This window comes from Diceros bicornis, chromosome 2, assembly GCF_020826845.1.
Source record: "Diceros bicornis minor isolate mBicDic1 chromosome 2, mDicBic1.mat.cur, whole genome shotgun sequence".
NCBI lineage: Eukaryota > Metazoa > Chordata > Mammalia > Perissodactyla > Rhinocerotidae > Diceros > Diceros bicornis.
Genome location: NC_080741.1, coordinates 92720177 through 93296892, shown reverse-complemented (window position 1 = coordinate 93296892; position 576716 = coordinate 92720177). Strand labels below are relative to the sequence as shown.

Genomic DNA, 576716 nt, shown 5'->3' with positions numbered 1-576716 from the left:
GGCCCTGTGGATCTGGCTTAAAGGAGCTGGAGTTCGGGGCCTCGGGGTGGAGCTGGCACTGGGGAGCTCCTGCCCGTCTCCTTTCCTACTGCTGCAGAGCTCACCTCCCTGGGAGAGAGGCCCTCCTCACAAAGCCCCTCAGCATGAGTGGCCATGATGGGCTGGTGCTCAACACCCATGTCACCATCTTCTGGCATCCTTCCTATATTGTAGAGGCTGGAAAGCCGAAAGGCACCTTTCCCAGACTCCTTTGCAGCTAGGGCTCTGGAAACGACTGAGATTTGAACAATCAAATACTCATTTTTCCTCTAACAATGAGCCCTGGGGTGGGGGGGTCCAGAGGATATTTTCTTGACCAGAGCTTTGAGTAATACATTGGTGAGGGGAACATCAGAATATTGAAAGGCTGTGTCATGGCTATTCTTTGCAGGCCAGTGATGACAGCGGGAGATGTCCCCATTGAATGAGCTGCCTGAATACATCATAGAAATGGCCATGAATTCTTCTTCTTGTATCCACAGCACTCAGCAGCTCTTCCCAGGCAGAGTCTGCTTTTGCACACCTTGTACCTGGGTTCGAACATGTGACCCACTTTGGACAATGGAACAGTAACAAGAGTGACCCAAGTGAAGGATTGAAAAATGCTTGTGCATTGGGGCTTCTTCTTCTTCTTTTTTTTTTTTAAGGGCTCCCCCCCTCCGACCAAAGCTGCACTGGGGCTTCTTTGCCCTTTCCTTCTGCTCTTGGAATGTGGAGAAGTCCAGGCTAGCCTGCTGGATGATGAGAGACATGTGGCCCACTTGCGCTGTCACTCTGGCCAACAGCCAGCCCATTGCCAGCAATGTGAGTGAGGCTGTCCTGGGTCATCCAGCCCCAGCTGACTAAAGGCACGTGAAAGAGCTCAGTGAGCCCACCTACACCACAAGAACTGCTTGACTGATGCGTAGAATTGTGTGCAAGATGAAAGGTTGGAGTTTTAGCCACTAAGTTTTGGGGAAGTTAATTGATTCAAGGAAGCAGGAGAGTACGGGTGGTGGCACCAAGCCACCAGAGATAAGGTGGGCAGCTGGGCCAGAGCAATAACCATGAGGGCTTGACCCACAGAGATCTTCAGTGGTGGCCAACTGATCGTGGTGTCCTTGAACTAAAATACATGGGCAGCCCACTCAAGTCTTCACTCGATCTGCATGTCTCACATTTTGATATGTTGTGTTTTCATTTCTGTTGTTCAAATAGTTTCTGATTTCCTTTGTAATTTCTTCTTTGACTCATGAGTTATTTAGAAGTGTGCTGTTTAGTTAGTTATTGACTTATTTAATTCTGTTTTGGTCAGAGAAAATCTGAGTTAGGAGAACACTGAAGGATTTGAATGCCTTTAACTGTACTAAGACTTGTATTATTGCACAGAATTTGATCTGTTTTGGTAAATGTTCCATGTGTACTTGAAAACAGTGTGTATTCAGATGTTGGGTGGAATGTTCTATAAATGTTAATTAGGTCAGGATGGTTGAAAATGTCATTCAAGTCTTCTTTATCGGGGGTGGCAAATTTTTCTGTTAAAGAACCAGATAGTAAATATTTTTCGCCTTGCAGGCCGTACCATCTCTGTCACACCTTCTCAACTCTGGGCATTGCAGCTAAAAGCAGGCATCAACAATATGTAAATAAATGTGCACGGCTGTACTCCAATAAAAATTTATTTACAAAAATGAGGCTGATCTGTTTGCTGGCCCCTGGGCTATATCCTGACTGATTTTCTGTCTCCTTGCTCTATCAGTTCTTGAGAGAGGCGTGTTGAGACCTTCAGCCGCAGCTGTGACTTGTCTATTTCTTCTTTCAGTTCAGCAGTTTCTGCCTCGTGTATTTTAAAGCTGTGTTATTAGGTATATTAAAAGTTAGGATTTTTATGTTTTCTTGATCAATTAACCCCTTTATAATTATGAAATGCTCTTCTCTATTCCTGGTAATAGTCCTTGTTCTCAAATCGAATTTGCGTGGTAATAGTATAGCTACCCAGCTTTTTTTTAACGTGATTGCATGAGAGCATATATATCTATAGTTCCATTCTTTTATTTTTTACCTGTCTGTGTTTTTTTTTTTTTTTTTTTGGTGAGGAAGATCAGCCCTGAGCTAACATCCATGCCAATCCTCCTCTTTTTGATGAGGAAGACTGGCCCTGGGCTAACATCCGTGCCCATCTTCCTCCACTTTATGTGGGACGCTGCCACAGCATGGCCTGACAAATTGTGCATCGGTGCGCGCCCAGGATCTGAACCCGGTCTGCCAGCAGCAGAGTGCACGCACTTAACTGCTACACCACGGGGCCGGCCCCAAACCTGTCTGTAGTCTTTATATTAAAAATGGGTTTCTTGTAGACAGCATAGGTCTTGCTTTTTTTTTTTCTTTTTGGTGAGGAAGATTAGTCCTGAGCTAACATCTGTTGCCAATCCTTCTCTTTTTGCTGAGGAAGATTGGCCCTGGGCTAACATCAGTGCCCATCTTCCTCTACTTTGTATGTGGGATGCCGCCACAGCATGGCTTGATGAGTGGTTTGTAGGCCTGCACCCAAGATCCGAAACTGGGAACCCTGGGCTGCTGCAGTGGAGTGCATGAACTGAACCACTATGCCACCGGACCGGCCTCTTGCTTTTTTACTTAATCTGACAATTTCTGCCCTTTAATTGGAATATTAGACTGTTTATATTTAATATGATTATTGATATGGTTGAATTTAAATCTAACATATTTCTAGTTGCTTTTTCTCTGCCCCATCTCTTCTTTGTTTACTTTTTTCCTTTCCCAGCTTCTTTTTCTTCTGCAGTGTCTGATGTGCTATTAATCCTATCCTCTGTATTTTTCACTTGTAGACGTTTGATTTTGATATTTTTATATCTTCAGTTTCTATCTTCATCATGTTCGTGTTTTCCTCTCCCTTCTTGAATATGTTGAGTATATTTATAATAGTTGTCTTAATGCCATTATCAAATAATTCTGTCATCTGTGTCATTTCTGGGTCTGTTTCTATTGATTAATTTTTATCCTTGCATTTTCCTGTTTCTTTGCACGCCTGGTAACTTTATATTGGAGGTCAGACATTGCAAATGTTATGTTCTTGGGTGCTGAATTTTGTTTGCTTTGTATTTCTTTAAATATTTTTGGACTTTGTTCTAGGATAGAGTTTGATTCTTTTGAGACTTGCTTTGAAGCTATGTTAGGTCCAGAACAGCCCTTAGTCTAGCCCTTAGCCCTTAGGCCCCGTTACAGAATTAGGAGAACCTTCCATTCTTGCTGGTGGGAACACAAACCGTGCAGCTGCGTAGGATTAGGAGAAAAAGAATGATCTGACTGGAAGAACAGAAAGGAGAAGAGAATGGTGTGCCGGTTATCTACTGCTGTGTAACAAACCAGCCCAAAACATAGTGATGTAAAACAACTCTCCTATTATGCTCACAGAGTCAGTGGGCCATGTATTTGCCTTTGGAAAGGGTACAGTGGGTCTTTTCTGCTTCCAGATGTCTGGGCCCTCAAGTGGGATAACTTGAATGACTGGCAGTAACTCTGACAGCTGGAGGGCTGGAAGATCCATGTCCAAGGTGGCTTTTTCCTTCATGTGTCTTGCACCTGGGCTGGGAAGACTGAAAGACAGGCTCAGGTATGACTGTCTACTGGAACAGCTGCATGCGGCCCCTCCCACATGGCACACAGGTATCTGGACTTCTCAGGATGGTTGGACTTCTTTCACAGTGGCTCAGGGCTCTGGGAGCAAGTGTTCTAACAGCAAGGCAAAAAGCTGCATGGCTTTTTTACGACCTAGCATTTGAGGGTCACATAGCATCATTTCCACCACACTCTATTGACAGAACTGGTCAAAAGGCTGCCCAGACTCAAGGGGAGAAGGTCAGAGGAGGTCAAAGAACGTGCACCCATATTTTAAAACCACCGCAAGTGTTACCTTGGATCAGAGGTAGAGATGAATGGTTAACAGTATTAGATGATGCTGAATGAACAACATCATGAAAGGAGGTGAAAGGAGAAATTACTGGATTCAACAATGAGGCCATCACCATGGGAATTGTCTCAAGGTCCTAACGGGGCAATGGGAGGTGGGAAAGGCAAAACAACCAGTGCAGAATGCAAGAACGCTGCACGTGCTTTCTAAAGTGGGTAGACCCAGCAGAAGACGTATCTTCAACAAGCACCTCTCAGGAACTTCTACAAAGAGTTGTCTACACTCCTGTCTTCCACTTCCTTACCACCTCTCACTCCTGAAGCCTTGGAATCTGGCTTCTGCCCCCACTGTCACTAGAATATCTCTGGAAAGGACCTCTCTCATTTGCTCAGACCATCTGAAGCACTTGATGTGTGGATCCCTCCCTTCTCCTTTGATTTATTCTATCCCTGGACTCCTCTAAATTCCTCGTGATTTTCTGGCTGTTGCTCCTCTGATGTCAGCTGCCCATTCCACCACCAAAATGTCACTGTCCTCCAACGCTCTTCCCTGGTTCCTCTTCCCTCTTCTCTTTTGTCTACTCTCTTGTCTACTCCCATGGCTTCAGGTCTCACCTCTTTGTAGATAATTTTTGAATCTCTCTGTCCCCACCAGGCTTCTTTCCTGCACTTCAGACCTCAATATTACACTGCCTCCCGGACGTTAGGATGTCACACAGGCACCTCAAGTTCCGAATATCCGACGTTGAACTCATTATCTCTCCCTCTCACTATGCAGCTCCTCTTTGTGGATTCCTGTCTCTGTAAGGGTCCCATAAACCATGAAATTTTCAGATCTAGAAACCTCCACATTGTCCTGGTCTCCTTCCTCTTTCCACATCCAATCAATCAATCAATAGGTTCCATTGATCCTACTTTCTAAATGCTTCTCCCACTCACATCTTCCTCTCCCTTTTCACCATTAACCACAACAGTTCGAACTTCCATTAATGGTAGATTATATTATTCCAAGATAACACTTCCTCTGAGAATAACTAGAAAATATAGACTAAATATTTAAAAACCATCTCTTTGAAGAGCTACTATGGCAATGAGAACTTGCAGGGCTAAGATATGGGAGAGAAGGGACACCCAGAGAAGTGTATGTGGCATTTGGCACCATTTCCCTCTCAAGGAGATAACTGATTCTGAAAGACTGAGAGGTTAAGAAGTAAATTGAGCACTTGAAAGACTCATGGTCCTGGAGAGATAAAAATTGGAGTTCAGAGGCTCCCAAGAAGGAGAGGCCTTGATAAACTCACAGGTTCAGACCTCAAAGGGCTACACTCTGGAATTAAAAGTGAACCAGGGGGCCGGCCCGGTGGCGCAAGTGGTTAAGTGTGTGCACTCTGCTTCAGCAGCCCCAGGTTCACAGGTTTGGATCCCAGGCATGCACTGACACACCGCTCGTCAAGCCATGCTGTGGCGGCGTCCCATATAAAGTAGAGGAAGACAGGCACGGATGTTAGCCCAGGGCCAATCTTCCTTAACAAAAAAGAGGCATCGGATGTTAGCTCAGGACTGATCTTCCTCACAAAAAGTAAAACCAAAAAAGTGAACCAGAAGGTTCTATGTCTTGTGTGACAGCACAAGGAGCTCCATGGACCCACCCTCCAGCAAAACTTGTAAAAATTATTATTATTACTATTATTATTATCATTATTGTTTTGCTGAGGAAGACTCGCCCTGAGCTAACATCTGTGGCCAATCTCCCTCTATTTTCTATGTGGGTCACCACCACAGCATGGCTGACGAGTTAGCCTGGGAGCTGCACCTGGGAACCAAACCCGGGCCACCGAAGCAGAGCACACTGAACTTAACCACTAGGCCACTAGGCCAACCCTGAAAATTATTTTAAATACAACCATTTAATTCTCTGGAAATGATCCTAAGGCCATACAGCAAATGAAGAAATATTTATTTAATAAAATCTACTAAAATTCAGTAATAGCCTATGGTATTTGAACCAAGACCCTCTTTCTCCCCTCTACCCTCTAGCTCACTGAGACAGAAACTCCACACCAGATTGGTATAGCCAAGAACACAGGGTCCCTCTCCTCCCAGTTCCCAGTTGAAGGGCTATCTTCCTGGAAGGGGCTTCAGACTTTCTCACCCTGCCCCCAGCTACCTGTTGTTAGGCTAAATTCTAGGCAAGCACAGCTGAGAAGTGGAGGCTCCCTTCTTTTGCCCAGTCCCTACTTGTGGGACAGAGGCTTTATCTAGGACATGGCACCACTGAGAATACTGGGGCCCCTATTGACCTTTCCCTGGATGATGGAATGGTAAATCCACTTTGTGAGAGGCAAGCCAAAGAGACCTGAGGCTGTTGCCACCCCCTCCACTGAGTGCTCCTACAACTGGGGTGTCACTCGGAGAGAACCGTACCATTGTCCCCACCCCAAGCACTAGCGCCATGGCTTAGAGATTATGCCCAGAATGAGAAGCAGGCCATAAAACAGAAAACTTCAAATCCCTCCCCAAAGGAGCTGACTTCATATGCAACAGAGTTTGAAAAAATTCAAGCCTAAGAAAACTCTCAAAAACAGTGGAGGTTCTGAGAGGCGGTTGGGGGATGCTCATAGATTCATTGGAGATATAGCCTAAACTGAAAACTGGTTAGTTTGCTGGAGAAAATCAGGGAAAGAGACAGCTGTGAGGAGCCCTCTTGGGATCAGAACAAATCTTGAACATTGACCTTGGGAAGCATCTGTACAGTTTAAACCAAAAACAAAGTCAGAGGAAACAGTCCACACAAGACTGCCCTCACTTCTGATGCCATTTGCAAGTTTGAGGATCCCCAAGACCACTCTCAGTTTTGATAATTCGCTAGAAAGACTCTCAGAACTCACTGAGAGCTGTTATACTCATGGTTATGGTTTACTACAAGGAAAGGATGCAGATTAAGATCAGTCAAAGAAAAAGGTGCATAGGGCATAGTACAGGAAAGGTACCAAAGTGGAGCTTCCATTGTTCTCTCCTTGTGGAGTCAGGATATGTTACCTTCCTGGCTTTGATGTGTGATAATACACATGCAATATTGCCAACCGAGGAAGCTCACCTGAACCTGGGTGTCCAGAGTTTTTATTGGGGCTTCATTACATAGGCATAACTGACTGACTGATTGATTGCCCACATGGCTGATCTCAGTCTCCCAGTTGACTGATACTGCTGACCCAAAGTCTCCACCCTAAATCACATTATTGGTTTTTCCAGTGTGGCCAACTCCTGCCCTAAGGTGTAGGCAGCCCCCCATACTAAATAATATTGTTAGACTATCCAGTGTAACCCAAGGCCCCCAGGCAAACAAAGACACTTCTATCAAGCACAACATTCCAAGGGTTTAGAGAGTACTTTCCAGAAGCTGAGAGCAAAAGCCAGACCTATTTGAGGGCAAGGTTAAACTCTTCACGATACACTATTGCTTCAAAGAAGCCTGAATTCGACTGGATCAGTTTGCGGAGCAATTTATGCCCCAGGGCATTGTTGAAAACAATCGAGCAATCAATCTCAATTAGGGATGCCTAATAGCTGAATGCAGTCTAGGAAAGAAACAGCCAAAGAGAGATCTACCCAAACCATTTTTATCCCAGGGTCACTGTGGGCACACCCAAGTCTGCAACAGCCTGAGGAGCAACATCAGAGGCTTCACACTGCAGGGTGGCAGTGAGAGATACTTTACTAATATAATCCAGCAAGTCACTAAAAAGTAAAGAGGAAAATGACAATTCAAGCCTGGGGCAGTAGGGGGACAAGGATCCAGAGATGTTACAATATATTGTCTAAAATGTCAAATTTTCAACAAAGAATTATGAAACATGCAAAGAAACAGGAAAGTATGACCCATACACCAGGAAAAAGGAAGGCAAAAGAAACTACCTATGAAAGCCACCAGATATTGGATTTAACAAAGACTTCAAAGTAGCCATTATAAATATGTTCAAAGAACTAAAGAAAACCACGATTAAAGAAGGAAAGTATGATGACAATGTTGCATCAAATAGAGAATATCTATAAGTAGATAGAAATAATTTTCAAAAATAAAGGGAAATTCTAGAGTTGAAAAGTACAAAACTGAAATGAAAAAATTCACTAAAGGGGTTCAACAGTAGATTTTAACTAACATAAGAAAGAATTAATAAACTTGAAGATAGATTGATAGAGATTACGCAATCCAATGACCAGAGAGAAAACGAGTGAAGAAAGAAAAACAGAGCCTGAAAGAGACACAATTAAGCACACCAACACATACATAAGTGAGAGTACTAGAAAGAGCAGGGAGAGAGAAAGGAGCAGAAAAAATATTTGAAGAAGTAATAGTTGAAAACTTTCCATATTTATTGAAAAAAATATTAATCTACACGTCCAGGAAGCTCAACAAACTCCAAGTAGGATAAATGCAAAAGATCTACAAACAGACGCATTATAGTAAAAATGCTGAATGTCAAAGACAAGGAGAAAGCCTAAAAGCAGAAAGAGAAAAATGACTCATTACTTACAAGATCACCCCCAATAAGATTAACAGCTGACTTCTCATTAGACAATGGCGGTCAGAAGGCAGTGAGATGACACATTCAAACTGATCGAACAAAAAAAACTGTCAACCAAGAATCCTATATCCAGCAAAGCTATCTTTTGAAAATAAAGGTGAAGTAAAGACGTTCTCTGATAAACAAGAACTGAGAATTTGTTAGCAGCAGACCTGCCTTACAAGAAATCCTAAAGGAAGTTCTTCAGGCTGAAAGCAAGTTACCCCAGCCAGCATTTCAAATCCACACAAAAAATCAAAGATCATTGGTGAAAGTACTTATGTAATTATGAGAGACAGTATAAGGGCATATTTCTTTTCTTTTCCTTTTGGATTTAGAAAGCAATTGTATAAAACAATATGTGTATAACGTATTGTTGAGACTATACCATATTGAAATATAGTATATTTACCAGCAATAGCACAAAGGGGATGGGTAGAGCACAGCTGTATTTGGGCTAAAGAAGTTACTTCAGATGGTAACTCGCTTCTGTAGGAGCAAATGAAGAGTCAGAAATGATCAATAGGAAGACTGATACAATAAAACCTATAAACACGTACTTTCTCTCCTTTCTTCTTGGTTTCTTTAAGAGACATGAAATTATATAAAGTAATAATTATAACAATGTAATGTTGGGTTTAGAATATTTATGGATGTAATATATATAAAATAATGCCACAAAAATGAGGAAAAAGGAATAGAGTTATATACGAGTAGCATTTCTATATCTCACAGGAATTGATATAAATCTGAAGCCGACGATAAGCCCTAGTGAACCACTAAAGAAACACCTCAAAAAGATATAGTGAAAAAATCATTAAAGAAATTTAAATACTACCTTAGAAAATATTCACTTAATGCAAACAAAAACAGTAAAAGAGGAAGAGAGAAACAAAAAGATAGGAAATACATAGAAAACAACAAGTAAAATGGTAGATGTAAATCTAACTATATCAATAATAACATTAAATGTGAATAGATTAAACAATCCAGTAAAAGGCAAAGACATTGGATAAAACAACAAAAACAAAAAAAAAGATGCAACTCTCACTCAAGTGTCCAAGGAGAGACACTTTAAATTCAAAGATACAGAGAGATTGAAAGTAAAAGGATGGAAGAAGATATATCATGCAGACAGCAGCTACAAGAAATCTGAACTGGCTATACTAACATCAGACAAAATAGACTTTAAAACAACGACAAAAAAGTTCCTAGAAATAAGGAGACATTTTATAATGGTACACGGGTCATTCCATTAGGAAGATATAACAATTATAAACATATATGCCCTTAACAACAGTGCATCAAAATAAATGAAGCAAACACTGACAGAAATGAAGGGAGACATAAACAATTCAACAATAATAGTTGGAGATTTCAATATGCCACTATTAATAACGGATAAAACAACCAGGCATAAGATAAACAATAAAATCCCAGAAGACTTGAACAACACTATAAACCAACTAGACCTAACAGATATTTATAGAACACTCCTCCCAACAACAGTAGAATATACTTTTTTTCTCAAAAGTGCACATGGAACCTCCTCCAGGAGAGACCATATGCTAGGCCATAAAACAAACTTGAATAAATTTTAAAGGATAGAAATAATATGAAGTAAGTTCTCTGACCACAATGGAATGAAGTTAGAAATAAATAACAGAAAGTAATTTAGGAAACTCATAAACACGTGGACTTTAAACAATGTTCTCCTAAATAACCAATGGGACAAAGAGAAATTAGAAAACACTTTGAGATGAGTGAAAATGATGACACAGCATGTCCAAACTTATGGGATACAGCTAAAGCCGTACTTAGAGGGAAATTATAGCTGTAAACACTTATCTCAAAAAAAAAGAAAGAACTCAAATCAATAACAACGTTCCACATTAAGACACTGGGAAAATAAGAGCAAGCAAAAGGAAGGAAATAATAAGGATTAGAGTGGAAATTAATAAAATATAGAATAGAAAAACAATAGAGACAATCAACAAAACCAAAATCTGGTTCTCTGAAAAGATCAAGAAAATTGGTAAACTTCTTTTAGCTAGATTGATCAAGAAAAAATGAGAGAAACTGCAATGACTACTCTTAGAAATGAAAGAAGAGACATTGCTACTGACCTTACAGAAATAAAAAAAATAAAGACATACTAGGAGCAATTGCATTCCAATAAATTAGATAACTTAGATGAAATGAACAAATTCTTAGAAAGACACAAAGTACCAAAACTGACTTAAGAAGGAATAGACAATCAGAATAGACCTATAGTAAGTGAAGAGATGGAATTATTAATAAAAAAAAACTACCCATAAAGAAAAGCAGCCCAGAGCCAAATGTCTTCACTGGTGAATTCTACCAAACATTTAAAGAAGACTACCTATTCCTCATAAATTCTTCCAAAAAAATGAAGAGGAGGAAACACTTCCCAAGTCATTCTATGAGGCCAGCATTACCCTGATACCAAAACCAGACAAAGACATCACATGAAAACTACAGACCAATATCTCTAAGTCATAAACAAAAATACTAACAAACTGAAAACAGAAACATATATAAAGAATTATACACGAGGACCAAGTGGGATTTATCCCAAGAATGCAAAGTTGGTTTGACATCTAAAAAAATCAATCACTGTAATGCACCATATCAATAGACTGAAGGTCAAAATACACACGATCATCTCAATAGATGCAGAAAAAGAATTTGACAAAGTGCAACACCCTTTCATGATAAAAACACTAAAAAAAGCCTGGACTAGAAGGGAACTTCCTCAACTTGATAAAAGGCAGCTACAAAAAACCCATCACTAACATCATACTTAATGGTGAAAGACTGGATACTTTCCTCTAAGAATAGGAACAGACAAGAATGTCCACTGTTCCCACTTCTATTCAACATCATTTTAGAGGTTCCATCCAGGGAAATTAGACAATTAAAAGAAATACAGTGCATCCACATTGGAAAGGAAGAAATAAAGCTATCTCTATCCACAGACAATATGATATTATATAGAGAAAATGAAAGGAAACAGCTAAAAGACTATTAGAGCTAATAAATGTAATCAGCATGGTTACAGGATACAAGATTAATATACAAAAATCAGGATCCAGCCCCAGTGGCCTAGTGGTTAAGTTCAGCATGCTCCACTTTGGCACCCCGGGTTTGGTTCCTGGGCACAGACCTACACCACTCGTCTGTCAGTGGCCATGCTGTGGCAGCAGCTCACATACAAAAAAAAAGGAAGACTGGCAGCAGATGTTAGCTCAGGGTAAATCTTCCTCAGCAAAAAAATCAATTGTATTTCTATACACTTGCAATGAACAATCTGAAAATGAAATTAAGAAAATAATTCGATCAACAATAGAACCAAAAATAATAAAATACCAGCAATAAATTTAACAAAAGAGTGCAAAATTTATACTCTGAAAACTATAAAACATTGTTGAAAGAAACTAAATAAAATCTAAATAAGTGGAAAGACAGTCCATGTTCATGGATCAGAAGACTTGATGTTGTTTAGATGACAATACTCTCTCTCTAAATTGATCTACAGATTAAATGCAATCCCTGTTACAATCTCAGATGGTTTCTTTGTAAAAATTGAAAAACCAATTCAAAAATTCATATGGAATTGCAAGGGATTGGGAACAGCCAAAACAATCCTGAAAAAGAAGATCAGAGTAGGGGAACTCACACTTTCTAATTTAAAAACTTCCTACAAAGCAACAGCAATCAAGACGGTGTGGTCCTGGCTCCAGGACAGGCACATGTAGAGCAATGGAATAAAACTGAGAGTCTAGAAATAAACCAATGTGTCTGTGGTTAACAGATTTTTAACAATGTTGCCAAGATGGGGAAAGAACAGTCTTTGCAATAAATGGTACTAAACAACTGGATAGCCACACAAAAGAATGAAGTTGGACCCTTGTATCGCACCATATATGAAAACTAACTTAAAAGCAATCAATGACCTAAATATAAGACCTAAAAGTATAAAACTATTAGAAGAAATGCAAGGATAAATCTTTATGACCTAAAATTTGGCAATAGATTCTAAGATATGACACCAAAAACATGAGCAACAATGAAAAAAACAGATAAATTGGATTTCATCAAAATTAAAAACTTTTTTTTTTTTTTTGGTGAAGACGATTGCCATGAGCTAACATCCATTACCAATCTTCTTCTTTTTGCTGAGGCAGATTGGCCCTGAGCTAACATCTGTGCCCATCTTTCTCTATTTTGTATGTGGGACGCCACCACAGCATGGCTTGATGAGCGGTGCATAGGCCTGCACATGGGATCTAACCTGCGACTCCTAGGCCACCAAAGCAGAGTGTGTGAACTTAACCACTACGCCACTGGGCTGGCTCCCACAGTTAAAAACTTCTGTACTTCAAAGGACACTATCAAGAAAGTGAAAAGACAGCCCACAGAATGGGAGAAAATATTTGCAAATCATGTATCTGATAAGGGACTTGTATCTAGAATATATAAGAAAATCTTACCACTCAATAATAAAAAAGATAAATAACCCATTTTAAAAATGGTCAAAATATTTGGAAAGGAATTTTTCCAAAGAAGATATACCAATATTCAATAAACATATGAAAAAATGCTCAACATCATTATTCATCAGATATGAACAATGACATATGGGAAACAAAAATCAAAACTACAAGATACCACTTCACACCCACTAGGATGGCTATAATAAAAAAGTCAGACAGTAACACGGAGAAATTGAAACCCTCATACACTGCTGATGTGAATGTATAACGGTGCAGCCAGTTTGGAAAACAGTCTAGCAGTTCTTCAAATGGTTAAATATAGAGTTGCCAATGACTCAGCAATTCCACTCTTAGGTATCTACCCAAGAGAAAGGAAAATACATGTTCACACAAAAACTTGTACACAAATGTTTATAGAAGCACTGGTGCATAATAGCCAAAAGGTAGAAACAACCCAACTATTCTTCAACTGATAAATGGATAAATAAAATCCATTTTATGGTCTATCTATACAGTCATGCACTGCATAACAACATTTCAGTCAATGACGGACCACATATATGACAGTGGTCCCGTAAGATTAGCACCATATAGCCTAGGTGTGTAGTAGGTTATACCATCTAGGTTTGTAAGTACCAGCCATGATGTTCGCACAATGACGTTATTGCCTAACAATGCATTTCTCAGAATGTATTCCCATCGTTAAGCAACCTGTGACTGTACAGTGGAATATTATTCAGCCATAAAAAGGAATGAAGTACTTATACATGCTACAACATGGATGAACCTTGAAAACATTGAGCTAAGTGAAAGAAGGCAGTCACCAAACACCACATATAATACAATTCCATTTATATGAAATGTCCAAACAGGCAAAAGTATAGAGACAGAAAGGAGATTAGTGGCCACTTAGGGCTAGAGGAATAGGGGTGATAAAAGAGGTGATAGCTAAATGGTATGGGGTTTCTTTTGAGGCTGTAAAAATGTTCTAAAATTGACTGTAGTGAGGGTTGCACATATCTGTGAATATTCTAAAAACCATTGAATTTTACACTTTGAATGGGTGAATTGTATAGTATGTGAATTATATCTCAATTGAACCATTATTAAAAACAAAACAAGAGTGAACCAGAAGTCGGCCAACCCTTACAGGGACTGATGCTTCATTTGAATCATCTCCATGATTGGGTTAAGATGATCTGGGAGTGGAAATGCTTTTAGCTTTACTGTTCTCTAGAAGCAAATGTAAATCCTCTGTGAAGAAGGATAATGTCATCCAGAACTTTATAATATCCCTATGATTTTTTTGTAGAGAATGTCTGGCACTCAATTAAAAATCACCAGGCATATGAGAATACACAATGTGACCAAAACCCAAGAGAAAAAACAGACAATAGAAACAGATCTCATTGTCCTTCAAATTTCAGCTGAAACATCAGCTCCTCAGGAAAGTTTTTCTCCACCTTCTGGAGTTGTTAAATCTCTGGGAAAATTCAGTCCCATCTCACTCTATGCTTCCCCTAGTTACGTGTCCAACATCTGTACACAAATTAGTTAACTATGTTCAGTAGACAAGTTTTCCACAAATTAGAATTTAACTTGTGGGGTTGGCCTGGTGGTGTAGTGGTTAAGTGCACACGCTCTGCTTCAGCTGCCCGGGGCTCACAGGTTCGGATCCAGGGCATGGACCTACACACCACTCATCAAGCCGTACTGAGGCAGCGTCCCACATAGAACAACTAGAAAGATGTACAACTATGACATACAACTATCTACTGGGGCTTTGGGGAGGAAAAAAAGGAAAAAAAGAAGAAGATTGGCAACAGATGTTAGCTCAGGGTCAATCTTCCTCAGGGGGGAAGAAAAAAAGACCTGTGAGAAAATAAATTAAAAAAAAAAAGAATTTAACTTGTTATAGAGCTTCGGTCATATCCAGCATTTCCTAAGAAAAACTTAAATATATTCTTTTTCTCACCTACATTTTAAAGTAAAATTTTAAGTTGTTGTATAACACATACAGAAAAATGCACAACTCATAAGTGCACATCTTGATAAATGTTCACTAACTTGATACACCTGTGTGACTAGCACCTGGATCAAGAGGCAGAACATTACCAGCATCCCAGAAACCCTCGGTATGGCCCTTTCCAGTCACCAACCTTTCCCAAGGGTAACTAATTTCCTGTCTTCCAACACTTCTAAGATTAGTTTTGCTTGTTTCAGTTCAATGTTTTTTTGAGGCACACAAAAATACGTGTACCAGGATGTTCACTGCAGCTCCATTTATGACAGCAAAGGACTGAAAACCACCAGAATGTCCACTGGTTGGGGACTGGGTAAATTCATTATGGTCCCTCTTACAATAAAATTCTATGCACCCATTAAAAGTAAAGATCCAGATATGACTTTACTGACATGGAAAGATGTCCAAGATATGTCAGTAAAGTGGAAAATCAAGTTTTGTCTCTGTCTGTCTGTCTGTCTTTCTATCTGTCTCTCATTAACATAAAAAGAAAACAGTCTGTGTTTATGGGCCATTCGTGTGCTTGTAAATGCAAATCAAATGGTCTGGAAGTATCTATGCCAACCGCTCACAATTGGGAGAAGGGACTGGGATAGGAAGGAAAGGGACTTGCACGTTTAAAAAACACACGGGTGTCTATTTTTTACAAGGAGCATGCATTCCTTTTGCAATTTTAATTGCAATTTAAACATTAAAGAAAAAGCACAATGCCTGAAAATTGCATCTGGGGTTAAGGTGACTGAGTTGAAAATTGCGTTTATTTATTAATGAATTTTCACCTGCCTGTATATATTAAAATCACAAATGCACATCCTCTCTGACGTAGGGATTCCACTTCTTTGGAAGTGGAATCTTTGTTTCTATACCCTAGCAGGCATCAACGAAGATGTTTATTGTTTGTAAGAGTGAAAAAATAGAAATAACCTCAGTGTCTATCATAGAGGAAGAGCTAAATAAACCGTGGGGTAACCATTCCTTAAATAAGGCAGTAGTTAAGGAGAATGAAGTGGATCTATATTCATTAGCGTGAAGAAGCCTCCAAGATAGGTGCAGAATAATATGCGAAGTATAATAACATACTCCTAAGCAACTCCTCTTCATTGGGGATGCATACACGTGTACATAGGGCATACAAAAAAGTCTAGAAGGATGCATTTCAACCTGATGTCAATTTATGCCATCCTTGAAGGTGGTGAGCCTTAAGTGTAAGGTTTCAGTTTGAGGATTTAAAGCGGTGAGGTGGTGAGATTGAAATAAAACAAACTTTCCTTTTTTTGAACACTGTGTGCCAGGTGCCCTCATGTCCTTCATCTCACGTAATCCTCAGAAGAGAAACCACAGGCTCAGAGAAGGTAAATGACTTACCTGGGGTCACACAGAGGGTAATAACAGAGCTGGGATTCAGATCCAGGCGGGTTTGATTTCAAAGCCCATTCTTGGTCCATTCCCCCCTGGTGGAGGGAGATGCGGAGCCTCAGGAGAGCAGGAGGGGCTTGGGGGTGGGGGTGGGGTCTACGCCTCATCTGGTTCCCTGCTTGATTTGTGAAATTCCTCCCATCACTCTCCTTCTCAGGAATGGCTGGTGACAGCCCTGGACAGGTGAGTGGCGCCTCCAGGACAGGGGCACAGATGCTGCTTAGATTACCTTTGTGACATCCAGCAGGTGGTTGTGTAGTGCCTTCTATGCTGATGAACTCACTCCCTTTTGTCATTCTATCCCACCCATGAAGAGCTCTAAACAGGAGGAAGTTCTTTCTGATACAGGGCTGGGATCTACCTCCCTATGACTTCCCCAGAGGCCCCAACTTTGTCATTTGTGCCCCTGAATGCCACCTGCTTCCCCCACACTGGAAGAGCCCTGCAGAGACGTAGGTCAGTGACTGGACCCCCTGACCACAGGCTGCCCTTCTCCAGGCTGAGCCACTTCAGCTCTGAACGGCATGAGGTCTCCAGCCTCCTCCCCATTCCAGCTGTCTCCTCCAGACCCCCTCTCCAGGTTGGCCCTGTTCCTCTCTAAGGTGGGACCTCCTCTCTGGGAGGGCTGGGGGTCTGAGGAGCAGCTAATAACCAAATTAGACTGTTTCCTGGAGTTTGTAGACTGTGAGAGAGAGAGTAGCCCTGGAGTCCCTGCGAGGAGAAGATGCCAGCACCGCTGGGTCTTGTGGGTCACGTGCTCCCAGGGTGACTTCAGGGAAGATCTGTCACAGTTCTTGACACCGCACAGCCTGGGCACTCTTCGGAATGCCAATGCGGAACCCAAGCCTGTGGCTGGGGTGGCAAAGCCAGGCGCCTCTCCTCCCAGGGAGCATCTCACGGTGGTTTCCGTAAGTTGGTGGCGATTGCATAACTCTTTCACCAACTGCCATGCCGGATATATTTTGCAACCCAGCCCGCTGTGCCACACGTGTCGGCTGGCACAGCCAGGTCTCCCACAGAGGCTGGAGGAAGTCTGAGAGTGAAACACAACTGACAATGCCTCCCAGGAACCTGGCAGCCACAGGACACACTCGTCTCTCTCCTGGCCATGCTCACGGTCCCCTGCAGGGCAGAGCAGGAGGCTCCCAGGGTCCCACTGCTTTCCAGTCAGAAAGGGAAGCCATGAAGTCCACAGAGCAGCCAGAAGAAGGTGTGGACTTCTGAGAAGCCACCATCATCTCCCAAGTTCTCTTCTTGGTGTTCAAGTGAAGACACGCCCAAAAGTTCCATTGGAGGGAGACTCCCTCCCATCACTCTGGGGCAGAGTCCAATGCAGGGCGTGTGCTGGGAGAGGACCCACGGGTGCATACGGTGAAGCTCAGCTTGTTCAGAGGAGGTGTGGCAGAGAGTGAGCTCCAGAGTGAGTTCTGGGTGTACTCCCTGACTGTTCTGAGAGGAGAGTGGAGGTCCGCTGGCTGACAAAAAAAGAGAGTGGAAATTCTGCCAGCCTACGCACCTCTTACCAATGACAGCCAGGAGAGGCCCACCAAGGAGGCTTAAGGCTTGGCCATTTTCCCACAGTTCTCTGGGCACCATCGTTCCAGGAATTGGGGGATGACCCAGTCAGCTTTGTGATGCTCCCAAAGCAAAAGCCAGGAATCTATGAGGTAATGGAGCTGAGTTGGAGAGAGGACTGGGGACACTCCCACTTCCTGCAAAGGTTGTTAGTGGAGTTAGGAGGTGTAGTGGACACTGTGATGTATCTGCAGCTCCTCAACTCATCCCCAACTGCTGGGAGTGTTGGCGCTGATGGTTCCCAGCTGAGCCCCTCTCCAGAAATCGTTCACAGCTAAAGAGAGCTGCCTGCATCCCACGATGTCAGTCTAGGAGTCGAAAGGCCCAGCCCGCTTGCCCCAACCCAGAACAACCCTGAGGGTCATCCCAGCCTCAGAGCTCCCTGTGAGATTGGCTGAATGTTTGTGATGACTGCATTGAGGCCCAACTTCTCTCTGCCCAATCCTGCCTCCCTTGTTCTCTCACAGGATGCTGATTTTGAGGGCTCCTCAATAAACCTCTTGGAGTCTGTTCCCTGCAGACTCAACCTAGGTGAGTATGTCGAACCACAGAGGAGCGTCGCTGTACTCAAGGGTGTAGACCAAACAAATTCAAGTATTTGCTATTCACACTAGCAGTTTCTCTGCTCTTCGGTGCTAGTCTATTCCAGCCAATTCTATTCCGGCCTCCCTGCTGGGGCAGTCTTTGGACTGCCTTAAACCGAAAAAGGCACCTGATGTTGGAAAGAGAAAGCAGCTGGCCATGAAAGAGAAGATTTAAAGACGTATCAGTACTTAACTGAGACTTTCTAGTGAGGATTACTCAGAAGAGTAGAGGAAACAGTGAATAGCAGAGTTTTGGTTGGGTATAAACATTTGCTAATTACTTTATTTTGGAGGATCTCTAGAATATTTTTGGAACAGGGAAACCATCTGATTGCCTTTTAATTTCCACAGCAAAGGTGACCACTTACTGCACTATATCCAGGCAGAGCAAAACCAGAACCGGCCATTGGCAGTTGTACTAACTCATCCAGCAGGAATGATTTCATACACATGGATAGGCCTGACCCATTTATCAAGTGACCTTCCATTAGTCATCACAGCAGTTGGGAATTCCAAATCTTCTTAAGAAAAAATGAAGAGGCGAAGATATTTCCTAATGTAACTGAAAAATCTGAGTGGTCTTTAGGTATGGCTTAATCCAGGGGCTTAAATTATGTCATCAAAGCCCTGTTTGTTTTCTCTCTGAGACTCCACTTTCAGGCAGTCTTTCCTCTTGTGTGGCAAGTTAGCTGCAACAGTTCTGGACTAACACCCTCCACAGTTGAAGAGTTGAGTGGGAAAGTGGATCTTGTTTCCAGCTGCCTAAGCAAAAGTCCTGGGATTCACTTTGCTTGGCCCAACTGGCTTGGCTTTAGACATCCCTGAACCAACTACTGTGCCTTGAGAGAATTGCAGTGCTCTGATTGGTCGTGTCTAAAATTCACCTCTAAATATTTATTGGGTATCTGGTTGGTGTTAGATGCTGTCATAGGTTCTGGGATTATATACATATTGTGGTCATTCGTTTGCCCTCAAGAACTCACTTCTAGTAAGATAAACAGGCATACAACAAACCTTAAAAATAATCCATCATCTGACTTGATTCACACAAAGATCTTATAAGAGGATTTTTATATATATTAGCTTATTCTGCAGATGAGGGAAGAGAGACTCAGAGAATTTAGTAGCTCACATACAGCTTAATGGACTGTTAGATTCCTGATAAATCCTGACACTGGGAGGAGTGGAGCTTTCACAGCCCTCAGCAGGCCTGGCCAGAGAGAGAGATGATAAGGACTGGAAATCCCAGAAGAGCCACAGCATGTTGCACCAAGGCAAGAAGAGTCCAAAGTCCTGAAGCTTCCTCCAGCATGGAGCCCAGAATGGTTTTGTTGAGGCCCCATGAGCTCCTGAGGAGGCTCTCCAAATAGTTAGAATTTCTTTTGCTACAAGTAACGGAAGACCTGGCTACAGGTGGCTTAAACATCTATTATCGCATGTAGCAGGGAGTCTGGAAGCAGGTATTCTTGAGTGGCTTGTACAGTGGCTCCGGGACATCACCCAGCACCCTTGGGCTGTCCCTCTTTCCCTTCTGCCAGCCTTGCCAGGTCAGCTTTCATCCCCGGGATTGGCTCTTCAAGGTCAGAAGATGGTTGCCTCAGCTCCAGGATTCATATCTTTACACATGAATGTCCAAAAGCCAGATGGAGGCAGGGTTCCTTCCTTGTACACCTTTAGAAAGAGGAAAACATTTCCCAGAAGAACCCGGAAGACCATCTCCAGCGTCCAGTTGGCCACAATTGTGGCACATGTTCACGTGTAATTAATATAGGACTCAGGTTTAGTGGCTGTAACAAACATTCCAAAGTAACAGTGGCTTAAATAAGAGAGATGTTTATTTCTTTCTCAAGGAAAATCCAAGTACGTAGACCTAGGCTGATTTGTGTGTCTACAATGAATAGAGACCCAGATTCTTTCTATCTTATGTCTCTGCCATCTTTGACTTAGGATTCCACCTTGCGATCCAAGATGGGTGTACCAGCTTCTCCCATCATGTCTTGATTTCAGCCAGCTGGGGAGGAAGGAGGTACTGGAGACACTCCATTTTCTCTTAAAGGCACGACTCAGAAGTTCAGATGTAACTTTTGCTCATTTCCCTTTGGTTCAATTTAATCACGTCTACCTTCCAGGTGCAAAGGAGGCTGGGAAATGTATATGTTATTCTGGACAGTTCTGTTACTAAGAGAAGAAGAAGGAATGGATATTAAGGAACAATGACCAGTTTCTGCCACAGAATGGAATTATTATGAGGATTAACCTAGGCTAGACTGATCAAGATCCACCCCCTGGGGCAGAGAGAGGACCAGCCCCTCTTAAGCACAAGGCTGCCCAATATATAGGCCAAATTGAGATTTGATTAGAAAAGCAGATGGAGGAGAACGACAGTTGGTAGGTGTGGTAGGCAGAATAATGACTTCCTAAATATGTCCATGTCCTAACACCCAGAACCCATGAACATTAACTTATACAGCAAAAAGGACTTGGTAGATGTGATAAAGTTAAGAATCTTGAATTGGGGAGATTATCCTGAATGATCCAGGTGGACTTGGTGTAATCACAACACCTGATGTAATCATATGGTCCTTATAAGAGCGACATAGGAGGGTCAGAGTCAGAGGAGAAGGCAATGTGATGGCAGAAGTAGAGCTTGGACTGATGAGTTCTGAAGATGGAGGAATGGTCCACAAGGAATACAGGTGGCCACTAGAAGCTGAAAAAAATCAAGAATAAATTTTCCCCTCAGAGCCTCTAGAGGGAACCACCCTACCAATACCTTGACTTTAGCCCAGTGAAACTGATTTCGGATTTCTGAACTCCAGAATCACAAGAGAATAAATTTGTCTTGTTTTAGACCACTAAGTTTATGGTAATTTGTTACAGCAGCAGTAGGAAACTAATATAGATTTTGATACTACAAACTGGGTGCCACTGCTAAGAAACGTGTAACAATGTGAAAGTGGCTTTGGAGTTGGGTCATGGATAGAGGCTAGAAGAATTTTGAGGAGTGTGATAGAAAAAGCCTAGATGGCCTTGAACAGCCTATTGGTCAAAACATAGACAGTAAAGGTGTGCTGGCGAGGGCTCAGAGGGAATTGAGGAACATTTTGCTAGAAACTAGAGGTAAAGGGATCCTTCTTATATAATGTGAGAAAGCTTAGCTAAATTGTGTCCTACAATTATGTGGGAAGCTGAACTTATAAGTGATAAATGTGGATATTTAGCTGAGGAGATTTCTAAGAAAAGCATTGAAGATGCAGCCTAGTTTCTTCTTGATGCTTTAAGTAAAATGGGAGAGAAAATAGACAAATTGAGGAATGAACTATTAAGCAAAAAGGAACCATGACTTGATGATTGGGGGAAGTTTTGGCCTATGCAGATTGAAGAATATGCTAAAATTAGGAGGTTCACCATCAGGAAAGTATGCTGTGGAGAGAAAGCCAAGACTGTGGTAGTACATCCTTTTTCTAATGCCTAAGATGGATCAAAAAGTCAGTATATTCATTCTCACAGAGGACTCTTTGAAGAGATTAGGTGTGTGACTCATGGATTCCCCTCAACCATCTCAGGAGAAGCCAGGAATAGAGATGGGATATTCTAGGAAAGATCTGTGGAGGAGCTTCTTGCCTAGTGGACTGAAGTCCCGTGACATACACAGGAGACCCACAAAGGTCTTGAGAATGTTATACCATCATAAACACTGCCAACTTGGACTGAAAGAGATAGAAAAAGGATAAAATGAGAGAAGATTGTCAGACTCCCAAAATTTTACAGGCAAGAAACAGGATGATATATCTTCTCAGCTTAAAACACATACTGTCTGTTGTGAACTGAATTGTGTTCCCCCCCACACAAATTTATATATTGAAACCTTTATCCCCAATGTGACTATATTTGGAGATAGGGTCTTTATGGAGGTAACTGAGGTTAAATGAGGTCATAAGGGCTGGGCCCTAATCTGATAGAACTGATGTCCTTATAAGAAGAGAAAGAGGCACCAGAAATACCTCTGTCTGCAAAAGCACAGAAGAAAGACCATGTGAGGACACAGTGAGAAGGTGGCCGTCTGCAAGCCAGGACGGGAGGCCTCACCCAAAATCAACCCTGAGGGCACCTCAGTTTTGGGCTTCTAGCCTCCAGAACTTTGAGAAAATAAATTTATCAATAAATATCTGTTTCTTAAAGCCACCCAGGCTGTGGTATCTTGTTATGCCAGCCCAAGCAGACTAACACGCTACCTTTCATGAAAAAGAGTGGAGGCCCTAGAGGGTGGGGCCATGGGCCTAGAGGGCAGAGCCTCAAGCCACAGAGGATTATTCCCAGGCCTTGAAACCTAATGGATTTTGCCCTGCTGGATTTCAAAATTGCTTGGAAGTGATGACTCCTTTTTTCCTTCCATTTTCTCTCTTTTTGAATAGGATTGTCCATGGAATCCTATGTCTCACCATTGTATTTTGGGAGTAGATAACTTATTTCCTAGTATAACAGAGCCAGAGGGCTAGAGGGTGGACTGTGATAGGGGCTGAATAATGGCCCCCAACTATGTCCACATCCTAATCTCCAGAGCTGTGAATGTTAGTTTATACAACAAAAGGGACTTTGCAGATGAGATTAAGTTGTTGAGATCATCCTGGATTATCCAGGTGGGCCTGATGTAATCACAACAGTACTTATAAGAGGGACATAGGAGGAGTCAGAATCAGGGGAGAAGGTAATATAATGAAGGAAGCTGACATTGGAGTGATGGAACAAGGAGCCACAAGCCAAGGGATGTAGGCAGTCACTTAGAAGCCACTTAGAGAAATGCAAGGAAGCAGATGTTCCCCTCAGAGCCTTCAGAAGGAACCAGCACTGCTAATACCTTGACTTTGGCCCAGTGAAACTAATTTCAGACTTCTGACCTCCAGAACTGTAAGAGAATTAACTTTGTGTTGTTTTAAGCCACTAAGTTTGTGGGAATTTGTTATAGCAGCAACAGAAACTAATACGATAGGCAACCAACAGCATCTGCCACAGTATGACTGAGGAGCTGTGAGTTATCCTGATGACTCTAAGCTGAAAAGAAGTGATGGGTGATGATGGGGGTCGGGAACAGGAACCAGTCCTTGGCATCACAATTACCATCATGTATTGAGGGCCTACTTTGTGCCAGGTACTGAGAAAGGCACAGGTTGCCACTCCAATCTTTACAACTCAGCAGGAAGTAGATATTATTTGAGTGATTCACCCAAGATCGCAGAGTTACTAAGTGGTGGAGATTGGATTTGAACCCAGATCTGGCTGACACTGACATCCAACTGCACTCCCCCATACCACCCAGCTTCCCACATCCACAGGGATATTCTCTGGGGAGAGGAACTGAAGGAGGAGGCAATGGACTAAAGGGTCTATTCACAATAACAGGTATTATTTATTGAGAACCTCCTATGTATCAGACAGTTGGTATTATTGTTTGCATTACACACAGTTTTTCTAAAAAATATTATTATTCATCCCATTTTATAGGGGTGGAAACTGAAGATCAGAGCAACAAATTGTCTTATCAAAAATCACATGGCTAGTAAATGACAGTGTTAGAATTTGAACCCAGACGTGCCTGACTACAAAGTCATTGTTCTTTCCATGGTACCAGGAAATTGCTGTGGGCAAGATGGCTGAGTTGTCCAATACGACATTCACCAAAATTATGAGTCCCTTTATGTCATAATCCCTATTTTATCCAGCTCCATATTCCTAGTACCAGGCACTGGGTGTGGCACAGTCAGGCTTGTTGAGTTAATCTGTGAGAAACACCTTTCCCCACTGTTTCAGTTTGTAAAATTTTTAAAATACAGAAAAATAGAGAAAGCAATCTAATAACTTCCCACAACGAAGATTTTACTATATTTTCTTCTGATTTTTTAAATAAAAGACACAAAATATTACAGATAAAGTTGAAGAATATTTTGTCCTTTTCTCTTCCTTATGCTTTTTCCCTAGTATAAACAATACTGCAATGAACATCCTCCCATGTGGGGAAGAATTTCCCTGGGGACTCTGCCTGAAGCTGTACCGTGGAAATAGAATTTCTTCTAGAAGGGCATTACAATTTCAATTTTCCTAGACGTTGCCAATGGCTCATCAAAAGGGTTCCATTCATCTTCCTTTTTTCTTTCTTTAAATATTAAAAATGTTAATCAGGGGGCCGGCCTGGTGGCATAGTAGTAAAGTTCACAGGCTCCACATTGGTGGCCTGGGGTTTGCGGGTTCGGATCCCAGGCATGGACCTACACACCACTCATCAAGCCATGCTGTGGTCGTGTCCCACATACAAAATAGAGGAAGATGGGCACAGATGTTAGCTCAGGGCTAATCTTCCTCACCAAAAAAAAAAAAAAAGTTAATCAAAGCTTTACATATACAGATTTTAAAGAGTCACGTAGTTCTGCAAGGCCTCTGAGGAGAAATAGCATGCTCCTGTCCCTTACCCCTGTTTTGCTCCCTCACCCCTTCCAAGCTGTCTCTTTTAAATTTCTTGACCTCTTGTAATATTTACCTCCATATCTCTAAATAACACACTTGCCATGATACTTCTTGAATTTCAGTTTTAAATTATTGGTATGGAAGATGAGGATGTAACTCCCATTTGTCCCTCACGCCCCGCCCACGTGCCCACATTCTCCCGCTCTCCCACTATAGTTATAACCTAACTTTGGTTAGGTCATTACGATGAGTATATAAACACTGTTTTAAATAACTATGCTTATTTTTTCTTTCTTAAATAACTTTTTTTTCCCCTGGAGTTAATATGTCATGGGTTTCTTTTCTCTTTGTTTAGTTTTCTGCATATATTTAGTACTAACTTAACCTCAGACTCTCAGCAGATTGTCTAACTACCCCGTCAAGACGTTCACATGCATCACCCATGCTCTCCATTTCAACTTCTTGGAAACACATCCCCTGAAGCCCTCAGGCTGCTCCAGTCTGGAAAGCTCCCTCTCCCCCTGTTTGGTGCATACCTGGGGCCTGGGAATTCTCTTCATTTCTTTCCCATGTTGTTGGGTCTTCTGTTTCCTCTGTGCCAGGCCTTCCTCTCTCTTCCTGTTCCCTCATTATGGTGACACACATCCTCCAGTAATTTCTGAAAAGGAGTATGTGGAAGACAAATTTTTTGAGAACTTGCATGTTGGGAATTGTCTTTATTTACCCTCATACCTGGTTGATTGTTTGGCTGGGTATAGACTTTAAGGTAGGAGATAGCTTTCCTTGGGTTTTTCATCCTTTTATCCCCATTCCAGATACAGCTGGTGCTGCCATTTTGTGTGCCTTGAGGATTCTCTGGTGTCAGTTGGGTAGGTTCTGAGCTTTCCATACTGCTGGTTTAAGATTCAGCTTTTTGGGGTCTGCCAATTCTTTGTTCCTAAGACTCTATAGGGCTGTCTTGATGGGACCTGTGGTCTCAGAAGTCAGAGACAGAAGCTGTGGGGAGAGTTTCAGGGAAGAAGAGTTCAGCTTTACGTGAAGAAGATCTTTCTCACAGTCAGAGCTCTGAAAGGTCTTCTTAGAAAGAGGGAGACTCCCATCAGGGGAGGCATGCAAGCAGAGTCTAGAAGACCGTCTGGTAGAGGTGTCAATGAGGGACTCCCTGACTTTCCGAAGGGTTGTTTTCAAGGACCTTATAGGTTCCTTCCAACCAGAGTCTGTGAGACTCTGAATTAAAAACCTCTACATTCCCAATCAGAGTCCCTATCAGCAGAGAAGTGCTCTATAGAATCTAGGAATTGGATTCCAGGAATTGCAGTTGAAGGCCCCAAAAATGTGCCTGCAGAGATGGGCTCACCGAGGTTGGGAATAGGGCCCATCCTATAGGGGAGCAGCATTGGCCTTCAGCCCTCCTGAGGGCACTGAACAGAATAGCTCCAGGTCAATTCTTCCCCAAATCCATCCATTGAGGCCAGCTTTTCCAAGTGGCCAATTTGCCTAAGGATCAATTCTCTAAAGGCCACATTTCCATTATCATATGTAAAATACAGTCACAAGAAGAATACATCCCATAAAAACATTCCTTAAAACAAGTAGATAACTTGTTAAGTTTGTTAAAATTGGAGAAACAACTGGCTTTCAGAAAATTGCTTTTTTTTTTCCTTGGTGGCAGATTGGTCTGCTTCTGAAGGACACCATCCTGGGAAAGACCATCACAGCATTTCTCTTTTCTGCCCTTTCAGAAGTCTCCTTGGGTTCTTGGCTTCTCCATCTAGAAAGGCAGAGAAATACCAGTTCGATGATTTCAAACACTTCCACATTTAGCCACGGCCTCTCTCAGCACGTCACGAGAAGAATGAACTGTGAGGCTGCAGACTGTTTCCTAGTGGCTCTTTCCAGCCCAGGCATCTCTCCTGAGCTCACTTGTGTCCCACAGCCTCACGAACTCTCCCTCCAGCTGTCACAAGGTGCTACAGACCCTGCAGCTCTGTCTCAGATCAGGTTTCCTGGAGGCAGAGCCTGAGACAGGGTTTTGAGTGTTTGTAGTTGGTTGAGGGAGTGCTCTCTGTGGAACTCTGGAAGGGAAGCAGGACCAGGAGAGGGAAGGAGAGAAGCAGGAATGTGTTCCCAGGTGGAGGAGGGCTTCAGCCTGATCCTATAGGGAGCGCTGGGGCATAAATGACACCAGAGTCAGTCCTGCCTTGAGGCAAATGACTGGCCTTTTGTACCTGTGTCAGGTGGTCATTGCATTGGGCTGCCTCACAGAGAGGGCTGTAATCAGATGAGGGTAATTCTGCAACGCTGCGGAGAAGGGGCAGTGTGCGCCTTTAGCAGTCAACACTCACAGCAGCTGGGGGCACTGGCTCAGTAAAGTGGATCAGGGCAGAGCTCTAAAAGCATCCACTGCAATGTCCAAAATTGAGTTCACCGCCTCCCCTTCGGACTGCCCTTGCATTCCTGAGAGTGCTAGCCCCATCCTCCCAGCCCGCCCCACCTCTGGCTCCTCTCCCATCACTCTCCACACCCCTAGGCCAGAAGCTCCCTTCAGCAGAGGGAAAATCCCAGGAGGGACCCACAGCCAACACTCCCAGCAGCCTTGGTCTTGACGGGGATCTAGGTGGCACACCACAGCATCCGCTCCACATGGGTATTATTCCCATTTTACAGATGAAGAGACTGAGTCCAGAGAGGTTCAAGACATGTCCAAGGTCACACAGTTAGCAAACAGAGCTATGAAAGATGCCAAAAAGTAGAATTTCTGAGTCATATGTAGCAATGTGGTGGAATATGTTTAACAACTGATTCTCCAGAAAAATAAAAAGGCCTAATTTGTAGTGCTTGCTAATGAGGTCAAGCTACCTATTTGATGACACTGAGCGCAGAGCTGGGAAGAGCTGCACACAGTTGTATAGCGTTTCCGCCATATGGATATAATAGAGAGAAATAACCTCAAGAGCATAGATAATAGTAAAACATCATAAAATAATTGGGATGTGATGAATTTTGAGTATTTTTTAACTTTGTTTTTACTGTGAGTTATTTAATTACAAGCCTATGTAATTTGATTTTTAGTAACGGTTTGTTCAACAACTGGCTTACAAATTCCCTGGACACCTAACAATCAACTCTTGTGAGCTGGTATGAGCCAGCTCCAGCACACCACAGGCAGTTTCAATTTTATTGGGAAGCAATCCTTCCAAAGCTCAAATCTGATCACACGTCTCCCTCACTCAATTACTATCAGTGGCTCCCTAGTGTCCCAGGAGAAAGTCCAGAATCAACTTACTTTTCCAACCTCATGTCTATACCTTTGTCTCCCCTGATTCTTCTCCTGCCAGTCCATGACCCAAACCCCACTCCTTTGTTCCTCTGGTCCTCCTGCCCTGCTCTCAGTGTTTTCTCTCCTCCTCTTACACATCCTTTGAGGTCCAGAGTGGGCCACATCCCTGAGCATGCCTCTGAACTCAGGGAGTACTCTCTGCTCTGAACACCTGCAGATTAACTGTCTCCCACCCCCTTTGCTCTCTGGTCCCTGCAGGTCATGCTGGCTTCTATTCCAGACGAAAGCTGAAACCATGGAGGCTTAACATGATAGAAGTGTATGGCTTCCGATCAGCGGCGGCATTGTGGGTGGAGGCTCAGCTCCAGGCTATCGCTGGGGATGCAGGCTGACAGAGGCTCACTCGTCCACAGGAAGTTCCAAGGTGGTCTCTGGGCATTGACATCCAGTTGGGCAGAGGGAGTAGAGGAATGCGAAGGAGGCTTGTATGAAGCAGGCCTGGAAGTGGCTGCCATCACTTCTGCCCACATTCTCTTGCCTAGAACTCGATCGCATGGCCCATCTAACTACAAGGGAGGTTGGAAAATAGAGTCTAGCCAGTGTCCAGGAGGAGAGGGAAATGGTCTGGGTACACAGTTAGCCAGTCTCTGCAGTCACCTCCAAGCCCCGTGCCTGGTTTTCTTCACTGACTTTCCCTGTGCCTCGGGGACTTGTCTTCTGATGAGAGTGAGAGCCCCTCAGGCTACAGAGATAGCACCCAATCATTTGTACACAGTAGATGCTCAATGTGTGTGGCATGGAAATCATTATTTGATTCTCATAACAACCCCATGAAGGAGGCAGGAATTCTTATTCCCATTGTACAGGTGAGAAAACTGAGTTTCGGGAGGTTTGTCAGAGAGGGGCTCAAAGCCAGGTTTCTCTGACTCCAAACCTTGGGTTTTCTCCCCGCACTACAGAGGAAGAAACGACCCAGTGAGTTAACAGGTGAATTGGTGGGTAGACAAAGGTGGTTTATCCTCCCTTGCCAGCCCAGCGCAGGAAACGCTCCCGGGGTATTGGGGTATTGGCGGAGGGACACGGGCGCTGTGTTGGCGGAGCCCCTCCCCACCCGGGCTTCCTCCAGCGCTCTCCACCCCCCAGCTCCCTTCCTCCTAGCCGGCTTGAGTGTGAGTCCCATTATTCAAGAAACCTTTTTTTGAGCACCAACTACATGCCAGCTTTGTCATAGGCACTGGGAATGGAGCTTACATCAAGTATATTTAAATCCGTGCGTTCATAGTGACACAACAACAATCACCACCTCACCTGTCCCGTTGGAAGGTGCTATAGGGATCCGACTGGTTACTGTGAAAACTGGTAAATAAAGGGAAAGAAGCAAGCATTTATCCTGTCCTTCCTATATAAGCAGCCCCTCCAGGCAATGAAACAGTAGATGAATGGAAGTGTGTCTGGATGGAAGTCTTTCAGTAAATGAATGACGGAATGAGAATACCATCACTGTGCAATCTCTGATGAAGCAATAGATCCAGGCACCTATCCTCAATGGCTATGGACATCAGGTAGGGAGAGACAACCAGACACCGTGTGCCCCTGACAGAAGCAGACATCAGCACCTACGAAACAGTCTTGCCAAAAAAATCATACTCAAATCTCATCAGGATCTAACCGGAAATAGAGAAAACAGGGGAACTTGTTAAAAGACACCACAGAGATGCAGATGAGCAAAATTCAACAAGTAAATTGCAAGGAACAAAAGCAGAGTGGCATGGATTAAAAGAAACCTAAGAAATTCATCAACCCACTGCAATGTACAGACCTTATCTGGGCCCTAGTTCAAACAAGCTGTAAAATGAGAATTATGAGACAATCAGAGACATTTGAGCTCTAACTAGAGAGTTTATATTATTAAGTAATTACTATTAGCTTTTTAAAGTGTGTTAACTTTGTTGTGATAATGTTTGTAAAAACCCTTATCTTCCAGGAACACGTATTGAAATATGTACAGATAATAAGATGACGTGATGCCTGGAATTTAGTTCCAGTTAGTCCAGAGGCGAGGATGGGTGAGGGAGGTTCTGGCTGGCTGTGAATTGGTCATTGTTGAAGCTGGGTTAGGGGTATAGAGGGCTATCTTGGTTTCTTCTCGCTGCTGTAACAGATGACCACAAACTCAGTGGCTTAAAATAACGTATTTTATTATCTTGTAGTTCTGTAGGTTAGAAGTCCAACACAGGTCTCACTGATCTCAAATCAAGGTGTCTGCAGGGGTGTGTCCTTCCTGAAGACTCCAGGGAAGAATCATTTCCTTGCCTTTTCCAGCTTCTAGAAGCCGCCTGCATTCCTTGGCTCATGGTCCCTTCCTCCATCTTCAAAGCCAGCAGCGTTACATCTCTCTGATCCTTCTTCCCTCCTCACATCTCTTTGTCTGACTGTAGCCAGAAAAGGTTCTCTCCTTTTAAGGATTCATGTGATTAGATTGGGCCCATCTGGGTAATCCAGGATGATCTCCTTGTCTCAAAGTCCTTAGCCTTAATAATGTCTGCAAAGGCCCTTTTGCCACGTAAAGTAACATGTTCCCAGGTTCTGGGATTAGGATGTGGACATCTTTGGGGAGCATTATATTATTCTGTCTACTGGGAGGGAGTCATTATCTTTTTTTTTTCTCTTTCTGCATCAAGTGAAATATAAAGTATTTTTTAGGGAATTATTGCTTTCCATAGTATTTTAAGTAGAAGATGATAAAGTGACTTTTCATTTAGTTGTAATATACTTTGTGTTTTCACATTTTATTGTATTTTTTCCCTAGTTTTATTGAAATATAATTCACAGACAGCACTGTATAAGTTTAAAGTGTAGAGCATAATGATTTGACTTACATATATTGTGAAATGATTACCATGGTCATTATCTTATTATCTCTACTTTTGTGTATGTTTGAAAATTTTCAGTGATAAGTGAAAAGAGAGTTCGCTAAATGTTGCTGACTGAAGGCTGTGATTTTAGGAAGAGTGATCTGGTGTCTGAAGCACTGACAGCCGAGCTAGGATACACTGCACGGTGGTGCTCCATGCATGGCCCCTGTAGCTCAGCTGAGGAGGAGCAGGGAGCAGGTGAGTCTGGAGGACAGTGAGACCTGTTCCCTCATCGTCTCGGAGGTGGGTCACTGCGCACCCGGAGCCCTGTGCAGCCTCTGTGGTCTGAGAAATGAGGTACAGGAACCTTCTTGCAGTTGGCAGCTCCTCAGCTCACTTTACCTGTCAGGACGGGGGCTGACAGGCACCAACCGGCTCAAGCCATCGCCCCCAGTCGCCGGGCGGGTTCTACTCTCCACTGGAGCCAGCCTGCTATGGGCTCTGGTGGGGCAGTCAGAGCCCCAGCTTCACCCTCTGAGCAGAAGCAGCCTCGGGCAGGACCTGGCCCGGGAACCAAAGGCCATTGTAAAAGGTATGTTCTGTAGCCTCTTGTACACAAGCAGTTTCCTAGAGCGCACTCTGTACCAGGCATGATTCTATACACTTTATTATATCAACTCATTTCATCTTCACCACCATACCTAAAGTGGGTAGTTGTGTCCACTGCTTTTAGATGGTCTGTCAGCCAGGGTTCAGCCAGAGAAGCAGAACCAGTGGGGGATCTGTAGTAAGAGATTTATTGAGGGAATTGGCTTATGTGATGTGGGGCTGGCTAGGCAAGGTCAAAATCCTTAGGGCAGGCAGTCAGGAAGGACAGGTTGGAACTGAAGCCGCTATCCACAGCTGGAAATTCTTCTAGAAGGTCTCAGTTCTGCTCTTAAGGCCTTTCAACTGATGGACTCAGGCCCACCCTGATTATCTAGGATAATCTCCTTTACTTAGAAGCCAAGGGCTTACGGATGACTTTAATCTCGTCTATAAAATACCTTCACAGCAGCACCTAGATTTGATTGAATATTTGATTGAATAACTGAGACTGTAGCTTAGCAAGTTGACACATAAAACTACCATCACAGATGGAGAAACCGAGGCACAAAGTGGTGAAATGACTTGGCTGAGGTCTCACAGTTTGTAACGGCAGAACCAGGACTTGAACCAAAGGATGCTGGCTCCCAAATCCATCCTCAACACTCTTCCACATGCTTCTCTCAGCCACTTGCCGGTCACAAAGTTACCCTTGCCTCTGGCTGCCTTCCTCCGTCTCAGGACATGGGGTCTGAGGCATGCGCTGGAGTCGGAAGCAAGTAGAGCTTCAGACATGGGGCTTGGGACAGGCGGCTGTTGTGGCTGGGAGCCCCAGCTCTGCAGCAACACTCTCTAGCTTCACGTGCTGGCTTTGCTCTTAATAGTTGTATGATATTACTGGACAGGTTTCTTAACCTCTCTGTTTCCGTTTCCCCATCTGTAAAATGTGCATAAAATAGCACCTGACTCATAGGACATTGTGGGGATTAAATGAGATAATGGAGATAAGATACTCGGAATAGTAAGCAGTCAATGAATGTCAGTTCTTACATTCTGGTCCAACAGCACACTGTGCTCCCCACTCCAACTCTCCTTGGGCTCAGCCCCAGGGTCTGCCCAGATCTGTCTGTCTCCCAGCTCTGCAAACCTTTGGTCCATCAGGATCCTGCTGACATTGTTCCGTGGGAGGCTGCCCTCCTGGAGGGCAGACAGTGGAGTCAGCTCCTTGGGCAGTAGCAGCTCCCTGGAGACGTATGGCTTCCAGTAGTGCACTGCACAGAGCTGGGTGCTGGCAAGGAGCGAGCACAGTAACCTGGGCCAGCCCCACGGCCACCGCCTGGGATCAGCAGATGCTCCAGGCATGGGGAAGCCTGAGTTGGAGAAGAAGCTCTATATTAGGGAAGGCAGGCTCCCAGGAGGCGGGACTAGCCAGGGAACTACGGGTGCATCAGGGATGTGGTGCTGTCCCAGTGTGCAGAGGCAGCTGAGTGAGGACTCCAGGCCAGGGACTCTGGTAGCGTGGGCTCTAGTAGCCTTTGCTAAGGGAAGGAGGAGCAGACTGGCTTCAACTCTCTGCTTCCGAGCCTTGGTCACTCTCATTGCCTCTTTGTTCCTGCAACCCTCTGTTCAAGATTGGTCCTAGCACTGAGTCCCCAGGCATCATTGCAGGGCTTTCTCATCGCTGCATCAGTTAGCTACTGCTGTGTAAGAAACCACCCCAAGACTTAGTGGCCTAAAACAACAACCATCTATTAGTGCTCACAAGTCCATAGGGGCAACTGGGTGGTTCTACTGATCTGGGCTGGGCTCAGCTAATCTTGTCTCTGTGCCTGTGGTTTTGCCAAAATGTCACACAAACCGAATCACACAGTATGTGTCCTTTGAGTCTGGCTTCTTTCACCCAGCATAATTGTGTGCATCAGTAGTTTATTCCTTTTTATTGCTGTATTCGTTTTCCATTGCTTTTTAAACAAATTACCACAGTGGCTTAAAATAACATAAATGTATTATCTTATAGTTCTGGAGGTCAGAAGTCTTAAAATCAAGGTGTTGGCAGGCTGGTTCCTTCTAAGGCTCTGAGGGGAGAATCCATTACTTGGACTTTTTCACCTTCTACTATATTCTGCCTACATTCCTTGCCTCATAACCCTTCCTCCACCTTCACTCCAGTCACTGCTTCCAGCATCAAAGGCCTTCTCCTTTGACTCTGACCCCTCCTGCCTCCCTCTTATAAGGACATGGGGTCCATCTGGATAATCCAGGATAATCTCCCATCTCAAGATCCTTAACTTAATCACACCTACAAAGCCCATTTTGCCATGTAAGATAGCATACTCACAGGTTCTGGGGATTAGGATGTGGACATCTGTGTGGGGGCCATCATTCTGCCTTCTGCAATGGCTGAGTAATAGTTCATTGTATGCTTGTACCAGTGTGTTTATCCACTCACCAGTTGAAGAACGAGGCATGTATTTAGATTTTCCAGCCAACTAACTTTTCTCCCAGCAGAAACTGAGAAAAACATACTGTACCTTAAGGTGAACTAAAAAGATTTTTTTTTCCCTGAGGAAGATTCACCCCAAGCTAACGTCTGTGCCAATCCTCCTCTATTTTGGATGTGGGTTGCCATCACAGCATGGCCACCAATGAGTGATGTAGGTCCATGCCCAGGAACCGAACCCAGGCCGCTGAAGCAGAGGATGCCAAACTTAACCACTAGGCCACAGGCTGGCCCTAAAAAGACTTTTTTTATTAAAAAAAAGAAAAACTCCTTTATTAGGTTTTCAAAAAAACTTTAATTTTTAAAAAATAACTTTATTGGGGTACAATTTACGTATAACATTCTTCCATTTTAGATGTACTGTTTGACGAATTTTGGCAGTTGAATAGTTATATAGCTTCCACCATAATCAAGATTTAGAACATAAACAAGATCTAGGACATCCTTGTTTCCCTCTGCAGTAGATCCCTTCTCCAGCCCAGGTAACCACTGATCTGCTTTCTATCACTGCATTTTGCATTTTCTAGAATTTCATAAAAATGGAATCATACAGTATATGATCTTTTGTATTTGACTTCTTTTACATAGCTTGTTTTTAAAATTCATTCATGTCATCATGTGAATTAATATTCCATTCCTTTTATGCTGAGTAATATTCCATAGTATGGATACACCACAATTTGTTTATCCATTCCCCAGCTGATGGACATACGGGTTATTTCCAGTTTCGGGCTATTATGGATTATGAACACTTACATGGAAGTCTTTATGTGGATGTATGTTTTCATTTCTCTTGTGTATATACCTAGGAGTGAGATTGCTGAGTAACATGGTAAATGTATGGTTAACTTTATTAAATCTTACTATACTGTTTTCCAAAGTGACTATACCATATTGCATCCCAACTGCAATGTGTGAGAATTCTAGTTGCTCTGTATCATCTTCAACACTTCATATTGTCAGTCTTTTTAACTTTAGCCATTTTAGTGGCTACAGAGTACCTTTAATTTGCATTTCCTTGATGACAAGTGACGCTGAGCATCTTGTCATGTTCTTATTGGCCATTTTATGAAGCAATTGTTCAAATGTATGTCCATTTTAAAAAATCAGGCAGTTTGTCTTATTATTGAGCTGTAAGAGTTTTCTTAAAAATAAACTCTGGATACAAACCATTACTAGATATATATTTTTCCCAGTCTGAGGCTTGATCTAAGTTCAAACCTTAATAAATTAGAAAAAGAACAAGTTAAACCCAAAATGTTGAAAAAGGGAAATAAAAAAGAGTAGAAATCAATGAAGTGGAAAATAGAAAAACAATGGATAAAATCAACGAAACCAAAATCTGATGCTTTGAAATGATCAATAAAATTGATAAACCTATGACTAGTTTGATCAAGAAAAAAAGAGAAAAGATACAAATTACCAATATCAAGAATGAAAGAGAAGACATCGCTACACATACTACAGACACCTAAAGGATTATAAAGAAATATTATGAATAAGTTTGTGCCAATAAATTTGACCACTGAGATGAAATGGACAACTTCTTTGAAAGACACACACTACCAAAACGAATCCAAGAAGAAATAGAAATTTGGAATAACTTTGTATAAATGAAAGAAACTGAATTTGTCATTAAAAACCTTCCCACAGGGGCCAGCCCAATAGTGTAGTGGTTAAGTTCACGCACTCCACTTTGATGGCTTGGGGTTCGCGGGTTGGGATCCCCTGCGTGGACCTACACCACTCATCAAGCCATGCTGTAGTGGCGTCCCACATACAAAATACAGGAAGATTGGCATAGATGTTACCTCAGGGCCAATCTTCCTCAAGCAAAAAGAGGAGGATTGGCAACATATGTTAGCTCAAGGCCAATCTTCCTCACCAAAAAAAAAAAACTTCCCACAAGGAAAACATTTAAGGAAAATATTTAATGGTCACAAACTATTTCAGAAAATAAAAGAGAAAGGAACACTTCTCAACTAATTTTATGAGAGAAGTATTACCCTGATGCCCAAAACAGACAAAAACATCACAAGAAAAGAGAACTGTGGAGCAAAATCCCTCACGAACATAGATGCAAAAGTCTTTAACAAAATTTTAACAAATTGGATACAGCCATACATAAAAAGGATAATACATATCATTACCATGTGGGGCTTATCCTAGTAATGCAAAGTTGATTTAACATCCAAAATCAATTAATGTAATTCTCTACATTAACAGAATAAGAGGGAAAAACATATGATCATTTTGAAAGATGCAAATAAATCATTTGACAAGATTTAACACCTATTCACAATAAAAATTCTCAGCAAACTAGGAATGGAAGGGAACTTCCTCAGTCTGATGAAAATCCTATGAAAATAACATCTATGAAAATCCTACAGCTAACACCCTTGAGTGAAAGACTCAATGCTAAGATTAGGAACAAGGCACAGATGTCTGCTCTCACAACTTCTAGTCAACGTTTATACTGAAGGTCCTAGTCAGTGTAATAAGGCAAGAAAAAGAAATAAATAGCACAGAGATAGAAAGAAAAGATGTAAAACTGTCTTTACTTGCAGACTTGATCACGTACATAGAAAACCCTAAGGAATTTTTTTTAAAAAAAGCTACTAGAACTAATAAGTGAATATAACAAGTTTTCAGAATAAAAATCAATATACAAAAAATCCATTGCATTTCTGTATACTAGCAATGAACACTTAGAAAATGGAATTTAAAAAATAACACAATTTACAATATCATCAAAGATAAAATACTTAGGAATAAATTTAACAAAATATATGTAAAATTCATCCACTCAAAATTACAAAACTTTACATAGGGAAGTTAGAGAAGATCTAAGAAAATGTATCATATTCATGAATCAGAAGACCTAATATTGTTACAGTGACAATTATCCTCAAATTGATCTATACATTCAACACAATCCAAATCAAAATCCTAAAGTCTTTATTAAAAGAGCAATTGACAACCAAATTTTAAAATTTATATGGAAAGGCAAAGGACCTAGAAGAGCCAAAATAATCTTGGAAAAAGAGAACAGAGTCAGAATTTTACATGATCTAATTTCAAGACTTTCTATAAAGCTATAGCAATCAAGACAATGTGATTCTGGTATAAGGATAAATCAACAGATCAATGAATAAGAAAAGAGTCCAAAAATAGACCCACACTTATATGGTAAATTGATTTTTTACAAAGGTATACAGTAACAGTGGGGGAAAATACTGCTTTTTAAACATATGGTACTTGAACAATTAAATATCTTTATGGTAAAAAATGAACTCCAACCCTTACCTTGCATCATACTCACAAACTAACTCAAAAGGGATCATAGATCTAAACAGAAAAGCTAAAACTCTTAAAAGTCTAGGAGAAAACATAGGAAAAAAATCTTTGTGAGATTCTAAGGCAAGATTTCTTAAATAGAGCACAAAAGGCACAATCTATAAAAGAAAAATAAGGGGCTGGCTTTGCGGCCTAGTGGTTAAGTTTGGCGCGCTCAGCTTCAGCAGCCTAGGTTCGGTTCCCAGGCATGGACATACACCACTCATTGGGGGCCATGCTGTGGTGGCATCCAGAATACAAAATAGAGGAAGATTGGCACAGATGTTAGCTCAGGGTGAATATTCCTCAGCAAAAAAAAAGAAAAGAAAAAGAAAGAAAAATAATAAAATAGACCTCCTCTTTATTTTTTTAAGTCACATACTTATTACACATTCTTTATTAGGTTTTTTAAAATCCTAATTATATTTTGGATTACAAAAGAAATATGTTTGTCTTTACCATTCAAACAATGCTGCTCACAGTCAACCCTAAGGAGTACTTACACACATTATCATATAGGGTTTTTTAATATCAATGGGCTTACAATATGTCTATTATTCTATAATTTGGTTTATTTATTGAAATAAATTGTGGACAACATTCCCTATCAGGACTACATATCTAACTCATCCATTTAAAAAGCTACATAACAAGCCAAGTAATGGTTGTATCAAAATCTATTTAACCAGTCCATATTTATGGACATTAAAGCTGTTTCCAATATTTTTGCTATTATAAACAATGTTTATACATTTATTTTCTCACGTGCTAGTATTTCTCCCTGATGTATTACTAAGTGCTTGGTTGTGGATATGTACACTTTAAACTTAGATCAATTCTAGCTAATTGCTCTTTCAAAAAGGTTGTGTCAATTTATATTCCCACAAATCATGGAGGAGAACACTTACTTTCCCGTAGGCTCACCATCGATGGATGTTATCACTCTTTTTACTTGTGTAATTTTTTTTGTGTGGCAAATCTGCTAAATGGAAAATGGTATCTCATTGTTGTTTTTAATTTTCATTTATTTGATTACAAATGAGAGCATGCTTTCTTTTCATACATTTATTGACCATTATATTTCTTCTTGTGTGAATTGCCTATTTTTCTATTGGGTTGTTTGCCTTTTCGTTATTGATTTTTAGGAACACTTTGCATATTATAGATATTGACTGTTACTTCATTATATGCATTGCAAACTCTCTCCCAGTTTACTCTTTGTCTTTTAAGTTCGTATATAGTATCCTTCACTACACAGAGGTTGGAAACTTTTATGTGGTCCAACGAATCAATCCTTTTCTTTATATTTTCTGCTGTCTCTGCAATGGTTAGAAAATCCCTCCCTAACTCAAAGTTACAAAAAAAAGTTGTACATTTTCTTCAAGTATGTAGTGAATTCCTATGTTTCAACCGTATTGGTGATGTTTTAATGTTTAAGCTAGGTGTGGGGTACACGGGCGATTTTTTTATATTATTCTGTTTAATCTTCTGTGTGCATGAAATATTTTATATGTTTTTATAAAGAAATAAGGAAAGGGAAAAACCTAGTAAGTTTTTTTTTTCTTCTGAGGAAGATTCTCCCTGAGCTAACATCTGTTGCCAATAGTCCTTTTTTGTGTGTGCTTGAGGAAGATTGTCCCTGAGCTAACATCTATGCCCATCTTCCTCTATTTTGTATGTGGGTCACTGCCACAGCATGGCTGACGAGTGGTATAGGTCTGCACCTGGGATCCAAACCCGTGAACTTGGGCTGCCAAAGAGGAACATGCCAAACTTAACTACTACGCCACCAGGCTGGCTCCCTAATAAGTTTTTGATGGGGTTGCACTGCCAGAAAAAACTCCAAGTCTGGCAAAAACAAACAAAACAAGACTGTGTGACATTATCTCTAAGCCTCAGCAATCTCTAATGTCTGAAATCTGTACCAGCAGAATTGGCTACTAAAGAGATGAAAGCCCACCTCAGACGTGGCCATGGAGAAGGGTGGGCAGGGAACAGCCTCCCAGGGAGCAGAACTGGGACAATTGAACTGGCCGCCTGAGAAACTCATGAAGAAGCACTGCCCAATGCTACAACATGGACAAACCTTGACAACACTATGCTAAGTGAAAGAAGCCAGTCACAAAAGACCACAGAGGGTATGGATCCATTTATATATGTGCATTATAGAGACAGAAAGCGGATCAGTGGTTGCCAGGGGCTGAGGGGAGGGAGAAATGGAGAGAGACTGCTAATGGGTACAGGGTTTCTTTTGGGGGTGATTAAAATCTTCTGAACTTAATACAAGTATTAAATCGTTATATTGCACAGCTGAAACTAATATAATGTTGTATGTCAATTATATCTCAATTTAAAAAAGCCAAAAAAAATCTTCTACACTTGGATGGTGATAATGGTTGCACAACTCTGCAAACATATGAAAAACCCTGCTATACCCATTTACCACTAATCTGTGTTTCCACGTGGTAGCAGTGTCAGTACTTCATTCCTTTTTATGGCCAAATACAGTTCTATTGTGTGGATAGAACACAGTTTGTTCATCCATGCATCGGTTGGTTGGCATTTGGGTTGTTTCCAATTTTTGGCCATCATGAACAATGCTCCTACAAATATTAGTGCACAAGTGTTTCTGCGGACATATATTTTCGTGCTTCTTGAGTACATACCTACGAGCTGCATTGCTGGGTCACATGGTGATTCTGTGTCTGACATTTCCCAGTATTCTTGCTGGTAAGCCTGATTTGCTGTGGGCCGGTGCCCATTGCTGTGGGCATCTCCTCTGCCCTTCCCCACGTGGGAGTTAAGATCATACCTTTCCTTTCTTCTTGCACAGGTCATGTTGGGAGTGGCAGGGGAGTTAAGCTTAGACCTCAACCCGGGGCCACTGGAACCCTGGTTCTGGGGCTGGACGTCTGACTGGACAAGGCAGTGTGTTGCCTCCAGTATTCCTTTTCCATTGTTGCTGTAACAAATTACCACAAACTGAGAGGCTTAAACGACATCCATTTAGCATCTCACAGTTTCAGTGGGGTCAAAGGTCCCGGCAGGGCGGCTTCAACTGCATCTTCTGCTTGGAGTCTCCCAGGGCTGAAATCAAGGCGCTGGCAGGTTGGGCTCTTTCCTGAAGGCTCGCTGGGGAAGAACCCACTGCTCATTGAGGTTGTTGGCAGAATTCAGTTATTTGTTGTTTTAGGACCGGGGTGCCCGTTTTTTGCCAGGTGGCCCCCTCCATCTTCAAAGCAGCAATGTGCTTCGAATCCTTCTCGAGCTTTGAATCTCTTTCCCTTCTGCTGCCTTCTCTAACTTGCTCTTCTGCCTTCTTCTCTTACAGCCTGACAGGGAAAGTTCTCTGCTTTTAAGGGCTCACATGATTACAGTGAGCCCACCAGGATAATCAAGGATCATCTCCCTATTTTAAGGTCAACTGATTAGTAACTTTAACTACATCTGCCAAGTCCCTTTGGCTATGTAAGAAACAAATTCACAGACATTAACAGTTTCCAGAGATTAGGGTGGGCATCTTTAGGGGCCATAATTCTGTCTACCACACTTCCCTCAGAAATGAGCTGGGGGAGAAGGATGTTTATGGATGTTGGACAGTCAAGGTGTGAGCTGGGGTAGACTTCTGTGGGTTTCGCCACCCAACATCCATTCCCATTCTTCTGAAACCATATCTCGATTTTCCTCTGGGCTCACTGCCCTGCCCGCAGTCAGTTGCTGAGGGTGGGCTCGTGGGTCAGGCTGGGCCAGTCTGACCACCGTGTCCTCCTGGCCACAGAGGCTGGTGCAGGGATGAGCACATGATCCAACTAAAGCTAGTGAGAATTTGCAGAAGAGAATTTTCTGGAAATATATCTCACATTTTTCCACTGGGCTTGGACATAAAAGGATGTAGGGGCTGGAGCTGCTGCAGCCACTTTCAGGCATGAGGGCAGAGCCTATAAGAGAAGGCACCCACCAGAGAAGGGAGAGGAGCCCAGGTTGATGTGCATACGTTGTCTGCACCCCTTTTCCAGTCACCCGAAGCAGTCCACCCTGTGAGCTCTCAGATCCAGGAGCCAAAGAATTCCCTTTTTTCTTAAACATGTACAGTCAAATGAATGCCTAAAGTGTGTGCTTTAGTCTTGCGGATACACATTTGTGAAAATATGTGGCCTTCGAATGTTGGATACTTAGCGGGGCCAGAGAGACAAGAGCCAGAGGCCAGGGCACAGGCTGCCCCAGGTGTAGGGAGTGGCTGTGCTAGAGGGGAAAGATTGAGGGGTTATTTTTGTAGAAAAGAAGTTTTTTTCATTTTGGATAACTTGTAACTTTGATATAATTTCCTATATACTCTTTATCTAGATTTACAATTGTTTACATTTTGCCCCATCTGCTTTTCATTCTCTCTATGTTAGTATGTACATATACATGTGTATATTTTTTCTGAAACATTTGAGGGTATGTTGGAGACACAATGCCCCTTCTCTATCACATATTTGTGTATTTCCTAAGAACAAGGACATTCTCTTAACATAAACACTTATCACACTTATCAAAATCAGGACAATTAGCACTGATACAATACTATGATCTGACCCCACAATCCATATTCAAGTGTCATTAATTGTCCCAGCAATGTAGTTATTTCTGTCCTGGTCTAGGATCCAATCAAGGGTCACACAGTGCCTTTGGGTGTCATGTCCCTTTAGTCGAGGAAGTGGTATTTGAACTCAGCTTGGAAACTCGAGCGGGTCCTTGAGTCCCCAGGATAAAATCTGAGAGAAGGGCAAGAGCCTCTGGGAGAGGGGCTCCGTGCTGCCCACTGCCTGCCATTCAAGTGGGGATGTGGGTCGGTCGGGATGCTTTCAAGGCAACCAGCAGTCGCTTAGGCAACGTAGATGTGTAATTTCCACAGATTACGAGGAGTCTGGAGGTGGGAGTTCCGGGCTTGGCGTGATGGCTCAGTGATGTCAGCAGGGGCCCAGGCTCTTTTCGTCTTTGTGCTCCGCATCCTCGGAGTGCTGGCTTATTCCGTGGCATCTCACTGCATACTCCCCAGTCAGCTGCCACATGCCCACGTATGGTGTTCTCACACTAGTTTGTTCAAAGAGAGTGTATTCGTCTACTAGGGCTGCCATTACAAGTACCACAGACTCGGAGCTTAAACAACAGAAATTTATTTTCACACTGTTTTGGAGGCTAGAAGCCTGAGATCCAGGTGTTGGCAGGGTTAGTTTCATTGAGGTCCCTCTCCTTGGCTTGTAGATCGTCTCCCTGTGTCCTCACATGGTCTTCCCTCTGTGTGTGTCTGTGTCCTCATCTCCTCTTTTATAAGGACATTGGTCAGATTGGATTGGGGCCACCCTAACGACCTCATTTCACCTTAATCACCTCTTTAAAGGCCCTGTCTCCAAATACAGTCACATCTCAGGTGTACTGGGGGTTTGGGATTCAACATATGAATTTAGGGGGGACTCAATGCAGCCCATAACAGAGGGAAGGGACAATCCTCCTCATGCTTCTCTCTTGTCCGAGAGGAGTATTATCCCCAGAAGCCCTGGGTATACTTGAAAAGCACTGAATGTTAAGTTGCCACTTTGAGGGGTGGAAATAGCCAGGAGGCCTGGGTCAAGTCCCAGCTTTGTTACCCACGAGCTGCGGGTCCCTGTGCAGTTTGCTTCCTTCCCTGGTTTCTCTCCACCTGTAAGATGAGGGTGATCTACTGACAGCCGTAGCAGCCACCATTTATTGCGTATCAGCTCAGTGTCAGGCCGGGAGCTGAGATTTCCTCCCTCCTCACAGCAGCCGGCCAGGGGGCATGTCGTGCAGGCTCAGGACCCATGAGGTGAAATCCAGTTGCATCCACATCACTCTTGAAGATCCCTTGGGTCACCCGCTAAGTGCTGTGGACCCCAGTTTTGTATTCACAGCCCAGTGCACAAACAAGTATGCAAAAACATAGAATGTATAAAAGTGTTTTCTCTGTTTTTAAACACTATGTAAATGAAATATGCATATGTGTTCTTCTGTGACTTGCCTTTTTCTCTCTCACAATATTGTTGGTGAGAGAGCTCCACACTGATGCATGGCACCGTCATCTATTTTCATCCCCATATAGCATTCCATTGTGTGGATATAACACGATTCCTTTGTCCTTTATCTTTCCTCCTGTGAGCAGACCTTTGGGTTGTCTCCAGGTGTGTTGTTACCGTGTTGTGGATATTTCAGTTGGTGCTGCTGGGAACTTGACTTGTGAGTGGAATTGCTGAGTTGACGTGTCGGCCTGTCTCTGCTAGTTTTGCCCAGTTCCTCTCCTAAGGGCGTTTACTGATATACATGCCCGCGGTGGTGTGCAGTGCTTGTTGCGCCACCTCCCCAGGGCGGTTTGGACCTCCCATCAGCTAATCCTTCAACGTCTTCCTCTAGGATGTGGATGAAGCTGCCCCACCCGTGTGCTGGGCCTCAGGAAAGGCTTCTGATTTCTCTGCCGGTGGTGGCAGCCCCTTAGGAGCACGCGTGCTTCCCGCAGGTCTTGCCTGCGAGTGCGTTCCTGCAGCTGGGCTGCAGCCTGAGCCCGTAGTCAGACTGCATGGAGGGCAACGGCCGGCAGAAGCCAGCCCTGTTTACATGGCTGTTTCTCTCTTTCTTTGTCTGTCTCTCAGTCTCTGTCTCTCTCTGTATCTGCCTGTTGCTCTCTATCTCTTTCTGTCAGTATTTGTCTCTGTCTCTCTCCCCCATCTCTTTGTCTGTCTCTGTCTCTCTCCGCCTCTGTCTCTGTCTCTGTCTCCCTGTCTCTCTGTCTCTTTGTCTCTCGGTCCTGGTCTCTCAGTCTCTCTCTCCTCTCTCTCCTCTCCCCCCGCCCTGGTGGGAGAGGAACGCATCATGGAGGATGCTGGGTGCTGGAGGCTGAGAGGGAGGACAGGCCCTACTGGACAGGGGTTGGAGCAAGTGGAGCTGAATCTTCAAATTGGGAGGCTCCTCTCAGACCCCCGCCAAGCAGAACCCTGTGGCCATACTGCCTACCTGGGATGTGCCTCCCTCTGTGGGCCTGGCGCCCAGGACTCCTTCATGGGGGCTAACGTTATTTTGAGGACTCTAAGTAGCCTTCTGCATGTGATAAGGTGAACTGAGAACCCCGATCTACTTGTTCACTATTTACTGAGGTCCTACTGTGTGCCAGGCTGTGTCTTTGAAGTTCCGGGTACAGAGGAGAACAAGATGGATGAGGTTCCAGGTCCACACCAGGCCAGTTTGTTCTCTGAGCCATCCCTTGCTCCTCCCTGCTCTGCTGTGTATGGCGGGGTGGTGGAGGGAAGCCTTGCCCTGCAGGGCGAATTTCCCGGACCCCCTTGTCAGCTGGGCTCCTGCTGATTCAGCCGATAGGAGGCTGTGGAGGGAGACAGGAGGGTGCGGGGAGGGAGAAGCCAGGTGTTTCTCACCCTTCTTTCCCGCCTCAGGTGGCACCTCGGCTGTGGCTCTCTCTCTTCTGTGGCTCCAGCTCCCACGGGACAGGCCTGCTGAGCATCCTCTGGGTCACCCCAGGCCCTGGACACAGGAATACTACCTCCTCCCTTTGTCCCTCCAGCCCTGGCTGAGGCAGCAGCTTCCCGCTACTAGTTCCTGGCTCTCCATCCCCTGCTCTCAGCGGTTCCACCACCTGCACAACCACGCCCCTGCGTTACACTTGTAAATTGTTTTAAACTTCCCAAGCGGCTTCTGTTTTCCCAGTTAGCCCTGGAGACACTGCCCCTCTCTTCACGCCGTGTATATTAAAGTAGAGGGAGACAGACAATGAACCTATAGAGAAACAAATAGCTGTGGTAAATGCTATGAAGAAAAGAAAACAGGGTCTCCTCCTAGGGGATGAAGTTCCTCCTTGGGGCCTGGGGGCAGAGAAAGGCCATTGAGGAGAGAAGCAAGATGTGCAGGCTAGAAGAGCAAAGAAGAAAGACATCACTTATTGGGCACTTACTATGTGTTGCCCCAAATAATGACAGTCTTTACAAGAACTCTGGACATAGACATTTGTGGCAGAGACTGCTAGACATCCTTCAAAATCCACTCTTTCCTTGTTCCATAGGAGAATTTTGGCTGAGCACACGGCTTCCCAGATGAAGATTACATTGTCCCGCCTCCTTTGCTGCTAGATATGGTCATGTGACTATGCTCTCGCCAACCGGATATAAGTGGATGTGTCAGTTTTCAGGAAACTTACTTAAGAGACAGCTGATGTGCACCTTTTGTCCTTTTTGTTCACTTCCTCCCTCCTGCTCCCTGGAATGTGGACCTGATGGTGAGACTGTAGCAGCCATCTTGGTTTATGCGGTGATGTTGGTAAAAAAGGCCATGAACCGAGAGCAACAAGACAGAAGAAATCCTGGTCTTTGACACCAGGGAGGGACACCACAGCCCTGGATCACGTCCCACAGAATTTTCACATGACAGAGAAGTGAATCTTGTTATGTTCAGCTGAATCTATTCCTAGCAATACAGCACTAATAATTTTATTTGATAGTAGAAGAAACTGAGGCTCAGAAGGGGAAAGTAACTGGCCCCTGGTCTCACAGCCAGTCTCATAGAGCGGCAACTCAAAATCAAGGCCCTCTGCTGTCAAGACTCTTCCCACTCCACCATCCTACCCCTGCATCACGCACCCATTTGTGCAGGAATCCCCAGGAAATGAGCCGAGCCTCTGCATGTCAGCAGCCTCAGCTCTCTGTCTGGCTTCTCAATCCGGTAGGTATGTGTGGCTCTTTGCTGATAACTATTGTTCCATTTATCTATTGCTGCATAAAAAAACTACCCTAAAACTTAACTGGCTTAGAACAGTTCACTAGTATTATATCTCACAAAACCGTGGGTCAGGAAATTGGACAGGACGCAGCAGGGGTAGCTCGTATCTGCTCTATAATATCTGGAGCTTCAGCTGGGACAACTCAGACGGCTGGGGTTGGAACAACTGGCTGGGTAACTCTTTCTCTGCATACAGTCTCTCCACTTGGCTAACCTGGGCTTCTTCAGAGCATGGTGCCTTCAGGGAGCTGGATTTTTTAGATTCATCTCATTTACATCTCAGGATCCCCATGGAGAGGGTTTCAAGAAACAGGGGGTGGAAACTACTAATCTTTTAAGGCCTAGGCCTGGTAACTGCAGTGTTACCTCCACCATCTTCTCTTGGTCAAGTAGTCACAGGGCCCACCTCAAGGGGAGGGGACATCCCTCTTAGAAACAAAGAATTTGTGGCCATTTTGAATCTACCATAAATCTGATTACCAGGACTCTTTCAGTTGTAAGAGGCAAAAACCCACCTCAGACTGACTAAAGGAAAAACAGTGGGGAGTTGTATTATTGGCTTACGTAGCTGAAAGGGCCAGGGATACATCTGGCTTCAGGCACAGGGGTTCAGGTAGTCTTGGGGAATCTTGGACCTGACCCCAGGCTCCAGGGCTACCTGTCTGCCCAGAGACTTCCCAGAGCCTGCAAGGCCTCTAAGAGTCGTCTGCACCCTGGCTGTCACCCACAGCTGGCTTGGCCCCCCCAGGAGGTGGTCCAGGAAGGCATCTCAGGGAAGGCAATATTTGGGCCGAGGCTCGAAGTATGTGGAGGAGCCATGTGGCTATCCGCGCAAAGGCAACAGCAAGTGCACGTCTTACAGTGGATGTGTGCCAGACATGTTTGAGAAATAGCAAGGAAGCCAGTGGGGCTGGAGTTGAGCAAGCAAATGGGATGAGATTGTGAAAATTAATAAGCAGAAACCTCATTTAAAATGGGGTCAAGAGGCCAGAAGAGGGAGCTCTCACATCCTACCACTCAAGGTCAATTGCAGACCCAACAGGAAGAGGCTCACTTTGCTACCCCAGCAGGAGGAAGGAAGATTTTCTCTTTGCCTGGCAACAACCCAGCCAATGAGAGACTGTCACAATTCAGCCAATGAAGAGCTACTACACTTCCAACTCCCAGTTTCCTCCAATGGACTCTTTGTTTATAACAGCCCCTCTCAACTTCCCCTCCTCTTCTATAAAAGAACCTTCTCTCCATCATTCTCTGAACTTGCCTGTGGTTCGCCACAGTTTGCATGTCCCAAATTGCAATTGTTTGCTGTTCCTGAGTAAAGCCATCTGGTAAAATAACTGTTTTATTTTTAAGGTCAACAAGATCAAAGAGGTGATGAGGGACCAGATGGTGTTGGTGCCTCTGAGTGAGGCAGGAGCCATGGGAGAGTGCAGAGCAGAGCAGGGGTGGGGTCTGACTCACATTTTTACAGGATCCCTCTGGCTGCTGTGTCTGAATGGACTGTGGGGAAGTTGGGATACTTCCAGTGAGAAAGCTGGTACAGTACCCCAGGAGAGAGAATGGCAGCTTGGCCCAGGTGGTAGCTGTGTTAACACTGCGAAGTGGTCATATTTTGGAATAACAGACCAAAGGTGGGTGTGCAAGAAGAGGATGTCCCCCATGACCCTGGCTTACACCTCACTAACTTCTAGGGAATTATCGCTCTGGCCACCTCCCTGTTCACTCTGGCCTCGTTTTACCCTCTTCAGTCTCTCCTGCCCATAAGGTGGCAGACTGACTTTCAAAATGCAAGTTTAACCCATCTACTGAGGAAATTGCAGGCCATTTTTTTTTTCATCTTAATGGTCAATGCATTTATTTCCACGTGATTCCAAAAATATATAACTAGCCCATTGAGCCCATGATTTTGTCAGTAATATAAATTTAACCTTTAGAAACAATTTGATTTATAAAGACATGAATTCATTTAAAGAAAAAGATTAATAAAAATAGCACAGGAGGGGAAGAGATGTGGCAAACAATTCTGAAGATGGTGTTGGACACGACTGAGCTTTGAAGGGGCTCCCAGCACACCTGGGCCTCTCCTCCATCCCAGCCACAGGGAACTCTGCCCTTCCCAGGATGTGCTGAGCCCTCTCAGCCTCTGGCCTTTGCACATGCTATTCCCTCTGTCTGGATGGCACATGTTGCCTCTGAGATGTTTTTGTAAGATTGTTACTCTTTTTCACATTTAAATTTTTAATTCATCTGGAATTCATTTGGATATACAAGAGGGGTCCAATTTTATCTTCTTGCAGACAGATGTTCACTGGTGCCAGCTCCATTTACTTCACAATCTACCCTTTTCGCCCTGAGTTGAAATACTACCTTTGTCATATATTACATTCTCCTATATACTGGAACCTGTTTTTGGATTCTCTGTTCTTTTCCATTGTCTTTTTCTCTGCCAATGCCACATTGATTTGATTACAGTGGCTTTATAGTATGTTCTTATTTCCAGTAAGGCGAAAACCCCATGTTATTCTTTGTCCAATTTTCCTTGGTTATTCTTGGGCATTTACTCTGCCACACAATCTTTGAGGTCATTTTATCCAGTCTTTAAAAAAAAATCCCTCTGTTGGTATTCTAATTTGAATTACATTAAATTTATATAGAAAATATAGGAGAACTGATATTTTTATGGTATTAAGTTTTCCATCCAAGAACATGGCATGGCTTGCTCTTTTCCAGATCTTATTTTTAAATCTTCCAGAAGATTTAATCCCATTTATGTTTCTATACTTTTACTTCATATGTTTCATTTCCATAAACAATATACAGTACTGTTTCGTGTTTAAAATTCTGCCAGTTCTTTCTTTGACTAAAACAACGTGTGCCTTATGTCTATGCATACAGTGTAACTGCTGCAGGGCACTCCATCCAAAGAACGTCCCACTGTTTGTTTATCCAGTACCTTCGAGATGGGCCATTAGCTTGCATTCAAAGTTTCTTTTTTAATTTTGTTCTTTTACAAATAGTGCCCCATGAATATACTTGCCTACATCTCTTTTGCTCACGTGTGAGGGTTTCTCACATGACTGGAAGACTAATTGCCAGGTCACGTGGCATTTCTAGCTTCAATTTTCCTAGATACAACCAAATTATTCTGCAAAAAGACTTGTGCCAATTTACATTCCAGCCAATAGGGCACAATTCTTGTTTCCTTATGTTCTAGCCAGTGATTTTCTCCCCAACTTCTCTTCTTGGCAAACTTCAGTTCTTCTCCATCTTTATTTTTTAATCAAACAAATTTTTGTTTTTGTGATTTGGTTTTTAATCTTTTATTGTATAGGATATATATGTGTGTGTATATCTTTCTCTATCTCAAGCTCTGTATATCTTTCTATGTATCTATCTGTCTACCTATGTGATTTTAACAGTAATCAAAGCTTAGACAGTGACATCTTCCTCTGATCCCTATCCTCAGCCACCAAGCCTAGGCCCTTTTGTAGGTGCCAACCATTGTTAACAGTTTCTTCTGTTTTCCATCCAGAGGAATTCTATAAATATGTAAGCAAATATGTATCTATCTTCTCTTCTCATCCCTATTTTTAAATCAAATGGCAGCATGCCATGCTTACTCTTCTGCACCTTTATTTTTCCACTAATTCTATCTTGGGATCATTCGATACCTGTACATTAAGAGCTGCCTTTTACTTTCTTCCTTTTTTTCCTTTTTTTTCTTTCTTGTGTGTGTGTGTGTGTGTGTGTGTGTGTGTGTGTGTGACAGCAGCATAACATTTCACTGTTTGGCTGTATGACAATACTTTGAACAGTCTCTTCTAGATAGCATCTTTTGTTTCCAGTCGTTTGCCATGATGTTCAAGGCTGCAGTGAATTTCCTTATCAATTTCACTATCAGATAAAGTCCTATAAATGGAACTCTTGGCTCAAAGCATAAATGTATTTGTAAACTTGATGGTCACGTTGCCCCTCCCACCCCGAGAGTGCATCAGTTGACACTCCTGCCAGCCTGTCTCCCCCAGCAACATACATGTTCCCTTAGGAACGCAGTAGATAATCAAATGTTTTGATATTTGCTGATACCGATAGGTATAAAATGGTATCTCAAAGTGTTTTTTAATTTATTTATTTTTAAAAAGCTTTATTGTGGTATAATTGACATATCATAAAGTTTATTCATTTTAAGAGTACATTTTAATGAATTTTAGTAAATTTATGGAGTTACAATCATCACCACAATCTAATTCTAGAACATGCCTCTCATCCCAAATATCTCAACATGTTTTAAAATTTCATTTCTCTGAATGAGATTGAGCATGTTTTCATTAATTTAAGAGTGATTTCTATTTCCTTTTCTATGAATTTTCTGTTCATACCCTTTGGTATTTTTTTCTTATTGATTTGTAGGCACTCTTTCTATATTTTGCTCCCAGACTAGGGTAAGTGCCTCTTCTCCAACAAGCACCCTGTTCTTCCACATAGGCTGGAACAGAATCTTTTGATGTGCCTGTGCCTCCACCACCCTGTGAGTTGCTTGCACACAGTGATCATATCTGGTTTCATTCTACGTCCCCCACCTCGCAGCATAGAACCTGGCCCAGAGTTGGTCTCTGCAAACAAGCTTGGATTCAATATTTGTAAAAATATGTTCTTTTCCCCTCAAAGCTCCTAACACAATTTATTCTGATGTATGTATCTGTGTGGTGAGTCATGTCTGATTGGTAGTATAGCCGTTTTGTTCAATACTGTATACCCATGGTCCAAAACAGTGTGGCCCAGCACACTATTTAAAAGTGCTGATTTGATTCATTATTTAACTAATTAATTACTAAGTGGCACCTGGAGGGATAAAGATATTGGAAAGGATACACAAAAGGATGCAGAGAAGGAAGGCCTAAAGAAACACAGCCATAGCACCCTAGAGGGAGGTTAGCAGAGGCAGACCTGAGGCTCAGAGTAGGAAAGTGACTTGCCTAAGGCCTCCCAGCCAGGAGGGGTGTGTGTGTGTGTGTGTGTGTGTGTGTGTGCGCGCGCGCGTGCGCACGCGCACTGAAGGGGAGTCCTGGCCTGAGAGCCTGAGCTACCCCACACCTCCTCTTTCTGGAGGGAACTGGGCATTCCTGAAGGAACAGGAGACTAATTCTCGGAGCCCCTGGGCAAGGCCATCTCAGTTTGTCCCAAGACCACCTGGGCAGGGCGAGGCTTAGCCTGGTGCCTGATGAGCCCCTTCCAGCGCAGAGATGGGCAGGCCAAGTTCCTCCCTGGAAGCCATTCGGACTGTGGCCTTTTCTAGGCTCTAGACACCCCGCTGTCGCTGCCCACGCACAGCAATTAATCATTGCCACCTCATGACAACTCTGGTATAATTATCTTGTATCGTGAGTGAAGTCTGGCCTGGCGACCCAGGACTTCCCGGAGAGTCCACGGTCCCCGAGGATGTGAGGCGAGAACTGTTCCCTGCCCTCACGGGCACGGCAAGGGCACGCTGTGTGGGGCCTTTGTGGCACTCTCTCCCTCATTCGTGGGCCCCTCTGGACTTGCAGGTTGGGGCAGGTCAGTGGAACCAGGCTCCCCAGGGCTAGGGAGAGCAAAACGTGGGAGGAAGGGGGAATGGAACAGCAGTAAAGAGAAATGAGAATGAGGAAGGCACACGGTCTTGCTCCCGGCCTCCTCTAGCCCTCATTCACTCATTCCCAAAATTGTGACTGATGCCAACCAACCATGAGACACAATTCCAGCCACTGGGCTACTGCCTGGAACTGAACAGACCCCTCCCCCAGGGAGCCTAGCATTCTGGGGAGGAGAGCCGGCAAAGGGCAAATAGACACAAGATGATTTTACATAGCCCTAAGCACTATAAAAGTAGTATGGACTGAGAAAAAGCAGGGCAGAGGAGAGGACTTCGCTCTCCGAGGAATGACATTTGAGCAGAGGTGAAATGCACTCTGGGTAGAGGGAACAGCAGACACAAAGGCCCTGGGGTGGGAATGTTCTGGCCTATTCAAAGAATGGAAAGAAGGCCACCGTGGCTGGAGCAAGAAAGGGGGAAGCCCCGTCTGATCGGTCAGCAGGGCTGTTACACAGGTTCCAGAGGAGTCTGGCTTTTATTCTAAATTCAGTGGACACATTTCTAAGAAGTGATTTCTTGTTGCCAACATGGCCTTTGACAGTTTGCCCCTGTCTATAATTTCCTGCCCATTCATCCATCTTTTCAACAAACACTTACGGAGCATCTACTGTGTACCAGCCTGGCCCTGGGGACATGGCAGTGACAAAACAAAGCCCCTGCTTCTGGAGAGCCCATCTCTTGGAGGAAGGGGCCCCTGCCCCAGCTCTTCTGCCTGGACGACTCCCATTCACGCTGCGGCCTCTCAGAGACCCCACTCGGGACGCCCGCGGCCGCCAGGTGGCGCTCTGCACCTGCTCATGGGCAGCCGCTCGGGGGTCTCAGGGCCCAGACCCGACCCACGCGAAGGAGGGGCGGCCGGGCGGGGCCCGCGCTGTAGGTTGTGTGACTTTGGGTTTGACCTGCCTGGAGATGAGCTAATCCCGCGGTATAATAGACTCCGGGGAGATAGGGAAAATGGCTGCAGCACTATCTGCGTCGCCATGGGGACCATCGCGCGCGCGCGCGCGCGCAGGCGGGGCTCAAGCCTGGAAAAATACAAGCCTTTGTCGGCGGCGGCGCGTGTCACTCAACGGCGCATGGACCTCAGACGTTGGGGCTCGGATCTTTCTTAGCCCAGGTCCAGAACGAGGAGGCTCTGGGTCCCTGGCAGAGTGTGCCCCCTGAGGAGGGTTGGGACCCCTGGGTGTTCCTAAACTCCTCCGAACACCTCTCCCCCCTACAGACCCGCACACTCCGTTTTCTGTCACAAGCACTCATGTTACACAGCACATCCCACTCCTTCCACTGTGGCGTCTATCACACCCGCACACACCGTTCTCTCCCCTCTGGCTGTCTCTTTCCCAAGCTGGAGGGGGGCCTTGCTCGAGTGTCCAGTCCTGAGCCTACACATGCAGACGCCGGACAGACCCCGACGACCGCCCTTCCCCTTGCCCTTCTCGCAGCGCACCCGGGCACACCCGGGCAGATAGATACACAAAGACACAACCACCCTCATGCAGATCCGTGTACACTCCAAGGCACACCCTGGGGTGAACGCTGACACCTGCACACTCACTCCTGGCAGTCACAGGCATGCGTGGATGCACATGCTTACAAGCATGCATGCCCCCAAAACACTGAGTAGGCGGGGACACCTGCAGGCGCACACCACTCTGGAGAGTAAAACACTCATGCCTGAATATGCCCATATACACCCGCCCTAGCGGCAGGCGACACCACCTCCTGTGTGCACCGCTAAACAGCCTCATCGAGGGCAGATACACCGAAGCACTCACAATACGCTCATCCACCACACTTGTACACACAGATTTACACACCTACTCCTTTACACACGTGTCTACCCACGCTGAGTGACATGCATGCGGACACATTCACGTGCATCACCCCTTCCTCTGTGCACCCTCAACCAGCCTCATCTCGGTGGTCTCCAGGCACTCACAGTGCACACGCCTGCCACGCGTGTGCGCATGGGCTTGCACAAGTGCACTTTCTTGTAGCACACTTTTTTGACATACCTGCATGCACACCAAAACCCTTGCTTGTTCAGTGACCATCCACTGGCACACCTGCATGTCCATCCAAACACGCCGGGCACACCCGGGGGGCGCACACTCGGGTGCCCCGTACAGGCAGGCAGGCAGCGCGGGCACCGGGCGCCCGATATGCCCCACGCGGACGGCTATCTGCCTGCCCATCAGCGCGCAGATCTGCGGTGGTAAATGATGCATTCGATGGCGGGCGCATTTGTTGTGCGCACTGTGAAAGGGCTCCGATAATCTGGAAGGCAGAGATAAGGAACACCATTTATTCCGCGGCACTTTGGAAACAATTCCCAGCCCTGTACAACCCCATTCTCGGGCAGCCTCCGGGAGCCGGGAAGATAACGATTGGCTATTCATTATCTTCGCCGGGAACAAAGATTAGCCGGCCGAGATGAAAAATTACCCCGGACAGCGGCGCAGCCCCACACGGATCCCCCTGCCCGCCGCCGCCGCCGCCGCCGCCGCCGCCGCCGCCTGCGCCTCGGTGCCCCGCCGGGCCCCGTGGCCTGGCGCTCGGTCTCCCGTGCTCTCGTTGGCGCCCGGCAGTGCCGAGCCCCTGGCTGTCTCTCTCTCTCTCAGTCTGTTCATCCCGCCCAGCCCATCTTTCGTGTCCCCCCTTTTGCCTGGTTCTCTCTGGGGCCCTTTCTCCTCTCTCCCTCCTCCCCTCTCCATGGCTCTCTGAGTTTTGCGGCGTTCTCCTCTCTCATCCCATCTCTCTATTTTTGTCTTGCTTCACTCTCCACTCCTCTCTGTGTCTGTCTCTTGTCTCTCTGTCCATGTCTCTCTCTGGGTAACACTTTCGATGCTTTTGTTCCCATCTCTCTGACCCTTTCTCTAGCCACTTTTTAGTTGTTTTGTTTCTGTCTGTCCCTGAGCGTCCCTAGCCCACCCCTCCACTCCCCACCAGTGTCTCTGACCCTCTATCGCTGTCACTTTTTAAAATCTGTCCTTGGGTCTCCCTATCTTGTCCCCCCTCCCTGTCTCTCTGGGTCTTTCCATTACTGGGCCTCCACATCTCTCAATGCACTCCCACCCTAGAGGGCCCCACATCTCCAGGCCTCACATCTCCTGCCCTCTCAAGGCATGTTCCTGACCACAGACCAGAGGCTGGGAGACTCCAGCCAGCTCTAGCTGGCTCAGCCCAGCAGGGAGATGGGGGTGGGGGTGGTGAGGGGTGTAAGACCTGGAACCCTCCTCTGAGGAAACAAGACAGAACTAGAAAAGGCCCTGTAGACACTCAGGCCCCCTGGGTTCATGGGGGTTTGCTCCTGTGCCCCAGGACTGGCTCCCCCATGCCCCGCCCCCAAAGAGGCTGGGGACCTTGGGAGCGGGTGGCCCCCCGAGGCCACCTCATTAGAGCAGTTATTCAGCATGGCGCTGGCGTTGGCAGATAAGCCTTATCAGCTCATCTCCCCCTCCCACAGACAGACAGAAAGTGCCCTCGCAAATGGCACCCTGGAGCTCCACTGGCCGCCTGCCATCCCAGTTAGGGAAGGTGTGGATGGCGGGCAATCTGGGAAGACACACATACTGTGTGTCACCCAGGGACACCCTCCTCCACAGACCACAGACACAAGGTAACACTGGGTAGAGAAACACACATAGTTCAAAGATACATTCATACACACAGATGTGCACATCTCAGATACACAGACACAGACACCCTCCCCAACACACATCCAGTCCAAACATAGAGCGATACACAGATATGCAGACACACTCAGATACACTCTTCGTCCTCAGCATCAGTTCAAAGATACACACCTGTACCTATGGTGTTAAAGACAGACACACACAGACACATGGACACACACCCCAAATCATAGACACAAGATACTCAGACACACACTGCTACCAACCTGTGCAGGGGCACACACCAATTTATAGACAAACTCTTGGAAATACCCACTTCCCATCACATGATTCATGGGCACAATGATCTCACAGATATGCAGCCACAGGGACACACATCCAGTTCCGCAGATACATTCTCCTGCATGCACTTATGGGATCATGCTCTGAAATAGCCACACACAGTACACAAACTCTCTGGGATCCCACAAAACTCTCAGGGACCCACAATACACTGATTCTCAATACACCAACTCTCAAGGACCCACAAGAAGAAACGGGGATACTAATATACTCAGTTTTGCAGACTTTCTATGTGCTCACAAATGCGCAGAGACACACATGGGCACTCAGGACAGTGCATGCACACCCACACCCTTGCTTATTGCACAGAGCACATGCACATGCAACGCAGTCACCACCAGCTTCAAAGAAAGACCCACAGACAGCATGTGCCCACAGAGATGGGGAGCCGAACACACCCCTCTGTGGTATACCTGGGCACACTCTAGTTCTCCGAGGGCCACAGCCTTCCCAGTCCTTCTAAGGCAAAGCACCTTCTCTTTGGGCCCAAGATCCAGGCCACTTTCACTCTCCCTGGGCAGCTGGAATGGAACTCAGGAGGACCCCACTGCGGGGTTGAATTTCATGGTAGGGACTTGGGAAGTTCAAAGACTAGACTCTCCTAGCTCACAAACCCAAGTGCTGTCTTGAGGTGAAGACCCACACCCCAGCTCCTCCACCACCCAGCCTTCGAAGGACAAGCCCTCTACTCCCTTCCTGGCTCCCTCCTGTGGAGGGTTCTTCTGGGATGGGCCAGGGAGGTGCCTCAAACTCCACTCCTAAAATGCTCCGGAGTTGCAGAATTGAGGGGGGTATAGGTGGGGAAGAGAGAGGGAATGTGTCTACACTTAGCCAAATCAGCCTGGAAGTGGGAGAGTGTGCCGGAGTGTCAAGCAATATTTGAGTGTCTGCACGTGTGCATATCCGTGCGACCCAGATCTCCTGTCTGAGAATGTGTGCTAACGCGTGTGTACAGATGTGTGCGTGTCCGTGCGAGCACTACTAGAAACGGGTTAGAGAAGGAGGAGCAGGGGTCTGTGTACGTGCGTCTGTGCCCATGGCTCGTGAGGGTCCCCGGGGAGAGTCTTGGAAGAGAGACGTCCGGAGCTTGCTGAGCGTGCATCCCTGAGAGCAGGAGTGCGCATATGTGCGCCCCTGCGAGGGCGGGAGTGGTTCGGAGTATGGGCAAGCAGAGTGTGTGCGCCCTGAGTGCCTGCCGCCCTCGGCCGCCGCAGGGCTGCTGGACCAGGGAGACGGGGCGCAGAGCCCCGGGCATCCTCCTGCCCCCTGCGGCGCTCCCGCCCCTCAAAGTGCTGTCGAAATAAAAACCAGCGGCCGCTGCGGCCGCGAGGGAGAGAGAGAGAGGCAGCGGGCGCGAGAAGGAGGTAGTGAGGCCACCGGGGCTCGCCGCTGGCGTCTCTATCTTTTGGCTGCCGTCACCCCCACCCCAACCCGCCCCCGTCGGCCACCGGGCGAACAAAAGCGGCCCGCCGCGCACCAAGCGGCCGCCCGGCGCGCCGCCGGGGCCCTGCTGCTAGCCCGCCCCGTGGTCCTGTGGGCCCGCCTCGCCACGAACCGCGCTGTGAGCCCCGCTCGGCTCCAGCCCCGTCCGCCCGGGGGCGCCGCCCGCCGCACCTCGCTCGGTAAGGTCTCCCCTCTCTGCCTGGCCAGGGCCCTTCCCCCAGGCTCGGCCCACCCGGCACTCTAATCGCACCGTCTGCTGGCCCAGTGGCCCCTGACATGTGGCCTTCGGGGCTCGCCCCGGCCCTACCAGCGTCTGGAACCTCAGGTCATAAGGGCCTCAACCTGACGGAGTATTTGGGGAGCTGGGGACAGCAGGCCGGCCTCCGGCCTCCCTCCTTCCCATTTCTCGACAGAGCCATAGGCCGCGAGGCCCGGTCATTCACAGAGCCTCGCAAAGGCCCCTTATCCCGGCCCCGAGCTGGGGTCTTTGTCTCGGCTGCCCCCCACCTCCGGGCCGTGGCGGCGGCTGTGCCCGACCCGGGCCTCCGAGCGGCGGCTGCACCTGCCGGCTGGTCCCGTGCGCCGGCTTTGCGCGGCTTAACCCGGCTCGCTCCTGCGTGCGCCCTGGCGCGCCGCGCCCCGCAGCCCTTTATACTGCGTGGCTGGGGTGCGTGTGAGGGAGAGAGCCGGGGCTGGAAGTCTCCCGCCTGCCGCAAGCCGGAGTCGGAATCCATTTAGTGCGATTTCAATAAGAATGGGGCCGCCTCGGGCTCGGGGATCTGCTGCCGGGAGGCGTAGATGGCGGTCTGGGTCTGTCTGGACGCCGGGTATTTAGAATCTTTTGGCGGCGGCCAGGCTTGAACTCTAGGTTGCCCCAACCACGAGGGGAAAGGTCTGGCGTTCAGAGCCTCCGGGTGTGGCAGCTGCTCCTTTCCCGGAAAACACGGAAGGAAATTCGTTGTTTTGGAAAAAGTCTCCCAGGGTCGGGAACATCTGGAGGTGAGCTCCGGGTCTACACAGGCACCTGGCACTGGGATTCGTTTATGAGCAGGCAGGATTTGAGAAGCAGGTAGGGCCAGTGCAGCTGCCCAGGCGTCTGGAGTGCGTTTCCCAGTCGGGTTGACAAATTGCAAACAAATTGCATCTAACGAAATGGGTTTACCAGTTGTCATGCCGCTGGGCCGCTGGGCGCTCTGAGTAAACGGTGCTGGTTCATGGAGGAGGGAGAAACGCCATCTGATTGCAGGTCTCAGCAGGGCTCCTGGGGGAGGCTGTCCGGCTTGGAGGTGGGAGTTAGAACCTGGTAAGGAGATACAGGATCTCCGAGGTGCCTTGATCCAGGGCTCTGAGACATCTAGGTCGTTGGGCCCCGGTCTTTACGATTCAAAAAGGCCCAGGAGACTTATGCGGTGGGAGAGCCAGCATGGAGGCCAGAGGAGAGGGAAACTTTAGATTTGGCGGGCTGAAGGTGAACCCCAAAGAGCAGGAGAGGCTGTTGGAACCCTGGTCCCCACATTGGGGAACCCCTCTGGAGGGATGGCTGCCCCTGAGCAGATCTGAGGCCTTGCCCTACAGGGGACTTCTGAACTCCTCTGGCTAAAGCAGCCCCCACTTCCTCCTCAGTACCCCTCAAGGCACACTGCCAGTATGAGGCAGGGAGGCCGTTGGGTTGCAAATTAAGGCAGCCCCTAAGCAAAGAGATTTCTTTGACAACCACCCCCCCCCAACACACACACACACTGCCGGCCAATTAGATGCCCATAGGAAAAGGCAAGAAGAATTACGTTACAAAGAGGGCAAACTTATGGTCCCAGAGGGGCCACCTCGAATGAGCGAAATTTAAACAAAGGGCACCACAGGAGGGCTATGTGGGACCCGGAAGACTGGGCAGCTAAGAACCCCGGCCCAGGCGGGTGAGGCCCTCTAGAACTGGGCTTCAGATCCCGGGCCCCCAGCTCCTGGGCGCAAGCACCCCAGCGGCACCGACCACACCCCGCTGGAGTATCCCGGGTCACTTGAAAAAGGCCATTAGAAAATTCAGTTTCGCTGCTGCCCTTCCCCAGTCCTTCGTGAAATCTTGTTCCCATGTAAGGGAAGTGACAGCTTCTTAGTGGGATCAAAACGCAGCAACCTGCCTTTGCAACAACCCTTGGGAATGAACAAAAAGTGAAAAAGCAATCGTGTCCCTCCAGAGAGGTTCTGGAGACCCCAAAGTCCAAGGCCGTAAACAAATAAATCTGCTCTCCTCAGACCCAAGCATGGCCCCCCCTTGCGACCCCAGCAGGTCCTGGGGGCTGCCCTGACCCTCCCCGGACCTTTGGGCAGAAGTGATAGGATGGTCTCTGCCGCCTAGTGGGCCAGGCGGCTGGCTACTGTCCGTGGGTCTGCCTGGCGTACCCGTACACTCACGAGGAGAGGGGGCTTCACTGGCCAGCTGGGCGCCCTGCTGCCTGGTGCCCCGCTTTTCTCTCCCAGGCGGGTTCGTTCCTGCGGGAGAACGCGTCAGTCCCGCGTCCAACGCATGAGTTCCGATCAACGCAGAGGCCTCGGCCAAGCCGGCTGCCCGCCTGCCTTTTCGAGGAAGGCAACCCCAGGGCCTCAAGACACCCGGCAGGGCTCCCCTTTCCCTTTTTTTCTCTAGGCCTGGATTTCGGGAAGGGAGGCTGGTGCGAGTCTCCCGAGGTCCCTGCTCACGCATTGCTTAACTGCCCTGCTAAGCTCCTCTGCGCGAAGATTTTCTGAGCCGCCGAGCGGGGTAATTAAATCCCTGCCCGCGCTCCGTTCTGCGCCAGGCCGGCGGCCAGCGCAGGGCTGCTGTTCGGGCAGGGGGCCCGGCTGGGCTGGTCACTTCCACCGCTGCGGGGTCACTTCCACCCCTGCGGTGGCCAGGACGCTGCCCCAGAGGGGCTTCAGGCTGCCTCAGAGAAGCTTGAAAACGAGCTCGCGGTGATGAAACTGCAGACCCACCCAGAACGGGGGTAATTTGGACCGCGTCTTTGGGGGAAAAAGGCGAATTACCTGCTTTCTCAAGGGCTCGAAGCGGCTGCCTCCCAGCCAGCCGAGGCGCGGATCTCGGAGCCGCGGGAAGCTTCCGCTTCGCTCCGGCGGCTTCCCGCGCTGGGTCCCGGAGTTCGAGTTCAAGCGGGGCAGCCTTGCCGGACGTGGGGGATTGTTCCCGGGCCGCGGTGTCTTTGAGAAACTCCCGCTAGGCTCCGGGGACCCGAAACAGGCTCGAGGCTTCGCGGCAACTGCATTTTACTCCCTGATGAAGAATCGTAAGCTAAAGGCAGGGAGGAGAGACAGACGTACGGAGAGGCAGCGGGTCCGGGCCAGACGGCGCGCGTGGCGGGGAGCGCGAACCGGGAGCCACGGAGGCCTCTCACCTGCCCGGCCCGGCCGCCGAGGCCCGGCTCCCGCGGCCTCACGCTCCCACTCCCGGCCCCGCCTTACCCGGCGGACGCCAGCCTCCTCTCTCGCGGAGCGGAGTTCCGAGAAGCCCGGGACCCGCGCGCCCCAGAGAGGAGCGGGGCGGGAGGCGCAGCGGGCGGCTAGGGCCTGCGGGTCCCCAAGGGCCCGAGACTTGCCGGTTCCCAGCCGGATGGGGTTCTGCGTCCCTGGCCGCGCACTTTTACCTGCGCCAGGGCCTCGGACAGACGAACGGACAGCCAGACGCAGAGGTAGGAGGAGGCCCCCGGCCGGGGCCCGCGCCTCCTTGGCGCTGCCCAGAGCTGACTTGGGAGAGGGTGACGGGGGCGCGCCCGCGGAGCTGGGCCTGGCCGGGCGCCCCCCAAGCCGAGGGGACCGAGGACTTTCCTCCCTCCTCGGATTATTAAAAAGTTCATTTCCTGGCGAATCGGGTGACGTCAGGGGCCCGGCGTCGCGGTGGCGGGGCCGCCAGGCCGGAGAAGCCGCCTCCAGTTACCCAATTACCGACTGTCAATCCCGCCGCCCCTCCCCCCACTCTCCCGGGGGTAGCCCGGACCCCTGCCTTCCCTCCTGCCCTGGACCCACCTGGGATTCCTCTGGGTTTCTACCCCGAGAGCCGTGGACCCAACGAGGGGAGAGGGGCTGGAGAACGTCGATTACTCACCAATACCCCGCACCTGTCTCAGTCCCCCCCCAATTTCTTTGTTCCCGACCCTCCCTCCTCGGCCATAGACTCCCTTCGAGCCTCGGTCTCCTCCGTCTGTGCAATGGGAGAGAGCGAGGAGACGCGTGCTCCGGGCCCACTCGACCCACAGAGCTGGATCTCTGGATTGGAGGTGTGTGGAGCGCAGTTCCAGGTGACTTAGGGGACGGAGTTCTCAGACCACCGGCTCCCTTTCCACAGGGGCCGCCATAGGGACCCCCGGGAGGAAAAAAATGCCTCCTCCTGCCCGGAGGCGTCTCCTTCGAGCCGGCGCCGGCGCCAGTCCGGGTCTCCACGGCCTCGCCCCAGGCAGTTCGGCCCGTTGGTCTGCGAAAGCCACGCCCGGGAAGGGGATGCCCCCTCCCCCTCTCTGGAGCCACCAGCCAGGCCACCTCCAGCCGGTCAAGCTCAGTCCGAGGCCCAGGTGCCCCCTGCGGCCGCGCAGTTCCCGCCGCTCACCGCTCCTGCTGTCCCGTAGCTGGCCTCCTAAACCCCCGCCCGGCCAGCGCCCGAGTCGGGGGAGGGAACGGTCTGGGTAGTAGTCGGACTCGGCTGGCAACGTTCAGCGGTAAAGGAGGTGGGGTCCGAGAGAATGGAAGGGCTGGGGTCCCGGGGAGAGGACACCCAGACACCCACAGGGTGCGCGGCCCGAGCTCCGGGGGAGGATGCGCCAGTTGCAGATTAGTTACTGGGAGGAGAGCCCAGAGGTTAGGGGGATCCGGGAGTGTCCGCAAAGGGGGCGCGCAGCAGTCGGCCTGCAGGGTAAGGGTCCAGGGGGCGCGTTGGCAGCAGGGGCCGCCGAGAGGGCGCTGGGAGGGGGCCCGCCGGCGGAGGGGGGCAGGCCCGCGGGTCAGTCCGGGCGTGCAGCGGCCCGGGAGTTGCGGGCGCAACCAATGGGGGGCGGAGGCTGGGCGGTGCGCGGCGCTGATTGGCTGGCGCGGGCTTCTTAGGCGTGCGCGGCCCCCGCTTCATGTCTGTGCAGGAGTCGCGAGCTGGCGCCAGGGCGGCCGGAGGATGCCGAGGGGCCGGAGCCGGGCGGGCCTGAGGCCGAGGCGCGCGCTGCCCCCCGCTCCTACCCTGTGAGCCCCGTCTGCCGCCTGACGCGCCGTCCCTGAGCCCACCACCCCCGGGGCTCCCACCGGTGCTGCCCCAACTCTGAGGCCGCGCCCCGTCTCCCCGCAGCGTTGCGTGTGTAAGTTTGGGGTGCGAGAGCTGGCCGGGGGCCTGGGGCGCGCCAAGCTCTGAGAAGCCTCTGCAGGGCTCAAGGCCGGGGCCAGGCGGCGGGTGACTGCTTTGGTGTGCCTTGGTGAGAGGTCCTGATTGTGCCGCCTGGGAGTGCGCGCGGGGGACTGGCATTCAGACGGGGCTGCGTGTGCCTGTTGGGGGCCGGGGGGTCAGTATGTGTATCCGGCGCCAAGGGTAGGTGTGTGCGTGTGGCTAGAATCATGTGCTCCAGTGGGTGCCTAGGGGCCTGTCTCCAACTTTTAGTCTGTGTTTACGTGTTTGTGTATTGGAAAGGTGGGGGTTTAGTGTGAGTGTCTGACTAAAGTGCGACTCTGTGTGCTTTTGTTGGGCTAACTGGTGTCAGGGCTCGTCTCTGTGTATGACCCCGTGTGCACGACTGTGTGGCTTTGGGACTGGGAGTCACCATGTGAGTTTGCGTGGCTGAACCCTCTCCTCCGCCTTTCTTTCGTTTTGAGCTTTGAGCTTTCCTCCCACCCGGGACTGGTCCGTGGCTGACCTCGGCTGGGGCACGGCGGCGAGCGGAACGCCGCGTGGCGGGGCTTCGGGGGTGTCGGGCTGTGGCTGCGGCCCTCACGCCCCCTTTCGTGGCGCAGGGACGCCGCCGCCTCCTCCGCCCAGATCCCGAACCTCCGCCGGCCATGGAGGTGGCGCCCGAGCAGCCGCGCTGGATGGCGCACCCCGCCGTGCTGAATGCGCAGCACCCCGACTCGCACCACCCGGGCCTGGCGCACAACTACATGGAGCCCGCGCAGCTGCTGCCCCCCGACGAGGTGGATGTCTTCTTCAACCACCTTGACTCGCAGGGCACCCCCTACTACGCCAATCCGGCCCACGCGCGGGCGCGCGTCTCCTACAGCCCCGCGCACGGTGAGCCCAGGGCCCGTGGGTGACTGGAAGCCCAGGCGCTGCGCGCCAGGCGCGGGAGGGAAGGGCCCGGCCGCCTGCTTCCCGGATGTAAGATCCGCAGGAATCGGAGCAGCTGAGAAATCGGGGCGGGAAAGGTGGGGGCAGCGGCCTCTTGGGGAGGGTCTGGGCCCGGTGGGGTTTCTGCCCACTTCCAGCTCGCCTGTAGGGGTTTCCTCCAGGCCCTGTCCAGTGGGGTTCTTTCTGTGCCACTTGTTCTTCAACTCCGGACTGGCATTCCTGATTATTGCCGGTTGGGGTGTTAAGTTTCTGGTTTTCTTTGGGGAGGGGGCTACTGCTGGGTGCTTTGTGAGTTGTGGTCCTGTGTATCCGTGTACTGGCTCCGCCCAGCCACAGCGCACCCTGACCCCTCTCTCTCTCCCCGCAGCTCGCCTGACCGGAGGCCAGATGTGCCGCCCACACTTGTTGCACAGCCCGGGGTTGCCCTGGCTGGACGGGGGTAAAGCAGCCCTCTCCGCGGCGGCAGCACACCACCACAACCCCTGGACCGTGAGCCCCTTCTCCAAGACACCACTGCACCCCTCAGCTGCTGGAGGCCCCGGAGGCCCCCTCTCCGTGTACCCAGGGGCGGCGAGTGCGAGTGGGGGAGGCAGCGGGAGCTCTGTGGCCTCCCTCACTCCCACTGCAGCCCACTCTGGCTCCCACCTCTTTGGCTTCCCACCCACCCCGCCCAAGGAAGTGTCTCCTGACCCCAGCGCTGTGGGGGCTGCCTCCCCAGCCTCCTCTTCCGCAGGGGGTAGTGCCGCTCGGGGAGAGGACAAGGATGGCGTCAAGTACCAGGTGTCGCTGCCAGAGAGCATGAAGCTGGAAGGCGGCAGTCCCCTGCGCCCGGGCCTGGCTGCTGTGAGCACCCAGCCTGCCACACACCACCCCATCCCCACCTATCCCTCCTATGTGCCGGCCGCGGCCCACGACTACAGCAGCGGGCTCTTCCATCCCGGAGGCTTCCTGGGTGGCCCTGCCTCCAGCTTCACCCCTAAGCAGCGCAGCAAGGCGCGCTCCTGCTCAGGTAAAGGCAGGCGCCAGGGACCTAGTGGAACTGGGGATACTTGTGCTTTCGGAGAGGAGGAGACAGGCTGTGAGGTGGCAGAGGGGCAGTGTCAGTCTCTCAGATCTGGGGATGGGTGGCGTCCCTTTCTGATAGCCCCCAAGAGATGTTTGAGACCCCAGAATGAGGAATAGGGGAGCATAAAATTTCTGCTCTTTTCTTAAGTGTTCCTGGTGGCCCCCAAAGTTCATTTCCCTTCCCCACTCTTGACCCTCCCCTCCCAGGTTGGCTAGTGCCTGACTAGAACACGGAATGGGAAATCCCCCTTCCCTTCCCTGAACCTTAAGTGAAAATTCTAGCAGTCTCAGGACTTAGTATGTGAGAAAATGCAGCATGCAGGTGAGAGCAGCGAGGCCATGTGTACGTGTGTGTACGAGTGTCTGTGAGCTTGTGTGCGTGCTGTGGGTACACTCCAGAGGCTCCAGACCCTTAAGGAATCTGGTTCTCCAACTCCGTCAGTCCAATCTTGGGATTTCGATGGCTGCTGATCTCCTTGGGGGATTTCCCCCAAAGAAAAATTACCAGGACCTGTTCCTGCTCCCTGCCCCCAGGCACATCCTGCCCTCTCCCACCTTGGAGGCCAGAAGGAACGCTGGAACCGTAGGTGCCTCTGCCTTTGCCGCAGGGTTTGGCTGCCCAAGGATCTGGCCGTAGAGCAGAAACCGTGGCAGGTGCGGAGCTCCTGCTGTCAGCGCCTCCTTCCCAACCTCTTTAAGCTGAGGCAGAGAAAGACTTTACAAACTTTTACTCCTAAGTCCAGGAATTAACTTTTCTTGCCTGTATATATCAACGATGTAGTTTAAACTAAATGGGGAAAATTTTCCTGGATAACACGATGCTAAGGCGGCCATCCGGCTTGGTCGCTGCCGCTGCCACTGGCACCCATCTCCGTCCCCCTCAGGGCCCCGTTCTGCCTTGTGCAGCTAGCTTGCTTTAATTAGTCCTTTCTCCCAAGTTTGTTTTATGTTCTATTTGAATCTCAGATGATCTTTGAACAGCAACAACAACAAAAAACAAAAACCAACAACAACAACAAAAAACCAAGGTCACTTAGTCTACTTAGCTTAAAAACGAAAGGGCTTATTATTTATTTTATTTTAGAGAAAGACACCTTCGATCTGAATTCAGGACTGAATTCTAGGGCCTCAGCAGGAGAGAGGAAGTTGAGGAGAAAGAAGGAAATTACCCCGGACTGAGAGCAGAAAGACAGGGAAGGGGCTGAGGGCATAGAACGTGGAGCAGAGACTGGGGAGATGGCAGACGCAGTAGAGGAGAAAGGAGAGACACAAAAGAGGAGAGAGGGAAGTAGAGAGGGGGGCTGAGTCCTCCCGTACCCAGCCAGGTCATGCTGGTGGGCTCCTGCCCCCACCGCACCGCAGGCAAAGTTTGCTGTCAGTACCCTTCCCTCGTTTCTGGAGCCTGGCCCCACTTCTCCCTCCTGCCCCGTTTCCCTTCCTTCAGGAGGATTTTAAAGAGAGAGATTGGGCCGTAAACTATTCTCTAGATGCCCCCCTCCTGTGGGGGAGACCCCTGGGGTTCCTTTTCCTGCCCAGACTGGAACTAAAAGTCACCCCCCGCCGAAGCAGCCCGGCCGAGGTAGAGTGCTGCCCATCTGCGCGCGCCCAGCCCCAGTTCTCCCCTCGCCCGCCCCTGGCTCCCTCCCATGACCTTGTCAGTTAAGCAGGCCTGGTGTCTCTCCCTGTCCCCATTCAGAAGGCCGGGAGTGTGTCAACTGTGGGGCCACAGCCACCCCTCTCTGGCGGCGAGACGGCACTGGCCACTACCTGTGCAATGCCTGCGGGCTCTACCACAAGATGAACGGGCAGAACCGGCCGCTGATCAAGCCCAAGCGGAGACTGGTAGGCAGCGGGCGCTGGGCGGCACAGGGCCGCAGCTGGCCGGGAAGGGGCCGCTAACCTGGGCAGGAGCAGACAGATAATTTAAAAAACAATAATAGTAACAACAAAACTCATCAAATGCAGTTGCTTCGCCACTTGAAATCGTCTTTTATCGTTAAAATCACTTGGATGTCAGTTGGGGTTACCCTTCTTTCAGGCCAGATGTCCCCCTCTGCAGCCCACCAGGTGCCCTCACCCCCCTTCCCCCCCCCGCCCCGCTCAGAGGTCCCCAAAGTTGAATGTTCAAGGGCCCAACTCCTGTCCCCTGGCCTCCATTTAGCTCTTTTTAAAAATAGGGCCATGAAGTAATTTTCCTTGTAGCTCAGGGCAGCTCTCTCTCTCTTCCCAACACACAATCCTCTCATGCTTATTTAAATAAAACACACACTCACCCCAACCACCAAAAAAACCTGTCCTTTATTATTTTTCCATGGAGTCACCTATACTGTGTATTTTCATTTGAGTGATTTAAAAAAAATGCCCTTTCGGATCTCCTGCCGGAGTTTCCTATCCGGACATCTGCAGCCTGAAGATAAGGAAACTTCGTGTATCTGTTTCCGGACTCCGAGAGTTTTTAGAGTCTCTCCTCGGCTCAGTCCTGCCTCTCGCTGGGCTGTTTTGAAATTTCTAATACCCTCCACTTAGCAAATAATGCGTAAAATGCTAAGAATAATAAATATATTTTTTCAGGGCAAAGTGATTTACGAGGCTTAAATCGCTCACTGCTTTGGGGGCCCCCTTTTTTTTTCCTGGAGGGAGGGCAGGGTGAGGGCCTGGGCGGGGGTGGGGGTAGAGGATACGGTGTTGGCCCCTGAGTCAGAATTCCAGCTTCAGGCTGCTTACTCACCCTCACCCTTCCCCGCCCCCATGGCTACAGTCTGGCCGGCCCCTCTGTGACCGACCGGGCTCGGGCCTGGGGCCATTCCAGCCTCTCCTTGCCTCGGCCCCCCACCCCAACCTCTGCAGCCTGTGGTTCTCTGGGAAGTGTTGGGGCACTCGTTCTGTTACTGTGGTGCTGGCGCCGGAGAACCCAGGAGAGGGGATCTGCTTTCTTGGATAAAGACTCTCTCCCCTTCTCCTCTTAGGAGCCTTCAGACCCCCTTCTTCAGAAACTAGACACTCATTTCTGCCCTGCATTCCCTGAGGGGCTGGGGGCCAGTTAGAACTCTTGAGGTTTGGGGTACAGGGTGCATTTCCAGCATTGATGGAAATGTTCCAGATCTGCACAGTCCGCTGTGGCAGCCTCCAGCCCAGGTTGTGAGTGCTGATCCCTTGAAATGTGCTTAGTGCAGTTGAAGGAACTGAACGTCTAATTTTATTAAATTGTGGTTCAATTTAATCTAAATAGCCCCTGTGGCTGGTGGCTTTTGTACGGACAACATGGCTCTGATTCCCTAAACATTTTACACCCTGTCCTGGGCAGCCAGAGGGTCTCTCTTCTCCGGCCTCAGGGACGCTGACACACCTAGGATAATGGATTTTGAGGGGAGCCGTGTGGGAATGCAGCACCAGACTCAGGGATTCAGGAGGACCTAGCGGCCTTCTAAACCAAAGAGTCTTCTGGGGCCTCAGTTTCCCCATCTCTGGAGTAGGATTGTCTGGCGGTTGGGGGAGGCAGCTAACTTCTTCTTCCAACTCCTGCAACCCTGCAGGTTCTGAGAGCAGGCTTCCGCGAGTTCTTTCCTCTAAAGCGCTGCGAGTGTTTAGTGTCGAATTTTCCAGTGCCGCGGCCCCGGGCTCCCTTGATTGCCCTGTGAGCTCTACGCTCCTGGGTTAAATTGGTGGGGCCAGGGGGAAGGGAGGGCAAGGCAGGGCGTGGGAGCCCTGCCTGCTGACACCGCCCTCCCCTCCCAGTCAGCCGCCAGGAGAGCGGGCACCTGTTGTGCAAATTGTCAGACGACAACCACCACCTTATGGCGCCGAAACGCCAACGGGGACCCTGTCTGCAACGCCTGTGGCCTCTACTACAAGCTGCACAATGTGAGTCGGCCCGCCCGGCCTGCCCCACCCCTCCCCGGGGACGCTGCTCTTTGTGCTGCCAGGCAAGGCCCCAGCCGCCCTCTCCAGCGTGGCTTGGCTTGGGAAGCTGCTGCCGCCCGGCGGGGCAGGCTCCAGCGCCAGAAGGGCTTCCCATAAGAGGGGGCAAGCTGCCTGGAAGTCTGCCCCCACAGCAGGGCCCAGCAGATCTAGGGAAGTGGTCTCTCTGTTGAAAACAAGTCTGGGGAAGGGGCGTATTTTGGTTGTGTCGATGGGGGGCGGTGTTGGTATGTAGTGGGCTCATCGCCAAGCAGGGAGCACGTCAGTCCCACCCAGTGAGAAGTGCCTTCTTGAAGTGGCCAGAGTGCTGGCGAGAGGCCTGCGCTGGGTGGTGGGCATCTGGAAGTGGAGCCCCTGGCCTGGACCTGCCTCTGGCCCCTGCCGAAGCTGGGGGTGGGGGTCTTGCTCTGGGAAGGGAACTCAGCCCCCTGAAGGCTTTGTGGTTGCCCCCAGGTGAACAGGCCACTGACCATGAAGAAGGAAGGGATCCAGACCCGGAACCGGAAGATGTCCAACAAGTCCAAGAAGAGCAAGAAAGGGACCGAGTGCTTCGAGGAGCTGTCCAAGTGTATGCAGGACAAGGCCTCCCCCTTCAGTGCAGCCGCCCTGGCCGGGCACATGGCACCCGTGGGCCACCTCCCGCCCTTCAGCCATTCGGGACACATCTTGCCCACCCCGACACCCATCCACCCCTCCTCCAGCCTCCCCTTCGGCCACCCCCACCCATCCAGCATGGTGACCGCCATGGGCTAGGGACAGCCCCCAACGAGTGGACAGACGGACACCAAGGAGGGCGGCCGGCAGTGTGAGGCTGGGTGCCCCCGGGACGGGTGGGCCAAACCCTTAGCTGCCCGCCCTTCCCTGAAGACTGATGCGACTCCTGCCAGCCCAGCGGAGCCCCACGTGGCCTCGCCTGTGGGCGCTGTCTGCGGCCGTCAGCAGTCACTGTGAAGATTCTCACCAGGGCTGGGAGGTGGCTGTGGCCCGGCTGCTGCCCAGGTGGGGTTTCCGTCACAAACAATTGTTTGGAGAGCAGAAAGGACAACTTTTCTGAAGAAAAACGGAGGGGGCAGGGGACAAATGAAGGATCCTGTTTTTAGGAGGAAAAGGATTGGCAAAAATAATTTATTTTGCTCTTGTTTCTAACAAAGACTGGGAGACTTGGAGGTCTTAGATGCCCCAAGTTCTCCTGGTCTTCCTGGGCGCCAAGTGCCACTTGGCCCACCCGCTTGCCAGGGCTCTGGGGCAGGCCTGCAGGGACCACAGCCTGCACCTTCTTCTCTGGCTTCGCTCTCAGAAAGGCCGAACCCCAGGCTGGGCTGAGCCAATCCCGAGAGTGTGTGCCCTGGCGGCCGGGCCCTGGAGGGCAGAGACAATCACAGGCGGTCCTGCGCAGATTCCCAGGCCAGGGCTGGGTCACAGGAAGGAAACAACGTTTCTTGAGAGGGGAAACGTCTCCCAGCTCGCTCCCTTGGCTCTGAGGCCGAAGCTGCTGTGACCTGCATCTCCTTAACGGCCGGAGCCACAGCCTGCCTCCTCTGCCAGGTGGACCCCCTGTACATACATCCTTTTTCTGCTAACCCCTCAACCCCCTCGCCTCCTACTCTGAAACAAAAGAAAAAAATATTTTAAAAAACCCAACAACCTGCATAAGCTTAACTCGCTGATGAGTTAGTTGTTTTATTTTTAAACTCTTTTTGGGTCCAGTCAATTGTATGTTGCCACGGAAGGCCTTGCTATGGAAAGGAATAAAACCTACAAACCAAGGCTGTAGCTTCGTAGTGATCTTTGGAAAAGTTCTTGGATCCCACAGCCCTAGAATGGGGAGCTGGGGGCCAGGGGAGGGGCTTTTGCTGCTCTTGGCTTTGGGGGCTGGTCTGGCAGGTAGAGAAGGCAGCAGTTGGGCATGAGTCAGAGCCAGGACCGAGGGAAAGACCAGGACCCTGCTGGGGTCCCGGGAGATGCATGGGTTCTGCTCTGCTTTCCTGTGGCTGTCTGGATCCTTCCCAAGGTACAGCTGTACATAACTGTGTCTGAGCTTAGATTCTGTATGCGGTGGTGGCAGGCTGCGGTGGCCGGCGAGGGCCCGGCCCAGGAAGAGGATTGTGCTGATGTAGTTGACCAAGTGCAATATGGGCAGCCCATCGCTGCAGGGGCACCACAGCCAAAAGTAACTTATTTTGTACTAGTATCCGCATACGAAAAAGAATCAGCAGTATTTTGTTTTATTTGGCTTGTTTTATTTTGGATTAGTGAACTAAGTTATTGTTAATTATGTACAACATTTATATATTGTCTGTAAAAATTGTATGCTCTCCTCCTATTCCTTTCAAGTGAATACTGTTAAGAATAATAAAATACTTTTTGTGAATGCCTCTGGCCTGTCCTGTGGGCTCCTGGGGCTGCCGAGTCCCAGGTGCAGAGATCAGCAGTCAGACCCAGACCGAACTGCTCCTACTGCCCTTTGATTTGGAGGGAAGGGCTCCTGGAATCGGGGATGGAGCCCTGTCTGGCTGGGTCTGAGAGCCTGACATTCCTCTGAATTGCTTCCATCTGAATTTCCTCATTATCACCCAACTGGGGGTCTCAGTGGCTGGCTGGATACTGGCGAGGCTCAGGGAGGCCATGGTTTTTGCAGCCATTGGTCCACATGCTGATCCTTTTCCTGAGGACTCCACTGGGGGTCTTGCAGAACCCAACAAAGACTGACACCCCCACCCCTGTCTGCTTCCTCCCAGGTGCCAATCAGCTCTTGTTTCTGAGCTATCTGTTCACCAATGTTCTGTTCATTGACAAACCTGATCACCAATGTCTTTAATCGCTGATGTCATTGATTGCTGTCATCTTTAATCAACAATCTTGGTCATTGGAGATAGCATGACTGATATTTCATGATCAGCGACATGTCTGACCACCAGAGCCTATGACTCTAGACATCCAATTACTAACAACTGATCACCAGCACTTAATCACCAATATTTCATCAATGCCTCTGATCAGTGATATGTTGTCTGATCACTGACATCCACAAAATGTGATCACCAATGTCTCCAGTAACTGTCCTTGCTCACCAATAACATCTGGTCATGAATATCTCTTATCACCAATGTTCCTTGTCAGCATATCTATTCACCAATATTTCTGTTCAATGTGTCTGGTTGCCAACATCTCTGAAGACCATTGTCTCTTTCCCCAATATTTCTATTCACCATGTCTGTGATCACCAGTGCCTCTTATCACCCGTGGTCCTGGTTACCAATGTGTTGATCATCACTGCACCCTGTCACTAGTGTCATAGGTCATCAAGAAGTATAATCACCAATGTCATTGATCAATGTTTTTCTAATCAATGATAGATCTGATCACTCATATGTGATCTACAACATCTCCAATCACACTATTTCTTATCACCAGTGTCCTTAACAATGTCCTTGGTCAGTTGTTTCCAATCACCAACATCTCTAACCAACAATGTGCCTGATGACCAATGTCCCTGATCATGGAATCCTCTTACTGACAAATTTTCGGACTATCAATGTGGTCACCAGTGACTCTGGTTACCAATATCCCTGACTGCTCAACTCGGATCCCCAAGCTCTCTAGTGTCCAACAACAGTAATTCCTGAATCTTCTTATCTTCCAAGTCCCTGATGACCAATGTCCCTTTATACCCCTGATCACGTGTAGCACTGGTCACCAACCTCCCTGGTCATTGGTATCACCAATCACCTGTGTCTCTGATCACCAAATTCTCTAATCATTGATGCCTTTGGTCCCCAGTAGATCACATACCACCGAGATCTCTGGATGTCTCCAGTCATTGAATCTGATTACCAATACTTCTTCATCAGGTCATCAGGGCACCAAATGCTTTCATCACTAATGCTCCTGTTGCCCACATCCTCAGTCCCCCATGTCCCTGATCAATGATTAATGATACATCTAATCAATGATCTTCTGATCACAAGATCTCTGAGCACTGCCTCCTGATCCTCAGTGTGTGACCACTACCCTCTCTGATCAAGTGTTTGAACAATATCACATGCCGATGACTCCACTGTCTCTAATTACAAGTCACTCTAGTCAGATGTCCCTGATCAATGACTCCTTTTGACCCTAATCATCATCATCTCTGGTCACTGGGGTCACTGATGACTAGTATTTCTGATTGCCAGCCTCCTTGTTCCTTGGCAGCCCTGATGTCCACTGGTCCAGGAGGCTTTCCTTTCATTCCTCCCATTCCAGACTGCTGACCCTGGGAGGGTGCTCGCTCTGGCTGGGGAAGCAAAGCTCCCGTGAAGGCCATCATGCCTTACGTTAAGTCGCAGATGCCCCAGCCCATCAAGATAGAGTGAGGTGAGCATTTCTGGGACTCTGACTCAGGACACCTCTGTCTCTAGTATGCCACCACTACCCCACCCACGTCCTTTCCCTGTAGAAGAGAAACCTAGAGCAGATAGGAACCAACCCAAGTGCGTAGCTGGGTGGGCACTTCCCTGCCCGTCTGAACGCAGAGTGGCCCGGGCCCTCTCAGTCCTCCTCGGCAACTCGCTTCCACCCCTTCCCCAGCTGACAGCATTGTGGCCTCCCCTCCTGACACCCGTGGCCACAGCAAGGGCAGGGATGGTCCTGCTCTCCTGTGCCAGCTCATCACTGCAGGATCGTGTGTCTGTGTGATCATGCATTCAAGTGTGCATGTGTGTGTGTCTGTCAAACACCTCCTCTACACCAGGCATTGCTCTAGGTGTGGGGCTGCACCAGTGAACAAGACAAGCAAGAATTCCTGCTCCAGAGGAACTTACATTCTAGGTAGAAAAGACAGTAATGACTCTACCTGGCCTCCGGCAAACCGTCCCACTTGCCTGGCCCAAAATCCAGAGCCCAGAGCCAAAACATGGAGTCCAGAGCTTTGAGTCTACAATCTGTACCCCAGAACTCAGGAACCAGAGCACAGAGCCCGTACCCGCAAATCCAGAATTTAGAGCCTGGAGCTCAGAATCTAGAATGTACATCCAAGAACTCTGAGCCTGGGACTCAGAACCTGGACCTCAGAATCCAGATCTAAGAACATGGAGCCCAGGACCCTGAGTGTGGACCCCCAAATCCACAACCTAGAGCTTGGAGCTCAGAACCCAGAACTTAGTACCAAGGACATGGAGCCCAGGGCCTAGAATGTGGCTCAGGACCTGGAGGCCAGAATCCAGAGCCCAGAAGGATCACTGAAAGAGGCCTCCGCTCGTTTCTCTGTTATTGCCCCAGTCTCATCTCCTCTCCTCTGCCAACCTACACTTTTGGAAGGCCCAGTGTCAGGCCCTGTCGAAGGCGTTGAGAGGCAGCCAGCAAGCAGCAAGCAGATGAATGGATCCCCTTTCCCTGCAATGCCAGGTCCGAGGGAGTGGAGCCCATGTCTGTCTGGTCACTCTTGAGTCCCCACGGCTTCTCGCAGGCCTGTGGGCAGTGCTTCCCCAACGTGAGCTGGATAGATTCCGTCAGTTACCCCACAGACGTCCACTGACCCCACCTGTTCCAGGTGTTGGCAGGTTGGGGGAGGAACACAAAGACCCTGCTCTTGTCCATCCGTTCTCCTGGGCAGGGCAGGGGCTGCTCCTGATAAAGCGGCGGTGGCCAGAGCTGGGGAAGCCTGTGGCGGGACCGCGAGGAGCGGTGCTGAGCCAGGAAGCACCCTGGCTCTGCGGGGCCCTAGGTGCGAGTCCCCGAAATTCACCACAGAACAGCAGAACCAGGCTCGGGGCTCCTCCCACGGCTTCTGTTCCCTCCTACGTAAAATCATCAGCTCCTAACAATGACTCCCACTGCCCACAGTCATTGTGCTCGCCCGTGCGGGGAAACAGCTTCGATTTTGTGGCCTTAAAGCTCCCAGGCAGGGCAGGGCAGGCAGGCCAAGCAACGTAAGCAGGACCATGCTAGTAGGGCGATGGCAACTATCTGATCCCGCAGGGCCTGGCGCCAGGGCACCTGGGGTGAGCTGGCCTTTGTTGCATCTGTTTGCACCCACGTGGGGCCCGCCGCTCCAGGCCCCTTCCTCCCTTCCTTCTGCTGGGACACTTCCAGACCTGACTTCTTATTCTCATTTTCTATAGGAAGAAACCAAACCCCCTTTGTAATTTTTAGAGACGAGCTCTGTTCTTCAAAAGTCCCTCCCGCCTCCTGGTGACCTACCGCTAGGAGTAGGGAAGATAAACAGCCCTCCGGGTCCCCAGGGCCACAGAATGGACACTGGCCCAGGAGAATAGGATTTGGAGGAATGCCTGCCATCCGCCTGATGGAAGGGAAGGACAAACTCATCTGAGAGGAGGGAAAGAAGACAAACGACGGGGAGCTATTTCAAAGGCAGTGGGCTGATCCTAAAGGAGTTTCTAATAACAGACAGTAGAACAAAAGTCCACTCGGTTGTTTTTTTGTTTTGGGGTTTTTTTTAAGCAAAATGATAAAATCATTGCAAACTTTATCTGGAAAAACTAACAATACCAGCAGAACAAGTCAGAAAATGAGGGAAAATAAAGTGAGGACTGTGTGTGTGTAACGCTGTCCAATATTAAGCAAGATTCTATGATCACAATCATTCAAACCTTGTGGTTCTGCTGTGAGAATAAGCAGATCAATGGCTTAGTCGGGTAAGCCTGAAACAGACTCTGTTCTTTACAAGATAGCAGATGATGAAGGAGGCGACCTGAATCAATGCACAGGGGGAGGGTTATTCAGACAAGTGGAGTTGCACCAACTAGCTGGTTCGCACCTCGCCAGGTGAACACCTCCTCAGAGATCTAAAACCAGCAGCCTGTGGCCTTATCCAGCCAGCAGACAAGTTTTGTTTGGGCTGCACAATGTTCTGTAAAAATATGAATGAGTTGCAAATGATTTTAAATTAGGGGGTTCACTTAAAAATTGGCAAAAGTTCTGGCGCCCCAAGTCTGCAGGGCTGTATTTCTGCATTTCTCTCCTCAGGAAGCCCTGGCTCTGTCTCCACCTGGCCCCTCACACTCGGGCCTGCCCACATCCTGGGGACACAGACTGTGAGTCTTGACAGCATCACACACATCCTACTACATTTGTGAGATTCATTAAGGACTTAGTCCTGAAACCAACCATTGCAACCTACCCAGCTGCACCCACAGGTAAATTGGCAGAGGGACACTGCAAACCTCAAGGTTAAGTTCACCTTTCTAGGAACCAAAAAGAGAAAAAGAAAAGTTATTGAACATGCAAGATGTAAAAGCTTTTGCAGCAGGGAGGGAGTGGTAAGATAATTTGGGATAGTGCTTTTGGAACGAGCTCTGACATAATTCCAATTCTGAGACTCAAATGTTCAGTCATGATTCAAATACGTTTTGTAAGAAGCTCTGACGCAAAGATGTTTGAGACATCATTATTTATAAAACCGAGAGACTGGATACAACTTAAATGTTCAACAAAAGGGCATGACGAGAGTATAGACCCAGAAGAATTGAAAGCAAGGACTCGAACAGATGTTTGTACACCATGTTCATAGCAACATTATTCACAGTAGCCAAGAGGTGGAAGCAACCCAAGAGTCCATCGATAGAGGACTGGATAAACAAAATGTGGTCTCTACATACAGCAGAATATTATCCAGCCTTAAAAAAGGAAGGAAATTCTGACACACGCTACAACATGGATAAAAGTTGAGAACATTACGCTAAATGACATAAACCAATCACAAAAGGACAAATACTGTCTGATTCCACTGCTATGAGGACCCTAGAGTAGTCAAATCCATACAGACAGAATGTAGAATGGGGGTTGCCAGGGGCTGGGGTAGGGGGAATTGGGAGGTGGTGTTTAATGGGAACAGAATTTCAGTTTGGGAAGATGAAAAAGTTCTGGAGATGGAAGGAGGTGACAGTTTCATAACAATGTGAATGTATTTAATGCTACTGAACTGGACACTTAAAAATGACTAAGAGGGGCCGGCCTGGTGGCGCAGCGGTTAAGTGCATGCACTCCGCTGTGGCAGCCCAGGGTTCGCGGGTTCGGATCCCGGGCGTGCACCGACGCACTGCTTGTCAAGGCATGCTGTGGTGTCTTCCCATATAAAGTAGAGGAAGATGGGCACGGATGCTAGCCCAGGGTCAGTCTTCCTCAGCAAAAAAGGGGAGGATTGGCATCGGATGTTAGCTCAGAGCTAGTCCTCCTCACAAAAAAAAAAAAGGCTAAAATTATCGATGTTATGTTGTGCGTATCTTACCCCAATAAACACGGCGGGAGGTGAGGGAATTCTAGCACACCCACTAGAGAGCTTTCAAATGCCTCCTGAAGGTCATGCTCTTAGAGCTGGGCCACAGGACAGAAGTATATAACATGATGACAACAGCAATTACAGCATCAAGGGAGAAAGGATTTTCACCAAATGTTAACAAATGGCAACATCTATGTGATTTTTTTCCTTCTTTTTTCCTCATTTTCCAAATATTCCGTGAAGAGGTTTAATAACCTTAATGGTAAGATTAACATTGTAAAATAATCTTTGCAGAATGGCAGATAATTTTGCAAAATATACAAAAACTCAAAAGACAAAAATGCAATAAATAATAAAAATACACCCCCCTACCCAAAAAAAGGAGAAAACCAAGCAAAGGCTACACAAAGGGGTCCTTGCCAATAGAAATGTAAATAAACAGCCAGTACACGTTCGGACAGGACAGGCGCTCAACCTCGGGCATGATCCAATACATGCAAACTAAACAAGGAGGTCCCACTTCCTACCACTCCTCTTGGCAAAAATGGAAAAGGCTAGCAGACATGTAGAAGACACCCTGGCCCTGCCATTGGTGGGAATGTTGGTCCAAACTCCACACACCCTGGGGCGCATGGAGCCCTCCTCAGGTGCACCTCACAGAAACACTGGGGCAAGAAAAGCAAAATTGTCGGTTTTTGAAAAAAACACAAATTGCAGAACAATGTATTTAAAAAAATGACTCTTTTTTGTTTTAAAAATATTTGTGTAAGTATAGAAAAATATCTGGGAAGATATATACCTAATGAATAATAGTTGTCAGTTCCGGGAAGAGTGATAGATCGGGAGTGGGAGAGAGAACATTTCACTTTATAAACTTGTGCTATTATTTTAATGTGTCATGACTGTGTAACGTATAAAATAAAGAATCATTATCAAAAACCTGTTTTCTTTTCTCTGCCTTGTTCCTGACTGGTCTCTCTCCTGGGATGTTCTCCACTTCAGATCTGCCTGGAGAACTCCTCTTCATCCTTCAAAACCCCAGTCAAGGATCCTAGGGGAAGCCTTATCTGAGTTTCTCTCCCCTGGGTCCCCCAGGGCCTCCCCAGTTCCTACCAATGTCACTCAGGCCTGACTGTGGAGCAGACAGACATGCTTCTCCCTTGCTGTGTAGCCTTGAGCAAGTGGCTTAGCCTCTCTGAATCCTGACTCCTCATCAGTAAAGCAAGACCACACCTTTAAGGTTGTTATAAAGAGAATATGAGGAAGGCAAAGGGTTCTCAGCCCTTGGAGAGCCTACCCAGCAAGGCAATCCCATTTCAGCCCCCACACCCTTCTCCACTCCTAGAAGACTGGAGTATTTTGGGACCCTGGGCAAGCTGCCTGCTCTTTCTGTTCCTTTTCCCCCCACAGCACCTAAGGTCATCAGGGTCCCTGGGACGGCCAGCAAGACGCCCTGGCTATTTAGTAGGTGCTGTCAGCATATCCCCCCATCCTGCCCCCAACCAGGCAGGGTCCTCACGGACCATACTTCCTGTACGGCTGGAGAAACTGAGGACCAGCGGGGGCAGGGATGGGGGTCTCCTCTTCCCTGGGAGGGGCAGGACAGGATCTCTCCCACTGGCACACAGGCTGGAGTTGGGGGGCTCACCTCCCTGGAGAGGAGATCTGATGTCCAGCTGCTTCCTTCCGCCGCCCTATCTGTCCCTCCCCCAGCCTCCTCCCCCACCCCACGCTCTGCGGCTCCCTAGGGGACCCTGGGAAAATGCCACCTTGCTCCTCCTCCCTGCCCCTCCCCCAGGCTCAGCTGTGCTGCTGTGGGGGATGCAGCTGTGAGCCAGGTTTCCCAGGCTTTAAGGGGATGCTGAGATGGGCCCCTCCCTTTCCTCAGGACTTAGGGATGGAGGGGTCTTTTCTACACACACCCACATCACACCACATCACCACTGACACCATCCCTGACATCGTCCCCCCCGTGCCCCCTCCCTACCTCACACTGCCCCACTCCATCCCCTCACCTGCTGGGTTGCAACAGCCTCCTTCCTGGCCTCAGGCTCGAGCCCTGCAACCTGTCTCTTCTGCCATGGGGACCTTTCTTAACCTTTTAATTTCAATTATGAATTAGTTCAGATATCCAACACTATAGCTACTAATGTGACAACCACCATGGTACCCCCAGGATTAGTTTTCTATGCTGCATAACAAATGGCCACAAACTTAGCTGAAAAGCACACATGTTTATTGTCTCCTGGTCTTGGGGGTCAGAAGCCCAGGCACGGCGTAGCTGGGTCCTCGCTTAGGGTCCCACAAGGCTGCAGTCAAGGGGTTGACCAGGGCTGGGTTCTCATCAGAGGCTCATCTGGAGAACCATCTGCTTCCCAGTGCCCGCAGGTTTCAGCACAGCTCATTTCTTGGAGCTTTCGGATTCTCGGCAGCTCGCTCCTTCAAAGCTGGCAACGGAGACTGTGAGAGAGAGTCAGCCCACGAGACGGAGTCTTAGGTAACGTCCTGCAGCAGCAGGAATGGCATCCCATCACCTTTGCCGTATTCTGTTGGTTACACAGAAGGCCCCCGTCCTGCCCACCCTCCAGGAGGATGCAGGCAGATTACAGGCCTTCTGACACCCCTTCACCCCAGCTTAAGAAAGAAAACATTGCAGATACACTGAACCCTCTGGACCCTGTTGCCTTCCTGACCTCCACCCCGGAGGTGGCCAGGGCTTCATTATTCCCACGCATGTTATACTTTTACTATGTATGTATGAATCCTTAAACCACAGGCCATATTATTCTGCATGTTTTTAGATTTTATATAGATGGTGTCATAATAGAAGTTTTCCTATGACTTATTTTTCTGTTCACCACCATGTTTGTGATATTCAGTCACACTAATGTGAAGTTCTGGTTCATTCATTTTTCACTGCAGTAAAATATTCTATTGTGTAGATATAACGTATTTGCCCATCCTCTTGTTTTCTACTATAAACAGGGCAGCAATGAGGGTTCTTGTTCCTACACCCAAGTGTGAGGGTTTCTCTAGGGGCGTAAGCCTAGGAGTGGAATTACTGAGTCCAGGGTCTTGGCATCCTCACATCTACAAGATAAGGCCAAAGAATTTTCCAAACTGGTTGTTCCAATTTACATTTCCACCAGCAGGGTATAGGAATTCCAGTTCCTCCACATCCTTGCCAACACTTAGTAATGCCAGACTTTTATATTTTTACCAGTTTGTTGGGTATGAAACTGAATCTCATCGCTGTGGAGGGATCTTTCTAGAACATGCAACTGATCGCATCCTCCCCCTGCTTCAAATCTTCCCAAGGGCTCTCCAGCCCAGGACACGACCCAAGCTCTTGGGCCTGGCGTCTGAGGCTTGCAGGGCCCTTGCAGCCCCCGGCTCTCTTCAGCCTGCATCCCCCACAGCTCCTCCGTCCCAGGCACAGGGGATTATACGTTCCTGCTCTCCCATTGCGCTGAGGCTCTCTGCTCGCTGTACCCTCTGCATGGAACCACTCTCACGTTTCGAGGTTCCCACTTTATTAAGAAATAACCAACTAAACAGGTCAGCTGTATGTTTTAAATATCCACATTAAAGAAATGAATGCCTTTGGTACACTAAAAATACAAATGCAGTATAACCGCGTGCTTCAAACGATGATTTCAGGATTCAGACCAGGGCTCTCGGCTTCGGCGCTGCTGACGTTTGGAGCTGGGTTATTCTCTGTGGTGGAGGCTGTCCTGTGCATGAGAGGAAGTTTAGCAGCATCCTGGCCTCACCCCACGAGATGCAACGGCAAACCTCCCTGAGTCACCACAATTAAAAACGTCTCCAGTCGTTGTCAAATGTCCCCAGGGTGGAGAGGATTGTCCCTGTCAAGAGCCACCGGATTAGAAAGAGATTAACTCATAACACAGCCAGGACGGTGTGGTCTGAAAATGCAGTACGCACTTACAGTTGCATGATGAACATCCTCTTCCCACCTTGAAATGTTATTTATTCCACGACGGTGACTTACATCACTCGGAAAGGACATCCAACATCTAGATCCAAGGCCCTTCACATGTGTGAGGCTGAGACCAAAGGCCAACATCTCCCCTTCCCACAGACCCTGCTGGACCTACCGTCTTTGAGCCCTGCCCAGGTGTCGTCTCCTCTGACCAGCCTTCCCAGATGCCCCAGACTGTATCACCTCTCCCTCCAATGCTCGTTGCAGCTGCATTCACATGTTTGCGTGTCTCTGCTCCCTCTCCCGTAGCCTGGGATTGGGAGTTCCTGGGGCGGGGGGTGACACAGCTGACACAACTCTGCTTCCAGCCCCCACCCAGACCAGCACAGGAAAGATTTGTGGGTCTGAACTGTGAACTGTGTACAAGCTACCCAGGCCCTTCTCTAGCTGACCCAGTGAAACCCAGACATGCGCTGGGCTCCAGCTGGGGAGGCCTGGGGAGTGGGGCATGAGAAGGCCAGGGTGGAGAGGGGAAAAACAGTCTTGGCCAGATGTGGGGCAGCTAGACCTCCCCAGCTGGGGCTGGCAGGGGCACCTTTGGAGATACCGTGCCCCAATCCCCAGGCACAGGAGGGCTGCAGGCCTTGTGGGGGGGCTGTGTGTGCTTGTGTGCACATGTGCATGTGTGTTTGTGTGTACAGGTATGCACATATGCATGGGCGCATGGGTGCTGAGCATGCGTGTGGAGGTGTGGGATGCCCTATCTGACTACCCTCTCTAAAAGAGGAGCCTCATCACTCTCTGAGCCCTCTTTCTGCTTTGTTTTCCTCCATGGCACCTATCACTACCTGACATTACTTTAAATGTTCATTTGTTATCAGTTTCTTGTATCTCCCCCACTAGATGTCAGCTCCAGGAGGGCAAGGCCCCTGTCCAGTGTGCTCACTGACATGTATACCTGCAGCACTTGGAAAAGTGCCTGGCACACAGCACGTGTATGGATAGGAGCTCAAGAAACATGTGGGATGGGTGGATGGATGGATGGATGGATAGATGAGTGGATGGATGGGTGAGTGGGTGGATGGGTGGATGGATGGGTGGACGGATGAGTGGATGGATGGATAGGTGGATAGATGGGTAGATAGATGGATGAATGGATGGATGGGTAAGTGGGTGGATGGGTAAGTGGATGGATGGATGGATGGATGGATGGATGGATGGATGGATGGATGGATGGATGAATGGGCGGATGAATGGGTGGATGGGTGGATGGATGGGTGAGTGGGTAGATGGATGGATGGGTGGGTGAATGGGTGGATGGATGGATAGGTGGATAGATGGGTAGATAGATGGATGAGTGGATGGATGGGTAAGTGGATGGATGGATGGATGGATGGATGGATGGATGGATGGATGGATGGACAGATGGATGGGTGAATGGGTGGATGGATGGGTGGATGGATGGGTGAGTGGGTGGATGGATGGATGTGTAGATGGGTGGAAGGGTAGGTGGATGGATATGTAGATGGATGAATGAGCGGATGTCCGTAGGTGTGACTATGTGCATACGCATGCAGGCCTTGACTGTGGAAGATACTTCAGGCTTCTTTGTTCTATACTCTTTGCAGAAAGACATAGGAAGCCCCACACTCCAGAAGCTGCAGAGGCCCATGGGTGTGTGGGGAGGCTCTGGGGGTTGAATCCTCCTGGAGGCTTAGGACCAGCTGTTGGAACCAGAATCAGAGACCTGTCCAGGGTTGCTCCAGGCAGAGGTGGGCTGGGGAGTAGGCCACTGTCAGTGGGGAGGGGAGAGTGACTGCCCTAACAGGCTGGTGTGCCTTGGAACTCAGAGGGCCCCACAAATGATGCCTTTCCTCAGGTAATAAAGCCCCACTTGACGCTGGATCTGAGCCTCCAGAGACAACACGGCCACCACCAGGAAGGATGTTACCTGGGTCAGGATCGAGGGCAAAGAATCCGGGGACCCACGAGGTACATGTCACCCCTGGCTGGGAGGGTTGAGCAGGAAGCTTTCCTGGAGGTCCTGGGAGGGAAAGCAGGGCTGAGCCATGTCTGTGGCTCTGAGCTGAGATCGTCCTATCATGTCTGGAGAAGAGAGGCTATCCCCCACATCCCATGTCTCCCTGTGTGGCACTGAGTGCTCATCGTCCCTTCCTCCTGTCTAGTAACCCACCATCGGACCAGCTCCCCGTCAGCCCACCAATGTGTATGCCCATCTACCCTTCTACCCATTCTTCCACAGACCTGTCCATCTACCACTCCTTCCTTCCACTCCTCTGTCAGTCTGTCCTTCTATCCATCCACCTATCCCCCATTATTAACATTGCCATCATTGTGATAGCGAGAATGTGTACTCAGCTCTTCCTCTGTTCTAAGCTGTCCTCACAGCAACTCTATGAGGAAGATACTATTACCCCCATTTTACAGATGAGATGAGGAAACTGAGGCACAGAGAGGTTAACTGACTTCACCAACAACGTACAGCTAGTAAATGGCAGAGCTATCTGACTTGACAGACCAAGCACCTAACCGCTCAGTCCGTCTGTCCCTCCATCCATCCACCCTCATAGCTGTCCATCATTTAGTCCCTTCACTCACCTGTCACTGTCCAGCCAGTGGCCCATCCATCCATTGCTGTCGCCCATCCATCCTGAAGGTAATGCAGTTAGAGAGCCAGGGGCCCTAAGGGGAGAGAAGGCTCGAACTGCCCATCTGGCTGGGCCAGGGTGGACTGCGGGGGTGGGGTGGGCTGCCCTAGGCTGGGCAGGGCTGCACAGGGCTGGAGGGAATTAGCCAAGTGACTGCCAGGATCATCTAATTAGGAACGCTAGTGATAAGCAGATAGGATCAGGGGTGATTAGAATCCTTTTAAAAAGCCACTCCATTAATTACAGAGACAGAGAGGGGCCTCTGGCTGCTCAGAATACCAATTGGCTGCCTAATCAGCCTCCATCAGCCCACCCTGGGGAGTGTTCCTGGGGCCACTGTGTGACCTTGGGTGTGCTCTGCCCTCTCTGGGCCTCCCTGTGCACTGGGCCAGGCTCCACCTGAGATCACCTGGTCACCCAAGATCCCCTTTCTCTTCCCAGGCCATGCCTCAGGGGGCTGGCTTTAGGGTGGGCCTGAGACCAGGGACACAAGCCATCAGATGTCAGAGGCCAGGAGGCTAGACTGGGTCCCCAAAGGGGAGGAAGCCCCGAAAGGAAGGAGTTTTACCTCCCCCCTGGCAAATGAGGGCAGAGAGGCTCAGAGAGGAAAAGTAACGGAACAGTCAGTGAGAGTCAAGAGCGTGAGGGCTGAACTAACACACACGCCTGCTCATCCCTGGTCCTCCACGAGGCCCTGTGGAGACCCTCAGAAGCCCTGCTGCTCCCACGGGTCTCTGCTGACACTTCAGGCTTTAGGACCTCAGAGGACACCAGTCCGAATCCATTGCGGAAGAGGAAATGACCTTTGCATGCTGCCCCGAGTTCCACACCTTCCTTTCAGGGAGTTTGCCCCCGACGGGGGAGGGCTCTCCATCCTCAGGTGCCTGTGGCAGTGAGCAGCTGGGCTCTCCTCCGCGTGCTGTGCCATCCCCACGAGTCCTACTGAGGGGTCTGCTCTCTGTGCTCTGGGACAGCCCTGAACCCAGGGGATGTGGTCAGGTCTCCAGCCCTGTCCCCATCCCAGCTGCCTCCTACCCACCACCCCAGCGTGGGGCCTCAGGCTGAGCACAGGGCCTGGGGTGGGAGCGGGGCAGAGAACCCGCTGAGGGGCTTTGGAGTCAGCAGTGGCCGGAAAAAGTTCCTCCCTGGAGGAGTGGAGGCCAGCACCAGAGTCTCAGGCAAGGCGGAGAGAGCAGACCCTGGGTTCGGGAGGAAGCCTCTCTAGGATTCTTGGGCATCTTATCATCCTGGGTCCCATCTCTTAACTTGTTGTAACCACCCACACACTCTCCTGATTACATTGTTATGGGACTCTCAGGCTTCACTTGTAGTGATGCACTGTCACCAACTCTCTCACCAACATCACATCACCCCGTCACCACCACCATAAACATGCCATCATCCCTACCTCCACCATCATCACCACCACCATGACCATCTCCACCTCAACCAGTGTCACCATCACACCACACCACATCACTATTACCACACCACCACTCCCATCACCACCACCACATCCCGCCTCTGACATGACCTCCATCACCTCAACCAGTATCACCATTACTATGACCACCATTACCATCACTATTACCAGCATCACCACCATCGCTATCATCACCATGACCACCACTTCCATCACTACTACCATCATCCCACCTTTGACATCACTTCCATCATCATCACCATCTCCACCATCATCACCACCCACCATCTCCACCTCAACCAATATCCACATTACCATGACCACCAATATGCCCATCATTACTATCACCATCACCACCATCTTTACCTCAACCAATGTTACCACTATCATGACCACCATTACTACCATCACTGCCACTTGCATCACCACCATCTCCACTTCAACCAATGTCCCCATTGCCACCACCTTCCTCATCACCACCATCATCATCTCCTCTACCATCATCACCACCACCACTACTATATCACCCCAGCCAGACTCACTGTTACCTCTACCTCTTCCACCACCAGTGTCATCACCACCTCTGACAGCGTGTTATCACCACCACCTGCACGGTCACCATTATCACTATGCCCACCTCCACCATGACCATCACCTTTATCTGAGTCACTTTCACCGTGACCACATGTGTACAGTTACTGGCTGTGTAACAGGTATGAAGACATTTAATACAAGTTTCCACAACCATTGGACAACCTGGGGGAGTGAGGTCAAGGAAGCAAGTCATCACTGATGGCCTCAGTCTGCTGGTCCAAAGTGAGTGGATCTCAAGAGCTCACCTGGAAGCTGTTGGAATCTCATGATATTCCTGGAAGCTTCCCCTGAATATCTCAGCCTGCAGCTCTGAAGCAGGAAATTCTCAGAAGATTGCCCAGAAGCTGCTGCAAACCTCCAAGTTGTCATCTGCCTGCAACTGCCCCTTTCTTTTCCACTTTCCAGACTTCTTTCATTGGCAGACTCTAACCTGGAACCATATGGGTAAGGGGATTCTGGAAAATCTTCCAGAGTTTTCTCGGATGCAGAGGAGACCATAGGAGATGGTGGTGGTAATGCTGAGTTAGCAACAGCAAATCCAGAACACCATCCCTCCAATACCATCCCCATCCCCAACAGCACCATTGCTAAAGCACACCGTCACTCCCACCAGTGTACCATTCCCACCACTTTCAGCATCCCCATCAGCCTCCATTACTGTCACAGTTCCTGCCACTGAACCATCACCACCACCACCACTGTTCCTCCCAGGGCCATCATTACCACCGCCTCTGTCACCCCATTACCACCAGCAGCAGACTGCAGTATTGCCCACTCTTTCTTTCCTGTAAGGGCACTATGCCTCTCCAGCTGTTGCTTGAGACTTGCAGAACCTTCCTGAAGGAGTACCATTCCCACTCCATTGACACTGGCCTAGACCATGTGCTGTGAGCAAGAGTGACATACCTTACATCCCAATAGAAGTTTTAAGAGGCATCCCAAGTTTCTACCAGCTTTTACCAGCATCCTCAGAGCTGCTCCCTCAGCCTGGGGATCCAGAATGAGAAGACATGTGAGTAGGAGCCCCAGCAGCTGACCCATGGGTGCTAAGACGTGGGCAAGAACTCAATGTCTGTTGTCAGCCGCTGAGAGGTGGGGGTTGTTACCACAGCAAAGCTGTACGACACACACCTTCCCTACCTCACTGCCTTCATCACCATCACCAACATCACCACCTCCAGCACTGCCATCACCACCTCCGCCACACCAACAGCTCCACTAGTAGCCATTTCCATCACCTCCCCATCATGCCTCCACCATGACGGGTCTCACAATCACCATCCTCTCCATAGTTACCATAAACACCACCACCACCACCGCAAGTTACTCTCTCTCATTACTACCGCCACCACCAGCCTCACCATCACCTCCACTAGCCGCCACCACAATTACTATCCCGCCATCATCACTGCCTGCACACCAATACTGCTACTCCAGTCACCTCTACTGTGTTAATGGTGCCTTATCCATCACCATACACACCCCGCCTTGTCACTCTCCCCACAGGCACCATAGTCAACAGCACCACTCCCAACACCACCATCGTCATGGGGAATTGTGGAGCATAAGCACCTTTCCCCAACTCCACTGGACAAGCCTGTCAAGAACAGGTTCTAGCTACAGTGACAGAAATATAGTTACAAAAATACAGAAACATTTTCATCGGTAGCCACACCCAGCGGAGTTATTCTGCCATTCACCTCCTCTACCAAGTGACATGTGCTCCGCGTTTTAGCCTGTGGGGGGGATGGATGTGGGGCAGAGGGCGAGTCCTGCTCTTGGTCAGGGCTGAGGGTGCAGCATTTATCGCTCTAGGTTGGGTTTGCAAAGTGTCTCCAGACTCTGCTCTCATTCCTCTTGGCCCTTGGGGTTGGTTAGAACCTGCTGTCCCCTGCTGGGTGCCTGGAACCCAGCACCAATGAGTACTGAGGAGAAGGGAAAGCGAGAGGGAGAGGGACAGACAGGGACAAGGACTAGAGAAAGGAAGAAGGGAGTGAAGCATGGGTGGGAGGGAGGCAGGAAGGGGGAGAAGAGGAATGCTGTTTTAGTTAAGTCTTGGTGATCCAAACAGCTAAGTTCCTCACTAACGTGGTTAGTAGGTAGTTCAGCATGTTTTCCATCTTAACAAGAGGGGATGAGGTGAAGACAGGAATCGATGTTAATCAGTATTGTTAATTGCTATTTCTAAATACGATCCAACATTTGAACAAGAATTAGAGAAACATGGATGCCTAGAAACATTTGGTTACCTCACTCCCATTAGTTTCCTAGGGCTGTCACAGCAAATTATCACAAACTGGGGGCCTTAAAACAACAGAAATTGATTCTCTCACAGTTCCGGAGGCCAGAAGTCGGAGATGAAGGTGTCAGCCGGCCCGGCTCCCGCGGAGGCTCTGAGGGAGGGCCTTCCTTGCTCGTCCAGTTCTGGTGACCGTCAGCTTTCCTCGCTCTGCGTGCCTCCTTCCCGCCTCCGTCTCGTCATCGCTTCTTCTCTTCTCAGCGTGTCTCTCCGTGTGTCTCTTATGAGGACACTTGGGATTGGACTGAGGGCCCACCCAGATAATCCAGGATGATCTCATCTTGAGATCCTTAATTTAATCACATCTGCAAAGACCCTGTTTCCAAATAAGCTCACATTCAAGGTCCCAAGGATCAGGACAGAGACACTTCTTTTTGGTGGCCACCATTCGGCTCACTACACTAACTGATCGATACTTATTATCAGTCCCTGTTTCTCTGACCCGCATTGAGTGGAATGCTTCTTTTAATTTGTTATGTACTACAGCCTCAGACAGCCCTGGGTTTGCATCTCCCTGACTCTCACTCACTTGTTGGGTCACCTTGAGCACAATGCTGCATGTCTCTGAGCCTCATTCATTCAACAAATGTTTACTGATTGTCAGGCACTGTCCTAGATGTTAACAGACATCCCTGCCTTTGTGGGACTTACCTCTGAAGATCTGACAGGATCATGGAGCACAGGAAGAATGAACTCCCACCCCTACCCCCACCCTGCCTGACCCCCCACCTTGGGCCCCCTCACTCCATACCAACAACCCAGCCGTTGGGCTAAGTGGCTATATCCTGGGAAGCCCTCACTCCTCTCCCCTGACTACTGATGCCAACCTTCGTTGCCCACCTAGGCCTAGATCCCGGTGGCTGGTCCCAGCTCTGCTAGTTGGCTTTCAGGGGCTCAGCCAACAGCACCATGGTGACCGAGCCGCTTTATGATGTCATAAAGGGCCGGCCTCGCCTCTGGGGTGGTGCCTGCTCCTGGTCTGGCACCCTGGGGGCAGTGTCCCTCCTCTCCCCGCGCCCCTCTCGGTGGTAGGAAGCCCCCATCCCCGAGACCTGGTACTAGGGAAACCTGCCCACCAGGGCCCCCCGCCGCTGCTCACCCCCTCACCCTCCCTCCCCCCCATACCTCCCCCACCCCCACCCCCACCCCACCCCCGGCCCTGCCGGCCCTGACTTGCCCTCCCGGTATGGCCAACCTCTATGAGGAGCTGGGGGTACAGGGGACAGCAAGAAGGCCTGCCGCCAGCTGGCCCCGCCCTGGCACCCGGACAGGAACCCGGAGCACACGGAGGAGCTGGAGGCCTACGAGAGACTGTCCGACTCCAAGAAACGCTTGCTCTCCGGACACCCCGGCCCCCGGCCCCCTCGGCGCTGGCGATCCCTGCCACGGAGATGGCCAGCGGCCACCTGGCGAGCGCCAAGCGCAGCGTGGAAAGCAGGCCGGAGCACGTGGAGGTGGCGGGGGACGGGCGGCTCAAGTGGGTGACCATCGACAGCAAGGAGCAACTCCACTGGGCGCACAGCAAGGGAGCACGCGGGCCCCTCGCGGCTGCGGCCAGGAAACACGCCCGGCGCGCTTCTGCCCACAGCTGCCCGGCTCTGTCGGGGGACGCCGTGCTGGGCTCCTAGGGGGACCCGCTCGGCGCTGCCTCCACACGAGTGGACACAGAGGAGCGTGCGCGGAAGGCCCTGGGCCCTGTCTCCCCAGCCCGGGCCGTTTCAGCAAAGCACAGGGCAGGTTCTGCAGACAGTTTAGGATCTCTCCTCTCTGTCACCTGGGTTGGTAAATACCATGATCGTGTATCCTTCTCAATCCAACCCCGTGCCTCCATGCCGGCCATTGACTTTCCAGTGCAGGGCACAGCATCCTAGCGCTTCCGGCTCTGACTCAGACCCCTGCCCCGCAGTGATTCACAAATTGCATCACGTTACCTGCCTTGCTTTAAACCTTTGGTGTAAAAAATAAATAAGTAAACATTTGGTGGCTCTCTCTGCTCTAAGCATTAAGACCTCAAGCCTCATCCTCACCATGAGGCCCTGGTGACCTGGCTGCTGCCCACCTCCCCGGTCTCACCTCCCTGTGACCCTCAGTCTCCCAGCTCCAGCCATACTGGCCTGCCCTCTGCTCCTCCACTGCACCAAACGCCTTGCAGCCTCAGGGCCTTTGCACATGTTGCTCTCCCTGGTGAATGCCCACTTATCTTCAGGCTTTTGTGCAAATGTCACTTCTTCAAGGAGGCCTTCCCTGACACCCCTGTTCTGAATTAGCTCCCCACCTACCGGACTCTGCTTTCTCACAGCCCCCTCACCTGTTTCTCCATGGCCCTTGTGTGTTCATCTGTGTGACTCTTTGAGAGATGTGTTCCTCCTTAAATACACTGCAGATCCAAGAGAGTAGGGCCTGCACCTGCCTTGCCTCTTGCTGTGTCCCAGAGTCAAGAGCGACAGCTGGCACTGAGGGTCGGGGCACACATTTGCTAGAGGAATGCATGTTTCTGGGTGTAATGTGGTGTGGTGCATGGGGCGTGTGTATGTGCTGTGTGTATGGTGTGATGTGTGTGTGGTAGGTGTGTGTGGTGATCCCAGGGAGGCCAAGCGAGGCTGCCCATCTGGGAGGAAGTGGGTACTGGAGCAGGACATGGGAGATGGGAGCTGGGCCTGCTGGGCCCCTAGGGACTCAGCTTGGGGTGGCGGCTTCTGCCTGTCTCCGCAGTGCGTGGCTGGGACCCGCGGGCGGGCAGCCTTCAGAGCCAGGGCAGGCTCCGGGCATGGTGCTCCAGTGGCGGCCCTGTCAGCTGAGGAGGGGTGGACGTCCTTCGAGCAGTTTTGTGGGCTGTGGGCAGCAGGGCAAGTGGGAGAGGAAGTTCACGGGTGCGCGGAGGCGCTGTGGGCAGAGAAGACCGTGGACACACATGAGGGCCCCTGGCAGATGCTCTGAGGAGTAGGGCCCTGTGGCATGATTTCCCAAGTGACCCTACGTGGGAGGAACGGTAGCCCGAGGGTCACCCGCGTGGATGCTGTGCACACATTCTGTCTGTATCTGTGTAGCACAGAGAAGTGGAGGATGGTTTGATTACAGTCTGCTGCCCCAGTAGACCATAAACACCCCGAAAACAGGCGCTCTGTTTTACTCATTGCTGAGCCCCAGCACAGAGCCTAGGGTGCGGGTATAGTAGGTACTCAATAAATACTTGTTGTATGAAGGTGTTTGTCTGGACGTACTTGCATATGTTTGTCTAGGACCCTGAGTAAGTTCTCTACAGCTGGACCACAGGGCTCTGTCCACAGCATTGTGTCCTCGATATTGTCACCAAGGCTTTGAAGGACCCACAAAAATCACAGGCTTCACATTCTCAGACACACTCAGTGGGGAGGGGAGCAGGTCCAGAGTTGTTGCCCCAATTAGAAATAAGAAGATACCCAACCCTGGAAACTGGAGTAAATATAATAATTCTGCTTTAAAGAGAAGAAGGAAGACAGGCTGGGGAGACCTGGCTGGGTCAGCAGTGGGTGGGCTTGGAGCTGGAGGCCTCAGTGGGCCACAAGCTTTGTGTGACCAGAAGGTGTTAATGAGAAAGTGCCTGGGAAGTCTCAGGTGCCCTCAGAGAAGTGATAGCTCTTCTGTTCAGGCCTTCTGATCCCACTTTGTGCTCAGCTCCAGGCTCTGGGGCAGCCTGGGTTGGATCCAGGGGAGGTGACGAGAGTGGGGACAAGGTGGGGGATACCATCCCGGGAGGAGCTGGGGAGACTCAGCTTGGAGAAAGGCGGCTTCAGGGTCACCAGGTGCTGTCCGCAGGTCTCTGCAGGGTTCTTCCAGGCCAGAGGAGCAGATGGATCTGAGGCCCAGAGGTCAGGCCTGGGACCCACTGTGGGGGAGGGGGGGGTGTCACAGGGAGCAGGTCCAGCCTCGTGGAACCAGAGCTTCTCCAAGTCAGAACAAGGCAGACGCCCCCAGAGGGAGTGAGCTTCCCGTCATGGGAGGGGTGCCAGTGTTGAGGGACAGGGAACTGTGTTCTGATTGCCTGTTGACCTACTGAGTGCTAGTGTTTTGCAAAAATATATTTTTAAAGTATATTTTTCCTTTGAAACAATCTCAGACTTACAGAGATGTCAGGCACTTTTAATTCGATGCAGCTCCTGAAATCTGTGTTGAGCAGCTACTGTGCCGGGCACAGCCCCTGGCCCCAGGGGGGCAGCGGCAGGCGCGACGGATTCCCACTCCCGGGAGCTGGACTTCTCCTCGGGGAACCAGATGACAAGCGGGTGTCTGCAGCACTGTCCCCGGCGGTAATGAGTGCGAAGAGGAGCACAGGCAGGGAAGCGGAAGCAGAGGCCCGGGGAGGGGACGGTCGGGGGAGTTTCAAGTCAGGCAGTCCCAGAGGTCTTTCTGAGGAGGTGACATCTATCAGAAACTTGAATGAAAGTGAGACCACGGACCGTGTGGCTATCTGGGGGAAAAGCATTCTGGGCAGAGGGAACAGCAAGCATGAAAACCCCGAGGCAGGAACGGCCTGCCCTGTTCGAGGAACAGCACAGAGGCCAGTGGGGGGACATACAGTTTCATTTAATGCCCACAACTCTCCCACACTGGGGTTGTTGACCTATGTTACACAAGAGGAAACTGAGGCATGGAGAAGAGAGAGTCACACAGCTGGCAAGGGGCCGAGCCAGAATTTCCTCCAAGTTATTGACTCCAAAGGATTTGCCTTAAAAATAAAATGACAATAATAATTGCAGCAACTGTCAAAGGTAGGTGTGCCCATGTGAGTGAGTGTGTGTGTGTGTGTGTGTGTGTGTGTGTAGGATCGGCATGCTGGCAATCCCTTGTTCCTTGGGGGCTGTGGTGCAGCAAGAACAGGAGGTGATTCCAGGTTTCAGGGCTCAAGGCTGTTTAGCGACAAGGTCTCTGGTTCCCAGGCTGGGAAGAGGGGCCTGTGGGTCTGGCCGGGAAAGGTGCCAGGACTTGATCAGATTTTGCTCATCTCTGCATCGCGGCTTCGAGCCCAGTGCCTGGCATGCAGCAGTTGTTTAATAAATGATGTGAAGTGAAAGAAGGTGGGAGCACACTGTTCCAGGGAACAGCAAGAACCAAGGGCATGCTCAGAGGACAACGTGTCTGGAGCTCATGACAAGAGAAGATGCTGGGAGGCCCTGCTCCTAGGGGGGAAGGTGGGTCCTGGTCGCAGACAGACCTGGGGAGGAACTCATCCCCATTTCCAGATGCAGAGCTGGGATGAGGAGCACCCATGGTGGGGGCTGAAAGCCTAGAGGCGGGCCTGGCTGCTGTTCTCCAAGGGGAACCTGTTGAAGGCCTCTGCCAGGAAGCTACGTGGCATCGCCTCAACATCTCTAGGTTTGCCAAGCCCCTTGGGTGCTGCAAGTGCCCTGGCGAGGCTCAGCCTAGGCTCTGGCTCCCTGGGTCCCACCTCTGGGAGCTGCTGGGACAGCCAGCAGCTGGAGGTCCCCTAACTGCGTTGCCCAAGGGGCAGGAGAGTCCCAAGATGCACAGAAGGTCGAACCCCAGCTTCCAGTCCTGCAATGGGACTAACTTCATCAAAGCCCCCAGCACAGCATCAACCACCTGACCCCTGGCCCCACCGACCTGCTAATTCCACCAATTACTGGCCAGCCGCGGCTGCGTCAAGTGGGCCTGCTTCGCTCCGACAGCTGCCGGGCAAATCCAATTACGGCCCAGCAGCCCAGGCGGCCGCACCGGCCTGGGGCTGGGTGCGCAGCCCAGGTAGGGTGCTTGCAAGGCGCTGGTGTTCCTGAGCACCCCGAGGACCCCAGGGCCAGGGCTTGCTGTCCGCTCCCTTCCTCTCACCGAGCCTCGCCACTGAAGCCCTGCCTGCCCTCTCCAGCGCAGACCGATAGTGGGACTCCTCTGCTCCAGCTCCTCCGGGGGCTGCCAACGCCGAGATGCCGTGCCCGGCTCAGCGTGTGCCATGTCCTTACCAGCTCGCTGAACCCTTGTCTCCAGCCTTAGCCCCATTTCACAGATGGAGAAACGGAAGCCCAGACAGGCTGAGGTGGAAGCTAGGGGTGCACACCCGAGACCAAGTCCATCTCCCTAAACCGGCATTCGAGGCCCCTCCACCTTTCCAGCTGCACGTCTCACCCGCCCCACAGGCACGCCTGCACCAGACTCTTTCAGCGTCCACGTCTTATGCGTGCTGTTCTCTCTGCCTGGGCTACCCTTCCCATCTCCTTTTGGCCTGTTAAATTCATCCTTGGAGGTCCCGCTCTGTGTCAACTTGTTGGGGAGGCCTCACCAAGCCACACCTGGGCGGGACATTCAGACCAAGGGAACCTCACCGGGAGCCCCTTCTGGGCCTGGCTGTGTTCCAGGGCCTGGGACTGCCCCAGTGAGGAAGCCCGGGGTCCCCCACAGAGCCCCCACATCCCCACACACACCACTTCCCACGCAGGAGCTCCCTATGGGTGAGGGTTACACTGAGGCCCCTCTGCTGGCTCACCCTGGCACGGATCCTCACCCCAAGTGGGCGCCACCATCAGAATGTAGCCGCTTCCCCACTGCTCTTCTCGGGTCCATAGCCCATCGTTGCTCACCTGGACGTGGCACCCGCCTCCTCCCTGGCCTCCCTCCTCCTCCCCTTCCCTCTTTCACCCTTTCCTCATCCCAGAAGCCTGAATGGTCTTGTGAAAACCTGAGAGTTTTGTGAGACACTCAAAGTAGAAGCCAAGTCCTCCTAGGGGCCCACAAGGCCCTGTGTCATCTGGCCCCCGTGGCAGCCCTGGCTTCTCCATCGTTCACTCTGCTCCAGCCTCGCTGGCCTCCTCGCCATCCTGCACACACGCCTGGCACACTGCTGCCTCAGGACGTTTGCCACGGCTGTGCCCTCTGCCCGGAGCCCTCCTGCCAGCTCTCCCGTATGCAGCCCCTCTCTCCCCACCTCCCTTCGGGTCTTTGCTCATCTCCTCACTCTGCCCCTCATGGTCTGGGCTGCAGGCCCCTCCACACCTTCTTCCTGCCTCAGGACTTCTGCACATGCCGACCCCATTGCCTCGAACACCCCTCCCTGCTCAGCCCCACCCAGCTAACTCCTACCAGCCGCTCTGCTCTCAGCTCAGATGCCACTTTCTCAGGGAGGCCTCACACCAGGCAAGATCCCCCGTCTTCCACCCACCGCTACCGGGTCCCCACATCCCACTGGGGTCCCTGGCTGTCTGAAGGGACCTAAATCCTGGGGGAAGGGAATGGTTTCCCCATCGCTGGATGGGCAAGTGGCAACCCTTCTGGCACTAAAATTCAACGCCACTGGAGCGCTTAACAAGTCAGAGGCACCAGAGCCTACAGAGGGCTGCCCTGCGGCTCACAGAGCAGGTGGGGCCAGGTCTGCTCCCTCTCTGCTGTGAGGAGCCTGAGGCCTGGCCAAGCAGTGTCGCTCCACAGGGGTGTTCCATCAGGGTCTGGTTTCTGTGTGGCCTGGGCGGGGGCAGTGCTCACAGCCCTACTACGCACCTGTGAGGCGCTATGCCTGCACTCACCCCAGAGACTGGCACTGACCCCGAGAAAAAGACATGGCTATTTGCCCCCATTTTACAGATGGAGAAACTGAGGTTCAGGTTAGAGACTTGGTCAAGGTCACACAGCCACACCGGAAGCCAATTCTACTCTCCTCATCCTCTTCCCCTACACCTGGGGCCTGGGGCCGGATGGGTGGGGCCCAGGCAGCCTCTCGCCCTCCCTCCCTCCCTCCCTCCCTCTGGCCAGTTGATGTTATCGCAGCTGATTTAATTTCAAAGACGGATTGAGCTGTGGCGGGAGGGGAGGGAGAGCAGCTAATCGCAGCGCCATCTGTCCCGTTGTCATGGGGATGGGCTCCCAGCAGTCGTGCAGGGGTGGACCCAGATAAGGGCACTGGAGTGGGCTGGAGGGGACTGCAGTGGGCGGGGTGGTGATGGGCAGGACGATGGGGGAGCAGGGCGAGACACAGAAGGAAGGAGAGACACAGAGACTCTAGCGAGAGGCGGGGACACAGAGACACAAGGGCACAGAGATGCCGAGGGGCCAGGGAGAGCGCTGGAGGGTGCCCCAGCGATGAGAGACACAGAGAGATGGAGAGACACCAGGAGGCAGCTGTGCCTCTATGTGTGAATGGACGGCTGAGCACAGTCGTGGGGCAAGGCAGTGGGTGTTACAAGGGGGTGACAAGGATGCCTTGCCCGCCCACTGCCCTCTGGGCCACAGATGCCACCTTGGCACCAGAGCCCTGCTGAGCCAGGCCGCCCGGCCCCGCCCTGGCCTCTCACAGCGGTGCTCCCACTGGAGCAGGGCCTGGGGGTGATGTTCAGACTTCCCTGGTCTGCCCCCTCTGCCACAACAGCGTCCCAGGCCCCTGGGTCCCTCCCTGGCCAGGCAGGGTCTGAAGCTCAGCTCAGAGTGGGACACCAGCTGCTTCTGCCAAACAGCTGCCGGCGCCTTTGGTCTGACTTTTAGGCCAGTCACAGCAGCAAAGCCTGCCGTGCCGGGTCCACAGTGGCCTCATGCCGGACAGAGGGGAGGTGCTGGGCACCCGCTGCGCTCTGTGTCCACCACTCCATCCACGCTGCAGATCGCCCTGCCCGTCCTCCAGGACAGGGATGGGAAAGAGCCCCGCTGTAACCTAGTCAACAAACGTTTATCCCTCAGCTCCTGTGTGCCAGGCCTTGGAAGGTGCCAGGACGAGACATCAGGCTCTGCTCTGCCGGCCCCCACTGCCCCTGCCCAACCTTCCCCAGGCTCAGGGCCTGGCAGGCCCCAGCCCTTCCCTCAAGGTGCCCTGGGCCTGCCCTCACAGCTGAAACCCTCGCACATTCCACCCTAGGTCTGTGCACCTTTGCAGATGCTATGCCTTCCCCGGGGACTCTTCCCTGCCTGACGCAGGGAGGGAGCGCCACTCAGCAATGTTAAGATTGCTTCCCATGGCATCCCCCAACCCCCAGCCGCCAGCCAACCACTGGTGTGGACCCCATGATCACCACCCCCACGCTGTCTGCTATTGTCTGGTCCTGCCTCTGCCTTCGACCAGCAGAGGCGAGTGCCGCTCACTGCTCTGCCCAGTGCCCAGCTCAGAAGGTGGCGCATGTGAGGGCCTCAGGCATGCTGACACGTCCATGCCAGTGGTGGCAGGCTCAGATGTCCCAGCAGCCCCCAGGCAGCTGCGATGCCCTGGGGGAGCTCCCACTGTGGACTCCACAAAGCAGACCACTGCCGCAGCCTCCTTGCTGGGCTCTGGGCACCAGCACCACCCTGGCCAGGGGATAGTCTGAGTGCTCCTCTGACCTTGTCGCTCTCCTGCTCCAGCTCTCAGAAAAAACCAAGACACTTGACTCTCCCCAAAGGCCATGATTATTTCTAATTTGTTCCAGAGTCATTCATTGCTAGTACTGTCAAGTCCAAACTCCCCAAAGTGGCTCACAGACAATATCACAATCTCCTCTGACGCTAGGACAAATTCCACCTTCCATCCAGGCCCTCAGGTGGAAGACTGCAGACTCCTCTCAATGACCCAGGACTGTGTCAACACCCTGCCAAGACCCCAAGTTCGCAGCCTCAGCCATGACGACCTCCCACCTCCCTCTTTTTTTTTTTTTGAGGAAGATTGGCCCTGAGCTAACATCTGTTGCCAATCTTCCTTTTTTTCTTTTTTCTCCCCAAAGCCCCAGCACATAGTTGTATAGCCTAGTTGTAGGTCTTTCTCATTCTATGTGGGACGTCGCCTCAGCATGGCTTGATGAGCAGTGAGTAGGTCCACACCCAGGATCCGAACCAGGGAACCCCAGGCCACCGATCAGAGTGCACGAAGTTAACCACTATGCCACCGGGCTGGCCCCCCACCTCCCTCTTTTATCTACAGTGGGCCATTGATTGATTTTTAATTGTGGTGAAATACACATAATATAAAATTTGCCATCTTAACCATTTGTAAGTGTCTGGTTCAGTGGCATTAAGTGCATTCACATTGTTGTGCAGCCATCACTACCATCCGTCTCCAGAGCTCTTTCATCTTCCCAAACTGGAACTCTGTCCCCATGAAACACCAGCTCCCCCTACCCCTCCCCCAGCCCCTGGCACCCACCACTCTACTTTCTGTCCCTGTGAGTCTGATGATTCTAGAGACATCAAATAAGTGGAATCACACAGTATTTGTCCTTCTGTTGGGCTTCTGTTTATCTCTTGGACTTGCCCTGCTCTCTCTCAACTGCTGTGGGCAGGTGTGCTACCCCTCCGTGGGCGGCGTGGCCGTGGTGACTGCAGGCAAGGCTGACCCCTCCCCAGAGGCTGGCAGGGAGGGAGCAGTAGTGTTTGGGATCAGCCGTGAGGACTTCCATCTCCTTTACGTACCTGGTGATTTTGTCTGGACAAGTTTATATGACAAATTTGAAATTTACTTTGCAGCTCATTCTTATTGTAACAAATTAAAACTATATAAAAGAGTATAAAATGAAAATACTCCACAGACACAACCCACAGTCTGCTCTCCAGAGGTTTCACTGGTGGTGGTTTGCTGAGTATCCGAGCCAACATTCTGCAAAACTCAGCTGTGCGTGTACATATTTTTCCTTTTTAACCAAAATGGGCATCATTCCACATGTGTCATAACGCCTTCTGCTTCGTCCACAGAATGACATGTTGTGGACAGTGGCCTCTCTCCGGGTCGTGCGAACTGAGCTCCAACAGGTGGGGATCATCACCCCACCTCACAGAAGGGGAAACTGAGGCCCCATGGGGAGAAGGGAGTCACTCAACCTCCTGAGACAGGAAGCAGAGGGTGTGGCCAGGTCCCAGGCTGGCTGCACAATCAGCCTCCTGCGGCCTCCGACCAGGTCCCCTCACCTGGAGACAGATGCCCAGTGGTGGGGGCATCTGGTGGGAGCGGAGGCCTCAGTTCCATCTCTTCTGGGCTATTTCCATCACCAGATCTGCCAGAACTCGGATGGACAGTGCAGGGACACCCTCTTGGGAGGCTGTGGGGGGCAGGGCACACGGACCTCCAGCCTCCAGTGAGATGCGCACCAGGTTCTGGCAGGAGGGATGAGGTTTGGAGTCAGACAGATGGGGGTCCAGCCCTGGGCCAGTCATCTCCCCTCTCCAAGCCTGTTTCCTCATCTTCCAGATGAGGCGTTACTGCCCACTGGTGGTTCCCTCACCCCAGCGTGGGGGCATATGGGGTGCTGGCGGTGCCTCCCATGCTCATGTGCATTCTCCCTTCAGTGTCCCAGGGGCTGGGGGCGCAGGCCGCCCTCCTGAGCCTTTTTCTCAGCGGCTCCTCACCTCCGGAACGCCTCTGCTTTGCTATCCCGGGCTTTCCTTTGCTTTAGGATTTCTCAGGGAAGGGGCCTCACTCATTTTCTATTGCTGCTGTAACAAATCATCACAAATTTAGTGGCTTGAAACAACACCCGTTTATTCTCTTACCATTCTAGAGGCCGGAAGTCCAAGACAGGCCTCACTGGGCTAAAGTCAAGGTGTGAGCAAGACTGTTCCCCCTGGAGACACTAGGGGAGCTCTGTCTCCATGCTCTCAAGGCTGCCTGCGTTCCTCAGCTTGTGGCCCCATCCTCTCTCTTCAAAGCCAGCAGTGTGACATCTCCAAATCTCTCTCTCTGCAGCTGACCCTGCTGCCTCCCTCTTACAAGGACCTTTGTGATTACATTGGGCCCACCTGGATAATCCGGGCTCATCTCCCCAACTCCAGATCCTTAACTTAATCACATTGGCAGAGTCCTTTTTGCCATCTAAGGTAACATACAGGTTCTGGGGATTAGGACACAGACATCTTTGGGGGCCAGCATTCAGCCCACCACAAGGCCTGTAAAGAGAACAGGAGACAGAGGGGCTGGTAAGAAGCCAGCTCACTGCCACCTACTTCTCCAAGGGCCTCCTGCCTGGGAGGGGCACCGGAAGGCCTGGACTCCTGGCACAGGACCTGGCCCCAGTGCCCATCCCCTGAAGGGGAGCCCAGTGGGAGCAGGGTGGATTGTGCCTGGGGTGAGAACAAAGGAGAAGGGGCCGGGAGGCCGCGGCTGGGAGGCAGTTGGCTGGCCCAGAACCTGCTCAGCCCCACTTGCTGGGGGCCCAGGCCTGCCTCTCCCCCAGTCTGGGACTTGCTTCTCCATCTGTCAGTGCTCTCCCTCTCCCTTGGCCATGGGAGCACTCCCAGTGGGGTCACTCCTCAAGGCCAGGTCACTTGCCCCAAGCCCCTGAGATTTCAGCCATCCGAAGGCATTTGTCACCCCTTCAATGGAACCCTGTGAATGGTCTGGGCACCGGTCCTCAGGAAGGCCCAGGATCCCAGTGCAGAGCTGGTCCTGGGTGGGCATCCCAGGATGCTGGCAGACTGTGGGACGTCCATAGGGGCAGTTGGGTTTTGTTTTAAGAAAAGGCGTGATCACAGCCTCCCTCTGCATCTTGGAGGGGTCTAGGGCCCACACAAGGTTGAGCGTGACCACAGATGACGTCTCTGAGCCCCTTCATCCCCCACTCCTCCTGCCAGGGCTGCCCGGCCCGTGTCTCCTGCACCTGGCACTCCTTGGCTTGGTGGGGCTTGGCCAACGGAACGGGCCTTCCCTCCATGGGACCTGGGAGGCATCGGAGCTGGGCAGTGCTGGGATGGGGCCACCCTGCCCGCCAACCACACTGCGCTGTCACACCCCCAAAGCAGGAACCTGGCACCGCCAGCCACTTGAGCCCCCAGGCGCCGTGGTTACGCCTGCGGTCACCGGAGCAGCCGGGCAGGAAACCCTGGGGTGGTGGGGTTCTGGGGTGGGAGCCAGGGTACGTGCGAGCCATCTTCTCCTCCAGAGGCTCGGGCCCCCCTGCACCACCCGAACCCTCGCCATGCCCACATGCACCTCTCCACCGCCACACATCCAGCCACGCAGCTCCCACCCCCAGAGCATCCTTCCAGCTCTTCTCCAGACGGCCAAGTGGAGCCGTCCTTCTCACGGGCCGTGGCCTACTACCCTGTTGCTCCGTCATTTGGGACCACAGGAATTGGTCTCCCTCCACTTGTGGGTTCCTGAATATCTTCCACCCGCTGTTAGAGTTGTTGACCTGTACGAGGCAGAGCCGGGGAGGCAGGGCAATGACTGCAGATTGGGGAAAGCTTCCCTGGCCGGCTAAGGGAGACAGGGCTGCTGTCCCCAGATCCCTGTCGCTGCAGGATGGGGTGGGGTGGACTGGCCTGGGTCCCTTCCCCACTCCGCTGGGCCCTGCATTGCCCTCCCCACAGCTGTGCTGTGTCGTGGCCCTCCGCCCACATGATCCCGGAGCGTGGCCTTCAACATAAGAAAGGAAAGCAACGGTGTTAATTGCAAGAGACTGATTCCCATACTTGTTTTAAATTGATATTTAATTTAAAAGTTACTTATTAATTAGGCTTGTCAACTGCCCGCCAGTTGCCAGCTGAGAAAGGCTGGCTGATAGAATCTCCCACCTGAGAGCATCTGTGCCTCTCATGGAGCCAGGTCACAGCAGTCTCTGTTCACTTTAGTTCAGAAGCTAATTTTGCAGTAGATGGGTGAGGTCTTCTCCAGCAGGCCTGGCTGATTCAGGGGTGCTGTGCTGCTCAGATCCAGGGGCTTGCCGGGGGGTGCAGGGCCCAGCGCTCTCCATGGCAGCCACTGCCAGCCCAGCACTAACCCCCTAGTCTGATTTCTGCCTTTGGTTCCAGACCATGAATCTGCTGGGCTGTGTCCGGGTTGTCACATCCTGGACTGCTCACAGGCACCGCTCACTCCTCGTGCCGAACATGGACTTGGCATCTTCCTCCCCGGATCTAACCCCCATCCTGTGCCCCTTCTCAAGGGTGGTCCTTCCGGCCCCCCAGTTGCCCACCCGGGCGCCTGGGAATCATTCTGAACTCTTCCCTCTCAGACACTGGGTCCTGTGGTTTCTTCCTCTCTGTGCCCTCTGCCGCTACCCTGGTCTACACCTCCATAGTCGCTCACCTGAAGGAGGTGAGGAAGCAAGCCAGGTGAAGGTCTGGGGAGAGTATTCCCTGCAGAGAGCACAGCAAGTGCAAAGGCCCCGAGGCAGTAGCTTTCTCTGAAAAGCAAAGAAGTCCCTGAGCTGAATGGAGTGAGGTAGCAGGTAGAAGAGGTGGCAGGGGGCCAGATCAATACAAGACTCTAGGCCCTTCTAAGGGCTGTGTTCTTTGTTGGTAGCTGGGAAGCCATCGGAAGGTTCTGGGCAGAGGTGGGCCGCCTTACACTTTGCACGGATCACTCTGGCTGCCGTATGGAGGAGCTGCTGGGCTGTAAGAGTGGAGGCAAAGAGCCCAGAGAGGAGGCCATCGCAGCTCTCCAGGCAAGAGACGTGGCGACTTGCATCAGAGGGATAGTAATGGAGGTGGAACGATGGCTAGAATATATTTGAAAGCTAGAACTGATGAGCTTTGCTGATGGATTGCACGTGCAGGTGAGAGAAAGGAGCCAAGGACGACGCCAGCATGCCAGAATGGAGTGGCCGTTCAGTGCAGTGGGGAAGACGAGGGCGGGGCAGGTTTGCGGAGGAAAATCGAGCGCTCCGTTTGGGGCACGTTGAGTCTGACATGCATGATAGGGAGCCAAGGGAGAGATGCCCAGTGACCACTAAGAGGCAGGATCTGGGGTTCAGGAGAAGGTCAGGGCTGGGGGTGGACAATCGAGATCTATCAGCGTATAATGGCATTTAAAGGCTTGAGAATGGATGAGATCACCTAGGCCAGAGGTAGAGACGGAGAAAGTCAAGGATGTTCAGAGGCCATCGAGAGGAGGAGGAAGTGGCAAGGGAGAGGAGAAGGGGTGGGCTCCAATCCGTTCAGCTCCTCTCTCTCCGCTCTGTTCCACTTCCCTGGTTACCAGGGCCAGAGTCAATCCTAGCTAATGTGAGTTAAAAGCAGGGAGGGGCACTATTGAATGGGTCCAGGCTGGGTCAAAGGAAGAAGAAATCCCAACTTGTGGGAAAGCCAGAAACCCGGGGGGCTCCTGGATTGAGGGGTGGTCTCTTCAGGTGGCTGCTATTGGAATAGATCAGCTTCAACAGTCTCCATCCTGTGTGAATCTGCTCAAGTGTCTGCTGGCCAAGTGTGTGTGGAGGAGGGCGGACACGAGCACTAGGACACCACCATCGCCACTGTCATCCCCTCAACCACCCCCATGCCACGGCCGTCGCTACACCACCACCATCGCCTCCACCAGCGTGTGCACTGTCGCCACTAGCAACGAAGCACCCTCGTCGCCATCACCATCTCTTCCCTCACCAGCACCCGGACAACATCACCACCACACTCTCCACTGCTTCAGTTACTTATTCAAGAAATATTTGCAGGCTGAATAGTGGGTTTTTCTGACACCCACCTGCAATGATTATAGTCTAGCAAGGGAGAGGGATTTTCATCAAATAGTCCCCAGAGGTATTGTGAGCCCACAACTCAGAGAGGTGCCACGGGAGGCAGACAGGATGCTGGGAAAGGGTCTCTCGGGGGAGTTGACCAGATAGGAAGATGAGAGAAAGCTCCCTGAGATTGGAAAGGCGAGTGCGAGTTCATCAGGGGAGGGAAAATTGCATCAGGCAGAGGGACCTGCATGTGCAAATTCTTGGTGGCAGGAGGGACACACGAGTACAAGGGGCTGGGAAAAGGCTGGAGGGAGAGAGCAAAGAGCGTGGTGGCAGAGACAGGATGGTGTGCAGGTCTGGCGTGAGTGTTGTCATCTTGATTTTAAGAGCAGTGGAAAGTCACGGAAGGGGATGAAGTAGGAAGGTGACATCGGATTTGGGTTGTGCAAAGACTGTCTGACAACGGTGTGGAGAGAGGGTGAGAAAGGGCCAGCACAGCAGCAAGGAGACCAGTCAGGAAGATGTCACTCATCCAGGCGAGAGGTGACAGCCCCCCTAGGGGGTTGGGGTGGAGATGGAGAGAAGAAGATAAATTCAATAGCTATTTGGGAAGTAAAAATCCTAAAGGACTTGGTGGGGACCAGATCTCTGATTAAAGGGAAGGGGACTGTTGAGGCAGACCCTCAGATTTTTGTCCTAAGTAACGGAGTGAATCCTGGAGTCCTTCACTGAGATGGGGACGTGACGGAGTTCTCTGGGGGAGGAGCTCAGGTCCCAATTTGATATGTCTTTGCACAACCCAAATCCGATGTCACTTGCTGATATGAGGCGCCTTCAAGACCCCTGAGATATTTCAAATGGGCAGTTGGATCCACGGATCTGGACTCAGAGGGGAGCTCAGGTCTGGGAATACACTTTTAGGAGCATCTGCAGATAAGGAGTAAATGAAAGCAAAGAGTGAGAGAAAGATGACAGACCTCAACCCTCCATGCTTAATGCCAGGCCCAGGAGGCTAAGCCTGCAGAGGAGACAGAGCAGGAGCCTCCAGAGGGATGGGAAGGAAACTGGGGCATGAAGGACTTGTAAGCCAGGAGAGAAGAAAGGAGTGGTCAACTCTGCTGACCACTGCCAGGAGGGCAAGAATGATGGATGAGAGCTGAAGAGCGGTCACAGGTGTGGGCAACGTGGAGGACAGCATTGACCTTAGCAGAAACTATTGCTATGAAGTGATGGAGCAGAAGTCAGATTGGGGTGGGGGTGGGCCGTTGACGGAATGGGACAGTGCACACAGATGACACTCAAGTTCTCTGCCCATGAGAGGGAGCAGAGAAGTGCAGAGTAGCTGGACTGGCATGAACTAACGTCCCGGTCAGGACGAGCTCAGTGACGCTGGGCGACAGCTCCCCGATCTCCACGGCTTAGCCCCATAAATGTGGATGTCAATCTCACGCTACATGCCTCATTCTGGCCCGTGGGGGCTCTGCTCAGCGACGCAGGCCAAAGTCTCCACCCATTTGTAGCGGCACCATCCAGGGCAGCTGCCTCCTCTGTTGCCATGGCACAGAAAAGAGACTGGACAATCTTTTTTTCTTGATGACTGTCAAACATATGTGAAATTAGAGAGAGTAGTATCATGAATCTCCTTCCACCAGCTTCAACAATTGCTGGCATACGGCCAATCTTGTTTCATCTCTAGCCCCACCCATTCCCCCTACCTTGGACTATTTTGAAGCAAATCTCTGACATCATATTATGTCATCCATAAAGATATAAAGACTTAAAAAATATAACCAGAGGGGGCCGGCCGGTGGCATAGTGGTTAAGTTTATGTGCTCTGCTTCAGCGACCCGGGGTTCTCAGTTTTGGATCCCGGACGCAGACAAACACACCACTCATCAAGCCATGCTGTGGTGGTGTCACCCATGAAAAAAAAAAAAAGATGGGCACAGATATTAGCTCAGTGACAATCTTCCTCACCAAAAAAAAATAGTTTCAAAAAAAAAAAACCACAATACCTTTACCACACTTGAAACGTAGTGAGTCTTAATATCACCATCAAATAGCTAGTCATTATTCAAATCTCCATGATTATTTTTGATTTGCTCAAAACAGCTTTCAAACAACATCCACACATTGCATTTGACTGTTACTTTTTTTAAGCTCTTAAGTTTATAAATTCCCCTTCCCTCTGTTTTTCTTTTCAATTCACTTGTTGGAGAAACTGTATTTGACATACAGAATGTCCCATTTTGTAGTTAGCCAAATGCATCCCTGTGGTGTCATTTAACATGTTCCTCTGAGCCCTGGATCTCTCGTGGCTCTAGAGGCTTGAGACAGGTACAGAGGCTCGACCAGATTTAGGCAAGAGTTTCCGGCAAGGCCACTGCCTGGATGGGGTCATGTACTTCCTGCGTAGCCCTCTAGGAGACACCTGCTGTCTGAGCTCTCCCTTTTCAGGAGATTAAGACCGACCATGAGTTCAGGAGTTCTCAGCCCAGCCCATCCATTGCAAAGGGCCCCATCTGTTTTTCGCTAATGATTTTGGTAATCACTGATGGTCAGGCCTAATTCCACTATTAGAGGGTTGCAAAGTGGTGATACTCTATCATTCCCTTTTCACTTATTCGCTGGAATTTCCTAAAGAGAATTTCTCTCATCAACTAGTTATTCTGAGAAATAGTTCATGTAGGAAATGGAGGATAATTGGCTGTTCTTTCCATTTACTTAAAAAATTTTGGAATAATAAGTTGGTTCTTAGCAGACGCAATATTGACTAATAAAGTTTTTTTTAGCTACCCTTATAGACACGTGGATTTTTAACATCTTTTTGTCATATTTCAGTCTATTGCAGTGTTCTCTGATGTTCAGATGGTCCCACCTCTGGCCAGCGTGCCAACCCCTGCAGATTAGCTCTGGAGTCCTCTCTTCATGACCCCACAGACTTCCGTCACTCCCCTTGCATTCTGCGTGATAAGATATTCCAGGCTCCTCTTGAATATCCTCTGCCTCAGACCTGAAGCCAGCAGTGTCTCCAGTGAGCCCTGGCCCCTTTGAATGAGATGTGGTCTTTAGAGACCATGGGAAGAACTGCAGGGACCCCCGAGTGCGGAGGAAGAGAAGGAGCACTTGGCCACCATGCTCCCTGCCCCGGAGGTCAGAGAGGGCAACAGGAGAGTAACGGGGGCCCATGGATGCTTCAGGTTCATTGGGAGGAATACAGTTGCTTGAAAGAGGAGGCAAGTGTGTGTGTGTGTGTGTGTGTGTGTGTGTGTGAGAGAGAGAGAGAGAGAGAGAGAGAGAGAGAGAGAGAGAGAGAGAGAAAGAGACAGAGAGAGAGACGTGTCGGTTGATAATGCCAGATTCTTGGAAAGGAGAGGGGGGCTGGCTCCAAAGTATAGGTGGATGGATTAGCCTGGGTGGAAGGGACAATTCCTCTACTGCAACAACAGAGAAGGAAAATGGATATGTGTGTGCTTGGTCACAGGAAGATGAGGGACTTCCTGTAGCTTCTTCTTTTTTTTTTTTTTTTTGTAGAATTGGAAGTAAGGTCATTTTCTGAGAATAAAGCAAGGTGGCAGGGGGAAGAGGATGGGGTTTGGGGAGGGTGAAGTTTTGAAATGGCTGTTTAGAGAGTTGGAGGTCAGGTTGGTGAAAGACGCATAGTACAGTGCCGAGCAGTGTGGAGGGCCTTTGGGGCTGGTGACCGTGAACCCACACAGGAATCCAATCTGCCCTGGTGTGTGGCTCCCTCATTCTGGGCTCAGTTGCTCTGAAGCAGGCAAGAAGAAGGTTGATAGTTGTGGGAGGCAGTGTCCAAGATGGCCTCTGGTATTCAGGTGTCTGTGTGGTCCCCTCCCATGCTGGAGAGCCTCACACAGGGAACCAATAGCACATTTCGGAAATGACAGAGTATGACTTCTGAAGTTAGGTCATAAAAGACATTGTGGCTTTCATCTTGTGCTCTTGGGTCACTTGCTCTGGGGGAAGCCAGCTGCTATGTCATGAGGACATTCTGCTTCATGAGAGGTCCACGTGGTGAGGAACCAAGCCACCTCTCAGGAGCCAGCGTCAGCCTGCAGCCCCGTGAGTGAGCCCCCTTGGCAGTTTGAATTAGGATCACTAATTTAAACACCCCATCCCCAGTCAAGCCTTCAGAGGACGAGAGTCAGCATCTTGACTACAACCTCATGGGAGACATGGGTCAGAACCACCCAGCTAAGTGCCTGGGTTCCTGATCCACAGAAACCGTGTGAAATAATACATGTTTGTTGTTGTTTTAAGCTGCTAACTTTTGGCATAATTTATTACACAGCAATAGACAACTAATACCATGACTGTGACCCAAAAAGGCAGGGAGAAGATGGTAGTCCGGGTGTAGGGTGTTTGAATTAGTGATCCTGAAGAAGGGCAGCTAAGAGCCCAGCAGGAGGAGGTCTTTGAAGATGAGGCAGTCAAGGAACTGAAAGGCCAGACATTGGACAGATTGTCCAGGTGGACATTAAAATCCTCCAGGAAGATAGGACAGCCTGGGATCTAGGGGAAGTCTGTGAGCCAGGTTCCAAATCCTTCAGCAATTGAGGAGGAGTGACTGAGAGATTAGAAGACGCAGCAACAAGAATGAGAGAGGAGGATGCCTGCTGGTTTGGTCCTCAAAGGGGAAGGCTGGCCTTTGGGAGTCTTTTTGTTTTTGCTTGTGGAGGAAGGGTACCAGTCAGAAAGAAATTAAAGGGCAAGGAGGAGACCAATCTCACTTCCCGGCTCGGGGTAAGTGGGGATTGAGAAATTAAAGTCCGCATCACACCTCTGCCACCACTATCCCTAGCACCACTGCCACTACACGATCATCACCTTCAGTGTCAACAAAGTTCTGACTTTTACCACAGACGCCTTCACCACCAGCAAACTGTCACCACCACCACAAATACTATCATCAACACTATCACAATTGCCATCTCCACCAACACCCACCAGTAAACACTGTCGCCAGCCCCACCACCACCAACGTGGCCATCACCACGTTGTCAGCGAGACCACCACTGTTGTCACAAACATCAATACCACCACGATCACCTCAAACATTGCCATTGCCCACAGCACCAGCACAGGTGCCACAAATGTCACCCTGACCATCAGCATCAGCACTGCCATCGAGTCTACATCACAATGGCAGAGCTGCTAGATATCTGCCTCCATATCAGTGCCCCCTGTCTTCCTTAGAAACAGAATGCCAGGTTCTTCAGTGGGCATAAGGTCATGTGGAATCAAGATCACATTTCCCAGGCTCCCTTGCAGCCAGGTGTGGCCCACGAGACTAAGTTCTAACTGCCAGAATATGAGTGGAAGTGTGGGGGAGGGGCAGCCCCTCACCCCCATTCTCATCACTATGGTTCAGGCATCTCTTGCCCACATCACTACAACAGCCTCCTGATGGGTCTTGCTGCTTCCTCCTTTGCCACCTGACTCCGTATAGTAACCAAAGTGTCCTGTGAAAAGGTAAATTAGACCATGTGACTGTCTTGCTTAAAATCTTCCAATAGCTTCCCAATGCATCTAGGATAAAATCCAAACTCTTTATCCTGGCCTATAAGGTTCTAAAAGATGGGGTCCCTGCCCACTTCTTGGTTCCCATCTCCCACCAGACTCCCTGTTGCTCTCTACTCTCTAGCTATGCTGCCCCCCTTCTGGAATCTCTAATGAATTAATCTCCTGCTTATCACAGGGCCTTTGTATATAATGTTCCCACTTCCCAGAATGTTCTTCAACCCCTAACTTCTACGCATTCTTCAGCATTCAGCTAAAATATCCTTTGTCCCAGGACTCCTGCCCTGACTCCCTAGCCAGGTCAGTTTCTGGTATAGCCTCATTTCATGGAGGCCGTCGTTGTGTAACAATATATATGTGTGCTTACATGTTGAGTGCGTATCCCCCCCTAGACTGGAACATCCTTGAGGGCAGGGATATGTGGTGGGTGAGGGTATGTGTTTGCTAACTTCTATTTCCTCGATGCCAGAAACAGCACTAGGCACATGGAAATACTTGTTGAAAAAAATAAATGCATGAGTGTATGCATGCTGGCCCCATCTATATCCAGACTCCTGCCTCAGTTAGTTTCCTCCAGGCAAGTTATTAAATGGTCCCTTGGGCGAGCCCCATGGCTTAGCGGTTAAGTGTGCGTGCTCCGCTACTCGCGGCCCAGGTTCGGATCCCGGGCACACACCAACGCACCGCTTCTCCGGCCATCCTGGGGCCGCGTCCCACATACAGCAGCTAGAAGCATGTACAACTATGACATACAACTATCTACTGGGGCTTTGGGGAAAAACAAAAAAAAAAAGGAAGAGGATTGGCAATAGATGTTAGCTCGGAGCCGGTCTTCCTCAGTTTCCTTATCTGTAAAATGGGGATAATAATAGACCTGACTGCTTAGGGTTTTTTGGAGAACTGCACGAGCTAATACGGATAAAGCGGTCAGAACACCTCACACACTAAGGGCCACACAAACGTTCACTATTACTGTTTCTGTTCCTCCTGCCCGCTGAGTCTGCTTAAATGGCGCTGGAGCCCTCTCTCCCCTCCAGCGTGCTTGGCTGGACACTGTTTCTCCCCTGGTGCTGGGACCTGCACGCTACAGCCCAGCTTCTGGAAGGTTGAGCCTGTCCCCAGTGTCTTCCCTACCCGACTCGCCTCTGTGATGTGAACCTGGGCCCAAAGGAGGGCGAGGTCATCTCCCGCCACCTCTGGGCCTCAGCTCTCTCACTCCCGCGGGTGCCGGGAGCCCCTGCAGCCTGAACCAGTGCCACCTCCACGCACCTAACGCAGCACGGCAGCTTACACGGCGCACTCAGCAGTGGTCACGGGAGTTTTAAAATGTTATTTAATAAAAATTTAGCCTACTTTTTAAAACATATTTATTTTTACTTTTTTATTTTTTCCAGTTTTATTGAGATAATTGACATACAGCAGTGTATAAGTTTAAGGTGTACAGCATAATGATTTGACTTACATATATTGTGAAATTATTATCACAATAGGTTTAGTTAATATCCATCATCTCACATAGGTGCCAAAAAATTTTTTTTATTTGTGATGATTAACATATTTATTTTACAAATTTAAATGACAGAAAAATTTTTTTAAAAATTAAATAACCACTCCCAACTCCCATCACCCAAAATAATCGTCACTAATCTTGGAGGGAGTGTAATTGCAGGTATCTCTCACACGAACACACCCCGAGCAAGGTTGGAAAATGGGGAGCAGGCTCAGTGGTATCAAAATGGATCGTATTATGCTGGCAGCTTAACCAAGTTAAAGGACTGCATTCAATTTCACTTGGATTTAATTGTAGAGAAAAAAGCATGACGTGCCATGAAGAGCCTGCGGAGTCTCCATGTGCCACCACACGTCTTGCTGAGCCACTCTACTGATGCCATCACGCTGATCGGACCTGGGGCGCGTTGTGCAAGTACCCTGTCCTCCTCGTGAGGCACGGGCAGCTGGCCTCAGCAGTGGAGATTTGAGGAGTGCCAAGGTCTGGGGCATGCTGGGATATCTTTTTTGGAGAGAAGGACAAGCTCTTGCCCCTCACACCTCTGACCACTAAGAAAGAGGCTCAGCACTCAGGGGACTCCTGGGACCTGGGATGCAGCAAACGTCACACTTCGGAACGCTGCCTGGACCCATTCACCAGGTGACTGCAAGCTCCGAGTAGGGCCCAGAGCAAAAGGCTCTGCAAAAGGTTCAGACTGTGGTCAGGCTGCCCCTCAGGCCCCCCGATCTGCAGATGTATCTGATGGTGGTGCAGAAGCCACGGGTGGAGCCCCTGGCCAGCCCTGCTGGGAAGTTGCAGTGCAGATGCTCAGAGTCCTGCAGCAAGGCCATGCTGTTCTAGGAGCGGCTTCTGGAATGTTACAGGGGCCCTGCAGGGCCTGAGCGTCTGGTAATGGGACATCACGTAACCGTGTGACTGGAGCTGCCCCTCATCAGATCCGCCGAGTCATAAAGTGGTCGGGTCCGGTGGGGACCCACTGTGATGGACGGGGGTGCTCTGCGGCACAGGTCCACAAGGAGGGGCCCAGACTCGCATGTTCTGTACCTGTCTCGGCCTCACGCCAATTCCTCTGCCCACCTGTAGCTTCACGGGAGGCGTCCCTGAGGTCAAGTGACAGAGCAGGAAAAATCAAGGCCTGGCTTCCAGGTGGGCCTGCGGCCAGATGTGGACCTCTGCTGTCCCACAGCCCCTCGGGAATCCCTAAAGCAGAGGTGAAGAGGTATGCTCCCAGGGCAGCACTGGCAGCAGTGCACCCGCTCACTCGTTGTGCAGGGAGGGAAACGCAGTCCGAGGAAGGGGCACGTGCGGATTCCTGGGCGGCCGTCACGAGCTTGGCTGGTTGATCACGGGCCTGAGAGGAGCAAGAACGGACGACCCAAAACGAGGAAGTCTGGGGACTAAGTCAGAGGGTGGGCACAGCATGTCTGCACCCCCACAGAGGAGCGAGGCGACAACCAGGGGAGACTGACTTGCCGGTGAGCCCTCCAGCGTTTGCACAATGGGTTTGCGAGCAGAGCTGCCGTGGTGGCGGGGGCTCTGCGTGGGCCCAACAGTAGTCAGCCATTGTCGCTGGTCCACGCGCCCTTCCAGCCACAGAGACTCCTCTGCGCTCTTGTTGGGGTCCCCCTCCAGGAGACTGAGCAGCCACCTGATAGCAAGTTGTTCACGCTGGATCCTTTCTACCCTGGACAGGCCAGCAACTTCTCTCTGCTGGGATGAACACCCTCTCTGGGTTGCCTCCCCAGCTGCCGCACCTCTGCCACCAGCCAGGAGCTCACAGGGGTCTGACGCTCAGGTTTTTCCAACCGGGCTAGACGGCTTCTCAATCAGTTTCCCATGTGAACGGAGCACACAGAAAATCATTCAAGTGATTATTCTCTCAGTTTACTCAAGGATGATCCATCGTTAGTCCCATTCTAGACACAGAGGAAAGAAGTTAATTCATTACATACAACGGATACCTTAGGTTATATTAGCTTTATTCTCACAAGGAACCCTGGTGTCTTGCACGCTACTGTCTCAGACCAGGGACCACTTCACCAGAAGGAGGTGACAATGGCAATACAACCACGGGGCCTTTGGTCACACTCTAGTTCACATCTCTCAGAAGCAGCTGCTCTAAAAGGAATGGCCCATTGAAGGCCTAGCTCTGGTGCCAGCCGGGGACATCCTGAGGGCTGGAGGCTTGTCCTCTGGACGCAGCCCACGCACCGAGCCCAGGCCCACACAGTGCTGGGCCCTGTAACTGGAGCGCAGCCAGGGGCTGGAGGGCGGAGGGTCCTTCTTTCCCACCCACCTTCCCTCTTGCCAAATCCCTACTCCTGCCGCACAACCTTAGCCCTGGCCAGATTAGAGGGCTGGTTTGGGGATGGGGTAGGACACATGATAACTGTCCCAGGAACTTGCAGCCACCACTATGGCCTGATAGTCAATTTGCTGGTCAGGTCATCTCCTGGGACCTCCGTAAGAAGAGGGAGCTGCTGCACACAGAGGAGTCGGGGAGGAACATCTCCTGAACTCAGAATTCTCTGGGGCTTCTCCTTGTCTTTCCAGACCCAGTGACAATGACAACTGGGCAGTTACAGCAACCACGGCTGGACAGGGCCAGGCAACTACAGTCTCAGACCCCTGGAGAAGATCTGGATCGTCCCACCAGGGAAACCTAGAGCACTGGAAGTGCTGGCTGCAGGTGAGGGAAATCCAGAACGGGCGGTGGAGGGAGATGACCAACATCAGTTCCAGCTTGGGGACCAAGGGGGCTGTAGCTCATTCTCCTGACTCCTGCGTCACAATCTAGCAGGGTCCAGGCTGGCTACCACCTTGAATTGGACTCAGGGACACACTGAACCTCACAAAGGCCACAAACAGAGCTGAGGTGGGGGAGGGGGTGGATGTCTGATGCTCTGACCTCTGGGCCTGGCTGACCCCGGAGGGGATGCCCCCCTCCACTGGCCAGTCCCTAAAGAGAGTAAATGACTCACCCAAGAGCGTGCTTTTCAAGTGCAAACCAACCAATCCAGAGCCCACACGCCCACCTCCTCTAGGGCCTCTCACACTTGGGGCTACTAGCCCCCTGCCCTCATCACCCAGGGCAGGTACCAGACAGCTGGGATAGCCCCTATGCCCAGAGCCTGTGAAATTATTCAGACCAGCTGGTCCTAAGCCTGCTTACCCCTTCTCTGAGGAAACCACAACAGAGGCTCCTGCCCACAGTCCCCCCACCCCACCTCCACCCTCCAGACCTCTGCCTCCTGACCCCCCAGGGGCTTCCCCGTGTGGCCCTGTGCAGCACGGCGTGCCCCCTCCTCTGGGGCTGTAACAAACTGTCTTTTCAATGGCATCGTCTCCTGACCTGTTGGCCTTACTGAACCTCAAATTTTCCGTGAATACACCTTATTTTAAACTGCGGACTGCACTGGGCACCTCTGCAGCTCACCGCAAGGCCTCCGCATCTGCATTTACCCCAGCCACGGAGCAGTGGTGAGCGGCTCCTGCTGCCTCCCACCGGCTTTGTGTTGACGTGGCTGGCAGCCCAGCGCACCCCGGCCCAGAGCTTCTCTGTCGCGGCGAGGACATCTGGGAGACCTGGTTGGCACTCATGTGTGTGAACCCAGAAGTGCGGGGCTGATGGGCAACCCCTGACCAAGGGGTTGGAGCCTATGGCTTGTGTCCCCTTTTGCCCCTCAAGTGGACAGTTTTCAGCACATGTCTGGAGGTTCCTCAGATGGCCCCAGCGGTCAGTGCCCTACTGACCGTGGTTCAACGACGCCTCCTTCTGCCGGCTTTTCCCCTCTCCCTGCCTTGCCCCACCGTGGCTCCCCCTCTTCCCTGGGACCGCTTCCCATAGATAGTTTCTGCACGCAAAGCCCGTTTCTGCTCTCAGACCCACGGGCTGTCTTTTCCAAGGTCTGTGCTGAGAATGAGGGAAGTCCAGGTCCAGAGGGACTACGGGCTCCTTTCATGGGCACTCCTCCCTATAAAATGGGCAAGAGCAGCTGCTCCCTAGGGCCTTGAGGATCCCAGAAGTTCATTGGTCAGGGTCCTGGCAGGAAAGAGGTGACTCTCCAACGAGGTGGAAGGGTTTACTGAAGGGACTGCTTAGAGCCTGATGAAGTTAGAGGGAGCAGGAGGCCACTGGCCCATGAGAACCAAGCCCATGAGGGTGAGCTGGCCCAGTCAGACCCTGGGGGCTTCCAGAATGTCTGACAGAGACAGGACAACCAAGACTGCCCACCTAAAATGTGGAATCCTGAACAACCTCATACCTAGGCAACCTCAGTCCATACTATATCTTGGCTTTAGAACCTCATCATGTGCCTGTACAAACTCTTACCTGTAGCACCTCCTGCCTGGGCAACCTCAGGCCTGTACTACCCCTCCGCAGGACTCTTTCTGTGCCACCTTTCACTGCAGGCAGGGAAGAGAGGTTCAGAGAAGGCAGCTGAGTGGCCCCCAAAAGCTGGTGACAGCAGCTGGGACAAGACAGGGGCAGACCCCATCCCACCTCTGAATCAGGCTGGGCCTGGACCACCCCCAGTCTTTGCCCAGCTTGGGTCTCCTGCCCAGCCCAGCCAATCTGCACAGACCTTATCTCGGCCATCCATCAAGGGCCACCTGGACTAACCAGTCCTGCCAGAAACCGGATCTGGCCATAAAGGCCCCTCCCTAGAGGTGTGTGAGGTAAACCCCCACCTTTCACTGGCCTTTCCAGCCAGAGGGCCAGGCCTGGGGCGGAGGGCTGTTCTCCCCTCCCCCACCCTCAGCTGTAATGGGCAAGATTGAGTCTGGCCTGGGACGGACACACAGTCCAACAGACTGACGGATGTCCCTCTCCCCACCAGCCTCCTTAGACCTACAACTAGGATATACAACTGTGTACTGGGGCTTTGGGGAGAAAAAAGAGAAAGGAATATTAGCAACAGATGTTAGTGCGGGGCCACTCTTCCTCGAAAAATAAATAAATAAAAGGGAAACTGAGGGGCCGGCCCGGTGGCGCAAGCGGTTAAGTGCGCGCGCTCCGCTGCGGCGGCCCGGGGTTCGCTGGTTCGGATCCCGGGCGCGCACCGACGCACTGCTTGGTAAGCCATGCTGTGGCGGCGTCCCATATAAAGTGGAGGAAGATAGGCACAGATGTTAGCCCAGGGCCGTCTTCCTCAGCAAAAAAAGAGGAGAATTGGCGGATGTTAGCTCAGGGCTGATCTCCTCACAAAAAAAAAAAAAAAAAAAAAAAAAAAAAAAAAAAAAAGGGAAACTGAGGCCCGAGAGGCTCTCATGTCCATCTGTAAAGACTGTTATAACTCATCGTATCAGAACACTCCGCTTCTCCTTCATGTAAAACTATCCCTTGTGTGCCTCTAATGCACTCTGGGGTGAGCGCTCTCCCTCTGTGGCCTTACGCAGGCCCTGAAGGGGGTAGAGGTCAACATTATTCTCACCTTCCAGGTGAGGAAACTGAGGTCAGTTGTCCAAGGTCACGCAGCCTAAGGTCACCCGTGGCAGAGCGGGAATGGGAACTCCCACCTGCCTGCAAAGCCGTGCTCTGGGGAGACTTCTGAGGTTTCACCACAGTAAACACGCTTGCCCACCCGTCCTGTGCGTTCCTTTTAAAGATAGATTCCCGGAAGTAAGATCACTGGACCGAAGCTCCTGCGGAATTCGGAGCAGGATTCATATTGACACCCTGCGCGCCAGCAGCGGCGCCCACGGTTCTCACCGTGGAGAGGGTGGAGAGGCCCCTTGTCCCACAGCGCCCAGCAACTCGTGCTGTCGGTGCTCTTGCTTTTTACCTGAGAGCTGGGGGTGATACCATGTTCTTCCGTTTGCATATCCTGGACTCCAAGCATCTTACGTATGCGTGTCGGTCGTTCCTGTATCTTCTGGCATGAATTCCAGTCCTCTGCTCTTTGCAGGCAAAGACAAGGGCTGGGAGGCGCAGGTTCCCACTGCTCTCTGGCCTCAGGCTGCTCGTCTGCAAAATGGGGAAAGAAGGTGCTCCCAGGTACTGGTGACCCTGGCTGGGGATACCAGCTCCTCCAGGCCTGATTCCAGCAGCAGGAATGGCAGGAACGTTTCTCCTCCCAGGTCTTGCCCCAGGCCTGACTCTTGACGACCTGCAGTAAATAACTTTCTTTGATCGCCTTTGTTTTGGTGAATCTTTTGCTCTGGAGAGAGTGGGCGTGTCCTCAGCCAAGGCCCCACCCCAGCTGCCATAGGAGGGACCAGGATGGGTGGGGAGAGGAGCAGCACTGGGGGGACGGGACCCTGGCATCTTGAGCATCTGCACCATTACCCAGAGCGCCCACTGTGCGCAGGACGTCCACAGCCCCGTGTCAGTCAGCCTCCTCGTAGCCTGAAGTCAGAGCGTCATCCCACTCGTCCTCTGCCTTCCCGGCCCGGCCCTCCAAGTACAGGTGGGAAGATTGAGCCAGCATGGGCAAGGATTGAGTCCCAACGACCCCCAGTGCGGCAGCGGGCCCAGGACTGCTGCGGGGGTCGCTCTGCTGGTCGGGCTGGAAGGGGCGCACGTAGGAGGGCTGGAGGCTGTTCCCCAATGTGCTCCACACAGAAGCGGTGGAAACTTCAGCCTCTGCTCGCGGCCTTCAGGCCCGTGCACACAGTTTCCTTGGCCTAGAATGCAAGGAAAAGACAGGCCCGGGGACACCCCGCGACTTGAACAGGTCTAGGGAGAACCGGGTTTCCCGGCGCGAGGATAAAGGGGGTCTTCGCCGCCCCTGGGCCTGATCTGGGAGCAGAGACGCCCCCGGCCCCCCGCTCAGCTGCGGTGCGGAGGCGCGGCCGCCAGCGGGCCATCTGCATGACAAAGGCGCGGCCGGCCGGCCGGCGGGGGGCGGGGGGCGCGGCGCCCACCCCGCCCAGGCCCGCAGCTGCCCTGCTAAGCCTCCGCCCGCGGCCCGAAGATTTGGGGGGCGGGGGCGGCACGCGAGCCCTGGCGCTCAGCTGTGTTTGCTCGGGGGCGCCTCGCGGGGCGGCGGGGCTGGGGAGCGGGACAAAGGCCCGGGTCTGCCCGACCCCGCAGGTGGCGAGGGGGCAGGGGGAGGGCGCGTGGGGGAGTGAGCATAGGGAGAGGGGAGGGCTGCGGCGGCGGAGGCGGGGGAGAGGGGCCTCCCGCTCGCCGGAGTCCCCAGGACCGGAGGACCCCTCAGGCTGCCGTCCCCAGCGACCCGGCACGGGGCCAGGGACCCTAGGATGACCCGGCGTCCCCTCACGGGCCTGCGTTCCGGAGCTGCTTCCAGCCCTTCCCCGTTCCCTGGAACCCCGGGTGACAAGCGATGCTGGCGTCCCTCCATCCCAGCCTGCTGTGGGCATGACTTGTCCTCACTGCGTCTGCACTTGCTCCGTGATTCATCCTGTCCCCAGAAGGGGTGCCCAACGTCCTGTCTGGGTGGCCCTCTCCTCCCAGCCTCCTCTCTCCAGCTGCTTTCCCTGCATGTCCATCCAGTTCCACACCCACCCCAAACCAGCTCTTTCTCTGCATCCCTGGAGATGGCACTTCCATCTCCCAGGTGCCCAGACCACACCTGGGCATCTTCCTCCACCCCCTGCTTTCTCTCTCTTGGCTGGCTTGACCTCTGAAATCTACCCAGAATCTAACCAACTTCTCCCAGCCCCACAGTTGGCCCTGTTTCAGCCCCATCACCTCTCGCCTGTACTACTGCAGTAGCCTCCCTCCTGTTCTTGCTTCTGCCCCAGCAGCAGCCAGAAGGATCCTGTTAAAACCAAAGTCAGACCTCACCGCTCCCACGGCTCTCGGCTCACTCGGAAAAGCCAGAGCCCGCACAACGGCCACAAGGCCCCTCGGATCTCCTCCCAACCCCCACCTCCCCACCTTTCTGACCTGACTCTCTCCACTCCAGCCACACCAGTCTCCTTGTTATTTCCTTGAGCAGCCAGGCCTCAGGGCCTTTGCACTGGCTGTTCCCTTTGCTTGGACTACACCTCACCCTGATAGCTGTGTGCCTCTCTCCCTCATTTGCTTCAGGCCTTTACTCGAATGCCACCTCCTCAGTAAGGCCCTCCGTGGCCACTCCATCTAAAATGTCTCCCCTCCCCCCTCAGCTCATCCTGCGTCCCTCTCTGTCCTGTTTTTTCTCCTTGGCACTTCTTGCTACATGGCATTTCTCCCTGGGTGCTGACTCGGGGTGTTCATTTTCTGTATCCCGTGGGCTGTAAGATGCACCAGGGCGGAGACTTTTGTCTCTTGTTCACTGTCACGACCCCCCAAACCTAGTACCATCCCTGGTATACAGTAGATGTTCAATAAATATTCACTGAATCCACGAATAAATTAAAGCATTTCACCCTCCAGGGCATCTGTGTGAGGCAGGCACTACGATCTGCGTTTTACAGAGGACAGCACTGAAGCACAGAGAGAGCAGGCAGCTTGCCAGGCTGCGCGGCTGGACAGTCTGGGAGGAGGATTTGAGCCCAGGCCCTCACTTCCTGGTGAGGTCTCCAACTAGAGGCCCACAGGCTGGTTTTGGCCCCAAAAAGGTTTTGTGTGGCTTGAATAGTTTCAGAAAAAGTTGACTCAATTGTGGCCATTTGAAAAATCAGGAGGTTTTACACAAAAGCCTAGGTCCGCAGCTTTTCTTGCAAGATTGGAACCTCTGGCCACTCTGGGTGCTCAGCCCCGCAGGCAGCCATGGGCCGGACCTGAGCAGCAATTGCCCTCAGACAGAGTGTGGCCGCCCCATTTGCCTGTCTTTATCTGCAGCTTCCTAGCTGGGCCCTGCTGACCGTCGCCCTGCCCAGGCCTCCCTCCAGTGAGCTTTCCCTCTTCTGGGGCTTTGCCCTTGCTGGTCCCTCTGCCTGGAATCCTCCCGCTACAATTCTTTGCCTGACTACCTCCTTCTTGTCACTCAGGTTTCAGACCAAATGTCACCTCCTCAGAGAAGCCCTCTCTGATTACACTGGCTAATGATCATTATCTGAAATCACTTCCTTAGTCTTTGGTGACTGCATAATGCCTGTCTCCCCCAGTAGGGTGGCAGCTCCAGGAGGGCAGCGTCTGGGTAGGTCTTGCCACCCCCGTGGAGGACAGCGCCGGCACCTCCCGTGTGGACCTGTTCACTGACTGAATGAGTGAGCAAATGGATGAAGGAAGGACTTTCTGGAGCACCCCATTCTCAGCACTTCCCGAGCATGGCAGCCTCACATGTGTGCACAGCAGCGCACAGGGGGCAGGGGGTGAGGTCACAGGTCCCTGCTGGGGGCAAGCCTCAGTGGTTTCTGGCTCTGTGACAATCTTGAGAGACATAGGGAACTCTCTCCCTACTCCCGGGGGGTCTCGCCACAGAACTGGGGCTCCGTGTCTTCTGGGTCAGGGTCGCCCTCCTGGCCTTCCGGCTGCAGCCCCGCCTCCACTTAGCAACAGGCCTTGCGGCAGGTAAGCCATTCAGGAGTGGGGACAGCGGGTGGCAGACTGGTGTACAGGCTCCAATCCCAGGCCTGGCTCCATCCATTTCTCCCTGTGCGACCTTGAGCGACTGAGCTTGCCTCTCTGAGCCCACGGCCCCCTCCGTAAACCGGGACCCCTGCCCCTCCTGGGGACCTGTGGGCATTCCTGGGCCTTGTGCACGGCCCCCACCCCACATGTGGCCTCCACGACTGGCTGCCCAGGTGGAGGCACAGGTGGAGGGGACCTGGGGGGCCCCCCTGTGACTGTCACCCTCCCTAGGGCCAGTCGGCCTTCTGGAGCCCCGTGTGCTCTCTTGTGTGTGCTCCTGGGTAACTGTGTGACCACACGTGTGAATGTGCGTGAGGGTGTGTGACAGTGTGGCTGTGAGTGACCGTGCCCTCATGGGTGACAGTGGGGGATGAGGTGCTCTCGTGGCCTGGCCAGTCCTCTCTGGCCAGGGTGGGGTGGGTGGGAGCAGGCTTGCCTGCCCCTCCAGGCGGCCTTTGGGGCAGGAGTCAGCTGGGTCCCAGCTGACCAGGGCTGGCTGCTCAGCCTGAGCCAGAAGGGACCGGTTGGTGGGGGGGCGCCACGCCCCAGGACAGTCAGTTCCCAGCCCTGGCCTGCTGCTCGTGCGCCACGTCCCAGGACCAAGGCTGGGAGCTGGACCCTTCCTCAGTCGCTGCAGCCCCAGAATCCTCTTCTCCGACCACCTTATTGAGGAGGCCCCCCGCTGGGCGAGGCCCAGGGCCTGCATGCTGACTCCCCACGCCCATCATGGGATGTCCCCCTGGAGTGGGTGCCTGATGAGGGCGGGGACCCTCTCATGGTCACCATCGTGTGGTCACAGGGCTGGATCCGCTCCTTCAGCACGCAGGCAGCCCCTGAGCTTTGGCTGACTGGAGGAGTCAACCCGATGTGTGCAGGAGCCTGGAGACGCCGGCCCCTTCCAGCCTGCGTGCCGCAGAGCTCCTCGGCGCCAGCGGAGCCGCGAGCCGGCCTTTCAGAGGGGCTCCCGCGCCGGCGCTGCTCCAGGGCAGCAGCCGCTTCCCGCTGCAGCCTCGCGGCCGACAGGCTCTGCGCACCCCCGAGCGGGGAGAGCCCCCCAGCCTGGCCCTGGCCAAGTCGCCTAGGGCCCCTTGGGGTCTCGGTTTCCCCACGGAGCCCTCCGGGGCCCCTCACCTGAGGAAGGCCTCCCTCAGCCCGTCTCTGTCCAGAGGAGAAGGGCGTGACTTGTCGGGGGGCAAGGCAAAGACCCCGGGGAAAACGTCCCCGCTGCCCACTCCTCAGGAGCCTCTGGCACAGTGGAAGCAGGATCAGCCCCACGAGCAAAGCGGCCGGGAGGCTGCCTGCCCCGCCTTGTTTCTAGAAGCGTCAAGCCCGGAATAGAGGCACCGAGACAGAGACAGAAAAATAGGGAGAGAGACACGCACACACTCTCGTCCACACGCTCACACTCAGGAGTCAGCTGGGGACGGGACCTGGGCCAGCAGCCTGTGGTCTTCTGGGGTCTAGATTCGAATGCAATTGTTAAGCCCAAGCCCAGGCTGGCTTCAGTTGTCAATCCCCAAGCCATCGTGTGTGTTTGTGTGTGTGCGTGTGTGTGCATGCGCATGTTCCTGCAGGTGCAGGAAGCGTCTGTGTGTGCTGGGCACTTCAGGGTGTGGGGGCGGGTTACCACCTGCCTCTGAGTGCCACCCGGTGTATGAGAGGCGACCTGTGGGCATCGGTGACTGTGTTCGAGTGTCCCTGTGCCAATGTGTGTGATGACCACGCTGTGGTAGCAGCCCAGGGCTCTGGTGAGGACCTAACCCCAGAGCCCCTACGTCCCCTCACCCTGCGGCCTCGGCCTGGGACCCCGAGACAGGAGCTCCCTCCGGCCTGCCCACCCGGGTGCTTTGTCCGTTTCTGAAGTGACAAGAGACACACAAAAGGGCTCTTAATTAAATCAAAGGAGGGGGAAACGGGCCAGCCGGGCCGCTATTATGTTACCAAACGCGAAAATGAAAACTTATTTTTAAAGCTCTGGTATTAATTTGAGATTATTCAGATAGTTAATTAAAAGTACAGCATGTGTTAAATATTATTTCAACAAAGATTATCATCGGGCCTCCATGTAATGCGATCTGCGGGCTGGGGGAGCTTTATGCAAATACCCTGCAGCCGGGAGGAAGGGCCCGCAGGCCGGGCAGGCCCGCTCGCCCGCCCGCTCACCTGGGGTCTGGCTCTTCCGGACACAGGTGGGGTCTCAGCCGGGCCCCCAGGTCCAAGCCCTGGGTGAGCAGGGAGACCGCCGGGCCTGTCCTGGGGCTGCCAGCCAGGCAGCAGTAGGACCCACAAAGTCCTCCCGATGGCATGTGGGGCCATCAGGGGACGCTGGCTGCAGTGCAGGTGTGTGTGCGTGGGTGTGTTCGGGGGGCCGTGCACACGAGTGTAGACGTGTGCTCGAGAGTCTGTCACAAGACTGGGTGCATGTGGGTGACGTTTGCAGGGCATCAGCGAGGATGTGGGCGTGTTTGTGCACCGGCTGTCCATCTGCTACATGTGACCCTTGCACGCATGGCACACATTTGGGCACTTGCCTGTGTGATGTGTATGCATGTGTACACCTGGGCATGGGGCGGCTGGGGCACCTGTGCGGTGGCACTGCTGGGTGTGCCCACAACCGGCCCTGAACAAGCCGTGTCACCTCTCAGTGCCTCAGCTGCTCCACCTGTGACAAGGGGCTAACAACAGTACAGGCCTCATAGGGAGGAGCGGACGACGACGATTCATGGGGCACGCAGACAAAAGGTGTTTACACAAGCACTGTCCCAGACAAACAGCACAAGCCACAAACGTGGGCCACGCATGTAGTTTTAAAAAGTAAAAAGAAAAATGAACTTAATTTTTATATTTAACCCGGTATATCTAAAATATTATAGTTTCAGCATAAGACAATCTGCAAAATGATTAATGTGTTCGTTTAGAGTCTGTTGTTCATACTAAGCCTCTGCCGCCCACTGTGCGCATTTCCAGCGGACCTCCCAGACCCGGAATCCGGGAAAGGCCCCCCAAGCGGGCCGGGGCTCCGGGGTCCGCAGGAGACTTTCCCGGGGGAAGCCTCGCCGTGACCACGTGGGGCGAGTCGGCGGCTGCGAGGTGGAGGTGGAGGGGGCGGGCCCAAGACCAGAGTTTTTCAGGCCAGGCCCTCCCTGCCGCTCCCCCCGGTCCTTCACTGGGTCCCTGTCCCTGGGTTGTGCGTCCCCCGCACAGCCTGACACACACACACACACACACACACACACACACACACACGCGGGTCCCACGCCCTGAGAGCACACTCGGGCCCGGGCGCGCGTCCCGGACGAACTGTGCGCCCGCGCCGCTCCCCACGGTCCGGACTGGCGCCGAGGCGCGGGCCGCTCCTGCCCTCTGTCGGCACCCGGTGGCAGCGCAGCGCACTCACCCAGGGGCCTGGCGGGCTGTCCCTGCGCCGCAGAATCGCCACGCACCCGCTGCCCACCACCAGGCACCACCGTACCAAGACATTTCCCACAGCGGGCTGCAAGGCAGGCAGCCTAGCCCCATTTTAAAGATGAGCAGGCAGAGGCTCAGAGAGGGCCAATGACCTCCCCAGGGTCACACAGCAGCACCACAGGGAGGGACTGGAGCTGAGATTGGGACCCAGGTGCTAAGTACATTTCTGTGAGTCGCACTGGGTTCTGCCCTGGCTCTGACTGTCAGGGCTGTGTGCCCTGAGACAGGTGACACCTCTCCCAATCTCATGATTCCTCAGCAGAAAGCAGGGGATGACAGTAATCCCTCTGCTTAGAGTTGCTTTGGGGATGAAATAGGAAGATGTCGCTAAGGTTTTCAGCAGGTTCCTGGCACATAGTAAGTATCCAATAAATCCACCACAGTCACAGCATCATAACATGACATGCCTACCTCAGGGCCTTTGCACTTGCTCAGCCCCCTGCCTGGAAACCTTTGCCCTGGATCTTGGATTGGCTGGTTCCTCCTCATCCTTAGTCTCAGTTCAAACTCATCTCCTGAGGGAAGCCCTCCCTGATCATCCCCTCTCTTCTTGCCTGCTTTATACCCAGAACCCTTATCCCCATCCAACATGGTCCCGGGTGTTCATGGGATTTCTTGTTTCGTATCTGCTTCCCCCATCAGACTGGCAGTCCCAGGAGGGCAAGGACTTGCTCGTCTCTGCCACTTGCCTGCCTGGCCTCGCACAGGGCCTGATGAGAATGTGTTGACAGAAAGAATAAAGATGCTGAGGCAGCTGGGACAGCAGACTGGTGCAGCCACACTGGGAGACAGTCTGCAGTCACTTGCACAGTCAAACACACACCATACAGTGTGAACATTCCACAACTAGGTCTTTACTCAAGAGAAATAAAAACTTATGTCCACACAAAAATCCATAAATGAATGTTTGCCGCAGCTTTATTCCTAATCGCTGAAAGCTGGAAACAATCCAAACACGCCTCAGCTGGGGACGAGATGAACACAGTGGCACCTCCACGCAGCGACAGAAGGAGCCCCACTGATGCACACACGACACAGGTGAGTCCCAGAGGCACGTTGCTCAGGGAAAGGAGCCTTGCTCGAAAGGCTACACACAGCCTGATTCCATCACATGACGTCTAGGCAGCGCAAAATCATCAGACAGGAGACAGACCCGTGGTGGCCAGCAGTGGGGTGAGGGGTGCCATGAGGGGCGCGAAGGATCGGCGGGTGCAGCTCGTCTGTATTTTGACTGTGGTGGGGGTTACACAACTGTATGTGTTTTTCAAAACATAGAACTGTACGTTTATTTTTACTCTATGTAACAAACAAGGAACAATTTTTAAAAAAAACAGTTGTGAACTTTCAGGATCACTGAGCGACTGGGTCCCACCTGCCCTCCGGTAGAGAAAAGGGGCCGAGCTGCGATCTCCCCGGACCGGGAAACAAAGGCCAGGGCGGCCCCTGCCCCTGCCCCTGCCCCTGCGCAGGGCCGCTTCCACAGCCGAGCCCAGGGTGGAGGCTGTTCTGGTCCACAGAAGGACGGGGCGGGCGGGGCGCGGACTGCAGCCTGGAGGCCCAGCTGCAGTGCCTGAAGGGGTCCCACTGCTTTGCCACTCCTTAGTCCTTGAGCTGGTGTTGGCGCACAGGAGCTCGTCGTGTTGTGCTCGCTGCATTTTCCACGTGTTTGAACTATTTCCTTAATAAACACCATAAATAATACAATAATTTTTTTAAAAAGTGATTTCCATTGCAGAACCCTGTCGGCCTCTCCTGCAGCCCCGGGAGGAGGCATCATTCTGCCCACTGCACAGAAGAGCAGACTGAGGCTTCAAGAGTCACCCGGCTGGATGGCACGGGGGGTAGCCGGGAAGAAGCCGGGAGGCTGCGTATAGCCCCCGCTGGCCTGCGGGACGTGATTCTCAGGGCCCAGGTGTTTGAAAATGGCTGCATTTCTTCCCCTGGGACGTGTGTGCATGTATGTGTGCATGTGTGTGTTTCTGGGAGTCGTTCCCTCCCCGGCCGCAGCCCCCGTCCACACTCTGCCCCTCATCCTCCAGGGAATGGGTATGGGTTCCCCACCTGGCCAGGCTCTGGCCCAGAACCAAACAGGGCAGGGGTTGCCCTGAGGCTTGGCTGTGAGGCAGTGAGGACAGTCATGGCGCATCTACTCATTGTTAAAACGGTTTTATTGAAATCTGATTTACATGCCATAAAGCTCCCGCCGCTGACAGTGTACCACTCAGTGGTTTTAGTACATTTAGAGTGTGCAGCCATCACCACAGTCCAACTTTCGGACATTTGTCCCCCCAAAAAGGAACGCCATGTCCAGTAGCAGTCACTCCCACCCCCTTAAGTCCACCAGCCTCTGGCAACCACAAATCTACTTTCTGTGTGTATATCTTTACCTATTCTGGACATTTCGTATAAACGGAATTACACAATATATGACCTTTGGTGTCTGGCGTCTTTCACTTAGATACTGTTTTCAAGGTTCATCCACGTTGTAGCAGGTATCAGTGCTTCATTCCTTTTTGTGGCTGATAATATTCTGTTGTATGGATGGACCACATTTTGTTTATCTATCTATGACCTTTGCATCATTTCCACTTTTTGGCTGTTATGAATCATGCTGCTAGGAACCTTCATGGACACGTTTTTGTGTGGACACGTGTTTCAGTTCTCTTGCATATGGACCTGGTTGTGGAATTGTTGGGTCATATGGTACCTTCATTGTTTGGTTTTCTAACAGTTTTATTGAGATATAATTCACATACTCTATGATTCACTCATTTAAAGTGTATGATTCAGTGGTTCTGGTGCAGCCACAGAGTCGTACAGCATCACTGTATGACTCGACTATAGAACGGTTTCATTACCCCAAAGCAGCTGCCACCCCTCCTCCCGTCCTCTCCAGCCCTAGGAAACCACTCCCCTACTCCCCCACTCCCCGTCTCTCTGGATTTGCCTTTTGGGATGCTTCATGTAAATGGAAGCACACAATATGTGATCTTTTGTGTCTGGCTACTTCTACTCGGCACGTTTTCAAGGTTCGGTACTTCATTCCTTTTTATTATTATTATATTATTGCCAAATTTAATGTATTTCATTTAACTATTCCATGGAATTATATTCCAGGTGGTATATGTGTATACCACATTTTGTTTATCCATTCATCTGTTGTTAAACATTGGGTTGCTTCCACTTTTTGGCAGTTTAACTTTTTAAGAAACACCAAAAGTGTTTTCCCAAGTTCTGCCATAGAGCATTTAGTGAGCACCTGCTGTATGCCCCTACCCAGCGAGGCAGGTCCTAATATTCATTTCATTTTGCTGTAGACCAGAGAGGGTGAGACACTTTCTCCGGGCCTCATTGGATCCCAGATCTATCTGTGCTGTTAAAACTCCTGGAAGAAAATATAGGCAGCACACTCTTTGACATGAGTCATAGAGGGAGCTTTTCGAATTCCGTGTCTATGTGGACAAGGGAAACAAAAGAAAAAATAAACAAGTGAGACTTCATCAGACTAAAGAGCTTCTGCAAGGCAAATGAAAACAGGATCAAAATGAAAAGACAACCCACCAGCTGGGAGAAAATATGTGCAAATTGTATATCCAACAAGGGGTTAGTCTCCATACTATATAAAGAACTCACACAACTGAACAACAAAAAAACAAACAACCCACTCAAAAAATGGGCAGAGGATCTGAACAGACACTTTTCCAAAGAAGTTATACAGATGGCCAATAGGCTCATGAAAAGATGCCCAACATCACTAATCATCAGGGAAATGCAAATCAAAACCACACTAAGATATCACCTTACACTGGTTAAAATGGCTATAATCACCAAGACAACAACAACAAATGTTGGAGAGGTTGTGGAGAAAAGGGAACCCTCATACACTGCTGGTGGGAATGCAAACTGGTGCAGCCTCTATGGAAAACAGTATGGAGATTCCTTAAAAAATTAAAAATAGAAATACCTTATGATGCAGCTATCCCACTACTGGGAATCTATCCAACGAACCTGAAATCAACAATCCAAAGAGGCCTATGCACCCCTATGTTCATTGCAGCATTATTCACCATAGCCAAGAAGTGGAAGCAACCCAAATGTCCCTCAACTGATGACTAGATCAAGAAGATGTGGTATATATATATATACAATGGAATACTACTCAGCCATAAAAAAGACAAAATCGTCCCATTTGCAGCAACATGGATGGACCTGGAGGGTATTATGTTAAGTGAAATAAGCCAGAGAGAGAAAGACAAACACCACATGATCTCACTCATATGTGGAATATAAACCAACACACAGACAGAGAGCACTGTACGGTGGTTACCAGGGGCAAGGGGGTTAGGAGGTGGGCCCAAGGGGTGGAGGGAGGCATTTATATGGTGACTGACAAACAATAATGTACAACCAAAATTTCACAATGTTATAAACTATTATGACATCAATAAAAAAAACAGGGCTGCTGTGGTGGGTGTGGGGTCTGGGAACCAGCCACTTGGTCACATGAGCACTGGGTGCTGGTGGCCTACGGGCAGGTGCCCCCCACAAGTCTGGCAGGCACAGAAGGAGGAGCCTGCAGGAAGGATCTGGACGCTGCAGTCTCCCTGGAGGCGGGCCTATGACTCCCAGACATGGCAGTGTAAAGGGTGGGCAGGGACATCTGGGCCTCTGGCTAGGGTGGCAACTCCCCAGCCCTCCTGGGCACCCCTCATCAAGGGGCAGGCCCTGCCAAGCTGCCCCAGGGCTCTGGTGAGGGTCCAGGAAACTGTGATCCAATTATTGGTCAAAGGAATGGATGAACAAAGGAGCAAGAGCCAGCAGCAGCCAGGGGCATTTCAGGGTACGCGGGCCCGGGGCAAGGGCCCCGAGGTTCTGGCCTGGCTTTTTGGAGGTGATTGTCCCGCTCTGCGTGGTTCTGCTCAGAGTTCTGAGGAATCACTGGGGGTGAGGGGCTGAGACGCCAGCCTGGGAGGAAAGCCCTGGCACTTCCCCCAAGCCTTTGCAGCTGTCCCCGGCCCATGGGCACAGGCAGAGCTGCAGGTCCAGGGGGCGGGAGTGACCCCCAGCAGAGTATCTCTGAGGGACAGCTGCGGCCCAGTGCCAGGCCCGTCTCCCATGGAGGCTGTGGGCCCAGGCCCTGAGGGCCCTCCCGCGCCCGGCCCTCCTGCCAAGGTCGAGTCTCTTCCCAGCAGGGGCTGTTCTCATGAGTGCTGGGCATCTTGGTCTTCGTGACTGCCCGGAGTAGCTGTTTTCTCCCAGCTGTCAGTCAGCTGGGGTAGTGTGGAGGGAGCTCCCCGTGCCTGGAGGTGTGTAAGAGGAGGCTGGACTTGGAGGGACGCGGCTGCAGTGGGGCCCAGCCCAGCTCCAGGTGACCCAGGCTCAGAGACCGGATGAAGTCCCCAGTCTTTACCACGTGGTGTCCACAGGTGGGTGGGATGGGTGGTCCGAGGCTGTGGAGGGCAGGCCGGCCCCTGGATCCCGTCATGATGGTGAGATAGGCTGAGGCTGCCAGGCTGCTCGGGAGGAATGCGCAGCCCCTCTGCTCATAAACCTGCTCTGCCTCCTCCCGCCGTGCGCGGGGGTCATCCAGAGGGCACGCTCAGGACAAGTGGCCGAGAGGCGCTCAGAAGTGCAGCGGGGCCGGCGGGCACAGGGGCGGCGCCCTGGGCTCTGGGGGGCCACAGCACGGTGTGGTGGGCTAGAGGCCTTACCTGGCCCAGATTCTTGGGCATCCTGGAGGCCCATTCAGAGGTGGCACAGGACACAGCCCCTGAGTGCTCGAGGTGGCAAAGTCAGGTTTCAGAAGAGCGCAGGCCAGGCCAGCTGGCCTCCTCCCACGCCTGGCTGTGCCTGCCCACACGGGCCCTTGGCTGCGGGGGTCACCCCACTGGAGGTGAGCCTCTGCTGGCACGGGGACAGCCTGTGCCAGCTCGGAGGTTGTTCGGCTCAGGACTCTGAGCTCAGAGTGTGGACTGGAGAGGGTGGAGGCAATGATGGGGCTGCTCCAGTGCACCCTGCCAGGGACAAGTCTGAGGGTGCCACTGGCTCCCAGGGGCACAGGTGTGGGCGGGCTCATCGCCCCCTCTGGCCCTGGCTGGCATCTCTGAGCGGTGGGCCTCAGGCAGCTGGGCCTGGCGGGCACCATGGCTACCGTTTTCTGGAGCCTGCACATGTGGCTGTGCTCAGGGTACCCCAAGCGAGGGGCATGGGGGGTGGTCTGCGGGGGCCCAGACTGAAGAGGAGGGGAGCACCTCCTGGGCTCCAGGGTGTATTTCCCCTCCAGGGAAGTCCTCTGTTCTAGGCGGGGCTCCGCTACCTCTGCCTGGGTGGCAGGAACAGGCCGGGGCCTCTGAAGAAGGACCCACAGGGAGAAGGGAGGTCTGGGGAACTCTCCTGCCACCTCCCACTGTGGCTACCTGGATATCAGACTCCGTCAGGGCACTGGTGAGTCACCCTTCCGCTAGGAGCAGGGGAGCAGAGGGGCCCTTAAAGGGGGCACGATGCCCTCTGAGCTCCACAGCACAGTCCAATAACCAGGAGCCAGAGGCTCCAACGCCCCTCCAAGGCCAGCGAGGAGCACACAATGGTCCTCAACCCTCTGGAGGCTGTCCTTGGGCCTGCGGGTCTGCGCCGGTCCCTCTCCCATGGAGGCTGTGGGCCCAGGTCCTGAAGGCCGCCCCACCCCCAGCCCACCTGCCAGGGTTGAGCTCTCTCCCCAGCAGGGGCTGTTCTCATGTGTGCAGTGAGGAAGGAAATTGCAAATTAATCTTTATTTCCATCTTGGAAGAAAACCTTAATTCTCTGCATTGAAATGATCCTCGTCATCCTAGGGAATCAATTATGGGCTTTGATTACAGTGTGTCCTGGCCAATCAGTGCAGGGCAGACCCACCCGGACCCTCTCCTTCCCTCTCTCTCTCCTCTGCTTCTGTCTCTTGCCCCCTCCTCCAGGTGCGTTGGGCTCTCTGGGTCTCTCTGTATCTCTTTGTCTCTCTCATTCTCTCTCTGTCTCTCCTGGTGTCTATCTCTCCCCCTCTTTCCCTCTCTGTGACCCATCCCCTCTCACTGTGTCTCTGTCTCGGGGTCTCGGCTGCCCCTCTGGCCAGCACAGGGCCGGGGCATGAACCCCTGTCTGCCCCTGGCTCCCTCCAGCAGGCTGTCTCTGGCCCCAGAGCCGCAGACCGGGCGGTGGAGGCCAAGGGTGGAATGAGCTATTGGCTTGTCCCTGTCCCCCGGGGTCTCCTCAGGCGTCGCCCTCTCGCTGCCCCCCCCGCCCCAGAGCCTGCCCCCACGGGCCCGGCCACTCACCAACACATCTCAGGCCCCCTTCCAAGCCTGAGTCCTGGCTGAGCTAAGTGCCTGGGGATTTGGGGGGGGTCATGAAGTGGGTGGGGCAGCGGTGCCCAAAGGATGCAGGGCCCCAGAGACCCCAGGCCTCCAGGGCAGGAGCTGCTGGGGGCCAGGAAGGGCTCCAGTGCAGCCACAGAGGAGTGTCATCAGGGCCTCAGCAGCTCAGGGCTGACCAGAGACTGGTCTTCAGGGAATGAGGGCCCAGCAGCTGCGAGCAGCAAGGTGGCTGCTTGACCCTCGTGACCGTCCAGGCCTCTGTGCCTGCTTCATAAGACCCAGTCCCTTGTTCATCTTTACTTGGTGGCTAATACACTAATATAGCCTCTTTAACAAAATTAAAACATAAGCGGTGAGGCTGGAGTGCCCTTTGCCACCACTGCCCTTTCCAGCCCCCATAGGGCAGCCACTGGCGTCAGTTTGGAGCACATCATTGCACGCCTTTTTCTGCGCATTTAAATATTATATACACCTGTATTCACAGAGTGCCCACACTATTGCTTTATGGCATTTCTTTTAAGTGTGAAAGGTATCATTCTTTATGTATCCTTTTGCAACATCTTTTCACCTGTTTTGGGATCTGTCCCCAGGAGGCTCGGAGCTCACTCCTTCTACCTGCTGTAGAACAGAATAGTGCACACCTGCACGCGTGCTCACAGCCTGGCCCAGAGCCACGATCGGTCTTGGCTGCACAGAGTCCCGTGCTCGCACACGTGTGTGCGCAGCCTGTCCGTGCCAGCTCCTGTGCACACGCGGTTGTGTGCAGGTGTCCCTAAACAGCTGAGCCCGTTCGGGACGGCCCCACGGTCAGGCTGAGACCACACAAGCCAGCCTTGCAGGCCTGTCTGCACACCCCTCCCCGGCTCCCAGGCTCCGCCAGCCAGGCGCTCCTGCATCCTCGGCCTCTGGGCAACTCCTGCTCCAAATAGTCACTCACTGGCTCAGGGATCTGGGGTCATAACCAGCAGCGTTTGCATGCCTGGGCAGGGGAGCCCGGGGCCTCTGTGGGTATCTCTGCCTCCCCCTCTGTTGCCTTCTCCTCCAATGCAAGGACCCCTGTTCTTGGACAGTCAACCTTCCTCTGTGATCCCTGTGGGCTCCCCTTCCCTCCAAGCAGGCCCGGGCACCAACTCTGAGGCCACTTGGCCCCCCAGTGCAAGGCCTGCATCAGCCAGGAACAGTCCCCGGACGGGAGCCTCTGCTGATGGCACCAGGGAGAAGGGGCCATGGCTGGCGCCATGCAGTCTCTCAACAAATTCAGCGTGCATTTATGGGGCACCTATTGTGTGCCAGACCCTGTTCTGGGTGCTGGGACACGGTGGTGAAGCAGAGACAGGTCCCTGCTGCCAGGAGCCTCACGCTCTCGTGGGAGGGCCCTACAATAACGAGGGACACCAACAAGAAACGTGCGTGCAGTTAACTAAACTGGGGGGCACGCTGGAGAGGGATGGGGAGCACTTCTCACCCGGCGGTCAGGAGGGCCCGTCAGAGATGAGGCCTGAGTGGAGAGGAGCCGGCGGGGGCAAGGTCAGCCAGAAGGGCGTCCCTGGCAGGAAGAACAGGGTCCTACGGTGGGAGGTGGCCGGGGAGGGGAGTTAAGGCGGGGAGCAGGAGAGGAGGCGGGAGGGCCTGGGAGCGGATAGCGCCAGGGCCCCCTGTCTCCGGCACCCTTCTGCACGGTCCCGCTCGCGCTCGCAGCGGCGGGCGAGCGCTGGGGACTGAGGCGGGAGCAGCCGACAGTGCTGGACGTGCGGGCGGTGCTCCGGCCGGGCTCCCCGGCCCCGGGGGAGTAACTCCCAGGAGGAGCTCCCGCTGCGCACGCCGCTAAGGCCGCGCCCGCTTCCCGCGCTCCCTCCTCCTCCCGCCCCTGCTCCTGGGACGGTCCCCAAGCGGCCCACAGGCCTGGAGCCCTGGCCGCAGGGGCTGCCAGGAGGGGTCCAACCAAGTCGCGGCTTTCCCGAGGAGGTGGGGGCGGCGGGAGGGTGCCGAGCAGAGCGGGGTGTGGCCAACTCGCATTTCAGCAGGCTCAGCCGGCGTGTGTGGACGGCGGGCGTGGATGCCGGCAGTGCCCTGGACTGGGGTGGTGGCGGCGGAGTGGAAGTGGTCCGACTCCAGAGGCTCTGGAGGACGCTCGGCGGCTGGCGTGGCTGGTGCTGGAGGGAGGAGCACGCCAGTCGCGCGGGGCTCCCTGACCTGACGCTGGAGGTGGTGCCCTCGCCCGCCTCCGCTGTGGGGCGCGTGACCTTTGAGAGGCCGCGGAACACTGGGCTGAGAGTACGCGTGGGGCCCCGTGTGCAGCTCTGGGGACACGTCCCAGCTGGAGGCGTGGATGGACTCGACACTGAGTCCGGCCCGCTGGAATTGCCAGCAGGAGGGCAAACTGCACCTCCCAGGGGAGCCGTGAGCTGGACCCCGAGGGCCAACGGGTGCAGGCAGCTGCGTGGGAGGCGGGGAGAGCAGCGTGGAGGGAGGAGGGCGTGGCCAAGCCCTGACCCAGGCAGGGGGCGCAAGGCGGGCTGGGCGGGGGGGGGGGGGGGGGGGGGGGTGGTCCAGGCCCATCCTGGGCCTCCAGTGTCTGGTTAAGGAGCTGGAATTTCACCTTCTGGGCACTGGGAGCAGAAGAGTGACATGGTCAGACGAGAAAGAGCCCCTGAGGGCTAGCGAGGGCAGTGTGAGTTTGGGGACGGCACCAGGGGTCTGGCTGGGTGGCTGAGATGGGGGACATGCTAGGTCCTGCCAGGCTGAGCCTGGGTGGTGGGGGCTGGCTGGGGAGGTGGCTGTCCCAGCCGGGGGGTCTGGGAGAGAGATGGCCAACAGGGAGCACAGGGCGGTAGGCCTTGTGGGTGTAGCCTGGCACCCCGAGAGTGTGTAGACCTGGGGTGCTGAGGTGATGGGACCAGGGGCTGAGGCAAGCCAGAGAGCGTGCGCCCTGTCCCCGAAGGTCACGGTGGCTGTGGGGCACATGGACGAGGCCAGTGTGGTCAGAAGCCGTATGGACCCAGCTCCATTTATGGGGCCCCTAGGATGCAACAGGGACTAACTCATGTAATCCTCAACAGCCCACGGTGCCCGGCGAGTGTGGGGCACCCAGTGTGTGCCACGAGCCATGCCAGGCACAGGACAGCAGTGGACAAGCGGACAGAAACCCTGTCTCTGGAGCTCACACTCACGTAGGGAACATGACAATAGTGAGGGAAATAAGCGAAAAACTCAGGGTATTAGAAGGTCGTGAACATTGGGAACACTGAAGCCGAGGAAGGGGGTGGGGAGCGTGGGATGACCTTTCCTGAGGTGCCCAGGCCGGCCCTCACTGAAGAGGGGGAGGGAGAAGGCCAGGGCTGGGGGGGTCAGAGGGAACAGCAGGTGCAAAGGCCTTGGGGTGGGAGGCCAGTGGGGCTAGAGCAGGTGACTGGGGGGGACGGAGCAGGAGATCCGGAAGTCACGGGGCAGGTCGTGCAGGGCCTTGGGGATCACGGTGAGGACTTGGGCTTTTACCCTGGTGGAGGTGAGGGCACTGGGAAGGTTTGTGAGAGAGGAGAGATGTGATCTGACAGGGGTGAACAGGACCCGTCTGGCTGGGGACCAGCAAGCAGGGACTGCAATGGTCCTAGCGACAGACATGGGCGTCTGGGCAGGCCCATGGCAGTGGGGTGAGAGGAGACTGACCCTGGGTAGCTTCTGAGGGTGATGTTGTGGGACATGCTGACGGGTCAGATGGGTGCAAGATGAGGGCCACAGGGGCAGCTTTGTTACCACCAGTTCCAGACGGGAACACTGGGGTGTGAGTAAGTAGCTCAAGGTCACAGTGAGTAAGGGGGAAAAGTCAATGTTTTTACATGAAATCTGCCATTTGAAAATGCCGGCAATAAAGTTTTTTTAAATGTAATGTTGTGTAGAACAAAGGAGAGCTCGCCCCCTGCCGTGCAGCGGGGTGCTGGGTGGCAGGGCCGGCTCTCAGGGCCACAATAGGTGAGCAGCTGTGAGAATTGATCCAGGGTGCTATCTGTGCCGAGTCCTGCTAGGCTGCTGGGGAGGCCAGCAGAGGTGGTTGGTCGAGCATCCCCCAGGCCAGGAGCAGGGGTGGGAGGGGCGAAGATAAAGTGCAGTACTTGCCCAAGGCCCACAGCCAGGATTTGAGGATTGGCCATAGGAACAGACTCCCAGAGTGGGCAGGACTAAGGATCCACGGTACACGTGGGTATACATGGGCCCCTGTGTGTCTAGGCAAATGCTCCCAGGATCCAGGGCATGTCCCAGACTGGTGAGAGTCACAGCTGACTGATCCTGCCCACGTGTACTCTGTGAGTCACCAAGTAGAAACCAAGCTGTAACAGGCTTTGGCATCAAAGGGAATTTACTACCTCATATAATGATTGTGTGGGCTTCAGGAATAGCTGGATCCAGGTTCTCAGCTAATGCCTTTAGGCATCTGTCTCCCTACATCTCTCTATCAGTATTCCTCAGTGTAGATGTCATTCCTTTGTGGTGTAGACTTCAGTCCCTTCATGGTGACAAGATGGCCAGAGCAGCTTCAAGTTCATATCTACCAGCTCAGCTACCACAGCCAGAAGAGAAGGTCTTGTTCCCAGTGGCTCCAGCAGAGAACCCAGTGACATGCCTAACCTTTGCCACCCCCACATTTTGGAGGGGTGGAGCAAGTCAGAAGGAACCCTGGCCAGGGTCCTGGAGCCAGTGAGACCTGGCCTTCCACACCTATGACCGGCTGAGAGACCGTCTCCTCCCTGAGCCTCCATCCCCCAGTGACGTAGGATCCCTCACAATCCTGCGGGGCCAGGACAAGATGCAGAAAGTGTCCCAGGGGCCAACAGCACCACCTGGCGAGGGCGTGGGCTCCAGACTCCTTCAGGCCCGGTGTCACGTCCCCACCCCACCTACTCCCGAGTGCCTCGTGTGAGCCCTCGGGCAGTCCCAGGACTGCGCCATAGAGCCTGCTGGGGCCAGAGCCAGGCGGGAGCTGGGGTGGGGCAGAGTCACCAGGGCGGACAGACCTGACTCCTCTCGCTGGGGCTCGGCTCCCCACAGGGCCTTGCTGAACTCCTGCCTGCGTGCCCCTTGAGCCAGGCCTCAGCCTCCAAGGGCCCTGACCAACTCCCAGCAGGCTGTGTGACCTTGGGCATGTCACTTGGCCTCGCTGGGCCTCAGTCAACTGAGGAAATGCGGTGAGGACTCTCACCTTGCAGGGAGTCCTGGGGGTACGTGAGAGGATGCATGTGGCACACTCCGCACGGGGCCTGTCGTGTGTAAGCGAGGGTCCCCGCGACACCCACCCTACTCTGTGACAGCTTCAATTTCTCCGAATCCTCTCATCTTGGCTGGAGAGTCACTCTTGTAGGGGCAAGCTGTGCCTGGAAGAACGAGCCGGCGAGGGATACATTGGGAAGGGGGCTCCAGGCAGGGGCATAGCATGAGCAAACGTGTGGTGGCGGGAGGGGTCTGGCCTGCTAGGGAACCCTGGGAAGCCCTCTTCCGGGCTGTCTAGGCCTGAGGTGGGACAGGTGCATGGGCAGGGGAGGCTGGAGGCGGTGGGGGCTATGGGCCTGGTGGAAGGTCCTACAAGGTGACCCCAGGCCCGGGTCCACTGGCTGCACTGTGTACACTGGCTGCCCAGCTGCCTTGGTGAGGGCTTCCGGCTGCGGGGAGGGTTGGGTGGGCCTGCCCAGACCTAGCAGCCTCAGTGTTTCCACCCAAGATGTGGGCATCCCCAGGACGGGGCCTCCTCCCACCACCTTCCGGCCACCGGGAGATGCTTGTCTCTTTTATCAGTGGCCCCTGTGACTCTGACAACTGTCCCTCCTTATCAGCAGCCCACCAGGCTGTCCATGGGGTGGGGGAGGCTCCGGCCGGCCAGCATGTCCACTTGTGCTCTCAGACCCCCAGGTCCCAGGGGTCAGCTCTGCACGGGGACGGGGGCTAGGCATGTGCACTGTGCCCAGTGGGCATGAATTGGCAGTGGCCTGTTTCCCCTCCAGATTTCCCTGTGCTGGGGGGGCTGGGGCAGAGGACCAACCCCTCCCTCCTGCCTCAGTTTCCCCTCTGTGAAGGAAGTCCAGAAAGCAAGGGTCCCCAAAGCCGCTCTTCTCCTTCCAGCCTATCCGTAAGCCAGGGGGCAGCAGTGCTGGGAGGGACAGGGCAGGTCTGCCCCCTGACAGCCAGGACACCTTGCTCTGAGCCCTGGCCTCTTGTCTGGCCACCACTGTCCTTTGGGTCTCTTCTCCCCACTCTGGCCATCAGGAGCTACCTGTGAGGGGAGCCCTGAGGCCCAGAGAGAGGAGGGGCTGGTCTGAGGTCCCTCAGGGAAGCAGACAGAGCATGGGCAGGCCCCGAACCTGGGCCCTGTCTGGCAGAAGGAGCACCAAGGGCAAAGACCTGGAGAGTGTGGGGACCCTCTAGTGGGACGGAGCAGGGGAAGGTGGCAGGGCCTTGATTAGCTTGGCGGCTGGGCTGCTGTGGGGGCCCTGCAGGCCTGGATTGGGGGCATGCATTTCCCTCCAGCCCGCTGAATACTGAGAATCAGAGAGATGCTGCTGACTGGTGACTCCTGTCCGCCCCTGGTCCAGCTCCACATCTGATTAGAGAGCGAATTGCTTCATCTCACGCCACATCCACTATACAACAGTCCTACCTGGTGCCCACTTGTGTCCACCTGCCCCTCAGAGGGGCCTGGCCCACTTCTGCTGGGACCCTGCCTGCAGCCCCATCCCAGCTGCGCCCCTGTCCTGGGCTGGGGCGTCTCAGCAATGTCCGTCAACTCCTGGCCCCTGCATCCCCTCCTGCCTGGCACTGCAGAGCTTCTTCTCTGCTCCTTCCTGGGCTCTTCTGTTGTGGCCTGAGTCTCAGACACAACATTCCTCCTAACTCCGTCCTGGGCCCTCTCCCTTCTCTCATTCCACTCCCTCCCCACTGTCTCACGGGCTCCCTGGGCCTCGCTGCACCTGTGTCTCCAGCCCAGCCTGCTCCCTGAGCTCCAAGCCCACGCCCAAGGGCTGCAGACTATGGACTCAGGAGTTCCGCACCAAGCTCTTCAAGGTGTCTTGCCAAAACCCGCCCCTGCTGCCAAGCTCCCATCTCGGTGGGCCCACAGTGTGCCTAGCAACCCTGGGTAGGCTCACCGGGGATCCCGGGTCCCCTCCCTCCTGGCAGACTCCCCAGCCCAGTCAGTACCAAGGCCAGCAGACTTTACCTCCTGATCATTCCCGGTCTGCCTCTGCCTCCCCTTCTCTACTGAGTGCACCCCTGGCTCAACTCTCGCTTCATCTCCCTCACCTGGCCTTAATTTTGGCACCTCCTTCCTGGCCAACTGCCTCATGCTTCTTCCCACTGGCTTGTCATCCAGACAAGTCTTCCCCACACAGATCTGAGCAGATCCCTTGTGATAATGGTGGAGGTGGTAGTGGAGGTGGAGGAGTGGAGGTGGAGGTGGTGAAGGTGGAAGTGTGGGAGGTAGTGAAGGTGGTAGAGGTGGGTGGAGGTGGAAGTGGTAGAGGTAGTGAAGGTAGTGGATATGGAGGTAGTGGAAGTGGAGATGAAGGTAGCAGAGGTGGAGGTAGTGATGGAAGTGAAAGTGAAGGTGGTGGAGGTGGAGGTGGATGTGGAGGTGGAGGAGTGGAGCTGAAGGTGATAGAGGTAGAGGTGGAGATGGTGAAGGTGGTGGTGGTGGTGGTGGTGGTGGAGGTGGGGGTGGAGGCGGTCAATGTGGAGGTGGAGGTGGTGGAGGTGGTGGAGGTGGAGGAGTGGAGGTGAAGGTGGTAGAGGTAGAGGTGGAGACGGTGAAAGTGGAGGTGGAAGTGGGAGGTAGAGGTGGCAGTAGAGGTGGTGGAGGAGGTAGCAGTGGTGGAGGTGGAGAAGGTAGAGGTGGAGGAGATGAAGGTGAAGGTGGTGGAGGTGGAGGTATAAAGGTGGATGTGGAGGTGGTGGAGGTGGTGGAGGTGGATGTGGAGGTGGTGGAGGTGGTGGTGGTGGTGGTGGATGTGGAGGTGGTGGATGTGGTGGTGGTGGATGTGGTGGTGGATGTGGAGGTGGTGGATGTGGAGGTGGTGGAGGTGGTGGTGGATGTGGTGGTGGATGTGGAGGTGGTGGAGGTGGTGGAGGTGGATGTGGAGGTGGTAGAGGTGGATGTGGAGGTGGTGGTGGTGGTGGTGGTGGTGGTGGATGTGGAGGTGGATGTGGAGGTGGTGGTGGTGGTGGATGTGGAGGTGGATGTGGAGGTGGTGGAGGTGGTGGAGGTGGAGGTGGAGGAGGTGGAGGAGGAGGTGGAGGAGGTGGAGGAGGTGGAGGAGGAGGTGGAGGAGGTGGAGGAGGTGGAGGTGGTGGAGGTGGAGGTGGAGGTGGTGGAGGTGGAGGTGGTGGAGGTGGAGGTGGTGGAGGTGGAGGTGGAGGTGGAGGTGGTGGAGGTGGAGGTGGAGGTGGTGGAGGTGGAGGTGGTGGTGGTGGTGGTGGTGGATGTGGAGGTGGAGGTGGAGGTGGATGGGGAGGTGGTGGTGGTGGTGGATGGGGAGGTGGAGGTGGAGGTGGTGGAGGTGGTGGAGGTGGATGTGGAGGTGGTGGAGGTGGATGTGGAGGTGGAGGTGGAGGTGGTGGAGGTGGAGGTGGAGGTGGTGGAGGTGGAGGTGGAGGTGGTGGTGGTGGTGGATGTGGAGGTGGATGTGGAGGTGGATGTGGAGGTGGTGGTGGTGGTGGATGGGGAGGTGGAGGTGGAGGTGGAGGTGGTGGAGGTGGTGGAGGTGGAGGTGGTGGAGGTGGAGGTGGTGGAGGTGGAGGTGGAGGTGGAGGTGGAGGTGGAGGTGGTGGAGGTGGAGGTGGAGGTGGTGGTGGTGGTGGATGTGGAGGTGGATGTGGAGGTGGAGGTGGAGGTGGTGGTGGTGGTGGATGGGGAGGTGGATGTGGAGGTGGTGGAGGTGATGGAGGTGGAGGTGGTGGAGGTGGATGTGGAGGTGGTGGAGGTGGAGGTGGAGGTGGAGGTGGTGGAGGTGGTGGAGGTGGAGGTAGAGGTGGAGGTGGTGGAGGTGGTGGAGGTGGAGGTGGTGGAGGTGGAGGGGGAAGTGGTGATCTCTGGGTGCTGGTGGAGGTGGTGGTGATGACAGTCTAGGGACAGGGTAAGGAACTGGCTTGGGATGTCCTGCTTGGGAAGGCATTGGAATGGTCTGGAGTCTGGCTTCTGTGACTGGTCTGGGCCCTAGGTCTGGAGCCCTTGGGAAATTTGGGCTTCCAAGGCCTGTCACTGGAGCTCTGGGGGAAGACCTGGTTCCTGTACCCCACCTAGCGTATCCCCCAGTCCCTGCCTTTCTATATCCCCAATTGGGAACTTCTCTCGGTCCCTCTCACGCTCTACAGGGAACTTAAGAGATGAGGTGAGGAGGGTCCCTGAGGAGGCTGCAGGGTGTGGCTGGGAGGGTGTGATCATGACTGGGGGGCAGGCACCAGGGTGGGAAATGCAGGAAGGCAGTGGGAAGAAAAAGCTCACTCAACTCCACTGGCGCCCTTTGCAGGTGACAAGGCTCACAGACCTCGTCCCTCCCGGCCCGCCCCTCCCACCTGCCCCCACCCGGCCTGGCTGCCCAGCAGGGTCTGTACTGGACATCACTCAGGGCCTGGAATCCCAGGCCTCAGCGTGTGGCAAGTGGGAGCAGTGGAGGACAAGAGAGCGATGGACGGAGACAGAGAGGCAGAGGCGGAGCGCTGGTGGGAGGAAGGGAAGGGGCGTGTTGGGGGCAGGGCATGTTTGCTGAGTGACTGCACACAGCCTCCCTCAATCTAGACGGCCCCTCCGAGGGCCCCTGGTTGGCCCAGTGAGCACTGCTGCGACAGCAGTGCCCGGCCACAGGCAACCACCTTGACTCGGGAGGGCCTGGGGGCTCAGATGAGCTGACGAGACCCGTCCTGGGGAGGCGGTGGGGGGTGTGCAGGGCAGCGGGGCAGAGGCTATGGTCCGAGCGGAATGGGGTGGCAGTTAGCAGCCTGGTGGTGACCGTGTGGGAAGTAGAGGCTCAGGGCTGAGTCTGTGGGGTGTCCCTTGAGGGGTGAGGCAGGTGGCTGAACCTGGCCCCTTACCCCAGACTCCCCAGGTCGGTATGGGCCCCACTGGGCCTTTATCTGGAGCCCCAGCCGCGGCCACGGGAAGTGGCCGTTTCTCTCTGCTGCGCTGTCTCCCCACCAGACCCGGTGATAACATGGGGGGACGTGGAGGATTGAGCAACACCTTGTGTTGGGGCACATGGAGGCTCCTGGGCACGTGACCTCTGACCTGTCAGCCTGGGTTTGGGTGGGGGTGCAGGGCAGCCCGTCCAGCCTGACAGGCAAAGAGGAGGCTGCCGAGGCCCGAGAGTCGCAGGCCACGTACCGTATGGGGCGGGGAGGCGGAGGGCAGGGATGTGTCCAGGCCGTCGCTGCCCCACAGCATCCAGCCAGCCTGGCACACAGGAGGCGCTCGGTAAATGAGGTATGACCAACTCTGGCCTCCTCGCAACCTACCCCTGCTCCCAGGTCCCAACCCCTAAGCAGAGTCCCCACACCTTCCGAACTTCCTCTTCCTCTATCAGGGCCTCAGCCTGCACGGCCCCCTCCCCTTGGCTCCCTCACCCAATCACCAGCCGTCCTGGGAGTCCTGCTCCACCCACAAGGTCTCATCCCCTCTGGGCTCCCTGACCTCCAGGCCCTGGAGAGTCAGCGTAGGGGCGTCCGGAGCTGGTGGGAAGTTGGGGGTCAGAGGGCTTTCTTGAAACCCTGACCTGACACACTGGCCCTGCCTACACCCTTCAGGACTCCGTGGGCAGCCTTCCAGGCCTCCGGCCAGCGGAACCTGCCTCCTGTTACCAGCTGCTCCCACTACCTCCCCTGCCTCCACCACGGGCGGCCCAGCAGAAGGATGGGGCTCCCACAGCAGTCCCCTACAAGCCCAGAGTTGGGGTTGGCTGCCCCCTCAGGGAGCGCACAGCGCTCCCCCAGCATCCCCTGACTGCCTCCCTCACCTCCTCGCAATCAAGCCCTAGTGCTGGCTGAGTTGGGCTAATTAATGGCTCGACTCCATTATCAGTCAAGCGCTAATTACTTTTTCATCAGGGCTGCCTGTGTGGAGGCTCCTGGAGGCCCAGCAGGGCTAGAGGGAGATAGGGAGCCATGACCTCATCCCTCCTCACAGGCCTCCCCACGTGCCTTTGCTGGAGCCCTCACTCCTGTTCCCTCTGCCCAAACATCACCCCTCTTCCCCCTGCCAAACTCCTATGCTCTCTTCAAGACCTTACCCAGGCTGAACTAGAAGCTGGGAGGCAGTGAGCAGGGCTGGCCTTGGCCTGTGGAAGGGAAGCTGGAAACACTAAACCCCGTGTGGTGGCTACCCAGGCAGAGGAGGCAGGGGAGGTCTGAGGCCAGCATCAACCCCAGGGTCCTAGGCCACCTGGAGGGGGGCTCTGGGTCTGTGGAATGGGGGTGACAAGCCCCCCCTCCCATCCCACCACGTCCTGGGGAAGAGGCCCCACCAACCTGTGAGCCTCTGTGGCCCAAGGGACAAACTGACCCTGGACACATGCGTGTCACCACCCTGTGCACACTGGACCTGACACCCCCTTCTTCACCCTGCTCCCACACAGGCACACCAGAGACATGCAGCCTGACAGACATGCCCTCCCTGAGCACACACAGAGACACATACACACCCTCGAGACACCAAGATCCACGCACACACCAGACATCGACAGACACAGGTACCTGGGACATGAACACACACACTCACAGGGACACACATGGCCCGGGCAGGAAGCCTGGGAGAGCAGAAGCTGCCCCTTCTCCTGCCTGTGCCCCCGGGGCTTCCCGCTTATGAGACTTTATCTATCAAAAATATATTAACCCAGAAGCCTGCTTCCATCAGAGTCTCAATTCCAGGGACATTTCCAGATAAGCCTTATCTCGTTGCTAGTGCATTAGCCCCGCTGGTCGGGGGCCTGCCAATCACGCCTGCCCATGACTTCACCCTGGATGGGCAGGCGGGCAGGGGAGTCAGGCAGGGCACTTCTGCCTCGTGCCTCCACCTCACCCTGCCCCACCCCTCGGCCAAAAGCAGGGCCTCAGAGGGCACCTCTTTCCAAGGACACACCCCAGGCACTGGGGCAAGGGGGGACTCTAGAGTCACCCAGACTGGGTTCACATCCCAGCTCTGCCTGAGGTGATGGCTGGGGCCAGCTGAGCCCCGGGCCCCGGCCCCACCTGTAAAACTGGAGTGACGCTTCCCAGGCCCCCTACGGGCGGAAAAGCAGATTCAGTGAGTTTACGGGTGTGATGGTGGCTTGGCACACCGTAGCCCTCTCCTCTATAAAACATGGAGGGCGGGGGCTGGCTGGGGAGCCAGGGGAGGGGGGACATGTCCGTCAGAATGCTGGGCCCATGCCAGCCCCTGCCTGCCTGCCCCGGCTGTGCTTCCCCTTCAGGGCTGTGCCTGGCCTGACCCCTAATGGTGCTCCAGTTTGGACTGACTCCCAGCCTGACAGAGGCCCTCCTGGGGCAGTCGATCACACCCAGCAGGCCGCCTCACCGCACTCTCTGGGTGGCCCTGAGGCTTCTGGAAGTCATGCGCTGGGCTGCTCCCAGCTCCTCTCTGTGCCTCAGTTTCCTCCGCCGGGGCCTGCCTCCTTCCCTGGGCTTTGCGGAGTGCTGTCTTCAAGTGAGATGTGAGGCGGGGAGACAGGTGTGGGTGGGTGTGGGGACCCTCACAGAGAGCCTGGAAGAAGGGCCAACTTGGGGCAGGGCGGGGTCTAGGTCTCGGTCTGTACCACTTCCCAGGGGTCCACAGGCCCTCACCTCTCAGTGGGGAGACGCCGTCTGCAGGCTGCACTCCCAGGGCTGTGGGTGCGACTGCCACCCATGCGCCAGGTGACAACCCGCCTCAGAAGTGGCTGCTTGGATTCTCATTTTATACCCGGGGACACCCAGGCACAGAGGTTAGGGGACTTGCCCAAGGTCACATGGCTAGGAAGCAGAGGGGCCAGGGTCGGAATCCAGGCAGCGGCTGGAGTCCACCCTGTGTCCGCTCATCCCCCAGCCCCATGGATCTGTCCCCAGAACTAGTTCCTACCCACTGCGCACCCCTCTGTGCCCTCACAACGCTCTCCTGGGTCATGTGACCCCTCATTTGGAGACAGGAACAGTGATGTGACAGCCCACACAGAGTAAGGACCTGTGGCTGAACCCAGGGCTACTTTCCACCCCAACTTGCAGAGACCCCTAGCAGGGGCCCGGAGGGAGGGGTTGGCCTGACACCCCTTGGTCAGGGAGGACTTGGCCTGGCTGGGGGGTAGCCAGCATCTCCCCACTTAGCTCCCCACACGGAGAAGGATGATGGAGGGAGCTTTCCTCACTTCAGGGGCAAGTCCTGGGAGCTCCCAGCTCTGCCCATCTGTGTCCACTCCAAGGGGCTGAGTAGCTATGGGAGGTGGCCAACCCGGGGCCTGGCCCCCAGCAGATGCTGGGGGGCTGCAGGACCTCTGCCCTCAAGTCCTCGCCGGAGCCTTCCTCCACTGCCTCCCTGGGCTAAAGCGGCCTCAGCTAGGCGGCACCGCCTCCCTGATGAGATGGCCGCAGGGCAGGGGTGGGGGCTAAGCAAGAGACAGGCCTGTAGCCAGGCCACAGAGGGGTTACTGGAGGGGTCCCCTCAGGTGGTGGCAGTGGGGCTCCGAGAAGCTGGGGGCGGGACCCCCGGGCAGCTGCACTGGCTCCTCGAGGCAGCAGCCACACTCATGGCACCGCCTGGTCTCTCCACACCCTCTTTCCAGCTCACTCCCAGCCCAGGGGGTTGTCAGGGGCCGGGCCTGGACTCTCCCTGCCCATCTAGCCCTCAGCTGTTGCCCTTGACTGCTGCTCCGGCCTGACGTCTGGGTCCATGTGAGGGCTGGCGAGGGTCGGCTGGCCCAGCTGCCATCATCCGCACCCTCGGGGCCCAACGGGCACCGCTGTGTCCTTAGGGGTCTGCCACTGGGCTGAGCAAAGGACAGCAGGCTCCGCAGCGCTGTTCCCTCCCTGTGCCCTCGGCTCCAGGGCTTGACAACCCACGTCATTTGATCGCAACCTGTCCCTGATAGTATTTTTAATGCCATTTTTGCAATTAAAGCATAATGCACTGATTACCGGGATCCGGGATAAAAGGGAGGCCCCCGTGTCTGTCTGGAGGCCAAATAAAGGAACGTTGGAACATCTGTTCATCCCACAAATGTCTTTAAAAGCTTTGATTTCCCCTCAATCAGTCCGTTCTGCCAGTTCACCCTCTTCCGAGTGTCGACAGCTCGGGCCGTGGAGTGGGGTGGCCTGTGGGTGCAGGGGGCAGAGAAGCCAGGGCAGGGCTTCCTGGGCTTTTGAGGGGCCGTGCTCAGGCTCCCCGGCCCGCAGCGTGCTCTAGGCAGGGCTCTGTCACCTGCCCTCACCTCCACGCTTTGGGACAGAAGCCTGGGCACTTTTGTTGGGATGGAGGAGCAAGAATTCCAGCCTGCCTCTGCACGGCACCCTGCCGCTTCCCCACACCCCGCGGACACCCTTCCTGGCAGTGCCCTCCCCGGACTCAGCTGCCCAGAGAAACTCCATGCTCCCTCAAGGCCCAGGAGAGCCCAGGGACCACCCGGCCTGGCCTAGGGGCCTGACATCCTGTGGACCCTCAGCTCACGGGGCTCAGTTCGGGTCCCTCCCTTGGCCTCGCTCTTGGCAGGAGCCCTGGCGAGTCCCCTGACATTGGCCTTGGGAAGAGGCCTGGGGAGGGTGGGGGGACCCCCCCCAGCGAGACCACCGAGAAAGATCAGCAGAGTGGGTGGCACCACAGGACATTTATTTGCAGCTGGCAAGTGCCCAGCTGCCAGGGGGCAGGGTGGGGATTGGCCTTCAGATGGCCACCAGCTGGGCAGCCTGGAAGACACTGGCCACCAGCTCTCCAGACAAGGCCCATTCCTAGGTGGGTGCTGCCCCTGGCAGGAAGGTGCAGGGGTGGAAGAACACTGTACCCCACCACTCACTGGCTTCTCACTGGGGCTGAATGCCAGGCCTGGGGGCCTCCTGCCCGCAGGGCAGCAGGGAGAGACTGGAGGAGGTCGAGGCACATGTGGTTGGGCATTTGGCACTGCAGCCCAGCCCAGTCCTGGGCAAGGTGGCCCTGGGAGAGGTCACCGGGGCACTCAGGGAGACTGGACCATGCGCTTGTGGGTGTCGAAGACATAGCGCTTGAAAGACAGGCTGAGCGCCACGTGCTGTGCGGGCTCGGGCCGCTCCATGCCCTCCTCCTGCTTGGCCACCTCTCCTCTGCCAGCCCGGCCCCGCTTCTTGAGGGCGGGCGTCAGGATCTTCTTGGACTCGGGGCCAAGACCACCTGCAAGACACAGAGGAGAGCCTGTCACTTGCCGCTCCCCAGCCACCCACTCACCACCCTGCAGGGGCACCCATTCTGGCCCAGCTCCAAGTCCCCTTCCCTCACTCAGCAACAGGCTCACACCCTCCTAGGTGGAGCCAGGACCCGGATGCCAGCCTGGGCTCACCCTCTCCTGCCTCGCTCCCTGGCCAACGGACCCTCGAGGCCTGCAGTCCACTCTGCCGCCAGAATCCCAGCGTTCCAGCCCTTCCACCACAGTGCTAGTCCAGCCACCGCCTATCCAGCTTGGTGCTCCCCACCTCGGTCTCCCGGTTCCGTGCCCACCCATCTACCCTGCACTCAGGACCCTGTGGGGTCAGCCCCACACCCAGTGGCCACATCCCTCCCCTGCTCTAAATGGTCCCACTGCTTCCCAGTGCACTCACGCTAAGACCCACACCCGAAACCTGGCATCTGAGGCCCCCTGGGCTAGGTGTTCTCAGATCGTTCCTGCAGGTCCACCTTCCGCCCTTCTGTGTGCCCGGGAGGCTGACCTCTACGGGCGGCATTATGGGCTCCTGCGCCCTCTGGCTTTTGGCTGAGCTCCTGCAGAGCTCCAGCAGATTAGAGGGTGGGAGGAGACGGCAGCCAGGTATTGATCCCTGCTCCCCTTTGCAGGGCTCCTTTTGGGGGTCCTTCTCCTTGGGCTCTGGCAGACACTGTCCCCCCACCCCACGGTGGGAGTAGGAATGGCCCCCAGGGCTTCCCACCACATCTTACCAGCTCCTTTAAACACCCACGCCTCGGAACAGACCCCCCATTATTCTCTCCAGCCCAACGACTAAGCAGAAATCTGTTTCCTGCTAACACCTAATGCCCACCCGATTCTTCCAGCCCCACCACCCACTGCTTTTGTGCTTTCCCTGCAGCTTCAAGGAACAGTGACCATGCCTGGTCTCCCCATCACACTCACAAGCCTCTGTGTATGCTGTTCTCTCTGCCTGGAAGACCCTTCCCCTCCTTAAACACCAGGTTGCAATACCCCTTTCTCTGGGGCTTGTCTTTATGAGGAATCTCCTTGGTGGCAGCATGGTACAAGGGATCCTGGTAGGCCTCTGTGTCCCCCAGAGAGGGCACTCACTTCTAATTTGCACAGAAGGGCTGCACTGGCTAGTGGACCTAGAGGCCGGATGTCCAGAGCTGGCGGGAAGTTGGGGGTAGGCACAATGCAGAGGTCTCCCCTCCCTGCACACTCTGGTGCATCCTGCTCTGCGTCTGCCGGCACCTGGAGGCTTTCCTCCCCTGCCCCAGTCTTGCCTGGGTGCTAGCTTTCTCCCAAGAAGAGAAGCCGGCCGTGAAGCTCAGGCATCAAACTGCAGCGCTGGGAGGACCTCGGCCGGTCAGGCCTCAACCAGGCGGGGAGCTGGGGTGGGCAGGATCTTTCTGGCTTGAACCAGGTACTCAATGAGGGTTTGCAGAAGATGGCGGCAACGCCTTCACTTTACAGACGAGAAAATGGAGCCCCAAGGCGGGCAAGGACTTGCTCAAGGCCCCACAGTGAGTTGGGAAGAGCCAGGATTTGAACTCTGGGCCCACAGAGGCTACTGCCTGCCAGCCCATCACTCGAGGGTGTGGGGGTGGGCAGGAGGTACACCTTAAGCAGACTCCTGAAAATGGTTCTGCAGCGGAACACAGGCTGTGAGAGCATCTCATACTGGCTCTACCGCTCCTGGACATTTAAGAAGCTGACCAGGAGGCTGGTTCAAGGGACAAATGTACATTCAGTCAGGGACGGCCCTGCCCCCAGCATGAAGCACTTGGTCTCCCTCTCCACAGGTGGAGGTGAGACTGCTGGCCATCTGAAAGCCTGCATCCCCTGGGAAGGCCAGGACACGCAGCTCATGTTAATATGGCTCCAGGATGCTGTGGGCAAGGGTATCCGTACCTAGAGAAGCCGCCCTCCCACCAGGCAGCATGGTGTCTAATGACAGGCTCCACACCCAGCCGGTCTTCATGCCTCTGGGATGGGGCGTGGGAATGGCCCCAGGCCTGCAGGTATCTGACTCCTGGAATTGGAGCCCCGGCCTTCCTTCTGCAAACAGAGAAGGTGGCTGGCACCAGACCCTGACAAATGGCATGGGTGGCCTGTCTGCCTCTGGTGCCAGGAGGTCTGATGGCTGAAGAGGCGTGGGGCTCACCGGCGTCTGCAGGGGGCTAGGGAGACAGGCGTGGCCCAATCGGTGGTCCATCTCGCCCGTGATGGCTCTCATTACACACACTGCATACCTCGCACTGCTCAAAGCAGGCAGAGCCGGAAAGTCTGTCTGGCACTGGCGAGGACAGAGCCATTTCACTGCTCTTCTGAGACGGTCAGGCTCATTCATCTCTGCTCCATCACAGGGTGGCCCCAACACAACCCCAGAAAGCCTGACCAACAGAGGCCTGTCCACTGGGGCTGCTGAGCTTTTGGAACTGAGAGCTACTTTGTTTCTCAGTGGCCCCTTTTTTTCCCTTAGCCAAGTGGCAAATGGAGGGAAGTGAAGGACAGGGCAGGGCGTCGGGTGTCGGCACTGTGGCCCACACCAACCAGATGTGGCGGCACTGGGCCTGGGCCACGCTGAGCTTCTCCTAACCTGCCCCTGGGCCTTTCACTCAAAACCATTCACGTACTCTCCCGGACTGGGAGCAACAACAGGGAACGTGCAGACCAGGGCCTAGCCCCATGGAGTTTACTAGTCTAGAGAAGGGCGCAGTCAGTCAACAAGCCAGCAAGATAATCCAGATAGCCACCAGGGCAATCGAGGGAACAAAACGGCTGTGTCACCAGGAGGGGAGGGCCGGGGGCAGGGTCCTCCAAGGAAACGTACTGGAATGGGGCCAGATGACAGGGGCCGGCCACACAGAGACCCCAGGCAGGGTCCGCAGGCAAAGCAAGTTTGAGTGCCCAGTCATGGTGGGAATGAGCGGGATGCTTGCGGATGGATGAAGACGTGTGGCTGCGAGCTGGTGGGGATGCAGGGCCCGGCTCCAGGGTGACCGTGGCTACCACATCCACAAGGGACCCCGTGTGCCGGGTTCTGTGGGAGCCCAAACCAGGCAGAGTTTCAGGGACCTGTGGGAGCTGTGTATCAACTCGGGGGTCAGAGGGGTGAGGGGAGCGGCCACCAACTCTCCCTCTGCCCAGCGTCCACCAGTGGATCCTGAGCACTTCCTGTAGGCCCTGGGCACACAGGCAAACGGGAGAGTCCCGCTCTCATGGAGCTGCCACACTCTCTTAGGGACCTTGCTCTGAAGCATCCCTGGGAGGCCCCGTGGGTTGGGCAGCAGTGTGCGGCCCCCTCCTGGGATGGCCCCTGGTAACACCTAGAGCGATGGGCAGCATGTTTGGAGCTCCTGGCCTCTAACTTCTGCTGCCACCCTCTGCCTACATGACCTGGCCCGTACTGCATCTCTGAACTGTCTGTCTCACTCCAACACACCGGGCACACTCCCACCTCAGGGCCTTTGCATGTGCTGATTCCTCTGCTGGGAGATCCGCCCCCAGGAGTTCCAATGGCTTCCAGGTTCACTTCCTTCGAATCACTGTGCAAAGGTCACCTCCTGGCAAGGCCTTCCCACCCACTTCACTCTCTGCTGCCCTGACCCCTCCCACCTGGCTCTATGTAATCCCCTAGCCATTGTCACCTTCTGACATCACTGTGATGTCCTCATTTTGACATTTGTTGTCCACCCCTGCTAAAATATCAGCTCTACCACAGCAGAGATTTTTGTCTTTCTAGTCACAGCTGTCAGCCCAACACCTAGAACAATCCCTGGCTCAGAGCAGATGCTCAAAGAACACTGCGGAATAAGTTGGGACTGGATGAGGCCCTGCTGGGTGAGCACCGGCTGCGGCATGGACCCCGCGGCTCACTCCCGGGAGCTCAGTCCTCACAAGCAACCTGAGATCTGTGCACAGCCAGTGCCACACACGGGGGCACTCAATGCTCACAACACAACGTGGAAGAAACAGAGGCCCAAAGGCGTGAGAAACTGGCCCAAGGCCACACAGCTCTGGAGGAGCAGAGATGGACTCAGTGCGGCTACCCGATGCTAAGGTCTGTGTGCTCACTGCGGACGAGGTACACGGCCTGTGAAGTTAGAAGGGTGCTGAGACCACGGGGAGGGCAGTCAGGACGGGACCAGCGTACATTTGCTGCGGCAAAATGTTCTGGGAGATGAACAGCGACACCCAAGAAGATTTTAAAGCTACACAAAGACAGACTTATGTTATAACATTAATTGAAAAAACACAGGAATCGAAATTTTTGGAAGAGTTCTGCTCCGGCTCTGGGATACAAAAAGAAAGACTAGAAGGCTACCCATTAGGCTGTCAGGGGTCAGGAGTGCAGTCACAAGCAACACTTTCTTCTTCCTTCTACTTTTCTCTGTTTCCCAAGGTTTCTACATGACCCTGGGTACTCACAGGGCTGTCTGCTACAGGGCCACTGGCACGGCCTCCTGCACCCAGGCCCGAGCCCAGAGGAGGCACAGTGTCCACCCCTGTGCAGTCTGGCTGCTGAATCTGTGGGCACAGGGGGAGGCAGAGGAGCGGGGGAAGAGGGCCCCAGAGGGGTGGGCAGTGAGGGAGGGGAGGTGGCCATCACACTGGGCCAGTTCTATCTCCACATCCTGGTTAAGGCTCTCAGAGCTGCCATGGGCCAGAAAGCTTGCCACTGTCTCCAGGCCAGTGGTGTCGTCTCTGCAGCTCTCTGGCTCTGCCTGGTGGAGGACAGGAACGAGCAGAACCTCGGGCACAGGTGATGCTCACGGTTCCTTCACAGCCGCTGGCCATTTCCGACGCTGCTGCTACATCAAGAGCACTAACTGGGAGGCACAGGCCCAGGAATCCGCCCTCCACAACCTCCCACAGGTCTACCCCTGCTCTCCATCTCTGCTGGCCCACCCTGGCACAGGAAGCCTCCGTGGTGCTCCCCTGCAGGACCACAGTGCTGGCCTCCCCCTGGTCCAGCCCCTGGCTGCCGAGGGGCTGCTCAAAGGCACATGTGGGCCTGGGCTTGGTTCCACCAACGCCAGAGAGTCTCTCCTCTCACTTGGCATCTGAGGTCCTGCTTCCTCTGGCGAGCACTCCCTCTGTGCTCACCCCCAGCTCACTCTCTGCCCCATCCTGCACCTCACTCCATTCTCCAACCAGAATAAATCAACCAGGGCCTCCAACACGCCATGTTCCCTTTGTCTGGAAGGCTCTTCCCTGCCTTTTCTGTCTGGCTCCACAGGAAGGCCTCTGCTCCCTGCAGAGGCTGAGCGGATCCCTTCTGGAACCCTACTTAGCATGCTTTTTGCTTTACGTGCCCATGTCCCCAGGGGCCTGTGAGGGGGACTGCCTCTCTAGTGCTGGGCACAGGGCCTGGCATGCGGGCTCAGGAGGGTTTGCTGGGTGAAAACAAAGGGAATGAGTGTGCTCTTGCCCAGTTGCGCAGGGCAGCAGAGGGAAGGGAAATGTTCCAGCAGAGCCCGTGCCCCCAGGACCACGAAAAACTGGTCTGCACGCAGCGGCCAGGGAGAAGCCCCAGCTCAGAGAGCAGGACCCCCACCCCACGTGACCTGGAGCCTGGCAGGGTGCGCACAAGGTCAAATGAGCTGCGTGTGTGAGGGCCTCAGTAGAGGCCCCTGCTCCTTCTCTCCAAACCTCGGGATTCTTGGGGCCTGACTGCCCTGCCCACGCCCGACGAGCGCAGACGCCGGGATGCAACGGGGCCGGTGTGACCCTGGGGGCCCGGGATGCAACGGGGGCCGGTGTGACCCTGGGGGCTCGCTGCTACCAGTGGCTTTCCTCAGGGACACTCTCCCAGGGCCAGGCTGGCCTTTCTCACCGCGCCAGCCCCACACAAAGGCACAATAGGCTGGAGGCTTCCGGGCCTTGGGTAGGCTAGGGGTAATCAGAGAAGAATGCGGGAAGCACGACTGTTTCCCAAGCCCTGGGCGTGCGCGGGTGCCGCCCCGACACGGCCATCAAAGGCCAGCAAATTGCCTCCAATTGCTGGCGAAACTTTCATGTTGGGGGCCAGACTGGAAGAGGGGCCTCCACACTGTGGGCGGCTTGCACCCCCCAGTGGGAACTGGGCCCTTGCAAGAGCTTGGGGTCATCGGCCCCCTTGGTGGCCCCACGGGGCTGTAGCCAACTCCAGCCACTCCAGCACTCTTCCTCCTGGAACAAGCAGCTTTGGAGAGAGCCAGAAGGACAGGGCAGAAAGAGGGCGGGGGCCCTCTGTGGGGTCAGCACCCTGGCGATGACAGATGGGCTGGGGAGCTCAGAGGGACATGCCTGGCAGCTGGGCTGGGCCGGCGTATGGGGTGGCCAGGGCTGGATGGCCACAAGGGCCTGAATTCATCCAGGCCCTGAGTCTGCACTGGATGCTTGGCCTGTGAGAAGGCGGGGCTGCCCAAAGAAGGGGACTTCCCTCAGTGAGGTGGCCCTGAGCAGCATGGTGAGGTCCCTCACACAGGGCGGCTGTACCTTCACCTGAAGAAAGGGATCTCTGCGTGCCTGCCCCTGGTTAGGAAACTGCCCTGCATAGGTCACAGGTGGTCACAGGAAGGGTGGGCAGTGCAGTGTCTGGTGAGACCTCTGACGTGGCTAATGCGGCGGCCTGTGCAGGATGCTCTGCTGAGGGGGAGGCTGGAGGCAGCCGGGCTGGGAGGGGGCCGAATGGGGCAGAAATGGGAGCGACTCAGCCAGGGCACAAGCGGCCCTCACACAGGGCGGGGCTCAGTCCTGTGTGACAGGCACAGGGTGGCTGTTGCAGAGCAGCCTGAGGTGACCACCTGAGGTGCAACAGGTGTGAGGACTTGCCCACGGCCCTGCAGTAGTCAGTGGCAGCGAAGAGGTTTGAACCCAGACCCCTCTGCCTGCCAGTGGGCAGCGGGGTGTGGGCCCTGTATGCGCTTCACTCTGACAGCCGGCAAGGATGGAGAGGCTCAAGGAGGACACGCAAGCTGGTCGTCAGCGGAATGTGCAGAGGCCAGCATGGTGCTGCGAGGGCCTAGCGGGTTAGGGAGAACGGGGCTGGTCACGGGAGCCAGTGTCAGTGCTGCTGGGCAGAGAAAGGCGAGATGCCCCACAGGGGCTCCCTTCCTGCTGAGCTCCCTGAACTCATCTTCGAGGGGTGCTGGCGACTTTGGAATGCTCTCGCCATCTCTTTGTCAGGCCTGGGTTTTCGTGTTTATCCTTGGGAGCTGAAGCCGTTAATGCGGCTGGCTGGGGGGTGGAACGGCTGCCTGGTTTCCCCCGCTTCTCTTCCTGCTATGGATCCCATATGTAAACAAAGATGCAATTTGCTTTAAAAAGATAAGGTGATTAAGTTTTTATCAGACTTGTATTCCGCTGTCCCTGCAACAAAGGGAATTAGGAGAAGGCGGCAACAGAACAGGCCCTTTATTGGAATCTCGCTCTTTCTGACGTTCTCCAGCGCAAACTCGATGGGCTCCACGTGGCCCCTTTGATTGATTGGGTGGAGGCGAGGCGACAGGCCCCCGCACCTCCATTTTGATGTCTTAATGTTGTCTAATTCCTCTTTTAATTTATATTAAGCTTCTTAGCAGCAATGATGAATTCTTCAAAAACAAAAAAGGACCCTTTGCAGAAATCTTTCCCACACCGTGTAAATTGAAATTACAATGTAGTCAAGGCTTTGGAGATTGGGGGGTGCGTGGGGAGGGAAAGTCAGAGCATTACGTGCAAGGAAGGATTCTGTTTTAAGGCAAAAAATAAAACCATTCTGAAATAGGAAATGACTTGGTCTTGAGAATCAGGCAGACGCTCAATTATCAGAGGGCGGCCCAGGCAGAGGAAAATTTGCTGTCACACTGGGGTGGGGGAAGAGGGGGCAGCTGGCAGTGTTGGTGAGGGTTCTGAACTACCTAACACCACCCAACGAGCCGTCCCTCATGGCAGTGGCCCAGGGTGGGCATGACACTCCCCTGGGGTAGGGCCACATCGTCCCCTAGAAGTGGCTGTTGGGGGGGCACTGAGGCCTGTAGTTGTGGCAGCCAGGGCTCACTACCTCCCATCCAGAGCCACTCCTTGTGCGCAGCCCAGAAGTTCAAGCAGGGTTTAACCTTCACCGGAGGTTGTACAGCCCAAGTGGGGAGCCCACTCATCATCTCTGGTGGCTTGCCTTGGGCTCCTCAAGGACCCCTTCCCTCGGCACCCCTACAGGCCCTGCAAGAGCAGGTTCCTGGCACTGAGGCCTCAGGTACCGGCCTCCTGGCATGAACTGCCCCGCTGCTCTCCCACCAGCTCCCTCTTCTGATCGGCCCTTGGGTCTGTTGCCAGAGATGTCCTTCCTGAACTAAAACCTGATCATCCCTCCCAGCTCAGAAATCTTCAGACATTCCTCAGGCAGGTGTCCAAATTCTTCCAATTGCCTCCTGCAGACCCTGGGCTTCCTCACCTCCACCATTCACCCCTGCATGGGGGCCCCCGCCACTCACCTCTGCCCTGGCTCTACCCGCGCTCCCTCAGCCTGGGGTGCCCCATGACGCTTGTTTACCTTGTAAACCCCACTCCTCCTCTGGTCTTTCAGCAAAAGGCTTAGCATCTTGTGTGGCCTTCTCTGACGCCTTCCAGTCCTCCTTCTTCCAGGGGGACGGAGGCCCTCTACACTCTGCCCCACGTCTAGAGCCTGTCTCCCCAGGAGACAAGGTACAGCCTGCAGCAGCAGCCAGCAGCTCCAGGAAGGGGAATTACCGGCAACCTTGGCCCACTGGCACCCCTGTCATGTCTGCCAATGGGCCGAGCCTGAACAGCTGGCTCTCTCCCAAGGGCGACCTCCCCCAGGGGGTCAGAGTTCACCCACCTGCCCATGTGGCTCCTAACCACCCTCCACAGCCAGACAGCCGAGTCAGGCCCTGTCAATCCACAGGAAGCTTGGGGAGCAGGAGGTCGGCTGACTGCCAGCCGGGCTGGTAGAGGAGGTGAAAATGCACTGGCCCTCTCGTCCAACATGCCGAGCCCACTCAGGTCTGGAGGCCTGCTCCTCAGCACCATCACGTTCCCCCCATCAGCACAGGCGGGAGCAGCCACATGGGCACCTGACTGTTCAGAGGGGGATGGGCTAAGTGCTCCATGAGTAGGTAGGGACGTGCTGGGCAGGGCTGGGGGCCCTTGGTGACTGCAACCTGGGGATGGAGCTGAGCTGTCTCTGAGTGGCAGAGGTTCCAGAAGGTGAGCCCAGGCAGCAGTGCTCCTGGGGACTCTTTCTGGCTGGCCCTCTGGGCTGAGGTTTGACAAAGTTTCTGGGTGGAGAAGGCAGGCTAGAGTGTAGGGCCTGGGCCTGGCTGGATCCCTGCTGTGACCCAGGGAAGGAGGGAGGGAGCCCAGGTGAGGTGGGCCTCGCAGCTCAGTGGCTGGGCCGGAGCCTGGCCAGGTCACCTCTGCCACCACCATCATAGCAACTGCTTAGCTAGCGTTCTCCTCAACATGCCACCCAACCAGGTGTGTTCAGAGAGCATCTCATTCAAACCTCCTGATTTCCTATAAGTCACTTTAGAGGCAAGGGAGGTGACTGCCCAAGGTTGCACAGCTGACACACGGGGAGCAGCGATTTACATTCAGGCCCCTGGCTTTATAAAGCTGTCTACCTTGCTGCAAGCCTGGGAGTCTGGCTACGGACCTGGCCACCCCAGGGCCCTGCTGCTTCTCACTGGGAACAAAGCAGCAGTGATGGCAATGCCGTGGGCAGGCGGTGCCGGGGGCTGAAGCTACCTCTGAGGGTGGGGAGGAGATGGCAAAAGACAACGGTGTGGGTGTGACTGGGGACCACCCTGACTCGGGCAGCGTGGCCCCTCCCAGGCCAGGGCAGTGTGGACTGGGCCAGGTGGGGACCTTGTCTCCAGGGACTTCCTGGAAGGAGGCCTCGGGTGCCTCTGGTTCTGGGTCCCAATGTGAGTACTGCTAGGCCTCAGCCACTGCCCAGACAGACGCTGGAAGTGGCCTAACCGGCAGAAAGCGGGTTTGAAATGGAACGGCCATCTTGTGTGAGGCAGGCCTAGCCCAAACGGCCCCAAAGATGAGCGCCAGCTAGTTCCCGACAGACACAACAAGAACACCAACAGTCATTCCTAGCTGATGTGCACTGTCTTGACCCTGTGCGAAGTGCTTCTGTATACCTGTGCTCCTCAGTGTCACAACCACCACCTGGGGCTACTTACACACAAGGAAACTGAGGCACAGAGATAGTCAATAATGAGCCCATGGTCACACAGTGAAAATGCGGTGGGTTGAGCTCAAACTCATGGTCTGGCTTCAGAGCCAGACTCCCCTCTGCTGCACCAGGGCCTGGCGCCCATGGGGCCACCCTCACGCGCTGGTCCCAACCCCGCACAACCTCTGTCATGGGTGTCCACGAGTTCACTTTCCTGACCAACTGTGGCTTTCTGAGGGCAGAGACCAGATCCCAGAGCCTGGCACAAGGCCTGGCCCAGGAAGGATTGGAAAAGCACTCTTCCAAGTCTCAATCCACATGGGGGCATGCTATCCACTCCATCGTTCAGAGGTGGAAACTGAAGCCTAGGGATACGAAATGATTCCCCCCAAGGACACACAGTTAGTGATAGAGAAGTGGTCATGTGTCCACATTACCTCCTAGAACCCAAGTTATTTCCAGGTAGCTAGAGAAAAGGGGCCATCTCTCTTCTCTCAGACAGCACTGCAGAGTGCCCCCTTTCAGCTGGTACTGACAGTGAGCCCAACTCTGCCAATGACGCGTAAACATGAGCACGCACGTGTGCATACACACACATGCACATGTGCACACACACAAGTGCCTCAAAGGAGAGATCCCCGAAAGGGCAGGGGCCATTCCTTCAGTAGGTTCTGTTCAGCTCCTGGAACGCAGGGGATGCTGAGTCAGTCTTTGGTAGTCACCAGAGGACAGTGACCAGGCCTGGGGCTTTCCTAGAGACAGGCCCCAGTGAGAGCCCTGCGGGCAGGGGTGGGGGGGGGCACGTGGTGCTGACGGAGACGGAGATATGAGCCCAGTGCCTGAGTCTGGACGCCAGGCCACGTGATGTGGTGGCCTTTTGCCCTCTCTGAGCTGTGGTTTCCTGGGTCAGGATGAGGGATGATGAGAGTAACTCACCAACTGGCTCTGCCTCCAGAAGGTCACTGCTGTTCCTGGACTCTGCCTGACCTGCTCCTCCACTGAAAGGCAAGGATCTGCCCCTCCTGCAGGTGCCCTCCTCCACGGACAGCCCCATGAGGCGGGCGGTGGGGGTGGGGCTGGTTCCTCGTGGCCCCCACGGAGACTGTCCCTGCCACTGAGGGAGCTGAATTCTAATAATCCAAACACTCCCTAAATGTGTACCTCTTTAACAGCAGTTAATCTTCAATTAAAATACCTAGAGCAGAAACTAAGATAAGTGGTTTAAAAGGTGGAGCTTATTGACAATAAAAGTCTTCTTCATATTGCTTTTCTTTAAAAAAAATTCTACATATTAAAAATGTCATTTTTATGACTTGGGGAAGAAAAACCTCATCCAGAAGGTGAACAAAGGCCCGGGGAGCAGTCATCTTCCAGGGCCCATATGCGGCATCCTGATTACTGTATCAGCCCCGTTTCCAGAGCAGCGGGAGAGGCGGGTGGCAGGCGCCGGTGCTGGCTGTCCTCTCCGGCTGACAGGGAAGGGTAGGTAGTGAGCTTCGGTGGTCCCTCTCCATGCTCTTGCTTTGACAGCTGCAGGCTCCGATGGTTTACGCCCCCTGACCTATGACGGCTGCAGCCGGGGTGAGCGGAGGGCTGCCCCTCTCCACACAGGCCCTGGGGCCGTGGGCACACGCACGGCCCCTCAGAGAAAGATTGCAGGCGTGGCCATGGCTTTCAGGCCCCGGGGAGGCAGCTGTGTGCGAGGGCTGACCAGCCCACCTGGTGTGCTGGCATCCCTCCCCCCACCAACAGCCAGCATGCCCTCCGAGGCTGGCTGTACTGTCATTGCACAACTACAGCATCCATCTGACAGCCAAGTGTCTGCTGGGCACCAGGCCCTGGGCTGGCTCTTTCCACCTCAGCCCTCAGGCCCAAGTGATTGCATGGGTGGGTCCCCAACGCCCAGTGCAGGGTGTGGCACAGGATAGGTGCCCACGGTGACATCACTGCCTCATTCTCACCACATCATGGTCCTTCTCCTCCCGCACTTTGCACCGTCACCGACTCTTGGCTCATCGCCCACTGTCACCAGCCCTGGGGCTCTCTGCAGGCCTGATGGGGATGGAGTACTATCTCCCGGCTCAGTGCTATCCCATGCAGCTGCTGATGGGCTGGTGTGGACCCCTGCCCACTGGTGTGTATCCTTCCTCCAAAACACCGTCTGTGGCTCTGTGCTGGGTAGGATTTAATCTCTTCGTGGCCACAGGGCTCAGATCCTTCATCTAGCTTGGTGGGGGTTATTTTACATCTGGGGAGGCCACTCCTGAGTTTGGGGGAGTGTGCAGGCCTCAGGTTGGAGCACCTCCAACCAGGGGTCCGGTCCCTCTACCCTCAGGAGCCTGGGCTCCATGGAGCCCAGGGAGGACTGGCCCAGGGTGGGGGACAACACCAATGGACCTGAGCTGGTGTCTGTGGGTGTCTTTGGGCCAGTCTGAACACATGAGTGTTCCTGTCTGGGAATCGCAGCACGTGTACCACAACACGCTGTCATCATGGTCCATTTCCCAGGCCTGGCCCTGCACCACAGCCTGCCACGGAAAAGTCACTGGCTCAGGGGCTCTCGGCTCTGCTGGGAACTTGGGCGACGGCCCCCCGAATCTCAGTTTCTATGTCTGTGAAATGAGCCAAACAACCCCCTCCTAGCGGGGAGTGGGGAACAGCCCCTCAGAGAGGCAGTGAGCACATGTATGGCAGCCCTTGGAGAGGGCCTGGCGCAGGGAGGGGCTCCACAGATGTGCCCTGCCTGCCCCAACCCTGAAACACCCCGCTCTGCCTCTGCGTTATCAGGGAAAGTCTGAAAAAGCCCTAAACATCGGGCATCTATGCTACTGGTACTGAGGATGAGCTGCCACCCACTGCTCCATGCACACAGATGCGTGTCTGACACACGCATCGTCCTTTGTGGGTATGAGGGCAGGGGTTGGGGAGGGCTAAGGCTGGGCTTGGAGGAAGACCCCAGCCTCTGAAGACCCTGACAGGTCAAGGGAAACCTGGTGGGGTGGGAGACAGCAAACCCTGTCAGAGCCCCAGGGAGAGAGGCTGGAGCCACCATTCCTTTTCTGATCCTGGAGCCCCACACCAGCCTGGGACACACGGAGCCCTGCAGAGAGCGAGCCTGGGCAGGCACCTGGAGCATCCTGTGTGCCAGGCGGCTCACCTCTGTCACCTTCCAGCAACCTGTCAAGTGAGCACAGGTGTAGGTCACCAGCGCAGTCAGGGGCAGTGGGAATCAATGAACAGAATGGCCCCGGGAGCCCGGAGAGCCAGGGGGCCTCCATTACCCAGCCCCACTCTGCATGAAACCCACAGCTGTGCTGGTCAGGGCATGGGGGGTGAGGGCTGCAGGGTGGGGGCACGCAGCCTAGCATTTTAAGGTTGGAGGCACTTTCGGGGGTCATCGGAGAGGCCACCCTAACCCAGGACGGGTGGGGGCTCTCCTGCCTCTTGGGAAGATGGAGGAAGTTGCCTCGAGATCTCCACAGCTCAGGGCTAGAGATGATTTCGCCTCTGGCCTTTTGGAGGCAAGAAGCACACCAGCAGCCACCGTCTTCAGAGGTCAGGGCAGTCCAGCAGCTACCCAAGGTTGTACAGCCTGCTCATTCATTTACTCAGCAGTATTCTTGAGCGCCACCTTCGTGTCAGGCACGGCACTGGGTGTCGGAGCTACACACCTGCCCGGCAGAGCTTACATTTCAGTGGGGAGACAGGCCACTCAGCCAAGTTCCCCAGTCAGACGTCAGTGCCGATGGCGCTTGGCAGAGGTGCAGGGAGCTCTGCTACTTTGCAGACGGTGGCAGGGAAGGCCCTGTTGGTGAGATGGTATCTGAAGAGAAGCTGGGAGAGGTGTGGGGGAAGAGCATCCACACTGAGGAGCCAGGCAAAGACCCTGAGGGGCAGCGGCCAGGTGTGGGGAACATCGAGGAGGCCACAGGGGGGCTGGAACGAGTTCATGAAGCCAGAGGGGTCCTGCGTGTGTGTGTGCCCATGGGGCATGCGCACGCACACCTGCGTGGTGTAGCGTGTGGGCCCCTGGAGTGGCCACCTCTCTAGAGGCCAGCAAACCAGGGTCTCCCTCCAGCCGCGGAACCCAAACGAACTAATGTCTGCTTAGGTTTCTTAATCTGACAGTTCTTCACGTGTTGCTCCTCCTTCTCTGGTGGTCAAAACTCTAACCCCCTACCTCCCAAAACACAGAGACAAGCGAGCGAAAGGTGTCAGAGGTCCCTCTGCGCCTGAGAAGAGCGACCAGAAGTCCCTGCACCACTCTCGGAGCCTGTCACTTCCTGTCTCCAGCTGTCCATGGTCCCCAAGGGGTCCAGTCACCCTGCCCAGCTCACACGGAGGCTGCAGGCCCCTCCCCTCCGGCCCAGGCCCAGCTGCAGTTTTCCACACACACGCACACACATGCACACACACACACGCCACCGGCTTCCCCCTGCATGTTCCCAGGCCCAGCCCTCCCTCTCCCTCCTACAACACCTGTGCGAATGCCACCTCCTCCACAGAATAAATGCTTGCTGAACAAACGAGTAGGTGGAAGAACGAATAGAGGGAAGTCAGAGGCCTCGAAGCAACAGCACAGGGCCACACGCCTGAACCCAGATGGCCCACTCGGCTCTCTTACTGGCTGCCAGTTCAGGCCCCTACACTGAACAACAAGTCTAAGCCCCACTCTTTGTCGCAATCACGACCTTGGATTGTCAAGACAGTGTAAGTTATATCCAGAATTCTCTGAGGACGCAGGAAAGCCCCGACTACGTATTCATGAAGCAAAGCATTTTCACGACACAGATAACCAAGATGATGCAAAGAAACTTTATGGCCAGTGCCTTCTTTCTTAAGTGAGGTTATCTGAGGAAAGTACACCTATTGTACCTGGCTCCCCTGCCTCTAGGACCAAAATCCCAGTCATCGGCACCTTGCTCGCGCCCACCAACTCAGCCACCCACCCACCCGACTCCCAGCCGTGACTATTTGAGCAGCAGCCCGCCAATGTGGAGAAGAGGGTGAGACGGGACCTACACAGGCCTGGGCCCATCACGGCCTTGCTGTATGCTTTCTCTCAAGGTAGGTAGTTCACCCGTGTACTCCCATCTGTAAAATGGGCACAATCCCTTCACACACAGTCCATATGAGGATTAATGTGAGACAAGGAGCATGGCAGGTAGGAGAGGCCCCACCAACGCTTGGCCTTCTCTCCTCTCTGGTGGCCTTGATGACAAAGGCAAATGGTGGATCTGAGAAGTGCCTGGACAGCATCCTCATGGGGCTCTGGACTCAAGACACTGGCAGAACTTGTCGCAGCCACGAGATGAAGTGCTGACCCGTGCCTGCCTGGCACATGGCAAGCCCTCCCCAAAAGTCAGCTGCTGTCATTACTGCCCAGGTCAGCCGCTGTTACTTCAGGGCTCTATGTGGTACCCCTGGTTGCTCTGCCAGCTCACAGTGCAGGACGCTGCCTGTGGGCCCAGAGTTGGCCACCCAGGTCAGATCAACCTAGCTCAGATTCTGAGGAGTGACTTAGCCCAGACGTGTACTAGGCCCGAGGCTCAGCTCAGACCACGTCCAACAGTCAGCAGGAGATGGGACTCTTGGGGGTAATCCAACGTTCCCCTCTCCTGAGGTCAAGCACGCCAAGCTCCCTGCCAGAGTGGGTCCGTGAAATCACTGTGTCAAATGAAAACCAAAGGCCTTTCCAATCTTCCCATAACTGGACCATGTTTACAAGCTGGGGCTTCCTGCGACCAGGTGGCCAACCCCACCCAGCAGTGTGGGGTTGGCTCCCAAGTGCCTGAGGTGGGCCCTCCCCAGGGGGGATGACTTTGCTGCTGACCACTGTGTGGCTTAGGACAACCACGTGAGCTCTCTGGGCTGGCTCCTCAACTGGCAACTGAGGCTGAACAGAATATCTGCGTCTCAGATGGCTGGGAGGGTGCGGGGGAGGACTGGATGGTGAATGCTGTGTGGGGCTTCAACGGCTCCTGTGTCCCTGTTGTGCCCACCCATCCTCCATCAAAGCACCTGCCAGAGTGGAGGACTGATTCGTTTCCACATCTCTCCTGGACAGTGAGGTCCTTGGGCAAGTGTCAATCATCGGGGTGGTGCTAAGTCCCCTCACTGCCCAAGCCCCCATGCTCCTTCTGAGGACTCCAGCCCTCTGCTCCTCCCCAGTGGCTGTCTCTCCAGCCACTCTCCCCACAACTCCAGTCAATGGACACAGGGGGCAGCCTCAGCCCCCGGCTCCTGCTGGCACCCTTGCCCAGAAGGCCTTCCTCAGTCTCTCTGAGCAGCTGACTTGTCCTTTAAGTGGCAGCTCAAGCTGACTGCCCTCTTCTGTTTCTCCTGCTCTGGGACAGGTCCTGCTGTGACAGGCCTATGGGCTCCTGAGGGTTCTGGCCCCGCACACCACGTGGAAGGGAGGAATGCAGGTAGTCCCACTATCTTCTGATGCAGGAGGGCCGCAAGGGGGTGTCAGGTGGACTGGGGAAGGTCCTGACGACTGTACAGCAGCCCAGCAGCTTGGGGGAACCTCTGCCTTTAAGCAGAAAAGCAGAATGGATAACCCCCACCCCCTTCCACTTGACGCCTTCTAGCCTGGGTTTCAAAGAGCACTCTGCCAGACACGCTAGCTGCGCCACGTGAAAGCACCCCATCAGTGCGGAGGCCCGGGCAGCAGAAGCGGAGGGACTGCACGGGGGAGACGGGGCCCTCGCATCGCAGTGGCCACATTAAACTTGTGAGGCACGGCCGGTGAGTCCATGGGTGGGTGTTGGGCCAGGCACATGGCTGACCGGCCGGCTTGGGCAGACAGAGTGAGACCACGGGAACCCCACCTAAATGGGAATTTCCGAGAGCTGACCACACGCCGGGCCCTCTGCTGGCCACTCAGGACCCATGATGAGTCAGGCCACATCCTGCCCTCTGGAAGCTCCCAGGCCAAGACTGTGTAAGGGGAGCACGAAGGAGGGAGTGTCAGGGAAAGTACCCAAGAGGGGTGATGTGGCATGTGGAGGGCTGGCAGAAAGCAGAGGAGGTGCTGTGAGCCAAGGGGTGCAGGCGAGGTGCACAACCACTGTAGGGAGGCCCGTGGCAGAGGCCAGGACCCTTCTGTGGCTCTCCCAACGGAGACTGAACAGACTGGATACAAAAAGAGAAAAAGCTGTGACTGAAAGCAGTGGGAAGAAAAACGGAACTCAGAGAGAGAAAGGACTTCCTTCCTTAGGTTGTGGTTCTGAAATGTGGGCTTGAAAGGATTGCAGAGCGAAAGTAATGGATGGTTTAAAACGAGTCCTCGGTGGAAATGAAGAGCCGTGACGGGCTCTGGCAGACGCTGGAGATGGGGAGGGGCCCCGGCAGGCTGCTCACTGGCAGGCCCTCAGTGCCTCAGGCCCCGGTGCTCCTCACTGGCCACCCACTCCCTCACCTGCCAGCCTTCCCACCCCCTCTCACCTCTGGACCAGTTCCAGGCTCCAGGGTCCCAGTGAACCTACTCCTAGCCTCAGCCACACCGCTGGTGCCCACCCCACATGCCTCACACCACCCCCTGGCTTCTCCAGCGAAGCTGTAAGGCTGCTCCTCTGGAGAGGCCCACAGTCCTTCTCCGTCTGCACTGGCCTGCTCCTCCTTGCAAAGCTTCCTCCCTGGGGGTGGGCTCCTGGAGCGGTGGGACTGTAAGGGACTCAGCTCTCAGCCCCAGGCCTGAGCAGGGTTTGGCACACGCATTTACTCAACAAATGTTTACTGGACATGTTGATTCAGTCCCTATCCTCACGGGGCTTACAGGGGACGCACCCAGTGTCCACCGGGTGAACAAACAGCCAATAACACCAGAAGCTAACGAGCACTGGGCTTTACTACGTGCACGTCCTCCTCTACGCATGCTCTCACGTTAGTCCATTCAGCCACAACAACCCTATGAGTAAGGTCTATTGTTTCTCCCAACTTAGACATGAGGAAACTGAGGCCCAGAGAGCTGAAGTCATTTGCTCAAGAACACACAGTTGTGTAAGTGGTGGAGCCAGAATCCTGACCCATTTGGTCTCGAGAACCAAAGTTCTCACTATCTGACAAAGTGCCTCTCACACGCAATGAAAGGAAAAGCAGGCGCTATGAGAAGACAGGCGCACTACTGCTGAGACAGGGAGGCCAGCGGGGGTGTTTCTGGGGGATGTTTTAAGCTGAGACCTGAAGGAAGGGTACACGGAAGCCACGGAAGCCACGGGAGGAGACGAGGGGACAGTGCTCTGGGCAGAGGGGATGGTGTGTGCAAGGGCCCCGAGAAGGGAGAAAGGTGGAGCTTCTGAGGAAGTGAATTAAAGCTGGTGTGGCAGGGGAAGGAGAGCGAGGAGCCTGGCAGGGGCAGCCGCTGCTTAGGCCTGGAGGCTGCAAGCCACGAGAAGCCACCAGCAGACAACGTGGGCCTCAGTGGACTCTGAATGAATGAGTGAACAAATGCATTCTAGAAAGTTAGAGGAGAGAGCACTGGAAAGAAGGGCTCAACAATGTCCTCTCCCAATCCCTTCTCGGGGACAAGGTCCCCTGAAGTGAGCTGATCATTCAGAACTGTCTCTGGCTATCGTCATCAAAGGCCACTGTGAAATATCCCTCCCCAACTCCAGGGAGTGCAATGACGGTCCCAAGGGTGGGTGGGTGGCCTATGGCTGTGCCCCTGAGGGAGGGCCAGGCCCAAGCATTGGCTGCAGGAGCTAGGAAAGCTGACGGCCTCAAGGCCTGGCAGGGGCCTGACAGGAAGCCACCGGAGATGCAGACCCTCTGCCCAGTGGTTGGTGCTGGGCTGGGCCAGGCTGACGGACGCAGTGCCGAGGCTTGGAGTGCTGGGCCCCACTGAGGCCTTGTGGGGGGCTCCAGAGGGTCCAGGAGTGGGAGGGGGTGGGGGTATAGAGGAGTTCTGTCCTTGAAAAAGGCCCAGGGCATTGCTCACTGCCCCCAAGTGACCCCTGGGCTGGCTGTTTTGGTGCTGAGCCTAACAGGAAGGGGACAATGTGGGCGTGTCCACCCAAATCACCTTTGTGTAGTTTTGGGGGAGCCCAGGGCCTAGGGAAATAGCCCATATGGGCCTCTGTCCACATGGGCTGTGTGGATCCAGAGCCTCCTGCCTCCCAGATCCCCCTCCTTCCCACTGCCCTCCCAGCCACCTGACCCCATGCACCATACTTCAGCCTCCAGCTCTCTGCTCGTGTCCCTCCTCACACCCAGATGGCTATCCCAGTACCTCTCTCAACCCCACAACTGGAAAAGGCTAGCCAAGACTGCCTCCTCCAGGGAGTCCTGCATGCTGTGTAGACAAGCCCCACAAGCAGAAGTAGGGATTGCCAGAGAAGTCCACTGGACAGATGCCTTGGCTTCCCTTGTGTGGATGGACACTGCACTGCCTTTTACTGGCTGGGCCACCTCCTGCTGGCCTCATGACTCCCAGAGCCTCCACAGCCACATCTGTGGAATGGGGACAATGGTCCTGCCATGTGGACTGGGGAAAGGGTACATGTGATGTGGGCACCGAGTAGGGGCTTTCCCTTCAGTCCCCCTCAGGGCCAACAGGGAGGGTTTCCATGGTGCTGGTATGGCCCTGTCTGGCCTGGACCATGGTCTGGGTCTGACGTCAAACAGAAGTGACTCAAAACTGCCCTCCTCTCTCATTCTAGAGGGGAAACCAGAGGCTGTCTCCAATTCCAGGCTGACACTTGGTTTCCTCAGTTGGGAGAGACATGGTCATATGTCTTGCCACACAGCACCCTTATCTCAGTCACTTTGAAGAAGACTTTTCCTTTTTTTCCTCAAAGAATAGCTAGACAGTGAGAACTGCCAGGACATGTCAAAATTTTTATCCAAGGAAAACTCAAGCGTGTGTGGGGAGGAGGGGTCAGAGCTGCTGCCCCTTTCCTGAGTGAAACCCAGACCCTGAACCAAACTATCCCAGTGCCCAGGGCCCCACGGCGAGCTCCAGCGTCAAGGAAGGAGAAAGGGCACCCAGGAGAGCGACTGGACTGTCCCCTCAGGCTGATTCCCTCGCCTGGGCCCTGTGACCATGCATGGGGACAGTGTGTGTGAAGCTCTGGGCTGGGCCTGCTCCACAGTGGGCACCTGGTGAGCACAGGGGCCGGGAGTTGCCAGGCCTCAGAGGAAGCCTCGCAGACGCTGCAGAAATGAGTATCCACGGGGCCCGGGCCCCTTCACGGCCTGGCCTGGGTCTGCCTGCCTGGCCTTACTGCCCACAGCCCCCCACAAAGCTCGCTTCCCTCATTAAGTCAGTGGTCACGTCACCTGTCATCACACAGCCCCTCCTGCCTGTCTCAGCTGACACCAGGTCCCAAATGCAGCTGCCCACATGGCTGGGGGAAGAGAATTGGGCTGGGGCTGCAGGGGATGGAGGGCATGCCTGACGGCTGCTTCATTCGTGAGATGAGCTCAGAAGGGACAGAGCATCCTGCTGCTCATGAGAACTAGAAATCTGCCTCACACATCATCCCTTTTCTCCCTGATCTAAATTTCACCGGCCCTCTAAAGGTCCCTTTTCACCCATCAAAACTCTCAGACGACAAGCCCAGGATTTCCCAAATCTCCTCAGCATCACTATTTTTGCCATACCCGCTGCCACCAACTCTATTTATTTATTTATTTTTATTTTTTAATTTTTTTTTTGTGAGGAAGATCAGCGCTGAGCTAACATCCACGCCAATCCTCCTCTTTTTGCTGAGGAAGACCGGCTCTGAGCTAACATCTATTGCCAATCCTCCTCCTTTTTTTCCCCCAAAGCCCCCCAGTAGATAGTTGTATGTCATAGTTGCACATCCTTCTAGTTGCTGTATGTGGGACGTGGCCTCAGCATGGCCAGAGAAGCAGTGCGTCGGTGCGCGCCCGGGATCCGAACCCGGGCCGCCAGTAGTGGAGTGCGCACACTTAACCGCTAAGCCACGGGGCCGGCCCCCCAACTCTATTATTTACTAAATATTTCTTTAAATCAACTCATTAATTCAATTAGAAAACGTTATGTGTTATGATAAGTGGAAACTCAGTATCCCTCGTCACCAATAGAGTACATGTTAAAACAGACACGTAACTAGGAACATTCTTTGCAGGCTTGTCTGTGTACCATCTTGAATCCTCTTGGATGGCCCCAGGAGAATCTGAGTAGCACACTCGGGGGACCGCTGCCCGAGGTGTCTCCTGGGCATTCCTTCCTTAACCTGTTCTCAGACCAACCTGCCTGGTGGTGCCGTCTCTCCAGGCCTCAACCTCCTCACCTCCTGTCCCTCTGTCCAGCCAAGGGCCAGGGAGTTGGGGGCGCTGGGCTCAAGGCCCGCCTCAGAGCCCAGCTATAGCTAACCCTGCATGAGGCTCTTGTGCTCTCCAAGCTTTGCCAGTGACTTCGGTGGAATGGGACTCAGAAGTCAACAAAGCAGTGCATGTGAAACAGCCAGCGCCTGTGCAGCACACAGGAGATGGGACGGTCACTCTTGCCACGGGGCTGACGTGTGGGAGGAAGCCCTGCACACCTATAGCTGCAGTCATAATCTGGCAGTCTGTGGGCCAAATGTGGCCCCTAGTGGTGCTTTAAAAACTGTGGATCAGTTGTCAACATTTAAAAATGTGGGCCTAGGCACATGAAAAGATGTTCAACATCACTAATTATTAGGGAAATGCAAATCAAAACCACAATGAGGTATTACCTCACACCTGTCAGAATGGCTATTATTAAAAAGACAAGAAATAACAAGTGTTGGAGAGAATGTGGAGAAAATGGAACCTTTATGGGTTTCCACCACTGCTGGTGGGAATATAAACAGGTGCAGCCACTATGAAAAACAGTATGGAGAGTTCTCAAAAAGTTAAAAATTGAAAATACTATATGATCCAGCTATCCCACTGCTGGATATTTATCCAAAGAACATGAAAACATGAATATGAAAAGATACATGCACCCGCTATGTTCATCGCAGCATTATTCACAATAGCCAAGACTTGGAAACAACCCAAGTGCCCATCAAGGGATGAATGGATAAAGAAGATGTGCTATGTACACACAATGGAATACTACTCAGCCATAAGAAACTATGAAATCCAGCCATTTGTGACAAAACGGATGGACCTTGAGAGCATTAAGCTAATTGAAATAAGTCAGAGGGAGAAAGACAAATACTGTATGACTTCACTCATATGTGGAAGATAAATAAACACATAGACAAGGAGAACAGATTAGATTGGTGGTTACCAGAGGGGAAGGGAGTGGCGGGGGGAGGGTGAAAGGGGTGAAGGGGCACATGTCTAGAGAGATGGACAGAAACTAGACTTTTTTTTTTTTTTTGTGAGGAAGATCAGCCCTGAGCTAACATCCATGCTAATCCTCCTCTTTTTGCTGAGGAGGACCAGCTCTGAGCTAACATCTATTGCCAATCCTCCTTCTTTTTGTCCCCCAAAGCCCCAGTAGATAGTTGTATGTCGTAGTTGCACATCCTTCTAGTTGCTGTATGTGGGACGCGGCCTCAGTGTGGCCGGAGAAGCGGTGCATCAGCGTGCGCCCGGGGTTCCGAACCCGGGCCGCCAGTAGTGGAGCGCGCGCACTTAACCGCTAAGCCATGGGGCTGGCCCAGAAACTAGACTTTTGGTGGTGAATATTATGCCGTCTATATAGAAGTCGAACCATAATGCTGAACACCTGAAATTTATATACTGTTATAAACCAATGTGACCACAATAAAATAAAGTAAAAAATGTGGGCCTGCACTCCCAGGGCAACATGTGGCCCAAGGTGAGCATGGACTGCCCCTTCTGACAGGGCATGCAGCCCTCAGGCACTGCAGCCAGTGCCCCCCTGCAGTCTCAGCTGGGCCACTCACCCATCTGCCTGCCTGGCCCATGGGCATTCTAGTTGGCTGGGCCTGCTCTAAAAGCAATAGAGCTGTGTCTTGTCATAGGTCTGTGCTACAGCAGCCACTGGACGGTGGACCCTAGTGGCTGTCTGGAGAGCCTGGTAGAATCCAGACCGCCTGCCACACCTTGAGGTGGCCCAGGGAGGTGCCAGAGGAGCAGGGAGCTGGGCTGGGTCAGGGGGCCTGGGAACTGTGCCTTTGCCACCCCTTGGCCCAGGCCAGGGAGCTGACACCCAGTGTCCTTTCTCTGGTTTCTGAGCACTGTGGGGTTTGGAGAAGTCACAGTGGTAGGAGGCTCTGTCTGTACTGCTCCTCCCTACGTTCAAACAAAGCCCCAGGGAGTGCAGGGGCAGCATGGGGATGCTGGGAGGCCTGGGACCCTGCCTCACCATTGCTGCCTCTGTGCAGGCAACCCTGGTCTGGCCCTGCACCACTCTGACCCTCAGGTATCTCCTCTGTGAAATGGTGATAACAGCACGCCCCTCATCAGACCATGGGGCAGACTAAGAAAACCCCAGAGGTACTCAGTCCAGCAAATGCTCAGGAAACGGTCGCTGAATGAAGAAGTGGAAGCTCTGTTCCCTGGCCACTCACCCTCAACAAGTTCTTAACCTTGGACATATTCCCTCTCCAGCCTCAGCTGCACTCACGGGGGAGGGGGGTACTACAGCTGCCTCAGGTCCTACACTCTCTACTCCCTCCCAGCAACTGGTATCTGTGCACATGTGTGTGCAGCAGGAGGAGACGGGGTGGGCATAACAACCGTGCCCACTTGATAGGGTTGCTGTGAGGCCCACATGAATTAGCCATGTCACCTGGGCCAGGCTCAGTCCTGAGCATCTCCTCACCCCCACGCCACTTGGCACCTTATCTGGTCTGGTCGGCCTCTTGTCCCTCTCCGCCCCCTCCATCCTGGGTCAGCCCTTCTCTTGGAGCCTGGACTCCTAGTCACCTCTGACCTGCCCTCACAAAGTGGCCCAGGAGACCTTCTGGAGGCTCCATCAGGCTTCCTGCTGAAGACTCTTCGTGGACCTGCCCTCCCTCTGGGGGAGCCACAGCCCAGCCAATCTGGGCAGCAAGAGTGCCCTCTCTCCCGAGCAGAGCCGTGGCTCCTTCTGCTGGAACTGCCTTCCCCAGGCCGGCTCCCCAGCCCTCCTTCAGGGCTGAGTTCAGTGCCACCTCGTCCAAGAAGGCCTTCTCCCTCGCTAGGCCCAGCTGCTGCTTCCCTCTGTGTCCACAGGCAGAGGTGCCTGGGCCCTCCTTCCTGGCCCTCCTCCCACCATTTTCATCAGAGACAAAATGGAAAAATGCCAGCCTGGGAGCAAAAACCAGCCTCCACGGTATTTCTGAAATATTTGCACGACTCACTCACCTTCAAACTCAGGACATTTGACATGCGATTCTGAATTTCTAGTTTGTCTTGAAACACCTACCTTCCTATTCCCACCCCGCAGCAGTGGGGTGGAGCGGGCTGGGGCTGCCCTTTGCGGCCTGTGCTGCGCTGTGGGCCCTCCAGCTACGCTCTGTCACTGACATGCACTGCTTCTTTCACATGAGACTGGCTCCCTCATTGCTGTCCCCTACACGTCCCCTGAAGGCACCTGAGTTGGCCATCTGGCAGCATAAGCACCTGAGCCTGAGCCCCTGCCCCAGCCCAACAGCCTCAGTGCCTCTGGCCCAGAGCCTGGCAAAAGGTCAGGAGGGTGGGCACCCGCCAAGCGCTAGCCGGTGCCTGTTGGCAGGGTTCAGTCCAGGAGGGCTGAAAGGGCTCAGGCTGCCTCACTCTTGTTCTCTCCCAGGAATCAAGTGTAATAGCCAAGAGCCCAGGTGGTGCACCTGACTGCCAGGATCAAACCCTGGCTCGGGCTGGGGTCAGCTGTGTAGGTTCATGCAAGACTCTGACCTCTGTGCCTCAGTCTCCTCATCTGAAAAGTGGGGACAGCAACAGAACTGACTTGACAGGGTTGTTGTAAGCCCTCAGTAAGCTAATATAATGTAAATCACTTAGGGGCCGGCCCCGTGGCTTAGCGGTTAAGTGCGCGCGCTGCTGCTGGCAGCCCGGGTTCGGATCCCGGGCACACACCAACGCACCGCTTCTCCGGCCATGCTGCGGCTGCGTCCCACATACAGCAACTAGAAGGATGTGCAGCTATGACATACAACTATCTACCGGGGCTTTGGGGGAAAAGAAGAAAGGGGAGAGGATTGGCAATAGATGTTAGCTCAGAGCTGGTCTTCCTCAGCAAAAAGAGGAGGATTAGCATGGATGTTAGCTCAGGGCTGATCTTCCTCACACAAAAAATAAATAAATAAATAAATCGCTTAGAAGAGTGTCCAGCACAAAGCAAGGTCTAAACAGCATTCACCATTTCTACAATTACAGCCCAGTCACCACAGCCACGGGTATCTACCATGTAGCACTCACTCACATGTATTATAGATGTCTATTGAGTGCTCACCTATGCACCAGACCCTGTTGGGGGGAGACAGCAGTGTACGGGGCTGTGTTTGCAGGGTGGACAGACTTACAACCAATAAATAAATGAAGAAGAACATTCCTGAGAGTGATAAGCGCTACGAAGGAAGTGCAACAAAGCGACAGAAGAGGGCGGCACTGAGCCCAGGGCGGGAGGGATGCTTTTTTGGAAGGGGTGGTCAGGGAGGTGGGTCTAAGGCCTCAAAGACAAGTGAAGATCTGAGGGGGCAGCATGAGAGGGGGCTTCACTCAGGAGCTCCGTGGGGCAGGAAGGACGCTGGTGTCCCTGGGGGAGAGGAAGGAGGGAAGAGGGGCTGTATCACCCTCCTCCTCGCCAACTAAGGCAGCCTGCCCTCTCAGGGAGGCAGCAGGTGGTACCCCAATCCAGACCCCGCTGCCAGCTTCCTTTTGTGGACAACTCTGAGCTGGATCAAATGTCCCTCCAGCACAAGGCTGGGCTGGGCAGAGGGGAAACAGCAGGGAGATGGGTAGGAGTTATTTTTTCTTCTCTCTCCCCTTCTTTCCTCTTTTTTGCAGCCTCATCCTAGTACGGCTGTGAGGATATGGAAGGAGAAAGGGCAAGAGTTGAGAGTGGCAGGAATTTACGAGCTCAGAGTGCAGGCTGCCTTTGGCGGGGGTGGGGGGATGGGGGCTCATTTTGCCAAAACAATATTTAATTTTTTTTAAAGGCAGCTACAAAGCCATGATTAAGCTCAGGGCCCTAAAACAAGCCCATAAAATCGAAAAATATTTATCTGGAAGGGTGGCAAGTCCAATAAAAGTTTTATGAATGTTTTACAACTGCCCTATCAGGAAGCTGGCCTCTCCCTCACCTCCCCCCACCCCCATGGAAAAACAACACACACACACACACACACACACACACACACACACACACACGCTCACTGGCACAGCCACTCTGGCACGCACACACGCTCACTGGCACACACAGGGACACACGCAGACACCTGCACAGACATCGAGCACCTACTGGCGCATGCTCTCAGGCTGGCGTGGCTGCTGGGGGAGGCAGGCTCCTCTCTGCGCCTGCACAGGTCTGCAGGGACCTGCAACCAGGCCCGGCCAGGACTGCCGGCCCCTCGGCTCTGGGCGCGCTGCCTCCTCCTCTGCCGTGAACTCTGGCTCTCAGCTACAGCGTCCGCCCTCGGCAGGCACAGGACCCAGGTTCTCCTGTTGTCTCTGTTCGCGGCGGGCCAGCTGGCACCCCATTTTCACAGGAGAGCCACCTCCAGGTCCAGGAGTTTGAAGGAGGCTTTCTGACTTGAAGCCACCGATTCCTCTCCTCTCCCTGCACAGGGCTTACCGGGAGGCAGAAGGCTGCCAGGGCTTTGCTCTTCATAACAACCCAGGAAGTGGGTGTTAAGACTCCTATTTTGAAAGAAATTGAGATTTGAGGGCCTTGCCTAAGGCCACGCAGGAAGTGGCCTCACAGAGACGCATACTCAGGCCTGACTCTAGTGGCTTCTCCTGTCCTGAGGTTGTGGACAAAGTCCACACCAGGCCCAGGCTCAAGTCAGCCCCACGGACTTCTCCCCCTGCATCTCCCACCACTCACCCCTGCCCCTGGCCCAGCCACAGGGCCTTCTTGCCCTCTGTTCAATGCCTTTCCTACCCCAGGGCCTTTGCACAGACCCCTCCTGGTCACCCTAGTGAACTGTGAATCAGGGCCAGGTCCTGCTACAATGCTACTTCCTCAAAAGCTCTCCGGGTTTCATCTAGGCCCCACAAAGCTGCCCTTTCCCCATCCGACCTACCCTCTTCCTCTGTAGCATCCATCGTCTGGAAGCACATGCTATTGTGGGGCTGTCTGCCTACCCCTTTTGTGGAGCTCTAGGAAGTAAAGGACGGAGCGATTTCTCCTGCCATTGAGTCTCCAGCCCAACCCAAGGGTGCAGCACAGCGGAGGAGCACAAACAACACGGGAATGAACAAGCCTTGGCTTCCAGGGCCTGGAGGTGCAGCGGCTCCTCCGAGGTCCCCACTGCTCCTGGGCTGGCTACTAAAGGCCAAGCCCCACACTGCTCAGGCCAAAGGGCACCCTTGCCTCAAAGAAATCATGCACTGCCTGGGGCGAGGCCCAGCCCCAGAGGCCAGTTTCTAGCCGCCAGCCATTCCCTTTCTAACCACAATAAAGGGAGCACAGGGTTAGAAGGAGGGCCAACAACAAACCAGGCACTCCGCAGACACATCCAGATCTTCACAACTCCCCTTTCTGGAGGTGAGGGACAGGCTCCAGATCTGTGAAATGACAGCCAGGGGCTCAGGAAGGGACCATTCGAACCCACAGCTGTCTGACTCCAAGTTACGGATAAGAAGTGGCCTCTAGCAGAAATCAGACAGAGCAAGCCAGGGCCCCAATTTCTGATTAAATGCCCAGGTTTCCCTTCACCCTTAGCAAGAGCCAATGAGAACCCCCAGCTCCGCTCTGCTGGGGAGGCTGGAAGGATTCCTGCAGAGGCCTGATGTTTAGGGCCAATCCTGGGCCTCCAAGAAACCACACTGAGTACAAGCTTCTGGGAGAAAGCTCCTCTGAAAATCTGACGACTGCACTGTTCACTCAGCAAGAAACAGTAAGTGGGGTAAGGCAGGGGTTGGTGGGATGAGGGCAGAGGAGAGGCTGTCAGCGTGCCAATGCACACCACCACCTGGCAGGCCCTCGCTCCCCCAAATACGCACATGTTCCAGGACCAGACACCACGCCTCCCAGTGCCGACCTAGAGAAATGCTCTGACACTACCCTGCAGAGAACAAACGTGGACACAGCCCCCTTGTCAGCAGACAGGTAACAGGTGCAGAAAGTGGTGCATTCAGACTATGGGATAACACACAGCAGTTAAATGAGTCAACTGGAACTGCTGACTGGAACAGCAGGTTCTAAAATGAAAACAGCAAGTGTTCCTACAACATCTGGTTCAGTGAGAGACTAAGTATGTAAAAACTTGAAACACCCATAAACCATCAACGCTATCTCATCTGGGGAGAGTACAAAGACGCATATGGCCCAGCCCAGGGGAGTGGACGTCACCTCCAGGGAGGGCGGGGGGTGACAGAACATTCACATCTGTTTGATCTTGCTGGTTTCAGGGGTATCTATTCTCTTCTGCACAGCCAAAGTTTTCCAGGGCTAAAAACAAATGTCATTTTTTTAAGAAAATCAAATAGTGATTAAAAGGAGAAAGAGATACAGGGTCACCAACTGTGACCGGCAGTCCCTGCTTAGGCACTTACACGCTCGGGCCTCAGCTTCTTCCTCTGTCTGCGGGGATGATAACAGCTGTCGTGAGAATGGCTGTGCTGACGTGCGAAGCGCCAGGTACCTGACCCCAACTGCGGTCCTGACAGGCCTTCAGCACCTGCTACCACACGAGCCCAGTTACTCCCCTTGCTCCCTACACGACAGGACTGAGAAGCACCAGACACCCCGGGACTCATTCACAGGATACTCGGGGAAGCAACGCAGGGTCCAAGTGTTGTGACAGAGAAGCCATGGGTGCCACGGGGACAGCTACAGGGCTTGACCTCACCTGGAGTCAGGGAAGGGTTCTTGAAGGAAGCTCTGTGACCCCAAAGAAAATACTTCCCCACTCCTCAGTCTCCCTTTTGTTCACGGACTTCCTTCTAAATAGATCCCAGGCCATAGGTCTCCATTTGCTGCTAGGGCACATACCCCCAGGCCGCCTCTCCCTGGTGGCCCCATTCTCACTATGGCCACAGTGAGAAGCCCCTGGCACTGCCCATGTGGATGACATGGGACCTTGCCTAGGGTGAGGCCAGCCGGCAGATGGTTTCTGTTCACTGCACTGTGTTTATGTTAATTGCAGATATTTTTAACGTATTGTGTTACTCCATCCATCTTTGTGAACGGTCCGTCTTGTAAAATTCTTTTAATGATGTTATTTTTTCTTGCCTATCTTCATCATCTACAATTATTTATAATATCATTGTCTTTGTTTCAAACACTGGGTATAAACATTGTTGTAACAGTTCTTCGATGGGGTTCATATAATCTTTACAATTGCTTTGAAATGCTTCAATGGCCAAAGGGGAAGGAGGTTGGTCATTTGTTTGGGGGAAGAAAAGATACCCCAAAGTGCTCTCGGCTCTTGGTGAAAGGTACTCCTCCATCAGGATGGCTTCCAGGAGAGGCTAGCCCTTGTCAGGGGCGGTCCCTTCCAGAAAGCCGGCGGCAGCCTCGCGGGGTGGGGGCTGGCAGCAGCTAGCCGGCCGCTGGATTAGGTTTCAGAGCTGCCTTCTCCACAGACATCGGGCAAGCCGCACAAAGGCCACCATCGGGGTACGACGCCAGTGTGAAAGACGAATGGTTTGTTTCCATTTTTATAGGGATTTTCTGAAACCTCAACTCTCACCCCTCACCTCTCTTCAACTTTCTTTTCTCCCGACCGAGCTGTTTTCCAGTCTCCTTGGCTTGGCTGGCCTGCTGTGTGGGACAGAATTGCAGTTAGGCCAGCAGCCAGCCTGGGGCTCAGGGGACAACAAGAGGGCAGCCTGAGCCTCCTGTGCTCACTGCGAACTCTCAGGGGCTCCTACCGGCAGTTTGCCAGCCCCCCTGGACCACTAGCACTATCACCATCCTCAAACACACCTCAGATCTTGGCCTCCTCTGCCCAAACACCCTCAGTGGCTCCCCAGTGCCTGCAGGTGAGCCCAGGCCAACCCACCTCCCCAGCCTCACACCAAGCCCCCTTGCCTCCCTCTGTGCCTCCAAGCTGGCTGGGTATGGTAGCCTGTCTGCCTTCCTCAGACGGTGCCAGGCCCTCGGGATGCAGGGGTGCACAGATTCAACACGCTCCCTGCCCTCAAGGGACTTACAGGCTGGCCTTGAGTCTAGCAAAGGGTAACATCTTTTAAGGCTCTGAGAAGCCCCCCAATCCTCAGGTCCCTCCTGCAGTGTCTCAGATGGACCTCCTCCATGGCCCTGGCCAGAGGGGGTGATGGAGCTGCTTACTCGTGACACAGCCGTCCTGCCTGGGGACTGAGCAGCCAAGGACAGGCCTTGCGGCCGCGCTCTGGGTTCAGGACTCAGCACAGGGCCTGGCGCAGAGGGATTTGCGCTGGGTGGAAGACAGACACAGCCTCAATGCCTTTGGACCAGAGATGTGGATGCCGTGGTAGACGAAGGGCCGTCTCAGCAGAAGTGCCTCCCACATGCACAGGGCTTTGGGGAAACAAGAGTTTACACCATGGGGATCGGAAGGTCAGAATCCAGGAGGTATTCAGACCCCACGGCAGGAGCCCAAAGTGTGGAATTCTGGCCGACATTTGTAAATACGCCTGGCTATGAACCGCACCCTCTTCTCCACTTACCTTCTTCTTCTAAATCTCTAAAGAAACTTGGATAAGGCATAATGGTTGACCTCACTAGTTACCAAAGAAATGCAACTGAACATCAAGATGCCATTTTCCACGTATGAAATTAGCAAGGATAAATAACACAGGGGTAGCCCACGCTGGCGAGGTGGTGGAAAAACAGACACCGTCATATAGCGCTGAGTATAAAATGACCTAATACTTTTGGAAATCACTTTGCCAGGAGCTTTCAAGAACTTCTGAAATGTTTACTGTATTTTCTTTTTAAAAATCAGAACAATTCAACTTCTGAGAATCCATCTAAGTCCATAATATTTATACTTATTATATGTTTAAATTATATATAAATTAAATATGCATGTATTTATGTTTATACATAAAGATGTTCCCAGAAATGTTATTTACAGTCAAGAGAAATTGGAGACACCTGAACATACAACAGATGCCAAAGTAACAGTGGTATGGCCTTGGGGATGCTGGCTGTCACATCACCAGCAAACCAGTCACAGGAATGACGAGACTAAGATTAATGTGCACTCGCTGTGTGTCAGGCACTGTTGTATGTGTTGCAAACGTTGTATGTGCTTTTTCATTTTACTGTAAATTTAGATCTCAGAGCACCGCCACATAGGGCACACACATTATCCCCATTTTACAGATGAGAAAACTAAGGCTTGGAGAGGGCCAGTCGCTTATCCAAGGCTATAGACCTGGTAAGTAGTGGTGATGCCATTTGGACCAAGCTCTGTCTGAGGCTGGAGCCCAGGGTCTTGACACTGCACCATTCAAGCTCCCTGAAGACTACAGAGTAAAACACAAAAAGAGAAGAAAAAAGTTTGCATAATAATATTAACCAAAAAGAATCAAAACACAAAATTGTATATATCATATCATCTCGACTACATAAAAAGAAGTCTTGGCAGAGAAAAGACAGAAGAAACCAAGTGAAAATATTAATGATGGGACTATGGGAGACTTTTTTTCCTTCCTTTTTCTTTAATATGTAAATTTCATTGACTAAGATTACTGTTACTTTCAGGTTATAAAAAGACAGTTTGTAATTTTTTTCAAACCACTTAAAACATCTCATTTGGAAACAGACGCCTGGGGTCAGGCCTTGACCCCCGCGTGGGAGGGTGTGCCCCTGCTGGGACAGGAAGATGCCAGTGGGGCATTCTGGGGCCAGAGGCCTTCTTTCTCCAAGTGGCAGTAAGTAACTGTTAGCCTGCAGGTGAGGGTCCTGCCAAACCCTTGGATGCCCAACAGAACCCATCCCCGCCACAGGTCCTCATGGGAAATTCTTTCGCATTTCCCCAGAGTCATGAATACTGCTACTCTGCTGAGACTTCTGAGACCTGGTTAGGCCACTGGCAAATTCGGACACAGCCTTACTGCTTTTCTACTCCACCCATCAGTGCGCCAGGGCTGATGAGAATGCACAACCTTGCCCTTGCGGTCGGGCCGGTCACTGTGATTGGGGAAAGGGAAGGTTTGCAACAGCTGAAGGGACATGGGTCCTTCATGCATGGGTCCACCATGCACGCATCTGGCAGAGCAGAGGTTCCTCAGAGCTTGCTGCGTGGGGCCCTGGGGACACAGGGAGACTCAGTGGGGGCCCTCAGCCTAGAGAGGCTCACCTTTGGGGGAGGCACCCAGGGAGACAGGGGAGAGGCCAAAGCAGTCCAGAGGGCTCAGGGAAAGAGGCTGGCCCAGGATGCTAAGGAGGCCCTGAGGAGGCCACCTCCCACCACCCTGGAGCTGAAGAGAAGTCAGGGGTGAAAGGAAGGGCGCTCCAGCAGTGAGCACAGCTCAGCACAATCACTGGGCATGCCTGCTTGCTATGAACACCTGTCTTCTGCTACTGCAAAAGATTCTGCTACTTTTTGCAATAGCCCTTGATTTTCCTTGGGGAACAGAGGTTGAAGTAGGGTCCTCCCTCAGTGCCAGGAGCAGCCATGACCCAGGCTGGCCTGTGCACACCCCCAGCCACGGTGCTGGTTGGGGGGTGGGAGTGGGGCTCCAGCACTTCAGTGGGGTTACTGGGAGAGAGACTCTCTCTCCACCAGACTTGCAACTGGGAAGCCCACCCTAGTCAGAGTCTGACTAGGGCAGCCACCCAGAGGAGGGCTGAGCCTGGAGGACATTGGTTAAGCCCTGGGACCTAAGAGCTAAGCCATCCTGGAACACAGCACCACCAGTGGACTTTTTCAAGCACATGGGCGAAACGAGTTAAGGTTCTGTTACCTGCACTGGAGACTTCAACTAGTCCGTTTCTCAGTCCCACCCAGCTTAGTGTAGGGTCACCGTCTGGAGCATCACAGGGGCACACTCACTTATTCATTCAACAGTGAGCAATTAGCATGTGCGGGCCCCAGAAGACAAAGACAGGGCTCCTCCTAGCACAGCAGTGGGGCGGAGGGGGGGGGGCGTGGAGTTGGATGTAGCTGGGATTGAGAGCTCTCTGTCAGTGAGCAGAGAGGTGGACATGGCACCACGGGAGGCGGGCAGGGGTGAAGGTGGCATCTGAGCTGGGCCCGGAGGATCCAGCGCAAGCAGCAGAACGAAGAACAACCACAGTGGGCTGATGTAGGGCTGGAGGGTGGCGTGGAGCAGAGAGGGTCAGAGGGCAGGAGGGGCAGGGAAGGCTGGTGGGAAGCTGAGTGGGAAGGAGCCCAGTGCCAGGCTAACATGCCCGGACTCTGCTCCAGACAAGAGGGGACAGTCACGGCAGCTTCCTGAGTGGGTGATAAGTGAGTTTGTGCCCATGGTGAGGGGAGACTGTAGGCGAGTAAGCAGGGGTTACCGAAGCCACAAGAAGTAAGTGCTTACCAAAAAGCCAGAGCCTGGAAGAGCCATCTGAGAGTTAGTACATTTACCAATCCCCAGAGAAACACAAATACTCAACGTCAGATCTTATCCTTTGCTTGATTCCCCAAGTGACTGTCTGCAGAGCAAGGGAAAGAAACTAAGATTTACTGAACATTCACAAGCAACCAGGCGCTTTATATACATTTTCTCACTTATCCACCTCAACCCTGAAGGCGGGGAATGCTCCCGCTCCTTTTTTATACAGGGAAACTGAATTCCGGGGCATTTCTTTAATTACCCTAGAGGCGGGGTCAAGCCAAAACTGGAACTTCTAGAATTCACATTGAACCCTGAGCTCAGGCCAGGCGGAGCAGATGGACAGGAGGGTAAACTGTCAGAGGTGGACAGCAGATGGGTAAGAGCCGGGTGTCCGGTGTCGCACCACATCTTACAGACTCACACAAATGACAATGTTGTCACTGACTGAATGTTGTCACCTCTGTGTAAACTCTAGGCCAGGCACTTCACACACAGAGTCCAGCTGTTTTCCCAAGGAGCTTAGGAAGAGTGGGCACTGCCCCTCTCCTTCTACCAACGCGACCGAGCCCAGAGAGACAGAGTGGGTGACCCAGCTATCACAGCTGGTAACAAAGGACGTGGACTTAAACTCGCACTCTTGAGCCTGAGCCCTTCCACCCACACCAAGCAACCCCTGAAAAAGTCCTAGAAGGAAATGTAACCAAACGGCCACAGGGGTGAGGAGATTATAGGTGACGTTTTTCCCCAGATTTTTAAGCTTTATCTCTAATGTGCCCATGTGACTTAATAATGAGTAAGAACTTATTTAAGATAAACACATGACATTTGGATCTTTCTGGTCACCCCCATCTAGAAGTGACCCACCTCAAGGATGGGAGTCTAGATAGACAGCCAATAAGACAAACAGCCCTGCCGGGAGAGCTCCCTGGAGATGTACAGGGGGAAACCCCAATCTATGAGCCCCAAATAAACAAACAGCAGGCCACAGGAGCCCCAGCTCGGAGACATGGCTCCCTGATTCACCAGCCGGCAGTGGCAGCACACTCCCACCCAGGCGGCTCCCTGGGGACAGGAGCTGCCTGCGGGAGCCTATGGCCACTGCCGCTCACCAAGTGCCATTCTAAACTTAGCTGCCTCCATGGCCCGGTCAGAAGGAGGGTGAGGGCAAGAACAAGGTGAGCCCAGGGCCCACACACTGGGTGCCAGATTCTCTCCCCACCCAGCCCGCCTCTACCCTCCACTCCCTCCCACTTCGCTTTCAGCATCAAGGCTGGGGCTTCGCAGTCAAAGTGGGGTCCGAATCCCAGCTCCTCCTCCATTGCCCAGCTATGCAACCTGCGCAGGGCTTCACTGGGACATTTGTACAGTGGAGACCAAGTGATATGCGGGTTATGAAACAGCCTCGGGATGGCTCTACAACCCATCTATAATGGCTCCTATTGGTGCAGTGACCAGTGTTATTGTTGTTCTTGTCATCGCCCCTCCTCAGGCACACCTGCTGACAGGAAGGAGCCCAGGGGAAGCTCAGGGGCTTGAGGGAGCAGCAGCTATAGCAGCGGCAGCACCCTGAGTGCGCACTGACCTCACCACGCACAATTCTAAGCACCTGTGTGGATAACGCGTGTAAGCACGTGCTGGGCTGGCTCTTCTTCATCCTAATCACAGTCTCTCCCAGGAGGGCTGCTGTGTAGTGTGGCCTGCAAAGTCAGAGGGTCCTCCGAGTGTAAGGCTTGGGGCAAGTGATTTAACCTACTAACAGTTCCCAGCTCCCAAGGCTGTTGCAAGAACTAAATAGGGTAACTATGTAAAGCACTGAGGTCTGCGCTATCCCTTGCCCTCCATTCTCAGGCTTTTTCTGCACTCCAGCCTTTGGCTGGGAAGAGATTTTCCTTGGCCAACCAAATCCCCTTGTTAATAACTGTAATTACCAAGGCCCTCTGAGCACATGTTAAATGTTTCCACTAATGTGGTGAATTCAAAATCAGGAGACTTGATGCACGGGGAGATTCTTGTTACTGGCACATATCTTTGAAGCCTGGAGGTTCTGGGGTGCATGACAGCTGCCACGGCAGTTCAGAGCCCCAGGGATTAAGACACAAGATCGGCAGAACTGCCCGAGCCAAGACTGTTCCATGGTAGGACGGGGGGCTGGCTTCTGCTTTCTGGAACTGTCTTTCAGGTACTTAAGACTGCTGGTTGTTCACTACATCAAGGCTTTCTGCAAGACAGTACTTAGCCAGTCACAACAACTCCACTCACCACTGCCTGAAACGTTACAACAAATCATCGGTTTACTCCAATGACTTTAGGCAGTATAAATCCACACAGAAAAATACAAACGTTCCCTAAAACTACAAACTGGTAAAAAACTGGAAAGTTTTAGAGATTCCTAAACACAGAGAAATATTTCCCCAATAAGTTTCACTCAGCTTGTAAGAATCCAGGTAAAGGTGCTGTGCTCCTGGCACCCATCAGACTGGGAAAGCATCTCCCTTCCCTATAGGCTGCTGGGTCCAGATCTCAAGGGCCACCCCCACCCCCACCACCCAGGGAACATCCCAGAAGATGAGGCCTCAGGGACGAAGTAGGCACGGCACTGCCCACTGCCCCATGCTGAGTAGGCAGCGCAGACACTCGGGCTGAGTGGGCTGTGACCTGAGGCATCCCTGGGGGCCTGCTCTGCTGGCCACGGGGTACCCAGAAGAGGCCTGAGGTGGAGTCTACGCTGATGTCCCCCTCCTCATCCCTCCTTATTCTGCACCCAACAAGCACCAGGTCACCACAGCCCATCTACCCTACCCGCTCCTGCTCCCACAAGCCCACTGCCCCAGCCTCAGGGCCTTTGCCCGGCCCCCCAACCAGCGGCCAGGGAGAGCTTTCTGACTGCGTTGCTCCACGCACACCCACAGTGGCTTCCACCCTGTACTTAGACCAGGGGTTCTCAACTGGGGGCCGAGTTTGCCTTCCAGGGGACATCTGGCAACATCTAGAGAAGTCTTTTGTTGGCACAATGGGAGAGGGGGCCGGGGGTGGGAGTGCTACTGGCACCCAGGGAGCAGACGCCAGGGATGCTGCTAAACATCCTCTGGTGCACAGGACGGCCCCACCACAAGGAACGACCCAGCCCCAAACATCAGCAGTGCCAGAGGCTGAGGAACCTGACCTGACAAGGGCCAGGTGCCAAGTGCAGGATTCAGGGCCTCAGGCCTAGAATTGAAGGGGAACAGTGAGGCGATCCCGAGGGGTTCAGCTGTGGTTGATTCCATGTAAGACCTTGCTTGGGGGAAAAAAAAGTTCCATTGCTTTAAAAGACAGTTCCAGGGGCCGGCCCGGTGGCGCAAGTGGTTAAGTGCGCGCGCTCCGCTGCGGCGGCCCGGGGTTCACTGGTTCGGATCCCGGGCGCGCACCGACGCACTGCTTGGCAAGCCATGCTGTGGCGGCGTCCCATATAAAGTGGAGGAAGATAGGCACAGATGTTAGCCCAGGGCCGTCTTCCTCAGGAAAAAAAGAGGAGGATTGGCGGATGTTAGCACAGGGCTGATCTCCTCACAAAAAAAAAAAAAAAAAAAAAAAAGACAGTTCCAAAACCACCATTTTAAACACACCAAACTAAATAAGTTAGTAACATATAAAACATTGAGAACAATGTCCTACACATTAGAACAAGCAATGAATATGCCACATTCTTCCTAGCTTCTGTGCATTAGCATACTCTGTTCTCTCTGTCTTGAATGCCTTTGCTCCCTTTCTCTACCTGGGAAAACCCCCTCACCTTCAAGGCCAGCTGAATCCTCACTGCATCTGTGAAACCTCCCACTCCACTCTGGAAGGGAGCAGTCACTCCCTCTTCCCTGTGCCCACAGCACGTAGGGTCCCTACTCTGGGGCTTAGTACTTTCTGTAGTCATCTCTGCCAGACTGGCCCCCCTGGGGAGGGGTAGGAATCCAGTTCTCTGTGTTCAGGTCCTATGCTAGTCACAGGAGAGGGCCACAGCTGGAGCAAAGGGGAGAGAGAGACACACAAACACACAGACAAAGGGCAAGAGAGAGGACTCGACGGGCTTTGGGAAGTAGCAGCTCCTCCATCCACAGGCCCTGGCTTAGTCCCATGGGGCTGTGGGGAAGGGGCAGGATGGCCCCGGATCGGGCCCCACAGAACCAGCTCTGCCCCACTGCTGCCAGACCAGGGCTTTATCCTTGACTCTAAAGGGACCTCTCGGTGCCCCTCCTCCACACAGGCCACAGAGGCATCACCGTGGGGCACGACTGCTGAGCTGTGGGGCCCTGCACACCAGTTATCTCTGGGCCACAGGCTGTCTTCACATCCTCATTGAGCCTCATAACCACCACCCCAACCAGCGATCAAACCTCCATCACCCACGGCGAGCAGACGACGCTGCGTGAGTGCTGACGTGATGCACTAAGGGCGTGAGAGCGCCTCTGTGCGACTCGTTCCAAAAGTGCACAACCTGCAACTAGTCACGAAGAAACACCAGGAGATCCACAGAGTAGCTCCAGGCAACAAGCGACCCAGACTCCTCAAAATGTCAACGTCAGGAAACTAGGAGACACGACAACCACACGCAGAGTGCGATCCTTCACTGAGTCCTCCAGGAAAAAAGTTTTAAAAGGCATTATTGAAACAACTAGGGGAGTCTGAAAATGGACTGCATCTGAGATATCATATGGGTGTTACATTCCTCAGGGGACAACCGCATCGCAGTGACACAGAATGCCCTTGTTCTCGGGGCACGTGCTGAGTGTGCAGCCTAACGGCAGTTCCACACTGCCAGTCACGTGGTCCAGCACACACAGAAAGCAAACGTAACCAAATGTGAACAATGGCTAAATCCAAGGGAAGGTGAGTGTTTAATAAACTATTGTTTCAACTTTCATGTCTGTTTAAAGTTATTCAAAAAGTTGGGAGGAGAAAACCTCAAAATAACCCATCTTACAGATGAGGAAACCGAGGCTCAGAAAGGTTAAAATTCTAGCCAGGATTCCAACTCAGGTCTGGCTGACTCCAAAGCTCTTGTTCTTTGAAGGTACCCTGGTTCCAACCTCCTGGAGCAGGCAGAAGATACCAAGCGTGCACCAACTCTGGCCCTGCCGGCGTCTGTCAGTACAAGTCCATTTGGTCCTGGCAGGGGCTGCTCTCGAGGCAGCTGGCTAAGAGCGCTGATGAAACCCCAAAGATGGGTTATTGAGATTGCCCAAGAACCTGTTCCAGAGTCTATGGCTGTGACGGGGTAGCTGGTTCCAGTCTGGGTAGCTGGGTGGGGAGAACATATTTTAAAAGAAAAGAAAAACAGTCTCATTTCAAACCAAGAGGGAACACACAGCCACCTGCCACTGTCCAAAGGCCTACTTATGGAACCGCGACACCCACAACCTCAGCACCCCTTGCGGCCCCTTCCTTCAGCACCAAGACAAGTGTTCACTTTTTCTCTTTGCTAGGTTTCCAGAAGCCTCTCAGCTGAACGGTGTCCATGAGAAACACCCGTTTCCATCTAGGAGCTCCAGTCCTCCAGCTCCTGAGAACCTCGCTGTACCCTTCAGGGAAATGGGGTGAGGGCTGCAGCAGGAGGAAGAGGCAGCACATTAAGGACCTGGCACTGACAGAGGCCAGACGTGGTGGCCCACATTTCAGAACTGGGACATTTCATGTAAAAACCCAGATTCCCAGTCTCTCTTGAAAACCTTGAAGATCTGATCACATCACGGCTGTGCTGCAGCCCAGCAACTCCCGTGTGGAGCTGGGTGGTGGCTGCCCACCGGGATGCGGCAGCCTCGGCCCCAAAGCCCACACCTGGAGGGGCCTGCGTGCCAGCACATGGCAGGCAGCTCAGGGCATCTTCGTACTCTGGCCTAATCCTCACAGCCCCTCGAGATTGGACTGTTACCCCATTTCACTAAGGAAAACTGAGGCTCTGAGGCAGTGGGCTGCCCCAGATGCCCTCCAGAATGGGTTTGGAATGGTGGGAGCATTCCAGGAAGTGGCCCCAGTCTGCAGAGTCCTCAGCTGAGCTACGATCTCCAGGGATCACCATCCACCACATGGACAGTTGTTGTTTCTTAAACTCTTGTTTCTTAAAAACAAAACACAGAGAACTTGATTCACTCTCGTTTATATGGGCTGCACTTCCTGCACTGTCCACTGTGACCTGCTGCAGTTGGAGATGGGACCAGGGCCTAGACTAGGGTGACAGGGCCACATGCAGGCATTTTAAGTGGCATGTGACTTGCTCCATGGGAAGTCCTGGAGGCCCAGCCCTCCCAGCTGGTGGCGGAAGGAGGAACTATCAGGTACACAAATGCAGGCGGCTGGAGGCCCAGCTCCACCCCACATCTGTTTCGCCAGCTCACCTGAGCTGCCAGCCAGCTCCCATCAGGGCAGGCTCTTAGAGGAGCAGCCGGGTGGGGCTGCCGTGCATTCCTGATGGGGGAGGTCCCAGGACAAGGGGGTCTTCTTACAGCACTGGCTTCATCGGGTGCCTGATGTGGCCAGGCAGGTGACGGGCACGGCTCCAGCTTCGTTTCCAAGGCTCAGTCTCCCTGCTTGTAACATGTGACAGGGACACAAGCTAGCACCTGGTCCTGAGTCCTGAATTCACGGCCCAGACTTGGTTCAGTGGTACTGCAGTCTGTGGCATCTCTGAGCTGGGCCTGTGGAAACAGGACGGGGCTCTATCTTGTAGGTGTAAGAATCCGTGTTGGGGAGCTGGGTGCACACCTGTGCTGACACTCAGGGCCAGCATGAATGCCTGAGCAGCACTGACTGGTGGGCTCCCTTTCTGCTGTGTGCAGACCTGTGCACATCCTTAGGGAGATGGCGAGAACAGAGCAGTGACACCCAACCGGTGGCACCAAGAGCTGGGGCTCCTGCTTGGGAAAGCTGAGCACAGGCTCACCTGGCACCCTTACTCCAGGCCACCTCTGCCCTCACTCTCCTGCTCCAGGCTGCAGCCACACTTCTCACTGGACTCTGGCTTCCAGCCACATCGCCTCCAAGCCATTCCCTCCTTCCCACAGCGAGGAACCTGGGGACCATGCTGGTTCCCGATAAATGCTGCACCTGCAGGCTCAACTCCGTTAGCCAGGGCTGGCCCGCCAGGCCCTCTGTGGCCCCTGCTTGTGGCCCTTCCCGCTGCTCCTTGCTGCACTCCCCAAATGCACCCGCATGCTCAGGCCTCTGAGCACAGCCTCCTCCTTTCCTTGTGGTTGGCCTGGGGGAGTCCACTGAGGAGGTAAGGATCCTGTTCAAACACAAACTCCCCCAGGAAGCCTTCCTGGACTTCCCACACACATGACACAGGCCTCATGGTCACTTGTGTACTGCAGCAGCCTTCTGCCTCCCTGCTTTCCCTCTGGCCTTCCTCAAACCATTCTCCTGAGGGCAGCCAGAGGCATTGTTTACAAATGCAAATTGAATCAAGTCAGTGTTTTACTTAAGACCTGCCTCCTCCCACAGACCCAAATTCCTACCACCGCTCCTGCCTGTGTCTCTGATGCCATCTCCCCACACCCTGCTCAGCTTGCTCACGTCCTTCGGGGGCAGTTCCCCCACAGCCCCATGGCACTTCGTGAGCCCCTCTTAGAGGCAAGCGGTGGTGTCACCAGAGGGTTACTGCTGGTTCCCTGCCATCTACGCCACTAATGCAAGTCTGGGAGCGCAGCCTGGGGCCTCGGGAGGAGCACAAGGGCGGGGTGCGAGCAGGGTGATGTGGGGCGGGGCTCTTTGGGCCTCATCTGTGAGGTGGGGGTGATAATACTCCTTCCTGGGGGAGGCAGGAGGATGACCATTTCATACACTGCATCAAGTGACCTTCTGCAACGGAAACCTGATGTCACATCCTGCTACAGGCCTCCAACAGCTCCTCTCTGCATTTAGGATAGAGGTGAACATCCTCCCATGGCTCGCCAGACCCCATGTGGCGACCCCTGCCAGCCCGTGGCCCCATCACCCACTGGCTCCCTGGGCCCAGCTATCCCCGAAGGGGCCAATCCTTTCTGCCTCGAGCTCCAGTCAGGCCCCTCCGCTGCCTGGGACACACCCTACTCTGCCCAAAGGACTCCTACTCATCCTCCAGGGCCCAGTGCAATGCCGCTGCCTCGGGAAGCCTTCCTGACCCCAGATGAGGTCAGGGTCCTGCTATATGCTCTCACAGCACCATGCACCTTCCCAGCACAGTTCGATGTGGTCTGCCAAAATATAAATGCTTGGGAGATGGTCTGCATACCGTCTGTCTTCCCAACTGCTATGGGCTGCACTGTGCCCCCCCCTAAATTCATATATTGAAGCCCTCATCCCCAGGACACCTTACATGCGACTGTTTGGAGACGGGGCCTTCAAAGAGGTCACCAAGGTGAAATGAGGCCGTTAGGGTGGCCCGAACCCGATATGACTGGCGTCCTCATAACAAGAGGAGATCAGGACACAGACACACACACAGAGAGCACCACGTGAGAACACAGGGAGAAGACGGCATCTACAAGTCAAGGAGAGGCCTCAGAGGGAACCAGCCCTGCCGACACCTTGATCTTCTCCAGCCTCCAGAACTGGGAGGACAGATGTCCGTTGTTTAAGCCGCCCAGCCTTATGGTACCTGTTGCAGCAGCGCCAGCAGACTCCAACACTAACCACACTGCAGACGCCATGAAAGGGGGGTCACGTGGGCTTTTGCTCACTGTTGTCTTTCTAGAACCTAGCACAGGGATGACATATAACGGGCTCGAATACTGCAGGCCCGAGTCCATGAGCCAGGGCTGGCCCGAGGCCCCCTGTCGCCCCCGCTTGTGGCCATTCTCGCTGTTCCCTGCTGCAGAGATGCAGAGATGAAGGCTGGGCAGTGAGCTCCACGGCATGGACTGCATCTTCTTCAGGTCTGCATGTCCAGAACCAGCACTGCGTCAGGAAAGGGGGCCAGAGGAGGGCTGAGACAGTGCGTGCTGGGCGAGTGCACGACTTCCTGACCAGACCCTCCTGCCTGTCTCTGACCTTGGAAAGCAAGGTGTGCCGCGGTTACGCGCAGGCCCTGGCCACCACATGGCTCAGCCCCAGTCCTCTTCCTCCTGCCGCGTGATCTCAGGCAAGCTGCCTGGGCACAGGCGCTACTTTGGGTTCCTCCTTTGCATAATGTGGGTGCTGCCAGGCCTGGGGCTGCTGGGGGGATCAAGTGGTCTACCTCCGTGAGGGCATGCTGTCTGGCACAGAGCGAGGGCTCCGGAAGAGCCGCTGTCATTATCTCCACCTTGGACCCTGCCTGCCGCCTCCTGGGGTGGCTGCTGTCCCTGCTGCAGGCCTCACCCTGCAGGGCACCCAGGTCGATCCACTCCCTCTGGTCACTGGCCCATATGGCTTCAGACCACACCCCTGGCTGTCTCTTAGAACCCATATGTCCAGCCCTGGAGTCACTTGCCTGTGGGGGCCTCAACTGATGCAGGGGAAGCTGGTCCCCAAGAAACACTGCAGGGGTGTGTCCCCAACTTCGGCAGGCCTGGCCCACACAAAACTGCCCATGTCTAGAAGCCAGGGGTGCAGGGACTTAGCCCTGACAAATCTGGCACCTCATGAAACTGGGTGGGAAGCCCCGTGGCAACCTGCCTGTCTGGTAAGCAGGTAGGGGCATTCCCTCCCCGTGCCGGCCCCAGGAGAGCTGCTCACTAACCGCCTGCTCAGGCCACGTGGGGCACCTGCAGGGTAAGTTTATGGTTTGGCTCTGTTTTCAGTCAGGAGGGAAACGAATAATCCTTGCTTGTGACCAAATGCAAAGTGCCCTCCAGGGTCCTGGTGGCAGAGACAATCGCTGCTTGGAAGGTGGCTGGTTAACCTCCCTCGGAGTAGCCTGGCGTGAATGAACGGGGGTTTGGCTGACGTAACTTCCGCCGCTCTGCCATGGGAGCAGGGTCCTCAGTGGACACATGCTGCCCCAGGTAAGAACACAACACACAGCCCAGCCACCACTTACGGAGCCCGTCACGGGTCAGATACTGCGGGCAGGGATTATGTGATCTAATCTGTACTCCCTCCCTGGAAATCAGATTTATTTGTCCCTTGTTAGCATGGAGGGGCTGAAGCTCTGAGTGGGAACAGCCCGCCTTGATCAGAAGGGGCTGTGGGCAGAGTGGGGAGGCCGGGCTGCCTGACTCTGAAGGCCTCGCCCTATGCTGCACCAGGCGACCCTCCGAGGAATGGGGCGGGTGGCCCTGTAGTCTGGCCTGGCCCGCCCACCCTCCTAAACCAACACTAGGCCCTGAGAGCCGGTGATGCAGAAGGGGTGGTGCTGTCCCACTGAGTGCTCAGGCTAAGACAGGACACCCCAGGACTCTCTTTCCACAAATGATATTCAGGACCTCCCACCCCCAGCTCAGGCTCTGACGCCACTCCAGGACCCTGAAGGGCCCAACAAACAGCTGATGAAAGACAGATGAACAGAGGCGCTGGGCTGCCCCTCAGAGTCCTGGGACACAAAGATGATGCTGTGTGCCCGTTGCTCGGCATGTGGGCTCTGGGGTGGGCTGCCTGCACCCGAGTCCTGGGAAAGAGGGTTGGAAGGGCTCTGAGAGAAGAGCCACCTGGTCGGGCCTCTGTGCCCGACCTCGCTCCTGGGGGCCACTGCTGGTCTCCCTGAGGACTGAAGACAGAGCTCTGGGGTCTTCCTAGTTGCGCAGCTGTGAACCAGGGGCCTCAGTTTCCTCACTTGTGGAAGGGGGACAAGTCAGATTAAATGGAGATGCTCCCTGCCTTCCCAGCCCTGGCCTCCCCCCGCACAAGTGCTCTCAGCAGTGCCGTGGGGCCGGAGAGGAACACTGAGTGGTGGCAAGGGACTCAGGTACACCTCCACAGAAGAGGGGTTCTGTTTTGGGCTTGAAAAATGGGATGGGCAGCAAGAGGAGTGAGGCCCTGGGAGAAGGTGAGGTGAGAATTCCCATATCCACGGTACAGGCGCAGAGAATGGGCTCAGAGCAGGTAGCCAGGGGCCTGCACTCCCCATCCCAAGGCCTTCCCCATGTCTCTTCCTTTCCCCGACCCTGGCCGTGCTGAACTGGCCACTGGCCACAGGGTTCTAGAGAACATCACACATCTGATTCTAGCCCTCTCCACACGCTTCCTTCTCCCCTTCCCTCCCAATCCCTGCTTGGACAGCAACTCCTCTGGGAAGTCTGCCATGACTCCCTCAGGATGGCCACTCTCCTCACCCCGTTCCTGGCCGTGTGCGCCTATGGACACTCGCCATGCTGACTGTGAACTGCTGGTGTGTACCTGCATCTCTCCCACAAGGCAGTGCGTTGGGGCAGGACTCTGTCAGAATGATGGTGGCCTCCCCAGCCCTGAGTTTCCACTGGAGTTTGCAGAGCTGGACAGACTGGTGCCCTCTCCTCTCAAGTTCCCTTGAAAGAACTAGAGCCCTTGAAGCTATGTCACCAGAAGGCAGCTGTGCTCAGGGAGTCGGATGACACTGGCACCCGTCTGCAGTGGAGGAGTTTCTGGGGAGGTTCACAAGCACCAGGCTCCTTGGCTCCCCCAGACCTGGGTTCGCCCATTTGTTCATTCCAGTCCAGTCCGTTCCACTCAACTCCTTCATCTATTCACGTGTGCAAGCAACATTTCCCATTCCATGGAAAGCCATCCCCTTTGGCTTGACAAACTGTGACTGGGATGGTACAGCGAAGTCCTCAACCACTGGGGGCTGGCTCAGGGGGCAGAAGCTGAAGCCAAGATGGCCTGGGGACCCTCTTCAGACACCCTTGAGAGGTGAGCAGGTGGTGGCTCTCCTGACATCCAGCCAGTCTCCCAGGGGCCACACACCAGCCTCCCCATCCCATCAGCAGCAATCTCACAGGCCCTCTGCTTAAGGGCCCACCAAACAGTATGACCACAACAGTTCCCTCCTCCCACACAGCCTGAGAGACCGAGCTGCGCTTCCAAACCTCACCACTAGCCCTGCACATGAGGAACCAAGGCTCAGGGAGTCTTGGGCAGAGTGGTCCAGAGTGAGGCCTTCTGGTTCAAATCCCAGCCCTGATGCTTACTACTGTGTAACGCTGGGCAGGCTGCACTCGTATCCTCTAGGCCTTGCTCTCCTCATCTGTGAAATGGGGAGACTCCGAGTGCCTGGGTATATGCAATAGTCAACCTTTCTGAGGGCTTCCTAGGGCCTCCTCTAACTGTTGTCATGGCTCCTGAGTGTTAGCTCCTCCTGAAGAAGCTTCTGGATTCTCACTGGAAGTACAATTCTACAGATTTATTTTTTTCTTTTTGCATTTGCCTAGAGTCCATTAAATTGTGATTAGTAATAATTAAAAGGTTATTAAAGATCACCAAAATTTGATGATCCTAAATGAAAATTAGCAGGACCCGAGATCTCCATCTCAGGGTTTGATGGAGAATCTGGCTGCCCCACAACAAGATCAAGTTCTTGACACATAAGTGGAGTGCTGGACTCTCGGCAGGTGGGGCAGGTCCCACGGACATGACGAGGCCCTTCCTGTGGCCACCAGTGTCTATGGTTCTCAGTCACTGCTGCTCTGGCTTTTCCAAGGCGAGTGTCTGCTCAAAGCTCTGGTACATGGTCAGTTTCATTTGCTATGAATTGTGTGGTCACCTGATGAGGGCCAGTAACCCACATCACACAGTGGTACTTGGGACCTCGAGTTTTCCAGTGACAAGGCTGTAAGCGTCATGTGCACTGGGGACCATCCCCACCCATACTGCTAAAGCAGACTACACACAATCCTCCCCAAATTGGCAGGTCCAGGAGCACCTCGTGGGAGATGGGCCACCTACCACTACCACCTACTACCTACCACTCAAAAAGCTTGCCACGTCTATCAAGGTACACATAACAACCTCCTGAGTAATTTTAGGTTTATGAGGCATTGTTGCAGAAGATAAAATCACATGCAGACATTTGCTTTCTCTCCTAGACTCCATAAGAAGTGACTCACAGCTGTCGTGGGGATAAGTCCACTCATCCTCTCCCTTGACTCTTCTCTGGTTGGAAGTCATCAAGGAGTTTGCTTCTCCTGCAAAGTGGGATGTGTGGGGCTGGCAGGAGCTGCTGTCCCAGCCTGTCATCCAGGCTGCCTCTCAGCATGAGAGCCGGCACATGGGACACGGATCTGGAGTGGGGGTGGGAGTAGCAGGACAGGGCTGGCCAGGTGAGCAGTGGGAGCCGACTGGCTCCATGAGCCTCCCAGCACGGGAGCATCTCCAACCACATGCGGGCCCCACGGCGCCGAGCTCTCTGCAGCCCTGACTGCTCTCCAGGGGTCGACAGGGGCAGGCAGAGGCTGCACACCCAGACAGGCTGTGGGTGAGGCGCTCAGCCCCTCTGCTCCACAGGCCCCACCTTAGGATGGAAACAGGAGACCTAGCTCCGTGAGAAAGCACCGGGCACCGAGGCAGCACGCAGAGTGCAGTGATGCTGACACGGACAGGAGTGGTCTGTTTGCTGGAGGACCCTCTGCGCTGCCTGGCAAAGTCCTCCAGCTGTTCTCTCTACCAGCAGTGCTGCCCCGTGGGCTCCTAACCCATCTCACATGGCTCCCCAGCCTCCCAGGCCTTCAGACAGAGGCAACTTTTTTGAAGGGAGTGGTTTTGTAAATGTGGGGCTTTTCAACCCTGAGGCGCCCCCGCAAGACTTCCTGGGAAGGCTCCTTGGGTGTCAGGATAGGGCTGTCCCTCCAGCCCCTGTGACTGCCCAGAGTAACTTCTGCGGCAGCAATGGGCCCAGTGTTAGGACCCTTCTCTCAGGGGGCCAGTGTCTACGGCTCCAGGAAACAGTTTCCACACCACGGTTCCCCTCCGATCTGTGAATCTGAGGACCACGTGTCCTTCCTGAAATTCAAGTAGGAGTTACAAGTCACTGTGGGCCAAACCCAGCCCAAAGGCATGTTTTGCTTAGTTCAGACAGTTTTAGTTTTTAATCAGGAAATTTTACATAAAAATTAAATCAGACAAAATTAAATTCTTGAGCCTACATTCTCACATAACGAGAGTCAGCTGGACTCGAGCAGCAGTTCTCTAGGTCACCACAGTCCCCACCATTCCCTATCACCTGCCACCTGGCCTCTTTCACACCTGCTTGGTGCTGTCGGCACTTGGACCGAGAGGTCCGAGAGTGCACTGGGGCCTGGGCGTCAGAGGCAGATGGGAGGACAACCAGGGGACTCTTCAGTCTGTCTTCCCCAGCCAACCAGGTCTCCCTGCAGAGCCGGCAGTGAGGCCCATAAGCCACATATGAACCCAGCCCCATCCAGGATCTGGCCTGGAGCCTTAAACTGTGCAGCACCAAACCCTGGGCTTCCCCACCCCAGCACTTCCAACTTGTAGCCAGCAACACTCTCTCCTCCTCCACCTGGCACTGGATGTCTCGGGTTTACTGAAGTTTCTTTCACAATTAAGGCACTTCAAAAGGTTAAAAGTAATTCTTTATGGCAGGAATCGGCAGGAAAAGACAAGCAGGAGGTGGGGGTGGGGAGTGGGGGTGGGTGGGATGAAGGAACCTGACCAGTTATATTTAATAAAAAGCTTAGAAGCCACCAACAGGAAGCAGACCTATTAAAAAGGCAGCACTGACCTAACGAAGGAATGTGACCTCACTGACTGAAGCAGCGTCCCCACGTCTCCCCTCCCTGCACTCCTACCCCAGCACCCAGAGCCCCCACACAGGCTCTTCTTGGCTCGGGCCTATTCTGGGAACACTCAGCTCTGAGTCTTGCCTAAGGAAGGGGAGCTGAGGGGAAGGTATGCACGATCCCACCCACCCCACAAGAAGGAAATGACAGTGCCCTCCTTCCAGGAGGCCTGGGGGAGGGAGGAGGGCTCTGGGGTGTGGCCCCTCCCTCCAGGCAGCTCCCCCTGCCCTCCCAGTGCCCTGTGCCCCTCCTGCCCAGAGAACTCCCATAGGTGCAGGCCCAGGGCCCTGGGGACTGAGGTCTGGACACTGGCCTGTCCAGCTCATGCCCTGCGTGTGCTCCCTGGAGCCCACAGCAGGGCACTGTGGGCCCAGTTTGGCTGTGGTAATGACCAGGAGCAGCTGGAGAGCAGTAAAGGACAGGACAGGAGGTTGATGCCTGGCGTCATGACTGGAGTCTCCCATGAGTGGGTCACTTTGCCTGCCCCATCAGCGTCTCTCCATCTGTGATGGGCTCAGCCTCACCTTGATGGAGGCCTCGGGGCACAGTCAAACAGCAGAGTCGAGTGCTGCGGGGAAGCAGGCCTCTGGCGACCACTGCTCTCCCTCACTGCAGGGCAAATGCCACACACGGCCCTCTGGCCTTTAGGAAGGATTCAGGAGGCAAGGCCTTTGGCCAGGCTCTCAGGAGAGTGAAGGGTGCTGACTTCGCCTGGTGAGCTGCCAGGGAGCTGGGATTCCTGCTCCCGAACTGGGGCCAGGGCGCCACACTATCAGATTTTACTCAAGAAGCTACAGACCAAGATCATGTTGCTGACCTGATCCAAACCTCCCCATGGCTTTCCACTCCCCACAGAATAAAACTCAGAACCCCACAGCCATGCAGAGCAGTGCAGAGCAGTGCAGAGCAACACGCTGACGTCAGGTCAGGGGCAGGTTACGGGAGCTCACTGTGAAATCCTTCAACTCTGCAGCGGGCTTGAAAACTGTCTTAACACAATGCTGGGGATACAAGATAGCAGCTCACGGTGCATCACGTAAACTCGCTAACATGGAAACACCCCTCAGGCCTTACCCTGCTGCAGGCGCTGCGGCAGAGCCCCACCGGGATCCCACACACCACCCCACTTGTGCCACTCCTGCCCGATGACTGGTCCTCAAACGCAGCCAAGATCATCCTCACCTCGGGGCCTGCGCACTTGTGTCCTTTTCTCCACAGAATGTTCTTCCCCTAGGGATCTGTGCACGCAATCCCTCCCTTCAACCAGGCCTCGACACAACTGTAGCCTCCTCTGCAAGATCTCGCCTGACTGCCCTGTCAGCATGCCCAGGAAGTCTCGGGCCTCTCCCCACTTTATTTTTCTGCACAGCACACAGTCTATACTTACTGAGCGTGTTCACGTCTGTTCCCTCCCATGACCATAGCACTGTGCCTGGTGCATAGCAGGACCTTAGGAAAATGGTGACAAAGGGCGAGCAGAACTAGAGAAATCCCAAGGCTCTCCTTCCTGCAGCAAACGCACACCCTTGACTCTGCCATGGACAAGTCCCAAATCAGACCAAGCAGAGGCTTGGAGCCTGCTGGTCTCAGAAGAAGGTGGCAGCTCACATTCTGGGATACCCTACTAGCTGCCGGGGCAGCGTGCCAGCCCTTGGTGATCTCTCTCACCAACGCTCTTCCTTCCAGATCAACAATGGTATCCCCACTTCACAGACAAGCCAAGTGACGTATGCAAAGTCATCCTCAGATGGAGACGGTGGCATAGGAACTCAGACTCAGACCTTGACCCTGGCTCAGCCCAGACGCTGACTCCAGGCCCCACACTGGCTTTCCAGCCACAAGCCGGTAGGACCAGAAGCCATGACGCCATGTGGGTTGAGCCTTGTGCATCAGCACAGGCAGGCTAGAGAGTGGAGCCAAGTGGTAGCAGCTGGGCACCGTCTCCATCATCTCTCTGTGGCCCGCACAGTGCCCATGACTTCACTCACCAGGGATGTGGATCTTGAACTTGCCACTCTGGCCAAAAGCGCTGTCAATGACCCCTAGCTCCCCAGTAGACAGGTACACCTTGAGCCCCACGAAGAGCTGGATGTTGGTCTCCTTTTTGAACAGGGAGCGGCCGATCACGCTGTGGTCATCCATCACCTGTGCCCACACACCCAGCCCCGAGAGAAAGCATTAGTACGTGCGGGAAAGGCCCTGGCCCACCGCACCCTCCCTGGTGAGCGCCCGTCTTACTGATAATGGAACAGACTGGAGCCACCGTGATGACCGGCCCTCATCACCACCACCTCCCCCCACACCGACACTCACTGAGCCTGGGCGGTGTGCCAGGATGGCTGTGAGTGCTTCATGTGCATCAACACACACAGCCCCACGGCAGCAATGTGAGGGAGGCACTCTTTCTCCACTTCACAGATGCAGAAATGGAGGCACAGCAAAGTCAGGCTGTCTGTCCAAGGTCACAGAGCTCATGGGGCAGATAGCTGAGAATCTGCAGCTGCCCTGCCTGTCCCTGCCACCACACTCTGTCTGTCCCTACACGCTTGTCTAATGACAGCTAGAAGCACTCTCCTCATGAAAGCTTTCGTGGACACGCCAGGCCAAGAGGATGACATTCACTCCTGAGCCTGCATGGAGGCTTTCTAGAACCTGCCTCACTCTCTCTCCAGTTTCCCCTCCCGGTGAGGAGTCTCTGAGGACCTGGCCTCCGCCGCCCCATCCCTCTGCATTCACATGCATTCCTTTTGGCCCAGGGCCTTTCTCACTCTGCCCAGAGCCCCCTTCCCGGCTTGGCCCACAGCCCCACTGCCCCCTCCTCCATGATGTTCTCCTGTCTCTATCCCAGCAGAAGTCCCCATTGTCTCCTGGATCCCTACTGCCTGTGGCCAGGCTCTCTGCTGCAGAGCTCGAGGCCCCTTGCCTCTTTGTGGAGGCCCAGGCTGAGAGGAGGGACATACGTGTGCATGAAAAAGCTGACTTGGTACAGCCCTGACTGCACCATGAGCTGTGTTCATCTTGAACCTTCTCTCCAAGCGTGGGAAAGACTGAAGTGTTACTCTCCCACTCCTGAGGCCTCTTGCAGCTCAGGTACTCCCTTCAGGGAAGGTGGCATGGCCAGGAGCCCCTTGCCAGGTGGCCTCCCCTCCCCTGCTCAGCTTCTCTCCAGGGCCTGTGCCAGGAAGGTGCTGGGTCTCTGGGTAAAAGAGAAAGAGGGGTGTGTGTGCATGCATGTTAAAGACCAGACTCTTTCCCAGATGACCTCAGAGGGGTGACAGTTTCTTCCTGAGATTTGCTGCTATTTCGGAGCAGGACTCATGCTTCACCTGGCCTCTGGCATGCTGGGTCCCCACAGGAGAGACTGCAGAGGCTTCCTGCTGCTCCCCAGGCCGCGTGCACCGGCCTGGCTGCTTTCTGAGGCTGAGGTCAAGTCCAAGTAGCCGCCGGCATGGGCATGGGCAGCAGTGCAGGGGCTGAAAGTGTTATAGCGGTGAAACCTTCCTGAGGCTGACACTCCCGGGGGACCCCTGTGGTCTGGGCTGTCCTCAGCCTCAGAAACATTTCACTTATGCCCACTACGCCAAGATTGGGCCAAGGGCCCCAGATGGATTGTTTTGAAAAGCAGAAACTGTCTCATTTACCCTAAAAACCTTTTGGAAAAACATATCCTATTCTACTTGATTCATAGTGCCAGATAAAAGGTACTCGCATTCCCTCTCTCCTGGGTGATGGATGAATCGGATACAAATGATGATAAGAATAATCATTTCCACTTGCACAGCCCTTTATAATTCACAAATCTTGTTCCCACACATGAACTCATCCTTGTCCTTCAGGACTCAGCTCCAGAGCTCCCCTTGCGGGCTGTGCCTGCTGTGGGCTCTGCCCTCCCTCCCTGGCTCTGCCCTGTCTGTGGGTGCCACTGCTCGCACTGCAGTGGGTGTCCAGCAAGGCTGCTGAGTGAAGTGAATGCAGATGGCTCCTCTGACCTGCAAGACATGGACAGTCAGGGCAAGCAGATGTCACCAGCTCCAAGTGCTTTCCCAGGCTTCATGGCTCCCAGGAGCCCCGTTCCTACACCCACCAGAAGGGCCTTTTTGTGGAGCTCCATTTCCATCCTGGCCAGGAGCATGAGAGGGAAGAGCCCACCTATTCATATTTGGCAGCAGAGCCTGGTACAGTGGGTGATGAGGACATTTAGCTGAACTGACCCAATGGCTCTGGACTAGGCAATCCCTGTTCACCATGACTAAAGATGCTGAGTGCCCCCTCCTATTCCAAACTCAGCCTCAACTGCTGGGAGGCCACCTGCGGTTGGGAGAAAGAGAGCACCTCAGCCCCTCAGAGCAGCTCAGCCTACGCTGATCCAGGCATTAGCGGGGTCCCACTGAGCCCTCGAGTGCCCTTGTCTGCATTCGACTGCCTTGTTTTCATTCCTACTTCAGAGAGATCAGAGCCGAGCTCAGAGATGAGATCGGAGTGGGCTGCAGTCACCTGAATCAGTGGCAGAGGAAATTCAAATCCAAGTCGGCTGGGCCTTTGCAAAACCCATGCTGAACCGTTAAAGATGAAAGACTGGGGCTGACTCGCTCCAGGCTGGAGAAGCAGGCAGGCCCGGGGCTGCCAAGATGCCCCGGGACCCTTTCGGGCAGGACGGATGGGTCCCAGGTCTTTGCCAGCTTGAGAGAGAGCCAGCTGAGACACAAGATCTGGCCCCAGCATCGCAGCTGGCCGAGGAATGAAAAAGGCCCAGTCCTTGCACCAGGAGCTTACAATGTACTTAGAGAACCACCTTATAAAAGGCCCCACTGGACCAAACTGCCTCATACAGGCAGGTGTTCTCTTGGACAGAAAGTTCTCAGCAAATGCACAATAATGTTCTTCTTTCTACAAATGCTTACTGAGAGCCTACCGTGTGCCAGCGTGTAGTCGTGAACAGATCCAAGCTCCTGCCTCAGGGGGCTCACACGTATCCCAGGGGAAGGTAATGTTTACATTCTCCCTCCAGCCCCCCTGCCTGTGGACTGTATGCTGGCAGAGACAGGGAGCCCCCATCTCTGTGTGGGCCCCAGTCCAGGCCTGCGGGCTGCAGAGCCCCTCCAGCCGCCACGGCTCACTTCAGCCTGCACCCGGCCCTGCTCCTCGTCCCGTCTCTGTCTGCACAGCACAGTGGGCTCCCTGACAGTAGGTCATAGCTTTATCTAGCACTCGTTTATTGCTCCCACCAGGACTCAAGGTCCACCAAGGCAGAAGTGTGTGCCTCTCCTCCACGCTGTGCTCCCTGCGCTGCCTCTGTGCTCCTCGGGTCCTGAATAAACGCTGAAGGCTGCCTAACTGGGGTGGCTGGCACGTCTGCCACACCCGCACGTGCCTGTGGGCTGCTGTTTTTAACAGCTTCACTGAGGCATACCTGATATACAATAGCAGGCACATGTTTAAGGTACATCATTTGGTAAGTTTAGATATCTGTATACCCATGAAACCATCACCACAATCAAGCTGATGAACATATCCATCATCTGCAACTTTCCTCAGGCCCCTTTGTCATGCCTCCCCCTTTCCAACCCTCCCAAGGTCTTCCCAACTCTGCCCCCAGGAATCCACCCAATCCTCCCAGCTCTGCTTGGGCATGCTCTCCTTCAGGCAGCCTCCCCACGTCGCAGACCCCCCCATCCCCTGAGCTTGGCCGCTCTGTCTCATCGCTGACAGCTGGCCTGTCTGTCCCTCTTACCAGACACACTGGGGGTTCTGTCCACATGGCCCATGGCAAGTCCCAGTGAAAACACACATTATGTGGAGCAAGAGGGAGAGACAGGTAAGGAACGGTGGCTCTTGGCTCTTTGTGGGTAAAAGTCACTCACTCAAGTGGACATGTGTTTGGGGATACACTCCATCAAAGGGTGAGCCAACAACCCCACCTCAGGCCTAGTTCTCTCTCATACCCCAATGCTGGTCATCGCCCACGCTACAACACAGCTGGCCACCATTGGGCATCCCAATGGGCCTGGTGGCTGGGCTTCACAGTGATCAGAGCCGTGGTGGGGCAGGCGTGCTACCTACTAGCAAAAAGGCCTTCCACAAGACTTTTTACTACATCTGCTCCCCTGCCCCCTCCTTTCTTTTGGTTATAAAATATTAACTTAAAAAGCTAAATGCCACAGAGACAGGAGAGGATCCATCCTTCCCCAAGTCAGGGTCTTGCAATGAGGGCAGACTAATTTTATTAACTTCAGGGGAACTTCAAAAAGCTTCAGGGCTTTCATGGCAGACAGCGACGACCCCAAAGTTGGTTTAAGTGCTACATAAACAAAAGCCTGGGGCTGAGGAAGCTGAGCGCTCCAGCACTTCTTGTTTATGTTCTCATCTGACTGAGCGGGACAGCGCGCAGGCTGCGGGGCCCCGTAATCCTGCTGGTGTGTGGTGCCCTTCAGTTCACTGACCTACATTACCACAATATTTTTTTAAACATCCGGGATAAGGTGAGGAGCGAATGGGCTCTTTTTGACCCTCTGAGGAGAGGCCCAAGGAGCTACCTCTTGCTTGCTAGTCTTGGGGTCTCACTGGGGCTGGAGTGGCAGTTTAGAAAGGATTTCAAGTTCAAAGGGAGCATCTCTGTCACTCTTGTTCTCCTGTTTTATGGCTTAGCCAGAAGACACAACAGCACTGACTGGGTGCAGTGTCCCCTCCTGCTAACTTTTGTGTCTTCAATTCCATTTGTGGAGTCAGGCAGAGTGAGGGTGGGGAGACGAGCCTTCAGCACACTGCCAGGAACCCAGTGATCTCAGGGACGCTGGCTTCCCTCCTGCCCACTGCTGGTCTGCGCTGTCATTTTACGGCAGCCTGAGTAGATCTAGGAACTGGATGAGGCCTGGTCTGGCACTCTGGAGATGGGCTGCCCAGGCGGCGAGGGCAGCTGGCAGCAAACCCCTCCTCCCCCGGACTCCCTGGCCTCGGCACCTACTCTCCTAACCTGGCCCTGCAGCAGATGAGCTGCAACCCATCCTAGGCGAGGCGCCTCCACATCATTATTAACCTCCAGAAAAGCCCTGCAGTGAGTGGCGCCTCGGCACAGTCAAATGACTTGCCAAAGTGAAACAGTGGTGAGTGTGGCAACACCCATTCCAGCCTTTCCTCTGCTCAGGGCCCCCACGGCACAGCCTGGCTCTGCCTGCCCTGCACGAGAGCCAAGGGGAGGTGGAGGTGCAACAGAGTAAAGAGGCCCAGCATTCTCCATCCCTTGGGCTCCCCGAGCCAGGCTGTGACTAGATAACTCAAGCTGCCCTGCCAGTCCAGCCCCAGGGTACCAGGGCAGCCCCATCCCCACCAGTTCCAGCTCCTGAAAACCCTAAGCCACTGGAGGAGCTGATCCCCAAGTGTAGGGAGGGGTTTGGGCAGAGCCTGGCCACATGATGCAGGAATTGCGATGGAGCCGGAGCACCTCGCTGTCAAAGGAAGGTATGCCAACCCAGCGGACACCGATACACCGGGAAGAAGGGCCGCATCTCTGTGAAGTGCTGCGGGCCTGCTCCAGGGCCAGCCTACAGCGGAGGCTGCCAGACACGGAATACATTAAAGGCAAGTGAAGCAAACCACTTGGTTCCTGGGGCCTCCTCAGTTTCCTCACCCACAAAATGAGGTCGGAGGAAGGGTGAGCTTTTCCCATCCACGGTTATAGGGGCCAAGAGGTAAGTTACTCTTCTGGTGAATTCTGAGTAACCAGCTCCAGTACAGGCCATATTTGGGAAAATGTGGCACACTGCAGACAAGAGAAGACTAAGGAAACAGGCTAAGAGGATGGGAACCAGGAGAGAGGCAAGATGAAAGGAGCTAGGGTGCCCGGCTAGAAGATAGCTAAGAATTGACTAGAACACTGTTGCTTTTAAGGTTTCGCACAGAGGGACAGATTCCAGAGGGAAATGGTGAGCTCCTGTTCGCATGGTAGGTCAGAGCCTGGGCTCTGAAGCCAGACTCCCTGGGCTCAAAGCCCTAATCTGGTGGCCCTGGGGACTCTAGCCTGTGGCTTAACCTTTGTGGGCCTCAGCTCCCTATCTACAATGAGAAGCTGTTGTTGGCCTAGCCTCTACTGCCCTGCGCTCCCTGGGCAGGGTGTCCTTCCTCTCGTGGGGCTCCCCCAGCCGCACCACACACACAAACTCAGGGCGGCAGAATCGGGGCCTGCACACCCAGCCCCACTGATGTGAATAGACATTGCTGACTGACCACAGTACTCTTCCATGGTGCCCTGCTGGCTGCAGAACCACTCAGCAGCGGGCTGTGCTGGGAGTGGGCCAGGAAGAAGCCTGTATGCGGGTCTCTTGGCACAGTGGCAGCTTGTCTACACTGGCAGCTTATCTGCACTGGTGGCCCAAACTGGAAGGGTGGTCCTGGCAGGCAGGAGCTGGCCTAAGCGCATTCTACATCCTCAGAACACACCTCCTCCAGAAATTACCAAGGATGGGGTGGTGAGAGGGGACTCAGCAAACGTCTACTGCATGAAACCCCATTTAATTAAGTCTGGTGATAGAGGGATGCTGGCCCTTCCCGCAGGAGGCAGTGAGGCCTACATCCTGCAGAGCTTCCAGAAGACAAGAGATCGTCATCTGTCTCGGGTGTCAGAAGGCAGGGGCCTATGGGAAATGGCATTTCCTGGCCCTATCCATCTCTACAATACGTGTGCACATGCATGCACCCAATGGCTGGGCTCTTCTCCGAATTACAGACTCCTCCAGCTAAAGAAGAGAGACTGCAGAGATCAGACACCAGCACATCCAACAGGGAAAGACCTTTCAGAGAATAGTTGGAGGGTTTCATTTTGAAATCAGTCATTGTGACGTCAAACCAAAGGCAACGCATGTGGGATCTGCTCGGCAGGCCTTGCTCCTCGGGAACAATGCCGAACTCCGGCCAGCACAGTTACAACAACAGCTGTAAGTGGAGACTTGCACTGTTTGCATGAACAATTTGCTGTGTTTATTAGCCTTCAGTCATTGGAGGGCGAGTTCCCAAAGAGCAGGCACTGGTTGCACATGGAAGTCCAGGCATCGCTGACATGCCAGGCGGGTCCCACCATCCCCAGCCTTTGAGTGGGGACTTGGCTGCTGGTGCACATAATTGTGTCATCACATGTGTGTGTCTCTCTCAAGGCTCGGCTCCCATGATGAGGCTTGGGAATTGCCCAAGTTCTGAAGTGACTATTCTAATTCAAATTGAAGAAGTGGCACCAAGGAAAGAGGGGCAGCTGGCTGTGACATGGAGTCCTGAGCCGGCTCCGTCTACCGTGAGGAAGACTAAGACGAGAGAAAAGGCTAGGAAGGTTTCAGTCCTGACTCTGCCTCTTCCAGATCTATGACCTTGAGCAAGGGACTTTTCTGAACTTCAGTTTCTTCCTCTGAAAAAGGCTGTTGTTAAGATTAAGGGTGTTGGTGTTGGCAAGAACATCTAAGACTTGGTAGCAAGGTGACTGCCTAGAGGAAAGAACCTCAATTAGAATGTCAAACTGTGGGAGGAGCTGAAGTGGAGAATGGAAGCATCATTTGGGGCAGGGGATCTTCCAACACACCGAGAAACCACAAGCTATAGAGAATTAGCTAACCTGCTGAAGAAAACCAAGGACACTAACCCATACTCAGCACAGACTACATGCTGGGGCTGCCCTCAGGTCTCTGGTTCTCTCCCCGCCGCCCCCCCCCCCCAATGAAAGTCCTCTCTGAGAACAGGAGCCAGGAAGACATCCACAGGGAAGAACTCAGAAGCTTCCTGGACCACATATGAGGCCCCGCTAATGGGGTGTTAACTCTTCCAGGGCATTTGAAAACCACCAGGATTGACAACTTCCCCAAGTCCCTGGGATGATGATGATGTTCTGGTATCATCCATCCTTGTTTGGCATAAGAACCATTTTGCAAGGCGCCTTTTCCTCCTCCCTAGTGCAGGGTCACGCTGGGACCCAGGGCAGGCCAAGTCACTCTCTGAGCCCCAGTGCTCTCTCCTATGTATCCGTCTCCAAGGCTGTTGTGAGGAAGAGATGAGATTTCTGATGTGAAAGTAAGCTGTGGGCAATGATCAACCTCATCATAATGCCCTGGTATAAACCCAGGAAAGGAAATTAGCCTTCAACTCATTTTATTTTGTCAAGTGAGTTCCAGAGGCCCAGGGTGAGGAGGCCTAGGGCAGGCCAGGCTCTGGGCATTATAGAGGGCACCCGCCAGGGAGGAATCTGCCCACCTCTGCCCATGATCAGCTCTGAGGCTAGCCAGGGCTGTCTTCCTCAGAACTAGGCCTGCGCAGCACTGAGCAGGTGACTCGTCCATCAGCGACAAGCCCTGCCTCCCATGACCCCCCACCCCACCGACCCTCTCTCTCCACTTCTGTTCTTCATCACCCAGGCACTGACACAGCTAAAGCTCCTGTCAGGGGCTGATAAGGAGGTACCAAGGTACCACTCCTAAAGCAGCTACATTTTCATGGAGAAAAAGGAGACTCATGTTTGAGCACTTACTACACACCAGGCCCTGCACCTGGCCCTCGGCACATGTGGTCTTGTCAACTCCCTACCACAGCTCCTCTGAAGAAGAAACAGGTTCCGGAGTGGGGAGGGGTGGGGGTGGGGGAAACTGACCTGTCCACGGCCAAGCCAAGCCATGTCTGCTCGGTACCTCACTCTCCAGAGCTAGCTCTTTCCACCAAGTCAAGCTGCCTTGACCCTGTGTCTATATATGAACAAAAGAGCAATTTTCAAAGGGAGGCTAACAGGCCCCTCAGCAGGCGAGTGAGACTCGCAGATATCAGATGCTGACATTTGGAAGGGAAGAGAGAGGCCAAACTTTAGGCTGGGGCCACAGCACTGGGGCAGCCATCTGATCTTCTAAGAGGAGACATCTGCTTGACCTCTGCTTCAGCTGGAACCTCTGTTTTCTTGAGTGGCCTGGAAGCTAAATGGAAGAGTTAGGGGCAGCGGAGCTGGCCAAGTGGCCAGCTGGACCAAGTGCTACTTCCTCCAGGGGCTCAGATGCTGAAGTTAGCCCACCTGGGGCCCGCCAAGCCTGCCGGACAGCTCCTGCTCGGAAGGAGTGAGGAGCCCGTGCTCGCCAGAGGCAGTCACTGGCTGTCCCGCATCCCCAGCCAGCACAATCCCTGGTGCCCTGGGCACGTTTAACAAGCCATCGGCAGTGGAGCGGGGAGAGCCAGGAGCCGGGAAGCAGTACAGCTTCAGACTTCAAAGCCGGCCAGCGTTCCTGGTGGCGTCTGCGTGTTTACACTTGGTTGGGCCGATGCCGCAGGCTCCTCTGGCTCAGCCCTAAGGCCTTCCCCGTCCGGCGCCAGTGGGTGCCAGACCCGGATGGTTGGCGCGCCTGGACTGACCCCACTACAGAAAAGAAAGAGGTGCCAGCTTCTGGCCACCACCCCAGCTGGAAACCCAGGCAGCTGTGCGACGAAGAAAGTCCATGTAAATACCAACAATGACAGCCACAGTTTAACAAGGGACCACTCTGTGCCGGGTATGGCACTCAGCATTTTACATATATTCATCTCTCTCCTTGCGCCACCCCATGAAGTGGGGGTATGCCCCCATTTTTCCAGCAGGGAAACAGGGGAAGAGACTCACCCAAAGTCCTACACCTGCAGGGGGTCCGTCCAGCAGGCCCTGAGACCCTGGCAGGCTGGTTGGAGTCTGTGCACCCTGAGCTCCCCAAGGCCTCAGCATGCAGATGCTGCCATGCTCAGCCCGCTCCTCCGGGTCAGGTGGGTATGAGGGTGGCACCTGCTCTGCCCTGCCCGCCTGCCTCCTGGCCTGCCACACCCTACGACCCAACTTCACAATCAGTGGTGGGCCAGCCATGGTCTGCTAAGGTGTGAGTATTATCTTTACCCTGGCCGTGAGGTGGGCCTAACGAGATTTTTGAGTGCGAGTTGCCAGGACACCTTTGTTTTCTAGAAAATGATCTGGGTGGAGCTATGCAAGCTGCCAGGGCAAGGAGGGAGGCGGATGAGGGAGAGAGAGGAGGACTCCCTGGGGTGTGGCAAGAGCTGGAGATGTGAAATGGAGCATGGCAGGTGCTGCAGCGCATTTACTGTCCTGGGCACTGAGCCCTCATCTGCCCCACCTCTTTGCATGCGATTGTTACAAATAAGGAAACAGGGCCTCACAGAGTGACTTTAGTGGTGGCCAGACCACTCAACTCACCCCAGGGTGCCCAGGGCTCAGGGTAAGACTGGGAATGCAGAAGGCTATGTGAGAGGGGATGAGGCTGGGGACCTCAGGTAGACATCCTCTCCATAGGCTGCTCTGGCTGACCCTGCTCAGAGGATTTCTCCAGCACAAGTTGAACGGATCCCCAGCCTCCTCCAGCCTCTAACCTGCACCGTTTCCCCCTGCTAGAGGATAAAGGGCCTGGCTTCAGTGGTTGGCCCCTGCCTGCCTCTTGGAGCTCCCTTCCCCTGCCCTCCAGCTCCCGGTTGCCTGAGGCTGAGTGCCTTTTCCCAAATGCCCAGGGCTTGGGCCCTGCCCAGCCTCTGTGCCTCTGCAGAAACAGTGCCTGGACCTGGGACGCCCCTCCCCTGTTTCCCCTTTTCTGCCCCCACCCCCGATGTCTGACCAGTGACAAGGCACAGCTCAAAGGTCACCAGCTCTTTGTGCTTCTCCCTGCCCAGCCACCTCCGCACAGTTCCTTGCTCCTCTCCTGGTCCCTGTAGCCCTCTGTGCATCCCTCTGACCTAGGCATGAGTTTGTCCTCCACTAGGAAGACCTGTTTTCTGTGAGACTCTGCCCTCAGCTCACTAAGAGAGGGGCAACTGGTCCGAATCTGCATGTAGCAAAGACACAAGAACTTCCAGGGAAATGGCCCAGTGGTTTCCAGCCTCAATTTTGACACACTCTTCACCCCTCAGCATTTTTGTACTATTTTTGTATACAATGTTCTATTGTGTCATTTTGTACTAAAGATCTTTGCATACTTATACTATTATTTACCTAACACTTTTCTTTAAGTACATATGCTTAAAAGGAAAACTTCCCATGGTACCCTAAAGAGAAAACAAGAGTCACTTGCCATAAAAAAAGGAAATGGTAAAAGTAAATACAATGAAAAAAATGAATTGAATCCTAGTTATGTACTGTTGCTACTGGATGGATCTGAATCTCGGCCCTGTTTTATAGTTATTCAAAATTCAGATTAGCATATAACAGAGGAGTGTTAAAGTCACCTTCAAAAAAGTACCTCAACATAATAAAGGCCATATACGACAAGACCTCAGCCAACATTATATTCAAAGGTGAAAAACTGAAAACTATTCCTCAGAGAACAGGAACAAGACAAAGATGCCCACTCTCGCCACTCTTATTCAACATAGTGTTGGAAGTCCTAGCCAGAGCAAGTAGGTAAGAAAAGGAAATAAAAGGCATCCAAATTGGAAAAGAAGTACAACTGTCACTATTTGTGGATGACATGATTCTATATACAGAAAACCCTAAAGAATCCACCAAAAAACTATTAGAAATAATTAACGAATAAAGTAAAGTTGCAGGGTACAAAATCAACATACAAAAATCAGTTGCATTCCTATACACTAATAACAAACTAGCAGAAAGAGAAATCAAGAATACAATTCCATTTACAATTGCAACAAAATGAATAAAATACCTAGGAATAAATTTAACCAAGGAGATGAAATACTTATACACTGAATACTGTAAGACAATATTGAAAGAAACTGAAGGAGACATAAAGAAATGGAAAGGTATTTTGTGCTCATGGATTGGAAGAATAAACATAGTTAAAATGTTCATATTACCTAAAGCAATCTACAGATTTAACGCAATCCCAATGACATTCTTCACAGAAATAGAACAAAGAATCCTAAAATTTATATGGAACAACAGAAGACCCCGAATAGCCAAAGCAATCCTGAGAAAAAAGAACAAAGCTGGAGGTATCACACTTCCTGAACTCAAAATATACCACAAAGCTATAGTAACCAAAACATCACGGTACTGCCAGAAAAACAGACACATAGATCAATGGGACAGAATTGACAGCCCAGAAATAAAACCACACATCTATGGACAGCTAATCTTTGACAAAAGAGCGGAGAACATACAATGGAGAATGAAAAGTCTCTTCAATAAATAGTTTTGGGAAAATTGGATAGCCATGTGCACAAGAATGAAAGTAGCCCATTATCTTACACCATACACAAAAATTAGCTCAAAATGGATTAAAAACTTGAATTAAGACCTGACACCATAAAAATCCTAGAACAAAACACAGGTGGTAGGATGTTTGACATCGATATTAGCAGTATCTTTTTGAATATCATGTCTACCAAGGCAAGCAAAACAAAAGAAAAAATAAACAAATGGAACTACATCAGACTAAAAAGCTTCTGTATGACAAAGGAAACCATCAACAAAACGAGAAGATGACCCACCAACTGGGAGAAAATAATTGTAAATCATATATCTAACAAGGAGTTAATTTCCAAAATACATAAAGAACTCACACAACTCAACAACGAAAAAATGAACAACGTGATCAAAAAATGGGCAGAGGATATGAATTTTTCCAAAGAAGACATACAGATAGTCAACATGAAAAGATGTTCGACATCACTAATTATTAGGAAAATGCAAATCAAAACTGCAATGAGATATCACCTTACAACTGTCAGAACGGCTATAATTAACAAGAAAAGAAATAAGTGTTGGAGAGGCTGTGGAGAAAAGGGAACCCTCATACACTGCTGGTGGGAGTGCAAACTGGTGCAGACACTATGGCAAACAGTACGGAGATTCCTCAAAAAATTAAAAATAGAACTACTATATGATGCAGCTATTCCACTGCTGGGTATTTATCCAAAGAACATGAAATCACTAATTCAAAAACATATATGCACCACTATGTTCATTACACCATTATTCACAACAGCCAAGACTTGGAAGCAACCCAAGTGCCCTTCAAGAGATGAATGGATAAAGAAGATGTGGGTGTGTGTGTGTGTGTGTATACACACACACACAAACATAATGGAATACTACTCAGCCATAAAAAAGACAAAATTGTGTCATCTGTGACAATACCACAGACCCTGAGGGTATTATGCTAAGCAAAATATGTCAGACTAAGACAAATACCATATGATTTCACTCATATGTGGAAGATAAACAAACACATAGACATAAAGATAAGGAGAACAGATTGTGGTTACCAGAGGGGAAAGTGGTGGGGGAAGAGTGAAAGGCGTAAAAGTGCACATGTGTACAGTGATGGATAAAAACTAGGCTATTGGTGATGAACTCAACACAGTCTATACAGAAGCTGAAATATAATAATGTACACCTGAAATTTATATAATGTTATAAGCCAATATGACCTCAATAAAATAATTTTTCTAAAAAAGTCACCTTCAAGGGAATCTAAGAGTTTCTCCGTGATATAATCAAAAGACCACAAGAAAACTGAAAAAGAGAAAAAGGTTATTACTAAGGGATTCAACATTATATAACACTATGAGAAAAAACCTCAACCAAATTAGTAGCAATTTACTGCTTGCTAATTCCCAGCCAGAAAATATATGAAAGAAAGAATGAATGGACATACACACACTACATATATATATCTATATCCATATCTGTATATAAATTCTTCATTTCTAATTTCAACAGTTCATGATTTCTACTTTTAAAATCTCACAGAGTTTTCTCTGCAGCCACAGGTACAACTGGAATCTAAGCTCCACGAGGACAGGGCTCTGTCTTTTTCATTCTCCATTACAACCCCAGCCCTGAAAACAGCATAGAGCAGCTGTTCCACAAGCATTTTTCGAATGATTATTGCTGAATGTTCTGCTCTGATATGTTTGGCGCATACAAGTTTGCAACCGGGCCTTTCATCATTACATGATGTCCCTCTTTATCTTGCTTAGTATGTTTAGTCTTAAATTCCACCATGTTTGAAACTAATATTACCACTCATGCTTTCTTTTTGTTCACAGTCACCTGACATCTTTTTGTCCATCCTTTTATTCTTAACCTTTGCTTATTACTTTATATGTTTCCTATAAACAGCATATAACTAGATGCTGTGTTTTAATCCAATCTAGGTCTCTATATTTAAATAGAATTTTGGCCATTCACATTTAGTATAATGACTGATACTTAATTTTGTTCCTTCTGTTTTTCTTATTGTTTATGAACAATGACCTTGTTTTCCTTATTTTTCTTGGTTTAACCAAATTCATTTTGTTTTTTCCTTTGTGAATATGCAAGTTCTACTATACTTTTCCATTCCTTTCATAGTTTCTTTCCCTTTCTGTGTGTTCACAATCTTATACATATTTCTATATTTCTACTTGAAAATGGGATGCCAATGATTTTCCTCACCACCATATGCTCTAAGTGCTTCCCCAAACCCTCTCCCCACGAAGATTAACCCTTTAGAACACCTTCACTTCCCTTCTCTCCTCAGATGAGACCTCTTGAGCATCTATCTATCTGAGCTCCTGATTCCCAAGGAATGCAGAGAGAGTGGAGTACTTTTAGCTGGAGATGACAGTTAGACTTTTCCTTGCAGGATGCTCATTCTATTTCAAGAGTCCTATTTACCATTTAGATTAGGGGTCGACAAACTACAGCTAGAGGCCCAAATTCTGCCCACTATATGTTTTTGTATGGCCTGTGAGCTAAGAAGGGTTTTTACATTTTCCAATGGGTTGAAAAACATCAAAAGACAACGACTATTTCATGAGGTATGTACACTACAAGAAATTCAAATTTCAGTGCCCATAAATGGAAGTTTTACTGGCACGCAGTCACACCCACTTGTTTCCATCTTGTGTGTCACAGCAGCAGAGCTGAGCGGCTGCAACGAGACCTAGGAGGTGCTGGGCCCAGGACAAATTGTGGTGATACAGGGATAGCTGCACAGTCTCTCACCCAACCACACATTTTACTCCTTTACTTTTATTACCAGTGCATAGCTATCACGTCAGAACAGGACAAGCAGACTCAGAATGCACACTTGTAAGGCTCAGCGGGGTGTGGGTTATTATTTTATTGAATCACACAGCAAAGCGCTGTGTTTGTTACTGGCTGCGCTAATAGAACATACACTGACATCACAATATTCCCAGCTAGCAGAAAAACAATGGTCAGAAAAATGAGAAAATTTAAAACAATATATCTCATCTTAGTAGAATTTCTTCACAAAAATGAAAAAAGAGAATGAGGCTGCAACCAAAGTAAGTTTCCAAGTGGCTCAGTTGTTAGCCAAGCGAGGAAAGCCATTCAGGGCTGGTATGTTAACTAAATCGTGTTTGACTGCAGCGGCGGAAAAAAAGTATCCAGAGAAAATAAGCTTGTTTAAGATGATTAAATCTGGGGCAAGACCAGTTGCTTGCATGTGGCCCACGGGCCACAGTCACTCTAGGTGACATCAATGAATGAAGCCACATCTGTGAGGGTGCCCGACCTTCCTCTGGTGTAAGCGAGTGAAGCAGAGCACAGGAAGTAAGAGAAAAGCTGAGGAGGGTGAGAGCTGGCCTCTTCTGTGTGCCATACACCGTCCTCAGCATTTTGTATTTACCTCATTCTATTTTCTTTCTAGAACTTACTACCACTGGAAAGTGTCTAATTTACTGTTCCTTGTCAGTCTCCCCTGTGAGGGCAAGAACTTTTGTCCATCTTGTTGCATCCCCAGTGCCTGGCACACACAGGAGCTCAGTAAACATCTGAATACATGAATAACAACACCTTTTAGGCAATGGACTCAGAAGGCCTATACACCTGAAGCCCTCCCAGGTGGAAAGTGTCCATTCAACATATATTTGTAGAGGGCCAGGCCTTCCTTCTCTACAGACTGAGCTCATCTTGGAGGCCCAAGCTGAGCGCCCAGAAAGTTGACTGTGCTTGCAGAGCAGACGCAGTAAGCTTGCCCAGCATCACAGAGCAAGGGCTGGGAGCTGGTTTGCCATGGTGGTGAATTTCCTGCCCAGGAGACTGGATTTTTTAAAGACACTCTGGCCTCCTGGAAACTTCTTTGAATAGAGGCATGCCTAGGAAGCTGGGTGGTAGCTGCAGTGTATCCAGGAATTTCTGGAGGCAGCCAAGCACGGCTGGAGAAAGGTCAGCACAGGGCACTCCTTGCCCTGGAAAACCACACCCATGGGTCAGCCTGACTCTTAGCCACCTCCCCAAACATGCCCCTTCCACCTGCCCCGTATGGCTCCCAACAGGCACTGGGGGACTGGAGTAGGGAGAGGGATGATGAAGTCCTGGGGAGAAGAGTGGAACACCATTCTGGCCCCAAGCTCCAGGACTTATTATTCTGACTCTAATAGCTTGAAAATTAATAATAATATTATTAATAATAAAAACAGCAAGCACAGAGTAGGAGCCAAGCACTGATCTCAAAACCTCACGTGCTCCCCCCATCTTGCCTTCATCCTACCACCCCATGTTGCAGCACTGTGACGTTGCCTAGGAGCAGGGACATCTCACAACCTACCCGCGTTTCCATACCAGGAGGTGGTGAGGCTGGGACTGAGGCCCAGGCCTGCCGGGCCCCAGGTCTGCACGTCCGACCCGTCCGCCGCACGACCTAGCCCGGGGTCAGCTGACGAACTCTGGGCACTCTGGGTCCTGCTCACAGCAAACAGGGCTGCCCCTAGGAGCCAGCCCAGCCTTGTACTCACAGGTGCGCTAGGAAATTCTCCTGCCGCACCTGAGCTGGCGCTGACTCTCACATAGGAAGCCACATGCTATGGCGGCTCTTCCAGAACAACCCTATGAAGTCAACACTGTTTGCCCCTCGAATGAATGAAGATGTTGAGATAAAATGCTGCCCAAGGCACACAGTTGTTACATGGCACAGCCAGGGTCTGAGCCCCGTCCGAGTGGTCCCCAAGTTCAATGCCTTACCAACCAGGAAGGAAAATCTTCCACCAAGGAGCTTCCAGCTTTTCAAGAGCACAAACTGTCTCTCAACTCACTGGGCAAGAATCAGCCTCACACAGTGGAAAGATAAGGGCTCAGAGGCCAGTCAGTCCTGGGTTCAAATCCTGACTTTACCAGCCTGTGACCTGGAGTAGGTCACTTCACATCTCTTGAGCTGGGTTCTAGTCTGGCTGCCTTTGGGGAGGGGGCCTGGTGGCCTGGGTTCAGAGTGGGAAGAAAACTGGCTTTCACAGTGTAACTTTTTGTCTTGTTTGAATTATTTTTTACCACGTGCCTATGTTACTTTTCCCAAATATTTACACATAATTTTAGAGGAAGTAAGTGATCTATTTAATTTGGAAAAAAGTACATAGGATAAGTAACAATCTCCTCCTTGCGTTTTTATAAGGACTCAAAATAATGTATGCAGCTAGTAATGGCACACAGTCGGTGCGGAATAAATAGAGTAGGGATGGAGTGGAGGCAGGCAGGAGGCAGGCTGTCCAGAAGGGAGCCGGCGGCACGGGGCCGCCAGCCGCCAGCCCGCACCCGGCATTCAGCTAGAGCCTTAGGGGGCTGGTGGGAGGCCCTGGGCACTCATGCCCTTTCCTTCCTTGCAGGAGCCTCGCTCCCAGGATCCCTCCACACACATCCACAGCACCCCCCTCGCCCCTGAAGCTGTCCCTGGTTGGAGGGAGCCGGTATCTGCTCAGGGTGTCTACACGGGATTTGTTGACTGCAAGTCAGGGTTTTTATGCCTCCACTTCCATCCTCTCTGGACTGAGCAGGAAAAGGCTAGTAGCCCTGGGGATGCCCCAGATTGTTGGCAGGGCCTGGGTCAGCATGTCTCCTGGCCCCCTCCCCATTGCCCTTAGGAGACATGAGTCATTTTGGCAGTATGTTTTCTTGCTCCTCACAAACCCAGACTCCCCATTCTCAAAGGAGGTGACTGCTGCCCCATCACTGACAGGCCTGTATGGGGGCAATTAGAGCACGAACACACCAAGTGAGACATTACTCCATGACAGACATGTCACCACAGAATAATTATACTCCATGACACTGCTAATAAATCAAGCTAGACAAACAAGCAACACACACTTGATCACCTTCCTCTTCAATCAGCATCTTGGTGCTGGCCTAAGGCTGATGGAGCCCCTAACAGGACCCCACGGTCTGCCCCTGATGCCTCCCAGCGACCCTGGCAGCTGAGGTCTACACCACTGCTCTGCAGATGAGGAAACCAAGGTTCACAGAGGGACAGTCCCCTCTGTGAACAGCAGAGGTGGGATGCAGACCCAATCCAGGGTCCACACATGGCAGAAGTGCAGGGTAACCCAGCTTGGCACGGCTGAGCTGGCTGTGCCTTTAAGTGGGAGGCCTGAGTTCATGGTGCTGAGGATCCCGTATTCTGGAAGGACCTGTGAGCAGGTAAGGAAGGGGCTTCTCCTTTCCCCACAGGAGGGAGGGTCTAGGTATAGGCACAGGAGAGGAAGGGGGCCAGGGCCTGAGCACTCAGGAAGAATCCTGAGACAAGGAGGGGAGAGGTGAGGGGTCTAAAATGACAGAGCATTCCAGAAAAGAAAACCCGGAGATCTGGGAGAAATGAGCAAGACAGGGAGGGGGTGGGCGATGGAAACCTGACACTGGCTAAAGCCCAAGGCCCTGGATGCCTGCTCCTGAGCCCCGATCACTCGATCACTCGGTAAGGGTCAGACATCACACTGGAGCCTGTGCTGACTCAAGCAGAGCCGGACCGGGAGGGGTAACCCTCATCCTGCTGTGTGAGGAACAGGAGCGCAGGGCCTGCCAAAAGCCTCAGGGCAGGCCCCGCTAAAAGCCTGAACTCCCCAAAGCTGGGGTCTCAGCACTGCCGTGTTGAGAGTCATCTGAAGCCCAGTCAAGGTCCAGGACCACCCACAGCCACCCCAGACCCACACAGGCTACACCCAGGGAGCCAGCCACAGGGACAGTGAGGTGAGGATGTTCATCCACCCATTCATTCGAGGCCTAGTAGGCACGGATTCCCACTCAGCGCTGCAGGGACAAATGATGGGGTGTGGCGGAAGGATGGTGGTGTGGGCTTGCCCAATGGGAGAAGGTGATTCCAGGACTTCAGGATCCTGGTAGGCTCCCAGGCCACCAGATCTGTCCACCCTACTGACAGGTCTGTCAACCAGACTGGCTCACCCACATTCTTAAGGCCTATGTGCAGTGACAACAAACTCGAGGCACCCCAGAGAGCTGGAGGCTTGGACCCTCCCCAGTGTGTCTTCCTGTATTTTCCCGCCTCTTGCTCTCTGGCCTCGCCTCTCTCATTAGCCCCCACTCCCCCTCCCCACAGGCTGGGGACAGACTTGGCCTGGTCTGGCCTACACTGACCAGCCCTGCTCCCTCCCTCAATATGACCAGCTTGGGACAGACATGACAGCCACCCTGCCTGATAGAGGCTCAGCCCCCAATGAGGGGATGAGAGCCAGAGCCCTGCCACCTCCCTGCCATCCAAAGCTCAGGGAGGTCCCTCAAGCTGCTGGCTTCTGGCCCAGTGAAATGCTGCTGTCTGAAACCCTACACAGGCTGTCTCCAACACCTAAGTACGTGTAGGGCAGGGCCACTGGGTTGCGCTGGGTGCAGCGGGGCTCCCCTGCCTGGGCTTAGGCCCTGGCTCTCTGACTGACGGGCCGAGACAACTTAGGCCACACGACCACTCCGGGCCTCAGTTTCCTTGTCTAAAAACTAAGAAGTTGGGACCAGAATGTCTCTGAGGTCTTCCTGGATCTCATCACAGATGCCAAACTGTGTCCATACCGGCCCCCCGAGCCTGACAAGGAAGGACGATGAGCAGGAGTGCTCTTACCCGCTCCACAAGGCCATGCTTATGCTTTAGCTTGTACACTTTCAGCCGTGGCAGGCAGCTCTCGGCGTAGTTCCTGTCCTCCAGCCCATGGAGCAGGACACCATGGAAGGCCAGCCGGCACGTGTTTGCATGAATGTCTGCATCTAGCCTGGAGCCGATCACCAGGCACAGCCGAGGGCAGGTGACAGGCTTCTCAAACTCCACCAGGGCCCACTGCTGCCGGGGGCAGCGGCCTTCTATGGCCTGACCCGCCTTCTTATCAGCCTCGCCACTGTCTGTCACCGCCGGCGCCAGATCCTTGCACAGGTACTGCTCCTGGAAGAGGTATTCCCGAGAGAAGTCAAAGGAGTCCAGCACAGGCTCGTGGTCAAAGCTGTTGGGGGCGGGGCTGAAGAACATCAGCCGGCCCATGACCGTCTCGTGGCCCACCGTGATGTGGAACTTGGCCTTGGTCTGCAGGGGCCCCCGGAAATACGGGATCTTCTCCACGGAGATGAGGGCCGCGTGGACAGTGTGCAGGGACTCAGGGGCACACACCAGGCCACGCTCCAGCAGCTTGGGGTCAAACTGAGTGACACAGATGCCCAGCCGGTCTCCCTGCATGGCTGAGGTGACAGGCATGTGGAACATCTGCATGGACTTGACCTTCTTCACCACCTGGTCAGGAGCAAGAGAGAAAGCTTATGAAACCAATGTGCCTTGAGGTTAGGGGAGAGACGGGTTCCAGCTGGAGAAACCCCTGTCCCAGTGCTGCCAACACTCACCCGGCACCTGGTGTGCCAGCTGAGGGGAGCTCTGGGGCCAGTCAGACTCCCCTTAGACAGAGCAGGCTCCACGAAGCCCAGGTCCACAGGGCACCCTAGTCCAGGACGTGGGCAGTGGTCACAGCAGCCAAATCCTACATTACTTTAGTTTCCTCTATCCTTCTAGTCCCCACTCCACCCCAAGCTCCGTTCTGGCACTTTCCTGCTTTGAGCCCTCTGTATAGGCCTGCCACCCATGCAGAATGGCCTCCCAAACTATGCCCACTAGTCCTTGAAAGCCCAAGCCAAACACTGCTGGCTCTGGAAAGTCTGCCCAGACCCCCAGTGGGCAGGCCTTGTCCCTTTCCCATGGGGGCTACCTCAGCCCCTCTGAATCACACACAGCCTGCTGTGCTGCCACTGCCCATCCTGTAGCCACCTGCCTGCGGGCTTCTCCAGGGCAGGGCTGCTCTCCGCCCATTCCGCACATAGTCCCGGGGCCTACCACATACCAGGCACTGGTCTAGGGGTAGGAAGAGAGCGAGCTCTGTCCTCAAAGAGCTTAATATCCAGAAACAACAACAATAAAATTACAAATACATTAATATTAACTAAATTTATATTAATATAAATAAAATCAATATATAACATTTTATGTGTGTGAATATATACAACTATTATAATTATGCAATATGTCTATTATATAGAACATGCTATACAGAAGGCCTGCAGTGAGGAGAGGGTCTGGCTTTTTTGGATCGGTGGTCAGGGAAGACCTCTGCAGACGTGATGTCTGAGCTAAGACCTGATCATAAGAAGTTGTGTGAAGGTCCAGAAAAAGATGATTCTACACGGGGGAACCGAGGAGTACAAAGGATCCGAGACTGGAAGAGGCTCGACGAGTCTGAGAAAGAAATAAAGAGGCAATAGGGCTGCAGCAGGGAGGGCAGGGGAGGCCAGAAGTCACGGAGGAGTTTAGGCAAAGGAGTAACCTGATCTTATCTCTGTTTCTAAACCACCACACCAACTACTATACCAGGCAGATTTCAGCACCCGACAGTTTGTAAATCAGGAACAGCCACAGAAAATGCTCTAATAAACATTCACGAAATGAACGAACCTTCATTCATTATGATCCACTGTTGCAGAGATGAGATGAAATCACGTTCATGGATTTCTGCTTAGCAAAGCAGAGACACATGTAATATATTTCCGAATACCTGCCCATCGCGAATTGTTAAACTAAAGACAATTTCCACCGTTAGGTTGGAAGCACCCCTACCTACAAAGCTGGGTGTTTGGAACACTCATTCTCTCCCTGGATAAAGAGAGAAGGCTGTGCTAATACCAGGCGCAGGAGCCCAGGTCCTTTCCTGGAGAGCCATAATACTCAAGTGTTTGTTTAAAGATCATTAACTACCTAACCAAGAGGTCAGGGGGCAGAGAAAGTGAGAAGCACAGTGTCAAAAGCCACAGCCAAGATCAATCAAAGAGAAACAGAAAACATCTCTGAAATGGTCTGTAAGGGCAAGAGGCAACTAAGATTTTCAGGAATGCACCTCAGAGTAACTGGAGAATACTCTCTTACACTGAGCATCTGCCCTGCAAGGCAGGACCCGAATCACAACTCTTCCCCCAAGGCCTGCAGCAGCCCGGTGAGCTGTCCTCTGCACCCTCGCCTGTCTCCCTCCTTCAGCCAGCTTTCTAAAACACGTCTGGGGATGCAATTCTCTGGCACCAACGTCTACATGGGCTCCTATCTCCTACATCATGACTTTCAAATCTTTTGGGCATAGCTGTTGTGAGCAGGAAGATCCTCTGGACAACTGAAATTATATGGGGCATCAGTCCCCCCAGTCCCCATGGCTAAAGCTGCTCAGGGCGAGAGGGGGCTGCTGTGCTTCCCGGCACCCCCTCTGCTACCCCACCAGGGACTCCTGATGGCCTGGCTCCTCCACGGCCTTCGCTGGAGCCTGCCCCCATGCGGCCTGCCTCGACAGCTCCTCCTGCCCCACGTTCTCCCAACCCTCTAAGCCACAGCCCGTGGCGGCTTCAACAAGTACCCACAGACACTGTAGTTCTGTAAGTCTCTGAGCTTTGCTCGTGAGGCTCCTTCCCCCTGGGACTTCCTCCTGGCAAATTCCCGTTCATCCCTAAAACCCTGGCTCTCAGGGCACCTGCTGGAGGGGCTTCCCTGCCCACTCCAAACAGCGCTGGTTCGTCTCCCCAGGTTACTCTGACCCCGACTGACTTACTGTCATTGCTGGTTTACTGCTCTGTCAGTCCCTGCCTCCGTGCATTTACTAATATAAATGACAATATAATAATATCCACGGCCCCATCATCCCCCGAGAACTAAAACACTACCAATAACTTCTATCTCCGGAGGAGCTCCTCCCCGACCCAGCTCTCCCGCCTGCCCCGGCTGGAGGGGAGCACTCCCTTGAACGTGCCGTGTAGCGCTCCCTTCTCCATGTACATGTGTGCATGACTGTGTAGAGCACACCACATGTGTAGCCTGTATGCCTAATCAATGCTGTGCCTTGCTGTGTGAGGTCCTGAGTGCACTGTGTGCCGTGCTGTCTGTACCTGCAGGTCACTTGCCGCTGACACCGCAGGTCACACGCTGCGCACAGACCACCATCCAGTCTCCTTGTCAATGTGCACTTGAGCCATTTCCAGCTTTTTGCTAGAAAACGGTGTGATGCATTTCCCCTCACACAAGAACCCTGCCTGGTGCACAGAGTGAGGAGGGGTTCTGGAGGACACAGGCCCTGGACTAGAAGTGCTGGGTCACAGGGCGAGCGCTCACTCCGCTAGATAAATAAAGTACCAAGACACACTTCCACCAGCAGGGCCAGAGATGCCCAGTGATACAAGTCTTCTCCACATCTGGCATTGTCAGATGTCTTAATTTGTGCCTATCAAATTTGTATGTCTTCCCTTCTAAATCCTGAAGACAGGGACCATGTTCTACCCGCTGCTGCATCCTCAGCGCCTAGGACAGAGGGCTGCTGATAAATCCTGCTGATGGCAGACCCAGTTAAATACCCAGCCTGTCTAAGAGAGACTGTACCTGATTCTGGAAGACAAATGCCCCTCAGGCAAAACACACCTGGCAAAGAACCAAGCTGAGATTGCAGACCTGCCAGGGCCTGAGCGAGATCCCTGTGTTTATGAGCTTTCTCGTGAGGGAGGGCGGCCAGGGCCTTGTACCACCCTGACAGCCCCCAGCCCCACCCAGCAAGCCCAGCGCCAGCAGGCTTTATTCAAAGCACGTTCTCTTTTCAACAGGGCTCGTGTGCTTAGGACCGAAATAATAAAGAATGTCTTAAGAGAACATCGTGAAGAGCAGAAAGACAAATAACTGTGCAAATCAGGATTTTAAGGGCCCAGACAGGAAACTGTGAAACAGATACAGAGAGGGACAGGGCGGCAAGGCACTGCTGCGGCTCTCAGGGGCTCACAGAAAGCAGCACCACTGCCCTGGCACCCCCACTCCACGAGGATGCACTAAGAATACAAGATCCCATCCAGGACACCAAAAACACAGAAAAGTAGATAGTGTTACCAACTTAAGAGTGAGAAAAACAGGCTTTCCTTTCATTTTCTAGCCAACTTTGAGAGACTTTATCCACTATTCGACAGCTCACTCACCAAATATTTACATATTAATATCCATGTTGAGCGGCTGAGATACCATACTTGCCTTTACTCAACACGTATTTATTAAGTTTCTCTCACGTACCAGGCCCAGGCCCCGACCCCAAAATGATACAGGCGCGAGGAAAACAGACAGTTTTGGTCCTATAGAGTTTACTGCTTAGTGGGGGGACAGATATTAATTAAATCATTAACAAATAAATGCAGAATTACAAAATCATGAGGAGGTGCTATAAGAGAGAATAACCCAGGGACTTGATTCTTCCTGGGTGGTCAAGGAGGGCTTCCCTGAGGAGGTAGCACTGAAGCTGAGACCCGATGGAGGAGAAGGAGCCACGCCCCCTGGAGAAGGGGCTCCAGGCGGAGGCAAGAGCAGAGCAGGCCTGAGGCCTGAGGTGGGAAAGCACGTGGCCTGAGGGACTGAAAGGCGGTGGGCTGGTCGGGGGGGAGGTCAGGGGAAGTGGCATCAGGTTGGAGACACTGGCCAGCCACCTTCACCATGAGAAGGACAATAGAAGCCACTGGTGGTAGTGGTGGCCTGGTTGAGGAAAGGAACAACACCTTCTAATGCGCACTTTTAAAAGATCATTTGGCTACATGGTGTGGAGAATAGATGGGGGTGGGTGGAGAAATAAAGAAGGGAAGAGGGAAGCTAGCACGGGAGATGCTCAGAGTTCTTTCTGCAGTGGATGACAGGATGCGGTGATGAGAGAGAGACTGGCACGTACAGAATAACTCCCAGGTTTCCAGCGTGAGGACCGGCCTCGTGCTACGATGAGGAGGGGCAGCCGAGGGCTGACAACAGGGGGCATCTGAGAGACGGCACGAGGAAAGGCAGTAGGCAGCACACGTGCACAGAAGTCAGAGTTCCAGGACAGGCCGAGGATGGAGACGGCAGCAGGAGTCAGGAGAAGGTGTACACACCTGCCTGCCCCTGACCTTCGCACCTGGATGTCTGGTAGGCATCTCCAGCTTACTACATCTGAGACCTATCTTCTTCAGTCCTGTCCTTCTCAGAAATGGCAGCTCCACGTTTCTAGGCACTCACGTCTTCACAGTGAAAAACTGGGTTCCATTTTGACTCTTCTTGTTCTCTCGTGCCCACACCCAGTCATCAGGCAATCTAGTGGGCTTTACCTTCAAAAGAGGTCCAGCACCCGATCCCCCTCCCACTGCATCCACTGTCCACCCTGGTCCCGGCCCCACGTGGCTTCGATTATTGCCTGCCCCCCGCAGTCTGTTCTCCACAGAGCAGCTTAAACGTAAGATGTGACACTGGGTTTTGCCTCCAAACTCTCCACTAGCTTTCCATCTCACTCCAGAAAAGCTAACGTCTTTACTATGACCACAAGGCCCTACAATTAACCCCTTACTTCTCTGACTTTATTTGCTATGATCCCCCTCACCCCTGTTCACATCACTTCAGTCACACGAGCCTTCTAGCTTCTCGCTCCCTAAACATGCCAAGCACAATCCTACCTCAGGGCCTTTGCACTTGCCAGTGCCCCTGATTGGGCTGCTCCTCTCCTAGACATCCATATTGTACTTTTCCTCATTTTGTTCACGGCTCTGCTCAAATACTTCTTTATCAGAGTCCACCCTGACCCCTAGTAAGAGACGAGACTACCACACCCCCACCCTCTCTGTCTTCTCCTTGTTTTATTTTTCTTCATAGCACTCACCACACCTGATATATTACCTGTGTGTTTACTGACTGTCTCTCCCACGTGGGAATGAAGCTCCATGAGGACAAGGGCTTTATTTTCACTTCTGTTTTTTCCGCTTCTACCTCCAGTGCCCAGCACAGTGCCCGACACAGGAGACCTCGACACGTGTGTAGAATAAATGAACGGAGCCACGGATAGTGCAACACTGCCCATGCCCTCAGACTGCCAGGCTGGGTCTGGGATCTGCCCGGCCACAAAGGCCCGTGGGGATACAAAGGCCTGTGGGGATACACGCCTGTGCCGTAGGAGGCTAGCTGGGCAATCCAAGGCTCCAGGCAACCCCAGGGTAAGAGGCTTCCAAGCTCGGGGGCAGCAGGGTTGAGGCTCGCCAGGGGCACAGTCAGAGGGGCAGCAGAGAAGGCCAGGGCAGGGTAGGGAGGGCGCTGCGGCTGACCCCACCTGAGGGGGACAGGAAGGCGCTCTGCGCGGGAACACAGGTAGGCCCTGCCCCTGAGCTCGGCTCCCCCAGGGACGGCTCGCTGCAGGTTCTTTCTTCCTCCTATGTTTCCACCTCTCTGGCCTCAAGCATTCTGAGGACCCGGGGAGGGAGGAAGGAAGGAACACATCAAGCAAGCAAACAATTTCTAACACTCAAGTTGGTGCTTGCTAAGCAGTCTGGCCCTTTCTGATTAACAAAGAAACTTCACCATCATCTGGGTCAGTTATTCTTCATGAAAACCCTACGAGCAGGTCAATATTTTTACATTCAATTTTATGGATGAAGAAACAGAGGTTTTTGATGTCTCCAAGGTCACAAAGCAAATAGGCTGAGACTTGGGACAATAAACGCTGGGACTGCAAGGCAGGCCTGACGTTCCATGGCAGCGTTTCCTGACCCACTGAGCAGACCACCAGGCTACAGGCCGGAGGGAGCTGGGGACAGCTGCTCCGGGCCAAACAGCCAGAGGCTGTGGGGCCTGGATGACTGACAATGGGGATGCCCACAGGACGTGAGCCCAGAAAGATGATAGCTCCAGGGAAAGAACAGAGGGGAGACTCATTGCCAGGCCAGGCGCTGTGAGAGGAGCCCTTCCCAGGTGTGGAAGGAAGCCGAGGAAAGTCAGGCCCCCCACCAGCCTCAGGTGTGGTGGCAGCAGGAGCAGACTAACCCCCCTCCTCCCACCCTAGGCCGCGGCGGCTGCCCCGGCCAAGGTCAGCAACAGCCTCCCACTGGCCGAGCCAGTGGACGGTTTCAGATCTGACTTCTCAGCTGTCTCGCTCCCTCCTGGCCACCCTTGGTGTCTGTCTTTGGGTAGCACAGTACTCCCAGCACAGGACAGACACGCAGCAAATAAATATTTGCTGACTGAGCAGATGAGAGAGCAAACCAACAGCGGCTCTGTCTGCTCCCCAGCCTGGCGCGCTCAGATACTCCTGGTCCTCTGAATACCTGCCATGTAGTCTTCTAGCACTCTGACGACTCTGCATGGCACTGCCCAGAACGACCTGGTCTCTCTCTGGGGCTACTGAAAACCTCCAATGGAAGCGACTCCACGTGGGAATCACACACTGCTCAGCTCTGCTCTTCACAGCACCTCGCGTGGAATAGTGGGCACCCAACTAACGTTCACACCAACTTCCTCATGTTACCATGTGACCAACACAGAAGGGAAGGAAGAGAAAGACTCAATGTCTATCAGATACCCACCATGTGAGAAGCTTTACAGACCTGGGTCCACATCATTCTCATAACCTTTTACGTGGCTGACGATGATCTCATTTTACACACAGGGAGACTGAGGCCCCCAAGGTTAAGACATTTATCCCCAGATCTAGATCTGCCCGTTGGGAAAGCCCATATTCTTTCACTATATCACGCCACAAAACACAGCTACTCCACCACGCAAGTCCAAGATGAAATACAATCACCTCTGTGAATTTCACTCACGCGCAGGGAGTTCTTGGCAGCGTTCTTTCTGTCGGGTGAGAAACGGATGGCCCAACACCATCACAACACACCACAAAGGAACAGCAGGGTTTGGGGTCCTTCTGGTCTTCCATAGAATCAACAGATGCTTGAAAGAAGTGGGCAATAGCCTGTGCTTAGCAGTCTTTCTGATGTGCAGAGATTTTGCAATAATGGTAGTGGCTGTAATGAGATTGGACCTCTATTATCCATTTTTGTTCCATTAATGAGCCTGGAAGTTCCTGGCTGTGCCAAAGGTGGGGGTCAGGGCCTTGCAACTTCATCATTACTTAATAAAATGTAAATCGGAGAGGAAAAGAAACACACAAGGTTTGACACTAATAAGCTTACAGCAGGATCAGTTACTTCAATTCAAAGAGGTTCAGACCGGAGGGGAAAAATGAAATAAGCTTTTAAAGACCAGTCTGGGTTTGGCCCCATCAGACCCATTTTGTTTAACAAGGTTTCACTTTGGCTGCTCTTATGTCTCCCTCTTCTTCGAGTGAGGCTGAGCACAGATAAGATCCCCCCACCTAATGCATTAATTGCATCTTACACAAAAAGCCCAACTCGGAACTCTGCACGAGGAGAGGAGAGAGGAGCATGGGCCCCTGGGGGCTGCCAGCGTCTCCCCTGCTGGTTCAGACCCCAGCTCCCTTGGCGCCGCCTCTGGGGCTGTAAGAGGGGAATGTCAGATGGGCCTTGGGGACTTCTCACCCACTTATTTTTTAGAGAAATGAAAATCATTCAGAAAGGTACAGGGAATCAAATGACAGAATAGCTACCTATGTTCCCACCACCTGGACTGACCACTAAGATTTGTCACTTGTATTTCATCTTGATGTCAAGGTGAAGTCCTAGTCCCCTTCCTCGAGTTCCCTGTAGCAACTACCTTCAAGAACTCTTTATATGTCCTTCTATTTTACACATTTGTGTGTACTGACACCCACGTATGTATCCCTGAATAGCATGCATATGTCTTAGTTGATACAAATAGTACCATCTTCTTCTTCAACTCTACTACTTGCTGCCTTCTTTCCGTATTGTGTTTTTGATATCTATTCATACTGGGAGATATAGACAGAGATCTATCTATCTAGGTTATTCTTTTTGACTGCTGCATAGTATTTCTTTATATAAAAACTCCACTTTTTATTTATCCATGCCCTTACTGATGAACACATGGGTTGTTATTTTGTGTTACTATAAATGACGTGCAGTGACCCTTCCTGTACGCATCAACTTGTACATACGCACAGAGGTTTTCCAGCGTAGGTATATAGATGGAAAACTGTGGTGTGGGGGACACATTTTCAGTTTCACGAGGTCTTACCAACTGCTTTCTGAAGTGGCTGGCTTACAGCCCCACCAGCAGTGCAAGGAAAGACCTCTTCTCAGACCCTCACCAGCACTTGGCACTGCAGGCTTTTTAATTGTTGCCAGGCTGATAGACACGGCGTGGTCTCCTCTTGCTGTCAATGCACATTTCCTCGATGACTGGGGACAGGCTCTTAGGAGTCTCTGCTGCTTCCAATTCACCCTGGAGACAAAGTGGTGAAAGCTCCTCACCTCCTGCGACCCTGCCAGGCCCAGGGGCTTCGTGGGCGCTCCTGAGCTCACACGGCTCTTGGAGGAAGGGGTGATACACCTGAGGAGCAGGGAAGCGATGAGGTGGAGCTCTGGACAGGTCCCCCCCCTGCTGTCCTGGCTCTCTTCCTGGGCTCACTGCTCTCTGGGCACCAGTGCCAGGAAATGCGGGCCTGGCAGCACTTGAGATACTTCTCCTCCCACCTGGCCTTGTATCCGGGGAATTGTGCTGGCTGACCAGAGGTGGGATCTGTTCCGTGCAAAAATTCCATGGGCCACAACAAAAGACCAATTGTCCCCTGGGGAGAGAGGGGAGGGAGCTGAGGAGACCTTCCCCTCAGGGATCCCTGCTTAGAAATGAGAAATGCCCCCTTTGAAAAGGAAAGAGGGTCTTCAGAAGCCTCCGGGACCCACAGACACCCAAAGACCCAATTCCAGGATCACAGATGGGGTGGGGCTTTGCCTGTCTGTGAGTCTGCTCCGGCCCCCCTCCCCGCCCCAAGGGCCCAGTCCAGGCTCCCGTTCCCAGTGGTCAGCGTTGCCCAGGGCCCACATGCATCCTCCCCACTTGCATGCCTCTTCCACCCTAAACTCCTCTGCCCCAGCCAGCTCAGGTCACCGGCTCAGAGTCTTGGAGCACCGTACACTGTTCCTCTTGGCCCTCACAGCACCTTTTTATAATGTCCACTGTGTGCCTGTGTGTTCTGTTGTTTTCTGTGGGGCTCCTGCACCAGGCAGACAGCTGCCCATGGGCAGCCTGGGTTTTTTCACTCATCGCTGGTCCCCCACACAGTGTCTGCTACATGGTGGGCACCCGAGGAGGACAGGAATGGATTTAGTTTCCAACCATAAGGCCGGCAAAGGCCCCTGCCCCTCCATGGCGACCTCACAAACAAACCCTCGTGATTAACCTCCCCGTTGCTGCAACAATGGAAAACCGTAAAAGTGACAAGGGGCCTGCCAGGAAGCTTCATGCACCTCCTCCCAGCCACCCTCCACGCATTTGTCATCCCATAAAACTTTAAATTGAATTACACCAATGTTTGATTCTTCCCTTTTCCATACAACTGAGGCTTTAATTGTTTTTAATGACATCCCTGGGCTTTTTGGGGGGTAAGGAATCCTTGGGAGGCAAGCCAAGGGAGCCAGCTCTGCCTTTGGGGCTGGGCCCAAAAAAGCTGTCTGCGGAGCTGCGAGCATGACCATACCTGTGTGCCCTGAGCCTGCACAAAGAACCCAGGCAGGCTTGGGTCTCAAAGGCTAGGGCCAGGGTGGACACAAAGGTGCCCGTGGTCGCGAGGCTCCCCTTTCCTTCAGTCGGGCTTATCACAGCCACATCGCCCCCTGTGTGAGTGCTCCCCACCTCCCCACAGCTCCTTGCTCCTGGGTAGGCACACCTGGCCCGTGGTTCTAACGTGTGCAAGCCTCAGTTTCTTCACCAGTAAAATGGGGCTAATACATCCTAGGCCACAGGGATTCTGTGAAGATTTAGGAGGAGCTATGTGTAGTATCTAGCAAAACACTTGGTGAGTGCCAGGCCCTCAGCAAATGTGGTGGCCCAGGCCCCCACTCACGGTCCAAACCTCAGCCTCCGGCTTCTTATCCTTCGAGTTCCCATAGCCCATAAGCAGCAAATCCTGGAGTTCTCTGCCTCACACCCACAGTCTCTCCCCATTCACTGGGCCCCATTTCTCACTCAGACTCCTCCAACAGCCACCCCCTCTTCCCCATGTTTCTGCCAGGCCACCTGCCTCGTGTAGAACGTGGACCACACAATGCCCTTGCTCAAGCCTGCCAGTAGTCCAGGTGTCTGGCAATCACTCCCTAGCTGGCACTCAGCCCGGCCTTCCTCTCCAGCCTGGCCTCCTTCCGAGTCTATGCAGGGCTCTCTTGAGCTTTAGGTGGGGACCCTGGCACACTCCAGGCCTCTGCTCCCATGTGTTTATCTACACCGAATGCCCTCCTGCTCATCCTTCACAGTGGGCATTCCTCAAGGCCCATTTCCAGTGTCCTCGCCGGCATTCCCTCTAACTCAATACACATCCTCGTAGCCCCTGCTATGAGGAAGGCCCTGTGCTGGACACCGGGGAGATGGGGGAAGCCGTGGCCCTCGCCCTCCAACTCCACACTCACTGGGGGAAGCAGATGTGTAAAGTGCTGTTAGAACATGTGTGTTGAGCACCACAAGAGAGGGGCTCAGGGGGCCAGCAGAGAGGAAGTGACATCTGAATTGAGTTTCGAAGGATGATACCATTCAAATGAGATCAGGAGAAAGGGGATGGCATGGGGGGTGTGGAGAAAGCCCAGGGAGATGCCAGGCAGGTCTGGGGCTCAGAAGAAGATGAAGCTGACGCTGGGGCACGAGCCCCATCTTGTCCACCTGTGCAACTTGTCCCAATGAGGCAGGGGCTGCCAACACAGAGGGGATTCAGGAATAGCTCATGGAACTGAATTCCAGGAAAAACAAGGCTGGAATTCCCCCTGCTTGATACCTACACCAGGGAGAAACATGCCCACTTGTCCACAAGACAAGGCAGTCACTGCAGCTTAGGTAACAACCACAGACACTGGGCAGTGGTCTGAGAGCCTGCCAGTGGGATATGGCAACATGTAATATGAAATATCCACGCTAATTAACATATGTGGTGGCCAGCAAGGGCAGCAGCTCTGTGACGAGGTGAGAGCTCTAAGGCTAATATTGGGCAAAAACAGAAAAGTGCAAAAACCACATGACGACATCACACATTTACAAGACGGCATTTTTTTTTTTTACGGGTGTAGGGGTGTGTGTGTGTGTATATATATATAAAATGCATAGAGAAGGGTTTAGAAGGATACACTCAGAAGAATTAACAGGGGTCTCCTCTACATAGGAGGCCAGGAAAGGGTGTGATGCAATGGGCCCTCTTCCCCTAACTAAAAAGTGTCACATTTGTTATAAGAAGGCATTCATAAATTACCGTGTAATTAAAAATTAATTCTTTAAAAATAAAAAAGACATTCTAGTCAATTAAATTTAATAGAATCAGTTTCCAACCAATTCACTCAATGAAGACTAACAGTCTACTCTGAGCCAGACTCTGTGAGGGTGCTGGGCCAAGAGAAGTGGAGAATGGAGGTAGGCAGGCGGGCGGGGTGGCTGTGAGAGACTCACGAGACCTTGTCTCCCAACTGAGCAGCTAACTGTGGACTTGAGTCTCGCCTTCCCCAGCAACACCCTGAAGCCACCACCATGGATGAGGAGCCAGAAGGCTCCCTAACTAAAGTCTTGTCCAACCCACACTGTCCACAAGGGGAAACGGAGGCAACTCTGGCTGAGGCAGCTGGCACAGAATGGAAGATGCTCATTCCTCTTGAAACCTACGGAAACACCCATGCCACCCGCCAAGAAGGCGAGGACACAAGAGATGGTGCAAGGCTCTGAGCACTATGAAATAAAAGGGAAAAGTGGCCAAATGTGAGGCGCAACTGCTCAGAACAACCCAGCTCCACGCAGTGCCCAGTCCAGCAGCCGGCCATCGGGGCGGCCCCAGGCCAAGCCCAAGAGCCAGATGCTCTGAAGGCACCAAAATGTTTTGTCCCCAGTTTGAGTGGACCCACTCTAACTCCACCTAGGTGCTCAATGGCAAGTGCCTGCTGCTCATGCAGTTGCCTGGAGACAAAGACAAGTCCCCAGGACCACGACCCCCACGGCCACTAGAGATCACACTGGACCAGCCTTTCGGAAAGGGCTAATCGTTTCTAGATTTCATGTCCAAGACTTCTACCTCTAAGAAACTCTCCAAAAGGCAAAGATGGGTCACTAAAATATTCACCTCACTATTCTTTATGATAGCCAAAAGACAGCAACAATCTAGCTGCTCAACAACAGAGGAATGGCTGAATAAATAGCAGATCAGATGTCATGTAAGTAATCAAATACAGGCAGTGATTCTATCAGCATGGAAACACGCTTTCTCTATAACACTGAACAGATAATCAAGGTATGAAAATGTATTTCAAATATAATCTTAACTATATATAGCAGTTGCCTCTGGGTAATGGGCTTCTTGGTGAGTTTTTCTTTCCATTTTCTTTATACTTAATAAGTAAACAAATAAAAATTTCTAAAGTGATCATGTATTGACTTGATTGATGGAGGAAAGGTTTTTCAAAACCTAAATTAAAAATAAAAGAACGACCATCCCACCAGGCTGCAAGGATGTGTGGTCCCTGCAAAAAGACCATCAGATTCCTTTCCCAACCAAATGCCTTGCCCAACTGTGTCAGGCAGGCACCCTGCTGGGCACTCAAGGGTCATTCTCTCAGATCCTCACAATTGCCCCTCAAGGTAGGTGCTGTCACCACCATTTGACAGATGAGGAAACAAGAGTCAGTAACCTGCCCAAGGCCACTAGGCAGGTAAATGAGGACGCAAACTCAGCAACGCCTGGCTCTGAAGCGCGAGCTCAGGGGCCTATAGCACCGGCTACGATGAGCACAGAGGCCTGGCCCCAAATCTGGAGCCAAGTGAGGAAGTGGCTTGGGCTCACCACTTCTGCCCCAGAGAGAAGAAAGGGAGTGTTGCCTCTCGCCTCCCCAGCAATGAAAGGTCTGCAGAGACTACAGGGCATGGGCAAGCAGCAGCAGCTGTGGGACCCAGAGGGCTGAAGAATCTCACCTCCGAGCAGAGAGCAGGGCCAGTGAGGACCGTCTAGGGGCTCAGCCTTGCCCGGGATAAGAAAACCCGTGTTTGACTGGCCTCTGTTGCTTCTTGTCATGAAGCTGCCTTCTAATTACAAAAGAAAAATCAAAGTAAGGTCTGTCCAGGGAAGAGAGGCAGCCTCATGTTTGGAAGTCATGAAACAGTATCAGGAAGGGTATGCTGTGCCAAAGATATTTTCCTTCTGTTTTTCTGTATTTTCTAAACTTATCTGTATTCTTTAGTATCAGAATGAAAGAAAAAACAACCAACTTTGAAAGCAAACATCAAATGTCTCAATTTTAAACTCAAATACATCACCTGGAATTAATTCCACCAACAATAACAGAGGGGTTTCTATGTGCCAGGTCATTCAAGGCTCTGGGCCTATGGCCGTGCATCCGAAGAGCAGGCAGGGCTGCGGCAGGGACCTTACACTAGGGCGGGGCAGGACGGGATGGGTCAGAAGTTGGGTGTCAAAAAATAAAAGAGCAACTGTTCTCTTCCAGGTCCCTCTTCCGTCCTCCCTGGGCTCTCTCAGGGAAAGCTCTCAGTTCCACAACGGAGCAAGGAGCCTGCTGACCCACAGGAACCCTGCATTTTCCACTGGACCCAGAGCCCTCAAGGATAATGTGCGTTCCCCAGGGGCCTCATGCCAAAAGTCCAGCACGTGGAGGTGCCCAGAAGTCCTAAAAGCCAACATGGTGTGCTTCTGCCTTTCCTAGTGGCAGGGGAAAATAAATGCAGGATGTTGTCAAAACTGCCTGCTAGAAGCACAGAATTTCTTTCAAGTTCCAAGTTTTAGATATCAAGATTCACAGAAATGTTTGGATTCTACACCATAATAGATCCATGTTTGTTTTAATATAAAAATAAGGTCTGGAATTAACTGCCCTTGTGAAAACTGACGCCGCAGGAAACTGACCTGCTGGCCCTAGGCATCCAGTCCCTAGCACACGGTGGCATTTACCCCACCCCCCGCCCCCAGGGATGTGTTCAATTGAAGGGATATGAGTACTCACAGGCCTGGGAAAAGAGACTCAGGCTGGCCGTGAGAAGCCTGTGTACACAGCTACATGTCCTCCCTTGCACGCACTCACTGACAGCCAGCCCCAGAGCACACCAAGGCGGAGCGGGGAGCCGCTGCCTCTTGAGCACCTCGTGTCAGCAGCAAGCCTCTGCTGGCGTGAACACCTTCCTCACTGAGGGAGGCACTAGTACCCAGAGACACACAGGTACCATCCAGCCCTCTTCCACTGCACTGAAGGAACCCCGGCTGTCCCAACACCAGCAGACCCTACTGAGGGGACGGGCGGGCATCCAACGTGGCAACTGCCCAAGGGATTTTCAAGGGGAATGTTTACTCTCCATGAGGTCTGCCCAAGGGTCTGGCTTCAGAAGGCCGTCCCATGCCAAGATGCAGCTCCAGTGCGGTAGGAAGCGCTCCAGCTTTGGTGTTCAACATACTGGCCAGCTCTACCACTTCCCAGCTGGTCAACTTTGGGTTCTTTACCCTCCGAGTCTCAGTGTCCTTGATTGTAAAATAGAGATGGTAACACCTGCAAGGCTACGGCAAGAGTTAAACACGACGTAAGGAAAGGCCAAGCACGGTCCCTACCACTCAGGAGACAGGACTTCTTGTTATGACTGAAAGAGTGAAATTGGAAGACCAGGGGTTGTGACGGGGTGGCAGCAGAAAACTGCATCTGGAATACACTGTTTCCAACACTTCAAATAACACAGGTCAAAGGCCCTTCTACCTCAGGTTTCCAGCACCCAGGCCAAGCAGTAAAACTCCCCAAGGGAACATCTTCCACGGCACAGACCACCCAGGCCAGAGCCAGTAAAATCTATGAGCTCAGCTGAAGCTCTGGGAAGGCCCCTTCCTCTCTGCTATTTCTGGCCCTTAAGACGTCATCCTGGAGAGGAGATCTCCAAGAAGCCTGGTGACCACAGGGACTCGAAAGGAGGCTTGGCTTCTGCCAGCAGTTTCAATTTCCATACGCAAGAGATCTCCCCAAAGGTACAGGCAAAGTTGGGGTTGACCAATGGTTTTCCTGGATATCTGGAGAGATTCTAACATGAACCATTCCTAAGTGTAGACAACCAACACACACACCTTTCACATGGGGCTGAGAGAAGCTCCTCCCCAAAAGCTGTTACGAGTTGATAAGTACTTGCCCAGAAAGTAGGTTGGGATATCAATGTTAAATATTACCTAAACAGTTTAGGAGTTCTAGTTAAGGTTAATGAAAACTACTTTAAACATGTAAGCAGGAACCTTAAATGGGAAAATGTCAAGGAAAGAAGCTGGGCCAGGGTGGGGTGGAAAAGCAGCACCCTACCAGCCTGCGAGACAGAGGGAGCTTCCCATCAAGGCGACAGCTGTACGTCAGCAAAGCAAAGGAGGACAAGAGGAACAGCACAGGCAGGGGGCAGGGCAGAAGCAGAATCCAAACCACCCTGCTCTCCAGCTCCAGACCGGGCTCCCCACCACTCTCGCTGCCCCCTTGGTCCAGTGCCTCCTGCCCCGGCTCCAAATCGCCCACCTCAAGGGCCTGGGTGAGGTGACCAACCGCTAAGGTCCACCTCAGGTCTCTGCCCTGTCAGCTCAGCCGCTGCTCTCTGTGTTTGAATGGCTCTTATCTGTACACATTCTGGTAACACACTAATCAATGGGCCATTGGCCTAGGTGAGCCATTCAGGTAACTGGTGACCTGCCACATGAAGCTGGTGAGTGGACCTCTTCTCTTAGTGTCTATGGTTCCTCCGCCTTCCTCTGCCTGGCTAACTCCTGCCTCTCCTCAGTCTCAGCTGAAACTCCACTGCCTATAGGCAGCCTTCCAAGACTGCCCCGGGGTTCCAGGGCCTCCTGCACCTATTCCTGTCATTGTCACCACCATCACCCCCACACACACACCCCCCGCACCACTGCTGACATTCAGTGAGCACCTACTATATATCCCAGACAGTGCTCTAAAGCTCACGTACACTGACATACTCGATCCCCACAAAACCCCTAAGAGGTAGGTCCTATGTGAGGTCAAACTGGGGCCCAGAGGCTGGGAGCATGGCCCAAGGTCACCTGGCTCAGCAGTGGTGGAACAAGGATGCAAACCCAGGAGGTCCAGCTGCAGCCGTCCTTAGGGCATATGTAAGGGGTGGTGGTGCCCTGCTTGGCCAACCTACACAGAGCCCTCCTGGAGATCGAGGTTGCTCTGGTTCTGTGTATGCTCCCCCAACCCCTAGAAGGGGGCCTGCTACACTGTTGGTGGTCATAACTGCTCAACCAACATGCGACTAAGGGCAAGGGAGCGAACCTCCATGAAACGCAGAGGTTATAAAGCAGGTTTTGGAATAAGACTTCCTGAGTTCTAATCCTACGTATTAGCTATGTGACCCTGGGCAAGAGAATTCACCTCTCTGTGTTTCCTTAAATGGGAAATGTACCTACCTCACTGGGCAGTTGTGAGGATTACACTGAGATAATCCATGTGAAATGATTAGTGTGGCACTAGAAAGAATAGAAATTGTTCAATAAAGATTAGTGATTAACACTATTACTATTAATATTTCATCATCAACAGAACGAAGATGAGGAACCCAACTTCATTTGGATTACTGTGACAATGAAATTAAAAGAGATGAGATGTGTGGGGCGCCCAGCCAATGCCTGGCATAAAGAAAGGACTTGAAGGAGCAGCAGGAATAAGGGCCCTTTGCCCAGCTTCCTCAAAACCTATGGGCCAGAGGTCACAAACTTTTCTGTAAAAGCCCAGATGGTAAATATTTTAGGCTTTGCATGCCATACAGTCTCTGTTGCAACTACTCAACTCTGCTGTTGTATCACAGAAGAAGCCATCAGCAAAAACGCTTTAGTTACAAAAAAAAGTGTCAGTGTAGTTTGCTGACTCCACCGTGCCCTGAGGCCCAGGCCACTGTGAGCTAAATCACCTAGAACAGAAACACCAACACTATGCCTGCAGCAGCTAGACACACCTCAGTCAGATCAACTGGCAGGGCCAGATCTGTGCCACCAGGGCACTGCAGGTGCTCCCAAACCCCGGCACAAGCGGCAGAGCTGGGTGCGTCCACATTCACGCAGCAGTCACTTTCTGAGCACCTACTCTGTTCTGGGCACAGGACAGAATGAGACAGGGTCCCTATAGTCGAGGGGCTGGCAGCCCAGTGGAGGGAGACTGCAGTATCAACGGCACATGGCGTGACATTCGGTTTCAGTCTCCTCATCTGCAACCTGGACGCAAGAATAATACCACATCTTGTAAAGCAGAAAGAGAAAAACGCACAGGAAGCCCCTGGTTGGGTGCTGGAGTTTATTATTCTTACCCATCTCCTAGGAAGCAGAAGGAGCAGGCAATCCACTTGAGATGACTTTCAGAAGCTTAAGGGCATAAGCTTTGTGCAAAGTCTGTTTGGGGTAGAACAGGTAACACACAGGCCAATGTGAGTCATGTCATATTGCAAATAAAAATTGGCCCATGAATATACATAATCCCCAAGGTAATTCTCCCAATCTCAGAACGGTAATGGAGCCACCCTCGCTCACTGAAGCATGAATATTTACCATCCTCTGGCTTTACTGCTCTCGATCTGGGTTCAATTTTGCAAATTAAAATGAGGGCTGTGTGGATAGAGAGATTACAGGAGAGCCTCCTGAAACCTCCTGTCCCTGGCGAGGGAGCCAGGCAAGGTAAGCTGGCTCCTTCCCCCTGGCCTCGTGCTTCTGCCTTGAGATTCAGGAGCAACGGAAAATGGGACAAGGGGTCGCAGGGGGGTCAGGACCTAGGAAAACACACTAGGACCTAGGGAATACAAATGGCATTTAAAACAGAAACATGTTCCAGGTGGGAATGGTGTGAAAATACCTCAGGCTTCTCTTTTTGATGGTTGAGGAGAGTTTATGAGTAGTCAAAAGAATGGGAACTTGACAACCAGACAGACCTAGGTTCAAACCCTGTCCAGGACTTGAACCTGGGGCGTCTCTGGGCCTCAGTGTCTTCATCTGTAAAATGGGGATGATACGCCTTCCTCCCACAGCCGATGCAAGAATCAAGGAGACATATATACAAGGCACCTGGCCCAGGACACTCACTCAGTGGTGGCAACAAGTTGACCATCTCTTAGCCTCTGTTGCCTGTTGGAACATGCACCATGCGGGAAGGGACACGGGATGTGGTCTGCGACCCCTGGGCAAGGACCAGAATGGCTTGGCAGGGGCAGTGATGCTGCAGCAAGGCGACACTGATTGGTAGCATGGGCGCCAATCTCACCCAGGGCAAAGCTGGCAGCGAGTTAATGGGCCTTACTAAATGCCTGCGGTGAGGCCACGGAAGCTCTGACATTTCCAACTAGGTCTTGCTGGTAGAAAGGAGCAAGACCAAAGCACCCTTTGCCTTTTGCTGCCCTGGGTAAGAGGGCAAGGGGAGAAGGAAATCAAATGGCAGGGCAGGGATGGGGTACTAGGACAGGTAGCTCAGGGAAGCTGCTGGCCTCCCTCAAATGCAGGACATCTGTCTGCCCACCACAAAACCTGGCTCCCTGGAAACCAAAAGCCAGAGAGAGAAAGAGTCACTTAATTTGTCTCAGCTAGACTCAGAGCTCTAAAAACCCAATGAAACAAAATCTGTGTGAAATTCAGGCCAAAACACCTTTGCAAAGGACAGACTACCACTTCTTCAGAACCTATTATATCTCGGGCATCAAACAAGCCCCCTCCTAAGCATGCCCAATTCACAACAGTCCGCGGGGGTGGGGTCCCGCGGGGGCTATACGGCTGCAGAGCCCGGGGCTCACGGACTCACGCAGCTAACCACACAGCCAGAAGCGCTGCGGCCAGGATGGGCACACCAGGCCACAGCCTCCTGCTCGTGGAGCCTGGTACATGCCCTGCACCATGCCAGGTCCAAGGACACAAGGATGAATCGGACACAACCCTCCCAATCCCAGAGCTTCAGCCACCTGATCATCTGCTCCTGTGCACCACATGGCAAGGGCTGTCCCAGGGAGGCAAGGAGGGCTGGGGAGGCACGAGGAAGGAGCCATGGTTACCACTTGGCAGGGAACTTCGGGTGGAAATCCAGAGAGGAGGTGACGTTTGGTGAAGGTGAAGGTCCTCCCCGGAGGCCTAGGGAGGATGAGGATGCACACTGGGCGGGAGACAGGGAGGATGAACAAGAACGAACAGTGGCAGCTGAGGCTGGAGCCTGCAGTGCAAAGCCCCAAAGGTCCAGCCGAGGAGCTGGAGCTTCCCTGCCAGCAAGAGATGGCCACGAGACACTGTCGCCCAGCAGGAGGTGGACGGAGTATACAAATCAGATGACTCCACGGCAGCCCAGGTGGAGAAAGGGCTGATAGGAGAAAAGACCGAGGGCGAGCACAGCAGATGGGAGAAACCGCAAGAGACAGACAGAATGCTGGCTCCAGAGGGCAGGGCCTTTGCCTTGTTCACCGATCATAGCCAGAATGCATGTAATGCGCTGGCACACAATGGGTACCAAATAAATGTTTGTTGACTGAATCAAAGAACAGCATGAGAGTCTGAACTCAAGGAAGAATGGATGGAGAAAGAGCAATGGCTGTACCTGGAGAACGTGCGTACACGTGGACAACAGCGTCTGGAGGAGTAACACGTACTGATTCTCGGGCCTGGCAACAGGCAGCGCAGACAAGTGCTGGCATGCCTGGCCCTTGTCCCTTGTGCCAGTGACACCCACTGTGTCTGCAGGGCTCACACTGTGCTGCGAGGCCTGGGACCAAAGGGTTACTTGCTGCACTCGGAAAACCCTAACCCCCAGCCGGACTAAACGTCTTCTATTTTTCTCTCTGCTTTCTTTAAGACCCCAGATGTGTTCTTGCACATCAAAAGAGAACAACTTATAAAGTTAAACTAAATCAAGGGCTTTTGTTCTGAGGCATCGTTGCTGAACTAATTATTCCTGTATGTTTTTTAATGAAATAGTGGTGCCATATATTAAACCAGTTAACAGGATGAGCACATGAGTTACAAGGAAGGTCGGGGCTGGGATTATAAATTTAACTTTTTCTTAAGAAGAGATGAAACAAACCACTCAACTCCCTGCTGTCGTCTGTCATGGGAGGAGAAAATGATGGCACCGAGCAGCGCTAAGGGAGGGCCATGCCCCAGTTCATGGATGCTGGCGGCACCGAGCCGGGTGGTGGGCGGAGGGCCCCAGCCTCTGGCTCCTGGCCCCAGTTCCTCTGCACCCGAGCTCCAGGCAGGCTCAGTGCTCGCTCCTCATCCCCCGCATCCCCTCAGTCCCCTGACCTCCAGGCCCACGTGACACTGTGCACACAGGCGGACCCGGCCAAGCCGACAGCCACCCAGAAAGTCAGAAATAGCCCTGACAATGTTGCACACACAGAGACGCTGTGCAGCACCCTTTCCCACAGCCAGAAACAATGGGAACAATCTGCAAGTCAATCTCGAGGGAACAGCAAAATAGCGTGGTCCTCCCTTCTGTGGATCAGAATGCAGTACGTGAAGACAGGGGAGCTGTGTGTGACGATTCCACTGCACATTAAGTGAAAATACCAAGATAACAGACAGTGTCTATAAGAGATGCCTGTTTTGTTTTTTTATTCTTAAGTGTGTATATGAGTGTGTGTGTGTGTGTGCATGTGTGTGTATTATATATATGTACATAAAAAAGGATACACAGCTTACTCTTAACACTGGTTCTTTTTGGGGAGTAGAATTTTAGGGAACTTTAACTTTCAAGTTTAGGTAACAGTGTATTAATTTTCCACAACAAGTATGCATTTCTATTATAATTGAATAAAGCAATAAATAAATATCATTCTTCAAAAAATAAATCCACAAACAAGCAGCAATACCCCTGTGCCAGAGACTGGAGTTAAGAGAGTGATCAAAAAGAGCTTCGCCCTTCCTGGCAACGCATTAAGTGTTACAATAAAGATGTACTTCATGTATCACTTGCATAATTAAAATTAATCTAGAAAAATTTAAGAAAGAAAACATTTAACATAAAAATAATATTATGCAAACAATAAAATGGCAACTAACCAAGAACTTTCAAATATATAAGGACATATTTATGAAACAGTGGTGCTAAAATGCAAGATATTAAGTAAAAATTAAATATAGTGATCTCTACTATGCAAATATATAGCATATAATCACAGGAAAGTGAATTAAAGGAAATTCATATAACAATGATCACTAGAATTATGGTCAATTTTTTTCCTTATTCTTTTCTGTATTTTCCCCATTAGGTATGCATTGCTTTTATAATCAGAAAAAAAGATGTCATCAACTAAGAAGAAAAGACTCTGAAAAAGTGTGTCCAAGTCAGGGCCCACAATTTCAGCCACCCTGGCAGTAGAGGAGAGGGCTGGGCCCCACGGGGCTGGAGATGCTAGCTGGCTGGGGGAGACCCTGCAGGCCCCAGGTGAGTATGTGGGCTTCTAGAAACGGAGGCTCACTCTCCACACCATCAACACGGTGCAGGGACCCCAGGCCAAGGAGGACTTCTGCCAAATAATTAGCTGGCTACAACACATGGCACCACTGGCAGACTCTTTGGCTCTCCTTCCTCCTCCAGAGCCCATGCCCTACGTTCTGGATGAGCAAAGCAGAGGGCTGCAACAGCCCAAGCTTGGCCTGTGCTCCCAGCTCTGCTCTCTAGGACTTCTCAACCGTGTGAGCCTGAGCAAGGGCCTGCGTTTCCTGAATGTAAACAGGATGAAGATCCCCACTCCCCACGACTGCAGGCAAATTAACTGCAATCGCCAACTGTCAAGTCCTGGCACATGGATGAAGCTGAGCAGTCACTGTTTTCTGCAGATGATAACAGTGATATATCTGGCACGCATGAAGCATGTACCAACCACCTGGCACTGTGCTATGTAAGTGCTCTACAAGCACTAACACAACAATCCCCACACCACCAAGGTGGTACTGCTATCCCCATTTTATAGCTGAGAAAAATGAGTCCCAGAAGAAGTAAGTATCCTACCCCAAGTCACACAGCTAGGAAGCAGCAGCATTTTATCCAGAATCTACAACGTGCCAGGTGCTTACTGTGGCCATCCTCATAGCAATGCCATGACAAGGAAGTGACGGACAGACAAGGGGATGAAATCTATAAGGGCTATGTGACTTGATCAAGCCCAAGATCTCAACCAAGAGTTGTATGAGGCCAAAGATAATGCTCACCCCAAACCAGGCTATCTTCCAGGGAGCTCTCTCTTTGCAGATGGGTTTAGAATTCTCTACACATACATTATTTTACACAAAGATACAGCTAAATGGTAAGCAGAGAAGAAAAGCAGAGGGAAGAGAAAATTTTAAGGGGGCCTCCCCCTCCCCATCAGCCTGGCACCCTTGCCACACGGTGCAACCAGAGGTGCTGTGAGACAAAGTCTCGACTACCCGCAGCCTTGCTTGTTGTCTGCACCTCGAGAAGCAGGTCGGGACCCGAGGTGAGGCAGTGGCTCGCCACGAGCATGGTGGCCCACTCATCTCTCAACTGTTCCTCATTAGCTGGAACATTCCACTTTTCAACAACCAAGGACACCTCTGTCCTTCCGTGAAGGGTGAGGGTGGACCCTCTTCTGAACACTGGTATTTTCCCTGATGGGTGCTCACACCAAACAAAGGCTCCCCTATCCCAGAGCAATCTGGTGACACAAAGGTGGCAGGATCCCTCTACCCCATCCTCTGCGCGTGGAAGTGGCCAGCAGATGGACAGGGTCAGAACTCCAGAGAAAAGAGCCTGGACCAAGAAGGGGCCCTGGGCCTGAGAAGCTGGCACAGGTACAGGCACTAAGCGGCAGCTGGCAGGGCCCTCGCCCACCTGAAGCCCACGGCTGACATCTAACTCAGACACAGGACTCACTCCTTTGCACTTCAGTTCCTTCATCTCAGAGGGAAAAGAATTATAACAGCACCTGCCTCACAGGGTTGACTAGGGTTCACTCAGAAGGAAGGAGGCACAGAAAATGATTATCTCCGTGTCTGCCGTGTAGTGGGGTTCTTTCCCTCTTTCTAAAGTTCTGTCTTGAAATCTTCTCAACACAGGTCTCTTGACTGTCACAACTAATCCATCAGAGATGGAAGCAGGACGAAACTTTTCTGCACCCCTCCCAAGGACAGACTGACGTTGATGAGTGCTAACTGTGGGCCAGGCACTGTGCTAGGTGCTGGGGATTCCAAGATGGAGCGATCAGGAGCCTGCACTGAAGAAGCGCAGAGTCAAACAGGAGAGAACTGGCGCTGCGATGTGGACCTCGGCTGAACTCCAGCCTCTGTACAGACACAGCCCCAGGAGGAGGGGTCATTCTAACGGGATTGTGAAGGATTTCTAAGAGTCCTGCCAATGGTCAGGGTTGGGAAGGGCATCCTATGCGAAACAAGTCACACTTCAAGGGCCTCCTCTAAGTCCATCAGAGGATCAGCGTCTTCTCAGAACCACTCTAGAAGGAAATGGAAGCCCAGAAAGGTGAAGTCCCTGGCTCAAGGTCACAAAAGGAACAGAGCTGCCCAAGCCCAGAAGAGCGGGGAGCTGCTGGGCCCAGGAACCAAATCAGCTCTGTGGGGCTGGAATTTCACATGGTGGCTGCTCAGGAGGACAGGGCTGCCAGCTGGGCCACCTGGGGCTTCGAAGGGCTCACGTTCTGAAGGTCATGAGTCTGCTGCAGGCACGCAACATGAGCCAGCACTCGGAATACGACTCTTGAACTAAAATCTTTCCCTCCTTTCTGATAGGTTTCCACCCTTTAACAATGTTCCTCCTCTTCTGACCCCTTTCAGATTGCCCGCTTTGCCGTAAAATGACAGCCCCAGAACTCGGCTAGCAGCCACAGAGAGGGAACCCTGAATGCCTCAGATGCCGCAGGAGAGCTCATTACGTTCCTCACGTGCTAAACACTGCCCACAGGCCCACATCTGAAAACTGCAGAAAGATCAAATTTCTTTAAAAATAACTACATTTTCAATGAATGAAGGGACAATGCAATAAACGGAATCTCATGGTTAATCCTTTTCTAAAACACATGACCATCCTCTCATGAGACTTTGGTCTGAGTCCAAATTTTAATTTTTTAAATTTTCTTAGAGGGATATATCCTGCATTATAAATAATCTTCGTTAACTTATTTTTCCAGTTAGTTCACATTGTTGTATAGTTTGTTTCTTTAGCTAGACTCCTTTTAAAAAATAAAACAGCTTTACCAAGTGGGCTTTTCCCCACAAAGAGTGTTGCTTTAAAAGAAGGCCCTCCCCAAACCAACGCCTCACTGTGACACAGGACAGTCAAAGCCAAAGGGCACTGTTGAAGCCAGCGGAGTGGCCAAGGCCTCCGGAACCCCCCGGTGTGGACAGGGCAAGGCAGCAAGGAGTACGCAGAGCACGCACGCCTGCCCCCTCCCAGCCCTCCTGGAGCGCGCACTCTACTGCCTGTTTTCGAACTCTGAGTTGACAACTCAGGAGGTCAAAACCAACTGTTCTTGTTTTAAGTGAAAAGGAACAGAACAAAATGGAGTAGAATGCAATGCAAAAGAAACCAGGAGGTCAATGTGTTGCTTTGTAAAACCTTCCATTTTCTCTATCTGTATGCGTATTGGGTGAGGATGTAAAATCTATCTCTACTGTGGATTACGGGGAAAAATAAGTGGGAAAACACAGTGGTATTTACCGTGTGCCTACAAAGAAAGCAGCAGTGCCCTCAGCCTCTGGTCTCCAGTCCCCTGTGTGCAGACCGTGTACCTGGGAGAGCTGGCGGGAGGGACCCGGCCATTGGCATGAGTGTGCTAAGAGGCAGTCTACTAGCTCTGCCCTTGTACAATTTTAGAAACTCTCAAGGAGTCAAACTACAAGGTCGAAGTGAAGGCCACAACCCCAGGGGAGTCCAGGTGAAGAGCAGCAGCACCCCTGTCAGCAGCCTCCACATCAGCCCTGCATCTCCAAGCACAGGCGGGAGGCTTCAGAACTGAGAGATGGCAGGAAATGGTTCTACATGGCCCTTTACTTACAAGGGGAAAGAAGAGAAAACATAGGAATTTCTGAGACTTTCTCTCCCACTTTAATTAACTACACAACTCCAGTGAGTCCTAATTTCCTAACCTTGCCAAAGGCACATCGTATCCCACACCACAGGAATGTTCTCAACTATGCCTCCGATGGTCTAAAAACCCTGAGGCCAAAGGGCATCCAGATGATAATGGTGACACCCACTTTTCTCCCCGAAAAGCTCAGACACTATGCACTGCCTCTGGTTCTGTTACGGCTTCATTAAGCTGCACGAGGTGTGTGTAGTTGGAAGACAACTGCTCCTTTGTGTTGCTTTTCCATTTCCTTCTCCAAATGCGTCTATTTTAAATGGGTCAATGGATGTAAAAGCTAGAAAAAGATGGCATTTGAATAAGATCCCAGAACGTGCTACCCACCTCAGCAGGCCAATGTAGTCTAGGCCAAGAGACCCAGAACAGGCAAACAAGGCCCTGGAGGAGGTGCCAAGCGCCATGCGCCCAGGCACCTCCTGGGAAGCATCTCTGGTCTCCTCGAGAGGAAAAAGGGGATTCCAGAAGCTCCCCACCTGGAGGAGGTGGCACTGCTCTGGCTGGAAAGAACACTCTCAGGTAATTCTGATCTATACCTCACTCCTCAGGCAATTAGCCTTTGTCAGTTTTTTCCAATTTCTGCCATAGATCCCCAAATACCTGATTTGAATTTCACATCTAAATCACAATGATTGGGGCCGGCCTGGTGGCTTAGCAGTTAGGTTCCCATGCTCTGCTTTGGCGGCCCAGGGTTTGCCGGTTCGGATCCTGGATGCAGACCCAGGCAGTGCTCATCAAGCCAGGCTGAGGCGGCGTCCCACACAGAAGAACTAGAAGGACCTACAACTAGGATATACAACTATGTATATCCTGGGGCTTTGGGGAGAAAAAAGAAAAAGAGGAAGACTGGGAACAGATATTAGCACAGGGCCAATCTTCCTCAAAATAAATAAATAAATAAAATAAAATCACAATGATTTATGGACAGAACTGATGGTCTTTTGGCAAGTAAAAATCCAGATTGGAATCCTGGTTCTGCCACTTACTAGTATAATCCTGGGCAAGTTTCTTCTTTGAACCTGTTTTCTCATCTGAAAAATGGAGAAGATGCCTCTGCCAGAGCAGCCAAGGGTCTGCTCAGTGGGTGTGTTTGTCATCTGCATGGAGCCAGTAAGCTCTCAGCAAATGGCAGCTCCCTCCCTCCTCTCCCCAGCTCCAACCCCTCACACCTCCAGGAAGGTCTTGGCCCTTGACTTCCTGCCTCCAGGCTTTCTCTATCACCCTGCCCCCATCCCTCCTCTAACTGACCCAGCCTTAGGGGGCTGCCCCTCACCTACGTCCCCACAGTCAGCCCACTGGGCTGTCTTTCCTGCAAGGACTCAGCTTGGGGCTGCCCGCAACCCTGCCCCGCCATGGCGCCTCTGTGTAAATCTACGTGTATGGGTTGGTTCTCACCTTTTCTGCGCCCACCCATTCACAGATAACCTGCACCTTGGAAGAAAACTCACTCCCAAACACATTCATCTTCCCTCAAAGGTACTCGCTTTTGCCATTAACGACGACAGTTCCACCAAACTCCATCTGCGACCTCTCTTTGACTCTCCCCCAACTGCCTCTTCCTCCGTGCTCAGTGCCCCCCAGGTCCTGACAGTTCACTCTGGGCACTTCCACACCCCACCACCTCCTGCCCCAGAATTCAGGTCTCTCCAAGCCTTGTGCCAGGACCACCCAACAGTAAGCGACAAGCAGCTTCATCATCTTTCCAGAACCAGTCACGCTTACTCCTCAGTGAATATTTGCAAAGAAATTAATGAGTGAACAAATAAATGTTCACTTTCATGCTCTCACACATGGTCACCAAATGAGATAATGTGTGCAAGCATCCAGTTGGCTATCTGGCATACAGTATGTCCTCAACAAATGCTAGGTGAAACACCTCACCTTCCAGCTCAAAAGAACAGAATCACTGGCATAAGGGGCAAAGTTTGGGCTTTGAGGACACTGGCTCTACTGGCTCTGACACCCAAGTGCTGTGCAATTTAATGGCACTGGCTTCAATTTTTTCATCTGCAAAGAGGGGGTAAGAATACCAGCTTTGGAAGATTCTTTTGAGGATTCGTATGTAGAAGGCTTAGTCCAGCACATGGTACACAGTAGAAACTCAATAAAAGCTATGTCTTCTTCCAATTCATGCTGCTTCCCCCATCTCCCACATGTACCCACCCAGTCTGACGCACACACTAAGCCAGAGTTACCTGGCCCCGGAAGGGCTGAGGTCAGAGCCTTGGCCCCTTTCTGGATGGATGGCCTGGCTCTTGCAGCCTGAGTGGGCAGGGACCTGGGCCACCGGGCAACACACAACAAAGGCAGAGCCGTGCCCAAGTTTGGCATCCAGCACCCTTCTCCTGAGGCTCCAGGGTGTGAACAGCAGAGAGCTGAGTTTACTGCTGAGAGCTCCACTTTTCCAGTTGTACTTATCTGTGTGTGCAGAACATGTTAGCAAATTTCTGTGAGTTCAAATTCCCTGGCCCATTCACCCTGAGCCACACAGTTCAACTAGCAAGACCGACTCTTGGTGAGTCAGGGTACCACTGGGATCACACACCGTCTGGGCCTCACAATTTAGGAATAGAAGAGAAATGCTGGTCTCACGAAGTGCCAACGAGTAGGTACTCCTCCCTGCCACATAGAGAGCACAGCAACCATCTTCATCATCCTCCAACATGGAATAAGATCAGGGCTCAACGCTGAAAACAGCACCATCTCCACTTTACAGAGAAGGCCCTCAGAGACTCAGCGACGGCCACATTCATGCAGCTGCAGGTGGTGAGGCTCGCCTGCTCCCTGCTCAGTGTGAGCACTAGCCTAGTGCTCGTCTTAGAGCCCAGTGGGTCAGTCTAAACACACCTCCCTGTCTGTCCTTGTTTCAAACAAGGCAGGCCAGTCAGTTCCTCACCCAGACATTCACTGAATGCCACCTGGAGCCAGGCCTTGGAAGAACAGAGACAAAGTGAATTAGGGTTATGTTCAGCATGCTTTGTAAAGCCCTTTCAGGCACAAACTGGGCTTGGAGGGGCCAGGCCTTAACTCCCAGGAGCTTCTCAATCTAGCAGGGCCTCTGAGATCCTCCTCCTCACTACAAGCCTGAGACATTATCCACCACAAGAAGAGGCTCGAAGGGAAGCCCCCCTCATCTCCATCTCCCCCCAACAATCAACCAAGCCTTGTCCTCCTCATTCAGCACTGTGGCCTTGGCCCCAGGAAACATGGACTCTGAACTGGGTGTCATTTTTCTCCAAGTCTCTGGCTCCATCTGCTGTCTCTGAATGTCACAAGGAGCTGAAGCTGGAAACAAGCATCCAGAGGGTGCCTGTGAGCCTTGCAGAAGGCTTGGGGAGGGCCAGCCAGGGCTAGGGCAGGAAAGGCCTTGTGTGTCACCAGGCCCCCACATCCAGCAGCATAACTGCCCTCCTTCTCAAAGGACAGGGCAGGGTAGGAGGGTGCTGGCGAGAAGACTGTTTGCTTCACCCTTGAGCCCCCTGCAGTCTGGTTTCAATTAAGTACAAAATGAGCCTACTTACCAGGTTACCCTACTTGCCACACGACTCATCTGAAAAGCCAGAAATCATTTCATCCATAGTGCTAGACTGGCTCTATGGGCCGAGCAGAAAGAATGCAGATTTTGAAATTAGAAAGCCCTGGAATGGGGATGAATCATAGCTCAAACACTGATCAATTGTGCAACCTTGGAAAATTCACCTTCCTGGGTCTTACTTTTCTCATCTGTCAAAGGGAATAGGAAGAAGTACCTCGAAAGGATGACTTTATGCAAATTAAGCGAGATAATGAATGTAGAGTGAATAGCACAAACCTTGTCTTATTCAAACCTTTTGTAGCTAAAAAAAAAAAAACCTATCCGTTTTACAGATGGGGAAATTGAGGTTCAAAGTGGGACTTTAAAAATTCATTTTGATTTTAAAAAGGCCATTAGGTATTGTAAATAAGAATCACACCTAAAACAAAATGACTCAGAAAGGTTAAAAGTAAAAAAACAATAACAATTACTACACTAACAAAAAGAAAACTGGATTGCCAAATTTAAATCTAACAAGCCTAAATTCTAGGCAGAAAAGGTTAAATGAGTCAAAGGCCACTAATGATTAATGAAGGTCTTAATTTACAATGAGGATATGAGTCATAAATATTCACATACCAAAAAGCAGAGCAACAAAATACATAAAGTATAAACTACAGGGAAGGAAACAAAACAAAAACAACCAATTCACCCCTGTGAGCCTCTGAAAGACCAAGTAAGGAGAATAAATAAGAATATTAGAGGATCTGAACAAAGTGAGTGATTAGCTTGAACTAAGATCTACGTATATATGATATACAAGGGATGTGTGTATGTGTGTGTGTGTGTGTGTGTATCTCCAACTTTATATCCTGATAACAAAGTAACTCTTCTTTTTAAGAGTCCCTGGAACATTTACAAAATCATATATTAGGCCACGAAGAAAAACTCAATAAACTCCAAACAGCTGACATGATACAGGCCACATTCTCTCCCAGCAGTGCAATAAAAATTCTGAATGCGTAACAAAACTAATTGGAAAAAAAAACGAACTTGGAAATGCATAAAATTTTTCTCATTAAACAACTCCAGTCAAAGGAGGACTTAAAACAGAAATTGCAGAATATCTAGAAAGTAACAATAAAACATATAGTAGAACTCAGCTAAAGAGTGCTCAGAGGACATTCATAACCTTACACACCTAGAGAACTACATAAGATCAAAATATTTAGCTTCTAAGTCAGAAAGCTAGAAAAAGAACAAAATTAACCCAAGGAAAGAAGTACAGAGTAAAAATAAAAGCACAAATTACTCAATTAGAAAAGAGAGTAGTAGAATTGATAAATGCAAAAGCAAGTTCTTAAAAAATGGTAAAGCACAATACACAAAATTAGAGATAAAAAATAGGAAATGACTATACATAAAAAATAAAAGAGGTGGCAGTCTATATAGTCAGGACTGGCTGGCAACAAGACTGTCTGAAATAACTTAAACAGATAATTTTCTAGGAAAATATGTTACTAAAATTGTACCCAGAAGAGATACAAAGAAAAAAAAACTCAAGTTTATCCAAGTGCTAACCCCAAAAAAGTAGCAAGTTCAGATGCTTTCAGAGACAAATTCCTCCAATCTTCTAAGGAATAGATAATTACTTAAACTGTTTAAAAAGAATAAAGAAGGAAAGCTTCCAAATTCTGTCTGTGAAGCTAGCATACTGATACTCAAACTTGACTTGACAAAAATAGTCACCCAGACATTTCAATTATGAATATTAATGTAAACATCTTAACTAAAATATTTGCAAATATAGTTCAATGGTATTATCAAAAGAATAATATACTACAACTAAGGAGGATACAGTCTGGAATATAATACTAGAAAACCTATTAACATAAAACAGCATATTAACAGGTCAAAACACAAAAACCACAAACCACTCCAAAAGATGCCATAGTTTTAAAAAAATTCAACAGTAATTCCTGACTTAAAAAAATAAGAATAAATGGATATTTCCTTATTATGAGAAAAAAGATATACGAGACCAAAAGCTAGCATCTTGCTTAAGGATAAAACATTACCCACATTCTCATTAAAATTATACACAAAAGGATGCCTGCCATTTAACATTATTCTGGAACTACTAAGCAATGTAATAAGATAAGAGAAGGAAATTGGAGGTCTAAATATAGAAAAGGAAGAATGGAATTGGCACTATTTGTAAAAGATATAATTCTATACGCAGGAAACTCAAGAGAATCAATGGAAAAAAATAAGAGAAACAATATTGAAGTCTGTTTCAGTAAAGTGGTGGGTTATAGCATTAATATTAAAAAATCAGTGGGGCCGGCCCCATTGCCTAGTAGTTAAGTTCAGCACACTCTGCTTCAGCGGCCCAGGTTCACAGGTTCGGATCCTGGGCGGGGACCTACACCACTCGTCAGCCATGCTGTGGCAGCGACCCACATATAAAGCAGAGGAAGACTGGCACAGATGTTAGCTCAGGGCTAATATTCCTCCAGCAAAAAGAGAGGAAGATTGGCAACAGATGTTAGCTCAGGGCTAATCTTCCTCAGCAAAAAAATAATCGACAGTTTTTCTATATAAAGACAAATTAAAAACTACAATGAAAGAAAAGATCCCATTGATAATAGCAACCAAAAAGATGAAAGCCTAGGTAAAAACTGAAATGTGCAGGATCTGTTTAAAGAAAATTCAAAAACTCTTAAGTAAATGGAAAGAAATACAGTGCTCTCAGATAGGAACACTAGAGATTATAAAGATGTAAACTCTCTTTGAATTAATCTATATTCAACTCAATTCTAATTATAATATCAAAGATTACTTTATGGCAATTGAAAAAATTATATGAAAGTTCATCTGAAAAATAAATGTGCGATAATAGCTGCAAAGACAGTAAGAAAAAACGAAAGGAGAAATGGGAGTGGGGAGAGGCAGGAATAGTCTCACGAGCTAAAAATACATCATTATGAAGCTATAATAATCAGAATGAAAAGAAAAAAAACAGTTTGGCACGGAGAAAAACAGTGAACAAATCAATGGAACAAGAGCAACACAAAAGCTCAGAGAGGGATTTAAATAATTGATAACAAAGGTGACGTTTCAAATTGGGGGTTAAAGAAGGGTTACCAACAACGGTGCTGGTACTTGGCTAACTGGTGGGGAAAAATACATTAGATACTACCTTTCTCCTTGCATCAAAATAAAATCAAAAGTTAAATGCAAACCAATGAAAAAAATTCTCAGAAAAAAGCATGAATGAATTTATAATCTTGGGGGCCATTCTAAGCAGGACAGAAAACATAGAAGTAATGAAAGACTGACAAATCAGACTACATAAATATGTAAAACTTCTAAAATGAAAAAAAAAATCCAAAAGGTTAACAAAAGGGAGGGGGAAGTAGTTATTTACAATACAACTGACATAGCGCTAATTTCCTCATTTTACAAAGTTTACACTAATTAATGTGAACAAGACAGCCCAGTACAAAATGGGCAAAGACTATAAACAGGTAATTTATTGACAATGAAACACAATGGTCAATAAACTTGTAAAGATAACCTCATTCACCAACTAAAGAAACACAAACCCAGCCAGGCAGGTAAAATCAAAATAGGGATGAGCCTTCATCTGGGCGGAGTGGGATAGGGCAATCTTGCATACGGCTGCAGGAAGCCACCTGACAGAGAAATTAGGCAATGGCTATCAAAACAATAAATGCAGAGCCCTAGATCATGCGACCCAGTCATACATGGCTAAGGATTTATCCATGGATATACTCACACAAGTCCATCAAGATATACAAAATAGGATGTTCATGCAGCATCAAATGGAATTTTTTAAAAAGGCAACAATCTATCCACAGGGCTAGTTAAATAATAATTAAATAAAATATGGTACATCCATATAACACAATACGTATGAAACATTCAAAAGTGAGACAGATGTGAATATACATGCTGATAAATATTTCTAAGATTACAATAATAAATAAAAATCAAGCATTTTTTCTGAGTATAATTCTTGAAAGACTTTCCCTATGTATATGCTGGTATATGCATAAATTTTTTTCTGGGAAAAACCTAGAATCATTACACTGGTTACAGGAGTGGGTCTGAGTTGGAGAGGAGAGGCTTTCCCTTCATTTGTAACTTTTCTGCTATTTGAAGTTTCTGACCATGTATGTGATTTACCTTTATAGAAAAATCCAGGATTATCTGAGGAATGAGATACTGGACCATTTTTTCTACTTTTCTGTATAAAAAACTAATAAATGTTTTTAGACATTTTGCTCATAAGCCAAATTTTTTTTTATAATTATTTTAGGATATTTATTTTTTTAAGTTCATGGCTGGAAATCAGAGCACTAAATCAGTCTGCCTGTATGGTCAACCTCCCTGCTGCCAGCCTTGCCAGATGGGGTCACCCACCTCACGCTTTCTCCCTCCTTCGTGAATATGACCACTAGTTCTGTCTTGCTTTGAAACCAGGCACACAGTTACAGCTAAATGAACATTAATATTATAAGTGATAACAAAAACTAAATATTATTAAAATAGCATCTTTCTACCACAAAAGGAATAGAGAGTCATATCACTCTGTGTATACCTTCCTGCACCCCCCCTCCTTTGGACCAGGATGATAAATATCATGCCAAGAAAGTTATCATTATAACCAATCCACTAGGAAATTGAGGGAAATGATTTTAATTTTGACAACTAAATGAGCTTTGATAAATGACTTAACTAACACTCTAACCAACTTGCCCTGATAAAAATCAGGCAGTTTTTCCACTTTGATGAGAAAAATTCATCTCCACTCCATTACAGAAATGTTAGCAGCCACACAGGACCCTGCCAGCAGCCGCTTGGCACAGGCCCACCTTCCTAATGGGGTTCTCCGCTGAGTCTCATCACTGCCACTGTGGGCCTTTCTCCCGGACCACTGTGGCCCCTCTGCTCACACTCTCCTCCTGAAATGACTGAGCACCGGCAAGGCCACCTGAGCACTAGGCCCTCTTCCTGCCCCACTCCCAACACACCCAGTTCAGGAGATGCCACAGCTGAAGGAGAGAAACAAGCTGAAGAACAGGGAGAGAAGGGAAGGGGCCTAAAGGAGTCACTGGCCCAGGGGGGTAAACAGGAGAGGGGAGAAGAGGAGGGAGTCCGAGTTCATAGGTCTGGACTCCAACACCTGCCCCCCTTTACATTCTGATGACCTCCTGGGAATGACTTCCCAAGGGCCAGAGGGGCCACAGGGTTTTGTGACTTGCAACTGTAAAGTCCGGCCAATCCTCCACCTTACATTTCAGTTCTGCAGATGACCCCTAGACCTGAAGCGTGCTCAGCCCAAGGCCTAGGAGAAGTTCACAGCCTGGGCGGAACCGCTTCACAGAGGAAGCGAGAGGTGCACCAAGCCCCCACCAATACCGGGCAGAGGGGAGAGCTGGGACATGCACATCTGAGGGCCTGCCAGTACGTGGGCACGGCTGGAAGCCAGGGCACTCCACAGAGATGCAGCCAGAGGCCCCAGCTGCACATCCTTCCACCACCACTAGCAAGTCTCCACGGCTTCCTCTGGCTGCTCCAACTTGGCGAAGTCCCTTTCAAAGCATGGCCCCTGGATGGGACACCACACCCATCACATGGTCTAGCCTGGGGCCGAGGGGTAGGCTCCTTTGACACATCTGCTGCAACCCTTTCTTTGGGGCAAACGATCACATTACGACCTGTGCTGAGAGGAAGTTACATTTCTCTATTCATGGAGCTGCTTTGGGAGAACCAAGTACAGAATTTTACATTTATCCCTATTTAACTGTAATGATCAAATGCAAAAATCTGGAATCAGCTTATCTATCCAATAAGAGAAAATAATTTATGGTGCCTACAATACTTCACTGCTTTTAGAAAGGAAGAGGGATATCGCCATGCATTAAGATGGAAAAAATGCCTGAGCACAGAATGAATATAGTCCCAATTGTTTAAAAAAACATTACATATCTGTGTTTATATATGTATACAGAATATACAGAAGAGTGAATTTCCAAATTATCAAACTTCTTTGGAAAAAGTATTGAAAGGGGCTTTTACTTTTCATATACCATTAGGATTATTTCTTTAAGGCACCCAGTATGTAAGTAAGTACAGGCATGCGCGCGCACACACACACTGCTTTAAGGAAGCGTGGCACACGGGTTTGAATCCCAGCTCCTACCATTTACTAGTTGAGACTTTGGGCCAGCACTGTGCTCTCTCTATTTCCTCTCCCATAAAACAGGACACTGTCAGTTCCACACAGTTGTGTGGATTAGGGTGAATTTATGAACACTGCCTAGTATGCAGCAGACCCTCCAGAAATGACAGCCATTTCTGTAACTGTTAACATTATTGCAGTGGCAGGCAGAATAACGGCCCCTCAGAGTGCCCAGGTCCTAATCCCTGGAACCTGTGGCATGTTATGATACATAACAAAGGGGAATTAAGGTTGCAGATGGCATTCAAGTTGTTAACCAGCTGACCTTAAATTGGGAGATTATCCTAGATTATCTGGGTGAGCCCAGTGTAACCATAAGGGTCCTTAAATAGGGGACAGGGGGCAGAAGGGTCAGAACCAGAGAGAGAGCATCACGAGGAAGACTTTATTGGCCACTGCTGTCTTTAAAGATGGAGAAAGGGGCCACCATCCAAGGAATGAGGGTAGCCTCTAGAAGCTGGAAAAGGCAAGACAGTGGATTCTCTCTCAGAGCCTCTAGAAAGGAATGCAGCCCTGCTGACACCTTGATTTTAGCCCAATGAGACTCATTTCAGAATTCTGACCTCAAGAACCGTGGGAGAATAAACTTGTGTTGTTTTAAGCTACTAAACTAGTGGTATCACAAACGTAGGAGTAACGTATTATCACTAAGCAATAGGAAGAGGAATAGAAAACTAATATAATTACCATTAATAATATAGTTCATTTCAGTAGCTTTTTATTACCATTCCAGCCTATGAAGAGCCAGGAATGAGATAAAAGGCCATATTCCTGCATGCAGTGTTGGAGTCAAGAATAGGAGATGAGAAAAAGAAAACGTTAAGATGGGGGTAATTCCAGGACAGGGAGAAAGACAGCTGGGGAGTGACCAGAATAGCTGTCTCGCTCAGAGGTCTCTAGACCAGCTCTAGCACACCCAGACTCAGGGAGACAACAATGAGCTGGGGTCTTCTCCTTTGGGGAGCCGACCCCCACCCGTGCACATCACTTGAGGAGGACAACCCCTGCCCTGGCCCCAACCCAATGCCTTAGAAAGCCGTGGGGCTGTGGTGGGAAAAGACGCAAAGCACAGTCCAGGCCCCACGGTAGTGGACTCCCAGGAACCACCAGGGGCTCACACCACATCTCGAGTCCACGAGGGGCTCCCAATATTTTTGTCATTTCTGATTTGGTCCTCACAATGACTCTATGAGAAGGAAGGGATGACAGGTCATCTCTGCGAAGCAGGCATTATAAGCTCCCTCTTATAGATGAGGAAAGTAAAGCTCACAGAAGTGAAAGGACCACGACCACACGGTGAGCTGGCAGTCGGGCCCGGATCCGAACCCAGGTCTGTGCTTCTGGCTTCCCACTGCCCTTCCCCGAGCCCGCCCGGGGTGTCGAGTGTTCACGGACACGTCTCCTTACAGCACTCAACAAACAGCTCCTGAGCACATATGACGTGCCAGAAAACAGAGAGGACCCCGACTGGCAGCGGGGAGGAGGAGGAGTGATCCGGGCATGTGCCCCTCTGTCCCAAGGGAAAAGGAGACTTCCAGAAGCCTGCGTAAGCACATCTGGCCAAACACTGCTCTACACCGGAGGAGTCCTGCTCCCTGCATGAGGGTGCACATGACGCCCCTCCCCTCCTGCCCCAGGCCCCTGACCCGTTCCAGTTCCTGGATTCCAGCGAGGCATGTCCACCAGCATCCAGCAAGCTCTTGGAGAAATCAGCAGGGTTGGTCTGGAGCTAATGGACTAAGGTTTTCGGCAAAATTGAGTCAAGCACCTGCTTTGAACCCAACATATGAGACAGTGATAGGACTAGCTTCACAGAGCTGGCTAGAAAGAACCCAATTTTATAACTTTATATGTTATATTTACACGTTGGTATTTTCAATCCTTCAAAAATATATTATTTTAAAGCATGGGAGAGTCATAGGGAATGAAGTTCACAACCTGAGCCCAGAATCTAGGGCAGTCCTAGGAAGTCTTCCGACGATGCCATCAGAGGAATCAGAATGAGGCAAGAAGCTCTGGGATACACTGAGTAATTGTGAACTCAAGGTTACCCTGGGGTCACGGCCACTCTGCCGAGCTTCGAAACAGGAGCTGCTTTCCTTCTTCAGGCAGCTCCTACCCACCGGAAATGTGGAAGGCTCTTTAATCTCTACTCTCATTAAAGAAACCAGAGCTTAATCCAAAAACAAAGATGGAGGCATTGGCAGAACCAAGTCTCCTGAAAGTATCTTCATAAGAGGTTTTTTCTCTGAAATAATTCTCCAGAAAGTTATTATCAAACCTAACGGTAATCAAGAGAAGGAAACACACACATCCTGAGCAGCTACTACGTTCTAGATGTCCAATTTAATATCTCAGTGAGCCCTCACAAGTTGCCCCTCATTGGGGAACCAAGGGCCTTCACTGGGTGTCCTCCCCCACATCTCCCTGACTACCTCTCCCAGACCCCCTGTTGACCATCAGGCCCGAGTGGGCATGTCCTTATTCCTACGTGCGGCTGCTCCCCAGCGTGTACCTCTGGTCTCCCAGGAGGAGTGGGCTCACGGAGGACAGAGGCCAGTGCCCAGCTAACTCACCAGTAGGTCACCAACACCTCAGGTACCATGCTCATGTTTATTTTTAACAGAAAAGACTGCAGGAGCTTTGCCAAACCTTTGGGGTTCTGGGAGATCCCCTCACCTGAGTGCAGCTTTGGTGATAGGAGGCACGGGAGAGACACAGTTCCCTCACCCCACTGGGGGCCTTTCAGCCAATGTACACTTACAGAGTGCTGCCTGGAGCCAGGCCTGTCTCTCAGGGGCATAAAGACCAAGAGATCACTGCAGCAAGGTAACAGCAGGTGACAATCTGATGTCAGATGGACACAGAGGGGGGGATGCGTGTGGGCAGAGGGGCAGGAAGGGGAAGGAGGCGCCGACCCTCGAGCTGCCTCCTGATGTGCCTGCGTGAATGCCCCGCATGGCAGAGGGAGTGCAGGCCTGCAGGTCGTGGACGGCCATGGAGGGAAAGGTGGCTGAGGAACCATGAGAACTCGGTGGAGGAAGGTGGGAGCAGATCAGGATGGTCCTGAACGCTGGACTTGGGGTGAGGGAAAGGTGAGGGAAAGAGGACACTAAGAGGGTTTACAGATGGCCAGGTTGAAGTCAGAGGGGCATTTTGTAGTGTTGGCCACAGGGGACGGTCAGCTCATACTCCTTCCTTTCCCTTGCCTCAAACCCCCCTTCTCACTATTGAGGGGTGGGAGGCCTGACCCTGCTGATTATATTCCAATGACTGACTCCATTTTCCAGGGGTGGGGCTTTTGGGGGTCAGCACATCTCATGCTCTACCAGGACCCTGTCCCCCAGAGGCAGCAAGGCAAGCTCAGTCCTAGGGACCAGGCCCACCTCACCTCTCCTGTCTGTCCTTCCTCCTCTTCTGGGCTGACCAGGTGTGCTCCATTAAGGGGGAAAGGCTGAGCCTGCCCTACAGGTTGATGCACTCATAAGATCTGGGGCTGGGGACCAAGCTCCCATGCTGGAAACACTCCGGTTGGCTTGCTTTCCCCTCTTCTCCACTCCTACACTTCCCATGGGGACTCTGGGAACAAGGGGACAGCTAGGCTGAGGAAGGTTTGAGAAATTCCTGGGTTCCCACCACTCCACTGAGACCCTTGCATCAATGGCGAAGGCAAGGTCTGCGTCAGGGTGGTTCCTGTCACATCCTGGGGTGTCTGGCTCACTGGGCAACTGCTAGATCGGCTGCCTGGGACTCTACTAGTTAACGCTGTGCCTCTGACAGGAAGCAGCCTGGAACCACATGATTTCTCCCAAACTTGGGTCCTCCTCCATCTTCCAACCCCAATCCCAGCCCCAAGGAAGATTAAAAAAAGACCAGTAACTGTAGGAAAGCCATGTATGCAGTTTGGAATTGTTTATTTTCTAAACAAACCAATGGCAATAAATTATGTTGAACTTTTAATAAGATGCACATCATATTAGGTCTGTATTTTTGCCAAAAAAGAAACAAAAGGGTAGGAGGAAGCAGAGAAAGAGAAAAATGCCTTGAAGTAAAGATCACAAAACGGTTTCCTGTTATGAGATACGGATGCATTTTCTTGACCAAAAACAGACTGATCAAAATGCCAAATCACAAATTATGAAAACTACAAACAGGTGACAGATTCAAACTTGCTTCCTTTGCTGCCCAGGACCCAGGAGGCAGCCTAGGGGGCCACCCCAGCTCCTGTAGTTGGCAAGTGCCTTGCCATCACCAAAGGTGGCACCAAGAGGCCACCTCACTGCTGCCAGTACCAAGTAGAAAGCATCACAGCTTGCCTGGAATCAGCTGGAGCCTTCTGAATTGGTCCCCTTTTGTTTCACTTAAGTCTGGATGACCAAATGAAACAAATCACCCCTAGTGAGCATATTCCAGAGCCACACCAACAACATACATGCTGTAGCCAGCAAAATGCCCCATGTCGGCCTCTGTCGGCAAGACCACAGCCATCGTCCCAGGCATCACGGAGACAGCCCTCCCTGACAGGCACAACACAGGCCTGCCAGGACATGTGAGAGGCTGGTTCTTGGTCAAAATGGCAGCAACACGCAATGTTTGTTTCTGTTTTTGATGTGTAACAATTATGATTCAAACAAAAAAGTCAAATATCCAAGAACAGTCTTTGCACACGCTGCTCTCTCTGATGGAAATGCCCTTCCCTCACTTTTCCACCTAGTAAATTCCTGTTTGTCTCTTAGAGCAGGTCATATGTCCCTTTCCTCTCAGCTCCTTCCACATCTCCAAGAACACTAACCAGGCCTTCCATTGGAGTCCCTCTCTCTTCGAGTGTGCTCCCATTGTGTAGGTGTTATACTTCCTCGGCACTCTCTCTCCCACAGACCATGAGCTCCAAGGACAGAGCCAGTGTCTGACTTGGGTCTGGGTCCCTGGGTCCCTGCCACTCAGCCCAACACAACTGCTGAAAACTCTCACTCACCCTCCATGCCTAGCAGAGAAGTGACTTGTCATTTCTAGAGGCCCAACACTTGACTTTTTTTTAATGTTCAGATATGATTGGGCTGAATTCACCCATCTAAGTTCCCCCACCTAGAACAAATTTTCAGGAAGACTCAGGTCTTCCCGTACACATTTCAAATGCCAGGTCCCCATGGGGTCAGCAAACTCTGTATCTGGCAATCTTCATAGGGAGAGGGAGAGAATGTCCTGCTACTTGGGCCTAGGGGAACCCTGCAGGAAGGAGGGCTGTCTGCTCGCCAGGCATCAGGCTAACGAATGCCAGCAGGACCGCTGATGGCTCTCTATCCCTAGCACCTCTGCGAACACCAGCACAGCCAGTCACAGAAGCCCTGGCTCTACAGTGGCTGCCTCCTCTGGGTCCCTGAGACAAGGACACGGCCATGGGCAGGGAGCAGCTTTCTCACCAATGGTAGAACAAGTACTTCTGATTACAACCCAAATGGGAGGAGCAGCTACCTGTGTATGTAAGCTTTCCTAAATTCTCTGAGTACTGCTACTACTAAAACTATCTACCATTTACAAAGCCAAGAGCTATGAAAGGCATTTTATACATATCTCATTTAATCCTCCCAACAACCCCACAGGGAAGGTATTCCCATTGTCAATTTAGAAAAGTTAACTGAGGCTCAGAAAGGTGAAGTCATCTGCCCAAGGTCACCGAGCCAGAAAGAGACAGAGGTGGCATTCTAAGTCACCCCTTTCTGACTCTGAAGCTTTGGAAATTACCGAGGTCTGTGATCTAGAAGGGAAGTCTGAAAAGGCAGTAGCAAGTACAGATGTCTACTAGAAGCAGACAGACACAGAGCTAGAGGAGGAGGTGAGGATGTCCTCACGGGAACCTCCTCTCCTCTGAGCTGGTCCCCTATCCACCCACAACTCCCTCTTCCTAAGGCACGAGCACCTGCCATCACCTGCCTAGCCGCACTCCCAGCGTCATCACATAGCCCATGAAGGAATCACCAAGAAACCTGAGAGGACTGAAACCATCAAAAGTCTGTTCTCTGACCACAGTGGAATGGAAGTATAAATCAACTACAAAAGTTAACTGGAAAATCCCCAAATGTTTGGAAACTAAGCAACACATTTTTATAAATCACTCATGAGTCAAATAAGGAACTACAATAAAAATTTTGAAATAATTTTAACCAAATGATAACAACAACAAAAAAAGACATATCATTGGGATAAAACTAAAGTAGTACTTAAAGGAAAATTTATAGTTCTAAATTATATATTAGAAAAAGAAAAAAGGTTGGTAATTAAGGATCTAAGCTTTCATCTCAAGAAGCTAGATAAAGAACAGCAGAGTAAACCCAAAGAAAGTAGAAAAAAAGGAAATAATAACAGGCTAATCAATGGAAGGGAAGCAAACGGACAAGAGGGAAAATCAACAAAGCCAAAAGTTGGTAATTTAAAAAGATTAATAAAATTGATAAACACCTAGCAAAACTGATCAAGAAAAAGAGGAAAAAAAACCCCACAAATTATCAATATCAGAAAGGGGATATCACTACAGATGCCAAAACCATAAAGGACAATAAGAGGATATTATGATTAATTTTATGCCAATAAATAGACTAAAACAGGTTAATTCCTCAAAAAACATAACAATAAAACATATGATATAAGAACAAATAAGAATTTGAATAGTCTTATACTTATTGAGGTAATTAAATTCACAATTATAAGCTTTCTCATAAAGAAAACTACAAGCCCTCATAGCTTCACTGGCGAATTATGCCAAACTTTTAAGCAAGAAACAATAGCAACTTTACACAAATTCTTCCAGAGAATTAAAAAAAGAATAGAAACTTCTCAACTCTTTTTATGAGGCCAGAATAAAGTAGGTACTAAAATATGACATGGACATGATAAGAAAGGACAATTATGGAGCAACATATCTCTTGAACATAGACATAAAAATGCTAAATAAAATGTTAGCAAATCAAATCCAGCCATATACAAAAATGACAATATTCATGACAAATAGGATTAATTCTAGGAATGCAAGGTGGATTGACATTCAAAATTCAATAAATGTAACTTACCACATTAACAAAATAAAGGAGAAAACCATATGATCATCTCAATAGAAGCAGAAAGAGCACTCCACAAAATTCAACACTCATTTATTTATTTTGGGGGGGGAAGGGAGGACTAGCCCTGAGCTAACATCCAATGTCAATCCTCCCCTTTTTTCTTGAGAAGAGTGGCCCTGAGCTAATATCTGTCAACACTCATTTATGATAAAAACTTTCAGCAAACTAGGAAGAGAAAGGAACTTCCTCAATTTGATAAAGAATATATATGAAAAAAGCCCACAGCTAACATAATATTTACCGGTGGAACAGTAAACACTTTCCCCTAACATCAGAAACAAGGCAAAGATATCTGTTCTCTCCACTTCTATTCAACATTGTACTGGGTTTCCTAGCAAGTGAAATTAAGGCAAGAAAAAAAAATGCAAAAAGGGTAGAAAGGACTATATTTCCAGATGACACAATTGTTTACACAGAAAATCCTAAGGATGCCACAAAAGAAGTACTATATCTAGTGAGTGATTTTAGCAAGACTGCAAGATACATGATCAAAATACATAAACCAATTTTATTTCTATACAATAGCAGCAAACAATTGGAAAATAAAAAATATCATTTTCAATAGCATCAAATAAAATACTTAGTAATAAATTTAATAAAAGGTATGCAAAACTTTACACTTAACACTACAAAACAATGCTGAGAGAAACTAAAAACCTAAATCAATGGAAAGCTATACCATGTTCATGGATTGGAATACTCAATATTTATAAGATGTCAATTGTCCCCAAAGTGTTCTATGATTCCACACAATGCCAACCAAAATTCCAACATATATTTTTAAAAAAAGAAATTAAGTTGATTTGAAAATTTATATGGACGCAAAGGATCTAGAAGAGCCAAAACAATATCTAAAAAGAACAAAAAGAAAGACTCAGACTACCTGATTTCAGAATTCACTGTAAAGCTACAGTAATCAAGACAGTATAAGATTGGAATAAAAGTAGACAGATCAATAATACAGAACAGAGTCCAGAAATACACCCACAAATATTCATCACTTGAATTTTTTCTACAAAGATGCCAAGGCAATTCAATTGGAAGGGCAAATCTTTTCAACAAATGGTGATGAAACAATTAAATATATGATAAAAAAAATTCAATTCCTTCTTCACACTATAAAAAATTAATCTGGGATGGAACACAAAAGCTAAAACTATAAAGCTTCCAGAAGAAAACATAAGAGAATATCTTCCTAACCTTGGGGTAAGCAAAGGCAAAGATTTCTTACAGAGGACCAAAAAAAAGCACAAGCCAATTGGGGCCAGCCCAGTGCTGCAGTGGTTAAGTTTGTACGCTCCGCTTCGGCAGCCTGGGGTTCACACATTTGGATCCCAGGTGAGGACCTACACACCGCTTATTAAGCCATGCTGTCATGGCATCCCACATACAAAATAGAGGAAGATTGGCATAGATGTTAGCTCGGTGACAATCTTCCTCAAGCAAAAAGAGGAGGATTGGCAACAGATGTTAGCTCAGGGCCAATCTTCCTCACCAAAAAAAAATAAACAAAGTTCATCAAAATTAAAAACCTCGAAAAGACACCATTAAGAAAATGAAAATGCAAGCTACAGACTGGGAGAAATAATCTCAATACATGTTATCTGACAAAGGACATGTACCCCTAAATATATAAGAAGGCCTACAAATCAACAATAAGATAAACAACCTGATAGAAAAATGTGTCAAATAATTGAGCAGTCATTTCAAAAGGAAGATGATTACATGGCCAACAAGCACATCACCACGTGAGTTGCATGTCTATCTACCATATTGGTGGCCCCACAGCAAGGCAGCAAGAAGCCTCCAGAGAAGGATGGCTTACAGGGCAGTGCAGAGCAGTGAGCAAAGGTCCCAACAGTAGCCCAATGGCAGGATCCAGGCTGCGGACAGGTTTTGTTTGACCCATACTGTGTGACAAAAAACCTTGAGCCTACATTTTAAAACGGGACATTTCACATGAAAATCCAGATTTCCAGCTTCTCTTTAAAAATGGCAAGATCTGGCTACGCCCGCTCTACATTCCCATACAGAGCTGAGGTGAGCAGTAGCTCTTTGGAGCACCGAGGTCTCCGTTACTTACACAGGGCACAAAAGTGCAATTTTTCCTGTGTGCTGCTTCCCTCCATCTGGCCCCTGCCAGGCCCAAAGACCCCAAAGGGCACTTGAGTCTGTGATCCAGCTCTAGAACCTGCATCTTGGAAAGATTCTGAAAGACACTGAGAATGTGCAGGATGCAGAAAGGAAGGCGTGAGATATGACAGTGGCCTCCAGGTCTTTGTGAACTGGTTCTTATACAGGGGGAACACCCAGACTGGGAACTTCTCCTGGGGCCAGCATTCGGGCTGCCAGGGGAAGTTCTGGAGGCTGACTGGTGGGACCAAGGGACCAAGAGACCAAGAGAAAACGGCAGCATTTCTTAGAGGGGCCCAACTGGCCACGGCACAGCCGCCTCAGGAGGGAAAACGTGCGGGAAAGAATTAAGGAGCATTTGCCCTGCACTGACGAGGAAATGAGCTCATATCCTCATCACCCCTTCCCGTTGCCAGACTCTGACCTCTGACCTTTGCAGGTCGCTACTCCAACTGAAAAAGCCACCATTTCAAGGACAATCACAATCACCTTCCCTGGACAGCCCCATGGATTCAGGCACAAATGGACCCAAGAGGAACTGCGAACGTTTTAAACAGGAGATCCCTTGGCTACAAATAACTTACTAAACCCCTGGAGAATGCCTGAGCTGTCCACACTTGCCTAGTCCAATAGTGTAGACCTTAGGATCTGGCATCTGAGCTGCTCTTCTCACAGAAACCCTGCTTAAACTACAATGATGGGGCAGAACACTTCCATTTGGAGACTTCTGGTGGTGAAATAAATACCTGCACCTGAGAAGTATAAGGTACCGGCCCTCCACTCCAACCTCAATGCACCAGAAGATCGCCATATCCTATGAGCACTTCCTGAAGCCAGTGGTCACAGTGTGCCCCAAATCCTGAGGCCCAGGGGTACACATTTGTTCAGCAAAGGATTCCTGATCCCTCCTCTGGGCCTGGTCCTATGCTAGGGTCCCAGAGATGAGTCACCTCAGTGACAACTCCATCCATAGCCCACTGATTTGCAGATCACTGTTAATAAAGGCAGAAACCCAGTCTTCAACTCAGGCACATATGACTTATGTATGAATTCACACTTTCTTTCTCCCTCAGGTCTAGAAGACAGTGAAAAGGGCACTGATGTAGAGTTAGGAGACCCAGGTTCAGGTTCCCATTCAGCAAAACATCATTTCTCAGAGCCTCGATTTTTGTCTTTGGAATATCTGCCAGAGCCACCTCCCAGAAATCACGTGAAAATGTTTTACAAACCAAAAGTCACTTACCCAAAGTAATTGAAAAAAGCACCTGCACCATAAATTTACACTTTAAGACAAGAAATAGAAAAGTCAAGCAAAAGATCTGAAGCAACAGAAGTGCCCATCACCAGAAGACTATTATAAATGAACGAACGACAGTACAGCGCATCTGAACCACCACTACAGCAGTGGTAAAGAAGAAAAGGGCAGATCCACCTGTTCTCACATGGAAGCATCTTCTAAGACAGAGTTCTTGTGGGGAAAAAGAAACAAAGTCTAAAACAATGTATATATTATGGTATCATTAATATAAAGAAAAAATAGGGGGTAGGGAGTGTACATGGATATGCTTGAACGTGCACAGACTATTTTTGGAAAGAAACTAGAAATAGTACAAGGGTGGGAAACATTCTTTACATCTTTCGTATAGTTTGGACTTTTTTTTCCTGTCATTAGAATGTTATGACCTATTTTTTCTAACAATTAAAAAATTAAGTTAAATGCTGTAGTTACTGAATCCCATCTGGCTGTAACCCAAGAGGGAATCTGTCCCCACTGGCCCCTGGATGCCTCTGGCCCGTGGGGTGACTTTCCCCTGCCTAGCCACAGGTGGGCCAGCCTCTGGGGTTTTTTCCCACTGCAGCCCTCCACCCGCTTCCCTCCTCCTTTGGTTACAGCTAGGCCTGCTTTCCATAGCAACAACTCAGAGCCCGCTGAGGCCTGAGGAAGCCACGGCTAGTAGGAAGAGAGGTGCAGCTGTTAAATGGTTTCCACCCCCTCCGTAGCCTCCTCAATCTCTCCTAATGCATGTGATTTGTTGTGCTGGGACCCAGGCCCCCAGGGCTCCCAGGCTCCATTCCTGATCTCACGCCTTCCGCACACGGTGCACTGCCTCTGGGTAGCCTGGCCACCAGTCCCTGGCAGCCCCAAGCCAACAAGCCCCTCTCATTTGCATCACTCCTTCCAATCTGAACTTCTCCTTCCAATCTCATTTCCTCCTTAGCCTGACGGCAAGAAGGACTCCCAATTCACAATCCAGGGTAAAGAAGGATATTTCACCATTTTATCTGTCCAACTAGGTCTCAGGGTTCACTCCTCAAAATGTGTGCATGAACAGCAACCTTCCTGTTGCCACAGCTCAGGTGTTCAGGAACCTGCGGACGACTGCAGTCAAAAACGACCCCTGGAATATGGGTTCACATCTAGCAAAAGTTGTGCAGGTGATGGAGGCTGAGCAGATGAGTAAGTGGCTCTGGGTGGCCAGAGCCAGGCTTGTCACTGCTGGAGGGGGAAGGTACAGACAAGCAAGGAGGGAAGGCTAGAATGAACCCTGTGTACTTGATTAGAGTCAGAGACATCAGTAGGAACTCCTATGTCGCTTGACTACAGAGACAAATAGATATACCTGTGTCTATATAATTACAGATGTGTAAGTATGGGGGGTCAGTATACCCACATACCTCTCCCAGCTCTGTCTGCTGAAACGGCCTAGAAGCAATGACACCCCAATAGCAACGAGCACACCAGATCCAGATCGTGGTTTCTATTACCATTCCCCAATAAAAGGAACAGCGCTCCTTGGAGAAATAGCTGATTCCAGGGCTGGGCAGGGACAATACAAGATGACCCTGGAACATCTTGTGGTGCCAGAAAGTAAGGAAGTGCTCAAAAGGCAAAAGAACGGGGGCATGTCAAGGGAACATGGGAGCCAGCCGGAAAGAGCTCCCAGTGGCCAAGGTTGGACAATTTGAGTAGCAAAATAATGTACTGGGTTATAACCCCAAGTATAAAATATACATCCATGGTCCACACAGATAAAAATATATACTAAATAAATAAACGGTGAGAAGAGACAAATCTCCCATAAAGAAAAATTCCAAATAATTTATATAGATACTCCTCTCTCAAGGAAGTGAAGCTTCACTCCCCCTCCCCCCACACCACACCCTGATCAAGACACTGGCTCTGCCCAAAAGGAGCTTCCAGTGGGGACGTAGAGGGTGGAGACAGACACCAAACAGACAACTAGTGTGTGAAAGAGCCAAAAGAGAAGGGTGCAAAAATGCTATGGGAATGTCCATCAAGAAAAGAATGGATAAAGGAACTGTAGTCAAGTCATAATGGAACACCACACAGCAGTAAAAATTCATGAACTAAAAATATACATATCAGCAAAGATAAACCTCAACATTCTAATGTGGAACGAAAAGAGCAAGCTTGGAGGAGGATATATTATAGGATGTTACCAATTACACATAGCTTTAAAACATATAAAACAATGTTACATATTATTTGTGAATACAAACATGCAGGAGAAGTATTTATATTAAATTCCAGATAGAAAAGAATATAACTGGCAGAGCAAACTCAGAGTTCACAGATATTATCGAGTTCCCTTTTTAAATAAATTTAAAATTTTTAACAGTGTGTTGGCTAAACTAACATGAAGAACATGACAGTACAGGTAACACACAGAAGTACTACACAGATTTGGGAACGGTCACGAAAGGGGCAGGCCCAGGGCTGGGGGCCAGGTATTTTCCAGGACGATGTGAAGTGGCCTCAAGGCCGGACAGGAGCTGGCTAAATGTGCTGGGGGAGCTGGGGTGGTGTCCACATGGTTGTGCGAGGAAGGAAGCCACAGCTCAACTTTCGAGAACACGCTGTAGATTGGGAGGGAGTGGGTAAGCACACACGGTGGGGACAGGGTGGGACCAAATGCAGAGGATCCTATGTGGGACAGAGGAAGTGGACACGATGTGGAGTGGAGGAGGAGGAGGGGGAGGGGGGGAGGAGGGGGGGAAGGAGGGGGAGGGAAGGGACTCCCACAAGCTCTCCCACTCTCCTCCTGCCTCTCTGGCCAGTTCCTCTCTTTCACAGGCTTGTCCTCCTCTGCCCAGCATGTCACAATTCTTCAAAAAGCAAGGCCTTCTCCTCCTCTTAAACTCTCCAGCTGATATCATCCCACCCCACAACTTCAGTGACCTGCAACCAAGGATGACTCCCGCTCCAGACGTCATCTACTGAGCACTGTGTTCTCCACCCAGATGTCATTCAGGCACCACAGCCCCCATGCCAGGTGCACCTTCTTCCCCCCACACCTGGTCTTCCTGCATCCTCAGCACCACCTCTCATCTTGTCACCCAAATCAGAAATCCAGGAGTCGCCCATCACCCCTCCCTCTTCCTCCTCCCCCGTATCCAATGCATCACGAAGCCTTACTGTATGCTAGGTATATCTCAAACCCAGCCTGCTCTCTCTCCCAACACCGCCCTAGACCAAACCATCATCATCCCTCACCTGGACCAGCCAGCTCCCCACACTCACTCTAGGCTCCTCCAGTCAGACCTCTACCCAGGAGAGTGGTTACTCCCCCACCTTCCCCTCTCTCCCTCCTCCATTTAAAACCCTAGAGTGCTTCTCCTTGCTCTCAGGGTAAAGGCAAATAGAAAGAGGGTTTCCCCTTCATCAGGCAACCCTAAGAGTGCACAGATGCCCACTTGGACCCTCTGCTCACTTCCTGGCCTATGTGAGGCTCCTGTAACCAGGGAAGAAGCCCTGGTGGCCTGCACAGTGCCCAGACCCCCTCCCACTGGACAGGCCACCACGGCCCTCCAGGGCCTATTTGCATGGAGCTATTTACAGGAGCAAACAGACCATACATTTTGACAGCTCCAATCCTATAACATCAACTGGTTCACCAAAATGAGCTGAGTCATCAAGAAAGATGAAATTATATGCAGTATTCTAGGAAGAACTGTGTAGCTCGAGGAAAGAGGGGAGTATAAAATACATTTTAGAAAGATTCCCAAACTCAGATAAAACATAATTACTTTTGTGCTTTACAGTCAGCTTCCTGACTCTCTGATCTCTTTATTAACAAGGCACGATGTCCAGGTTGTGGGGGGGGGGGCGGGGGGCAGAGGAGATGCAGCAGCGTGCATACTATGAGTCCACTGGTGTCACCCTGTACCCATGGGCCTGCACTTCACTGGAGCTGCCTGGAGGCATGCTGACAAAGGGTGTCAGTGCTTCTCTCAGCAGGGGGACTGGGGGTCATTTTTACATCCTTTTCAGGAGTGTTGAATTTTTAATGACAAGTACTTATTTTTTTTTTAAATCTGAAGAAAATATTAAAATGTGAGTCTCTCCCCTACCATTTGGGGAGAAATGAAGCTTTCTCCAAATCCCCCAAGGTGGACACCTTCGTTGGTCTAAGACTGGAAACAGAATACGAGTTTCTGCAGGCCAGGGGTGATGTCAGCATCACACAGATGTCACCAGCCCAGGGTACCCAGTTCTGCCAAAGTACAGACTGCCCATGTGCAGCAGGGCCCGGCTTGCCCCACTGGCCAGGTCTCTGATGGTGGCACCTGAGTCCTGGGGATCCCAGGCCTTGTTCAGCATTGCTAGGAAGGAGAGGCTGAACATAAGCTCAAACATCGCTACCCTGGGCTGCCCACGGCTCCCACAAGGAGCGGGTGCCTGAGGGTAAAACCACCTGGTGCAGAGCTAAGTCAAGAAAAGGAAGGAGACTAAGTCCTAACAGCCTTCAGGCCCTAGACCTAGTAGTGCTTACAGCAGGAGGACACTGACTGGTCAGCTACGCAAGCAAATAAATTCCCTCTTGTTACGTATATCCACTTGAGTTGGTCTCTATTATAGTGATCAAACACCAACGAGCTAAGATACTCCCCCCTCTGGGCACAGTGACCCCTTTCAGGGAGATGCTGAGCTGGACCAGTAGCCCCAGGCTGCCGGCCTGGGATAGAAAAGAGGGTAACCTTTACCACCATCCCTCTGTGTGCCTTCTAGGTACTATGGGGCCCAGCGGCCAAGAAGAGTTAGGAGAGTTAGCTCCAGAAGGGCTTTCTGAACAGCCCTGCACGCACACAGCAGGTCCGATGGAGAGAGAGAGATGCATTTTCAGAAGAAATTCACTATAGGTCTGGCAGGAAGCACCCAACTGCATCCACAAGAGAAGGCCACTCACTTAAATGGAAACCACATGTACAGAGCCCCACAATCCACTCCCTTGCCCTTTGCTGACTGCAGACAGCCCTGCTTGCTTCCCAGAACCGTCACCCACATCTGGCATGGAGTCCTCACAGTGGGCCTATACGGTGGGGTGAGCTGGCCCCAGAGTAGGAAGTCTTGGCCCAGAGCAGGCAGGTCCACAGAGAGCCACGGCAGAGCCGAGGTTCCACTCAAGCCAGCCTAATCCCAGAGCTCCACTGAACCTACCAGGTTGCCTCTCCCAAGAGGTAACAGCCCCTAGTTTCTCCCCACCTGAAGTCCTTCCACTGCCAGCACCTAGAGGAGGAAAATCTTCAAGCTACAAGCCCCAGTGGAAGGGGCAGCTGCCCAGACCCCACTCATAAGCTGTGTGCGTCCTAGGGCCCTGGACGATTCTCCACAGACGCGGCGTGTGCATGTGTGCGCGTGCCCTGGCGAGCAGCTCAAGTGCGTGTCAACATGTGGGTCTGCTTTCAATTGAGCTGGAACAATTCTACCTGATAAACAAAAACAGATCCAAAATAACCTTTGGCAAGCAGCATATTTTTAAAAGAAAGAGAAGGTCCGAATGAACTGGCAAGAGTAACGCTTAAGCAAACAAACTTGGTCAAGCCAAACATCCATGGTGCACATCAAAAAGCCCCTCAGAGGGCTCCCCGTGAACCGAGGCCGGCAGCTGGGAAGGAGATTGGAGCTGATGCACTCCTGGCCTGGAACAACACAGGCCGCCCACTTCCCGCCACTGGTCACTGGCATTTCATTCAGGTCAGAGGATCAGACCACGAGTCAGGGCCAGGAGGCCAGAACTCTGCTCACAGCAGGAGAGGGCAGAGCCCCCTCCCTCCGCTGCAGCCAGGCATCCTTGCTGCAGCCCCCTCCAGTGGGCCCTGCTGGGCAGGTGACAACAAGGGCAGGTGGGCCGCCTGGGGCTCTGTGCCGTGGGAGAGTCTCAGACTCCCCGCTCAGTGAGAGGGTTAAGTTCCCAAGGCATTTCCTGTCAGAAATCCATTCATGCCCAACGGCCAAGACAGAACCAGGTCTGCAACGGCCTGCCTCGGACCCACTGCCACCACTAAGCCAATGGAACTCACTGGCTTCCTCCACCCACCCTGAACCACAAAACCCTTAGGATCACAGGGCTGGAGTTGCTGGCCCAGGGCCCCACAGCAAGCAATAGGGCACAAAGCCTGGCACTGGGCCCACAGGATGACACCCGAGTACCTCTCACAGAGGCCACTTAGGGTCCCTGAACGGTTTCACAAGAAAAGCCACAGAGAGCTCCAAGAGCAGGGGCTCCATGTCACTAAGCAGAAGGGAGCTCCCAGAGGGGCACAATGGACTCTGAGCCGCCAGCTCTGCCCTTCCTAGTCCCTTCAGGAAGACTCAAACCCAGCCCTGCACACTCCTCTCCATCCTGATGTTTCCACAGTGAAACGCTCTGAGAACTTCCTGTCGTCAGGTCCAAGCCTCTCTACTGCCTAGCTTCCTGAGGTTCTAGATCCTTCAAAGGGACCAGTCTCTTCACTATCTCACTCCCTCCTCCCCTCAACCCCACACACACAGCCACACACACAGCTTATATCTGTCCACAAAGTACATTTCTGAGACAGCTGCTCTTACCACACCCGGGCTGGAGTTGGCCACAGAACCCAGGCTACAGCACACCAAACGCCTCCTCTCTCAAGGCCCTACAGATTCAGCTAAGACCGAGAATGACTCTGAAGGCCGGCAGAGCCGGAGGCCGGGCACTGCTGGCAGGGGCAGGGTCACTCCCAAGGACCCCCGCAGCAGCTGAAGAAAGCTGGGACATGGAGGGCTCAAATCAGCGGATGGCTCCAAGGATGTTACAAACTGTTACAGGCTCACAAGACAGGCCCCAGGCCAGGTGAAGAGTACACACGTTTTGCAGCCAGAACTACATCTAAAATACGTGAGCCTGGACAAGTGACTTAACTTCTCTGGGCCTTGGTTTCTCCTCACCTGTTAATAGGGGGAGTAAATGCATCTCCCCTGGGGTTGTGGGGACACGAGAGAAAAGCAGCTGCTATGGTACCTGAGACAAAGTAGACTTTTGATAAGCAGAAGCTCATCATTATCATGGCACAAAGGCCAGTTCACCAAGGCTGAGGCTGAGTGGGTGAATGAAAGCGGTGTATCTGGTCTTCCGGGGATGCGATCAGGAAAGATGGCAGTTTTTGTAAAAGGGACAAAAGTATCTGTATATGCTAAAGTGCAGGAGGCAACAGGACACCAAGAAAAAAAGTATCACCAAAAAAAAAACAAGACCTTTGTGCATCTCTGAGAGGCAGTGTGGAGAGAAAGAGTGAGGAGGGGGAAAAGGGGCTGAAGCCTGAGAGAGATGAGTGAAAACAGCTGGTGAGGGGATGAGAGGCGGGAAGCGTGCCACCTGCTGAGGGAGACTCGGGCACAGCAGGCCAGAGGGAAGGGCAGGGGTGCCAGGAGCTGTGCTGAGGCCCAGCAGGCCCGGCGTCTACGCAGAAGGTCCAGGTGACTGCAGACCATGCTGCAGGGTGAGGAACAAGCAGCTGCTCCGGCTTTCTGAGGAGGAGGTGACCTTCCCACATGGCACTGCCAGGCCGGTCCCTGGGCCTCCCTACACAGAGGCCTTCATAGCAGAGACGGCTTTCCAGGGCCCGAGGGAGGTGAGAGAGAAGCAGGGAAGGTAGGACAAAAGTTGCTCTTTCTCTGATTCTTTGTACTTTTTCTTTCATAAAAGCCACACAAGAAACAGATGAATACAAGCTCGTTGCAAAAGATTTAAATACCAATTACACCACCTAAATCATGAAAGCTCTCTTTCAGCCCCCAAATTTTACTTTCCCTTACTCCCCCAAGATGTAACCGCTATTCACAGTTTGCTGTGTCTCCTTTCAGATCTTTTTTGATGCATTTATATACAAACATATGTCCACAGTTTCCTATATAAATGGGACCTAATCATACATATTGTTCTGAGACTCGCTTTTGCACTTAACAATATATGTATCCTATTTACTCACAAAATATTTATTAAGGGCCTAGGAATAGACCGCCAAGAATCTCTGCCCTCATGGATCTGACGATTCTGGCGGTAGTCTTTCCACTTACATTTACGTGATTCTCTTCAACAGTTGCGTGGCACTGCGCAGTTTGTATACCCAGCCCCATCGCTGCACACTGAGCTTGTCTCCATTTGCTCACAGCCTAAACAGCACTGCAGCAGACACCCTGTGCACGTCTGCTTGGGCTGCCACACTTGGAAAAGGCGGGAAAACAGACTCAGTAACTAGTCCTTCTAGGAAGCAAGGAAGAAGCAGGCTTCACAACTCCCACTCGCAACCAGAGACTCTGATGTGAGCAGAGGGCCGCTGGTCCCCAGCAGACTGTGCCTGGAGAGTGCAGGGAGGGTACACAAGGAGATCTGGACCAGGGGAAATGCTAGTTCATGCCCCAGCTCTGCCGCCTGCCAGCCATGCAACCCCTGGGCAAGTCGTGTCTCCCTTCTGACCCTATGGCCACCTCCTTCCTGAGAAAATGTCCCACACGTGCTTGGCCCCTGTCAATGCCCCACAGAAGGCAGTGGTGTGTCAAGAGAAGGCACCTTGAAGGCTGCAGGCCAGTCAGAGCCCAGGCCAGGGCCAGGCAGCTGAGTGGGGCCACCTGGTTCTCAACAGGGACATTTAGAATGTCTGGAGACATTTTTGGTCATCACAACTGAGGGGGATGTACTACTGTCATCTAGGCGGTAGAGGCCAGGGATGCTGCTAAACATCTTACAATGCCCGGGACTGAGAATCATCGGGCCCAAACCTCAATGTGCTGAGGTTGGGAGGCCTGCTGGCGCCCAGCACCGAAAGGGTTAAGCGGCCCACTGCCCAGACTGCCTTCCTGCCTGCCCGCCCACCCGCCCAGCGGCAAGAAGGACTGCATTAAGCCAGGCCAGGAGATGGGCCGCTGCCGTATGGTTTGCATTAGCGGCGCTCTGCTTGGCAAAGTTCCCTCTGGCGGGCTGCCTTCCCTCCCTGCCCCAACCACTCTCCGCCCCAACTCAAAAGAAAATACCAGGATCCACATATAAAACCGGTGCACTCCCCTCCTGTCTCTTACCCCCGTCTTGAATAAAACAAGCTTTTAAACTCCTGACCTTCCGCCCAGTCACCCCGTTTGTTTGGCGGTGGCGGCAGAGGCAGCGTTGCAGAGGCTGGGGGCACGGCACTGCCCTCCCTGCTCCCCCTGCTGCCGGCTGCTTCGCAGACCAATACTGGCACCGGGCCAGGCCAGGGCAGCTCCTCCCAAAGCTGGCCCAGGTTGTCTGTGATCTTAAAGAAGGCCAACGTCCCCAGAAATACCTCCCTCGATCCTAAAATGCCGAAGCCGGAGCTACCCAGAGGCTCACCTTTCAGAATTGGGAAGGCCTCAAGCCAAGAACAAGAGGAGGGTTGGGAGCCTTTAAGCATCAGAAATAAAACCTTAGAAGAAACAGCTGAAGCCTGCTTTTTAACTTTTCTTATCTTTCCTCGCCAGAGGCCCTAACTGCAAAGGTTGGATACACCAAGAGCTCACAAACTCCTGTCTTCCCCCAAACCTCTCGGAGCTTTAGCCCCTTACATCAGCTTGCCTCCTAGACCTCCTCTCCATCTGGATGCCCCCCAAACACCTCAAACTTATTAACACCCAACACATACTCCCCACCCGGCCTCCACCCTCACCCCCAGACGCTTCAGGGCTCCGCCTTTCAGTAACAGCTCCACCACCCAGCCTGCTACTCAAGCTAGAGACCTGGCAGTCATCTTGGACATGCCTCTCTCTCCCTCTTCCCCACATCTACTCCACCACCAGGCCTTGTTAATCCCACCTTCTCAGGATCCCCAAGTCCACTGCACTGCCACCTCCATCTGCCCGCACTACTGCAATAGCCTCCTAACTGAGCCCCAGAAAGGTACCCTGGCCCTTGCTGAATCCATTCTCCATACTGTCTGTCTCTCCAACACAAATAAATATCTACACACACACAATGCACACACCGCTCCACTCCACCCTTCAAAACCACCTGCATTACTAAAATAGACTAAAATCTTTAGCCCTTTTGTGGTCTGCTCCCACCCACCTCTATAGCACCCCTCACCCATCTCTATTTTCTTTCCTTCAGGTCTTCAGATTCACTAAGCTGTCTCTACCACAGGGCCTTTTGCACTTGCGTTCCCTCTGCCTGGAACACTTTCTACACCCATGCCTCAGCTCATCTTCCCCTAGAAAAGTCCTCCTCCTCCTTTAGATCCCAGAAGCCTGCTCTGACCCTCAGCCTAGGTCAGCCCCCTTGCTATCTGCTCTCCAAGAACTCTACCCTGTCCCGAAAAGGGCCTACCTCAGGCTGTAATTATACACGTGCATGTGTGTAGGCAAGGAGAATGCCAGGCGATGAGGCTGGCGGGCAGGCAGACGAGATTATACAGATCGGGGACTCATCCTGATCTACACATCCCTGTTTATGTCTTCACAAACACCAAACACCGGTCACTAACAACAAGCCAAGGAGGTGGCGGTCTGGTGGGGGCAGGGGCTACAGCTGTGTTACAGACAGCTCAGTCCCACAAAGGCTGGCTCAGACTCTCTGAATTACCCTTGCCCAGAATCATCTCATTTAAATACTTTTGAATAGACAAAAAAAAAACCCAACTCTGAATGGCTGGAATTTATTTTTAAACAAGAACATGTTATAATAAGGCATTTTAGCAAAAGTTCAAAGGTAGGCAAGTGCCTTTATTTTAATAAGTCATCTCACTTGCCCTTTCCCTGTGATTATTACAAGTTGAAGCCTGTGAACAATTAAACCAATGTTTACGGTATTTTTATTATTGTTTTATTTCATAAAAGAAAGGATTATAAATATCCAGTTTAAGTGGTGCATTGGCTTTATGAGCACTCAGGAAACACTCAACTTTCCTTTGACAAGAAAAATAAAAAGATTACAGCAGACACCCAGAGGGTGCCGGGGCATTTAGGGTGCTCATCACAGACGCCCCCCACAGGCTGCAGGTTGGCTTGCCTCCCCCTGAGGTGCCCAGTCAGAGGGGCTGGAAGGGGCAACCCGGCCAGCCGGGCACTGTTTCCTTCAGGCAAGGGGAAAGGAAGCTGACGCCTACTGAGCTCTAACTGGGTTCAGAGTGAGACCCAGATCCTGGTCGTGGCCTCCAAAGCCCTGGACAACCTGCTCCTGCCCGTCCCTCCACTGCACAGCCCGCCCATCCCTCACAGCGGCTGCATGTGCCCAGCACCACTCCCTCAAAGAGAGCTTTCCTGACCTAATGCAGCCCCAACCCCTGTTCTTCTCAGTCACTTCCCTATGAGGTACGTCAGGTCATTTATTTGCTGATACCCTACTGCTGGAAGGAAAATTCTGTGAGAATAGAAATGTGACCTGCCTCATTCACCATCTACCTTACGACCTGGCCTAGCGGCTGGACCACAGCAGGTGCTCAGTGATACATGCTGAACGAATATGCTGGCCATGTTATGGGAAATCCTTATCTCCACCTACTTCTCACAGTGACCTTGGCAGCAGGCCCTGGAACTCACACTTCCTCACTGTGCAGGTGTGGACGCTAAGGTGCAGGGAGGTGACACCAGCACCGCACAGCACGCAGCAGGATGTGAACTGGGTCTGTCCAACTCAAGAGCCCAAACCCAGCCCAGGGTTTCCTCAAATTGCCAGATAATAAGAATACCTCAGACAACTGGTACAAACATTAATCCCCTGGCTCCTGCTGACTGGGATTCAGGGACCTGCAGTGGGACCACAAATTTTTAATGAGCATCCCAGGTGACTCTGAACAGCCCACCCTCACCCGCCCTTGAATGTAAGAAACAATGGGTTAGACCCTGGTAGGCCCTGCATTCCACTGTCAAGGGGAGGAAGGGCAGGAGCAGAGGCTGCATGAGAGATTTATCCCCAACACTGGGCACGGGGCAGGGACCAAGCCTGGGGACCAAGCCCAGAAGGGTGTCCAGGGCAAGAAAAGACCTGGGACAAACCAGAGCCCAGGGCTAGTAGAGGAGCAGGGCACCAGTGCCCACAGCTGGCTGAGCAGGAAGGAGCGAACGAGGGGACAGTGGTGACCCATTAGGATCCCTGGAAGAGCTCTCCCAAGCCTAATTTCTGGGTACTACAGTGCCTCCCCAACAGGACAAGGAATGCTCTCAGGCCACACGGGACATGACCATGGGACGTGACTCCAGCTGGAGTCTCTTCGTCCAGAGGCAGCCTTCAGAACATCCTCCCTACTGCCCAAAGCCCAGCTCTCCTGCTGATCTTCTGGAGATCACAAACCACCTCCTGCCCATTCCTCCTCCCATCTCCACCTCAGTGAACATCGTGACTCCCTCAGACGTACCAGGCTTTCTCTCCCCTGTGGGCTTTACCATATGCTATTCTTTCTGCTGGGAACACCCTGGCAAAGCCCTCTGTCATCCTTTGAGACTCAGCTTCAATACCCCGTCTGGGGAGCAGAGTTGGAAGCTCTCTCAGGTATTCCCCCCTGCACTCTGGAAGCCAATCTCACTCAGCACCTTCCCCACATGGGGGGATGGCTGCCTGCCTGCCCACCACCCCTAAGCCACCCACCCCCACTGCAGGCTCCCCAAGCCTGGGTTCTGATCTCTTCCAGTGCCTGGCCTGACAGGAGATGCACCAACAGCACTCTGGGAAGGCTGTAGAACGGGCCCACTTTATGGGTGTGCAACCTGCCTGGTCACAGAGGACCTGCACGGCCACACTTTCTGTTGGAACCAGAACTTGCTTCCAAACAGAAAGAAGGCAATGGGCCTCATACAGGCCAAAGACCAAACACTCCTCTGTGGGCTGAGCAGCACCCATGCTCGCACCAGGCTCAGCCTAGCACCAGTCAGCTGCCTGTTGACCGAGCACTTTCTGCAGCAAGGCTGCTTCCAGCTGGTGCTCTGACCCTGGCTGGGCTCCCACTTCCTGAGAGGAATCCCCTCGGGCCCCAAGTGTTCTGGGTCTTGCCAGTTCTCAGTCTTGCTGCCAGCTCACATTTTCCACTCCCTACGATGACATGCATGCACGTCATACTGGCTGTAGCCCACAGCCAAGGAGGCAACTACAGGATCCCAGAAGTCTTGGCAAGCACACATTCATCTCAGCCCCACTGCACCAGAACCTGTGCCAGTTCCACGGGGGCCGAGTAAGAACTTCCCCGTGAGGCTCACCTGACCGCTACAGGGTAAATACACTGTGAGAGCAGCTGCCTAAGGCCCTCTGGAGGAACCGCTGCCACATGAGGACTATTCTCTCTTCCCTCTGAAGGTGGCTTGGCAGCACAGAGGGCAGTGACCTGCCCATGGTCACACAGCTGGACATTCACACCCAGGACCCCAGTCCCTGGGCTCCTGCAGGGCACATTGACAGGGACTGCCTTGGCACAGGGCCTAGGCCATGCCAGAGCACTCAGAGGTGCTCTTTTTAATCAAATCACTGTCTCTTCCTTGAAACAATACACTAACTTAATTTCACTCAGAAGCTTTTACGTTAGAGGGATTTTCACACGATGACTTGCAGGGTGACGGCAAGGTGACGGCTACTCTGTGGGTCTTTGAGTCCACCACGAGCCAGGGTCCACACTTTCCTCAGAGGATGTCTGGAGGCCAGCTATACTCCCCTCCTACCCAACGCTAGCCACTGCTATGTCTGCTCATCACCCAGCCAGAAGGCTGCTGGCCAGGACATCAGGGGCACTGGGCTTCCTGTGGAGGCAGGGACAGCCGAGGGTCCCTGAGCACTCACCCTGACCTGGGCACTAAATAAGACGCTTTACCCATTTAATCCTCATGCTAACTCCTTGATGAAGGTAATATTACCACCCCCACTTTACACGAGGAGGCTGAAGCACAGAGAAGTTAGGTAACTTGCTTGTGGTCACAGAGCTGGCATGTGGGGTGCCAAGCCAGGCAGAGCAGGTCTCAAAGCCCTGCTCTTCACCTCCCTGCTATACTGCCCCTTGGTTGTAAAGGGCGGGGCACATCTGGGCAGTAGGGGTGCCTATACTCAGGCTTCGAGGTGGGCAGAGGAGAGGCTGGATCCTAAGGTGTCTGTCCAGCTCTAGTTAGCAGGTAGCTACAGAGGGGCAGTGCCTGGTCCTGCTTCAGGAGAAGCACCTGGTCAGGCTGGGAAAGGGTTGTATGTGTGGTCTCAGGCACTTGAGTCCCCTAAAAGGGCTGGGAGGGCTGCAGGTCAATCTGGGCCCAAGTGGGACTCTACCTGCCCACACAGACCTGGGCACAAGGCTCAAAACAAACACGAAGCATGACCAGATGAGTTGGCCTCCTCCTCAGGCTGGTAACAAGAGGGCTGCTTACCCCCTCAAGTCCAGGCATCACGACTCTCCCCACTTCAATGTCCAGTGGCAGAAGAAAGGTTGTCTTTTTTTGGGTTAATTTCCTAGAAGCTTGGACACCTCTCCCCAGCCCCCCAGGAGACATCCCTTCAATCTCATTGGCCAGTCACTGGCAGGGGAGGGGCATCCCCACTGATGGGGTCCATCCTCTGAGTAGAATGGACTTCGGGAGCTAACCACAAAGATATAGCCCACTACATCCTGGACGTGAGGAGGAAGAAATGCAGGGCCGGCCTGCTGGTGCAGCAGTTAAGTGCTCGTGCTCCACTGCGGCGGCCCAGGCTTCGCAGGTTCGGAACCCCGGCGCACACCGACGCACCGCTTGTCAAGCCATGCTGTGGCGGAGTTCCATATAAAGTAGAGGAAGATGGGCATGGTTGTTAGCTCAGGGCCAATCTTCCTCAGCAAAAAGAGGAGGATTGGCAGATGTTAGCTCAGGGCTGATCTTCCTCACAAAAAATTTTAAAAAATAAAAAAAAAAAACCAGAAATGGAAAGCTAGGGCTGCAGGGCCTGGGCCACAGAGGCTGGCCCTCACAGAACAGGTTTGGAGGGAGGCACCCCCACCCCACCCCCGCTTCTCAGTAACTGAGCCAATACAGCCCCTATCATGTTAAGCCAGTCTGAGTTAGGTTTCTGTCACCTGCAACTAGAATCTTGCCTAATACACTGAGAGCAGGAGTGATCTTGCGTGGCTCTGGGATAAGAAACAGGCTGGGGGTGACAAAGGTGAGACCATGATCTGCCTTCTGTGCCACGTAAAGCACTTTAGAATTTATCCTGGAGCTGAGGAGGACCCACCAGCAGACAAGCAGGATACAATCTGGCTCTACAAAGACCCTGCCATCAATGGGCTGGCGCTGAGGCAGGGAAGGGAGTTGGGGTGTGGCAGCCATCCCCACGGGAGGCTGAATCAAAGCAGTGCTCGGGGCGGGAGGGCAAGGGCCTGACGGCAGAGGCCCTCCTGAAGCAGGACACTGAGCGAGGCTGATCTGCTCAAAGGCACACAACACCTCCCTCCGGCTCTTCCAAAATCTTACTGATCTTCTTCACTCCCTTCTCTCCTTCCCTATCCCCCTCCGCTCTGTCAGCTCCATCAGGGCCAAGGAGGAGCCCCAGCTCCGTGCCCCTGGCACACAGGACATGCAGGTACAGAGAGCAGACTCCCAGGAATTTCCACCAGCAAAGCCAACAACCCTGAAGATACTGAATTCACAAAAAGCTTTCCTTCCTTACATATCTTCTGAAACAAGAAATGGTTAAGGATGAAGACCACGCTTTACATTTCTAGATAAAAGGCACAGAAGCAGAGGGAGCTGTCTTAAGAACTGATTTCCACACGTGGCTCCCACGGGAAGCCAGCTTGGTAGCCCGGGGCACCTGATATACAATCATTCCCCGAAAATGAAGCCGCACTGGGACACAGGATCATCTCCAGTGCTACTCATAAGTGAAGCAGCAAGACGCAAGCCTCAAAGAGGAGACAGTCAGAACATGAAGCGGCCAGCTGCCTGGACACAGGTTTCTGAGTCTGGGCCCATGGGGGAGGGGGGAGCAGCTACTCCAAACATACCCTCCAAGGTCATTAATTACATATTTTGAAGCAAAATCCTACTAAAAAACAAAATGTTTATTTGCTTTATTGGCTTTTCCTATTGTTTGAAATAGTTTCTAGGGCCTACTCTGGGCCAAGCCCTGGGATGGGCACTGAGAGCGGAGTCAGACGAGATCCAGCCTCTGTCCTCAACGTTAGAGAGTGGGAGGCGCAGGCATAGAGACACAGTACAAGACAGTGCCAGGCAGTGCACGAGTGCCCACTGAGAGCACACCCGGGAGGGAGCAGCTGACCACCCAAAGGTGAGTGAAGCCTGAGCCACGCTGGGAAAGCACAAAGGGATTCCCAAGGAAAGAGACCAAGCTCCAAGTATGGGAGACAGCCCTGCAAAGGCTTCCAGGTGAGAAACAAGGAGAAGAGGAGGAGGGTCGCTGGAGGTGGGGCAGGGCAGATCAGGAAGAGTTCACTGCAGCTTCTTGGGGCAAGAAAATAGATTCTTTCAGTTGTCTAGTCTCATCTCACCCTTGCTTCCAAGAGCAGAGGCAGAGGGGAAAGTAACAACGCCTAAGAGTATGTAAGATTTTTGTTTTCCTTTCTGGGGGCTTTTAATAACAAGGAAAATAAATCTGAATATAGACTTGATTTGGAGGAATATGCTATCAAATTCTGAACTTTTCTCTAAAAGTTTTATCAACTAAACAGGTATCCACATATATCTAATAATGTTTATCGTCATTATCAGAACACTGACTTGGATTCACAGCGGACCATCGGGGCTGTGAAGCATATTTCCGTTTCAATAACTCACTTAGTAGCCCTGAAAAGAACTGTGTCCTTACAACCAGGAAACTGCCCTCCATTTACTGCTTCTGGACCAGCACAGAAAGGGCACAGGAGAGGAATACTGGATGCAACCACGAAGAGCAAGAGTATTGACTAGCACTGTGTGCCTCCCAGGTGCTGGGACCTTTCCATTCGACCTCCTAGTCGGCGCCACGCCACTACGCCCCCTTCCAAAGCCCTGGACAGAGGCGAGCACACAGGGCTCCTCTAAGTTCACGGCGAATCAGCAAAACAGAGAGAAGCTGAGAGACCTGCCTGTGGCCACAGTCCTGCGTCCCTCTGAATCACAGACTGCTCTTTCTTCCCCAGGCTTGCTGTCTCTGCACATCTGTGGCTCTGACAGTTTCTGGCGTTAACAACCCTGATAGCCAATCACCAGTGGAAACATCACTAGCCTAAAATCCCAAGATAAAATCTTACTGGAGGGAGTTCCCAGGCTGAGGATCGAGAGAGCCAAAAGGCCTGAGCAGAAGGCCAGCGAATCTCAGGACGTCCGGCATTTAAGCCACTCTGAGGCCTAAATGGGATGTGGCTTTTCTCCTTCACTCCCTGTTCCCCAACATTTCCTTGATCAGCTAATGGGCCCCAGCTGGGAACGGACGTTCCAGCAGAAATCGGGGCCGGGGTCTGACAGGCTCCGGCGGGCCGGCCCTGGCCAGGAGGAGAATGCCACTGTTTATTTGGAATGGCTATGCCCTCCTCTGAGGGAGGTCAAGTGGTCAGATGTGTCCAAGACGATTAGTGAAATCTAACAGGGATGTCACTGGATTTGGGAAGAGGGCCATCTAGTTTAAAGCTCCTGCCCAGCAATGTCCCCAGTGCCCGATAGGTACCAGTCGCCAATTATGGTTAGTGGAGGGCAGGGGTGAGGGGAGGTGAGCCACTCTGAACCTCAGGAGCTTCTGAAATTTGCTTTATATGTATATGCTCCGTGGTCCAGAAGAGGCCTCAACAGGGCACACCGGCTCACCTACAAAGCTGCTCGGAAGGTTGAACGGTTTGCCCCAGGAGAGGAAACGCCACTGGCCCTAGGGTCTCCTCAGCAGCTCCACAGACAGCGGGGGCACTGGACAGAGCCTGGTCTTTGGAGCTGGACAAATGACTTCAAATGCTCGCTCTGCTGTCTCATTGCTTAACACCCCTGAGCCTAGGTTTTCTCAGCTGTCAGATGGGAATTACAGGAAAGACAGCAATGAGCAGGTCTGGCCATCAGTATGCAACAGTTCTGACTCCACCATTAACCTGTGATGCCTCTCAGTGCTACCGTGGATTCCGTTCCTGTCCCTCTCACAGCAACCCCAGAGGGTGAGCTGGGGGCTGCGATTCCTCATGAGAAAGTCAAGGCTCAGGGGAGTTAAGGGAGCTGCCCAAGATTAGAAAAAAATCAAGGCTTTTTCTGACTTCAGTCCTTTCCATCCAAAACCCATATTAGTTTCCTAGGGCTGCCATAACAAATTACCACAAACTTGGTGTCTTACAACAACAGAAATTTATTCTCTTGCAGTTCTGGTGGCTAGAAGTCCAAATCAACGTGTCAGCAGGGTTGCTTCCCTCTGGAGTCTCTGAGAGAGAATCCTTGCCATACACCTCTCCTAGCTTCTGGTGGCTGCAGGCAACCATCAGTGTGCCTTGGCTTAGGGATGCTTAACTCCAGTGTCAGCCTCCAGCTTCACATGCCCTTCTCTCTGTGAAACTATGTGCCACTGGACACTCGTGACTGGATAAAGAGCCCACTCTAATCAGGATGATCTCACCTTGAGATCCTTACTTTAATTACATCTGCAAAGACCCTTATTCCAAATAAGGTCATATTCTGAGGTTCTGGGTGGACACATCTTTTGTGGGCCACAATTCAACCCACTACAGTTCACCCTCTGGTCCCCAAAACTTCACATCCATCCCACATGCAAAATACTTTCACTCCATCCCAACATCCCCAAATTCTCACCCCATTACAGCATTAACTCTATGTACAAAATCTCATCTAAATCTCATCAGCTCAAAAATCTCATCATCTAAGTCAACTAATTAAGCATGGCTGATACCGGTATGATCCATCCTGAGGCAAAATGTCTCTCCACCTGTGGACCTGTGAAATTAGAAAACAAGTTATCTGCTTTCAAAATATAGGCATAGGGAGAAAATGTAAAAAACACAGAGGTCACTGGTCCCAAGCAAGTTTGAAACCCAGCAGAGCAAATTCCACTAGTTTTCCAGGCCTGAGAATGACCCTCTGTGGCTTGATCCTCCACCCTCTGGCAGCACAGAGGCTCCACTGGCCTCTGCCTCTGGGCTGGCCTCTCTGGCCTCTACCTTTGCATCCACAGCTCTGCCCTTGGAGCCAGTCATTCTTCCTTTTTCTTGAAGGATAACACGTGTCTGTAGCTGCGTAGTTCTATCAGGCTACTTCCTACACGTAGAATCCTCGAAGTCCCATCACATTTTTTTCTTGTTCATTTTGTCAGGTATCTCTCTTCCTGGCTTCTGCTGCGATGTTTGATTGGATCCATGAGTCACACACCAAATCTCTTTAGCACAGGCTGTCCAGCCTCACCTGTGGCCTGTCTCCAGAGCATGCTTTCTCAAAGTGCATTTCCTACCTTTAGTGTCCTTTGGAATCTGGATACGCCGAGAATCTTCCAAATCATCAAGCACTGGCTCCCTTTTGCTAACAGTTCCTTCCTCAATTCATTCCTTTCCTCTTACATTTTACTGTAAGCAGCAAAGGAGAAACCAGGCTGCACCTTCCACACTTTGCTTGGAAAACTCCTCAGCCAAATATCCAAGTTCATTGCTTACAAGTTCTGCTTTCCCTGACTAGTAAATTAGAGAATTATACAGCAAGAGATACCAAGAGGGTTGAAAGTAGGCTGGGGGCAAACAGGTGCACAAAAGCAATAGGAGAATTAAATTGATGTTTCCCAAGCATCTGCCACGCGCCCAGGTCCTATAGATCAGTAACTGGGACCCTGATAGGAAAGCTCCACCTTCATAAGGAGGGAAAGAGTAGCCAAAGACCTCAGGTCACATCTCCACTCAAACACCCCCATCTGCTTAACGTGACTATCTCTGCCTCAGCCTCCCCACATCCTTGGTGCTTGCATTGCAGCCACCAATCCTGTCATCAAGCACATTCTCCTCCCTCTAGAGCCTCAAGTACCCACAATTCAAAGTCTATCTCCCACAGAGCCCTCTTCCGATCCCTCCTTTCTATGCCCAGCTGCTCTCACAGGCTGTGAACATGTCTTCTCCAGGGCAGAAGGGATGACAGGTCAGGGTGGCCCCTAGGGGTCTGCCTTAGTGAGCACAGGGAATGGAAAGAAATTTAGCATTTGATTCATTCTCTGTTCCAGCCAAGAATTAACACACAGTCACTATCCTAATCTTAACTTTGTTAAATATGTTTATTTTCATAATTTTGTGTTTTATTTACTAAGATTTGCACTTTTAGGGGCCAGCCCAGTGGCATAGTGCTTGGGTTCACACACTCCACTTCTGTGGCTCAGGGTTTGGATCCCAGGTGCGGACCTATATACCACTCGTTGGGCCATGCTGTGGCAGCATCCCATATACAAAGTAGAGGAAGACTGGCACCAATGTTAGCTCAGGGACAGTCTTCCTCAAGCAGAAAGAGGAAGATTAGCAACAGATGTTAGCTCAAGGCCAATCCGCCTCACCAAAAAAAAAGATTTCCACTTTTAGTCCCTGCCACAACATGGATTTGATTCTCATCCCTCAAATGCCCCTTTCCTATATCCTCCCAGGCTGCCCTAGACTAGGAATGGCCTAGGTGCTCCCTGTCCTCTACTTGCTCAGGGCAGACACTGCAGTCATGGCCCTCCCCCACCCCCATGTGGTGAATTTCATGTGTCAACTTGGCTGGGCCACTGTACCCAGATATTTGGTCAAGTATTATTCTGGATGTTTCCGTGAAGGTGTTTTTTGGATGAGAATAACATTTAAATGGGTAGACTTTGGGTAAAGCAGATTATCCTCCATAATGTGGGTGGACTCCATCCAATCAGTTAAAGGCCTAAATAGAAAAAGACTGACCTCCCTGGAAAAAGAGGAAATTCTGCCAGCTGACAGCCTTTGTACTCGAAACCAGCTCTTCTCTGGGTCTCCATCTTGCTGGCCTACCCTGCAGATTTTGGACTTGCCAGGCCTCACAATCACGTGAGCCAATTCCTTAAAATACATCTCTCTCTCTGTACACATGGACACATACATCCTTTCGGTTTTGTTTCTCTAGAGGACACATACCTAGTGACCCAGACAACCTCAGATTCTGTCTCAACGCAGCCCTCCAGGGAGAACTCTCAGTTAGCATGCAGACTGAATTCATTCACCTAAGGCTGTGAGTACATCCTGCAGCTGGCACTATCCTTGGCTTAGTACAGAGGGCCAAGGGTGTGCCTCTACTTCCCTGCCTCTCAGTTCCCTTGAGAACTAGAGAACTTCCCCAGACACCAGAAATCCTGGCAAGGTCTCCCTAGTTCCAACCATCCCTTGTTCCCCACCCTTTATTCCCCTTGAAGGGGAAGGGCGGTCTGGGAGGCTTTAAGTTTTTCTTCTCCAAAAAACTAAAACCATAAGAAAAGCCCACTGAACAAGGGGAATATCAAGGCCACTGGACACCTTTGAAATCAGAGCTAGGCCAGAAGTTACTGGAAGATAGGGAGACAGCCAGCTGTTCACTCTTTTCACAGGCCTTCTGAGGGATGACACAGCATCTGCTGGTGGTCACTAGGAGTGTGAAACTCATCTGGATGTTTTCCAGAGAACATGACTGGGAGACACAAGATTCTAATTGTGTTTAATTTGAAATTCTTATGGTTAAGCAAAAGGTACCCAGAAATCAGTCCCCACGTACTTGCCACCCTGGTACAGGTTGTTTGTAGAAAGGGAGGGTTTACACACAGCACCCTCACTTGTTGACCATGTGATCCTGAGGCCCCCACACCTTCTGGAGCCTCAGTTTCTCTACCTATAAAGAGTATCCACTTGGGAGGCTCATCACGGCACATCAAAGGCCTCCAATAAACGGCTGTTATTATGAGACTTAGGGAGAGTGGTAGTTTTCGAATCCAGGCAGGGCAGGAGAGAAGATGGAGCAGAGCAGAGACAGCTGGGCCAGCCTCAGGGAGCGGGCTCAGCAGGCTCAGCAGCTAGAGAGGCAAAGGGACTGTCCCCACCTCTTGCTGCTAGAGAGAGAGACCAAAAGGAAGAACAAGGTAAGACTGACCTTGAGGGCAGGAATCTCCACACTGTCGCCAAGGCTGATGGAGCCTGAAAGGATGGTCCCTGTCATCACAGTGCCTTGGCCTTTGATGGAGAAACAGTGGTCCACAGACATGAGGAACGGTCCTGAAGGGTCTCTCGTTGGGATGGAAATCTGGGACGTCAGGAGCTAGAAAAGAAATGCTGGTGCCACATCCTGTCGGGGAGAGGACCTCAATGGGGCAGGGCAGAGGAGGGCAGAGGGTGTAACCAGTGACTGGGCAAGCTGGTCCAGGAGATCAGAAACAGACAACTCCCTAATTGCACTCCAAACGTCTGCCGTGCTCTCAGCTCCTGCTCAGCACAAAGAAGAAGGGCACTTGGAGAAGCCTCCTCTGTCCTCTCCCATTGGGTATACTGAAACAGTCTCCTAACAGCCAAGCTCCAGGCCCTCCTCCCCACTGCAGCAGAGGCAGCCTGCTCCAGGACACCCTCAGTCACATCGCTCCCTGGCCTCATGTGGTTTCCCAGCCTCCTGATGCCTGAAAGATTTAAGATTCATCATCACCTAGCCCCTAGCTACCATTCAGATCTCATCTCCCGCCACTTCCCCTCTCACACCAGGCACCAGCTGCTCCAGGCCCTGGAAGTTCACTAGCTGGCTTGCCTCACCCTTCTCCTGGGTGACACAGCCTGTGGAAGGGCTTTTCTGCCCTTTTTGTATGCCTGCGTTCCCCGCCCCCTACCGCCACAACTAACACTTGTGATCCTCTGTTTATCTGTCTCCCCTCCTAGGGCTGTGAGTACTTCCAAGTATCTCCAGCAGCTGGCATCCTGCCTAAGAGGACAGCGACTGAAGGAAAAACAAAGGAGGCGGGAGAGAAGGGCTGTGCCCAGGGGCAGCTGCCTCTGTTTGGTGGGGGTGGAGGGTAGACCACTTCTCCAAGCCCCCAGCAGAGACAGAGGGACAATCTAACATCTGCCAAAGAGCCAGTGACGCCCCCTCAGTCTGTGGTTCTGCCTTTCCTTCTTTGCTGATTCTTTCCATATGCTTCCACATCAACCACCATTTTCCTCATGCCATCTATGTGCTCAGAGATGTTGTCAGAGCTAATTACCAATAAACAAATGAAAATAAATACTGCCTTATTCCTTTTATTTTGCTACTTTCTGATTTTGTTAGAGAGTAGGCTGTCAAAAAAGTATTTGGCAGTGAATATTCCAAACTCTTAGTCTTGTGATAATAATTCTTTTTAAAAAGACTAGAGACTTAAAACATGCTTGGTCTCAGATTTATGCAGAGGTTTCTTAGAGGAATCTTTCAGAGCAGGCTTTTCTGGGATTCTGCTTTAACAAAAATAACTGTCCCAGGCTCCCAGACTAGTACTCTCTGGAGTGATGAAAAAGTAACAAAAGCCTCATCCAGAAAAATGTTTGTTTTGCTAAGTTAGCAAGATGAGCACCATGTAATCGTAGAAACAGTGGCAGTGCACATGGTCACACCTGCTCTTGGCTCTGTGGATCCATGTGCAGGTGGACCCCAAAGCCAACCCCAACAACTGCCCTAGGTCTGAATCTTGGCTCCACGATGTACTCACTGTGAGACCTTGGGCAAGTTATTTAACCTCTCTGAATCTCAGACTCTTTCTTGGTAAAATGGGGATAAATAAGCCTCCCAAGGTCACTGTGATTGGTAATGATCACGTAGGAAAAGAACTTAGTACAGTGACTGGTATGCGATAATCAACATCACCATCACAGTAAACTCTGGCACCATTCTGAACACATTATACATATTAACACACTAAATCCTCACACCAACTCCACGAGTAAGTGATGCTCTTATCTTCCCTACTTTACAAGTGAGGGAACTGAGGCAAGGGAGAGCAGGTCAAGTGCCTAAGGTCAGAGAGAGAGCAGGTAGTGGGGCCATCGGGGGAACCCACCGTCCAGCCCCAGCGTCAATATACCTTGCCACTCCACCTCTCGGAGCTGCCCCAAGTGCTCAGCAGAGGGACACTGCAGTCCCGATTCTCACTGCCATCTTCATAGCAGCATCACCCCACCACCCCCACCCCACCTGCTGCCGCCCTGGCACCCTGCGGATGTCTGGGCTCCCTCCCTCTGTCCACTACCACTGAGCCTGGAGGAACGGCTGGGCCTCGGGCCCACAGCTTCAGAAGATGAAGCCTCCACCCCTTTGGTGGAGGCCACAAGGATGTAAGCTGCAGTGCCCCTGCTGCTGGGCCCATCTCCTTCACCCTGCCTCACTGGCCCCCAGCCCAGGTGGGGCCTACAGGAGGGGCTGGTACAGTCTGAAGGACATGGCCCCAGAGTTCCAGACTGGCAGGAGCTGCTATATGGAGGTGTCTGACAAGAGAAAGAAAAAAGGAAGACTTACAAGGGTGTGAACAGCTCCGCAGAGCCATGGGCTCCAGGGTGGAGGCCTTGGCTCTGTTCTGGTTTAACTGTTTGAGGGCGGTGATGGAGATTGCACTAAGGTAGGAGCAGGGAGAGGGTAAAAGGACCACCTCCGAGTCCTCTGGCTGGGGCTGCCTTTCTTTCTCTCTCTCTCCAGGCTGAGCAGGACATAAGGGGACCTGCTTGAGTAGGGCTGGGGCCAGAGGCCAACCTGGACTCAAGCTGACAGTACCTCAATGAGCTCCGAGATGCCCTGTGGAGCTTCTGTTTCAGGGGCCTCTGGTCCCCCAGGCTTGGCCGCCACAGGTATAATTGGTGCACCTCGGAACCTGCAACAGAAAACAAGTCCCATCCCAGTTACCAAGATCGTCAGCATGGACACAGAGCATGTCTGTGGAGCACCTGGCAAAGGACCAAGCATGACAGGACTTCTTTCCTTTCTTCCTTTCAAAAGCACCCAGGAAGAGGGTGTCATGGTATCCCATTTGGCAGATGACAAACTACAGGTCCCAAAGAGAAATGCCTTGTATTGAACAACAGAATTTAAAAGGGTGCCCCAGGGTTAACCTCCACCTTCAGAACCCTCCCTGAGGAAGTACCAGTGAACCTTGGTCCCCAGGCCTCTGAATAAAAGACCCCCCTGAAGAAGACCAATAAATACATAGCAGCCTCCTGAAGAGACTCAGGAAATACTGGTGACCAAAAAGCCCCTGCAGATGCACCAGGAAGCACACCTCTACCATCACAGTGTCTAACAGAGGGCACTCCTTCCAGGGCCCTCCAGAGAGCCCTGCCTCCTTAAGAAGAGATTCTTACTGTGAGTAAGCATTTATTTTTTCCATTGGGGGAAAAAAATTGGAAAAGAGAAAATAACCCACAATCCCATCATCAGGGTGTGCTTTCTTCCAACCTTGGTTTTTCCATGCATTGCCAAGGGATTATTTTTTTCATATTTTGGTTACAGTATACATACAATTTCATATCCTTCTAGTTTATTTACCATTATATCATAAAGAATTTTCTGTTGAATGATAGCAACAAGAACAATGATAATAAATTACTTGGCTGAGGCAAGCATATAACCTGGACACTTTCACTGAAACCTCACAACACCACTATGGAGTTGTCACCATTTTATAGATGAGAAATGCAGGCTTAGAAAGGCTAACTAATTTGCTCCAAGTCATTGGCTATACATCTCAGAGCTAAATTCAAACCCAGCCCATCTGACTCTAGAATCAAGGCTCACACCTCCATGTTATACTTTCACCTCCTCAGGCCTCTTCTTTCATTTTGACAGCTGCATAATAGAGCAACCCAGAATTTACATGCTTTCTCCCCTACTGTTACTCATTTAGAATATTTCAAATTTTTCACTATTACAAATAACACTGTGATAAACATGTTGATAGATAAGACAGACTTTTTTTTTTTTTTCCTTTGCCTTGGCTTTGGGATAAATTTATGGGGAATACATCTAAGACTCAACATACATTGAAAAATCAGCAAAATGGCAGAGTAAGGATACCCAAAAAGCCTCTCCTCCGTAAAAGCATTAAGAACACTGGCAAAAATTATCAGAATCAACTTTTTCAGAACTCTGGAAATTAACTAAAGACTTTCAATAATGTGTGGAACGTTTATTCAAGAAAAACAGCTGAATTTCAGTAAAATAAGAGGGCTCTGTGGAATTTTAATTTGCCCTATTCCCACCCACCCCTCCCTAACTCTGTGGTAGCCTTAATAACCAGCATCTGCAATCAGAGTGGAAACCAGCAGCCTGACAGCCACTGAAGGAGGCAGAATGAATTTGAGTTCCATCAAAGCGCCTTTCCCAGAGAACTGTCATGATTTTTCCTATGTGGCATTCCCTGGAAGACCCCACTTGCAAGGCGTTCTTTATGTGACCTGCTTTGGAGCTTGCCCAGTGCAAACAGCCTTTTCCTCAGGGGCATTTGTTGAAAATAATCAGAGGCAATTGTTTAACATCATGGCTGTCTGAGGCAGAGGATAACAGTTTGGGCAAACAACAGGCTGACCAAAAAGCTTAGAAGGAATAGCTTGGGGACTTCCATGGGAGACTTGGAAAATCTCTGACATATTCCTGGGAATCCAGAAGGCTACTTAAAGGCATTGGACTGTGGGCATGCCCAAGGCACTGGGCATGGTCAAGAAAGCCATGAGAAGACCCTAAGCTCTCATCTCTGCTTGACCTTGAGGTTCTATGCAAGCAAGAAGCGAAGGCTGAGGCAAAGTTGTCAGTTGCCTGCCTGAGCATTGAAAGCATGCCCCAACATGCACATAAAGACCTTTGGCAAAGACTCGGAGACTTACTGGTTCCAGGCATTTAAGGAAATCTCTGTCTGATCATTAGCTGACCACTAAGCTAAATAAGCAGAGGTTGGTCACACACGACTTCACAGAACTAGCTCACAAAAGTCACTAAGCAAATAACAACAACCATGGGAATGTGAGGGAAGAAGAGAATCTGATTTCTAAAATTGCCACATTATATTATTCAAAATGTCTAGTTTTCAACAAACATTCACAATACATGCAAAGAAATAAGAGTATGGCCCATACACAAGAAAAAAAAGGAATTAATAGAAATTGTTGCTGAGGAAACCCTACTAGACACAAACACTTTAAATCAGCTGTTTTAAGTATGTTCAAAGAAATAAAGGAAACCATTTCTAAAGAACTAAACAAAAGAATGAGGATAATGTCTCATCAAATAAAGAATAGCAAAAAGAGTTAGAAATTATAAAAAAGAACCAAATAGAAATTCTGGAGTTGAAAAATACAGGCTCTGGAATTTAAAAATCCACTACAGGAGGTCAATAGCATATTTCAGCAAGTAGAAGAATCAATAAACTTGAAGATAGGTCAATTGAGATTCTCCAGTCTGAGGAAAACAAAGAAAAAAGAATGAAGAAAAATGAACACAGCCTCAAAGACATGAGACATCATAAAGCATATCAACATATGCATAATAAAAATTTCAGAAAAAAAGGAGAAAAAGGGGCAAAAAGAATATCTGAATAAACTTTAAAAACTTCTCAAATTTGATGAAAAATATTAATCTGCACATCCAAGAAGCTCAATAAACTCCCAGTAAGCTAAACGCAAAGAGATCCACACCTAGACACATCATAATCAAACCGCTGAAGGCCAAAGACAAAAAGAATCTTTAAAGTAGCAAGAGAAAAGTGACTTATTCATGTACAAAGCATCCTCAATAAGACTGACAACTGATTTCTCACCAGAAATCATGGCAGCCCAAAGGTAATGAGATGATGTATTCAAAGTGCTGGAAGTAACAAAACAAAACAAAACAAAAGCAAACTCAATTAAGTACTCTATATGCAGCAAAAAATATGTTTCAAAAACGAAGGAGTGGGGCCAGCCCCGTGGCATAGTGGTTGAGTTTGGCACGCTCTGCTTTGGTGGCTCGGGTTCGCGGGTTCGGATCCCAGGCGCAGACCTACACCACTCATCAGCGGCCATGCTGAGATGGCAACCCACATACAAAATAGAGGAAAACTGGCACAGATGTTAGCTCAGCGCAAATCTTCCTCAAGCAAAAAAAAAAAAACAAAAAAAAAAAAAGACTGGCAACAGATGTTAGCTCAGGGCGAATATTCCTCAGCAAAAAAATCAATAAATAAAGGAGCATATAGAATTACCATATGACCCAGAAATTCCCTAAGTATATACCCAAAAGATCCAAAAACAAGTACTCAAACAAATACATGTACACATATGTTCACAGCAGCACTATTCACAACAACCAAAAGCTGGAAAAAGCCCAAATGTCCATCAATGCTAAGTGAAAGAAGTCAGACACAAAAGGTCACATATTGTGAGATTCCACTTATATGAAATATCCAGAATAGGCAAATCTATTGAGACAGAACACAAACTGGTGGTTCCCTGGGCTAGAGGGCAGAGAGAATAGGGAGTAACTGCTCAGTGGGTACAGGGTTTCTGAAATTAGTGGTGATGATTACATAACTCTGTACACATTAAAAGGGTGAATTTTATGGTATGTTAATTATATCTCAATTAAAAAGAAAAAACATACATTGAAAGGTTTGCTACCCTTTCACTACCACAATGAACATCTGAGATGCCTATTCTACTGCACATACATCAAAATCTCACTATTTTTACACATATCTCATTTTAATTTGTATTTCCTTAATAAGTCATATAACATTGAACTACTTCCATCTATGTCTTTACTAAATATATCTCCAGGAGACATTTCTGCACCACTTCTAGTTCTGAACTTTGCTTCCTCCAATAAGTGCCACGCTTACCTTCCCCTGACTCTAAAAACTGCCCTTAAGTGCCTCTTCGTATGTAGTGAGTGGAAGGCACAGGGTAATTTACCTACCGTACCAGCACCTGTGCTAGCAGTTTCTCACTCCTTACCTCCTCACCACAAGTTTGTGAGGTGGCTGTTATTACTCCTCCTCCCATTGTACAGAAGAGGGTCCTAAGCTTGGCTAGCTTCTGTAGCTTGCTCCTGGTCACAAACTAATGAGTGGTAGGGCTGTGATGAAAAGCCAACTCTGGGTTTGCCATCCACCTTGAAAATATCATGAGAAAGCTCCATCAGCCTGGGTTAGAGGCAGGATTGTGTCTCTTCTCCAATCCATGAGTATCTGGGAAGTGGCTGATGTTCAAAGATCAGGGAACATAATATATTTAAGCCCCATAAACAGATTAACAAAACCCTTGCCCTCTAGTAATTTATTTCTCAAACCAATGAAAGAAAGATAAATATAACTATAATTATGGTATTCAATATTCTTACAGTTTGCTATCACTTTCAAATAAAGCATTAATTTATTGTATCCTTAAAACAACCCTCTGAGAATCATTCCTTTATTCACCAAACATTAATTAAGTACTATGACACAGCACTTGGCAAAATGCTTTCATACACATCACCCCATTTAATCATCATAGTAATGACGTGAGGGACTACATCGTCATTTTAGAGATGGAGAAACTGGGGCACAGAGAGATTAAATGACTGCTAAAGGGTCACATGGGAAGTAAATGGCAGAAGCAAGGAGCCCAGAACTCTGCTCTCTGGTCCCAAAAGCCCTGTTCCAGAGCTCTGTTCTTCCCACCATGCTGGACATCCCAAGGATCACCTCCACCCTCCCTCACCAGGGACAACGACTACTCTCTCAGATGTCACTACTGGTCTTTGAAAATACAAGAATAGAAGATGGAGCCCGTTGCCGCCTACCTACCCCTTGCCCTGAGCATAGGGAAGGGAGGACCCTCCCCTATGTGGTTTCCCTGTGTTTGTGGTTGCTCTGCTCCATTCCCTTCTGCCTCTATTTCAGTGTTACCTACATACAGGACACTGGTCCTATACTCTCTTCACAAGGTTTGTCAAATCTGTGTACCACCTGAACTATTATTTTCTTAGGTTTTCTTCTTTAAAATAATTCACATTCTTACTTATATACATTTATTGAAAAACACGATTTTATATTGCTATCAAAATGGAAAACTAGTATCACTTACCACAAATAAAAGGTATAGTAGAAGCCCTCCCACCACCAGCCACTTCAAGGACGTTCATTGGCTGAGGGTCTCCACTCCCTGTGCTTCGCAAAGCCTGGGCCTGAAGCCTGGTGCACGAACACCCACGCTGGGGAGACAGCTTGAGGCTCTCAGGCCATGCTCCAGAGTCGAGCACATGCCTCACTTCCGCCTTTACCAGCTGACCTTTATGCAGAACATGAGACCTACTGCTTATGCCACAAACTTGGAAATGCCAGTTATGTGTTACTGTAATTTAATTTAGTGTCATGAAAGAACAGTGTGAAGGTAGCTGTTTCTATGAGAACTAAGTTGAATTTGCTAGAAAGATATAATAAAGGCAAATCTCTTTAAAAACTGGTGTTAAATTAGATGTGCATAAGAAAACCATAAAAGACTTCAGGAGAAGTTATGAAAACATAGAAAAATTCCTGACTCAGACTGCTTTGCAAATCTTGCTTCACTTTAAAGAAACCAAAATTGTAGGCAGTACATTAGGGTCTGGCTTATGAACTCCAGCCAGTGGGCTCATACTGGAAGAAAAGATGAGCTGGGCAGAACGTTTTTCCAGCAAGTGACAGATGTAACAAAGTCATGGAGTTCCTGTGGCAAGTGCCAGAGCAAAGAGAAGCTATCCGCTGCTCAAAAATTCACAAGAGAACTAAAGTCATTTATTGAGGTTTTCCACAGGAAATTTAACTGGAGAACACCTCTAAAACACTGCTGGAACTATTCTAATTAATAACATGCTACAAAGAGAAACAATTGCACAAAAAAGAAAGCATGCCACACCTGCACAGAAAAAAGCCAAAATGACAGTGGCTGGCTAAGGTGTGGACACTGGAACTCGCAAATTACAACTTTTTGTTACTGTCAAATCAACAAACTCTAGAGCTTTTCAAAACATAAATTCTGGGGGCCAGCCCAGTGGTATAGCGGTTAAGTTTTCATGCTCTGCTTCAGAGGCCCTGGGTTCACGGGTTCGAATCCTGGGCACGGAACAACGCACCGCTTGTCAAGCCATGCTGTGGCAGCATCCCATATAAAGCAAAGGAAGATGGGCCTGGATGTTAGCCCAGAGCCAATCTTCCTCAGCAAAAAGAGGAGGATTGGCAACAGATGTTAGCTCAGGGCTGATCTTGCTCAAAAAAAAAAAAAAAAACATAAATTCTGACCAAGAAGAAAATACAGACTATAGCTTACTCTACTGAATTCACACCAAACAAATTAATGATAACATACGGATTATAAGTGTCATTTGTGTAAAACTGAAATTATAGATGATGCAGAAATCACATATGCCTCAAAAAAACAGCACGAAGAAGAAGAGATGGGCCCAAATTCAGAATACAAAACTGCTTACACAGCCAACATGCCCCAGATGAGCCTGGACCCACCGCCAACAGTATTGTGCTAACAAGGAAGGGGAGGCACAATCCTGACAACGTTGTATGTCCCCTCGGAACAACTTCTATTATTGATATTACTAAGTAAACATGCATGTATATGTTTTAAGTTAAAATATTATATTTAAGGCATGAATGTGTCTTTTTTTATGATTCTCTGCTTTAAGAGACTTTTGATTAACCAATCACGGTACCCTTCAGGGGACATGAAATCTACTACTGTAGCTACAAAAATGAACACAAAGAAAACAAAAGAAGGCTATTAAATTCTAGCTAGATACTATTCCCTGCTGAAGGCTCAGAACCTGGTTAAAAAGTTACAGAAACACTGAAGACACAAGGGCACCAAGTTGAGACATTTTCCTAACTTAATAGAAGAGATTTAAAGATAACTGAAAAAGGAATAACTTTCTCAGATAACTCCAAGCATTCTTTTCCATTTTGTTATACTGGTAAAACATACATAACATAAAATTTGCCATCTTCACCATATTTAAGTGCACAGTTCAGTGGTATTAAACACATGTATTCTGTTGTGCAACCATCACCACTATCCATCTCCACAGCTCTTTTTACCTTGTAAAACTGAAACCCGTACCCATTAAATAGTAACTCCCCATTCTCCCCGACCCCAGCCACTGGTAACTACCACTCTACATTGTAATCCTCTCTATGATTCTGACTACTCTAAGTATCTCATGTAAGCGGAATCATACAGTATTCGTCTTTTTGTGACTGGTTTATTTCACTTAGCAAAATGTCCCCAAGGTTTATCCATTTTGTAGCATGTGTCAGAATTTCATTCCTTTTTAAGGCTGAAGAATACTCCATTGTATGTATGGACGACATTTTGTTTACCAGTTCATCCACTGACGGACACTTGGGTTGCTTCCCCTTTTGTCTATTGTGAATAATGCTGCTATGAACATGGGTGCACAAATTTCTCTTGGGGACCCTGCTTTTTGTGTGTGTGTGTGAGGAAGATTAGCCCTGCACTCACATCTGTTGCCAATCCTCCTCTTTTTTTTGCTTGAGGAAGATCAGCCCTGAGCTCACATCTGTGCCAATCTTCCTCTATTTTTCATACATGGGATGCCGCCACAGCCTGGCTGGTGAGTGATGTAGGTCCGCATCTGGGATCTGAAACAGCGAACCTGGCTGCCAAAGCGGAGCATGCGGAACTTTAACCACTCAGCTACGGGGCTGGCCCTCTGTTGATATTGTCTTTTGATGCACAAATTTTAAAAATTTTCATGAAGTCCAATTTATCTATTTTTTCTTTTGTTACCTGTGCCTTTGGTCATATCCAAGAAATCACTGCCAAATCCAATGTCTTGAAGTTTTTGCCCTATATTTTCTTCTGAGAGTTTACAGTTTTAGGTCTTATATTTAGTTCTTTGATCCATTTTGAGCTAACTTTTGTATATGGTGTTGGGTAAGGGTTCAGCCTCATTCTTTTCCATGTGATTATCCAGTTTTCCCAGCAACATTTGTTGAAAAGACTGTCCTTCCTCATTGATCTTGGCCCCTTTGACAAAATTCATTTGACCATACATGCGAGGGTTTATTTCTGGGCTCTCTATTCTATTCCATTGGTATATACATCTGTGTTTATGCCACTACCACTTAGTTTTGATTACTGTCGCTTTGTAGTAAGATATGAAATCAGGAAGTGTAAATTCTCCAGTTCTCTTCTTTTTTAAGAACGTTTTGGCTATTCGGGGAACCTTGAGACTCCATATGAATTTAAGGATGGGTTTTTCTATTTCTGCAAAAAACGTGATTGGGATTTTGATAGGGATTGTATTGAATCTGTAGATTGCTTGGGGTAGTATTGACATCTTAATGATATTAAGTCTTCCAATCCATGAACATGAGATGTGCTTCCATTGATGTATGACTTCTTTAACCTCTTCCAGCAATGTTTTATAATTTTCATTATACAAGTAGTTTACCTTCTTGGTTAAGTTAATTCCTAAGTATTCTATTCTTTTTGATGCTATTATAAATGGATTTGTTTTTGTAAATTTACTTTTCAGACCATTCATTGTTAGTGTATAGAAATGCAAATGATTTTTGCATGCTGACTTTGTATACTGCTACTGTGCTGAATTAATTTATTAGCTCTAATAAGTTTGTTTTGTGTGGAATATTTAGAGTTTTCTATATAGAAGATCATATCATCTGCAAACATAAATAATTTTAATTCTTCCATTCTAATTTGGATGCCTTTATTTCTTTTTCCTGCCTAATTGCCCTGTCTAGAACTTCTAGTACTATGTTGAATACAAGTGGCAAAAGTAGGAATCCTTGTCTTGTTCCTGATCTTGGAGGGAAAACTTTCAGTCTTTCAGCACTGAGTATGAGGTTTGCTATGGGTTTTTCATATATAGCTTTTATTATGTTGAGGTAGTTTCCTTCTCTTCCAAGTTTGTTGAGTGTTTTTATCATGAAAGGGTGTTGAATTTTGTCAAATGCTTTTTCAGCATCAACTGAGATGACCATGCGGTTTTTTGTCCCCTTCATTGTGTTAATGTGGCATATCACATGGAATGATTTTCGTACGTTGAACCATCTCTGCATTCCAGGAATAAATCCCACTTGGTTGGGGTATATAATCCTTTTAGTATGCTGCTAATTCGGTTTGCTAGTATTTTGTTTAGGATTTTTGCATCAGTGTTCATAAGGGATATTAGTTTGTAGTTTTCTTGTAGTGTCTTTATCTAGCTTTGGTATCGGGGTAATGCTGGCCTCATAGAATAGGTTAAGAAATGTTCCCTCCTCTTCAATTTTTTTGGAAAAGTTTAAGAAGGACTGGTGTTAGTGTTTTTCTTTAAATGTTAGAATTCACCAGTCAAGTCATCAGATCCGGGGCTTTTATTTGTCAGGAGATTTTTGATTACTGATTCAACCTCCTTAATAGTTACAGGTCTATTCAGATTGTCTATGTCTTCGTGATTTAGTCTTGGTAGGTTCTGTGCTTCTAGGAATTTGTCCATTTGATCTCAGTTATCCAATTTGTTGGTGTACAATTGCTCATTGTACCCTCTTATAATCCTTTTTATTTTTGTAGAATCAGTAGTAATGTCCCCATTTTCAATTCCGATTTTAGTAATTTGAGTCTTCTCCCTTTTTTTCTTAGTCCATCTAGCCAACAGTTTTTCAATTTTGTTGATCTTTTCAAAGAACCAACTTTTGGTTTCATTGATTTTCTCTATTGTTTTTCCATTTCATTTGTCTCTGCTCTAATCTGTGTTATTAACTTCCTTCTACTACCTTTGGGTTTAGTTTTTTCTTCTTTTTCTAGGTACTTAAGTTGTAAAGTTAGGTTGCTGATTTGAGATATTTCTTGTTTCTTAATGTAAGAATTTATAGCTATAAATTTCCCCCTTAGCATTGCTTTTGCTACTCCCATCGATTTGGTATGTTTTTGTTTTATTCATCTCTAAATATTTTCTAATTTCCCCCATGATTTCTTCTTTGATTCATTGGTTGTTTAAGTGAGTGTTGTTTAATTTCCACAAATTTGTGAATTTTCCAATTTTACTTCTGTTATTGATCTCTAACTATAGTCATGCACTGTATAATGACGTTTGGGTCAATGGTGAACTGTATATATGACACTGGTACCCTAAGATTAGTACCATATAGCCTAGGTGTGTAGTGGGCTACGCCATTTAGATTTATGTAAGTACACTCTATGATGTTCACACGATGAAATCAACTAATGACGCATTTCTCAGAACATATCCCATCATTAAGCAACACATAACTGTACATCCTATTGTGGTTAGAAAAAATACTTTGTATGATATAATTTTCTTAAATCTATCAAGATTTCATTTGTGGCCTGACACATGGTCTATCTTGGAAAATGTGTACTTGAGAAGAATGTGTATGCTGTTATTGTTGGGTAGACTGTTCTGCGTATGTCTGTTAGATCTAGTTGGTTTACTGGATCTAGTTGGTTTATTGGATTGTTTAAGTCCTCTATTTCCTTACTTATCTTATGTCTGGTTGCTCTATCCACTATTGTGAGTGGGGTATTGAAATTTCCAACTATTATGAAACTGTCTATTTCTACCTTAATTCTGTCAGTTTTTGCTTCATATATTTTGATGGTCTGTCATGAGGTACATACATGTTTATAATTGTTATATCGTCTTGCTGAAACTTTTATTACTATATAATGCCCTTCTTTGTCTCTTGTAAACTTTTTTAATTTAAAGTCTATTTTTCCTAATATTAGTATAGCTACTCTTGCTCTCTTTTGGTTACTATTTGCATGAACTATTTTTTTCCATCCTTTCACTTTCAATCTGTTTGTGTATCTGGACCTAAATTGAGCCTCTAGTACACAGTACATAGTTGGATAATGTTTTTGTCTATTCTGCCAATCTCTGTCCTTTAATTGGAGAGCTTAATCCATTTACATTTAAAGAAATTACTAATAAGGAGGGACTTACTTCTGTCATTGTGCTATTTGTTTTCTGTATGCCTGATAGCCTTTTTGTCTCTTTTCTTGCATTACTGTCTTTCGTGTTGATTTTTTGTAGCAAAATGTTTACATCCCTTCTCATTTTCTTTTGTATATATTCTATAGCTATTTTCTTTATGGTTAACATGGAGATTACATTTAGCACCCTAAAGTTATAACACTCTAATTTTAATTTATACCAGTTTAACTTCAATAACACAAAAGAACTCTGCTCTTTTACAGCTCAGTCCCCATCGCTTTTCATTATTGATGTCACAAAATTACCTCTTTATACACTGTGTGCCCAAAAACATAAACTAACGTTTTAAATGCATTAGTGTCTCAAATTATGTAGAAAACAAAATGTGGAGTTATGAACTAAAGTTATAATACTAGCTTTTAGACAAATAATTGTTTTGTTTTTTATATGTATCAGTCTCTTATAGTACGTAGAAAAAACAAGTGGAGTTACAAACTATTTTTACAATAATGTTAGCTTTGATAATTGCCCATGTATTTACCTTTATTGAGATCTTTATTTCATCATTTCACTCTGCAAGACTCTCTCCAGCATTTCTTGCAGGCAGATCTAGTGGTAGTGAGCTCCCTCAGCTTTTGTTTATCTGGGAATGTCTTAATTTCTTCCTCACTTTTCAAGGACAGTTTTGCTGGACATAGGATTCTTGGTTGGTGGGTTTTTTTTCTTTTAGCACTTTGTATATACAGGCCCACTACTTTCTGGCCTCTGTAGTTTATGATGAGACATCTACTGATGATTTTATTGAAGATCCCTTGTTGTGACTAGCCACCCTTCATTGCTTTCAAGATTTTCCCTTCGTCTTTGTCTTTTGAAAGTTTGATTACAATGTGTCTCAGTGTGGGTCTCTTTTAGTTCATTTTACTTGGAGTTCGTTGAGCTTCTTGAATGTTTACATTGTCTTTAATAAAACTTGGGAAGTCTTCAGCCATTATTTCTTCACATATTCTCTCTGCCCTTTTCTCTCTCTCTTCTCCTGGGACTCCCACAATGTGTATGTTGGTCCACTTAATTGTGTTCCACAGGTCACTTAGACTCTGTTCACTTTTCTTCAATACTTTTTCTTTCTGTTCCTCAGACTTGATTATTTCTGTTGTCCTATCTTCAAGTTTGCTAATTCTTTCTTCTGCCTACTCAATTCTGCCTTTGAATCCCTCTATTAAATTTTTTATTTAAGTTATGGTACTTTTCAGTTCCAGAATTTCTGTTTTGCATCTTTTTAGGTTTTCTATTTCTTGTCCCATTTGTTTTGGACTGCCAATTCAGTTTGGTTGTTCTGTCTTATGATTCTTCTAGTTTTCTCTTTGTTTATCATATGTGGTTTTAATTTGATTATTTGTTTAGTGGTTACCTTGAGGTTTGGGTGAAAAATCTTCTGTATGAGATAGTCCATTATCTGATAGCCTCCTATTTCCTTATACTAAGTCAATTCAGTCACTTTCCTCTTCCCCTTCTAAGTTGTTCTTGTTATACCTTATTCTATCTTGTGTTGTGGCTGTGTGTTTACAGTGATGAGGTTAAATTTATTTTTGGTGAATTTCTTCCTTTGATCTTTGAGTTTAGTATTTAAGTGGTTGCTAACCTATTCCGGTAAAGATCTACTATTTCTCTGATTTTGTCTACCTACTTTTCTCCTTACTCCAAGCTTTGTGTTCCCTTTCTCTTCTTGTTTTCAGGCCTGAGGGCCTTCTTGAGTATTTCTTGTAGTGGCGGTCTCGTGGCCATGAACTCCCTTAGCTTTTGTTTATCTGGGAGAGTTACTATTTCTCCATCATATTTGAAGGATATTTTTGCTGGATAGAGTATTCTTGGCTGAAAGTTTTTGTCTTTTAGTATTTTGAATATATCATTCCAGTCTCTTCTAGCCTGAAAAGTTTCTGTTGAGAAATCCGCTGAGAGCCTGATGGGAGTTCCTTTGTACGTTATTTTTTGTTTTTGTCTAGCTGCCCTTAATATTGTTTCTTTGTCGTTGACCCTGGCTAGCCTTACCACTAGGTGTCGTGGTGAAGGCCTTTGTCTGTTAATATATATAGGAGTCCTGTTGGCTTCGCTTACTGGTATTTCCTGCTCCTTCCCCAGATTTGGGAAATTTTCAGCTATTATTTCCTTGAATAGGCTCTCTGTTCCTCTTTCCCTCTCCTCTCCCTCAGGAATACCTATAATTCTTATGTTACATTTTCTAATAGAGTCCGATATTTCTCGGAGTCTTTCTTCATTTCTTTTTAGTCTTAGTTCTCTCTCTTCTTCCATCTGGAGTATATCTGTATTCCTATCCTCTAAAGTACTAATTCTTTCCTCCATATTGTCAGCTCTGTTCTTTAAAGATTCCAGATTCTCCTTTATCTCCTCCATTGTGTTCTTCATCTCCATCAGCCCTGATAGGTTTTTCTTTATGATTTCAATCTCTTTTGTGAAGAAACTCCTAATCTCATTTAATTGTTTGTCTGTGTTGTCTCGTATTTCGTTGAGTGTTTTTATGATAGCTATTTTGAAATCTCTGTCATTTAGTTTATGGATTTCTGTGTCTTCGGGGTTGATTTCTGGGTGCTTGTCATTTTGTTTCTGGTCTGGTGATTTCATATATTTTTGCATTGTGGTTCCTGTGTTGGTTTTGATTTTCCTCATCCTGGAAGTCTCTGGTTGCAATTTCCACCTGCCGCCACTGTGTGGTGGTAAAGGGCTGTGTAGTCTAAGCCCCCTGCGCTCTGCCCCAGTTTTTCTGCTGCGATCCGCAGTTTTGTTTTGTTTTGTTTTGTTTCTTTTCCCCACTGCGATCCACGGGTCCAGTCCAGTTTATTCAGGTCTGCCTCGGACCGCTAGATCTGGTCGAGCTGCAGACTCCGGGTTGCAGGGAGGGGGGAGCTCTCTTTTGCCCTCTGGGTCCCTGACGTGGGAGGCTTCTCGTTTGCCCCTCTTTATCCGCTCTCTGGGTTGCTCAGATGTTGATGGTAGCCCTGTGGCTCCTCTGAGCCCTCTGTGCGGGAGTTTCCCACTGGCTGAGAGCGCCCGAAGAGCTACAGTTTCCCGCCGAGGGCCGCCCCTCCCCCCTCTCTGGGAGCCACGCGGACCGGATCGCTGATCTGATGGGGAGGGAGTGGAGTTCTCCTTACCTCTCCCCGCTTCCTCCGGGGGCCCAGCACGTTCCGCTCTCAGATGTGCGGCAGTGTGGATCCCTCCGCTCCAGCTTTTGACTGTCTGGGATTCCGTTGTTGGTCTGTGGCTGTTACTTTTGTTGTATTTTGTGGGGGAAGAATTCACGGGAAAGCTCACTCCGCCATGATGCTGACGTCACTAGCCTAGGTTTTCTATTTCTTTATTGATATTTCCATTTTGTTCACACATTGTTTTCTTGCTTATCTCCACATTTTCCTTTACTTCTTTGAGCACCTTAAGACAGCTATTCTAAAGTCTTTGTCTAGTATATCTGCCCTCAGGTCTTTTTCAGGGACAGTTTCTATTAATTTATTTTTTCTTCCTTTGATTGGGCTATACTTTCCTGTTTCTTTATATGCTTTGTGATTTTTGTTGAGAACTGGACATTTGAGTCTAATAATATGGTAACTATGGAGATCAGATTCTCTCCCTTCCACAGGGTTTTTTGTTTATTGTTGTTATTATTGTTTTTTTTTTTTTTTTTTATTTGAATGTTGTAGGCCATCTCTGTGTTGAGAATCAGCCCGAGGTATAAACTTAAGGTCTTCGCAGGTCTTGTCTGAGCATCTTATCCCCAGGCATGCATGCTCACTTTCTAATTTTCCCTGTATATGCAATTGTTTCTGAATAACCTAGTCTTTAATGTCTGACTCCTGACAGAGGGAAAAAAAAAAATGAAGGGGCTAGTAAAAAGGGTACTGGTCCTTTAAATCCCCTGAAGTCATTCAGCCAGAGGGCGAGGGGCTTGCAACAACGGGAGGAGGTGCAAAAACAATGGCTGCCTGCCTGTTTGTCTGCACCTCTGTGACCAGAAGCAGCAACCAGTGATCAGAGAGCACAGATCCCTGATATTGGGAGGACAGGGTCCTTTTTACCCACTCCAGCTCCCTTGAGCTGTGTGCAAACTGCTCCAGGAACACATGCACAGGGGCCTACCACAGGCTGACAGGCTGGGGAAGGGTAGGTGCTACTGTGCTATGAGCTGAAATTGACCAGAATTAACTGCAATTTACCAAGTCTGCCTTCACCTGGAAGTTGCAAGTCTTCCATAGATTCCAGAGTTCCATCAGACAGGTTCCGCCAGTGCAATTGTTGAGGAGGTAGGAGACAGATTCTTGGTGCTTCTTACTCCACCATCTTCCCAGAATCCTCCCCATGCATTTTTGCCACATCCAAGTACAACCCCAGGCTCCTCTTGCCTGACATGTGGTGTGAGTTCCTCACTCTGAGTAATATTGCCTTCTTCATCTTCCTCAAGACTCTCAGCCATTCTCTCACATTTCCCCACCGTGGTGCCCAATGGGAAGCAGGGCGAAGGACCAAGTCCAAGAAGAGACAACGGAAGGGAGGAGTCTAAGAAAGAATCCACTGCCACCCAGTCTCCCTGCCATGTCTAAAGGAACTGCCCTGTCTGACCATTCCCATCCCCCAGCCTCCCTTCACCAGCCCCTCCAGTCTCATCTCTGGACTCATGACTGCTGCCTTTCTACATTCCCAGATTTCTCTCCTCTTGGGGGAAAAACCCTTTTGCTTGATACACCTCCCCCGGCCCGCCGCCGCCACTTTTGATCAACACCCAATTTCTGTTTCCACTCACCCTTCAAAATGAATGCCACTTCTGCTTACTCACCAGGAGCTTATGCCTGTTTCCTTACAACATCACTTCAATCTCCTTCCCTTTCAAGCCAAGGGACATTTACTAAGCATCTCTTCTGTGCCAAGCTCCACAGAGGGTGCACAACAAACAAACAAAGAGCTCCCAGAGCAATGGGGCATGAGGGGCTGGGGCACCGACTGAGGGCACCAACTATGTGCAACAGAAAGAGGAAAAGAGGAGGGGCAAAGAACAGAACTAAGTTCCTGAAGATCAACAGCAACTCTCCAGTAGTCAAGTCTATGTTCTTCTCTCAGACTCTCTTCCCCACTGTGACATCTGACCCAAAGGACCATCAAACAGCCGGCTCCTCACCCTTCTTACCCACCACTCTAAACTTTTATTCCATGGCCCCTAACTATCCTTTGCCTCCTTGAGAAGTCTTTCTTCTGCCTCTATCCATTGTTGGTCTCTCCCAAGAGCTCCCTGAGAGCCCAGCTTTTCTCCCCCTGGACTGCTGTCCACCAGGAGCTCCCTGCACTCTGATGACCTGCACTAAGGCTCCTCTGTGGATCATTCCCAAATCTGTGTCTTCAGCCAGGACCCCTTTTAAGCACTCTAGTCTTATCCTATCATGTATGAGCAAGTGGCTTCCCCACCCTAGCTTCCTGGTTCCTGATCATGGGACGATATTCCTCTGGTCTCTGGAATCATCGCTGGCTGCATAATCACCAATGTCTTCATCAGTCGCTGCATCTGGTCAGTTCTTCTTTTGGGATCTGGCTCCAATCCATCCTCTGATTTTGATGCTCAATAAAGTCCACGCTGGGTCAGGTCCTTATCACCCTAGGCCACCCAACAGCTCTCCAAAGTCTGAGCACGGCCCTGTTCCAGGCACCAGCTGCAGCTACGATGACCTTCCAGCAGCACCACTTTAAGGCATTAGTCTTCTCCCCTCCACACATTCAGGGGCTCCCTGACTGTCCCAGGATGAAGCCCAGCATCCAGGCTGGTTCACAAGGCCCTCTATGGCCTGCCCCAGCCTCCTCACACTGACTCATCGCACCAAACCCTCTGGAAATACAGGTAAAAACTCAAGCCCTTGCCTAGCATCAAACTACTTCCACTGTTGCCCTAACCTCCTTACTCTCCTCTGCCTATCCAAATCTAACCCAGGTGACAGGCGACCTGAGGCAAGGCACAGAGGGTGGGACTTTGAGCAAGAAACCTAGGACTAATTTCCAATCCACAGCTGACTTAAGTTATTCCACCTCACTCAGCCTCCATTTCCCTAACAGGAGATAGCATGACCTACACTGCAGGGTTGTCTCCTATACCAAGCAAGTTCATGTGTGTAAAAGTGCTGTGGGGAGCCTGGAAACAGCTCCTAGAACCAGGACAGCTGCCAGCCGCCTGCATCCCTTCTGAGTGGTCAGTGCCATGACCTCCATCACATATTTTGAAACTCACTCCTGCTTAGTTATTACTTGCCCTTCTAAAACCAATTCAAATTCCTGACTCCCCAGGCCGGAAGCAAATTCCCTTTCCTCGGAAGCCCCCATGCTGCTCTAAAGAAGCCACTTCAGGTCTAGTCTGTAACTGCAAGGAAAATCTCCCACTGTTACTTCCTCCATCGGTTAGTCTTTCCTGCCCAACTGCACAGTACACTCCTTAGAAGCGCGGGGGCGGGGGGGGGGGGGTGCTCAGTCCAGGTGGTCTTTTGACTCCACACCACACTGCTCCTGGCCTGTCTGAGGGTGAGCACTTAAAGAAAATCAGATATATACTTTTTTAAGATGAGAGGAAGTAACTCTGAGAAACTGGAGTTCCCTAAAGAGCAAGTTAAATAATCTTAGGAGCCATTGGGTGCCCAAAGGTCAATGTGACAAGATGATGCAAGTTCACGGGGGAGATTCCAAACAGGGCCTAAGACCCACTCACCAATCAACTCCAGAGCAGCTCAGATAGACCGTGCTGCCCCTGCAGAAATGGCAGGACTTAGATATTTCCCTTGAGAAGGGCAACACCCAGAGGGAGAGAAGAGAGTTTGGAGAGGGAGGGAGGGAGGAAAAAGAAAAGGAATAGTCAGGAGAGAGAAGGGAAGACATAAAAACACTGAGGAAGAGAGACAGAGAAGAAAAGAAACACGAGAAAAAGCAAGAAAAGGAGCTGACGGCTGAGCGCCTGCTCTGTGCCAGCACTGTGCTACGTGCTCTCCATGTGATCTCAACACCCCAGAAGCAGGGGCTCCGACCCCTATTTTCAGAGAAGCCAAGTGACTTGCCCGGGGCTGCCAGGGGGCCCAGGGAGTAAGTGGCTGCTCTGTAGGAGTCCAGAGTCTAGGCCTCTCCCACGGAGGAGGAGAGGGTGAGAGGAAGAGTCCGTTCTCAGTCCAAAGGGAGGGCTCTAGCCACAAAAATCAGCGAACCAGGATCCAACCACGAGCCAGGGCCCAGTACACGTGCATCGTCTCTGCTTACGCTCCATGAGCCTGAGGCCCAGAGGGAGAGAGAAGGGTAAAAGCATGCACTGAGAATTCCAGCAATTAACCATAAAGCTTTGGAAATTCAATTATTTTTTATCCAAACCCTTTTGGGCAATGTATTGTAACAAAACATAAAGGCCTGTTAGGCTGGAGGTTTGGCCCTTTCCCAGGCTCAAGAGAAGCTGGCCTTGCTGACTCCCTGAACATGCCGCACACTGGGGCATCCTGGCTTCTGGCAGCAGAAATAGAGTTCAGCAGCCCCCAGGGGCACTGGAGGCCCCTCCTGTTCCACATTTCAGATCTAGGCTGGTGTCTGGGTTCTAGGAGCAGAAGGGGCTCCAAGCAGAGATGTCAGAAAGAGCCCTGAGCCTGGCCCCACAGCTTAGCAGTGCAGGCAGGAGCTGATCTGGAGCACATCCAAGCACTTCTCCTGTTCCCAGCACCCCACCACCTCCTCCAGACCCCTCGCAGCTGTGCCGTCACGGTACAAGCAGGCTCAGACATGCTGACTGTGCACGCAGGCTGACCTTCATTAACACACAAAAATGATTTCAGATAAGTAAAAAAACAATGCGTGTGTATATGGATGTATAACTCATGTAAAAGAAATAAACCAATAGAGTATAAATTTTAGGTTTGGAATAGTAGAATTCAAAATAGCCAATATTTATTATGCCTTATTTTTCTCACCAGTCAAGCCAGATACAAAAACTACTCCTGGGATAACTGTGAGGATCTGATTGATTGAATATAGGAAATCTCTAGTACAGTGCCAAGCACACAGTAGGTGCTCGACATGTTACAGCTGTTGTTACTAAGCACCTACTATGCGCCAGGTTCCATGTCAACACTCCCTCATTACAAATGCTGTGTGGCTGAACTTATCAGCTCCCATTTTACAGAGGAAAAAATATCAACTCAGAGAGATACAGTGAGTTGCCCAAGACCACAGAGCTAGTCAGCCTCAAAGCTAGTTTGGAATGCACACCTTGTAAGAAGAGCCAGCTCCACAGCAGCCAAATCACAGGATTTGGCATTCCACCAGATCCCAGGAGGGAGGCAGGGCCAAGGGAACCCCGAGTGGGCTCTAAGCAGACGGCCTTGGCTAAAACAGAAACGAGAAAATAGAAAGTGTGTTAAAAGGAGAAGGAAACACAGACGGAATCTGGGAGAACGATGCATCAAGGATGGTGTCAGATGATAACATTTATTGAAAAAATAAACAGAAAAGCCTAGAACACAGAACAGTGTCAATATTGTGATAACAACTACCTCAAATTATGTCCATGTGTGAAAGACTGACAGGGACCCTAGAGCAAAAAACACTTTAATTTGATGCATTGGGAAGATTGTGGGTACATTTTTATCTTCTGTTTTGATTTCTGTTAACATTGATAAATGCTTATGCAAGAATAATTTTAAATGCTTTCAGAGATAAGGAAATCACAAAGAAAAACAATCAAAGAGTTTGACTACATAAAGTTAGAAACTTCTGCACATCAAAAAAAAAGCAACTAAAATGGAAAGACAAACAACAAATACTAAAGACTTATTTGTAGCAAATATGACAGGCAAAGGGTTAATTAATAACAACATCTATATTATTAATATTAAAAACTCCTGGGGGCCAGCCCCACGGCATACTGGTTAAGTTCTGTGTGGTCTGCTTCAGTGGCCCCAGTTCACGGGTTCAGATCCCGGGCACGGACCTACACTACTCATCAAGCCATAATGTGGTAGTGACCCGCATACAAAATAGAAGAAGATTGGCACAGATGTTAGCTCAGGGCTAATCTTCTTCAAGCAAAATAAAGAGGAAGATTGGCACAGATGTTAGCTCAGGGCTAATCTTCCTCAGCAAAACAAACAAACAAACAAAAAAACTCCTGAAAATCAAAAAGAAAGCATTAAAATCACAAAGAGGCAAGTAGACAAAATATACGGGCATAATTCAAACACACAAAGGCACAACTGTTTAATATACTTAAGGAAAAATGTTCAATCTCACATATGAAAACGAGTAAAATACCATTCCTATTCTACTAAGTTTCAAATATATCTTAAAATTAGAAACCAAAGTCAGCTGCTGACACCTGTGTAAAATGGTACAAACTCTTTGGAAAAGAATATGGTAATGTGCAACAAAAGGTTTAAAAGTGTTCATGCCCCCTGATCCAGTAATCTCACACCTGGGAACCTCTCATGAGGAAGAAGCTGAAACTACCAAGTGTAATGATGGTCAAGGATGTCCACCGCAGGGTTATCTATCTATAAGGAGCACAACTTAAGCCAGTCTCAAGGTCAACAACGGAGTGATGGTTACATGAAGAACTGCTATGTAAAAGGTTAAGCAATAAAAGCAGAAACCAATAATGTAAATACCTCATGATTACCATTATATGTTTGGGGGAGAATTGAATTCAGCAAAGTTGCAGGGTACAAAATCAACATATAAATATCAGTTGTGTTTCTACACACCTGCAAAAACAATCTGAAAAGGAAATTAAGAAAGGAATTCCGGGGCCGGCCCGGTGGCGCAAGCGGTTAAGTGCGCGCGCTCCGCTGCGGCGGCCCGGGGTTCGCTGGTTCGGATCCCGGGCGCGCACCGACGCACTGCTTGGTAAGCCATGCTGTGGCGGCGTCCCATATAAAGTGGAGGAAGATGGGCACCGATGTTAGCCCAGGGCCGTCTTCCTCAGCAAAAAAAAAGGAGGAGGATTGGCGGATGTTAGCTCAGGGCTGATCTCCTCACAAACAAACAAAAAAAAAAAAAAGAAAGGAATTCCATTTATAATAACATCTAAAAGAATTAAATACTTAGAAATAAATCTAACCAGGGAGGTGAAAGACTTGTTTACTGAAAACTACAAAACACTGATACAACAAATTAAAGAATATCTAAATAAATGGAAAGTAATCCATGTTCATGGACTGTAAAACTTAATACTTTTAACATGTCCATGCTACCCAAAGCAATTTACAGGTTAAATGCAATCCCTATCAAAATTCCAACAACCATTTTTTGCAGAAATGGAAAAGCAGATCCTCAAATTCATATGGAATTGCAAGGGGCCCCAAATAGCCAAAATAACCTTGAAGAAGAAGCATCAAGTTGGAGGACTCAACTTCCTGACTTTGAAACTTACTACAAAGGTACAGTAAACAAAGCAGCGTGGTACTGGTATAGGCACAGACACAGAGAGCAATGGAACAGAATAGAAAACCCAGAAATAAACCCACACGTACATGGTCAATTGACTTTTAACAAGAGTAAAAGGGGAAAAGACAGTCTTTTCAAGAAATGGTGCTGGGAAAACTGGATAATCACATGCAAAAGAATGAGGTTGGGCCCTAACTTATACCATATATAAAAATTAAGTAAAAATGGATCAAAGACCTAAACTTAAGAGCTAAAACTACAAAATTATTAGGGAAAAAATTGGGGAAAATCTTCAAGACATTGGATTTGGCAACAATTTTATGGACATGATACCAAAAGCACAGGTAACAAAAGAAAAAAATAAATAAATTGGATTTCATCAAAATTGAAAACTTTCGTGCATCAAGGGATATGATCAAGAAAGTGAAAACACAACCTACAGAATGGAAGAAAACATTTGCAAATCATGTATCTGACAATGGATTAATGTCCAGAATATATAAAGCACTTGTACAACTCAACAGCAACAACAAAAACAACCGGATTGGGCAAAGGACTTGAAGAGACATTTCTCTAAAGAAGATATACAAATGGACAATAAGCATATGAAAAGATACTCAACACCATTAGTCATTATGGAAATGTAAGGCAAAACCACAATGAGGGCCGGCCCGTGGCTTAGCGGTTAAGTGCGCGCGCTCTACTGGCGGATCCTGAGTGTGCACCCACCCACCGCTTGTGCTGAGGCCGCGTCCCACATACAGCAACTAGAAGGATGTGCAGCTATGACATACAACTATCTACTGGGGCTTTGGGGGAAAAAAAAAGGAGGAGGATTGGCAATAGATGTTAGCTCAGAGCCGGTCTTCCTCAGCAAAAAGAGGAGGGTTAGGACAGATGTTAGCTCAGGGCTGATCTTCCTCACAAAAAAAAAAAACCCACAATGAAATACCACTTCATTCCTACTAGGATAACTACCAGAAAAAGGAAAATAAGTGTTGGAGAAGATGTGGAGAAACTGGAACCCTAACACATTGCAAGTAGGAATGTAAAACGGTGCCTCCACTGTGGGAAAGAGTTTGGTGGCTCTTCAAAAAATTAAACATAGAACTACCATATGACCCAGCAATTCCAATCCTAGGTATATACCCAAAGGAACTGAAAGTAAGGACTTGAATAGATATTTGTACACCAATGTTCACAGCAGCATTATTCACAATAACCAAAAGGAAACAACCCAAGTGTCCATCAACAGATGAATGGATAAATAAAATATGGTATATACACACAATAGAATACTATTCACCTATAGAAAGCAGTGAAATTCTGACACATGCTACAACATGGATGGACCTTGAAAGCATTATGCTAAGTGAAATAAGCCAGACACAGAAGACCAAATATTGTATGATTCCATTTATATAAGGTATCTCAAATAGGCAAATTTATAGAGACAGAAAGCAGAATAGAGGTTGCCAGGGGCTGGGACCAGGGGAGACAAGGGGAGTTACTGTTTAATGGGTACAGAGTTTATCTTGGGGATGATGAAAAAGTTTTAGGTATAGACAGTGGTACTGGGTACACAGCTTTGTAAATGTGTTTAATGCCACTGAATTGTACATTTACAAATGATTAAAATAATAAACATTATGTTATATATATTTTACTATAATTTTAAAAATGGGGAGGAAAGGGAGGGCAATACTATGCATGACGAAAAGACAGGAATGAAATAAACCAAAATGTCAGCAGCTGCTATTTTGAAAAAAGAAATCTTTGGGTGGTCTCTTCTTTCTTTTAATCACTTTTCTCTATTTTCCAAATTTTCTTTCAATTATTCTTTGGATAGAAAAAAAAACTTTTATGTTTTTAATACTTTTCAGGTTTTGATATGTACATAGTTCACCAGTCCAAATTTTTCCTTTCTAGAGAGAAAGTTTCTTCACACTTGGACCAGCATTTACAAAGGACTTACTTAACAACGGACCATAAGAAAAGGAAATAGTCACTTAAAATGATTTAAAGAAGTTCTTTGCTGCATGGAGGTAAAAGCTAACGTTCTCTTAAGACGTAATCCCACTTAGCCTGGCTGAGGCCCACTGGGTCCACTAACTACAACCCACCAGGGCAGCAATCCTTTCCTTTATCTGAGTTTCTCTTCCAGCCCCCTAGGCACGGAAGGAGGAGAGGAGAGGCTTCAAAGGCCTCTGGATGTGTGATAAAGTCTGTAATTTGACCTTCAACCAATAAATTAAAATAGGAATAGTAATTTAAACATGCAAGTGAGAACTTTCCTTAAATTTAACTAATAGAAATAGTTAATATACCCTTAAGAGTACCCTAAGCCCTTCCCAGAAGGTCCCGTTTATATAGCAAATGATACTGACATTGTACTGGGTTTTCATGCAAGAGTCCAAAGGACCTGTTCTCCCCTTTCTGACAACTAAATAAAATGGCAGGGAGATCAAATAACTCACTAAAAAGAAGATATAATTTTTTATCTTCCTTTTTACAGTCTCATACCCACTTCCGTTGGGAATAACAAAGTCTGAATTCTTATGCAACACTTATCTAAATGTGTCGATTTTATCGGATTGATGAATTTTGCTAACAAAAGGCAGCACTAGGAAATCTTTTATGACATATTTGGCCCATTCGCAGGGCTAGAGCTTTAATTTAACCAACTTGAGAATTCTGAGGGAGAGCTGCAGGTGTTGGATCTGAAAAAAATCATAAATGGGAAAGCATATCAATCTTTATGACAGGGAAACAAAAACACTCTACTTGCTTGCCCTCCACAGGCGGGAGAAGGAGAGGTGGAAGTAGCAGCATATTGTCTCGGGCTGCAAAGCAAAGAGGAAGCAGCGCTGTCTCCCAGTGACTGCTACTGAGTATTGATCAAAAGGCGCTGGCCCAGAGAGGAAGAGAGGAATTGATAAAACAATGAGGTTTGCCAACACTGTCTGCTCAACAAGGACATTTTCTCATTTTCTCAACCGCATCAGAATAAGTCACTCCCACCGCCGCCTGAACAACCAGGTGGCTTTCTATCCCATAGTCCCCATGCCCCTCCCACCCACACAATGCCCAGTAGCACTGCCACCTTTCTGCCCCCATGGACCTCTCCTCACAGAATGTGCAGATTGTAAGCAGATCCCATGGCTCGACATGGCCTGTTGATTCTCCTGTTGAAGATCTCCCCAGGTCACCCCTCCCCTCCCTCCACTGCCTTAACGTCTCTCCCTGGGAAAACCACCACAGCCACCTCTCCCTGTCTCCCTGCCTCCCTGCTGCCTCCCGGATCCTCCTCGCCAACACATCCTGCCACCAGATGCAGCCAGCCATCTGTAGATGGGAAAACCTCTTTCAGTCACTCCCCTGCACAAAATTCTGTAACGACTCCCTACTTTCCACAAGATGAAATTGTAAACTCATCGGCATGAAAGGCTACAAAGGTCCTTTTTGATCTGGCCTTTCCCAATCTCCCCTCCAACAGCAATGTCTGTCTGTCCATCCATCTATCCATCCATCCCATCTTATAAGCCTCTGTGACAGAAACATCTAGTTGTCTAGGAAAACTCATCTCCCCCTTTTGATAATCAAGTTGCAGCTAAGCAGATGGTGAGGGGACACACGTCCTGGCCTCTCTTGTACTGAGGCATGGCTAATATGGCAGGAAGGACTGAGTCACATTGACAGAATCTCAGTGGGAAGGGTGTGTGCCCTTCCAGGCCCACGCCTGACACACTGGACCTTCCCAGGACATGAACACAGCAGTGCCTGTGCCCTGCTCTGACCTCACGGACAAGGACACCCTACAGTGCAAGGTCAGCAAGAGGGAGGCAACCTGGGTTTCTGAATGCCGTGCAGAGCAGAACCACCCCACTACTCATGTTAGGAAACTACCTGAAAACTCAGCTTCTAGTTTCTTTAGGTTTCTGTTACTTTCTGGCCTCTTGCAGCAGCAGCACCTTAGCCTTGTCCCTTCATGCAAGCAGGCGCGAGGTAAGACCCCCTCAGTAAGACCCGAGGCTGACACCTGCCTGCCCAGTTCATGGTAGTGAAACGAAGTGTGCCCCGAAGCCTGCTACATATACACGTGAACATTTCTCTCCCTAGCAAACCTACTTGGTGTTCTCTAGAGTCTTCTGCATTTTCTTGGTCATTTTATCAATCGCTGCCTGCCTCTTCCCTTCGGCTAAGAGGTCTGTTTTGTTCAGTACCACGACCAGCTTCTGGCAGGCGATCTGCCCGATCACAAGGCACTCCGCTGACTGGGTCTGCATCCCCTTGGTCACATCGATGACCAACATCATCAGATCAATGATCTGGGCCCCTGGGAGAAGAGAAGACAAAGTTAGAGAGGGAAAAGGGGGAGATGAGTTCTGCAGAAAGTTGCCCGATGCCCTTGTCAAGCAAAACTGGCCAAATTAAAGCACTGATAAAAGTGGGCAGAGTGGGAAATGAATGATTAGTGCCCACCTCCTTGCACCGGGCCACAGCACAGGTGAATCACTGAATCCTCACAACCACCATGAGAGACAGGTGTGTTACCCCACTGGCGATGAGGAAACTGAGACCTACGAGAGACAGAGAGCTTGCCCGGAGCCACACAGCTAACATGCAGCAGGGCTGGGTGACCCCAAATCCCATGCCTTTCAATTGCACCAATCCTGTCATTTTCATTCCATCCTACCTGGGAAAAATGTCCAAGCAGGAAAAAGGTCAATGTTAGTCCTGGGAAATGCCTAGAGATTTGCCCTTGTCAAGAAAGAGGAGAGGGCTGGCCCCGTGGCTTAGCGGTTAAGTGCGCACGCTCCGCTGCTGGCAGCGCGGGTTCGGATCCCGGGCGCGCACCGATGCACCACTTCTCCGGCCATGCTGAGGCCGCGTCCCACATACAGCAACTAGAAGGATGTGCAGCTATGACATACAACTATCTACTGGGGCTTTGGGGGAAAAATAAATAAATAAATAAAATTATTAAAAAAAAAGAAAAGAAAGAGGAGAGAAAGGCTGAAAAAGCAAAGAGGCAAGTTGAGGGTGGGGGCCTCCTCTATGGCTCCTGGGTCTTCTCCTCATAGTAATGTGGTTTCGTCATGATAAGCTCACGCTTGGCTGGATTATATCTGCTCACCTCTTTTATCCTTTCTGTTCTGGTTGGGAGGGTCTTATTCTTTCAGGCGGGGTGGGGTAGGGGCACCTAGGGTTCAGCTACATCAACACTGAGGACCATATGTATGTGTGTATGTGTGTTTACATGTATGCATATATGTGTATCGTATATGTACGTGTGTAAGTGTACGTACATATGTGCGTGTGTGTGCGCGCACTATGTATGTATATACGGTTGTGAACATGGCCTAAATACACAGGCACACCTGAGCTGAACAGCAGCAGGTGGATAAATTACAGAGAAGTCAATGAAGGAAAACTGCCATGAGTCATGTTAGGAAGACTGATGGTAGTAAGTAAAGTGACCCTGTCCTTTTTAATGGAATTTGAAATAGTTTCACCCAAAAAAAGGTGCTATCTTGGAGATACAGGAATACGCAAACATTTTCCCTGTTGCTTCATGAGGGGTTTTCAGGACCAAATTACTGTCATGGTGAGACAGAGGAAGACTGCTCTGTGGGTGACTCTTATGACCCAACCTCACGCCTGGGGAGGGAGGGAAGGCAAGGAGGAGGGTGTGGTCTTTTTGTTGACACACTGTGTGCACTAGTCAGCCACTTAATCTCTACAACTTAGTGTTTCAGATGAAGGTGAGACTCAGAATCATGGGGTTACTTGCTCTAGATCACGCAGTCAACTGGCACTGAAGGCCACAAGTAACCAGGGCACCTGACTCCACCGCTGAAGAATTCTGCTCACTGTTCCGAGAGGCCTCCTGGTTACTACTGACCTCCCCCAGGAAAAACAGTAAGTGTCTCTGAGCAGGCCTCGGAATGTCCCCACTGTCCTCCCTCCCCCTCCGCTCTGCCCTCCCTGGCCCCCTTTTCTACTTCACCCTGTCAGCTAGTGGCACAAGTGAAGCTGTGGTCCAAAGAGGCCAAGAGGGGCAGGCCAGGTGCTCACAGCAGCCAGCATCGGCATCCTCCTTGTCAAGTCAACTGGCGGTAGGGCCTAGGTCTCTACTACAGCCATATAGAGGGAGACACTGGTTCTATCATCTATGATGAATGGGACAAATTGCGTAAAACAGAGTCACCTTTTTAAACAATTGAGGCCTATAAAACTTCATCATCTGATAGACTCCATTTCATATCTACTGAACCACCAGCTGGCCTCTGGAATCCACCTCTGTTCCAGCGCCAGTCCCCATTGCTCACATCAAGGCCCATGTCAGCTGTTCCCTAATGGGTCCCTTTGTCTCAGACTTGTCCCTCTGAAATCCATCCTCCAAACAGCCTCCCAAAAAGAAATTTCTAAAACTACGTAACTGATTCGTACACTGTTGGGGGTGGGGGCTGAACTGGCACAACCTCTGTGAAGGTCAATTTGGAAACAGCTATCAAAATTTACATAATCTTTGACCCAGCCAAGCCGAAGTACATGTGATATGTCCCTGTAGCATGTTTGTTGCAGCTAAAGTTGGAAACCATGTAAATGTCCATCAGTAGGGGACAGGTTAAAAATAAATAATGCTACACCCAGGCAACAGAATACTCCACAGCCATTAAAAAGAACAAAGAAGCTCTTGATACACTACTATGGAATGGTCTCCAGGGTGGAGCGAGTCAGAAAAGTACGGGGCAGAACAATGCAATTTGTGTTATAAAGGGGAAGAGTTACCTGTGTGTGTTGTATATGAGTGTTTGCTTCTATAAGCTAAAATATTTCTGAAGGAATGAAAAAGAAATAACTTTTGGTTGTCTGTTGGGAGAAGAGCTAGGTGAGAAACAGACAACAGGGATAGGAAGGAAACTCTTGACTGTACATCCTTCTGTACCTTTTAATTTTAAACAGGGGTGTGTACTATCCATTCAGAAATAAATAAAATTATAATGTTAAGTACATAAATAATCAAAAAAACTGTGTTGTTCTCCTGATAAGAGCCCCAATTGTCCTCTGACTGAAAGCAAACTCCATGGTGTGGCTTTGGGGCCCCTTTTTTTGCTTGTTTGTTTTTGTTTTTTGTGAGGAAGACCAGCCCTGAGCTAACATCCGATGCCAATCCTCCTCTTTTTTGCTGAGGAAGACTGGCCCTGGGCTAACACCCGTGCCCATCTTCCTCTACTTTATATGGGAAGCCACCACAGCATGGCTCAACAAGCGGTGCGTCGGTGCGCGCCCGGGATCCAAACCGGCGAACCCCAGGCTGCCGCAGCAGAGCACGCACAATTAATCATTTGCGCCACCAGGCTGGCCCCGGGGCCCCTATTAACTCACAGTTTTGGCACACTCTCCTTGTGCTGAACACCACGCCACGCTTCACCGAGCCCTTCCCTATGCTCCTCACCCTGCCCCAGCACCTCCCACCCACACACACACGAGCCTGAGTCCAGCCGACCCCAGAAAATGCGACCTCTCCCCAAGTCCTCCTGCCACCAGTCACAGGGCTATGTGGCCAGGTCTTGAGGCAGGACAGGACAAAGCCTGCAGGTGAAGAGCGAGGAGGAGCGTCCTGGGTTCCCAGCCTGTGCGCCATTCTCCGAGAAGACTGGAGAGCTGCCTTCACAGCAGAAGGGTCCCAGCGCCCGGCTGGGTGGGCCTCCAACTCTGGTGGGCAAAGCTGTATCCACAGAGCCAAGGCTGCTCTACCCATGGGTCACTGAAGGATTCTTCAAGAGCAATTCTGACTACCCAGGCTCCCTCTGGAACCTCAACATCACCCTCTACCTATCTCAAACTGTTACTGACCCCACTTTCCAGATGAGGAGATCAGGCTTTAGAGAGGTTAGGTGACTGCCCTTGGTTATTCAGCAAACAGGCAGTAGAGAAGAGCCTGTTCTTACCCACATGCCACATGGCCTGTCTTTCAGAATGGGAACCCACCCCTCTCCATCCTCCTTTCCCATAACCCTCACCCACTCCCCACTTCACATTGAGAATCAAGGCATACTACACATTAATTTTCACCCCTTCCCTGCCCTACCTTTGCTTCTGCTCCTCTCTGCCCAGACCTCACTGGCCCGGGCCCTTCCTCCTCACCCTACCCCCACGGAGAACTCACAGACCAAGGCCTGGGTTTTCAATCTGTATGCCCGGCACCCAGCACGAGACCCAGTGGGGGCACAGCTTAATCAACCTTCTTTGGACTGCACCAAGCAAATGAATGCTCCCCCCCCCCCCACTCTACTTTATTTACCAGGAATCTGTTCCTCTTCTCAGAGATTTCATTTCCTACTGGTATATGAAACTATCCAGAAGTGCCTTGTACTGGCCTGGTGGCTGGAGGGGAGAGACTCATGCATTCCATGTATTTAGCCCACCTCACTTCTGATGCTTGTTAGGATCCTGGGGATGGGAAATGAAACTGAACTGACAGGCCAAGAAAGATAAGTGGAGACGGAACTGGTCAGGATTTCATCAGGGGCCCTACTCCAGGATCTACAAGCTGCCTTTGTTGCAGGGAGCACACAGCTCTGCTCCGAAAGGCCAGGCTCTTGATCAGACTCGCTGCAGTGCAGTCAACATCAGGGACTTCTAAGGAGACCAGAGGTCACAGCGACTTAACTGGTCCCACTGAGAATCAGGGCACACTGGAAACCAGGGGTCAGCCTCAGGCAACTGACCGGTGCCTGGCAGCAGCTCTCAGTTACTCTCATTTCTTCATTAAACTTTGATCAGACGACAGGAAGTGACATAACTAGCCCGTCTTTTCTTTTTCAGAATCCCTAGTTTTTCCACAGAATGAATCAAACAGTGTCCTTCCCAATTCCCATGAACCCAGGGTAGGAAATCACTCTGAGACTAGAGGCACAGAGTAAGCGAGTGGGTGGGAAACACAAGTCAAAAACTCGCAGCTTACAAATGACCCTCTATATTTTTCAGTCTATCAGAGCTTTTCATCTAGTGGTACTGACTACAGAATCCTTTAAAAGTTTGCAGAATAATTATAACAGGGTTAAAGTTTCTCAGTACTTTAAAAATTACAATTTCCAAGTCTGTAGAGTATATATCTGAATCATTTCAAAATTAAAAATATAGAAAAACTTACAAAGGTCAGCATTTAACAAAGTACAAGTTATCTGTGAGATGTAATTTTCCTTCTGAGACTGAAGGAAAAAAAAACTGTTCAAAAAAAAGGTTCAGCTGGAGAAACATAAAACTTTAAACATATTTTAGCAAGCTCAAAATCAGATATCTAATCAAAATTTGATTTTTAATCAAAAGCTACAGGCATCCTAAAAGGAAGAAATAATATTAAATTTAAAACAAAGAAAAATGTATTTTTATTTACTTATTTTTTTTGAGGAAGATCAGCCCTGTGCTAACATCTGTTGCCAGTCTTCCTCTTTTTCTTTTTTCTCCCCAAAGCCCCAGTACACAGTTGTGTATCATAGTTGTAGGGTTGTAGCTCTTCTATGTGGGATGCTGCCTCAGCGTGGCTTGATGAGCGGTGAGTAGGTCCACGCCCAGGATTCAAACCGGCAAACCTCAGGCCATCGAAGCGGAACACACGAACTTAACCGCTACGCCACCAGGTTGGCCCCAAGAAAAATGTATTTTTAACTGGTGACTTATTAAATATTCAATAAATGATGTAAATACATTGTTACCAACAATCTAAAACTGCAGTGGCAATTTATATCCTACTATTATTAAGACCATTTGCCCAAAACAGCAAATCTCCGTGTGCCTCAGCTTCCTCATCTGTGTAAGCAGGACAACGACGGGCCGAGTCACTGGACTACAGTGAAGATTACAATGAGATAACACGTGGGAAGGGTTTAAAACAGCACCTGGGATGTAGGATATCCTCCATACCATTAGCTGCTAGGACTGTTTTTCCTTTCACGACTCCCACTGTGGCATGCACTGTGGTGTTCTACATATCTTCATCCCATTCTACCTGCATCTCAGCACTGCAGTGTGGGTATCACAGACAAGAAAACAAAGTCTCAGAGAACTGAAGTAACAAAGTCCAGGTCAAGGAACAAGGACTCAGTCAGACAGATGTGAATGGGGCCCAGGGACTTCTTTCTACCACAGCACCCTGCATCCCTGAGCAGCAACGTCTCGCATCCAGAGTAAAACACTGGCTCTGTGGGCGGCGGGAGTGTGTGCACCAGCCCCTGCGGATGCTGCAGGGCAGCAGAGCAGGTGTTAGAGGTCCCCCTCAGACTGCAGCTCCCGGAGCACAGGATGGGAGGAGGGGCTGCAGCTCTACAATCCCGGGGTGCTGTCATTACTGCTGTTATTTGTATACATTTATTCAATGTGTTGTTTGCCTCCCCATTTATGGGCAAAAAGACTAAGAAGGCTCAGGCACGTTAATAACCTGCCCCAAGCCACGCAGCTAGGGTGAGAACCCAGCATTGTCAGACTCCAGCACAGGCTCAGCTGTCCCAGCCCTGAGGTTCTGCCAGGTGTCAAGACTTCAATCACACTGCGGCCGTTCTGCTCCCTTAAGGAGAATCCTCTCAGGTGTGTATCAGTTTTGTGCATTTCAGTTTTCCTCCCCCTGCTACCTTTCCTCAAGGAGGGCGACCCTGGAGTTTCCCTCTCAAATTCCTAGTGTATAGGCGAGTGCGCAACTGTGCAGCAGGGATGTCCATCCTGCCCCGCTCAGCACAGAATCAGAGCATCCAGAAATGGAAGGAGCTTAGCAAAGAGGGTCATTTTGCAGGCGGGGAGCCAAGGCCACAAGTGAGAGGAAGAGGCAAAGGCAGGGCTTGGAGGCACCCGGCCAGATGTTCAAATCACAGCCCTACCAGGAGCCTCAATTTCCTCATCTGTAAATCAGAATCTAAACAAAGACGCCCACTGCAGAAGGCTTGACGACAACAAAGGGGCATGGCTGCCGGGCCCTCGGGAAGCGGGAGCTGTACTTAACGGCTGTCGGTGCCGAGTCAAGGTCTTGGCTCTCGGCTCAGCCTCAGCCTGTTGCTCCCACTAGTCCAGGCGGCCCCCAGGCAAACACATGTGGACAAAGAACTGAGGTCACTGGCCGAGCGGGGGAGGGGAGGAGAAGGGGGCACGCTCAGACTCCAGGCCCCACAGTGTGCATGGGCCTAGCGACTTCCTGGGCACGGGTGGTATATTTGACTCACAGTGCCTGCCAGCCCTTCCTCACGCCCTGGCGGCGGGCCCTCTTCAGGGCCTGCCTCCCTCCCTGAAGTCAAACATTCACGCTGTCTCATGCTGCTACTCAATTGCCAGGGTCACTTCATCCACAGCAGGACATACCATGAGTGGAACAGGCTGTAGGCCCTGGCCAGGCCCGCACCCTCAGGTCGGGATTCAGGAGCTTTAGTCACTGGAGGAGGCTCCAGGGACCTTGACTTTTGTTCTTACCAGACAAACTTTCACAACAGCTTCAGCTGCAGGGAAGTTTCATAACGCTATCGCCCTCTCTGAGCTCCAGTTGCTCATCTGTAAAACAGAGGCGATAACTCCAGTTCACTTGCTACTGACCTAGTTGGAAACCTCAGCTACGGATACAGGAGACAGCCCAGAGGGATGGTATATTCTGATCTGGGCGTGTGAGCAAGGGAATCACGAAGGGGGTGCTGCCCTTCTGCGGGAAGAACAGGGCAGCAGCTTAGAGGCCCTCCTCAAGTGCCAGGGCAGGCACGCCCTGGAGAGATGTGGGGCAGGGAGGCAGGGGAAGCAGCAGGCTGAGGGGCCAGCGGGGTGGGCCAGGACCCAGCTGAGGCACAGCTCCACCCCTGCCAGCTGTGCAGCCTCAGACAAGTATACCGCTTGACCTCTTGGCACCTGGGACTCCTCCTCTGTCAATGCTGATGCCTGAGACAACACCTTAAGGTGTGAGGAGGGTGTCTAGCACAGCACCTGGCGGCACCGAGAGCTCAGTAAACGCAAGCTGCTGTCAGTACTGGCATTTGTATCACAATGCCCAGCACCGTGAGAGCTCAAAGAGTGGCAGTCTCCTTCCCTATGACTCACGGACACACAAAAGGCCCATGCCCTGCCCAGGAGGAGGAGGAGGAGGAAGAGTATTAGCAGCAGGGAAGAAATACTAACAATACCTCCCCCAAATCTAACAGAATTCATGAGGCCCCATGCAGGGGTCCTTGGTAAGTGCCAGCCAATAGACTGGAGCACTGTGTCCACCAGTGGGCAGGAAATCCTTATTGTTTTAACCCGGCCTGCAAAGGTGGGCTCCTCCACAAACATTCTGCTGAATTCCACCAGACCAGCAGGGAGACACCGAAGGAGGAGAACCTGGGCAGGCACGACTGGACATCTTCCCTAAGTCGGCAAGGTCCCACGACTCACTAACAACAAAACCCTGGCTTCCTGTTCTCCAGGTAAATGATGTGCCACACCAAATGGACCAGAAGAAGAACAAGTTTCACGTGTTCCAAACACCGCAGGTAAAAAGAGGGAGTGGAGCTGACATAGCACCCAGTGGAATCAGTGTGCTGTTTGACTGCCAAGAAACCCAAAAGTATCGGCCACAATCCAAATGACAGTCACCATGGAGTGGGAGCTGGATTGGTGCCAAGCCCTGGGCTCGTGACTTCAAATCACTGTTGCAAACCGACAACTTACAGATGCGCCAGCCTCTGAAAAGAGCATTGTTTAGCCTGCACGGTGCCTCTGAGAATATAAACGCGCTGCCAACACTTACAATCCGAGAGGTCACACAAAAATCTTTACAAATCAGCAGATGTGGCAACCCTGGGCCTGCATCTGACATGGCCAAGCCATCTGACATGACAACAGCCATCTGATAGCTGCCCCCTAAGAACAGCTATGTATTCCCAATTTGATCCTGCTCCCCACAACTCCCTTTTGCCTCATACCCTGGCATTTATACCACAGCCTGGCTCCTGATAGGCATATGAGCTTGTGACTTCTGTTTGTTATGCATGAGCTCTGACCCTCACCACAGCCCCATGAGGAGGAGACGCTCCCATTTTAATAAAGAGAAATCTAAGGTCTGGTCACAGGCAGGGCTAGAACCTGGAGCTGTCTGACTTCAAAATTTCTGTTTTTTCTATTGCCAGCTGCCTCTTGGCCAGAGTCCTGCATTCCTGAGTCTCCTGGGAACCCTACGGCATCCCGAAGAGCAGGTGGGAAAGGCTCTGCGGATGGGAAGAGGAAGAAAAGCAGATAAGGTGCAAAGGCAAACTGCCAGTGTCCTCTAGGACACATCAAAAACCCGAGGCACAGTCCTTCAACAGGGCGCGAGAGGAGCCATTTATCACCACCTAAAGAAGCCCATGAGGAGAACAACGGGAGCGATGTTAGCAGTGGAGGAACAGGGGAAACAACAGAGAGAGCCCGTGTAAGAGACCAAGGGAAAAAATAAACAGCCGCAGACAAGACAGCAGACAAATAGAGATGCTGGACCCCCGCCAAAAGGAAGGAAAGCCAAAAAACAATAAACGCTGGAGACTCACGGCAAAACACCCACAGGGCAGAGAGAGGGCAGTGGTGCAGAATGATTGCTGCTGGCTGCGAACTCCTGGGTAAGTTACCTTCCCTCTCTGAGCCTCACCATCCACAGCTATAAACAGGGAAAAGCATACCACTGTGACACAGGGACAGTGGGTAGCTGTCTAGATAAAACTCAAGTTGGATCTCTACCTTACGCATTACACCAAAATAAATTCCAAATGGAATAAAATTTAAACATAAAAAATAAAACCATAGGGGCCGGCCCGGTGGCGCAAGCAGTTAAGTGCGCGCGCTCCGCTGCGGCGGCCCGGGGTTCGCTGGTTCGGATCCCGGGCGCACACCGAAGTACTGCTTGGTAAGCCATGCTGTGGCGGCGTCCCATATAAAGTGGAGGAAGATAGGCACCGATGTTAGCCCAGGGCCGTCTTCCTCAGCAAAAAAAGAGGAGGATTGGCGGATGTTAGCTCAGGGCTGATCTCCTCACAAAAAAAAAAATAAATAAAAAAATAAAACCATAAAAGTACTGGAAGACAACACATGAATTTTCTATAGTCTTAAAAGTAACAAGTACCTAGGTAAATACAAAACCTAGAAACATATGAAAGAAAAAAAGGAAGGACTGACAAATTCAATAACAGAAAAATCAAACATTTTTGCACGGAAAAAAATTATGATAAAGGCCAAAGATGACTGGGGAGAGGAGGTTAAAATGGACATTACCCACAAAGTACTGACTGCTCTACTCTCCTTAACATTTAAAAAGCTTCTTCAAATTGGTACTAAAAAGAGCAACAATCCAATCAGAAATGAAAACAGTATCCCCAGACAGTTCACACTCCACACATTCCCCGAGCACCTCCTGCTGCCAGGCCTGGGCTGGTCGCAGCACGCCAGTGATGAAAACAAGAGGACAGTCCCCACCTCTTACGCTGGACCCACTGGCCAGTGAGGAGAGGCCAAACGCAAACAATACACATAACACATGAATGCCACAGACAGGCAGAAGATGGCAAGTGTCCTAGAGAAAACTGAGCAGGAATAGAAGGCTCAGGAATGTACGGGAGGCAGGCAGCTTGCAATTTTAAATTGGGCTGTCAGGATGGACCTCAACGAGAAGGAGATATTTGAGCCAGGACTCAGAGAAGCGGGGCTGGCAGTTAACTAGAGGAAGAGCATTCCAGGCAGAGGGAGGAGCCAGAGCAAAGACCCTATGGGGTATCGGGGTGTCTGAGGACAGCGAGGAGGCCAGGGTGGCTGGAGGGAAGTTAGACAGGAAGCAGGGGCAAAGAAAAGAAATACAAACAGCTCAGACATATAATAAGATGCCCTACCTCACCAATAACGAGACAAATGCACATTGAAACTACACTGAGATTCTAGTTTTCCCCTCGTGGGTTGACAAAATAATACTGACCATAATAATAGGAGCTGACAAGTAGCAAGTCTTTGCCTCGCCAGGCACTCCAGTTACACACACTGACTCCAGACACCCTGAGTCGATATACCTATTTAGAGATGAGGAAGTCAGGTCACAGAACGAGGCAGAGGGGCTCGAATTCAGTCAAGCTCTGCGGCTCCAGAGGCCACGTCGTCCCTCAAAACATTTGATAACACCCGTGGCGCTAAGGGTAGGGGAGACAGACAATCCTGTCCATTTGGAACACATGTTGGCAAAACCTCTTTGGAGGCTATTCTGGCAACAGCCATCAAAAGTACAAATGCATATATCCTGTGACCCAGCAATGTCCCACATGCACATGAGGCACATACAAGGCCATCATCGAAACATGCTTCCAAGAGCAAAAACATGGGGCTGGCCTAACAGCCCATCAGGAGGGAAGTAGTTACCTGCTTCCAGTCCACATAACCGAATATTACACAGCTACTGGAAAGCATAGAGTGGCTCTATATTCCCTGAGCAGAAGGCTCGCCAAGAGAGCATGCACAGTACACTGCCATTTCTACAGATTTTACATGACAAAGTATGTGCTTGAAATCATTGTCCTTGGAATTTTTAGAAGAAACTGCTCACAGTGGTTTGCCTCTGGGGCCTGGGGTGAGAAAGATCTACTTCTTATGGTCTACACTTTTACACCTTTTAAATTTCGAACCACATGCATATATTATTGATTCAAAAACAATCTCTTTTTAAAAGCAAAGCTATCACTGGAAAACCAGTATCACTTACCATAAGTAAAAGGATAAAAAAAAAAACCCCAAGAAAAATAAAACACTGCTATTAAATTCTAGCCAGACGCCACTGCTGCCACAGGTGCGGCGCTCGCAATGGTAAGAGAAGTGTGAAAGCTCCAGGCACCAAATAGAGACTTTCTCCTTACGGAACCAGAGGATTTAAAGAACTCTAAAGAGGGAATAACTTTCTCACCACAATTAACATCCCTTAATGTGGTACCTGCACACACATAACATCATCTCAGACACCATTCTCCACACCTTCTCTCCTGTTAGGAAACTCTTGCAAAGAGCCTGCATTTGATCCTATAAGTTAAGACAATCCAGTGGTGGGGGCGGGGGCAGAAGAGAGATGGAGGTAGACACCCAAGTATGTCTGTTTAGAGGTCATAAAGATATTCTGTCAACAACATTTCATCCTTCCACAAGACCAATGTAAAAGCCACAGTTTTGTCCTCACACCACAGTCGGTGGTGGTCACTTGCCAGAGAGCAACTCCCAAGTCTGGGTGCACCAATCGGACAACACATTTGAAGATGGGCATGAAGATAACCAAAGAGTGAAGGGTATATGGGAGTTTTCTGTACTACTGCAACTTTTCTATAAATTTGAAATTATTTCAAAAGTTTTAAAACAAAAAACAAATGACTAAAGGGTCAGGGAGTTGGGGAAAGGGGGAAAGAGAATTCATTAAGTATCTAAGAATGCACCATGCACACTACTGCAATTACTCTTCACAACAGCCCAGGAAGGAGGTATTTATTAATAGTCACACTTTCCAGATGAAGAGACCAAGACTTGGAGAGATTTGAAGTCATACAGCTATGACTAGAGGCCTGAATTCGAACTCAGAGCAGTGTGTCAGCAAAGCCCATGCTGTCCCCGGAGCCCAAGAGCCAGTGCCCACCATGAGACCAACGGAAGAGGGAGTCAAGGAGCTGCCCAAGTTCAGAGGTTGAGACCAGATGTCCCCATCTGACAGAAATACAAAGGAACTGATCTTAAATGGAAGCATGAAGGAGCTCAGGTAGATCTTTAAGAGAATTTCCTGAGAGGCGGGCCAGTGAAAATGTGGATGGATAACCGGAGCTCTTTGCTGGAGGTCTTCAGAACAGCTGTTGTCCCGGACTAATTGCCCCAGGAACACAAAGGTGGGTTCAGAGGCATTTAACTGTTTTTCCAAATTGTTTTTTTCCCTTTGTTTTGTTAAGAGATGCAACCACCAACCACCCTGAACCAGACCAAGCCTCACCACAAGAGCTACGCCCATGACCTTTGCCTTATTTTTAACTCTAAGGTCTCTCCAGGAGGAGCTTAGGCCTCACTACCTTAACCTGCAGAGTGGGGAGGTGCGTTTTCCAAGTGAGCCTGCACAGGAGAATACCCGCCTCTCTCTTTTGAATATTCATTCCCCACCGGAAATAAAAGGTCCCTGCTTCCTTTGCTCAGGGAGAGCCATGACTTTGGAAATGATTCCGCAAGGTCTCCTATTTACTGCAAATATACCTTACTTTGTGTGACAACTACTTCTGGTGGAGAGTCTGATTTAACTCACCAGGAGGTGAAGCCACTTTGGTTTTGGTAACATTGTGTCCCACTTCAAGGAGGGAATATGAATTAAACCAGGCTTCTCCATCCATCAACAGTCATGTGCTGCATAATGACATTTCGGTCAACAACAGACCACATACACAACAGGGGTCCCATAAAATTAGTACCATTTAGCCTAGGTGTGCAGTAGGCTACACCATATAGGTTTGTGTAAGTATACTCTATGATGTTCGCACAAGGACGAAATCGCCTAACGACGCATTTCTCAGAACGTATCCTCATTGTTAAGCGACACATGACTGCACCATTTTTGCGATTTCTGCCATGCCCATGGATACTACTTCTACTATTATTTACTCATATGTATTTAACTCAAGTCATTTTTTTGAACTCAAATGCATTTATATTAAAAAGAACTTTACATGACAACAAATACATTAAACTTGCCATAAGTAGAAGTTAACTGTAAAAAAAAATAAAATGAGAAAACAAAACACTGTGATGCAATGTTATTAAATGCTAACTAGATAATGCTGCCTGCTGAAGCTCTGAGCCCGAGGCCTGCTCCCTGTTAAAAAGGGATCCGCAAGAGGTAGTAAAAGACATACTAGCACTAAATCAAGTCTCTCTCTTCTCTCTTGGATGAGAAGTGGAAAAGACACGACCTTCTGACTCTGCCAAGCCGGAGTATTAACCACGCGCCAGGCACCGCCTTACACTGCTGCCTCATCACCAGGCGTGCGGCCCATCTTTAGGACGGCACCGGCGTAAACACCACTCACGTCGCCCTCCTCAGGAGAGGAGCAGAGGCAGGGTCAGGGATCACAGGAAGAGCAGAGGTGTCCACGCTTCCTCAGGTAAAAAGGCCAAAGGGGATGCCAGCCCGCGGCCAGCTCCTTTCCAGGCAGAGGCAGGCGCTTGGGCTCTGCAAGGCCTGGGCTCCCACCTAACCAGGGAGTTTCGCCTTTTTGCTTCTTTAAGCTACTGTGTCATACACAGTCTATCTGGGGTAATCTTTTTAGCTGACTTTGCGCAACAGTACAGCTCCTGTTCGAGAGCAGTGAAAAGCAGCAGAAAATGGAATTTGAAATGTAGAAATAAAATAATTGTGGGCCATGAGCTCTAATTTGATTTCATGCTTTACAAGGAAATGAAAGAAGGCTTCCTTAAAATGTATGGTTTCTGCTTTCTCTCCCCTCTCAATCTCCCTCCCCCTCTTTTAACCATTTTAGGATTTCCTCTAGCACCGAAGAGAAAATAGGATTGTGGAAAACGTTCAGTTCTCAAGTGTCACTGCCACTCAGGGGCAAGCTCGATTTTAATGTGAACTTCCCATTCTGGGTAAGAGGAAATTCTTCAATTAATAAACCGGGTGTGCGGAGGCCAGTCTTTAAGGTTTAATCAATTTCATCTGTACTTAGGATAAAAAGACTGACTATTCTACTTTTTTTTCTCGTTTTCCTTCTTTAAAAAAATAATAAAATGAATGTTTTATTTTAAATTCTTTGAGGTTCGTATCTCCTGTTTCAGGAAATATTGTCTATTTCATGCAGTGAGTATGAAGACTCCCCCCTCCTTTTTTACTTTTGCTAAGAATCTTTTTTCAAAAATAACTAAATTATCCTCTGCCCTCATATACTGTAACAGCTTGGGAGATGATACGAATTACACAGGATTTTGGCAGACACCTGGCGGGGGAGGGAAACAGAGACAAATCACCAAATATGGATGCAAGAGCTTCTTGTGGACAAAACAGTAAGAGACTGTATAAAAATGTAAACTATGAAGAAAACCCGTCTGGGGGCGGCCTAAGCAAACTTCACACTCAGTGATGTCTGAGAGACCCAACCTAAACCTCACCTAGGAAAGAGACCCTGCCCCGGGGCCATCCTGTCTCTCCCCGTCTCTGGGCCAGGGCTCTCTCGCCCAGGGGCTCTCCCAGCCAGTCCGGCACCAGAGGGCGGCTCTCCAGGGAGCTCTCCGAAGCAGCACCGAATAAACATTCGGATTAGCTGATCAACCGGGAACAACAGGACTTTAGAGGGATAGAGAATTCCTGAATCTTTGTTCCATGGTCACTCTGGGTACACTGGGATTCCAGGGCAGAGGTCATGGTCAGGCCCCAGAGTGGAGGGTGAAGAGCACAAGCTTTGGGGAGGATCAACTCCAGTCAGAATCTCTGCTCCACTTAGCAGCTGTTGTGTCTTTCACAAAACAGCTAAACTCTCAAGGGCCTGTTTCTTCATCTAAAAAATACAGATAAAACCACTACTAACCTTTTAGAAAGTTACGTGACACCTAACACAGTATTTGGAACAAAGAAGGTACCTGATCCATAGGAACAGGAGGACCCCTGTGCAATTCAGTGTAATCCCAGGTCTTCCCAATGCTTTTATCAAGGTGCCTTGGGAAAAATGCTACACTTTAAGTCAATACTTTTCACTAAAACTCTGTAACTCTAGGGCCTGTCAATGTGATATCCATTGTGAAAATGAGCAAGAAGGCCTCATCGTTCATAACAGTGACTACCAAAGATCAAGGGTCTAAACTTCACTGGCCACACTGCCAGGCAGTTAACCTAAGTTTGAGAAATATGAGGCTCAGAAAAGGCAGAAACAGCGCTCAGCGCACAGTGAGTGCTCACTAAGTGAGAGGGAGGAGGGCAAGGAGGAGGGGAGGGAAGAAAGGAGAGAGGGGAGGAAGGAGAGAGGGGAGGGAGACAGAGAAGCAAGGAGGGAGGGACGGGCAGGGGAGGCGAGGGGATAGTGGGATAGTGCAACCGGAGATCGCACAACTCCTGCAGCCACAACTCCTACAGCCAGAACAGCCAGAACATGGTGAAGCCAGGAGCCACACCTGCCTCTGCCTGACCTGAGGCCCATTTTGGTTCCACCAGGCCTCCTAAGTGGCACTAAAGAAGATTTCTCTTGAAGACAGCACCCTGTGATCCCAGAGATAAACTCTGAAGGAAAATTCACCAGGAGTCTTTCCATCTCTAGGAGCAGGCCAGCCCCGGGTTTGGGAGCACATGCATCTTCCCTTCCTATGGAGAAACATGAGGAGAAACACCTGCAGATGTGCAGGTCACCGTGAGAACGAGGGCCGGATATGTGGAGAGGGAGACACATGCACGGGCTTTGCAAGGAACATCCTGGATCCCACCTCAGCTTCCCCTAGCATGCCTAATGAGACCTGGTTCAAGGGCCTTATACCTCGCTGAGCCTCAGTCTCTCCCATCTGCAAAATGGGAATCATATATTATTTACAGATCATGCATGCAAACCCCATAACCCAGGGGCCGGCACACAGCAGGTGCTTAATCACGGAAGTCACAATTATCACTTGGACCTGAGTTCTTAGACCCGAGTTTCCATTCTCACAAATCCTAGCACTGGACCAAGGCCTGTCCTGAAATGGAGACAGTGAAGAGTCTGCAGGGCCTAGTGGGCACCTCAACTGGGTGATGGGGGCTAGGCCCAGGATGGGGTGTAAGACTAGAAGAGAGGGAAACTCCTGTGCCCCAGCTAGAGGGGACCATTTCTCCTCAGCTCCAGCCCACGTGGCCAGACAGGAATGTGGGCCTGGAGTTGCCAAATCTTCCAGTTTTTCAAGAGAAGCCAAAAATCTGGACTATTATATGAAATTTGCCAATTTTTAAATGTTGACAACCAACACAAAAGAATGTTTAAGCTGTATGGCCCAAACAAAACATGTCCATCAGCCAAAACTGGCCCGCAGCTCCCCAGTGTGAGATCCCTGGAGCGAGTCTTCTCCAGAAAGGAAAGCTGGAAGACAGAATCAACAGCCAGCTTCTCTGGCGGTCACCTGTGTGAATCAGAAAAGCACTCGGCCACAGTGTGCTGAGCTTGCGGGGCTGGCAGCCCCAACCCCTCTTGCCCTTATGACCCACACTGGGCTTTGAGCGGGTGGCGAAGGGGGATGCCGGCACAGGTTTATCCTGAAGGAAAGGGCAGTGGGCTCTCTGGAGTCACCAGGCCCCAGAGGGCCAGAGCGGGGGACGAGAGGCCTCAGCACAGACCTGGCCCCCACTATCTCCCTCCCTGGCCTCGACCTCTTACAGGGCAGATGAGGAGGAGGTGCTGGCTCCCCCACACCCCAACGTTCTGGACTGAGGCCCTACCTAGTATAGCACAGCAACACTGCGTAAAAACAGGGCTCACGAAAACAGTGCCTACTTCATAGGACTGTCATGAGGACCAAAGGAGCTCATGCATGTACAAGCTCCAGTGTCTGACATAGTCCCTTCTCTCTGGTGGGGTTTCTCCCTATAGTTTCAAGCATAGATTCCCATACCAAGTCTCAAAATACTCCCAGTAGGTAGAAAGTCCAAGAATAACCTAAGACAAAGATTTTCCTGGAAGAATGAAGCAGGAAAACCTCAGAGACACCAGGCTGGAATTTCCTCTGGGACAGAAGTTACCCTCAAGAGTTCTCGGTATAAGCCCTTTCCACAGGAAATGAGTGTTGTCTTCAGAGCTAACATTTAATGGGGTGCTTCCTATGAGTTAGGCACTGTTCTGAGTGCTTTGTATACATTAGCTTATTTAACTCAGAAAAATGGGGGATCAACACCCCCATTTTTCAGATGAATACACCAAGGCACAGAGAGGTCAATTCACTTGCCCAAGATCAAAGAGCTAGCCAGTGGCAGGGACAGGATTCGACCTCAGGTACTCTTAGCCCAGAGCCCTGGTTTCTCAAAGAACTACGTTACCCTGTGTGGAGAAGAGAATGGGAAGCTCGGAGCTCCCATCGAGGAACAGAGAGAAGGACAGTGGGGTTGGGCCCCCTCCCCACCTTACCTCTCCAGCCTCATCTACCACTCCCCACCCCTCACACTCCATGCTTCAGCTGGACGCCTTCTCTCAGCTCCTCAATCAGCCATGCTCTCTGCTACTCTAGGGGTTGGCACATGAACACGTGCCTGAAGCACACTTCCCAAGTGTCACTTCGGCTGGCACCTCAGCCTTCAAATCTCAGCTTAGATATGACCTCCCAGCTACTTTCCTGACTCGCACTGGTCTGGATGAGGTGGCCCTCTCTCAGGGTCCCAGAGTCCCCACACTGCCCCAGGACAGCCCTGTTCTGTGATTTACTGGTTCCCCTGCAGCCTCACCCACTCGGACAAGGACCTGGGCTGTCTTTTTCCCCACAGAAATCTCTCATATCCAGCAGCACAGAGTAGGTGCTCAACAAATATTTACAGAGTAAATGAAAAGAAGTGGGAGGCCAGAGAAGACTAAGCATTTTAAATTATTTAGAATGTCCCCTCCATTAGCAATTAATGGATTCTTCTCCATACTTTAGTGATGATGTCCCAGTATACTCCAAAATGTACGTGTGCTTGTTTAGAAACAGAAAGAGAAGGAAGAAAAATTGAGCCATGAAGCAACCATGCCAAGGACAGAACCACACGTCATGAAGATCAGGTGGCCCACGGCCTGCAGAGAGGGCCCAGGGACTGCTGAGGGCTGCGTCCACTTGGAGAAGACCCCAAGCACACCTCCAGTGAGGAGGAGGTTGGGTCCTCACATGTCCATTTTACAGATGAAGAAACTGAGACTCAGGGTGGTTAAAAAAAAACGCATCCAAGGTTACACTCTAGGTAAAGGCAGAGCTGGGACTCAGACACAGACCTTAACACTCCCTGGCCCCAGAACCCTTCCTCCAGCATGGAAATGGGATCCATCCCTCACAAGGCGCTTGAGGCAGGAAAACCACAGCTACTCTCACCGACTCTCGCGCTCTGTCGTTCTGAGAAACAATGGTTGTCGCTGTGGCCTCAGACACAAATAGGCCCTTGTAGAAAGGAGTCCCCAGATGACAGAGAGCCCCTCCTCTGAAGCGGAGAAACCAAGGCAAGGCATTCTTGACCAACCCCAAGCTGAAGGTGCTGGAAGGGCGAGGCCCAACCAGAGCTCCACCAAGCGAAATGCTCTGAGTTTTGCAGAGTCACAGAGCCTGAGAAGGTGGATTTAGGAAACTCTTTACTGGGAAAGCAGGGGAAAAAAAAAAGAAAAGAAGGGGAAAATCTACCATAAAAAGTAAGTAAAATCAGCAGAATTCCTTCATGAAAAGGGTGGAATTAGCATATGGCCTCAGCTGCCAAGTGAGACCACTGAAGCAAGCAATGTAAATGAGTTCAAGATACAATTAGACATTTTCCTGGACAGAGACAGAGGGGACTGAAGAAGGCACGGCAGGTCACATTTCAGACGGAGCAGCAGGACCACATTTCACTGTGGAGCGGCCCACAGAGCCCACTATGCAAGAGCCCTGAGCAAGTGACCACAGGGACAGGGCACAGACAGTAGGCCAGGCTGGCGTCCCAGGCAAGCATGCCCACTTTGGGGGGCTCTCCCTCCCTACTAAAAATTTCCCAATATGCCTCATACAGTACTTGCAAACCAGCTACCCAGGCACTGAAATAAAAGTCTAGTTCTGTTCCACTCTGTACATCTGTCCCCTGGGTTGGGTCCCAGGCTTCAGAGATAAATCTGACCCAGGCCCTGCCCTCAAGGATCTCACTGTCTGATGGGAGAGACACACAGAAACCCGCAATATCAACAGAGTGAAGCACATCAAAGTAAGAGGAGAAGTTTCTGCTAAGCAAGCACAGAAGAGGGGAATTTAGCAACTGAAGGAAGAGAAGAGGCCGGAAAGCTGAGGGAAGAGGCCGTTCCAGGCAAAGGACACAGCAGGAGGCTACGGAAGCCCCAGCTGCCAGAGCATCACAGAGAATGCTGAGCATGCAGCTCCCCAGGATCTTTGGGGAGAGGGCCAAGTCACCTCAAGCTTTGTGAAAAAGGATGGAATGACCAGAGGCGCCAGTCGCTGGCCCCTGGACCAGAGATGACTCAATGGCAGCAACTGAGGACAGCTGTTCCCAATCTTCTCAAGAGCGCAGCACATGTGGCCCACCCAAGGAACAGAAAATGTCAGGTCCTTGTGAAGGACACAATTTATTAGGCCCTCTTTAGCCCAATTGGTTCTGATGTCCTCCTCTATGTGGTTCACTGCATGGACTGTCTAGCTTCATCAAACTCCCTGGGCCCAGATTCCTTCAAGGTGAAATAAATGTTTACTCCAGTCACTCTAAAAGGACCACAAACATTTCCTTTGTGTTCTCAGCACACTTGCTGGCAAAGAGCATTTGCACGGCCCCTGAGCCCCTGCCCCGACTCCGAGTGGCATCTGTCCTCCCGCATATCCCAAGAGTTAGAACAACCTCAGCCAACCTCTTGTGTTGATGAACTGGGTCTGTCGATTTGAAACTAGAAACAATCTGTAACACTCTGAGAAGAAAATGAGGCACGTTCCTGTCTGCGCCCAGTACCTTGTCTGTAAAGTGGCCTCACACCAGACCAGATAAAGGAGTGACAGGACACAGGGCACAAGTGCTTGGCACTGTCCTTCCCTTCTTCTCTCCAAAGCCCTGTAAAGGCTGGATGCCTGGCCACCGGACCACCTTCTACAACGGCAGGGGAGGGAGGAAAGGGATGCATGAGGTCTTCAGCATGGTGGGGAGAGGGAGGAGCAGTGGCTGGTGCTGACTCAGTGCTCTGTCCTCCTCGGCAGAGAGAAATGGCATTAAGCTCCCATTTATAAACAACCACTCTGTGCCCAGCACCACACTGGGGACACTTACACCTACGTTCACAGAATCTTTACAACAACCCTGTAAGGTAAACACTGTTATCCCATCTTTCAAAGGCAAACGCTCAGTCAGAGAGGTCACAGGCCCAAGCACACAGCAAGTGAGCAGCAGAGCCAAGGTCCCAAAGGCCATGCTCCTCCATAACCCTTCACAGCTCCCTTGTAGCCATGTCCTCATCTTAGGGGGCCTTGCCACTGCCCCTGCCCCAGGAGCAGGTCCTCAAGAATAGACACAAAACCAAAGAAGAAACCACACTGGCCCAGGGCTGGGGCTGGACTTGCCCCACCATGGCAACCAGCTCCATCTTCTAGAGAAAAACCACTCTGTGCTGCTGTGAGGCTTCCAGAGACAGCGCTCATCTTCACGTCTGCCTCACCTAGCTTTAGCCCCTAAGTCTGTGGGCTGAAGCTTTAGGCTGAGGTTAGAAGCTTCATCCTAGTCAAGGTAAGCAGACCCAGGCAGCCAAGCATAGGGCATAAAACACAAAACCCAGAAAGAGAGGTGTGGACTCAAGTCCCAACACTAGTGTCTGACCTGAGGAAGCCAATTTACCTCTCAGAACCTCAAGTTCCTCACCAGTATCAAGGACCTGGGGATACATGTGTCCCTATACCCTTTTTTGGGGAGGAGGGGGGAGAACCATACTTGAGTAAAATTTTTTGGGAAAATTCCAAATACAAATGGAGTATTAGATGAAACAAAGGAATTATTAATATTGTCACCTGTGATCATGACATTGAGTTATGCAAGAAAATGTGTATATTTTTAAGAGACAGATACATAAGTATTAGGGGTAAAATGACAGGATCTTGTGAATCTATTTTAAAATACTTTAGAAAAAAATGAGGGAGGATAGTTGAACAAGCAAGGCAAAATCTTAGTAACTGTTAAATCTGCATGATGGATATATCAGAGTTCACTTGATCTTGGGTATGTTTGAAATCTCCATTCAAACCAATAAATGAACAAGAATCACCTTAAAGACAGACTCTAGCAACAAAGAGATGAATCCAAATAAGAACTTGGGAATGAGGAAGCATGCACCAAAGGGCTGAGGGTAGCCATGGAAACCATTTAAATACAGAATCAAGTTTAAAGAACCGTGATATTTATTCTTTCATTAAAATTATGTGTCTGTCATATACCAATTGCATTTATTACAATTCTTGAAAGCAGAGACACATACTACAAATTGACTAAGAAAAAAACAGGAGGACAGGAGGGCATCACAGAGTGGGGCTTCATTCCTGAAGTCAGTAGCTTGAGACATCCAGGCTTCAGTATGTTTATGAGAGATTTAACAGTAACTATTGGTGGAACCATTACTAACTCTAAAGTAAAATAAGCTGGAGATCTATGCAAATTAAAACAGCAAGAGGTAGAAGATCACATAAAAAATAACAGAAATAAAGACTAGAGCAAGCAAGCATAGAAAATGTTTTTAAAAAATAGAACTTGATGACAAAAGACCAACTGTATAATAATAAATGAAGAAGGGATAAACTAACCTATTAAAAGAATGAGGTTTTCAAAATACAAAACATAATCCTATTTTGATGTTTTTGGTTGGGTGGTAGTATTTGAAATTTCTTCCTTCTCTTTTTTTCTCAGCTGTATTTTCTGATTTCCCCACAATGCACATGCACGCACACACACACACACAGGCACACGCACATACACATGTGCACTGGCATTTCATGATTGCTTTCAATGGGCCAGGCACTGGCCTAAGCGTTGTACGAAGATTATCATACAACAACCCTCTGTTGTTGTTATTAAATTTTCCATTTTATAGATGAGGATATTGAGACACAGAGAGGTCAACCTCTCATTCTCTTAGTCGGCTAACAAAAGTGGCTGTAATTTTGTACATAAACTTCAGAAAGTAATTGGTAATATGTATCATAAATGGTGAGTTAGTCTCAGACTCCACAAGTTACGGGCCAGGTGCCCAACAAGACTGCCCTTATTTCAGACACTAGCCACAAGTTCGGGGTCCCCAGGCCACAGGCACCTCTGATCAACCGGCTGCAAATCTAGGGGGTTCTCACATCACCTGTCAGGTTAGATATTTCACTAAAACAACTCACAGAACTCAGGAAAGCACTATACTTAGGATTACAGTTTTATTATAAAGGATACAAATCAGGACCAGCCATAGGGCCATAGGTAAGATATGGGAGGGTAATAAATGCCTGCCCTCTCCCCGTGAAATCAGGGCACATCACCCTCTTGGCATATCAATCTGTTCACCAACCAGCAAGTTCCACTGAACCTCAGTATCCAGAATTTTTACTGGGGTTTCATTACATAGGCATGATTGACGGAACCACTGGCCACGAGACTGAACTCAATCTCCAGCCACTCCCCCAGCCCCAGAGGTCAAGAGGTCAGGCTGGTGTCTATGGCCCAAAGCTCCAACCCTCCAATCACATGGCTGGCCTTTCAGGCATGACTAGCCCATCCTGAGTCTTTCGTTTAGCATAAACACAGGCATGGTTCAAGAGCCCACCATGAACAACAAAGACACTCCTATCACTGGGATATTCCAAGGGTTTTAGAAGCTCAATCCCAGGAACCCAGGACAAAGACCAAATTCTTTATTATACAACAATAAGGCTAAAATATGTTCACATTTCACTGCCCTCCATTCCTCCCTCACCCCCATTGCAAAATATAAGTCCACACCTATTGATGAAGTCATCATTCCTGGAAATCTGCTCTAAAGAATAACCTGAAATGCAAACAAATGCTCATCATAGCGTTATTACAGTAAGAACTATTATACACAATGTGCATATTCATCAAGAGGATAGATAAACAAAGTACAGTAGAGCGAGACAATGGAACACTATGGAGCCATTAAATGTTTTCAAAGAATATTTAATGATATAGAACAAGGCTCATGGTTCAAAAAACTTTCTAAATCAGGGTCTAAATTTTTATATTTAGTAGATTCCCTACAGAAAAAAAGAGTATGTGAAAATATTAACAGGGGTTATCCTAAGTAACTAGATTCTTATTTCTTCCTTATACTTTCCTCTATTTTCCAGATTTTCAATGTGCATAAATTACTTATATATTTAGGGAAAAAAGGCTTTTTAAAAATAACACATGAAGGGCCCGGTCCCATGGCCGAGTGGTTAAAGTTCTGCGCACTCCACTTTGGCGGCCTGGGTTCGCGGGTTCCGATCCTGGGCGTGGACCTACTCCACTCACCAGTCATGCTGTGGTGGTGTCCCACATACAAAATAGAGGAAGACTGGCACAGATGTTAGCTCAGGGACAATCTTCCTCAAGCAAAAAAAGAGGAGGATTGACAACACATGTTAGCTCAGGGCAAATCTTCCTCAGAAAAAGAAAAAAAAAAAAGACACATGAAGAATAAAACTACATACACTAACTCCCATGAAGCATTAATAAGCTAATTAATCTGAAAGTATATGGCAATGACTCCATTTTCAATATTTAGAATTTTTTTTTTGGTTCTTTTTCAAATCTATCTTATTCTTTTTTCATAATGTCCTAATCTCGCTATGGATTCTATTCCTTCATTTACATTTCAAACATTCTTATTTTAAAGCCTCTTTCGGATTTGTTTTATGGTTTCTAGTTCCTAGGATATGAATTTTCACACTTGTGTCTACAGAATGTCTTTTTCCTGGTGGTAATTTTCTTGTATGCCTTGTGATTTTGTCTGTAAATTCATCCTCAGCAAGAGCTGTTTTCTGTGGGAGGTCCTAGATGTATGTGACTGGAGAGTGCCCATGTGGGATGATCAGGGGTATGGTGACCAGGGTCATATGGCGTCACCAGTGTTTACGTTAATTTCTTGGCTCAGGGTTTTCATAATTACTGACGATGCAGATATGAGCCCTGCATCTGGGTGCATGCCGTCTCAGGAATTCTGTCCTCTCCTGGAGGAAAGGAACTCTTTCTGAGCTCACCTTCCAAAGTGAGCAATTTAATCTCAACCTGTTGGAGGAGAATTTTCCTAGTCCCTTTTCTTAATTTATGAGGTACCCTTCACATCTCCAGTCTGGATGCCCCTGTGAACCAGTTGGCTTTCAGTCCTATTTGCTGCTGTGAATCTGACTTCCTTTTCATGCCCAGCCCTTGAAGATGTTCCTTTCTGGCTTCTGAACCTAGCTGCGTTCTTCTCCTTCTCTTAGTGTTTCTTCACTTTATCCAGCATGTCAATGTGTTTGAGACACAAAGCTTCCCATGGCTGCACGGCCCACCACATCAGCCAGAAGTCTGAAAGAATGTGGTAAACTATAAAGGGTCAGGTGTGGCACAGTGAGGGATACTTGACATGCCATTCTCACCCCTTGAAAACAGTGATGGAAACTAAATTTACTAGAGTCACTAGAAGTCATTTTGGTGAACAGAGAATGATAACCGGAGTTGTGTTGTAGTCTCTGAGTCAGAAAGAACTGGATTTGACCCCTGGTTCTGCCAGCTTTGCAATCTGGGGATGCTCATCTATGCCATCACCCACCCACAGGGACACTGTGAGAACTGGCAATAACGTACTACAGATGAAATACTAGGCCCGAAGCCTGGTCTGCTGCGTGATGTTCCTGGGAAGTTAATCTTGCCTGGTCTCACAGTACACATTCAAGGATAGGCTGGGATTGTTTTGTACCAGTTACTTCAGGCAGGCACAGAGTGAGAGCTTCAGAACACTTAGCTAAAAGTAGGGACCAGGAGGGCATAAACATCCTTACGAGAATGGCAAAGGAAGCTTCTTGTACCTGCAGGAATCCTCAGATTATGTGGCTAATAGTATCCAAAGCTGTATGTCCCCATGGAAACTTCGGAGAACCTGGACATTCACACTTCTGTCTGAGAGCAGGTTTTGTTGTCTCCTGCTACCTGTCACGGTCTCTGAAAAGGCCCCTATCAGCTGACATTGAAGACACTTATGTCCTCTCTATCTGTGGGCACTTTTGCACCAATGACATCACTGGCCACACTGCAACAGCCACAGAAACACCATAACACAGTGCTCAATAAGTGGGAGTAATTGCCACTATTCCCAGTTCCATTTCTGAGATGTCACGTATCCACTTCATTCAACTCCAAAGATATTCGCTGAAAGGAACTCAGGCACCTTCGGATGAGAGCACAGATTCTAGAGTGAGAATCTCTGGGTTCAAATCTCAGCTCCACTGCTTACAAAGCTACTGACTTCATCATTCTCTCTGTCCTCGGTTTCCTCATCTGCAAGATGGGGATGATAACAGTACCTGTCCCATAGGGTGGTAGTGAGAAACACACATTACCACAATAAAGTGCACAGAACAGGGCCTGGCACAGTAAGTGTTATGTAAGGGTTTGCTGTTATTATTATTACTATTATGAGTCATCCTTTTTGCTCATAAGTGCTATTTAGCAACAATACTGTATTCCTAGGACACAACTATAAGTATAACTAGGACAACGTTTTCACTAATGACCTCAGAGAGCAGGGCAGTGCTAGGCTGCAGGGACGCAGAGAAGAGCACTCTTCAAGATGCCTGTAATCAGGACATTTTTGTTCGTGTCTACTCCAGGCCACACACTACTCTAAGGGATGCAGCACTGTAACAAAGCAAACAAGGTCCCTGTCCTCATGGACTTTACATTCTAGTGTGAGACACATTTACTTTTTTTTTTTTTTTTGGTGAGGAAGATCAGCCCTGAGCTAACATCTATTGCCAATCCTCCTCCTTTTTCTCCCCAAAGCCCCAGTAGATAGTTGTATGTCATAGTTGCACATCCTTCTAGGTGCTGTATGTGGGACGCGGCCTCAGCATGGCGGGACAAGCGGCGCGTCGGTGCGCCCCCGGGATCTGAACCCGGGGCCACCAGTAGTAGAGCGCGCGCACTTAACCACCAAGCCACGGGGCCGGCCCCAAGACACATTTACTTTTATAGAGAGACAAAAGCTATGAAGAAAATAAAACAGGATTATAAAATAAGACAGGTATAGAATGGCGGGGTGCAGTGGGGTGATATTCTAAAAAGAGTAGTCAGGAAGGTTCCCTTGGAAGGTAAAAGTGAAGAGTGTTCTCAGCAGAGGAAACAGCAGGTGAGAAGGCCCTAGTGAAGAGAGCAAGTCTGAGTAGCTGGACACAACAAGCCAACGGGAGGGTGACAGGGGATGGGGCCCAGTCACACGGATCCTTGAAGGCTAAAGTAGGAGCTCGGATTTTAGTCTACTTGTAACAGAAGGCCAACGGCAGTTTTTTAAGTGGGGGAGTGATATATTTTTTAAAGTTCACTGTGGTCCCTGTGGAGACACTGGATTATGAAACACCAGAGCAGCAACAGGGAGGCCAGCTAGGAACCACTGCTGCGTGCCAGTGGGAGACGACGGTGGCCGGGCCTGGGCAGCATGAGGAGGATGCTACTGCTCTGCTCCAAAGCACACGGCCCAAGGGAACCAGCTTGGACGGAGAGGGTGGCAAGGCTGACCAGGGGAATTCAGCCTCCCCTTCCTCCAATCGAATACAGAACATCTACTCCTCGGGCCAGGCCTTACCCTCCTCTCATTGCCTGTTCACAGGTCCATCTCCCCACTAGGCTGTAAGCTTCCTGACAGCAAGCATTGGGTTTATTCAGCTGCATAGTATTCCCAGAGCACAGTGCTCCCTAAGCTTTTAGAAAATATGAAGGAATACCTGTCTACAACTAAAAAGAGCAGACGGGAAAGGGAAGAATTCTTGTCTTCCTTAGGAGGAAGTCTACAGGTAATGTCTAAAACCAAGAAAAACAAGTAGCATAATAAACATGTTTTAAAGATTATACAAAAATAATCAACTGAAAGAGCTGAAAACATTGCCTTTGGAGGGGAGAAGGCTCTGTGTTCACTTCCCTGTCTGGCTGCTCTACTAGACTATAGGCTCTGGGAGGCCGGACCTCGATCCTGCCCACCCACCATTCTAGCACAGTGCCTGGCACATACGACGCACTGAGTACATGTGAAACAATGAATATCCAGCCCAGAGTCACTCTTCTAAACCCCAAACCCAAGCCTCTGGAAACACACCACAAGAATGACTGAATGAACACATCTGAAGAAAGAATTAAACACAAGTCAAGACAGCAGAGCAGCTAGAGTAGCCCACTCTAAGTCACGGACACCGTGCTTGGCCCAGAAAGCCCGCCGCATCTGTTTGTTAAAAGCAGCTAAAACAAAAATTGTTTTAAGTTACAGCTGGTGTCTGGGCCACCTTATCAAGCACTTAAGATATAGAGCCGATTATTTTTCTGGCAACAACAAAAAAAAGAAAGGCTGAAAGTACGGTGTCCTATTACCAGCTGTTTCCGGAGCGGTTCTTATAATCTATGTCTGTGTCAGGGCCAGAGACAACTGAAGAGCTCTATATATGAAGCTGGTTGTGGTTTGTCTTTTTTTTCTTTCATTTTTCCCCTCTTGCATTTCAGTTCCTTGAGTCATGCAAAGTACAACCCATTGGAGAGGGACTCTCTGTGCTCACACTGCTATTTGCAAAAAGCCTCTTAAAAAGAGACTCTTTAAAAGAAACATGTGTGCACTATGGTCTTGACTCTTGGTCTCTGCCCCCTTACTTGGATCTGGATTCCAACGCTAGCTCTCCACGGCCTGCTATTTGGCCTCGAGCAACCCTCTTCACTACCCACCTCAGGGCCCCAGTTTCCTCCTCTATAAAATCTCAGAGAGTTGTAAAGCACAATGGAAATGTTTTTAAAGTGCCAAGCACAGAGCCTGAAATACACGAGGTGCTCAATAAATGGGATGATAATTAATATTTGACTCATTCTCATCACTCTCACCACTCCTCTCCCTAACATGCTTAAGTTTCCGCTGAGGCCTGTCTCCAGGACAATAATCACAGCAAGAGCAGAAAAGAAGACCACAGCTGAGATAACAAGTTATGTACCTGAGAGGCAGGGAAGGGGGCGCTGGCGCTGTGTCACTCACTCCCAGACTCCGATGTATTCATTTAATTCAGACACATCCAGGCAAGTCCTAGGGGCAAGTGAGCAGGTCCAGAGGGCCTAAGAGGCAAACTGGAGGACTAAGGTGTACGTACAATGGTCTCACTGAGTGATCCTGAAGCACCTTCTGCTGGCGGGCAAGGGAGACAAGACCCTGTCTTTGGTTGTGCCATGGTGGCCTAGGATGGGTAGACAACACACCACTTCTACCCCAACCCCACTCCACCTGGGATGATATCCACACAAGTACCTGGTCAGCACTCAGTCAACCCTTGGGTGACACTTAAACCAGGGCTTTACGTCAGCACCCCTGCAGGCTAGGTGTCCTTGTCACACACACACACACCCCACCACAGACCTGACTTCTGTTCCAGAACTTGGGATGGGGATAATAATATCTCCATCCTACCTCATATTGCTGCTGTAAGAATTCAATGAACACATATAAAAAGCCCTTAGAATGGTGGCTGGCAAAAAGCAAAAGCTATACAAGTACTAGCTGCTATCCTCATTAACATCTATGAAGGTAGGGTTATGGGAAGTTTTATTTTCTTCTTCCTATGTTGTTTTCCAAAATTGGGATAAGAAAATTTACTTTGCAATAAATACGAATGCTTTACAATAAAAATTATTACCTACTAAAATATTAGAGTAAAAATACTTGGGCTATGTATATGATAAGAGTCCATCCCAGGGGCCAGAGGTCTCCATCTGCTATGTTAAGTATCTGAAAACAGTTTTCAGGACCACTGCCAAAGCCGATGGGGCAAAGACTGCCCCCACCTGCCTCTTTCACCAAAGGATTCCAACCTACCTAAGTCCCCATTGCCCTAAATCAGTCACAACTAATGGGACCACACTGGGCCCTGTCCCAAGAGTGGCCTAGCCAGAAACCGGCCAGTAACCTGTGACTTCTACAAGTTGAGCTAACAAATTTCCCCCAAGGATCTTGTGAGTGATTCACTGGGAGACAGGGCCAGTGAGCTGGCCGTTGAGGTGAAGGGTGTGAGGTAGAACCCATGTACAGGCAGCTGGCAGAGGCCTTGTGCAGGCCTGAGTGGGCCAGTCGACAGGTGGAGGGGTGGATGGGTGGGCAGGTACCCTGGCTGGGTCAGGTGGAAGGCCAAGCAGGTACAATGCTGTGGCTGCCTGGTACAACCACCTGCTCCAACTTGGGCTCAGCATACCCAGTCCAACCACGGCTCTGCCTCTCCCAAATCAATCCCTTTACTAGAGCCATTATGAGCTAGTTTCTGCTTCCTGCAACCAATCGAGCCTAAACCAAAACCCTAGGTCTGCAGACCTGTTAGAGGACATGAAGCCACTCCAATGGAAGCTAAGCTTGGTGACTGGCCAAGCTTTGATGTTCCTCCATTCCACAACTGGCCAGAGTCTCAGAGTTGTTTATTTTTCCTGTATAACTTTTGCAATGTTTCAGCTAAACAGGACAATTTTTATCAACAATTTCCAGAGTAAGAAAAATAGCAGAATGCTTGATTTGTAATGAAGATTGGTAGATCTGGTAGGCTGTGTGATGCATGAGAAAAGCTCCTACTTTGAGAGATTTGAGAGATTTGGAAACCCATGCAGGAACTGTGCGTCACCTGTTGTGATGGAGACGCAGCACCACTTCGACTGACTGGTCACAGAGCCTCTCTTGTCCTTTGTGGTCACCTCTTTCTTCATCTCAGTCTCTACTGTTTAGGCAGGCAAGGTATAGGCAAGGGACCCAGATCCAGCCACTCAGTCTCTCCCGTGTCTTCGGCTGGAACTTCTGGGAAAGAGATCTCTCTTTCTGCTAGGGGAGCTGACTTGGCAGAAACAAAGTCAAATTGAAGAGCCCTGGCCAGCTCTGCAATCTCATGGGAGCCAGCTGGCCTGAGAAATAAGCCAACCTGAGGGAAGCAAACCTGGGAGATGGAGGTAGGATCCTGATCACATCATTTGAGGCCCTGGATCCAGCTGTACTTAAAGCAAGTCCTCACGACCTTGCTGGTTTTAAAAAGGAGTTTGGGTTGAATTTCTGTCCTTTACAACCAAAGATTATAGACTAATACAATGTATTAGCCCGTAACTTAACAATTCAATTCAACTTGAGTATCATGATTTTAATATCTTCATAGCATTTTCCATGCCACTAAACTGACTATTTACAGACGTTATCTCACTTTATCCACCAACACTGAATGGCACGCATTCTGGTTACCCTTATTTCACAGACTAGGCCCAACGACTTAGTGAACTTCTGCCATCACTGTGACAATCATCATCATTGTATCCGAAGTCACACAGATATTAGGTAGTGGAGCTAGGATCCAGACCTAGGTCCTCTGAATCCAAAACCCATGTTCCATCCCCCAGGGACGGCCCTGCTGCCTCTGTGTATTCAATCCCATCCTAAATGAGGGCAGAGACACAAAAGGAGTGTGTGCCTCACCCCTAACATCCAAGGGCTTGCAATTATCTGGAAATCAGACATAAGTCCATGAACCAATTAGGGATGTTACAAGTATAATATAATTGAGAGTCCAAATGTGTGGTCCAGGTACTATTCACATGGCAGGAAGGTGAGGTGGCAAAGAGGCTACACTTCAGAGCTGGAAGTTGGCATAGAATCTCACCAACATTATTAAGGCTTCAATAATGAAACACTGCATCTTCCAATTCAGTTCTTCACCAGCCACCTCAACTTCCCCATACCCATCTTCAACCAAGATTTCCTCTATTCAACCAAGATTTCTGCTGCCCTCCTTCCCCGACTGCAAAAGCATTCCCTCATAACTATACACTAAGAGTAATACAGATCATGTCCATTAATTGCTGCCCACCACCTTCTTCAAAAGCACCCTAATTATAGCTGTCAGGTGACACAGAGCACAGTAATTTCTAGTTTCCCTCCTGGAAATAAAGAGACCTCAGGTAATTCTATAATTCTACATTACATCATTAATATTCTGGCGTCAACTGATGGCCTCTGGGTCTGTACTGGGTCATTTTCTACTGAGTAAGTATCTTAACTGGTCACTGTTCACTGCAAACAGTCACTGAATGAATTCTACCTCACTGATTAAGACAAAATTTTTAACTGAGCCATCTCATTTTATGTAACTGAGAAAACTACAGCTTTTTATCTCATATTTTCCAACCAACTTACATTATATTAGTGATGTGTCACTGAGTGGTTTTTCTTAGGTGAAAATTTTTTCTTATCAAATCATAATATAATATTAAAGATGTGTTCCAGTGGGGCCGGCACCATGGCTTAGCGGTTAAGTGCACGCACTCCGCTGCTGGCGGCCCAGGGTTCAGATCCCGGGCGTGCACCGACGCACCACTTCTCTGGCCATGCTGAGGCCGTGTCCCACATACAGCAACTAGAAGGATGTGCAACTATGACATACAACTATCTACTAGGGCTTTGGGGGAAAAATAAATAAATAAAATTAAAAAAAAAAAAAGATGTGTTCCAGAAATGCAAAGACTCCAAAAGGACTTGAAGGAAAGTCCCACAGTGCAGTGGTTCTCAAACGTTAGTCATTCCTGGGCCACCATCACAAATTTTGCTACACCCACCATATACTTCTTGGTCTCATTTTCTTCTTTTAAGGATTCCGTACTCATGGAGCTGGTGAGAGGACAGATAAACAATACTATATAATTAATTATAATGGTCATTTCAGATGGTGACAAATGCAGTGAATAGATTAAATTTTGATGTTTTGATGGTGACTTGGGGACAGGCAGCATTAGAAGGCAGGTTTGGGGACCCCTTGCTAGACAGTTATGTTAAAACAGAGACCAAAATGACAAAACAGAGGCAGGGTGGTTTGAGCCAGGGGAACAACAAGTGCAAAGGCCCTGAGATTCGAACAACCACAGCCCGTGCAGCTGAAGGAGAGAGGAGAGGCGACAGTGCAGGCGCCACAGGCCACAACAATGGGCTTGGCTTGACTCAGAGTGGAATACCAAACCGCGGAGGGTTTCCTCACGGGGGACATGCTTATCACTGCTTTTAGTTCCTTAATTTCCCAACTTTAAATTTTGAAAAATTTCAAAGCTGAAAGAACAGATTAATGAACACAGTATACCCCTCACCTAGTTGTGCCACCCACTGTTAACAGTTTGCTCATTTGAGTTCTCTCTTGCTCCACAGCATTTATGTATATATGTATGTTATACAGATACATATAATACACGTAAAATAATTATATATAATAATATACAATAATATATAATTCATATAATATATATAAATGTTTCCCTAGCCATTTTAAAGTAGATGGCAGACACAATGACACTTCAACCCTTAATATCTGTCTTCTAAGAATTGATATTCTCCTACCCAAGAAATTTAACACTAACACTATAATATTACCCAATCTACCACCTATATTCAAATTTCCTCTAATTGTCCCCATAACGTCTTTCAGAACTGTTCTTTATTTTGTCCAGATCTGATCTCTTTAGTTTCCTTTAACCTAGAAGTGTCATCTGCCCTTTTTTTTTGTTGTTTTTGGTGGGAGGTGGGGGAGGTGTCTTTCATGATTTTGACATTCTAGAAGAGCCTTGCCTGGTTTATTTACCTAATATTTTTCTTTAAATTAACATACTGTTTTTATACTGAAAAGTAAAGCCAAAGGAAAGCAAAAACGTCCATGAAAACAACAGGTTTGATGTGAGTTATTTGGGTTTTTTTGCTAACATACATTAAAATGAGGGTGTAACTTAGAGACCAAAAGTGTCTGTCTGACGGTACTCCCTTAAATTATCCTATGTGCCACCTGTGAGAAGCCACCTCAGTCCAGCCTGGTCCCCACCAGCCTGGTCCCCACCAAGCCTTAGCCTGACCCCCACCGGCTCAGCACCCACGGGTTCCTGGCACTGTGTGGAGCAGCTCCACCCACGGTTCCTCATGAGGAGTCCAGACCTCCCTGCCTATGACCTCTGCCAAGTCCTGAAGGGCACTGGGACAGGTGTCTACTCTGAGGTAAGTGTCACGCTCCCCATGCACAGATGAGAAAACTAACGCTTACAGAGATTACGATGCTTCCCCAAATCCTCCACATCAGCTAGACTGCGAAAGCACTTTCCACTACACCGCCTACATGCCAAGGACACACCAAGCACTTTCCTCTTGTCCTGGCTAAAGATCCCCAGACCCTTCCCCAGGGGTATCACCCACCCCATGTGACAGACGATGAGCCTAAGAATCAGGAGGATGAAGAGGTGTGCCCAGGCCACAGAGACAATGACTAACAGAGCAGCCATCACAGCTTGTGATCTCTGATTCCAGCATCCTTGGTCTCCCAGTCACCCTGCCTAGCCACGGCCTTCCCTCAAGGCAATCCACTGGGTAATGCAGAAGGTGTAGTGTGGCAGCCAAACCTCTCCTCGGGGTCCATGACAGTTTGTTACAGCTCCACTTAAAACATGACCTCACGGATGGAAGCCAGTGCTTCAGATGTATGCTGGCTAGACGCTGCTCCCCAGCACATGGACGCCATGCTAGCAGGAAAGCAGCCCTGGAGGGAGCTGGCCAACATGGCAGTGCTAGTCCATCACTGCTCAGGCAAGCCAGTAGCCAGCTAGAACTCCCAACGCTCCTTCCACTGATTCCCGTTCCATTCATCATGTTGGCTTTGGCTTAATGTCCAAGCCCACAGAGATCATCTGAATCTTGATTCTGCTGTCTCAAACAGTGTAGAAACTATACCTCCTATATGCTTCTATTCTTCCAAGCCTTTCTAAAAGCACCAAACAGCAGAAGGCCAAAGCAAAAGTCCTATGTCTCTAAACCAGACCTTCCCCATGCTGCCACAGAGCTTTTCACCATTGTTCTTGGGATGTGATTCTCAACCAGCCTCAAATCCTCCTCCTGGGCGCCATCACTCCATCACTTTATGCACTCAATATCAGGGAGAGGTGAAGCTCAAGAGCAGAGCTTTAAGTGTGACAAGAGCTCCACGGGGTTCCTGTAAAGCAGAGGGTCCGAAGGCTCACAAGGCTGGCAGCAGGCATGGGACCTGGTCTCTGACCAGCACGTGGAGAAACAGAAGGAACAACACAGAAAGTTGACTCTGGTACTGAGGGACAGTGGCAGGAACACCTGTGATGAAGTAAGGGCCAGTCCCTGTTCAGAAAGAAGCTGGGGTAGCCTCCTGACCTCCTGACCCTTCCACAGCCTCAAAAGAAAACCAGAGATGTCTTTCAAAGTCCCATCTCACCTCAACATTCTGAGTGGGAAGAAGGCTATGTGTCTCTCTTTTCGGTCAGTCTAGTTTTCACATGCTGCACTATCAAGTGATAGAGCGTTCTCTCTGGACAAAGGCTTTCCTATTAATAACAGCCTCCCCACATCCCTCTGTAGAGGGGAGAAGTTGTCCACTGTAAAGAGCTTCACAGATGACAACTAAGAACAATAATACCCATATTTTAAGTATAGAGCATATATACCATACACCCATACACGGGGCTAAACCAGCTGTCTACGTATATCAACTCTAATCCTCCCAACCACTCTGCAAAGTGGGTATTATTAATCCTGTTTTGCAATGAAAACACAGAGACTTAAGGCAGTGCCATCGCCCAGGCTCACACAGCCAGAACAGAGAGAGGCTGTCTGTATGGCTCCAGCTTCTCCACTACTCCTTCTAAGCCACTTGGCAGTTGGCGAAGCCGGTCGAGCGGACTGGCAGGGCCCTTTCATTTTTGCTAATACAAAAAGAAAACCAGAATGGGTAGGGAAGAAGGCCAGTGATGCCCAGCTGGCCTGATTCCTGAGCCTCTGAACCCCAGCAGCAGCAACAAGCTTCTCCCCAGAAGATAAAGGTCGGGGATTAGCTCCTTCCACACCAAAATACCCACCAAACACAAGAACGTCCAGTGTTATCACACACAGGAAATCAGTGCTTCTTCCACCCCAGGAGAAACACACAGCAATCTGCTGGTTCTGAAGCTAACTTGCTCTGGAAATTCAGAGACGTGACTGTGAAGCCAGAAGGAACCTTAAGTAATCACTACTGACTTCAGGGCACCTGTTCTGTGCCACATGCTGTCCCAGCACCCCCCCAATAACTCGCCCAGTGATCCTTACGGTTGGGGTTTGCAATTTTCACCATCCAAAGAGGAAACCAAGGAGGCGAGGGTGGAGCCAGGAGTAAAACCCAGATTTATCTAGCTCTAGAAGCTGTTGTTCTTTCCACTACCAGAGATGTTGAGTAGTACCCACAAATACACATGTATTTCACTGGACATCTCCATGTAGACTTCCTGCAGAAGCCTCAAAGTCAACATACCTCCTTGATCTCCCAAATGTTCTCTCCACTAACTCCCAACCTCAGTCTGGGCTGCTATAGCCTACCCAGCAGACCAAGCCAAGACACCTCTGGGATCCCCTTCTCCATCATTTGTCCCCAAGTCCTGTCCATTCTCTCTGCTAAACAATGAAACAGTCCCTCCTCCCCTGCTACGGCCAAAGCCTAGACCTCTGCATTTCTCTCCTGAGCTTCTTTTTTACTTAAATTATAGCCTTCCTTCCTCCAGTCCTACCCATTCCAACCACTGTCCACAGAACTGCACGGACTCTATTTACGGTGCTCTATTTACAAACTTGCAGTGGTTCCCCACTGCCTAGAGCAGTGTTTCCCAAAGTGGGAGATATTTTGGGTGACACAATGATCTGGCATTATATTGTAAGAAAATTATTAACTTTTTGGTTCTCTATCAATCTCTCTGATTGAACAATGAACATGTCTCAACTGTGGGCATAATCTACTTAATACCTCTCTAAAATGCCCTAACCTCCCTTTTTAACAAAAGCAAATCACGGCTCAAGTTTATAGCCTGCGGCAGATTAGAATCTGACAACTGTTTGGTTTTCAGTGTGTGAATGTGTAAGTGTATGTGTGTACAAGCACATATCCAAGTGTATGTTTATTCTATTTATGGGAAGGGATACTGATTTAACTTGCCGTAGTGATATAAAATTTCCATATGATTATTTAAAATTTTTAGATTTAATTGATTCAACAAAAAATATTAAATCAGAACATACATGGTATCAAGCCCATGACAGAGACTGTAAAGATGGCTCTAAAATGACTGTAGTTTGAGAAAGACTGGCCTCTTAGCTGGACCCAGCACCCAAAGCAGTTCTCTCAGACGCTGGCCCTTTCTCTCCAGCCCCTCCAAATCTCTTCACTGCCTCTCCCTCCCTTACTCCTTCTACTCAGACATGTACACCCACAATTTCCTGAATTAGCCATGGTCTTTCAAACCTTCACAACTCTGCATGTGCTGTCTACTCTGCCTAAACCAGGCCTTCAAGATAAGTTTGAGTTTGAATGCCAAACATCACGTCCTGCTCTTTATGATTCATAACACACTACAGCGTATAAAAGATTAAAGGCTCTGAGAAGTCCTGCAAGGGAAGGGGAAACCCTTGAACTTCATTTGATTAGCACTTTTCAAACTAACTGATCCTCCTCTTTTCCCATAACATATTACTATCCCTTGGAACGAATGCCTACAAAGTATGCTTTGGGAAATCCTGGCCTAGAATGTTCTTCTCTTCCCCATCTGCTCCAGTTCCACTCCTGACTCATCCTTCAAGAACTTAGTCAAATGTTATTTCTTTGAGAAGTCTTCCCTGCCTACCGACACAGAATCACTTATTCTCTCTCATCTATGCTCCTGTAAGATTCTGTGAAGTCATGTCATATATGTATCTAACTTATAGGAATTCAATTGTAAGCATTCAGTGAGGGAAAAAAGGGAGAGAGAAAAATAAGTTAAAGAGTGCAGGTACTTCTGCTCACCACCTCATTTAATAAGCTGATGGGCCAAAGTGATCCCTGAGTTGTCTCAGCTCTCACAGGCCTCTTGCAGTGTGACCATCTTACCAGGTGAGCTATGATTCTAATGTTTAAAAGATGGGTATTTTTCATAAAACATGGCTCTTAAACATCAGCCAACTACTTCATCTGTATTCAACCAAAGACACAGCAATCCATTCCAATGCCAGAGGAACGACTGGCTCCATGTTGAGCTGAGAAACAAGACATTCACTTTCATCATGGCCCCATCCCAAGGGATTTTCAAGGGTAATTCAGACAACATACTGCCTTGGATAGGACACTATACCTGACACACTTCAGGTTAGAGGTGTGACTCCCCCACAGCACTCACTAGGTACAGTTTGTCTTGCTGCCAGTCTCTCTCCTTCTAGACTGTAAGCCCCTTGAAAGCAGGAACAATATCTTAGTCATTCTTTGTGTGTCTGACTTACAGGGGCATCCAATACACACAAGAAGATGGACAGAGGGCAGGAAAGGAAGGGGGATAGAAGGAGGGAAAAAGTACAGCTCAAAGAGTTCAAGTAGCTTTGGTTTCTATTAGAGTGAAATCTGGAAGAACAGACTCTTAGGGTGCTAAAGGGACCAAAAATGCTACCTGTCTGACCATCGGCCCAAAGGCTGTCTTCCGAGGTGGAGAACAGCCTTTGCTGGAACACCCTAGAGACAAGGAAACTGGTGAGGCAGCCCCAGGCTGTCGTGGGTTGCCTTTTTTGAAATAACTTCCTTATGTTGAGCCAAAATCCATGGAGTTTCCCCAACGAGGCTAATTCAGGCTCCTCAGACAGAAAACCTCCCAAGCATGGGGACAAGAAATCTATCATTTACCAAAACACAGAAAAAGATAGGCAGGGAGGCAGGAAAACTTGCCAGGTGATGATGCTACCTGCAGCCTGGCACCCCTTGTCAGAACTGAAGTCTGGGAGTGCTGGAAACAACAAGCCCTGGAGTCAGATCATCAGTTCATTCAGCAGCCAGATGAACATGCAAACTCTCTTTAGCACCCTTCAGAAATACTCAGGGGGGTCGTTAACAGGGATCTTCTCATCTACAGTTTTACTGAGCTCTCCATCCACTGTCAGTTCTGGCTGAGTAACTGCCAAATATAAATTCTTAACAAGAAAGAAGAGCTTTGTCAGCTGGCTCCCTGCATTCTAACTTCCAGTCAGAGAAGGGTCAATTTACTTTACCCTTACTTTGCTTAACTCCACGTGTGTGTGTGTGCGTGTGTGTGAGCGAGCCAGTAAGGGTGTGTTTAAGGGTGTGCTGGGCGCGGAGGAGGGGTTCAGAAAGGATGGCTGTAAGATTTTGACCCAATTTTACAGATCCTAAAGTCTTGGACCCCTCACCCTAACAACCCAAGAGTCTCAGCCTCCCTGGCAATCTGTGTTCAGGTGATGTTAAATCAAACAAGGTTGCCCTCTTCATAGTTCCCAGTTACAATAAACCTCCTAGGGGGGAACAAGACGAGGGCAACATACTCTAGAGACTTGCTTCCAGAGAGCCTTCCCCAAGCCCCACCCATTTTTAAGGGAAATTGAAGTCAAATGACAATTGATTCCTAAACTGAAAGGAAGGAGAGAGGGAGACAGAGGCAGGAAAAGAGAGGAAAGGAGGGAAGGGGAGAGAGAGAGAGAGAGAGGGAGGGAGGGAAGAAGGGAGGGCCTGCCATTTTAAAATACTGTTTTATAAGGCTCTTAGTCACGCTGAACAAAGTTTGATGTTTTAAAATTAAGCAAGAAACCCTGAATTATAGCAATAAACATACTCTTTTCTCATGTTGATGTTCAAAGATGCACTTTTCTTGAACTAGAGCTCTTGAGGGGCCCTGTCAGACGTGGGCAGTCTAAGTGCAGAGAGCCGAGCCGGTGTTCGGTGCCCAGCCACCATTCTTCCTTCCACCCCAGCTGCTTCCTCCTGCAGGTGGGCTTGAGCAAGCAGGAAAAAGGCTTCCCTGGATCTTATTCCATTCTGTCTCCTGACAAGCTGTAAGAAGTGCAGCAGGAAGTCATGCGGCATCCCAACTCCAGGTCTGCACTTTCTGTGCCTCAGTTTTCTCATCTGTTACACAGAGACATACCACCTACCTTAGGTCATTGTGAGGATCAGAAACAATACATGCTGAGCAACCAACTTTATCTACTTCTGTCTCTCATCTCAAAAGGTTTTCTCCTCTTCACAAGAGAAACTACAGACAGCAACCTCATTTTACACAATTGTTTATATGTCATACCCTCATCTTTTTATCAGAAGTTTTCAAAACATATTTGTGTTCTGTGCATATGCAGACAGAAGTGACTGGTGTGCTCCAAGCCAAGTAATTCCCACAGCAGAGATGGAACATTTCCTATCACCCCTTCCTCTAATGCTTGGATTCAAAACATGCCTGATAAAAACAAGGATAATTTTTCAAGGTTAATGGCTGGTCAAATGCCTCCAAGCAAGCCAACCACAATGAGGAACGTCCACCTCCTCCTGGAGACCTGGGAGAATTCTCACACAAGGTTTACAAAGACAACCAGGAGCCAAAAGGAAGAGAAGATTCTGCCTAGGGCCGATGAATCTAAGCTCTCCAGGCAGTCCCCTCCCAGAAAGGTATTCCAGAATGCCTCACACAATCCAGCTCTATCATTCACAGTCCCATATTCCTTAGAAGAACACGGGATGCAAAACTAAATTCCAGAGTGATTTCCGGTCTGCTTGTATCCCCCTACATCTTTATCAGCGGCTCTGAAAACCAACATTACATTGCATTGTAAAATACTCAGAGGGTCATTATATTGACTTGAAAAAAGAGGACAAAGACATGTTCCAAATATGGTGGTACACTTGGGACACTCCACTCCCGAAATGCTGCACTGTCAGTAATTTTTTTACAAGAAGAATAGCTTTTAAAAGGCATATAATTGTAATGCACCACAGAATTCCTCAGCAGGCAGGGGCTCCTGATAGCTATCTAGCTCATCTCCCAACTCCAGGAAAACCCTCCCTTGCAGACAGTTATCCCAGTCACAAATTAAGCCAGATCTGTGGGATGAGGATTCAGAATAAATTAGGTCAAAGAATAAGCCTCTGGAAAAGCAAGAGTTTCATAAAAATGGAAGTGTATACTCAGCCTTCTCTGGCATTAGTAAATGTGGGAGAGGGTAAAGGCAACTTAATGGTCTAAGAAAATGTTTACAGAGCAAAGGTTTCCTACACACAAATACTGCCTGAGATCAGCAGACCATCTGCCAGGGTTTGGGGACCCTTTTATTAGGCAGATTTCACTGTGATGGCATTAACTGTGCTGCTGGAATGCACCCCCCAAGGTCCGGACAACTCCCCCTCACGCCCCCCCGACATCAGCAGCAGTCTAGCCTCTGCTCTTCCTCTACTTGCCTGCACACCCTCTTTCCCTCCCTCCACTACTGGGCAGCTGGGTGGCACTGAAAAAGCTGCTTCAGTCTGTCTCCCTGCTGGACTGGAGCTCCCACAGGGCAGGGGTCTTGCTGGATACACCTGAGCCCCTGGGCTCTGCACAGGGCCTGTCTGCCCAGGGTAAGGGCCCAACAAATTCTGGGTGAACAGACGAGTGCACACACCAATCAACGAATCAATAAGTGATTAAAAAGAGGCATAAATGGAAGGAAGAAGGGTCCCTCTCCCTCATTTTAATTAATTTTAATTCATTCCTTCAACTAACACCTCTTGAGCACCTACAGAATCAGTAAATAAGGAATCCAATCTGCCTGACAACCTATAACTTCAAACTGAAAGAATCTTCCCGGGGAAGTCTATCACGAAGCAGACGAGAGTACCTACAGGGAGTGTGATACTGTGGGCTCCTCTCTTTCCATCACTGTCTAGATAAACAGACCTTTGATAATTAAGTTTTGATCTGTTACCTGATCAGGCAAAACTGGCTGGGGGGACTTCTCACTGAGCTGGGAGAGTCTTATTCACACACAGACTGCTCAGCATACTTAAAATGCACTTAGAGGGCAGGGGCACGTCAGCGGGGGCCAGCCACTCACCTCCCCACTGCCCCGGGGTGCTGTCTAACCCCGCTGCCAACACACGCATGGCCCTACTGGCGCTCCCGGGGAGGGGTGGCAGAGAGCAATTTATTCTTTAACAACAGATAATTGATGCTCCAGAGCATCTCCGAGGAGGCCACCCAAGCACAGCGCTGTTAGGCACTGCAACAAAGAGAAAAAACTCTGCGACAGTCCTGTTGTGCCTCACGGGGAGAAAAGCAGGGGAATACCAAGCTTAGGGCAATTCTTGATTAGACTGAACAAGCTAAAACAGGCAAGGAAGTCCTGCCAACGATTAAGAAATACGTAGCACAGTTATACTAATCTAAATAGTAGTAAGCACAACAATAACAATAGCTAAGATTTACTGAGCGCTGACTATGCACCAGGCTTTAAGTACTTTACACTTTAATCTATTAATCCTCACAATGACCCTTCTAAGTAGGTATACTGTTGTTATCCCTATTTTACAGATGAGAAAACTAAGGTACAAAGTGGTTAAGGCACCAGCCCAAGATCACAGAGCAAGCAAGTGATGGAGCCAGGATTCAGACCCAGGTGGTACAGTGCAGTGTAGTCTGTTCTCTTAACACTCCTATTTCACTACACTGTCCGGAATCTTCTACATTCCTCCCTTATCAAAGTTAACTACAGTCAAGGAGTTTTGTCCCTCGGGTATATATCACCTGATTTTATAATATGGAAGCCATTGAGAAAACAGAACTCACCTCATGGATCTGCTCTGCAGACTGCTTAGAGAACCATACCCAATACTCAAACCATACTCAATATTCCCACAAATAAATAATTCTAGGGTTTCATTTACATGTGGTAACCATGTTTCATGCTAAGGATTCCTGATATATTCTAAAAATTAGGCTTTCCTATCCTGTGGAGCACCAAACTTGGCATTCAACAGGCCAAGCATAACAGTGTGGCTCAATTATTAAATCAATAAGATAGGTGGTACCAACTAATGGATTATCTTCAGAACTTTGTTACAACTTTATCCTTAAAGCTCAAAGATTCACTCCAAAATTCAGATATTGTCATATTTCACAATATAAAAAGGTAGATGCTACCTGGGAAAAGTCCAACAGCTTTGAGTCCAACCTGGTGTCCAGACCCATTTCTATCACTATGTCACCTCTTGTCAGTTAACTCCTACGGGCCTGCATTTCCTCAGCTGTACGTGACTCACAGGCTGTTGAGAGGATTGAGATAACACATGCAAGGCATGTAGTTAGCACCTAGCACACAAGAAGTGGTGGTGATAATGCTGCTTGACCCTCACTTCCCTTAGTCCTGGGGCTTGTTTCCATCCCCTTCTTATGCCATTCACCAACACTCATATTCCTCTGCCCAAGTGTAAACAACGACATTGCTTTAAGGAAACAGCCTATCATGATTCAAGACCACGAATTAGGGCAGACCTGAGGAGAAATGTGGGTGACATGGCCTTCTCCACAATATAAGCATTACTAAGGAGCAAAAAATCAAATCAAATCACACTTCCCAAAGATTCCACAGAAATGTCAGAGATGAAACAAAGGCCCTGCCATCTCTGCTGTTTCCCTATCTCAAATTCCCACCTTTTGGGCATAACCATTCATTCATACCATCTACAACCTGTATTCCACCTACTGGCTGATCCATGGGAAAAATAATCTACTCCTGGAAAACAAAAATCTATATCAACCCTAAAGAAGATGTGGTATATATATGCAATGGAATACTACTCAGCCATAAAAAAGACAAAATCATCCTATTTGCAACAACATGGATGGACCTGGAGGGTATTATGTTAAGTGAAATAAGCCAGAGAGAGAAAGACAAATACTCATATAATCTCACTCATATGTGGAATATAAACCAACACACAGACAGAGAGCACTGTATGGTGGTTACCAGGGGGAAAGGGGTTGGTGGGTGGGCACAAGGGGTGAAGGGAGGCATTTATATGGTGACTGACAAACAATAATGTACAACCAAAATTTCACAATGTTATAAACTATTAAGACATCGATAAAAAAAAATCTATATCAACCTATTAAAATCATGTTAAAAAGCAATGCTTCAAGGGAACTTTATAGCTTTTTATGTTTAATACACGAAAAAATCAGTGTAATTCACCATGTTAACAGAATAAAAAAGATAAACTGATGAGCATACATTTCAAAAGATGCAGAAAGAACACCTGACAAAATTCAGCAACTACTCATAATAAAAATGCTCAGCAAACTAGGAATAGAAGGGAACTTCCTTAATACAATAACGGACATCTACAAAAAATCCATAGCTAACATCATATTGAATGGGGAAATATTAAATGCTTTCCCTCCAAGATCAGGACCAAGCAAGGAAGTTTACTCTCATAACTTCTAGTCAACATTTTACTGAAAGTTCTAGCCAGTGCAAAAAGGCAAGAAAAAGAACTAAAAATTAGAAAGGAAGAAGTAAAACTGTCTTTATTCACAGTCAATATGGTTGATTACTTATGTAGAAAATCCTAAGTCTACAAAACAACCACTAGGACTAATAGAGTTAAGCAAGGTTTCAAGAAACAAGAAAATTATGTTTATGTTAATATATTAACAACAAATAAAAAATATCATTTATAATAGCATCAAAAAACATAAGATACTTAGGAATAAATGTAACAAAATATGTACAAGATCTCTACATTAAAAACTACCAAACACTGCTCAAAGAAGACCCAAATAAATGAAGACATATGCCAAGTTCACAGATTGGAAAACCTGATACTGTTAAGTGTCAATTCTCCCCATACTGAGCTATAGATTCAATGTAATTCCAATCATAATCCCAGGATATTTGTGTGTGTGTGTGTGTGTGTGTGTGTGTGTGTAGAAATTGAAAAGCTATTTCTAAAATTTATATGGAAAGCAAAGGACCTACAATATTCAAGGCAATCTTAAACAAGAACAACAAAGTTAGACGACTTGCACTACTTGACTTCAACACTCACTTTATAAAGCTACTTAATAAAGATAGTGTGGTAGGGGTGTAAGAATAGACAAACAGATCAATAAAATAGAACAGAGTCCAGAAATAGACTCCCACTTAAATGGTTATATGATTTTCAACAAAGGCAACAAAACAATCCAATGGAGAAAGGAATGATTTTCAACAAATGATGAACTGGAACAACTGGAGAGCCATATGGAAAAAAATCTACTTTGACCCCCATCTCACACCATATACAAAAATTAATTCAAGATGAATCATAGCCCTAAACATAAAAGCTAAAGCCATAAAGCTTTTAGAAGGAAACAGAGTAGAATGCCTTCACAACTTGGCGGTAGGCAAAGATTTCTTAAATAGGACACAGAAAACAGTAACATAAAAGAAAAAAAATGATCAATTAGACTTAATCAAAATTTAAAACTTTTGCTTATCAAAAGACATCATTAAGAAAACAAACAGGCAAGATTGTGACAGAATATTTACAAAATATATATTTGACAAAGGACTGATAACAGGTTACGTAAAGAACTCCAATAACAAAAAAAAATTTTAAACCCAATTAAAAATAGGCAAAAGATTTGAAAGATGCTTCATAAAAGAATACATACAGATAGCCAATAAACACATTAAAAAGTATTCAACATCATTAGTCATCAGGGAAATGCAAATTAAAAACACAATGAAATACTACCTCACACCCATCAGAATCTTAAATTCTAAAAACTAGAACACCAAATATTGCCAAGAATCTGGAGCAAGAGAAACTCTCCTACACTGCTGGAAGGAATATAAAATGATACAACCACTTTGGGAAAAACTCTGGCAGTTTCTTATAAAATTAAACATATACCTACCCTCTGATCTAGCAATTCCACTCCTAGGAATTAACCCAAGAGTAATGAAAACACATGTGTACAAAAATACATGTACAAGAATATTCATGGCAACTTTATTCGTACCAGCACAAAACTGGAAACAACCCAGGTGTCTATCAATAGGAGAATGGATAAACAAATCACGGAATAGTCATAAAATGTATTGGCATTAAAAAGGAACAAACTACTGATCCATGTGACAACATGGATGAATCTCATGCTGAGTGAAAGAAGCCTTACGCACAAGAGTATGTACTGTATGATTCCACTTACATGAAGTCCTAGAACAGAGAAAACTAATGGTAGAGAAAAACTACAACAGTGATTATCTCTGGGAGGCTGGGGAGTGGGGAAGGGGCATAAGAAAACTTTTTAGAGCAGTGGTTCCCAAACTTGTCTGCACATTAGAATCCCCCAGGAGCCTTGAAAAGTTCTACAGCACAAGCCCAAAGCCCAAAGCTCAGTGACCACACCAATGAGATCAGCATCTTGGGGTGGAACCCAAGCACTAGGGTTTTTTTGAAGCTCCCCAGGTGATTCCAACATGCAGACAATTGTTCTGCATTGATCGTATGTTCTCTATCATGGTAGGGGTTAGGGTTACACAGGTATGAGTTTGTTAAAACTCAAAGAATTACACAAGAATGATTTGTGTGTTTCATTGTATATACATTTTACATATAATAAAACCTCAAAAGGAGGAAAAAAAAAAATCCAGCATCATAAAACAACAAACACATGGGGCTGGCCCAGTGGCGTACTGGTTAAGTTCATGCACTCTGCTTTGGAGGCCCAGGGTTCATGGGTTCGGATCCCAGGCGCGGGCCTACGCACTGCTCATCAAGCCATGCTGTGGCAGGCGGTCCACATACAAAGCACAGAAAGATGGGCAAGGATGTTAGCCCAGAGCCAATCTTCTTCAGCAAAAAGAGGAGGATCAGCAACAAGTGTTAGCTCAGGGCTAATCTTCCTCACCAAAAAACAAAAACAAAAACACAGCCCTAGTGTGTACAGAGCTTTATTCTTTCTGACGCACCTTCACCTACACTTTTCACTGGGCCTCCTTCCATTCTATGAGTCGGGTACCTCTGTCCTGTCTTATGGTTCCCCAGCCTGGGTCTGTGTCTGTCCTATGTCAGGCCAGACACCCATCTGACATGAGCCGGTCAAGACCGGAAACAGAGAAGTCAGTGTGGCCCCAGGGCTCGTCCAGGGTCTGCTCAGACCCCGCACATACCCCAGTCTCTGGCCCATTGCTCTTGCCTGTCCAAATCCCCTGGACCGCGAGTCTACAGCTCAGCAACCCTGTCCGCCCTCTCCCTACTTACTGACCCCAGCTCCTCAAAGCATCCCTCCTCTGCAGAATGTTTTTTTCTCTTGAGCATACCCAGAACTCAGGGTTAGAGACACCTCACCTCCTGCCCCTGCCCCTACACCTACCAGCACTCATCCCCGAGTCCCTGGCAGGGAAGAGGGTGTAGAGAAATTACGACAGAATATGGTGATTCCCAAAGTAGAGGACACGTCCCATCAGATTTGAGGTGATACACATTTTTTATTGTAAGTTCTGTGTTTATTTTAATATGCAGTGGAGGAAAACGTAACTAGCACTTTAAACCCAGATAATATTACTTAGAAGAAGGTTAAATAAAAGAAATGAGTCCATTTAAAGTAAAAAAAAATTAATAAGAAGAAAGGTGATGTGTGGATAAGACAAAAATGGCAAAGTTGGATTGTGAACAAGTCTGGGATATCAGTCCCACCGGTCACCAGCAGTTAACAAAATAACTAATAGCAAACTGTCCCATCCTAGGGCTGTGAGAACCTTTAACGTCTCTCGTCACTGAGCCCCTCCACATGACCCTACGGTGCCATGTTCACCCAAGTGACCACACACATCCTCATGGGACAGGCTGTGTGATATAAAGACCAAAACTCTGACCACCCAAAACAAAGGAATACCTCAACAGCCTCCTGGTTGTTGTTGTGCATCAAATCTGCATCCTATTCATTTTTGCACAATTCCATGCTACCAGACTTAATTCTCCCCATGGTTTCAACCAATATTCTTTCCCTATCTGCCCCAAGGCGTGGCTGGAGAGTTGTAAAAACATGGCCACGAAGAAAGATTCACTTTGGAGCTCGGAGAGAGAAAGTTTTCCTTGTGTTTATCACCACAGAACTGGAAGTCTGGCATACAGCAGGCACACAATAAATACAGCATGAATAGATGAAAGGTGACTAATCTTTGCAGCTGGGCCTTTTAATTTCAAATTTGCAAACCCAGATGTGTATGATGGTGTGTCAGCACACACAGAGTCATAAAATAAATGTAGTCCTCAGATTTCAGACAAAGCCCTCCTTTTCCTGATTCCCTGATGGTAACTCATTTAAAATATTATTTTTATAGGACAAACATAAAGAGTACGACCTTTGGTGGGGGAGGGTATTTGGCAATATCTATTAAAATGTAACTGCCTCAACAATTTCCACTTCTAAGACAGAAACTCACAGATACACTTCCAAAAGGGTGCAAAAAGGCATGGCCACCTAGCAAAAGCCAAGAGACACCCGAAATGGCCACCACTGAAAGGCTGGCTAAATGGTACATGCACACAAGGGAGTAGCCTGTAGCCACGAAGCAGAGCGCTTCTGAACTATCTGAATGCATGTGGAAAGATCTCCAAGACATCGTTAAACGAGAGAAAAGCAAAGTGTAAAATAGCAGGTGTAGTATAGCCGCACTATGAAATTTAAAAATAAATTTTAAAATGATAATACTAATACATTTATATGAGTGTTAATATTAACTTGCATGGAAAAAGCCAGATGAATATGTACCAACCCATCTGTTAACAACATGGTAAAGGGGAGGCTTTCACTTTCTCTGAAGCATTTATGAAATGCTAAAATGTTAGGAAACTTTATAGTCAGAAAAAAAAGTTTAAAAACAGGGCGCGTTTACTTGTAAAAATGCATACATTAGGAAAAAAACCCTTTGAAAAAATGTCTCCTTCCTCTGGGCCTCACTTCAGACCTGCACCTCCATGCCCAGGCTCTAAGCTCACTCACTCGCCTTCGGGGGGCCCTTCCAAAGGAAGGTGCAAACAGCTCTCAGAGAAGGAAGAGCGCTGCATTTGTAGGAAAGGAGCCTTCTTTGGCTGGAATGCCCACAGCCAGCCTCCTCTCGTGTTGCTATATATCCCAGGGTCCCCATAAGAGAGACATGACGTCAGATGCTCTCCACCTGCCAGGCTCACAGCCCTGTGGCTGGTTTTCACATCCACCTCTCTGGCTGGCCATGCAAGAAGACACTATGGACCCAAGCTGCTGCCAGAAGAGGGCCCTTTCTGAATGGGAGGGTATTTTGTGTTCTGTACCTTGTGGTTATGTTTTGGGGGACTTAGGGTTATTACTGAAGATCCTTTCTTGGGATTTTTGCTTTTACAGTCTTATGTCACTTAACGACAGGGATACATTCTGAGAAATGTGTCGTTAGGCGATTTTGTCATTGTGCGAACATCATGGCATGTACTTACACAAACCTAGATGGTATAGCCTACTACACACCTAGGCTAAATGGTACTAATCTTATGGGACCACCGTCATACATGCGGTCCGTCGTTGACTGAAACATCATGATGCAGCGCATGACTGTATTTAAATACACGTATCTATAATTCAACCACAAGAACTATTTTCCAGGAGGAAATGCTAAGAGGCCACAGGAAGACATAAACTTTATTAAGAGTAAGCAACTCCGAGACAGAACCAGTCTCTACCGAATTTGAAAATGGGACAAGAATGGAGTTGGGGCACTCACTCCAGAGCTATACAAAAATAAACAGTTTTTGCAAAGTCCAAATGACTGCTGGAGGCAAGGAGAACCAGCCTCTCGCTTTCTCCTTCCCTCTCATCCCAGTCCTTCCCCTTCCTGCCTAACCTGAAATAACAACGCTTAGGGCTACAACCATCTGTAGCCGCCAGGGGAAGGCACAATACACGCAGAAACTCTTGGACCCCCATATCCCAGAGCTCGGAACTGCACAAACAAAAGGTTAGGGGAAGGGGGATGGGGTAGAGAGAATAAAGGCTTAAAGATTAAAGTCACAGGCAGAGACAGCCGGCTCCGTTCTTTAATAACTGAAAACACAAGTTGGGTCTGAATGTGCTCATTGTTTAGCAGAGGGGGCAGTCTATGCAGGCAGGACTGGCTGGCGACAGGACTGCCCTCCCATCAGAAGTAAGATTTACCAAAAGGGGGAGGCTGGAGCAGGCCTCAGCTGGGAGCTCTACTTACCGATGGCGATGGCGACACAAAGCACAGCAGCCAGGTAAGCACCAGACTGCTGCTCCCCGGGGCCACAGGCGAGGGCTTGAAAAGAAAGACAGTGCTCACGTGGACCTGGAAGAGTCAGTGACATGGGCCTTCTCTCACACGGCTGCTCCTGGGAATGTAGACTGGTACAACCTTCTAAGAAGCAATCTGGCAATTTGGATCAGAGGCGTAAAAATACGTATGCCCTTTGGCCCTCTAAGTCCACTTCTAGGAGTCTAGCCCTGGGGAATACTCCAACCTGGGACAGACCTTGATAAACAAAGATATTCTGTGCAGCATTATTTACAATATCAAGAAATCGGAAACAACCTAAATGTCCAACGCTCCAGGGAATAGTTAAGTGTTTATTTATTTATATCTGCCTTACTGCAAAAAGGATGTAAAGCAGCTTACATAAATACACAGAACAAAGAGGGAAAATGCAAGAGAAGAAATCACAGCGACAGAAAAAAGAATTTGTTTAAAAAATGAGGCCAGAGCTGGCCTGCTTATTCTTAACACACTGTGAGCACCCAAAGTCTCCCTAGAGGGGCCATAAGGTAACACAGCCACCGCCACCACTACCACCACCACCAATAGCAAGAGCAGCTACTGCTTGCTGAGTGCCTGCTGTGTGCCCGGACTGTGTGAGGTTCTTTACGCCCACTCTCACTGAGTCCTCTCAGCAACCCCACAAGGAACTTATTCCATCCTCACTTTATAGACAAGGAAACCTAGGCTCCAGAGGTCACCCAGAGCCAGGAAATGACAGACATAGGTTTTGAACACAGGTTTTCTCTAAGCCAAAGCATGTATGCTTTCCACAACACCACATGCTTAAAGAAACTGTATATTCGTACAATGGAACTCCTGCAGGCATGAAAAAATGATGTTTATAGAAAGTGACTAATGGTGTGGGAAAAATGCTGAGGCTATACTGTTAAATTTTTAAAAACAGCAAAAATTACATGAAATGTATAATTTCAACTATGTAAACCAGATGATCATTTTCTTCTTTATAGTTTTGCCTATTATCCAAATTTTCCAAAATAGGTATGTTTTATAATCAGAAAAAAAAATTACTTTGCATTTAAAAACTATATAAAGGGCCACTGTGTTCATGTATCACAGCACACATCCCACTTACATGTACACTAACAATTCTGTTTTACATAAAAGATCTACATATGTAGTAGAATCAGAAAATATACATGTTGAGACGAGCAAATAAAAATCTTGGGTTTATGTCCATCGTTCTGTTAATCATAAGTGAACAATTTCATTTTGCTCAGAACCCTGTCTTTAAAAATCATTTGGCGGCCGGCCCCGCGGCTTAGCAGTTAAGTGCGCGGGTTGGATCCGGGTGCGCACCGAGGTACCGCTTCTCCGGCCATGCTGAGGCCGCGTCCCACATGCAGCAACTAGAAGGACGTGCAACTATGACATACAACTATCTACTGGGGCTTTGGGGAAAAAAAAAAAGAAAAAAAAAGGAGAAGGATTAGCAATAGATGTTAGCTCAGAGCGGGTCTTCCTCAGCAAAAAGAGGAGGATTAGCATGTATGTTAGCTCAGGGCTGATCTTCCTCACAAAAAAAAAAAAAAAATCATTTGGGGTTTTATATGTCAGAAGATAATTACTATAAATGAGTTTAGCTTCCTTTTTATTTTTCTCTTCGTATACAGACTTACAAAAACAAGCAGAGAGGCATAGAGATACTCGCTCAGGCCTTCCTCCTGGCTACAGCACAGTCCTTCCCACATGGACGTGGGAGCCCCACATTCCAGGCCCTCCCAGAAAGGCAACAAGAGCAATCCCCACACAAGTCCGCCCATCACCCAACTCTAGCCAGGCCACAGTTCTTCCCGAAGGCCTATGTCCAAATACCTCCCGAAACAGTTATGTAAGTTTTGCTGGGGACAAGGCCCAGAGCTCTCCCCAGTTTCTCAAATGGCTCTTTAACCACTAATCTAGACATGCCAGGGCCAGACTTCACAGCAAGTCTTCACGGCAAATCCCTTGGCTTTACCGTATGGACCCCATGCCAGATCTCCAACCTATCTTTCAGGGATATGGGGATGGTTTAGTCCTCTTCGAAAATAGACAGAGAGAAACCCTCCTGCGGCAGCTACACATCTGAATGGGAGGCACTGTTACGCCCAGCCCGAAGATGAGGAGACTGAGGCTCAGAAGAGGGTCACACGGCCAGGACCCAGCTGTGTCTCTTAGGCCCCAAACATCCGATCAGACAAATCTTGTAGATGACAGTGGCTCCAAGTTTGACTTTGGAAACTTCTTTTTTTCTGCTGGTCACCAAATACCGTGCTCAGCAACAAGACACAGGCTTGCTTTTCTGTTATGAGACAAAAGAGTAACAATTTCCCAAGAGCATTTTTTTTTGGTGTGAGGAAGATTAGCCCTGAGCTAACACCTGTTGCCAATCCTCCTCTTGTTCTCTGAGGAAGGTGCCCATCTTCCTCTACTTTATGTGAGACGCCTGCCACAGTGTGGTTTGATGAGCAGTGCGTAGGTCTGCACCTGGGATCTGAACCTGTGAACCCCGGGCCGCCAGAAGCGGAGCACGTGAACTTAACCACTACACCACCAGGCCGGCCCTCCCAAGAGCTTTTTAATTATTTCTTTAAAATTTGTCCTCTCCATTACCACAGAGTTAACCACTCTCATTGGGAGCTAGCTTCCAGCACTGCCCAGCGATGGAGAGTCAGCTGTGTTTTGGTTATCTGAAAGAAGGAAAAAAATTTTAAATGCTTTAATATTTCAACAAATGGAAGGCAGTTTCTTTCATGTTTCCTCAACTCCAAAAGCCACAGAATAGCCTGGCCCCTAAACTTTACAATGAGTTTAGATTAAAGGAAGCATCCCAAACTGCCAACAGACTTTAGCAAAGATTGTGTGAAATATTAATTATAACGCTGCTCCTGGGAACCAGCCCCCAGCACTGGAGGAGGAGCTCAGGGAACAAGCAGCATCAGCTGACCACATCCGCCTGCCTGAGCTGTGCAGTGCCTCAACAGAGGAATGAGGAGGACTTCCTAGCCAGAGCCGTGCGGTGATTTTTATGTATCTGGGGGGAAGGGAGGACTATTAAACTAATAATGTTCATTACAGAAATTTTGGAAAGAGCATTGGGAAAGAAAAAACCTTGGAAAAAATACCTTCTTTATAAAAGAAAACTAAAAGTGACCTACATTTCCATCCCCTAACGTCAGCCATTAAATTAATATTTGATGTCTTTCTTTCTACTATTTTTCCTGTTCCTGTGTATTTTATACATAACTGAATTAAGCTGAAATAGAATTCCTTGCCCTGCTTTTTCACTTAACATTATATTTAAAGTAATTTTTTCATGTTTTTAAAATTTCTTCATAAATATCATTTTAAGAAAGGATGACACAAAGTACCTTAATTTCTTCATTTGGGTGGCTTCCAATTTTTTGCTACCATAAGTAACACCACAAAGAACATTTTTGTGCCTCAAGCTCTAGCTCATTTCAGATTCTTTCCTAGAAGGTGAATTACGAAATCACAAAGCAGAATTTATTTAAGGCTCTAGACAGATTTTCCATAATTAGTCCCCAGAAAGGTTGGGCCAAGACAAAGTTTTCTAGTAACTTGGCTGTTAAAACAACCATCACATTCCCACCCAGTCCCTGCTGGTCCCTGCAGCCCCAAAGGCATCTGAACTGCAGATGCCTCTGGAGAGGCCTTCTCTGTCCTCACTGAGAAAAAGAATAATGGCCACAGTACAGGACAGGTGCAGAGGATGCCCCCAGGGGCTCAGATGACCCCAGCCTTGTTGTTTCCATTAAACACACTACGAGGGTACCCTGCATGTTTTGTGAACTGGAAAGATTTCATGTCACAAGAAGGAAGAGAGGGAAAAAGGGGGATGCGAAACTTGAGTTCCAACACCAGGAACACCAGATCAGTGCAGCCTTTATGGTGGCCCAGTTTCACGTGCTGTTTTCGTTGGGTTTTTTTCTTTTTCACTCAAGCCCCGGAAGGAATCAAAGTCCCCCCATTACCCCCACAAAGAGTGGTTTACACTTGCACAGAACACAGCTACTCGGTACTCACGGTTCAGTCTCATTTAGATAAATGCACTGTTTCCTCTCCCCTCCGCCCTCCCATTCCAGAGGAAAAACCTCTCTGCTGACACCAGATGTCGTCCTCCTTTGGAGAAATGGCTTTGGAGTCAGACAACCTATGTTCAAGCCCTGCCCTGCCAATTCGTGTATGACCTTAGACAAGTGACTTCCTCTTGCGGTGACTGAGTCATAGGGAGTGTTATGGTCATACATGGTGACGTGTAAAGCACACAGGTATGGCGGCTGGGACAAAGCAAAGAAGTTAATCTATTTTTTAAAATAATATCTTTAAATCATATGATCACTGAAATGACCAGGAGAATGATCATCTGAGGGAAAAAATAAATAACTGAAGAAATAAAGAAATGCAGGAGAATGTCCCCTTGCCAACACCCAGGCTGGGGGAAGAGAGAGTAGGCCCCTCCTACAGTACCAGCAGGTTAGCTGTCACAGCCCGGGGAGCCCCCCACCAAATCTGCTGGATGGGCCCTGCTTGCAAAGGTAACTGAATCCCTGGCCTCTTCTGCTTCTCTTTTGGAGGGTGATGGAGAGGGACTATCTGGCAATGCAACAAGACCTTGTGTGGGGGCCCCTCTCATATTACAGCATCCATTAATTCCTCCAAGATATGACAGGAGAACTTCAGTGACACAGAAAGACAAGAGAGTGAGGAGTTGGGGAGGAGGGCACAGTAATGAACCATCAGCAAGGGCCTCCGGAGTAAGGTCACCCCGCTAAGCACTTCACGCATAACCCTCGTGTAACCCTCACCACAGCCCTCAAGGCAGTGGCACCCTTCCCATGTTGCCTCATAAGATCATGGAGTGGTAAGAGGCAGTGCCAAAATTTAAACCTAGACTCTAAGATTCACCTTCTTTTCCACAATGCCATATAGTCCCTCAATTAAAACAAGCAAGCACTCCCTGCCCAACAACAGCAACAGCCTCTAGAAGAAATAAAAATGTCTGTTAAGGCCCATTATACATTATTACTACCTCCTGATGATTTTAACAATTCCTTTCTTTTCTATCCAAGCAGATTGACAGCACTAGGGAGAGGCAGGAAAGATGGCTTCTACATCTCACGTGCCCCACCCAACAAAGACCCACTTCTCCTTCCAGCATCACAGGTGCTCAATAAATACTGTTGAAAGAGTTAATCAATTAATTAAATGAAAGGAGTCAAAAGACAAAGGAATTAAATAGGAGGGAGAAGGGAAAAAACAGCTACAGATAAAATCGGCACAAGGGTGTAAGCACTATAAAAATACATTTGTAAAGTTCAGGAAGATCCCTGGCCCTTGTGGGTTCTGTTCTAGGTGTCAGAGCAGCAGGCAGCAAGAGGAGGAATGGGATTAGGAGATAACAAGACTGGAGCTCAGACCACCACACGCACACCCTCTCACGAGCCCGCGGCAGAATAGCAGGGCCAGCACGGGCAGCAGCCACCACGGTCTCCGAGCACGCAGAGAGGAAGAGGTCAGGGGCACCAGCGTGAAAATCGCCAGGCTCCTCAAGCACAACCACATCAGAAGCAAACAGCAACCTGGAGGGAAATGAAGTGTCATCTCCATTTTACAAGTGGACAGGCTGAGGCTCAGAGGTAAGGTAACAGCCCAAGGCCACACGGATGACAGCTGCTGGAGCATCAGAATTCCGCCCAGGCTGGTTAGACATTGCATTACTGCACCAGCCATCACTCCAGGGCCAGCTCCATCTTTTCCACCGTATCACAATGATACCTACACTGTTACTTAATATTGTTTTTTGGTTTTTTTTGTTAGCCCTGTGCTAACATCTGCCAATCCTCCTCTTTTTTTTTTGCTGAGGAAGACTGGCCCTGGGCTAACGTCCATGCCCATCTTCCTCCACTTTATATGGGACACCACCACAGCACGGCTTGCCAAGCAGTGCGTCGGTGCACGCCCGGGATCTGAACCAGTGAACCCCGGGCCGCCGCAGCAGAGCACGCGCACTTAACTGCTTACACCACCAGGCCAGCCCCTAATATTGTTTTTTAATAATTAATTTTGCCTTGTTTTTTAAAACCCACTTTTTTCTTTTAAAGGAAAACATCTCACTTTATCCAACAATTCCACTCTTAGGTATATACCCAAAGGAATTGAAAGCAGGGACTCGAACAGATACTTGTATGCCAGTGTTCATAGCAGTATTATTCACATTAGGCAAAAGGTAGAAACAACCCAAGTGTCCATCAACTGATGAACGGAAAAACAAACTGTGGTATATGTGGTCTATCCATATAATGGAATATTATTCAGCCTTAAAAAGAAAGGACATTCTGGGGCCGGCCCGGTAGCGCAGCGGTTATGTGCGCGCACTCCACTTCGGTGACCCAGGGCTCAAAGGTTTGGATCCTGGGTCGGGACCAATGTACCACTTGTCGAGCCATGCTGGGGCAGCATCCCATATAAAGTAGAGGAAGATGGGCAGGGATGTTCGCCCAGGGCCAATCTTCCTCAGCAAAAAGAGGATTGGCAACAGATGTTAACTCAGGGCTAATCTTCCTCACCAAAAAAAAAAAAAAAAAAAAAAGGAAGGAAATTCTGACACATGCTATAACATGGATAAACCTTGTAAACTTCATGCTAAGTGAAATAAGCCAGACACAAAAGGACAACTACTGCATGATTCCAGTTATATGAAGTACCTAGAAGAGGCAAATTCAAAGAGAAAAAAGGTAGAATGGTGGTTGCCAGGGGCTGGAGGGAGGAGAGAATGGGGAGTTATTGCTTAATGGGTACAGAGTTTCAACTTGAGGTGATAGAAAAGTTTTGGAAATTGATAGAGGGATGGCTGCATGACATTGTGGATATACTTAATGCTATTGAATTATGTACTTAAAAATGGTTAAAATGGTAAATTTTATGTTATATATATTTTACCACAATAAAAAAAAAGGAAACTATATGGCTGCCATAAATGGAAAACAACAACATGCCAAAATTAGAAGGCAACCATAAAAAAAATAAATAAATATTAAATGATGTTGTGCTTTTGCTGTGCTTTTGCCTTCTGTGAGCCGCTTGCTCCTGCTCAGAGAGGGAGGTGAACGGCGTTCAGAGAGCCAGGACTGTGGGCCTCTCGCCTTGGGAAAGAGGACTGAGGAGGAAAAGACTCACTCACCAGATGATTCAGTGTCACCTGATCTGGGGAGCCCCTAACACCATTGCCCATCCCACTGTGGTGGGAGTAACCCAACGTTGGGAGTGCTGCCCCTCACCACCTCCCTGATGCCAAGGCACTGGGCATCCAGCCCGGGCTCCATCAGTGCCTGTGGGCCTCACCCCACCCGTCCAGCTCACTCCACAGACCCACACATGGGGCGGCAGTCCTAGGGCTGAGGCTCTCCTTTGCACACAATAGCCCCTCGTCCAACCCCAGGTGAGCAGGGCCAGAAGGACAATAGGTGGGCGAAGCTGGGAGATGGACCAGGGCTCCTAGGCATGGAGGAACCAGGAGCCTGGAAGTGGGGTGGTAACAGCAAACTTTGCAGATGAGGCAGCCTGAGCAAAGAGGGGCTGCTGGCAACCTACCTTGCTTGTACAGTCAAAATGTACAAGGATGTTTGGAAATAGTCAATTAGATGTGATACTGTGGAATAATAACACCAAAGGTCTGGAGTGGAACGCATTAGCTATGCATTCCAAATACCTGATTCCAGGGCCCGGTCTGCAAGGCAGATACTTTCACCATCCAGTACAAAGGGTCGACAATACCAAGGCTGCCAAACTTTTGCCTGAGGGCAACATGGCAGCTAGCCAGCAATCCAAAAGCTGCACCTGATTGGCATAAAACAAAGTCGAATGGAGTCCCTTTCATCTACCCCACAAAAGACGGGCCCTGAGGCTGCCTGCCGGCCTGTCGCCCCCAGCCCCGCCTGCCTGCCAGGCCTCATCTTGATAGCAGCAGAGTTCTTACCCCTCTCCCGACACCCACACCCACACCCATTCTGTACTAAGCACCTCTCTCCTTCCCTCTGGTAGCCCAGTTTGGTCAGTCTATTTCCTTACTTGGGTTTCCTCCTCCCTTCCTTTCCATCCCTGCCTTACCACCCTGACCCACGGCCCCGCCTCCAAAATGGTCTCCTGGCATCTCTCACCTCCACCCCAGTGACACCAGGGAGAGCTTAAAACCTCACAAAGGGGCCTGCTGCCTCCAGAACAAAGTCTAAATGTCTTGGCCCAAGATACAAAGCCCTTCATAATCTGCTTCCAGCCTGTTTTAGTAACTCGTCACTGGCTGTTCACACCTGTGACCTAATCATACAAATTTCTAAGGTGCCTAAACCCCCCCCCCACCCCCCGAATCCTTCATGCTCCTGAGCCTCTGCACACACAGTGCCCTTCTCCTGGAACTCCCAGTCTTTCATTTGCTACCAGGTAGACTCCAACTCATCTGTCAGGACCCCACCCAACATCACCTCCTCTGGGAAGCCTTCCCTGACTCTCCTGCCTCTGAACCCCAAGAGCGCTTTTCTTGGTCCTTGACTATGGCACATCGATCTCATATTCAGCACATCTGTTTTACCAATCTACCCCCTATCCTCCAACTCACTGAACCGCGAGTCCTACAGAGCAGGGCTACCCTTTATCTGCCAGGGAGTCCTCAGTGCCTAAGCATTCAGAATGCCCTGCTCTTGGCAGGTGCTAAATGCACATCTGTAAAAAGGAAAAAATGACATCCATCCTTCACTGCATGGGCCCGTCCACTAAGGTACTGATGAAGAATCTTTTTCCTCACAAGCAACAGAAACTGACTGCCTAATTTTAAGCAAAAAGGAGGATTTACAAGAAGGATCCTGGGTACCTCACAGAAGCCCTAGGAAAGCCCAGAAGCAGAACAGCTGTGGGGACCTCAGCAGCCTTCTCTCTGATCTAGCACACTATTTCCATCAAAATGCCGATTTCCAGGACTCCAAGTTTCTCTGCCTCTTCTTCCCAAGTTTCAAATTCTCAGAGGAGAACATTTTTTCAGTCCATCTTGGTGCAAGTATCTATCTCTAGACCAATTCAATGTGGATGGGGCTGGGGGTGGTCAGAGTCACAAAGCTCAGATATGGTCCCTGGGTGCCCACACCTGTATAGCAGCGTGTGCACAGATGGGGGACTTGTTGAGGTCTGTCACCCTTCCAGTTGCTGCCTACAACATCTCAATTCACGTTCAAGGTTTGGATTCTAAAAGTAATAACACTACCACGCTGAAACACAGTGATGGTGTGGATGTCATAAAACCTGCGAAGAGCCTCAGCTCTGTTCTCAGGCTTTCCTAGGGTGTGCCATGGAGATCACATGGTGAGATAGGCAGGAAAGGTAAGTATAGTGATGTCTGAGGAGCTGGAAAAACAGTGCCCCCTCATGGGTTAATAGCAATCTATATTATCTAGTCTCTAAAACTCTGGAGACAATTCAGAAATCAGAACTTTTCAAGTTCTAAGGATAGACATATAGATCAATGGAATAGAACAGAGAGTGCAGGAGTAGGCTCTCACATTTACAGTCAATTGATTTTCGGCAAGAGTGCCAACACAATTCTAGGGGGGAAAGAATAGTCTTTTCAACAAATATTACTAAAACAACTGAGTATCCAAATGCAGAAGAATGAATCTGGACCCCTACCTCACACCATATACAAAAATTAACTCCAAACAGACCAAAGACCTAAATGTAAGAGCTAAAACTATAAAACTCTTAGGAAAAAACACAGGCATACATCTTCATAACCTTGGAGTAGGCAATGGTTTCTTAGCATAAGCAACAAAAGAAAATATAAATTGGACTTCATCAAAATTAAAAACTTGTGTGCTTCAAAGAACACTATCAAGAAAGTGAGAAGACGGGCCGGCCCCGTGGCTTAGCGGTTAAGTGCGCGCGCTCCACTGCTGGCAGCCCGGGTTTAGATCCCAGGTGCGCACCGAGGCACCACTTCTCCTGCCATGCTGAGGCCGCGTCCCACATACAGCAACTAGAAGGATGTGCAGCTATGACATACAACTATCTACTGGGGCTTTGGGGGGAAAAATAAATAAATAAAATCTTTAAAAAAAAAAAGAAAGTGAGAAGACAACCCACAGAATGGGAGAAAATATTTGCAAATCATATATCTGATAAGGGATTATCTAGGCTATATTAAAATTTCTCACAACTCAACAATAAAAAGACAAATAACCCAATTTAAAGGTAAGCAAAGAGCTGAATGGACATTTCTCCATGGAAGATATATTAACAGCCACATGAAAAGATGTTCAACTTCTCTAGCCATCAGGAAATGCAAATCGAAACCACAATGAGATATCGTATCATACACACTAGAATGGGTATAACCAAAAAGACAGACAGTAACAAGTATTGGGGGGATGTGGAGAAATTAGAACCCTCATACATTGCTGGCGGGAATGTGAAATGGTGCAGCTGCCATGGAAAACAGTTTGGCAGTTCTTCAAAAAGTAAACATAGAGTTACCCCATGACCCAGCAACTCCACTCCTAGGTATATACCTAAGAGAACAAAAACATACATCCACACAAAGACTTGTATAAGAATGTTCATAGCATGATTATTCATAACAGTAAAAAAGTGAAAATAACCCATATGTCCATCAACTGATGAATAAACAATGTGATATATCCACACAATGGAATATTACTCAGCCACAAAAATGAATGGAGTAAGACTCCTGCTACAACATGGGTGAACCTTAAAAACATTCTGCTAAGTGAAAGAAGCCAGATACAAAAGGCCACAGATCATATATGATTCCATTTATATGAACTGTCCAGAACAGATATATGTATAGACACAGAAAGTAGATTGATTAACGGTTGCCTAAGAATGGGGGAAGGGGAAAATGGGGAGTGACTGCTATTGGGTACGGGGTTTCTTTCTGGGGGAATGAAAACGTTCTAAAATTGATTGTGCTGATGGTTACACAATTCTGTGAATTCTAAAAGCCACTGAATTAATACTTTAAGTGGCTGAATTGTATGGTATATGAATTATATCTCAATAAAGCTGTTATTAAAAGTATTTTTAGGGCCGGCCCCGTGGCTTAGCGGTTAAGTGCACGTGCTCCACTGCTGGCGGCCCGGGTTCAGATCCCGGGCGTGCACCGACGCACCGCTTGTCTGGCCATGCTGAGGCCGTGTCCCACACACAGCAACTAGAAGGATGTGCAGCTATGACATACAACTATCTACTGGGGCTTTGGTGGAAAAATAAATAAATAAAATTATAAAAAAAAAAAGTTTTTTAAAAATATATGGTTACCATACAAAGGAATGTTCTATGATAAATTAATGTCATAGAAAGATGCCCATGTTGTATCATTAAGTGAAAGAAGTTACATATGAAGTACTTCATAATACTAAATTATGAATAAATTAAAATATATTACCTCTAAAAAAGGTAATTCAGCACATATAAGAGTATAAGAACCATAAATTATGCAATGCCCCAGCAGGCATGGGGTCATTCCCTACAATTAAACACTTAAATATTCACATTAAATGGGAAAAATAAAAGCTATAAATAGCCTCAGTGAGTTCAGATCAGGTTTGCATCTGAGATCCCAAAAAACTACTTTCAATTCTTAGAGCTTTTTGAACTTTGGAATTATAGATAAGATATGGTAGACTTGTAAGTGGAATCTATGTATGGTAGACTAAGTGGTAGACTATGTATTTCTTACCATGTCCAGATAAGGTATAAAATACAGCCACTGCTGTTAACCCAAAGAGTTTACCATGCAACCAGGAATCTCAAAAAGAAAATGAGACAGAGCAGACCACAAACTTTTCAGTGTCCCTGAGAAATGTTGCTAATTTTAGAAATACACAATGAGTTTAATATAACTAATTCTGTAAGAGAGAAAGAAAAGAAACAGTTCATTTTAAACAGAATCAAGACACTATGTCATCACTAGATGGATGGAATAGTATTCACAAAGATCAAGTAATAACACAGAAAATATAGTGTTTTAAGTCAAAGCAAAAAACAAAACTATAGAGATGATTATAAATAAATATACTGGTAAGTATAAGGTATGCATTTACGTATTTAACCTATGCTTTAAAAGTGGAAGAATATACATACAATGGAATATTATTCAGCCTTAAAAAGGAAGGAAATTCTGACACATGCTACAACACGGATGAACCTTGAGGACATTGTGCTCAGTGAAATAAGCCAGTGACAAAGGGACAAATACTGTGATTCCACTTACATGAGGTATCTAGAATAGCCAGATTCATAAAGACAGAAAGTAGAATGGTGAGTGCCAGGGGCTGGGGCAGGGGGAATGGAGAGTTAGTGTTTCATGGGGACAGAGTTTCAGTTTGGGAAGATGAAAAAGTTCTGCAGATGGAGGGTGGTGATGGTTGCACACAATGTGAATGTACTTAATGCCACTAAACTGAACACTTAAAAACTGTTTAGAAAGTAAATTTATGTTATGCACATTTTATCACAATTAAAAAAAACTTGGAAGAAAACATTAAAGTAGTTGTTGGTGGGATTCGAGGGTGTTTAGAGGGCCAGATCAATCAAATACCCCTATTTTTTTGCTTTGATGTCTCTCCATCTATTCTTACCATCTCTCTGGGGAAAAATAAAAGAGTGGTGAGCTACAAAAAGAAGCCCAGTGGTCTGCACAGCTGCTCCTGCTGGCAGTCTAAGGTACCCTCTCAGGCAATGCAGAAAGTGTGTCTTCACAGTCAAGCACTCTAAACCTCAGAATACAAACAACGCCTGCTTCCCTCCCCCAAGTTAATGCTCTGAACATTCAATCACTTCCTACAGGGACAACGAACAGAAAGCGACTTTATGTCAAGTCATTCTGTGAACACTGAGGAACTGCCAAATTTTTCTCCAGTAGTCTATGAACTGGCCAAAAGAAGAAAAAGGAACCAACACGTTAACTGAGGACCTACTGGGTGCCAGGCACTGTGCAGGGTGCTTTGCATACATCAGTCCTCACACTGCCATAAGAAGATCAAATATTGCTGTCCCCCTCTTACAAACATGGAAACCGAGGTGCAAAGAGATGACGTATCTTGTTCCAGGTCACATTCCTACTAAGCATGGTAAGAAGCAAAATTCCAAGTGCCTTCCTTGGGAAGAAATGATCATCTCTGGCATGAAAATGTAAGAAAAGAGCTTAAGCTTCCCTAGAAGCAGAATTCAATGAGTGGAGAATCATGTAGTACGTACCATCTACTCTGGCCACATTTACGGGAGGCCAGCATAGCCTAGTGGTCAAGATCATGGGCTCTGGAGCAACAACTTGGCATCAAATATCTTCTCCACCACTATTAGATGGATGGCCCTAAGAAAGAGACCCAACTTCAGTCACTGATAGGAGAAGGATAGGAACTGTACCTAACTCACTGGGGGTTTATCAGGATTAGATGAGATAACACAGATTAAAGGATTTACAATAGGGCCTGACACAGCCAAAGCTCAGTAATGCTAACTACTGGTGGTACTAACAATATATTCATTCTATTTTCTCACAGCAACTCGCACAGGTAGGTATTACGAGCACCATTTTTACTTAAGATAAACCTGAAGCTCAGAGAGATTAACTAAGTTGCCGAAGGTCACTCAGCTAGTAAAATAGTAAAACTAGAATTGAAGCCTGGGCCAGTGGGACTCCAAAGACGGACAAGGTTACAGAGCACAAAACAGAGGGGAAATGAAAAGAAAGGCCTCTGGCTGTTCCTTCCCTCCGGCAACCCCACCTACCAAGATCACCACCCCCTTAGTAGCTGGCTGGAGGCAGGTCAAGAGCCAAAGCAGGTCTGTCACAAGGTCTTTGCTGGCAGCAGGGCTGGTGGGAGCCTTCTGGCCTCTCTGGGCAAGCACAATAGCACTAACCCAACTGCGAAGAGCGTGGTCAGGGGCATCTGCACAGGTCTGGGAATGAGCAAACCCCATGCCCAGGCAGGGCTCTGTCTCTGGGAATCCATCCTATAATCTACGCACACAAATGTAAAAGATAAAACAACCAACTCCATGTTGTATTGTTTGAAACAGCACACACAGCACAGGGTCATCTTGAGGGGTTGGGACAGTATGCTGCCATTAAAAAGAAGGAGGTGAAGCTATTTATACTGATATGGGCCCATCTCCAAAATATATTCGTAAATGAACACTGACATGTTGGCAGGGGCGAATTAGGAGACTGGGACACAGAGAGAGAAGGAAGACACACTTTTCACTGTGTATCGCTTAGTACTGTTTGAATTTTCTACCATGTACATGTATTACCTAATCAAAAACATAATACTTTTTATAAAAAATCCTAGATCAGTCACTTGCCTACTATTTCGGGTAGTTAATTAACTTCTCTGAGTCACCTTTTCTTCATTTATTTAAAAAAAAAAAAAAATTTCCTTCCAGAATTCTTAGAGGGATTAAAGGAGATAATATGGAGTAACAGGTACTCAAACAGGGAGCTTTATTATTGTTAGCTGCCGTCCATAAACTTAATCTGGGCACTTTCTCCTGCTAAGAAAAACAAACAAAAGAAGGATTTAACAACATTAACCCTGCATTGCTCATATTTCATTTCTTATTCCTTGGGACATTTCTGAAATTAAAGATATCCAGCCTGGGAGTGATGAGGATCCCACCCCCATCAGCCAGTCAGGGCGTCCACAGGATCAGACACGCTGGGAGAGAAGCACTTTTCCAACAAGAAAGACTTTTCAAAGGAGAGACACTTCAAAACTCCTTATTGCAATCTCCACTGGCGCTGCCAAGTTCTACTTCCATTTTATATCACGGCTTTTTTGTTTCTGTTTTTTGTGTGTGTATGTGTGTGTTTTTTTGCTAAATCTGGAATCAGGATGGAGGCTGGCAACATCCCTTGAGAACTAAGGACCATGGCTGAAAACACAAAAAAGGGCTCAGAAGGCCCACCCGTCTGCCAAGTGCATGTGATCTGCTCAGAAGAATGTCGGTGCAGGCTACGGGTCTTGATGGGAGAACAGTAAACAAACAGACAAACCCAGAATGCTCTCCAGAGACAGAAAAGGATTTGGGAATGGGAACAATGAAAGTTATTCTCCAAAGTATTTTATCCCTCATCTGAAATAGGAAGGCGGTTGCATTGGATGGAAAAGGCAAGGCTCCATAGGAAACCCTGGAGGCCCTTTACCAGGGAGCCAGGCCACACACCCAGTCATGCCCAGGCTGGGTCCCCGTGTCACTTGCCCAAAGGTCGTGGTCAGTTGGCCATGTGTTCCAGGGCCATGTCCTGAAGTGCCCCTCAAGCAGCCAAGGCTATACATTTTTAAGGGACGCACATGCCCTGGCAAAAGGGCAGCCTGCTACCCAGGAATGATCTTCTTCCAAGTTTCTGAGATCCCCAAATTCCTGAAATCAGGCAGTCAAATCAAAGCTTCCAGAAGGAAAGGGTCTCCACAGAAAATACAGAAATAAGGGCTTTTACCACTCCATGAGCCATTCTTTTTTTATTTATCATTTTTAAGTCACACAGGATTTTCAAAGACTAAACTTGCCTGCTGTACCCAGGTGTCCCTGTCTTCAGGAGTAAAGCAACAATTTCCAAGCCTCAGTTACCCGATAGCTCCCAGTGCCTGCCAGCTCCTGGACCCAGTGCTCTTGCTTCCATCACAGGCCTGCCATGTCCTGTTAACATAGGGCTTAGGGTCTCCCACTAAGTTTAGGCAGAGAGGACGAGGCGTCTCCAAGAGCTGGCACCGAGTGCCTGTCACTCACTGCGTCAACTCTTTGCATATGTTGTTTCATGCCATCCTCATAACTCTTGCAGGTCTTACTTTCCCCATTTTAAAGACAAGGAAATGGTATTAGGCACACTCTCACCCCAAGACTGCACAGCCACTCTGTGCAAAGCTGAGTGTCCCACAATAAACATATACATCATGTCCGAATGCTGCCTGCCAGGTGGAGAAAAACAGGTGTAAGCGTTCTGGCTCTGCAGTGGGAAAGGGTTAATCAGAGAAAGAGCCATTTCCCCAAGCCAGGTCATCGCGGTCAGGAAATCACACAGCAATAGAGCACGTCTGGATTTATAGGATGCACGAGAGTTTAGCCACATATTAAAATCCTTTTCACTTTTGTCTTTTTAAGTACTCAATCTGACAAGACAAAAAGAGCTTCATGTGCTTTGATCAGTTCAACAAATGGTTTTTTCCAACAAAGAAAATCAAGTTTTCTTCCAACCTATATGAGCAAAAAACCAACAACAAAAAAAGGAACGTGAGAAAGGAAACTGGGGTCTCCTCTATGCTAAGCATAACGAAAAATAATTGATCAAAGGTTTTGTTTAATGCAATTATTCCCTCATGTGTGCTTTAGGGGTTAAAATCTGGCAATTTGAGGTGGTCACTCTCAAACATAAACCTCAAACAATGGGTTTTATCTACCTCCTAAAAAGTACAGATCTTGGGAAAAGAAATTTTTCTTACACTGATAAGACAGTCATCTCTTACCTTGCTGACTCAAATGTACTTGCATATTAATTGCTTCAGACCCCCAAATCCCTGCTGAACTGGGTAAATTGTGGGCCAAATTCAATAATCCAGCAACTTTCCATTCAATGCCTCACCAAGATAACTTTACATGTTTAATTTAAAAGTACCGATCGCTTTTAAATGAAGCGCTAACGCAAGCCCAGCTGCGCGGTCCAAGCCAGGGCTGCGTCTCAGACCGACAAGCTGTAAGTCGGAGAGTGAGGCAAGTCTGAGCACGCCTCTGACAACAAGGTAAACACAGCTTGCATCTCTCTGCAAATGCTATCTGTTCCTCCAAATCAACCCTTAAAGCATGACCCTTTAGGTTAATTTCCCTGATACAGAGGCAATGAGATCGAGCCTCAGATACTCAAATATTATCTGCACCAATTGTATCTGATTAGCAAGAAATACGCAACCCTCTAGCCAATGTGAATGCCTACGCTATCTTAGCTGAGCTGACCTAAGGCAGTTTTTTCCCTTCTCTTTTGCAACTGTGTTCCATGTTTGACCCCTCAAATTTATTTTAAGTAGTTTTGCAAACAGCTTCCTCTCCCCCTTCCTCCCCCATGCAGCCAGCATCTCACATTTCTCCTGCACAGAACATGTTTTGTCCACCTTGGGAAGTGGCACTTGGGGAAATGGAGAGGCTGCTTCAGTAAAATCCAATCAGAAACGGGTCCCACTCATTCAAGAGATTAAAACAGTATCGAGGGCTAATTTTTATTTTACTAGAACAAGTTGGAATTAAAGCTATGATTCCCAAGTGTTAGAATTCACAGCAACCTTTCTAGCCCGTAAAAACAAAATCTTACTCCCTGGTATCACAGTGAAAATGCCCTAGAAATATAAATACAACCCCAGCATCGCTTCACGACTCAGCTTCACACACGCACTAATCACCACAATCAAAATGCTCGACTGCATCTTTTCAAACCAAAGTCCAAAGCTTGTTCAGTTAGAGTAACAACAATAACTACCACAATAAAATAACAATTACAATAATAACAACAGGGATTTGGAGATTAAAGGGAATAAGGGAAAGTGAACGATGAGAAGCAGTTTTTGGTCTATGGTAAAGTAAAAAAGGGTTCTGATAGTACAGAAGAAGAAGAGTTAAGTCCATCTGAATTCATTTAGGGTTCTGGGCTTCTGGAATCACAAATGTTCCATTGTAAAGATTCAATATGAATTTTGAAGGTCAAAGAGTAAATGACTTTAACAGGAAAAAACAAAGTGCTATTTTTCCTTGGATTTTATGTACCACTTCTACCAACGTGCCTACCCAAAATGAACCTACTTTTAGAAAGTTTCATTTAGAAATTTCACTTTTAAACTAAGTTTGAGTCTGAATCCAATGGCAGCAAAATTTGATTATGGCTTAAAAATATTCACATGGTAATTTGTCTGGATGCTGCTGACTTCTCATAAAGAATGATATTCAGTAGCTGAATTTTCTAGCACTTCTCCTCAGCCCTCAAAATACAAGTTACTTATCAAAACTACTTCCAGTTTCACTTTATATGCTGAAAAATTTCATGGGAAAAAAAGCTATTTAAATGTTTCACTTAAAGGAAAATAAGATGATTTTCATATTTCAAACTTGCCCAAAAGAGACATTTCTTTAAGAGAATTAAAAAAGACCTGATTCCAAAATAATAAAACCTTCATTGAAAATTACTTAGTCCATTCATTTTTACTACATAACTTGTGACTCCGAACTGTTTTATTTTCCATACATGCATTTTCTATGGTATACTATTTCGCCGTGAGTTTCTACACAGGTACCAACGTGCATATAAACTAATCCAGTAGTCTGAAATTCACCTTGAAGTCCAGTGTGTGTCAACAAGCATTTTTTTTGAGATCAGATGGCCTATCAGTCACATAAAGAATTTCTATTCATTTTTTATGGCTGTGATTTCTCCAATCAAATTCTAAATGTGCCACGTCATCTCCTGTCTGCTACTCTTCATTCATCTCTTTGCAGATCAATTTTCCTATTTATAAAAACAAACATGAGCAGCTCCTCTAAGGCAAATTTGATAAAAATGAGTATCTCTATATTGTAAAAAATTCACAGCCAATTTCCCACTTAGTGTAAGCAATCTGTGCTACAGCAAAACGAAAGAATGTAGGGGGTTCTTTAGAGTTTGACGTAATAACATATGGCTTGATATCGAGTTCTTTACCATCCTTACACAGAGGTGTTTTCTGGCTCAGCTAGCGATGTGAAGCCTCCAGAAATTTCAGAGTCGTACTAATCTGGGGGAAACTGAAAGTCAGCAAGACCTTTTTAAAACCTCTGTAAAGATCTAATGTTATATTGTTAGTTTAAAAACTTAAAAATGTATCATTTATATCTGATATACTTGAAAATGTGCCTGCCCAGAAAATAAATAGTAAATTCAGGGAGAAAAATCATTTCCCCAATAGAAAGGAGGGCACCCCCAACAAGACTTTAGAAAAGCTAAAGTTTTCTGAATTTTTCCCCAGGCAAACATATAGGCCTAGCCTTTTTCTGTCCTGGTTTTAAAATAAGGAGTTAACAAAAAAGAGCTTTCCAAAACTTAGTCATATAAATTCATCTCTGAACCTCTCCACAACACTGAATCAATGCTCCAGTATACTCATTTATACCACAGAAAAACTAGAGCATTTCAGGGAAGCCCCCATTTATAGCAGGCAAGATAGAGTCACAAGAGAGGCTGGGAGCCTTTATTATCAGTAGGAAAAGTCATGGTGATAACAATAACCGTGTTTATTAAAAGCTTATCATGTACCAGATATATTTCTTCTAATCCTTAAAACTGTTCTTTCCTATTTGCAGACCAGGAAGCTGAGGCCAGAGAAGCTAAGTAATCTGCCCGACATCATACAGCTAACAAACGTTGAGGCCAGGACTCAGATTCAGTTTCTCAGACTCTAAACCTCAAGCTTTTTACATTACACCACATTTGCATTATGCCTGTTTCGTGGGTGTTTTTTTTCTTAAATACCAATGCACAAATCATTTCAAGAAAAGTTAAGTTCCTTCTATCACATATTTTTGGGTCTATTTGCATTCGGCAGTGATTGGCACCTATGAGCTTCCAAACACAAAACAAGCCAACACTTTCTGCAGACTCATCTCCCCTGGGAGACAAAACACGTGCTTTCCAATAAACTGTCCACATTTCTCCTCCGGTTTCCATTCCATCCTTCCCCATCATGGGCCTTCTTCCTCTCAATTCCAACTGCACTCACAATTTTACAGCCAGATCAACACAATTAAGTACTTACACTCTGATTACTTCAAGTGTGTTAATTTAGTTTCTCCCCAACTACATTATCACCAATTTAAAAGCAGAGGCGAAAATCACACATTACATATGGCATCAGACACCAGCCAGCCAGCCTGCTTTCCCAACCAAAAATAAGTGAGACTTCTGACAAATGACTTGTTTTTATATGAACAATCTTTTGAAGATCAAAAAATCAAATCATATTTAGTTATGATCACGACAGTTAACACCATTTATTGAGGACTTTATAGGTTGCAGGCACTGAGATCAGCATTGTACAGAGCTTATGTCACTGGATTCTCCCAAAAAACCTGCAAGTGATTCTCTCATTTTGAAGATGAGAAAACTGAGGCTCAGAGCAGTGCCTCATCACAAGTCACCTGCAGAGCTGGGGTTTAAACTTGGCCTCTTTCCATCACTTCTTATAAATAAGCATAGCTACAGGTGTCACAAGCCATTTTAGGGAAAGAAGGACATGTGAGGACATCCCAGGTAATGGAGGAGTAACCGGGTGCCTCCTCAGGGGGCTCGCAACTGAACCTGCGTCCTCCTGCTTCTGAGGGAGAAGCCAGCAGGCTTCTCCTAGCACTGAGTTTCCCAAAAGCAGACACCATGTCTTTTTCATTTGGGCTTTCCAAAGCCCGCACTGTGCTGGGCTGGCAAAGCCCACGTTGCTGGTCCTCATTAAACGGTGAGGTGACGTTGAATTTTACCAGCCCTCCCACAGAACTTCCCCTGGCGTCTGCCAGCTTTACCCAGAGGTCAGTCCAGTTTTCCATCTATGCCCATCTTCCTCCAAACCTTGCTCACTCCCACGTCGACCTGTCACACCCCCATTGCCCTGGCTAGGCGACGATGGGACTGCAAGAACACACTGCCCAAAGCTCAAGAGCTCCTGCATGCCCGTCACAGCCCCTCTTGACAGCACTCCTCACCAGCCCCAAAACCTGCCATGGGCCAGCACCTGGCACCTCCCTTTGAAAGCAACAGGAAACACTGAAGAAGAGACCAAAGACCACAAAAGAGGAAATAATTCCTAGCATCAGAGCACGTCCAGAGCATGAGATTTAATCCCAAACTCAGAACCTGAGAATGACTTCGAAAAAAGGGTGGTTTTGTTGTAGTACAAGTAGGAAGGGGGGAAGGGGGGGAGGGAGGGAGGAGGAGGGGGAGAGGAGGAAAGGGCAGGGGGAGGAGGAGGGGAAAAAGAAGAAGAAAAAGAGAAAGAAAGAATGCCGATGATGACATTAGACAGGAGAGAGGCCAGCTTTGTCCTGCATCCTGTTGAACAGCCAAGTAAAACAATGAATCTATTTTTTCCCTCCTCTTCTTTGCCTTAAAAAATTCAAGAATTTCATTTCCTTCTTTGAAACATAGCTCTCGCATAATTTCAATGCTCTTTCCTGCTGTCTGCAATGCTGAGGGAAGAGGGCGTTTGACTCCCCTAAGGACCTCAGAAGTGGAGACACTGCTGTGCCAAACCTTGCACTGCTAGTCTGCAGGCGACAGTGGCCATGGGGGCTGCTTCCATGTGCTGGGCCTCTACCACGCACCCAGAAAGAGGCTAACCGTATCACAGTTCCTACCGCTGTCCTAACAGCAAACCCAGGAGATAGGCATTATTACTTTTTTAAACAGGTGAAAAAACCTAAGGTTCAAAAAAGCAAAATGTCCCCAGTCACGCAATAGGCTAGTAGAAGAGCCAAAATTCCAATTTAAATCTTTCTGACTCCAGAGCCCAGGCCCATGCACTGCAGCTTCTTAACTCTCTGGGAAGTTCTGTGAGGCAAAGTCTGAAACCTCCTCTGGATTCCCAAAGGCAGCCATTAAGGCAAAGTACCCAAGTTTACAGTGTTTGCAGACTTAAAAATTTTTACTGGCTCCAAAACACAAAAAGAAAACTACAAAAACTGGAATTACTCAAAGTTAAATTAAATGTCTACTAAGATATAAGAGAATGCCACCTAGTATACGTGGGATTCAACATGGACGTAGGTCATGTATAAACTGTACTTTACGTGGGATGTCAGCACATTTTAATCATGTTCATCTGCTCTCCAGGCTGTGGGGTGGGGCCTCAGGCCCACAGAGGTCTTGGAGCAGCCCTCAGTTTCTCTTGCCCTTCTCACCAAAGCACTCCCACCAGGCCCATGGCACAACCCGAGGAAACAGAGAGGGGAGGGCCTCGGAGAGCAGAGGCCAGAGCAAGCATTTCCTAAGTCAGGAACAGCTTTCCCAGCCTCTTCAGAGTTCCTGTCCCCTAAAGACGGCAGTGCGGTTGGGTCCACAGAGTCCCCGTCGCCCCGCTGTGAGACTGCGGATAAGACTGGAGCCAGAGAGACAGGTTGTCCAGTGGCAGGCCCTCGAGCCCCTCTGCCATTAGACACACGTGGGCACACACAACCCCTCCCTGCTATCTTCATTCGGGGATGCCACTTTCAGCAGTATTTCCCCTTTCCAACTCTTCTCCAGTATTGGTAAATATTGATAATTACTCCAAATGCAAAAGCGAAGAAGCAGTTTGTGTTTTGAAATGCGGATCATAATTCAAATTGGAAGCTGACACTAATCGTTTGATGTTCACTTGAAAAGACCAGATAGGATATGCAGGAACATTTCAGTAGGGGGACCGATAAGGAGAAGGGAAATAAAAATTATTGGTATTTACTCAGTCTGCAATGCTTGTGGAAGGAAACTCTTTTAAAAGGGAGCACTTCAGAATGGTTATTCAATCTGAATTTTACAGATAGCACTGGAAATATTTTCTCACAGAATGCACTCTATCTCTACCATCACACCTCTCCATGTGCCGTTCACGTCTTTCATTGCAGGAATTCTCAGTCAATTTTGCTCCATTATGAGCTGATGGTGACCCAGAGTATACAAGGCATTCAAGAATCTGACTGGAAATTACTACCAAGGAACATCTGTCCCATTCCCCGCTTGCCAACCCTGCCTTAGGGACTGAAGATGGAAAACAACCCCAAATCCACACACGGAAACAACTTTTCATTCCCCTTACAAACTAGGCTCCTTTGGAAATTGAGGGTTCCGGCATTTTTCAGAAATTATGTTCCTGGAAAAACATGGCGTGAGCCTCCTTTGAAAGCCTGCAGCTCAAAAACCTTCCTTTCCTACCCAGACCCTTCTAATAAAAGCCAGAACAGGAGCTTCACGGGGAAGCAAACGAGAAGGCCACCCATGGTTCTCCTCACTCGGTGTTGTCAAAGTCCAATTCTGCAATAAATGCCACTGATCAATTACAGACCTTGAGGACGCCACACTTACTAATATATCCCACAGTGTATGCAGCATCTATCTTATAGACACACTCTCTTTGGAAGATTTATGTTGTGATTAGAAAAGATTAGAAGAAGACATCTGATTTCATACGGGGCTAAGCCTGGGAACGCAGCTTTTCTCCTCGATGGCTATCAGAGGACTGGGATGGCAGCATGACACCCCCCACCTAGATTTCATTTTGCTTTGCTGCAGATGCTCAGAGGGGCCAAGCAACAGACACGCTTAGTGAATCAAATAAACGAACAACCATCATGTCTGTGTCTCAAGCCTCACGTCCAATGACCTACCACCATATGCTTGTAATTGGTCAGGGCCAGGGATACCAATGTCACCATAACTGCTCCCTACTACGTGCCACAAGCTTGATAGACATTTTCTCTGATACAACCACCCCAGGCAAAATAATCACCTGCATTTTACGTGTGCAAACAGGCTCAGAGAGGTGAAGTGCATTGCCACTGGAATGCCCAGAGCCAGGCCCAGGCACCTCCTGAGCGTGGGCTCCTACCACTTCACCACTCCACCCTCCATCATCTCTAGCATTTTCTCAGGGTGCTGGGCCTTGCCACCGCTGCTGTTGTGTGCTCTTCTGGGTGTTAACATCCTAGAGGCACCTAAAATCAGTAGTTCCAGGTTGAGGGGAACAAAAAAGGTGTGAGACCCCAATTCTGGAGAGTTGAATCTGGTTGGATGGGAGTTGTACACCAATATGTGTCTTTCTGGCTTTTTTTTAAAGCCTCTACAGAAAAACACCACAGAAGAGTTGAAAATAGGCAAATCCTTATACAAAAGCAGACATGGCCTTTTTCAGATAGTACACGGTGCCTCCGGGAGGTCAGGAGGTCACCTTTTTTTTCTCCTGGAAATTCCTTGCTTTGGTTAATACCATGAACTTGCAGAAAAAGAAAACTGAGTGTAGAAGGGTTGATGACTGAAGCCCACATCTTCAAATGCTTTAAACGTTAAGTCAGATAATCTTTACACTGATGTGAAAGGGGGAGAAAATACATTTGACCCCTTGCTTCAAACACAAATCTGTCCATATGGTTTTTAATTAAAAACCAGTTGTTTTGCCTTCGCAACACTTTTTCACCTCTGCTATTGTAGGTACAAGGCTGCAAATCATATTTTCATTGATTAAAAATAAATAAATAAATAAATGTTGAAAGAAACAATATTTTTCTTTTTAAGGAAAAAGAGATAGCAAGCAGCAATTTTTGGAGGGGTCAGGCGCTGAAAGGTGTATAGGAGAAGCCATCATGGCTGTGGCTTAGTTTATTTTGTCTTGAGAAAGTCTGAGGTCATTTTGACTGTGCTGACCTGTTAACCCACACGTTGATCATCTCCACCCAGGACCGTAAGCAAACACTGCCCTCTTGTGCACCGAACAGTCCCGGAGTCGCTTGAAGATGGCTTCCACCCACCACCCTGTGGACAGCTTGCAATTGTACAGCTGCCTCCTGGGGCCTGGAGATATGTCAGGAAAAGGATGACACACATCTGTTACCAGGGTGCTTACTAAAATGTCCCCAGATTGCCTTCTGAGACAGATTTCGAGATAAGAGGAAGAGGGGAAGATTCAGCTGAAGAAATCAGACCAAATATAACTGACTATTATCTTTCCTAGAAAATATTCATTCCTCGAAAAGAAACTTTACTAGTTACCACGACAAGTTTTCTCATCACGTACTTTTAAAAACTTTTAGAAATGACTAATGAGTCTACAATAATGAGTATGTAGTACTTTTTATCTAGGAAATCTTTGCCAGGAAAAGAGATCCCATTTGATTTTAGAGGGGAAAAAAGAAAGGCAAGGGGAACCCAGGTTGCTCTTTTTCAGAGGAATCTCCTAAAGCTCAGTCATATGTTCCTCTTCTCCTTTCTGAAGAACCCCGACCTGGTGGCATTACCTGCAAACATTCTCTTCCCCAACGTGGGGACAGAGCTCTGTCCCCAGAAGACCAAATTGGCATCTCAAGAGAGCCTTTAAGGATATAAACTACTATTCCCTTACTAAAGAATTTGAGAAAATCAAAGGCAGAAAAATACCCAGTCAAGTCCGAGGCCAGGCCAGGCCTGTGTGGTAGGAACCTCCAGGGTAAGGCCCTGGTCTTCTCTGAGTGGGCCTCCAGTAGTGGTTCCGAACCGCAAATCATCAAATGTTGTACCCACTCCTCCACCCTTCCAGGCAAAATCCGGGACTAGCCAAATCTTGTGCCAAACTCAATTCTGGGGGAGAAAGAAAAGGCAAAGTTTGCCCCCAATATATTACCTTCAACCCAGTGGGCACCCCAGAAGGGAACGGAGGAAAATATTTAGGGACTGTGACAAGAAGTCAGAAGCTGGTCTCGGTCCCAGCAACTTGAGCTACTTCACTTACCATCTCTGATGTCCAAAGCTTGGTTTAGCGGTTCAGGAATGTTTTATTAACCTCTACCTGGCCTGTAAATCATAAGCACTCAACGGGCCAACGTTAAATGGCCAAATACAATCACAGAGCAGTGAAAACTGTCTAGTTCACTTTATGTCAGGATTACCTACCAACTCCTACTCCCTCTACATGGGAAGAGCATGAAGTGTACAGTACCAGAAAAGGACTAAGGATAGATGAAGGCCAGCAGGACGGCCATGAGGAGCCCAGACACCTCCAGAAGGCTGGCTGTCTTCCTCCTTCTCGCTCTGTCCTCATATCAGAATGACAAGACATGCAGCTGCTTTATCCTCCAGCAAAACCGAGGCTGACATAGAGTCCAAATAGACATATTTGTCTAAATACACCAGCCCCATACCAAGTCTCTTATGTGGAAACAGGCTCTGATACAGTCAGCTAGACTGACCCTCTCACTTATGGAACAGCCCCGACTTGTCTCCTGCCTCAAAACCCTCACATGTGTTTGTTACTCCCTCCCAACACTCCAGTGGCCAGCTCCTGTTCACCCTTCAGATTTTAGCTTAAACCTAACTTCCTCAGAAAGGCCTTCCCTGGCCTCCAAACTAAAGTAGATTCCTCACATCTATTAGTCCCTCTCCGGGCATCCTGTATTGTCCTTCATAGCACCACCACAATTTACAATTCTGCACATTTCTGTTTACTTCTGTAACGTCTGCCTCCCCCACTAGTAGATGGTGAGCTATATGAAAGCTTAGGAAGCACTTCTGCCTTTCTCACCAATGTAAACCAACTCCTAGCATGTAGTAGGTTGCTTGGTATTTGCTGAATTAATTAATTAATATAATGGCACACCTTTCCTTCTATAATCTTAAAGAATAAGGTCACCTAGCCAAATCTTCAGAACACTAAGAATGCTGGGAGAAGAAATGAAAGAAAGCAAGGAACCAGGCCAAGTGCTCAAATAGCCCCAACCTATTACAAAGAGTAGGTGACTAACAAGCAAGAAGCTGTCTGGAAAGGGACTGAGAGTCAGGCCTCAAATACTACAACACTCAAGACACCAGCCCCGAAGCCCACAGAGGCCTAAGACTGTGAAGTCACACATTTTTGGGTGTCCTTGGGCTTTCATTTGAGAAAACATGTGAGAAACTAAATGGTGAAACTGGCTAGCTGATGGAGGGGACTCAAGAGTCTCAGGGCAGGATGACAGGAGCAGCATGAAATCTCTGCCCTCTTGCTTTGGGGAGCCACCTTCTCTTTCCCCAGCAAATTTCATATCACACAAGCATTTTGTAATGCTATGTGGACCTCAAGTTCACATCTGGCCTCCCAGGTTCATAAGAACCTGGCACTCCAGGAAGTTTACATTCAGGAGGAAGTCCAGGCCCAAAGCTTGACATCAAAGATAGGGACCTCTTTTTGCTATGCTGTCAAACAAGACCTAGGCAGAGCTGGGGTCACCCAGTGGACAGCTAACATGCCCAGTCTACCTCTGGAGGGCCTCCTTCCCTTCACCTTCGCAGACTGTTTGCAGAACAATCACTGGCACTGGCCACAGGCTTGCATTATGCTCATTTCCCCGTCCCCAAGCTCTGGGGCAAGTTTAAAAGTCCTCGTCCTGTCTCAGAATCAGGTCTGAATTAATACCCTTCCTCAAAAGATCTCCAGTAGCAAAGTGAAAACAGACGCATTAGACAATGCCCTTTGAAAGCCCCAGCAGGGACAACTGGTGACAATGCAGCCCTGGCTCTGAGAGAAACCTTAAGGTTAAAGGTTCACAGAGGCAGAAGAATTACCAAAGTACAAGTTTGTTCAAATTTCCTCCAGCACATTTAAACAACCAGGGTCAAGCTGAAGATTGCAGGCAAAAACCTATGAGACAACTCAGCCCCTTTGAACTGTGTGGAGAAAGGAAAATATACGGTCTGGGAGGGATCTATGTTACAGCTTTTAAAAAGGTTCTTGAAAAGGTCACCCCTGTTAACTCAAAATCAGCCCACTGAAGGATGTTTGAAAACTGGTTCTCTAAAACAACAGGGCTGCCGGGCCTTCACTGTGTGCGGTGAGCTGCACCGGGGTTCCGTGTTCCCGGCATTAGTGTGCTGACCCTCTGTGGGTCGTGAAATTAACCATCAGCACGGCAGAAATCTGCTCTGAGTTAAACTACTTTGCTACGCAAAGTGGCCTGAAAATGAAATATGAGGATTGAATTTCCATTGAAAGATTAACTTGTCTAACCTCAAGGCAGGCGTCCTCCACTGTGAACTCTGGCCAGTGGTTTAAAGCACCACAGGAGGGTGGGTAATTGCTGCAAGCAGTGGGAAAGGACCTCTTCATCCATTCCTTCATTCATTCATTCGTATATGCCTGTATCAAACATCTTCTATGTGCCAGGCCCTGTGCTGGGCCCTTGGAGATGGAGCTAAAAAATAATATTTATTATTTATTATAATAATAATTCCTGCCCTCAAAGGAATCAAGTTCAGTGGAAAACATAATCCAGTAAACAGAAAACAACAACAGATAGGAGAAAATGAGATCCTAGGGGTGCGCATAGGATGTTTTAGGCCCTCAAATGAGGGTCATCTAATCCAGGCTGGGGAAGGCCAACAGTGACGCTTCCCAGAAAAGTGCATGTAGCCAGAAGACACAGCATGAGAGAGCATGGTCTGTAAGTAGTTCATTAAGCTTGCAGTCCTGAGAGAGAGAAAGACAGAGACAGAGAAACAGAGACCCAACAGGAAAGGCCTTATCAGCCATGCTGAGGAGTTTGGCCTTTATATCAATGGAGTGCAACTGAAGACTTTTAAACAGGGAAGTAAAATTATACCAGCAATTTAGAGAGAGTTCTTGGCTACAGAGGGAAGGACAGTTTCAAGAATTCGGCTGGAATCAGAGAGACTATGTGAAGGAATGTTGTACTCACCCAGTCAGGAGCTACTGGAGGTCTGTCCTAAGACAGCAGCTGTGGTGATGGAGAGGATTGCATGGGTTAGAGGACACGAAGGAAGGACAAGACTTGATAACCAATTCACACGAAGGTGAAGAAAGAGGACATGCTGAGGATCATGTCAAAGGTCGTGCCTTGGGAGAATGGAGGTATCATTCATGGGGAAGGTGAGGAAGTGGAGAGGGCGCACCTGCAGAGGTGGAGTCTGAGGGCCTGTGGTGTTCACTGGTGGGAAAACTAGCCCAGCAAGCAGTTGGATATGCAAGTCTGGAACTGTCTATTGAAATTTAAATTAATTAAAATTAAATAAAATTAAAATTTAAGTTCCTCAGTTGCACTAGCCACGCTGCAAGTGCTCAATTGTCATGGCTACCATACAAGACTGTGCCACTACAGAACATTCCCATCGTCACAGAAAATTCTGTTGGAAAGTGCTGATCAAGCCCCTGCAGAGATTTTTTAAAACTGTCGCTTGCAACCAAAGTGTCTGTCAGCTCTCTCTGGGCCATGCTGAACGCTGATGGTAAAAAACAGCTGCGCTGGCAAACACCAGCTTCCCTACCCAGTCTTTCTGTGGTTACTTGTCTGTGGAGTCAAACAGCGAGTGCTCAAAAAATGGAGTCCTTCTTATATAAAGCCTTTTTTCTCTAGAGCATAAGTTCTGAGGACCGGCTCTGAATGTGCCCTGGATCATCGTTTTACAGAATAGGGAACAGTGAGTACACGCACACACACAGAGGGTCTTTGGTGCTTATGGCATAAGGCCCTGAAATTCACCTGGAAATGGCCACAAGCAGAGGTGCTTTGTTTAAGTGCCATACCGCAATATAACTGGGAAGGCAGAGCTCTAGTCCCAAGGTCAGATGACCAAAGACAAGCCATTGACCCTCCTGGAGCTTTAAGCAACCCAAATCAATCTATGGTAAAGGATGAAGCCACAAGGCCAGACAAGGTGGGCTCCTGAGGCCAAGCAGGTCAATGCTAGCAATTCCAAGCACGAATGTTAAAAGAAAAAAGTCAAGTTTATCTTTAGGTAGCACCTGTGCATGCCACCAAAGAAATATCCTCAGGAAGTAGGTTAGAGACAAAGGAAATTATTTCAGTCTTCCTGAAGCCCCAAGACAAGGGAGGCATCATCACAACAGCAGAGATACGAGAAGAGGGAAAGTCAACTCCTCTCTCAGCAGCGAGACTTGTTTCTTCTCCTGCCAAGAGAGCATCACAACATTAACCAAGTCCTCCCCTCTCCCCACCAACCAAGGCCACTTCAAAGCAGCAGGAGCCTAATCACACAGCACAAGAAAATAAAAGACCCAATTAACAAAAAACAAAACTCAAATAATCCGGGGGAGAATGGAAGCAGAAATCTCTGTTTTTGACAAATTGACTTACATTTAAGCTGCTCCTCAGGAGCCGAGATTCCTACCAAAGCAGGCGGGGCTGAGGTCCAAGAGCCGCTCCTGGGCAAACCAGGGCCTCGGAAATCAGACTGGGTTAAATCCTCCATCCACCGCTGCTAACACATGCCCTGGAGCCAGTGCCTGCCCTACAGAGTCTCGTTTTCATGGGCTCTACAACGTAGAAGGCACTGCCTCCCTCAGGGTCTGGCCAGGAGGGTGGAGTGAGATCATCAAGGGTCTAGAGCAGTATCCAGCAGACAGCAGACGTTCCCAACACGTCCATCCCCCCCTTTCCTTCTGAGAGGCAGACCGTTCCTCAGCCTCTGCTCAGCGCTCCCACATCTGCACCCCGAGCCACACTTTCCCTCTGATGGTGTCCGTCCTGCCTGCAGTGTCCCTCTCCCTCTCCCTCTTCCAGCTGGCTCTACAACAGGAATGGGGAGTGGGTTGCCTGGCCCCCAGACCACTTGTCATGGGCCTTCTCCCCAGATTCTTAGTAAAAGCCACCAGAAGGATGTCCCAGCTTAGAACCCAGCCACCCTCCCCCCACAAGAGGCTCTCCAAGATCCTGAGCTCTGAGCCCGCCGGCCTCTGCAGCTTGGCCTCACAGTCTGCTCGCCCCTCTGCGAACTTCACACTCCAGCCCTCCCTTCGTATCTCGGTGTGTTTGCCCACTCCGAGTCCTCTGCCAGAAAGCCTCCCATCTTCTCCACTGCCAAAATCTCAACCGTCCATCAAAGCTCCTCAGAGACAGCCCCTCCTCCTGACTCGCCCATGACCTTTATGCCCGGCCTCACCTCCTCCCACTCCCCCAACATGAGGAAGTGGCATCCACTGACTGCTCCTCTTCTTTGGCCAGGTGTGCTCTCACACCTCCGACTGCTCAGGATGGTCCCTGGGTCTGCTCTGCCCGTTCTTTTTCTCTGCCTGGAAACCTCCGGGTCTCTCCAGGCCCAGCCCAGTGTCCTGTCTGGTGGGACGCCCTTCCTGCCTGTCCCAGGCAGAGGCACTCACACCTTATGCTCCTCTTTATAAAGCCCTGACAACCCTGCATCTTATCATAACTGGCTGTTAGCACTGCCATCTGCTCTCCCCACCATGTCCCCCACCCCCACCCCAGGACTGTGAGCTCCTTGAAAACAGGCACATCTGTATCGGCCCTCAAATCCAAGACAAAGTGCACAATATATGTTTGTAGAATCTCTGAATAAATGGATGAAAACATGAAATAACAGTGCCATCTGATCCTCTCCCACCATACAGGCTGCCAAAAGCCCTCAAAACAGGGGCTACAAGACCAAATGTCTACGGGTCCCAGGCACATAACAGAAAGAAGAGGCAATCTGAAGAGCACATGCCCCTTCTACTCAGCTTCAGGTGATAACTCCACTTCAGGCCACTGCCGCCATGCTGGAGCATGGCTCCACGAATATGAAAATCTTGTGTTTCTAGAGAAGCCAGGAATCTGGGTTGTTATATGAGATCTCCTGATTTTTAAATGCTGGAAATGAATTTAAAAATTTTTTAAATATCATATGGACCATCGAAACATCTGCAGGCCAGACTTTGTACAAGACCCTAGTGTAGGATGAGACCTATCAAAGGATGAACAGGCAGGATGACTCATCACCTGCCAGGTACTAAGGACAGAAATGGGCAGACCCAGGAAGAGAACAAGAGGGACCCTAACAGTCCTTCCAGGAACAAGCAAATGGCACTTACTACCCACCTACCATAGCCCAGATAATGTGTTGGGCACATTTAATCCTCTCAATACATATTCACTTATTCAATTTGACTCAATTCAATTATTTGTTTAATGCAAATATTATTGAGTAAAGATAACCCACAGAATGGGAGAAAATATTTGCAAATCGTATATCTAATAAGGGACTGGAATCCAGGACACATAAAGAACTCTTACAACTTAATAATAAAAAGCCAAACAACCCAATTTAAAAAATGGGCAAAGGATCTGGACAGTTCCCCAAAGAAGATATAAAATGGCCAACAAGCACATGAAAACATGTTCAATATCACTAGTCATCAAGGAAGTACAAATTAAAGCCCAAATGAAGACACCACCTCACATCTACCAAGACGGCTATAATCCAAAAGACAGACAATAACAAGTGCTGGGGAGGATGTGGAGAAATTAGAACCCTCATACACTGCTGGTGGGAAAGTAAAATGGTGCAGCTGCTGTGGAAAACAGTATGGCAGTCCCTCAAAAAGAAGAAATAGGATTACTCTACGACCCAGCAATTCCACTCCTAGGTATATACCTAAGAGAATGAAAACATATGTCTACACAAAGACTTGTACACAAATGTTCATAGCACGATTCCTAAGAGCCAAAAAGTGGAAACAATCCAAATATCCTTCAACTGATGAATGGATTAAAAAACAAAAAAGTGGTATATCCATATACTGGAATACTATTCAGCCATAAAAAACAATGAAGTACAGCTGGGGGAGGGGGAATGGGGAGTTATTGTTTAATGGGTACCGAGTTTCAGTTTTGTAGGATGAAAAGAGTTCTAGAGATGGATGCCACTGAACTGTAAACTTAAAAGTGGTTAAGATGGTAAATTTTACGTAATATGTACTTTACCACAATTAAAAATAAATAAAAATAGATTTTAAAAAAATGAAGTATAGTTCATGTGACAACATGGATGAACCTTGAAAGCATTACACTGAGTGAAAGAAGCCAGACACAGGCCACATATTGTATGATTCCATTTATATGAAATGTCCAGAAAAGGTGAATCTATAAAGACATTAAGTAGACTAGTGGTTGCCTAGGCCTGGGGGGAGGGGAGAATGGAGAGTGACTGATAATGGGTATGGGGTTTCTATTTGTAGTGATGAAAATATTCTTAACTTAGATTGTGGCAATGACTATACAACTCTGAATATACTGAAAACTAATGACATGTACACTTGAAATGGAAGAATTTTATGGCATGTGAATTATATCTCAATAAAAATGTTTAAAAACATTACTGAATATCTACTCCATGTCAGGCCCTGGACTGGTCCTAGAGCTACAGACGTGATTCAGACGTTGTCTCTCTCCATGCACTGTCTCCAAGCTAGTGGGAACAACAGGTGGAAGCTAGCCACTGCAGCTGAGCAGTGGCGGCACGAGGTGCAACCCCAGCCCGGACCCTCTGAGGGCTCATTCCTGCTCCCCATCCCATCCTGAGGCTGCCTAAGAAATGCCAGGCTCCGCCTCACCAGGACTGGGGCCTCCGGATTACCCAGAGCACCAGAGCTACAGATACTGTTATCTTTGGTACAGTCTCAAAGGCCTACTGGTCAAAGGGAACAGATTTGAGTTCCAAGACAAAGGTGCCTCAACCCCAGCCTGTTTGAGGCTCCAGCCAACAAAGGAATGACAGCAGGGAATATGTCTCAGGGCTTAATTGATGGGTTGTTTCCTGGGATGCCTGCCCAAATCTTATTCCAACCTGGATGGAGTGATTTTGAAGAAAAACCCAAGAGACGTACTGACAGAAAACAAAGGAGATGCTAAGTGGAAAGTTTAAAAGCAATTAATTTTAAATGATTACAGCTTTACCAAAAGCTGTGGCTATGATTTCCTTCTGACTTTGATTATAACCTTCCAGCAAAATATTTGCCTTAAGAAGGCAAAGTCTTTGCATTATTTTCTATTCCTAGCATGACTACAAAAATATTCTTTGATTTAACATTTGATATGTTTTGTTCTCAAGGGCAAGCCCCATGAGAAGAAAAATGTACCCCAACAGAATGAAATATGACTACCTACTTCCATTTTTCTTTCCTGTTGGTTCCTGCTCAAATATTCTGCATTAATTTAAACTCAAGGCTGCGTCTCAGATGTTGTGCTACTCACACACTGTCACCCAAACCAAAGCAAAGTCACCCGCTGTCCAGCGCCAGGAGAAAGTGCCGCAGAGAAAGCTCAACCTGAGAGTGTCCTCGAGACAGCTAAAGGCATTCCAGCTTGGAAGGAGATCAGGAGGGGTCAGAGAGTGATAAGGTAGCAGGAAAAACAGAAACACTTGTGTCAGAATAGAGGAGCACTGAGTGAGGCCGATGGCCTACTGGAAATAAAGAGGCTTTAAGCAAATTAACACAAGAGACACCAGTACTGGCCTCAGCTTCACTTGATGGTAGAGGACATCACAGAAGCGGCAATGGAGAGGAGACTCTTCAGTGATGGTACGTACCTTTTAACAAAAGAAAATAACACGATTTCTCTTTCAACAAGAGAAAATAAAAGGCAGCTCTCCCTGGGTGAGCACCAAGGTACCGGGAACCAAGGCCTGACAGACTCTAGGAGCTAAAGAAGTTAAGGTTAAGGTTAAGAACATAAGGTTTCCACTTACATCAACTCCTTTAAATATGCCTCAATATTTTAGGACAAACATATATGATACCGTAATGTATTTCTACACAGATTCATAAGAAGACTAGCGGCAAAGAAAACCAAAAGTGTTTTTTGTTTGTTTGTCTGTTTGGTTTTGCATTAGAATAACGCCCAAATTCCTTGCGTGGCCAGGCCCCTAGTTTGTTTTCTCTGCTTGTACCACGCTGCTTTCTGGGCATTATGTGCGGATGCCCAAAGGGTAACGTAAAAAATCTGGTTGAAAACACACATTCGTTCACACACACAAACACCCTGTTACGTGAGTCCAAAGAGAGCATCTCAGACAGACAGCAAATAGACTGATAAAACTCCTGCAGACTCCTTGACAAAACAGGCCACGGACACAAGCGCTTTCTCTACATTGGCATCAAGAGCACAGAAAGTTGGAAAAACAGAGAAGGCAAAGTAGCTTAAGCCAGCCCTGGTTGTCTAGTGGTTAAGATCTGGGGCTCTCACCACCACGGCCCAAGTTCGTTTCCCAGTCAGGTTGTCATACTATGGCACTGTCGGCTGTCACACTGTGGCAGCTGCATGTTGCTGTGATGCTGAAAGCTGTGCCACCAGTATTTCAAATACCAGCAGGGTCACCCACGGTGGACAAGTTTCAGCGGAGCTTCCAGACTAAGACAGACAAGGAAGAAGGACCTGGCCCCCCCAGTTCCGAAAAAACTGGCCACAAAAACCCTGTCAACAGCAGCAGAGCATTGTCTGAGAGAGAGCTCTGGAAGGTGAGAGGACAGCGCAAAAAGACCGGGCAGGGTTCCTCTCTGCTGTCCACAAGGTCACCAGGAGTCGGAATCCACTGGATGGCACTAACGACAACCAAAGTAGCTTAAATTTTACAAAGAATGTTCTCTCCCTCGCTGCAGAGACAGAAATCCCTGGGGCTACTGATTGTTTTCCCTCCAAAGTAACCCTGAGTCAAACTTACACGGCTTTGGCAGCTCCCAACAGCTCCGGCCAGGGAGGTCCCAGAGAGGGTCCAAGCCATGGAGGAAGCATCGCTTAAATGGTGGGCACAGGAGGCAAGAGATCAGGGCGACAAGTCGTGGCAGAAGAGCTGCTGTTCATTAACAACCGGAACAAAAGACCAGGAGACAATACACTGTTAATCCTAGCAGCCACCAGAGGACTATAAATTGCCAAGCCAAGATACCAGCATTTGTCAGCTCTCCTCTTTCCTGCCAGAGTTAGATTGAGGATGGGCCCAAGTCCCTCACCCCCACCCAAGTCTTTAAAACATACATTACTGAATCTTTCTGAAGTTCTAACCCTGAGAGATTTATACTCTAAAATGGATTAGAAAAAAATACTGCCCTGAAACACTCATGCAGGGGCTGGAGTGGACGGGTACAGTTTTTCACTCACACTGAGAAGGCCAGAGGATGCGCTGTGTGGTCAGATCAACGTGGGCTCCAACCAAGCTCTGACACCTACAAACTGTTCCCTGACCTCTCTGAACCTCTGCTTTTTCATCTGTAAAATGGAAATATCACCTCTTCCCTCACAGGATTATTAAATGAACAACAACAAAAAAAACAGCACAGGATAGCACTAAATAAATGCTAAGTACTATTGTCATTATGAACCCCCAGCGTCACTTAGGAGTTTTATCTATGGCCACAGGGATCAAGGAGATAAAACCCAATTTTCTCTAAGTTAAGAAAGGATTCTTTTTGTATATGAAAGTATTTTGCGGGGAGCAATGGAATTAAAGAGAGCCAGCTTTAAGATATATTAAACGTTAAAGATATCATCATGGAACTCAGACAACTGTTCTAATTTCCTTCTACTGGGGATAATATATTCAGCAAGGAGTCTAAATCATGCAGCTAGCAGGGAGCTCTAACAAGAGCCCAGTCTCCCAGCAAGCCCAGGCACAGGTACATTGCCTGCCGCAGTAAGAGTCTCTGCCCCGCAATCTTGCTTCCTTCTAAAGCACAGGCTTGATCACGGCACAAACCTGACCTTCCAAAGCCCTTAGGAAAATCTACACTAAGGGCCTAATCTAAGCCCCACACTTACCACCCCACAGGATCTGGCCCACCAACCCTTCCACCTTCGTCTTTGGCACATCTCCCCACACACCATGCTAATTTCTAGCCGTGACTAAATGCTGGCAATTATCTCTGATTCTAAACAGACAAGATGGCAGGTTTAAGCCTCAGAGACTTGCCCAGGCATTTCCTCCAGTAGGAAAGCCCTTCTTTCTCCATCATACCCTATACCCACTCCCCAGCAAAGTGAATTATTCCTGCTTTTGTCCTATATGTAGAGGTCTAATAGGTCACTCTGCACATGGGACAGTGCCCATTTCCCAGCTCTGCTGTCAGCTCCTAGAGGAAGGGAAATGATCAACATGCATTATGTACCTATGGCAGGCCAGGCCTCATGCTGATTGCTTTCTGTCCACTAACCCATGAAGAAGGTTCTCTGCTCACTATAGCTGGCTAGCCCAGGAGCTGGTACACAGCTTCATTCATTGGGAACTTACTAAACGCCTAGGACATGCCAGGCTCTGGCCCAAGCACTGAGAATATGCTGGTGAATAAGACAGATACGGTTCTTGCTCTGCTTTCATGGGGGACACAGACATCAACAAGCAAACACATAGAGTATCAGACAGTGAAAAGGGCTATGAGGAAATAAAACAGGGACATCAGACAGTATGAGGGGGACAGAGAGTTGAGAACACTTCAGATAGGGAGGTCAGAGGAGGCCTCTGAGGAGGTGACATTCGAGCTGAGACAAATGATGAGGAGCCAGACGTGCCAAACAGAGGGAAGAGCAGGTGCAAAGACTGACCCGTTCAGTAAGCGTAAATGAGGCCAGAGTGACTGAGGGTCAGGAGCGAGGGCTGAGGCTCAGAGGGAGGAGGAGGCCAGACCACGGGTCCTGTGCCATAAAGAGGAGCCTGCATTTTACTCTAAGCACAATGGGAAGCCACTGAAAAGTCCTGAAGCTGAGGGCTGACGTGACCTGGTGAACATCTGTAAAAGGAGTACACTGCCTACTGTGTGAGGAATGAACTACACGGAGGAGGCGAGCGAGCGGTCAGGAGAGGAAGAACAGGTCCAGGATTGTCGGAGGTCCAGCTGCCATAAGCCAGGATTTGGCTTCTGGAGCCATTTCAAGAAGGCAAAGATGTCCATGGGTTTACGGATCACAAGGATAACTAAAGGTATTAACCAGATCCAGGGAAGAGGCAGCAGAGTTAGGTTCCAACACCAGCCCAGGGTATTTTACTTTCCAAGCTTCAGTTTCCTCATCTGAAAAGTAGGGCTAACATTCCCGCCATACTCCCACCACTTGGGGTTGATGCAGAGATGTAAGTTCTTAGCATCGGGCCTGGGCCAGAGCAGGTACTCAAATGTGAGCACCCTTCCCCTCAAAAGAAAAAAAAAATCTACTTGTTTTCTTATTTCCCTGAAAAGGAGAGTGGGAATCTGATCTATTTAAGGAAGAATAGTAGCAGCCTTGTTCTCACCATTCCAACGTGCTCAGGTCACATTTTTTTTTGTTTTTGTGTGAGGAAGATCAGCCCTGAGCTAACATCCACGCTAATCCTCTTCTTTTTGCTGAGGAAGACAGGCTCTGAGCTAACATCTATTGCCAATCCTCCTCGTTTTTTTTCCCCCCCCCAAAGCCCCAGTAGATAGTTGTGTGTCATAGTTGCACATCCTTTTAGTTGCTGTATGTGGGATGCGGCCTCAGCATGGCCGGAGAAGCAGTGCGTCGGTGCACGCCTGGGATCTGAACCCGGGCCGCCAGTAGCAGAGCGCGCACACTTAACCGCTAAGCCACGGGGCCGGCCCCTCAGGTCACATTTTAATGCCTGTAAGAAGACGAGGGAAGTCTCTTCACTCAGCAGGAGAGACAAGCAAGAGCCACACTGTACCTACAAGAGAAAAATTCCTCTTCTTTTCTTCTGTGCTTTTATAGTCTAAACCAAGGACTTGCCAAATTCTTGGGGGCATTATAATTTGGTTACACAGGATCAGGCTGGCACCTGAAACCTTTCTGTCCTCTGAAGAGCTTCTCTCTAAATGTCTATGTTGGAAGGAGATGGGTGTGGTATAAAGTGACCTGGGAAGTGTGGGAAAGAGCTCCAGCTTTGGAGGCAAGCAGACCTGGGCTGTACCACTCACCAGCAGCCTCTCTAAGGCCCAATTTCCTCAACTGTTCACCAGCAACCACCACACTCCTTGCAGGGTTTGCCCAGGAAGCATCAAACGTGCAAGAAAGGCCAAGCCGATCCAAAGCTTCATGCCTACCGCTACCTGCCAGGGCATGGAGGCCCAGAAGCAGGTTCAAAGGTCACACAGGCAGTAAGGGAGAAAGCCAGGCATCAAGCTTTCCTCAAGATAGGCCTAGTCAGGCCGAGTACTGACTCCAAAAGCATGTCCTTCGCCACTTGCCTACACAGTTTACCAGAAAACTCTGAGAATTTGCCTTCTTGTTTTTTTTAACCTGTCTCTTCCACCTTCACCCTAGACTGGCTCAGAGGACATGTCTTAAAATGCGTTTGGATGCGACCAAACAATTCAGTTATAAGGGGAGGGGAAAAGGGTAGAGAGGATCAAGTGCCCCTTAATAGTCACCCGATGACTAAAACATGGCTTGAGTAGAAGACTTTAGGCAGTGTGACTTTGGGCAGGTCCCCTCCCCTCTTTGAGCCTCCATTTCCTCTACTGTAAAATGGGGAAATGATCTGACTGCCTGCAGCATGGAACAGCTGGGAGACAACAGAGATGAAAGTACTTAACACACTTATCACTATAGCTGGGACCTGCCAATAAAATCATCTGCCCAATCTATCTTCTCATAACTGCTTATAGGCATAGAGAATTTCACTGGAAGGAAACAGAAGGAAACGGAAACTGGGAAAGTAAGCAGGTACCTGGGTCTGCAGTGAGCAGGAGGAGACTTTCTTTAGCCATACACCCTTTTGTGCCATGTGCCTGGATTATTGTCTCATTTTTCTCTAAAAACAAAACAAGTTTTAAAGCCCTGTCCATAGATTTAAGTGTAGTAAAATGAGTCTGGAAAAGTTATCCCCAAAGGTATCATAGTGGCTTCCTCTGGAGAGATAGGAGAGGTAGTTAGGGGACTTTTGCCTGATTTGTAATGTTCTATTTCTTCACCAGTAGAATGTATTCTTGTACTACTTATATAATTAGAAATTAATTAAATGGTACAACATCTTAGGAGAACATTTTGGCAGTACTCATCGTGAGTGAAAATACACATGCCCTTTACCCCAGCCAGTTCAGTTCTGGGAGCTCATCCTACAAATATAGTAGCACATGCACCAAAGACTTCTGTTCTAGAAAATTCAGAGAAACACCGTGAGCAAAAACTGGAAACGAGATACTGTCCATCTTTAAGAGATTAGTTAAGATAATGTTGGTACAAGTGCACAACGGAATTTTATGTGACTTTTAAAAAGAACGATGTGGCTTTATACGCACAGATATGGAGCCCTTAATGTTGAGTAAAACAGTGTACACGATGTTACCATTTTGCAAAAAGAAGAAGAAAAAGAGAAGGAGGGTCTGCATGCACACAGATATGCTTGTCTTTACATGGAATTTTTCTGAAATGACACACAAGAAACGGGGAACAGTGGCTGACCCTGGGAATGGGAACCAGGAGACCAAAGAACAGGTGGGTGGAGACTTCTTTTTTGACACTTTTTACGCATAACCTGTCTGTAGTCCTTGAGTTTTCTTAACTTGTTCCTGTATTACAAACACATCTTGTAAAAACAGAAAAAAAGGAAAGCACTCTCTGCTCGGTTGTGCTGGGTGGGAAAAGCGTCCCAGTCAGCGGCCGTGAGTTCGAGTCCCAACTGCGCTCGCCGCTGCGGGCCCGGCGCGTTACGCCGCCCTCGGCCTCGGCGGCGCCGCGGAGCGAGGCGAGCGCCCCCCGGCCGCGGAGCCCCGCCGCCCCCCGGCCCGCGCTCACCGCCAATGATGGTCCGGATGAGGGAGGCGTGCCCGGGGCAGTCGACCAGCGTGACCTGCAGCTGCGGCTCGCCGGGCGCCGCCGGGGCCGCGGGCAGCGCCGAGCGCAGGCGCGCGGGCAGGGGCACCGAGAAGCAGGAGAAGCCCAGGTCGAGGGTGATGCCGCGCTCGCGGCTCTGCGGCTGCTTGTCGAAGGCGGCGGTGGAGGCCGTGGTGCTCAGCGCCCGCGCCAGCGCCGTCTTGCCGCTGTCGATGTGGCCCAGCACGCCCACGTTCACGTTCAGCCGCCGCCCGGCCATACCGCCGCCGCCGCCTCGGTCACTGCCCGCCGCCCCGCCCGCCGCTGCGGTCCGGCCCCCTAAGCGGCCCCCCCGCAACAAGCGCGCCGGCACGCCGTTCCGGCCCGGAGCTTCCGCCCTCCCGGCGCCCGCGGGCACGGCCGGGCACCGCGCGCGAGGAGGGTGCCCCAGTGACGGATCTTGGCCGGGGTGACCGACTGCAGGGCGGCTCTCTCACCTGGCCCTTCCCACCTGAAGCCTCTAGGAGCCCGAGATTGGGGGGATCCATCCATCCATCCATCCATTTATTTCAACGAGCTCGTATTAAGTGCCTCCTGGGTACCGGGCACTGCCTATTCGGCACTGGGATACAGTGCTCTCTCGACTTTATATTGTATTGGGGTGGGGGTCAGACAAACAGGGGAACTAACGACTGAACCAGACCATTTCAGAGAGTGAGAAGCCCTCTAGGAAGAATGAAAGCAGAGATTCCAAGGCCTGGAGGGCCAGAGGAGGGAGGACAGCTGCCCGACCAGGGACGTCAGGCGAGGCCTCTCCGAGCGGCTGAGGGAAGTGCGAGTCCAGTGTTGAGCAGCTAGCCACGGGAAAGCCTGGGAAAGACTGTCAGAAGATGGAAAAGAAAGGTGTTCTCTCTGTCTCAGAAACTTTCACCCAGGGAGTCTGTAGGTAGCCTGGCCTTAGGAGGGGCTGCAGAGGTCCATACTGTCCGGAAAATGTTCTGTGTATGTGTGTGCTTGTGCTGAAGAGAGTCCAGAACTCTCACTAGATCCTCGAAGTGTCTGGAACCACACAGTCAACAACCAGGGGTCACAAACTTAAGTGTCTTCACTGGCCAGGCAAGAAACTCAAAGGAAAGAAATTAGCAGGGTTTAAGATGCCAGAGAGTGGTGGAGACTGGAGAAATGGAGAGCACATGTCCTGTGTAAAGAGGGAAGCCACGGCTCAGCTTCCGCCAATTGATACCAGGCAGGAATGCTAGCCCAACTTCCCCCATCTTCCCATTTTTCAAGAGAAGAGAGTGTTTCTATATGGAATCTGACTTTTACATGTCAGCAACTAATTTAGCTTTTAATTTAAACACTCTGGTGGCCAAGCACAAAGTTCGCTTGATTCCGCCCAGCAGCCAGTTTGCCCCCCGTGATGAGCCAGGCCATGTTCTAAAATACTCACACTTGCAGTAAGTGCTCCCTGATGCCTCCCATGGTCCAGGCCCTGCACTAGGAACAAGGTCCCGGAGATAAGCAGACACTGTCCAGTCCATCCCGCAGCCCAGGGAGGAGGAGGGCACATGCAGGGATAGCGCCAAGCCATGCAGCTGCCGCTGGAGAAGAGACTTGCACAACACAGGATGCAGACTTAGGGCAGGGGCTTAGAGAAGCGCCAGATGCAACACTTTTGTTTGTCAGGCACATGGAAAAGGTACTGCTAGGTGCTTGCACACACCTAGCATACTACATACTACAACAGTCCTGTCTGGCTAGTAGTCCCATCTTATAGAAGAGGAAACTGTTCCGGAGAAGTTCATTAAATTAATATATATTAGTTGAGCAGCTTTGTGCCAGGCACTACACTAGAAATTGGGACTCCAACATCAAAAAAGCCAGAGATAGGGCCAGCCCGGTGCCATAGCAGTTAAGTACACGCACTCCCCTGTAGCGGCCCGGGGTTCGGATCCTGGGTGCGCACCAATGCACTGCTTGTCAAGCCATGCTGTGGCGGCGTCCCATATAAAGTGGAGGAAGACGGGCACAGATATTAGCCCAGGGCCAGTCTTCCTCAGCAAAAAGAGGAGGATTCACAGATGTTAGCTCACGGCTGATCTTCCTCACAAAAGAAAAAAAAAAAAAAGACCAGAGATAGTTTCTGCTCTCCTTGTCTAGAAAGGGAAACAAGTAAACAGGAACATTCAACACAGTGTAAATGTAATGATGGGGAAAGAAGATGATGGTAAGGGAGCCCATAGGAAGGGCCTAACCCAGACTTGGGGGTGAGGAGGTACAAGGGAGACCTCTCAGAGGAAGCAACCTGTAAGCTGAGTCCTAAGCAAGGGAAGGGCAGAATCTGGCTGCTGTTCACCCAGCCATTTTCCTTTTCCACCTGACAAAGCAGCTGGACTACATTTCCCAGACTCCCTTGCAGTTGGCAAAGTCCATGTGACTGAATTCTGGCCCATGGAACATGGGTAGAAATGATGTCCACCATCTCCAGGCCTCCCTTGGACAATCCTGCACACTCTTTCCCATCTGCTGGCTCAATGGAGAGAACTCCAAAGGCCAGAGAAGAGCAGTCTCAAGATGGAGGGAGTCTGGGTCCCCATAAGGAAGCAGAAACTCCCCCATGCATAGGTCTGTGATGGGAGGAGAAATAAACATTTGTTGTGTTAAGCTACGAAGACTTGGGGCTATAGGCTGTAGCAGTTAACCTGGCCTGACTTATACCTAGGAGCTTACCAGTGGTAGGGCTGGGATTTTAACCCAGGTCTTCCTGTCTCCAACTTCACTGCCCCTCCCACCAGAGCTGGCTCCAAGACTGGTCCTACCCCACCAGCAGCCTAGGGCATGAGCCCTCGAGTGAGTGCAGCCCTGTCTCCACAAGCGCCAAAGAGATGGAAGCTCTGGAGTCATCTGAAGGGCAGCCGGATTCAGACTATATCCCTGGGGTTGGCTGTGAAGCAAGAGATTGGACAGGACTGGAAGATGTAGCTAACTACTTACTTATCATGAGTGTTCAAATATTTCACTGCAGAAATATTACTATGATTATAAGGTGCTGCCCATACGCCACTGAGGGGTCACGTGGTATGTAGTTTATCCTCTGTATTACCTCTCAAAAATCTGAAAAATTCTGAATTCTGAGACATATCTGACCCCAGGAGCTTCAGGTAAGGGGTTGGGGGCTCATAAAGATTTCCCATTGAGAGGACTTTGTAACTAATTGACGTGCAATGCTGGAAGAGGAGCCTGGGATGAGCCCCCAAGTTTCCAGCCTAGACATTCATTCCTTCGTTTACGTCTGCCAACCAGTAATGGTTGAGCACCTGCTCCATGCCAGGTACTCTTCTTGCTGGGGATACAACAATGAATAAGGCAATGATGAAGGGCTTTAGAAGAAATAAAGCAAGGCAATGTGGCTGAGAGTGACTGATGGAGGGGAAGAGGACACTCATTAAGGAAAAGGCATTTAAGCTGACAAAGACACAACGAGAAGGGCCAGCCATGCACAGAACTCAGGGAAGCTCAGCAAAGGATGTGCAAGGCAGAGGAAGCACAGGCCCCCAGGCAGCAACAAGCTGGGCCATGTGGCACATGGTGAGGCCAGAAAGAGAAGAACATGCCTGCTAAGCTTACTCTGAAAATGTCTTTCCAAGTATGGTTTGAGCCTGAAGATGTGGCCTTCTAAAATGTCAAAGGCAGAAGCTCTGGAGGGCCGGTCAGAGGCTGTGATATTGTGATTTATAATAAGAAATATATATTTGGTCTTTGTCCCCATTTCTGGCGCCGAGCTCCTAAAACCCTTGGAAATTTCCTAAGGGATGAGAGTGAAAATGGTCTCTTTTGTTATGTTAATGAGATGACTTTTGGAAAGCACCTAAGGATGGGGGCTGGTTGCCAGGAGAACCAACCTTGTGATAAGAGGGTTGGAACTTTTGGTCCCACCCCTCCACCTCCAGGGAGGGGAGAGGGATTGAAGGTTGAATCAATCGCCAGCGGCCAGTGACTTAATCAAGCATGCCTATGCAGTGAAGCCTCCATAAAACCCCAAAAGGACAGGCTTTGGGAGCTTCCAGGTTGGTGAACACATGGAGGTGCTGGAAAAGTGGTACACCTGCAGAGGGCATGGAAGCTCTACGCCCTTTCCCCACACCGTGCCCTATGCATCTCTTCCATCTGGCTGTTCCTGAGTTATGTCCTTTTATAATAAACTGGCAATCTAGTGAGTAAAATGTTTCTCTGAGTTCTGTGAGTCACCCTAGCAAATTAACCGAACTCATGAAGGAGATCATGGGAACCTCTGATCTGTAACCTGTTGGTCAGAAGCACAGATGACACTCTGGACTTGTGATTGGCATCTGAAGTTGTTGGGGCCGAGGCAGTCTCATAGGACTGAGCCCTTAACCTATGGGGTCTGAAGCTATCTGCAGGTAGAAAGTGTCAGAATTGAGTTGAATTGTAAGACACTGTTAAAAACAAGACAGCAGGCCCCAAACGAAGTCACATATGCTAACCCCCAAATCACCACACTGAGACTTAACATAATTACGGTTTCGGGTTCTCGGAGAAATGGAATCTTAAGCCAGTCTCTCAGGAATCACCTGGTCAGCACTTAGGTAGGTCATCTGCCTGAGAGACCCCCTGCAGTCCCCTAAAGGAAAGTGACCTTGAAATAACCAACCCGCTTTTTTGCCAGTATAACTTCTCTGTCTCACACGCTCTGCCTATAAAAGTCTTTGACTTTGTACAGCTCCTCGGAGCTCCTTTCTAACCGCTAGATTTGATACTGCCCGATTCAAATCAATTTTTGCTCAAATAAACTCTTAAAATTTTTAATACGCCTCAGTTTATCTTTTAACAACACCCAGCTGGTGTCATTGCTTGGTGGTGTGGGAAAATCCACACACTGGACTGGTGTCAGAAACGTAGAGACCAAGGCCAGGAGACTTTCCCGGCAAAAGGGGTCTCAGTAATGCTGAGACTTGTGTTTGACATTCAAGTCCCACTCCTCAAGAGAGTTGCTCTGAAAGCATTTCAGCCACCAGCTACTTGTCCTCTTGGGCCCTGGGGAATGTGGTCTTCGTAAAAAGGCATGTTCCTGTATTTATTGTTTATAGTAGCAAAATATTGTAAACAACATGTGTCCTTTATAAGACACATTATGGTAAGTTTGAAATTACATCAAAATAACAAGTTACCAAGAACAATAATTTGAAAGAAGCAGAGTGTGTATTGGTCTAGATGAAACAAAATTGGCCATGAACTGATCATTGTTGAAGTTGGGTGATGGGTCTGAGGGGTTCATTATATTATTCTGTCTACTTCTTCTATATGTTTGAAATTTTCCATAATAAAAAATTTTAAATAAAGACAGAAAGATTATAGTATGTCCATACAGTGGAATATTATGCAGCCCCTAAAAATAACAAAGAAACTGCTTGTATACTACCTGGGAACAATCTCTAGGATATACTGGTAACTGAAAAAAAGTAAAGTGCACTTTATGTGTATGTGTAGCATATTTACATTTATGAAAAATGCAATCCCTCTATATATTTGCTTGAACAGTGTAGAATAGCCCTGCAAGGATACACAAAAGATGCATAACAGTGGACCCAGGAAGTCCCCAGGGCTCAGCCCTCTTATTTCCTTTTTCTCCACTCACTCCCTGGCCATCTCACCTGTCTCATGGCTTTAAGAACCATCAATTCCCAAATTTATATCTCTACCTAGACCTCTCTCGTAACTGCAGGCTCATATATAACGTGAATGTCTAACAGATATCTTAAATCTAACATCGAGAATGAAATTTCTAATCTTGCCCTTCTCCCCACTCCACCAGCAGCTCCCATCGCAGTTAATGACTGCATCCTCCCAGTTGCTGAGGCAGGAAATTGTGGCTCAATTCATGAGTCCTCTCTTCCTTTCATACCCCACATCCAATTCATCAAAAAATCCTACTGGTTTTACTCTTAGAATCCAACCACCTCTCACCACCTCCACTGTTAGCACTTGGTCCAAGCCAGCATCTCTTACCTGGATTACTACAACAGTAACATTCACTCATATTGGTAAATGGTTCTATGAGCTTTGGCAAGTGCATGGAGTCATGTAACCACTACCACAATCAAGATGCAAAATAGTCCCACCACCCTCCAAGAAACCCCTTTGTGATTAAACCCTCCCACACCTTTATACCCTGGAAGCCACTGAGCTGTGTTCTCAATCCTACAAGCTTTGCCTTTTCCAGAACATAACGTAAATGGAAGCACACAGTAGATAGCCTTCTGAGTCCAGCTTCTTTTACTTCGTATAATGCTTTTGAGCTTCCTCCATGTTGTTGCATGTAACCACAGTGCACGTTCCTTTCATCCCTGTGTAGTACTCCACTGTATGGATGGACCATCATTTAGTTACCCATTCACCTGCTGAAGGAAATTTGGGTCGTTTCCAGTTTTTGGCTATTAGGAATAAAGCTGCTCTAAACACTCACGTATAGGTTTCTGTGTGAACATAAGTTTTCGTTTAACTTGGGTCAATACCTAGGAGTGTGATTGCCAGGTCGCATGCTAAGTGTACTTTATAAGAAATGGCTGAACTGTCTTCCAGAGTGGAGGTGCCATTTTACATTGCCCCCAGCAATGGATGAGAGTTTCCGTTGCTGGGCATACTCACTCGCGTTTGGTATGGTCAAGTTACTTTGTTTTGGTTTGGGTTGAGCCTTTCTAAAAGGTGTGTCATGGGAGCTCACTGTGACTTTGATTTACTGCATTCATTTCTCTAACAGGTCTCCCCACATCTGCTCTTGCTCTCCTGCAGCCCATTCTCTATAGAGAAACCAGTGATGCTTTGTACACATACATTAGACATGTCACTCTTCTCACACCCCTCCTCTGTCTCCCTGTCTCTCTCAGGGTAAGAGCCACAGCCCCCACAGAGGTCACAGGGCCCCACAGCCCCACCCACCATGTTCTCTCTCTGGACTCAGCTCCTCCTTTCTCCTGGCTCCAGCCCCACTGGCCTCCTTGCTGTGACTCAAACCCATGAAGCATGGACCTGCATGGCCTGGAACATTCATCTCCCAAACTCCTACATGGCTCACCCCTCACCTCCTTCAAGTTCAATTGTCACTTCCTCCAGAGACCTGCCCTGAACAGCCTATTTAAAATATACCCATCTTCCCTATCTGCTCTAGTCTTTTCTTTTGCACATATCAGCCTTTAATATACTTTATCATTTATTCCCTTATTATAGTCATTATTTACTAGCAGTCTCCTCCTCCCCAGGTACTTGAACTTAGGATACTGCTGTATGCCAGCATCTCACACAGTGCCTACAGGTGGTGCTCAGTCATCTCCAGGAGAGGAACTGGTTGGCTGGAGGGAAGAGAGGAAGACATATTACTCAAAACACACTGGTATTTTTTTTTTACAGTTCTTTTTCCCTTGTTTTTCTCCCCAAAGCCCCAGTACATAGTTGTATATCCTAGTTGTACGTCCTTCTAGTTGCTCTATCTGGGATGCCGCCTCAGCATGGCTTGATGAGCAGTGCGTAGGTCCGCGCCCAGGATCCAAACCGGTGAACCCTGGGCCGCTGAAGCAGAGCACGCGAATTCAACCGCTACGCCACCAGGCCAGCCCCCTACGCTGGTATTTTTTGAATTTTAAATCATGTGAAAGTATTACCTGTTCAAGAAATAAATAAATATTTTTTAAATTTTAAAATAACATCCTAAAGGCAGCAGTGGGAGTAAGATCCTTTCGTTTCTAGTCCCCAGCGGGAAAGTCATACATGCTTTCTTGCTGTCGCCTGTGGAGAGATTCTTCACTGCCCCCACCCTGGCCACTCTCCTCTCCGGCCACTCTGAACCTGTGCAACCCTGCAAATGGACAGTGCTGATCCACCCGACCCTATACTCGCCTCCCAGCTGCTCCTTATGCCTGACAGGTCCTCCGAAAGTTTCCTCCATGTCTTGCCCTGCACTAGTCACGATTTCTGAGGGTAAATCGTGCCAACTCCCCAAGAACTGACTTAAGCAAAAAAGGAAACACACTGCTCCATGGTATAGTTAAAAGCACAGACTGGCGGCAGACTGCTTGTGCTCAAATCCTGCCTCCACCATCTGAAAGCTGGATAGCCTTGGGCAAGTTACAAAACCTCTTTGTGCCTTGGTTTCTTCATTCGTAAAGTAGGAGGACGTAATAGTTCCTAACTTACCAGGTTGTGAGGATTAAATGAACTGGTATTTGTGTAGCACTTAGAAAAATACCAGTATATACAGTAAGTGCTATATCAGTGTTTGTTAAGTTAAATAAATAAACCTAACTGAAAAGTCTAGGGGAAGAGCTCACTTCCCTCACAGCTTCATCCAGGAGCTCAGATGAAGACATGAAGGCACCAACTTTGTCTCTCTCTATGTCTCCATTCATCTTTCCTCTGGCTTGCCTCCATTCCAGGCAGGCTCTCTCCTCATGGTGACAAGATAGATAGCTGCCAGCACCTCCAAGCTTACAACCTCAGCAACCCTACAAAATCCCCACATAGAGTCTCATTGTCCCTGATGAAGCTGTGTGTCCTTGCACCAAGTAGAGAAATACAATGCTCTACCTAGCCACGTGTGGGTCATAAGCTCACCCCAAGAGGCAAGAGAGAAGTGGCGGGGACTCCCTGTAGGAGCTGGAGTGCTGTTGCCAGCAAAATACAGGTCACATCATGCCCTTCTATTGTGCATTTTTCTCTATCCTGTGATCTATCACTCTGAGTCGAGTTTGCTTTAGACCGAGCTGGTGCTCTGGTGCTCTCCCCTGTCCTAGAAGGGTGAGGAGCCCTTACACATCTTTGATTGCCCAGGGCCTGGCACATGCAAATGCTCCCTAACTGTTTCTTGAGTGGACTCACCCCCAAACCTCTAGCCCACGAAGACAGCCTCCTCTGCAGCAGACTCCTGGGTCCTCTACAGATCCACAGGCTGGGCATGGTCCCTGGGAAATGATTGACAGGAAACAGCCTGCAGAATTGCAATTATTTGGGATTTGTTCTTAATGTTAATGCGATGCTGGTTCCTTTCTGTTTCTTTAATGCCATTTTGTACTAAGGTAGTTCAAAGTTCTTTACAAACAGCTAGTAATTAATTCAACTTCATTAAGGCCAATTAATCCAGGATTAATTATAAATTTGCCTAGAGGAAGTTATTATACTTTGCTCTTTGATTTGAGTTTTGGCTTTAAAGATTCTTTCAGAAGTGAAATGGAAATTTCCCTTTTCTCTGAGGGTATCTGCCTTGCCAGTGATTGTATTAACCATGTACCTTCCTCAATATGTCCCATACCAACCTTGGAAGAAGTTGTCACCCAGGCCACCAGCTGTACTACATGGCATTCCCAGCACTAAACAGATCTTCTAATGCCACATTAGCTGCAGGGTGAGAAAGCTGATGTTCTGTCAAGGACTGGTCCCATGCGGGTTCAAATCATGGCCCTACCTTACGCTGGCTGTGTGACTTCCCATTTGTTTCACAAGATTATGATGGTCTATAACAGTCAGCATCCACTCTCTCTTCTTCTGTAAGGCTCCTTGATTCTCCTTGAGGCGTCATGCCTCCTCTCCTCCAGGTCACTGGGAGGGCTGACCCTACTCTAGGTCCAGGAATGAGCCTGAGACTCAGGTCTAACCAACTCACTGGCCATGGGAATTGGTTTGGCGGTGAGCATGTGACCCAAGTTAGCCCAACCAGAGAAACCCTGGAATTTTTTCCAGGGCAAGCAATACAAAAGTGTGCTCTTTGCTCCTGGACTAAAACCTGGGGAACGCAGATTGGGTTGTGATGGGACCCCAGGAGGGGAACCTGGCCATGGCAGAATAATGGCTCTCCAAAGATGTCCATATCCTGGAACCCATGAGTATGTTACGTTACACGGGACTTTGCAGGTGTGATTAAGTTAAGGATCTTGAGATGGGCAGATTATCCTGTGGGCCCAACGTAATCACAAGAGTCTTTATGTGAGGGAGTCAGGAGGGTCAGAACCAGAAAGATAGCATTACGAGAAAGACTCTACCAGCCATTAATGTCTTTGAAGATGGAAGGGGGACATGAGCCCAGGAACGTGGGCAGCCTGTAGAAACTGGAAAAGGCAAGACAGTAGATTCTCCCCTAGATCCACTAGAAAGGAACAAAGCCCTGCTGACACCTTGATTTTAGACCAGGAAGACTCATTGTGGACATTGACCTCGAGAACTGTAAGAGAATAAATGTGTGTTGTTTTAAGCCACTAAGTTCGTGGCAATTTGTTAATCCAGCAATAGGAGACAAATACAAACCTTTGATTGGAGTCTTGAGTCTGTCTTCATATTTGTTAAATAAATGAATGGCTCCAAATTCCCTCCCACCTGATCAGAGGTGTGGGGGCCTCTGATCAGGCTTGCCCCACATCCTAGCCCTGAGGATCACCGTCTGAAAGATCTACACGGGAAGCAACCTCAATGCCTGTCCTCTGGTCGGACCTGCTGCTTTCACCAGGCTACCCTGTGCTCTGCCCCCACTGCCTTGTGACACCAGTAGGACAAAGCTCCAGACAGAGCCCTTGGAAGCTGCAGGCTCCAGCTGTTTCCAAGGCCGACAGAGGGAGTCCGCAGATGCTGCCAGCTCTCCCCACTGCAGTGGGGCGCATCTGCTGAAATGTAAAAACTGTTCCCCAGCAGAGCACACTGCAATAGAAGGCACAGCCCTTGCCCTTGCTAACCTGACTCCTGTCCCTGGCCTGACTTCCCACCTCTAGGCTCCAAAGCAGTTCCTGTGAGTGCCACGGGGCGCTGTCTCAGTTTAAAAAGCATGACAAAATTAACCACTAAAACCAGGACACACACACAGAAGGCAAATATAAAGAGGGAAAAAAAGCCCACGTCTTTATAGTCCAAGGCTCTGATACCAATTTTCGCGCCCCTCCTAGTACTAGAGCCCTTTGTAAAAAGATCTCATTTAATTCTCTTAATAATCCTATAAGTGGGTGTCATTATTGTTGTTTTACGCTAGAGGGAAGTGGACCTAGAGAGGTAAGTTGCACAGAGTCAGGACTGGTCATCTGTGCGGGAGTAGCCGACTTCCACGCTGCCTGGAACACAGGGCCTTTCTGTTTCCCGACAGCTGATCCTTGTTTTATGTTGGGTTTCATCAACCCCAGTGATATGAGCCATCTTCATAACTTATGCACTATTCAGGGACCACCTACAACTTAATATTTTTCTTTAAATTGATCTGCTTTTTGACTTAAATAAAGGTATTTTTCTATACATAGCAAAACATTAACATTTGCCATAATTATGCAGGAACCAAAAAAACCTTGGTTTCAAAGTCTTTAATAAAAAGGGAGATTAGCAAGTGTTAGAAAGGGGGTCAAGTCACACCCCACCCCCTAAGCCTTACTGAATTAAAAAGGCAATCATGTTCACACTATGTGGATCAGTGTCATATAATTTTATGTCTTTGTACCCCCTCTAAGATGCCAGGAAAATCACCTCTGTCCCGCCTGTCCCCAGAAATCAGCCTAGGGCTGAAATAGCAAGCATACCAATTAGGTATGCTTGGCAATAATCAGAAAGGTGGATGATTCCAAATGCTGGTGAGGATGTGGGATCATAAGATCACTGAATAAGCCAGTTAGCTTAAAAAGTGGCTCCTTTATTTGATTCTGATTGGTTTGGGTTTTGGGGACCATGGCTCTGAAGCGCACTCCACACATTGGGAATTACCCTGCTTATTATAATCCTAGTAGTCTCCCTAGTGAGATGTATTCTTTCAAATTCCTTAAATACATGTGTGCAGCCATTAACCAACAAGCAAATGATCTCCCTAAGACTAGAATGTCAAAAAGGAACAAAGGGAATGACCGACTTAAAGAATGTGAACCTGACATTGTGACCTGTGAATACCACACAGAGATTCAGCAAAAATCTGCAAGAACTCCAGAGTGGTAGCTGGGAGTAGCTCTCATGCCTTGAATTTTTATCACATCTCTCAGTTAGGCTGAGTCTAAACAAAAGGGGGAAGTTGTTAAAAATAAGACAACAGGACCCAAATGGAGTCACTACGCTAACCCCTATATCACCAGACTAAGACTTAATTACAGTTTTGGCTTTCCCAGAAATGGGGTCTTCAACCAGTCAATCAGGAATGGCCAGATGAGCACTAGTTACACAGTCTGCCTGATAGACCCTGCCACCCCTGTCTGAAAGTGACCTTGCCATAACCAATCTGCTTTTTTGCCTACTATAACTTCCTTGTTGCTGCTCCCTTCTGCCTATAAGTCTTTCATTTTGTACAGCTCCTTGGAGCTCGTTTCTATCTGCTAGATGATTTGCTGCCTGATTCATGAATTGTTGAATAAAGCCAATAATATATTTTAAATTTACTCAGTTGAATTTTGTTTTTTAACATTACAAAGGATATGAATCAACAGCCAGATGAGGAGATACATAGGACAAGATAAGGGTCCAACTTATTTCTTCTGTATATGGATATCCAGTTTTCCCAGCACCATTTGTTGAAGAGACTGTCCTTTCCCCATTGAATAGTCTTGGCTCCCCTGACCATTTTTGTGAGGGTTTATTTCTGGACTCTCTGTTCTATTCCATTGATCTCCATGTCTATCCTTATGCCAGTACCACACTGTTCTGATTACTGTAGATTTGTAGTAAGTTTTGAAATCAAGCAGTAGGAGACTGCCAACTTTGTTTTTCTTTTTTCAAGATTGTTTAGCTTTTTGGAGTCTTTTGAAATTTCATATGAGTTTTAGGATAAGTTTTTCTATTTCTGCAAAAAATATCAGTGTGTGTGTTAAGATGGGAAAGGTTATGTTTATATTCTGATTTTTAAAATTTTCCCATTTATACATTTCTTCATTTTTTTAAAAAAATTTTTTATTGATGTCTATATCCTGACTTTTGTGTTGATTTTATATTCTGCAACTTTGCTAAATTTATTAGCTCTACAAGTTTTTTTTGGTGTGTAGATTTTTAGGGTTTTCTATAAATAGGATTATGTCATCTGAGAATAGACGTAGTTTTACTTCTTCCTTTCCAATTTGGGTGCCTTTTATTTTTTTTCTTGCCTAATTCCTCTGGCTAGAGCTTCCAATACTTTGTTGAATAGAAGTGGTGAAAGCAGGCATCCTTGTCTTGTTTCTGATCTTAGGGAAAAAACTTTCAGTCTTTCACTATTGAATATGATGTGTGTTTTAAGATGGTTAAGATTGACTATGCTTAAATCCTCTGGGGAATGATCCAGAAGAACAGATGGAAATACAGGAAAAGAAGGCTAATGGGTGGAGTGAGGCCTCTGAGAGATAGAGTGAGGCCCAGATTGTTATCTGGAACCCAGTTAGTAGGGTTACCTTGGCTAGGAGGAAGGTCATGTCTGCCTTTGAGTTAGGACACAAGGAGAACCCTGCAGTGCCTGGCAGATAGAATCTTAGCGACTAAGAGTTGTTTCCCAATATCTTCCCTTTTTTACATAGGAATAGAATTTTTAGCTGGGCACATATCTGTCCAGATAAAGAATACATTTCCCAGCCTCCCTTGCAGCTATTTGTAGCTATCTGACTAAGTCTGACCATTGGGATATGAGTAGAAATAATTGTGCAACTTGAGGTCAAGGTAAAGGGTAGGAGCATGTCCTCCCCTTCCCCCTTTTCTCCTTCTTGCTGGTTCAAATGCAGCCTTTTCGGGGGGCTTGCCCAGCTATCTTGGACCATGCAATAGAAGGCATGTGTGTGGAATGGCAGACTAATAAGACAGAAGGAGGACAGGTCCTTAATGATTATAGAGCCAGCCCACCAGGTAGAATGCCTGCTTGGCCTTTCTGTGAGAAAAAGTAACTTCTATCTTGTTTAATTTACTATTATTTTGTATCTCTTGGTTACTGTAGCTGAACTAATATCCTAATCATTACTTGGGCAGCTCTGAGTGCTCAGCTGAGGCTGAAGACCATGACAGTGTAATGGCTCCATGGGACCACTGGGTAATTGCCTCCTGCCATACACAGCAGCCTTCATGAGGCAGTGGAGAAGGCAGAGGTAGGCTGGACCTGGGCTTGTGGGTTGAAAGGTCAAGTGTGAAAGAAGTCAAGGCAAGGAGGGAGCAGAAGGGTTGGAAACCAAGTGGTTGAGATGATCAAGCTTGGACTGGAGAAAAGAAGGGTTGAGGGCCTGGAGGTGAAAGAGCAAGGGTCATGGGAGTGAGAGAATGAGAGCTGACAGGTCTGGGGTTGTCACACAGCACAATTCTGGAATGTAGCAGTCCACACAATTACTCGTATATGTGTCATTGCACTGATACGGATTTTCAGTACCCACAGACAGAAACCTAACTCAAACTATTTTAAGCCCCAATGTCACTGCCATATTACATTGCAAGTAGGGCAAGGCTTGGTCTGGGAATATAGAGGATTTCATCAGGAATCTCTGTCAGCTTTCCTTTCTTTTGTGTTGGCTTCATTCTCAGGCAGAGTCTTCCCTTGAAGTGGCAAAAATGACCTCGAAACCCATGACCCAAGTTCTCTTTCCTGGTATTTCCAGTAAAAGTGCCATGACTGTCATTGGACAGCTCGCTCACATTCCCACACCAATCACCATGTCCAGGAGGATGGGATAATTTGATAGGCCAGGCAGGTCCCGTGTCCATCCCTGAAACAAAGCTGGGGAGTGGTGTCAACCCATCCAAAGCACTTGGACTCAGAGTCGGGGAAGGGTGGTTTTCTAAAGAAAATTTGAGTGATGGTAGTCAGAAGAAGTCAGAAGGATGACAGGTAGGCAAAATAACCCATATCAACTACTGTGGCCTCTCCTGCCTTTCATTCACCTTGTGTGTCTTGGACGTTGGCCCATCACATAGTCTTCTGCTAAAATGAAAGGAACTGCCTGGCTCTGCAGCCAGGTCCAGCTTCTTTGCACACTGGATATGGGGTCTGGGCCATTGTCAGGCAATTGCTCGATTTGTGACCTTGGACAAACTCCATCCCCTCTTAGGGCCTCAGTTTCCTTACCTGTAAAAGGAGAATGCTAGGCCAGATCAGTGATTTTCGAACTGTTCTTTAGCAGTCAAAAAATGGAACAGCTCTGGTGGAAGGGGAGGCAGGGGCATTGAACAGGTATCCTGCATTCTTAGCCTTCCCCTTCCTCACTCATGCTGGCCATGAAAGAATTCTATAACTCCAGGGAATGTGATATGAAAACCACTGGACCAAGTGCTCCTAAGGATTCCTCTGAGTTCTAAAATCCTTATCTCACCCCTCACGTCCATATTTGGCTAGAAGGAAATCCTTCTCTTTACTTTGTGTCAAAGTTTGGGGCTTAAAATAATAAATGTAAAAACGGTCTTCTCCCCTAACTGGACAATACACAAAGAAGTCAGTCCCATTGAGTGGCTCACTTTGACTACTAGTTGGGGGAAAGGCTTCCTCTTCCACATGGTGAAAGGAATTGCTCCTCACCTATGCATAATGACCAGGAATAGGTCAATGAGATGCTAAGCAACCTTCTGGGTGGTCCTAGAGGTGATATCCCTAAGGTTGATGAGTCACAGGCCACCAGTAACACCCGCAGCCTTCCAAGGCCTTGCCTCTGCTCTTTCAGGCTCTGAAAATGCCAAAACATTCTATTCATTGACAGAAACCAATTACCAAGTCCCATAAAACCCAGTGTGTTAAATACATGCAGCAAAACTGCATGACTTCAAGTGTGTATGTGGGGGTCTAGAATCTTATTTGAATTTATAAGAAGACTTAATTGTGAGCCAGGCTGTGTGTCAGGCACTGGGATTAAAATGATGAACACAACGGGGCTGGCCCGGTGCCACAGTGGTTAAGTTTCCACGCTCCGCTTCGGTGGCCCGGGGTTTGCAGGTTTGAATCCCAGGTGTGGACATATGCACCACTCATCAAGCCATCTGTGGCGGCGTCCCATATACAAAATAGAGGAAGATGGGCATAGATGTTAGCTCAGGGCTAATCTTCCTCAGCAAAAAGAGGAGGATTGGCAACAGATGTTAGCTCAGGGCCAATCTTCCTCACACACACACACACACAAAATGATGAACACACATGTGATCTACACTCTCATAATGCCTGTAGTTTAGTGGGAGAGACAGACATTGACCCAATAACCCTGAAATAATTAGAAACCTAAATTCAAAAGTCGTAATGGAGAAGTACAAAGAGACGTGACAGTCAGAAACTACCGCATCTGGATTCGACTTTAGGTCTGTCTCAACCCTAATGCAAGCTCTCCTAAACTCTGGGCAAGTCCCTCCTTTCTCTAGACCTCAGTTTACTCATCTGTAAAATGGTGGCATACTATCTGCTTCTGAGGAAGTCTTACCCATTCATCAGGGTTTGGCCCAGGCCAAACCTCATGATGCCTTCCCTGGCTCCCCAGGCTGTTCAGGGTGGCCCTGCTCTGGGCTTGTACACCACGTGGGTGTACCTGCTCCCACACATCTCATGTTGCAAGTTTCCCAACTAAGGACTAAGCTTGTCAAGGCTGGAGATTTTGTATTATATCTCCGTATCCCCAGCGCGTTGTAGTGTGGCTCACAGCAGGTGCTAACACATGTTTGTTGAATGACGAGATGGATGGGAAGAGGACACTGTGGTGCAGGCAGCGTTAACATCATTATGGAACCTGAGGGGACACATTTGCAGGCTGATTGTCTCACCTGAGGTCGGAGCATGGGATGAGGATTATCCAGGCTGTGAAGCCTTAAATCCTCAGCTGGAGTTCCAATTCTACTGATTATTTGCTGTACCTTCTTCGCCGGTTATTGGGCCTCTTTTAGCCTGCGTCTTTATATATATTAGGAATTATACTACCTTACAGGGTTGAAGAGTTTTGGAAACTAAAATGTTATTCACAGCGAACTTAAATAAAGGGAGAGGGCGGAGGCAGAAGCAAAGTTCCGCAGCGGACGCTGAGCGGAGCCAGGGTGAGAGCAGTTGGCCGAGCTGGGCCTCCGCAGGGAGTTGCAAATGCTTGGAGTCAGACAACAGCTCAGTAAGCAAAAGTCAAAGCTTAAGCTCTAAACCTCAGTTTCTCTATCTCCAAAACGGAGGTAATAACTTGAGCTTCGCAGAAGGATATGACGTTCAAATGCAAAAATGGATAGGATGGCACGATTAAAAGCCGGACTCCAGGCGCCCACTTCGCTGCAGCGCCACAACCCCTGATCATCCTGCGGGCGCGACCGCTCTGCGCTCTCGCGCCACGCGCCAGAGCAGGAAGCGCCGGCTGTGGGAAAGCCAACTCCGTCACACAGCCGGAAGTGGGTGGGCGGAGCCCTACCGGCAGCCGCGATGGGCGCAGCCGTGAGCCAATGGGGAGCTGAGGCGTTCCCGCTTCCGCCAATGGCGTGCCGACCAAGGCGGGCCTTGACAAACCGCCCTAGTAACGGCCGCATGGTAACCCAGGCGCCGAGCGTGGGGTCCTAGCTCCAGGTTTTCCACGCTGGTTTTGGCTTCCGGCATCGGCAAGATGAAAATTGAGGAGGTGAAGAGCACCACGAAGACGCAGCGCATCGCGTCCCACAGCCACGTGAAGGGGCTGGGGCTGGACGAGAGCGGCCTGGCCAAGCAGGCCGCCTCGGGGCTCGTGGGCCAGGAGAACGCGCGCGAGGTGTGGTGGACCGGCCAGGGAGTTGGGGCGCCGAGCAGGGCCCTGCCGCGAGAGGCCGCTGACGGGGGCGCAGGGAGGGGCGCGGGGATGCCCCGCCGAGGTTTTCTATCAGGGCGGTGAAAATGGGCTACGGGGGACGGCAGGGGGGCGCCGCATTGGCACTGGGAGAGGGGCGGGCGCAGGAGAACAAGTGACGTCCCGCGGGGCGGTTGACTGGTTGCTTCACCTCATTGACGGGTCTTGATTGAGCCCCCCACTCCGTGCCGCCATCTCCGCGCGACGCTGGCATACAGCGGGGAAGAAGACGGATGAGGTCCCGGCTCTCATGGAGCTTACATTTTAGTGTGATGAGAGACAGGCGGTAAACGGTTAAGCCAGTAAACAAAATAATTATTATACTTTGGTGGGGGTCAGTTCCTGCAGGGTTTTGTCGGCCGTGATAAGGAATTTGGATTTTTGTGAACGCACTGGGAGGCTGTGGTGGTTTTAAAGTAGAGAAGTGATCAACCTGAAAAAGCTTACTTAGGTTCCCACGGCTTGGGAGCTGAAGGAGGGAAGTGGGAGTTATAGAGAGGAGCAATCTGCTGTACCCACACCCCTAGCATTCTTTTGGCTCATACCAAATAAATCCAGTTTTATTAAGTGGCAGTGATGCCAGGTCCTTTCGCCTACATTATTATTATTATTTTTATTTTTTCCCCCAAGGCCCCAGTAGATAGTTGTACGTCATAGCTGCACTTCCTTCTGAGTTGCTGTATGTGGGACACCGCCTCAGCATGGCCGGAGCATGGCCGGAGAAGCGGTGTGTCGATGCGCACCGGGATCCGAACCCTAGGCCCCCAGCAGCGGAGGCGCGCACTTAACAGCTAAGCCATGGGGCTGGCCCTTTTCGCCTACATTATAATCACAAAACTATTCAAGCTTTTTGTATTTTTTTGCAGATGAAATAAATGAGGGTGGGAGAGGTCACTTCACATACCCACTTGCCACTCACTTTAGTAATGGTAATGCTGGGCTTTGTACCCGTGTGTGTTTCTGCCTCCCAAATCAGTGCTCTCTCTGTGATAGTTATAGCCACCCTCTCAGCTTGCTGAGCACTGTCAGACCCATGCCCCTTGCCTCTGACATGGCTTAGCACCCACAGGAACCATTATTAAGTAATAATGAGGTTAAGACTATTGCCTCCTAGCCTAATTGTGCTAATACAAAGGGCCAAAGAAAAGCCTCTGTTTTCCATTTTGAACATGATCTTTCCAAAAAGGAAATATTGACAGAGTCAGGGTGACTTTGAAATGTCTTTTTATCCATCTTCCACTTACTGAGGACCTGTTAACTGCAAATAGCTAACACTGGTTGAATGCTTGCTTTGTGCCAAGCATTGTGCTAAGCAGCTTTATCTCCATTGTCTTGCTTTTCACCTCCACCCTAATAATCGTCCCTTCGCCACTTTCTTATGACACTTTTCAGACATACAAAATAGTTGAAATTTCAAGACTTATATGGTGATTACCTGTGTATCTAAATTCTACAATTAACATTTTACTCAATTGCTTTATTATATCCATCCACCATTTTTCCATGGTGCTGCTCATTTATCCATCCACCAATCCACTTCTGCTCTTCAAAGCAAGTTGCAGACGTTAGTACACTTTACCCATAAACTCCTTGGCATTTGTGCCACTAACTATATTAGGAACTCTGTTTTCAGATAAGGAAATTGTGGTTCACAGAGGTTAGGTAGGTAGGTCACAGGTCACTCAGCTGGTAATTGGTGGAGTAAGGATTTAAACCCAAGTCTATCTGACTCCAGAATCCATGCTCTTAACTGATGCTATCTGCCTCTGTATGAATATGAGCTTCCTGAGGATACAGACCAGGTAATGTTATTATATACTCAGAACCTGACTCATTACCGAGGCTTGGTATTTATTTATTGAATTAATAGGCATCCCACCTCAGCTACTGGGTCCTTGTATAACTTTGGTCACATCAGCAGCCTCCCTGGTGCTTAATATCCTCGTGTGAAAAATGAGAGACTAGGTGATCTTTTAAAGGCCCTTTCAGTTCATAATTTTTAAATTTTAGAATTCACTGAACATATCTCTCTAGAGAGAAGGAGCCTAAACTGAGGGAGATTAAATGGAAGAGGTGCAAGTGTGTGAATAAGAATACATAGCCGGGGCTGGCCCCGTGGCTTAGCGGTTAAGTGCGCGCGCTCTGCTACTGGCCGCTTGGGTTCGGATCCTGGGCGCGCACCGACGCACCGCTTGTCCCGCCATGCTGAGGCCGTGTCCCACATACAGCAACTAGAAGGATGTGCAGCTATGACATACAACTATCTACTGGGGCTTTGGGGAGAAAAAGGGATAAAAAAGAGGATTGGCAATAGATGTTAGCTCAGGGCCGGTCTTCCTCAGCAAAAAAAGAGGAGGATTGGCATGGATGTTAGCTCAGGGCTGATCTTCCTCACATACACACAAAAAGAATACATAGCCAAGGTTTGGGAAGTCTCTTCTACCTCTTTTGAGTTTCCCGGAGTTCCACTGCTGAGGATTATGATATCACAGGGTTCTTTGGAAAGACCATAGTGGTTCTTTTATCTTTTTAGAAATGCAACATCTGAAGAATAGCTTCTAGGCTCTATTAAGGGCATTGTGCATTTCCAGCTGAGTCAGAAATGGTATATAGCACATCCACATGCATTCCTTGAACCCACATTTTTTGAAGGGCTATCTAAGTGTGGGACCATGGTACTTCTCCACTGGGGAATGGTGTTAGAGGAGATAAGATGTGTTCACAAAACCCTATCAGTAGGGTACAGTGTGGATACCATCCAGAGAGAAGAGCTATGGCCTGCCCTAAGGCAAGGAGAATGCACCTTTTAGGCAGTCATATCGTAGGTTAAGTCAATGTAAGAAACGTTGTATTATGTAGTCCTTGGATACAGGTGTTCAGTAAGTGTAACTGTCTCAGCCTTACCCCTGTGTAGTTAAATAGTCTAAAATATATAAAATCAGTAATCCATTTATGGGATCTGTGTATATACACACACATATCTCTATATACACAGCATATATATATATAAATGTGGTAAATGGCTTAATATTCAGAGAGTTAGAATGTATTTAAAATACACCAACAAACGATCAGGTAATTTCGTCCTGAGGATTTGAAAGGCATTCATTGAGTCTTATGCTGCTGCAGGTTTCACCTCACGTGCAGCATTTGCTTTGCAGCATTCTGGTTAGTTAACTGATGGCCAGCTAGTAGTGTATGTCATTGATTCTTAACCCTTAATGGGTTAATGTGGGAATCTGATGAAAGCTGTGAATCCTTTCCCTGGAAAAATGCACATCTGGACATATACACACAATTTTGTTTCTGACTTCATTTCTACTTACAGGAGCTGTGTGGGCCCCTGGAGTCTGAAGTCTTTAGGTCCCAGGCTAAAAACCTCTGCTCCTGTTAATACCTTATTGTCCATTCTCCATGCAGCAGCCATCAGGATCCTAACGGATCTTTATATCATGACACATGGCCTAAGACCTTTTCAGTGGCTTCCCGTTACATGTAGAGTAAAATCCAAAATTTACTCTGGACTGTGAGAACCTGTTCTGAGTTCTGGCCCCTGCCTGTCTCTTGAACCTCATCTTCCCATTCTCCTTGTTTGCTAAACTTTGATCACTGCAGCCTTTCTGTCTCTTGGACGTGCCAAGCTGATTCCTATATTTCAAATTTGCTGTTTCCTTTGCCTGGAACACTGACTCCTCGCCTGCCTGGAGCTTTGCGTATCAAATATAATGTCATCAAAGATGCCTTCTCAGATCACTTTTTCTGGAGTAACCTCTGCCCCCGGCCCCTTGCTCTGTTGTTACCCTTTTTCTTCATAGTAGTGATCTTGCACTGTGTTTTTGTGTCTGTCTGTCTCCTCTACTCGAACGTGAGCTCCATGAGCACAAGGCTTTTCTGTCCTGCGCTCCACTGTCTCTAGCACCTAGAACTGTGCTGCACTGTACTGGCACTCAGCGTTAATTGAATGAGTATGTGAATTGTGTGGACCAGAAACTGGGCTTTTTCCCCTGTGAAACATTTTAGTATTGATTCATTATTTCTTTCCATTGTGATATCTAGGCATGTGGTGTGATAGTAGAATTAATCAAAAGCAAGAAAATGGCTGGAAGAGCTGTCTTGTTGGCAGGACCTCCTGGAACTGGCAAGGTACTCATTTTCTCTCATTTCTTTTTAATCTACCCAAGAGAATGATCATAATGTCTAAGCCAAATTGAATTCGTGTCTTAACTAGTCTTTGTTTAGCTAAATTGGTTATATGTTATGTTTTTAAAACTAATGTGCAATAATACAATTGAGTGTCTAAAATCCATGCTTCTGAAATTCAGGTCATCCTGGCTGACCTCCAGAGAAAAGAGAGTGAAGTCCTCAGAGGGGTCTCATTGTCGCTAGAATGTGTCCTTTATCTCTTTCAAGTCTCCTTTGCTTTGGAAGTATGTTTCTGTTGGCCTAGGCCTTCGTAAAATCTTGGGAGTGACATCTTAACTTGACGGGGAAAGAAACTCAGTCAGCAAGCGTTTTTGCAAATGCTAACTTTACCCAGCACTATTCTGGCTGTGTGTGAGATGGAAAAGAAAAAAGAAGAAAAGAATTAGAGACCTGATTTTTATCTTCAGGGGGCTTATAGTCTCCCCAGGGCAGAGAGGAAATCATGACAGCACAAAATGCTTCAGACGAACACTAGGCTGCGAGGTATTGACTGATGTGAAATGCAGCTGGGATTTGAGCAGGAGGTGGTGCTGAGGGCTGGTAAAGCTGCTGAGACTTGACATTAGCCCTACAGAGGTGAGAGAGGATTTGGCTTTGCAGGGCAGAAAAGGGCCTTCTAGGCAGAGGATGCAGGATGGCTTGTTGGGATCTGTGAGGGGACTGGCCAGATGCTTGAAATGTACCAGTGTCTGCAGTCTGAGCCCTACGGTTTCTTCAAAGGGCCACTTGATACAAGAGAGTGGGAACTTGGGATTGTGTTTGTAAATAGGCTTTAGATTCCAGCTCTGGTGCTGACTTGCCGAGACTCGAGGCAGGTCCCTTAGCCTCTCTGAAGCAGTAGCACACGCCTTGCCTATTTCAGGCAGTTATTAAACTGGTCAGTTATAAGATAATGACTTTAATTATCATTTTGAAATCATAAAATTGAATTGACGGTGTATCTTATATTGGTGTCTTACAACAGAGGAAGAAGTACTATCTTTGTGAAAAAGTTTTTTAAAATTTTGAAGTGCCACAGAAATGTGAGCTCTGTAGGGAACATTAACTTGTCCAATGTATTTACCATTTGTTTGCTTACTATTCCTTCTTACATATTAGACCCTCACTCTCCCTCCATTTTTCTCCTTAAAGTACCTCATTTAGAAATTCCTTCTGGAAGTTTGTTGGTGGCAAAGTCAGGTCTGTAGTTGCCCGTGTTTTGAAAGATAGTTATGTTGGATATATAATTCCGTTGACAGATATTTTGTCTCAATGCTATTTCTCTCACTGATATTTGCTGCGTTTTGGCTTCTATTGTTACTTTTGAGAAGTCGAATTTTGAGAATTTTGTCTTTTTTTTCCTGGATGTTTTTGAGGTAGTTTTGGTTTTGGTGTTTCACTGTGGTATGTCAAAGAGTGAATTTATTTTTATTTATCCTGCTTGATATTAATTGTGCTTCCTAAATCTGAGTATTATGTCTCTAATCAGTTCTGAAACTTTGTCAGGGTTTATCTCTTCAGATATTGCCTTTCCCTATTCTCTTTGTTCTCTCCGTCTGGAACTCCAGTTAGATGAGGTTTGACTGCAGAGGTTCTCACCCTGGGACGACTTTGCCCTTCAAGGCACATTTGGCAATGTTTAGAGAAGTTTTTGGTTGTCACAACTTGGTTGGGTGGGGAATGCTACTGCATCTCGTGGTGGAGGCCACGGGTGCTGCTAAATATCCTGCAATGCACAGAGCAGTCCCTACAACAAGGAATTTTCCAGCTCAAAATGTCGATAGTGCTAAGACTGGGAAACCCGGGCTGGAGCTTCTCATTTTGCCTTGTCTTTCAGCCTCTTTTTCATCTTTTCTGTTTTTTGACTCTGCTGCGTTCTGGGTAATTTCTTTAGACCTCTGTGGTAGTCTGATTGTCTTGTAAGCTGTGACTAAGCTGCTGTTTGATCCAACCCATTGAATATTTTTCTCTTTTTTATTTTGAATAATTTGAAACCTACGAAGAGAGTTAAAAGAATAGTATGATAAACCCCTCTATATCCTACACATAGATAACTAATTATAAATATTTTGTGACATTTGATTTTTCTCTATTTCTGAACTATTTGAAAGTAAATGCAAGGATATTCCTCTACATTACCACGATACCATCATTACACCCGAGAAATTTGATGTTGCTCACAGTATAAACTAATGTCGAGTTTTTATCAAAATTTCTCCAAGTTTTTTCAGTTTTTGACTGTTTCATTTTTTTTTATATTTTTAAATTCAGAATATAATCAGAGATCACACAGTGCATTCATTGTTATGTCTCTTTAGTCTCTTTTTATCTAGAACAATTACCCTCCCCAGCATTTTTTTGTTTTGTTTTCTTTTATGACATTGACATTTTTGAAGCGTTCAGGGCAGTTGTTTTGTAGAGTGTCCTACAGTGATTGTCTCATTGTTTCCATATGAAATGTTAAGCACTTTGGCAGAACACTGCCCAGGAGATGTTGTATCCTTCCATTGCATTACAGCAGTAGGCTGATGCCAAGTTCCACTGTGAAGGTAATGGCTCCCTTTGTAATTAATCAGAAATCTGTGAAGTAACACTTTGAGATGCTGTGGATATCCTTTTATGCTACGGTTGTAGCATTCATTGATGGTCATTGCCTTTTTGGTCATCATATTGATGTTTGCAAAATGACGATTTTCTAAATCTGTCATTTCTTCTACATATATTAGTTTGCTTTTTTGTTGTTGTTAAGAAGAGGTACCCTCCTTTGAATTTCTATTTTTTTTTCATTCCCTCAAAATCTGGCTTTTTTTTTTTTGCTGAGGAAGATTCGCCCTGAGCTAACATCTGTTGCCAATCTTCCTCTATTTTATATGTGACCTACTGTCACGCATGACTACTTATTCATGTGTGGTGTATGTCCATGCCCAGGAACCAAACCCGGGCCACCAAAGTGGAGCACACTGAACTTAGCCACTAGGCCACTGGGGCTGGCCCAAAATGTGGCTGTTTTTGATAGCCTTTTGTTCCTTGTACATGAAATAATTTCTTCATTTATTTTGTATTCTGTGTCTGCTTGTGAACTTGTGTTTAACTGATCAAATATGTGAGGTTTCTTTAAACTGCTCAAATTAGGGCTGAGTGCTTCTTACAAGGACTCGTGAGGGGCCCTGCCTTGCTACCAGCCCAGGGCACTTGATGTGAATTTTGTGGTGTGGGTTTTCTGGCCATCAGGTAGTGTAAAGACCAGTCCTGAATCTGGTTGAGAGCATGCTAGGGAGATGTTTTTCCCTACCCAGAGACAACATAAGACCAACAAATTTTTTTTTTATTGATGTCTTAATAGTTTATAACATTGTGAAATTTTGGTTGTACGTTATTGTTTGTCAGTCACCATATAAATGCCTCCCTTCACCCCTTGTGCCCATCCCCTAACCCCCTTGCCCCTGGTAACCACCATACAGTGCTCTCTGTCCGTGTTGGTTTATATTCCACATATGAGTGAGATCATATGAGTGTTTGTCTTTCTCTCTCTCGCTTATTTCACTTAACATAATACTCTCCAGGTCCATCCATGTTGTTGCAAATGGGACGATTTTGTCTTTTTTATGGCTGAGTAGTATTCCATTGTATGTATATACCACATCTTCTTGATCCAGTCATCACTTGAGGGACACTTGGGTTGCTTCCACTTCTTGGCTATAGTGAATAATGCTGCAATGGACATAGGCGTGCATAAGCTTCTTTGGATTGTTGATTTCAGGTTCGTTGGATAGATTCCCAGTAGTGGGATAGCTGGCTCATAGGGTATTTCTATTTTTAGTTTTTTGAGGAATCTCCATACACTGTTTTCCATAGAGGCTGCACCAGTTTGCATTCCCACCAGCAGTGAATGAGGGTTCCCGTTTTTCCACAACCTCTCCAACATTTGTTGTTTTTTGTCTTGGTGATTATAGCCCTTCTAATCCGTGTAAGGTGGTATCTTAGTGTAGTTTTGATTTGCATTTCCGTGATGATTAGTGATGTTGAGCATCTTTTCATATGCCTGTTGGCCATCTGTATACCTTCTTTGGAGAAGTGTCTGTTCATTTCCTCTGCCCATTTTTTGATTGGTTGTTTGCTTTTTTCTTGTTCAGTTGTGTGAGTTCTTTGTATATTATGGAGATTAACCCCTTGTCAGATGTATGATTTGCAAATATTTTCTCCCAGCTGGTGGGTTGTCTATTCATTTTGATCCTGGTTTCATTTGCCTTATAGGACTGACAAATTTATACCTTGTACCTCAAGGAGATTTTTTTTTTTTTTTTTTTTTTTTTTTTTTTTTGTGAGGAGATCAGCCCTGAGCTAACATCCGCCAATCCTCCTCTTTTTTTTGCTGAGGAAGACGGCCCTGGGCTAACATCAGTGCCCATCTTCCTCCACTTTATATGGGACGCCGCCACAGCATGACTTACCAAGCAGTGCGTCGGTGCGCGCCCGGGATCCGAACCAGCGAACCCCGGGCCGCCGCAGCGGAGCGCGCGCACTTAACTGCTTGCGCCACCGGGCCGGCCCCAAGGAGATTTTTTTTTTATGGCCCACCTTTTCTACTGATGTGTGGCCTTTCAAGGCTGCTTTTTATTCAGGGGTTTCTGTCTTAACACTACACCTTGCTGGGGTTTCTGGTATCTGTCAAACACTCTCTGAACTTTCAAGGCAATGGTAGTTTACTACTCTGGATTTCTTCTTCTTTATTTATTTCTAGATGTTTTATAACAGGAAGGATTTTTACTGGCTCTAGTGTGCCATGTTGCCGGAAGTATAAGTCTGTCTTCTTTTTGTAAAATTGTACCATTTTTCTCCCAGGGAATATGAGAAGTTCTCAGCACTTATAGGTTTGTCCAGTTCCTTTTGATGTATGTATGAAGGCATGTGGTAACTCTCCTGCTTTATAGTGTGCTGATGGGCCCCAGAATTGAGGCAACTTAACTGAGTGCCAGGCAGGAATATGGTGTTTATTTTAGAGATACAAGTACCTGGTTCATATGGCTGTTCCTCTCTTGAGGACCTCACACTCTTAATAATGGAGCTTTGTGTTTGCGTTTTAGAAGAAGGAGATGTTCAGATGAGATTGAAAATAGAGTAGATTTCTTTAATCTTCTTTTGGCAACAACTTCTTTTTTGTGTGCCCCTTGCTGCTTGCATGGGGGTGGGCACAGAGAAATAATGCCTTGGAGATTGGGGTTTGCATCCTGGCTCTGCTGCTTGCTGAGAGCAGCAGACTGTTTGACTTTGGGTGAGTTGGTAATTTCTGAGTTTCAGTTTCTAAATCTGTAAAGTACAAACTAGATTATCAAGTTCATAGGCCAGTTGGGAGGATTCAATGAGATCTCATGCAAGTGATCTAGTATTATATAGTAGGTGTGTGTATGTGTACATATATATATATAGTACGTATAGTAGCCATGTCACATACTAGTCTTCTGGGAGCCTTTAAATGGAGGAAACTAGACACATCTGAAGCATTTCTTAACTAAGTATTTATCATATTTTAATGGAAGTATATTGATCATCTCTTCTGTATTTGGTAGAGGTGAGGGGATGCCACTGAGTCAGATATGGTCACTAACTTTGAAGTCTGCAACTGAGGGTGGGGAATTGGGGCCTGTAGTGATACCTGGATGAGAAAGAGGAATGACTGGGAAGGTGGTGGAGTTTGGAGAGAAGGGGGTCATAGCCAGCCTGTGGCTCCCCCAGGGAGTCCTGGTGTTAGAGTGCTGCTTGTCTCACTGAGTCCTGTCGTGCTCCAGAGATTTTTTCCTTCACTCTTAGAACACCAGAGATTACAGTTTTTGAGGTATCAGCCTCGAGGTCGCAAACTCACATGCCTACTCAGCAGGGATGTAAAGCGCCTCGATGCAAGCATGAGGGAGCTGCGCGGCTGTCGGGGGCCGGAGCAGCACGCCCTCACTAAAGCAGGCAGCTGCTCTGGAGGCCCGTGCCTGGTGCTGCCACGTGGTAATGAGAGCCCACTGTGGCCAGACCTTCTAGTTTCTCAAAAGAAGCTAAATAGCTGGGTTTCTATGTGAAATTTCCCAGCATTCAAAAATGGGGAACAAATTGAGTTTGAAAACACACGTGAGACTGCAGGCCAAAACAGGACCAGTCTGGGCAACCAGTTTGCTCCCTGTGATCTAACCCATGACTCTCATATGACAGACGAGAAAGTCGAGCACCAGAGATTTGCCACGTGCTCAGGGTCACACTGAAAATTATTGGCAGAACCAGGATTAAAATTCAGTTTCTGTGCCCCAGGCCAGTGCTTTCTGTGCTTGGCTGTATGCCGATTCTCTAGTGAATTCTGCTGTCTCAAAACTATCACCAAAAGGGCATTGAAAAGAAAATCTAAGAGGAAGCTTTACTGGGTCAGTTTTAAAGCATTGTCTCAGGGGCTGGCCCTGTGGCATAGTGGTTAAGTTCGATGTGCTCTGCTTTAGTGGCCTGGGTTCATGGGTTTGGATCCTGGGTGCAGACCTACACCACTCCTCAGCCATGCTGAGGCGGTGTCCCACCTACAAAATAGAGGAAGATTGGCACAGATGTTAGCTCAGGGCTAATCTTCCTCAAGCAAAAAACAGGAAGATTGGCAATAGATGTTAGCTCAGGGTGACTTTTCCTCAGTAAAACAAACAAACAAATAAACAAAACTTTGTCTCAGAGATGTACCTTGTTTTTCTGTAGGAAACTTTTTCCTTCCTTAGCCCATACACCTTGGGAACTATCTTACTCAGGCCGTTGTTTCCAAGTTGAGGAAAGGTGAAAATGGCATTAAAAGGCCATGGCATTTCCCAGTCCTGGACCAGCTTAAAGCATTGACTTTTCATACTTGATAGTTAACCATACATCTGTTAAATCAGCTTCTGTTTAGCATCGGCCAACTGTAGTTATCTTACCAAAAATCAATTTGTAGTTTACTATGGCTTGTTCAAGTGTAACTTAAGACCAGCTCATAGCTTCAGACTCTTAGCTTGTGTATCATTCTTCACTATTTGCGGGCCACTTAACATAAAGTGAACATCGTGGAGTTCTTTCCTTGATTATTGATTTCTGAAGGGTTGTAGATTAGTGTCTTCCTGTATCTATAAAAACAGAAAGCAGTCTCAAAGACGTAGTGGTGTTGTTCTGAGTGATTAGGTCAGAGCCCTGTTTTGTTACTGAGGGAACAGTTTTGGAATATTACACTAATTTTGATGGGAACTCGATCTCTGGAACTCTGCTGGCACAGTTTAAGTCTCCACTCAGCCATTTCCTTGATTATGGTACCTAGGCTGTGTTATTTGTTTCTCTGTGTCTCGGTTTCCTCACTTGTAGAACAGGGAGAGTGGTAGTGTGTACCTCAAGGGTGAGTGGCAGGGTCATGTGAAGCACTTAGAGTTTTGCCTGCACTGGGTGAGTCTCAATGAATGATAACTGTTGTGGTTACAGGGATGATGAAAGATGCCATTTATGTTGTTAACCGATCGTCCGCAAAAGCCATCAAATTTTTGTGTAAAATATGCCAAATGATGTTAAAACTAAAAGGACTAGATTTTCAGTTGTTTATGGTTAGTAATTTATTTTATAGCATATGTTTCTGAATTATTGTTTTTTTTTTTGGTGAAGAAGATTAGCCCTGAGCTAGCATCTGTTGCTAATCCTCCTCTTTTTGCTGAGGAAGAGTGGCCCTGGGCTAATGTCCATGCCCATCTTCCTCTACTTTATATGAGATGTCGCCACAGCATGGCTTGATAAGTGGTGTGTAGGTCTGCACCTGGGATCCGAACCTGTGAAACCGGGCCGCCAAAGCGGAGCACGCGAACTTAACCACTACGGCACCGGGCCGGCCCCATGAATTATTGTATTTGCAAGAATGTAAAACAAGTGCATTTCCGTTGTTTTTTCTGTAGACAGCTCTAGCTCTGGCTGTTGCCCAGGAGCTGGGTAGTAAGGTCCCTTTCTGCCCGATGGTGGGGAGTGAAGTTTACTCTGCGGAGATCAAGAAGACAGAAGTGCTGATGGAGAACTTCCGCAGGGCCATTGGTGAGTACCGCGTTTGTGGGCGGAGCTATTCCCACTTGCCCAGTGCACGGAAGCCTCTTCATTGTGAAAATGCCTTATAACTTGTATTTGTTGCACTATTTTTCTTTTGGTACCATTAGTGTTATCTTTGCAAACAAAACAAAAACCCAGCTTTTCTAATTGAAGTGCTTTAGCAGTCAGCAGATGTGAGCCCTAGCTATGGGGCTGCGGTTCCTTACCTGACAAAATAGAAAAAGTGGCTATAAAGTGATTTTTTTAAAAAACAGGTCCTGTTTTCCTGGCAGACTTATTATACTTTGAGAGATGACTGTCCACTGGAAAGGGTTTGGACTTAAGCCAAAACCATTGTGTGTCATGCTGCCAGAATGCCCCTGGTCCTGATGGTTGAGCCAGAATTGTGGCCTGTCAGAGAGAGAGGAAACCGTGTGGCGACTAGCAGAACTGTGAGGCTTGTGGTGCCAACCTCGTCGGCCTGGAACCACCATATTGAGTGCTCATTCTGTGCCAGGCCCCTACATTGAGTATAGCCTTTCACTCCCCCAAGAGGAAGTTCTCAGTCTACATTCTGCATCTGATGGAGTAGAGTCTCAGAAAGTTAAATAACTTGCCTGTGGTGATCCAGCTACTAAGTAGCAGAGATACAGTTTGAATCAACATCTATCTGATTCTGGAGCCCATGCTCTGAAGATTTGCTGTGAGGAGAAAATGGCCGCCCTTCCGAATATTTACCTCTTGCCAGCTGGGACTTCTGGGGCAGTCTCCTGGCCCTATTTCTGTTGGCCTAGCTCTGAGAAGAATCCCAGTTTCCCTCAGACCTACTTGAAGAAATAGCTTATTCTTTTTAAGCTATTACAAAGTATTTAATGTGTCTCTGTACATGTGGGAGTCTGTTTCTCAGATATACTTGCTGAGTTATGGGTTATGAACACTTGTCAGAGTGCCTGTACCATAGTACAGTCCCTTTGCTTGTCAGAACAAGGTAAGTATTCTTAAGAAGGAAATTTACTAGGAAACTTCAAGGAAATTATGAAAGTTTAAGAAAGAATGGATTTGTCTAGCCCAGAATCCTTTTCTCAAGAATGCTCAAGTCTCATTTAAGGGTAAGATCCTGTAGGGCCTTAGGCCATGGTTAGGGCTTTGGATTTTACGCTAAGTGAAAGGAGAGGCAGCTGGAGAGTGGTTTCAGTTTTGCAGGGATCCCTCTGGCTGGGGTATGGAATGTGGACATCAGGGAGAGAGGAGAGAAGCAGGGAGACCAGAGGGGTCTGAGCAGGAGATGTGGTGGCTTGGACCAGGGTGGTGGTGGTGGTAGAGGTGGTGAGAACTGGTTAGGTTCTGGTTCTAGTTGGATGGTAGAGCTGACAGAATTTCCTGAAGGATTAGATGTAGTGGCTGAAAGAGGAGGTGAAGATGATTCCCAGATTTTGCCATTTTTGGAGATGGGAGGGAGCAGATTGGGTATTTTATTAACTGTCTGCTGTGAATATGGTGGGCAGTGTTTTCTGTGTACCCCAGTTCCTGGCACATAGTGGGTGCTCAGTGAAGTTTTTCTGAATGAGAGAAGGGAGTGGACTTTGAAGCAGGTAGAAAACAGAAGCCTTTAGCTCATGAAAGATAGGCGTCCATCTGTGTCTGGCTGATAGACGTATTTTGTTTGATTTACACAGTGTTTTTAAATAAATTTTGAATTAGTTGCTGGTATTTAGAAATTGGGAGATGTCATAGAAAATCCTTCTTTCTGGCTTCTTGAAAGAAGCTTTCATTCCCACATAGCAGGTTGAAGCTAGGCAGGAGCTCTCCTTTTCAGAGCGGGCTTGCTCTCCAGTCTCCATGGGACTTGCTCTGCTTCTTCGTGTTCCCTGCCAGGTCCACATAAGCATTGGAGTTTAGGACTCTTGTTCTAAACCAGAGAGATTGTGAACTGTGCCTGTAGGCTAAGTTTTGTATTACTTTGAATATGGACTTTTTTAAACTGCAAAATATTTCTTACTGGAAGTGTTTTTTACCGTGAAACATTGGACTTTTTTGTGCCTATTTTAAACTAAAATATAACATTCATATAGAAAAGTAAGTAAAACAGACCTATAGTTTAACAATTAATTATAAAGTAAATGCTCATGCAGTCACCACTCAGCTCAAGGTACAGAGCATGGCCAGCACCACCTGTGGGACTCATGCTCTCCTTGGTCACAGCCCCCTCACCTCTCCCACATGTACTTGCAGAGTGCCAGAGTTGTGTGGTAGTGGCTTCTGTGGTCCTCATAGCCCTGTACACCCTTCTGTGTATCCCCAGGCAGTGTGGCTTAGTTTTGCCCTTTTTAAACTTTATCTAAATGGAACCTACTTTAGGTGTTGTGTTTTCCTTCTTTAGCAACGTTTTTATGTTTGTAAGATTCAGCCTGTGTTTTTACATGTAGTGCCGTCCTTGGACTTTTCATCGTTTCTGGAATAACAGTGGAAATGGCTCACAGGACCCTCTTCAGGGTTTAAAATCTTTCTAAATACTTTTTTTAAATTTAATGAACATGCACCAAAGATTTTATTTAACTCATTAACTACTGAGATAAAAAGTAAGATGTTACAACTGGTTCAAATATCTGAGTACTTCTAAAATGTATTTTTATTTATTTAAGAAATATTTTTCGGGCCGACCCCGTGGCTTAGTGGTTAAGTGCGCGCGCTCCGCTACTGGTGGCCCGGGTTCGGATCCCGGGCGCGCACTGACGCACTGCTTCTCTGGCCATGCTGAGGCCGTGTCCCATATACAGCAACTAGAAGGATGTGCAGCTGTGACATACAACTATCTATTGGGGCTTTGGGGAAAAAAAAGGAGGAGGATTGGCAATAGATGTTAGCTCAGAGCTGGTCCTCCTCAGCAAAAAGAGGAGGATGAGCATGGATGGTAGGTCAGGGCTGATCTTCCTCACAAAAAAAAAAAAAAAGAAAGAAATATTTTTCTGACATTGATAAAATCTGACAAATCTGACCTTTACATGAGTGCATTTGTTTAGGTTGCTTAAAGGTAACTTAAATGCTTTAAAATTTGAAAAAAATAGAGATAAGTTTCCTAGGCATCTGCTGTGTGATTCACCATTTTTGAGGGAGGGGGGCAGTGGAATTCTTTTGATGGCAGCAAGGTGAAGAGAAATTTCTTGATGCTGCCACAGAATAAAAAGGCAGGCCATTGACTGTCTTCAAAAAGGAATGCTGCCCATCTTCCTCTGCCTTTGAATTCCTGTGAAGTTGGCAGAGGGGGTGGGGAGGAAGCGGTAAGCTGACCAGAAATAAAAAGCAAGGAGTCTGTGCTATTTCCTTGATGTGATGAAGGTCCTTGTCAGGGATTTAGAAACCTGAGCCAGCAGATGAAACCTGTGTCATTTGTGTTGTCGTTGCCAGAGATAGCGCCAGCTCAGCCCCCTCTCCTGGCGAACAGCCGGTTTCATTGTCCGTCAGCCACATCCCCTGACTGCTTGTCAGCACAGAGCAACCTCTAAACAAATGTGGGACCTAGTGAGAGACGGGACTGCCTTTCCTCCCCAACTCAAGGAATTTCATGTCACAGTCGTCTAACAGTGAATATAGGGAAGCATTCCATTTGAAGGAATTTATCTCTGTGAGATATAAAAGTTTTGATTAAAAAAATTCAAAATTCATTTTAAAGGTACAGAATTTTCCAAGTTTGTCCTAATCTTCTGAAACATTCATGTTGTTTGGAAAATTTTTGTCTTGATGTTAAGTAGCTAAGAATTTGGTAAGGCAAAAATGAAATGTAGCCTCTCTTTTGGGGCCATTCCAAAACTTCCATTTGTAGGCTATCAGATTGAATGAAGGTAGAGTAAAACTTTTCCGTAACTTTAATATCTGAAAGAGTCTTTGTCCTGATTCGGCTTCTGGGGAAAGAAGGCAGCCGACCGAATGATGAGATAATGCCCACATTTAAAAGTGGGAAGTGACTGAGAGTGTCTGACACCATTGGCAGTGTTTCTTTGTGCCATAGGGATATTTCCATATCAGCACAGAGGTGGCTTGATGGTGAGGACACCCAAACCGTATCAGGGCTTCCTGCCATCAGAAGTAGAACAGAGTTCTTCAGTCATTCTTTCGATGAGTGGTTCTCAGCTGTGGCTGTACATTGGGATCATCTGGGGAGGTGTAAACTAATAATGTTGGCAGGGTCCCAGTCAGTCCCTGAGATTTGGGGGCAAATGATCTGATGGTACTAGGGCATCAGGAGTTGTAGAAGCCCACCAGGTGATTCTCAGGTTGAGAACCATGACTAGTCTCCAGCAGAGATTTAGAGCAGTGTTCTCCTTTACCAGGTCCCACTAGTATTATTAACTTAAATGTTTCTTTTTAAAATGACTTAGTAATTTTGTGCATACATACAGAAAAGTGCACAGAACATAAATATGTAGGTTGGTGGATTATCATAAATTGAAAACCCATGAAACCAGCACCTAATTAAAAAAAAGAATATTGCCAATACTCCAAGTACACTTTGAGTCCACCCTCAGTCACCATCCTTCCTTCCTTCCCCAGGTTAATGGCTGTCTTGGTTCTAACATTATACTGTAGTGATCCAGACTAGGCCTGGGTGTTAGTGCTGAGATTAGGGGTGTTACGGTGATGTGGGCTATTGCATCACGTTGTGGAAACCTCCTTAGAGATCTCGGGCTTTATACAGAAGGTGTAGAAGTATCTGCAGGCAGATTTCTTGGGTATTGGATGGTCTGCCTGATGACACTCCCTCACCCGTAAGTGACTTCCTTGATTCATCCATTCACGTGTGCCTGTGACCTGCTAGGCCCTCAGCCCAGGTATTGACAGTCTAGTGGAGGAGTGGTCAGTCCTGTGTGCGGGTGCCATAGCAGTGGGAGGCACAGGTTGCCGTGGGAGTGATCTGGAACATGAGAAAGAAGTGTGTGTCAGGGAAGCTTTCTAGCGGGGATGAGTTTTGAACTGAAAGTCTACAAGGAGTTGGCGAGGCCAAGGAGGAGGGAAGGGTGCTTCAGGCAACAAAAACTTTGTATATAAAGGCACGGAGGTCATGTTCTAAAAATTAATTTAACAATGAGCATTTATCGAACAGCTAATGTGGGTGATGTTAGAACGAGGAGAGACATTTGCCTTCATTTACAATATTCTAGTCTAAAAACTGTAAATGCTTTATTATGGGAGGGCGGTTTGCTTTGGAAGTTAATTGTGGCCTTGGAAAACTTATAGAACAACCCACTGCAAATAGTGAATGTCAACCAGGTATTTCTTCTTGGGGTGTACAGTGAGGAGCAACTAGAGGCCCAGAACACCTGGCAGGGTCGAGTATCAGCTGCTGCTGGCGTGGACCTCTGCATGTTATACCTTGCTCAGGCCTGATGGCGTCAGAGGGGTATAGTGAGTTATTCCATTGGTTTTAAAATTTTTTGTTGAGAGTCAAACATGTAGGAAACAAGGGCACATGTAGTTGCTGCTCTAGTGGAGTTGAATGTTTGGGTTCAAAGGCCGGAGTAGAGGCTAAAGCTAATTCACCCCCTTGGAGGTGTAGCAGATGTTGGAAGCAGTTTTGAGAATTATAGCTTGTCTGCCCAGTTCTAGATTTGAACCTTGGAAGTCCCTTTGAAAAGTTGAAATAAAATTGTTTTTCTGCATTCTGAACAGCTCCTCCAGCACGCGTTTGTGTTTGTAGTGCTTTTATACCCAGGATGACCCCCTTGAATGTACGTATTAGTAAGATTGACTTGTCAGTTCTTGTGACGTGGAACTTTTGTGGCTAAAAAGGCTGTTAAGGAGTGAGAGAGAGGATGTGCGAGGGAGAATTCTCCTTCTCTCCAGGGCTCATCTGTCATCTCTTCCAGGACTGCGGATAAAGGAGACCAAGGAGGTTTATGAAGGTGAAGTCACAGAGCTAACACCGTGTGAGACAGAAAACCCCATGGGGGGGTATGGCAAAACCATTAGCCACGTGATCATAGGACTCAAAACAGCCAAAGGAACCAAACAGTTGAAAGTGAGTACATGTTTGTGGGCTCTTTTCTCCTGCCTCAGAATCTCTCAGTGCTTTGTGGCCTTGGGCAGGTGGGGTAAACTCTCTGTGTCCCAGTTTCCTCCTCTGTGGACTGTGGGTGATGATACGTCACAGGGCCATTTGAGGATGTTACGTGTATGAGGCAGTACCTGGTAGAGGGCTAGTCCACTGGAGGACTCAGTAAAGATAGCTCTTACTTTTCTTTCTTATTCCTAGAAAATTGTGCGTGTTAAAACATGAGCTGTGTGGCTAGTGGAGTCTACCTCCTGCCGTCCTGTATCCCATATTATGATTATGTGTCAAAGGCCCTGGGTGTCTCTCTGAACCTGGGCATTAATGTTTCAGTTCTCAGTGCCCATACTCACAGAAAGAAGTAGCATTGAGTAATCTGGTACGAGCTGAATGACGAATGACAGATGAACTTCCCAAGGGGCCAGACGCAGAATCCTGATCACAGTTTCTTTTATGTGTCAGGGCCTAGAAGCCCATGGGGGCTTCATGGTTGGTTCTGCGCAGGCCACGGCTTTGTGGAGAGCCACAGTGGTGGCACTGTGGATGGCCCTGGATGAGCCTCCTCAGACACCTGTCCTGTAAACCTTTAGGTTGCGGGCAGCAGACGCACCTGGGGGAAGAGCATGGATTTTGGAGTCAGACAAAGTCGAAAAGGAAATCCTGGCTCTGCTGCTGACAGCAGTGTGGGCTTCAGCAAGTGACTTAATCTCTGAGCAGTGGTTTCTTTATCTATTAAGTAGGAGTAATAATTGCCTAGCTCACAGAGTTATTACCAGGGCCAAAGTTGTAGCTTTTGGTGTGGCACCTAGTTACCTGAGAAGTGGTGGCTGTTGATGTTACCATGAGAGCCTGCAGTTATAGAGAAATGGGTGATCTGGATTGTAGGTTTTGCCTTATTATTGTAAATAAATAACATTGGCATCATAGCTCTCATTTATTGTATGTGCCAGGCCCTAGGCTAGGTGCTTCAACAGGTATTTCATTTCTTGTCCTTTATAACTTTATATATGTGTATGTGTGTAATTTCCTTCATTTTACAGACAAAGGAACTGAGGCTCCTAAAGAGGTAAAGCAGTGATCCTGGGATCACACAGCCGGTGAAGTGGCAGAGCAGACTTTCTTATTCCTAACCATTGTGTTGTCTGCCCCCCAACTTGCTGTGTGACCTTTGGAAGTCAGTTGAGCTTTCTGGGCCCCCATTTTCTCATGTATAAATTGTGATAAAGTGACCATATAATGTCTCCATCTTTGCTCCCCTCTGCAATTTTATGGTTCTTTGATTCTGTAAGGTGCTTTCTTGGTCACTGCTTTATAGAGATCATAAAAATGTCACTTCTTCAAAGGGCTATTTTTCTTTTTCCTGACAAAGTTCCCATCTCAGGAGTTTTCCTCTGCAAATATCTCTTTTAAACCTCCCCCTCGTCTCTCCCATTCTGTATTAATTAGATTTCTTAGTAGGATCTGCCACTTTTCCAGTAATTACATCTTCAGTCAGTTCATTTGGGAAAGTAACTGATGTAAAAATGCTTGAGGCAAAAAAAAAGAAGATATATATTCTATATATATATGTGTGTGTGTATATATGTATACATGTACTCTCCAATGTAGGATAGATAAAATAAGCAGGCAGTTTAAATTTCGGCTATCCATATGGCTGCTTTGCACGGTTACTTTAAGAAAATGACATAAGGGAGAAGGTGAATTTTTTTCTTCCAAAATGGATACTTCTAGCTACTTTGAGCATGTATATAAGATATTTGGACCTATGGAGTTCAAATACTTGGAGGATATTTGAGCATGAAGGAGAATAGCATACTTACCATCATTGTCGAGTACTTCCCTCTCTCAGGCCCTGCGTTAGGGGCCTGCCAACCATTGTCCCTCGTGCTTACAGCAGTGCTTCAGGAGGCCGTCGGTCCACCGGCCAGTGAGACAGAGCCCCGGGTTTGTTCCTGTGGTTACTGTTTGTAACAGCTTCATTGAGATATAATTGTAAGTAAAATTCACCCGTTTTAAGTGTACAGCTCAAGGAATTTTAATCTATTTACAGAGTTGTACAACCATCACCACAATTCAATTTTAGAACATTTTCATTGCCCCAAAAGAAACCTCATGCTCTTTTACAGTAGCCCCCCATTCCTACCCATGGCCCCTGGCAACCTCTAATCAACTTTCTGTTTCTACATATTTGCCTTTTCTGAGCATTTTTTGTAAATGATCATACAGTATGTGTTCTTTTGTGTCTGGCTTCTTTCACTGAGTCCTGGGTTTTCACTCTTTAGTATTGTTTGAGACAAAGTCCAGGGTTTTTTCACATTACCTAACGCAGCTCTCCTTGACGTTTAACTGAGAGAAACTTATTTGTGAATACTGACTCCTTACAAAGGATGCTGTCCTAGAATATTGATCGCCAAGGGTAGCCTGAGTCTGGATGGTTTGGAGAAAAGCAACAGTTCCCAAAATGTGCTACTTCCCTTTCCTGGAGATATGAGCAGGCAGGTCCAAGGGAGCAAATACTGGGGTTTGAATCAGAAGGCTTGGGAAGGAGCCTGGTTTATGTTTCCCTTTGAATTTTACACGTCTATGATCACACCTGGGTGCTATTATGTATCTGAGGAAACTGAGGCTCAGAGAGCCTTGCCAAAGTCATAGGCCCACGGATGCCAGCCACAAAGAATAAGCAAGTTCTGGCAGGTGCTTCAGTTGCGGAAAGTTCTATCCCTACCCGAGGTGAGGAGAGCAAAGGATTGAAACAGGGGTAGCAATCTCAAGAGGAGGTATTAGGGCCTGTGGTCTCGTGGACAGTGTGGGCCCCACCTAAAAGCAGTCAGGGCCATATTTGCCAGTTTGCAACCTCAGCAGGAAAAGGAAGGAGCAGAATAGGTCTCCATTTGTGTCCCTCCCGTGCCTGTCACACAGACAGGCACATATGCTCACTCCTGCTTTCTCTCTGGGACACGTAGTCCCCCAAAGCCAGTCTCACACATCCTAATACACAAACACACACACACTCTCCATACAGTCATTAGCTACCTCAAATCTCTTATGGAAAGGCACCTTACAGTATGTCAGAAATAAATAATATGTATTATGGTTCTTTGATTCACATTTTTTTGTTTATTTTTTTAAGCTGGACCCCAGCATTTTTGAAAGTTTGCAGAAAGAGCGAGTAGAGGCTGGAGATGTGATTTACATTGAAGCCAACAGCGGGGCCGTGAAGGTAATGCCATGATTTGTTTGCCATGAGGACATCTGGGTGACAAGGAAGCTGCTTTCCTCAAGGGTCCAGGGTGTGCAGGGAGGGGGGCTGGTGTCTGGTGCAATGCTGATGGAAGATCAGCAGTTGCCTCTTGTGTTTAATAAAGTTTGCTTTCCCTTTATCTTTATTCTTTAACCTTCTCGTGATTAAAACAGACAGTCTGTTAGAAAAATACTAAAACCTGTTTAAAGGGGGAGTACAGGGTGAGAAAGCAAAATAACTGTAGTCATTTTCAAATTGAAATGTGCAGTGTATTTAATCTTCCTTTTATCTCTTTGGTATTTTCTTCCCAAGATATATGCATGTGGAAAGGAATGCTCCCTTAGTTGGCATTCTTTTTATATCTGATTTTAAGTGTCCTGTACAGTGTTCCTTACTGTTTAATGGATGAGCATAATACTTCATATCAGACAATAAATCACCCACCTACAAAAGAGTCTGAACAGCTCCCTCCGTCTCCAGTTAATCTACTGGATTTGCCCTTTATCGGGAATTGCATACAGTTAAAAGAGAGGAGGAAAAAGATTCTTGGAGAAAGTATCAGGTGTTTTCCAGCTGGGTTTTTGGAGCCCAGTGGTGAGCAGATAGCTTACTTCTCTTGGCAGCAGGGGAATGGGGCATATTTGGAGTTTGTTAGGTAGGCTGTCAGGCCCGCAGTTGGGAACTAAGACCTTTATCTCACTTAGCACTCTGCCATTTGGGGACTTGGCCGTGAAAACTTACCAGGCACTCAGGTTTCTCTCTTTTTGCAGAGGCAGGGCAGGTGTGATACCTACGCCACAGAATTCGACCTTGAAGCTGAAGAGTATGTCCCCTTGCCAAAGGGGGATGTGCACAAGAAGAAGGAAATCATCCAGGACGTGACCTTGCACGACTTGGACGTGGCCAATGCTCGGCCCCAGGTACTGCCTCGATGCCAGCATGACCTGGCACACAGCCCTTTTGTGTGTGCACAGAAGCTTTGGGAATGAATTGTCAGAGTCTTGCTGCCGTTTCTTGAGGCAGACTGTCCTTTTCTATCTGTAATGTTCAGCAGTTAACGTCGACATGAGCTAGGAGTGACTCCTTTGTTCCACTTCAAATGCTCTAGTCACAGATGATTTCATGTGGATTGTTTCTTAGCCCAGCCAAGCCTCTGGCCCTGAGCTAGCCAGCTTCCTCTGTGGCTTCTCTCCAGCAGCGGGCTCACATCTGGGATTCTCTGGGTGTTGATGGTAGGAGAGCAGGAGTGTTTTTTGAGTGCTTTGCAGGATTTCAGAAAGCCTGACAAAGCCGTGTCTTCCCCCTGCTTAGCAAAATCCCCAGTTTTTTAGCTTTGAGTGGGAACTGTATCTGCTCCTCATGCCGAGGAGAAGAGGGATACTTATGCCTTGACTAATAAAATGTGGGAAAGTGCAATTTGACTTTATGACATTTCTGGGAAATGTGTGATTTAAAAAAACCCAACTCTTCTCTGCTGGTAGTCTTTCAGTTGGTTTCCTCTTCATTCTAAAAGAAGCCACATCTTCCCTAGTAGGGAATGGGCTTTCTAACTTGGAATTTGATTCTTGAGTGTTTCATCTCTTGGAGCCTTCGCCAAGAGATTGCCAAAGCATCCTCTCAGACAAACAGATCCCCTCAGTTTGTGGAATGGCTGTCCCAAACCAACCTCAAGGGAGCCTTTGACTTGGAAAGTGCTGGGCTGAAAGTGGGAAGTCAGGAATTGTGTCGCTCCCACACTAATGAGCTCAGCTAATGAATCACATTGGGTCTCTAGGTTTTATGATTTAGGGCTCCCTGATTTTGACTTTCCTCCTCTGTGGAAAGGGCATAATAGTTCCTCCCTGGTAGGGCTGTTTTGAGGATCAGATGTTCTAAGTACTAAGGAAACACTTGTACCTTTTACTGTTGAGCATTTAGCAAGCGCCTCTGTGTCCCAGGGCCTCGTAACCAACAGGCGAACACGAAATACTGGATAAATGACAAAACAGCAACCTCCTCTTGCTGACTGCTCTGTGAGGAGCTGGCGGGAGGGTGCTGGCAGCTGGTGAGCCTGGTAAGAGTCAGCCATTCTGTAGGGACGGGCTCACTACACTCTGAGCAGCTCCAGCTCAGGACTGGGTGACTGTGATTATGGAGCTGAGTCCAGGGAGAGGAGACATGGGAACATAATTAGGTACATCCTCACACTTACTTTGACAGTCCATCTGTGCCCAAGGAGGCTGCAGCATCGTGAGGGGGTTAAACGCCCCATAGAGGGCATTTGCCCTGAACTTTAGTGGATAGCTGGGAGCTTCCCAGGAAAGAGAATGTAGTTCCTGGCAGATGGACTAGAATACGCAAAAGCATTGAGTTATGAAAGAGCTTGGGCGTTCATGGAAGAGTTAGTAGTCCTGTGTGGCTAATCAAGGAATTTGGGGTTGGGAAAAGATGTGGCTGGAGAAGGAGGCTGGGGCAGGCCCCACAGAGCTCGTACTTCCCATGAAGGGATTTTATTTGCTTCTTGCAGGTCAGGGGGAACCTCTTAAAAACTCCTCTGTGTTTAGAAGCTCCTCAAGCTTTCCCGTGGAGGTGTCCAGGGTCTCCACACCTTGGGACCCCATGTTGAGTTGACATTGGGAACCAGTGGGATGCGGGTGGTGGCAATGAGGCTTTTGCAGCTGCCTTAGAAAGCAGGATTAACTTTGTAAGTCTTCTCTTATGCAGGGGGGACAAGACATCCTGTCCATGATGGGCCAGTTAATGAAGCCAAAGAAGACAGAAATCACAGGTAAGAGAAACAGCAAGGCCTGTGAGCCAGAAGCAGAGGTGGAGAGCCCTGGATTCTGACATACTGTGTGAAGCTCTGTGAATGAATTCTTGAACCTGAGGATGTGCCTCAGGGCAGGTTCTTCCTTCCTCTTCGTTGAGAGCCTGACTCCACCCTAACCTCCTGTGGCTGGTTTAAATAGTCATCAAGTACCCTGCGGGGCTCTCTGCCCCATGTGCTAATGCACCCCCTTGACTGCATTCAGTATTCTTGCACTCATCTTCAGAGATGGAGGCTGTCAGTGTCTCTGGTCCCTTTTAAGTCCCAGAAATGTGGATTGTGTCACCCCAGCTCTGCAGGATAGCTCCTGCCAGAGCACACTCGAGCACAGCAAGCTCTGCTCCCTTGGTACCGTGCCCCCCTTTCCTGCAGACCATGGGGCAGCTACCCAGCCCTCCCTGCTCAGCCTCCTGGGCCGTTCCCAGAGCTTGGCAGGAATGTTGCTACTCCCTTATGGACTTTTAGTTTACTCTTCCCGACTGGTATGTCCCTCTTTTTTCTAATTACCACCTATAGCTTTGTCGCCTTAAAATGCTAAGCACGAAAGCATCTGTTCTCTCTAAAGTTTTAGCCAGTGCTTTCTGTTAGAGTCTCCAAGCAGTTTCTGTACAGTCATACATCGCTTAACAACGGGGATATGTTCTGAGAAATGCTCGTTAGGCAACATCGTCATTGTGCGAACATCATAGAGTGTACTTACACAAACCTAGGTGGTACAGCCTACTACACACCTAGGCTTTGTGGTACTAATCTTATGGGACCACCGTCGTATATGTGGTCCGTCGTGGACCGAAATGTCGTGATGTGGCACAGGACTATATTTTAACATGATTTGGACCATGAATCCTCTTTTGACCATCCCTACCTCATGGCTTTGGTGGAAGGTACTGCATAAGATCTTCATGTTCTGTGTTTGTGAGCAGCTCTCTCCTGATGGTAGCATAAGAGCTGGTTTGGGAAATGAGAACTGTGACCTTAGATGGGTTATTTAACTTTTGAGAGACCAGTCCCTCTTGGAGCTCTGAGATTAGACCTTTCCTCAGAACCTTCCCTTTTCTAAATGCACCCGATTCCTTTATGCAGACACTTGATTGAAAGTTAATTAACCTAAGCTTTGTCATATAGAGCCAAAAGAAAGGGTCATTTACCAGTACAGAACAGGAACATTTACTTATGAAAACTCATTTCATCCAGGGCTCCCAAACACCAGTGTCTCTGGGATCAAGCAGGGAGCTGAGTTGAGTAATAAGGTGTGAGTAATAAGGCATGGTGGGGAATGTGACAGACTGGGAGTACACGCCCTTGTGAAGACATGCAAAACATTGTAAAAGCCATTTAAAAACTTGACAAAACACATGTTCAGGGGAAGCTGCCAACATTGTGACCTTTATTTGTGATTATCCCTATTTTCAGATGATGAAACTGAAGCCTGGAGTGGGGACATAATCTGCTTGGAGTCACATAGCTAACAGTAAAACCAGGCTCCAAACTTGGGTTTGACTTGAATTCGGATGGGGTAGAAGAGAAAGGTAACAGTCTCCCCCCTGGTGCTGACCTTGCCTATCTGTCCTTGCTGCCTCCTAGACAAACTCCGAGGGGAGATTAACAAGGTGGTGAACAAGTACATTGATCAGGGCATTGCTGAGCTGGTTCCTGGTGTGCTCTTTGTGGACGAGGTCCACATGCTGGACATTGAATGCTTCACCTACCTACACCGGGCCCTGGAATCTTCTATCGCCCCCATCGTCATCTTTGCATCCAATCGAGGCAACTGTGTCATCAGGTAGGGTGGCTGCCTGCCAGCCATGAGGCTTTTCCACCTTCCGTCTGGCTCATTTGTTCCTCTGGGATCAGTTTAAACCCATAATGTGATGAGTCAGGATGGGGCTGAAGGGAGGTGATGTTCATTTTGAGAAACATGCTGAAGTGGCTTGCCTTCGTGGTCAGGAAAGGCAACAGCCACCCTATTCCTGAATATGAGGGCCTCTCACGTGGTCTCTGGGGTTACTCTGTGGTATGATTTGGTCATTCAGTTGGAGTGGGCAAAGCTAAGGTCATATGGGCTGGCATTACGTGTGTTAACTTCTGCTATCCTCATACCAGCTCTGGGAGGTAAGTATTCTTGGCTTCATTTTTCAGATGAGGAAACAGAATGGCAGCATAACTTGCCCCTGGTCAAAAAGATAGGATGAGAACCCAGGTCTTTCTGAGAGTGAAACCAGTATTTTCTCTCTATCCTAGACCTTCTTGGAGCACACTGGCACCTGCCTCTACCCCTACTCCCTTAGGTCTGCCTTTGAGAAGGTAGATGTTGACTCCTGGAAGGTGAATGCTCATATGATGCTCACCCTGCCAAGATGGGCCCAGGGCTGAGTCGGGGGACTTCGTTGAGGTTCTTTTTTCTCCTGAGTCTTCTGTAGGCCTGTGAGCCCCAGAGAACACACCATCTTTCCAGCTCTCAAGCCTAAGCGTTAGCATCCCCATGCTTGGTGGTTTTTCTGCACTTTTGCTCCTATTGGAATATCAGGGCCTGGTCGCAGCAGTGCTTGGGGCATGAAGTGGGGTGGTAGGGAGCCCCTTTTCAAGCCTGCAGCAGAGTAGTGAGGGGAAACAGAGCCCCGGAGCCTCTGTGCTCCTGACAGCAGGGGTGATAGGAATCCAGAGAGAGACCCTAAGGCCTGTGAGTATCTGAGCATAGAGCTGGAGCCAAACTGAGTTAGGAACCCGAATTGCTGATTCACCTAGCCTTGCCTCTGAACGATGTGGGTCATATCTCTAGGAGTTGAGCTGGCTCTTGATGGAAAAGCTTTATCTCCATTGAGGTTGTCCAGAAGCCATGCTGCTGGCTCTGGGGCAGGCCTCCCCTCAGTTCCCCTTTCAGGTGGTTGCTCTTGCTTAGAATTAAGATTTGCATGCATAATTCAAGTTCATGTGGCAGCATCTTGTAGTTGCTCTTTGAGTCCTGTAATGCTGTCTTGACAAGATCATTGTCACAGGTGTTTTCTGCAATTTTGGAGAGGAGGCACCTTGTACCAGGTCCAGGCCAGCTGTTGGTGAGAAAAGCCTGGCTACTTGATATGTGGCCTGGTGCCGGGTGAGCCTGACGTCCCTGCCGTACAGACCCTGTAGGTTTGCTGGACTTGCCTTGCTTTGGTCAGGCCTGGTTTCAGTCTGATAGCTGGTGAAAGGGTTCAGCCTGGACAGATTGCGCCCCCTGCTGGAGTGCTCTGCTAACAGGCTTCCCTGCCTGACAGTAGAGAACCCAGCCCAGCAGATGCCAGTAGAGCCTGGCAGCTTCTGGCAGGAGCAAGATTGCTTAGGACTCAGAGTACGTTCTCTGAGTCCTGTCCCAACTAGGAAAAAGGTGCATAGGAAGGTGGCTTAGATCTCAGAATCTGCCCACTGGACAGAGCTCTGGTCAGCTTGAAACCTGGGAGACTTGGCCCCAGCCCTGTCCAGACTGATTTGATCAAGGGCCGCTTGAGGTTGTGGCTGCTTGCTGCCACCAGACTGCAGTTACCTAAGTGGAGGGAAGATGCTCAGAGTGTGGATCTTAACGCAGGTCTGCTGAGGTAACCAAAATTGGAGTGTATGCTCTAGAAGAGGATTTTGGTGCCAAGCCCTAGTGGGAAATTCATTGTGGTAGTGATAATAATAACGTCAAAATAGCAATGATAAAAATAATAGCCAACGTATATTGAGGAGCTCTTTCTGTGTACCAGGCACTCTGCTGCTCTCACCTCAGCTTAGCCGGGAAGGAACACTTAGTGGTGTTCTCATTGTTCAGACGAGAACAGCAAGGCTCCCCCGGGATGGGGAACTTGACCAAGGTCACACAGCTCAGAAACGAGGCTGAGATTTTAATTCAGACCCCATGCTCTCAACAAGACTTGATTTAGATGTGAAACGATGAAATTTCTGGAACGTTTGCACAGTTTTGGCAACATCTGACTTGCTGCCCATCAGACTCTACCCCTATAGAGTAGGGGAGCTGTTGAGCTTCCTTGCTCCTCAGATTCCTATCTGACCTCCAGAGCTCAAAAGGAAAGGGAAGAGGGAAGGAACTCACAGCAGTTGAGGGCTTCCTCTGTGCCAGAAACTGTCCAAACTATTCTACATGGGTCATCTCAGGTAATCTCAGGGCACCCTGTGACCCTCTGGGCAGGTGACATTATCTTCAGACTCACATAGGAGGTGACCTCTGTGGGCCGCAAGCCTGAGGGCTGTCTTCCCGTGCCATCCCTGCTCTCCTACACTGCTTCCCAGAGTGGCCTCGGTCAGTGAGTGGGGGTCGAGCTTTGGTGGTGGTGGGAAGAGAATGTTGAGCGTGGATGACATGCGTGGCTATTAAAGTGCAAACAGCCCCCAGACGTCTGGATCACCTCTCCTTGTGCACAGGGGTTGCAGGAGCCATTCCCAGAGGAGTACCTGGCCCTAGGCTTCTTCCTTGATGCCTCGGGTTCCTCCTGGGAAGAGATACATCCATGGGTGCAAGAGTTGGTGAAGCTCACTGGCTCTCGCCTTGGCTCCACCCTTGCTTGCCGCCTTAAGGAGTCGTTTCCCTTTCAGGCAGCAGGATCCTCAGCTGTTAAAGGAGAGCTTGGCCCTGATCCCAGCTCTAAAAACTGGGAGGTCTTCTTTTCCTGTGGAGAATAACCCCTCAGGATTAAGGAGTCTTTGCAGGAGTTTTTCTCCACAAGTCTCTTTGTTGCACCAAAGCGTCAAAACTTAACAAACAGTGTGGTCTCAGTTCAGTGTAACCCTGTGGCAGAAGACATCCCAAGTGGCGCTTTGAAAAAAAACAGCTTTGTGGAGATAAAATTCACACAAATCCAATTCACCCATCTAAAATGTAAAATTCAGTGGTTTTTACTATATTCACAAAGTTGTGCAATCATCATCACTATTTTAGAACATTTTCATCACCCCAAAAGAAATCCTATACCTATCAACAGTTACCTGACCACCCCCCCAACACCTAGTTTCCCCCCAGCACCTCTCTCCATAGCCCCTGGCAACCATTTATCTACTTTCTGTCTCCATGCATTTACCTTTTCTGGATATTTTGTATAAATGGCACCATACAGTCTGTGGTCTTTTGTGTCTGGCTTTTTTCACTTAGCATAATGTTTTCAAGGTTCATCCATGTTGTAGATTGCATCAGTACTTATTTGTTTTTAAGGCTGAATAGTATTCCAAAGTATGGAATATTTAATAGCACAAATTTATTTATCTATTTGTCAGTTGATGGACATTGGGTTGTTAGGTTGTTTTTACTTTTTGGCTATTATGAATAATGCTGCTATGAACATTTGTGTACAACTTTTTATGTAGACATAGTTTTATTTCTCTTGGTTATATACCTAGGAGTGAAATTGCTGGGTCAAATGGTAACTGTTTAACCTTTCAAGGAACTGCCAGACTGTTTTCTACAGTGGCTGCACCATTCTCACCAGCAATACGAGGTTCCAATTTCTCCATATCCTGGACAACACTTGTTGTCTGTCTTTTTTATTATAGCCATTCTAGTGGGTGTGAAGTTGTATCTCATTGTGGTTTCGATTTGCATTCCCCTGATGGCTAGTGATATTGAGCATCTTTTCATGTGCTTATTGGCCATTTGTGTATCTTGGCAGAAATGTCTGTTAATGATCCTTTGTCCATTTTTTATTTGGGTTGTCTTTTCATTGTTGAATTGTAAGAGTTCTTTATGTATTCTGAATATTGGACCCTTCCCAGATAAATGATTTGCAAATATTTTCTCCCATTCTGGGGGTTGGTTATCTTCTACAGTTTCTTGATAGTGTCTTTTGACACACCAGTTTTAAATTTTGATGAAGTCCAATTTATCTGTTTTTTTCTTTTGTTACGTGTGTTTTTGGTCTCATATCTAAGAAACCATTGCCTAATCTAAGGTCACAAAGATTTACACCTTTGATTTCTAAGAATTTTATAGTTTTAGCTCTTAGATTTAGGTTTATGATCATTTGGAGTTAATTTTTGTGTATGATATTAGGAAGAGGTCTGTCCAACTTCATTTTTTTGCAGGTGGATATCCAATTGTTCCAGGACCATTTGTTGAAAAGACTGTTCTTTCTTCATTGAATTATCTTGGCAGCCTCATCAAAGAATCAAATGGCTTTCTTCTTAGCGCTCTTCCTGTGTCCACTGAGCCAAGGTTCAGAGAGTTGCCTTTCACATCACCCAGAGAGGTGCTTTGACTGCTCTTCCTGACATCAGAAAAGCTGTGTGGTAGCCACGGCCCTGCAGTTGTAGGGTTACGTAAAGAAGCACTTAGGCAGTGATTCTCAGCCGGGGCCATTTTTACTTGTCTCCACTTGGGGGTGCTTCTGGCATCTAGTGGGTGGAGGCCAAGGATGCTACTGAACATCCTATAATGCACAGGACAATCCCCTACAAAAAAATTATTTGGTCTAAAATGTCAAAATGTCATAGTGGAGGAACCCTGAGTTATAGTAAGAGGAAAGTATTCACAAATGAGTCAACCATTTTGCACATGTGTAGATATATCTATAGGATAAATTTCTAGAAGCACAATTACTTTGTTCCTACAGATACGCCATATTGGATTCCAAGGAGAATTGGGCCTGTGGCCTCACAACCCAAAACGTCTGGAAGAGGCTCACCATTAACACAGTTTGAACAATTGTCACATGGCATAATGGTGAAATCAATATTAGGCTGAGGCCAAAGCCAGAAGTGAACTTCTGAGTGCAAGAATAAATCTGCAATTTTAGCCAATTGTAATTATTATTATAGTTTATTGTTAGCAGTTTTATAATCTAATATGGCTGTTATGGCCACCTTGTCAAACAGTGATTGCTCAGGATGAGAGCTCCTCCTGGTTACCACCCTGCACAGGAGCACTAGTAAATAGGAGCTCCCATTCCCTGGCCCATTTAGCAATGTACTGGACCCTTTTGTGCCTAGCAGAATAGAATTCCAGAAACCGTTTTTCAATAAGATGTTTTCTAAAAGAAACTTTGTACGTAAGATTCATAGCTTGGACAATTTCAAAAATGTTTTGTCTTTAATTCCTGAAAAATGTTTAGTAGTCTTTAAGTAGACTTTTGTGTTTAGATTTTTAGTTTTAATGGACTCACAGCTATAAGAAATTTTCTTAATGCATTCTTATAAATTCTGTTCTTTTGAAGTTTGGCTAGGGAGTACTTCATTTTTCTCTAACCTTTTCTTCTTTAGGCTTTTTATATTCGTTATTGTGTCTGAATCGAAGATGATTTATCATGAGTGTTTAGAATTTGGGATATTTTAATGTGGCAAAGTCAAGATCTTTTAAAGAGTTCCCAAGAATTCCCAAGGGAATTCCCATATAGGAATTTAAAAAAACCAAACTTATGGCCTAACTAGAATTAAATAACTAAAAATTAAATGTAGTTTTTAAAGGTTCTGTTTAATGTAAAGATTGCAGGCATACCAAATACCGAGATTTGAATCATGATAGAATTTGATCTTTATGATTCTTCCTTGTTATTATTTTAAAAAATATTTGTTGGTGGAAAAGATTTGTTTTCTCTAAAGTTATCTTAATATTTGTATTAGTCCATTTCCCTATTTATTTTGAAAGGTCTTAATTATTTTTTTATATTAGATTTAACAGTTCATTAATGTAGCATTTTATTCTTCTTTTGAATTGTTTTTATTATGGTAAAATGTATATAACATAGAATTTGCCATTTTAATTATTTTTAAGTATACAATTCAGTGGCATTAATTACATTCACAATATTGTACAACCATCACCTCCATCCATCTCCAAAACTTTTCCATCACCCAAATAGAAACTTTGTATCCATTCAGTTATAAGTCCCATTTTCCCTTTACCCCAACCCCTGGTAACCTCTAAACTACTCTGTCTCTATGAATTTGCCTTTTCTAGACGTTTCCTATAAGTGGAGTCATACAGTATCTGCCCTCTTGTAACTTGTTTCTTTCACTTAGTATGTTTTCAAGATTCATCCTGTTGTAGCATGCAACAGAACAATGTTTTATTCTTTCAATAATAAATATGCATTTATACTTCAACTGACTGGATAGAATTTCAAGTTAGATTTTTTTTTACTGAGGTTGCATTTCTAGAATGTTTACTTATATTTGAAACCAAATATTCTGATATTAACAATTAAATCAAATGGCCTGTCCTTGTCCTTTGTTGTATGGATAGTTGTGACCATGGACTCTGCAGCCCGGCACAGGTTTAGGAACACCGGAAATGGGGCTCATGTTGACCTGCTACTGCTGCGACTCCCAAAGGCTGAGGCAAAAGCCCACGGCACGCTGGGCTTCCAGACCCTGGGGCCGCAGGCTGGCCCACGTGCCGCAGGCTGGCCCAGCATGCATCCTGTCAGGCGGCTGGTGCCTCGTGGCCCAGTGGGTTGGCAGGCTCCTCTCCAGGGTTGTCCTTCCTGTGGCTTGGCTAAGAATTCAAGAGAAAAATAGGCAAAGGACATGATTGGCAGTTCCCCCCCAAAATAAAATAACTAATGAATATAAGGGAAAGCATTCAAATGCTTCATTAGTAATCAAGGAAATGCAAATTCAAACAAGGTGTTACTCTTCCTTTTTCTAACCATTAAAGCAGCAAAATATGTAAGAATTAGATACCTAGTGTGGGCTACAGATCAGATCACTTGTGTAGCTGTGTAAATTAGTACATTCATTCAAATAGATATTCACGGTTGTGTCAGGCACTGTGAGAGTTGCTGAGGAAATGTTCCTGCCCATATGCATAAAATTGTTTATCAAAACATCATTAATAATAATAGCAACAATTGGAAACTACCTAAATGCCCAACAGTTTGGGTTAAGTAAAATACTTGATGGATTGTTAAGACTTAAGCAACGTGGACAAATCAAAAAAATATCTGCATTCTTTGTGTAATTTATAAAAATGTGTATGTGAAAATTTGGCAAAAACGTATAATTTTTTTTTTTTTTTTTGCTGAGGAAGATTTGCCCTGAGCTAACATCTGTTCTAATCTTCCTCTATTTCGTTATGTGGCTCACTGCCACAGCATGGCTGACGAGTGGTGTAGGTCCACATCTGAGATCCGAACCTGCAAACCTGGGCTGCCAAAGTAGAGTGTGCCAAACTTAACCACTATGCCCGAGGGCTGGCCCCCTAAAGTTTTTGATGTCACCTGAATGTTAGTCTATTTACTGTGTGGTCCTGGTTCTGACTCTCAGGACGTGAACTAGCTGCTTTGTCATTGTGAGTGCCTCAGCCGTGTTTCCAATGTCCAGTGTCTCGTCTCAGAGAGGCCTGGTTGATGTAATAATTCTGGCCCTTGCAGGGGCACTGAGGACATCACCTCTCCTCATGGCATCCCTCTCGACCTTCTGGACCGAGTGATGATCATCCGGACCATGCTGTATACTCCGCAGGAAATGAAACAGGTGAGCCTCACCCCCTCCCCAACCCCACTTCTGTCTCTTCTCCCCTCTTTTGCTCCCAGTATTCCCTGATGCCATACAGAAAGGTATCCATGGAGCGGACCTGGCTCACACCACCATCCCATCACTTAGCTGCTGGCCTTGGGCAAGTCACAATATTCCAGATCCTCAGTCCCACCCTCTGAAAGATGGATGGGCCAGCTAGACATTGCCTGAAGGGTCACAAAACCTCAGCAGCCTGTGGGTCTTGGCTGTTCTCTCTTCTACTATATTGCTTCTGACAAACTTTAGGAAAGGGATCGTGAAAAAATTGACTAGATGACAGCCATCCGGGAGGCCATTAGCTCTTGGAAAGAGGCAATAAAGTATGATTTAGTGATAGCCTCTTGGTGCCCAGGCCAGACCCTGTCCAAGGCCTCTTCTGCTCAGTGGATGAAGCCAGGAGCTCTGTTCCACCAGACCCCACAGCAGCCCGGCTCCAGCAGGGCGCATCTTGGAGCGGGCAAGTGCCCAAGTCCTAGCAGAGCCTAAGTGTTGTAAACAGTGTGACTAGTGGTGGGTTTCTCGGGGGGTTTAGAGGCTGTGCCTGGGGCTACTGCCCAGGCTGTAGAGATGATGGTGAAGCAGGGTCACATAGCTTAGAGGGGCACCTGGGAAGGGAGGTCATAAACTAACCTTATAATAAGAGGCTTGAAGGAGGTGAACATGGAAGCATCTAGCTCAGTGTCGGACATAGAGTGCATGCTCGAAATTCTGCGTGAGCTGAATTTGGCTTAGGCTTGGGGGTGGGGATGACAGGGATGTATGAGATTGGGCCTTAGCCCAAGGGGTGCAGTTCCAGTTCTCCCTGCAGGAATTGGCTCTTGCTTGATCTGGAGCTGGAGCATCAACTGTGTGCCAAGCAGTGCCTAGGCATTTTACACTTAGAATTTCTAGTCCCTTTACTGGTACTTCCAGGTATCATTATGATCATCGTCTTTTTTCCTTTTGATGGCTGAGTCACTGAGCGGCGAGTCCAGGATGCAAAGCCAGGCTATGCTTTGCAGAGCCCAGGCCATCTGCTCAGTGGTGGATAGAGCCTTAGGTTGGTGTCCCACTGGGACAGCATGGGCTGTGCTCTTTCCCCTGCTCTGCCCACCCTTGCCCCAGATGGTCTTGCTGCTGACGTAGGTCTCTTACTGTGGGGTCTGCATGCAGCCAAGGCTGGGGATGTGGGGCGGACCAGGGCTGCACTGATGCCTTAATGGCCTCTGCCTGGACCCTCTCCTCTCACCAGACCACAGGTACTCTTTGTTGGACATTGTGGTAAGCCCATGGACATGCTTAGCCAGCATGATTCCATTTGATCCTCTGTAACTGTGAGGTGGGGAGAACTATTATCATAGTCATTCTTAAAGATGAAGAAACCAAGACTCAGACTAACTAATGTGCCCGAGTTCATAAGGCCAGTCAGTGGGTAGGTGACAGGACTAACTGGAATCCAGGCTGTCTGATCCTGAAGCACATGTTCTTAATTGCTGTGTCACCAGCATCCCACCTGCTAGAAATATCTCATTGGGGGTGGATTCCCTGTGGCAGTTTGTCAGCAGGGCCTTTCTTTTTGGAGTTCTGAGAGTCTCCTGGGCATTGCCTGGCAGCCCCCCTGCTTGCCTGTGGCCCATCCAGCCTGGCCTTGCCAGCATTTCTTGTTGACCAGCACCCGGGAGTGCCCTGGTGATGCATGGAGCCAGAGCTCTCCCCTCATAACCAGCATTGACAGGATACCGAAACAGTTACAGTTCATAACAGCAACTGTGTGCATGATTTAGGAGATAGTGTCAATGGCTAGGGGCCTTGTCACCAGATAATGGTCTCTAGCTCTTGGATGGATGCTAGGTTGAAGCCAAGGCATTCATTGAATAGAAGCAGAAGCAAAAGCAAAGGAGTAATTGGTCCCTTCCCCATCCTTACCCTTGGGACTGGGGAGCCCCATCTGACCTGCTGGGAGAGGCAGCCCCCACCCTTGCAATATTTTGTGGCTGAGTGACTTGAGCAATTTGGCGCACCTCTGTGAGCCTCGGCCTTTTCTGCTCACTGGAAGATCTGCGCCCTCCTTTCAAGGCTGTCGTGAGGACTAAGTGAGATCGTGACAATAACTTAGGGCCGGCCATCCGTTCCCACTGCAGTTATTATTACTGTTATGAACAGCTTGCAGGTGCTTCACAGACACTCGCTGGGGTCCTTACAATAGCGTTTGATAACCAGAGTTTGAGGCTCAGCAAGAGCACGGATCTCGTGGTGATGGAGAATAAGCTGGAGAGCTGGGACTCCACTCAGAGCCAGTTTACCTTTGCTGCCTCCATTCAACCCCGGAGCATGTGGTCCGAGCTCCCTGAGAATGTTCTGCACTGTGCCTCAAGCGCAGTGACTGTAGGCCAGCAGGAAGGCCTCTTCTCAGGTTAGCAGAGGACAGACTAACTGCCAGGAGGGGCATTGCTTTGCTGTTGTGGTTTTGAAGGATAACCTTAGCATTTCTACTGGAGCCTGGGGCATGTTTTTAAAAAAACAAAGTAAATGTAACTTGTGTACTCGGCCATCAGTGCCGACACCCTCATAAACTATCCCTGCAGGTTATTAAATGATTAAAGATCTAATTTATGAACTGTCCATTTCTGAGCAGTCTGAAACAGGAGCTCTTGGGATTGCTCTGACCTCCTCTAGAGAGAATGAGAGCCGACTGTCCCTGACATTCCTGAAACTGAACTTCCAATTCAGCACAGCTTGCTGAAGGCCAGATGCTCAGGGCTGAGGCTCTCCCCTTGACCAGGCTCCAGGATTAAATATTTGCATTTCCTTGGAGTTTCAGAAGGCCTCCGGGGGACATTGTTCTTGGCAGGACCTGGAAGTTTCCTCAGTCTCCAGCTGGCAGTGAGAAGCCCTTTGTATATTGGAGCACAAACCTGTCCAGCTCTGACTCTTATGATCAGAGGGGAGCACTGTGGATGGAGCTGGGAGCAGGGGTCCTGCTCCCCCCTCCTTTTCCCGCCATTCTTGTGCCCATCTAGTAACTTCTCTCTGCTCAGCTGCATGTAGCCTTGGCGCCCAGTCAGTGGAACCTCTCCTGCACAAGCTCAGATTCTTTTGACAGAGGTCACACACACCCTGGCCGCACTGGCTGAACAGATAAGTTTTATGTGGCCAATGCAGTATTTGTGAAATATTTGACCAAGTTGCCAACATTAGAAATGAGGACATTTCCTACAAGAATCTTGAGTTCTGAGGCTCTCTTGACAAAATGGAAGACTTTTTGCCATCACCTGGCCTTCAGCCCTGGTGGCACTGGTTGCCTGCAGTGGAGGGGCTGCCTTCCTGGGGATGTATGGCCTGTCCACTGCGGCCCCACCCACCTCTTCTACAGAGAGACCTGGCTCTCCTGTCGAATGAGACATTTCCCCCTTGCAGCAGTGACGTGCTGGGCCCCTGAGCAGAGTCATTAGACGCTAAACTCTCCACCCCTGCAGCTCCAGCCCTCAGGGTTTGAAGTGTCCGTCTCCTAAACCTCAGGTCCCCCTCTTCCCTTTGTAAGGCTTTAGCTGGGGGCTCAGTCTATTTATTTATTTATGTATGTATGTATGTATGTGAGGAAGGTCAGCCCTGAGGTAACATCCATGCTAATCCTCCTCTTTTTGCTGAGGAAGACTGGCTCTGAGCTAACATCCACTGCCAATCCTCCTCCTTTTTTTCCCCAAAGCCCCAGTAGATAGGTGTATGCCATAGTTGCACATCCTTCTAGTTGCTGTATGTGGGACGCGGCCTCAGCATGACCGGAGAAGCGGTGCGTCGGTGCGCGCCCGGGATCCGAACCCGGGCCGCCAGCAGCGGAGTGCGTGCACTTAACCACTAAGCCACAGGGCCGGCCCTGGGGGCTCAGTCTTTCCCACTTCCTGTGCCTCTACCCTGGGTGTGTTTTTATAGCTTTAATTTAAACAAGAGCTTCTGGATATCTTGTTTACGAAGCTGCCAAAGTGAAAAATTCCTGTATTATATGAGGTTCGAAGTCCTCGAGTTATCTCAGCTCCACAACACACAACATCATTATCCCAGCTGCGCCTTATCACTCAGCGCTGCTGCGCCTGCAGGACCCTGATGCCACTGTGTTACAGTGCCCCGCCGCCAGCCTGCCTGCCCGCCCTCCAGCTTGACTGGGATCTTCACACCGGGACAAGTGTCAGCCTCCTCTTGATAGGTTAGATATCTCCCAGTGATGTTATGAGGGCTGGTCAATCTTGAAAAGTAACTTTTTGATGTATTTAGCCATCGTATTTATCAAGCAAATAAAGAATGTCTCTTCTTGCCTTGCTTGTAAGTGGTGGTGCCCACGCTGGAGAGGAGGTCAGAGCCGTCGAGGGAGCCTGGGCAGGTTGTGGAGAGGCTGCAGTTCTTGGGGGCTGGGGATTGCAGAGGGAAGGGACCGGAGGCAGGGGCTGAGCCACTCTGGCGCACGCTTCAGGAGCGAGGGTCACCTTCTGGTCAGTATGAACACAACAGCCTGGCTGTAAAGCCATTTCCATAGAATAGGTGTGGCTGGAGCCCCGGAGATGAGCACGAGGCAGCAGTCGGCACTCTGCCCGCCATCCCGGGTTTGGGCCTCTGCTGCTCTTACGATGCAGGACGAGAAACCCTGAACAAGATTGTTTTTAAAGCACTTTACTTTATAGTTGGGCACTTGATGTTGGTCACTGTTGATCATGTTTTTCTCCTCTAACAGATCATTAAAATCCGAGCCCAGACAGAGGGAATCAACATCAGCGAGGAGGCGCTGAACCACCTGGGGGAGATCGGCACCAAGACCACTCTGAGGTGAGCCAGTGTGCCCTGGACACCTGTCTGCCTGGAGCTGCTCCAGACACTGCCGGTGCCTTCCCAGCACAGCCTGCAGGGCCTCGCTGGGGTCCGTTCTGGGACGTGAAGACAGGCCCCCTTCACAGGGCACAGGACCACGTCTGCTCTTACTGCTGTGATGGCTTTGTCCCAGGGTGCTGCGATTTAGAGTGCAGAATATCTAGATGATGGTGTTTAAAAAGCTAGAGTAAGATGTTAAATCTCCTTGTCCTGTAGCAGATGCTCCCCTCTGGTGGAGAGCTTGCTCTGATCCTGGGCCAGTCCCCTTGACTGAATCAGAGACCAGGGGCAGGGGCAGGGGCAGGGAGCTCACTGGCCAGGTCCTGCCTTGCTGTCTCCCCTCTGCTGGCTCTGTTCTCCAGGTGTGTGGTCGGTTGGGAGGTTGGGTGCAGGCGAAGGTGAGGGTAGGAGTACAGACATAGATTGCTCCCCTGACTGTTCACTCGCAGCTTGAAGCCAGTTGCCTGTGGAGGATGTCCGTTGTCAGTTTCCTGGCTCCTTCCTTGTGAAATCATGACTTCTCAGTCCTCAGCCCGTCCCTATTTCCCTCTAAGTCAGTTCCTCGCTCCTAAGGTTAAAGCAGAATTGCAAGCTGTTTTGTTTGAGTGGAGTGGTGGTTTTAGTGACTCCTGGATTTTTGTGCCTTTGAGGGGGCCTGTGCTTTTAGGTGGCTGTGTGTTCATTTCCCTGCCACATTCAGTGTCCCGATCTGGACCTCGGCCTTGCCTGCCTGGCCCCTGTGTACGTCTAAGTTTGCAGGCCCTTTCAAGTAGCACTCAAGTTACCTCCTGTCAGAAAACTTTCAGACTGTGACAAAGATTTGAGGGGAAGGACTTATGTCATGTTGATGACTTCTGGCTCCTCCCCGATGGGGTCATGACTGCAGATCTCCTTGTCTGCTGTGTCTGCCATAGCTAGCATAAGCCCAGCATTGGGTTCAGCCCCTGGTGTCAGTGGGGCTCCCATCTGGGGGCCCTGTTTCACTCCTGGCCCTGCCCTGCCCACTCCAGGTACTCGGTGCAGCTGCTGACCCCGGCCCACTTGCTTGCTAAGATCAATGGGAAGGATGGCATCGAGAAGGAGCACGTCGAGGAGATCAGTGAGCTCTTCTATGATGCCAAGTCCTCGGCCAAAATCCTGGCTGACCAGCAGGATAAGTATATGAAGTGAGACAGCCGGGGTGTTCTGCGAGAAAAGATTCCCAGGCAGGCCTGGCCCTGGGTCCAGCCTGCGGGCAGGAGGCTTGCCCCTGGGCCTCAGACTCTGCCCCACTCGGATGGCGTTAGCTGCATTGTCAGTTCAGTGTGGAAAGCGTTTCTTCTTAAATTATCATAACTTCTCCTGTGGTTGCTTTGAAAGAATCCTATATCATCTGGTGTGTTTTCTAATAAATCCTTATAGGTTATTTTGATGACATCTTTCTCTCTCTTAATTTTTTTAAAGTCAACTTTCTATTTGAGAAGAGTTCTAGATTTACAGAATTATCAGGAAGATAGTACAGGGAGTTCTCATATACCTTACACCCAGTTTCCCTTCTTGTTAACATCTTAGAATAGTATGGTACATTTGTCACATTTAATAACTGATATTGATGCGTTATTATGCTTTAGTCACATTTCCTCAGTTACCTCATGTCCTTTTTCTGTCCCAAGATCCCATCCAGGACACCACATTACATTTAGTCCTCATATCTCCTTAGGTTCCTCTTGGCTATGACAGTTTCTTAGACTTTCCTCGTTTTTGATGACTTGGACAGGTTTGGGGAGTGCTGGTCAGGTATTCTGTCGAATATCCCTCACTGGGGTTGGTTTGATGTTTTCCTGATGATTACACCGGGATTGTGGGTTATTGGGAGGAAGACCACAGAGGTGAAGTGCCATTCCCATTACACCATATCATGGGTGCGTGCTGTCACCACGACGTGTCACTCTTGGGGTTGGCCTTGGTCCCCTGGCTGAGGGCGTTGTTTGTCAGGCTTCTCCATGTGAAGTTACTCTTTCCCCCCTTTTTCACACTGTCCTCCTTGGAAGGAGTCACTGAGCACAGCCCACACTTCAGGGGTGGGGAGTTGTGCTCCAGCTCCCTGAGGGCTGAGTATCTACATGCGTTATCTGGGGATCTTCTGCACAGGAGATTGTCTCTACTCCCCATTTGCTTATTTACTCAGTCATTTATATTGGTATGGACTCATGGATATTGATTATATACTTTGGGTTATAATCTAGTATGAGGTTATTTATTTTGTTGCTCAGATTGGTCCAGCTTTGAGCATTGAAGGCTCTTTCAGTTGGCTCCTGTGTCTCTTTGACATGTCCCCATCACCGTGTCTTTATTAGTCCACTGAGTTGGGCTTTCAGCCCCTTGAGAGGAAGGGGAAATGGCAGCATCTGACAGGCACCACACAGGAACAGTATTGCCTGGTAGGATGGGCACAACATTCTCTCGGCCAGGCCCAGGCCTCATCTGCCAGCTCTGTGCTGCCTGAGGCAGAGCTTAGCCACAGAAGCAGTGCCTCGGTACAGGCTCATTGTCGTGGTTCTCTGCCTCACAGGCAGGATCTCCGTGCTGTTATTATGTGCAGGAGAGGGGACTAACCAGGATGGTCATCTTGTTCCAGTCATTGCTTTAATCCAGGTTAGCCATGAGGTCCTTGGGGGGCAAGCACAACTTTTCTCCCATTGGTGATAATCCTCTGAGCATGTCCAGGAGACTATGGGCAGGAGGGCTGAGACAATGCTGTGGGAGTCCATCCAGCCCTCTGAGAGCCCTCAGGCCATGCTCTGGTCCTGAGAAGGCCCCAGCTAGTCCCTGCTGCCAGAATGGATCTTCTCCCATGGGCCTGGCCCCTGAAGGAGCTCCCAGCCTGGGGGCTGGGGGTTGGGGTAGAGGGAAACCAGGCACAGTGGATGGGATGGGACGTTTCCTGAGGTCATGGCTGAGCACTTGTGGCCTGTCCTGGCTGCCCATATCCTGAGGTTGTGCCTGTGTCTCTGGCCTCCCAGCTTAAACCACATTACCAAAAAAGGAAAAGTGATACCTAAGATTTAGCAAAGCTTCCTGTGTCCTAGGGCCTGTGTTAATGCCTTACATTTCCATCCACATTCTCCCAGTAGCCCCATGAGATTGGTACAGGTTAAGTCACTTGCCCAGCTAGTGAGAGATGGAACCAGGATTTCGAATCAGACTGGTTTGAGTTTGTGCTCCTAACGCCTGTGGCTACACCACCTTCCTCAGCGTGCTGAGTTGTTCGAGGGGCCGTGAAGATCTGACCTCTGTACCAAGCAGGTGAAGCAAGCAGGGTCAGGTTTGAGGAAGGTGACTTGTCTAAGGTCATACCCCAGAGGACAAGAACCAGGCTCTGCCCCAGCTGGACCTCTTCCTCCAGCCCTGAAACCTTTCACTGTTTGAGGAGCAGGATAGAAGTAGCAGTGCCGGCATGCCTCCCAAGCACAGGTTGGGACAGAGTTCTTCCCAGCTGCTCAGGGAGCCCTGACGACCAGAGCATTCCCAGTAAGGAGGGGTGTGTCACAGCCCTGTGTTCCTGCTCCTCAGGTATCCTGGCCTTGGTGGTGCCCAAGCAGATGGCCCACCTTGCTTGTCTGTGCTCCAAAGTGAGGGAGACGGTTCTGGATGGGTAGGAAGGTTGGATTGTTTTAATTTTCCTCCTACTTTTTCCAGCCAGTCCTGTGATTATTACATTAATCTTCCAGGCGAAGTTTTTACGACTGATCCCTCGCCGACTATGAGAAGTTTCTCCATCCATTACCAGGAGGGAAACAGACCCTGGAGGAGAGGAAAATATTTGTTACATCTTATCAGGCTGACACACAATCTAACAACAATTACAGCAGCCCCATTTTTTGCACTATTTCAGCTCCAGTTGCACTATTTCAGCTCCGGCATGAAAAATTGTTGTAATATTAAAGTGAGGCAGGGTGGGGGCTGGTCATGGGAAGTGGCTGACATTCCAAGCTCAGGGCCCAGGCTCTCGTGGGTGCCTCCCAGCAAGCTGATCGGGTGGCCGAGGAGAAGGGGTGTTGACATATAAAGCGCAGCTCTCTGTTCCTGGGCCGGTGGCCCCGGAAATGCGTGTGAGAGCCAGAAGGGCTCTTGCAAGACAGAGTCCCTGGCCCTGGTCCCTTCCTTCATTTTCCCAGCCCAAATGCCTTCCACTGCCACACCTCTTAGACTGCACCTCCTAGATTGGTTCGTAGGATATTTTGGTTCCTAGGGCTAAACAGATGGTGGTGTCACACCAGAAAGTGACTTCTTGGTTAGCAAACCTGTCTCAACCATTTTTCTAATAAAATGGAGCTGTGCAATGGTGGAGGTCGCACTGCCTGTTGGCCTCCATGTCTCAGACCCCAGGGCCAGCAGGCTTCTGGCAGGAAAGCAGCAGACATTGGTCACCCAGCATTCCTCAGCCCCTCCCACGGCCAGCCCTGGGCTGGGCAGCTGTACCAGCCTGAGCAGTCCCTGCTCTGGAGGGGTTCTGGGCAGAGGTGACAGGTGGGAGAGAGGAGCCAAAGGGGTTCTGGGGTCACCTGCTGCAGGCCTGGCAGGGTGCTGGGCAGGATGTGGTTTTGATTGTGTTTGGCCCTTGGTCCTGATGCAGCTAGTCCCTCCTTGTCCTTGAGCTTTGGTTTCCTCATCTGTAAGATGGGGGCAATCATATTCCATAGACGGACACATTGACTTGGTGAGGTGACATGTGGCTGCATCAGGTACTCAAGATACTAAAAGTCAGTGAAGAGTTCCCAATCCCTGTCCCTCTTGGAAGAAGAGAAGGTCACAGTGTCTCCAATAGGAGCCAGAAGCTGCTAGGGTCCACCCCTCCCCATCCCAGATGGCCTTGGAAAGGCCTAGGGATACCCTGGGGCTGACCATTGCAGTGTTAGTCCCAGAGGGATAAGCGCCGGCTCAGGGCCACGTAAGCTCTGGGGGAGAGAGGAGAGAACAGGCAGAGGCCTGGGCTTTTTCCTCAGTGTCCACAACTCCCAAGAATGCTGTGCTGGGCCTCACTAGGTCCCTGGGCCCCTTATCCTGTGAGGCGTAGCCGTGGCTGGAGCGGTCAGAGGGGAGAAATGGCTGCCCCTTTTGTCCCAGCCAAGCAGTAACATTTGTCAGGCCAGGCCAGCCCTCCCTTTTGGTCTCTGGGAAACAGGCCCACTGAGAGGTAGGACAGAGTCCACCATGGTCCACCTGCTCATCGTCCATCCATTCACCACCACCCTTCTCATTTATTCCGGGGACAGCAGGCCCGGGGACGAGGGGGAGGCCTGGGCAGGGAGACTGGGCCGCTCAGGGCGCAGAGTGCGCCGCGCAGTGGGGCCGGTGGTGGGGAAGGGGTGGGTCGGCCGCGGGGGCTGGCTGTCGGCCCGCCTGGCCCTGTCGCCCCTCTCCGTCACTCGGCGGCAGGCGCGGTGATTAATGGCCGGGCCGTGCCGCCCGTGCTGCCACCAGCGCGCGTCCGGGCGGCGATGGATGCGGCTGTCAGACGGGCCCGGCCCGCGCTGACCCCCGGCCCCGGCCCGGCGCGATCAATGGGCGGCGCGCGGCGGGCGGCGGCTGGGCCGGCGCGATAAGATGGGCCGATGGGCGCCCGCCGATTGCCCGCTCCCTCACCGCCGTTACGCCGCCCGCGCAGATCGGCGCCGTCAGCGCCGCGTGATTAATGGGGACGCGGGCAGCCGCCGGGAGGGCGCGGGGCGCGGGCGCGGACCCCGCACTGGAGGCACGCTACAGGGTCGGACTGGCGCGGTGCGTGCTGGCCGGCGGAGGTGCGGGCTGGGTACCCTTAAGCCCACCGTACCACCTGCTGCGGGCATGGCGGGGTGCGTCCCGGCGCACAGCACACCGCACTCCCTGGACCCACGCGCGGGGCACAGGGGACACCGAGGAGGTGGCGGGGTGCAGGTCTGGGGCACAGACTCGCAGCACGTGTGCACAGGGGCTGGCGGTACCCAGGACACGTGTGTGTGGGACACAGGCTCGACCGCTGGGGCATGTACACGTACAGCGTGCACAGAGGTGTCACCAAGGTGTGCTCGGGTCCACGTGCCACAGTAACACCTAGGCCTGCGGGATTCAGGCTGACATAACACAGTGCGGGCCGGGAGTGGGGGGACAGCTAATGTGACCTCCCCACCACGCAGGCCCCCTTCCCACTGTCCCAGCCATATTGGGAAACCCCAGATCTCACCTAGTCAGGCCCCTGCTCAAAACCCTCTCATAGGTTCCGACGGCACATGAGGACATATCCTAAATTCCTCTCCCAGCCTGCAAGGCCCGTAAATGGTGTCCCGCCGGCTTGGCCCGTCTGGAGGGGCACACATCGCCGCGCTCCCTGCGCGACACCCGCAGCCTTCAGCTCGCAGCCCACGCGGCCCGGCTCACGTCACACGAGGTGCCTGCGGAGAAGAGCCAGCCTGGCCTGCCAGCGCCAAAGCCCACAACGCCCACCGAGGTGACCGCCCCCTAGGCGTCTCGGAAAAGAGCCAGGCCGCCTGGGACCGACGAGGGGCTCGGGAGAGAGGGAGGGGTCAGCCTCGGAGACAGCCGCCAACCCAACCACCGACAACGGACTGGAAGGAACCGTGAGCCGGGTGCTATGGGAGGGGCCGGGAGGGCTTCCCAGAGGGGGTGACGGGAGCGGAGGGGGAGACCGCCCGCCCCAGGCACCGGACAGCCAGGGCGGGGGCCTGGCAGATGGGAAGGGCTGGCGGGTAGCCAGAAGGGCCGAGGGGAGCGCGGGCGAGGCGAGGGGAAAGGTGAGGAGCCCAGTTGCGCAGGTTGGGCCTATCCGGTGGGCGGCGGGGTCTTGGGCGAGCAGCAGCGGGAGCTCTGCCAGTCCCTCCTCCTGCCCCTTCCCGGGGTTCTCCGCAGCATTCCGACGGCCGCGGGCCGATTGCAAGACCACAGCGCTCCCGCGCGGCCAGACGCGCACAGCGCCCGCCGCGCCCCACGCCCCGCGCGCTCCCACCGCCCTGCCTCGGGGGCGTGGCCACGCCTGGCCGAAGGGCCGAGATCCGGGATCCACCAGCTGCTGCCCATGGCGCTTGCCCGCAATGGAGGCTGAAGCCGGGGTGGGCAGGGAGGAAGGAGTGTGTGTCCAAACGTGCATGTGGGAAAAGAGCAGTCAGGGAAAGCTTATTGAGCTGAGCTTTTTTTTTTTTTTTTTTTTTGTGAGGAAGATCAGCCCTCAGCTAACATCTGCCAATCCTCCTCTTTTTTTGCTGAGGAAGACTGGCCCTGGGCTAACATCCGTGCCCATCTTCCTCCACTTTACATGGGACGCCGCCACAGCATGGCTTGCCAAGCAGTGCGTCTGTGCGCCCCCGGGATCCCAACCGGCGTACCACGTGCTGCCCCAGCAGAGTGTGCACACTTAACTGCTTGCGCCACTGGGCCGGCTGAGCTGGGCTTTTAATTAAAAAAAAAAAAATATATATATATATATATTTACATTTGAATGGATAATTTTGAACATGGCTCAAAAGGTAAAAAGTACAAAGGGCTGTATAGTGAAGAATCTCCCTCTCCCCCTGCCCTCAGCCACCCTGTTCCATTGTCCACAAGCAACCCGCCTTCCACTGGTATACTGGAGACGTCCTTGCGTCTGCAAGCCAGTACGCAGGCACAGAATGCGTCCAGCATGTGTTATGAACAATTTCAAACATAACAGAAGTTGCAGGGCCGCACAAGCTCTGGAGCGGGAAGGAGAGAACAGGCGAAGGCATGGCTTTTTTCCTCAGTGTCCATGACTTATGCTGTCTAATTTCATTTAGCATCATGCTAAGTGAAATGTCAGACAGAGAAAGACAAATACCGAATGATCTCACTTATATGTGGCATCTAAAAAAACAAAAAAAAAAACACCCAAACCAAAAAACTCGCAGACACAAAACCGAGCTCACAGGTACAGAGAACAGATTGGTGGTGGCCAGAGGCGGGGGCAGGGTGGGTGAAATGGGGGAAGGTGATCAAAAGGTACCAACTTCCAGTTATAAAATAAGTCCTGGGCATGTAACGTGCAGCATGATGACTATAATTAATAATACCATGTTGTATTGTACATTTGAAAGTTGCTAAGAGATTGGATCTTAAAAATTTTCATCACAAGGAAAAAACTTTTTGTAACAATGTATGGTCATGGCTGTTAATTAGACTCGTGTGATCATTTCAGAATATATACAAGTATTGAATCATTATGTTGTACATCTGAAACTAATGTAATGTTTTATGTCAATTATTCCTCAATAGAAAAAAAGGGAAAAAAGTTGCAGGAATTGTGCAGTGAACACCCATACACCTAGCACCTGGGTGCTGGTGTCCTCTCTCCATCTGTCAGTTCATTTCTAGCCAGACTTCTTTTACACATTTCCATACATGTTGAGACATCAGTATGCTTCATCCCTACATACGTTAGCATACACACAATTCTCGAGGGTTCACTGTCTGTTCATGTTTGTTTAAGGTGACATGTATACATAGTGAGCGGCACTCATCCTGCATGGACCATTCCTGCTTCTTGACAAATGAGACCCAAACTCCTATCAAGGATGTTACTGTCACCCCAGAAATTTCCCTTGCGCCTCTTCCCAGCCAATCTCCAACACACTAGAGGCAACACCGTTCTGGTTTTTCTCACCATAGATCAGCTTTGCCTGCTCTGGAACGTCACAAAATGGAAGCATACCGTGTGTCTTTACTCTTTTGTGACGGGTTTCTTTCAATCCACTTCGAATACTGAGACTCCTGCTCCTGAGACTCATGCATGCTGGGGTGTGTATCAGTAGTTTGTTCTTTGTGATTGCTGGGTGTGACGCCACTGCATGGGCATCCCACCATTTACTCATCCGTGCACCTGCTGATGGCATGTGGGCTGTTCCCACCTTTCAGCTATTATGAATAGGCCTCGATGAGCATTCTTGTACAAGTCTTTGTGTAGAACTTGTAAATATGTCTTTATTTCTCTTAGGTAAGTACCCAGGAGTGCAATGGCTGGGTGTAGGGAAGGTATACGTCCCGTTTTGTGAGAAATTGCTAGATCTTTTCCTGATACACGATCTATTTTTTATCCCCCTCACTCTTTTAAACACAGATAGTAGCATACACTATTCTTCTCGCCTTTTCCCCCTCACCAGCACATCTTGGAGAATCTTCTAACTCAGTGTTTAAAGAACGTCTTCCTCCTTCTTTTCCACGAGAGGGAGGTGCTGTAATTTATCCAGCTCCCTTCTAATGGGCATTTAGATGTTTCTAGCCTTACTGAGCTGGTCTTTGCAGGATGAACGGCGTTTGAAGGCAGACAGGCAGAGGGAATCTGGGGAAGGCCCAGAGGCTTGGTGGACATGGCAGAAACCCTGTTACGGGGACGTGGGCTTTCAGAGGATGGAGGAGCTCCTGACCCACTTACCCCACAGGGGCTCAGTGAGGCGTGTTGGGGGCGGGGGTGACGTGGAGATGTGCCGGCCAAAGGCGCTGGGGTAGGGTGAGGGGGAGTCCCAGAGTGTTTGGGGCAGGGGAGTGAGGTGGGCACTGGCCCTAAGGGGCACCCCTGGGACTTTCCAGAACTAGGCACTGGTGGACATTGAAGTTCACACTGGGTCTTCTGCTGACTCTCAGACTGTGTCACATGCCCACCCCCTGGCCCTCGTGTCAGGAAGCCATGCTTTTCCCTGGGCCACGGGCTGACCCCCCAGGGCAGAGATGGGAGGCGCACCCGTCTTCCCCACTGCACGTGAGCGTCCTGGGGACTTCCTCCCAGCCTGGCAGCGACTTGGGCCCAGGAAAAGCTTTCAGCAGGAGCAGGCGGGCAGGGCCATGGGGCGGGGGTGTCAGCAGGAGGAGGGAAGTAGTTGGACTGGAGCAGGGCTGCCAGCTGAGCAGGGGCTGCCCTGAGCCAAGGACAGGTTCCCTGCAGGAAGCCAGCCAAGGGCAGCATGGAGAGGCTGCTGGAGTGGGGCGCGTTTCCCTGGGCCCTCATTCCTCGCCCTGACTGGGCCTCTAGCAGAGGTCCCTGCAAGCAGGCCCAGCAGCCAAGCAGGAGCTCCGAGTTGGATGTGCACCTCAGGCTTTGCGTCTGGCTCTGCGGCTAAGTGGCAGCATGACTTCTGGCCACTCTATTTCCCTGGGCCTCAGTTTCTGCACCAGTCAAAAAGAGACAAGCTATTTCTTCCTGGGCCTCCAGCAGGTGAGGGTGAGGGGTGAGATCACGTGTAGGAAGCGGCCAGCAGGGTGCCCACCGCACAGGAAAAGAGCAAGCATCGCCAGATGACAAGCAGGAGGCCCTGCTCTACACTTCCTGGTGCACAGGTGGGAAGTGAGGTGCAGAGGGGCGGAGGGCTGGCCCGGCATCACAGTGAGCCAAGGCAGAGCCTGGCACCCCGAGCCACACACGTGGCTGCTTGAATGTAGGCCCTTTGGCTCTGCTCCCCAGTGAGGCTGGTGGCCACAGGCCCAGGCAGCACGAGAGGGCACAGTGCTTCTCTGGGGGCAAGAGCTTTTCTGCCTTGAGTTTCTGGAGGTCAGAACAGGGCACCCTGCTGGCCCAGCATTTCGCTGTGCCTGCTGGCCTGGCTCCTGTCTGGGGTCTCTGAGCCCGCCCCTGTGGCCGACAGGCCTGCAGGCAGCACAGGGCAGACTGGGTGCACATCTGTGTCCCAGCGCAGTCTCAGAGCACAATGCTGCGTGCTGCTTCTGCAGGGCCAGGCCCCAACACCTGTCTTTCAAGTGGCCCCAGAGGGACATCCTGCCCTGGCCTGATGCCACCTAGAAATCAGGACTTTTCCAAGACAAGGTCTAAGGCTCTACATGGAAACAGGCTGGAGCCCAGCTAAGGAGAAACGTACTGCTCATCTGTCACTTGGGGGTCCTGAAGAAGCACCAGGCTGGGGATGGGGGCAGAGGGCTTGGAGTGAGGCCTTCTCAGGGACAATTGTGTCAGCTTCGAAATCTGGGTAAGCAGGAAGTTTTTCTCACTTCATCCTGAAAACACAGTCTGCTGTTTGGCTCCGAGTGGAAACCATCAGGATTTTCTGCATGCCACATTCTAGCAGAGCGGCCATCATGCCTGCCACTCCCGTCCACATGCTGTTGAGGTCCAGGGCTGAGTGGAGACCCTCCTGGCTTAGCTACAGATCTGGCTGATCAGATCAGTGACCAGATGTGATGCCTGTTGGCACGACCAAAAGCAATGGTGCCTCTTGGCTGGATTTGAAGGGCTGGGAGGTGTGGGGTCACGGGCTCCTGCCACGAGGGCACTATGCCTTCTGCGGGGGCAGCACTCACAGGACAGACGTCATTCACTCCCATGTTCCTAGGAGGGCCTTGGAGCCGCCCGCACACTGGCCCAGCACGAGGGCTTCTGCTCAGTCATCTGCGTTTCACTTAAGCAAAAACCTGAGCATGCAATTGACACTACCACCAGAAGGAAGTTTTCTGGTTTTCTGAGAGGGAAAATGCCTTTCTGAGAGGACTTTCATCTAGGGGAGACCTGGGGCACCCTGTGCAAAACAAGGACCCAGCCAAGCTTGTACATACCTGAAGAGCACCCGAGCTCTTCTCTCACTGGCCTTCTTGGCAATAAAGGGGAATTGAAAACCAAGAGAGCATGACCAAATGGCTTGTAAAAAATCTGCTTTATTTGTCAATCACCTTAACTCAGTTATGCCATTTTGGCGTCCACAGTGACAGTCCCCTGGAGGCTGAGGTCAGCCTCCACCCACTGTGATCATTAACCAGAGCCCGAGCCCCGCAGGGCCCCGCTGAACGGTTACAGGCTGCAGGCACAGCTCTGGCTGGGGCTCCATGCACGCAGCCCGGCGCCCTCCAGCCCACAGCCCGCGAGCCTGGGGATGGCTGCCCTGCCTCCAGGGGCCGCAGTGTTTCGTGGTGGGCCCAAGCAGACCTCGTGCTGTGGGGGAGGCGTCAGTTCTCTGCTCAGGACTGGGTCTGACAAGGCCACGTGTGATACGGTGGTAAGCCGCAGACCAGGAGTCAGCAGACCTGCTGGGCCCATCCTGGTTCTGTTGCTGATTTGCCAGGTGGCTTTAGGCAAGTTGCTTCTTGTCCCTCGCTCAGTCTGTTTCCTGGTTACCAATGCCAGTGAGGTCTCTTGGGGCCCCTTCTGACTCAAGACAAGTGCCAGGTTTGCCACCTCTACTGAACTGTGACCATGGCTCTGTGCTTCGAAGGCCACTGTGTGCCTGGTGCTGGTGGGGCGTCTGTCTCCAGAGGGCTGTGCTCGACCCTGGGGCTCCCTTGTTAGAACTGGTGCACCCTTCAGGGAGAACACCCAGGCTTGCGGCACCCGGCTCTGCTGTCCCTGCTGCCAAGCCCTGTCTGTCCCCTGACAGGGGCCTCCCTAAAGGCCGAAAAGGTTCTAATTCCTACAATCTAGGTCACCTGTTATTGTGAACAGAACTTATTTTAGATGTAATGCTGAGTCTTTTTACATCAAACCCTGGAACAACTTACCAAAACAACCACCTCTGACCCTGACTTCCCCGGGCTCTCAGGCCTGCGCTCTCCTCTCTGCTGGGCGGTTCTGGCAAAAATCGAAGGAGATCGGCAGCATCCTGTCATTGACTTGACTTGCATTTGGTCCTAAGCACAATAAAAAAGTTCTAAAAATACAAGTGGGGAGTTTTCAGCCTAGAAGGTAGCAGTGGCTTGTGCACACCAATCGCTGTCTTTCCACCTCTGAGTGCTGGCCACATGCCTCCCTCACTAGGGCGAGAGGAGGAGGGAATGAACCATGGGGAGGCAGGTCCGGCGACGACCGACTGAAGAACTGGGCAGACAGATGTCGCCTCAGGTGTCCTCCACATGTCTGCCCAGCTCAGCCAAGTGCAAGTCTGCACAGCTGGTGCATCCTGGCCTCACTCGATCATAAGACACAGCTGACTAAAGACAGAGACAGCAGAGCCAGGCTGACTGCTCTTTTCAGCCTCAGAGCCCAACTAGAACAATCAATAAGAAGAGCCAATGGGCACATGCAGAAAAATTAACAGATGGCCCAAGAATGTCTTCTGGGAATTCATCCTTCTCTTTTGGAATAAGCTCTGTCCTAAAAAACTAATTTTAAAAGAAGAAACAATTGTGTCTTCCAGAGCAACAGTTTTAAGCCAGATATTCTGACTGGGAAGGGACAGGCCAGTGAGTTGCCCACATCCACCAGAAAACACATGGTCTGCTCCCAGCCTCACACCCCACTGCCACAACGAAACACAGACCATTCACCGTGTTTGTGCTTCTCTCCAACAAGACATTCCCTGCGTGGGGGAACAGCTAACACCACTGCAGCTGCCGATGGCACTGAGAAGGTGCAAAGGTTAAAACAAAAGTTATGTGGACGCTTGGGGACAGTCATTTACCATCCCCACCTCTGGCAGTCAGCTGAATGAAACCTCACTTCTACAGTTCATTCTGCCAATGCCAGAATGAAAAACAAAATTTCAAATTGGAAAATTTCTAGGACTTTACAAAGTGGAATGAAAGAATATGAAATTCAAAAAACATTATTAAACAAAGTCCATATGCCATAGCAGCACTCGCTGTGACGAAGCTCCCACAGTGAGGTTTTGTTGTTTCCCTGCCTCAGCAATCCGGAGCACGCCTCCCCTCCCTGGTCCAGGGGAGACATGGCTCAGAACAGAAGGGCCCCCATGCTGCCAACTTCACTTTGCTCCTTTACAAAGATCTCAAAGTACTGGTAGATGATCGTGACTGCGAGCAGGATCCCGGTTCCAGACCCGATGGCGCCCAGGAAGTCAGCCAGCACAGAGAGGGCCCCGATGCAGAGCCCACCAAAGGCTGCAGCAGTGGGGATGTACCTGGAGAGTGGGAAATGGGTCAGCTATGTGCTACCACGCAGATCCCTCCAGCCAGCCCCAGGCCACAGGAAGGGGCTGGGCAGGCCAACGTGCTTCCCTCTGACTCAGGGACCTGACTCCTCGAGAGGCCACTCCACTAGCTCCCTAAAACTTCCCCTGCTCACACACTTTGATGGTCTAGACTAGGGCTGTGCTGTCTGCTAAGTGGCCACATGAGCCACACGTGGCTAGTGAAATGTGACTATCCAAATCAAGATGCTGAAGATGTCATGTGAGATTTTGAAGATAAGAACATAAAATCTCTCATGATTTTTCTTAATTACAAGTTGAAATGACATTCTGGATATAATGGGTTAAATAAAATATTAAAGTTTATTTCACCAGTTTCTTTTTATTTTGCTTTTTATTATAAGTAACATTTAACATTTTATTAGTTTTAGTGTATCTTTTTACTTTTTTTAATGTGGCTAAAATTTAAAATTTCATATGTGACCGGCATTATATTTCTAAAGAACAGCACTGTAAACCTAGAGGCTTCAGAGAATTCTAACGAAGAGAATGAACAAAATTGCCTACTGCTCCTGCTGGGGATCAGAAAACGATCTGAAGTTTTTAATAGTGACTTTTCTTGTGGTTGCCTCCTTTAGGTGAGGTGAGCACGCTGCAGCCCACGGGACAAACCTGGCCTGCCACCTGATTTTGTAAATAGAGTCTTACAGGAACACAGCCACATTCATTCGTTTATGTACTGTCTGTGGCTGCTTTCGAGTGACAGTGGAAGAAATGAGTAGTTGTGACAGAGACTGAAAAAACCGGAAATATTTACTATAGCCACCCCTGCTGCCCAAGAGGCAACTCCCTCATAAGTGAACACGAGGTGCAGACTGAAAAGTGCCGTGTAAGCATCCTAAGGGTCATCCTACGCTTTTCTCCTCACCCCCACCCCTACAGCCAGCTGGTCACCAAGTGCTACAGCCAGCCTCTCCTCAGCGTCCCCAAGTTACTGCCACACTTGGGCCCCCCACCCAACCTCTCACAGCAGCCTCGCGGCATTCGGCCTCCTCCCTGCCTCTCTGGAAGGGTCTGTCTCCAGTGCTGACCTTCCTAAAGGGACCAGGGGCTCTGCCCCTTCCCTGCCCTGCCTCTGCTGGCCTCTCTAGCCTCATCCATTCTTCGGCCCTCATCTGTGCTCAGACACCATCCCTGGGCTGCTCTGAGCTCCCAGGCCGCCAGCCCTTTGAAGAAGCCTGACCCTCCTCCTGGAGTGGTGTGCCCGGTGGCCGTCTCGCTCAGTCAGTACCCTACCACACCACCTTGTGACCGTCTGGCCACATGCTTCTGTCTCCCTCTCTGGTGGCTATCTCTTTGAGGAGAGGGGCTTCAGCGTCCAGCATTTAGCAAGCTCATAAATATGTAAAGACAGAGGAACCTTTTTTGTAACTCAAGTATAAGAGTTAATGAACCAGAAATCCCTAAGCCCTCTCAGATGCTTGATGTGTAAGAAAACCACGCATATAAGAAACCCACTGGGACCCAGGGCCAGCACTCACCGATTGAGTTCATGGACCATGGACGTCTCTCGGTGGCCCCTCATCACCATCTGCTGCTCCTTCAGCTGCTTTGCAACCTGCACGACACGCACCGAGGAGACAAGGTGAAATGTTAAGTGTGAAGCTGAGGGAGGCAGGCACTCACGGTGGTACTAACCACTCACAGACTGTCCTCTTTCACTCCCCGACAGTACTCACACAAACAACTCTAAAACTGCTGCAAAGAAGTCACATGACAATGTCTAACTGTCCATGGGGGCTCCAGCTTCCCAGACAGAGCACTCATTTACTGCTGGGCTCCGTCTTTGGCCATTAATACTTTGGAACCACCCCCTGATGAGGATGAGGTGTCTCTGTGTGTTCACTGACCACTTTCTTAGCAAGAGGTGACGAGTTGAGACCCCTTATACCAGTACCAGATGAGAACTATTGTTTCCTGATTTAATTACCTCTAGAAATTGTAACTTATACTTACATCTTTGGCAGAAGAGCCTGAGACCTCAATCCACGTTTTGGAGAAGAATGCGCATGAGCCCAGCATGAACACTATGTAGACAACGGCATGGACAGGGTCTTCTAACACGGAGCCAAAAGATTCTGGAGGGGACAGGTAATAGCAAAGGCCACCAACTGGATAAGCACGTGCTGGACCCCCGGAAGACGTATCCTGGGAAACATACACAGGCAGTCAGTGAGTGCTCTTTCAGCATGCCTTAGCATCCGGACAAAAATAGTTCTGAGCAGAGGAAAAAGAATACAATTTTGCTCAAGTGCCCACAGTGCAGTTCTCTTACCAAAAAGAAAATTTAATGTGCTGAATCTGTAGAAGACACAATCAGAAATTATCTTTGGGTGAAATATTTGGTCACAGCAAGAACACGGATGCATACCACTGCAACTGGCCACAGCACTCAACTGACTTCTTAAAGCAGCCGTACTTACAGACCAGGTGCCCAGCAGGCTGACCAGCAGGTTGCCACTGAAGCGGGCTGACAACATCTGAGAAATGACGTACAAGTTGGACACCAGGGCGGACTGCAGGATGATGGGGATGTTGGAGGTGTAGAAGAGCTTGATAGGGTAGGTGTTGTACTGGCCTCGGTAACGGGCAGACTTGATGGGCAGGTCCACTCGGAAGCCCTGAGAAGCCAAACAGAACAAAATGCCTTCACCGCCTCATTCTGGCCGGGGATGGCCAGGCCAGTGGAGCGAGCTGCCCTGAGCATCGGTTCCAGGGCTCCCACGCCCCTTGTTACCCATCATTGCACTCGGGGGCACACGAATGGAAGGTTCCCAGAAAGACTGGCTTAAAAATGCACCAACACAGCACAGTGGAATGATCCCATCTTTGTCAAGAAACCAAGCCCACCGCGTTACGTCCACATCCATGTGGAATACACAGCAAAGCCTGAGGGATGCATCCCAGTCCTTCCAGTGGATTTCTAGTGGTGATCTCTCCCACGCTCTCAGAGTGGCCCCAAGACAGGCATCTGCCTCACACCCCAGAACAGCCCTGTAGGGCATTTTTAATCATAACCAGGAAAGCTAAGCTTTCCTATGAATACAACCTCTCCCTCTGAAATCCTTGGAGAATAGAAGGGGTTTCTTTTATATTATTTTTCACAAACTCCCAGTGCCTAGAACAGGGCTCAGAATATAAAAGACTTATAATAAAATCTTAACGATCTGATTGCAAATACTTGCCTAGTTCCTAAAGAGTTGGCTTGTTATTAATCAGGCACCTGACTGAAAGTCCCAGCTGAAGGAACAGACCTGTATGGTCCTCAGAAAAAGCATTTGGCTGGTATAAATAAAGCATTAAACTGCCTTCTCAACTGCTCTCTTCTCTTCAATAACTGTTAGAATACAAGTAGCCAATCAAAAAACACAAAAATTCATCCAACTACGGAAAAGCAACTGGCTGTTCAGGTCTCTTATTGAGAAGTAAGTTACATAACTAATAATCGGAAAAGCAGGAGGTCTCAGGAGGAAGGGGCTTTTCCAGGATGAGGATATGCCTACAACGCCCTACAAACTTTGGATAAGACAGTGATGAGGTTTTAGAGGTGGATTCCCTTTCACTTCTCATGAACTAATAACTTAAAAATATATCTTCTTTATTTGCTGATAGGCCCAACTCAAAGGAACATGATTTCAGAGATGTTAGATCGACTTTAATTTTGTTGAGTTCAGGCAAGTCGCCATGACCCAATGGAACACACTCGTCCAGCTCACATGGAATTTGCTCCTTTAAATGCCACCTCCTCATTTCAATATGATACAATGATAGACACAGCACCCCAGGGTGGGGAGGGGGGGACGTACACATCCAAGCATTCTGAAATTTAAATGCAGACCATCAAAACTCCCAGGGGTCAGATCTGGACGCACCTGGAAATAGATGACCACTGCAAAGACAAAGATGGTGGCGATCAGATTCATGAGGTTGGGGAGATTCTGGCGGTAGAATGCCTCTCGAAGGGCTCGGACCTTGTCAGTGCGTGTGGCCAGTAGATGGAACAGTGCAATGATGGCACCTTCAAATTCCATTCCTGTTGGCAAAGGAAGGGACACATGGTAAAGAAACACAGCTTCTTAGTGGCCAAATTAGAGAGGAAAATAGAATGAGTATATGATTCACAGCGCCTACTCCTATAACCAAGGGCTACAATGTAGTGTTCTTATCTCTTATTTCTATTTCTTCTGTAGCGATTTCAACCTGCAGAAGTGGACTACTCTACCTTTTTGAATTAACTGATCTCATTTCTTTGGCGTATGAGAGTCAATGGCCACCAGACGTGTGGAATGATGATCAGTCTGAGCATCACCAGCTCTGAAATGCAGGCTGCCCGATGAGGTGGGGCGGGTGCTCTGCTCCGTACACTGACTGGTCAGACTGAAAGGGCAACACGTGGCTAATCCAAGTTGGAGCTCATGCCCCACCACAGGAAGGTGCTGGAGGAGGCAGGCCTAGTGACAGAGCCAGGAGAACACAGCCCGGAAGCAGAGCGGGCTCACTGAGGGACTGAAGGAAAAGAGCAAGAATGGGTACTAGACCTGAAGATCAGGCAGCAGCAGGACAAGTGAGAGGAAACTGGGAAGCAGAGGGCATTAGTAAGGCCTAGACATCTTATAAATTTTCAAGAAATTTACTTAAAAAAAAAAAAAACACCCCAAAACAGCTAAAGTGAGAAACAAGAGTCTTGCCCTACTGTGGGACCTTTGCTGGTCCAGGACCACGGGACTACCCCACAACGCAAGTCTGGCACTCACGCAGGAAGCCAGCACTACGTCCAGAGGCGTGGTCTCCGCGGGCAGGTGGGGCACCGGCATCAGCACCGCGAGGTGCGCCTGGTACTGCCCTGCAACAGCACCTTCCTCAAGTTCCTAACACGTGATGGTGGAACCTCCACCAGGCTGCTTCTGCCTCCGGCTCTTCCTGGACCATTCAGAGACTGGCAGCCCCATGCATCTCTTCTGAAGCCTGCGGGATGTGGCTTCCGTGAAAGAAGCGCTCTGTCCTAACTGCGCTTCCTCACTCAGCCCGTGATGCTCTTTCCTCAGGTCCCATCCTGCCCTCCTTTTGGTCGTGTGACAGCATTGGCCTGTCTCCCCAAATGTACAGAATTCAGGGATCTTAAGGCTGGAGCCAGGACACGCTCTTATTTCACAGAGGATGATGCCCAGGTCGCCCAGGAAGCAAGAAGGAACTTGTTCACACTCTGCCCACTCTCAACACTGCCCCATTACCTCTCAGCTCCGACTACCCTCTCCTTGTTCACTCTGCTCCAGCCACACACGCTGACCTTGAACACACGAGGTACATTCCCACCTCAGGGCCTTTGTACCTGCTAGTTCCCCCAAATGGAACATTCTTCCCCCAGACAGTCACAGGGCTCCCTCCCCTTTCCAGGACTTTGCTCCAACAGGGTAAGGCCTTCCTTGTTACGCAGACTAACCTGCGACAACCCTCTCAGGACTCCCATCTTCTTCCTCTGCCTCAGTTTTCTCCTTGGTACCTGCGGTAACATCTGACACCCATATAACACATGCCTCACTCACTCTGTACTCCCAGTGCCTAGAACAGCGCTGGGCCCTCAGCAGGCACCTGATAAAAATTACTGAATCAGGGCAATGCCAGGGTTAGGCTCTGGTTCTCCTAATTTTTAACATAGTTCTCTCTCGAAATTCACTACCTGCCGAATCTCGGAACAAGACAGGGTTTCCAAGTGCTAGGGTTACTTCAGGGGCAAAAGCTGTTTTGTCACTGCTAATCCCGTTTTGGACCGTTCCCACTTGCCCAGGGAAGCAGCAATGGTTAATCCCCCAGACCTGAGAGGAGCTCAGTCAACCATGCCTTTCCAAGTCGCCAAGGTAAACCACAGCAGAGTTCCAGATGCAGATGCCGTGCTGCCTTCTCAGCTGTGACCTCTGCCCTTCTCCAGGGTCCAGTCCTTGTGACCCCACTGTTCTCCCTTCCCCTTCACTCCACAGCAAGCGTGGTGCTCTCAGTGTCACTCACTCACCACCCACACACAGGTGGCTGCAGAAGCACCCTTCCCGGCTGCACCTTCTCTCCAGCCAGGTCCCAAACACTGCCAGTTCACATCGTGACACTTCTACTTTAAAGCAAGAAACAAATCCACCTTTGCTTCTCAATTTTCCATCACTCTTGAAAGAGCCCCCTTTGTCCCGTGTCTTACATTCTTTTCTCCTAATGCCCTCACGCAGTGCTTTCCTTCTAACAGGCTGGCTTGTCAAAGCTGGGTGACTGAACAGTTACCAGCTGCTTTCTCTGCCTGTCCTCCCCTCCAGCCCAGGGTGAGTTCTTCCTTCCAAACTCCAGTTCCCATCACCTCACTGGCCTGCTTCTGAATGGAAGGTGGCTTCCTGGCCAGTGCTGCCAGGCCTGTACTGACCGTGCTCCCTTGGCCTCCACTCCAGTATCACTTCCTTATAACTCAGGACGTCCCCCAGGCCAGACAGGGTGATGGTCTCGTCACACACCTGCACTCCTACCCCTGCATCCTCCTGCCTTTTCAGGCCCGTCCCTAAAAACCCTGCCTTCTGCCTCCTGCTCTCCCAATCTGCCTTGGACTTCCTAAAATTCCAGGAAGTGCCCAGGGAAGAATCAAATCTGATCTTGCCTACTCTTCTCTGAGGCTCCCCTGAGGTTTCCTACCTCAAGCTATACTCTTTTCTTCATAACTTGTTGGGCACATGTGGCTTTCATTTTTCTGGGAACTATTTTCAGTCTCAGTAATGAGATTATGTGGTCTCCGGAGGCCAGGGACTCTGTTTCCAGCATTCAATTAAAAAAAATACTCAAATGTGCATGAATATTTTTCACAGGATTCTTCTGAGTCAATAACATATTTAGATGGAAAATGCCAATTCCCTTTCCTAATAAGCCCTACTTCCCTGTATGTTTAGAAATTTTTATTAAAAACGTCCTCTGTAACAAGATTTCCTTGGCACTCATCGTGGGTATAACACAGAATACTAACATTTGATGTGCATCAACCATGAGCCAGGCATCATGTAATTTCATGTTATTTTTCATTTAATCCTGGCAACCCAGGCTCAGAGGTAGAGGAATTTGCCCGAAGCCACTTATGCACCACCTACGGGGACAGCCAGGATTTGAACCCAGGTGCTGAACTCCAAGTTCAGGCCTCTTTCACAAAGTTGCCCCTTGCATGACCAAGCGCGTTGGTTCAGTGATTTCACTTTTAGAAACTTATTCACTGAGAGCAACTGCCAAAATATGTGAAGATGAACGTATAAGGACCTTCACTGTTTCACTGTTGTAATCACAACAGAAACCGGAAATGGCCTAAGTGGCCAGCAGAAGAAGGGTTAACAGAAACGCTGCTTCATCCCTGCAATGGGATGCTGTGCTAAGAAAAATGAGGCCGGATTATGTATTCTGGCATGGCAAACGTCCATGAATTATTCTTACAGGAAAAATGCAAGTTATGTATCATTATGAGCATAAGCCTATCTATGTCTAAAAAAAATTTGTAGACACACACAGAAAGATCAGAAGAGATGTACCTAAAATTGAGTCGATTTTTCCTTAAGATGGGGGAAGTTTTGTCTTCTGCTTTGCCCATGTCCCCAGGGAAGCCCAAGGCCCTTACCTCGGCCAGTGTTGACAGTAGTGGGGCTGAATGCCTTCCACACAATGGTCTCGCAGATGTTCGTGGCAATGAAGAGGGAGATACCAGAGCCCAGGCCATACCCTTTTTGCAGAAGTTCATCCAAAAGTAGGACAATTAAGCCAGCAACAAAGAGCTGTAAAAATGAAAAAATAAAAGTAAAGAAACCCAAATAGAGTGCATTCCTGCTCCCCTGGGCGTGGTTTGCTCTTTCCTCAGTAACTGGCTTCTCTGATATAAATGCCGAAGGCTGAGCAGACATGGGATGGCAGAGCCTTCCTCTGGTGAACTCAGAAAGGCAAACACAGGGGCTTTGGCTTCTTCTCAGAGTTTCTTTTATGTGTGGTTCCAATTTGTTATTTGGGAAGTATGAGTGAGTGTGATGGGCTACTCTGAAGAGGGGATTTGAGCATAGCAATTACCTGAATGGTGATTAACAGGCAGATTCCAGCACCCATTTCAGAAGGGTCCCCGTACATTCCCGTCATCACATACACGATAGATTGGCCAATGGTAATGATCATGCCAAACACTAGAAATCAAAAGAAACCGTGCTCTCGCAGCGTGACCTTTCACGGTCGGAGAGGAAACAGTTACTGAACACCTACTGTGCGCCAGGCACCAGGAACAAGGAAGATGAAGAATACGGATACTACCCCCGAGAAGCTCGGTCCCAGAAACGCTCGACATCACGTCGGCAAAGCACATGGTAACTCAGATGCCTTTTAACAGAAGCGCGTGAGCTCTTCATTTCACCTTCTCCTAAATTCACTTTGCTTTCAGTGACAGGAGGAGGAAAAGAGCTGAAACACGACAAATCTGGTTCTTATGAAAGGTAAATCAGGTAGGAGAAGCTACTAAGACAACATGCTGAGGCATACAATTTGGCAATGTCACCAACCTGTAGCACCCAAACTCAGGTAAGGTCATGTGGGTCCTGGATGGCTCCTGAGTGGAACTATACACCTGGGCCACCTCTACTGGCTCCTCACCCAGGTCTGAGTCCAGAGCACGGAATATCAACTCCGGGATAGAGTGATCCCTTCCCAGTTTGTATTTAATGTATTTTTTTTGTGTGTGTGAGGAAGAGTAGCCCTGAGCTAACATCTGTTGCCAATTGTCCTCATTTTGCTGAGGAAGATTGGCCCTAGGCTAATACCTGTGCTCATCTTCCTCTACTTTATATGGGGGGCTGTGACAGCATGGCCTGATAAGCAATGCGCCCGGGATCTGAACCTGCGAACCCCGGGCCGCCGAAGTGGAGTGCTCGAACTTCACCACCGTGCCACCAGGCCGGCCCCTTTAATGTATTTTTTAAGGAAACACCTCACAACGCCATCAATTTGGTCACTAGTTCCATTTCCTCCCCAGAAAGCTCTTTTGGCCTATCAGAAGCTTTCTTTTTTGTAGACTGTCTTCGTTTCTTAGATCATTATACTTCATTGTTAGGCACAATGGAATCGACACATTTTTATTGGTTCCACAATGCTAGATGGATCTCTTAAGTACAGGTTTGGGCTTCAATTTCAGCTTTTCTGGTTAGTTTGTCATGTAAAATAAAATTTTACTCCAAAGTGCCCATCAAATATAGTCTCTATGTGACTTTTACAAACTGCTCAATAACTCTGAATTCTTAAGGCAGAAAAAATTGTCAAGATTAAAGAGAAAACACCTGATTTGTGCTTTTGAAAAATAATGCATGTATATATTTTAAAATCCTGATTTGCATCCGAAACTGACAAGTTAAAATTAGGTTAGTCTTTCTCGCTCAGTTATTTAGCCTACTAACAAGAAGATCTGTAAAACATGCTGGTGTGGAAGAAAATATGGCTGCCTAAGAAACTGTAAATATCATTTCCTAATTTGTATATTTCAGTTCACAGTCAGAGGCTGAACATGGGTAATTCTGATGACTGGTCATTGTTACTAGTGGCATGCTATTTGCCAGGATGCAAACACCATTGTTATCCCCATTTTTACAGATGAAGAAACTGAGACTAAGAGCTGTCACCTAACTTTGTCCGGTCACAGAGCCAGTAAATAGTAGAGCTGGGTTGAGAGGGTCGCCTTTCCCCTAAGATGAATCCTTTTAAAATCCCAGAAGAAAGAAAAAGAAATAACTACTCGGTGCCAGGCATTGACTGATATTTTACATACATTATTCAACTGAATTCTTAGAACAGCTTGGAAGTACCCAGTATCTCCTGCTAAGTGGTAAGGACGTTATGGCCGGTGGAAAGGAAGACCTCCAGGCCCTGCCCTTTCCACTCCATCACACAGCCACAGGGGCCTCGACACCCTCTCCCCTGGCCCTGCCCAGCCTCTCCCGGTGCCTTGCACTCTGCTCTCCCAGAGGTCTTCCTGTGCTAACACAGGCCACAGAGCACCTGCAGGGCTGGCAGGCCAATGAAGTTATACCAGACAAAGAAAAAACGTTTTGATGCCCCAAACTATACAGCAAATTCAAATTCTCAACTACAGACATCTGAATATTACTTAAAATCTCACTTACGCTTTTGGGCTCCGTTGAAGAGAGCTCGGTCTTTTGGGGTGTCACCAACTTCAATTATTTTGGCACCAGCCAAGAGCTGCATGATGAGGCCAGAGGTGACAATGGGAGAGATACCCAGCTCCATCAATGTGCCTTGAGGAAATGGGGAGGCAAAACACGGCCAATGAAAAGCAACACATTATTAAGAAAATGAATGAGCAAACTTTGTGTATCCCTTATACAAATCCAATGTGTTTCAGACTGCTAGCAGCATTTAATTCAGAGAATAACTCCAAAATATCAACGATTAGAATATCATTACATTCATTCTATCCAGTCTGCCAGGCAACATCATATTCTGTTTAGGAAGTCACACGGTGTTTAAACAGATCACTGCATTTAAATTCACCATAAAAAGATTTATTCTGGTTTTACAGAGATAAGAAAGGTTCCTCTCTTCATCAGTTAATAAAAGAAGATAACATTCAAATAATTTCCAGAGTCTGGAAAGACCTGTACAATTGTATCTAGCTGTGAATAAACCTCTACTTCCATTATGCTCAAATGAGCTGTACTTCCAACTGATTTGGAACTTAATTTCAACTATATTTTTAAAATGAGTTAGTCAAAAGCAGCAACAACATAAACATTCAAAATCCTCCCCCACACAGGAAACTGGTTAGAGTATACAAAACACTGTGACATATTTTTTGACACATATATATAACCTATAGATAGGAAAAAGATGCAGCTGAGAAACAAACTACATATTCTAAAGAATGTTATCAACAACAAGACACATAGAAATGTCATCATTTCAGTTGTTTAAAAAACATTCTAGTTTTTCCATGTTTTTTGAATTCTCTACGACGTAGACTTATCTTACTATTACAGGTTTTGTACAGCATTCAAATGCAATTCTGAATAGGACGATATGCCTCAGCACTGAATTTGGCATTTACTAAGGCTATTCAGCACGCACACTAACATCCTTGCCAAACACTCAACTCCACATAAACCTAAAGCCTGTAATTTAACTAAGGAAGCCAGTAAAGCCCACATTGTACAGAGAGGCACAGAGAGCCAGAGTCCTACCTCTGTTAGAGGCTAGAATCACTCTTATCCAATAGAAAGGGTCAGCTGAATCTGAAGACATGATACCAAACAGGGGGATCTGGAAACAAGCAGAGGGAAAAGGAGTCAGTGTACTTGATGCCAGCCCACTCTCTTCCCCCCACCCTGACACTGGAACATGAAACCTGTGCTTACCTGGCAGCACACTAAGAAGATAAAGAGGGTGATAGCGGTCCACAGCACTTTCTCCTTAAATTGAATCTACAGTAGAAGAGAGTCAATTAAGGTGACAAGTCATTTTCATAAGCAAATTAACAGAAATGGACTCAGATCAGACCCCTGTCTCTGTTCACCAGAGAGGTCAGTCTTGAACACTTCAAACTACGTACCAAAGTACACATATTGCATCCTTTCTACATACAAGGCACATATGCAAAGGCCTTATTTAATCTTCACACTATACAGCACTATTATCTTTATTTTATTTTTTTGTGAGGAGATCAGCCCTGTGCTAACATCTGCCAATCCTCCTCTTTTTGCTGAGGAAGACTGGCCCTGGGCTAACATCTGTGCCCATCTTCCTCCACTTTATATGGGGCGCCGCCACAGCATGGCTTGCCAAGCAGTGCGGGCCCGGGGTCCGAACCGGCGAACCCCGGGCTGCCGCAGCAGAGCGCACACACTTCACTGCTTGCGCCACCAGGCCGGCCCCTATCTTTATTTTACAATGAGAAAACTGAGTCTTAGAAAGGTGAAGTAATCTGTCCCAAATCCCACAGCTGAAGTGAGTCTGAGTGCAAAGCATGTGCTCTTAACCATCAGTATTAACAGTTTACGATCAGACCCAAGATCAGAGAATGTTGCAACAGAAAGGGATTCCTAAACCAGACAAGCCCTTACAACATATGAGCAATCATTTCTTATTTTCACGGGTTTTGTAATTGACAAAACCTTGTTATTCTGGAATCAACTAATTTGGAATCTGTGATTGTTTAACAGCATACTTTCTATGAATTAAGGGTAAAACAATGTAATAAACAATATTAGGGGGAGGGCAGGGAGAGTTGCACGGTTAACCTCCTCACTAACTAACTAGTAGCAGGTGTTTAACTTCACTTCTTTTCAGATCTCACTATGTAAGTAGGACAGGTGACAATTCGGGATCATTTTACAGATGACTCAGAAGTATCATTAGAAAAGTTTAGATCCCTCACTCCCAGCCAAGGCTCCTCAGGTATTAAGAAGTCGAGTGGGAACTCTTCCGAGTCTTCTGCTTCTAAAACTGAGTGTTTTCACTAGTACTTGCCACTCACACTGCGATAACGGCTTGAAAGGGCTTAAAACACACAGTAATTATTGTGCAGACTGAGGATTTTGATGTGGAAATACCTCGCGAGCAACAGTGCTAAGTGAACAAAGTTGTGTTCTTAAAAAATACTTTTTAATTTGAAGGGAAGAGAAATCTAAGTGAGCACCAAATTAGAGTCCTGGATCTCTGGTCGGAGTAGAAGCTGCCAGCCTTTATGTCTACCCCTCTAGGCAGGCCACAAGCCCATGACCCCACGAAGAGGGGGGAAGTCAATGTTCAGATACTCCACATGAAGTTGGCATGAATTCACAGAGCTCTTCTTCCTCTTGAGAAGGCTCCCCCTTCCCACCTGTCACCTCACCACATGAAGAAACTAGAAGTAGCCCAAGGGAAGGCAACACCACTTCAGGCTAACCAATAATATAACCAGCTGGTACTGAAATGATTCTTCACGAGAAAAACGAGTAGACAATTTTTACAAGACTCCTCACTTTTTAATAACCAAGTGTCCTCCCCTGGATACAGCCAAACTCAACAGTGAAACATCAAAAATTGTTTCTCTGAGTCTTGTCTACTCAACCTCTTACTGGCCCCTAAATCTACTCCCCTCTCCTAGTCCACCCTCTACTGCAGAAGCCTCTAAACCACTCTAACCCTCTACCCTACTTCCAAAGCAATTTCCTAATCTGTCCACCTTCTATGTCGCCCCACCTACCCGTTATATTCTAGCAATACTGAACTATGGCTAACACCCTCCCACCTGCTGGTCTTCTTTGCCTTTGCACACTATATATTCCTTATGCCTAGAACTCCTTGTCCTCTCAAGAAAACTTCTATTCTTCTTTCAAAACCACCATCGGACATCACATCTTGCAGCGTTAATCCCTCTGGAGCCATTGCTATACCTTGCACACATTTCTTCTGCTCCATCTACCATCTACTCATAAGGCCAAGGTCACACAGCTATTAAGAGGCTGTGTAAAGCGTGGGTTCCCGGCTTGCCTCCCTCCAGAGCCCTGCCCTTTCTACTATGCTGGGGGTGGGGGTGGGGGGAGAGCTTTGCATCTTAGCCCATCAAAGGCAGCACTTACACCGGACATTTACACAAAACGATTTTAAGTTAAAAAAAAAAAAAGTAGACTTCAAGAACCCAAGCGTCTATATTGATGTTAAGTACACAAACACATATGTGAATGCATGAACAATACTCCAAAATAATGTAAAGACAAAAATATATTAGTATTCATTCTCTTTAAGGTAAGAATCCAATGAAACTTTTCTTCGTCGTTTAAAAGCTTTACTTGCGTTGGCAATACTATCTTGGCCTGTAGCTGTGGAGCAGCGGAAATTCTGATAAAGATTCAATAGAGCTCTACATTTCTATCCATGTTTTAATGGGCCTGCTGTAAAAAGCAGGGTTCACAACATGCCTTTATTCTCAGGAGCGCGACAGCCTACATAAAAGATACAAACTCATCTGTACAGAATAAAGTGACTGCTCTTAGCTCCTACTAGCAGCTGGATACGAAGAGCATCTCCTAGAGAAATCCGACCCACGACCTGCTCCTGTTGGACGCGAAGCAGGAAGGGTAACCGGACCCGAGGATCCTCACTGAGGCTTCTGACGCCTTATTCACTCACGGCCAGGACGCGCTGGGGACAGGGCAAGCCTGAGGCTCTGTTCACGGAGAAACATCGACAAGGGGCCCCAAATAAAGCACGACGACTTCGGGGACTCTCCCACACAGGCAGGTGCCCTTCGCCAAGCTCAGGAGCAGCACAGCACGCACGAGCACTCTCCAGGGCAGAGAAACGAGCTCCCATTCGCGCGCCGAAGCCGCGTTCAGTCGCGCCGTGCGCTTGGAGCGCCCAGACAGCCTCACGCAGCCTCGTCTGACGGCGACCGGGGAACTCACCTTCCTCTCCGGCTTCTGAATTTCCGGCAGAATGACACAGAAGGGCTTGATGACTTCCAGAAACTTGACTTGATGGGAGAGACAAAAGAAGAGTTAGGGCTTGGGGACGCCGATCCGCGCCACCGGGGAGCCTCCGCCCAGGACGAGGAGAGCCGGGCGCGGGCCTCGCTCTGCGGGGCCCCGGGCAGGCCTGGCGGGGGGCGCCCGCCCGGACCGGGCAGGGGAAGGGGACTCTGGCCCGTCCCGGCGGCGCCGGGGCTGCCCTAGGGGACTCACTCGCCATGGCGGCGGCTGCTCGGGCTCCGGGTGCCGCTTCAGCTCCGCTTGGCTCGAGAGAGGCGACGCTGCCCGCGGCCGAACCTGCTCCGGCACGCAACACCTCCGCCGAGAGACACGTCAGTCCTAACACCGCGGGAGCGGACGGCGCGGGGCGGGGCCGGGCCAGGGCGGGCCCCAGGCCGCTTCCGCTTCCTGCCACGCGCTGCGGGCCGGCCGCCGCGCCGCCTCCTCCGAGACCACAACTCCCAGCATGCAGCGGGGCTCCCGCGGCCTCTCGGGAAGAGGGTGCCCAGCCCGCGGGGCGGGGCGCGGGGCACGCTGGGACTGGGAGTGTGCGGCTGCGCAGACTGGGCAACGCGAGAATGCTCGGGGGAGGGCGTGTGACGCCTCGGGAGACAGAGGCGGTGCGCGTTGGTGGGGCAACTGAGGGAAGGGCGAGCGGCCGTCTGCGTCTGCGGCCCTTGCAAGCGAGGCGGAGTTCCAGATCACTTCCATGCCCTTCACAGCACTTGTGACTCTTCGGATTAGTGAATAGACAGTAAGCTCCTTTGAGCGGGAGCTTTGTCCCGGCGCCATACCACGGTGCCCGCACCTAGTAGGTGCTCGGCTGGTGGGGCCGACGGAGCACCCTCGTTTGCTGAGTCATTCAGCAAACCCAGAAGCTCGTCCTGGGCGCGGCCCTGGAAATGACTCGTGCTGGGCCCTGCCGTCTGAGGACGAATGGGAGGAGTTCCTGGAGAGACAGACGGTCAGCGAAGAGCTGGGCAGCTCAGGGAATGGTCTGGCCCGCTGGAGAATCCCGGAAGGGCTTTCCGGAGGAGTTGCTTTTGTGCCAAGCCTTGCCGGTTGTCGGCGAGAAGAAATGAGGGAGGGGGGCCCCCGCTCCAGGTTGAGGATCCGGTTGTGAGCAAGGCATGGCGGTGTGACTGCCCAAGATCTATGGGGAAAGAAGTCATGTTTGGCTGGAGCAAAGGCTATGTCAAGGGGAACAATGAGATTTAAAGTTCGTGGGGCCAATGGGTGGATCAAGGGATGCCAGGTGGGGAGTTTGGGATTTATTTTCAAGGCATGTGTAATCGTAGGGTAGCGTGTGATAAGTAGTCTAAGAAAGACAATGCTGTGAGCTCTGAGAGGAGGGGGAGGTGGGCGCTGCTGGCTGTGGTTAGGGAAGATTTTCTGGAGTCTTGACCTGGACGGTAGAAGTTGGAGGTGCAGATGTGGCGAGATGCTTTTTTGCAGTATTGGTTTAGGGATTGCTACTTGTATTTTCCCCTTACCTCCCATTTCTAGTAGGTAGCCAGGATTTGTAAATCCTTGCCTCAGGGATTTTGGTAGGACAGGAAGTCTTTGAAAACCTAATCCCAGGTGTGAAATTCAAATGGCTACCAGAGGCAGGCAGGTTACTTCAATCAGTGAAGAGGCCCAGGTGTGACATCACTTGATTTCCATCCCCCACACAAAAAAGTAAGCACAGGCTGTTCTTCTAGAGATGCTTCCGAAATGCAGCTGCATCTTCAGATCCAGGACCCATTGATAATCTCTTCTGGAGTTTTGGCCACAAGCTAAAACTGCAGTCCCTAGACTAAGTCCAGCAGACTCACCAGAGCCGGTATTTAGCCGGTATGTGCCCTCTGCCACACTGATGGTTAAAATATTGAAATACTTCGTGGTAAATCGTATCACGGTAATTGCAATGTGTTACAGTTAGGTAATAATACACATTTCAATATAAACTTATTGGTTTCTACTGATAGTTTTAGGATGTTAGTGCCATTGGAAAAGGGCTTTCTATTGTAGCCACATCTGAGAAACATTCATGACACAGTTTGGCCTGTGTCACCGAAGGGACTGTGGCTAAGTTGTATGTGTTAACAAAACACTAATTGCTTTAGGAGTTATCACTAGCTTAAAATACTTTTAATTTTATTGTTAGTAGATGGTAATTCTTTCAAAAAGTAGCAGATGTGCAGTGTTTTTATATTTATACATTTAAGATTTTATTATAAAATATTGAAAACAAATACCTAGAATGAAGAGACAACAAAATCTGGATAAGTTTCTTTGTTTTTTGAGGAAGATCAGCCTTGAGCTAACATCCATGCCAATCCTCCTCTCCTTGCCGAGGAAGAGCGGCCCCGAGCCAACATCTATTGCCACTTCTCCTCCTTTTTTTCCCCAAAGCCGCAGTAGATAGCTGTATGTCATAGTTGCACATCCCTTTCAGTTGCTGTACGTGAGACGCGGCCTCAGCATGGTCGGACAAGCGGTGCGTCGGTGCGTGCCCGGGATCCGAACCTGGGCCGCCAGCAGCGGAGCATGGGCACTCAACCGCCAAGCCATGGGGCTGGCCCCTGGATAAGTTTTTAATACTTTTAAATGTAATAAACATGAATCTTGTTAATATGCAGAAGAACAAAGAAGGAATTATAGTGAATCCCAGCCTGGAACTTGTTTTGATCCTCTGCAAGAATCTGCACAAAGTAAAACTTGTATTAAATAAATTTTATTACATAAAACCTGAAGTTCTGGAATGGAAAATAACTTGATTTTATTCAATCAGTAATTTGACTTATTGCTACTGAGAGAAATGTTGGATGCAAATAGCACTCAAAAGTTACGGGTTAAAAGATCAAGGTGCTAAACATGTATATATTTCATCAGGGTGCTGTTAAAACTTGTGGTTCAAGTGAAGAAAATTTGTGATCATTAAGGAAGAAATTTAAGACAGTTTCATACATGAAACATTTGAAAGCTTAAAACTGCAAAATGTTATCAGAGTGAGGATAAAGCAATCAAAAAGATGTAGAAGGTACTGTCAGAATTTTTCGCACTATATAATAAAATAATTGAGCATTTCCATGATGATAATAGAATTTCTAAAGGAATAATATTGATAGGGACATGGGTACTATGGATCCACTTGTTACAAAATATAGATGTACCTAAATGAGAAAACTTTTTGGGAAACATGAATCAAGGTAGTTCATTTTAAATCATTATCAAAGAAGCTGAAACGTCACGTAAAGGTGTTTTAATAATTTGCTTAAAATACAAATTTCAAGAGTTTGAGGTTAATGGTTCTTGTCGACCTTATAGCAGTGGGAATCACATTTAAATACAACATATTGAACTTGCTGGTGGGCAGGAAAAATTATATTTCATTGAAAAATATTTCCATAAAAATGTCGTTGGAATATTTTACAACAATTAAAAAAAAGTCATTGGGTTAAAAGTGCCAGCGTAATGCTAGAGAGAGACTAGAGTTTCAGCCAAAAGTTTAGAAAAAATTTGGATGTTTTAATTTGGCACTAAATTATCAAATTAATTTTAGATAAAGCAATACAAGGCCTAAGTCAAATAATTTTCATATTTTTCCTCAACAAGCTGTATTCACTATCACATCTAATATCAGAACTGCAAATTAAGTAATGAAAATTGAAGCTTGTTGGACAGCAGTGTGGAGATCAGTAAGTTCTGCATGTTCACTGTAATAGAAACTGAAATGGAATGGTTAGCCATTTGAAAAATATGTTTTTAAGAGTTTTGGCCTTAATATTTTAATGGAAATGTCAATATTTGTTTTAGCTTTATGAGAAAAATGTTTTACTTTTAGAGCTGACATTATTTCAGTGGACTATAAAACAATTGAACACATGTAAACTGTTGTAGTCTGCTTGGTTTGCTTTAAAAGAATACCACAGGCTGGGTGACTTATAAACAAGAAATTTATTTCTCACAGTTCTGGAGGCTGGAGGCCTGAGATCAGGGTGCCAGCTTGTTCAGGTTCTGGTGAGAACCCTCTTCTGGATTGCAGACTGCTGACTTCCTTAGTATTCTCACATGGTGGAGAGCAGAGCAGAAGAAGTAAGCTCTCTTGCGACTCTTATAAGGGCACTAATCCTTAGGACGTCTACCCTTATGACCTCATCTAATCCTAATTGTCTCCCAAAGCCCCCACCTTGTAATACCATCACATTGGGGTAGCGAGTAAGGCTTTAACATGAATTTTGGAGAGACACACGCATTCAGTCCATAACATAAACAAACAAACGAAATTGTGACACAGAAGTGGTAGATGTTATAGATGTGAAAAAAGATAGGTATACCATTTGAAACAAAATGAAGTATCAATGTTACCCCACAAAGGGGGGGTTTTCTGTCCAATGTGCATAAAAGCCAGTTATTATGGCACCAACTTTTGAGAAAAGGAAAGGCGTCATTGCGAGGTTGACCAGCAAGGAGGCAAGAGGCAAATCTTTAAGATCTGTCTCCCTGATCTGCGGTTTGGGGCAAAATTTAAGAGGTTAAGGGGGACAGGCTGGCACGCAGAAGCACTGGTGGGGCAGGTTTTGGTTGGAGGGCTTTAAATATTTATGGTAAGGTGTGGAAGGGGCTTTAACACCAGATCTTTCTAGCCAATGGACCCCACACTTCTGATGAGAGTCTGACTTTCAGGTTCCGGTCATGGCCCGGTCCTTTGGTTCTGTGGGGGGAGAATCGGTGGTTCTGGGTGTTATTTCAGGTCAAGGTTTTGTTCTCTGCATGTGCTCTGGCTACATGACTTGGGAAATTTTTGGCTTGCCCCTGAAAAAACCTTCTGTTGGTAGGATGGGCTCAGTTTGAACTGGTCCTAGAGGGCCTGTGGTTACATCAATTCCAAGAGAAAAACTATTGGATTGTCTAATAGATAATATGAAAAGGTATTTGATGACAATAGTGAAAAATGTAATTAACTTTTCAGTTCTTTCAATTTATTAAGTCCTGAAATTTGGCCAGCTAGTTTGTGGAGCTCCATAGATTAAGGGTGAACAAAAAGTAGTAAAATAAGCCAACCAGTTAAAAGATATTTTAATAAGTGATTTTTGTGACTCAATCAATAATAGAAATATTGATTATATAAAAGCTTTAGGCTATTCCCTGTTTAAATGTAATTGCTGTTTGCTCATCAGAAGCTGAGGATTCAACACCAACATCATTGATGTTAAGAAAAATTCTCTACTTAAAAAATTCCCCTAATGCTTATCAGTTTAATGAGGAAGTTGTTGGAAGAATTTGATGTTGTTTCCCTGTGTCACTCATACAGGGACAAAATTTAGTGACAGCTGCATCACAAGGTGAATAATTTCCAAATATCAACAAATGATTTACGCTTACTAGAATGATCTGATGAATTATTTTTGCTACAAGTTATATTATTTAACAAGTCATTTCATCATATACATTGTTTATTTAGAAAATAGCATGAGACGTTTTTAAATTTTTGATTTACATATTGATCTATAAATATCTTACAAGTTCCATATTTTGAATATCATCTCTGTGGAAGATAGCTTTTAGTTGTTTTGTTTTAAAAATCTAGAGAGATTACATAAAACATAGAATCCAAATTTTTTACTTCTTTTGAAAAGTCAAAAGATCTCACAACACGGCCTGTCTTTGTACCTGTCAGAAGTCAGCCAAGTAGTGGTTGCTCTTTTTAGATTAGCTGTAACCTCTCCAGCTCCCCACAGTATCCACTTTTCTTTTGTCACTTGCCTGGGCTCTGTGAGCATTTGAAATTGTGGCCCCTGCTTTAGAGTTTTAAACTTGGCCTCCTGGCAGGATGATGGTGTCCTTTGCTGCATTTACAAAACAAGGAAATCAGGAAGAGAGCAGGCTGTCTACCCTCACCCCATGGTGAGTGTGTGTATATGAGAGTGAGAGAGGGAGAATCTTGAGTTTGATTGTAAACATCTGGAGTTTGATGTGCTAGCAATTCATCAGGGAGAAGTCCAGTGAGCAGATCTGGTGATTAGAGATGAGTTAGGCTTAGAAGAGTTTGAAGTCACCTTCTATGAGAATAGGTGAGATTTCCAAGGGAGAAAGTAGAGAAAGAACCCAGATTTAAAGAAAGACTTTGGGAGTGAGAGAGTCACCCACATTTAAGGGTGGGAAGGAGGAGGAGTAGGCAGGGAACAGGACAATCAGTGGCTCAAGAAGTGGAAAGCATGAGTGAAGGGGGGTTTTTCTTTTGGCACGTTTGGTGGTGTATTGGTTTGGATGTAAATATGGCTGTTGCTGCAGAGATTCCAAAAACTGGTACCATAAACCAGATGGAAGTCCAGATACAGTAGAGGACTCAAGCTCTTTGTATGGTATTGTTCCACTCCCTTTAGGGAGGTGCTGTTGCCCACAAAATCCAGTATCGGTATCACCATGTTTACATTTTGGCATGCCCTTACTTCTAATGCACAGCCTGGGAGTTGGACACATTACTTCTGCTCAAATCCCATTGGTTATAACCTAGTCATGACCACACTTATCTGAAAAGGAGGCTGAGATATACAGTCTTTATCCTGGAAAGTTATGTGCTGGCAAAATATCAGAATTACCATGAAGAAGGGGAGAATGGATATTGGGAGACAGCTATCAGTCTAACAGGTGATGAAGACCAGTGGGGCCTTGAGAAGGAGAGAGAGAGGGAGTATGGTAAACTTCTGGGGTTGGACAAAGATGACGAGTAATGCCAGCAATAGAGCTATAATTGGAGAAGCCAGGCTTCATTGCGGTTGTTAATATGTAGCAGATGTGTGAGGAGCTAGGCAGATCAGGAAACGGTGCTCTCAGCAGACAGAGGCCATTATGTTTCTGAGGCAGAAGCCCTCTGGAAGGAAGAGAGGAAGGGAAGGAAGGAGGGAGGGAGGGAGGAAAAGAAAGGCATACATACAGCGGCCTGACTCCCAGGGGAGAATTCAGGAGGCTTTTCTCATTTCTGGGGGCTAGAGATCAGAGAGTGCCCAACAGACACCCAGGGTGTGACTGCTTGTATCAGTCAGGGTTCTACCAGAGAAACAGAACCAATTGATCAATTGATCTCTCTCTCATCTCTCTGTCAATCAGTTGCGAGAGAGATTATTTCAAGGAATTGGCTTATGTGGTTGTGGGGTCAGGCTGGGCAAGTCTGAAATCCATATGGTAGGCTGGCAGGCTGGAAACCCTTGGGCAGGAGTAACAAGGCAGTTCACAGGAAGTATTTCTTCTCCCTCCGGGAAACCTCTAGCGGTCTGGTGGTTAAGATTCGGTGCTCTCACTGCTGCAGCCCAGGTTCCTTTCCCAGTCAGGGAACCACACCATCTGTCAGTTGTCATACTGTGGTGGCTGCGTGTTGCTGTGATGCTGAAAGCTATCCACTGGTATTTCACATACCAGCAGAGTCACCCATGGTGGACAGGTTTCAGTGGAGCTTCCAGACTAAGACAGACTAGGAAGAAAGACCTGGCCACCCACTACCAAAAAAATTGGCCATGAAAACCATATGAATAGCAGCAGAGCATTGGCTGATATAGCAGTGGAAGGTCAGAGAATGGCTCTGAAAGAACAGGCAGGGTTCCTCTCCTGCTGTACACAGCATCGCTAGCAGTCGGAATTGGCTCAATGGCAATAACAGGGAAACTTCATTTCTGCTCTTAGTGCCTTTCAACTGATTGGGTGAGGCCCACCTACGTCATCGAAGATAATCTCCTTTATTTAAAGTAACTCATAAATGTAGATGTAGATGTAGTTTGTAGATGTTAACTACATCTACAAAATACCTTCACAGCAACACCTGGAGTAGTGTTTGATTGAATAACTGAGTTCTCTAGCCTAGCCAAGTTGACACATAAAACTAACGATTACACTGCTTAACCCAAATTCAAAAACCTGAGCACAGAGTGTTAACATGGGAATTACCATCAGATACAAGTCTAGGAATTAGGTTTTAGATCTGAGAGGTACCAAATGGAATTTGTTCTTTATCTCTTTTCTGTGTTGGAAACTGCTGCTTTTTATTTTTATTTTATTTTATTATTTTTAATTTAATTTAACTTTATTTTATTTATTTATTTTTTGTGTGAGGAAGACTAGCTCTGAGCTAACATCCATAGCCAGTCCTCTTTTTGCTGAGGAAGACTGGCCCTGAGCTAACGTCTGTGCCCATCTTCCTCTATTTTGCATGTGGGATGCCGCTGCAGCATGGCTTGATGAATGGTCTGCACCCGGGAGCCAAACCTGTGAACTCCGGGCCACCAAAGCAGAGCGTGCAAACTTAACCACTATGCCACTGGGCTGGCCCCTATTATTTTATTTTTTAATGCAATTTTTGTACGTCTTCTGATCTTTTTGTCAAGTTAAAAAATAGTACATAAAGATTAATAAAGCAAGCATCCTCATTCCCACCACCAGAGTTAGCATTGTTAACAGATCATTTACAGAAAAGGCTTGGTGCTTAAATGGATTTAAGAACTCCCTGCGTTAGTTTCATCACTCCCCTGGGTCAATCAGGACTCTTTCAATTGTACATGGCAAAAAAAAAAACAAGTTTGAATAGGTTTGAGGCTCAAAAAATGTCATCAGACTCAATTTCTCTTTTTCTCTTCTCAGCTGTCTTTTGTATACAAGCTTCTTGCTCAGAATGACCCTCGAAAGTCCCGGGCTTCATAGTTTCAAGTCCAGCAGAAGGAGATTCTTCTTTCCCACAGTTCTTACAAAAGTCCTGGGATTGAGTTTCATTGGATTGACTTGGGCTAAGTGCCCATCCCTGAGCTGTCACTGTGACCATATGGGATAGAGTAAACCAATTGGCTGGCCTGAGATGGTCACATCCAAATCATGTGGATGGAGAATGTCCAAGGGGTGGTTCTGTCATGGAAAATTAGGTGCTGTTTCCAGAAGAAGGAGGAAGAGATGCTGGGTGAGCAAAAAAGAATGCATATTCCCACCAGTCTGCAGCTTGCTACTGTGGGAGGAGCATTGGATGTAGAGTAACAGACCCGCATTCCCATTGTGGCTCGAACATTTAATAGTCACATAACTTTACTTATTTAAAATCTCTGAGCCTCAGTTTCTTCATCTGTCAAAGAGAGGTGATAATATCTTTATGGAGTTGTGAAATAATGCATGTGAAAGCACCTAGGAGAATGCCTACTTTCCTTTTTGCTGTTAACACAAGCCTCTTTGAAGCATCCAGAGGCAAGTTCACTTTTCTTGCAAGAAAACGTCACTATAGCAATTATTACACTAGCTACCACTTACTGAGTGTTTGCTCTGCACCATACGCGTTGTCAGGTAGGACTGCCTCGTATGGTTACGCAGACTGCGCTGCACAGCTCCATGCAGCGTCAATCACGTGGACTCTAGTGAGGATGGTGCCGCCTTGGGTGGCAGTACAGCAGTCCTGTTGACATGTGCTGAATCAGTCCTCATGCTGACACGACGACGAAGGTACCATTATTAACCCCACATTGCAAAGAATTTTGTAACAGGTTAAGGAACTCTCCCCAGGTTATTGAAGCATTAAGTGACATGAACAGATGGAAACCATACCCTTTGGGGATATTTTACTGTGGCATTTAAAAAACAACTGATCTCAGGATACAGGATACAGTGGGGGGACAAAGGGGAGGGACAGACTATTTTAGTTTTTAAAACCATCTGCAAACCCCCCAAATAGAAAATACTCACCAGAACCCCAGAGCTGAGAATACCACCAGGTGTCTTGTTTACTACCCTTAGCCTCTATGAAAGGGACAGAGACACAGTCTGGAGCATTCTCTATCTTTTCCAAATAAGTCGAAGCAGATATAGCGAAGGTGAAATGTGTCCGATTGAGAAGCTTTGGAACCACATGGTTTGTTTATTTATTCAGGAGATATGATCCGAATCTGGTAGCAGAAATTTCTTCTAGGGTCCTGTCAAGGTCAGATGGGGTTGTTTCTTGGATTTTTTATGTGAAAATAAATGCTTATAATTCTGGAAGGCATCTCACACACTTTTGCTCAACCACCTTGGCCTCAGAGAGAGTTGGTTGTCTACTGTCTTACTGTAGGATGTTTTGATTGTGTTGCAACATATGCCAACATGCCAAGAGCCCTCACAAAGTTGTTTACTTAAGATAATGAATTTCAGATGCTTTTTAAGAAAACATTTTATAAATCACAAATAAACCTAATTTTCTATTTGATAGGCTTTCATGACAGATTTTGCCAAAACTTGCAGTGGCTGTCTACAGTCTTCGACATTTAGGTTTAGGGAAGCATCCACTGTCACTACATTAGATCAAGGCCAGCAGGCTGTGCGTGATACTCAACATTGTCCTTGTAAAGTGCACACTGTGACCCCTCGCTTGTTCAACTAATTTAAGGGCAACCTCAGCTATCCAGTACAGCTGAGAGTAAGTCAGAGGAGACCTCCAGATGGCCCAGATCACTGTCCTAGGGTTCCCTTTACGCTTGAAAGAATCATTTCAGAACCTATTTGCTCTTGTAGAGGTACAGTTGTATGTATATGTATTATTTGTTTCCTGAGATATAGTTCAAACATCATGCAATTCACCCATTTAAAGAACACAGTCAGAAGTTTTTAGTATATTCACACATTTGTACAAACATCACGACTATCTAATTTCAGAACATTTTCATCACCTCAAAAAGAAACACTATACCCATTTGCTGTCAATCTCCATTCTCCCTCCCTACCCTCAACTCCCAGCCGCTGGAAACCACATATTCTGTCTCTATGGATTTGCATTTTCTGGATATTTCGTTTGAATGGAATTATATAACATGTGATTTTTTGTGACTGGCTTATTTCACTTAGCATAATGTTGTCACAGTTCATGCATGCTGTATCACGTATCAGTACTTCATTCCTTTTTTATGGCTGAATAATAGTCCATTGTATGGACTATTTAATAGCACATTTTACTTACCTTTTCATGAGTTGATGGACATTGGGTTGCTTCTACTTTTTTACTGCTATGAATAATGCTGCTATAAATATTCATGTATAGGTTTTTGTGTGAATACTTGTTTTCAGTTCTCTTGGATTTATACATGTAAGTGTGGCATTGCTATTTCATATGGTATCTCTGTGTTTAACTATTTGAGGAACTGCCAAACTGTGTTCCACAGCAGCTGCACCGTTTCAAATCCCACCAGCAGTGTATGAGGGTTCCAATTTCTCCGCGTCCTCCCCAACACTCGTTATTGTCTGTTTTCGTTTTTTTTTTAATAATCATCTTAGTGGGTGCAAAATGGTATCTCATTGAGGTTTTGATTTCCATTTCTCTGATGGCTAATGATATTGAGCATCTTTAATGATATTGAGAATTTTCTTTTTAATGCTTATTGGCCATTTGTATATTTTATTTGAAGGATGTCTGTTCAAATTCTTTGCCCATGTTTAAATTGAGTTGTCTTTTTATTGTTGAGTTGCAAGAGATTTTTATATATTCTGGATACCAGTCCCTTAACAAATATGTGATTTGTAAATATTTTCTCCCATTCTGAGGATGGTCCTTTCGCTCTCTTGATGCTGACCTTTGAAGCACAAAAGTTTTTAATTTTGAAGAAATCCAATTTACCTATTTTTCTTTTGTTGCTTGTGTTTTAGGTATCATAAGAAATTATTGCCTAATCTAAGGTCAAGAAGATTTACACCCATATTCTTCTAAGAGTTTTAGCTCCTACATCCATTATGAGTTAATTTTTTATGGTGTGAGGTGGGGCTTCAACTTCATTTTTTCAGATATGGATATCTAATTGTTCCAGCACCATTTATTGAAAAGACTATTTTTCCCCTCAAAATTCATACGTTGAAGCCCTAACCTCCAGTACCTCAGAATGTGACTATATTGGAGATAGAGCCTTTAAAGCATTAAGTTAAAATGAGGCCATTAGGGTGGGCCCTAATCCAACGTGACTGGTATCCTTACATGAGGAGGAAGTGTGGACACACACAGAGACACCAGGGATGCGTGTGTGGAGGGATGACCACATGAGGAGGCAGCAGGAGAGCAGCCATCTGCAAGCCAAGGAGAGAGGAAACCAACCCTGCCGACACCTTGATCTTGGACTTCCAGCCTCCAGAACTGTGAGACAATAAGTGTTTGTTGTGTAAGCCGCCCATCCATGCAGTCTTTGATATGTTGTTATGGCATCCTTAACAAACTAATACAGCTGGGATGAAATAAAAGCAGACTCAAGAGCACTTGATATAGGGGAGCCATTTACCCCACACAGGATGGCCCCAGGGTGGTATTTCTGCCTTCTCTTCCTGTGGCTGCTGTTATTTCCTGTTGATGTCCGTGTCATCTGGTAGTGTCCTGTCCCTGTACTAAACTGACATTGCCTGAAAAAACAGATACTCATAATAGTTAAAACTGTACCTCTAGTGACATCAGTGAAAGTGGCAGAGGAAGGGCCTCCCAAAATTCTCTCCTCTGTAGAAGCAACAAGAGCACTGGCAAAAATGGTCAAAAATCAGCTCATTCAGAATTCTGGAAAGTAGTCAAAGGCTTGCAGCCATCTGGGGAGCATATATTTAAGAAAAACAGCTGAATCATAAGAGTAGTGAGCTTTGTGGTGTTTTAACTTGCCCTATTCCCCTGCACCCCTCCAGCTCCGCAGTAACCTTGAAAACCCGCAGCTGCAGTCATGGTGAGAACCAGCAGCCTGGCAGTCGCTGGAGGGGCAGAATGAGGTTGGAGTGCCTTCAAACCCCTTTCTAGAGAACTGCTGTCATTTGACTTCTCTGGAGGGTCTCTGGGAGACCCCACCGGCAATGCTGTCTTTATGTGACTTGACTTGGAGCTCAAGTTCACCCAGTGCAAAAAGCGTTGTCCCCAGGGCATTTCAAAAAAAAAAAAAACGTGTAGAGGCAGTTGTTTAACTTCACAACTGCCTGAGGCAGTGAATATTGCTTGGGGCAAACAGGCGGGCAGAAAGCTTAAAAGGAATACTGGGGAATGGGCATCATAGCAGTTTTGAAAAGCTCTGAAATACTCCTGTGCCTCTAGAAGGCCACATGCATGGGTAGAGCATGCACATACCTAATAGGGCTGTGCACATGCTCAGGGAAGGCCTGAGGAAGCCCTAAGCTCTTGCCTCTGGCTGACCTTGAGGCGCTCCACAAGCAGGAAGTGAAGGCTCAGCAGAGCTGCCCAGTGCCTGGTGAGTGTTGTGTCCCAGCACACACACAGAGCCCTCGGCAGACACAGGAGACCGACTGGCCCCAGGTGTTCAGGAAGTCTCTGTCTGGTCATTCACTGGTCACTAGGCCATCTCAGCAGAGACTTCTGTGGCCACACACAACAAGGAATTACAGAACTAGTTCAGATAAATCACTAAACAAACAACAAAAACAAACCTTGGGGAGTAGAGAGAATCTGATTTTCAGAGTTGCCACATTCTATTGTTTTAAAATATCCAGTTTTCAACAAAAAATTAAGTTTTCTTTGATGTAGAGGAATAGCTCTGCTCCTTGGACTGTAGTTTTTTCCGTACCATTGACCATGGAAGATTCCGGGTCAGTTTTCCTGGAGTGTCCCTCCTGGATTGATCTACTCGCTTCCCTGTGTCATTGCATTATTTGTTTCTCCAATTCCTGTTTCCTATAAACTTAAAGTTATATTTGAAGGATATATTGGATGTAGTTACATTTTTGGGAAGAATACTTCACGGATGGTGCTGGATGCTTCGTTCTGCATCAGGAAGTACAGAAAGTCTGGTTGTTTCACTCTTAGTAATGGGGTTCAGGTAGTGACAGCTCCACGTAAGGTACATTTTTCCCTTGTGGATTTTTCGCTGTGGGGTGAGACTGGCAGCCTGTGACTGTTACCCTATGGCTCTGGCATTCATTGATGATTGTTGCCCAAATTAGTTATTTCAATAGTGATTTTAAATTTCTGTCATGGTTTCTACATTTATAAGTGAAATTCTCCTGCAGAGAAGAGCTCTCCCATGTCAACTAGGGTTGTTTGGTAACCTGTAATTACAGTTTGTACAGGGAAGGCAGGAATCATGCTTAATTATATCCCTTTATAATTTTCAGAATAGGGAGTTGATATGCAACTGCTACCTCCAATAGTGGTAAATGAGATTTTTTTTTTTGCTTTCCCTTGTTCTGATTATCGTTATAAACTTGAGAATTTTTATATATTAGTGGGTCTTAATCAATTGTAATAATTTTTCTTTTTGATTCTCAAATTGCCCCACCTTTGGTCAATGGGATCTCCTTTAAGGTGATTCCTTGTGACCTTTGACATGTCATGGAGCTATTTTTTAAAAGCTGCCTCATCACTACTCACGCACCAGAATAGCTAATGAAAAAGTGTGATAACAGCAAGTGGTGGTGAGGTCCTGGAGCAATAGGAACTCTGGTACATTGTTGCTGGGAGTGTAAATTGGTACAATTTTGGAGAACAGTTTAACTTAAGGTAAACATACACCTATCTTCTGACTCAGCGATTCCACTCCTAGAAGTATACCTAAGAGAAATGATTGCATATATCCACCAAAACGCGAGTACAAACGTGTTCATAGCACCCTTCGTAATAGCCCCAAACTGGAAACTCTGTGCTCATCAATAGTAGGATGGGAAAATGTATTGTGCTATATTTACACAGGAAATACCATACAACAATGAGAATGAGTGAGCTACAGCTGCATGCTGCAATATAGATGCTTCTCTAATCTGGTTACTTGTGCTGAGTAACAAATTGCCTCGAAACTTAGCATTTCAAAACAGCCATTTTGTTATGCAGATGGGTTCCAGGAATTTGGGCAGGTATCAGTGGGAATGGCTTGTCTCTGTTCCATGGTGTTTGGAGTCTCAGCTGGGAAAACTTGATAGCTGGGGACTCAGTTGCCAGAAAAAATACAGGACGCTTAGTTAAAGCTGAATTTCAGATAAATGACAAATAATTATGAGACATACTTATACTAAAAAGTATCCATTTTTTATCTGAAATTCAAATCTAACTGGTTGTTCTGCATTTTTTTTTTTTTTTTTTCTGCTAACTCTGGTAATCCTAGCTAGGGGGATAGTGACTTGACAGCCAGGGTTGGAATAGTTAAGATTCCTTTCACTCACATGTCTGGCCGTTGATGCTGGCTGTCAGCTGGTGCCGCAGCTGGGGCTGTGGAACAGAGCAGACCTACACCTGGCCCCTTCATGTGGCCTGGCCTTCCTCGCAGCATGGCGGTCTTCAAATAGTCAGACTTCTGACACGGAGGCTCAGGGCTCCATATATGAGCATCTCAGCAAACAAGGTATTGCTTTTAGCCTTGGAAGTCATGTGGCATCACTTCTGCTGCCTTCTCTTGGTTATAAGCAAGTCATGAGTCCAAGGGCAGGGGAGCTGGAGTCCACCTCTCAGTGGGGAAGTATAAGCTCAAGGAGAGCATGTGGAGTAGGACGTACTGTTGTGACTGTCTTTGGAAAAAATGGTCTGCCGCAAACACAGTGTTGAATACAAGAGGCCAGAATCAAAAGAGCACGTGTGTATGATGCCATTCATATAAATGTCAAGAACGGGGAAAGCTAATCTATGGTATTAGAAGTTCAGGATAGCAATTACCCTTGGGGGTGGGGTAGTGGCTGGAAGGGGGTCTGGGGGGTTTTCGGGGTGCTGGTCACATTCTGATTCTTGGTGCTGGGTAGAGGATGTGTGTACTTGATGGAAACCCATCCAGCAGTGTGTTTAGGATTTGTGTACTTCTCTTCATGTGTCCTCCTCTATTCCTGTCCGAATTGATCCATGATCTACACATGGTAAATTGAACGACATCCCACTTTTACACAGGGTTTCTGGTGGCAAGCAATAGTGCAAAACTGTCCCCTTGTCATCACATTGCTTGTTTAACGTGGAGAGTCCCAGGCAGGATTGTCTGAGGGGCCAAATCTAAGGCACAAGCCCAGCGTTGAGCTCCCGCAGACTTTCCAGACCCCTCTGACTGGAGTGAAGACAGATCCCTCAGATGAACTGAAAATGTGGTATCAGGACACAGGGAAGTTCAAAGAAGGAAAAGATAGGAAGATCAAACAGGCTCACGGTTGTGCTTGCCATCTCTCTAGGCCCCACAGTGACCCTTTTCCCTCTTTCCTTCTCTTTCTGCAGACCCTCTGCTTCAGTGTGTGTTGGCGGAACACATGGTTCCATCTAGGCAAGCCTCACCTGTGTGCCCAACGTCACGTACCTTGAGTCACTAGCTCCCAGTTCAGAATTCCCAGGTGAGAGAAGCTGTGTGGCACAGCTTGGGCCAGGCAGCCATCGCAGCCCAGTCAGCAGGGGCCTTGACACCTGGGGGTCACGAGGCACCGACTCTGCCTGGACCCATCTCTTCGGGAAATGAGAAGTCCTCAGGAGTCTGTGAACAAAACTGATTCCCTTGTTCTGATTATAAAATAATTCAGGGCATTAAAGAATGTCAGAAGACACAGAGAAGCACAAACAAATGATGGAAAGTCTCCCGCAGTTCCCCCGTCTGGAGAGAATTCAATGTCAATCCATTTCTTCTTTGTTTCTCACCTGCTTTTTAGTATGACTGTGACCACATATCGTTTTATGTATTGTTTTTATATGAAATCTTAAATCTTTTTAATTTTCAGACATTTTAATATTTAAATGAGTATTCTAAATACTTTCAATAATTCATGTATTATTTTCCTCCTGTCACTAACAATTTTCCGTAAACCTCGTTTTCATATTACACCCTTGCGAGGTGTATCCAGGGGGGCACCATCGTTTTATATAACAATTTCCCTAAAATTGTTGAGTTTTTTTCCTATTGTAAATCACACTGGGATGAATATATTCATGACTAAAATGTTGCCCACGTATCATATTATTTCCATAGGAAGAATTCCCAAATTCCAAAAGTAGGAATTTCTAGGTACGTCAAAAGCAATGAGCATTTTTAAAGTTCTTGATATGAATTGCCACATTTCTTTGAAGATGGGCTGCATCTATTTTGACTTTTAACAAATGATATCAGGCAGATGATATTTTAAACATGAAAGGCCCAAGTTCTCAGCTAGGTGGAAAGAGGGCCACATACATGCGTGTTATGATCCAGGCTGACTTTGCCTGCAGGGGCTGCTCCAGGACCTTCTATAATGCTCCCCACCCTCCCACACAGCATTCTCCTTGTGCTTGGGGCCTATGATTTTGTGCAGGATGGTGGGTGTCCTCTGCTCTGCTGGACAATGTCCTTCTGATTCCAGCACAGAACCCCATTCACTGTTAGCAGACTGCAGCCTGAGCCCCAACATTCTGTAAACATCTCCTGGGGCCATCACAGAATTACCTCACACTCCATTACCTGCACGGTGCCGCAGGGACTGCTCTGAACACTTACCAGGCACAACTGCGCCTGTGGACGAGTTGGCATAATTCAGATTTAGAGCAGATCCCTTGATGAGCAATTTCACAGAAGCCCCACGTTTCTTCTCTAGGAGACACTTTCTCCCGCGTGTCTGCTGTGGAAATGCTTTGGCTGACCTCTCTCAGAGAGGAAAAGTCACTGGCATTCTGCTGGACTCTATGTCAGGGGGTTAGATTTCAGAGGAGATGAGCCCTGGGCACTGGGGGCTGAGGCCTCCTGTCTGCCTGCCTGCCTCTCCCTGGTGGGACATCCTTGCTCTGCCCTATCAGCTCTGAGAAGCCGGGGTCATCCCGCCTCTCTTCGTGTTCTGGCTTCTCGCAGAGGGCCGGGCATGAGGTAGGTGCTCAGTCAGTGTTCGCTGAGTGGATGAGGGCAGGAGGGAAGGCCTGCATGAACCAAGGCCGCAGGAGTGGTAGGGGTTGGAGGGGCAGCACCCGCTCGGGGGCTCCTGGCTCTCAGTGTCCACTGTGCCACCCATCCTGAAGGTGACTAGGGTCCAGAGGAGGACGGAAACGTGATACAGAGGTCACGGTGTGTCCTTTTTGTCTTTCTGAGCCGGCGTTCTTCTCTCTGGGGGCTGTCTGGGGAGAGATTAGGATAAGTGCAGAAAGTACCGAAAGAAAAGAGGTGGTTCTGTTTGTGTTCTGATACGCAAAGCAGGCGTTTGCCGTGAGACATCTGCTTGAAAGCCAGCTACCGTGCAGTGGGAAAGGGTTTTCTGAGCTCATTTAGCTCCTGGGTAACAGATCCAGGCCTGTCTGGCAGCCGAGAACCTACTCTGTGTAGGGGGATACCTTCCACCTACTAGGGCCTGAGTCTTCGTGCTCAGTTTAGTTTTGTTTGAAAGCAGCCCTCCCGCTTTGCAAGGCCTGGAAGCTGGCAGAGAGGGGAGAGACGATGGAGGCAGGGGTGGGTAACAAACCTCGTCCCCCGCCCCCCAGGGGTACATCGAGGGGCCTGGGTGCAGGGCTGTGCTGTGGAGTGAGCGCAGCACGGTGATGAGGTGGGCACGCCCCAGGCGGTATGAGGGTCTCCTTTGCACATCTGAGCTTTCCTGGGGTTTCATGGGGGAGTTGAAAGCCAGGAAGCCTGCCCTGGCAGGGCCCAGGTGATCCAAGATCGGAGGGGGCTGGATGGACAGCTTGGGACAAGCGCTTGATGGCAGACATGGGAGAGAGGGTCTAGGGCCTGCAAGGCGGTGAGAGCCGAAGTGAGGCTAGTGGAGGGAGCTGGGGCATTGCTGGACCCTGAGCAAGGGTGTAGGTGAGGAGAAGTGGTGGGAGAGGGAGAGAGAGGGAGGGAGAGAGAGAGAGAGATGGGAGGGGGAGAGAGAGAGAGGGAGGCAGAAAGGGGGAGAAGAGAGAGAGAGAATGAGGGAGGAGAGGAGAACAGGAACTCTCTGGCCTTCAGCTCCAGCCAGGGATCAGAGAGCCGAGGGCATCCATCACCTGGAGAGCAGAGGCGCTGGAGGTACACACAGCTCCAAGAATGCCTTCCCTCTGCTGCTGCCTGAGCCATCCCTGGGGAGAGCAGGGAGGGAGGACGGGAGCCTGGGTGGCTGAGTGTTTCTACTTAAAGAGGCTGAACACACAGAAACTATTGAAATCTCCAGTTCAGATGAAAATCACTTGACTATCCAAATGGATTCCCTGACACCCCGCCAGATACACACACACACAAGGGCTGGGGCTCCTGCAGGAGCCTGGATCGGTTCTAGAGAGAAACATTGAGGATTACATTTTCTTGGCGTGTTTGGGTGGAATGGGAAAACGTGTGACACACTTGTTTACTTTCTGCCCTTCTCTACTGCCCCCTTCCCTCCTACCCCTCCCACTGCCCCCATCCCAACGTGCTGGGTCTGGTCTCCCTCCAAGGGCGAGGCGAAGAGAGCATGAGCCTGTCCCCGTCATGGGTGAGGATGGGGGCCACCCGGGGTGGAGGGACGGGGACCCTGAGCCTGCTGCTGTGCGGCCCTCCCCCGTGAGCCCTTCTCACACTGCCACACTGGCTGCCTCGGGCTGGGCCGAGTTAGGGAGACGGTGCCTGTGCCAATAGAGAGGTGCCATCCTTAGAGAGACAATATTATGGTGAGCCATAGGAAGTTGCCATTTCTGAAGGTGGAAAACAGTTGAATATCACAAGTTCATGGGGTTCAACCTGAGTGGGAGCTTGCAGCAGGCGGCTGCAGGCCTGAGGCCAGCCCTGAGGTGCCCCAGGAGTGAGCTTGGTCTAATGTGGGCTGGGGGATGGGCCTCCACCGTGGGTTGGCAGATCCTGGCTCAGTCCCAGCACTGCCTCCTACTAAGCAGCCACTTTCCCCCCTCCCCTCAGTGTGCCGTGCTGTAAAATGGAGCAAGGGTGCGGTGGGTGGGGTGGGGGGGTCAACATGGACAGAGGCCAGCACTGTGTCAGGCTTCCTGACCAGGCATCTTAATGTCCATTATCTCCTTTAAGTTAGCCTTCACAATAACCCTGAGAGGAGGCAAAATAGTTTTTTATTTTGTTTTTAATTGTGGTAAAATACACATAACGTAAAACTTACCATCTTAACCATTTTTAAATGTCCTGTTCAGTAGCATTAAGTGCATTCACATTGTTGTGCAACCCTCACCACCATCCATCTCCAGAACATTTTCATCTTCCCAAACTGGAACTGGGTCCCTGTTAAACACAGCTCCCATCCCCCTCCCCCAGCCCCTGACAGCCACCACTCTACTTTCTTTTTATTTTTTTTATTTTTTTAAAGATTTTATTTATTTTTTTCCCCCCAAAGCCCCAGTAGATAGTTGTATGTCATAGCTGCACATCCTTCTAGTTGCTGTATGTGGGACGCGGCCTCAGCATGGCTGGAGAAGCGGTGCGTTTGTGCGCACCCGGGATCCGAACCCAGGCCGCCAGCAGCGGAGCCCGTGCACTTAACCGCTAAGCCACGGGGCCGGCCCCACCACTCTACTTTCTGTGTCCATGAACTTGACTTCTCTGGGGACCTCACATAAGTGGAATCATCCAGTATTTGTCTTTTTGTGACTGGCTTAATTCATGTGGCATTGTGTCCTCAAGGTTCATCCATGTTGCAGCGTGTGCCAGGATTTCCTCCTTTCTAAGGCTGAATCATGTCCCACTGCGTGCACAGACCACATCTTGTTTATCCCTTCATCCATTGTTGGACAGTTGGGTGCTTCCACCTTTTGGCTATTCAAAACAGTTTTCAAAGCCACAGCTTTGGGGTGAGAACTTTGGAGTTAGTGAAGTATGGCGGGTCTCAGTTCCCTCACAGTAGAGGGGTCGGTGATTTCCAGTTCAGGCTGTGGTGAGGAGTTGATGACATCAATAGGAGAAAGAGCAGACTCGGAGCTGCGTGCTCAGACTCCTTTCAAGGAGGGGATTAGCTGACAGCCTCCAGCTGTGAGCTCCTTCAGGGCTGCCTCAGCTTCTGAGCCAACGTCATGGTCTCCTGGGCAGCCCCAGCCAGTTACTGGGAAGCCTCTTGTTCGGAGGCCTCTCATTTCTGCCTGGCTCGGGGCTCCTCCTCTGGATCCGCATCGAAACTGAGGGCTCCCCGTGCCCAAACCTGGGTGTTCTCTGAAGTAAACCTCTTGCACACTCCTAACTGTGTCTCAGTGTCTGCTGGCTGGAATACTGGGAGACCCAGCTGCCACAATCGTCATAAGAAGGAGCTGTGTTGTCAGTTAGCGGCAGAACTGGGCCCCAGGCCTGCTGGGTCTGAGGTCAGGGTTCCTTATTGTCCTTGACTGCCCCTTCATGGCAAGGTTTGGGATAGAGTCACAGAAAGACACTCTAGGAAGAATCTGATGCTGGGATGAGGAGTGCGGGTTTGGAGTCAGAGGCCCGACTTCAAATCCCGGTCTCTGCTGACCTGTGGCACTGCAGGCGGCTTGCTGCGCCTCGGAGTCGTAACGCCCTGAGCTGTGACGTAGCAATGACAGTTGGCTCCCCTGCAGTGCGGACTCCGTCTGCAAAGGTGTGCACAACTCAGTGCGCCGGTGCGTTCAGAGCCCAGTGGAAATTAGTGTGAGTCCAAAAGAAATTGAAAATTAGGATCTGAGCAAGAAAGGAAAATCAAGGTCATTCACTTCCTTTGCCAATCTTCTCCTTGTCCTGTTTCCTACTGAGTTTAACACAATCATCACTTTACACATCATCCCAGGTCTGGGAATTTGAACCCATCTCACTCCTCTGTTGTCATCATGTCCACATCCAATACTGACCTCCTCAATGTCTTCTGGCCCTGTCCCCACTATCACTGCCCTGGTTTGGGCATAGGGTCCCCTGCAAGGACAAATGCATCATCAGTAAGTGCCCTTCATCACTCCCAGATGGCCCCATTCAGGCGACCCTCCACAGCTTCTAAAGCTCTTCTGTCTGTTGCTCAATTGTCTTCGAGCACCTGTATTCAGTAATGATTAGGTTTGGCTGCGTATTACAGAAAACCCCAAATAACAGCTTAGACATGATAAAATTTCATTTTTTCTCACTTTCAAGAAGTCTGGAAGTGGCCATTCCAGGGACACTGCCATGCTCCATGGTTTCAGAGACCCAGGTTCCTTCTATCTTACTGCTCTGCCATGTGTGGCTTCCATTTATTCCCAAGGTTGCCTCCTAGTCCAATATGGCTGCTCAAGTGCCAGCCACACATCTACATTCTAGCTAGCAGGAAGGAAGAAGGGAAAAAGGTCACCATTCCTTCCTTTAAAGACCCTTTCTAGAAACTGCACACACAACTTCCACTTATATCTCATAGGCCAGAATTTAGTCCATTGTCACACATAGCTGAAAGGGAGGCTGGGGCATGGGTATCTTATGTTGAGTGAAATACACACATTTAAGTACACAGTTTGATAAATGTGTCATATGTCTATACCTGAGTCACCACAACCAGGACCACGGCAGCGAGAGACTTGCAGTGCCTCAGCAGACTCCCTTGTGTGGTTCCCAGTTTTGAGACCTCCCCTGGGTCACCACTATCCCGACCTCTGTTGCTAGAGATCACTTTTGCCTATTTTGGAACTTTGAATACATTGAAACATTCAGTGTGGAATCTTTTGAGTCTGGCTCCTTTCACTCAACCTTACGTCTATGAGATTCATCTATGTTGTTGCATGTAGCAATAATTTGCTCTTTTTTAATGCTCTGTAGTATTCCACCACAATTTATTAACCCATTCTCTAATAGATGGACATTTGGGCTGTTTCCAGTTTTTGGCTATTTTAAATCAAGTTTCTATGAACATTCTGTATGTGTCTTTTGGTGGACACGTGTTTTTATTTCTCTTGGATATTTATCTGGGAGCAGAATTGCTGAAGGATATGTAATCATTATTTCAGATGGTCACGTATTCAGCTGAAATCCTCAGCATTCCTCTATTATGGAGGAAGGGGAGCATGACTATTGGGAGCTGACCAGCAATTCCATGGCCCCACACTGTCTACACGTGGAAACCACACCATCCTGGTGTTCGCACACATAGCTCTTGACAAGTGGCTCCACACCTCTATCTCCAGCCTTAGCTCTGACTCTGCCCTGCCCTCTCCCCTTGCGCCAGACACTTCCCTGCCTCTGGGTCTTTCTCACTGCTCCACTCGCCTGGGGTGCATCCTCCTCCTCTCTTCCCCACCCTGCAGACTCACCCCGGCTCACCTGAATCCCACTCATCCTCGAAGTGCAGCACAGGTGTCACCACCTACATGCAGCCTCCCCTGTGCCCCAAGTTGGGACCAATTTCTTTATACCATCTGCTTCCATGGTGTGTTCTACCTTGGCAAATCCATGGAGCACATTTGCCTTGTTATAATGATTTCATAGCATCCCAGAATTTGGAATTGGCAGGGTCCTAGAGGTCCTGAAAGCCCACAGGAGCTTGTCTAACTACTCCTAAGGTGGCTGACCTTGCATCCCATTGAGCTCTCCAGGTCTTCACCTTCCCTTGTCAGTGCTCTCTTTTCTCTCCACTTCCCTCCTGACCTGTCATTTCAATAAATAAGAACTAATGCCTGAGCAACTTTGTCTTTCAAAGCACACGTCTGGCAAAATCTCAGTGGTGGACGAATCCAGCCATCTGCTTTCTCCCCGCTGGCCCACAGAGCTGAACGTTACCTGGCAGATTGGATCCACCCAACCTCAGCTGGCCCCCAGCACTGCCCAGAGTGTCTGTCTATGTTGCCTTGGTCGATTCACACTTCTACTCTCTGCAGCGGCTATTTTTTTTTTTTCCTTTTTTAAATAGGAGAGCATAATTTGCATACATTAAAATTTACCCTTTTTCATGTTTGGTTCTGCAAAATTTGACAAATGCATACAAACATGCAAGCACCACCACAATCAAGATATAGAAGAGCTCCGTTAGTCAACTTCCTGTCCCCCTTTGTGGTTAACCCCTCTCCCACTCTCAGCTCCTGGCGACCATGGATATGTTTTCCATTCCCTACGGTTTTAGCTTTCCCAGTATGTCATATAAATAGAATCACATATTACGTAACTTTTGGACACTGCCTTCTTTCACTCAGGGTAATGCATTTGAGATTCATCCATGTTGTTGCATGTCTCTATAGTTCATTCCTTTTTATGGCAGAGTAGTATTCCACTGTATGATGTATCATGGTTTATTTATTCATTCACCAAGTGAAGGCTATTTGGGATGCTTCTAGTTTTTGGTAATTATGAGAAAAGCCATTTTAAACATTGGTGTACAGGTTTTTGCGTGAAACTAAGTTTTCATTTCTCTTGGGTAAATATCTGGGAGTGGGATTGCTCGGTCATAGGTTTCACTGCAAAACTCTTTTCCAGAGTGGTTGTGCCCTTTAGCATTCCCACCAATGATGCAGGAGTGTTCCAGTTGCTCCACATCCTCATCAGCAGTTGGTAGTGTCAGTTGTTTTTTTTTTTTTAATTTTAGTCGTTCCAATATGGCATGTTATTGTGGCTTTAAATTATATTTTCCTAATGACTAATGATGTTGAGTATCTTTTCATGTGCTTATTTGCTATCCATAGACCTTTTTTGGTGAAGTGTCCTTTCAAATCTTTTGCGCATTAAAAAAATTGGGTTGTTAGGGGCTGGCCTGGTGGCGCAGCGGTTAAGTGTGCACACTCCGCTCTGGCAGCCCAGGGTTGGCAGGTTCTGGCCCTGGGCACGCACCGATGCACTGCTTGTCAAGCCGTGCTGTGGCCGCGTCCCATATAAAGCAGAGGAAGATGGGCACAGATGTTAGCCCAGGGCCAGTCTTCCTCAGCAAAAAGAGGAGGATTGGCAACAGATGTTAGCTCAGGGCTGATCTTCCTCACACACACACAAAAAAATTGGGTTGTCATTTTCTCATTATTGAGTTTTGAGAGTGCTTGTATATCCTGGTTAGAGATCCTTTATCAGATATATGACAGGTAATTATTTTCTCCTAGTCTTTGGCTTGTCTTTTCATTCTCTAAATAACGACTTCTGAAGAGCGTAAGTTCTTCATTTTGATGAAGTCCAATTTGCCAATTTTTTCTTTTATGGATTGTACTTTTGGTGTCATATCTAAGAAATTTTTGTCTAATACAAGGTCCCAAAGATTCTATCCTGTATTTTGTTCTAGAACTTGTACAGTTATAGCTCTTACATTTAGATCTATGATCTGTCTTGAGTTAATTTTTGGTTATGTGTAAGGTTAGTGACTTTATTCTTTAATTTAGTTTATTTTTATGCAAGTAATACAAACATGGGTTTGAAAAGACCACATGACTTAAAATGAAAGGCAGCAATCCCATGCCCTGTCTAACTCCACCTCCTATCTCCGTTCCTCAAAGGCACCATTACCAACTCATTTAATTTTGTCTTTTGTACTTACCTCCATGTAACACGCTTGTACTGCTACTTCTTGATCATTAACTTTAGGCACTTTCTACAGACTTCCTACCATTGAAGATTAGGTTCAATTTCTTACACCTTCCCACATGCCCCCCCAGCCCCACCATGTGCCATGACATGGTTGTATCACAATTTTGGCTAATTCAGTGTTCAGCGCCAATGTCATTATGGCTACATACATATCAGTCACAGCAAAGTAAAATAGCATATTATGATTCCATTTTCTTCCTTAGATTTTTTTCTCTTAGTTAACAATTCATTTTTTTCGTTTGTTTGAGTTGGTAAGTGCCAGTCTCTAAGTTATCCCCACACTCTTTGACAAAGTCTACATTACCTCTCAACATAGTGAAATAAAATCAGGTAATTGTTAAGTGTTTTGTTTGATGTTTGGATTCCCTCTTGCTCCTTTGGCTCCTATCTGCACTGGTGCCCTCCACGCCTGCAGCCCACCCGTTGTCCCAGCACCGCTCCTCCACACGGACGTCCCTTTGCGTCTGCTCTGTGTTGAGTCTCATCTCCTGGACATCAGGCCTCCCTCTTTCCTGGCGAGCTCCCTGGTGGAGGTGGAGCACTTACTCCAGCACATCCTAGGGCATGGCTCGTGGGCCTTCGACTGAAATGTCGTCCTGCTACCTTCACACTGTGTGGGAATTTGGTTGCTATATAGAAATCTGGGTTGGAAATAATTTTTCCTCAAAATTTTAAAGTTGTCACCGCTGCTATTGAGAAGTCTGAAGCCATTCTGATGGCCAATTCTTTGTGTGCGTCTTCTTTTCCTCTCTGGGATGTTTTTGTGGAGGTGGGGTGAGTGGGGGTGCAGGCCTGGCAGCTAGGGGTCTGCGAGCTGAATGGAGGAAAGGGGCTGGGAGCTCCAGCTTTCCCTCTCAGCCTCTCTCACAACTGCTGTGCCTTCCGCTGGGCTTGAATGCCCTGCCAGGGTCCCCCGATTCATTTCTCCAGATGTGGGGTGCCCTCAGGTGAAATACAGGATGCCCAGTTAAACTTGAATTTCAGATAAGCAACAAATAATGTTTTAGAGTAAATGTGTCCCATGCAACATTTGGGACATACTTATACTATAAAAATTATTTGTTGTTTGTCTGAAATTCAAATCTAGTTTGGCATCCTGTTTTTTCATTTCAAATGCTAACACTCTCCAGAGGGCAGCCTCTTTTTTCCTGCCAGGGAAGGACAGTCACCCATTGAGAGGGCTAGGGGAAGCATCCATGTTTAACTACCTGTAAGGACTTTGATTTCCAGCCAGATTTCTATACAGCAGCCAAACTCTCACACGAAGGTGAAAGTCGAATGACAGCATTTCAGACACTCAAGGTCTTCTGGACCCAATCCTTCTGTTTTCAGCCTCTCTCCACACACCCCTGCCTTCAGAGGGACTTGGTACTCCGGTTCTGTGCTTCCCCACTCTCCCGCCCCCACGTCCATCTTTGTAAGCAATGGGCAGAGAGAGGAAAATGAGATCACTCCGAGTTTGTCTCTTTTCCAAATTCTGAAGTTCCATTGACATCTTTCACCTGTTACTGTCTCTTTCCTTTTCTCTTTGGCCCAGTGGGTTTTTACCATTTTATTCTTGAATTCTCACTTCAGTGGGGTGTCCTGAGGGAGCAGAGAGAATTTTTTGGGTAAACTCTTCGTAAAAGTGTGCAAATCATGAGTTCAGAGCTCAACGAAGTTTTACAAAGTGAACACAACTATGCAACCAGCGTGCAGCTCCAGAGAAAGAGCGTGACCAGTCCCCCAGAACTCCCCAGATGCCCGTCCAATCACTGCCCACCTCTCTAAGGATAGCTACTGCCCTGCCTTCAAGAAAACTTTTTACAAGGACCAGATAGTAAATGCTTTACATTTTTTGGGCCATAGGGTCTCTGTTGTAGCTGCTCAACTCTGTCCTTGTAGCGTACAATCAGCCATTTCAAATAGACAATAGTAAATGAAGAGACATGGCCGTGTGCCAATAAAACTTTATTTGCAAAGAGAGGATTTGGTTTCTGGGCTGTAGTTTACCAATCCCTGTTGTAGAGAGTGGTTTTGCCTATTGTTTGACTTTATAGAAATGCAATCATATTGTGTACACTCATTTGTATCTGGCTTCTTTCACTAAAAATTTTGATTGAGATTCATCCATATTATTGCATGTAGTTGTAGTTTATTAATTCTTTTTGCTCTATAGTATGTTATTGTATGAACATACTACAATATATTTATCCATTCTACCATCAATGGACATTTTGGTAGTTTCCAGTTCTTGGTTATTATGAAGAATACTATGAACATTTTTGTATATGCCTCTTGGTAGATACATGTACTCTTTTCTTTTTTAAAATATGTATTCCTAGGATTAGAACTGTTGGTAGGAGGCAGAAGTAACTGTTTTTGATCAGCCATATTCAAATGAAAGTTATTAATTGATCTAGCCCTTTTCAAGGTGAACTTGGATACTTTGGGTTCAAATTCTCCCTCCTTCTCCCCAGGGTGGTTTTTAAATAACCCAGGGGTGTGTCCGGTTATTGGCTAGGCTCTGTTGACAGTGACCTTGCTTGGGTGAACAGCTCCTCCTGGTCCTCAGATTCATCAGCTATGAAATTTAGAGAATGCTCTTCAGAGGGTTGTTGGAAGATTACATAACACAGTGTGTGTCTGCTTCCAGACTTGTAGTGGAGGCTATAGCTGCCACTTCCTTCTAGAGTCTGGGGCCCTTCATAATTTTAGATGATTGATTGGTTCTGGACTCTTGGCTTTGCTGCCAAGAACTTTAAACAAATCACATGTGAAAGTGTTTACTAGAGCAGGCCCTCAGAAGGTACCTGTCACCTAGAAGGGGCTCAGTACTTGTCCTAGTTTCAAAGCTGTGACCTTTGATATAATGACTCTGAGCCCAATCTGGAAATACATAGTGAAGCCTGGGATGCAGGTACCCTGCGACTCAGTCGTCCCCTCCTGGGTATTTGTCCTGGAGAAGAGCTTGCGCCTGTGTACCTGGAGGCCAGCATGAGGGTAATCAGGTGGCCTTGCTGGGAATGGCAGAAAATTAGAAATAAATTAAATAACCATTGGCAGCCAAATGGATAAATACATACTTTTTATCTATTCAACTACTTTATAGTAGTTGAAATGAATACGTTAGATCTACATGGATCTGCATAGATTAACACGGATAAAGCTCAAAAATGTAATGTTGAATAAAAATGTCAAGTTGCAGATGTATATATAAGGTCTGATAAGATGTATATGAAGTTAAAACTCACATAAAATGATACTCTGTTTTGTTGATGGTTATACACACACACACAGAATATATATTTATAACATACAGTTATATGCAGTAAATGTGTAAAAACATAGAAGAGAAAGATTCATATCAACTTCAGGGGAATGCTTACCTCAGGGAAGGCAGAGAGAGATATGGGTCTGGGAAGGCATACAAATGAAACTAATGTGGCCAAATGTTCACCTTGTCAAAGATGGGTGTTTGTTATATTATTCTCTCTCTTTTTATATATATTAGCTCCATTTCAAAAATTTAAAATTATTTAAAAAAATGCTTGGAGTTCCACTTCTGGAATGTAAAGAGCTTTGTAGACCCACTAAACCAGCATAACTGGTGAAAATTATATAAAAAATCATTTAAAATCTCTGGAAATTGTCCTAAGGGCATGCAGCAGAGGAAGAAACATTTATTCAAGAAAACCTACCAAAAGTCAGTAAGAACAATGAGATTCTGTGGCATTTGAGTCACGACCCACCTCCTCCCTCCCCCCTGTCAGTTCTGCGTAACGGAAACTCCACTCCAGGTGGGGCAGCCAGGAACCTAGGACTCCCTTTCCTCGCAGCTCCCAGTCCCAGGCTAGGATCTCTCCCTGAGAGGGGCAGGCTATCAGCATTTCTCATCACTCCTGTGTCAGGAGGTCCCCAAGACCATCCCCAGGTTTGATGATTTTCTGGAAGGACTCATGAAACTCAGAATAGAGTCATACTCATGGCCGTGATTGATTATAGTAAAAGCATACAAAGAAAAATCAGCAAAGGGAAAGGCACATGGGGGGAAGCCCAGTGGAAACAGGCACAAGCTTCCAAAGGTTCTGTCCCAGTGGAGTCACACAAGACACACAATCCCCTCAGCAATAAGTTGTGACAACACATGTGAAATGCTGCCAATCAGGGAAGCTCATTAGAGACTGTGATCAGGGTTTTTATTAGAGGTTGGTCATGTAGGCACCCTCTGCCTAGCATGTGGCAAAATTCCAGACTCCAAAAAAGAAAGCAGGTGTTCAGCGTAAAGCATATTGTTTGCATCAATAATGAGGCACAATGAGCCACTCTTATTATCTAGGGGAGTGGGAACCCTTCTGAAATCCAAGTTCCCAGATGCCAGCCACAGGCCAGTTTTATAAGTAGTTTTATAAGTATCTTTCCAAAGATAGCAGTCAGGCCTTTAATGTTAACTCTTTTTTGTGCCCAATCCTCTCCCCCCAACCCCCCACTAAATGTTGCAGAGACTAAATTCTAGGCAAGTATGGCCACGAGGTCAGGAGCTCCCTTGTTCCATCTAGGTGCCATTCATAGAGTAGAGGCTCTACCTCAGGCATGACACACTGAAAATAATGAGGTCCCTACCACCATTGCCCCAGCTCTTCATAGGGTGGAGATTTCACACCAGGAGAAGCAAGCTGAGAAGCTAGAGGTCATTGCCTCCACCTAGCACTCTGCTCATAAAGCAGGATGTCATTCTAAGAGACGTGGATCACTGTCCCTGCCTCTGGCTTCTGAGTTGTGGCTCAGAGATTTTGCCCAGTGGGAGAAGCAAACTATAAGTTCAGGGAGCTCCAAAGCTCTCTCCAAAGGACCTGGGTTTATTTGTAACAGTGTGTGGGGAAGTTCAAACCTAAGGGCACTCTCAAAAATAGTGGAGATTTTGGTGGTAAGCAATTAAGAGGAGATTGGTAGCTCCATGAAAGCAATAAGATAAACAACAGACCAGCTAGTTTACCAAAGAGAACCAAGGCAAGAGAGAGATAGGACGATCTCTCCTAGGGTCAGAAGAAATCTGAAAGACTGCCCTCAAAACCCACTGCTGCAAAGTGAGCTGAATTTAATTGGATTGGACTTGAAGCAATTTATGCTCCAGGGCATTGTGGAAAACAATAGAGCAATCAGCCAACAATTAGTGGGAGGCTAACAGCTGGGTGTGATACCAACAAAAGCAGACAGCTTAACAGAGAGACCTGGGAGAGAAGACAATCAAAGAGAGCCTTGCTAAATCCGTTGTCATTCTAGGGTGAGTGTGAACATGCTAAAGGCTGCAACCTCTAAGGAGCAATATCAGAAGCCCCACACTGTGGGGGAAATAGACTTCACTAAAATAATCTAACCTAATCACTAAACAAATAAGCAAATAACAAAAAGCCCTGGAGAGGGGCTGGGGAATCAGCACGTAGAGTTGCTCTAATGTATTATCTAAAATGTCCAGTTTTCAAAAAAAATTATGACATGCAAATAAAGAGGAAAATTTGATTATACACAGCAAAAACAAAGTAGGCAACTGAAAATGCCTGTGTGAGGGTCCAATGTCAGATTTAACATGCAAAGATTTCTAAGCAGCTATTATAAATACAGTCAAAGAACTAAAGGACACCATGCTTAAAGAAGTAAAGGAAGGAATTATGACAATGTTGCATCAAAGAGAGAATATCAATAAAGAGATAGAAATTATAAAACACCAAATGAAAATTCTGGAATTGAAAAGTACAATAACTGAAATGAAAAATTCACTAGAGGGCTCAACATAGATTTGAACTGGCAGAAGAAAGAATCAGTGAACTTGAAGATAGATTGATAAAGATTATGTGATCCTAAGAAGAGAGAATAAAGAATGAAGAAAAATGAACAGAGCCTCAGAAAAATGTGGGAAACCATTAAGTGTATCAACATATATGTAATAGGAGGACCAGAAGGAGAGGAGAAAGAGAAAAAAATACTCAAAGAAATAATGGTTGAAAACTTCTCAAATTTGATGAAAAACATTAATACACACATCCAAGAAGCTCAATGAACTCCAAGTAGGATAAACATAAAGAGATCCACACCCAGACACATCATAGTAAAAATGCTGAAAGACAAAGACAAAGAGAAAATCTTGAAAGCAGCAAGAGAAAAATGACTTATAACATACAAGGACTTCTCATTAGAAATAATGGAGGCCAGAAGGCAGTGGGATAACATATTCAAAGATGCTGAGAGAAAAAAAGTGTTAACAGCGAATCTTATATCCAGCAAAGCTATTTTTCAAAAATAAAGGTGAAATAAAGATATTCCCAGAGAAGCCAAAAATGGAGAGAATTTGTTGCTAGCAGAGTGCCTTACAAGAAATACTGAATGAAATTTTTCAGAATGAAAGTGATCCAGACAGTACTTTGAATTCACATGAAAAAACAAAAAGCACAAGATTAAATGTAATTATGTAATTATAAAAGACAGCTTAAATACATATTTAGTCTGCTTTCTTCTCGTAATTGATATAAAAAGCAATATATAAAACCATAAGTATATAACTATATTTTGGGGCCTATACCATAGAGAAATGTAATGTCTGACAGTAACAGCACAAGGAAAATGGAAGGAGCAAATCCGTATTGTGGTAAGGAAATGTCATCAGATAGTAACTCAAATCTACAGAAACAAATGAAGAGAATCTGAAATGGTAAATAAGAAGATTAATACAACAAACTCTGTAAATATATATTTGCTCTCATTTCTTCTCTTCTTTAAAAGACATACAGTTATAAAGTAATAATTATAACAATGTATCATTGGGTTTCTAACATATGTAGATGCAATATATAACATATAACAATTACATAAAAGGGGAAAGAGGGAATAGAGCTGTATAGAAGTAACATTTCTGTATCCCATTGGAATTAAGTTAGTGTAAATTTGAAGTAGATTCACATAAGTTAAGATGTATCTGGTGAGACCCTAGAACAACCACCAAGAAAATAACTAAAAAAAACACAGTGAAAAAATAACTAAAGGAATTAAAATGTTACATTAAAAATATTCACTTAGTTGGAGAGGATGTGGAGAGAAGGGAACTCTCATACACTGCTGGTGGGAGTGCAAACTGGTGCAGCCACTACGGAAAACAGTATGGAGATTCCTCAAAAAATCAAGGATAGAACTACCATATGATCCAGCTATTCCACTGTTGGGTATTTATCCAAAGAACTTGAAAACACCAATTTGTAAAGGTACATGCACCCCTGTGTTCATTGCAGCGTTATTCACAATAGCCAAGACTTGGAAGCAACCTAAGTGCCCATCAAGGGATGAATGGATAAAGAAGACATGGTATATATACATAATGGAATACTACTCAGCCATAAGAAACGATGAAATCCAGCCATTTGTGACAAGATGGATGCACATTGAGGGTATAATGCAAAGTGAAATAAGTCAGAGGGAGAAGGTCAAATACCATATGATTTCCTTCATTAAGTAGTAGATAATAACAAAAATAAGCAAACACATAGGGACAGAGATTGGATTGGTGGTTACCAGAGGGGAAGGGGGGAGGGAGGAGGGGGAAAGGGATAATTCGGTACATGTGTGTGGTGATGGGTTGTAATTAGTATTTTGGTGGTGAACATGATGTAATCTATGCAGAAATAGAAGTATAATGATGTACACCTGAATCTATGCAGAAATAGAAGTTTTTTTACCTGAAATTTTTACAATGTTATAAACCAATGTTACTGCAATAAACAAAAAATAAAAAAAAATTCACTTAATGCAAAAGAAAGCAATAAAAGAGGAATAAAGGAACAAAAAGACATGTGGCATATAGGAAAAAAAGTGAAATACTGATGTAAATCCAACTATGTCAATGATTACATTAAATGTGAATTGATTAAACAACCCAAACAAAAGGCATAGATTGTCAGACTGGATAAAAAACAAGATCTAACTACATGCTGTCTACAGGAGATCTATATTAGATTCAATGATGCAAGCAAGCTGAAAGCAAAAAGCTGAAAAAAGATATACCATGGAAACAGCAACCATAAGAAAACTGGAGTGGCTATACTCATATGAGACAAAGTAGACTCTAAAACAAAAGATGTTGCTAGACATAAAGGATTTTGTACTTATGAAAGGGGCAATTCACCAGGAAGATATAACAATTATAAATTTATATGTACTTAACCACAGAGCTCTAAAATACAGGAAGCAAAACTGACAGAATCCAAGGGAGAAATAGACAATTCAACAATAATAGCTGAAGACTTCAATAATGATAGAACAACTGAGTAGAAGATTGTGGGGGAAGAGGCAGAATCACCCTCTGCCCTTTCCCTTAAGGTTCTTATGGCTGGCCAAATAATCAACAAGACAGGTTAGCAGGAGAAAATAATACCAAGTTTAATAACATGTATACATGAGAGAAACTCAGAAATGAGCAACTCGTCCCTCTGTCTAAGCTGCTTGCTTAAGTATTGTACCTAAAGGCGAGGAGTGTGTTGGGGGTGGGTAGTGGTCTGGGACTTCAGACGCCAGAAAGAATTCTTTTCAGGGTCATCTATAGATAATGTGGTCAGGGAGGAGCAGAGTTTTTGATAAAAGAGGCTTGGTGCCTTTCCTATTGTAACCTCTATCCTACATTATCTTTATAGCCATCATGATGACAACTCTTTCTTGAAACAGATCTTTTGTTTTAAATTCTTTAGGCAGTTTGGGAGGGGAAACAAATATTCTTCCTGAGTTCTCTGAGTCCTTATTGTCTTCAGCTCAAAATAATCCGCATACCAGAGTGGTGCCTCCTGGGGTAGCTTGCCCTGAGCACCATCAAGATCAACAAGGAAACAGACCTGAACAACACTGTAAAGCAACTAGACCTAACCGACATCCACAGAACACTACCCAACAACAGCAGGGCGCCGGAACAGCCTCCAGCCTGCCAGTCCGCCTTCCGCCAACGGAGCGTGCAGAGCCGCCTCTCCTCGCCGTTGGAATTTGCTTTTCCCGGAATCCTAACGAGGTCGAGCACCTTTTCATTGTCTATTGGCCAAAGTCCCCTTTCTGTGAAGTGTGCTCAAGCCCAGTTCTTCAGCTTGTTTTTGGTCACCCATCTGTCCACCTTCTCTATGTTCGCTGTTTCTAGACGACGTCTACGGGACCGTGTCGCTCGAGCCCCTGCTCCTCCTGACTCCGGCTGTCCCGGCTGGTCGCGAGCACGCTCCGCCCCCGCGAGGCGTCTCCCTGGCCCCGCGGGCGGGAGCGCGTCCGGCCCGGCTCGGCCGCGCCGCAGGGCAGGGGCTGCTGCGCTCCCCGCGTCCGGGTCGCGGCGCCGCGCGGGGAGGGCGGGCGGGCCGGCGCGCCGGCTTGTGAGGCGGGAGGTGGGCGGGGGATGAGCCGCGCCAGGCTCCCGGGGACCTGGCGTCCTGGGCGGCCCTGGTCCAGTGGGGGCAGTGACGCCTGACCTGCCTGAGCGTGCTCTTGCCTGGTCCTACGCATGTTCCAGGGCGCTCTTGGGTTTTCCTGCTCAATATGCTCTCGTTCTTCATCCTTCCTGGTTTTAAACGAGCCGACGAGCCATCCTGGCACCGCGACCTCCCTCCCCAGGGATCCTGATGTAGTTAGCGTTCTTGGCTCTGGGGTCCTGTCTCTGCCGAGTTTCACATCCTGCTGGCGGCCAGGTCCTGTCTGACCCGCAGCCGCTGCACCCGGCCCGGGGGAGCCAGGCGAACTGAAACCCCGGACCTGGAGAGCCTGGCTGGTGGCTCTGAGCAGAGAGCCAGGGCTGCGGGCCGACAGCTGCAGACCCCCGGGAGCCAGCCGCCGATGCGCTGCTCGGACTCCTGGTTCGCGGGACAGTGGGCACGCGGTTGGCGTGTAGCGGCAGGTTTGGGTGTGAATCCAGACCTCAGTGCGCCCCCAGCCCTGTGACCTGACAAGCATCCGGTTTCCCGTCTATAAAATGGGAAGGATCATAACAGCATCAACCTCCTGGCAGGGCCCGGCAGCAGCAGGCTGCTGTGAACTTTGAATGCGGTGAAGTATGTAGAGTGCTGGGCGCGGCGGCTGGGGCGGGGTTTGTGTTCACTGTGATGAATCACACAGAGAAAAGCCTCCAGCAGACAGCAGCACAACGCCACTCGAGATCATGCGTTCTTCCGTAGGACAATAAATGTGCTTAGTTCAATTGCTGTAGAAAAGAAATGGTTGCTCCCTCCTGTCGCTGACCCCAGTTCCTGAAGTCCTGGAGGGGTGCACTGTGCCAGCTTGTTAGGAATATTGCCACCCTCCCTCTCCCCACACCCATACATACATTTATACACACACTCGTATACACATATAAACACAAATGTATTGTTGGGAAAAGAATTAAAATCTCCTGCCAACCGAGAAAAGCTCTCCAAGAAGGCAGAAGAGAAAGAAAACAGTTTTGTTATTAAATAAGCATTGAACCAGGCTCCAGTGTTCATCACAGGCAGTCCGCTAAAGAGATCGCAAAGAAAATAAGAAAGATCGCCCTTATATGGCCTGGCAGAAACACCCCATCGCACACACGCTGGTTGTGTTTATCCCAAGGAAAAATGAAACTTCTATTCCTTGACAAGCAGGAAGTTGCATTTCGGGGCCTGGGCTTTAAACCCCTGAGAAGAGGGGAGACAGGCACCACCCTTCAGGATGCTCACATTTTAGAGAGGGCGCCCGGGCTTCTGGAGGGCCAGTCCTGGGATGCAAAACTCGCAAGAGGCTCATTTAGCTTTTGAAAAAGATTTACAAACGTCTCAATGAGACAGAGGTGGCATTTACAATATCAACTTATCTAAGGGAAGTGTTAAAGCAGGGCAGAAGTTCCTGTCTCCTTTTTTTACACCAGAAAAGATTCCACTTTTTTCTTTATACATTTGTATTACAGAAATTACAAAGCACACACGTACACACACACACACACACACGCTTATACATACTCATGTATGCATACACACATCCATATACACGTGTGCACACATACCTACATATACACGTCTGTACATCTACACATACACTCACTCATAGGAACACTCCCACTCACATACATACGTGGGCACACACGTATAGGGATACGTATGCATGTATGTGGTGTGTGTGCTGTGTGTGTGTTCATGGCCTTGTCCACACCCTATAATGGAACCAGGTTGTGCACTTTGTTCTCTCTCTTGCCTTTTTCACTGATCTTGTACCACAGACGTTGTCTCTTCTCAGCAGATGGGAGGATAAGGGTAATGCAGACTCCTAAGCTTTCCCGTGCCAACGCTCCCCGAGGCGATTTATCGACAGGAGTGCATTCAGCCCTCAGACCCTAAGAGGTACATACTTCTGTATCCCCCTTTTACAGATAGGGCGACAGAGGCTCAGAGAAGCCCAAAGGGACGCAGCTGGTGCGGCTTCGTTGTCTTAGGCAGCAGGGTGCTCCACCGTGCGCACCATGATGGGGTAAATGGTCCCAGCCAGAGGGGCGAGTAAGGAGGCTGGAGGCAAGAGCACTGCCCAGGGGTCGGCTGTGTGGGTCTGGATCTGGCCTAGCTCCTGGTGTGGCTGTATGTGAGCCCCTCCCTCCTTGGGTCTGGTTGCCCCTTGTGATGGGTGAGACGGCTGGGCCTGTGGTGTGTTAGGGCCAGCTCCGAGTTTGCTGGTGTGGCTGCCCCCAAACCTGCCCGCGCATTAGTTCCTGAGAACCTGGGCCCACCTAGAATTTCCTTCAGTGACTCAGGTGTCAGAGGCCCTTTCCCAGAATAGTGGAGAACCCGTGGTGTTAGGAGCATACAGAGCGTCTGCTGGTTGAGTGTATCTTTTGTCCTTTGTCCTCATGTCCCTTGCCTTCTTTCATCCTCTCCTTTTAGTTCTTCATTTTGGCTCAGAGTTCATATTATTATAACTGATGCAAACCTCAGTCAGAGCAGAGCCATGGAGTAATCTCTGGTTACCTTTCCTTTTGTACATTACAGTTCATTTTCTCTGGGGGTAATAATTACATTACTATTATTATTAGTTTCCTTTTGCTTAGCTTTCTATGTTCTGAAGATACTGAAGAGAGAAGTTCTCGGAGCAGTGCCTGGACTGGTAGATACTCAACAAATGTGTGTTGCAAGAATGAAGAAATCTTGCTGTTGTTCGTGGGGAGTGGAGAATCATTGTAACAGAATATGCTGGCTGCTGTTCTAATCTCTTCATAGCTCTCAACGTATCTAGTCTTCACCACAATCCTATGAACAGATATGATTCTCATCCCTTTTTTGCAGATGGGGAAACTGAGGCACAGAGAGGTTTAAGGTCACACAGTGAGTAACTGGCAGAGTAGGGTGGAGTTGGGCAAGGCCCTGGAGGGCTGTGGGCAGAAAAAGCCCCCCGGTGCTACTGGGATCAGTCCCCCAGGTCAGGGAATGCTACTCCCTGATGGGAGGTACACATATCACCTCATTCAGTTCTCTAATGTCCTTGCGAGTGAGGTAGGAATTATTAGTCCTACTGTTCAGGTAGGGACACGAAGGCTGGGAGAGGGAAGGAGAAGTGCCCGAGGCCACACAGCCAGGGTCTGGTGGGGCTGGTGTGGGAACCGGTGGCCCGGAAAGCTCTGCTCCCTTGGATCCGCCCTGCTCCCCTGTCCGCCGTGGACTGGGGCTCGCTGTGCTGCAGTCCCGGCTGCGGACAGGCAGAATGGCGACTCGGAGCCCTTGGGCCCCTCTCTGAGGGCCAGCTACCTGAACTGGGGGCTGGAGAGTGAGGGAGGGCAGGAGGTGGGGCTGCGGGGCCTCTTTCTGAGACAGAAATGTGTGTTTTTGGGTGGGGGGTTGGTAATTGGAGAGTATGTGTGCTCGTGTCTTAATTTCTTTCTTCTGATTGAAAAGTGGAGCACGTAATGATTGCAAACCACTTGGGCGGCGTAAGTACAAAACGCTCTGTGATCCTACTCCCACAGTGATGATGGCTGTCACCAGTTGGGGACATTCCCTCAGACCAGCTCCTGCACATGCCCAGTCATCGGGACACCACTCCATGTGTTCTGTTCTGCACCTCAGTTTCTCCACTTACTGCTCTATCTTAGCTGGTGCATGCACATTTACTTCATTCTTTTTAACAGCTCTATAGTAGTCCCTTGAGTGGTACAATATGGTTTATTTAGCTAATTTGTTATTGATGCTCATTTAGGTTGGAGAAATTCTTTTAAAGGTAGTTCAGCCCAAACTCATTAGTAATTGAGAAATGCAAATCAAAATAACAAGGAGATATCATTTTACAACCGTCCTGTTGACAAACAATAGAAAGGCTGATAATGCCGGAAGTTGGAGGGGTGCGGAGTCAGTGAAACCCCATGCCCGCTGGAGGTGGGGCCGGCACAGCCACACTGCAGAGGGGGCTGGCAGACAAAGGCAAACTGAGTTTCAGCAAGCCACCCCTCTCCTGGGGATGTGCCCAGGAGAGAAATGAACGCTCACATTGGTCTTTGAGGAGACATGTGAACATGTCACTGTTGCGTTGTTTAGTGGGGAATTGGGGCCAATGTGAGTGGCCTGCAGTAGAGGAGTGAGTAAGTGTACGGAGCACTTGAAATTTGGCTCGTCCTAATTGAGATGTGCTGTAATGTAAAATACACATTGGATTTCAAGGACCCAGTAAAAAAAAAAGAACGTAAAATATCTCATTAATAAATTTTTATATTGGTTATGTGTTGAAATGACAGTATTTTGGATATATTGAATTAGATAACATATGTTATTAAAATTAATTTCCTTTTATTTTTTTTAATGTGGCTGCCAGGTAAGTTAAAATGATCAGTAAGGCTGGTACTGCATTTTCTTGGCTAGTACTGCTTGAGAGACTCTGCAGGGGTTAGAAGCCCTAATTAGAAGTCACGGAACAACATGGTTCCATCTGGGAAACACATGAGTGGAGGAGCGACGTCAGCAAGGTGACAGACTAGGTGACGGGCCCTGAGTGTGAGCAGTGGAGGGAGGAGCCACCCGATTTTGAATAGAGTTTGCTGATTGTGGTGGACACAGGGAGGCACCGCCCAGGTCCCCCTTCAAGGAAGGATTTGTGGCCCTGGTATTGGCACATCTCCTCTCGTCGTCAGGATTGGCCTCGGCCAGGGACCTGCACAAGACTGACGGCCGTATATCATCCAGAGCCCTTGTGGGATCGGTCAATTGCCAGCCCACATCCCAGCTGACTTCTCCCTCTGCCCCTTCTGCTTGTCCCCCAGCCCTTCTGCAGATGTGGGTTCCTAACGAGCTTCCTGCTTGTCCACCTCCGTCTGAGGGCAGCTTCTGGACCTAACCATGTCCTGACAGATGGGAAGTGGTGACTAGGGGAAAGAGAACATCAGGACGACTCTGAGACTTTTGTCCTGAGCAGCAGCTGGAAGGCCCGAGTTGCCGTCCACTGAGATGCCTGTGGGCTGCACCTCACCTGGCCCCTGGCTGGCCAGTGCAGACAAGATAGTGGCGGCTTTTCTTCGCCTTCTTATTGATCCCAGAGGCCTTGTGGCTCCACGTCTGGCATCGTGTGTCCGCACAAGGGCTGGAGATTGTGAATCTCGGAGAGGAGGAGGGTACACTGGCGCTGTGGAGGGGGCTAGACATGGCAGTTTATCAGCAGGTGTGGCCTGGCCCCTTGGTGCGGTTTGTATTGTTGAAGGGAAAAGCCATTATGCACTTCTCTGGAGAATTTTACCGAATATTCAAAGAAGATTTAATACTTATCCTTCTCAAACTATTCCAAAAAATAGAGGAATGTGGAACACGTCCTAACACATTCTACAAGGCCAACATCACTCTGATACCAAAGCCAGACAAGGACAATACAAAGAAGGAAAATTACAGGGAAAAGCCCTCACGCAAAGGGCCACCTGCCCCCTCGTCTCGGCATCTGGCCCTGGCAACTGCAGCAGGCGATGATTTTGGTAGGCTGCTTCTCAAAGAGGGTCACCAGGAGGTGGCCTCTTCCCCTCAAATGTTCTTTTCCTCAAAGATCAAACTCCTAGCTACAGCGAGAGCCTCGTTCCTCTGCTCCAGGCAGAGTTCAGAGAGCCTGGGCTGTGTGCAGACTTTTTTCTGGTGTTTGTGCTCCCTGCTCCCTGACTCTGCAGCAGGGGAGAGCCTATTGCAATAATTCATTTCTACATTCCTTCAGGGTACAGCAGTGTAAACAAACATGGCCTGTGTGGCGCTGGATGACCCTATCCCTGCCAGCCTGCTCCTTCCCTTGCATTCTCCCTCTCTGGGAAGGAGCCTTCAACTCCTTCCTCCCCCTCACTCTGTCCTTTCCGGGGGCTGAAAACTGGTGTTCTGCAGCCCAAATGTGGCAAGAGGACCACTCATTTGGCCTGAGTAGTGTTACATGTGTAAGAATTAGTTGTCAACACTTAAAAATTGGAATGTTTCCCTTGGGTGACCCCATCTTTGGGGCAGAATTCTAGAGATGGGTCTGCTGGGGATGGACCTAGGCATGATTTACAGTGGGCACATATGGCGTGGTGCAGTGTGCCAGGTCAGGGCTCTGGAGTCTGAGTTCCAGGGGTTGAATCCTGTCTGCACTACTGACTAGCTGTGCATCTTGGCCAAGAGATGTAATCTCTCTGTGCTTCTATTTCCTCATTTGTAGATTTGGACTGTTAGAATCTGCCTTATAGTGTTCTGAAGACCAAACTAAACAACGTGTGCCCTAAGTGTAACACGATAGCAGCTGCATAAACACTAGCCATGGACACTACTAGATTGCATCATTTACCTTCTCTGCTCAGCCCCTGGGGCAACTGTGACTCTGGCCTGGGCCTAAATGTCTCCTGGGCCTGTCACTTCTATCATCACCATCTGGTTTAGGGTCGGCAGTGACCCTAGCAGGGGGCTGGTTGGATGGCAGCCTGGCCCTACAGCAGCAGCTGTGACTGTAGCTGGTCCTGGCAGCAGAACTCTAGGTCTAAAACCTGCTCCTGCCTGCTGTGGGTGCCTGAGCTCCTATCCTAGACCAGCCCTTTCTCTCCCAGTGGCCATAGCCCCTTTTTCTATGGGGAATTTGCTCCTGGAGACTGTAGTCTTCTTAGATTCTGATTGGACATAGAATTCTGACTATAAGAATGGCACCTATAAGTGCCACCAAGAGCCTTTCCTCCCCTGGCTGGAGTTGCTGGGTCCGGAGGACATCACCTGCCATTTAATTCAGAAACTCAACTTTTAGAATGTCAGACTAAGAAAGTCCCAGAGTTGGAGACAAAGGTTTATACACAAAGAAGTTTGTTGTGGTGTTACTTACAAATAGAAGAAGCCAGAAACTACCTAACAATAACAATAACAACAACCACAATGAGAATGACAGTGATGATGACGATGATGATTATGGTGATGGTGATAGTGATGATGGTGATGATGGTGGTGATACTGATGATGATGATGATAATGGCCAATGATGGTGTGGTGATAGTGATGATGGTGATGAAGGTGATGATGAAGGTGATGATGATGATGGTGGTGATAACGATGATGATGGTGATAGTGATGATGGTGATGATGATGGTGATAATGATGATTATAATGGTGATGGTGATAGTGATAATGGTGATGATGATGATGGTGATAGTGATGATGGTGATGATGGTGGTGATGATGATGGTGATGATGATGATGATGATTATGATGGTGATGGTGATAGTGATGATGGTGATGATGGTGATGATGATGATGGTGATAATGATGGTGATGATGATGATGGTGATAATGATGATGATGATGGTGATGGCGATGATGGTGATAGTGATGATGGTGATGATAATGATGGTGATGATGATGATTATGATGATGATGGTAATAGCGATGACAGTGATGATGGTGATGATGATGGTGACGATAAAGATGGTGATGGTAGTGGTGGTGATGATGATGATGGTAATGTTGATGATGATGATGATGGTGATGATAGTGATGATGATAATGGTGATAGTGATGACAATGATGATGGTGATGATGATGGTGATGATGGTGATAGCACACCAAGATTCACTCTGTGCTTACCCATACCAGGTGCTGATATAGGTGCTTTTGGTGTATGACTCTTTGAGTCTTCACAGTAATGCTAGGAGATGGCCATTACTTCCCAGATGAGGAAGCCGGGGCACAGAGAGGTTAAGTCCTTTGCCTAAGAACTTCCACATCCCCAACCACCCTGCCCTACACATCTCCACATATGGCTGAATGTCCAACAATCCACAGCATATTCATGGATGATCTATGCAGCCACAGAGAATGCTTATGATGAGAGGAAAGTTGCTCAATATAATGTGGAGATTATACTTCATGCTCTTTTTAGTTTATAGCAAATTTCAAATATACACAAAAGTAGAGAGACTATACAATGGATCACCATGTATTCATCATCCATCTCCAAAAGTTATCATCTGTGGCCAATCTTGTTTCAACCTACATCCTCCTCCAGTCCCCACTTGCAGATTGTTCTGAAGCAAATATTAGACATTCTACCATTTAATCTGAAAATACTTCAGTATATATCCCTATAAGATAGAAAATCTTAAAAAACAACCACAAATCATTGTACACAAAGTTCATAATAACAATAATAATAATTCCTTAGTCTTGTTAAATATCTAGTGTTTACATTTCCCCAATTATCTTATAATTTTTCCTTAGTTTGAAAGTGAGATCCAAATCAGTCCATGCACTGTAAATTGGCTACTATCTCTAAGTCTCTCTCTTAGATCAAATTGTTGAGGTATAATGTACATAAAATAGAATGCACCCATTTAAAGTATATAGTTTAAGGCGTTTTGACAGATGTGCCACTTCATGGTGTTGGAGCATAATATACGGATATATCTATATCTATACAGATATAGAGCATTTCCATTACCCTGAAAATTCCCTTAACATCCTATGAAGGCCAATTCTCACACTTCCTCTCCCAGGCCTCAGGCAACCATTGATCAGCTTTTGGTCACTATAGGTTAATTTTGCCTGTTCTAGAATATCCTATGAATGGAATCATATAGAATGTACTCTTGTGTTTTTGGTTTCTTTCATGCAGGATGATGTTTTAAAGATTCAACTATGTCATTCATATATGAGTAGTTTTTCCTTTTCTGTTACTGAGTAGTATTCCATGAAATGGATATGCTGCAATATTTTGTCCATTCACCTCTTGATGGACATTTGGATTGCTTTTGATTTTGGGCTGTTATGAATAAAGCTGGCTATAAACAATTGTGTACACATCTTTTGTCTTTTTGTGGACATAGGTTTCATTTCTCTTGGGTAAACACTTGAGAATGCTATTTCTGGGTCCTATACTTAACTTTATAAGAAACTGCCAGACTGTTTTCCAAAGTTGTACCATTTTTAACTTCCACCAGTGAAGTATGAGCATTCCACTTGCTCTATATCTTCATCAACACTTAACATTATCAGTCTTTCTAATTTTATCCATTCTAGTGGGTTGACAGTACCACTGTGATAGTACCTACCTTTGTGATTTTAAAAACAGCTTTAATAAAGTATAATTGACATACAAAAATGAACATATTTAAAGTTTTGACATACGTATATACGTGTGGATTAATCACTGCAATCAGGATAATGAACATATCACCCCCAAAGTTTGCTTGTGTCCCTTTGTAATTCCTCACTCCCACCTCTACCCCATTCATCCTGAGGCAACCAATGGTCTTCTTTCTGTCACCATAGATACTCAGTATATACTGTTTTGGTCTGGCTTCTTTCACTCAGCATGATTATTTTGAGGTGCATCCATGTTGTTGCATATATCGATAGAGCTTATTCATTTTTATTGCTGAATAGTTGTATTAGTCAGGGTTCTGCAGAGAAACAGAACCAATAGGATAGATATAGATATAGATATATAAGAAAGAGATTTATTATGAGGAATTAGCTTGCATGATTATGGAGGCTGAAAAGGTCCACAATCTGCCGTCTGCAAGCTGGAGGCCCAGGAAAGCCGGTGCTGTAATTCAGTCCTAGTCCAAAGGCCCAAGATCTAGGAGCTCTGATGTCCAAGGGCAGGAGAAGATGAATGTCCCAGCTCAAGTACAGAGCAAATTTGCCCTTTCTCTGCCTTTTTGTTCTATTGGGGACCTCAAAGGATTAGACGATGCCCACCCACATTGAGGAGGATGATCTTCTCTACTCAGTCCACGTGCTAATCTCTTCTGGAAACACCCTCACAGACACACCCGGAACTAGTTTTACCAGCTATCTGGGCATCCCCTAGCCCAGTCAAGTCGACACATAAAATTAACCATCACAGTAGTAATCTATTGTACGGAAATACCACTCTGCTTATCCATTCATATGTTGTTGAATATCTGTTGTTTCCAATTTTTGGTATTACAAATAAAGCTGCTATTGACATTCATAGATTCAAAGTCTATATGGACATATGATGTCATTTCTCTTCGATAATTACCTAGGAGTAGAATGACTGGGTCATGTGGTAGGTACACATTTAATGTTTTGAGAAACTGCTAAACTGTTTTCCAAAGTGTTTATACCATTTTACATTCCCACCATCAGTGAATGAGTGTTCTAGTTGCTCTGTGTCCTCACCGACCATTCTAATAGATGTGAAGTAGTATCTCATTGTAGTTTTAATTTGCATTTCCCTAACGGCTGATGATGTTGAGCATCTGTTCATGTGTTTATTGCCATCCATATAACTTGTGTGGTATAGTGTTTGTTCACATCTTTTGCCCATTTTTACTAGACTGCTTGTATTCTTATTATTGAGTTGTAAAAGTTCTTTATGTATTCCGGACACAAGTCCTTTTTCGGATACTACATGTATGAGGAATATTTTCTTCCAATCTGTATCTTATGTTTTCATTTTCTTTATAATATCTTTTAAAGAGCAGAAGTTTTACATTTTGATGTAGTCCAATTTATCAGTGTTTCTTTTAAGATTAGCACATTTTATATCCTGTTTTAAGAAGTCTTAGCCTAATATCACAGAAGTATTCTCTCATGTTTCTTCTAGAAGTTTTATAGTTTTACCTTTTGTGTTTATGTATATGATCCACTTTTGAGTTTTTTGGTATATAGGGAGAGATGAAAGGTCAAGGTTCACGTTTTTTCCATACAGACATCCAATTACTCCAGAAGCAAATGTTGGAAAGGCTGTCCTTTCCATATTGAATTACCTTGGAAACTTTGTAAAAAATCAACTGACCATACGTGCCTGGGACAGTTTTTGGGCCCTCTATTTTGTTCCATTGATCTCTATGTCTATGCTTATGCCAGTACCACACTGTTTTGATTACTATAGCTTTATAGTAAGTCTTGAAATCAGGTAGTGTGTCCTCCATGCTTTGTTCTTCTTTTTCAAAAATATTTAGGCTATACTAGCTTCTTTGCATTTTCATATAAATTTTAGCATCAGCTTGTCCATTTCTACAAACAACCTGTTGGATTTTTCACTGAAATTGCATTGAATTTATAAACCAATTTGAGAGAACTATTATTTTACAATATCAAGTCTTCCGATCCCTGAACATGGCGTATCTCTCCGTTTATTTAGGCCTTTTAAAATTACTCCCAGCAATACTTTGCAGTTTTCAGCAAATAGGTCTTGCTCGTATTTTGTTAAATTGATCTCATTATTTTGTGTTTTCTGATGCCACCTGAGGGGTATAATTTTTAAATTACACTTTCCAGTTGGTCATTTCTAGTCTATAAAAATATTTTTTGTAGGTAGACTTGGTATCTTGTGATCTTTCTAAATTTATTAGTTTCACTAATTTCTGAGCTTTTTTTCTATTTCATTATAAACACTGATTTAACTGCATCTTATACATTGATATGTCATGTTTTAATTTTCACTGACTTCAAAATATTTTCTAATTTCCCCTATGATTTCTTCTTTGACTCTTGGATAATTAAATGTGTTTGTTTGATTTCCAAATGTTGGGGGATTTTAAAAATATCTAACTGTTATTGATTTCTAATTTAATTTTTTAGCTATGCTTCAGCCAGAGAATATACTCTGCATGCTTTTAACTTTTAAAATGTACAGAAACTTGTTTTGTGACTCAGCATATGGTCTGTCTTGGTGAATGTTCCATGTGTGCTTGAAGGGGATGAATATTCTGTTGTTATTAGGTATTAGAGGGTTAAGTTGGTTGATAGTGTTCGAGTCTTCTATATTCTTATTGAGAAAGGAGCATGGGAATCATCCCACTATAATTATGGATTTGTCTGTTTCTTCTTTCAATTCTATCAACTTTTGTTTTATGTATTTTGAAGGTTGTAACTAGGTAATACACATTTGGGATTATTATGTCTTCTTGATAAATTGACACCTGCATCATTATGAAATGACTCTCTTTATCCCTGGTAATATTTATCCTGAAGTCTACTTTGATAACAATATAGGCATTCCAGCTTTTTAAAAAATTGATTAGTGCTTGCATGATATATCTGTCTTCTATACTTTTATAGTTTACTTGTGTTTTTATATTTAAAGTGAGTTTTTGGTAGATAGCACATAGTTAAAAAGAAAGCACATAGTGCTTTTTTTTTATCCAATCTCATAATCTCTGAATTGTTATTTGTGTGTAGATTATTTATATTTAATGTAGGTATCCATGTCTTTGTGATAACGTCTACCATCTTGCTCTTTGTTTTCGATCTGTCCCCTCTGTTCTTGGTGCCTTTTTCTTCTTTTCCTGTCTTCTTTGTATTAGTTATTTTTTAGTATTTCCTTTAACCCTCACTATTGACTTATAAGCTATACTTTTCTATTTTATTAATTTTGTTGCAGTTGCTCTAGGCTTTACAATATGCACCTTTAACTTATCACATTCTACTTTTCTTTTAAATTAGGTCAGAATAGTTTATAACATTGTGAAATTTCAGTTGTGCATTATTATTTGTCAGTCATCATATAGATGCGCCCTTTTACCCCTTATGCCCACCCCCAACTCCCTTCCCCTCTGGTAGCCACTAATCAGTTCTCTTTGTCCATGTGTTAGTTTATCTTTCACATGTGAGTGAAAACATATGGTGTTTGTCTTTCTCTGTCTGGCTTATTTCATTTAACATAATACCCTCAAGGTCCATCCATGTCGTTGCGAATGGGACAATTTTGTCTTTTTTATGGCTGAGTAGTATTTCATTGTATATATGTACTACATCTTCTTTATCCATTCATCAGTCAATGGGCACTTGGGTTGCTTCCACGTCTTGGCTATGGTGAATAATGCTGCAATGAACACAGGGGTAAGTCTCTTTGAATTGTTGATTTCAAGTTCTTTGGAAAAAATACCCAGTAGTGAGATAGCTGGGTTGTATGGTATTTCTATTTTTAATGTTTTGAGAAATCTCCATACTGTCTCCTATAGTGGCCGCACCAGTTTGCATTCCCACCAGCAGTGAATGAGGGTTCCCTTTTCGCCACATCCTCTCCAACATTTGCTATTTTTTGTCTTGGTGATTATAGCCATTCTAATGGGTGTAAGGTGATATCTCAATGTAGTTTTGATTTGCATTTCCCTGATGATTAGTGATGTTGAACATCTTTTCATGTGCCTGTTTGCCATCTGTATATCTTCTTTGGAAAAGTGTCTGTTCAGATCCTCTGCCCATTTTTTGGTCAGGTTGTTAGTTTTTTTTGCTGTTGAGTTATATGAGTTCTTTATATATTTTGGAGATTAACTGCTTGTCCAATATATGATTTGCAAATATTTTCTCCCAGTTGGTGGGTTGTCTTTTCATTTTGTTCTTGGTTTCCTTTGCCTTGCAGAAGCTCTTTTGTTTGATGAAGTCCTGTTGGTTTATTTTTTCTTTTGTTTCCCTTGCCCAAGTAGACATGGTATTCAAAATGATCCTTCTAACACTGATGTCAAACAGTGTACTGCCTATATTTTCTTCTAGGAGTTTTATGGTTTCACGTCTTACCTTCAAGTCTTTAATCCATTTTGAGTTAATTTTTGTGTATGGCGAAAGATAGTGGTCTACTTTCATTCTTTTGCATGTGGCTGTCCAGTTTTCCCAACACCATTTATTGAAGAGACTCTCCTTTATCCATTGTATATTCTTGGCTCCTTTGTCGAAGATTAGCTGTCCATAGATGTGTGGTTTTATTTCTGGGCTTTCAATTCTGTTCCGTTGATCTGTGTGTCTGTTTTTGTACCAGTACCATGCTGTTTTGATTACTATAGCTTTGTAGTATATTTTCAAGTTAAGGATTTTGATGGGTCCAGCTTTATTCTTTTTTCTCAGAATTGCTTTAGGTATTCGGGGTCTTTTGCTGCCCCATACGAATTTTAGGAATCTTTGTTCTATTTCTGTGAAGAATGTCATTGGGATTCTGATTGGGATTGCCTTGAATCTGTAGATTGCTTTAGGTAGTATGGATATTTTAACTATATTTATTCTCACAATCCCTGTGCATGGAATATCTTTACATTTCTTTCTTTTTGTTTTGAGGAAGATTGGCCCTGAGCTAACATCCATTTCCAATCTTCTTTTTTTTCTCCCCAAAGCCCCAGCACATAGTTGTATATCCTAGTTGTAGATACTTCTATTTCTTCTATGTGGGATGCCACCTTAGCGTGGCTTGTTGAGTGGTGAGTAGCTCATGCCCAGGATCCGAACCAGCGAACCCTGGGCCGCCGAAGTGGAATGTGTGAACTTAACCACTACACCACTGGGCTGGCCCCCTCTTTCCATTTCTTTATGTCATCAATGATTTCTTTCAATAATGTCTTATAGTTTTCATTGTATAGGTTTCTCATCTCTTTGGTTAAATTTTTTCCTAGTTATTTTATTCTTTTTGTTGTGATTGTAAATGGGATTGTAATCTTGAGTTCTCTTTCTGTTAGTTTAGTATTAGAGTATAGAAATGCCACTGATTTTTGTAAGTTGATTTTATACCCTGCAACTTTGCTGTAGTTGTTGATTATTTCTAATAGTTTTCTGGTGGATTCTTTAGGGTTTTCTATATATAAAATCATGTTGCCTGCAAACAGTGAGAGTTTCATTTCTTCATTGCCAATTTGGATACCATTTATTTCTTTTTCTTGCCTAATTGCTCTGGCCAAAACCTCCAGTACTATGTTGAATAAGAGTGGTGAGAGTGGGCACCCTTGTCTTGTTCCTGTTCTCAGAGGGATGGCTTACAGTTTTTCCCCATTGAGTGTGATGTTGGCTGTGTGCTTGTCATATTATTATATGTCATATTATTCTATGATGGTCTTTATTATGTTGAGGTACTTTCCTTCTATACTCATTTTATTGAGAGTTTTTATCATAAATGGATGTTGGATCTTGTCAAATGCTTTCTTTGCATGTATTAAAATGATCATGTGGCTTTTATTCCTCATTTTATTAATGTGGTGTATCACATTGATTGACTTGTGGGTGTTGAACCATCCCTGCATCCCTGGTATAAATCCCACTTGATCGTGGTGTATGATCTTTTTAATGTATTACTGTATTCAGTTTGCCAATATTTTGTTGAGGATTTTTGCATCTATGTTCATCAGTGATACTGGCCTGTAATTTTCCTTCTTTGTGTTGTTCTTGTCTGGCTTTGGGATCAGGGTGACGTTGGCCTTGTAAAATGTGTTAAGAAGTGTTCTGTCTTCTTCAATTTTTTGGAATAGTTTGAGAAGGATACGAATTAAATCTTCTTTGAATGTTTGGTAGAATTCTCCAGAGAAGCCATCTGGTCCTGGACTTTTATTTTGGGGGAGGTTTTTCATTACTGTTTCAATGTCTTTACTTGTGATTTGTCTATTCAGATGCTCTATTTCTTCTTGATTCAGTTTTGGGAGGTTGTATGAGTCTAAAAATTTATCCATTTCTTCCAGATTGTCCAATTTGTTGGCATATAGTTTTTCAGAGTATTCTCTTATAATCTTTTGTATTTCTGTGGTATCCATTGTAATTTCTCCTCTTTCGTTTCTAATTTTATTTGTTTAAGCCTTCTCTCTTTTTTTCTTGGTGAGTCTGGCTAAGGGTTTGTCAGTTTTGTTTATCTTCTCAAAGAACCAGCTCTCAGTTTCATTGATCCTTCCTACTGCTTTGTTTTGTTTGTTTGAATTTCATTTATTTCTGGTCTAATTTTTATTATTTCCCTCCTTCTGCTGACTTTGGGCTGTGTTTGTTCTTCTTTTGCTAGTTCTGTTAGGTGTAGTTTAAGATTGCTTGTTTGAGATTTTTCTTGTTTTTTAAGGTGGGCCTGTATTGCTATGAATTTCCATCTTAGGACTGCTTTTGCTGCATCCCATACAAGTTGGTATGGTGTATTTTCATTATCATTTGTCTCCAGATATTTTTTGATTTATCCTTTAATTTCCTCAATGATCCATTTGTTGTTGAGTGGCATGTTGTTTAGTCTCCACATATTTGTACTTTCCCAGATTTTTTCTTGTAGTTGATTTCTAGTTTCATACCATTATGGTTGGAAAAGATGCTTGAAGTGATTTCAATCTTCTTAAATTTAATGAGGCTTGCCTTGTTTTCCAACATATGGTTTATCTTTGAGAATGTTCCATGTGCACTTGAGAAGAATGTGTCATCTGCTGTTTTTTGATGGATTGTTATATATATCTATTAAGTCCATCTGGTCTAGTTTTTCATTTAATTCTACTGTTTCCTTGTTGACTTTCTGTCTAGATGATCTATTCATTGATGTAAGAGGGGTGTTAGGTCTCCTACTATTATTATGTTGCTGTTAATATCTCCTTTTAGGTTTGTTAGTAGTTGCTTTATGTACTTTGGTGCTCCTGTGTTGGGTGCATATATATTTATAAGTGTTATGTCCTCTTGGTAGAATGTCCTTTTCATCATTATATACTGCTCCTATTTGTCTCTCATTGCATTTTTTTATCTTGAAGTCTGCTTTGTCTGATATAAGTATGGCAACACCTGCTTTCTTTTGTTTGCCATGTTTGTTGCCGTGTAGCTTGGAGTATCATCTTCCATCCCTTCACTCTGAGCCTATGTTCGTCTTTAGAGCTGAGATAGGTCTCCTGGATGCAGCATAATGTCGGGTCTTGTTTTTTAATCCATCCAGCCACTCTGTATCTTTTCATTGGAGAATTCAATCCTTTTACATTTAGAATGATTATTGATATATGAGGTCTTAATCCTGCCATTTTATTACTGTTTTTCTGGTTGTTCTGTATTTCTCTTGTTTCTCACCCCATGTATTTTTGGCTGCCAATTTATTTTGGTAGTTCTCTATGATGGTTTTTCTCATCATTTATCATTTTTGTCTCTTTTCTGATTGTTTGTTTAGTGGTTACCATGAGGCTTGTATAAAAAATCTCATAGATGAGATAGTCCATTTTCTGATGGCCTTTTATTTCCTTAGTCTAAGCAGGTTCCATCCCTTTCCTCTTCCCCTTCTAAGTTATTGTTATCCCAACTTATTCCGTTTTGTGTTCTGAGTTTGTGGTTAAAATGACAAGATTATAGTTATTTTTGATATTTTCCTTCCCTTTATTTTTAATGTTATAATTAAGTGTTTGCTAGCCTGTCCTGATAGAGAGCTGCAATTTTCTTCTTTTGTCTGCCTGTTTATCTCCTTGCTCAATGCTTTGGAAACTTTTTTTTTTTTTTTTTCAGGTATGAGTGCCTTCTTAATCATTTCTTGTAGGCGAGTCTTGTGGTGATGAACTCCCTCAGCTTTTGTTTATCTGGGAAAATTTTTATTTCTCCCTCATATCTGAAGGATAATTTTGCTGGAGAGAGTATTCTTGGCTGAAAATTTTGTCTTTCAGAATTTTGAATATATCATTCCACTCTCCCCTAGCCTGTAAAGTTTCTGCTGAGAAACCTGCTGAAAATCTGATAGGAGTTCCTTGTACATTATTTTCTTCTGCCTTGCTGCCCTTAATATTTTTTCTTTGTCATTGACTTTTGCCAGTTTTATTAATATATGCCTTGGAGAAGGTCTTTTTACATTGATAGAATTAGGAGTTCTGTTAGCTTCTTTTACTTGTATTTCCAGCTCCTCGCCCAGGTTTGGGAAGTTCTCAGCTATTATTTCTTTGAACAAGCTTTCTGCTCCATTCTCCCTTCCTTCTCCATCTGGAATACCTATAATCCTTATGTTGCCTTTCCTAATTGAGTCAGATATTTCTAGGAGAATTTCTTCATTTCTTTTTAGTCTTAGTTCTCTCTCCTCCTCCATCTGAAGCATTTCTATGTTTCTGTCCTCCAAGTTGTTAATTCTGTCCTCCATAATATCAGCTCTGTTATTCAGGGACTCCAGATTTTTCTTTATCTCATTCATTGTGTTTTTCATCTCCAACATTTCTGATTGTTTTTTCTTTATAGTTTCAATCTCTTTTGTGAAGAATTCCCTCTGTTCATTAATTTTGTTCCTGATATCATCCAACTGCCTTTCCAAATTTTCTTGTAACTCATTGAGTTTTTTTATGATAGCTATTTTGCATTCTCTGTCATTTATATTGTAAATTTCTGTGCCTTCAGGATTGATTTCTGGGTACTTGTCATTTTCCTTCTGGTCTGGAGTATTAATATACCTTTTCATACTATTTGATGGGGTGGATTTGTGTCCTCACGTTGTGGAAGTATCTGGTCGCATATTTCACCTTCTGCCGCTGAGGTGGGGGCAAGAGCTGTGCTTTCTGAGCCCACCGCAATCCCTGGTGTCTGTGCCTGTCTTTTGGAATCTATGCTCACAGGTGCTTCTGTGATTGCCCACTCACCGCTGCTGCTTTACGAATGTATGCGCATGTGCTCTGGCAGGAGTCCTTTGCTCTGGCCAACCAGCCGAGCTCATGCACCAGGCAGGGGGAGGGGTGCTTCCTTTTGCGTGCATGATCCTCAGGGCATTCTCCCTCTGCCCTTGCTATCTGCCCTCCTGGGGTGCTGGCTTGATAAAAACACCCCTGGAATAGCTTGGCCTCATCTGTGTGGGGCTTTCCCACGGCTGGGAGGCAACTCAGAGAGTGAAGGCATTCCTGAGGAGAGTTGCCCCTGCCCCCTCTCCTTGCAGAGCCACACGCAGTCCCACACCCTAGATGACTGCTGGGGAGGGAGAGGAGATCCCCTTACCTCCCTCCACTTCCTCCCAGGGGTCCAGCACCTCCACCTTCAGACATATGGCTGTGTGGGTCTCTCAGACATCTATTGTGTTGTGTGCATGTCTTTTATCGGTTTATGAATGTTTTTTTCATTTTGTCTTAGTGAGGAGAGTCTAAGGGAAGAGCTCACTCCACTGTGATGCTGACATCATTCTCCTCACATTCTACTTTTGAATAATATTATACCTTTTCACATATAATGTGAAACTCTCCTGAGAGCATATACTTCATTTCTCACCTCCTATCCTTTGCTCTGTTGTTTTCATACAATTTATTTCTATATATGTCATAAATCCCACAATACATAGTTATCAGTTTTACTTCATACATGTGTATATATATATATATATATATATATATATATATGAAGTAAAAAAAAAATATATATATATATATATTTTTTGCTGAGGAAGATTACCCTGAGCTAACATCTGTGCCAATCTTCCTCTATTTTGTATGTGGGTTGCAGCCTCAGCGTGGTTGACAAGTGGTGTACGTCCACACCTGGGATCTGAACCTGAGAACCTAGGCCGCCAAAGTAGAGTGTGCAGGACTTAACCACTATGCCATGGGGCTGGCCCCTTAGCTTTATTAATCAGTCAATTGTCTTTTTAAAAAATTCGAAAATGAGAAAAAGTTTTCTGATTTACTGACACATTTTCCATTTCCAGAACTCTTCATTCTTTTGTGTAGCTCCAAGCTTTTTATCTGCTATTATTTACCTTTGGCTTGAAGAACTCCCTTCCACGTTTCTTGCACTGTAGGTCTGCTGGTGACCAAAGCTCTCAGCTTCGACTTGTCTGAAAGTCTTCATTTTGTCTCCACTTTTTTTTTTCCTGGATATAGATTTGTAGGTTCACAGGTTTTTCTTCCAGCACTTTACAGATGTTGTTTCCTTATCTACTGGCTTGCATGGTTTTGGGTGAGATGACTGTGGCCGTTCTTCTCTTTGTTCCTATTTGTCCTTCATTTTCTGCCATTTGCTTATGATGCACCTTCAGTGGTTGTCTTTTTGTTTTCACTCCCAGGGGTTGCAGGTTGGGTCCCCTGGAAGCAGATGGTGGGGTGGAGTTTGGGGTGCAGATGTTGATTAAGCACCAACACTTGTGAAAGGAAGGAGGCGAAGGCAGGATTTGGCAGTGAAAGGGAACTTTGGGGCAGGTTTGATGAACTCCACCCACCCTGGTGGGGGACTCTGGAGAAGAACTATCCATCACAGTCTCCTGCATTGAGCTGAAATGGCTGTGCCTGCCCTGTCACCTAACACAGGCTGCCCTGCGAAGGTGTGATCTGGAGATATGTGACTCTCTGCAAGATGAGGCAAATCCTGAAGGAGCTGTCAGCTGAGGGCTTTCTGAAGCCTGTGCCCCTACAGCTTCTCTGCATATCCTTCCTGGATGGGCGCTCTGGCAGTGCCGCTTCCAGTTTACCATACTGGGGTCATTGAGCTTCTTGGATCTGTGGGTTTATGATTTCCATCAAATTTAGAACATTGTCATCAAATACTTTTCATCTTCCCCTCCTGGTACCCTAATTACACACAGACTGCTTAATACTTGCCCACAGATGACATTTTCAGTTCTGTTCATTTTACTTCCAGCATTTTTTTCTCTCAGTTCTTTAGTTTAGATAGTTTGTATTGCAATGTTTTCAAGTTCATTGATCTTTCCCTTTACAGTGTGTAACATGCTGTTAATCTCATCCAATGAATTTTTCACTTCTGGTATTGTATTTTTCACCTCCGGAAGTTCCATCTTGTTCTTTTTTATATCTTCCATATCTCTCTTAATTATGTTTATGTTTTTCATAAATTCTTGAGCATATTGAGCATTTTTACAACAGCTGTTCTGAAGCCCCTGTCTGCTGATTCCATCAGACTCCAGGCTGACGTTCTGAAGCCTTTTTTCCATGGACTGATTTTTCTCCTGGTTTGTGGATCACACTTCCCTGTGCCTTTGGATGTCTGGTTACTTTTGAACAACCACTGTGAATGAGTCTTCCTTTACAGAAGGCTGGGCTTGTTCTGGCCAACATCACATTTCTTGTGAATCAGTTTGGCCCTCTCAAGGCTCATTTGAATCCCTGATAAAGAGAGTAGAGAGTGGCCTTTCATCTAGGGCTGGCCTAGCCTCACTTCAAGGGCACGACCCTTCTGGAGCCTCTACGGAGCACCCCAGGTGTTCGTTGTGGCCTTTCCTCTCTGGCTGGTCTCCTAATCCCACGTGCCACTCCCCCATGTCCCCCAGATTGGCATTCACCAACAGAGCCAAGTGGGTCCCTGTGCAGAATTCTTCACCTCTATCTCTGCATTGCTCCCTCCTTTTCTACTCTGTCCTGCAAGTCCCAGCTCCCTGAGTCCTCCTGGAGCCAGGCTCCTTGCTGTGCTCTGCTGGGGTTCCCACCACCTGCAGGCAGCTGGCTGGGGTGGTCATAAGGCTCATCTCATTTGTTTCTCTTCTTCAAGGATCACAGTCTGGAGACTGTGCCTGTTGTCCAGTGTTTCAAAACAGTTGTTTCATGTAATTTATCCACTTTTCTAGGCATTTATAGTGGGGGGGGCAAGGCAAGTCCAGTTACTCCTACATGGCTAGAAGTGGAAGTTCTCCAGATATTTTTAAAAACCGTGTTAAAGGAGTTTCCTATTTTTTTTAAATAATTTTATTTATTTATTTTTTGCCCCCAAAGCCCCGTAGATAGTTGTATGTCATAGCTGCACATCCTTCCAGTCACTGTATGTGGGACACGGCCTCAGCATGGCCAGAGAAGTGGTGTGTCGGTGCACGCCCGGGATCCGAACCCGGGCCGCCAGCAGTGGAGCGCACGCACCTAACCACTAAGCCACGGGGCCGGCCCATGGAGTTTTCCTATTTTATTACGAGTTTTAAAAATTGAGAATGTATGCTGAATTTCTCAAAATTTATTTTTGCCATCTTTTGGGATGATCATATGATTTTTAAAATATGTTAACATGGTGTTTTATATAATTAGATTCCCTAAAATTTAAACTCCCTGCCGCCAACAAATTGCAAGGCATTTCACCTACATTGCCTTATTTGATCTACCCCATAATCCTTAAAGCAGAGTTGCTTTAAGGATTAGATGGGATATTGTTATTTCTCATCCAGCAGAGGGGAAAATGGCTCAGAGAGGGCTGGCCATGGGTGAACAGCAGGGGTAGCAGGATGGGAGCCCAGGGAGGCCTGACTCCAGAGCAGCACTCTCCCTCTTCCTGGGTCCCCTACGGCAGCTTCTGCAGCCAGTCTTGGGAATACTCATGTCCTAGGAGGGTCAGGCCAGTTCCAGCCCTGGAAGGCTTCCACTTGGGGACAGTCCTGAGGCTCTGGGGCCAGGTCTGACTGCTGCTGATCAGCCCCTCGTTCCCATGGGGTGACTGAGAGGTAGCTTTTCTCTGTAGTTTGTTCAAGAGAAGGAAGGCCTCTCTGTGCAGCAGTCACCTCCAGGCTGAAACTTGGTCCAAGGACATTTTCAGTTGGAAAGAGAGCTAACGGAAGCCACATTTGTGTTTTTTCTAGCCATTTTTGGCTTATTAACATCCAGGTGAGTGGGAAGACTAGATGTAAGTCACAGCTGGTGCACTTGGACAGACAACTTCATCCTTCCAAGTCCTGGCCTCCCCATTTGTAAAATGCAAATAATCATCCCAACTCTACCTGGATAACTGTGATGGTGGGATGAGACCACACAGATGGAACTCCAGAATCCTGCTTAGATGGGAGAGACATTTGCCATCGACAATATGTACATCAGCATCCTAGTTAAAAAGAGAGAAAAAGATCTTGATCTCTCCCCTCTCCCTGGGCATCTCCTCCCTTTCCCAATCCACCATGACTGGCGAACTTCTTGTGTCAGTTGCCTCTGTTGAGAGTGTCAACTCATCGAGGGTAGACATATCAGGGCCATGGTGTTACGATGGAGCTGATGCCCTGTCTGATGTCCAGATGATGGACAAGGGGGCTGATTGTGTGATATGCTGGAAGACAGCAGAGCTCTGCGTCCTGCAGTTGTAGAGGCAGGTGGCTTGCCTCCTGCTGTCTGGCTGACCCTGTCTTGCTTCAGGGACCACAGAGGGCTCTATGAGAATCTACAAATATAGAAATGGCCAGTTCTTAGGAATGTTAGGTCTCAGCGAGGGACCAGCAGCTTTTCTGTGTGGTGGTCTGGAACCTGTGGTGGAAGCTACAGGTTCCCAGAATCATGGGGCTTGCGAGGTTCTTTGGAAGACGGAGTCCATCCTCCTGCCTTGGAGCCTGGGCTGTCTCAGACTGATGGCTTCCCTGGAGCAGGGTTCCTGACTGGCTTCCAGAATCTATCAGGAAATTTACCAGCCAAAGACAAAATCTGTACCCATTAAACAACAACTCCCTATTCCTTCTTCCCCCGAGCCCCTGGTAACCTCTAACTTACTTTCTGTCTCTATGAATTTGCCTATTCTAGGTACTTCATATAAGTAAGTGGAATCAGACAACATTTGTCCTTTTGTGACTGACTTGTTTCACTTGGTATAATGTCCTCAAGGTTCATCTATGTTGTAGCATGTACCAGAATGTCCTTCCTTTTTAAGGCTGACTAATATTTCACTGTCTGTTCATACCCCTTTTGTTTGTCCATTCATCCATTGATGGACACTTGGGCTGCTTCCACGTTTAGGCTACTGTGAATAATGTATGTTCAAGTCCCTGCTTTCAGTTCTTTTGTATATACAACCAGAAGTGGAATTGCTGAGTCATGTGGAATTCTATGTTTAACTTTCTGAGGAAGCACCATATTGCTTTCCACAGTGGGCGCACCATTTTACATTCCCACCAATAGCGCACAAGTGTTCCAATTTCTTCACATCCTCGTCAACACTTGTTATTTTCTGTCTTTTTTATAATAGCCACCCTAAGGACTTTGAAATGGTATCTTATTATGGCAGCCAAAGACTTTGAAACATTCATTGCATGTTTGACTTTGAAGACATCCTAGAGACCATCTAACCCAATCTTTTGTTCTGTTAATAGTCTTCGCTCATTTATTCCTTTATCCACTTGGTGAACACCGGCTGAGCACCAGGAGCAGGTTCTGTTGTGAGGTTCAGGCATCTGAATGGATGCCCAGGGCAAGTCCAGCACCAGCCCCTGTGCGGAGCAGGTGCTCGGGAAACTTTCCCTGGATCTCCTGGCCAACGAGCTGTTGCTTGGCCTCCTGCTATCTGCCAGCAGTGCTCAATTTGCAACACCCAAAGCCGTCGACAGTAAGGGAGAATAAACTCATCTTTTTTGGCAGAATGCTGTCCTGGGGCTTTCATCCATCCATATGTCCATTCATCAGTTCATAAGCCTGTCATCCATCCACCCACTCACCCATCCACTCATCTATCCATCTGTGCATCCTCATTTTCACCTTTTCATCACTCCATCCATTCAATCATTTATCCTTCCATCTATCTATTCTCTTACTATGCTCTTCTCTTCCCATTCATCCATCTGTCCATCATACATTCATCTTTTCATCTGTCCATCCATCTTTTATGTTAATCTCTCACTCCATCTTCTATTCAATCTATCAGTATATACATATAAAAGAGTCATTGCCAAGGGAAGAAGGCTCAAAAGGGAAGACAAGGGTGGAATGCCGTGATTTCTGAGCTAGGGGCCAGAGATGGGAGGTCAGATTATATGGATAATAAAGTCTCTGGCTTCTCCAAAGAACGGAGGGCAGGAGAAAAGGCAAGGAGAGTGCCAGGTGCTTAAAGTAATGGGACATATCTTTTCTCCTTCTAGTTGGACTTGAAGTGGGAATAATAATTATAATATCAATAAATAATAATAATGAAGCTTTCTTTTTAGTTGAGTACTTGCCGTAGGCCATGTCACTCCCTCCTCTCTTCACCTCTTTTCCCTCCCTTTCTTCCTCTCTCCTCATTCTTGCCATCCCTCCCCCCCTCTCCCTTCTCTCCACTCTCTCTTGCTCCCTCTCTCTCTCTCTTCCTTCCCCCATCCTCCAGGTGTAGTCTCTCTTGGTTAGTGGCTCTACCAGTCATCTCTGACCTCAGAGTTGTTCTTCCTCAGGCTTCACCAAGGCCTCAGTGTTTTCTTCTGATTCTGTACTCTCATCTCCATCTCTGTGTCTACTATCTTAGTTGGGGATCTCATCACTGTCACTCACCCCACCTGTGACGAAATCCGTCTTCCCTGACTCCAGTGAGACCTCCCTCTTCCCACAACATTCCCCTGCATTGCCATGAGTCATCTTTTTGATCTGGTTATCAACTTCTGCCCACTCTCTGTTGTCTACTGGATGAAACCCAGACTCCTTGGCTTGGCATTCAAGGTCATCATGACCTGGCCCAATCTCGCCTCTGGCCTCATTTCCATCCCTACCCTTTATGCCCCAGCCTTACCGAACTCAGCCAGGCTCCCAAGCCCACTAAACGCTTTCATATTCTCCTGCCTTTTTCTCAAACTGCCAGGCTGGGTGGGCCACTGTCACTTCCCCAATCCCTCAATCACTCCTCTGTCAAACTCTTATCTGTGCCCTTGTTGATTAAAAAAATATTGTTTTTAAAACAGGCTTTCAAGCATGTGCAAAAAATCGAAACCATTGTGTGTCAAATGGATACACACTGAACAGTATTTCAACTTCCTACCCCTGTCTGTAGCCTCTAGTTCTCTTGCTTGTTTCTTGTGTATCATTCCAGAACGTTCTATCCACACATAAGCTCATTTGTACTTATATCTCCTACCTTTTTACACAAATGGTGGTTTCCTGTACAGACACTTCCTCATCCTGTTTATTTAACAGCTTATCCTGGAGTTAGTCCCTTAGTGCTATCTGTCAGCCTTGTTTTTTGTAATGACCGCAGAACACGCACAGAGTATTCCTGGTATAGGTACAACATCATTCATTGATGGGCACTGGGGCTGTTTTCAGCCTTTGCTGGGATGTTTTGATGATGTCTTTATGTACCTAAGGGGCTCTACCTGTAGGATACATTCAGAGAAACAGAAAAAGCTGCTGGGCAATGGGGATGGGCATTTAAAATTTAAAATTGTCCTCCAAAGAGGTTTTGTCAATTCTTAGTGCATCCAAATGTGTGTGAGAGCACCTGGTCCATGTTTTCAGGCCCTCTGTGTGTCACAGAGTGGACATAGGGCCTGGGTAATTAAGGCCATGGCTGTTTCTGGCTGGATCCTGAGCCACCTCCCCTGAGGCTCCAGTGCCAGCCTGGTGCTGAGAGGGGGCAATGCAAGTTGGTGGATGAACTGGAGGTGACTACAGGAGGGACTGACTCCCTCTAGCTGTGTTTGAAACTGGAAAAAGTGGTTCTGGGACCAGGTCAGTTCCAAGCCCCCAGCTTAAACACAAATGAAAGGAGGCTCCCAATCTAAGCAGAGATCTTTGGGCTTCCCTTGGAAAAACCATTCCTGGCACCCCAAGACAGATGGCGACCCCCCACCCAGACCAAATGTGGCATGAACTGGCTTGGTGGGTTGGGGTAGCAAAGCTGGGAGAGAAGCTTAAGGGGTCAGGCACAGGCTTTTGGAGTGAACAGCCCAGCCCAGTTTGGTTATTTGTCCCACTGGAAACAATGCATCTGATCAATGTTACTTTGTGACCAATTAATCACGCTCCTTTTTCTTTGACTTTTGGCCTCCCCAGCCAATTGGGGCTGTGGAACAAACACGGGGGTTCATCAGATCCTGGGGGCCATGCCAACCACCTCACTGCTGGAAAGAAAGCTCTCAGGCTGGAGCAGTTGAGGCTTGGCTCCAGACAGGCCACCACCAGCCTGCGGGGCTCCCAGTGGCAGGGGCCTGGCTCCTTGCCAGCTCCCATGGCTCACATTCTCAGTCCTCGGCAGCCCCCCAAGGCTGGAGGGCCTGCTGAGCTCCCAGGAGAGCGTCCTTACAGTCCTGTCTGCCTAGAGTCTATTATGCTATGGAACCGCGAGACCTTCTAGTTGTCCCTTTATTTTAATGTATTTTAAGTCTTAAACGTTTAGCATTTTACGAATTAGTACATGCACATAAAAATTCCAGAAAGCTGATAGTTACATGAGTAGGTCCTGCCCCATTTTTCCTCCTTCCAGGCTTGTTCCTCAGAGGCAGGCACCCTTAACTTTTTAGCTGATTTTTTTCTGTAGTTACTCCATATTTCCAAATAATGTTTATACTGCTATTTCTTGGTTTATCAATCTTGGATGTTATAGGTTGGTTAGCGAAGATTTAGTTCTTTTACATACCTACACCTCCCCTCCTCTACCCTTCCCAAATAGTTATCTTTCTTTTTTAAAATATTTTTTAATATTTATTTTTTAATAATTTTTAAGTATTTACTCTTCTTTTTTTAAATACAGTGCTTAGATAATACCACTCCATAGACTTATTCATTTTAGACCCAAGCGGGGCACTATAATTAAGTTTCCATTCATCTACATTGTATTTTTAGTTTCTTCATTATGGTAGTGTCAAAATTGACAATAGTGGAGCCATTTAAAATGGAGTCAGAGCTGCCTTTCCGGAGAAACTTGCCTTCCCGTCTTGGGAGAACCTTGGACTGGGCCAAACCTTTGGACTGGGCCAAAATGACAATTGTTTTACCAGCAATTGTTTGAGAAGTCAGCAGGAGAATGGGTGTCCTGATCATGAAAACTGAAGATTGAGGACTTTCTGAAGACAGAATCAATAGTCAATCAATGTTTAGCCAAGACTAGCTCTCTGCCTCCAACTCCAACTAAAAGTCTTTGTAATACAACCTCCCTTCCTTGCCTTTAAAAGCACCTGACTTTTGCTCCTTAGGAAGACACTATTTGGATTTCTACCTGAATCTGTGCTCCCCGAATTGCAACTGTTTGATCCCAAATAAATGCTTTTCCTCTTAAACTGGTTTCTGTTTTTGTAGGTTGACATATGGTATCAGAAAGCGGGACCAGAAACGATCTCGCCTTCACGGACTGGTGTCCGCTGGAAATGGATTCTGTGCAACAGGAGTCCCTTGTGCTCATGGCTCTGATGGACCCCTGGCTCCTGCAATCACGGGTCCTCTCAGGCTCTGATCCCCTCCCTCTGGTTGAGGTCTCTGCCTTTCTTTGGGATTCTGGAGCAACAGCCCAACCTGGGGTTGACCAACCAGAAGACAATTGTCTTCAAGCCGGCTCATGGCTGTTGCCATCTGTAAAGGTTTACTCCCTGTCTGGTGAGTACTCAAATTCTGTCTTTCGTGTTGTTTGTCCAAATAGTGATAGCCAGTGGGTCGGAAGCACAGGTAATCACCTGGGGCTTGCACCTAGTGTCTCTTTGTCCTGCCGTGCTTTAACATGGGAATTTCAACTTCTAAAAGTTCCTGAGAGGTTCTTCCCTTGGGAACTCCAGCTGGATTTATATTTAAGAGCTATGGCCCTTCTTTTTGTAAATTTTTGTCCTGCTGGACTAATAATACAAAAGATGATTTAGAATTACAGTGGCCACTTTGGGGCTTCTCTGATCTTCCAAAACTTGTCTTTTTGTGCACTAGATTTGAGAACCGTGGACCAGACAAATTGAATGCAATCTTTAATTTCTAGAGTCAAGTGCACTACCTTCCAGCACACTTGCTTAAAAACTATGGTCTCGGAAGCTGTAAATATTTACAGAGAACAGCAAAATCTTACTAAGCTTGTTTTGAGTCCTGAGAGCTTGGCTTGGTAACCGTTAGGTTGGGGGTCTCAAAATGTGGTCTAACAGAAATGTAGGTTGCACTCCATTTGTGGTCAAATATGGCTGGGCAGAAATAGGAGTTGAACACCATTTGCAGCTCAGGTCCTACCAAACTGCTGCCAGCCCTCAGGGGCATTACATGGACAATTAGAAGGAAAGTTCAAATTAGATAAGATCGTTTAAGAAGTGCACTTAAAAGCAAAGGCTTCAAAATTCCAAAACAGCCTATTGAAAGTTTCCTTGCAAAAAGTTAATGAAAATTTAAGACATAAGATGTACCTAAAAGAAAAGACTATACAAAAATCCATTAAGTTAGTGGCTTTATAGACACCCTCACACCTACCTTTGAAGTAGGGCACCTACTTATGGGCCTACATATGGGCACCTCCCAGAGTTAAGGAGACTCTGACAGATTTTCTGGGAAACGGCTACATTATTCCTTAAACAGCCAAGTGGAAACTAAAATTAATGGAGTTATTTAATACTGTCAGGAATATTTACTGTTTGTCCTGGCTGAAACCAGATGAGGTATTTGAAAGGATTTAGTAACTTATGATCAGAAATTTGGCCAAATTGGAAGCTGATATTCAGAGCCTGGTAGGAATTTTTTTTAGGCTTTTCCTCCTAAGCTAAAATAAAACTATGTACCCAGAGGGAGGAAATAAATTAAGGATAATGTAATTGGATGGGTATGTCAGTCCTTGATAAGCAACTGACCTCTCCTGTTTATCTCAAAAAGCTTGTAACCTCTCCATTATAGACCATCTCTGATTCATAAGACTGAAGGAAAAAATGGGGTGGGGGGAAGCTTTAAGAGATGGAGACTGCTGTGGAAGCACCCTGGCCCAAAAATCTAGGGAAAATTTTAAAACAGAGGCTATAAAATCTCTGTTTGCATCTGTTTGTGTGTTTATGTGTGTGTCTATATATGTATGTTATAAATAAGTTATATTTTTCCACCTCGAGATGGTATTATCAAGACTAGTTTATAAGAGAGTTCTATTTAATTGGCTTAAAAATAAACAAGCGCTATATAAGAGTATACTCTTAAAAATATAACAGAAACTAACCCAAATGAATTTCAGGATCCCATGATCTAGAAAAATGTTTGGTATTAAAGCTAATTTAAATTTGTTGGGTTAATTAAAATAGGCATGTCTTTAGAGCTCTTAGTATTAAATATAAAACTTTTGTTCTCACTAGGTTAACCAAAAGGCCAAACAAATTCATGTTATCTCTGTTATAAAATATGTCAGCCAAAAAAAAAATAATGATGGCTGACTTTGTCTGATGTTTCATAAAGTTTTTGTAGGTAATCTAAACATAATTATTGGAAACAAGTAAACTAAATAGATGTAAATAACATTAAAAGTTTTTAGTTGAACTTTTTAACAATAATTATGTGTTATGGTATATGTAATTAAAAATAACTTAGAAATCTTTTGGTAACTTGAAAGCTTAGATTTTTGCTAAATTAGGTAAAACGACAAAATTTTTTTGAGTAGCTAGATCATTTCCAAATAAGGTAAAGTATTAGACATTAATTACTAAACATAAGTTTCTCTACTTTTGGCTTCTTATTATAGAAAAACTAAAAGATGTTTGGCTCTATTAGTAAACATGTCTTGTGCCACATTAAAAATTTATGGTATGAGAAAAATGTATGTTTTCAGTAAAAGAAGGTAGAAAAGAAGGAATGGAGATATTTTTGTTAAGAAATAAATTTGTCCTGAGGGGGGAAGTCAAGATGGCGGCATAGGCAGACTCTGAACTTACCTCCTCCCGCAGAGACAGCCAATTTACAACTAGTGGAAAAATTACCCCTGAGACAGAACTGAACACTGGATAAGAGGAACTCCTGCAACAAAGGACAATCCTAGTAGAGGTGGAAGAGGTAGAAACTCCCTTCTGGAGAGAAAAAACACCGCCTTCACAAGCCGCCAGCTTCACGGCCGCCCGGGAGCAGCTCACAGGTACGCAGCCTCCCTGGAGGCGCGGGGCCCTGAGCCAGGGGAACACCCCCGCTGTGGGCATTTTGTGGACCCAGCACAATCGAGGCGAGTGGCATAATATCTGACTTTGCCTGCTACTAAAACATTGGGGAGCACCCCCAGAAAAGCTGGTTCACAAAGAAATTAAAACCGGCTCTTAAAGGGCCCACACGCAAACTCACCCGTTTCAGAAATCATCCTAAAATCACCAGAAAGAAAGGTGCATAGTGCTTTGGTGAAAAGAAACTCACCTGATAGGCCCTGAGTGCATCTCGGTGAGAGGTGAGACCTCTCCAGGGACTGGGACATTGGTGGCGGCCATTGTTGTGGCCTGGTGTGGGCGTGCTGACACAGACGCCATTGGAGTTCTCCCTGGGGCCTGCTAGCCCAGGTCTGCCCCACCCATTAGAGCACCGATTTAATCCAGCTCAGCCAGGGTGGGCAGCCCACCCTAGAGACTGGTCCCATCCAACAACAAACCCTCAGGCAACTTGTGGGCCTGCATAGATTGGTGACTGGATTCTCTGCAGCCTGGCAACTGAGCCGACTTCAGTGGGGCAGGGTGTGCACAAGGAGTGGGTGGAGAGTGTGGGGCAGTGGTGGAGTGTGTGGGGCTCCGGCCATGGAAGGACTGGGTCCACTGCGTGTGGTCGGGGCCACACACGGGGCAGGACTGTGTTGACTGTGTGTGTGGACCTGTGGATGGCAGGGCTTGTCAGCTGCAGAAGACTTGTGCTTCTCAAAGACCCACATAGGGGGCTTGCCCCACCTTCCAAAGTCGGAAACAACTAGGTGCTCCTGTGCCTGAGGCCAGCCCCACCCAGCTGCAATCCTCAGAGAGCTGACAAGAGACCTAAAGGCTGGAGGGTTATAGCAATTGTAAACCCCTGAGCCTAACAACCTGCCATGCTGGGGGCATACTCACTTAAAAGAAATACTGCAACACAAATGTGGTATTAGAACTTGCAGCCAACTGTGCTGGGACTCCCCACACCTGATAAAGAGACTGAAGGGCCCACAAAAACTACAAACAGCTGAGCATTACAACAGCTGACCAGGAGCATAACTTGGCCTACCTGGGCACATACAGGGAGAGCAAACAGGCCATAACAGAAGGACACATGTAGCCAACATAGTGGTCACCCCTGGAACATTGAGAACTGAGGGAAGCACACTGCAAGACTCCTAAGGCATCACTTGTATAAGGTCACCTATCCAAGAGCAGGAGACGTAGCTGACCTACCTAATACGTAGACACAAGCACAGGGAAAGGGGCAAAATGAGGAGGCAAAGGAATACATTCCAAGTAAGGGAACAGGAGAAAGCTCCAGAAAAGGAACTAAGTGAAACAGAAATGAACAACCTACCTGACAGAGAGTTCAAACTAAGAGTGTCCAGGATGCTCACTGATCTGGGGAGAAGAATAGATGATCTCAGTGAGAATCTCAACAAAGAAATGGAAGATATAAAAAAGAACCAATCAGAAATGAAGAATATGATACTGGAAATGAAAAATTCGCTAGAGGGACTCAAAAGCAGAGTAGAGGATACAGAAGAACGGATCTGCGAGCTGGATGAAAGACTAGAAGAAATTATCCAAGCTGAACAGGTAAAAGAGAAAAGAATTAAAAAGAGTGAGGACAGTCTAAGGGACCTCTGGGACAACATCAAGTGCACTAACATCCATGTTATAGGTGTCCCGGAAGGAGAAGAGCGAGACAAAGGGGCAGAGAGTCTATTTCAAGAAATAATAGATGAAAACTTCCCTAACCTAAGGAAGGAAACAGACATCCAGGTACAGGAAGCACAGAGAGCCCCAAACAAGATAAACCCAAAGAAGCCCACACCAAGACACATCATAATCAAAATGTCCTGAATTAAAGATAAAGAGAGAATCCTAAAAGCTGCCAGAGAAAGACAAGTTACATACAAAGGAAACCCCATAAGGCTATCAGCTGACTTCTCAGCAGAAAACTTGCAGGCTAGAAGAGAGTGGCACAATATATTTAAAGTGCTAAAAGGAAAAAACTTACAGCCAAGAATACTCTACCCAGCAAGATTATCATTCAAAATGGAAGGAGAGATCAAAAATTTCCCAGACAAGCAAAAATTAAAGGAGTTTGTCACCAAGAAACCAGTGCTACAAGAAATGTTAAAGGAACTGATTTAAGGGGAAAAGAGAAGACCACAAATAGGAAAAATTATCTATTTCCATAATAAGAGGGCAATGGATACAAATGCACAAAAAAGAGGTTAGATATGATATCAAAAACATAAAATGAGGGAGGAGAAGAGTTAAAGAGTAGAGCTTTCAGACAGAGATCAAACTAAAGAGACCATCAATTCTGTATAGAAGGAGAAAGGAAAGGAGAAGGACTACTAAATCACTGAGAAAAAAAAGTTAAAAGATGGCAGTAAGTACATACTTATCAATAGCTGCTTTAAACATCAATGGACTAAATGCCCCAATTAAAAGGCATAGGGTGGCTGATTGGATAAAACACAAAGACCCATATATATGCTGCATACAAGAGACACACTTCAGACCTAAAGACACTCACAAACTGAAAGTGAAGGGATGGAAAAGGATACTCCACACAAATGGCAATGAAAAGAAAGCTGGGGTAGCAGTACTCATATCAGACAAAATAACTTTAAAACAAAAACTGTAAAAAGAACAAAGAAGGGCATTACATAATGATCAAAGGAACGATCCAACAAGAGGATATAACACTTGTAAATATCTACGCACCCAATGTAGGTGCACCTAAATATATAAAGCAATTATTAACAGACATAAAAAGAGAAATAGACAGTAACACAATAATAGTAGGGGACTTTAACACTCCACTCACACCGACGGATAGATCATCCAAACAGAAGATCAATAAGGAAACATTGGCCTTAAATGACACACTAGAACAGATGGACCTAGTAGATATATACAGAGCATTCCATCCAAAAACCAAAGAATACACATTCTTTTCAAATGCACTTGGAACGTTCTCCAGGATTGACCACATATTAGGCCACAAAACAAGTCTCCATAAATTTAAGAAGATTGAAATAATACCAAGCATCTTTTCTGACCACAATGGTATGAAACTAGAAATCAACTATAGGAAGAAAATCAGAAAAGCCACAAATATGTGGAGATTAAACAAAATGCTACTGAACAACGACTGGGTCAACGAAGAAATCAAAGAAGAAATCAAAAAATATCTGGAGACAAATGAAAATGAAAATATGACATGCCAGAATTTATGGGATACAGCAAAAGCGGTTCTAAGAGGGAAGTTTATAGCAATACAGGCCTATCTCAACAAACAAGAAAAATCTCAAATAAACAATCTAACAATGCACCTAAAGGAATTGGAAAAAGAAGAACAAACAAAGCCCCAAATCAGTAGAAGAAGGGAAATAATAAAAATCAGAGCATAAATAAATGAAATAGAGACCAAAAAAAAAAAAACAGTAGAAAACATTAATAAAACCAAGAGCTGGTTCTTTGAAAAGATAAACAAAATTGACAAACTCTTAGCTAGACTCACCAAGAAAAAAAGAGAGAAGGCACAAATAAGTAAAATCGAAATGAAAGAGGAGAAATTACAACAGACACCTCAGAAATACAAAAGATTATAAGAGAATACTATGAAAAGCTATCTGCCAACGAATTTGACAATCTGGAAGAAATGGATAAATTCTTAGAATCATACAACCTCCAAAACTGGATCAAGAAGAAGTAGAGAATTTGAATAGACCAATCACCAGTAAGGAGATCGAAACAGTAATCAAAAACCTCCCCAAAGGGGCCGGCACCATGGCTTAGCAGTTGAGTGTGCGCGCTCCACTGCTGGCGGCCCGGGTTTGGATCCCAGGCGTGCGCCGACGCACCGCTTCTCCAACCAGGCTGAGGCCGCGTCCCACATACAGCAACAGGCAGGATGTGCAGCTATGACAAAACAACCACCTACTGGGGCTTTGGGGGAAAAAAAAATAAATAAAATTATAAAAAAAAACCTCCCCCAAAATAAAAGTCCAGGACCAGACGGCTTCCCTGGTGAATTCTACCAAACATTCAAAGAAGACTTAATACCTATCCTTCTCAGACTCTTCCAAAAAATTGAGGAGGGGAGGAAGCTCCCTAACTCATTCTACAAAGCCGACATTACCCTGATACCAATACCAGACAAGAACAACACAAAAAAAGAAAATAACAGGCCAATATCACTGATGAACATCGATGCAAAAATCCTCGACTAAATACTACCAAATCACATACAACAATACGTTAAAAAGATTATACACCACGATCAAGTGGGATTTATTCCAGGTATGCCGGGATGGTTCAACATTCACAAATCAATCAATGTAATACACCACATTAATAAAATGAAGAATAAAAATCACATCATCATCTCAATAGATGCAGAGAAAGCATTTGACAAGATACAGCATCCATTTATGATAAAAACTCTGAATAAAATGGGTATAGAAGGAAAGTACCTCAACATAATAAAGGCCATATATGAGAAACCCACAGCTAATATCATCCTCAATGGTGAAAAACTGAAACCTATCCTTCTAAGAACAGGAACCAGACAAGGATGCCCACTGTCACCACTCCTATTTAACATAGTACTGGAAGTCCTAGCCAGAGCAATCAGGCAAGAGAAAGAAATAAAAGGGATCCAAATTGGAAAGGAAGAAGTGAAACTGTCACTATTGGCAGATGACATGATTTTATGTATAGAAAACCCTAAAGAATCCACCAGAAAACTTTTAGAAGTAATAAACGAATACGGTAAAGTTGCAGGATACAAAATCAACATACAAAAATCTGTTGCATTTCTATACACTAACAATGAAGTAGCAGAAAGAGAAATTAAGAATACCATCCCATTTACAATTGCAGCAAAAAGAATAAAATATCTAGGAATAAACTTAACCAAAGAGGTGAAAGAGCTGTACACAGAAAACTATAAAACATTGCTGAAAGAAATTGAAGAACACACAAAGAAATGGAAAGATATTCCGAGCTCTTGGATTGGAAGAATTAACATAGTTAAGATGTCCATACTTCCTAAAGCCATCTATAGATTCAATGCAATCCCTATCAAAGTTCCAACAACACTTTTCACAGAAATAGAACAAAGAATCCTAAAATTTATATGGAACAACAAAAGACCCCGAATAGCTAAAGGAATCCTGAGAAAAAAGAACAAAGCTGGAGGTATCACACTCCCTGATTTCAAAATATACTACAAAGCTATAGTAACCAAAACGGCATGGTACTGGCACAAAAACAGACACACAGATCAATGGAATAGAATCGAAAGCCCAGAAATAAACCCACACATCTATAGACAGCTAATCTTACACAAAGGAGCCAAGAACATACAATGGGGAAATAAAGTCTCTTCAACAAATGGTGTTGGGAAAACTGGATAGCCACATGCAAAAAAATGAAAGTAGACCCTTACCTTACACCATACACAAAAATTAACTCCAAATGGATTAAAGACTTGAATGTAAGACCAGGAACTATGAAACTTCTAGAAGAAAACATAGGCAGTACGCTCTTCGACATCGGTCTTAGCAACATATTTTCAAGCACCATGTCTGACTGGGCAAGAGAAACAATAAAAAAAAGAAACAAATGGGACTACATTAAACTAAAAAGCTTCTGCACAGCAAAGGAAACCATCAACAAAACGAAAAGACAACCTAACAATTGGGAGAAGATATTTGCAAACCATACATCTGATAAGGGCTTAATCTCCAAAATATATAAAGAACCCATGCATCTTGACAACAAAAAAACTACCAACCCAATTAAAAGATGGGCAAAAGTCCTGAACAGACATTTCTCCAAAGAAGATATACACATGGCCAACAGACACATGAAAAGATGTTCAAAATCATTAACTATCAGGGAAATGCAAATCAAAACTACAATGAGATATCACCTCACGCCTGTCAGAATGGCTGTAATTAACAAGACAGGAAACAACATGTGTTGGAGAGGATGTGGAGAGAAGGGAACTCTCATACACTGCTGGTGGGAGTGCAAACTGGTGCAGCCACTATGGAAAACAATATGGAGATTCCTCAAAAAATCAAGGATAGAACTACCATATGATCCAGCTATTCCACTGCTGGGTATTTATCCAAAGAACTTGAAAACACCAATGTGTGAAGATACATGCACCCCTGTGTTCACTGCAGTGTTATTCACAATAGCCAAGACTTGGAAGCAACCTAAGTGCCCATCAAGGGACGAATGGATAAAAAGATGTGGTATATATACACAATGGAATACTACTCAGCCATAAGAAACGATGAAATCCAGCCATTTGTGACAACATGAATGGACATTGAGGGTATTATGCAAAGTGAAATAAGTCAGAGGGAGAACGTCAAATACTGTATGATTTCCTTCATTAAGTTGTAGATAATAACAACAATAAACAAACACATAGAGACAGAGATTGGATTGGTGGTTACCAGAGGGGAAGGGGGGAGGGAGGAGGGGGAAAGGGATAATTCGGTACATGTGTGTGGTGATGGGTTGTAATTAGTATTTGGGTGGTGAACATGATGTAATCTATGCAGAAATAGAAGTATAATGATGTACACTTGAAATTTATGCAACGTTATAAACCAATGTTACTGCAATAAACAAACAAACATACAAACAAAAAGAAATAAATTTGTCCTAAAGTAAAACAAACTGGTTATGGGAAAGAGGAAAGAACAAATAGAAGGTTTCTGAGAGAGGAACCCTGAGAAAAGAGTTTGTGCATGGTCATCTGGTTAAGACTGGAATTAATTTAATTAAGTACATGAGTTTCAATATCAAAAGTAAGCTGGTACAAAATTAGAATTTGGTTTTCTCTCTCTTAAAAAGACAGTTTTCTTGGACTCTTGGTCTGCTCTTGATAAAAGATTGTAAAAGATGTTCTTTTAGAGTGGTCTGCCTGGAAAGTAGAGATTCTATGTTTTGTCAAAAGAATTTCCTATGTTCAAAAAGCTGAGGCGTCTCTATTAGGAGAGCTAAGGTTTTTTTTTTTTTTTTTTAATTTCTCTATTTGCCTGAAAGTCTTTGTCACTTTGGTTAAATGGATAACTAAGTTTTATTTCACAATGACCTATGATCCTATTTGATCAAGTGTATTAAAACCTTTTGATATTTTTGACTAATTTCCCAAAATTCAAATCCTAAATAAGGTGTTGTTGTTTTTTAACCTGAAAGTAACATTGAGAATTTTCAGAGGGCTCCTGGGACTTCTCAAAGAGTTTCTTCTCTCTTCCTATAAAAAGGGAGATATTAAACTAATTAGGCTAATTTGGTATGTTAAGTCACATGAGAAGCATTGTCAATTAAAATATAATAGACTTTCTTCAGTTATATTGTATGGGTAAATATTATTAATATGTGTTCTAAAAATTACATAAAATTCTGATATGTCCTGGTATAATGTTATCAGTCATAATTTTAGTCACTATCTTAAAATGTGTATTACAGAAATAATCAAATTTCCTTGTAAGTTGCATTGTAATCGGATCTTTAAGCATGCCATTTTAAGTCTTTTGTCAAATACAGACAGTTACTGTTTTACTCTGAATCTTTTGCAAATAGGTTCAATCTTCAGAGAGATTTATGGAAAGGACTCTGACACTCTAGCATACTTTCAGATCATAAAACTGAACTGGGTAAGGAAGTACAGAACTCAAATGGAGAAACTGATGGCTTCGTAAAACTGTTAACAAAAGATCTATAACAAGTATTAATTACATCACACTACATGAACTGTGGAGGAGTCTCTAATGTTTCATTTTTCCAGATTTAAAGAAATCTTTTCTCTTAAGTTATCAACAATTTGGTAAGACATATTTTTGTGAACAAAGATAAAATGTTTACTTTTTCTCCCTACCCGATCCCTCCAGAATTCAGAAGCTCTCAGTGAGTATTCTTATTTTCACTTAATCAGGCCAAGTTTTCAATATAAACAAATTAGTTTTACTGTGATTATCTTTGGTTAAAAAAAATTGAGTGTAAGTGTAGAGAGAAAAATTATGTTTACACCTTTGTAGATATTAGATTCTAGCCCTGTTAATTGTCTTTGAAGTTTTGTTATATACTGTAGACTGGACTCCCCTGGCTTAAGGTATTGCCTTTGGTCTTGCTGACTGTTCGCAGTTCCCTCTTTGGAAAATACAAACTGACTCCACATGGGATGCTCACTGGCAGTTCAGTGTCTGTTGGTACATAATCTTTTACTGACCCTTTGTTGTCTTATGCTAGTATGACCAGCTACTGTAAGTCAGTCTCGAATGTCTTATACTCAAGCCTAGCAAGAACAAGTTAAAGGAGCTTTCCTGGATTCCAGTTTAAAGGATCCTGTTGATCACAGTCTAGAATCTGGTGACTGGGTGTTCTGGAAACATCATCAGAGGAAGATGGCCCTCAAGCCCCATTGGAAAGGACCTTACCAAGTGCTCCTAACCACTGACACTGCTGCAGAACTAGACGGCATTTAACCTTGCAGACACATCTCACAGCTAAAGAAAGCTCCACCTAACATCTAGTCCTGTACAAATGCTGGAGGCCTCAAATCAAAGTGACTGGGAAGAGAAGCAAGCAACATCTGTAGCAGACAGCTTTCCCCAGATAGTTGAACCAGGCCTGTACAACTTTTACTCACTGTTGTTTCTTACCTTATTTTCTCCCTTTCTTTCTTGGAAAGACATTACTCATATCTCATCTCTCTTTACAAAGGGGGAAATAATTCTGACTCTTGGGTTTGTCATCAGAAGCCTTCTTCTGTAAATGAATCTAGAGAATTCTTTAGTACATTTAATTACCAATCTCTCTGCCATTCCTCCCCTAATTCCTTGTGGAAGTGTCTAGAACTTCTTGCCTAAACAATCAAACCTCCAGAGATTTAAGAGGTAACATTTGTAACTGTGGTAAATACCTCTTGTTGAACTTGGGTAAAGCCCTCTGGCAAGGTGGAGACAGAACTAGATAGAGTTTGAGCACAAGCCGAATGGTTAAATGCAGGGCCCACTGACATCCTATAGTTCTCTGATCTCTCTAGCTGGCTACCCTCGGGTATTTCCTCCTGGTTCAGATCTATTCTCCAATTTGGACTTAGCATTTTGCTTATTATTATAGGAATTCTCACTGTAGTAAAATTTTGTCTCGTCTGCATGGCTCAATGTTATAAAACACCATTTGGATAATGGTCGCTCAGCATTTTAAAATGATCACTAAGGCTTATGAGCCTTCACTTGAGAAACTCTGAGGAACTACAGACAACGTTTGCCCTTAAAGGAACTTGATGGTAAGGCTTTTCTCTGCTCTGGTGCCCTTGCTCAAAAATGGCCTAAGGTTCCTATGGAAAGCACTTTCTCTCCTATGTAGGACATGACATACCAGGCATGAGCCTTCCTGGTGATAAGGGACAAACAATGCTTTGATGGCTGATCAGCAATGCTTTACAATGGTTGATCACCAATGCTTTCCAACAGTTGATCAGCTGTGCTTTCAAATGGTTGATCAGCAGTGCTTTCAAAGAAAGATCTCAATCAAAAGGGGAAGATGTCAAAATTGACTTTAGTGGAGCCATTTTAAAATGGAGCCAGAGCTGACTTTCCAGAGAAACTGCCTTGCTGTTTTGAAGCTTGGACTGGGCCAAACCTTTGCCTGGGCCAAAATAGCAATTGTTTTACCAGCAATTGTTTGAGAAGTCAGCAGGAGAATGACATCTTGATCACAAAGTCTGAGGACTGTGGACTTTCTGAAGGTAGAATCAATAGTCAATCAATGTTTAGCCAAGACTAGCTCCCTGCCTCCAACTCCAATTAACATTCTTTGTGATACAACCTCCCTTCTTTGCCTTTAAAAGCCCCTGCCTTTTACTCCCTAGTGGACACTATTTGAGTTTCTACCTAGGAACCCTGGGAATTTCTACCTGGGAATCTGCGCTCCCTAAATTGCAACTCTTCAATCCTAAATAAACGCTTTTCCTCTTAAACTGGTTTCTGTTTTTGTAGGTTGAAAATAGTAATTGCCTCATGTTGTCACTTGCATAATTCTCTCTATCCACATACTTATTTTTTTCTTTATGTTCTATCACTTCATCAGTAGCTCATCTGGTCTCTCTAGTTGTTGTTTTATCCTGGAACTCCCTCCTGGAGTGGATGCTTTCTGGGCCCACAGCAAGTTGGTCTCTGGGACTAACTATGACTGTTTTAGTAGAATCCACTCTTTCCAGGGCCCATGTTGTCCTTTTTCTCAGTTTATGCCCTCATTTTGCTTGAGTACATCCTTGAGGAGCCTCTAATAAAGTGCATGGAAGGTAGATGGGTCAGTTCTAAAAATGGCTGCACATTCTTTGACATGCCTTTCATTGAGAGGTGGGTCTAGGCCCCTTCCTTTGAGTCTGGGCAGGCTTGTGACTGTTTCAACTAATAGAGTATGGTAGAAGTGACGTTATGTGACCTCTGAGGGGAAGTCATGCGAGGCCATGCTGCTTCTGCCTTGCCTGCTGGAGCATTTACTTTGGAACTCTGAGGCTGCCGTTCTGGAGAGGCCATGGGGTCCCACGTGACCCTGGCCTTCTAGCCATCCACATCATTGTTCCAGGCTTGGGAGCAATGCTAGGTCTGAATACCACCAAGGACTTCCATCAATGACACAGAACAGATAAATCGCCCAGCTGGGTCATGGTAGAATTCCTCGTCCATGAAGTAGTGAGATGTGGTAAAAAGGTTGTTGCTAAGTTTGGCACGTAACAATAGACAACTGGGACAAAATGTTTTCTAAATTTTTGCATATTAAAGTGATTCTGGGACCAAATTCCAACATTGGTGGGCGGGGGGCGTAGTTTCCCACACCACCAAGGGATTCTCTGATACCAGCTGGGTGTCATGCAATTCAATTCGGACACTATCTACCTGGTAGATTACTAGGTAGGTTAAGAGCTCAGTCCCACAAGATTGCTCCCCCCACTTCAGATACCAATTGTAAGTTCAGATTGTCACCTCTGCTTCTGACCAACTCGCTATAAATTAGAGGTTCTCACAAACCCTCCTTGGGTTCAATTAATTTGTTAGAGGGGCTTACAGGACTCAGAGAAACATCTTACTTACTAGATTACTGGTTTATTATGAAAGGATATAACTCAGGAACAGCCAGCTGGAAGAGATGCATGAGGCGAGGTATGGGGAAAGGGCATGGAGCGTCCATGTCCTTTGCAGGAGTGCTACTCTCCCCAAATCTACACGTGTTCACCAAGCCAGAAGCTCTTGAAATCCCCATCCTTTTGGGTTTTTATGGAGCTTCATTACACAGGAGTGATTGGTGATTGATTCAACCTTCAGCCCCTCTCCCCTCCCGGGAGGTCAGGGTGGGGGTGGGGGTGGGACTGAAAGTTCAACCCCTCTAATCATGTGGTTGGTTCCCCTGGCAACCAGCCCCCATCCGCAGGTGCTAGATAAAAGTCACCTCATTAACATAATAAAATACACCTTTATCACTCTCATCACTTAGGAAACCCCAAGAATTTTAGGAGCTCTGTGTCAGAAACAGGAATGAAAACAAAATATATATTTATTATTATAAATCACAATATCACACATGTCTATAAATGTCTTTATTCTACTCTCTTGCTGATGAATAGTAAGGCTGGGAATAGAAATACAACGGTCTCTCACTCAACAATGGTTTGACATGATTTTTTGACTTTACGATGGTGTGAAATCCATGCGCATTCACTAGAAATGGTACTTCAAATTTTGAATTTTGATCTTTTCCTGGGCCAACAATATGCGGTATGATACTATCTCATGATGTTGGGCAGTGGCAGCCAGCTGCAGCTGCCAGTCAGCCACATGATCACGAGGATGAACAACCGATACACTGACAGCCATTCTGTCCCCATACAACCATTTTGTTTTTCACTTTCAGTACAGTGTTCAATAAATTACATGAGATACTCAACATTTCATTGTAAAATAGGCTTCGTGTTAGATGATTTTGCCCAACTGTAGGCTAATGTAAGTGTTTGGAGCATGTTTAAGATAGACTAGGCTAAGCACTGATGTTTGGTAGGTTAGATGTATTAAATGCATTTTCAACTTACTGTGGAAATTAATAAAAGAAACCTTAACTAAATTGGGTTCAGGAAGGCCTGTAGAAGGAGCTATTGTGTCCTGTCACACATTGCCAATTACTCCAAGGAAGAGACATATGCTTGCATCTCCAACAGGAAGTACAACCACTTTACTATTGAAGGAGGCTTTCTCTCCCCACCCGGCAACAGCCCAGCCAATCAGAAGCTGTTGCTGCCCTGAACTTCTCCCAATGGACTTTGTTAAAACAGCCCCTCCCTAGTCCCCTTTTTTCCTCTATAAAATCAGCTCCCCTCCTTTCTTCTCTGGATTTGTCTACGGTTCACCATAGCACACACATCCCAAATTGAAATTCTTTTGGTTATTCCTGAATAAACTCATTTTGAGGGTAAAATAACTGGGAAATTTTCTTCTTTTTTTGGTGAAGAAGACTGGCCCTGAGCTAACATCTGTTGCCAATTCTCCTCTTTTTGCTTGAGGAAGATTGGCCCTGAGCTAACATCTGTGCCCATCTTCGTCTGTTTTGTATGTGGGACACCACCACAGCAGGGCTTGATGAGCAGTGTGTAGGTCTGTACCTGGGATCCGAACCTGCAAACCCCAGGCCACTGAAGCAGAGCACGTCAACCTAACCGCTATCTGTGCCACTGGGCCAGCCCCCAAATTTGCTTTTTAAGCTGACAAATTTGGTGTCAGAAGAGTGGGGTCTGAGGGAGGTGACCCCCAAGAGATGGTAACCCCCAGAACTGAGTGAGGTACCCGCTCTGAGCCCCTTGTGCTCATTGCTTCGGTGAGCTGCTGCTTGCTTTTGGTTTGACAAGTCTTCTCTCAGATTTTGAACTCCACTCCCTTTGTGTTCTGAGCTCTCAGACTTTATTTGGGATTGGGAGAGGCTTTGACCTTTCTGGGGAAGGACTTTGTCCTTTGGCTTCAAGGCTCTGTCCTTGGGTTCAAGGTATAAGCCTTGGTAAATACTTCATTATTTTCTGAAGATAGCACAGTTCCTTTTGGAGTTCAGATGCTGAAAATCCAGGAGTTTTTCTTTCATTTTCAGATTTCTTTTGGAATCAGGGCTGGGAATCCAGCAACTTTCTTTGGTTTTTAGATTCCTTTGGGGATCAAGGCTAGGACTCTAGCATCTTTTTTGGGTTTTCAGAGGAAATTTCAGAAATGAGATCCCAGTGATCTAAGTGCTCTGAGGGAAACTCTCTTTCAGGGACCCCAGCTGCGTTTATGTTTAAAAACTATGGGCCCTCTACATGAGTGTTTACTGAACCAGGTTCATTTTTGCCCATCACCCGGAAAGCCAAATGGGAACTGAGTCCCCCAAAATAGGGACTCAGGGATATTTATGGGGTAGGGGGCAAGGTGGTCTGAAGTGTAGAGATAGATGATTGAAGGTAAGGGGAGGGGAGGTAATTGATCATCTGCACAAGTGTAGTCAGACTTCATGCCTCTTCATAGGTCGCATGTTCAGAAAATAGTGGCATCAGCATGACCTGAGGGTGGAGTTTTTAGCCTCTTGACGTCAGAAGGTCACTTATTGGGCATCTGCGTGGGCCCAGTAAATGGGTTGGTGGTCTCAACTGGCCCGAACTGGACAAGGTGGCTCTAATTCTTGAAAAACAGCTCAAACACCCATTACCATGGTGACCCAGGCACCAGGGAGATGTTGTCTGCAGGAACTCAGTGGGAGTCAGATAGCATATTACCTAAACAGCACAGTTAACAACGGGCTGGGGAACAACCAAAAGCTATAATCAATAGCTACAAAAAACTTTTGTTAATAGCTATGTAATCATCAATAGGTAACTGTTTACTGGTTTCATGAGTGTTATTAACTAAGTGGGCCAAACAGACCAAAAGCAGTTTGGAATTGCAATGATCATTATGGGGAACTTTCTATCTCCCCAAATTAGCTTTTCTTAAAACCAAATTGGAAGACCGTGGCTCTACCATTAAGCAAAATGAATGGTATGTTTATTTTAATTGGTACCTAGAGGCTTTTAAATGCGTACAAACCTTTAAAGCTGCCTCCCTGCAAGATACTGTGTCTAAATTAACGAAAACAACTGAAAAATGGAAGGAGAACAAAATAGCTTCTGAAGCCTCATGTTCCCTTCCTCCTTCTTCTTTGTCTCAGGCGCCATCTTGTTTGTCTTCCCAGACTCCTTTGTCTAAGGCTCCCCTCTGAGGATCCAAACAAACCCCAGGTCTCTCATGTTCAATGGACTAAAGCTGAATTGTGAGCCATTGTTAATGATTTTCCAAAAGCAAAAGAGGACCCCCATAGATTAGCTGACGAATTTAATATAGTTGTTCAGACTGGCCAGCTGACGTTTTCAGATTTATATCAGCTAGTTCATACGCCCGTTGGGCATATGAACTAGGCCCAACATTGGATGAAACTTGTCCAATGGGAACATCCTGAATGGGATTTAGAAAAATGAACCCCTAAGTTTTGGCAAGAGGTTAGAACACTTGCTGGAAAACCCCACCAAGCAATCCCAGTAGCCTTTCCCAAGCCTGTCGATTGGAACAAAATTCAGGCTTGTGTGCAAAAGCCTGATGAACTTGTTCCTGATGATTTTGATTGACTTCAGATCACTTTCAAAGAAAATTCGGGCCTCCCTTCTGTGGGAAGGGTCAGGAATCTCTCTCTGACACTAGAGGAGTTGCCGACTCCACAGCCAAAGCAATTTCAGCTCAGCAACGATCACTTAACTCACTGGGCAAGGTAGTTTTGGATAATTGTATGGCCCTTGTTTATCTACTTGCCGAACAAGAAGGTGTCTGTGCACCTTCTGTGCCTAGGAGGCAACACCTCCTAGTGCACATGGATAAATGCCTCTGGGGAAGTAGAAACCCAATTACATAAGATTAGAGAGCAAGCACATTGGCTACAACAAATTTTGTCTAACAATCCACTGTCTTTTGATTTGTTCAGCTGGTTACCTTCAAGTCTGAGCTCCTGGTCTAGAATCGTCTTGCAGATTGGGCTTATACTATTTGTCTTAATCTTACTCTGTACGCTTATTGTGAAATTCTGTGCCTATTATCTGTTAAGCCTCTGTAAAAATGACGTGCCCAATAAGGTGATGCTGGCTCAGCACTTTGAGATGATTTTCAATGCCTACAACTTTGGGGAAATATAGACTTTAGATGGGAAATCCTGAAAGTTCTCCCTCCTAACCTTCCTTGTTACTCACATGTGGCCTAAAGGGTTTCCAACTGCTATGCACTTTCCCTCCAATGTCAGACGTGACAACCAGGAGAGGTCCTTCTTGGCACCGAGGGACAAGACCAGTATGTGCAGAGAATCTGACTGTTGATCAGCAATGCTTTTGGAGAAAGATCTTGATCAAAAGGGAAAAATGTGGAAATTAATAAGAGAAACTGTAACTAAATTGGAGACGGGAAGGCCTGTAGGGGGAGCTCTCGTGCCCTATCACACACCGTCAATTATTCCAAATAGGAAGAGACATACTCTTGCATCTCTGACAGGAAGTACAACTACTTCACTACTGAGGGAAGATTTCTCTCCCCACCCGGCAGCAGCTCGGCCAATGAGATGCCATTGCCGCCCTGAACTGTTACTTTCCCCCAGTGACTTTCCTGTAGAACAGCCCCTCCCTACTCCCTCTTTCTCTATAAAAGCAGTGCCCCTCCTTTCTTCTCTGGATTTGTCTATGGTTCACCATAGCACGCACATCCCAAATTGAAATTCTTTGGCTATTCCTGATTAATAAACTAATTTTGAGGGTAAAATAACTGGCAATTTTGCTTTTTAGGTTGACATTATGATATTTTCAACTTACAATGGGTTTATTGGGGTGTAACCCCATCCCAAGCCAAGGAAGATCTGTATAGATTGAAAATGAATTTCCCACCAAACTTTAAAGGCATTGCTCCATTGCTGGTCTCCAGCATGAGTGTTGGCTTTTGAGATGTCTGATGCACTCTGGTTATCATCCTTTTCAATGTAATTCCCTCCACTTGCCCAAAGCCCTTAGGGTCTTCACTTTATCCGGATTTCTGAAATGTCCCAGGAGGTGGCTCAGGGTAGGACACTGCTCATTTGTTGTGTGAGACTGTTACTGAACCAGAAGTAGGTTTGCTCACCCGACGCGCAGCAAGCCGATCTCTGACACGGGGTGTAGTGGAAGAAAGTAGGAATTTTATTGCAAAGTGCTGAGCAAGGAGAACGGGCAGCCAACGCTGCAATCCTGACCTCCCTGAAAAGCTACATGAAAGGGTTTTTATTTGGGGTTTTAGGTAGGGGAGGGGGAGCATCCATGTGGCCTTGGGGCTGAAGTTCTAAGAGTCCTCTGTGCAGCTCACTGTCTGTTCTGTGTGTTGCACGCAGTGGATCTTTAGTCTTTGATGTCTAAAGTTTACAATCGGTCATTTTAGCTTCTCAACGTTCCTGCAAGATGCTTAGTCAGGGCTGTCGGCAAGTTCCTCTCTTATCAGCAGTCCTCCTGCTGTTCTGCAAGGCAAGCTGGGAAACTTTGGTTACTTTGTTTCCCAGGTCAACCTTGTGGGTACAGGCATGGTTCACCCTAATCTAGGTAAATTTTAACTCCTTCATCCTGGGTTTCAAGATGTCTTTTCCATCAGGCGAGTCCTGGGAAAACCTGTCACTCCACAGGGCACTTCCTTCCCCTGGCTTCCTCTGCTCTCTCTTTTCGGAGCTCCTGCTTGCTGCCTGTTGGATCTCCTGGACTGAGTCCCTAGGCCTCTTTCCTCTCCTGTCCTTTAGCTCCACTTTCTGGACCATTTTCCTACCCTTCTATTGAACTGTTTATTTTGGCTTTCATAAAGATAAATTTCTAATAGTTATTTTTCTTTCTTCTTTTTTCATAATTTATTTTCTTTTGCTTTGAGGAGGGAATATCTTCTAGGAGAGTCAGGATTATCTTGGGCTCCAATATTATCTGCTGCTAAGTCTCCCACTTCTCTGCTTTTACTTGTACAGACCATAGCTGGGGTGGAATTATGCCAACTGCTACCATCACTAATTAATATTTCTGTGCACTTACCGTGTGCCAACCACTGTTTTAAGAGTGTAACATGTATTATCTCATTTAATTCTCAAAATAACTATATTATGTATATGTAGGTACTATCATTATTCCCATTTTATGGATGAGAAAAATGAGGCTCAGAGCAGTTAAATTACCCAAGGTCACATAACTAGTAAGTGGTGCAGCCAAGTTAAGAACCTGGGTGGCTCAGAATCTATATTCTTACCCCTAGTTTTTATGACCCTGGCAGACTGCAGAAGAAGGGACTTTCCAGAGCTGTTTTTAGTACTGTAGGTAGAAAGAGCATCTCTCTTTTTTGCTTAAACTTTAAAAAATTTTTAGATAATTGTAGATTCACATGCATTTGTAAGAAATAATATAGAGAGATCCCGTGCAGCCTCTACTATTTTCCCAGAAAGGGCATCTCTTAACAAATACGTTTTCTTCCTTCTCTGTTTTCGAATAGGCCACTTTCGAAGTGTCTCTGCCTTATAGATCAGAAGTCCCCTAAGACAGAGACCATAAGGTCATATGAGGCAGCCTTGTGCGCCATCATCCTGAGTCTTCCTCAGCAGGCCCCTGAATGCTGAAGCTCTGCCTGCACCTGGCCCCCTCGTCCCCAGGTGTGATAGATACAGTTCAACTGCTGACTGCGTAATCACAGAACCAGAATGCCAGCTCCTTAGCCTGGAACTGTGATCTCGTGACCTCCTCCACCCCACTGCCTACTTCCCATTGAAAACATCATACTCTCTGCACCATTATCAAGAAGCTTTTGGATGTAAGAAACATAAACCCCCCCTCACAAAGGGGATTTATTGGCTCACAAACCGGGAAAGGCCAGAGGTGGGGCAGGCTAATTCAGGGGCACAATAACGCCATGAGCGACCTGTTTTTTTCTGCTCTGCATTTTCCTTCCATGGTACCAGCTGCATCTGGGGCTGGTCCTTTGTGGATGCCCCATGGCTGCCAGCCAACCCAAGTGTGCATGCTTCTTTGACCTCCTCCAGGGAAGTAGACTGTCTCAGAACTTCTCTGCAGGCCCCTCCTACTGGTCCAGCCTGCGGTGTGTGCAGCTGGGCCTAGGAGCCTGCACAGGTGGGGCTTTGTCCAGCCAGGCTCCCTAGACGGGAGGTGGACGTCAATGCCTTGTGAACCTCAGGGCGGTGGCAGAATTCCAGTGGTCATCTAGGGTATCTTCACCAATAGAAGCTGGGAGGCATCCAAACAGGGGCAGGCCCAAATGCTGGCGGGCAGGAGTCTTCTCTCTGGGACTGTTGGGTTCCTCCAGCGTGGACTCCTCCTCTCCCTCAGGGGGATGCCTGGCAGCAGGTGCTAGGGCCCATCTGCTCCACCTGCAGACTGTCTGTCGGGCCGTCCTCCAGCCCTGTGCTCGGCTCTCTTCTCCACGGCATGTGTGGTCCCCAAGCCCTGACTGTCCTCATCCATTTCTCTGCATGAGGCGTTCAGTTTCCTTTACTCTCATTTTAGTGAGATGTTGGGGGCAAGGGCCGTGGGGATGGTGAGAAGAATGCACTGGGTCCAACTGCCCCTTTAACAGAAGCCCCCAGCTGTGGCTCAGAGAGGGCCAGTGTTCTCCCCGAGGTCACTCAGTGAGCTGGGCCAAGACGGAACCAGGCCCCGAGTATTAGAGCCTTTCCCATGACCACCCTCCCCTCGCCATCTGGAGTGTGACATTTCCACCCTGGGACCACCTGAGGGGCCTGTGTGACACTGGGACACCAGAGAGACTCCGCCCCCAGGGCTCTCTGGTCCGCCTCCACCGTATGTAGGAGGTGTCTCTCCAAATTCCAGACCTTGTCGGCTGCTCCCCTTCCTAGAGCCTAGATACCTGGTAAAGTCTAGACTCAGCAACCTGGACCCCCAGGCCCTGAGATCTTGGCCAGCCAAACTCTGGCTGGGACCCCCTCCATTCTCCTCTTTGCACCATTCTCTTTTATATACAGTTCCCAAAATTTGCCAAGCTTTTCCCGGTCCCTCTGGCCCCCCAAGCCATGCCCCGTACACCTGGCAAACTTCCCTTCTTCTCTGAGGAAGATCCCCTGATGCCTCTCCGCCCCACCTGTCTCCTCCTCACCTCTGTATGGCCAGCACTTACAGTAAGCTGCTGGGTGACAGGGTGACACATGCCTCTGTGTACAACGGCATTACCGAAAGAACAAAGCACGGGATGGGGCAGGAGTCGTGGTGTGGTTCTGAGAAAAAAACACACTTGAAAGTCACAGCAGATGTCCAAAGCCTCTCTTCCTCCCCTGGGGTTTGGGTACGGGAGCAAGGGGAGCTCTTGGTGCACGTTCGATTGAGAAACGTAGGGTGGTGAAGACGGTGATCGCTTCTGCATTTTAACAAGCAAAGAAAGCAGGGAGTGATTTCTCTTGAGGTTTTTCTTTCTTTTTTTGGTTTGCTTTTATATTGAGAAATGAATTTAGAGAATCTTGTTCCGGCCCCCTGCCCTTCAAAAGAACAAGAAATTCCTATTCCTAAGGGAATAAAGGGGGCAGCATCAGGACCTTGGGGAACCCACCTCCACACCTGCAGCCCAGGGGTTAGCTCCGGACACGGCAGGAAGCCACCTGTCTAGACAGAAGGCTGAGGGTCATCACGATTCCCCTCACCCTCCGCCTAACGGCCACAGCAGGTAAGGCTTCTGAGGGCGTTCTTTGTGCCTGGTGCTGTGCAAGAGCCTCAGTGCATGATCTTTCGTCTTCAGACACCCTAGGGAGCGGTGCAGGCAAGGAAACAGATGCAGAGGGGCATCTGCGCGTCACACTCCAGATGGCGAGGGGAGGGTGGTCATGGGAAAGGGCAACCAGCCAAGCCACACAGTCAGGCAGTGGGGCGCCTCCGGTCCTATGTCCTGTCCACCCTACTCCACTCCAGCCCTGGCCTCCAGTCCCTCTTCTTCAGCCCCGCTGTCCTGCTTTAGTTGCCCTCTCCCCTGGACTCTGCCAACAGCCTTCTATCAGGTTGCCCGTTCTCGTCCATCCTGAGGTGTGGTCGTCAAGGTGATCTTCATAAAATCCCATGCTGGCTTCCCTGAGTCCTCACCCAGGGCCCCTCCCAGCCTGGCCCAGTCCGCCTTTCCAGCCACCTGCCCTCACATGGCCCTCACAAACCTTCTCTGTACCCCGGACTCACCAGGCCCTCTCCCATCCTAGGACCTTTGCACAGGCTGCTGCTGTGCCTAGAACGCCCTTCCTCCTTCTTGTCCATCCAGCAAACCCAAGCCCACTGGTCACCTGCTCATGCGAAGAGCCCCACCTCCCACCCCCCAGACCACCTAAGCTTTGAGTACTCCCTCTTGGACGCCTCAGCCATGTCAGTCGCTTTGCTTGTACCAGGAAGTGTTTAGCTTATGTGATGATTCGTGCTTAACTGTTACTGCACTTCTCTGAATCCTAGGGCACGTATCAGAGACTGCTGCTAAAGCAGCATGGAGGTAATCCTGCGGGCAAGGAGGAGCCACTCCCCTCACTGTCCCCTCCACGGGGGTGGCGCGGGGGTCTCTGAGATGGGGGCTGTCACTGGTTATGCATCTGTGTTTACACTTGCCGTTGTCACCCCTGTGGCCCCCACCCTTGTTGTACACAAGAAATCCTGTGCAGGTTGTACACAGCTGTACTTTATGGGCAGTTTTAGGCATCAGGTGGTGTGGTAGACAGAATAATGATTTCTCCCAAACAGGCACATCCTAATCCATGGAACCTGTGAGTATACAATGTTTCATGGCAAAGGGGAATTAAGGTTGCTAATCAGCTGACCTTGAGACGGGAAGAATATCCTGGATATTTGGGTGGGCCCAGTGTAATCACAGAGTCCTTAAAAGTGGATGAGGGAGTCTGAGGAGGAGATGTGATGACGGGAGCAAGGCAGCACGTTGTAATTGTTGGCTTCGAGGATGGAGGAAGGGGCCAAAGCCAAGAGATGCCAGCAGCCTCTAGAGACTGAAAAAGGCAAGGACATGGATTCTTCCCCAGACCCTCAAAGGAGTGCAGTCCTGCTGGCACCCTGAGTTTAGCTCACTGACACCCAGGTCAGGCTTGTGAACTACTGAAGTGTGAGATAATAAATTTATGTTGTATCAAACCACTAAATATGTGGTGATTTGACCCAGCAGTGATAGGAAATGAATACAGGGACAACGTGAACTACACTGCATTTTTGTCTGACGTGCGTGTAGACTCTAACCCCTCATAGGATGTCCCATCACTGTGTTTGCACATCTCCCTCCTCCGGAAAGTGAACTTGTCAGGAGCAGGGCCTTGCGTCGCGTCTCTCTGCACAGCGCAGCGCCGGGCTCAGAAAAAGCAGTCAGAACATGCTGACTGACTACTGACGCCTTTCCATCTTCCTCGTGTGTCTGTCCTCTGAGCAACTCCTCAACAGCAAGGCTTTATTCTAGATGTCCTGGTAGTGCCTGGTTCAGGGCTGAGCACCCGTGCATGTTGAGTCGAGACGGAGAAGTGGGGAGAGAGTGGCTTTCATCTGGAGCTAGAAGCTGTTGGTTCCGTGCCATGGGGACACTCTCTGCCCCTGCCTTCTCCTGGCCCACCCTCTCATGGTGTGGTCCCCCAGATGCTGCAGATCCGGTATTGGCATGATTCCTTGTTAGAGTGTTGCTCTAAAGACCCACAGCACTGAGGAGGCAGAGAAACAGGCTTTTGGTGGGGCTGCTGGGCCGTAAATCATGCCTCTGACCTGAAAGAAGCGCCCTTGGTGGTGGACGGCCTCGTGTTTGGCCTGAACTTGAAGCTTCGGTTGCTCTTTTCGACCCATGTACTTTCCTATGCTGCACGCCAGTGGAGATCATCCACTGCTGTTTCCCGATGCCGCAGGACAGGCGTGGCCTCCAATGAGATCCTGCAACTGTGCCTGCATGATCCGGGTCTCTTCTCAGTGGCGTCTGCCTGCTCCCTCCCAGTGCTCCTCTCTCTGCAGGAGACTGGTCTGTTTCTTAGCTTGACTGCGGACTATAATGTCTCTCAATAAGCCCAAAAGACTCTAAGTGGCTTGAGGCCACGTACAGCACAGCCAAGCAGGCTCCTGCATCTGTCTGTAATGCTCCTGGGCTCCCACAGAGAATCAAAGCAAAGCCCACCTTCTAAACAACCCCCAGCCTGGAATTTAGTGCCAGAGCCTGTAGCAAAAGAATGGAGTCCCCTCCCCCTTCAAATAACAGCTCGAGGAAACCACCAAAATATCTATCTCTAGGTGATTTGTTAAAGAAATTATGCTGTAGCTATGATGGAATACTATGCAGCTGTTAAAAAGAAAGAGTGTATGGAACACTTTTTAAAAGATATTTTGTTGAGTGAAAGAATGGATTAGAACCATGTTATATATATATGTAAAAATGTTATGCATATGTAAAAATAAAGGAATATGCATATATATATTCCTTTATAATTTATATATTTCCTTAGCTCAGTATTGTTCTTCAAGAAAATTTGATGGAACACACCAGAAGTTGGCAAACTTTTCCTGTGATAGTAAATATTTTAGACTTGGCAGGCCAGAAGGTCTCTGATGCAATTCCTCAGCTTGGCTGTTGCGGTGCAATAGCAGTCACAGACAGTACAGAAATGATGACTGTGACTGTGTCCAATAAAATTTTATTTACAAAAACAAGTGGTGGGTGGGAGTTACAGTAAAAAAATGTTGAAGTTCTGAGAGAAAAATATCTGAGAAATAGCTAAGAAGTGACTTGGGATTGTGAAGCATTGGCACTCTCTGGGTGTGCAGAATTTACCTCACTGCAGGGAACTAGAATGCCTTGTCACCAGACATCCCAGGGGCCAGGACTGGTTAAGCCCTCCCCTTTGGTAGGGGTATCAAATGTCATCCCAAGAGAAAGTGGCTTTGGAAGAGGAAGGTTGGAGTATCACGAGGAAATCTTGGGCTGCAAGTAACTCAAGGCGGCCTGAACAATAAGGAACATTTATTGTGACAGTTAGCATCTAGCAAGAAGCCGCATGGCTGGTTCATTCAGTGGCTCAATCACACCACCCAGGACACCTGGGTCTTTCCATCCCCCCATCCCACCACCCTCTGTGGATCAACTGCCACAGTCTCTGTCTAGTTCCTCACTGCAGGTCAGTCACTGCAGGTCCAGGGGTGTCCAGATTTGAAAAGACTCAGCAGAAGAAGAGCCCATCTCTTCCTCTACACCTCTTTTAAAGAGTGAGAAAACCTTTCCCAAAAGCCCCTCCACAGGTTTCCCTCTGTGTCTCTTTGGTCAGGATTCTGCCATATGGCTGT

At 48.5% G+C, this 576716-nt stretch overlaps 4 protein-coding genes and 2 long non-coding RNA genes across 16 annotated transcripts; 3 read left to right on the top strand and 3 right to left on the bottom strand.

Annotated features, from left to right (window-relative positions):
- Positions 1–57627: 57627 nt before the first annotated feature.
- GATA2 (GATA binding protein 2) lies at positions 57628–71126 on the top strand. Of its 4 annotated transcripts, none has more exons than XM_058567022.1 (6): positions 57628–57649; positions 63438–63711; positions 64136–64777; positions 66530–66675; positions 68569–68694; positions 69205–71126. In XM_058567022.1, the coding sequence occupies exons 2-6, from the start codon at positions 63483–63485 to the stop codon at positions 69502–69504; spliced, it is 1443 nt and encodes a 480-aa protein (XP_058423005.1). In that variant the 5' UTR covers positions 57628–57649; positions 63438–63482; the 3' UTR covers positions 69505–71126. The 4 variants fall into 4 exon arrangements, with proteins under 4 accessions (XP_058423005.1, XP_058422979.1, XP_058422988.1 ...); XM_058566996.1 differs by lacking the exon at positions 57628–57649 and adding an exon at positions 60642–61732 and having other exon boundaries at positions 63438–63614; XM_058567005.1 differs by lacking the exon at positions 57628–57649 and adding an exon at positions 61612–61732.
- A 38985-nt stretch (positions 71127–110111) lies between these two features.
- On the bottom strand, positions 110112–117061 carry LOC131420782 (uncharacterized). The gene is made up of 2 exons (XR_009223681.1): positions 116058–117061; positions 110112–112187 (listed from the first exon to the last, which is right to left on the bottom strand). It is a non-coding gene; the product is annotated as an uncharacterized LOC131420782 (long non-coding RNA).
- Positions 117062–145312: 28251 nt separating this feature from the next.
- EEFSEC (eukaryotic elongation factor, selenocysteine-tRNA specific) lies at positions 145313–403729 on the bottom strand. Of its 4 annotated transcripts, XM_058566950.1 has the most exons (9): positions 403410–403729; positions 402343–402426; positions 313219–313426; positions 306919–307035; positions 287443–287539; positions 284815–284979; positions 216071–216727; positions 196274–196430; positions 145313–145903 (listed from the first exon to the last, which is right to left on the bottom strand). In XM_058566950.1, exons 1-9 carry the CDS (start codon positions 403705–403707, stop codon positions 145713–145715), a joined length of 1974 nt encoding a protein of 657 aa, XP_058422933.1. In that variant the 5' UTR covers positions 403708–403729; the 3' UTR covers positions 145313–145712. The 4 variants fall into 4 exon arrangements, with proteins under 4 accessions (XP_058422933.1, XP_058422940.1, XP_058422949.1 ...); XM_058566957.1 differs by lacking the exon at positions 402343–402426 and having other exon boundaries at positions 145318–145903; XM_058566966.1 differs by lacking the exon at positions 306919–307035 and having other exon boundaries at positions 145321–145903.
- Positions 403730–420857: 17128 nt separating this feature from the next.
- On the top strand, positions 420858–461195 carry RUVBL1 (RuvB like AAA ATPase 1). 3 transcript variants are annotated; one of them, XM_058566923.1, is made up of 11 exons: positions 420858–421075; positions 425207–425293; positions 433255–433387; positions 439240–439391; positions 442552–442641; positions 443433–443582; positions 445366–445429; positions 447053–447251; positions 454801–454903; positions 459648–459739; positions 460792–461195. In XM_058566923.1, exons 1-11 carry the CDS (start codon positions 420935–420937, stop codon positions 460949–460951), a joined length of 1371 nt encoding a protein of 456 aa, XP_058422906.1. In that variant the 5' UTR covers positions 420858–420934; the 3' UTR covers positions 460952–461195. The 3 variants fall into 3 exon arrangements, with proteins under 3 accessions (XP_058422906.1, XP_058422915.1, XP_058422922.1); XM_058566939.1 differs by having other exon boundaries at positions 420867–420949; XM_058566932.1 differs by lacking the exon at positions 425207–425293.
- Positions 461196–472369: 11174 nt separating this feature from the next.
- SEC61A1 (SEC61 translocon subunit alpha 1) lies at positions 472370–488518 on the bottom strand. Its single transcript, XM_058566907.1, has 12 exons — positions 488397–488518; positions 488121–488188; positions 485091–485156; positions 484917–484995; positions 483843–483974; positions 481753–481862; positions 481313–481466; positions 477561–477721; positions 476112–476309; positions 475645–475836; positions 475170–475246; positions 472370–473619 (listed from the first exon to the last, which is right to left on the bottom strand). The coding sequence occupies exons 1-12, from the start codon at positions 488401–488403 to the stop codon at positions 473433–473435; spliced, it is 1431 nt and encodes a 476-aa protein (XP_058422890.1). The 5' UTR covers positions 488404–488518; the 3' UTR covers positions 472370–473432.
- Positions 488519–488615: 97 nt separating this feature from the next.
- Positions 488616–505013, top strand: LOC131420742 (uncharacterized). Of its 3 annotated transcripts, XR_009223665.1 has the most exons (4): positions 488616–491208; positions 491784–491866; positions 499809–500288; positions 504316–505013. It is a non-coding gene; the product is annotated as an uncharacterized LOC131420742 (long non-coding RNA). The 3 variants fall into 3 exon arrangements; XR_009223659.1 differs by lacking the exon at positions 491784–491866; XR_009223656.1 differs by having other exon boundaries at positions 488616–491866.
- The last annotated feature ends 71703 nt before the right edge of the window (positions 505014–576716 follow it).

Coding starts and splice junctions, on each gene's coding strand:
- GATA2 (XM_058566996.1), top strand. CDS start 60,736: ATGAAGAATCGTAAGCTAAAGGCAGGGAGGAGAGACAGACGTACGGAG. Junction 64,778..66,529: donor CAAGGCGCGCTCCTGCTCAG/GTAAAGGCAGGC, acceptor GTCCCCATTCAG/AAGGCCGGGAGTGTGTCAAC. Junction 68,695..69,204: donor TCTACTACAAGCTGCACAAT/GTGAGTCGGCCC, acceptor GGTTGCCCCCAG/GTGAACAGGCCACTGACCAT.
- EEFSEC (XM_058566950.1), bottom strand. CDS start 403,707: ATGGCCGGGCGGCGGCTGAACGTGAACGTGGGCGTGCTGGGCCACATC. Junction 313,427..402,342: donor CCTGCTCACTGCAGACCCAG/GTACCTGCTTAC, acceptor CTCTTCTCCCAG/GGGCCCAGATCATTGATCTG. Junction 196,431..216,070: donor AGCATGGCCTTGTGGAGCGG/GTAAGAGCACTC, acceptor GTGTGGGCACAG/GTGATGGATGACCACAGCGT.
- RUVBL1 (XM_058566923.1), top strand. CDS start 420,935: ATGAAAATTGAGGAGGTGAAGAGCACCACGAAGACGCAGCGCATCGCG. Junction 439,392..442,551: donor AAGGAACCAAACAGTTGAAA/GTGAGTACATGT, acceptor TATTTTTTTAAG/CTGGACCCCAGCATTTTTGA. Junction 459,740..460,791: donor GGCACCAAGACCACTCTGAG/GTGAGCCAGTGT, acceptor TGCCCACTCCAG/GTACTCGGTGCAGCTGCTGA.
- SEC61A1 (XM_058566907.1), bottom strand. Junction 485,157..488,120: donor TTCAGAAGCCGGAGAGGAAG/GTGAGTTCCCCG, acceptor CTTCTACTGTAG/ATTCAATTTAAGGAGAAAGT. Junction 473,620..475,169: donor ATGGTCCATGAACTCAATCG/GTGAGTGCTGGC, acceptor CCCACTCTCCAG/GTACATCCCCACTGCTGCAG.